Genomic DNA, 419,432 nt, shown 5'->3' on the forward strand with positions numbered 1-419,432 from the left:
GCGGGGCGCGGAGCGGCCCCGGGGAGCTGAGCGCGTCCCGGTTGCGCTGCCGTCCGCGGGTGCCGCCGGCCCCCTTCCATCCCTGCAGCGCAGGCAGGAACCAAACCCGATGGAAATAACGGCAAAAGAGCCGGCTGCGCGAAGGGAGACACCCAGAAATTGTCGGATGGGGGAGCATCAGGACAAGGATTGTCCCTGCTCGCGGGCTTCCGCCGCTGCCGGCCGAGACCCAGGAGCGCCGAGCCTCCGCCAGAGCCGCCTGCCAGAGCGGGGAGCGGGAGCGGGAAGCACACGCTGCCTCGCTCCTGGCACCCGCGTTGCGGTGCAAAGGCTGCTACCACGGACAAATGCAAACCCGCTCCGGGACTGCACCGCAGTTGGTTTCCACGCTCCAAACCCGTTTTCTGCAAGATGCTCTTTAAAAACACAAACCGAGAACAGCGTTCACATAGTCACCCTAACACTGCTCAAAAAGTTTGTTCGCCTTTGACTTGAGAAAGTTAGGAGGCTCCACCCGGGCTGGAACCGCCGGGATCTTGCGTTTACTCGTCTCTTAAATTCACAGACCGCAACAGGCTGAATGGTACCTGGCAAGCTGGGGCTAACTCACACCTTCGTGCTGTTTGAGAGGTGAAATTTCAAAGCATAGAAGTGAAATGAGTCCTAAAACCCAGCACCAAAAAGCTGTTTAAAAACAAATCATTTATGTTTTTGATCAGTCCTTAGATTGTAGATTCCAACTTTCAAATAAACAGTAGACAAAAGGATTAAAGCTACGTTATCTCAGTTTTTTTAAGTTGGTAATTAGTGAAGAGATACTGGCATGTGGCAGAAGTGAGATACATCATTGTGTGGGTGAGAGGGAAAGTAAGAACGTTTCACTGGTATTCATTTAGGGTGATGAGACTAATTATTTTGTACTCTGCTGTCTATCAGTTATGGGTAGCATCACCAGCTCACGTCAATGAAATCACGATGCCAACCTGTTTAAAGTGCATTCACACGACACAAATACATTGAGTTCCTCTGAGGCCAGTGGAAGTTCATTGACAGCAACAGATTTGGCCTGACAGACAGATCTGATATTTCAGCCGTTACCCCGAGGGCTGTAGCATCCGTCTTCCTTCTCTGTGTTTTGATACCTGATTTTGCATCTTCTGTGTCTCAAATGTGCTCCAAAAGCTGCTGAAGTCAATGGAAAGCCAGTGGCAACAGAGTCTACTGCCTTATGTATTGTATTTTGACTTGAATTATGCAACTATTATTTACTACTCGCTTATAGTTAGACTACTATCAAGCTAGCAAAGTGTGATTTTTGTGTGTATAAATAGCCCTTGCAAACCATAACACAGATATCAGAGCGTAATATAAACCCACAGCATGAATCATTCCTCTCTTAAGACATGCATGGAAAAGGAAGAGGTTACCAGGCCCCATCTCACATGCGATAGAGCACAGGGGCAGTATTTCTCCCCTTATGTTCAGTTTCCCCTGATTAAGGCCCATAGAAGAGTGCAAACACAACCTTGAACTGATAACAGCTCTGATCTGATATTGAGTGAAGAGAAGATAACCCTAGGAAAGAAAATGGTGATGGGAAATGAAGTTACCTGCTGCTCCACAGAGGTTTCTCTCAGCTGTTTTTCAATAGCTCTCCACAAATCCAGCCCTCTGTTTTAGTGTCAGATCTCACGTTTCCTCTCCCCAACATGCCTCTGTCAGGACAGGCAAGGCACGACTAAAGTACCAGCCAGTGAGACTGCAGTTTCTACCCCTGCAGGTGTTAAGGACAGGATGATAATAGAGCTGGTGACACCTACTAGTCCAGCTTAGGTACAAGAATGTCAAAAATACTCCTTTGGGGAGCATTTAAGACTCTGATCCTCTCTCAGGTTTGAAGGCACTGAGCACAAGGTGATGCTATGTACCTTGAACTTACCTCTGCCTGTTTCCAGGGGCAGCTGCTGCTGCTGCTGCTGCTGTGGGCATTGCTCTGTGCCCCAAGCAAGGCTGGACCTCATCGGCTCTCTGTGCCGGGAAATCCTGCTTCTGCCAAAGGGCTCAGGACTCTGGTCACTGTTCAGCTGTCCTGTGGGTATTTAAAACCCACAAGTAAGTGCTCACCCAACCCATCGGGAACTGCAGCATTTTTCCGTGTCTGTATGTCAGAAACATCCACAAAACCTCACTGAAAATGAGACAGTATGTAATTTAGTGGTACTGTAATATTTAATGTACCATCTGCATTAAATTTGGTTGAGGGAATTTTGCAGCCCAAGCATTAGTCAGAGCTGTGACGCAGTGAAATTTCTCCCATCTCTCCTCCCCTCCAGCAGAAAGCCTTTGCTTCCTCAAACACTGTCTAGTTCCCTGCTGCTGACCCGAGGGCCTGCATACCTGGGGTTTTCCCTGACACTCTACAGCTCTGCTCTTCTCTTCCCTTTAATTGCAGCTCCTTTTAAACACTGATCATACAGCCTCATTTATTTTCAATCACAGCTTCCTTTTTCTAAATGAGTCCTTCTCTCCCCATGAACTGACCATCAGGAGGTGTCTGTAAAGCAGGAAACCCCCAAGTTTTTCCTTGGAGCCTTTCTCAATCCTGATTTAAAATAAAACACAATTAAAACCAAGGCGCCATGTATTCCCATAACCTTCCCTGGGCTCCAGAGTAGCTGGACAAACAGGGTGTCTCCCCCAGTTTTATGTCAAAACATACTATTTCCAATGCAGATCTTGACAGCCTTCCAGAGAAAACAACACGGCAGGACTGAAACAGGGTTAGGAATGAGAACAGGGGAAAATGATACCTGGCCCAGATAAAACCATAAGTATTGTCAGTCAGCAGGAGAGCAGGGACTCAAACATTTTTGGCAGGGTATCCAAGGAGCAGGAGCGCAGGGCACGGGGGCAGACAGCATGGGTTGTCTCCCAACTCCTCACAGGACCGCAGACTTTTGTTGCAGTTTTCCTCCTTCAGACAGTGCTTTGAGATCCTCAGCTAAAAAGCTCTAAGTGCATCATATAAAATGTTTTTATTAGTCTATCAGGTGCATGATTACAAGATCTCGTTTTATAGCCACAAATAGCCAATAATTACCTTAGCATCCCATTAGCCCTAGTTTTCAACCAGACTATTTACTGGGGAATTTGTCCATACTCAGAAAGCAGTCCAATATCTCAACTTGTAGAGAGCAATTTGGCACATTGCATTCAAGTCCATAAACTTCCAGTCTAGAGGTGGCTTAATTAACAACCTGCCCTGTTAATTTTTCATGGGGAGTACCATGTCTGCTAATCTGCTAAGCAGCGACTGCAGAGCAAGCCCAGAGGCTGCCCCTTCAGCTCTGGGGGTATTGTAGCAAGCAAGTGCTTGCCCACCCCATTACTGCCCACACACTCCCACTCCTGTCCATTTCATTACTGCCCACTCACCCCGTTATTGCTCCTCTCCTTCTAACATGTTCTCTCTCGTTTTTCCAGCTGCCAGACTGTCTGTGGGGCACCAGGGAACTGCTTTCTCCCTTTGGCTCTCCTGCTCACAGATATTTTGTACAGGATGACCATTGCTGCTGTGGAGAGCCTACTCCAATGCTCAGACTGCCCAGCTGCAGTGTGGCCTGAAGCTCAGGCAGCCATGTGGGGCCCGGGCCAGTACTGCCCTGCTGCAGTGCCAGGAGCTGGCAGAAGGCTCTGGGGAGAGTAGGAGAGCAACACTGCTGCAGGGAAAATGAGGGGAGTGCTGAGACAGCCAGGAAAGAAGAAATGGAAAGAAGAAGGAAAAAAGCAGAGGTAAAAGGAGAGAAGAGTGGAAAAGGGAGGTGGCAAAAGAAACGAAGACACAGAACAAGGGGATGGGGAAAAATGAATAAACAGCAGAAAACAAGGAGGAGTACAGAGGAAGCAAACTAATGGAGTTAAAATCCATCTTCGGATTAGCGGAGAGAGGGAGAGTGATTCCTCTTGGCTCTGGAGGTGCTGAGCCATGGGAGGGGTGCAGACTTGCTGCTGGGGGCCTGCTCTGAGCAGCAGCCTGGGGGGGGGGGCAAGCAGGGGTGCCGACAGGGGGGAGGAAAGCCCCTGCATCTACAGAGTTAATAAAAAAAGCTTTCAGACTTCAGCAGGCTGACTAAATTAGGCGGAATATAAAGGTGCTGTATTATTTCTCAATACAGCAGTGGTATGAAAGGAGGCAATGGGTTTCTTTTGAAGCAGCTGCTGTGTAATCCAGGGCTTTCAGGTGTACTTCAACCAAACCCTCTCCTGGTTTCAGCAGGTTAACTTCATTAAAGGCTCCATCTACTGCTTTAATGTTCACTAAAATCCCACTGGGTGGGTACATTAGGCAGAAATAACCCCCATAAGATGATTGCATGCTGTTGTTTGGCACAGTGAATGGACCTGGAAGGGGAAATGGAGGAGGGGAGGGGGCACACAGTGACCAAGGCTGGAAGGACAGATCCTGAATTGCTGTAGTGTGCCAATGGGCCTGGCCTTTTCTCTAAAGGCATCAGAAGCTGATGCAGCAAAACCCCAAGCCTGCAGGGAGCCATCCCTTCTGATCCAATCTCCACAAAAATTGTGCTTGGTTCCCTCTGGTATGGTCCTTTGCCATGCAGTCACTGGTGCTGGCCCACAGCTTGCGAGGAAGCTATTGATCCTCCACAGCTTCTCCTCACCTGCAAAGAGGAGACCATGGAGCTGTAAAGGCCATCTGTTCCTCCAACAGACCCTGGCAATTCCGTGGGCTTTGCTACTGAGGGCTTTGAATGGAGCTTGAGTTTCTTACCCCACTGTAACTCTGAAGTGCAGTTAAGTCTCTTGAAAAATCAAATAACCTCTTGCTAGTATGAGGTGACCCAAGCTCTGTGTGTTCAACTGCTAAAAGCACCCAAAATGGCCCATTTTCCTACCCACAGGGCGGCACACGGTCAGCTTCACGCTGGAGAAGCTCCACTTGGACCACACTCCAGATAGGATCAAGAGCAAATTTTCCACAGACTGAATTAGAGGGACACATTTGTGGACCTCTACTCAGTTACAACCACAAACCAAGAGCCTCATTTAAAGATTGCTGAAGCTGGTGGGAGTTTATCTATCAACTTCACTGAAGACTGGATGTGACTGGATGTGACCCAAGTGGTTGAGCCCTGCAAAGCCAGCATGACATCTTTAACTGTAAGTGCTGCTGTTGGCTGCCGGCGGGCTGGCTCCCATGGTGTGAGTGTCATATTCTGTAGCAAGCACTTACAGGGCTGTGTGCTCAGTGTTAGAAAGGGCCATGCCAGAGTCTTATTTAAACACCTCCTTAAAAATCCACAAATTCTTAAACCAACAAGTCAGTTAGACCCCCCCTCGCCTGAAACTTGGCAAATAAATTCTTAGGACAGAAGCTGTTTCTTTTTTCTTATAAACAAAATGCCATTACCATGCTTTGGCTTTTGGCTTGATAGATCCTGGCAAGAAAATGCATGTGTATATTTTAAACAGAATTCTCCTTTGCTTATCATGGTTTAGCTTTTGACCTCACCCTTCTTCCCCCTCCCTCCCCATGCCCAGGCACATTCCTGCATTGACTTCCGTGGTGGTGGTAAGTTGCACAGCCCTCCCAGCAACTGAGGTTAGACACTCCCTCCAACAGATAGCACATTCTTCTGGAGCACTGTCATGGGGGAAAGCCTTGAGCTATGAAAGGTTTTCTTTCCCTTTTAATCTATTATTTTCTTTGATGTTCATTTTAAAATAAATTATTGTGCCTTATTTGTATTATGGTACCTGGCTGTGCAAGGACTGGGACCTCTCTGCTGTCCAAACAGAGAGTCAGAGACAGTTCTTGCCTCAAACAGTTTACAATCTGAAGAGACAAAGCAGACAAAAACCAAGAGCCAGATACAACATGGATGACAAGCCTGTGGATTACTTTTGCATTTAGTTAAGTTGTAAACTGTTGAGGGAGAGATTGTCATTTGACTATGCCTGTGAAATATCAGAGGTAGGAACTTCTGATGCTGCTGGATACCCAGTTGTTTGGAGATGGGTTTTTAACACAGAACACTTAGGTGAGGATGTCCCAGAAAGTCTGTGATTCCTAAGGGCGCCACTGCTTTTCACTTGATGTCACCTAGCATAAGTCAGTGACCTCAAAAAGCAATCTCATAACAGAAAAAGCCATGTGTAATCTGCTAATAAAAGACAGATGAGAACAGATCTAGAGGATCCCAGCTGATAGCTGGAAGCCAGGCTGAGCTGCTTTCATTATAGCCAAGCACTCCTGTGTTTTGAGAACATTTCAAAGCATGTTTGGCACAGAATTTATGTACATGCTTACCTTCCTAAAAATTTCTTAGTGGTGCTATGATGTTATTGGAGACAGCTCTGCTGGATGTATCAGGCTGAAGATCATCTTCATAATCCTCCCTTTGACATCTGTGCACATTTCAGGTCAGACCTCGCATTCACACTGCTTCCTAGACAAGAATTCTCTAATCTCATAGGAGCTCTACCCTGCTTCCTTTCCTTTTCTGTGAACATTTTGAGTCACGGTCCTTTCCCTCTGGGGATGGGGCTGCTTCCTAATCATTGCAGAGTAGATCTTTTTCCCAAGGGGTGTCACCCCTCTCTCCTCAGGATCCTGCACAGAGACTCCACTGATTTTCTAGTGTAACTTCTTGTGGAAATCAATGGTGCTGAGGCTGCTTCACAGTCAATAGGGTGGCACTGAAGTCCATGCCTCAAATAACTGCACTAGATGGTCCACCAGGGAACTGGGATCTGAAGAACAACAGTCAGGAAGCAGAGTATTATCTGGGCAGCTCCTACAGCAGGGCAGTGTTTTCACTCTGTGCTCAGCTGCCTTCACAGGACCTTAGGAGCATGTGGCCCTCTGCAGATTCAGTGTGCTTTTCAGAAGTTCAAACTTAGGGCTTACCAGCAAGAATTTGCTTAAGTAAAAAATGCACTAGAATAACTATTATCAGGCACTCTGAACTGAGGGGTGGGTTTGTGGCCATGCAGCTTCAGATTTGGAGAATCAGTAGGTTCTTTTGGTCTTTCTGAGCCAGACAAGTGACCCAAGACCCACCCTGGTGTAACCCTGTGGGGTACCCGACCTTTTCTATGGCAGTACCAGACCTTTACTATACTTTGTTTCATTTCCATGTTAGCAAAGTGGGACTGCTAATATCTTTTCTCTCCCATCCCTTGTCTGACTTCTCTGCTCGATGTTGCACTCCTGAATAGTCTCTCCCCATGCACAGCACAGAGGGTCCAGTGGCTACTGTAATACAAACAATCCCCAGTTGCAGGTTTTTCTTTTTCCTCCTCAGTGTGCTACATTTATCAGCATCAACCATGAGCTCAGCACTGTCAGGCTTTCCCTTGCTCTCAGCACCTCAGAGCATTTGGGTTCACGAATCTTGCTATTAATAATACATTGTGCAAAGTTGGTACAGAGCTCAAAGTTTTCCATGTGTGTGCTGCAGTTTGATTGTAACTGTGGGTATCATTACCATCAAAGAGACTGAGGAATGGCAGCTTTTAGTTAAACAAATGGAAAGCTGTATTTAGTCTCTTTTGCCACATTGTGATAGGAAAGAATAAAGGCTTTTAAATATATTTTACAGCTGCCATTTCTTAGGTTTTTCTGCCTTACAATAGTCTTCGTGATTCTGACTGGGAAGTTGTTGCAAAAGCTTTTTGTTTTTAATCCTCCTATTGAAATAATACATATTAATTGTCTCATTCCTGAGTTTTTTGTTGTGGTTGGAATTTCGGATTGGGGGGGGAGGAGGAGGAGGGACGAGCTGTAAAGCATCAACAGCTGAGAGAGGATGCCCTGGGTGTGCAATGAGGGAGGAGGCTTAGATAACACACTGCTAGCAGAGTGTGAAGAAGAAGAGATGTCTCCCTAGAAAGTGAGAAGACAATTGGCAGAGGAGCCCAGGGCTCTTTGTGCGGAGCAGGGCAGAGGCAGAGCTGGAAAGGGGGAGCTGAAAGAGCTCAGCAGGGAAGCCAGGTGGGAGCAGGGACAATGCTAGAAAGGAGCAGCATGAAAGCATAGTCTTTGATGAGAAATAAGACCTGGACTTGTCATACTGTGGCCACCAGAAATGAATGTCAATGAAGCAATTAGTTCTGTGAACACTGGGACAAATGAATGCTGCTTTCCTAGAGGTGCTTAGCATGTGCTTGGATCCACGGATGTTTAATAAAAGTTGAACTCAAGTTTTTGCTGATGTGATGGCACTAACGTGGTCCCTCTGTCCTATCTCCCCTGCTCTTTTTACAAATCTTGCAGGAGACTTGTATTTCTGATGAAATTGCCCAATCATTCAAAAGTTGCTGTGGCAGCAGCAGAGAAACACATGGTCATATACCATATATAAGCCTCTTCCTTACACACTTAAGCTAAAAGTATATATGTACCTCCTAGTGCTTGCAACACAGTGCTATCCAAAAGGGCTACATGTAGTTTAGGAAAGCCATAGTGGTTGCAGTTACCCCATTTTACATGACACAACACAGAAATACTAGACCCATTCCAGGCAGAGCAGAGGTCCCCATGCTCCTCACCACCACTCACCTTGTTCCTCTGTGCTCTAAGAAACATTTTGACCTCTCACCCGCTGAAAACATGAAAGCAGTGGCTTTCTCTTCCAAGTGCTATAAGACATTTGGACCAAAGATGCCCAAAGAAGTCCATGTGAGCTCCCTTCTTCTCTCAGCTCAGTCCCACAGCACAGCCACAGGTCCCATGCGCACCAGGTCCTGGGGGGCTGTCACCCAGCAGAGACTGGTTACAGTGCTGATGCCAAACAGAAGGTGAGCAGCAAAGAAGCCCCATCTGTTAAACACATGAAAGGTGAATTGACATGAGCTCAAGCCAAGTACTGAAATGTAGCTGTGAATCTGAAAGCTTTGTTCCAAAGAAACAAAGTCCCACTTTAAAATAAGTCCAAAAAATCCCATCCTGCTTCCATTGAAGTCAATGGCAAAATTCCCACTGGTTTAACCAGGAACAGAATCGGGCCATTTCTAGACAGATTTACAGCCAACACATGCTGTAACACTTGCATACTGCATGTGCTTACTTCTATTTCCAGCCATGTTAAAAAATTATAGCAAATGCCTATGGATTTGTGCGTATGAGTTATTGTGCTGCTAATGAGAGGAAGAATTACCAGAACATGGTTTAGATGGTCATCCTTTGCCAGCACAGATGAAATTGCTGGGTCATTCACCAGCCTCGTATTGCTGTTCATCCCATTAGCGTTTCCATTAGAATTATTGCAAAATGTAACTCAGTTTCTTTTTTTGGTTTTTTTTGGCAGATGTGGGGAGGGACTGTGTTTGTAATTAGTGCTCCTAAGGAACTGTAACCTAAGCTGAAGGCACACTCTTGTGCCACACTGCAGCCACTAATGGGGCACTCCTCCGACAGGAACGCTTCTGCTTAACTGGAGCAGTAGGAGAAGTTCTAGGTATAGAAACAAACAGAAACAACTTCTTACAGCTGAAGGCCTCTACACTTAATGCACACACGCTCATGCATTAGAAAACTTTGCCTAATTCTTTCCCACATGCTCCTTGCTTTGGGCAGCTGAGCCCGTCCCTCTTAAATGTTAAGTTTGCAGTCTAAACCTCACATAGATCTTGTTTTTCAAAAATGCTGCCTGCAATGAGTGGGTTTCTCAGAAGCTGCTGTTTGCCAGTCCCTTTGATAACTAGGCCTCATGTTCTTTGCAGCTATCATTACAAAAAAAAAAGAAGAAAATCATTGCATGGTTGAAGCCTCCCTCCCCTCACTTCTCCCACTCAGAAAAAAACACCATCCATTGTTTTCCTATAATTGATCAAGCATAAACATTCAGCTCTACAGTTTTACGACTAATCACTCTACTTCTAAGACACGTGTTCACAGCTATGCAAGGCACCAGCTGCTGTCATTCCAATGGATATTAATTTATATTGTCTCCCACTCCCGTCCTCCCTGTGAGGATGCACAAAGGGAGTGGGGTGGTGGCAGGCGCTTTAGATGAAGACATCTGCTTGAAAGGCAGACAGTAGCTGTGCTGCTGAGATTGCACCTGGACTTTCACTGGAAAATCAGACACACTAGTTGCTTCCTGGCACTCCAGGCTTCAGTAATCACACAGGGTTTTGACTACAGTTTTTTACTTATTTACCTCTCTCCAAGGGAAATGAAATGTCTGGACAGAGGGAGTGAAGCAGCTTTCAGGAGCAAAACAAAGCTGATTGAAATAAAATATCACAAATGTGTGGTGCAGCAGCAGGGGGGTGAGGAGAGGGAAAGCTGAAGTCTAATTTTGTCCCCTGCAAAGGTTCTTTCATGATGGTTGGCTATGCTGAGCTCCTCTCTGGAGAAGCTAGCAACTGCCTGGGCTTCTGTGCAGGATGAACCCGCTGTCTGTAGCCTTGGGAGGAGGACGTGGAGAAGAGGAAAGAGGACTTGTTGGTTGTCCTTCTGTGACATGTCACAGAGACAGACAGAGCTCAACATTGGTGGCTTGAGCTGGTGACCCTGCTGCAGCATACAAAGTTCGTCTCTCTCTCACCCCACAGTCATCTCCCAATAATCAAACTTAAAAGCATCACACACAAATTCATGAACTCTTGCTATCTGCAGTGTGATGGCTACAGCCCTGCACACGGTGGGCACATAGGAGGCTCACAAAGCACCGTGGAGTCTGCCACAGACCTCCTCTGGGATTGCTGTGAGCTGCTTGTCCTTCAGCTGGCACCCCGGGGTAAAGCCCTGAGCACAGGGACATACCTAGACAGCCTGTTCTGCTAAAGCATTCAGATGCTATCTCCCAGATAAAACAAAGCTGAGGGCTTGACTATAAGGGATATGAAAGATTTCTTTCTCCTAAGAACAGGGCTGTTTACCAATCCCTTCGTGTTTGCCAATCAAATACCAATGTAACTGGGGTCACATTACACTATGGCTGTCAGCTGTAAGTGCATACTGTGTTTTTCATGTCCCATCCTGGTCTGCTGTGTTGTGTTGCTGTTTCACCCACAGAGGCAGCACCTGAAGACTTTTCCTTATTATTTGCCTTGCGATTTTGCTTTGCAGCCCTGATCGAGGCTTGGATCTGGTGCTATCACATCCCATGCAAATGACTAGTGAAAAGTTTACTAAGCAAAGAAGTTGGTTAAGCAGCTGTTCTGTGGCATTTAATTACACTAGTAAAGAGCTGCAGGGCTGTAGTGTGCAGTTTAGATGTGAGGTGCTGTTTGCCCACACTTCCTGCAGTAATTTTTCAAAATAAAGAACTCGGCTCAAACTGGAGACATATTTCACTCCTTTTAAGACATGGACAGACATGAAAGTTTGGCATTCTTTTTTTTACGGTGTCTGAGCTAGCAGGGTTTCTGAGACAAATCTAAAAATCCTTTCTTGTTATTACATTACATGCCTGAATTCCCACTTCTGTATACCACATGAAGTCACTTACCCTTTGCAAGTTGGCATAAAATACTTATTCTGGTGCAAAATTCATATCTAGGCATGCTTTGTTTTTGACCAAGGTAAATGAGAATGTGTGTGTGACATCTTTCTTCCCTGTTTTTTTTTCATTAGCTTCAGCTGAACCTATTGATTCTTTTGGTAATCACCTCAGAGCCTGTAGTTATGGGAGGTGACACAAGCATCTCTTTTTGCTCTGCAAAATTTGCTGCATTCCCTGAGCTCATGGTTTCACTCCTCTACTCTCCCTGCAGGTCTCCAGAGATCTCTGCTTCTCCAGGTCGTGGGCCACCAGCCATGTGAAATATTAGTGTCCCTCTACATATACACCTTTAAATAAGTCCAGGTATTTGGGATAAAAATGTTATTTTTAGCATCCCTGTTCCTTTGCTGCAGCCACTGCGAGGAAGAAGCTAAGGAGCACTGACCGTTGTGCCATTAGACAGTTTTGATTGACTAGTCCCACTAAAATATATGACTCCTCAAAACTTATGCTGGGAAGTAATACATTTTAACAGACGCTCACCACCCCCTTCTTTTCTATAAACAGAGAAGACATCTCGAAGGGGCAGGCTGCAGATGGTATTGTTTGTCTCTTAGTGACACTCGTATCCCAGGTTGAAGTTTCATGGGTAATTGTACCCAGGCCAGTGGTAAGTCAATATCTCTGATGTAGCATCCATTTAAGGGGCTGCTTTCTAGCTGCACTCTTAGGCAGAGACTTAAGGTCTCGTGGCAGATCGGGGAAGAGTCATATCTTGCAGTCTCATGTTCCCCAAAACTCTTCCACTGGATTTCCCAGTTCATTACCCACACTTTCTGTCAAGGTTGTCCAGATTCCTAAGAGCTCTGAGTCAGATGATATTGGAATGATTTACCGAGGATGTGAGATGACGAAGAGACTGGCAAACTTTTTCTTGTGGCTTTGGCCACTCATACAGCTTGGAAAGAGCTTGGGGAATGAAAAAGGCTATGCTATGAAGCATATACAGCACAAACTTCCACTGCTCCAGCCTATTCCATCCACATCTACACAGAAATCCTCACAGAGCATGCATACACTGAGGGAAGAAGCAGTGGTTTTTTTTTATTTTATATTAGATAAACTCTTAGATGTAATCTGGGATCTTAGAGTTTGCCCATACATTGCTCTGTTTACTGCACCCATTTACTGCAATACAACTCTGTGTAGAAACCTGTATTTGAAACAACAGTTGCCTTTTTTTTGCTTACCTGCATTTTGGATTTTGCCAGAGATTTCTGTGTGCAGCCAGTGCTCCCCTCCATGCAGGAGATAGCAGGGTCTCTCTCTTGAAAGGGTTAATTGTGTTGTGTTTGTAAAGATCTTGGAGAGCTCCAGTCTGCAAGTGCCAAATCATCTCTTTCTTGGTCTCGCTTCCAAGCGCTATGATTCTGTGGGCCAAATGCAAGTTACTTTTACACATACTGTAGCTCAGTCCAAGGGAGAGTAAAAGTGCAGCTGAGATCTCCAAGCCCTCTTCTATACACGCATGGTGCCTTCATGCTCTGGGGCTCTTCTGCAGGAGGGACTCACATGGGTCAAGCTATTGGGGCACCAAGGCTATGGGGACACCTGTTTTAGGAAGGCACAGAACATCTGTAAAACAGCTACGCTAAACACTTTATCCAGCCTCCAGGGCCTTGTATCACAGAGGTGAAAGGGGAGAACTTCATCCTCCAGGGGACAGGAAAATCCCAAGTGCCCCTGGCTATGGCCAGACTTCACAAGTGCCCAGGAATAGTGGAATTGAAAAATGATCCTCTCTGCCCTTCCATCACTCTCCTGTCTTCCCACTGCTGCCAACACCTCAGCATCTCTCCACTTGCGCCATGGCAAGAGGGGTCATAAAGGACACAAGGAGCCTCTTTCAGTAGCTTATCACAGGAGATGCAGATGAATAAGTGGCAGAAATAGAGGGATGTGCTGTGATGCCCAGCACTGCAGGGCTCAGAGTGGACATGGACCTGCTGGAGCCAGGAGAGGCTGGGAGGCAGGACCTACCTGGGGAGGTTCCCACATTGCTCTCTTGACAGGGGTGAAAGGCTGCAGAAAAGAAGAGTGGAGGGCTGGGAAGGGGCCAGGCGTGATGCTGCAGCAGGAACCTCCTCCTAGTCAGTGTTCAGCCATGTTAGCAGCTTGCATGCTTGACCCTGGCTGATCAAAGCCTCAATAGGACACTGCCTTCATCTTCCTGCCCTGTCATTGCCAGCGGGGGCATGAGTTATTTGTCTTTTGTGTGTGAGGCCCTCCTCCTGGGGACCTCATCTTGCCTCTAATCAAATAATCAGATGTGTTTATTGTTGTGGAAATCATGCCCTCCCCTGAAATGCCTGGCCAGCAACAGCTTCCTGGCTTTGTCTGATGCCTGGATCCCACCTCTCTCCTGGTGTGGCCTTGGGGGGCTGCGTGGGGGCAGCCAGCTGCTCACATCCAGCTCAGGGAGCTGGTCCTCTGTTGTGCCTCTGAGGGAGGGGACCCCAACAGGCAGAAGTAAAAGTGCACCCACACGAGGGTTCCTCTCTTCATGACCAACCTCTGCCAGGGAAGAAAATCAGCCACATCCCAACAGGAGGCTTGTATTTGGAGAAGATACTATGGCACTGGGACACATGAGTGAGGGAGAGGATAGTCACAACGATGGAGCGTCCCCTGTCTCTGCAGAACTGGCTGAGGAGCCTGAAAGCTCTCCTTGTCTAGCCACAGTGGCTGTGGGGCATGACATGCCAGCTGTGCACCACAGCCATTCCTGCAGTGCCTGCTTGCCTTTCTGCAGCCCTGGCTTGGGGGACACTCTGCTGCAGGGCCCTGCTGCTAAACTGTCTCATCTCACAGGCTCTCCTGCTCAGCCAACAACGTTCTTAATTTGTTTGCTGACTCCTTTGCCCCCTAATACACGTTTCCTAATCCATATTTTTAAACTCTGATCCCATATCCTCAGGAAAAGAAATGTCCTGACTGCACAGCACCAGTCTGAACTTTTTGGATGGTTTTTTTTGGTTGAGTTCTTTTCCTGTGTTTACAGTCTCACAGTGCAACATTTATTAATCTGAGGATAAGGACAACTTAAAACATCTTGGCTTGTGAAGGCAGACAGCAGGGGTAAAAGTAAACTGAGCCCATGCTCTGTGTAATAATCTGCCAGTTCTGGCAAAAAGTGCCAGGGCAGCCCCGTGGGGCCTGGGACCCCCACAGGCTGGGACCCCCTGGCAATCGTGCTGCCCTCCCCTGCACACAGACCCTCTTGGACGTGGCGGGGGTCTGCATGTTTGTCCACCTGAAGCTGAATCACTGTATTTGGAGCCTGCCTGCCTTGCACAGGCACCCGCTCAATGTGCCTGTCTGTGCTTGGCGTTTGTTGGGCCTATTTCATGTTTTCACCCCAATCAGCATTCTGGCTTGTGAGCTGAGGCTCTGGCTATAGGAGGTGTGGGAGAAGGATAAGATGGAGGAGAAAGGAGCAGAATGAACTAATTGGAAATGTGGGGTTCTTTTAATAAATAAGGGATTTCTTAAAATAAAAAGGCTTAGCAAATTAAAGCAGACAGGCAGGTTACTTGGCAGCTAGAGAATAAACCTGAACATCCTGGGCACACAAAGCATCAAAGCATTCCCCGAAGCAGAGAGCCCTGAGAGCTGCCCTCTGGGTTTGGTACCCTGACCCAGTCCAGTGAGGCTGTTAGTAAAGCCTGTTTTCATTCCTGTTCCTGAGAGCACATGGACATGCATGTGTGCCCAGGGCAGCGTTGTCCCCTGGCTCTCTCAGGATGGGGCTGCTGATGGGTGTGTTGTTGGCTCTCTACACCTAAAGCACAAATCCAGCTGGACACAACCTCATTGAAATCCACGAGAGAACAAGTGCCTCTTGTTCAGCATTCACATCCAAGAGGAGACATGTAACCAAACAGCCAAAACAAAAGCTGCACTCCTTGAAACACTGCCCCAAAGGCTGCCCGTGCAGGCCAAGGGCTCCTGTTGTTCTCCCAGAGTCTGCAGGGCCAGGGAGGACCTGAAGCTCAGCTGGCAGACAGGCTCCTCTCTCGTCTCTGAGGCTCGGGGAGCACCAGCCAAATACCACTGCTGCTGGCCAAACCCATGACTGATACAAACCGTGTTGCAGGGTGACGTGAATCATTTGCTGGCATCTCTGACCCAGCCTTTCCAGCAGGACAAAGAAGTCCAGAAAACCCACCATGACAGAGTGGAGGCTGTGACAGTGATCACCCCAACTCTGCTTTAGGACCTGCTGGCTGCCTCCTCACTGCCCCCTGTCCCGCTCTCACGGGAATCCTGGGGAGCAGCCGTCTGAGCCGAGGAAGCCCAAGCAGAACCTCAGCATGCCCTGCACAGCTGGGCCCATGACTGTGCTGCCTCCCTGGCACCCCGTATTCCCAGACCATCGAGGTAATTGAGGGGTGTGTTACCTATAGACTGCAAAGGGGAGAGGGTTCTCAGGGATCCCTGGTGCCTCCATGTGTAAGTAATCCCAAGGAGAAAAAACACAACCTATGCAAAACCTCAAGTTTTCCCCTCCTTTCCTAATGCTAAACACAGAGGAAAGTCCACAGGCGAGAGTCTCAGGAATTCAAACTTGGTGAATGCTGTCTCTGCTCTCAGGAAACTTGGCCAGAAGTAAACGTGCAGAGGAATGTAACTGCTGCAGAAGACAGTGCTTGACTTTTCAAATCCAAGCCCCTAAATACACTGCACTCTGGCTGTGATTTAGTGTTCTTTTCTTTTCCTTTTCTGTTTTGCAGCAATGGCAGTCTAACCACACTCCAACCCATCCTCAGCCCCCAGCCTTGTTCCCCTCACTGCTCCATCCACTTTTGTGGCTTTGATGGCTTTGTTGTGCCATCAAAGCAATTTAGGGGACTGAGTTGGGAAATGATCCATGTCCAAAACAGCCCAGCAAAGAAAAAACAAGTTAGTCTTTTTTTCTTTTTTTCAATAGCAGCTCATTTACCTTTGTCCTTTCACAGCAATGAAAATCCCTACAACTGGGGAAGGAGAAAGGACATGGGGATGTGATGGGATCAAGTGCTAGGAGGGAGGGATGGGGCAGAAGGGGTAGCCTGGCAGCACAACTGCATTAAATCTTTGTTGGACTGAGGCCTTATTGTCCTCTTGTTATATATAAAGAAGAATGACTGGCCTGGAGGGCTTATTTACAACAGAGGGGAGAGAGGAACAAAGAAGGAGGGAAGTAAGGAGGGACATTCTCCATGGTCAGGAGGATGTGTGCATGTGCCTCCGTGAACAGACCAGGAATACCGTTCTTGAACCTAACATTCCACTAACTGAATTAGTTGTGACTTATTTGGCAGAATTTGAATACAGAGATGGAAACTGAGCGTGGCTTAGAGTGCCTTTGATTTCCTCTTCTTGCCAAAATAACCAGTAGGCTGTCAGGCAGCAATCTTAGCTTCATGCAGTCTTAGAGCAGCCTCATGTCTGCTCTAACTTATGCTCTGGTTTCAGTCTCCCAAGAGCTGCCACCGCCCTTCCCATCCTGGCCAGGCCAGTGAGTGTGCTGCTGTTACACCACGGCCCCAGTGCCTGCCCAGGAGCGCTCACCACTGCAGCAGCCTTGCAAATCCTTTCCACAGCTGGGGCAGGGACCTCCCTGCAAACTCAGCCCACCTCTGCAAATTGTCACTTACAGGAATGCAGGCACTGGAGTGACATGCAGCATGTGGAAATGCTGCTCTGTCTGGAAATTTCCTCCTCGCTTTGCTGTGCGTGGCTCAGTGGGTCTGTACATTCATCCACTCATGAACCAGCTGGTCGCTGTTTATATCGCTTTCCTCACGTGCATGTATCGCTGTACCTGCTGACTCCTTCAGAGAGAGGGAATGGCTAGAAATAAGTTAGAAAAGTCACCTTTTAGATCAAAAGCCGCTATATATACATGCACGTATGCATGTGCGTATCTATACCTAGGAGGAAGGAAAAGCTGGTTTATTTATTTTTACTTACTTATGAACTAGTTTCTTCACGTTTGCTCTATTTTTTATTCTCTTTTCATTCCTAGAAAAATTATGGCAGATGAAACCTCTTAAAATTGTAGCTTGCTAGTTTGAAAATCTAGGCTGCAATTTTTTTTTCCTTTGTACTCTGGATTGAAGGATGTGATGTATGAAAACTCCAGTTTAACAGAGCCTAGAGATTAAATCAGATTGTGTAGGTAAGGTTTTGGTAGAGAAGCAGGTACTTCTTCCTAACCAGTATCACGAATTCAGAGAAGAATGGGGTAGGTTTTAATATAAGTTTATTTTTCTTGCAATGAATTTTAATTACAGTTTTCATGACTGCTTCTGTGATTCATAAGAGAAAATTAAAAACCTACACCTTGAAACTTATACGACAAAGCTGCTAACATCTTGCAGCTCCTGGCATTATCTTGGAGAACCCTTCAGTCGTGTTTCTATGCCACATTGTTTTCCACACAAAATGTATTTTAAATATAAAACACTGAATGTTCATTCCTTCTTTATATCATTTTTATTCATTATGCGCTGGAGGCAAAGGGCATGTTTTTATATGGAATCCTCATTGAATGTCTTATTTTGCAATTTTACTCTACTGTACATATTTCCCAATAAATTATTTTCTTTCATATGCAGATATTCTCCTGGAAAAGTGAAGCAGGGCTGTTTCCTCTGGACAGAAGTTTTTCTTTGCCATGAGCACAGCCAAGTCGTCTGGCTTGGGTTAGTTTGTCAGGCATATTTTGGGAACAGTTTGAGAATTAATTCTGTTTTAAAGACTATAATCACCTTTTTGGCCCTTGAAAGTGGTTCAGGATTTTTGTGCAAGACCAGCAATAAACCAGTTCTTGCACATGTCAAAGGCTTGTTCTAGACAAGCAGAAAGATGGTGGAGATAAAATCTGTATCTTTTTGCAATCTGTAGCCACAAAGCAACTGATTGAAAAGTGGCTGCAGCTTGTCCCTGAATGTAAGGAAGGCACAGTCCTGGCCTGCACTGTGCAGACGCTGGCCCTGGGGGCCGCGTGTCTTGACTCTGTATCGCTTTCAGGTGCCAGTAAAATTACTGGTGTTGGTTACCTATGCTCACAGACGGTGCAAGGCTTCTCAGCGGTGAAGGTAAAAGTCGTGTCTGGAGGTCAGCGTGGCTTTGGGGACATCAGAGATCAGGGGGAACTGTGGATGAAAGAGGCAGTTAGGAAATGAGACTTGTAGTGTCGGTAGTGTTGGTGGTACCCAGGGAGGTGAAGGGAGGCGTGTGCAGAGCAGGCTGTGAGATCGGGGTGCCAAGATGTGATCTAGGGGAGGGGGCAGTGATGTGTGACGGGTGTCTCTCTCCCCATACTGGTTGATGGGTTTCCTCACAATTCCTACTTGCCCGTCTGCTTCCTCCCTTGGGCATGGGTAGCTTTGTGCTGCAAACTGGTTTTGACTCTGGACACAGTGGAGGGGTGCCACAAGTCTCAGTTGCAAAATGGAAATTGGGGAGCAGCAGTCAGTGTATGATAAAGTGCCACCTTCCTTGCTGGTCTGTGAATTTCACACATCCGGACAATCCCCTCTTCTCCCCACCACTTATTTCCTGTTCAGGTCTGATGCCCCCCCCAGCCTCCCTTCCCCTTTCCAACCTATTTTAATTTCTCATCCCTTTTCCTTTGCTCCAGTTGCCTCTCCTTGTCACTTCCCACTCTCCTCCCCCTCACCTCTCCTTCCCCATTCCCAGAGCAATCCTGTCTCTCTAGTTACCTGTGTCAGACATTCTCTTCCAACCCACTGGGAAAACCATCAGGCAAGATGGCCTCCCTGGAGCAGATCCTGTGCTTGGGAATTAGGATCCCTTCTCAGTCTTACTTGTTTCCACACTTTCCCAGGCATGCCTCAGTGCCTCCTCACCGTCTCTGCAGGGATGAGCACATCAAGCGTAGGGAGTCTGAGCAACCTCCTCAGGAGGCCTCCAGAGCCTTTAAGCCAGAGGCCTTGGGGACTTATAAAAAGCCCTGAATGCCTCCTGGGAGGGTGCAGGAGCAGCTCAGCTCTACTCCAGTCTTGGTAATGGTATTTTGCTTCCTGAAAGCCTCCCAAGCAGCACAGCTGCCATGTTCCTCTCGCCTGAGAGGCTGCTGTGCTGTACTCCGGGTATTGCTCAACTGCTGCCACGTTGCAGCAGGTCACTGCATTTCTGCTGGGGTAACCCAGCTCTGAGACCCTCCATGTGGAAAGGCACTACCTCCCACTCTGCTCACAGCAGAACACAGGTCTCAGGAGGGTGCAGTCTTGTTCATTAAAATTAATTAACAATCAAATGGCTCCACATACTTCTTTACGCAGACAGAGCAGTGACTGCAAAATGGATTTTCACTTGAGCCCAGGTCCCAGGGAAGTGAGTGCTGTCATGGGGAAACCACAGGAGATCACTGCCAAGGCAGAAGGACCACCATCTGAAACTGTGGTCACTGAGTTTCCAGCTTCTAATACACTCCTACTTTATCTTTTGCTACTCTTTGTACAGCTCCAGCAGAAGAAAATGCAGGTATCATTTTTATTTGTCCAGTTTGCAGCTGTGTCCAGTTTTTAGCTTGCACCTGTGAGTGCAAGTTATGACCTGATAAGTTCTAAAATTGGCATCTATGTGGATTATAATTTAATACATGCTAAAATTGACTGACTGTTGCCCCTGAACAGTTTTGGCCATAAATACCAAGACCTGCATTTAAAATGTTTTCGAGTGTAGTACACATGTATTTTTATTGACCCATTACTGCAATTTCATTTATACCTTGTGCTGTAAACCTGGAAATTTCTGTCTTTGTTTGGTTCTTCCACTCTTTCCTTTTTCTTTGTAGTAAACTAAAATTTCCCTCTCACAAAGGGTTCAGTCTTCCTTCTCCTTGTACTAATGACTTTTCACTTAAGTATCTGCTATTTTGAAAATTACTCCATGTAATGAAACATTCTTGTCTGAATCTCAGTATAACCCGTAGCTCTGATCCTACAAAGATTTACGCTTGTGCATAATCTGTGAAAAGTAGTCAACAGCTTCAATGAAATTACTTATCCACCTCAAGTTACATACCTGTGCAAAACTTTCAAGGAGTCCTAAATCTCTGGCAAGGCAGCACTGCAGCCATCCCAGCTGGCTGGACCTGGTACCTGCTACGTGGCTGCACAACATGTCAGCTCACACCAACACGAACAGAAGAGCTCGATGTTGAGAGGAAGCTGTTTGGGGAGCTTTAGCAATGAACATGCAGCTGCCTAAGATGAAATTCTCCAAGATATCAAGGGACTTCTCTCTCACTTCTCTTTTCATTCCTGGCTATGGAATCAGGATTCAGGCTCTACCACTGAAGACAGTGAAGATTTGAGAGGGAATCAAGCTAAGCCCAGTGATGCATTTTTTTTTCTACAAAGCAGTACATGGCTGTTGTGTTTTTGTTTGTTTGGTTGGTTGGTTTTTGGTTTTGGTTTGTTTGGGTTTTTGTTTGTTTTGTTTGTTTTTGTTTGGTTGGTTTTTTGTTGTTTTTGTTTTTTAAAGTCATCTTACCAATTCTGATGCAGCGTGGATTACACTTGATCTTCTAATATCAAATCACATCCAGGGCTGTGCATGACTTTGTAGACACAAAAAAGAGAAAGACTCTACAAACAAATACATAATCATATATAGTCTTAAAGCCTTTATTTTAATGCAAAATAAAACAGGTAAAATTTATATAGCCATATGTAACAAAAGATCAAAATCTTTGACGTGGTACTAGAAAAAACCTCTCGAATTATGTGTCAAATTTCTCCCCCAAAACAATCACAAATGATTTTTAAATCAGTTTCACTTAAACACACAGGTATTGTCAGGATCACAAGCACCTCTCTCTCCCTCACAATAACAGAGCAGTTAGAAAGCCTTCTCCTCTATGCAGACATAGTGAATAGTGCTTCTGATTTTGCACATAAGGCTTAAGGATCCTGCAGAACAACTGTGATGAGGGCACAGGTGTGGGGCCCTTTGGAAGTGCAAAGCAGCCCCTGCTCAGAGCAGAACGTCAGGTAGAGCAGTCGGTAGGATTCACTCACAGCACTAACTCTCTGATAAACAAATCTGTGATGGCTGGGAGGAGGAGGTAGCACAAGTCATCTGTAAAAAAATTAGGCAGCATGTGAAGCTATTTCTAGATCAGGAAGCTGGAGTGAATTGGAATTCAGGGCTGTATGCACTTTTTCAAGGCAGGAGCCTTTTTTTTTTTTTTAATACTTAGTTCTCCCCCTTTTTTCCCCCAAAAAGGGCAACTGATACTTCTTTATGCATTCAAGGGGTGCCTAGAGACTTCTGCATCATAATATATCACAGTGGTAATGTTGACTTGCAGGCCAAGATTATGGCTCACTAGTGGGTGGTCACTCAGAAAATCCACAGGCTCTTTTTCTATCTCTTAATCTTTCAACTGCTGGGCCTGGCTGGCCTCATGCCAGAGCCAGAAATGCAGGCTGCACGCCACCAGCTCAGGAAATCAAAGCTTCCAGCTTCGCATGAGCGCGGGCCTCTCTCCCTCTTGTCTTGACTCCTGTTCACACGCACACTTACAGCACGCTGCTCCTGTGGCAAACCCAGCTCTCCCTTCACACCCACTACGTCAGTAATTTTACTGCTGGACTGGCACATTTTGGATGAGGGAGTGTGAGGCAATTACGTGTCAAGAGCATTTCAGACTCATAATTTTCCCAAACATATGGACATATGGGGAAAAGAACAACTTGTTACTTAACGGCTCTTTTGGATTTTGCAAGTGTGTATTTTCAACCGTCAGTTGTAGCACCTCGTGAATTCTGCACGGTACATATTTTTCCACAATATGGTGCTAAAATCATACATTTTACACTGCAGAAAATCTGACTATATATACTGTAGTTACACATTATACTTTTGAAAATACCGTACCTCTACCAGATATTAAACCAGAAAACGGCAATTTTCTTCCAGAACAATGGCACCAGAGATTGATGAGATGCTCTGTAATACTTTTTGGTCTTGTTCCCCCAGCTAGGTCACACTGTTCTTCCTCCTTAGCTCCCTACCTGTAGGATGCATCCATATATTATAGTTATAGCACTTCTTTTTTTTTTTTTTTTTTTTTATTGGAAGAAGCTCTCCACTGACTTCTGCTTACTGAGCAGAAGCATCATTTAATAACCTGTTGGGTAAGATTAACAGCTCAGAAGGTGTTCATTTGATCTGTCTGCCTCAACTGAGTGGAGCCGATGCAGTCACAGAGAGCTCTTAAGGAAAGATTCGGGTTACAGGGAGACAATTGCACAGGTCCTTCAAAGGCTATAAATAACCCAGGAGCTGTTTTCATCCAGATTTTATTTGGCCCTGGCTCATGAAATACTGTAAATAAGTTCTGTTCACTGTGCTGTGATGCCATTTGAAGGGTTAGTTCAGAGTGATTTACAAAGGCAGTAGCTTATATTCAGAGCTGTTCTTAATTGTGGCCTGGCTTGATAAAGCCACTGTCGCAAACATATTAGTTTCTTTACAGCTGGATCAAATGTATCAGGGGTTATATTTCAAGGAGGGAAAGGAAAGTATTTTAATTTGTTTTTGCTTCACTTTCAACAGGCCTTTATAACACCAGCAGCTATCCTGCGGCTGCCAAGTCCTGGCTGAGTATCCTACAGCATTTAAAACTCTCTGAGAGAAGTACAAGGCTGTGTAAAGCACGTACGTGACAGGCAGAGTTTCCTTGGGGAATCCGCCTTATTTATGGAGGGTACTGAGAGACATTCAGCTTTTCATCCAACACTCCCTCCAGAGGTTTTTCCCTCCTACATTACTAGGGAAGAGGGCAGAAAGAAATGGAACAAGAACCAAACGCACTTGCTTCATAATCGGTTGTATTCCTCTCCCTCTCCCACTCCCACCAAAACTTCCTCCTGACTGGGTTTAAAACTGTGCCTGCCCCTACCCCAGGGAGTCCAGCCCTCTCTCTGAATCACGCTCCCCCCCACTCGAAAGCTGTCTCCTCTCCGCTGCTTCCCAGCCCGGCTGGTGGGTAGGGGTTGGTGTCAATGCACACGCTAGAGCCTGCTGGCCAGGCAGCTGCAAGTACTCCCCATGCCTCAGGGTTATGCCAGTCTCTCACCAGCATCAGCAGTGGAGAAGAAACGTGGGCTGGGATTAAATGGTGCTTTTCATCAGGGTCACTACCTGCTGGTGGGAGACACTCCTAGCAGGACAAACCTTCCTGGTGATATTTAATACCCGGGAAATTACCTATGTGATTTAATCTGTTGCATACCAAAGGTGTCAAAAAGACATCAAAGAAATCCTTATGCTTAATCCTTGGCCAGGTCACAGTCTTTTCCTGATGAGGAGAGGAGGCCCAATGGTTTAGTAACACTCCCAAAAGGCAGAAGTCGAGGAATTAAGGACACTTGGAAATAATATATTTCTAGGTCACATGACTGCATGGTTTCCCTGTGACAAAATCCTTGAGAGAGATCTCTTAAGCATTCACAGCCCTCTTGGGCCAGGTTGCACACGTCCCTGTGGCTGGGACATGCATTTCTGACCTCTTCCCAGGTTGGCTGGCTGCAGAGCAAGCTCAAGCTGTGTGGGGCAAAGAGTCAGGCATGTACCCTGATGCCCTGTCCCCCTACCTGGCTCTGCTGTCCTGCTGGTGCCCTCTCCCCACCCTCACCTTCTCTCTTCCTATGCACTGCTGCAAATAACTTGCTACAAACAGCTATTCTCTCCTCTTCCTGCTGGGCCCCAGGGTCTTGAAGGAGTTGCTTTTCTTGTATTTTCCTTCACCCCTTGCTGTGAAAAGCCCCTTCCCCCACTGACCTGATGGCTGCTGGCTGCAGGAACTTGTAGTTTGGCACTTGGCACGGCAGGGCCAGGTGTTGCCAGAGGCTGAGCTTCACTTTTGGACTGAGGGTGGCCCCACACCAACAGGTGCCTTCCTGTGGCAGCAGCAGCCAGGGCACAGCACGCTGCTGGCAGGCACTTTGCTGGAACACTGGCCGGAGAGGGCCGGGAAGGGGCTGCCCTGATGGAGCCAAGGCAGCACTTTAAGATGCTTAAGATATAGTAACTTAAGATGAATTATGGAGTTCCTGCCCACAGTCACCTCCTCAGCCACTTCTTACAGGCCAGCTCCACTGAAACCCCAACAACAACACACAGGAGCTGAGGATCTGATCTCCAGGGTTTACATTTAAAGACTGCACACTATATAACTAAGTAACATTCACAAGCACACACACACACAGAGACACAGTTCTCAGGTGGCTGACTGGCTGCCTGTCCTCTGTGAGCCTGCCCAAGCATAGAGAATAAAGCTTTTCGTCTTACTCCAAATGCAGCAGGTGCAATAAGAGGAGACTCTTGATACACAAACTGCAAAAAATAAAGGCTACAAGATAAATGCTGCCACCACCAAAAAGAAAGAGGAAGACAGAGACCAGATGATAAATCTGGAACTGCAGCTTCCTTAAAGCACAGAGCTGCTGGAATGTGGCCACTACCTCTGTGGTAGTCCCTTGTCAACTCATGATCACACACTGGATTACACAAGATCCCCAGCTCCACATGAAGTCCATACTGCATGCTGTGTTCTCACTTTAAAGGCTCTACAACAGCGCTCTGAAGTAAACTCCGGTGACTCTGCTGCCCTTGCACAGACAGCTATGTACTGTATAGGTGTAACTGGATTCGGTAAATAGCCCTGAGGTGTATTTAGTGTTGTGTTTCATTTCCAGCAGCCACTTTCTATTTCTAAAGGGAATTAAAAAACACACAACTGTCTGGTACCTCACATACTCAAAACACTTCGTACCTCACGTGGCTTTTAGTTCGCCTGTTAGAAAGCACCTACGCTGAGCCCAGCTCAGTAAGAACGACTCCAGGTCTCGTGTGCCATTCTTACAGGCAGCTATGCTTGGGAACAACTCTACAAGGATGATGTCCGACGGGACTCCTCCTGGGCTGTGCTGGTGAGTCCAGTGCATGGCTATACAGCTGCAGTCATGGGGTTCTTCTGCCTGGGATCCTGTTGCCTGTACTGGTACTGGTCTGGACTGGTCCCACGGTGTCGGACAATTTCATGATAAGCTGGTGCTCGGTGGGACTGAGGAGGGGAAGGTGGCACGTCCTGACGGAGGGGTCCTTTATGCTGGTTTGTGATGGGCTGGGCTGGGTAATACTGGGGGTACCTCAATTCTGCCACTCTTGTGTCTGGCACGCGGATGTGGTTCCCCTTAGATGGGTGGATAACAGGCTGTCCTCCTTGGTAGTAGGGAAGATCTCTCTCTTTGTATGTTACTCGTGGTCCTGTTAAATATTCTAGTGGCTCTGCAGGTCCACGCCTGAGGAGGAAAAAACATAATAAAGCACATAAAAAGGCAGTCTACTAGGCCAGTGATACATTATTGTACTTACAATCTATGTTTACTTTGGGAAAGGAAATGCCACCTCAAGCATGACAGGTCCTGATGAATCAAAAGAACTTCTGAAGGATAACAAGCCTCCCACCTGCACGCTACAAAAGTCAGTAACATGCAGGACACTGGAGGAAGGGTCCAGCGCACATCACAGCCCTTTTACAATGGGGGAGCACTGAAGCCCTTCAGCTCCCAAAGTCAGTCTCCTGTGATCCATTTGCCATAATGGAAACAAAGCCCCTTTAAACAATGCATGTTTGACTGAATCTTATCTAGCCTGAGGATAAACAGATGAATTGGGTCTGCAAGTCTGCAAATCCCATAAGCTTTACATGCACAAATATTCGCGCTTTCCAAGCCATTTCCCACTATTCTCTCCTAACATGTCAGACTGTAAAACTTTCCAAGCATCATAGTTGGAAAAACTGGAAGTCCTGGAAGAAACACTATGGATGTCAGGCTAAAATACCTGTGTTTAATGGGCAAGCTGCCAATGGGGTTTCAAAAAACCTGTGATATAGAAGGCCTGCTATTACAACAGCCCTGTAACTTGTCTGCATCGGTATGGATCTGATAGCCTCTATTTCACGTGAAAAGCAACACGTGAACATGTCATCCCTGAGGATGTGCCATGGAGCCCTCTCTGTATCTTAATTTCATAATTTGCACTAATGAAGCATTGATATTTTTTCCTAGTACAACTTACCTTGTGATACCTTTAAAATGGCAAAAATAATTGTTCTCACAGACATGCTACCAGAGCATCCCCAAAAGTTCATCTCAATTAGGAATTTTTGCCTGTCTGACTGCAAATGTCTTTGCACTTTGGGCAAAGCCTCCCATTGAGAGCTGAAGGAAGACAACAGGGTTTTGACCCAAAACAGGGGCTGAAAGTATAAATCAATTACACCTGCTCTGTGCCTTTGGTACTGAACTCATCAACTGTTTAATATTCTTTGCATAGATGATGAAAAAAGTCATTCTGGTACAGCAGATCAGGTGTTTAAATTTGTCAATGACTCTCTTGTTCACACAGAGATTTTACAAGCATGCTCCTCCTTTCTAATCTGGGCTTCCAGACTCTGCTGGAACTTGTTTAGCATGTAGTAAAACAAAACATGTGGTTTTCTGCTGCACTCATTTAAGCCCATGGGGTAAATCATGGACACAGGCAATGAACAAACATTATCTGCCTTGAAATGAACCTACAATTCTCCTCCTGGAATAGCTTAATGCAAATGTTTCCTGTTTAAAATCGAAAGAGCAAAAGGAAGCATTCCAGGCCTTGGACTTTTAGGACTCTATGCTCCCCAGAGACTTTCTGCTTTAAAAACAGAACATTATAAAAGACAGGCACTCCCAGCTTCCCCCCTCCACACCTCCTGGTGAGACAGTCCAGACAAAGTGCTGAAGGGCCTGAAGCCACCCTCTGAGATACTGAACCACTCTTAACTGCATGTATTGAGACAACTGCTGTCGCTGCTCACACACCTACGCCTTGCAACAAAGTCTAATTTCCACAGAAGGCCAAAGAGCTGCTCCACGTATTTCTACGTGAAGTCTTTTTCACTAGTCTGTCCCATCACACTCAGCTTTAATTCCTCTGTGCATAAAAATGTACTTCCAATCATAAAAGGCTCTGCAACGGTAGGAACTGCTTTGTGTCAAGCAGCACACCAACAGAAACAAATGTCAAACTTACATCTATCACCTTTTAATATAAGGATAATGCTCAAAATCCTGTACATTAGGTTTTATAAGATGTTCTCATCAGCAGCTATAATCAAGCAAATTCTTGTGAATCACATTACCTGAAAAGCCAGGTAGCTTTTGCACAGAGCTCTAACTGCAAAGTTGAATTACTCTAAAAAAACAATTTCAAGATTAATTGGTACCAAAATGATGGTTGAGAACAGGACTGACCTACCAGCATCACGTACTGAGCCTTCCGTACACAGCTCAGGCCTCAACTGACACAAGAAGCTGCAGGAAAAAAGAGGGATGTGTTCTGCCATCCAGCCAGAAGAGCAATTCCCAGGAAAGCTCAGCTGCTGCAGTTCTAGGAATCAGCGCAACACTGCTGCCACAGAAGTTGTTACTGTGCAGAGAGTAGTGCATTCAGGCTGCTTTGACCTAGGTCTGTGCAATGAAGATAAGCCTGAGCAATCAAAGTGTGCCAGACATGAAAAATGGACCCAAGCTGCTTGAGCTTGTGCCATCAGGTCTCTATCACTGTTACCTATCCTACCAAACTAAATCCACCATTGGTTCACTTACAGCTAACACCATCTGTGGTCGTGTAGACATATTGCAGATGAATATGTGGGAAGGGCAAAATCTTTCTTTAAAAAATAAACAAACATCCAAGTTGTTCACTCTCAGGACCAGTTACCCTTCTCTGAGGGTGAAACATCCATAGATGGTATAATTCTCGAGTGTCTTCCCCAGAGACAAGGCTTAGCAGCTGGAAGGAGAGGTTATACACAGAGATCAGACTTGAATCCACCTCAAGAAAAACCTGAGAAAGACCGAAGGCACGTGAGTTTTTTTAGCAGTCTTAAGGGTAATAGAAGCAGTGATCTAACCAATGATTACCAGAACTCTCGCACGAGTAAAACTTTGGGAAGCACTAGTAACTGTCCAAAAGGCTGACCCTGGGCAGCATGACTGAGGGAAATTTCTCAAAAGATATCTGCACCACGCTCTCCAGCTCACTTCCCCAAGTGATCCCAGTGGGTGTTACGTGTGCAGATACACAAGCTACAATGACAACACTTTTCTTCCCTTTTACACCCAGCATAGCACGTTGGTGATGAATTATTTCCTGAGGATTCATTCTTCCCCATCTACCAGCCATGCCTGATCAAGTCCATTCTTAGGGAGCTACTCACAGTGCAACCAACCAGCCTGGGGAGTCTCCATGAACCTCTATGTGACAAGTCTTAAAATACAGGAAAAAACAGCCCTTCCCTCCTCAAGTGTGTCAAATTAACCATAAGAAAGTCAATCTTTTCAAGGTAGAAGAAACAGCTGCAGATACCAAGCTCTGGCTATAGAAATGCTATCACCATTAGCAGTTAAGTCTGGGACACTGGGGGCAGTTTCCAGCAGGAAGAGCAGGGCTCCTCTGAACCAACACCCTTTTCACTTGATAGCCCATGGTGTAAAAGTATATGCTGTTGTTTATCCTTAAAGAAATTGCCATAGCAACTCAAACCAAACACTTTCTACTTGGCAGCCCCTTGTAGATGCTGTGCTTGTTTCTGCAACAAGGAAACAAGTCCCGCCTTTTCATTCCTCAGACACTACCACCTCTGAGGAGGCCCTAATGAAATCCTTCTCCCCTCTCTCACTGTTTTTGTTGGCTCCTGATGAGTTCAGAGTTCACAGGGGCATATCACACCTCCCAAGTGACCCACAGTGTGGGGGTCAAACCAATAACCTCAAGTGGAAAATCAGTGACCCAGGGGAGTGATCAAAAATCCACAAATTGGGTCAAGCAGGTCCAACCACTCAAAAGGACCAGGCCAGGAGCGTGCCCTCTGAGAGGACATGCTGGGTAGGAGCTGCTCTGACCGTTAGCTGTTTTCCAGATTTTTGGCCAGTTGTTTGACCTGGGGATACGGTGCAACTAATGGCACAACATCCTGGGAAGTAACTGATCCCAGAGCTCAAAAACTGGTTTTGCTGATAGCTCAGCTCTGCTGGCTCCTATTAGAAAGTGCATTATGGATGCAGGTCTAGCTAAAGGCACAAGCTGCTGCTGAAAGAAGCAATGACAGGAAGGGAGGAAGAAGCACCAGGTTCCAGAAAGGAGTGAAACTGGTAGGGCAGTGTGAAAATGTACTCCTCAAAAATGTCACAGACAAGGTGCCCCCTAAAACGTTTGTTTTATTGTGAGGAAGCAAAATCTCACCTTCCCCTGTAGGGAAATTACAGTTCATACACACAGGTGGTTGCAAATATGTTTCACTGTATCATTTCATATGCTGGTTAGCAGCTCTACTGGTTAATCGTCTAAAATTATTCACCAGGTAACAACTGCAATCCATTTGGAGCATTAAGAGCCAAAGTAGCCTTGTCCAAATAAAGCAGGCAACTTGTGACTGATGTTAAATTAACGTGTTGTTATTTTCTCTATGACAAGTAAAGCCTAAAGTAGTTTGTTTTTCTATCTCTGCTTTATTTATCTTCCAAGCACAGAATATAAAATCTAGTATTTTTTGGTTTTGCTGCAGAATTTTTAAGAGCTTCTGGGTTTATTTAAAACTGAACCACAGGATTTGGAGTACTTAAGAAGCCTTCTTTAACCCAAAATATTATTCAGTCATTGAAGTTAAACAGGGTCAAAAAACCTAACTAAACAATTTTTGCTTTCTGCAGTTCCTTTTTTTTTTTTTAACCCCCTGTTTCAGTAATTCTTCAATTGTAGAAAATCTTACACAGTAGACTGGCCTAAATACCCCATGCTTCAAAAAACAATCAGAAAAAAGTAATTAAATTTCAGGTTTACTGCATTTCATGGATAACCCCCATTTGCAGGTCACCTTTAACATCAGCCGAGAGACACATGCTTGGGCTATCTAAAACGAAAGGAAAGCAAAATGATGGTCTAGCTGTTCGTGCTGTGCCCCATCACATTGGGGGGTTGGATTTCATCATGACAAAGAGTTTTTCTTCCCTCTGTTCTATAGGGAGAGTCACAGAGGTCACCCTCTTGGTACCTCGTAAAAAGCAAGGAAGGGAACGCTCTCTTCTTACATCACTGTCTCCTCCTTGCTGCTGAGGGAATATTTTGCAAGGGATATAATCTCACATGAAAAACTGTCTTCTTACTTTGTCAGGGAGTACTTCTTGAAATAAACTTCAAAGACAGCCACAGACAAAGTGGCAAATGGAAAGCCCACATTTGGCTGCAGTCTCTTTCATGTCTAAGCAAGACATACAGAGACTCTGGGTGATGGCATCAGGCAGCTCTGGCTGTGATTAAAGAACAGGAGAAAGCAACAAGGTCCTATCTGGGTCCAAATTCTCACTGAAGAACTCTATTGTATGCACTGTGATTGCATGCTGTTTGTTCTCAACCAGGAGGATCTACTTTTAAAGAAGAAAGGAGAAGCTGATGTAAGAATTAAATTATGCAAGCAAACAATCTTACAGTATCAAATACATTACACTGTGTCTTTATAAAGCTCTTCTCAACATACACTCAAAACAACTGGCTGAAAAGACCATGTAGTTCCTCTCTCTCTAGATACAGTATTAAAGATCGCATAGTGCTGTTTGTAGTCAGTGGCACTAAGAACTTCTGTCGCTTAGTATTTAATGTGCATATAATGTAAAATAAATAAATAAAGGAAATTTTAAATCACTGCAGGTTTCAAAAAATAAAAAAATCACTGCATGACTGAGCTTCATTGAAGTTTGTATCTCAATAAGTGAGATACTCCTGTCACAAATATTCTTTGTCATTTCAGACCAATACTTCCCACAGCCAATGAAGGGTTTGCATTTAAAATCCACTGGGAATGAAATTTGGTGTTTTAGCACTGGGAAGAACCTGCAGCACAAGGAAGTGCTCAGTGGCTGCTGTCTGTGAGCGAGGCTTGTACCTCTCAGAAGGCAGCAGATGTCTAGCAATGTCATACTAACCTCAAACACACATCCACAGATTATTTATGGGCTGAGCTGGTGGAGGTGTTTCCTTCTCCTGTCCTTTTATCAACAATACAAGGCTAAAAAATCAGATAACGTAAATGAATACAATCCCTGGCTCTCATGTAGCACATGCCATGCAGAGAGAGCTGTTTTTAGTTTGAGGACTGTGTTTGGAATTCCTTCAGTGTCAGGTTTCCAGTTACCAGACCCTCATCCCTGGGCCAGGCACGACTGTGGTTGGACTGGATTAGCAGAACACTCTGCAATGTGTATTACATAGCTTTGACTTCTATAGGCTTTGTAGACCCATAAAAATAATGATCACTTCATGACCTGCATTTCTGGGGGGGAAGGAGGGAGGGAGTGGTGGGTGTAAGAGTGGAAAAATCTCTCTTCCCTTTTGAAAGAATTCCTATTTGGTTTGGATTTGGAGAAGGAGGGATCCATATAAGTTTGTTTCAGATTCAAGCAAGAGTACATTTCAGATGCAATGCAGGCAGGCCTGATTCTCTTCCCTTGCATGCAGTTTTGCAAAATTTAACAGTGGTGCTAACTGGCCTGAACATAAGAGTTTATATGTACAGTTTCTCTCTCTCTCCAGTAATACAGCTTGAAATATTTCGAAACAAACAGCTAAAGCACCACAATCCCAGCAGGTAAGTGCATAGATATGTTTACTCTAGTTGAAGTCTGGCCTTAAAGCAGCTGGAGAACTAAGTCCTTTATTGTTTGCAGAGGGCCACATTTGAGAGTTGTTGGGCCCCAGCTGCTCCCTGAGCAGTTTTTAGCAATTGGAGACATTTAGATGTTACACTTGCTTTTACACCTAGGACCAAGCATAAAGTTTAGTCAGATACTAGCTTTCCTTGCAGATAAACAGACTGAAGAAACAACTGCAAACGAGGAAAACAGTGTCTGCAGGTTTAAAACTTTACTGTAAGATTATGCAAGACTTCTTTTCACAGCATGAACATCTTATTTTGCTTGTAAGCAAATAGATTGTTCTCAATCCTTAATGGAGCAAACTCTGTCACAGATTGGCTAACATCAGAATTTAGAGTGCCATTTAATTAAACTCCCTCCCATCAGCAACAAAACTATAAAACAGTATTGCTCCTTTGCTTCAGCATTAGTTTATTTTCCAGAGCAGATCTCAGACCAGCTTCTGATAATCCCATCCTGCAGGCAAAGCTCCCCTTTCTTTCCTTCCCTAAATCCAACCTACAAATACAGGAACTGTGATAATCAGGATTAAAATCCTCGAATCAACAGCAACAAAACCCAAAATGTGCTAGCTGGTTCTCTATAAATGCCCAATAAGCATTCAAAACAACTAGTGCAATAATCCTTCCTACTCAATTCCTCACTTGTTTTGTTCATATGCTTTCAGGCATGGTACATCTCTTCTACCAGGAGGCATAAAATAAAGTAGCACCTATTGAACAAGACATCCTTATTCTGTGATCTCTTCAAGCTTAAAGGGATCTTAAGTAGATTGGTACTTTAAGTAGCGAGTCATTACAACGTGTCATTTCATATGTTACTCATTATTCAACACAACATAATACCATGTGAGTCATTAACCTCTTGGCATTGGTAACCTACTCTCAATGCTAAGCAGTCATGCTTGTTGCTCAGAAACCCCCATGCTCTGTTGGGGAGAGACCGGGCAGAGATTTTAAGGTCCCTTTGGTCTTTTGTTTTGCAGATCAGTGGGGGCCAAAAGCTCTTCCTATAGACTAAAAGAGCTCTTGGCCTTTGGTCTTGAGTTATGTTTCTGAGATGATGCCAGCCAAGTTACGTTGGAGGGGAGAAAACTTTTTAAAGGACATATACCTCTTAAGCCAGCAAAAGAAGCAAATGTTTAGGTTTCTCAGTTGAATTTTGCATTTCAATGCAAACTCAAACTAATACAAAAATTTACTGAATGCATGGGGGACTGCTACCATTGGGGTGAGATGCTGAAGTGAAAACTGTGCTATGGTAATATTTGTACTGTGTTACTGTGTAGCAGCTCCAAAAAAGATGAGGACCCTGCTGCTCTGCATGCCATGAGAAAAAAAGCCAGCTACTTCCTTCAAGAGCAGGCAGTGAGAAGGGAGTGAGATGCAGAGGCAAGACCCCAACACGGGCCTCAGTGCAGCAGCAGCACAACAGCCAGAAATACTATCTTGATCTCTGCCTCATCCTAACCCCAACTGCAGGTCTCTGCTTTTTTGAAGGCTATCAGAGTAAAAATTAAAGGTCCTGTGGTGGTACAGGAGCTTTTAATTTGATTTAAGAGAAATTCTGTTGCCATAGTCAAAATCCCTCTTCAGAAGGAATCAATCCCACTCCAGAACAGCTTCTCCTGAGCAGGGAAGCCTCCACCCTTCACCTATCCATTCACAGCACTACTGCTATCCACACTGGTTTTGTGAAGTGCTTTCAGAGATACTTAGACCCAAATTCTACCCTGATCTCATTTTTCATGTGAAATAAATTTAAAGCATGGTGACCATTCAGCTGTGCTGTTCAAATGATTTTCAACAAATAGCAGAAATCATTAAAAGAATCTTTCTAAGTCATAACAACCTGGGCCCAGGTCTTTATTCAGCCGCTGGGACCTTAACATGCTGCGTGATCTTTAGTGGGCTAGTAAAAACCTGTAAGGAGTGGTTATTAATATTATTACCTAGCTTTTAGGCTTTTTTTTTCTTAGAGCATCTCTCATTTAAATTAAAGCATTCCTTGCAGCATTTTTCTCCCATTGGCATGATAAAGCATGGCTGTCAACTCTGCTTCCAATGGCACAAACTGAGTAGTAAACCCATGCTTCAATAAAAAAAGGAAAATTATTTTTGAAACTGATTGTAGCTGATTATTTTTTCCTTCATTTTGTTTCTTTCTGGTCCAGACATTCTATTAAACTCACTGAGATGTGTCATTCCCTTTTTCCCCTGTGCAACAAAGGCAAAGCTCAAGATCCAGAGGAGAAGAATGGCTACTTTTTGGGGGCTACAGGGACCCTAAAACCAAGCAGCTCTTATTTCTTTCTTCAGACAGTATTTCAGTCCCCATTGTTCCCCTACTGCTCATGTACTGATTTGCTCCTATACAGCACAAACAATCTGCAAGTACATCCTCCATCTCTATATTCTCTTTTGTTAGCACTGTTCATTTCTACACAGGCATTAGATTATACATTTCCTGGCTTGTCGCACTCCATTAACACTCAGGTAACCAACCATTTTCCAGCCAGCCATTAAACACCACCTTTCATAATTGAGATTTAAAGGCTCAGGGCATGATAAACGGCTGAAGTTATAACTTTACAGCTGCCTCTATAGAAGTGTGTAAATCTCCAGATTTGGATAGGCAAATCAGTTAATTAGACTTGCATTAAGTCACAAACTTTGCGGGTGCTCTGACAGCAGATGTCCTGAAGTTGAGCTTTAAATAACAAGGGTCAAACCCTCAATCCCACCGGGCTAGGAGAGACGGAAACGTCCCACCCGGTGCCCAGAGAGCAGTAGCTCTGACTGCAGCTGCTGTGACTTGCAGACGGCCGCAAGCGCCTCGCGACTGCCGCCCATTCCAGCTGTGTTTATGCTGGCTTCTTCCTTCAGAGCTTCTACAGTTACACGAACAGCAGTGCAGCTGCAGTGAGCAGAGAGACTCCTGACTGGATATGCTCTACCTGCTGCCTGTAGTGGAGACAATCCTTGTTTTACTACCATGCATTTTCTGCCTGCTCAAAGCTCTCAAAGCGGGACCTACAAGTTGTGGGACAGAGCACAGCTTCCCCCCTGTGGCTGAGGAAACTTTATGTGGATGACTCCGACTCCTGCTAGCCAGTAAATGTTCAAAGCTGCTGAGATTTGGAGCTGCAAACCACCACCCTCTTCAGGGACATGGGGAGTAAGAGGTTAACCTTCAGTCGTGAGGCCCAAGGGCCTGTGCTCCACCCCTGCACGAGTTATCTGCCCCTTGCTGCATTTAAAAATACTGTATGTAATTAACTGTTATCAGGTTGTTAAGCAGTGTGCTGAAGTGTGAACTTATCATTCAATTGTTTCCTTTATTTACAAAGTCCCTGCCATTCTCTGAGGCGGCAGCCTGGGACCGGCTGTTGACTTGCTCAGATGAGGAGAGTTTAGCATACCAGATCCTGGGAGCAGAAGCAGATTCTGGAGAAGTGAGACACAGACGTGAATCAGCAAACACCCCCTCAACATACCCTGCAGAATAGCAGTGCTTGAATGAGACACACCACCACTACCAAATACATCACTGTAAGGTTCCTTTGAGACTTGAACCACAGAGGAAACGCACAGTACAGCTCCAAACCTCTTTATGGGCACAGGTAGAGTTTTTACTCATAGACATGGTACTAGCTTTAATGCCTACAAATATACACAAGTCATATATTCCATTCACAGATTAAGACAATGTAACTGATGACTTTCATACACTTCTGGGCTCAGTTCTTCCCTTTTTCATTTGCAGGAGTTTGTTTCTTTAAGCAAATCTGAAAGTCAGAGGTCATGTTAGACCACGGCTGGAGATGGGTGGACATGAGAACAGGACAAGATGCCACATCCACCACTGTCTTCTCTGCTTCCCTCAGCAAGGCCTAGGTTTAGATTCCTGGAGCCCATGGCACACACCACGTTTTTTACCACTATCTCCTCCTGGCCTGGCTACTGTTCTCTTCTTTGCTTTCTTCCACAGCAGCACCAGCCCTGGCAATGCCAGCAAGCAGTCCAAGATGAATAAGACATCATCAGATCTATGTGATTGTCTTCCATGCATTCCTGGTCTGGGGCAGCACCATGCACCCAGAAGGACTTACTAGCACGGTCTTTGGAAACTGGTGCAATCGTCAATATTCCAGATCCACATGCATCCCCTCTAACACTTGTAACAAACAAGATATGTAGCTTCTAGACAAATTTCTTCTGTGCCATCTGCACACTGTGCTGCATGACAGATGACAAGATAAAATTTGCAACAGCAAAGTCCTTAGAGCACAACAACCATTTAGAGAGAGCAAGTGCAGCCTGTTGCAACAGTTCAATCAGCTTAGTCATGTACCTAGAACAGAAGACATCAGGATCCTGAAGCTGAAAGCGGAACACACAGCAGAAGATGGAAAAAACACGCTTTAAAGACAAAACACTGCGTCCTTGGCAAAGCAATGCCAACAGCTGGGACTTAGTGATACCTTGCAGAGGTGACAGCACAGCAGTTGGAACACAGGGGCAAGCCAGCACTGAGATAAAGAGAGGCTTTGGACAGCACCACCTGGTATGGTTTTAGTTTCTTTTGAATGTTTACATACAGCATGTATCAAAGACTACCATGTGCAGTAGAGTCTTATGTGCAAGACACGATACTGTCAGCATCTTCAGCTGACATTACAATCAGCAGCACCATAATCAGAGAGGCATCCCTACTCCACCCAGGAAGGCTACTATGGTGAGAAAAAGAGAAGCAATAGTGCTTCCTGATATGAACCTGGCAAGAACCTGGCTAAGATTCCAGACAGCATGTCTCAATTTGGCTGGGGGAAAACTTTTTAAATAAAACCACCCTCTTAACTTGAAACAATCTTTTACATAATGAATCAATCAATTATCTTTGCTCTAGTATGTTCAAATCAAGGGAATCATAATTGAAAATAACAACCAATTTATATAGCTCATTTAAAGCCACAGTAAGCTCGGCTGCTGATTCACTAATGAACAATAAAGGTCACTACTATAATATCACTCTAAGTATTTTCAGATTGTGTGATGTGATAGACTTGAAGTGGTATGTTCATAAAAAAACATCAAGATACTTTGCAGGGGGAAGTAAAGATAGAAAGAGATCTGTGCTCTGCATAGATACCACACTGAGAAGAGGGAATAACTTTGATGCAATGAGGAACTTCGTGCCCCAGACTCATCCGGCCTCAGCCAAAGCCTCTGGATGTCAATGGAAGCATTTCAATGATCATTGGATTAGGCTCTTGTATAGGAGAATGGTATCTGAAAGGGGAGGAAAGGGCAGGGAGAGAATGAGACATCTGTATCCTGGAATGAAGTCAGGAAGTTAAGGCCTGACAGCCTTAGACCTCAAATAAATAGCTTGGGTGCTAGATGTGGGTTGCTGAAATGCCTCACTCCACATGGAAACATTCCTTTTCAATTGTGTCTTTCAGGTAGCCAGAAAAGAAGACTGATGAAAATGCTGTTAATTTATTTTTTACTTTTTGAGTGCCCATGATCTACAAAAAGGGAAAATATATGCAATTACTAAGAAATGAGACATTTTACGAGGTGAACAGCACATCTCTGCTACATGGATTTTACATTTACTTATTTTACATATTTACAGCATGGCAACTGGGGCAATGTAGTGGAGTGTGCCCTAATCTGCAGCATCACATCCATGACTATTACCAGAACCAGATGTTTCAGAGGAAGTTGCAATTAGTGGACAATTAATAGTTTGCACAGGTCTTACAGCACAAAACAATCTCTCCTTTCCTCCTCAGATGCTAACTCAAACCAAAGCAACTATTAGTCTAAGTCCAGGTTTGCAGAAAGGTGCAGGTTTCAGAAACACAAAACACTTGATGGCACTTGTGTACTTGCAAATGTTGATACAAAACCCCCAAATAAGGTAATATTTAACCTTGACAGACGTACTAGTTGAAACCCAGAGGCATAAAGCACAATATAGTAGAGAGAGCCTGTGGAGAGTTGAGAATGATGTCTTTTCCAAATCTCATTGTTAAATCTTTAATGCTGACTTGGGTTCCTCTTAAAAAAAGATATGTGCAACTCAACTTCCAGTAAAATAGGATTTTCTTTAAAAGAACTTTACAACATTTCAAAGGCCCCTCTTTTTAATGATCCAAAAGTAAAAGGAAGAAACTTCACATTGTATTAAGCAGCTACAATATAAACCATTACTCAAGAACATCACTACAGTTTTTAAGTTAGAAAAGCACAAAGCAGCAATACCATTCTGAGGATGCAAAATTGTCTCTGTATACTCAAGTCCCTTGAAAAACTTATAAAACTCATGGTATAACCTAGTACAACTGAAAATGTCTAAGGAGGAAAAGACAAGGGTTAAAGGTTCTGTATTGATTTTTTTCCCTTACATTGCGATTAAAGTGATCTCAGCTGGGACCCAGAATTACAGATGTAATTATAATTTCAATTTATATTTTTAGACTGTGTACAAAGAAGTGTAATAATGGACAGCTGAAAATTTTCCATTGTCCATTAAAACTAAAATGTTTCTGATGAAATCTCTGTAAAACCAAGTACTATGACAGTAATCTCTCAATAATAGAGCTTGCTTCAGATGTTTGGTGACAAGAGAGAAGGGAGAGTTGTTACGCCTTCATACAAAGAAATCAAACCAAAATGACACTAAGGTTGTTATTCCCCTCAATAAGACTAAAGAGATTCCAGGTTAAGACTACTAACGAGTCTTTTCAAAGAAAAAGTCAGATTATTCATTAAATAACTTTTCTTGACACTATTTACAAGGTATTTAACAAAAAGCACAGCATTAAGCAGGCATTATTTAAACCACATAAAGTGCAGAGAGTGAAAAAAATGAAGTTTGTCCAAGTACTACTGCCTGTCTGCCATCCGTCCTCCATGCTTTACAACGCCCGTTTAAGCCCAGGTTTCCTGGAGGCCTCTGATAGCTGAGCAAATGACTAATATCGAAAAGCTAAATTCAAGGTAAAGCAGGTGCTTAAGTGCTCTGATGGATCTGGGCCTAAAAAATCAAGTGTAAACCCCAACTCAATTTCAACTGACTAATTGAATTTGCCTTTTTTTTTTTTTTTTAAATTCCCTTTCATTGCAAACTGATCTGCTCTGTGCTTTCTGCCATCCAGTGTGGTGCAGTCAGTACCGCAGCACAGCCTGCACCACCGAGCTGCTCCCACTGGCCATTCCAGAGGGGGCTGCAGCATGGCATGTGGTAAAGGCATCCGTACAGAAAATGCTCAAAACCGGCACTGGTATGTTCAGGCAGCCTAAATTCAGCCTAATTCCCTCGTCAGTGAGAAACCCAGATGCCTTCAGAAACTCCTACAAAGCTAATTAGAAGACTGCCAGAAGTCTATGCGCAGAGAAGTCGCATGGGTTTTCTGAGCACGGCTGCTGGGATCCTCAAAGCTTTTAACCGAGTCTGGAAATCTTTAATTGCTGAATGTATAGTTGTAAAATGTGTTTGCTGTTTGAGGATCTTTAGAGGAAGGATTGTTAGCATCCTTTTTTCTACTTGTTTTGTCCCGGCTATTGTGTTGGGTGGTTGAGTTCTGTTCAAGAGCGTATCACTATTACCTCCTTCAAAAAGCAAAGCAAAGGGACTGTGACCATACCATGCTGCTAAAAACACACTCTTTCCATACTGAAGACATCTCAGTTCTCAGTAAACAAACATCCCTTTTCCTTAAAGCACAGTATCTCAAACTGAACCAAAATTCATAGCAAAAATGCTAAATGAGGGACCATAACTTGGTGATATGTGGGTATATACAACAATTCACTAGCACCTAGATCCAAGCAAAAAGCCATTCACATGGATTTTCAACTGTGAAATCCTGCTGATATTGGTTTTGCTTGCCAGATTTTGCCATGATCTACAACAGACTGCTCTCAAAGTGTCTCCCTTCACCTGTAAAACGATTTTTCTTTAAATGAAGTGCCAGCTACTCAATATCCAAGGACCCGTGCTGGCTTGGGGTTTTGCTTGATAACTTGGGCTGGGTTTTGTTCACACATTTCCTGCCCTCTGGATGGAACTCTGGCTGCCAATTTCCAAAGCACTGTTTCAGACTATCTAGTGCACAGATCCAATCTCCTTGCTGAATTACATCTGAGGTGGAACAAAAATGGCAGATAATTCGCTTTCTATTAAAGTTAACACTCTCCTCCACTTGCTTCCCACGTATATTATACAGTGGACATGTTTGCATGTTCTGCTTTATTTTTTCAGCTGTTACAAGCACATAAGCTATCAATTACTCTCTGTGCAGAGAGAAGATGGTGATTTGAGGAACAGCTTCCAGTTTACATAACTCCTCACCTCATCACTGCTCAAACTTTTAAATGAATGCTTTTGGGCAAGAGGCCTGAAGCAGAGAGATTCTTTAGGTGCTCTCTCCCCTGCCATTTCCCCCCTCATTGTATGGTTAATCAGAGCAGCATAACTCTTTAAAACTAATATTTATTCAAACAGCTGTAGGATCCCATCTGCTCATGCAGAACAGAGCACAGAATCAGTGGAGGCCACAGCAACACCAGGCAGAAGCCAGCAGAAGATATGAGTTCTGTCAATACCTCTATAGCCAGCCTAAGTTACATTTGGCAGACAAAATTTTTGAGTACAGCAAAGACACTACCATCACCATAAAGACGTGGTTAAGTTTTTGACATATGCATTGTGGTATTTAATATATTTCCAAAATAAAGCTTGCTGAAAGTCTGACTAATGGTCTATGTGCTATTTAACACCAACCACACGCCTACAAAGTTTTTCTAGTGCGTTTCTGGCATATCCACGACATCTTTACCTCTGGTAATGATGCTCAATAGCTTATGTAGATTTTCTCAAATAAGCATCAACAAAAGAAGAGTGTCACTGTGCATCTTATGCTTTGTTTATGCCATATTTGAGAGAACTGTTCTAGTAGAAAATTTTGCACAGGTGCTAAATGACAAAGTGCTAATTTACATAACTATTAAATGCTAGAACAATGCAATCTTTTCCAAGCCTGGAGATGAGGGTAAAGATTCTCAAGAAAGCAGGAATTAATCTTTTCTAACAGGGTACTATAGGAGTTTTAGCTCTATGCTTGCTCTTAACAAAGTTACTGGTCCACAACCACTAGAAATCTGAACATTTGCAATTCTTCAACAATTGAATTATGTTAATTTTTAAGGAGTACTTTTACTTCACTTATATTTGTGATAAGATTGGATGGGCTGAAGAACAACTTATCAAGCAGGAAAAGATGCATTCCTCTTACTAGGGTCTCCAAAATCTGAAAACTGCTAACATTGGTGGGCCAAAAAACCAAATAACCTAATCACAGCTTATCAAATTACTACCAGGCTGACCCAGACAGTAAAGAAATCAAAGAATATGCTCTTACGGTGGCTGCATTTCATTCTAAACAAACTGCTGATTGCAATCATTAGGAACACATCCATGGATTGCAGTGGTTCTGGATCAGATTCGTTCTAGCTTCCACAACATTTTTAGTTGTTACTTAAGCTGGATCAACACATCCAAAGCATGACTTTCTAAATAAACGTAGTTGAAGAGCAACATAAAAGCCTCTGGTGAATATATGAGCAAAGGAATTTGGACAAAACCTTCTAGAATTCAGACTATTCTCCTGATATATTTAAGACTTCTGTGCAGAGAAATTAAATATGTCACCTTCTTATGAAATGGAAGCAGTTTGGCTGCCAGTTGTATGAGTTGTGTTGAAACAGCTGCTCTAGCAACTGTTTTTCCTATTAAATTCTTTAGTGATTCTCTTATTCCCAAATTAGATACCTCTTTCCTTTAATCACCAGTTTATGTAAAAGCTCTTTCCTCACAAGGCAGGGTTTCACCAAGGATAACAAACAACGGCAGGTCTGCTTAACACACTGCCCTTGTGTTTCTCTACTGCTCACATCTCCCCCGCCCTGTTCCTCGTTTCTCGGTGGGTGGCACACTGAGTACTCACGACTCTGTCCCCTGCATGTTTGTAAAAGGACACAGGAGTATATTTGAGGTCTTAAGATTTCACAGCCTGTCATTACCTTGCAGCATGCAATTAAGACTGTCCACATACAATTCACTTCCCTACTTCATCATCATAATCTCCTTTCCTCCTTCTAAACGTGTACATAAGAATACCTATAAGAGACTCATTTTAAATGGCTTGCTATTAGAAGCCTGAAATTTGCCATCGTGACAGTACAACGTCCTTGTCCTTTTTAACATACTTCCTGTAGGGTGGTGGGGGTTTTTTGGTGTTTTTTTCTTTTTTTTTCCTAAGCACTCTTTGCAAAGATTGAATGGAGACAAAGGAATTGGCTGAGAACTAACATGAAGAACTAACTGCAATCTGCCTTTGAGCAAAAGGTGCCATTGCAAAGCTGCTGTTTGCTCGCAGGAACAGAGCTGAGCAGTGACAGAATATACAGGAGGTTCATACACAACCAGCCAGTCCCCCGGGCAGTTGGAGTCCGTTAGCCCTGTGAGGCCATCCATCTATGAGAAGGTCACTCTAAACAAACCTACGTCCTGAGGACCTCACTGCCATTGTCCAAGCTTGCTTGGCCCCGGCAGATGAACCTTAGGATTAAAGGGTGGGCTCAGTTCAGCGCAGGCTGTGTCTCACCTAAAAAATCCATTGCGCAGGCTGGAAAGGTAAAAGACCTTTCCCAAAAATCTTCGTTCGCGAAGACTGGCCATTATTATACACAACACTGAGAGCTGCAGGAAGCTCACATAAATTCCTGATCCAACATCCTCAAAATAATACATATTTACACCTGATACTGTTGGCTTCCTTCATTTCTCCTTTATTAGCTGTTTTTAAAGCACGTTTGCTGACAGCCATCTTTCAGCTGCACCTCCAGACATATTTATCAAGGGAAAGCCAAAGCCAAGAACGGGAGTGAAGTTGCCTTACTTTACAATGCACTTTCTCACCTTTGCAGCCTAGAGCCTGTACTTTTTTATCAGTTCTGAATTATAACCCAATATAAGCAGGAATATTTTTATTCCAAATATCCATACCTACATAGCAGCCAGCTGAGCTTCCCAGTCTGGTGGTCTCCTGAGCAATTTCAATATCCATCTCAACAATGCAACGGATGCATTTGCATTTTGGAGCACACATCTTATTCCCCAGGTTTCACTCAGCACATCACTCTGTTGATGCATTCTATGGGATATATCCTTTTGGTTTTTAATTTAATCTTCTTTTTAATTTGCATTCACTTATCTTTTTTCCACAGATCCTTCATCTCAACCTAACCATTTTGTACTGACACTTCTTTCTTTCATTAATATTTTGTTCCCTAACAGTTGTTTTGTTCTTTTACTCACTGGAGGCATAGTTAATACAGCTTTCTCTTCTGAGGCAATGTCTCCATGACTTCATTAAATTTTATAATATTAAGCCCTTTTGTTCAAAGGCAACATTTTCCTCCATCTCCTGTATTTTTAAGCTGAATTTGGTGCCCTTAGTTTGAGTGGGAGGTCCTTATGCCTGATTATACACTAAAATTCATACCAGATCTATGTTTTCTGTAAATGTGACACTTGAAACTATTTTTATTTACTCCGGATAGTATGTCCTTGCAAAAGGCTGGCTGTTTAGTTTCAAAATATTAATTGACTTTTAAACTATTCCATATTGCACTAACTGGCTTTTTGCTATGAGGAGTTGACTGACTTATTAGGAAAATTGACAAACCCCATCCCTGTCTGCCTCCTTCTACACTTCCAAAGTATTCTTCTGGGACATCTGGCTTTTAGTGGTTTTTTTCAAGCTATGTCCCAGTTGTTACAGACATTTTCTTTGGTCAATTTTCTTTAGTTATTCCCATGGAAATTACAGAAGTGGCCTGACGGCTGCAATCCATGATTGATATCACGAACCTTGACCTTTCTGACTTTCTAAAGTATACTTTTTCAGTATTTAGACATACTTTGGCTTGGATAGAGCCATCATGTTCATTTCAAGTAATATTTCTATTTTATTAGAAAGCTGAAGGCATGTTTTACGACCAAATCTCCTTCCTTTTGTATTCACCACAGAGATTTCTGAATTTGTGATCCTGTTTAAAAATTTCTTTCCTCCTTTCAGTCAAATCTTAGAGACACAAGACCATTTTTTAGGTCTATAGTACATGGACCCTTTTCCTACCTGCTCTGCTTTTAATGCCCGAAACTCTCCCTGTAGAAGGCACAACACAAGGTATTTATGAACTCTGCACATTTTTGGAAAAATGTGTTTTGACACCATATATGAAAAAAAAGCCTTCAGACTTCACATATGACACTGAGGTGATACTAGTACCATGGCACACAGCAGCAGAGGAACTCAAACTGAGATGGAACAGAACAAGTTGCAACAGAGCACTTCCAGCTTTCTGCTGCATGTACATATCACAAATCTGGTGTCCTGCTATGGATTTGGACTCTGTCCTTCTTGAAATACAATGACTTTCCTGACATTCTTAGATGCTGGGCAGTTTTCACAGCAATCAGTTTTACTATCTTCCAGAGTTAAGAAAAGTTAGTTAAGCAAATTTTAAACTGTTTGAAAATGGATTTAAGTCAATCTTTTCATGAGCACATCAGCTTGGTTCTCAAGCTTGGGCTCTAGCATGTAAGAATGATCTTTTTTTCTTTGCCTCTATTTCATCTTGGCTGGTTTATTGCAACATATCTTAGAGGTCCTTGAGTAGGACCAGTGTTTCCATTAAAATTGATTCTAAATTCACCTGCCAGCACTTAAAATCCAAATAAAACCATACACGTATTTCATTTATAATGAGATCACCACACTGGAAGATATAGACAGACAAGATTTTGCTGCATTTTCAATAAAAGCACAGCTGTCAAGATAAAAATCATATTTAAAAAAATATCCCTGAGTTACTGATACTACTTCAGTTGATTAAAACAGAAGAGAAAGTTAATAATCGAGTATACTGGAGAATGTACCGTTTGAATATTATTTATATTTCATATGATTAGGGTGATAAAATTAGGTGGGCCATTCATTTTTTCACCCAACTCAGTTTTAATCCTATTTAAGACTCCAAATTATCAAGTCTTCTTAGTTTTGCAGTTATTTCAGGGGGATATTAAAAAAATATGATTTATGTAAAAAATTTAAAAAGACCACTTACAATTGGTTCTTAAATATTCCTCTGGATGCTCTTATTTTAATCAGTAGGAGAAATGAGGGAGATACAGACTTTGTTCAGCTTCCTGGAATGACAAAATATTTTCCCATGTCCTGCCCTTCACTGGTTTCCACCCCTTTGGAGGAAAATCCTGGGCACTACTAAAAATATTGTGTATTATATTATACATCGAAAGTTAACGGGCTTGCTTTGTAGCTGTGTAACATATGTCCAATAACATGGTTTCACTGACAGAATAAAACTTGGGTGATTCCCAATAGGGTTGATAAATTATTTCACCACCATTAAAGTTTTCGCACCCCTCTTTCCTCCTTTATGAAAATATATAGCAGACGCTCTTTTTAACCAGATGAACAACTCTTCAATTTTAACAGTATTAAAAGGTAGCAATGGCATTCACTGCAGTCTGCATCAGCATTGTCACCTTCTACCTGCCATAAAGCACAATTTTATGCTAAAAAAAAAAAAAAGGCAAATTCAGTAGAGCCACGTAATGAAATCAACTGAAGAGAGGAACAGTGAAAAACAGAGAGGCAGGCTGTTACTAAGAAGTGTCCAAGCACCAAGAAGGTCTCTGGCAGATAACTTGGCAGGACAGCAGCTGTACTTTGGGACAGAGCAACACTGTCACTGAGAACCCCTGTGCCACTGCATGGCATTTGTCAGGGCAGACGGGTCAACATCAGAACCAACCAGGACATCACATCCTCCAGCTGATGGCTACAACCCTGACTGCAATGCTGGGTCAATGCTGTGCAACAAACTTTTGGACACCAAGGAGGAATGTAGATGAAGTATACAAAATAAGAATGGGGTCAGATTTTTTGCAACATGGGATGGAATAAGTTAAATCAAAGTGATTCAAAGAAAAAAAAATTAATTGTGATTTAAACCAACAGGCAAGAATTTTGATTTAAATAATTGATTTTAAACCTTGCTTTTTCATCTGTGGTCCTTGGCTCGTCAATTCCCAGAGGCTGGGAATGCTCTGACAAGTTGATTTACAGCTAATTATAGTCTGCACTAAAATTGTGATTTCTTTTTTGTTAACCAGGAGAATATACCATATACATATTTAAGTAATGTCAGTATATTAATTTCAGATTCTGCTAGACAATGATGAATGATGAGCCTTATTTAACAGACAATTAACTTTTTCTCGTGATTTGTGTCAAGTCACTTTCTGATGATGTTTTTGGGATTCAATTAAATTACAGAAATCCTGCATTTTGAAATACAGTTAGTTAGTAAAACAAAGGCAAGAAGACTCCAGTACAAGAACAAGCTAATGAAACCTGCTAAGTAATCCAGTCCTTATATTTGAGGAACCTTATCTCTTCATGACATGGCTATTACCAAAACTTTGCTTTTGATCCAAAGAGCTGGAAATGTTTTTGACTTAACTCTAGAGGCTACCTCATAAATTGACTGCAAGGGTACTCCGGCCCCTTGAGTCAATGCTGTTTTTTCATGCTCTATAGTGTGCTCAGTCTATTTAATTTATTGAAAGGGAGGTTAAAAATACTCAAGGGGAGGCATTTTGCAGGCTTGGCTCCTAAAATCTAGCAGAAAAAGTATTTACCATAGTATCTAGAAACTGAAATTGGGTAATGTCAGACTTCAAGGAAAAAAAAAGGCATAATCTCTTTAAACAGTAAAATAATTAACCTCTGAAGAATGTAATTAATTCTCCACAATGTGACATTCTAATTCCAGGTTCGATTCTTTTGTAAATACATTTATAAAAGTAATGCAATGGATCAAAATTGAAATTTAGTTTGATGCAGAAATGCAGAAGGTCTTGGAGGGCTCAGGCAAGGTGATCAAAACTGTCCTTTCTGTATCATACCTAGAAGTGGAGAGTGTGCTGCTTTTAGCTACTGCCTTAAGAAGTGCAAGTTACATGGTCAATCTGAATAGAAGCTTCCAGCATGGCAAGACTACCCGATGCCACTGTATGGCAAGGTTGGTTCCTTAATACACTTCCAAGTTTCCCAGTTTCAAGATTGTGAGCCAATTACCAGTTTGCTCAGCAGTCTCCTCCCAGCCACAGCAATACAGCTGAACCCATCTACACAGCCTGAACTCATTTTTCCATGCTAGCAGTTCTTTTCTAATGCTCTTACAGCCTTTCTGTTCCCACCCCTTTTCTTGACAAAAATGCATTCTTCAGTTATATGAGGATTCCAGAGAAAGCCTGAAGTGCTAGTTTTCCGTTGGAATCAGCATTTCTTACTGGGAAGATGGCTGAGCTTTCTAATCCACTCTCATCACGTCACCAGCGTGCCGTCTCAGTGTCTGTCAGTCTGCTTTTGGTCACGGCCAGCTTTTCCATCAACGCAGAAAAGAATATGTCCTTGAACACGAGATTTCTCCAAACAAGGCTGCCATTAGCAAGACTGTGATTTACATTAAGACAGACTTCCATAAAAGCAAGCTCAAAAATAAAACTATGAACAAATAGAGCAGCTTCAGCTTCATATCTGTTCCACAGCTCCATCAGGAAAATATGCTAGATTACACCAAGAAAACAGGCATTAAAAATAGTTTAAAAGATATAACTGTTTTTCTGGCTCCCACAGCTTTGCCCTGCTCTTCTTCCCAAAAGAAGAGGCTAAAAGGTATAAGAATCAAGCCATTCTCCTCCTAAGCAGGAGGATTTACCATTGCTTAATACTACTACTGAGCACTACTTAGCTGTAGCCTCAGGGCAACATGTAAGCATTGAGTGCAAAGAACTGTATCTCTCTTGCAAAGCCTTCCATTCTGCCTTTCCCACTTCGCTGCTGCGTTTGGGCAGACAGAACAGCACAATGCAGTGAGAGATGAAGACCTGCCGCTCTCCTGCCACAGCCACTTATCATCTAATTCAGCTGTTTGCCTCTGTAGACATTTCCAGAGCAAGTCTACAGGATGGCATTATTTTACCTAGAAACTTAACTACGCACCTCAGCTTGCCACTCCTTAGGCCAGTCACATATAAAGCCTTTCTCCAAAGGCTGCTGCCTTCTGTTTTGAGCCGTTAATTAAAAATGTAACCTTACACAGGGACAGATCCTCCACTCAAAGGCAAAAAGGTCGTCACTGAGTTCAGGAACATCAAGACACTGAATTTGCTGTGGCAACTACTGAAAAGGCAAACACATTTGACAGCTGAATTCCTCAAATACAGTTAATACAGACTTATATCACCTGAATTGGGCCCATAATATATAGACTTAAATTAGCAGCTTCAGAGAAAATCAGAAAAATACACCAAGAAAAAAAATAAAAAAGGCGAAGACACAATGATGTTTCAAAGCTTAGCTTAGCTTTCTACAACCCAGCAGCAGATATGTTCAGATGCTGCTGGCATTCTGACTTCTTCATGCCTTTGCAAAGGAACAGGACAGTGCCTTAGGGGCACCAAATATTCATAAAGATATTAGGCAGATGAATATTCTTCCTTCTTGCCCCGTGGGGAGGAAAACCAAAGCTCTCTTACTCAATTTGTCTGTGCCCACACACACTGGCATAAGTCCTGCTGGCTTTCAGGTGAGCAGAACAGTTTCGCTGTGTAGGTCCCAGCTACTCTTGACATAGCACAGATCCCCTCCTCCCTCCTCATCCTGTGCAACTGGATGCAGTCCAAGTGCTTTCCTTGTGTGTTCCACACCAGAGCAGCAGGCAAAGGTCATATCCTCCTGGATTCAACACAATATTGCAATAAGAATTTGTTTCCCAGCATCTACAACCCTCATCTGAAACCTTTTTGAGTATCTCTTATTAAACTGGGCTTAAATGGCTAAGTATGCAGACAATTATATACCAAATGAGGCTTGGTGGTTTCACCACAGTGACAACAGGAAAAAACAAGGAGTGGAATAAACCCAAAGGCAGGAAACCATGAACTAATACTAAAATGCTGGGGAGAAGAAAGCTACTCTTTTGAGGAAATACTACCTCTGTATTTCTTTCTACATTCCCATTTCTTTCTCTTAATTTTTTTTTTTAATAATGCTACCCATTACAGTAGTTTTCATGGATCCTTCACTGAGAAGAGGATGGCAAATGGGTAGCTTTTACCTGGATTCCTCTACACTCCCGGGCAGTCAGCCATGAGAACAAAAGAAATCACTCATTTCCATTAGTGGCTGGCAATGAGACTGCATCCCCTTCTTCTGGATTTAGACTTCACTGTAGCAATCTACTCATTCGTGACTGCCAAAGCTTAATTACTGCAGTAACATGAAACTGCAAAACTTACAAAACCTAAATATAAAAAGCAGCAGCTGATTGCTGGACTGCAGGCACACCCAAGGGTGTGATGTCCCAAAGCTCTGTTCCTGCCAGGATGGAAACCCTCTGGAGACATGGCAATGGTGTGGCCTGTGTGCAGCAGTGCGAGTGTTCGGGTCAGGAAGCACACACAGCCCTGCTGAAGTGCAGGTCCTCTCACTCTCCAGCATAATCTCCTTAGGCACTGAGAGAAAAGACACTCTTCAGGCTGATCTTCAAAAGCTTAGTGAATATTTGGATGACTTCCTAAACGGGGAGTCCCAGCCAGCTAAATACTCAAACCTGTCACAAGAGCTGGAGAGTTGAGTTTCTAGCAAGTTAAATGGAAGTTTGGGGAAGAACACTATGAAATTCATGATCTGATTCAGACAAATCTACTTTAAAAAAAACCAACAAAACCAACCAAACAAAACCCACAAAAACATAGGTTGTAGAGACAAGCAGTACACACACCTAGGGAACACGTTGAGGATGCAGCAGTTTGGAAAGGAACAGTATAGAAGGAATACTGAGAACATTTGCTACATAAAGCGAGGGCGTGTCTACCTCTGCACTGCTGTGCTCACTTCTGGTCATCCTCACTTGAAGGAATACTGGTGAAATAAAAACAATTTTGGGTGATGGAAGTTACTTCACTGGAAAATTTCCATTTTATAATGCTTGAAAAAAATATGGTTGATTTTCTTAAAGGGAAAACGAATAAAAGAAGACATGACACACAAATACAAAAATTGCTGTAGAGAGTTACACTGGGCACCAATTACTCATTTAGTCTTGTAATCCACGAGGAAGTACTCAACAAAATTGAAGTTTAAAATAAATAAAAAAGAGTATGCATATTTAAACTACACCTAACTAACATGCAAAAATCACTGCTAAAAACATGACAGGAAACATGAGTGCTGGAAAACACAAAAAAGATGTCTATTTACCCAGAAAAGTAAGAATATCCATAGTTAGACAGAAAATACATACAAGACACACTGCTGTTAGAAAAGCCAGTTACTGCACAGGACGAATCTCCAGAAAAATGGCTGACACAAATATAATTTGAAGGCAGTAACTAAACTGCAGACACACCTCTCATGACACCTTTGAATGGAAATAGCTCAGTGGAAAAAGAAAAACCAGCAAAAAGAAACAATTCTCTGATTTCCTAAATACCAACAGTACTTCACAACAAAGAATCTCTTCTTACTTGTAAATAGCTATTTTTGCTGTGCTTTTACAAATTATTCTGCTTGTAGGTCCAGGAAGTGGACTGGACAACCCCTCTGAGGACTTGCCCATCCCTCTAATTCTAAAGGTGGGTTATTATTCTATTTTTGTTTTCCTCTCATGCTTCCCGCTATCTCTTCTAGCATCCTCTCACTCCCCTTTCTGGCTTGCTTTATCTTACACTCCGCTATTAGAACTCCCATAGAAACGGGACTGAAATCTCTGAAATGCTTCCTTTTTGTTATGCCCCACTGGTTTCAGACTAGAATTGCTCTTCATTGAGTTGATAAGGATTAAAAATTAAAAAAAGCCCTCAGAGAATTTACTTGCATTTCCACAGTGTTCAGTGAAAGCACAGAGATGCTCTACTGGAATAGGACTGCTCATCAGACAGCCCTTGCAGCAGCAGTGGGACTTCAGGAGCTGTGGCTGCTGTAGTGGAGGCTTTCTAAAGCAGCACTCTGTCAATGCCAGTTAGAATTATATCACTACAAACTCAGTCATTTATGCCCTGCTACGACCTGTTATAACTCTTGCAGAGCCAGCTCCCTCAATGTCATGTTCTCTACCTGTGGATCATGACTCTTGCTGACATGTTCAATGAGAGACCTTTCTTTAAAAATTCAAAAGTTCAAATTAATAGTACAGTTATAAAGATGATACTAAATCAGCAGCAAAAGGTGACAAGACAAAACTACAAAATAATCTCTCATGTTAGAGCCAGACATCAGGTGTGGGCTGCTTTCCCTACCCATCAGAAGGAAGGTGAATCAGAGACTGTGTATGAGGCTTGGTGTTGTACCTGGGTAAAGATGCATACTGCCTTTCCATCCCCTCAAAGTGAAGATTGTACGAGCTCCCATCTGGACCTTTTCCAGGCACCTGTGGAGAGGAGAGTAATTAGAGATGAAGATCAATTATGCAGCCCAGCTACTAACAATGCATCTCAAAACGATAAGCAGAGAACACATGATGCTGCAACATGCCAAAATCAACAAAAGAAAGGCAGGGGCTCAAAGAAGCTCCAAATCCCATACATAATCTTATCACTGCTAACAAGAAAGGCTTCTATATCAAAGAAGTGTTTAGAACAGGTACAATCTTCAGAGCCTTTCCCTCGTCTGCCCGCTAGCTGGGATACTCTCTCTTTTTTCCTGGCTGGCCCTCCTCCTAGAATTCAGTAACATGAGGACATAATCTAATTAAGCACACCCTTTCTGATTACAGTGGCATAACTACCCGAATTAAAGCTAACATCTTAGTCCCAAGTTTGCTTTTTTCCCCCTCCACTTGCATGTTTTGCTTAACTATAGAATATGATATAAACGAGCTTTCTTTCATTCTTAACGAGAATCCAGAAACTTTCCCTAATGCCACTGCAAAGGTAAGTATCCAGCTGGGAGTTAAGTGCACCTATGATCATCTGGTGCCATTTCAGAAGTGAAGCATTAGTGCACTCAGTCAAATGCCAGCTCGCTACTTGGTTTGTTTTCAAGATGGCAACTGGCGTTGGCTGGGGAGCACAATTCTATCAGGAAGGCTCCATCGGGTACAAAATGGTGAACTTTGATGCTTTTAGCACACAGGAGCTCTCCCAATTTCGCTCACTCAATGCCTGCTGATGGCCCAAAGTGTTAAGAGCCTTGTTAAAATGGAGCTATTAGTCTTTTCCTCCATAAATGGAGTAGGCTCTGACTGCCCTCAGTGTTTCCTACATTAGTATGTATTCCTATTCCGGTGCTGCTAGAATCAGCAGTTTTATAAAGCAATATACTAAGAGGCCATTTAAAATCTCCTTTCCCTTTTACAGATTAATAGCAGAAAGGAAGATTTAATGCCTTTTCAAACATTTTTAACAATTCATTAAAAAGAAAGTAATAAATCACACCAAGCTTTCGGCAAATGCCTGATTAAAAAAAAAAAAGAGAAAACAAAAATTAACATGTTTTTTGCATTCTACAGGTTAGAGTACATTTTTGTCAGCCCTGTAATTTATGCACAATACACCATTTTCCCTGAAGCGATGTATAAGCCTCTACAATGAGAAAGGTTGTGCGTTCAGGTGTCGGAAGTCCTATCTATCTTTACAAAGCATTTCTGTGTACATTACATAAGCCAAGTCCAATGCAAAGAGAGGCAGTATCCTTTGGAGCTACTAGGCATCATCTTAGGAATTATCACAGACAAATACTGTTATGCACCTTGCCACTCCTCAAACATCCAAGATATTCGTAAGTGAAAAAAAATTATTTAGTACAGGCCTTTTGCTAGCTCTCCTTTCTCTGACTCAAAACAGAAAGGAGACCTCACAGAACTGTTGGTCACAAGAATAACCACCTCTGATTTGAAATGACCCATGCTTTAGCAGTGCCTGACTTTGGATGAACAAAAAATAACAATAATTGCCCTACATTTCAAAAAGAGGGCAATAGGCTAAAGGGATAATGCATTCATTTTTTGCCACCAGAAAAAGTGACATGTATAGAGACTTCATAAAGACAGAGTCACTTAGGTGAAGAGTCACAGCCACTTTGGCTGTTCTTACACTGCTAATTTCATTAGGTTCATAAGTTCCATTAATTTCTCAGGTATGCTGGTCAGGGAAGAGCCTCCAGATTTCTGCTGTTTTACAAGGAAGACTGAGGGGAGAAAACCCAAATGTATGATCTGGTTCACTCAGCATAAAAGCCATGTGGTATATGGTCTAACTGCGGCTATAGATAGGTTATTAATTATGCGCAACGGCAAGATATTTATGAGCTGAAGGATGTGCCTTGTAGCTGTGCATTCACAACCCCATGTGAGTTTTTTGCACTCTCACACCTAGCGGGAGTAACAGCAGCCAGTCAACATGAAAAAACACAAATGGATTCGGAACCGTGCCAGCATTGAGCAGCAATCCCCAACTTATACCGGTCACCAAAAGTATAAAATATTTACATCACAAGGCCTTTTTGCAGCAGGAAAACTCCCCTTTTTTGATGGTTTTCTGCAGACAAATAGAAGGCAATACCCCCTGCCAGGTCTGTTTGTATATATGATTTGAGAGACAGTTACCATAGAAACACCCTGGTGGTGGATACACAATTTTGCTAATTTGGATCCATTGAGCGGCTGAGTCTCCACACCCTATATAAAACCCCCAATGCACTGGAAAAGCATGCTCTGGCTCTGCACAGCTAATTAAAGGTTCAGCCATTTCTTCTTCTTTCCCTTCTCCATCTGTGCATGCAACAGTAAAAACCTATCATCTCTCAGCCCGGAGTGCCAAAATGGTGCCTGGAATAAAATACTACCCTTATGAATGGAGAAATTATGAAAATAGAAACACCTCCTTCGTAGAAGTTATTTATGTTTCAGAGAGAGTCAAAGCAAAGGGTTCCTTTGCTGCCTTCTACAACAAAATAAGCTAAAAATTGGCACAAAAGGTATTAATAAACAAGATCAGAGTACTCCAGCTTCTCCTCCTTTCCTGAACCAGGACATATGTTGGCCCTCCAGCCAGGTGTGGAGGTTTTAACTGCGTAGTTAATCATCACAACATATTTAGGCAAGCAAACAGTAACCTTATTAAAAAAGGATTAAAACCTGGAAGTCCAAATGAATGGTGACCATGACGTGGCCAGCAAGGCGTGCGAGCTGACAGAAGGTGCAGTACTTTAGCTGAGTCCCTATCAGAGGCAACTGGAAGAGGTTTTGAGCTCAACATCTCAATCAGTAGAGAGAACCCAACAGCAGATGAAACACACATTTCACAAAGATATGGTAATGCACAACAGAAAAAATGATCCAAAACATGCTCCTGTATTTTTAGGGTTTAAATAAACAACATCAACTTAAATAAGTGCCATCATTATGAACAGTTCATCTCTTAAGAGCGGCCTCAACTAACAAGTGAAACATGAATATGCAAAAATAATGGGACAGCGATAAACACAGAAACAGCCATCATCCTACCAGTGCAATTAAAAAAGCAGCATGCTCAAATTGAGGAAAGGAAAACAACAAACAACTCACAAAACTTAACTGTTGCAAAGTATTGGTATGGCCAAGCCCTCTGTGGAATGTAAAATTAATAAACTGGATACACATACGAATCAAAACAACTAACATCCACTTAGCAGAAGACAGTAAAGCCTTTGACAGGTTGAAGAGAAGTAAAGCCTCGAAGAGTCTGCCATTCCCTGAATGGGAGAGTAGGCAGAAACCTCTGTACCAGCAGGTTATTCTCCTAATTGCCCCTTTGGGAATCCCAGTGAATTCTCTGAAGCACACAGTAGTGGCCACACTTGGAGACAAGGTACCAGATAAACTGGCAAGATACCACATCCATATGTCAGTGCCTTCATGGTCAGGATTTTCTGTGTGCCAGAAAGCTGTTCTTTCTAGATGGATAGTAACATTTTTGTTGTTCAAGTCGCTTTTTAAAAAAAACCCAATAATTTCCACTAGCAAACAAGATTTCTGTGATAGAAAGGTGCCACTTCAGAAAAAAAAACCTATGACACCTCAGCATCCTTAATTAAACCCCTGTCAGTTCTCAGCAGTAGAACTAGGCCAGGGGAAGTGCAGACTAAAGGGCAGGGTGGGCACTATGGACCCCTCTCCTCTCGCCAAGTCCAAAGCCTTCAGCAGGTGACCAACCTGAAAGGCCAAAAGGCAGAGAAGAATGAGTGCAGGCTGGGGCTCTCTCCACTTCCCTAGACAAATGGAATCCATATTTTTATTAAAACAGAAAACTGTAGGAAGATTATTAGTTTCATATTTCACATGCAGATCCAAAACAGACAGAAAGGGAAGGCAACTGTAAAAAAAAAAAGATAACACAAAAGCAGTGCAGGTGTCAATGCAAGCTATGTCCCTGGCAAAAAGAGTAACTGCAGAGCACTTTAAGGAGTTTTTTAACATGTGGAAGTGATAAGCTAGCAGAGAGTATCTCTAACCTGCTAATTCTTTCTAGGGGAAGGTCTCATGAAAAAAGAAGTGATATGAACCCACACCGTTAGATCAAGCCAGAAAAAATTCTCTTAGAGCAATATATCTGCAAATATTCAAATATCTGCAAATAAATTATAAGGCATAAGCAGAGTATACCTGCAAGCAGGTGTCTTGAGTAAGTCTGGGATTTGCCTACAGGAGAATTCTGAGGTTGCAGAATAACAATTCTTTAAGGGAAGGGAAAGGATTTATTTAATCCTGAAGCTTGTGACTATCTTGAAAACTGTACAGAAAAGTGTACGAGGCTGTGTTTTCTTCCCAGGAGATACTCCATTTCATTCCCCCTTACCTGTCTTACACTGCCTTCCTTCTAGAGCATTTGTTAAAGGCTACATTACTAGCTGCTAGCAGGAAAGCTTCCCTTGCCCCTTTCTTAGGGATCAAGGCGTTAGAGGTTGGACAGCTGTTGTGGTATGAAAAATAACAACTATAGCTATGTTTTTTGAAGTTTAAGCTTCATGAAACCAGAATTGACTTTTTCTTGTGCATCCAGACACAGCTCAAGGTGAGGGTTCCCACACTGCAAACAGAAATCAGCAACAACTGCTTGCCCCTACCAGCGGAATTCAGCAGGACAGTGTGTTTTCGCCTGGGGCCCTACCTTTTCTCACATCCCACCTGACTCCCTGCTCCAGGTCTGTCCTGAGTGAAGTTGGCACACTGAAAACACAAGACCATGGGTACTGCTCATAAGGAAAAGAGCAACGCAGAGCCATTTTCAGAGTGGCTCTCTCAGAAAGTTGCAGTTACTGTTCTCTCTCATTCAGGTATCTAGAGCTGCATATAGTAAACTTCATCATCTTTGCCGAGATGAATTTGTTAAAAAAATTGTTTTAAAGCTTCTTAACTAGTTATAGAAAAAACACAGCTCATAGGCAGAAGTTTCCCACTGTTAAAAACCAGAATAATACACAGTGAGCATTGCATTCAGGCTTATTAATTTTTCACATATATGCTAAATATCTCTGCCTTTTTACTTTTGTTTTTTAATCCTTTGTTTTCCCCACTTCTGAACAATAAGGCTCCTGCAAACATTTCAATTACCATTAAGATCAGAAAGAAAATTAGAACCGTGTGCTGCCCACTAAATAAGTAGCAATAGTATAACTTTATCAGGGTTGATATGATTTTAACTACACATTTGTGAATGCACGGCAAAACACTGCTAACTCCATTGGAGTCATACCTGACATTTAAAATTATGGGAGATCAGGAAAAGCTTATGAAGATAGGAGTCATGGGACTCCTAACTTTTTCACTTATTCACTGTGTATGCTCAGAAAAGTCACTTGAGCTTGTGCATTGTGGTTTTCTACCCATAAAAATTGGCATGATACTAACATTGTATTTTATGTCTGACATGCACTGTAAGACAGGAGCCACCCCAGGAAGGTTGCAGAGTGAGGCTTGTGCTCTGCCATCACCCAAGTGCTTTGAAAATGCCACCCAGTTCTGCTTTTTGCCTGAAAGTCTGTGTATAAACACGACACACAGAACTGCTGCGTTGCTTAGTACATTTTTCAATAGTCTTGTGATCATCTGTTAAAGGACTTGATTCAGATGCTGGTTTGACCTCTGTTCTCAAAGCTCTTCTTTTGTCTGTGAGCGTTTCTAATCACATGGGTTGAGATTCAGCATGCCAAAAAGAGCCGTGGTATAACGGAATTTGCCCTTTAACCTTCAGGTCTCCCCTCTGCTGAGACACAGTTGGTTTTTGTTTTCAATTAAGTGAAAACTGAAGAAAAATGGAGAGGTAAAAGTGGATTTGTTCCCCACCCTGGTCTCAATGTTTCATACACAGGTGAAGCATCAACATTCACCCATTTATTTTTTGCATTTCAACAGTCTGCCTGGTTCTGGAAATTTAAGAACACAATTTGACTTGCTAACACTTTCTTTATCTGTTAAAACAGGTGGGGTGATGCAAGGCAGTGAGCTGGATGTTCCATGTGAAATGGAGGAAGTTGATCGATGGGGTCTTCTTAATTCCTTACTGCTGTGATATCCTCATTATCCCATCCTCAAAGACCTCAAGCATTTCCACAGACGGCATGTTTTCCTCCATCCAGCTTTTTTACATTTTACATCAAAAGGTAAAAATTAAAAATTCTACCAGTGTCCATGATTCAAAAGAATTTTCCTGATGTTTTCCTTACATACACAAAGAGGGATATATTTTGCTTTGCTGGTTTTGCAATGAAAGTTGAAACAGTGATTTTGCGTTATTATAACACTCATCATTTCTCCCTCTAATTTGGATGGTTTTTAATAAAGCTCCATTGATTCCACTGAAAGAAATCCCTCCTGGCAAAAGCAGAACACACACGCTGATTGCTAAATATGCAGCAATTATCATATTCAGCAGCGCACTTTAATATCTTATTTATAGATGTATCTATCTATAATTTGCTTTAATTAAGTTGCATTGATTTTAATGGCAGGAGCAGTCCTCAAAGAAGAATCTAATGCTATATGAGCCCATCAGTACTGCTTTACCATTGTTTGGATATAAGACAGCACCTTTAATATTTCTTTTTGATATTCTCAGTGGTGTTTTTCTTTGCTAAGTGGCTGCAATGGCAAACCAAGATGATATTCCACAGGAACTCTCAAAACCACCTCCACCACTGAAGAAAGAGAGCATTTTAAACTTCCCTGTTATAAACTTGTTCATAGGACATTTTCCAAGAATAAGGAAGGAAGCGGTATCTTCCCAGCAGGTCCGGTGACAACTTGTGTTTCTGTTCCTGCTCCATTTTACAGATATCTCGGGAGTGTAATTGTTAGAGATTCTCAAATCATGGTCCAGTGTCTTCAAGTTTGTTTTGGGTAGTGTGGCAACTAAGTAAAACTTTTTTATTTTCATGGCAACAGAAAATACAGGGTAAATAATTTGGGAAGGTGAATCAGTAGATAGCTATAGTTGCCTGTTCACAGCTCAATCACAAGTCACAAGTCTTGCAGACTCCTAAAGTTCTGTTTTCTGGGCTCAGTCCCAGGGAATGGTGAGCTTTCTTTTTGTTAAGCACACACTCACTTTAAGCATTTTATACTAATCTGGTTTAGAGATTATTCCAAAGAACACTTGATGCTATTAGAACTGTGACTGAGTTTGTCAAAAAACATCTTGAAGAACAAAAGGAAGGTATTGCTCACTAGGACAGTCTCACAGCCTTGGTTTCTGCTGGGTGCCACCACATACCTTGGCCCTGATTCAGGAAAGCATGCTAAACACTGATGAGGGGGGTTTGTTTTAATTTCAATAGCATTTGATTCCTCTTGGAGGCATTCCCAAAGCTAACATACACCTGCATCTCTTGGTGGCTCTATCTCTTTTTTGGGTCAAAATACACAGGAAAAACACTTGTATCTTTGTATCCTGAACATGTCTTCACACACCTAAATGCAGCATTCTAGTGGTGATGATTTTGGCATCTCCATCTCTGAAGTAACTCAATAAGAAATTACTGGTTCATATCATTTGAGACTCTGTCTCAGAGACTACCGAGGTAGCTTTATAACATTACTTACGCAGATCTTAATGTCTCATTCACTGTTAGTATTTTTTTAAAAGCGAAAAATAAGTGCTGGCTTTTTAAATCACTGCCTTTTGGAATATATCAGCACTAATTTTATAAGAATTGTTCATGTTAAAATGCAAGGGCATGATCTCAAAGGAAAAGCGCCAAAGTAGCTATGCAAGTACATTTTCAGTTTCTGGTCATCATTTTTCATCCACTGATTATTGCTTAAGTGTTGATTAATAGTTATGTTCATGCTGCTAGAATGCATTTCCTTTGCATGAGAAAAACATCCTTGTCCAAAGGAAAAAAGAGATAGTAATCAAACCATCCTTCCTCTTCTCCAGAAGAAACACAGACACACACTCCAGAGTGCTTTGCTGGTGAGTAGGTTTGAAAATTTTCACTTAGAAAATCAGCTGTATGCAATCAGAACACTACTTGGTTGGTCAGATTGCAAGGCAATTAAATGCTCCCCTTCTGACTGTCTCTCTATACACCTATATACACTCATGTGCACACACAAATGTACATACTTAGAGTCACTGTGCCTTCTCCCTGTGCAGTGAACACCAGGAACACTGAAAACAGCAGTGTTCCATGCTGGAATTAAGCAGGGCTGATTATCTCAGGATTTACTTTTCCTCCTCAGTAATGCCCTACCTCTTGTTCAAGGAGGTGAAACTAATGGTTTAGATTTAGAGGGAGCGGAAAATTCTCTATAAAGGCAATAGACTGAGGGAAATACACACACAGATGGGAAGTTTAAAAGGGAAACAGGCTGTTCCCATAACAGTTTAAAAACATGGCAATTGCCTTAGCGTAGTACAAAACAAGCTCTCAGCATTTGCTGTATCTTGCAACATTAAGGAGAGAGAAAACAGCAAAGATGGAGGTGAAGCCAAAACTGCAAATTGTTTTTGCACAGCACCACAAAAATAATACTCTGGTTTCTGAACCCTCGCTTCACGATCCCCCGATCCCTGGTGCTGGAGGACTATGGTTTTCTGTGACCATGCAAAATGAGATCATTTCCTGGCCTGTGTCCGTCTCTGTGGGTGGCTTCTTTCTGCATTAGTTGTATAATATGTTTTGGTTAATTCTATCTCTTAATTGTCTTTAATGAGCACCAGATTTGCGACACCCTCACTTGCAAACCTATTCTCCAAGTAGAGGCAAACAGAAGCACTTGAGTTGAGAGAAAATCTTAAAAGCAGCAAAACAAAAAACCCACAGCACCCATCAGCATTGATTCTTTCCAACTACAAGGAGGCATTTCAATTGCTCTTCCCCTGAACCAGGCCAATGTAATTATTCTCTTCCCAGCCACTAAAGAGAATAACTTAACATGTCACGGAAATACAATTGTGATGCAATATACAGCATACATACGTGTGACTACATTTCTAAAGCAGGTCTCCTGTAGTTGTTCTACAATACTGTGCATAATTCCTCTCCCCCCCATGAAACCATTCCTCTGTCTTAGCCTGTTTGAAAGTAAGCTGCTTCTTGTTCCTTCCAGTCTTGCATTCTTTGCTTCTCTTCTCACTGTAATTAGTTTACAAGACTATTTATCCAGATGATTACTGCTTTTAAATGACAGTCGTCTTTTCTTTTGCTCCAGTTCATTGTTGTGTATCATTTTGTCTTGCTATCTGAATACCCAGTTCTCTAAAGCATTTTCTCATTATGTTATCTCCTGATATAAGGCATTTTGAAATACTTCATGAGAGACACTGTATGAAGTAAATTGAATTGAATTTTCTCTCAAAGTCACCGGCTTTCAGCATCTTTCTCTAGCTAAGTCAGCAGAGTTCTTGGCACCAATGCCAGAGTGTAATGGCCATGCTTTGCAGCCCAGCTATGAGCTTGTGTTCTTTTTAGGGAAAATGAAATGGCAGTGTCAGTACCTGGAAAGCAAACAGGGGACAGATCAATATTTCCATTTATGATGAGGATGGCAAAACGAAAATGTCTGGTGTATTTTTGAGGGGTTTAACGCACACATTGAGATAATGCTATTTTGCTGTGTCTATCTACATCTGGTCTTGGTACTGAATGTGCATGCAGGGGGTAATGTGCACGTGTACATCAGGGAAGAAAAGAGGGAGGGAAGGGGGGAAATAGCAGGGCATGGAACTAAATTGCAGAGCAAGTAGTGGAAATAGACAGTGAAAAGCTTCCTGCAGGCAGGCGGCTTCACAGGGGAGAGCGAGCCTTTCATTGTCTATAAAATCATGCCTTGCTGGAGGTCCTGAAGAGTAGAAGGGGTAGCACCTAGAGGCAGTAAATCTCTCACTGTTGTATTATTGCATTCCATGCATTTAGCTACTGTACAAACCAGCACGCTGCTTCAAGAAAAGAAAAGAGGAAGAAGGGGGAATATGCCCAAAGGGAAGAGGAGGAAGATGGCAATAAAATTGGAAAACAACCCCCTGCCACAGCTCTCCCCAAGAATACTTCACATCAAAGAAAAACTGCAAAGTAAATCGTCATGGAGTTAAAAGGTAACCTTAACTCCTTCCATTGTGATTTGACACCACTATGGAACAGTACTCCTAAAATTTGAATGGTTAGTCTGTAGCACAGGCTATTAAATCCACCTTAATCCTGTTAAACATAGATGCCAATAAAGAGAGGCGCTCTTTCAATGGCATTGTGACAAAAGCTCTCCACACTGCAAATTCAATATGGTTAACCAAAAAAAAAAAAAATCCCAAACCTGGATTAATACTGAGCAAACAACAACATCAGCATAAGCAGGCTTAGAGAGAGGAATTGCTTTCCATATGCTGTGGCATCAGGTTCCTCCGGATTTTCAGATATCAGTCTGTAAATGTTACAGACATTGTTTCTCCTGCTTGCAACTGCTGTTGGGTGGTGACCTTCTTTGCTTGCTGATACCAATTTAGCAGTTGGTACAGTTTTTCTGTGATTTGGTACTGTCTGTTGTTTGCTGGTACCAGATGGATACCAGATGGGTAACTGTGGGCAATGGTTCCTCTGTGTTCCAGTCCCAAAAATCACTGCCTATAGGGTCAGTCTTGTCAGTTGACTCCTCAATGGCACTTCAAAGCAGCATTCTGAAAAACCTCAACATCTGTTCCTTACTCCTAATGACCTTAAAAAAATGTTGCAGACATACTTTCCTTTAGCCAGGAGTTACTGTGCATCTGCAGTAAAAATACAACCTTACAGATGCTTGCAGCCATCAAACTCACTCCTCGCTAATGGCAGTTCCAAAGCCACCACCTCAACTCTGAAAGTCAGCACTGAATGTGAAGTATAATCAATATATTCTTTTCTGTGGTAGCTCCACAATGTAGGAGTTCAGAGATATTCCAAGGCATTTTTCAAAACAGTACTTTCAGCAGTGAAGTGGAAGAACAAGAAAACAAAAAAAAGTGCCTTTGAAAGGCAGCAGGGATACCTGAGGGCTAAGTGTAAAACATGGAGGGAAAGCAAGGAAAGAGAAAGTGATGGAAGAGATCTGTTAAGTATTAATTTGTGTTTGGTGTTTCAAAATGTTGACCTAGTTGTCAAACTATAGACAGGAGCTAAAAGGTCAGTTAATGGTGTTGAATACTGCCTATTGCAGTTCCCTCCTATGTTATTCCATATGACCGCTTCTGTTTCTAAGAAAGGAAAAAAGTTTATTTGGGACAGTACAGGAGCATTTTGGTAAATTCTCTGTATGTGCTGCAGCAGAATGCTGTCTACAGAAAAACACAGCTGACATCAAAGCATGTTCCCCACCCCCTGTCTTGCTTCATGGAGAAGTTATGATAAACAGGTTATGTGTTCCCTAAGGTTACCATGGAAACTCATTCTTTTCAGGCCATCATTTGCAAAGGTAAAATTTGCATTAAAATGTGATGGAATTTGATTTTGTGCATGTGTATGTGAAACTCAAGTGGGGTCATGCTACCACGCAGTATAGCTATTATTTCAAATCCGGGAGCTTACGCTTAAGAGAGAGATCTATTAATCCATGTAAACACCTCAGTGACCAAATTACAGTTTAAGTGCTACCTTGACAGGTATCTTCCTAGTAAATTAAGGGAAATACATTGAAAATTAGCTTAAAATGCAGATGTAAATGTTCATACTGATCCACTGGTGGGTACCACTAGGTAGCATTTTGCTAAATTCCCCTATAATCACTCCACAGGAAAGATTGAATTTAGATTGTCAGAATGACTTTGTTTAGATGATGGCAGACCAGGGATGGAAGGCACAGGCATGTATTTCAAATTATAAATTTTTATCATATCTTGAAGGAGTTATCATCAACTTATGACCTGTAGAACATAATTTGATATAAAGCATTCTTACTGCAATACAAGAAACTCTTGAATCTCCTCAGAATACAAATCCAAGTGACTCACATTGGTTTGAGCCACATCGTAACTTCAAAGTCAAAATTTCACTCCTACTCTGGCTTTTCTTGGAATATCTGGTGGTGTAAATCATACACCTAGCCCAGGTTCCTTGAGAGCCACTGCCCTTACTCGGTGCCATGTGCAGCACTGATATTCCTAACACAGAAATGCATTATTTGCTGTAGTAATTTTGACAATCATTATTCCAGCCTAGCAAGAAAACAGATCAATAGATTAAACCCAGAAAAATCTTAAAATTGGTGACCAGACTGGATTTTAGAAGAGATACCAGTATTTGTCCTCTTGCTCAGTTGTACACATTCACAATTTACATGCTGAATTTGATATACTACTTTAAGAAATCTATGCTACTCTGGGACACTGGATTATTCACATATCATCTGTCTTAAACAGCAGGACCCCCTTGGAGGCAGCAGGGCCAGAACTCATATTTCTGCTTGCAAGGCGGACATTCCAATATCACCTGGATTACAGAAGACTCAATATCTCCTATGACAGAGGACTTATGACATACAATTCAGCTGGAATGACTCTACTTAATATTGGACGACATGACACTTAACACAGCAGTCAGGCTATTTGATGAGGAAAAAGCAGCAAAACCACAGACAGCAGTATGTGTTCTCTTGCTTCCTTAGTGTTTAGTGTCAAAAACACTTGTTTAGTCTCAAAAAGCTTGATTAGTGTCTCAAAAACACACAAAAAATCAAATAAAAATCAATCCTTCAGATTAGTTTGCATGGTGCCATTCTGCATTGGGAAATTCCTGCTTACAAATTCAATTTACTAAACAAAGCAAGAACATTAAAGAGGTTTTCAAAAAACCAAACTCAAACAAAGATTAAATTGATTACTAACTTTTGCAGAACTTCTCAGAACTCAGCACATTCGATAGAAGGAATGTGTTCCAGTCGGATTCTGTATTGAGCAAGAAAGAAGACGCTAGTGTTCCTTTTTCCAAGTGTTTTTTAAGAGCCAGACTAAGGGCTGAAAGTTGAACAGAGCTGGCCTTGAGCAGAACAGTCAAACTTATGTACAGCACAGCCTTACAGGGTAAATGGAGTTCTCTTTTTCCATATTTTTTACTTTATTTTAATGCAGTCTAGATATTAGATTAGCATCTGCACTACAGACCTTAGACTGGGAACTAATAAAGTTATCCACCCAATCTCTCCATGTCTGAGTCACTGACTTTCTTTTTCATTTTAAATAATTATAACAATGTCGCCTGTTTGTTGAGAAAAATAGAGCCTTTATATATTCATAGATAATTGCTTATACCCAGCACCCAGCGATACATTCTAATTACTATTCACACCTTGGCTGTGAAGAAATCTTGAACTTTTTAGTGTTTTTTAACTGCAAGACAACAATGTAGCCAGAGCATTGACACCCTGACTATTGAAACTGTGCCTAGGATGGAATTTAACAAGCAGTTCTGCTAATGCCTTTTGCAGTGAGGAATTTTAGCAAAACTCAAGAAGACCCAAAGCCTCCACCTCAGATCTTGTGCTGCAATAATGAGAATTGCTGCACAGATATAAAACAGATGAACTCAATCCAGAAATCAAAAGTAATCAAAAGTCCATTATTTCAGTTGGCTTCTGTCACATACTTAACTATAACAAATACAAGATCTGTGCTCTGTAACAGCCTCAATGACATAGTTGTATTATTTGACCCAGCTTCTTTCAAGCTCGACCCTGTTCTGCACACACTGGGCAATCGTTGCTGTTTGCCTCACTGAGGTCATTCTGCTTTCCCTGATGTTAAATGGACAAGTTTTGCAGTCCTTTGTCCAAACCACTCTCTATTTTAGCGGGATGTTATCCCTAGCAGGCAGAGCTGGACAGTGACCAGCATCTTTAGGAAAGGGGGTGCCAGTAGCCAGACAACTCTTTAGATCATTGGTATTTTTTAGGGAAGAGATTTCTTTTTAATCAGCAACACACTGAACATGAACATGACCCAGGGAGATTAAACTGTAAGAACTGAAAAGAGAAGTCAACTGAGTCGGCATCTATTTGATAAATACACCAGATACCTGGAAGTAAAGGCCAAAGCTTGTGCCTAAGAAAGGGTAAGGTTTGAGGCCTGATTTCAGGCCTGATCCAATAAATACCTAAACACATGCTTAGTTTCAGACATGAATTTCAATGGCATTACAGACTTGTCTTGCGATTAAAAAAAATGAGTGTTGTAGTAACTGGGGCCCCTTTCCAGAAGTTGAAGCAGGCCTCTTAGTAATGGCCTGAGGAAGAGGAGGTCAATTTTAAAAGGAAACCTACTTTCCCCCCTCCCTTGTAGTTGGACCTGTGAGCAGCTGTATTTGATTCTGTGGTATGTGGGGCACTGAGTTGCTAGGGGTTGAGATCAAGCTGTCATGGAGAAGTACATATCACTGAGCCTAAGTAAGGGAAGGCTCAAAGAGCAAATAATGGCTTTAGCAACCCCAAGAGGGAGGCCTCGGTGTTAAAAACTGAGTCCTCTTCCAGCTTCCCCATGTGATGCTCAAGTGAGATTTGACAGGGTGCACACATGCTCAGGGCAAGTGGCCACACAGTCCCCTATCTACAGAGTGATCAACAAGTAGGCAGAAACCTGTTAAAGCCTATACTGGCAGAAGCTTGCCAAAACTGAAGCAAATTACAAAAAGCCAGCTACTGTGCTACTCAGAACTGCAGTCAAACCAGATTGCAGCCTAGCTCCAAAAAGGCTGTTTCTGTGCCCATTCAGCTGTGCCCCATAGCATGAAGGCTGCAGAGCTGAGGGCTGACTATGTGCACAAAATGCAGTAACTGTTCAGCATACTAAACAGCATGGGGTACCTGTTCATGAATTCCCCTCATCAAAATGATTACCAGTTGGAGATTTGTGTCTTCCCTCCCTTAACATATTGGCAAATTAGGCAAAATATATACAGTGGAAAACCTCTAGGGCCCTTCATATCATATCAAGATGATCCGTGGCAGCTGTCATGATCTCCGTGATGCCCCACTCAAGTTCTCTGTTTGGGCAACATCAGAAGAACCTATCCTAACTGCAAGAGACGTGATTGCAGGCACATGTGTTAATTTGGAACCTCTCAGTGTTGCGAGCCTGCAAGGATGGCCACAGCCTGACAGCACTGCGTGTTTTTCTCTGATTTCCTTCAACTACTTCTACGAAATAAGAGAAATGCCTAATGTTTTTCCTCCTCAGAATCACCCCCCTGACTTGGAAAACAACAAAAAGCAGCTGTGTGATGGGGCACCTTGTGGAATAGATGGCATGATATATTTCTGGAATTCACATAATATTCTAGGGTATAAACAGTACCAGTGGGCTTTGCTAAGATGACATATGGCACCGGAACTGTTTCCCCTGGTAAATAAGAGCATGTACATAGTGTATGCATGAAGATATGAACATTTCAGGCTCCCTTCTGGTTCAGATAATCGGTGCCAAATCCAACCTTTGTGTAAGTAGGAATGACTCCAAACAAGTTATAGGAGTCATTCTTTATTACTAGTATTAATGGAAGTGAATTTGGCTCTCCTTGCATGTGCCATTTGGAATAGTTTATTTTTCACATGAGGTTTGGCAGGGATTTTTCCCAAATAATTTCCCCCCAAAACTACCCCCAAAAGCTGGCCTGCACATTTCAAAATCACTCTGCTTGGTTTGGACAGCTCTGTAGAATACACCCCAATCTGAAATCTTCATTATGCAGAGATAAGTAGTGACCATAAAAAGTTCTTGATTGGTAAGTTAATCATACATCCTAATACTGTGTTTTGCGTACTCAATTAATATTTTAACAACAACTAATTCTGATCCATGTTTTTCAAAGCAGCTATACTTTAAGTAAGTTTTTGTCCTTTTATTCACTTTTTTCTTTTTAATTTAATGTTTTCTACTAATAGTCTATGGACTCAAAGTCTGGAATTTGCATCAGTTTCTGCTATATGGTTTCACATAGTACATAAAATTGTCAGCTTCTCCCATTGCGCTAGAAGACAGGAATGTTACTATTCTAGAAGTTGGAATTCTGGTTTCTAACCATGGTCCAACACAAACGTTTGTGTGTTTTGGGAACCTAATCTATTTGAAATGCAACATCCTGAACCTGGAATTAATTGATCATGAAAAGTACAAACAGCTCCTTATTCATCCTGAAGCAAGCGCAGAACCCTTTGACACATTATGGAAAAATAATGCAGTTATTAATGCTCCTTTCTTTGTTCTGGTTGATTTTTAGGCTTGGAACCCTGCCAGGCACACAATAAAGTACTTGGCCTTTAACTCAGACAGGCATGATTCTTCTTTCATACTCTCAACATGGAACTGACAAAACTCAGTACATTACGGATTTGTTTCAATGGAAATGTTCACAGCTAGTACCCAAAGACAGGTTTTCTTGTATCTTTAGGTTATTTACAAGCTTTCAAATCTGATCTGCAAATAAGGAAATGGCTTTTAGACCCGGTTAACACAAGGCTTGGTACACTGAAGCAGATGAAGTCACTAACAGGTGAAGAACCATTTGCAATGTGGCTGGTATTACATGCAATCCTTGAATGTACTTTAAAAAGATAAAGTTTCAAGGATTTGCTGCCACCCTGAAGGAAAGAATTGATGTTTTAAGTAACTGGATTTGTACAAAGTCTGTAAGACAATCCAAGTAAATCCTCAAATAGATGATTAATTCCTCATTATTTAAATGCCCTTAAATACAAGTGCAGATGCTAAGTGCACAGCTTTGTCTTGACAGCTCCTTAGCTATTTCTTATGATCTGCTATTAGACTGTGACTCTAAAGCCCTGAAAAAGAGCGCCTGTGAAAAAGCCTTCCAACTCCTAGAGAGACTAAGTTCTTGAAGCTTATTGCTTACATAGTTCTCTCAGGGTCTGACTGATACTGCAGCTATGATAATAGTACATAAACATCCTCTGCCTCATTCAGTAGACACAGATTAGGTTTGTATTGGATAGATTCATGAGTACTTTGAATATCTGATGTCCCACTGAGACATGAGCATGTGTGCACATGCCTAAACTCTTTTTTGAGCTGATACATCATAATATACTCTATCTGTCAGAAAATTTTAGGCTAATCTCACATTACACTGACAACAATAGACATTCATTTTCCTAGACAATATTTATACTTATCATCAGCCTGTCCTTTGGTTAACTAGCTGAGGTCTACTTTAAGCCTTGTGATCCACTCTACAGAATTTGGTTTATCATTTATCCTGGCTGTAAATGTAAAAAGAGAGGGTGGGAGAAGGGGGGCAAGGGGCAAGTCCAAAGAATGCAAAACTCAACAACAAATGAAAGCACAATGGAACTGGAAAAGAATTTCAAAGGATCTGGTTTTATAGCATAGACGGTACTATATACATGCGTCTGTTTATGGAGACACACTAAACTGAATTATTCAGTTCCTTACAAAAAGAAAAAGAACAGACTGTGGGGAAGAGAGAGCAAAATGAAGGTGCAAGAGAGCAAAAATTCATCCAGCAACAGATGAGAAGAACAGAGAAGAATTGGAAAATGGATGCAGGGGGGAGGAATGGATGAGAGAATAGCAGGCCTATTTAAAATGAATTTTTGACCTTATTTTTAAAACATTTATGGATCCCAATTGCCTGTCATGAGATCATTTCCCCCTACAATGCTAGCTTTTCAGCCGGCTCTGCACTTTAACTTGATTTATCCCACTTAAAAAAAGTAGATTGTTAGAAATACCCCTTCTATTAGAAATTTTGTCCCATTACAGTGTCAGCTAAAGGCCACTTGTCAATGTCAGCTTTATCAGATAGAAATTTGCCTCATGAGTTTTTAGATACTATTTTGGAGAACAAGACCCAGGGTCCATTTTTGAGGCTGCTGATTTGCGATGGGATAGTGTCTTCTCAAATTATCCTCTGCTTTTCCCAACTTATCTGCATGTTTCATGAGATGGTGGGAAGTGATTACAGCAGCTGCTGTACATTAGAAAGACATCTTGTAGGAAAGTTGGCTTAAGTAAAACAGTTGACTGAGAAAAGCAAGGATAGAACTAATCGAGCCTTAAAAATATATAGAGAGACCCAGTATCTCTTTTCCAGCTGCAGCTTCCCTGGTGCCATAACCTCCTGTGGGAAGGAAGAAAACTTATACCAGAAGGTTTTCCTCCTCCTCAGCTGTCTGTTGACTCTTTAGAGAAAGACCTGACATCCTGAAGATTAGAGTAAGTTTTTATTTATTCAAAATCATGCAATTAGTCATCTTCACTGATGAGTAAAGGTGGAAAAAAAATCAGCTGTTGTTCAGTCTGTGTTACCACAGTACTGCTGAGGGTCAGCAGCCTGAGGTGGGAATGATGGCTTTGCTGAAAAAATATCTGGAGGACTCTTGTGGTAAGATGTTTTGAGACATTTGTTTTCTTTTTAATATTTTGATTCTATTTTTGTTCCTTCTTTTCTGTCTGAATAGATTGATGTAATATAGGTATTTTAAGGGTAAAACTATATATAAGAGTAACAAATTTCAGCCACGAGTCAAAAGAGAGCAAGCTGTGGCTGCAATATTTTCCAGACTAAAAGACAGTGCCTATGAAAGCAAGGCTGGATGGATCAATGGGTGATATTGTTGCAGAGAAGAGACCAGAAGTCTTGGAAATTTATAAACCACTTCAACAAGAAGAACTGTTGCAGCAACAAACTTCAGAGCATTAAAGCCCTCAAGGTAAACTCTGATTTTTGAGCCAACTGCCATTCCTCACAATAAAAACATTTAAAAATATTCTGCACTGGAAGGACAAAACCCAACAATCCTGGTGCCACTATTATTAATAATTTCAAGATTGAGACACTTAAAGCGCCCTTTTAGGTGCTCTGATTAAGGACAACGTGCCTCACAGGAAAAGCAAAGCTTTGGAAATCAGTAATCTCTGGGCATTATACCTAATAGGAAAGGCTTAGAAAGGATTACCTAGAAGAAACCTTTGTGAATCTTGTGAAACTACACTGGACCATAAATCTCAACCTCCTCTGAGGATCAATAAAGCTTTATCAGTTTCAGATAAGAAGTAGAAATCCTCAGGTTGCTGAAGAGGTACCATTGACCTAGTCTGAGGGCTGTCAGGACACTTATCACAACATAGCATTTCAACAGAAAGACACATTTGATGCATATTCTTATTTTAGTTTACAAAAGCAATTCAGAAAAAGAATAGCAGCTACATTGGCTCCCAAATTTGGTTCACAAAATTTAAGGCAGTAGATTACAGTTAACTGCTCCAAGGAAAGAATTATTTTGCTGAAGATGACACTTTTGGTAATTGAATCAGAGGAATATATACAACAACAGTTTTGGAGTTAATGAACAAATATATATGATAATTTATGTAAAAACACCCCTTTCAACTCTATATCTCTCTGTGATTGCAATAAAGTCTAGTCTTGCTTAGGATTTTTTGGACTACAACCTCTATCATTGCAGATTTCACTTCAGCATTCACACTGATAGTTTGGAGACATTAAACCCAACAACGTTAGTTCAAACTTCACATGTATATAGATTCTTGAGATTTTAACATAATTCTGTGTCTTTTCAAAACTAAAATTTCAAATTTAGCATAAACTGCATTTTATCAAAGTTACATTTTTGAATGCTGGTTGATTATAATTACTTCTAAAGAGACAGAGTCCAACTCTGAAACCTGCTCAGGCAGAGCTCTTGCATACCCATAGACTATAGCTGTTGCATTTATTTAACACATTCAAAAATCTGGCACTGTTGATTTAATCTCTGATTCTACCACGGGTTATAGGTTACTCTTCAGTAGAGGGGTAGATAATATGTCTCTGTGTAGTGTGAGTTCTAGATGTAAAACAGGGAATACAGCATGCCTATAACAGTTCTGTAGCATTGGTAGAATATTTTAAGATCTTTTGATAGGAGAGGAGCAAATTATTACATTTAAAAGTTAACAGAGGCTGTATCATGGCCAGATTGCTACTGTCCAGTGTGCAGAAGGAAGGGCAGGAGTAGACATGCCTCTATTTCCTCCCTCTCACTTTGCAACTAAGCACAGGGAGAGTCTGCTCTTCTAACACTCTTGTTAACCCAGAGAATCACTGGATGAACTGCAAGAGTATTATAAATCCTGCTGAAAAGCCCTGATGCTACCACTTGTGACACAGTTTGGCAGTGACTCTGTAACTTGGGCCTAAAGAAAGGAAACCTGGCCCTAAATCAAACACAAGCGAACAGACAAGTTAATTTTAGCCAAGTTCTTGTTATTAATATTTTTTTTGATGGCTGGCATTAAGGATTTCTCCATTTCTATGGACTTCCCAAATTCATGTTAAGCTGACATAGGATTTCTGGAAAACAAAAACAAATCAGCACCTTTTGCTAACCCTGAATGTTGCAAAAGCACTTTGCATCACATTGTGGACCTACCCAACGCTGGTCGTAGTCAGACAGCTGTGTTCTTCCTTCGTCGTCCTCATAGAAAGGTAAACCTTCTCGCCTGGCCTGGTAGTACTCCTTCCGTAACCTCTGGATACGATCAGCATTCCCACTACCTGTACAGCCACTGAGAAAAAAAAAAACAAACAGCAAATTAAATAAAACTTCTATGAACACACATATCTAATACCAGGTAAACACACAGAATTGCTAGACCTGAGACAAATGGATTATATTTGATTCACCTGACTCGCATAGTGTCCACTGTATCACCCTTATTTTTGCTTTCTTATATTAATAAAGCTGCTAATTGTGAACTTGATCCTTGTTTTTAAAAAAGTCTGTCCCTGTCCAAAGAACTTAACAATTCTAGTACAAGACAAGGGACAACAGATGGATGCAGACAGATGGGGGAGCAAAAGAAAACTTTTAACATTCCTATGAGCAGCTATAAATGGCTATCATATTTTAATAATAATGATGATGATGATAAGCTGACAAAAAAAAAATTTCCTTTTGCTCCCACACTAAATGTGGAATTTCCCTAAAATTACATTCGTTCAAGGTAAAGAATAAACTATTATTCACAAAGAAGCACAGAAAGAAGTTTTATGTTATAAAAAAACAAACTCCCTCCTAATTATACAAAGAACTCAAACATCAGCCATGAAAATACAGAGGAGGCAAGAGAGATGGGAAAGCATACTATTAAATCTTGACACCACCTTTTTAAAGTGGTAATTAAACAGTAATCCACTTAGTAATCCACAAAGGCTCACTTGTATGCTGAACTGCATACACTGCAAACTGCCGTGGTAAAGCTGGTGGAGTTCCTTAGTTTACCAAGTTAAACACATGCCTTTCTGTGGGTTTTGACCCTGGTGAGCCTTCGAAAACCTTACAGCGGGATTTGTACAACTGTGGAATTTCAAGCTATAACCTGGAAATATTAAATGAAATCATGAAAATGGCTAAGAATTCAAAAAATGTCGATCGTATTTAAAATTAATAAATTAAGTTTCCTGCAGCTATTTCCAGCCCTGCTCTAGTCAGCACTAGGGGGGAAAACTGACTGTATGGCTCAGTAGCATTTACTGGCATTCCTGGATAATTATCATACAATAATTTGTGGCTGCTCCTAAACTCAAACCATTGTTATTGCAGCACACCATCATATATTCTCTTAATCTACAACCCTAACTCTGTCTCACCAACAGTGGATTACAGAGATAGAGATTTATTCACATAAGCACAGACTCAGTGGAGCATCTTGATACACTGCACTCTCCTATGAGTATGCCAGAATTTAGAGAAGCCTTTTCTAGGATTTGCATAGCAAACTGAATTTGGACAGCCCATACAAAATACTGGACATAAACCTATCAGTTCAATAGTAATTAGTTTCTAGTTTCTATCAGCAATCTAGACCAGTTGGAAATTAATTGCCAATGAAGGGAAATTCTATGTAGGTTACAAAGGGAACTGAATATGCAGTCAGGATTGGAAATGTTTGCTTGCAGCATCAGTATGTTTCCATGAAAAATCAAATTACTTCCCTTTCCTAGATCCTAAGTTATCCATCCACTGTACTCTATGAAGTCCCTGAGGTTTCAAGCTTCTCTGGCCGACTTACCCAAGTCTTCCAGAGCATATGAAATTTTTCTCATGGTCTGCCAAGACAGTGCAGAAAGCTTGCACATACTCTGTGGACTACTGAGGAAAAAAAAAGTATATTCCCTTTTCCCTTTTATTCCTTCCACAGATAAATGCCTCTGCTCCTTGCATGAATTCTTGTCAAATAGTGGAGAACCATTTCCAGTTTGCAGAACACTGAGGTGTAGCTAACGGGGACTATCACTTAGAACAGTGAAGCTTGGTCCACAGCTCATGAGCAGTACAATAATGGTGAAATCCCCTGACTTTACTTGTGACTACAGATAAAGCATTTAATTAGGGCTGCTAACGTACAGATAAGGCCCAAAGTATTGTCCCAGTTGCTTTGCCAACATCATTGCCCAAAGCAGCACTAGCTAACAGGGAAACGCTGAAATACAGGCAACAGGTTTAGTTTGATTCCAGTCAATCTGACTCCCTGCAGCTCTCTGCAAACTGTATTAGCACCTGCCACCAGTGCCCTAATGGCAACATACCCACTTTCTACCTCCAGGTATTTTGTCTGAAGAGGTAATCTGAAAATACCACATAGGTTGGTTTTTTTCCCCCTTTTAAAATGAAATCTGAGATAGATATATTGTAAGAGACAGCAACAGCAGCCTGTACTTCACCGACTGCAGATCTGCTGTAGGTGAACTTTTTTTTGCTCAAACCCATTGAGCCAGCAAGTAGAAGTGGTGCTTTCAAGTTGATTATATATATTACAAGACAGGGCCTGACATATTGTGCTTTGGCAAACCTTTGCCACGTTGTATTAAAGTACAAACCCTAACCATGAGAATGAGTAGGAACGTTTGAATGAAAGATAGCAGCACATGGAAAGTTATCCATCTGGATTAGTGTGAAAACACAAGCATAATCTCTGTGGAAACTAGCAGCTCCGTGAAGTCTGATTTCCTGTGCTTCTCTCCTGTGGGTTCTCTGGTGTCTGATAACGGTTCACACTGCAGCGCTTCACCCCAGCAAGAGCATTTGTCTGGGCCTCTCTAGCAGGCTGTTTATTTTCATAAAACTTAGCTTTCCAGTATCTCTTGAACATCAAGCCACCAATCAAGTCTAGTCCAAGACAGCCAGCATGTTCAGAATTTGTTAAAAAGGTGGGGTGAACAAGTTGGAAGAGGGTCGGTCAGTACATCCGCTTTGCTTTTTCAGGATACAGTTAAAGCTCCACAGGTTGTTTTTTTTTTTCTTTTCTCCACCACAGTTTATGTAAAAGACATTGGCATTTGAAAGAGCTGCATTCTAGCTTACCATGAAAATTTTACCCACTCCTGGGTAAAGTGAGATAAATATGATGCCCTGTGCAATGCTCATGAAACAGTTCTGAATTTCAAGTTGGCTCCTGACAATTATGTGAATATATGAACCACATTCAAACTCACCAGATGAATTCAATCAGCACTGTGCAAATATCGCATACATAATCTATTAGTTTACCCCAAAGAAACTGAAGCATTGAATTCAAACAGAATGAAGTCATCAGTAATAAAAAAAAGAAACTGATAAGGCAATATTAAAAAAACCCAACACAATATTCCAAGATTTGCAGGGAAGATCATACATTGACTGTAAACTATTCTCCCATCTGCCTATAAATACATAATTAAAAAATATTGGTTTGATCAGATAGCAGTTCTCAGACAGGGAAACAGCAGATGAATACCAGTTCAAATGTTTCAGATGCATGACTATTTACACTAAAAAGGAACCTGAACTTACAGAGGAAATATAAAAACAATACTCCAATCAAAGTCAGTTTATATTAAGGACACTTGCTGAAGCTTTTCAGCAAGCCTAGTAAACACAGCAGACAGGTTTCTTTTACAGTAGCTTTACATTTAATCCAGTGCTCTCTCCTTGAGGAGATATAAATATTACAGTTCTCATCATATCTACAATTTTGTGCACACTCACTTCCCTGACATGGCTCCACAGCTGCGCTATAGGTTCTTTAGAGAACCTTGCAACCACACATACATGATCCCCTCCACCATCACCTGTTTTCAGGATCTAACATTTAATCTACCCACAGACTTCTGTGTGTCATGACAAGACTGTAAGAGAACCATCCGCTCTGCATTCTGCGATTGATTTCAGAATGATTTCCTAAAGTTGTGATACATGTAAGGAGACTGATTCAGAAATGGCTGATACTAGGAAGTTTTAAAATAATATCTAGGTGAACAAATAAATCTCCAAGAAACTTCAAAAAGAGTTTAGCAAAGACTCCGGTGCTGATTTCAAACAACAGTAACAAAACCTGTCCAAAATCCCAAGCCATAAACAATATTAAGAGAAGTTCAGCAGTTCTTCAAATATGCTGCACACACTGTACGGTTTTGTTTGTTTTTTTGTTTTTTTGGTTTTTTTAAATCTAACACGAACATTGAAAAGAGGAAAAAGCACATTCCTGTCAGCCATTCTGTAGTTTTGTTAGATATAGACCTTAAAACCAAAACTTTCTTCTCACCTGGGAGAAAGATAAAAAAGTCTCAGTGATCGTTCTAACCCACGCTGCTGGGGCTGTACTACCAATTGAACAAACACCAGAAATCAGCATCCTCTGCCCTGTGCCTGCACCTGTCAGAAGCACTATGCAGGTTACACCTTGCCCACTGCAAATGCAAAGGGACCTGCTATGAAACAGTCACTCAAGTGATACAGCTGGAACAGGCAACCCAAGACAAAAAGGAAACCATAATGTGGCACAGATTTAGCTTCAAGCTATCTCTAACATTATGTAAAATATGACTATGAAAATTCGTCCCATCATCTCTGAAGAGACAGATGAAGAAGCACCATAGCAATAACATTTTATATCTAATATGACAGACAGGTTATTTTTTCAAAGAATCAAAACACCGTAATCAGTGTTTAATATGTATGGTTCAGGTTTTGCACAATAAAATCTCCTCTCTGTTCTTCCTCTGAGTTGCTAATCAGGATTTCCATCATTCAGGTTAAAAATGACAATTTTAACTTAGTGACTTCTTGCTGCAGCTTTCTTGATAACACAAAATTAAAAACAAGTGTTGCACATACAGAGTAAGATGAACCTCTTACTGTATATAAACATATATTTAAGGAGACAATAGACATTTTGTTTCCAGTGGTTTACCTAAACACATTAATATTGCTTTTTTGCCAGCCACTTCTTTCACTCAGCCAACTGTCAGCCCCTAAGCAAACAACTGATGCTCCCAAGTTAAAACAAAACAAGCAAAAAAAAAAGGAAGAAAAAGAAAGAAAAATTCTTCTTTTAGAGAATTTTCAGTAACAAACAAATCCAAGACAAAACGTGATTCACAGACTCTAGAAAATGGACAATCTTCCATTCACAATCTGGTATAAAACAAAACTAATTTTACATACTGAAAGGAACACAGTGGTCTACAAAGATGTACAGTATAAGGGAGTCCAACAGAGAATGTAAGAATATCTTTCACTTAGGATAAAACTTTCATTTTGAAGTTATAACAAATAAATATTTGAGTTAGTTACTCTTTCAGTTCCAGCCCTTGTCTTTCTACCCTGAAGTATTACATTGCTCAGGAAGATATTTCTGCAACCTCAATAGTAAGAGAGACTGAAAAGAATGGTGGCAAGTGATAAAAAGAAAATCAATTATAAGAACATAATTCTACAATATTTCAGCTTTCATCTTTGTCACCACCAAGAGAAAGAGACTTTAGAGAGAAATGAACATTTGTTGTTTTCATATGCACTTGAGTAAAGGAGTGGCATTGTAAGGAAAGACTTGTCAGAAATACCTTGCTGACACCACTGATATTGCCTTGCAGGTTCCAGATTCACTCTTTGATACTCAGTCAAAGCCAGCCTGAGTTTTAGCTACACTTGATTTGGACACCTGTGCAAAGTGACTGTAAGACGACTTTGAGCCCTGTTCCATTTAGACAGGACTATCTGAGAAGGTCTGTATAGATGGGCTGATGTGAGAAGCACTGGATGGATATGTTTCTCTCTATGTACATAAATACATATAAAGAATCATAAATAAACTGCAGAAAAATAAGTGACACTGAAGAAGCTATTTACCTTATTTGAGTTTATTTGAACCTGTATATTAAAGTCCCTGAATCTCAATCTGCTTTACAATACTTTAAAAAATCATAAATGTGCTTCAGTTGTACGTAAGCTGTCACCTTTCAATTCTTTAGGCTAACATAAAAGCAGTACAACCACTTCTGTCCAAAAGGTCAAAGCCTCCTAGGGCAGCACATGACTACCATTTGTCTGGATGTAAATTGAGTCCCATTGACCCTGTAGCATCACTACTGACCTCTTGACATTAGGAGCTTAGTGGAAAGACAGAAGATGATATTCTCAGGTTCCTACAGACTCATTAGGAAGAAAGAAAGAAAGAGAACCTTGCATGATATGAATTAGCAGTGTCATTAACCTTTTCTTTCCCCAAATAGCCCATAATATGTTTATAGTAGCCTCAAAAGAGCCATTTGAAGATTGAGACCAACAGATTTGTATCACTTTCAGTTTTTCCAAACTGTTTATAAAATATCTCAGTGGCTTGACACAAAGCATCCTTTTATGTTTCCCTCCCCTCACATGACACACACCACCTTTTCCTGTTTGTCATGGCAGATGGCCTAGACATTCAAATGAGCATCATCTTTTCAAACCAGGCCACTTCTCATTTCCATTACTCTCCTTTGTAACTTATAGTTGACTACAGCTGGCCAGAAATAACAGGAGGTATACTGCAATTTGTTGTTTTATGGAAACAAAACTGGCACGCTGAGGCTTGACTTCACTGTAAGCAGACGTGGTATGTGCTACTCTCAACAGAAACAGGTTATTTGCAAGCAAGTAGAAAGGAAAGAAAAAAAGGCAGACATTTTCTTGTTTGTAGCCAAACTGTCATCTTTCTTTTAAAGAAAAGACTTTTATTTTTCCTTTTTTCTTCTGAATGTATTGTGCCTCATCAAAGAAGGCAATCATCAGATTTTAACTAAAAATAAAAAAAAAGATGTCTTTACAGTTCAGGCTAGTTAATGGCAATGTCTGTTTCTGGCATGGGACCAGTTTACTGCTGTCTTGTTGATCTGAGATGTGCACTTGTCTCTGAAGGGCTAGGAAAGCAGGGAGATTAGGGACTCAGCTGCTGACAACAACCAAACTCTCTATAAACAATACACAATGAAAATAATGAAAAACAGATTTTCCTGGTATTTTCAGTAGCCTCTAGACAATGCAACAGTTTCTGGTTTCTTCACTAAAGATGATATCAATTATGCCTTTTATCCATCATGCAGAAGTCACGTGTGAGGCATAATTGAAGGCCTTCTCTCCAAGGTAATTTCATCTGGATTTACACAGCAAAGTACTTAAATTGCCTTTTTTGGCACTTTGTATTACAACACAGCTTGGGAGGGGTTATTTTACTTTACTGATGTAAAGCAGCTGGCATATTTACAATAGATAGGTCACATCAACACAGAGCAGATTTTCAACCCTCCAAACCCCATTTACAGCAGCTTTAACAATTCAACAAAGCAAATGCTGAATGCTAAACTCTTGTGTAGAAATGTAACCCTATTTCTTAATGGCTATCACACCTGCCTGCAACTGGCAGCTAGGTTTTTTCACTTGTAGGCTATTGCTTTTTGCAATAAGTTTATTCAACTTATCGCTAAAGCCGAAATAATAAGTACTTTACAGACTTCCAATGAATTAGCCATTCAACAGTCCCTCAGGAATTCTCTTTACCACACACAAAGCAAAAGCAGGAGGGAGAGAAGGTGACAATTCAGCACAGTCTTAATTTCTGCATTCCCTTCTGAGAGAAGAATTGAGGGTCTAAGAATTTGCTCACAGTAGCTGCTTCTGCCCATGTTCTAAAACAGATTTTGTTGAAGACTACAAAGCCCAGAGTAACTATCCATTTTCTCCCAGAAATTACCTTTCCAAGTTTCACACTACAGACTATATCATCCTGCTCTTTGTTCACACATGCCAATCTATGCCGTCGTCAAAGTGGAGGCAACTAATCCTCTCTGTGGGTTGCTTTTTTAATACCTGGCCTAGGTAGAAAACTCAACCTCAAGTAAAAAAAGAAAAAAAAGTCTCTGTGTCTGTAATTCTGCGACAGATATAGCTTACATTTAAAAAAAAAATTCACACCATATGCAAAGCATCAGGGAAAAGCACAGATCTCAGAGCCAAAACACATCCAACTATGAAGTTGGCTTTTTTTGGGTGTTTTTAATGAATGGTCACTACAAGGATAACATTAATTCAGCAATGGGACTTTTACGGGAAAAAAATACAAATGTAATTTATCTTTTTTAACTGTCAGTTGCATTTCCAAAGCTTTAAAGGCTGTAGCTTCCAGCGGCCTTTTGTCTTTCTGCCACGGCAGGAATATCTTGGACAGCTGTAAGAGCTTTGTAAGCTATCTTTCTCAAAATCCATTAGCTAATTCAAGGAACCTAATTAGAGCTGCCATTTTGATGGAGCATATTGAATGCTCTGTATAAACTAGTAACACCATCAATGTTTATTAAAAATTGCAAGAACCAAAGCTCTCAGTTCCATATAAATATTAATGGACTGATACACAACAGTTATTGAAATATAGATGGCATTATGACCACAGAAATACACACAGGTATACTTACAACCCTGTGTGATGCATTTATGCACAAAGGCTGAAGTACAGAAGCAAAACCTAGGGACAATTTTACACAAACTGTTGAAAATTGACCACCTTCCATTTACACTATTCTTATGTGCATTAAGGGAAGCAAAGCCCACTAAAGATGATTTGTTTCTTGTGTTTTTCCTGAGCAGTGTGCTGACAATTTGGAGTGCATTTTGAGCTTACCTCAAGAATGCACTCCAGCTGGAACCATTTTATAGCTCCTCTTAAACCAGCCACTCCAATCACTGTACTTTGTAGACATTTACACATATTCCAGTACTATACTGTTTAAGGGTATCCAAAGATTCAAAGGGAATTTGCACTGTAGAGTTAAACCTCAAATTTTGCTGTAGACAGCAACAAAATCGGTGAAAGGAGCCAGACATCTGGAGCAAAGCTTTCCTACTTTCTGCTGTGTAAAAGCCCAACTATAATGAAAAAACAACTCGCAGACAACGACACAACACATGAAATACTGACCACTCTAAGAACATATCAGAGACCTAATTAGGTTAGGCTGTACAAGCATATGCCTTTGGCTGCAGAAATAAAAAAGTTTTCTGGCTACTTCACAGCTTTGTTTTTAACTTGATACTTCAAAAATGGAACTGCAGAAAACCTCATATGTTACCATTTCAATCTGATGTACACTTCCATACGCATCTAACAGTGCCTGGATTCTATTTATATGTACAAATAAATATACGTGCATAGAAAAATCATCAGATTTGCTACAGAAAGATAGCAGATGTTCTTATTAAGCCACTGGCACACGCAAGGTGAAGCGTGTAAGCCTTATATGGAAAGCATTTAATGTTCCAACTACAACCTAACGAAAAGCACAGACAAGAAATGAAATTATTTCTAACACACTGTACTAGCTCAGAGTGCAAGGCACAGCAAAATGGAAGCACTGTTGAGTGAGCTCAAATGACTTATAACGCACGGGGCTTCTCACAGAGGGGTATAATCCATACACACTCTTCAGAACATCCTATCTCCAATATAATGATCCAAAGTTCACTTATTCAGAATATATACTAAAATGACACATGAAACATTTAACAGATGTGCAAGTGAAATGGGCTTAATTGTATTTTCTACTCTATAATAGTGCAAGGGGCTAAAAATTTTATGACAATCTTACTGTGGGGACAACCCTGAAGGTAAACTCATTTTAGTTCTCTGATAGGGCAGTATTTTCAAACTACAATTGAGATTTGAGCAGTTTCACAGGAATAGACTCAAAAATCAAAACATCAGTTATTACTAGCTTCTCTCAGGAATTATATATGGCAAATTTAGCTTGTGGTTACTGCTCAACAAAAACCCTGCCAGATGCTGAGGTGGTAGATGGATTTTTGCAAAGTTCTGCTGCCTTCAAGGCCACCCTGTCTTCCCTTCCAGCTGCCTCCCTCCTTGGGCACCTCTGCCTGGTGCAGCTGGGCTCCTCAAAGCACAGTTGTTTTGTTTGCACTTGTGAAGACTGGGGAGCGTGCATTCCTTCAGCTAGCTTTCATCACAAGCTCCCCATTGACAGAATTAAACACTTTATAACCAAACTGCATTTTGGGGAAGTATTTCTGAACTCAGGGGCCTAAAGTTAGCATATAACTTTATTACTTTGTATTATGCGGGCAGCAGAAGCTTCTGGTCTTCCAAACATGCACTGTTTTTCTAGCTCCTTCTTCTTATAGATGCAGTTCCACTGCATCTCTGATGGGAAATTACTCCCACTTTTCCAGCTGGAGAAGACAGGGCTGAATTTCAGGTGCTTAAGATTGAGGGTAAGCACTAGTCTCTATTAGTAACAAAAAAAAAGTTAAATTAAAATAGAAAAAATGAAGTAGTGGAATCTTCAAACTACATAGAACCATTTCTTGGCATACCTTGCCTGGGAAAAGAAGAGCGAGTCTATTGCTGGGCATTTGGCTGGGAAGTACAGAAATGCTAAAGCAACTGTTCTGGTTCAGGCCCATCTCTGTCTCTACACAATGATTCTCATATGGTTTCAACTGCCATGTTTAGAGACACACCTTACAAGTCCTTTCACATCTGTTTTTGTCTTGCTGCCTCAATTCCCGGTTCTCATCCTGATGTTAGTTTTTCCCTTCATACCTTTCAGCCAAGGAGGCCGATTTCCTCCACCCATTATTGGCTTTCCGTACAAGCAAGTCTCTGTCCCACAGGCAGCTCTCCTTTTATCAGCAGTCCTTAAGTCCCATCTCCCAGAAGCATTTCCCAAAGCAGCCTGCCAGTGAGGATGGGGCTTCAGGTGGCATGGGACACCCAACAGCCTTTCTCCCACTCTGCACTGGTTCAAATGAGCGTGCCCACGTCTGGCACATTAACAGACCTCAAACTTGCAGTACTAGTAAACTTCTCTCTACTCTGAAGCACTCACATAACGTCCACAACTATGGCCTGTCCTAGCACCCCCCTTTATTCTCTAGCTGCTCCAGCCTCTCCTCTGTTTGTATTTTTGTCTTTTCCCTCCATGGCATTTTTTAGTGTTTTGCATTTGAATCAGCTCACCTTTTTCCTCCGTGGAAGGGAGGGTGTAAGGATGTGGGAACACTGATCATGACACCTCATCCTTCATTCCTGCAACAGAAGTCTCTTTGGTCCCTGTAGCCTGGAGAACCTATTGCTGGAAAAACACGTATAGGCTCTGGCAGTTAAGGACAAGCACTTTTGGTGAAGTTAGCAGCCAAGTTTCTATCATGTGTGTGGGAAGTACTCTAAATCTTATAACTTAGTCAAATTGTCACCATTCGAGGGGTGGCAAAAGGCACAGTCTGGTGTAAGAACTAGGCTGCATTCCCTTCCAAAATATAAAGACCCCATTCCAGTGTATGGAAAGACTACAGATTCTTGTTGAAAGAATATATGCTGCTTCTTTTTACTTTTTGCACAGACAAAACAACCCCTGGTTTTCTCCTTCCAGGCTCCCTCAAAACAGCTGTCATCATGCTTCATAAAAATTCAGCTTCAGCATTCCTCCTACATAGGTTGAAGGTTGTCTATTAACAGGTAGAAATACAGTTTTCCAATGGAAGTTAAGCCAGCAACTCCCCTCACACAACAGGCATAGCCTGGGTTTCTGTGGCTGTCCCCCTCCCTGCCCTATGGGACTTCATGCTCCATGGCCCAGTGGCTGGCTGCATGTTCCTGAAGGCAGCATAAAGCTGGCTTGCTCCTGGCACCTGCGGGATGAGCACTCCTTAACAACCACCACAACACCTTTGAGGGTACAGCCTGGTAAGCAGATACTACTCCTGCATGTGCTCCAGACTAAGCTGTAGTCAGCTTAATTAGAAACTTAATTGATGAGTGCTACTTCCTTCACTTGTCCATTAAGATAAGTACAGCACATGGACATTTCAACCCATCAAAGAAGAGAAAATGCATTAATTTTGGTTTTCTTAGAGCTGTTAATAAATCTGACACTGTCTGGCAGTTTTCTTCATTTCCTACCATTTGACAGATACTGTGATCACAAGCTACAGAAGATGTTTTTCCTCTGAAATTATCACTCTGGTAATACAAGCCAGAAGGAAACTTTATCAAGATACCAAGAAGCTGGGTATCAGTTTTATTTTTAACTTTATGTGGCTGGTTTGTGAATATCTCAATGTGATAAAAAAATAAATTCCATCCGGTACTATTAAAAATCACATACACATGGAGACACATTACAAATGACTGTATTACAGCAAATAATCACACCATGTATTTATCAGTAAAAGCCAGTATTCCTCTCATATAATCAGCCTGGCTCTACTTAGACCCCTTTACTGTAAGAGCTCTTGCAACTGTTTTCTTCCTCTTTCTCTCTCTCAAATTGACATTTGTATGGAATCAAGAAAAATCTTCCTTAATAATTTTTCATTACTAATGGCTTTTTTTGGTATGTGTATTTGAGAAGAGGGAAGGCAAAGGGCAGGAAAAAGGAGCTTTAAGTGCTCTGCAAATTATCCTCCTGAATCTGGGCCTCATAAATCCTATCAAATGTTATATTTCATCAATAGGCTGAAAAAGCTTTTTTCTCTGTAATGATGAAGCCTGGGTTTAAAATTTATAGTTTCATTTTAGAAATGGACTATAAAAAGAGTCTGCCTTGGCTGTCCATCAACTGTAGCTGACATTAGCAAGTTAGGTGTGGACTTTCAAAGTGTTATATGTATTTTTTATTTATTATACATGTACATACATACATATAGAGATATATGAGGACATGTATATCACTTTGGGTTTCTGCGTGCATAAATTCACAGCTGGCTTTTAAAAAATTTTGTCTAAAAAACCCATTTTCTTTCAATGCAAGAGGATCTGAGATATTCAGCAGATTAGATTGCGAAGTGATGAAAGTGTCCAGACCAGAGTTGGCTCAAAGATCTGCAGCAACACAAGCAAATTGCATTTTGCTGCCCAAATGATCGAGATAAAGTAGTTTAATTTGTTCTCATTCGTGGGGTGGCAAAATGCAATTCAGCAATGGCAGAGCAAGGTTCAGAGGGAGGCAGGGAAGATTTCAATAGGCTGTGGGGAGAAAAAGGGAGGAGACCAGGCAAGGACCAGAAGGTTTTAGGTGGGAGAAGACAATTAGCAAAGGACTGATAGACTGGGGAAGAGGGAGTGCAGAGCTTCTGCACCTCTCATGCATGGAAAGGAAGGAAAGGAAACAGCCTCCCCTGTCTTCGTGCAACTCTCTACCTCTACTCCCTTTGCACAAACCCTGGAAACAATTCTGACTTCCCAAAGCTCCTACTTGCTCTCCTGCACTGCCCGTAGTAGAAGAGTGCTGAGATTATGGTTCCTATTCCTGTTGCTGCCACCACTGATGGGAGCCATGTGGGTGCCATGGCTGTCCTCTAAGAGCCCAAAAGCTTCTCTGGCAGCCACAACAGCAGCTTCCTCAGATGGAGGAGGAGGTAGTCTGCACATGCTGCCAAAATACCCACTCCTCTCCCCCCTCACCACCAGAGCCAGAGGTCTGCAGCCAGTGACTACTACTCAGTTCCCCCTACGCTTAAAAGCAGCCTTAAAGATAACATTTCTAATAGAAGCATTACTGTTCCCCAAAATCCTCATACTTGTAAAAGGAAACTACATTTAAAGTAAAAACCAGGTAAATAAAGTGACATAGCTGCAGTCAGAGAAAGTGAAGTTCCATTCTGAAGGTAGGGGAGCCCATCTCTCTCCATCTGCTACTAAAAAATGTAATTTTGTAACTCAAAGAATTAATGATGGATTACGTGAAAACAGCAAATCAGAGCATTTGTTGAAGTATTATATGAACTAAACAGAAGAGCAGTTAATCTAAATCACATGTGGGATGGTTATTATTGCGTGTTGCCATCGTTGCTGCTGAGTCTGGCCGTAATATTGGTTTTGGTGGCAACACACAGAAAAACCTGAACGTCCTGTTCCTCATTATAAAACGAGAAGAAATCTCACCCTGGGGAACATGGTCAAAGCTGACAAGCGAGTGCTACAGAAAAGACTGGGCAGAGGGAGTGGTTAATGGCAAAGGTATTCTGAGTCAAGACCAAGAAAACAAATACCTTCTTCTGTTGCCTCTATTTGGTAACATGAACAAGATGAATAAATAAAAGAACCCACCACTGATGCTTAGGGCACGTGTATACTGTGGCTTCAGATCACTCCTGAAATTCCCTGTTGGGGAAGATGTTTGCCAAGGTCCCTGTTGCTAGCCCTGCTGGGAACAGTGGATGGAGGCACTGTAGCAAGGGCAGCACAGAACCCCAGCTGCAGCTCCTCAAATGCACCCACCGCAGGGCCTTTGCTCATTTTGGAGGGGAGCTGGCTATGCTCGCCATGGTCAGCGATGGCACAGGCAAGGGATAATCACTCCTTTGGTATTATCCAGCAGGGAAGCAGGTATGGGAAGCATCACCCATCCTTATTTTGCAAATCAAGATGTGTTCTGCTTTTAGTCCTAAGATTCCACTGTAAGTATACAAAATACATTGTGCTTACACCAATTGATGAAAATGAGGGGAGCTGAAACTGCCTTATTTCCAAAAAAAGGTATTTGTATTAGTGAAGGGTAACTTTATCAAACCTTGGCGTATCTCTGGACTTCCATGTTTTTTACTGAAAGGCGGCATATAGGGGTGTCACATGAGCAGAAGTTACTTAAAAAAAGAGAATCTTGAACTCTTTCAGATTCATACAAGTTAACTCCATTAAACAATGACATTCAGGACACTAAACCAATACTGACATGGTAGCATTTTAAAACACAAATGCACTCATCCAACAGCACATCAAGAATATTTCTAGCAGCATATTTTTTCCATAGTTTTCCTGTATGTTTCTCCTTGAAGGTTTCTAAGTAACCAAGCAATTCAACTTTTTCTGTAACTCTTGGACTTTTTCAAACCTGAATTAACTCTTCTACACACAAACACCTTTCTGCCAGTCTGCAAAGAGAAGCTCCTGTCACTGTTCAACCCTTAATTTTTTCCTTTTAAAATCTTTTAATCTGCTTTTCCCCTCCCCCCAAGAATGCTTTGTTTAGTGTTGTTATTCCTTCTTTCCTTGTCTCCTTACTTCCTCACTTCTTCCATGAGACTCCCACTTTTCTTTCTTCTTTTTTGTTTTTCCCTTGAGCTCTTACGAAACCCTGACCTGTTTACAGATAACAACTCACAGAGCTCAAGGGCTAATGTTTTACCCTCTGCTCACCATTCTGTATCTGGCTGCAGTCATCAGTAACTAGAATTCATCATCATCAATGGATTTTCAGTGACATGTACTGTATTTGCTCAGATAATGGCCCCACATATTGCCTTTGAAATGAGGGTGTGACCACTACTTAGGCATATTCTCAAGAGTCAGTAATTGGCATTGCTGCAGGACACGTTTTCTTCATGTTTTGAAGGCAGACCTGCAGAAAAGCAAGCTCTGAAGCTTTGGGTTTTTATGGATGGTATTGTGCTCTCAGAAGGACACACCAATATTAACCTAAACACATCACCTTTAGATTGAAGCAGGTCACTTGCCAGCTGGTTTGGACCACAGGAGAAGAACTGGCATATGCTGCCTCTGAAAGGTCAGACAAATACATGAAGGTACAGATCTTTTCAAATTCTGTAGTGAGGCCAGACTAAACAATGTAGGCTGGGATGGACTCATTCCAACTTCTGACAGGTATCTTTCTTGCCTCCTCATAATTTTGGGATGGCCTTCGAATCTTTAAGACCACCTCAGGAACACCTGCAGACAAGACAAAACACCACTGCAACATCTCCACCAGAGATACAACTCTACTTGCAATAGGCTCTGCAGAGATGTGTAATGAAAAGACAGTCCTGTTCCCACACACAGCAGAGCAACGGAAACAGTAAAAGCAAGTGGGGGAGCACAAGATAATATGGAAACAATGCTGGTCTGCAGGATGCCTGACAATGACACTTGGAAAGGAGGCAAATGTAACATGCCTACACAGGCTGCAAAGACAATTTCAGAGTTTGTGAGCCTCAATGCTGTTTAAAGTCACTACAGACAGAATACATTTTTTATTTAGAAGAACTAACCACGTGATAGAGCTACTGGACAAACAGGACCAAGCTTTTTTTCGTGTCAGGTAACTGTAAGAAGTGCAAAATACCTGTGAGACTGCAGCCTACAAAATTACTACTGTAGCATATTACAGTGTAAGATAAACATCCCTTCACTTCTCTAGTTCTCAGCTTTATAAGCTTGCCAACCAAGCACAAACATGGATCACAGCCTCCATTCCTGGAGCAGCAGATAGATGGGTATGCTGTATCCAGTCCAGCTCTGTACACTTGTCCCATCTAGAGAGGAAAGCAAACCAGCCCACAAAGACTTGGGAGAAGGAAAGATCGCTTCCATCTGCTATATTTTTTCTGCAAATGTCAAAGTTTAAAACCTCATGGATGTGCTCTATCACTAACTTAAGCACACTGACCATAAGATTTTTCTTTCACTCATTTTTCTGCATTAAAGTATATCCTCTATTAATGCTCAAAATTACCCTTCCCTCCCCCCCATCTAATTCACTACTCCCAATGGGATAGCCATTAAAATTGATTCATGAATACACTACATTTACAGGCAAAAGTGGGAACAGAGAAACCCCCTAACCATCATGTCACTCTCCAGGAAGGAGTTTGACGCACATTGAATAAAGAACTCTCAAATCTTCTGGCATACAGTTTAGGAATCAGGACGTGATTTCCAGTCTTTATCTCTTGCTTCATTACAGATGATAGTCCTTAAAATAGGCAATTCGCTTTGACCAGTAATGTTTAAGGTTTTAGCTTTTAGTTTTGTTTTTCTCTAGATTCCACACTGCATCAGGCAGCTTCCCTCCCTCTTCCCAGTCCTGCACCCCAGTCCCAGCTGCAGCAGTGAAGACACTTCAAGAATTCAGGCAGCTGGAGAAAATGTAAGACCCCAGCTCTTGGGCCTCATCTGTGTTTCACTTCTTTCACTCCTGAACATACATCTGGATTTGACAAAGTCATGCTTATCAGATAGATCAGCAGATAGTCTCCTATCTGTGCTGTGGTGCAGAATTAGGTCAGAAGAGCATTCTGCCAGCTTGTGTTTTGCTGTTTAATCCTACATAAGTAGTTGTGGAGACAGCAATAAAAGACAACTTATCACACTAACCAAATTCTTCACCCCCTAATCCTGGTCAATTTTCCGACCTTGTGAGGAAAATGAAATAAAAATCACACATCGCTACTATTTAACTGCACATTCCAATAGCATAAAATTATGAGAATACAAGCGAGGCCAGAAGTCAAGTTTATTTTATGAAAATATATCATGTTTGAAGGCAAATTGAATGCTATAAAAATGAAGTCTGAAGAATAGTAGTTCTCAACTTTTAAGCTGTCTTCTTCTGTGGTGCCATAGCTGAGTCTTCCAGCTGGCCTCACCAGCTGGCCACTTTGGCCACCATCAGAATAGCAGTCTGAAAACACGTGCCCTACAGCCCTGCCTCAGCATCTTGGCTGGGATATACTCTGAGGCAGCAGTTCTGTACTCACAGTTCAGAGATATTCCCACTGCACTTGCTTAAGAATTCTTGAAATTTGTGAGGAGATAAAGCTAAACGTTTGGTCCAATACAGGTCAAGGAAAATAACAGAATGTTGGTTACCAGCTTTTAAATGTTAATCATCATTATTCCCATTAAAACCTCATTACACTAAAAACAACCCCTCCTCACACCAGCATACAGTATGAAGATCTGCTCAAAAATAGTATATATAAAAGAAAGGAATTTTCTCTTAAGCAGTGGGTAAGTTTGGCTGCAGAGGATTCCAGCAGCTACAAACAATTTTTGTTTCATGGAAGCTGTACAACCATTCCTCCTCTTACATACAACTGTGCAAATCGGTGTGTTAGTGATGCTTTTGCAAAGAGGGTTTGACAACAATAGAGAGTCCCCAGCCTGCTAAATAAGAAGTGACAACTCCATTTGAAAGCTGTCTCTGGATGTGTTTTATGTGCAGAAATTATCTGTGACAGTTCAGATCAAAATAGAGTTTTCATTTCATGTGGGAGGTAAATGGACGATAGAATAGGTTACTTTAAATGCTGCAGTCTAGTCCAATTAATGTTTCAGACTTTTCCATATTCTGTGCTCTAAACTTCGGGGTAAAAAAAAATGTAAAACTCATTTTGTCAATAGCATGATGCGAAGAACAGACCAAACGGTAATAAAAGTGGTTAACAAAAACAGTCATGGAGAAGTATGACAGAAAAGATCAAGTTACAGTAACCTGGCTGTGAAACTAATACGTATAAAACAGAAAAGAAAATACCACTTCATTCTTTCAGGGAGAACCAGGCAGGCGAATCAATTCCGATTTCCCATCTCAATCAACAAAGATTTTGCCAATTACTTTGGTGGAAACAGGACTTGCGTATCAGTCATCTTTCCAAGCAGCAGACACAAATCCACATGCTATCATTTGCTTTTCACACAGTGCAACATAAATTTACAATTTCTAGCTTATGTAACTATACAAATTGTACTTTAAAAAAAAGTCAGATCTTAGTTGTTCATGTTTGTTACCTGTAAATGAATCTGTTGTTTCCTGACCCATTTTAAAGAAACGTGTTTTCTTAAAGGTCTGGAACCACTGCTGCGTTACTCAAGCACAACAGTGGCTCCGATGGGAGCTGTGCTGATACAGTGCCTGTAGCTTTCTAACAATCTTTTTCAAAGTCGGTGTGGAAACCAGTAGTTCATGCATGGCTTTTTAAATGTAAGTAAAAAGTACTGATAGTAGAAAAGGTATGGACCCATGAGTGACTGATCTCATCCCAAACAAGGGCCCATGAACCTTATATAATCTATTTTGTTTATGCAACACTTTAAGCAATGCATATTTTGATCTTTTCTGAGAAACAGCATTTTTCTCGGAACGATTTTCAATTTCCACCCACTTGGAAGAGCAGGTGTCTTTGTGTATCATTGCTCAATCCTGGGAATAAAGAAAACATTTAAAAAACATGTTAACATTTTTTTGCTAAAGTCAATGGACATTAATTTAAGGTTCCGTGGGCATTACAGAAGAACAGACTACTATAAATGCACTGAGCTAGTAGAAACACTGAGACAAATAGTTCAGAAGATATGAGACCTCAATATCTCTACTGGCCAAAGTCTGAACACTGGTAATCTTTTTCCTTGAAGGCAAGTTTTAACACAAAAGAGAAATTAACATCTATCTATGCATTAGGGTCTTGAAAAGAAAAACAACGGAACAATGAAGCTGCTCAGACATCTGGTATATTTGCCACAGCTAATAGTAATGAGATAGCAGGCAGAGTGCAGAATAAATGCAAAAAGGTATGAAAGAATTCTGTTATTCCAGAAGCCATACATACATGTAAAAAATACCAGTACTCAGACTAGTGAGTCTAAATTTTGGGAGGAATTCTCAAGCACTTATCATGTTTAGATTGATGATCTGTTTGTAGCAGCATTCAAAGAAAGAGAATGAGAGTTCTGCCTATTCAGTTTTGGAGCCTGAACATGTCACTAAGTGCAAGAGACTTTTCAAGCTCTGTAGTAAGGAGGTCAAAGCATCACCACTGATGCAGACAGTGGTATTTACAGAGAAAAGGAGGAAAAGATCAATCCCTTCCCCCCCAGTCCCCTTTACTCTCCCCCTCTCTGAAGCAGCTGCTGCTTAAACATTGCCATTGTATACAGAGGCACAAAATAATTGCCTCCTGGTTTGTTTGTTTTTGTTCCCCCCCCCCCCTCAAAACAGGGACAGAAGATGTTAAAGAAAAAAACACCTTATTCAGGTGAAGGACTACAGACTGCTTGTCATTTGCAATCAATAACAATTAGGAACAGGTTTATTGCTCTGAAGCTGTTTCCCAATCCTCCTCCATAACCTCACACTCTCTTGCCATGTTATGGAAGTATCTGCTGACATGTAAAGCAGGGACTGCAGCCACAGAAGGCCTCCTCTGTCATTATCCGAGAGCAGAGCAGAAGCAGTCCAGGTCCCCTGGTTTGCAGCACACTTACAGCACACAAGTGCTCAATTAAAGCAATCCTTTCAGACAATTATTGAGCATTATGGTGACTCAGGCATAGAAAATAGCTGCCCTCTCCTCACCTTGCCACAAGACCGACCGCATTTTGAACATGCTTCCGTTCCTCTGAAGGTGCACTGCTGCTGCTTATTCTTCGATTACCAGGCCACGAACAATACTTGCATTAGAAACATGTTCCATGCTTAAACTTACACGCCAGTCTCAAAGTAATTGTTTTACATGCATTTATGTAAATACCATAATGATCATTTACGGTTTATTCCCATTTACAAGGTAATAACCATATCCAGGACCAAGAAGGGATCTAAGCCTAAGGGCAGAAGTGTTTATAACAGATAAACTCCACAGCAGAAGGACATGTTCTAGCTAATACTGCTTTGAGAAGAAATGCCCCTAAGATACTATTATGCTGAACAATTTTATTTAAGATTAAAATTAAGTGATTGAAGGAATTAAACCATAAATATAGGTCAAAGACTGAACGATAAGATGTTGTTTGAAATTTTAAAACATCTTGTTTCTCCTTACTGCTTCCAAGTCACTGGAGGGAAGGGGCTAACAACCCCCCAGAGTGCATGTTCAACAGAGGGCTGTGACACTGCAAAACTGTCACACTGACCTACTGGTATACACAAGTAGGAAACTGGAGAAAAACAATAAGGGGAAAAAAAAATTAAGAGAACATTTATTTCTCCACAAGAATTTTATATTTATTTCAATTTTAGCACTTTCTAGAGGTATCTCACACTCACTCCTCTTGCGTATTTTTTATCACAAGCTGTTTCTTTGGTTTTCTCCACTTCAGTTTGGCGGTAAGAAAAAACGAAGCTATATGTTTTGCAGGCAACTGAAGAGAATAAAATCTTTCATGCAATCACCCTCTACTGCTTTCTAAAAATGGTCTCCAGACATGAAGGACAAGTTAGTGATAAAAAGAGATAACCAGCGTAGCTATCTGAAGCAACATCATTTTCTCATGTCCCTCTGTCCTAATGAAAGACCTCACTCTCTCTAAGATGCAGACCACAATGTAGTTTAAGACAAGTTGTTTTTCATTTTCTATAAGAGTCTAACACCACTCTCCACAAAACAGTCACAATCTCTTGGACCATCCCAAGATCAATACTGATACCTTGATCAATGTCAACAAATGCTCTGCTGCTGCATGACCTGCCAGAGAAACTGCTCCTTAGCCACAGTACATGTGGACTCCAGATGTACTCCAGACGCCAGGTCTCCTCACGGGAATGTTATGGACAGTCACAGAGGCTCAGAGTATATACCAACTTAACTACATCAGAAGACTTGAGCTGATGAAACAATAAACTATTTCTTGGCTTACTGTGACCCCTTGGATTACTGGCTGTGCCAGTGGACTTGTGATCATGGATTGAAAAATAGCACGCTTTAGAGTTTGTCATCGACTGTACACTCTGCACAGCTGTCAGACAACAATCACAATTATTCTCTTTTTATTCAGCATCCTGTTGCCTATTAAGCCATTTCCATCAGATCTCATCATTCCTCCCAATATTTTTGCTAGCACAATATTGAGTGATTTTCAGCTTTTCAAACAGAATCAGTTTTTACAGTTTTCTGCTACCCAAAAGATCCAATTCATGCTTTTGCCTATACTTTCTGTCAACAATGTTGCCTACTAAGTGCTTGGGTAACTTTTTGCCCCTGTCTTCTTGACACAGGCAGGGAACAAGGTCGTGGATAATTTTTAGGAGCAGTTGTTTTATCCTGCTATTAGGTGCTTGAAACTTCCATGAGAAGGTTCCCACTGACTCATTCTGAAGTCAGATCTGTGGCCCCCTTAGACCTTTAATATCTTATTATGCTGGAATTAGGAGTAAAATTTTAAAGATCTGCCAGTGTAAACTCCAGGTAAACTGGGACTGCAGAAAAATCAGTGTATAGTAAGAATTCCCTACATCTTATGGATGTGTAGAGATGATGACAGTTTCCATTGCAAGTTTTCCACTACACAGTTAAGCTGTGTGAGTACCACACAGAGCCAATTACTTTGCCTGGACATGAGCAGTCATACTGGAAAACTCTACCAGAGCCACTGCCTTGTTCCTGCTGGCAGCATAACCTGGCAATGCGGCTAGGTCTGAGGTGTGCCCCATGGTTCCCTGTGCTGCAGTCTTCTCAACTGCTTTAAGCAGTTTTCCTGGTGATCTAAGCAAATCAACTGAGTATTTTGAGAATATATGATAAGTTGTGGGATGCTGCCTGAAGACTCCTAGGACTCTGTTATGCTCCTCTCTGCTTTAATGAGGAAGAGGGCTGAGGATTGCTTTACCTGTAACTCGGAGGAACCTGTCAGCACAGGTCCCACTGACCTTAGATAACCTCAAACTGAAGTGAAGATGCTGAAAAAAATTCTCATTCATGGCTCCAGTCAGTCTATGTCCATTTTCCCTGTCACATCTAAGAGTTATTTCTCCATCCTTACTAGACAAGTATCACTACTCTTAACTGAACCTAATTAGCATTTTGAAGCAGTCCAGTGATAAACCTTTCTTCTTCCTCTTCCAAACTTAAATCCTTTGTCCACAGTTTCAGACTTCAGGGAAATGATTCTTTGTGTCCCACTAAACATTGACTATTTTTTAAGAATAGTTTGATAAGTAATTTATTCAGTGAAATGAAAAGTCAAAACAGAACTTGCTGTGAGCTCATGTCCATCGCCTGGAGTCCGAACATACAGATGCTAATATACATGAACTGGACTGTGCTCCTCATGTCCAAATCTTCCACCTCCAAAAAACAGAGATTCATAATATTCACAGACTTAAAAGTCTAGCACAACAAAACCCCATGCCCTCATATTCTTGTCGGTTTTACTAAACCAAGATTATCTCTACAATGAAAGAATCCCTTTCTACCATTTAACTAGCAGCAGCTAGAAAAAACCTTAGGCGAGGATTTTTTTGAAAAGTCATTTGGAAAGAGTGTGAGTTCCCTGAGGTCAGCAACCTAGATTTGTCTTACAGTGGGCTGCACAGCAAAGTCTGCACAAGGCCAAGTCACCAGGGTTTTCTCTGAATGACTTATGTATCCAGAAGCTAGGAGATCATATGGCAAAATGACTATGGCAAGAAGCTGGGGGAGAAAACAGGAGATGGTTAATAAAAAGATTGGGAACTGGGATGAGCGAAAGGGAAAACAAAAGAAAAACAAACAGTTTCTTGGCAAAGGACTTGCTGGAAGGACAAGCCTCACAACTGTGAGCAGCATAATGACCTTCTGCTTGTTTCTCTTCAGTCAGGGAAATGGGATTAGGTTCACATTCATCATTTAACCAGAACTGCAGTACAAAATAAACCTGACTGAAACATATTACTTTTTTTTTTTCTTAGCTAGAGCAACTCGGCAAGGCTAATGATGGGGCCGAAGAGACTCATTCTGACAGAAGACAACCTGGAGCAATGAAAAGTTGGGTATTTCGAAAATCCTAAAGTGTATGAAGTAGAACAGACTACTGGAGAGTAGTGGGAAAACAGAACCACATCAGACTTAATCATATCCTTTACACTTTAATTAAAATAAGATTTAGCAATTTTATTTAAGATTACCAAATTCTCAGAGGAAATGCATGCCTCTTTCTGTACTGCTACCAGACAACTGTTAACTAGGAAGAAGAAAATACAGTACACAATGCTACATCCATCCATCCATACTGTGTATCCACTAAAGTAGACCTCTTTGTTCAAGGAAAACATGTAGTTATATTGCTTGCCTACTAAATGGAAATACCAAATGCTATTAGGGTTTGCACTTTCAGTACGGAAGTGAGTGGCCTATAAACAAGATTTTAACAGCTTCTCTTTTGAACAACTCAGTTTAATTAATCTTCAGCCATTAACCATTCATTTAAAATGCCACTTACGAAATTTTAATTTTGCACATTATCAGCTGGTTCACAAATAGCTATCTATGAGCAGAAGTGTAATGATTTTCCTCTCTCTTTCTTGGAGCTTACCAGCCTTATAGTCAATTCTGGCTTCTTAATTAACCACACACACGTATTAGCATTTAAAATTAAATGGTGTTTTGTTAAAAAAAAACATTCTGCAGAGAAAAGTTAATACACATTCTGTTGCTGGTTAAAAAAGCAAGTATGAGGTTTTGGTCAAACAACATCCTGCATAAGACAGAATTTAGCATTTCTTGCTCAAACTAGGAAACACTCTGTGGCAGGAACACATGCAAGGCCATATGATTTCATTCCAGCTGCATGGACGATCTCATTTTGTCTTTATTTGTACATTGAGGAGGCTGACAACACCATCTGCATTTCCCTCTATATTCTCTGGTATGGTCTCATCTTCCAGTAACAGACCTGGCTTTCTCTCCAGGGACCTATCTTTTGCATTTGCATCCAAACGGCTGAAAGAATAGGACATTACCAATAAATATGCAGAATTAACGTAAAATAATTCCATACAGTAATATATCACATAAGAAAAGACAGGGCTGGAGGCGAAAAAACCCAAGACAAACCTGAATGCTTAACACAGCTGCCAAAACTCAGGCGCACCAGCATCTGCAGCAGGACAGTCACAAGGGAGTTGTGGGAGTGCAGTATATAAAATTTTACACATCTGTCAATAAGTGAGGTGATCCAAATGCAAACCCTAGCAGGCAGGATGCACGCAGGCAGATTTGTGACTATTCCTGACAGAATTTATTTCTGCTGAAGAATGCATGGCCTCGAACAAGCATGCACACATTACATGGCAGCAGCAGCAGCAGTTTGACAACTTCCTTCTGCTTAGACATGCTCCAAAGTGCTCGGGGTCACCTGAGTTCCATGAAATTTGGGGTTTCCATGAGAAGTGAAATGATAGAGCTCAGGTCCCAAAGTTGGAAGATCTGGATGAAGGGTTCTTGGGAAGTAGCACAGTGATCTCTAACTGTAAAGTAGTTTTGCTTGAATGCTATCTGGAAATTTTTTTTTCCCCAATATAGGTGGGTAATAAACCCAAGGGTTGTTTAAACATGTCCCAGGTGGTCCAGTTACTCAACGTTACCTCTAGTTAGCAGGAAGTATGCAGCACCCATTTATCCTTTTTGAAGAAGAAAATTGCTGGTAGAATTAGGATCAAAAAACACAGTACAAGTGTAGCTCCAAATGGCACAACCTATACTCCTGTGGAACTAGTAGCCAAAGGGGTTTTTGGACTGCCCTGCTTCCATGAGCAGAACAGCTCTACTGAGAGCACCCAGAACCACTGAACCTCTCCTGTACTTGCCAATGCCAGACTGAATTTAGCTGTTGTCAGAAATCTATCAGCCAGGATGGGCAGTAAGTTGCCAAACATTAAGTTTCTGGTTTTAACATTATGGGGAACAGTGACCAGAATGCAGCCAGAGGTTCAGAAGGCCCTGTGGTATGTTTCAGAAAGAATAAATTCCAGAGGAACCAAAGGAGAGTTTCAGGGATGTAGAGTAGTATAGGACACAGAAACAGCATAGATGATTTTAGGACACCAAGTGGAAGAGGCTATATGGTAAGAGAGAGTACACACTTTGCTTGTACTTGTCACACTTTGTAAATCAAAACAGGCCAATGCATGGCCATAATTCTCTTTCCATAGTAATGCAAGGCACAGTGGCAAAGGGCACGTAGACATTACACAGCCTTATTCAACTTCCGCCTTGCCTCCATGACATCCATCTTAAAGAATAATCATTCCTGAGTAAAGGACCATACATTCCTACAGCAGTGCATTGCCTTTATGCTAGTCAGTGACAAAAGGTGTTGTAAATGGCTGCACAATGAGCAATGCCCACGGTACTCTGAACTGAGAACAAGAAAACTTCAGTTTCTGGCTTATGAGATATATAGAGCCAAGTAACATATCTGGGCAACCCTAGCTTGCCCTTTTTGAACAAATCCTTTCCTGTGCAGCTCTGAATTCCTATGGGCTTGGATTGAGCAGGATGGGAATAGCCTACACCTGCCTAAAAGATAAGCATTTAGTCTTTCAGTAAAAAAGACTCCCTTTGCTAAATTTCAAAACTCCAGACCCTTTTTACTCTCCTCTCAGGCTTACAGATAGCTTACATTTGCCATTTGATTCCTCAGACACGCACAGCAATTTTACCCTTTTGAGGGAGAGGCAGACTGCTCAGTCATGCCCCTCTCACTCATGACTCTGGCCAGCTCTGAGGATGGGATGTGATGGATATAGTTAGGGTTGCACAGAGATAGGGGTTTCGTTTTCCCATTTTCAACTTTGTATGCTGCTAGATTGAGCATTCTGAAAGAGTGCAAGTTGCCATAAGGAAGCCTTCACCCAGGAAAGAAGACCCATTTTTCAATTAATTAATTAACATTGGGACCCAACACAGCATCTTCAAAAACAACAAAAAAGCTGGATCAGACTGGGGCTGTGGACTTTACTCCTACGTAATAAAACAGTGCCGGTTTTTTATTAGTAATTTTTTTAAAACTGCAGCAAGATACAGCTCTGAATCTATTCTTGCTAAACAAAGGAAAAATGTATTCTTTTTTTTTAGACCAGCACTTAGAAATTCCCCAAGATAAAACACATAAATAAATGAAGAATCATACTTGGCAATGAGTTTGGCATCAGACTTTCAGTGTTTCATAGTTCTGGGCTGAGAAAATAAGTTGAGCAAAGTCTCTAGAACCTTTCCAGAGATGTACTCGGAGTGTTTGGATATACTTGACAGCACCATCTTCACAGGAGGAAAAAAGAGGAAATTGTTTATTCAAAATGTGAGAAAAGGTTGCACTGTGTGACATGCCTGACATTTAAGTGATAATAGTGTTGTGCATCTGCTCTTTTGGCTTTGGTCTGACACTTAGGCTCTGCCATGGTGCAACTTAGCACTGTCATGGCACAGCCTTGATGACTAAACTCAGAGATGTGACTTGCCACCCGCTTCAGGAACATATGGGCCACAGATCACACAGCCTCTGCCACAGGCTGGGAAACGTACAGCGTCTCAGGCAAAGACCCTGCGAGTTCCCCAGCTGCACAAGGTGGCTGTGCAGGCTGCACCATCCTTAGGGATGCCATTTGCATTACAGAAAATTGTGGCTAATTAGAAATAAACAGAAAAATGCTTGATTTACAAAGAAATGTGTGATTTTGCCAGCTAATTTTTTTTCCACTCCAACTTAACATTCACAGAATACACTGATCATGCTAATGCTTTCCTTATATTCATTAATAAGGACAATTTACATTTATATAGCACCTCTCTTAGTTAAGAATTCCAAAGCTTTCAGCAAAATATACACAAAAAATTACTTCTATTTCACTGAATATAGTCATCGTTGGAATGAAAATCAACAATTGTGAAGCAGTGCAGAAGAACGATACACAACAGTCGCAAATAAGACACAAAGGAAACCCCCCAAAAACCCAAAGCAAAAAGCCCCTGAGATGCCAGATGCAAGTGGAAGTAAAGGGGATGTTAGTACATAAACAGCAACGTGAAGCAGGTCTCTCTCTGTGTGCCCTGAGGAGCAGTGCTGGAGGCAGCAAACATACTTCATAATGATTACAGCAACAGACTTCATACATGTGCAGCCTGTTGCTTTTCTGCATAGGAAGGGACATTCTCAGTTTAAACTGTGAATTTACTGTGAAGAATGAACCAGGAACACTTGATGGATTCTGGTGATGAGAAAAGGGGAAGTAAGTGCATGCAAACCGTGAACAGTTCTTGTCTGACCACTGAGCTTCATACTTTACGAATAGCCTCCGACTTCTAAAAGGCATTAATTATGCTAATACATTAGTCTGCAAAAATAATAAAAAATAAAAATTAACTTCTTGTTTCAAATGATGAGTTTTAATTCTCTATCATAATGGCACATAACTGGAATTCTCAGACCAAAATGAAGTAATTGATTCTGTGTTCAAATCCCCCTTCTACCCCAACCCCATTTACTTTAGTCACTGATCAAGTCTCCACGCACTATATTACAACTTGAGAGTCATGGGTGGAAGAAAAAGCCATCCATCTAAAGTAAAATTAATAGCAAAACTTTGAGAGAAGGCATGCATGCGTTAGCAAGACCAAAGCATAAGCGTTTACATGACAAATATGTTGATAAATGTTCAGCCCTATAAACACAAAATAACTATGGTTTGGCTTATAAGCATCCATTATAGCCCTTTCCCATCATTTTGAGGCAGACAAGGTAGTTTTCATAACTGACCCTTGAAAGCAGGTTGTTTTTTTTTAATTAACATGTTATCCAGGGATTTTTCTTTCCACATCTCGTTCTCCTTTCAATAATCTCTCTCTAGCACAGAAAGATTTCCTTGCCTGAAGTTGCCACTTTATTCAACAACTGTTGGCTGAGACCTCACGACCCACTGCATAAATTCACATAGAATTATTCATGTTTGGCACATTTCTGCTGGTGAATAACAACACCATTTTGTCTCAGACAAAGAAAATAAAGATTTAAAAAAAGAACAAAGGCAGCCTAATAAGAATTCCACATTTCCTATTTTTTTTCCTGATCTGGTTAAACAGCCTCTACAAGCCTGAGAAATTCAACAAAGCAAAGTTGTTGGGGACTGTTGGTCTTTCAGTACAGAATCAACACAGATGGAACAGCCTCTCAGCGTGATTCTGATCATGGGCTCAGCTATGAGGTAACTTTTCTTGCCTGTAAGATGTTTTCATTTTAGTTTTTCACTGAGTTATCATGTTATCATGCAATTACAGCTAAATTCACACCGAAATCCAGGATCCCAACACCAAATCCAAACTTGTTTGGGACCTCAATAGCAAGTCAAGAGTTCATTCAGTGTAATCAAAACCACAATACAATCGATCAAGTAAAAGAGGCCAGAATGAAGGACTGAGCATTTCTTTTTGTTGCATGCAAAGACAATCTATAGGCTACACTTCAAAACTGATGATATTTTTAAAATGTAAAGCTACAAAGTTCTGTTAAACTGAAATTATGAAACAACTTTTATAACAATGTCTTACTCCAGCAGAGTTACAACTGTATGTATTTATATTTGAAAGATACACAAACCTGAATTTAGACTCCCACCCGCCGGGAATTCTCAGATCTTGGTTTATTGAGTTAGTACAAACTCAGTTTCTGATCCCTTTACTACAACTTCTGTGTGACTGCAGTGACAATTGCCTCAAGACTTTTCTAGGAAGAGAAACCTGCTAGCTGGCAAAATCTAAGATCACTACCTCTTACTTCATGCAGTAGGGGAAGAGTTAATAACATGGAAGAAAGAAAAAAGCACTGTCATTATGTTTGGAAAGAACTCTACCATACTGGATTTAGGTGAAAAAGAGAGGTACTTGGCCCATTCCCTACTACAAACTTAGATTTATGTCAGAAGTGTTTTATTACTATTTATAACAATGACTCAGTAGACGTTTTTAAAGTACTGTGACGCCGCAAACTGGAAACACTCCTATATCTGTGCTGACATATTTCTCCAAAATTAACGAGTGTGGTATTACATAGCACAGATTGAGGCTATAGGGAGACACTACAGACTGTAATATGAACTCAAAGCATGCACAGTTCCTTAAGTCCCCCATGTCTGTCCTCTGTCAGCTCTTCTTTTCACATACACTTGTATATCTTGCCCACACACTCATATGTTGGTTTGAAAAAGCCAACATTGATATATTAATGCCATAATAGTAATGAAGTCTCATGTTCTTTTAGCCCCAAATTCCAGAAGCAACCAATTTTAAAATCATCATAATGGTGGGTACATCATCAACTCAAGGGAATTTCTGTTTTCCTTTTAACCCAGGAAAAAGCTTGACCATCTTTCTTTAATGCTGGAAGCTTGACAGTAAGGATTAAAAATTGTTCTTTCCTTCCCACTTAGTTATTGGAAAGGCCATGAAAGGCAATCAATCTTGTGAAGCCACACTTCACAGCCTGCATAAAAATGCCATGATTTCCAGTCCTCTCCCCAAACTAATTGAAAGTGTGTAATATCACACAGCTGGGGAAAACTAAGCCATAAACATATGCAATATATAATACTATCATACAACACCTGTTACTAATAGACACTTGATGATCAGCAGGATCGACAGGGATCTTGAAAATTGAGATTATTTTTGCTGCAGGGTAAGAACTTTTCCCAATTGAAAGAGGAAAAACACTCTCTCAGCAGTGCAGGAATTGGACTGGAGTCAGTTCACTCATTCTGTTTGTGAAATATGGACTTTTCTTTAATGATTTCTGTTTGACTGCTGCCTTGCTCAGATGCTCTGGGGTTACTGCTGCAGCAAATCATGGTTTTGGTTAAGAAAAAATCCATGGCTTTCTAGTCAGTAAATACAGGGGTTTGGGGCATCTGAACAGTCCCATGTCTGACTCCCCTGCCCTCTGCCAAGGCCCAGGCTCCCTCCCCCACTAAGCTATCATTTTATGTAATGCCAGGTGGCAATATTACCTGTCACCAGAAATCTGTGGGTAGTGCTGCTTGTTTATTTTTGCATACAGTCCTTCCAAATGTTCCCTCTCCATTGGTGCTGAAGGAGAATCACGTGGATATACAAAGGTTTCTGCTACTCCTGGTGATGATGGCCTGTAGATGCTTGCTGATGGATAAGCCTCTCGGAAGTGGTTTACTCTGGCATAATTTGGATCCACCTCATCGTCATCAATGTCAGGTCCTCCAGGACCAGTAGAATAATCACTCAGGCCTCTCAGTTGCTTTTGCCGTAACTCCTGATGTTTTGCACCAATCCTAACAATGAAAAGTAAAGAACAAATATATAGTTGGATCTGCTTCAACAGCAACCATTACACAAATTTGAAACACCAACCCTGAACCCAACTGTTTAGAGCTTTCAGTACACTGTGAGACTGATGCCAGATAGAATGGTGCACACAGCAATTTTGTTCTTTATCTCTGGCAATCACCTTTGTAATCGAGGTTGGTCATCATTCTGATGGAAAAAAATAATGCTGAATGTAGCGTGGCTTTTCACAAGTGTGCGTGCATGAACACAGACAGGTTTAATTCTACACCTACCTTTCACTTTGCAGTTGAATATACCTAACCCAATCCTGAAACTTTTTATCTAAATTAGCCAGTAAAATTGTTAGTGCCCCTTGGTTACTTGACCCACCTAGATTCTCTTAAATACATTAACTTGTGAAAAGTGGATTAAATGTGAACACAAATGGAGAGATGGCACAGTTGTCTCAAATCAAAAGACCACAATTAATTTGCTAAAGATTTTAATTTTTTTTTAAATTTTATTTTGGCTACATAAATGTGGAAATCATGCCTTATTATATAGGGGATAGGGATAAAGTAAAACAGCAAAGAAATTAATAGAAACTTGACAGAAATGAATTGGTATATATAAGTGAATTAAAGACTGTTACTGGCAGTATTCCACTGTGATAAAGCCTTAAGTGGTATTACAAAATGCTGCTGCTAATCAGGGCCATTGTGCAATCTCTTTGGAATAGTAAAACATATTCAGGTAAATTTCAACTCAAAATGATATTCAATGATCCAACATTCATGCTGGAGAAAAAAAAATGTACAGCAAGGCTCTGTGAGCTCTTCTGTTAACTACTCAGCTACTCTTCAACACAGTGTAATTAAGTGCACTGAGATGGATCTGGCAGAATGCTGACCACAATATGCAATAAACAGTACTTACAGAGAATAACAGAGCAGGGAAGAAGACACAAAGAACAGAAGAAACACACAGAGATGCAATGCCTGACAGAAGTCAACATTTGCTGTTGACTGTATCTAGAAGTACAACAGCAGCATAGAAAGAACAGTATAATTTGCACCATAGGAGTGTAAGTGAAAAGGATTTAGCAGACTTGGTTACCCCACTAAAACTGAATGGCCTCAGGACTCTGCATACTGAAAAATGAAGATGTTCTGGAGAAAGTCTTTAAAAGGCATGGAGAGAAAGGTTCCCTAAAGAAACAGATGAGCACACTGGGAGCCTCTGTCTGCCAGGAGCTATTAAGTGCAGAATGTGATTCATACTGCTTATTTTGTTTCATTAGAATCGTATCATCAAAATAAATGCTAATACTTTTCAAATAATTTGTAGATAAAAAGGTTCACAAATAATTCTAATGAGAACAACATGCTGTTCTACACATATACTTGAGTACATCAATGTGTATTACACATGCTTTCCAGTTACACTTCTCCACTAATTGTTCTAGGACAATATCTCGAGGTGATGCTAGTTTTTAACACTGAAAATGTAATCATACTTTACAGTGGGATGAGCCTGCATATATAATACAATCCTTGACAGTCAGGGGGGTGCTCACTATCCAGTCTGCCTTCTTTCATTAAAGCAGATGACCCTTCTCCTGTCTAGTACTCAAATACTGTGTGCCCCACCTCGAGTACTGCGTGCAGCTTTGGGCGCCTCAGGGTAAAAAGGACATCAAACTATTAGAGTGTGTCCAGAGGAGAGAAACCAAGATGATGAAAGGCCTTGAGGACAAGAGCTAGGAGAGGCAGCTGAGGTCACTTGGTTTGTTTAGCTTGGAGAAGAGAAGGCTGAGGAGTGACCTCACCACAGTCTACAACTTCCTCGTGGGTGGTGGCAACAGAGGAGACATGCTGATCTCTTCTCTCAGGAGACCAGTGATAGGACATGAGGAAATGGCATGAAGCTGCATCAGGGGTGGTTAAGATTGGACATCAGGAAAAGATTCTCACTGAGAGAGTGGTTGGTCACTGGAACAGCCTCCCCAGGGGAGCGGTCACAGCACCAAGCCTGTCAGAATTCAAGAAGTGTCTGGATGATGTTCTTCAGTCATGTCATATGGTTTTGTTTTAGGTTTTGTTTTGTTTCCTGTGAGGAGCAGGAAGTTGGACTCAATGATCCTTATTGGTCCCTTCCAACCTGAGATATTCCATGACTCTAGCAAATATTGTACTATAAGAACCATGTGAGAGAATAATATCTTCCTAACACATCATTCCAGGCCAGTTAGTTAATTTTGTTTCATTAAGACAACATTAAAAATACTCACAAAGCCTTAGTGTAATTTACTACAGTGGTCTTAGAGATGAAAGGATAATAAGAAGAAATATGCTACAATCTGTCTATATACTTAACACTGAGGCTTCCTAAGAACTTCCTCTTTATTCTTTCTGGAGCTTCTCTTCCCTGCACAATCACCTCCTCCTCCTGTAATCTTCACTCCACTTCTCTTTTGCTTTAGGTTTTCATGCCACACACACTCCCTATTTTGCACTGTAATGGTGGCTCAGGTTGGGAAGGCACTATCCTCAAGTGAAACTTCATCCAGGCTGGGGCAGTGTCTTGAAGACGTCACAGACTTCAAAACAATTGACAGTGGTTTTGCACAATTCTGACCCTGTCTACAAGGGAGATTCCATTGGAGGATCTTACGGAGGGTATAGCCTAGTATCAATATGTGATAAATTCAGCTAGTAAGGCATATATTGTAGGCGAACACAAGATCCATTAATATATTATCTCATTTTACTGCCAATTGCACTGGCTTAACTGGCTGATGGCTTCTTAGGACAGCAAGAGTTTAATGGCATTTGCAGAAAAATGGGACATCCAACTTACTGTTTGTAAAACTAAAGGTGACATTGGTATAGGCCTTGGTAAGGTCATGCTTTTATTCAAAAAGCAATAGACAATGGCATGGGGAGAAAGTCAACGTTGAGGAGCTATATACAGAAACAGAAACTAAAAAGTAATGCTCAGCTTGCATTTCCACCTAAACTTCAAACCATTGCTAGCAAATAAGCAATAGTTAGAGAGCAGCTGAAAGTGTGCGAAGTGTGAATAAAGGTAAAAGATTATGTAGCAGAAAGTGGTGGAGGGAGCAGGCCTCCCTGTGTCCATGAGTGAAACACCACATTCATTATCCATATAAAGGAACCCGGGGCAAAGTTACTGCTTGGCCCATTCACATGAAAACCAACTTTTTCAGGTAGTTCACTGTCCAAGAGCACTTGTACTACAAGAACAGGGTTGAATTTCCATTGCAAAAAAAGCCTTAGACATCAGTGAAGCACATAGTGATGTCTACATTGATGATTTCCATCTTTTATACATACAGGTACTTCAAGAGAAAACCTCTTGCAGAAGGATTAATATTTTATATGTCATACATGGGATTATGTCAGAAATGTAAAAACAAAGGCACCATCATTGTTTAGAACAAATGACAGAAGAACTGTTGGCTCCTGCACCCAGAGCCCAGAACAACCCAAACTGTCAGTTTGGTAGTAGCTCTTGCCCCTGATTATCTTGCTGCTCTTCTACCAAAATGTGTGAAGCACTTGGACATTGTTGCTGTCTTCCAGATTAACTCTGAAAAAGCATCAAATATTCTTAAAACCCTAGGAAATTGTGGAGTTCTTCACCCTCAATTAGTGACCAGAAAAGCCTAAACACAGAATTCAGTGCAGGAATATATCGTATGAGGTACAAGTTTTATGGCACACATGGGTGCATATACACGCTACACAGGCAGAAAAATGGGAGGATACTGCATTTCAAGGAATGCTTTCATCACATGTCAGTGCAGAAGGCATGGCACACAGTCCTGAGACAAGTCACAGCAGTTTCTCAGAACATTATAAACCCTAATGTTCTTTGGACCTGTGCATCACTGGTCCCCTAGATATTAAGACCCCTTTGAAAGCAAGAGTAGTGCAGCACAGCAGCATCACACAAATCTTGCTTTCATGTCTGACAGTAAGAGTAATTTGTCCTGCTATCAATACTGGTATATTCTGCTCAATAAAAGCTGGAATTAGGTCACCACAATTTTCTTTTGTTCCTGTGAATAGGCCTAGCTTCTTCAACTTCTCCTTCTGAATGCAATATTCAATTGCTGCCAGTATTATAAGTCAAATCTTCTCAAGAACAATTATACAGACCAGTCAATATCAGGTTATGTGAAATTCTTCATGGTCAATGTTTTATCTTTTCAATACATCTATTACAATTGCATTAATATTTCTTGTTTTTCTTTTAATCTTCCCCACAAATGTATACAATTTGCTTGATGACCTCTTTTTCATTTCAAACCAAATGTTCAAACATAGGGAAACAAACTATCAGATGGCTGTTTTTTCTTTCTTTCTATTTACCTGTCCTTCCATGTCTTGTATGTTTTTCACCTTTGAAATTTCTTCACATTTTGTGAAGTTTTAGATTTCCTCACTGTATTTCAGCATCATGCTTTCACATAGTTTTAAATCAATCTTTTCCATAGCACACCCCAGTAGGTGTCCAGGAATTCCTTACTGAGAAAAAAAGGAAAAAAAATGAAAGTGCTGTTCCTTCCATCACTCCTATAATGTTATGCCAACTCTACTAAGCAGGGTACTTCTGCTATATCCCACTCTAGTCATTCACCATTTCTGCACCTCCCTCTGCAGCTATCCTTACCTGAAGCAGCAGAATCTTTACTCCCCATCACAAAAAAAATTTTAAAAAATCTTCCAAATTAACACAGCTATAATTGCAAACAGTTCATTGAACAGTTATCATAAAAGAGCCCCAGACAAGCAGCACAGGATAGGTCTGGTTAAACAACTGGTGCAAATTTGTGACTAAAGATAAAATGTCGCTCAGCACCACGATGCTGGCAGTGAAACCAGAGATGAGGAGGGGTACAGTTCACCATCTGAACAATTTAGCGTGGCACTAAAGTTCTACAAACTTCCTGATGAGGGAAAGGGAAAAGAAAAAACAAACAGAATAAAGGGAAGTTAGATATATTTCCTTTTGAGTATCCCATATCAATCCTGCTTGCTCTCTTCCGCCACCTGAACACTGTGCTCTCCAGTTAATTCACTGCACAACTGCACCAACTTCCCTCAGCTGTATTTCTGTAAAAACAGAGCCTTGGCACAGAAGCAGTGAGAGGACAGGCAACAGAAGTGTTGCATCAAAAAAAGTCTTTTTTTTTTCCTTGTGATCCACCTTATTCTCAATAGCATCCAAATATATCCTATCTTAACCTTTCTCTACAACAAATAATTCCAGAAAAAAATATAGTTTGATAAAATATATAACCTCAGTAGAACTATAGGCAACATTTTCAAAACATATTGCATTTCTAGAAGTCAAATGAAGACAGGATCTATGTACCTACTGTACTTCTGGAAGTGGGACATGGTATTTTGAAAACACTTCTCTACACCTAACGTACTGTTCAGTAGCACACCCCCAGAGCTATAAATCAAGGAACGCTCTCATTTATCCTTCAAACAATCTTCTCATCTGACATACCTACACAAATAATACATGGTGACTTCTCATGTACCAACACATGAAAAGATGCATAAACCTAGAGTGCAGCAGCCATGGAAGGGTTAACAGCCCAAACTGCTCCTTCCAGCTGCAGCTCAGACACACACGATTGAGTTACTGTGGCTTTACAAGTTATTGTGTTTCTGCCGAGCTACTGTCAATGACCACATATGTATTCACCGCCTGTGACAAACACAATGTAAAACGCTTTAGTCTGACATCAGTGACAGAGACACTGACAGGGAAAAGCTGGATTAGAAGACTGCAGCATACGCAGAGTGAAGCAGCTGTAGGAAGGGATGTGGATTACCTCAAGAAAACTCAAAAAGAGCTGAGCAGAAGTGACTTTTGGAGAAGATCCAGAAATGCTTTTGCGAATGGAATGAGAGGGCTAGGAAAAGCTGTAAGAGATACTTCTCATCCCTTAGCCCAGCAGTTGGAATCTGGGTGGGTGGGTGGGTTACTAGTGGGTAACAAGAAAATGCTGAAGCTTCTAACACTCTTCAAAAATTAAAACGCAGTACTTAATGTTACCAGCTCAAAGAAGACCAGAGTCATTAAAAGCTGTGGAACCCAAAGATGGCCTTCAATGGGAAACAAACAGCAAGACACTGGCAGCAGTCCAACCTGCAGTTCTGGAGGCCTAACCAGCCCTAGCTCAAAAGGAGCTTTGCACAGTGAGTCACAGGCTAACAAGCTGTCACCTTGGATCAGGACAAAACTTGAAGATGTATGTCCTCCTGGCTATGCCACCCCCAAGCAGGGAACAGGGTGCCTGCTGCCCCACAGGAGACCAGAGAAGCAACTCAGTGGCACCAACAGCTATGAGATCTGACCACAGTGCAAAACCTCCATGTGGCAAGCGTGGCTTAGGAGAGACTGTGGGCTCTCTTACTCAGAGAGCTGCAAGGCTGCACTTCACATGAGAACAGTTTAGTATAGGGATAGCCAACCAAAATAGGCCCACAACAAGAAGCAAGATCTTTCCTGAGGTGTTTGAATTCTTCCCTTGTACTCCCCAGGAACTCTAGATTATCGTGTTTCTTCTGACTTGCCAGGGAAAGAGTAAAAGTGATGCAACTTCTTTTTTTTTTTTTTTTAATTTACCATGCACTGACTTAGTATTGAGCAGAGTATTGTGCTTAGTATTGAGCAGAGCACAAAGAATGACATGCTTTGAGCCCCACGGTGTCTATCTAAGTAGTCAAACACAGGGCGGAAAATGCAGTTGCTAACCAAAACATTGTATTTCACAAAGGGACCTTGTTTATACTTCAGATGAATACAGCAACATTTCTTGTATGATGGATTAAAAGTAATAGACTTCATGCAAGCACTAACAGGTACATGAATGAGCAAGATGCTGGCTAAGTCAGTGAAAGATATTCCTGGAGGAGAAGTATGAATAACAAGCAAAGACAAAATATGTAACAGAAACAGGGCCATAGGTCTTTTAGGATAATTTCTGTTCTGTTTGCAAGAAGAGTAGCAGAATAAAAGCAGGTAAGCGAGAGTGCCTACAGTCAGTTTGAGGTATACCTACACTTGAGAGAGGACCTGATCCTTTAAGTCTTTTGAGATGACTGAGATGCTAAATGCTCTTCCACTGAATTGGTTGTTCCTTGAGGACTGCAGAATAAAAGCTGCTTCATTGCTTTTTCCCCCACTCATGTGACTCTCCCTGAGATCTACATACCGCAATGATTACTCAATTTACATCTGATTTACTATCTGCTTTTGTGTCTCATTTACCTAATTCACACACATATGGAGTAACTGGTTGTCTAGAGGATAGCAGCTTATTTCTGTAGGAGGTCACAGATTTCCATTGGGTTTAATGTTTTAATTCCTTTTTAGCTGCTAGCAAAATATATTTTGGTAACTAAAATCTTTTTTTCATTCATTTACATAATAGTGGACTGAATACATCTTGCCTTCAGATATTCATAAGCCATGATCACTGATGGGAATGGGCAAATTTCAGTTGAATATCTTAGGAGATAATTTCAGTACAGTGCTTTTAATTTTTTTTTATTTTATAATCGTTTTTTAGACAGACATGCTCACTTTTCTTTTTTTAAGCATCATCACCTAACAAAACTTTAGAGGCAGGGAAGTCTCATAGCTAAAAAAAAAAAAAATAAAAAAATCCACCTCTTGCCAGTAAATGGAGACAACTGATACGGACTTATCAAGTATCAAACAATATCTAATTCAGTATTATCTTTCAGGGTATTCTACTGGAGGCATAGTCGTCAGAAACATCTTCCCCATAAACTATGCAAGTGTTTCTTCATTCCAGCTCATTCTATTGTGCTGGATTTGAACATCTCCCCCATAATTAATATCTGTAATTGTAAACAAGAACAGAAATAAAAAACGTCTCAGAAATAAAAAAAGGCAAGCCACAAAATCAAGTGAGAGACTTTAACTCAGGGTAACAAGACAGATCTGGTAACAGCATTAACTGTCCCAACAATAAAAAAATCACCAGGGCATTAAATATTGCCTGCTCTGGATAACTACCCCATACCTGTAAAATACTGAACTGACCAGAGAACCTGCCTTGGGAGGGCTTTAAGTAAAGAAAGGGAGGACAGAAAAGCTTAAGAAGGAGATAGAGCTACACTGACCTTAAAATGTAAGATTATGACAAACTGAAGATGAAACACAGCCCTTTCATACCACAAAGTGTGGAGTGTGAGCTTTGGATATTCTTCCATTTATTTCAGAGGTGACAAGGAGTGATTACCAACTTACACAGGATCCTGCCCTCTAAAGAAAATCCTGGCTCTAATGAGGTCAGTGTGTTTTCCCCCACCCTGTGAACTTCAACAAGAACAGGATTTTACCTTTGCTGTTAAATCAGAAAAAGTTTTTCTGGTCTCTCTTTTGTCCACATTAGTTGTACAATGGGTGAAATGCAGCAGAGTACAGAAAGCCAACTATCAGAAAAGACAAGTATATTATAGCCTGTATTTTACTGCATTACGTAATTTTCTTTACTCACAACTACCCTAGAGTTATTATTTTGAAGAGACAATATCAGTAAAATTTAGGTTGTAAGGAACCCTCTGAAGGTCATCCTGGCTCAACCTCCTGTTGAAAGCAAGGCTGAGTGCACAGATCAGGTTGCTCAGTCTCCTGTCAACAGGATGTTCATTGTTTTGTGACAATGTGGATTAGAGAGTGGAAACATTCCAGGTTTGTCAAAATTACTCTGACATCTTTCACGTGAGATGTTCTGATGCCTTTAAGAGCTCCTCCTGCAAAATGGCCTTGAGTCTGCAGTAACTTTGCAGCCCATAGGTAAATTGCAGACCCAATTCTCAGTGCTGACTAAAGGCTGCTGCCATTTGTACTTTTCCATTAAAAAGATAAATAAGGTGCTGTGCATATCATATCTAAGTCCTTTTTGTGGACATTAGCTCATTCTGGAACAAATGGTCATGAAAAGAGAATCAAATTAACAGAATACTCTTGGAAAGTAAGACTTAACTTTGCTTATATTTTAGTAATTGGGAATTTAATGTCAGGAATGCACACAATAACAACTGCAGTCAAAGCCATGTATTCACCTCTACAACCTCTCCAACTGAGACGTCAAACAAACTATTTCAGAGAAGTTCATCAGATAAACAGTGAACAAGTATAAAGTAACCATAGTATACCTGCAGAAAAACTATGGGGAGACAGAGACATCCATCTATGAACTTATTCACTGCCAGTGACTAGCTCAGCTCCAGCAATTGCTGTAGTAGGTATCAGTCAAAACCACTTGAGGATTGTTAACACTGTCTTGAGTAAAATACCAGAGACACTGTAATGACCATGGGAAGGCACAACATTGATTTGACAGCTCATGAAAACTCAACATTCACAACCATATGCAGTAGCATAGCTCAGGACAGACCCAGGAAGACTGGCAGCTACTGAGTCCCCAGGGCTGTGTCCTTTAATAAGTGGGTATTCTTGGAACATTTCCTACATAGATACTCATAGCTCCACTTGCTAGTGAGACCTCATGAGTTTGTACAACCATCCCTGCAACTGCATAAACATTATGCCCTCATTTGAATGAAATCGTAGTAGTAGAAGGAGCAAGCCTAGCTTCATATGATATGATATGATTCCAGGCACATTTCTTTATTCTACACTTACAACATTGAACCTGGAACCTATTGAACAGGATCTTTCTGTACAAGAACAGGAATAGTCTCCATCTGTTAGTCTGGGATTCACAGGTTGTTTCTAATTAACAGTCCTTGATTAGAAAGCAAAATTCAGCTTTGACTGAGCAGTCAGTGCTTTAAGACTTTCAGGTATTTTGGTTTAAGATCACTATGGAGATTTACACATGCAAACAGATTTCCTGCCTGTCTATCCCCACGAGTCTCATTCTCATTTTTATCCTGTAGTAACTAAGGGAGTCTGAGAACAGGAATTCTGTGCTGTGGCACTACTTCAAAGTGCATGCCAAAGATTTATGATAGACTGTCATAAATCTCAAATGGAAGAGCAAGGAATGAAATGCAGCTTCCAAGTAATTCTTATGCCCTTATTGATTTCGGACTGGGCAAGAGCTGACCTACATTCAGTACTGCATCAAAGAAATCCCTACGCCAGAATAGTCTGTCTCCTAGAAAGCACTCTATTGCTCTGGTTGGCCAGTACCCTGGCCACTTCAATAGCCTGGCCAGTACAAGTTTCTAACAGCAGCATTTCTGGTTCACAGAAACAAAAAAAAACATCAAGTAATAAAACTCTGTTATATAGAGAAAAGAACCACACATTGGCCCATTTAAGCAAGCAAGAGCCAGGCCATTGCTCCTGAGCTTCTCTGACTTTTTAGGTGGGCAGGGGGCACAGCTTGTGAAAACAGGCTCCAGAGCAAACCAGTGCCTTAATGAAGGGCAAAACAAGGACACTAAATGGCTTGCATGAGAATTTGTGTGCTTACATTTTGAGGGCACAGCTATGACACCTAGAAAGTGCTCTTTCCATCAAGCTGCAACACCTGGAATAGTACCGTGATAGTTAAAGAAAAAGGCCAATTCCATGTGCCATTCTGCTATCAGTTCCTAATATTCTTAACCTGGGACAATCTGGGATCAAATATAGACCTAATATCGTCTTAAAAATGCCCTCCAACAGTAGAAAAGCCACACAAAGCAGTTTAAAAATTGCTATTTGGGTCTAAATGCTACAGTGAAACCTGTGAAAGGTAGGTGAGACCCATCTACCTCAGTTACTTATAACCAAACATCAATCTCCCAGTGTTCCGTGGTAGGCTTTTATTACATGTTCTGGTATGCAGAACAGCAGCAGATCTAAAATGAGAATCATTCAGAATCAATGGGTTGGGATTAATCTGTCCTCCTGTCCAGTGCAAGCACTGCCACAGTAATAAACAGAAATCTGATAACTTCATACTGTCAGCACAAAATGAAACTATGACCTTGACCTGTGCAACAGCATCCAGTAATTTTTTCATAACTTCAACATACCATACTACACGGCTATGATCTAATAAGAATCTAAAAGTAATTAACTGGAATTTTTGAAAACTGAAGCCTAATCAAATATGTATTCTTATCAGGGTTGCAAGCCAGCAATAAATTGGGACATTTAAAAAACTGGGATCCAATCCAATCCGTGATCTGATCAGGGTTCAATGGTTATAATAAATTGGGAGTATTAAAACTGGGATCACATCCAACACTTTATTTTGTCTAAACCACAGGACCTACCCGTGCTGCAAAGTCAGGAATACTCAATGAACAGATATACCATGTTGGATTAACCCTTAATAAATAATGATGCACAAGCTCAGGAGTCCCAAAAACATGTGGTTTAGCACAGAGCTTAATGGTGAGAATAGCAATTACCAGCATTTATCAGAGATCAATATGAACTATAAACAGCCATAATAATGCTTTCAGACTTGGCAAGTGGAATACACAGGAACAAAAGCTACATGGTGTTGGCAACAATGTGTGCATGTGTGAGTGTGCTCCAAGATGTACTATGCATTTTAAAAAAATCATACTTTGATTTTTGCAACAGTCTGAATTTCAACTTTTGATTCAAATCAATTTGGCTTTTCTATCATACTGCCATGCATGCAGCTATTGTTTTCATTTTGATTTCCAGTAACATACAAATTGTTTGTAATTAAATATAACGAAACAAATGCTGACAGAAAGGGAATGAAGTTTCACTCCCAAGTAGTCTCTCCTATATAAGTGGACTCCAAATGTTTTTATTTCTGTAAGATGCATTCCCTTCGTGCAGGGATCTTGCAGCTGCAAAATTAAACCTCTGTTTGCCAAATATCAAAAACATATGTATTGATTTTTTAACTATGGGAACAGGCAACAAGCATCAGAGCTGATAAGACAAGAGAGGAATCCTCTTCAATTGCTGGAAGGTTTCTGAAAAGTAAAGGAAATTCAGTCTTCAATATAAAAACTGAAATCATTTAATTTTTCCCAAATTTGAGATACCCTGTAACTTTGGTATTCAGTTCAGACATTCAGAAAGCAAGGGCCAGAAGTTCCTTCTGTTTCTCTAAAACTGTACTCAAACCTTAATACTATTAAAAAAATTCCTCAATTAATTCCAATGAGGACTACAAAACCAAGACTGTTTTAACCAAACAACATACTACTCTCACAAAAAAAGTGCAGAGGATTATTTTTTACATAGGCTGCCTCCTTATTAACCAACTCTCATGCTACTTTTAAAAATCATACCATTTTCAACAAGGTACTTAATTTTGTAAATTTTATTCTAATGTCAAGTGAGTGTTCAATTCTACTGGAAGAGAGATTTAGGGTCTTAGTAGGAATATTCCAGTTAAAATAATACTAAACAAACAGGAAAACATAGTTTTCTTTCAATTGATAGACACTTTATTTGCATCTGATAGGCAAACAAATTATTATGTGTAAAACTCAAGCGTCTAATATATTTATCCAGTTTGTTTTACAATGATTTTCAAGTATTAGAAAATCAAACTACAACCCCAAACAAGTGGGAAAAAGATGGAAGAAGGGATGAAGAGAAATCTTTTTGAGGGAAGAGACAAGACCTCTTTTAGTATTGAATAATGTAGTAAACATCTTGTTGTTAAAATGATAAATTCTGAGTAATTTACACAGAACACACTAAAAATACAGATTTGAGTCAGCTTGATCAAAATAACCTTCAGACATAGTATTTGCTTTTTCCTTTTATGGGCAGATTCTCGACCTTTGGAGCACATGCTTTATTACAGCCAAACTCTTTGAAGCATGAACAAAATGATGAGTTTATTTAAAATAAGGCCTCAGTCCAATGACGCATGTGACTTGTGTCAGGAAGGACAAAACACTGCCTCAGAGAACTGTGTAACCAGTTAAGTCAATACTCCTGAACCATTACGAACTTCTGTCTTTTTCCAGTCAAGTTTCAGTGACATTGCATTGCTGTGGCACAACGAAAACTAAGGGAGGTAGAGAGAGAAGAAGAAAATAATTTAAAGGAGGTGCCAAACTCATATTCAACTGGACACAGATAAGGCTATTGCTAAAGAAGGAATGCCTACCATCCTAAGTTCCTCTTCACCACTTGAAGCTTGCAGAAGTAGCAGTCATATAATAAAGTACTGGCTTTGAAAAGAAAGGAGGCTTGGGGCTGAGGTCTGGAATGAATTCTTAGCCTGACAGGGACTTTTCAGGAACCTGGACAAGCAGCTGCACTGCCTGCATGTCAGATTCCCACCCACAGGGCACTTTTTTTTCCTGCCAGATTTTCTCTTTTCCACCTCAACTGTAAGTGCTCAGGGTCAGGCCCAAGCTTCCCTAACAGCAACGAACACAATGAGACCTTGATCTTGGTGGGGATTGCTAGGGAATACAAGCAGTAGAAAAAATAATGATGTCAGCATTTCAGTGCAGGATGTGGAGCTGCTTCAGAGAACTGCGTCTACAAGACAGCACAGAGTGTTGTACTGAAAACTGAGACTAGGACAATGTGGAATGGAAATAGAAATTACTAGGCTAGCAAAATACTAAATTTATTTTCACTTTTTGAGGTTAAAATCTGAAACTTGGCAGCCCATAAAAGGAGTTCCCAGGCAAGTTTATGCTGAGGACCAAAGTTGCAAGCAAGTCCAATCCTTTTGGGAATCATCTGCACGACAGAGTGAGCACTCTGTCTGCATACGCCTACTAGCTCTAACACATTCTGGATGTGCCAGACTTGTTGCACATGCACTGTTCAATTTCTTCTCTGTGCAAGCAGGAAATCCAACCTGCTCCAAGCATGATGGACTTACACTCATACAGTACACCTACGTAAGAGCTGATGTTTCCTGTCAGAGCCAGAATCCCTCAGTTTGTACGGCACGGCCAGCCCATAATTGTGCGGTGAACACATTTGACATTTCTGCACGTCTAAAGCTTGTCAAGATTTCTGGAAGAAGGCTGCAGCCTTTACAGAAAGCCTATCTCTAAATTTTGTGAAGTATTATTGTGCCTATCCAACACCAATCAAAAAACTCTGCAAAACTATGAGAGATGGCCTACTCCTGTAAACTGAATATGCACTTCCTACTGAAAAATATTTCTCAGCTGAGAGCTTGGAACAGTTTTCTGCTTTTTGGAGAGCTGCCAAGCATATACTGCATGCAAAACGAACATCCAAAACCATGTGAGTTCCACAGCTGCTAAGATGCTGAAAAGTACTTGATCATTAATCCTGTCACACCCAGCCCAAAAATCAACTACTCCAAACTCTTCCACTAGTGTCCAAAATGGACAACACGGCCTGTGGAAAAAAAAAAGGTCAGATGAAAAAGCATAGTATCATTTAGTATGACAGATCCTGAAATATTTAGGCAGTCAGCATTTAAGAAAACTGTTTGGGCAAAAAGCCTGACTTTAAGACCGTAATAATTGGATTGAGGATCTGAACAAGAACTTATACAGCTAATCTTGGAAAAGTAAAATTAGGTGTGTGTTAATTCTAGAAAGGTTAAATGTTAGAAAAGCAATTTCTATTTTGTTCAAGTTGTTAAATACAGGATTTGATCACAGGTATCAGGGGACAAAACTTTCTACATTTCTGTATTCTACTATTACACCTCCAGTAGTTTTAATATACGCTCATTTCACTCTCAACAAGAACAGATTTGAAAATATGACTGTGCTCTACTAAGCTTCAGTGAAGCTTAGTTTCATAAATATGAGACCAAGTATGCAGGATTGCAGCTAGTGAAGTCATAGAAACAGATGATCTATGGTGTGGATGTGCTACAGGATTTTCTTTGCCAATATGTGCATTAAAATCTTGGACTTGAATTATAGAATTTCTAAATTATAGAATTACTAAATCTTGGGACAGAGCTATAAAACTTGTCTTACTGAGCATCATCACTAGATGAACAGTCAACAACTAAGCAAAAGGACCGAATTACCTTCAAGTCAGGTAATGTTTCCTTAGTGATTTTAATCAATTTTACAAACAGTTCTTACCCATGTATGAGAAGTAGCTCTTCTTTATATAATTTTCCAATAATAATAATAATAATAATAATAATAATAATAGTAGTAGTAGTAGTAGTAGTAGCAGTAGTAATTTCCTCTGATAATAAAATCTCTTCTGTTTTATGATCAACTCAAGAAGGGTTCAATCGTCAGCCTGTAAGTAGTCTTATGTGAGCAAACATACAGAGACATGCTCTTACTTCCTCACAAAGTTGAAGCAAATCACTTGTTTTCACGGCATGTGTTGCATTCCTTTGAGGATAACATAGAGAAAATTTCTTCACTCTTCTTCTGTTTTTCTTTTATTTTTTTCTTTTTAAAATATTTTTATTTTTTAAATATTTTTTATTTTTTTAAATTTTATCTTATTTTTGTGGCTTTTGGTTTTTTTTTCTTTTTTATTTTTAAATTTGAATCCTCCAAACATATAAGATGTATTACCTGATATTATCTGATATAAAAGGGTGATATTTCTATTCTTGTGCCTTGCAGAAGAAGAATCAAATAAGTGAGTTAAAAATATCATCTTGTTCATCCACTTCTCAACACACCTGCTGTTCTCCATTTCAGTCACAAACTCTTCCAGGTCAAAACTTAAATCATTACTAGAGAAACCAGAATGATGAAGACATTGAGCTGCCAGTTTCTAATGCAGCCGTACCAAGTTACTGTCAATCAGTGACTGTAATTAAAAAAAAAGCATGCAATGCTAAAGAAATATTAAGAACAATTATCTTGTGTCCAATTGGAACGTTAGACCCCTAGACAGAAGGGTTCAATTCCTTGCAGCCTGCCAACATTTTAGTAAATGACACTGGCCCTTTAACAGATGGGATACATGCTTCTTAGCTTGCCAGGATCCTAATAAAAGACACTGGCTTCTTTAAAATGAAGGACACATACCTCTCAAATTGCCAGTATCCAAATTGGGAGTCAGCAGTTTAAAATAAAGGCACTCATCAATCTGGCAAAATCAAGGACACGGCACAGAAATTTTAAAACAAATGGTACAAAGTTTCTCCTGACACTACTTAACTTAGATGAACTAAATACTTGAAACACTGGCTAAGCATATCCAGTAACAGCACTATAGCAACTAGACACCTTACTAGCTTTTAAAGTAGAAAAATAGTAAAAATTAACAGCAGACTTCAAGATTTTGGATTTACTTCTTTCCCCCATCAAACCCATTAGCTCCCACTTAACACTAACTCAGACCACGCTGACCACGCACTGCAGGACTCAAAGGAAAGCAGGGTGTCTTTTCCATGGGCACTGACCAGTACCACAAAGGTTGACCCGTGTAGAAACACTCTGTCTGCCCAAAAGGAACCATGTCTGCTTCTATTCTCTCTCCCAGGAACAGGATGCTGCAGTGAAGGAAAGAGACCTCTCAAAGTTTTCCCCTTGCCCTGACAGTGCATATTACTACAACTTGGAAAGTTTTACAGCAACTGTAGACACCTCTGGAGAGCCAGCAAGTATGGACTCTAACTTTTCCAAGAGCAGCCATCAGATGGAAACAAAGACCTTTTTCAGCATATCATGAAGTACTTTTGGATGAGTTGGGGAAAGGGAGAGAGGGGGTTTCTGAATCTTGTTGTCACTAACAAACTGTTCCCAGTTTCTGAAAGGGGAAAACTAGAAAACTAAATTCTCTTTGACTGGAAAGATAAAGAAGTTGCTAAGACTGGGTCTAAAAAAGCATATTTTATGAACAAGACAGACTCCCAGGGCCTTACTTCAGAAATACAGCAACTCACAGCTGGCACACACTCAGCTTCTTGCCTTGCCCATCTCGCCCACACCACTGCCAGCAGACTCCTGCCTCTTCAGACTCAACCATTTGAATCTGCTTTCTTTCAGGTGTCCCTTGCCATACTCAGCACTTGCTGCATAGATATTTCTGCAACATGTGACTTACCAGCAAATGCTGTACAGAAAAGAACAAACCTAAGTACAAAAACTACCATTTGATGGCACAGCCAGCTGAAGCCAAAGAGGTCTGAAGCACTGGAAAACATGGCAGAGGCTGTCAGGAGAGAAGGGAGGAGGTTCTTGCTGCGGAGAGGTAGAGCAGAAAATTGCTAAGTCAGATGGCCTTGGGAATGGGTTGAGGGGGAACAGGTGTTGAAGGAACTTCAACAGCTTAACAGTTGAACTTCACCGGTTTAACAGAAGTTGGGATCTGAATGCTACAGTGAAGTGCACAGAAACTGCAGGAGAACAAGCTCGTGCTGCACCAAGCCTAATGCTCTGGGTTGCCTGGACCTGACTGCCAGCAAGAACCGTCTGGAACATCTCCAGCCAGGCTGGCTGGCTGTTACTTCAGGCAATCACTTCCTCTGAAGTTTTTCACTCAATGAACAAAGATGCTGCTGCCATTTACTCACCTTTCACGTTCCTCTTTCATTTTCTCCAGCTCCTCCTCTTTAAGCATGCCTTGCTTTGGATTCCCCTTCTGATCTGCTTTCCCACTTCTATCTTCTTTTTTCTTTCCAAATCTGTTAAAGATATCAAGGAAGGAGTCATGAGGAAATAACTACTAGAAGAAAAACCAGTACTTATCTAAACCATAGAAATTTTACGACAATAAAAACACTGGGGTTTTATCTTAGTCACTCATAAATTTCCCACATTGCAAAATAAGTTATCAATATTACCTGGGCCATATGCAAGAGAAAGGACTGATTACCAATTGATTTGGACCCTGTACTTTTGAAAGTAATTGCTTGAAACAAAGTTGAAAAGTCCCACCGAACCTGAAATGCAAGGCATTACAGGGATGGAATATTAATATGGCACATACTAAAGGTTCTTGAAGGTTCTTTTTGCCACAGGACAGCTCTCTGAAAGTAATCTGCAGTGGCTGTGGTATCAGCACCCAGACTGGACCACATGTTCTGCTCTTAACAGTAACTACTGCCTCTCATTCATGATTGACCCTAATTTCTGGATTTGTTCTTTGCTTAAATTCAGAAAGAATAAAATCTATGTTCCAAGAGTACAAAACGAGACAGTTCCTAAGAGCTCTTTTTTAAACTTCTAGGGTTTTCTTTCTGCCTAGTAATATACTATCATGTAATATTTATGCTGTGAAAGTCCTCCAGAGGCCCCAGTGGGCTCAGGGCTTCCACTGTTGTTTTATACACTGTACAAATATGCATAACAAGTCTGCTTTACACAGCCTATAAGGGGTGGCTGAACTGGGGAGCTGCATTTAATTTCTGATGAAGCTAGATAGAATACTGGGGTCAAATATGCTCATTAAGTATAGACCAAAAGGTATATAAAGCTTCCCTCCTCTCCCCCAATTTGAAATTCTCCGTTCCACAAGTAAGTAAATGATCAGTCTGTGTCTTCCCCTGCAAATTAATGTATCCTTGCATGCATGACAATAATGTAAAGAAAAGTAATTATTTTTAAATTAAAAATACTACACTGCAAACTAATTACTCTGACTCAAAACTGCAAACTCCTCTGTGAAACTCTGCAGCATTGCCTTGGTGATTTTTTTTTTATTTTTCATGTCAGCCCAAACTGCCTCAAGTGGAATAGCTGAACTACTGTGCATATACTTAAGCTGTAAATCATTGACTTTAGGTTTCTCTGCTGATGAAAGCAGAACTTTTGCAAATACCAAGTCAGGTTCATAAGCTAATGATCCAAATTTTTTGTGAATTTAATTAATAATTCTGAGCTTGTGGTCAAACAAAGTTATCGGGAACTCTGCAGCAGGTCTCCCAGACAATACGAACTTGGAAAGGGAATGATGGCTGTGAGAGACAGACATGTAGCATGTGGTGCCAATAAAAAGGGCAAATACTACAGGTAGTAACATGAAATGCTTTATCGTAGTTCTGTCATGGACTGTGCTGGGGAGCAGAAAGAGTCCTATCAGTGCATTGTTTTCTCTTTTTTCCTATGTGTAGCAATGGAGATAGATGGTGTCTTGTACTCTTTGAGGGATTCTTGGCTCAAAACTTACATACATCTCATCTACAAACAATCTTCAGTTCTTTTTTTATGGTCCCTACTCCTTTCGGTGCTTCCAGAAATACAGCACATGCTTTCCACACTTTTGCTTTTCCTGAGTGCAGAGCAGCACACCAATTTCACTGCTACTTTCTGAGTTCTAGCGGTTCCAAGAGACTGTGGAGTCACAAACCCCATCAGAAGGTGGTGGCGGCAGTGAAGGCAGCAGACAGGTGACACAAGAGAGAGAGGTTGTACATATAGAGTGAGAAGGGCTCATAGATATGAAGTGACCCAGGTAAAAATAAAAGCTAGATGAAACTGCATATATGGCTCTCTACAGAGATGCCAGCCAAACAATAAGTCGCCTGGGGATGAGCATGAGCAGCCTGCTCCTGGAACACCCCTGCTTTCTGACTCTCGCCCAGGCGGGGAAGGTCTCATGGCAGTTTTCTCAAGAGGCTGCATTAGCACTTGCATCTTGGTCATAGTCCAACTCTGGTACTTTGTTTATATTCAGGCTGCCTGGTTCTCTCCCAGAGTTTCAATTATGGGCTTGTGGAGTCTCATATTCGACTGTAGCATGTATTGATTTTGAAAACATTATTCTTAGGCATTTTGTATTGCTGCAGGGAGTTGAAGTTGGATATGTTGCATACTCGAGAGAAATGTAAAAAAATCCCAAAAAATCTTTAACATACATCCCTTACAAGTCTAGATATTATTTCTTGCTTACTAGGGAAATACATTTTAAATAAAATGAAGTGACAGTTTTGATTGCAATAATTGCCAGCATGACGGCTTTCTGCAAAAACAGTGCTCTTTGCTGGTAGAGCTGCTTTTGCCATAAAATTGGCATGTTCCAGTGTAATTATAATCTGGGAATAGTGAGTTGGTCTTGATGAAAACAACTTTTGTTGTTGTGCTGCATCAAAAGCAGCGTGGGCAGCAGGAGGTGATTTTGCCCCTCTGCACTTGTGGGACCCCATCTTGAGTACTGCATCCAGCTCTGGGGTCCTCCAACATATGAAGGACATGGACCTGTTGGAGTGAGTCCAGAGTCGGGATGCAAAGATGATCAGAGGGCTGGAGCATCATTCCTACCAGAATGAATCCAGACAGACTGAGAGAGCTGGGGTTGTTCAGCCTGGAGAAGAGAAGGCTCCAGGGGAGACCTTACAGCACCTTCCAGTACCTAAAGGGGGCCTACAAGAGAGCTAGGGAGGGACTTTTCACAAGGGTAAGGACTGACAGGATAAGGAGAAATGCCTTTAAAGTGAAAGAGGGTAGGTTTAGATTAGATATTAGGAAGAAATTCCTCACTGTGAGGGTGGTAAGACACTGGTGGAAGTGTTCAAAACCAGAGCGGATGGGGGCCCTGAGCAACCTGGTCAAGTGGAAGGTGTCCCTGCGCACGTCAGGGGGGTTGGAACTGGGTGATCTTTAAGGTCCCTTCCAACCCAAACCATTCTATCATTCTATGACTGTTTTTTTTGCTAATTTTGGTTTCAGATAGGATTTGAGCAGGCTTACAAGATTTGACCTGTTATACTAAATAGGCAGCACATTGCTCACAGCTAGGGAAATATTCAGATGTGGGGGTTTTTTGGCCTCTTTTTGCACACTGCTATACCATAAAAATCCATTCTATTATTATTATTGTTTTTCATTCCATTCTCTTATTGTTATGTTTTTCAGTTCAACAAAATCTTGCACAAACATTAGAAAATAAAAGCAGCAAAAAGTTTAACACTGTTAAGAAAAGTGATATAATGCAGACAACCTTAAACAACAAAGAACCCAGTATCATCTCTGCCTGAATTTATACACCCTGCCCTCAAATTTATGGTCTGCTCTCTGATGCATTCTAATTACCATGGACTTCCAGTGATAAAATTAACTTCCACCCATTGTAATTTTGCATGGGTTTGTGCACTACAGGCTTACTGGTTCTCTACTGCCTATAGGAACAACAACAACAACAACAACAACAAAAGTAGTAAGGGTACTTGCTGCCCAACTAGGTTTGATCATGTTGTCACTCATATCGGAGTGAGGCCTTACACTGATTTCAACAGGGATAGGATAAAATCTGTTGTTGAAATTATACTATGGAATAAATCAAATCCATATTAAAATTATATGAAAACTGAATAGCTTTAGGATTTGAAATTTCCAATTCTCCAGGCAACAAATAATTGAACTGTGGTAAAATCTGCCTTCCGTATTAATACTATTGTCAGCAGAATAAAAACATTAATGAAAAAATGTATGATACACGAATTTTTAAAATGTCTGTTTTGCTATACTGTGCAGTCAAATTCCCTTGAACTTAGTAACTGATGGATTTATTACTCTGAAAACCTTATATAGCAAATGGGGAAATATAACTAGAAGACCTAAAAACAAATGGATCAGCTGTATCCTCTCATTCTATATGCATGTATAATCAGTTTATGTCAAATGAAGCCACTGGTAATCGTAATGACAGTAAGGAAATAAATCCATGTCTTCCCAGGTTGAGTGACTGCCCCAGCTCTCTGATTATCTACTGTAAATGCCTGGGAAGTACTGTTAAAGATGTTACAGCCCTATTAACCTTAGTATAATTTTCAGTTGGAAAAGTTAATATTCCACCTACTCAGAGCATAGTCCTCCTGTAAATAAAAGCATAAAGGGATTTTCTTTATGTGATCAGACCTTTGAGCACTTCATCCTTATGGGAAAAGCCCATATGTGACTGTTGAAAACATGCTGTGCAAAAGTGAGGCATTATCCTTTTTCTATTAATTTCAAAAGGTGCCCTGCAAACAACTAAAATTTTTCCCCTTAGAAACATTAAGGGAATAAAGTATCTGAATACCAAAGATATGTTGTCTTCCTGTAGTATTTATAGCCATTCTACTGGCTATAGCATTAAAGCATTTTCATGTTTCTTTCCAAGGATTCTAAGGGATAAAAATGAAAACAAACCTACTATAGACCTGTTCTGTTATACTTGGGATAAATGTCTTGCACGCAAGACTTAAAACTGTGGTCATGGCAACACTTCGTTTCCGTGTGGAGCCGGGGCCTTCCAGATCTCAAATGTGTTGATATTTGCTTCAAGGATTAAAAAGCAGGCAGGTCTATAAAGTACCAGACTTCTAAGCTGGAGAAACATCTGGAGGGTAGAACCCCTAAGCAGCTTGCTGACTAAATTCAGTCATTTGGATTTCTTAGCTAATTCAGTTACCCCAGATCAGGAGGTGTCATTGCAGCTAACAGGGTACATAATGAAAGTACAAACATCTGTGGGAAAATAATTCAAGAGAGCCTATGACACAGTCAAGCAAGATACAAAGCCTAACACTGTCATAAAATCTTTACATCTCCAGAAATTATCTGTAAAAAAACAGAGTTATCTGTAAAGTACATATAAGAAAAGCTCTGACTCTTAGTCATTTCACAGCAAAACGGGAGAAAATGCTGAGATTATTAAAGCATGTCCCTTATGAAAGACTAGAAATAACCCTTAAAATTAAATTTAAATGTGAGTAAGAATGAATGAGTGAGAAAGAAAGATAAAGATACTAATACGGTATGATTTTCAGGTCCACACAGGGACTATAAAAAGCTTATTAACTGCCACTACTACCGTGTGTTTTAAGTTATTTTATCACTCAGCTTTTATGGCAGAAGAAATACTCTAGAAGCAGTGCTGTGCTTTGATTAATCACTTTCATACGTACACTTTTAAAGAGTATTAAACATTGCCGTAAAGATCCTTAGTGAGTCAGACTTGTTGGTGATTACAGGCCAGGCTCATTTTACATTTATGTTAATAGCAGCATTAATGAAATACATCTTTCACATTTTAGTGTCTCTCTAAATACCTAAAAGGTTTGTTACTAAATGTTTACTTATTGGACAGAAGTATGCCACTGAGTATTACGCCAGTGGGACCAAGAGCTTTGCAATGGCTGAAAAAGCTACAGAAAGAAAAGAACATGTTTTAGTAAAACAAGTTTGACAACTTGAGAACAGAGCACACACAGCAAGGGCTGGGCAATACTCTTCAAATCTTCACCAATATCCCAGAAGATGAAAGTACCTCTGTGACACAAATTAAACTTATGGTAAAAGGACAGCCAGGAAGGGTAAGCATCTCTTTTCCTTGCCCCTCTGCCAGGTCCATGCTTCCAGAGAGTGGATCCCATTCCCTCTGCAGAGGATTTAGCTCCAGAAACATCGAGATGTCACCCCCCGCCTAGTGTGCAAGACCTATTGCAGCAAGTCCTCCCCATGACAAAGCCTTGCCCAGGAGCAGGTTTTGACCCAATCTCCCTGCTTTGGCAGGGTGAGAGCAAAGCCCCGATAACATGATGAACACCGGAGAGGGTCATTTCAGCCCCTTCTGCTCCCTGCTCCTGGGTAGGTAGTGCGTCCAGCTCTGGGCAAAGGGAGAGGAAGGGCTAAAATGGGAACACCACCACCACAGGGCTGGGAAGTGCTGTGTACAACACCAATACTGTTGGGTAAGCTGGAAAGAGATTTGGAAAAGTAAAGGAAAAAAAATCCTCTTTTAACTAGATTTGATAAGGTTTGCTTGCAGGAAAGAGTTTCCCAGCTAGGTTGGTGCTCCCTGTTGTCCCATTGCTGGAGCTCATTCCCAGGGCAGCACTAAGGGGAGAGCAGCAAAAGCAACAGCTTCTCACAGAGAACAACAGGGAAGCTTAGGCAACCAAAACCAGCTCACCTGCAAAGGGAAAAATGACAAATCTCTGATTACATCAGTGGAGGTATACAACCGATTGTTCAAGTGTGCTGTTCTACAATTATTATTTGTATTTCACAAATGTAGCTAAACTTCATGAATGTGAGTATCCTCATATTTAGCCACCTTCAAATTATTTTGGGAGATAATCACCACTATCAGAGTTAAAACTGATTATGATCAGCAGGAAAAGAAGTTATGCAGAAATTGCAAATATAAAGAAATCCACCTTATTATGCTCCTCTTATGTCAAAATAAAGCAAAAAAGTGCCATTTTTTAATTTCTTTATATTTATTTTTTTATTTACTGTATCAGACTGCTGGAGCTAGAATAAAATGACTGAACTTCCAGAACCAGTCTAATGGGAGTAAAACTTATCTTTCTAAAACTCTGATTAAACAAAACCTCCCCCCACCCGTTTATTTCTTTGATGCCCAAATTAGCATCTTTTCTGCGGCATGCTGAATTAATTAGTACAGTGACAAAGAATTAGTCCAGATAAGATCAAAGCTGAAACCATATTTATCTGGAATTTGAAATTAAGAGCAGAGAGTATTAACCCTCAGCACTTCAAGGAGCTTTCCACATGGCATACTTAGTAAGCCTTCCATGAGTTCATTCAAAATAAATCAACAGTGCAATTTTTTTCCCCACTGAAGTTTTGCTAAAAGGAAAAGAAATTTGCCATGAAGTCTGCTACAATGCGGAACTGCCTTTAATGCAGACCCTGTACATGCTACTCATTATGTAACTCGTAGGCATCAGTAGAACAAAGCAAACAAAGCCGAGAAAAGACAGTTAATCACATTTGTATTAATGCTTGGATCATCACATTGTTCACAGTTTTAAGGGCTAATGAAAGAATTCCCAGCACCGAATCTGAGAAGCTGAGTGATATAACACCTCACAGGTAAATAATCCATAATCTTCAGTGGAGAGGGTCATACATAGAAACGAAATGTCAAACAGAAGCCCTCAATTACATAGAGAAGTTTACTCTGAGAGTACCATGTGGACAGCAATAAAGGAAAATCTTCATTGCTGGTATCATTGCCTCGGATATTATCTGTGTTTCAGTATCAGATAAAAGACTGGAGGTTGTTTGCCATGTGAAATACAAGAGGTCGATCTTCTGCCTAGAAATTTTTGCAGAACAGAGGCAGTCTAAATAATTGCCCCAAAATCTTCTTATCCATCTTCTGAAAGCTTTTGAGCTCCATAACCTTATTTTTTAAATGTAAAACTTGCTCTTAATTTAGATAGAAGTATATATATACTACACATATACTATAACTCATTCTGGTAATTAGGTACTAGGAGATTCTTACCAGTGGGGCAGTCCCATTCATCTGTACCATATATCAAATCTTACTTCTGCAGTATATAAAATGACTGAAGACAACCCCCAAGGCATGTGATGGTACCCTAGGACTTGGGGCAACTGAGTAAGAAGTGGTTGTTGCAAAACAACAAAGTCCATCTACTGAACCAATGGAATGGAATAACTCTCATCAACTAATATGTAAATATAGACAATAGAAGGCAGATATCAAGAGTCATCCTTTATACTTCAAGGAACTTATTTTTAGACAACATGCTGAGGAAGCCTGAGTGTTGAAGCATTTATGAATTATTATCTATTATTATCTGACCAGGAAAATCATGATGTTGAATGGCAGCTGTGCATCTATTTCCATGAAATGATGTTTTAATCATCCAGTGACCATGTTGCTAGTCTTTTTGGCCACCAGGACAAGAATTCTGCATCCCACATCACATACACGACAAAAGAAAAATCTGCAGTAAATGAGGACAGCTGTGATTTACAGTTTGATCAGAAGGGGGAAAAAAAAATCAATTTATGGTCTGTCCAATGCAACAAGCCCTGCCTGTTTGTCCACCAGACTGTGGAATTACCCTCCAACCAAGTAAGAAATTATTCCCATATATTCTTATTTGTCCCTACTTTCATACAGCATCAGTCATTTTCCCCTCTTGGTTCCACCTTACAGGCAAGTAATTTTTTTCTGAAGTGAATACTAATTCTGTTTCAGACAGTGCAGAGAAACATTGCTATACCTATTCTGTATGGAGTTTGCAAATGCCAACCTGCCAAGCCCAGAGGAACATGACAATCACATCCATGTCTTGGGCATGGCAACTCCACACTCAAAGCAAAGGAAAAGGACCAGATTATTGAGCCCTTGACTGCTTTCTTAATTTCCATTTTGTAGTAACCCATTTTCTCATCTCTCCACAAAAAGAGAATAAAAGAAAGAGAGAAGTAGGCAGTTAGGCCAGCTACTAATTTTTCTGGAAATTTGTTATTCTCTGTCAAGCAGGAAAAAAAGTTCTCAGTTTCTGACTGAGAACCACTTGAAGGTGGTCTTTTCAGGGAAAAGACCAACTGAAAGGAGCTAAAAGGTAGCTCTTTGAGTTCCAAACATGACAAGAACAGGCTGCTGAGTTTCTTCTTTTCTGTTTCATGTTTTCTCCTATGCTGTGTGTCTCTTTCCCCTATTACTAGCCACATGAACCCAGAATTCACCAAAGTATCAACTACATATATATGTGTAGTATACGTACGTATCATGCATTTTTATCAGGGGAAGGACTTTTCATTTTTCTTATAACTCTCATGGTATTTGGTGCTTTTCTTAGTATTTCAGCTACTGATGAGTCTCCACTCGCACTACAAAACTTCTTGCTCAGCCCTCTTGGCTATGGAAAAACAATATAAAACTGTGACATTATCAGAACTGCGGATACAAAACTCATGAGGCAAATTAAATATACGACATTTGCAAAACAAAACTGAAAACCTGCTACATTTGCACTCAGAGCCATGATATTTCGAGGTGTCAGACTTGCTAATCATCTCACCACTGCAGTGCTCACCTTCTCAACCAAATCACGTGCCTTCCTCCCCTTACATGCCACAGTGGGGATTTGTTGGGGCTTATCTGACTTTCATGAAGTGAAACTGCACATTGCAGGTTCCAACGAGATCTCCAAGGAAAAACATGACCCTTGAAAAAATAGCAGGAATAGAGAGGACTCCTCTGCCCATGTTTTAATTGAGACAACACCCCAGACTTCATGAAGGCTCCATTCTCTATGGAATGTAGTGACAATAATGAGCAGTTAATGTTGAATATATTTCATCATATCCATTCTAAAATGAAGAAACTGAGCCATGAAGAGTAAAAATTACTTGCCCAGTTTAAAAGATCCTATTCTCTCTGTCTACTGATCACTTCAGAGCTATGATTACATTATCACTGCATACCTACCTGCCTCATTTTCCAACCAGTTTGCTATGATGCTTTTTCCCCTTGACTATGTCCCCCATATCACCTCAAAGTTCTCATTAATTTCCTTTTTCTCCCCTAACACACTCTCCTCCTCCTTGCTCCACACTCCTTTCTTATGCCCTACTGCTGCACTGCTACAAAAATACCTCTTCCTGGAGATTTCTGCTGGAGACTGCACAAAAGGAATGTCTTGGGCACGAGCACTCTTGCCTCTGAGGAGCAATGTGCAGCGAAGACATGCAGAGATCTCTACAGTAGCTGAGCTACCAAAATGGTCTCGACTCTTTCTCAGTGGGATGCATTAGCCTGTGTTTGAGCTCAAGCTCAGAGAATTTTAAAAACTCTGAAATAAGAGACAGTTCATACTGAAGAGATGTTTTCGAAGGGAAACTTATAAGAGGGAGAGGGTTGGCTCTTAAATAGGAAAGGGAGATTGTAAAGGCAAAGAAAAGACCTATGATGACTTGCTTTTAGGTTTCACAATAGGCTTCTAAAGTTTAAGCATCACAAATTCCACCTCTCTGCCTCTACTATAGCTGGCATTTTTACAAAGCAGTAACATTCAAAACAGTGCCAAAGTAAGAGAGGATTTACATATATACTGTATTTTGAAAGATGTGTTTTGGCATAACAAATAATAGATGTTTGTGCATTTTTAAACTGTCAAAATCAGTTCTTCTGATAAATAATACCTTCCCTCCCTGGCCTTGGCTATAGTACATTACTAATTAGACATAGTAGTTTGTGGTTAACATCCTTCCCTACAGATTTATTATTAGCTTCTATATTCTTTTCAGTAGAATTGTGCTAATGGTAAGGTCTGCTGGAGGCCAACTGCATGAAGCCACTGGGAGGAGAAATCTGTTTGCCTGTCAACAGTGGCTATCAATTAGAACTGTAAATGTGATTCCTTTAAGTGTCTTGGATGGTAGCAGAGAATTCCAGTGATGGATTAGGGGGATGAATCACTTTCATATTGAAATAAAGGAAGCTTTCAAACAAACAACTATCTGCATAAAACAAATTCACCACTATTTTTGAGCAAGTCTAGCAGAACCTGTTTGACCTGCCAAAATTCCCCTCTGCTATTTTCCCAGAAATCGCAGCTTTTCAGCACTTTATGTGGCATACTGACAAAATTGATACTAGATTATTCTGTGGTTTTCTAAGGAAAACTTTGCTTAGGATAGCTACAGCAATAGAAGAAAAAACAATGATGTTGCTGAAAGACATTATCCATAAAAAAGAACCAGTGAGACGATGCAATTCCACTGTTCACTGATTCGGGATGCAGCCTTGGCCACAGATAGCAATTTCCCCTTTGATACAAGCACCCCGCTCTCATTAGCATCACTAAGAGTTGTATGGACACACTGATGGGAATATGTTCCCCTGTGTTTCACAGGAAATTAACACCCCTCACTTGGGGACTGAAGGAGGCACTGTCTGTCACTCTCAGGCATCCTCTCTGCCAGTTAATTAAGCAAAAACCTCTGCCGCAACTCTCAAGAGGAGGCTCTTCCCTGTTCTCCTCGGTACAGCTAACCTGACACAAAGCAAAATGTCAGGAGCAGGAGCTAGGAATGGTGATGTTCAGGGAAGACGAACTTCAGCCTGCATTTGCCAAGCTATTCTGCCATTAGATTTTTGTGGATTTTGAAAATAGTTATTAGAAGTCAAATTGATTAGTTATAGCTGAGTTTAAGCTTTAAGAAAGATTTAAGAAAGTATCTTCATCTCTCAGACATTGTGGCTTTTGGTTACTGGTTATTTTCAGCAGGAATAATTCTAGATGGCACATATAAAAACCAGTCAGCAAGACTGCTAACCCTCCAGGACTGCTATTTTCATGCCAAAAGAGTGACTAACCAATACGGGAAAAAGCAAAGGGCTCAACAACATTCACAAAACACGGCTCTGGCAGCTGAAGGACAATGGTTCAGGATGGGGAAGGTTTCATCTAGTCATTAAACAACAGCCTCATCAGGCTGAGAAACTAAACTGAAGGTATTAAAAATTTTCCTCAGTGCCACTTTATAAATAAAAAATAAATCTCAGAACTAAGTCACTGAATGTTTCAGTCAATTACATGAACTACACAGCTCTGTCATATCTGTTTGCAAAAGTATTGCTCATGAACTATGAGCCAGCAAACGTCTTTGTCAGGTTTCAGTGAAAACCTGGCAATTACTCCTGTTTCCTGAATCTTAAAAGAAGTAATTCTGGTGCAATCAGATAAAGAAATACATTTTACTGGACAAAGTCAGAGAAAATCATTAGAATAGTGTTTAAAACCACAAAGTACTTTTACTTTGCTGGCTATTACAACCACGTAGCTGGAAGTTGCACAAACACCATAAACAGCCCAGATTCCCAAAACTTTTTCCTTATTGCATATTTCTTGCTTTTCACACATGGACTCCCTACCACAGATGTTCATACACAATTTTAAAAATAATTATTTGCTATTGTTGTTTGTATTACCAGCCAGTGAATTTTTGTGTAACAATGCACAGAAAAATCTATGCTTTCCTGTTCAGATACAGCAAAGCTTTGTTCACCACACAGAGGTTTTGACTTCTTTTCTCATTACCCCCACAGCTCCGTGTCCTAAGGTTATATTCACTTATTCAACTATTTGCAATACCAAACTACTGGTGCTAATTTTACCTAGTGACCAAAATGAGCACAGATACCTTAAAAATTCTGAATGTTATCAGTCTTAGCTTAAAGAAATTAGTCCAAAAAAGAGCTTCATTATGAAGGTGATAAAACAAATGTTAAATTCAAAGCCCACATCAGCATAGAAAGTTGAAGAATCCAGATGAAGTCTATCACTCATTTCATTAAAAGTTTTGTCACAAGAGCTGCCAGTATCACTGCATGAATAAAAACTAAACGGTGTTGATAAAAAACTACTCCAGGGTGTATAGTCAGTCAATGAACTTAATTCTCTTTTGTCTCCAAACTGTGCTTGATACAATCACAATTTTTCTTGAATGTATGAGAGATTAGCCGTCGTCCATCAAATAATTTGTAGAGAAAAACTCTGGCTTACAAGTTACCCATGAATTACTGAAAACAATCAGTATTCATTACAATGAACGTTCTGCTTATTCATCATTAACTGCAACTGATCACATGTACTGTTTCTGTTTCTTAACTTGATAAATCATTGTTTCAAAACTACCTTCACAAGCAGAGGGGAGGAGAAGCCACCCCGCACTTCGTGGAAAACATGTTTTGGCAATGGTCCCAAAAATTTACTGCATAAAAACCCCCACAACCATATGAACACAAATTTCACCACACGAGTGCTCACAGTTGATGAATTACATTTAGCTGAAAGTATTTAATCTGTAAAACAAACTAGAGACCTGACTGTGAAACAATTTAAGCATCTTCATTTCTATTTCTCTGGCTGTATCCTTGGTCTCCTATCATAGGAAAGACAGAAAAAGAGTGCCTAATTTATCAACTATATATACCACTCATAATTTGATCTTTCTATATCACTATTTATTTTGATTTATTAGATACAACATTTAAAACAGATTTTTTTGTCATGATAATCGAGTTGTCTTTGTAGTCTCACACTATTGTTGTGTATCTAGACAACTGTACCAAAGATGTACAGTTTTAGATGAAGTTGCATTATTAATTTATAGTGCCATGAAGTTATTTCGTCATGGTCTTATAACTAAAAAGCCCAGTTGCCTAGCCTCAATTTTGTTTTTCTTCTCATGTGGGCAAAATGAAATCCTTTTACCCCTTTCCCTCCAGTACATTTTCCTGTCATCTTCTGTCTCACTTGTACATAGCTGTTCACTTGTACCACTGTCTCTTTTTCCGCAGCTGCTCAACAGACAAGTATCACAAATATATAAATACAGTCCAGTGATCCTTGAAAAAAATAATCACAGGATACAGGAATATGAAGCAGAAATCATGGTCAAATCCAAGGTCCTGAATTTCAATAACTGGAAAGCTGTACATCTGAAAAAAACCTTCCCCCAAGTCCACTCACAATAGCTGGAATTAACAACTACATCTTTTGTACTATTAGACACACTTCCTCTAGCAATTAGCTGGCATATTCTCTAAATAAGCAGAGTTGTAAAAGCCAGCTAAAGCCCCAATACTTCTATTGGAAATCTTTAACCAAAATCCCTAGTATTTAAGAGATTGGTTGAAATTTGCTTCCAAATAGGGTACTTTCTTATTATGCAGAGGATAGTGAGAATTTAATCTTACATAATGTGTCTAGTACTGTTTGAAACAAATGAAAAAGGAAAAGTAATGACATGAAGATACCTAAAGGTTCTCATCTTGCTCAAGAAATATCCAGAAGGTGGAATGGAGAGTCTGAAAAATAAAATGCCTGGACAAGGGAAGAAACTAAACAATAGGTTTAACTGCACTGAGGTGCAAAATATTTGTTGATTTGAGTATAAAGGAACTCAGATGTGGTATTTAGGTTTAACCAAAAAAGACAAGGAAAACATACACATTGCGTGAACAAACAAATATCTGTGTGACTTCTGTTGCAGAGAAAGAATGTTGGCAAAAGAAAACACTGGTATTGAGACAGATGCCCAATATCACTAATGTCTCTGCACTAAATATCTTGACCTGCAAGCTGATTTTACATCTGTTAACTACATTTTTTAAAAACATATTTAGTTGACACCACATTCCAGTTTGTCTTACTAGCACGCCTACTCAAAAACAAATATGCACAGAGGCATGAACAACACCCTGCCTGGGAAATCCCTTCTCTGCCTTCCAGTAGTTACTCCCTGAATTTGAGCATGGCGTAGGAGACAAACTCAAGATAAGCTTTCCATGTCCTCATGGTTCCAGTCACAGCACATGCTAAGAAATGTTCATTTTCCTGAGGCAGGGCCAAAGGAGAAAGGCCTATTTTATTCTAGTCCATCTTTATAATTCCCCCAGTAGATGCAGTGTTTACTGTTTTGTAGAACAGCTGCTCAGAACAAATGCAAACACCAAGTTTGTCCTGTGGTATTTAAGTTCTCACGCCAGAGAAACTCCATGTCTCCTATCAAAAAAAGAAGGTATTTCTTAGATGCATTATTTTCCCAAATATCAAACACAGAGAGTAAACTGGTTGAAAATATGAAAAAACTGCAACTTCATCCAGACATAGAAAAGTTCTTCTAAAAGGAAGTCCATTAAGATAAACCAAGAAAGGTCTCGCTTATCATCACTAAACAGTAACTTGAGCTCAGGATTAAACTTAGCCAGATCACTTATGCCATTGATAACCTATTTTTTTGGAACCAATCTGTATCATATTCCTTGATGTTCCAGAAATAAAGCAAACTCTTAGACCCCTTCCCTCCTGAATCATAACCCTATCCAAGAAACAAATGCATTCCTCCTTTTCTGAACCTTATACCTAATCCCAAATCAGGACCCCAAAATAACTCTGCAATCTGTATTCACAAGATGAAGAATCATCAGTCCCACTTAAATTCCTTTTATTACTGCTCTCCACCATTAGCCTCTGGGCCCTTCAACAGCCAGCAAGAAGCTCCATTCTTTGAGCTCTCCTTTCAGATCCAAACTACAATCTATTACCAAAATTGGCTCACCTTTGCTACCTCTAAGCCATGTCACTGCAACATATCTTTGTCCTCACACAGCACCTACAGAAGTCAGCTGGCATAAAATTGAGTTCATTCCTCATTCCTACTCTTGCCTGTGCCCTTCAGGTTATTGGCAATTATTTCAGGCTGGGAGCATGGCTGTCCACTAGAATGCTTTCCACTTGACACTTGCTCATCATGCTAAGACCAGATGGGATCCTCCACTTGGAGACTGACTGGTACAATTTCTTACTTGAGAGCCAACATCTGTGAAACATAGTGAACTTGGAGAACTGTCAGGTCCAGACTTCAGACTGCAGTCTGAAGTTGACGTTGAAGTGATGCTCAGAGAAGAATATTGTCTTTAAAATTTTTATTTATATTTTTTTATGTGATAAAGGACAGAGGGGAGAGAAAAGGGAGGTGATGTAGATTGATACTAAAGTCAGAAAGTATACAATAATGGCTATGAAGAGGTTCAAAGCCTTCCAAAGTTTTACAAGATGAGCTATATAACAAGGTAAGTGCTTTAAAACAGCACTAATTTGAAAAGCACAAGCTATCCTCTTATTTCCTGGAAAGTCATCAAACATTAAGACAGAAAAGAAGGATGAACTCAGTGGGATAGCTCATTGTTAAATAAGAACTAATCTGGCTTCTTTCATGAATTTGCCATCATGTAAACTGTGTGATCTCTCCACTCCATCAACAAAGCAAAAGTTTAATCCATATGAATAAGTTAATGTATCAATTTCTATGACTCTCTAAAGCTCATTAAAGCCTGCAAAACTAAAAATCCTGACGTTTTCAACAGGCATTTGCCACTGATGTGAAACATGCTCCTCTCCCCATCCCTTCCTAATTTTGCTTATATAGCATGATTTCCAAAAGCACAAAGTCTGGCCTCCCCAAAGCTAAAGAACCTATCAGTTCTATCCTGCTGTCCCCATGTGCTTTTTAACCAAAGCAAAAATCATTTTTTTCCTGAGGTGTCTTAGAAAAGTGATTATTTCGGCAAGAGTAGCACTTCTGAACTGAAATGGATAGAACCCTATAGCAACAGATTCCTTTGTACTTGGAAGGAAAACCCATCAGCAAAACAGCAAAAAAACCAAGAATGGACGGTGGAAACTTCTTTAGCAGCCTGGATCCTTACAACTCTGACTTTCTTCCGTTTCTGCCTGTCATCCTCATCCAGAACAAATTAAAAGCAAAAAAAGAAAACACTTGCTGTGCACCAGGACATTCAGCAAGTCTCCTGATCACCTGGAGAATGTGACAGGCCATAGACTTAGGGGAGAGACAAAGCCTAGCACTCCAGCTGGAATATGGCAGCAAAGGGGCTGCCAAGGAAGCAGTAGGCTGCAAAGAGAATCCTTCTCACAGAAATTGTTCTTCTGGGCAAAGGCTGGAGGTTTTGAGATAAAGCCAAGGTTGAGGTAACAAGCTGTACTAGCTACTAGGAGATTAACCAATTTTCAGCTATGCTGCCTGCATCCTGATACACTGTTATCCACATCCCCCCCGGCCCTGCTGTCAAAAAAAGTCCGTATTGGAACAAGTGGAACTAAAATCAGAATACACAAGGCTGTTTAGATCTGACATCAACTGTGAAGTAGAACTTGTTCTCTGCAATGAGCAAATTGTGCACACCAAAGCTGAAGAAAAGTGAATATAATATATACAGTGAGAACTTTTTTGGTCCCACCTACTTTTACTTCAAGAAATCCTTAGAACTTTTCATCTGATCTCTTAAACTGCCCCCCACACATGCAAGACCATATCTTGTTCAACACCACAATGAAAAAGGATGTTGCAAGGCTGCTGTCCAATTTTCTTTTTCAACATCCCTCTCCTAGCAGAATGTGTTCATAGTGGAAATGTCTCACTCCGCTTTTATTCAATGCCAAAAATGCACCTATACAACTATACAACTACAGAAGTCCATAATGCTCTGTTTGATAATGATGCAGAGCAGGCAGACTTGACTATATTCCATAAATCTAGCCTAGCAAATATTTTCTCCTGTTACTGAGTCATTGATGGTGTAGAATTCTCAAGTGCTGCAGAGAATCAGCTGCAGTTGGATAGAGGGGATCAGCAGTAGCCACTGCTTGGGATCTCTCTTCCAGTGCTGTGCTAGGAACATATTACTCCCAGCTGTCTCAGATATGATTGTGCTTTGTCACCGACACAATTGCAAAAAAAGCCCCATCTAGATCTTTCCCATCCCTGTAATCCCAGTATCTCCCCCTTTACATCTTGACTCAGCAGCCAGTAACACTTGTGCGTTTCTCTCATTATTATTGAAGCTTGCATTAAGTACTTGACCTTCCCCTCAAAGGATTCAAATAATCACCTGCCTGACACATCTCTCAAGCCACTCAGCACAGCTCCGGCCAATACATGGCTCAGCACTCCAAAAATCAGGGCTGGCACAGCAGCACTTGCATCAGCAGGCACAGGAGAACAGGGCTGCCAGCCAAGCACACCGTGGGCTACAGCCAGTGACCAGCACCGTCGGCCACTCAACAGCAGAGCACACACAGCACCTTGAACCAAGCAGTCACATGCAGCCAAGCTGCAAATGTGTCCTTTCTCAACTCCCTTCTGAAGCAAAAGCAAACCAACTAGCCCAAAGCAGGCTCTGGGGAGAATACAACTAGAAAGTTACCACTTACAAGTGTCAGAAATAAACAAAACATCTATTTTTCAAAACACCACTATTATCTCTCAGGTAGTTAGTCCTGCCTAGTATCAGGTACACAGAGAAGGATGGTAAAGACTGATTTAGCAATTTAAAGAGCTGCTTCTGCCTGTCTAATTAAGAGACAATTAGTGATCACTGAAGTTATAATCTCCCCTGACCCTCACAGATGCAGAACACTGTAAGTCAGGAGGAATGGGAAGTGAGCTGTGGTGCTCTTCATGTTTGGGAGCTGCTTGCTGGCTGGAGACGCTGCAGGAAGCATCTCCATGACCAGGGCACAGGGCAATGAGCCACCTGGAAACAGAGTACTCCGTGCAGGTAGGCATGTAAATGTTTGCCTACTTAGCTGTATTTAAATATGCACATAATCACACTCATATGTAAATACTCCACATTTTGCAGTATACACTTATTTAAATATATACACACTTGAATCATAGAAACCTAGGTAGGTGTCTAACTTCCCCCATTCTCCCATCAATGTGGGCCCAGCCCAATTCCTTACAAAACAAACTGGAATTTGTAAATTGTCTTCACTGAACATTAGATTAGGTCTCAGAAGTCCCCAAGGCTCCCTCCTGCACACACACTATCAAAATTCTCTAACAGCTTAATATTTCCAGAGGCCACATATTACAATGATCAGTTCAGACAAGGGAATATCAGGACACAGAAGCCTTGTGAGAAGAGAGGTCTGGGAGCTTCAGGCTGGTGAGAGAGGAGAGATTTCCGCCTGTGCTCCTTTCAGCACGTACTTTTTCATCAGATAAATATAAATAAGTACTACAGCAGTTGTTTAGTGAGCAGCTTAGGGACATATTGTTCCCAGTGTCCTAATTTTCCTGACACAATTGGTAAATTTAGACATCTAATTAACAGTCTGTGCCATTTATCAGGTTACTTGTTGTTGGGGTTTTTTAAGGCCATCAATTAAGCTTTCCATACCTTTGACATATTCTTCATTTCCAGACTGAATCCTAGGCCTCTCAGAATGATTATGAATGCTTCCAACACATCCCCATTCTGTTTATTTGGGCTTTACACAGTCCCAGGGAGATGAGCCAGGGTCATCTCTAAAGCTAGTCTCAAAGTAATACTGTAACACCTGCATTTGTGGGATGGAGCAACCCAAGCACGAGAAAGAATGGAAGAATTTACACTTCATCTCTACAAATTCAGGTGGGGTACAAGGTCATCCAGTAAGAGCTATATTATAAAACATCTGCATATTCGTTGACATTTTCAAAATTATATTTGCAACTCTCACATTTTAGGCCTTGCTGTTATAGGCTTATGAATGCACATTTTTACCTTTCCTTATTTACCCTCTTTTGTGTCAGTAGCTCTTGCCTATAACATGTAAGATTTTCCATAGGAAAATATTTAACCCAGGTGGTGACATTATTTAATAAGTCCCTTTCATCACAGAAGGAGAAAATGAAAGTAAGAGAATTCAAATAAAAAGATCTTTTACAAGTTCACTGCCACATGCACATACAAAATTAGCTTGCAATGCTATGACAGATACACAAGTTTTGTTTGCAAAATGTCTTTGACCAGACTAATGCTGCAGATCTGCCTGAATCCGCTTTACAAGCAGTGTATTTATTATCACTTAAGAGTAACAATCATATAGCATATGAAGTATACCCCCTCACTCACTCTCCCCACACAGGTAATGTAAAATGGGTCTCCAATTTTATGCTTAGCTAAAAAAATACACCTAAATGTGCATATGCATCAATTTTCTGTAATGATATTCCAGTCTGAGACAGGTAGATACAGTGTGAAAAAGAAAAGTCCCAAGAAAAAATGAAGTTCTCTTCACCCCTGATACCCTGCTCCTGGACCATCTTGATAACTGTCAGAAAACTACCAGAAGCAGGCACAGGAAAAAAAACCTTTGCAAAAGTAGCTATTCATACCTGCTCACAATGTGTTTCTTTATTATGTCAGTAGTAACAACCTAACTAAAACCACAGAGGTAATCTCCTTCAGCATCATTTGTTGACAACATGAACCCTGTTTACAGAAATGCAGGACACTGAAAATCAAAAATGCCTGCAATGAATGTTTAGGAGGCAAAGACCCTCCATAACATTATGTAGTGCCAAAGAAAGCTTTGATACATATGCTTTAAATGTTCAATTTTTAGGGTGGAGTTGCTGTTTGCTTTGGCAGCTTCTATGAAGAAATTAGAGTGTGCAGCCCTCCCACAGAACTGGAAGGAAAAATTCTGACGAAGTTTTTGTAGGAGATTAAACACTTTGTAGTGAAAAATCCTGTCTGACATCAATCTAACATCAAGTAAGAAAGGCCTCCACTATGCCTCTTAGCAGATCACCTGACCTCCTCTGACAAAAGTCTGACCTTACAGCCTGCAGCTCCAGGGCAGACCAGCATTTCTGCTCTCTTGGGTCCCAGAGCCTTGGAAGGAGCCATCCAGAGCTGCCCCTGAGCAGTCTGCTAGGGAGCTGCCCAAGGGAGATGGGAGGAAACCCAACCACCCTCCTCTCTTCCTCCACTCCACTGCTAGCAGCATTGCTGCTGCCCTGTGGCAGCTGCAACCTGCTGGGAGAAGCCAGGGCTTCCAGGATCCTTAACTCTGCAACACCTGACCACTTTGAGTACTCCAGGCCCTCTGGAAAACAATCTTGGTGTCAAGGTTGGGTACTCAGGGAAAATGAATTGAGTTTTCAAAAATATCACTAATACTCTTCAGTTCCTTCCTCACCCCTTCTTGAAATATCTTCAGCTGTGTTCAAATTCCTGTATTCTCCCCGGAAATGAGGGCACTTGAACATAATTTAGTAATAATAAACTGGGCAACATATGAGTTTCAAGGCTTTCTGCTCCAGTTCTTTTAGTAGTTCTTTTGTGCTATGGACAGATTTCTATAAGAAAAGCAGTTACCCAAGTTTGCTGGAATTGTGTCGCACACATGCTGGGAATACAGTCTGGCTGATATAAAGAAATTTGTACCATTTCCTATCAAGATATTCACATTGGAGATAATCAGAGAACTCCAGAAATTCAGGTCACAAGGAAGTTTTTTTTCTGAAAGGGATAAAACATTATGATTCAAAATAGAAAAAGCATCTTACAAATTTAAGCAAAAGGTTGCCACCAGTGGCTGGTGAAAATCTACACAGTGTCTCTGAAGAGAATAATTATCACTTGTTGCCAAGGTGAAAGGTAGCACCTTTGACTGAAGAGTAACAACTAACTTGGGTTAGCAGAAACCTTAATTGAAACCATTGTATTTTACTCACTCTCTGTGGTTGATCATGCCTAGGGAGACTTCCTTCATTATATAAAGCGTGTAGGAGATAAATGGAACAAAAATCTCTAGGATAGTTAGGTCAGATGACATACACCACAGTGACACATTTTCCTCTATGAAGCCAGAAATTTCCAGTCCTCAGACGTGACAGATGTGTCAAGTTTACTTTTCAGGGAGAAAAAAGGTGCTGTTACAGTTCTGGCTAACCTTTGTAAAAACCCTTAATTCACAGAACAAGTGTGGAATCTTGTCTGGAAAAAGCTGATCTCCTGCTTCATGCCTTGAAGCTACTACATGCCTTAAGTACCCTGACAAGATTTTGAATCAGACAATAAGGATGAAAGAGAGGAAGAGAATCTGTTGGGGCACAGAGAGGGAAGGGGGGTGGGATGGGAACAGCAGATGGTAACATTTGTTACATTTCACTTTCACAGTCCAAATAAGTCTAAAACCCAAAGCAGCTATGTTGCTCCAATGTAATTAAGCGCTTCACTAATATAAAAAACCTTTCTTTATGAGACACAGCAGAGTACAGAAGAAGGTTGCCTCTGAATGGCCACTCCAAAAAACCACCCTAATCAAAGACACTTGCCAGCCTCATCAAATACAGATGTAGAAAGTTTGGGGCTGCAGAACATCTCTGTTAGCAACAAAAATTGGCAGTAAGTCATGGGTATATTCAAGTACCTTAAAACAGATTTTAACTCTTTATCATACCAAATCATAAATAGATTTGGAGGTTCTTCAAAGTCCAAACACACAGAATAATGTTGAACACATGCCTGACTTCAGTGTACTTTTAACTCAAATTCAAACATTCAATCAACTCGTCCAGACCAAAACTCTCTAGTTCATGAGAAACGACTACGAAGTACTGAACTTGGTGGAGGGAAAAAAGCAGAAGTCAAAGAGGATCCAGCTACATTCAATGCACAAAAATGTCCAGCTTCCGCCACTGTTAAGACCTTGAGAACACCAGTTTTGTAGAGTTACATGCATGTTCCAAAAAACTTATGAGGTGCTGCACTTAACTCCATACTAAGAGAAAACACTCCTTTCTTTGGAAAAGAAAACAATAAACTCCACTTTCTAAAACACATCATGGGTAAGACTTCATTCTATATTATGGGTGAAGAATTAAGTACAGCTACCCAGAGCGCAAAATATAACTCAAAAGTAATGGACTCTGTGATAAATTAAGACGTTCCTTTCATAGATTATAGTGCATTCCTGTCACATTAAGGCATTTTGAGCTAAAAAGCCAACCTAGAGATTGATTGGACTATTTTTTCAATAACTGAAGGGATTATATGCCAACATTTATATTCCAAACAGTTTCCTTAAACCTCATTGAGGATATTTTTCTGAATGTTAAAATGAAATAAAATCAGATTTATGATTAAGCACCGCATTACCAAGCAAGCAAGTTAAACTTTGGAGCAGTGCTACAAAGGAAGAGGAACAGTATGTGTAACTGACTCGTGTATTGGGAAAAAAGTAGAAGTTATACCACTATAAATGGTAATATTCAAAACTCCTTTGAATCCCTCTACCTCCCAGCAGTGCTTTATTAATATATAATCCATCTTATATACCTATGCAGATGTTAAAATAACTGGTGTTTATAAATTTATATACTGATAGTTTTTACTAAAATTATTACAACACTCCCTCCAAGACAGATTAGCTAAAACTTAGATGCGAAAAAACTCCACTAAATAAATTTCACTAGATATTTGTCTGCTCTTCAGCCCACTTCCTAATATCCACTAAGAAATTCAGCTGCCTGACCTATGCTGCCCAAGCTCCCTAAACGAATACTTGGGAGAGGCAAATAAACAGCATAAAACAGTAAAGCTAAAGAGATTACCAATTTTTCTCTTATTTCCTGCTGATCATTGCCAGACTATGTTTCTGCCCCAAAGTGCAGGCTTCATTATTAAAGATGGACAGAATACAAGCATATTCAGCAGAGGCCGGCTGTTCAGGAAATAGCTATAATTTGGTAAATAGCATAATAAACACTTGAGCATCCTTGATGCAATGGGTAATGAGCCAGTGCAGTTCTAAGTATGTACATAACAATGTTAAGATTATACTGTATTTCACATTATATATCTACACACACTTACACATGTGTAGAGATGTCTGTATAATATTTGTTTCCCTCCTGACATAAATTTATTACTTTTCCCTCTGTACTCAACCAGTCATTTGTAAAATAAAGCAACATTTTACTTTCATTCTTTCTCTTTCATTTCACTTCTAGTATACCTACATAAAACCATCAGAAGCTTTTGTTCATCATGGCAACCAAATGCATTACACTCTGAAGCACCAGAGATCCTGGAACTAAATGTAATCTCACAGCAAGTCATCAGCATGTCTAGAGCCCATGCAGTGGAAGGCGATTTAAATCCCCAGTCTGTTCTCCTTGCCACCATGGAGAATAATGACAAACCATAACATATCCCATTCATCTAACAGCTGAAAGGGTAATGAATTACAGAGATAATTCAGCCACTCATTATTAAAAGATTACAACATTAAAAATGAAGTGTTTTTTTTTAAAGGCAAATGATCATATTTTCATATAACGCGAATGAAACTATACCATATTATTGATACTCAGTTATAATGTAAGGGGGAGCTTGTAACAAAGCCCTCATATTAAATTAGATTTAAAGTCAGCACTTCTCTAGCCTGAAACTCAATCCCAGTTCATAGTGTTTTACTGCAAATACTGAAAATACCAGTATTTTTCAACAGGACCCTCTAAAATTTCTTGTCATTTTTCTCTGAAAGCATTAACCATTTTTAATGAAACTGCATGTGCATATAGCCAGTTTTGCTTAATACTATATGTGGTCAGGATTTAAACAAACAAGCAAAAAAACCCCAAAATCTCAAACAAAGGAAAAAAAAGAAAAAATGGAAAAACACCAGAAAAAGCATCCCAAAACCACCACCACCACAAAAACCACCCAAAAACCCCAATAACAACAAAAAAACCACTCCAACTCCCCCCCACCCCCGAACACCCTTGCCCCAAATGAGTCTATATTACACAGTGCAAACTATGAAAAATGTAACTGGAACAAAGTCTCTATGCAACATGCTGGGCTTTTAAGCCTAGGCAGTCCACGGTTCCAAGTGAAATATCAGTGGCTTCATTTCAGAACAAACCTGTTAAGTTTTAGTACCAAAAAAAGTTATTTATCAAACAAGCATCAAGCCAGCCCTTCCATCCAAAGGATCTGGTTACCCATAGACTTTCCAGGTTAATTCAGTGACAGATGAAATAAGTACATAACTGAAACTGTTCCACATGTACTACGGGTAAATGCATGTTTCCACAGGAGACTATTCAATCATTAAATGCAGGACACAGCATCATCTAATATAAAGAGACTTTTTAATACAGAACATCTGCAACCTTTCTATCAGCTCCATCTAAATGTCTACACAGGGTCAATTAAAAAATACCTCCAAAGTTTGATTCATAACTTTTTCATTTTCCCAAATACATTTCTGCTGTTTGCAGGATACGAATTGGGAGGTGGCGAGAAGTGGGAGGAGAGGAGAAGGTCTACAAGAAAAATTAGGTTGTCAGAAAACGTCAATAGTCACAGCAAATCTTCTGTAAATGATTTTTGAAAGTCTGTTTCATTTTATGTATAGCTGAACAGTAACAAGCATAATGCCAACTTTTATTCTGGAAATGAGCTGCGAAAGGCATCTGTGTATGGACACAAATTGTAACCAGTTAAGACACAAGACAATCCTGCATTGGGACTTCTATGGGGCAGCCTTTGAAGAATATTCTTGGCTGGCACAAGCAGGGAAAACCTGGAAAGCTACTGCTACAAGGTTCAAAGTAAGGGAATGAAAAGTGAACATTTTATCCATAACTGTATTTCCTTTGTTCATTCATTCACATTACATGGTAGACTTCTTTTCAGTGACTGGGAAGGGCTACTGAAGGATGGATGCACTTCTCCTGCTGTCCCTTATCTAACAGGACAGGGCACTGTCATCACTGTGAACACAGGATGGGGCAAGGGGGATCCAAAGAGGGGAGTACTATTGAGGAAGCCCTTAAATTAGTACTCCTCTCTTTAAAGAAGACACACAGCGTCAGCTTCACTTTTAACAAAATAAGAGGCATAAAGGAGGGCAAAGATATACCTTGATTTTCATGTTTAGTATTCCCTCTCCACTCCTGGAGGGTTGCCATGATTCTTCACTACTCATTTTATCTTATAACCTTTCAGCTGAATGTGCTGAGTGGCCTTCCTATGAGTATGTCTATTAGCCCATGATATTTGGTTTTACTTTGAGCAGGGTTCTTACTTTCCTCAGAACACTTTGAATGCCACAGTAAATCCTACCAGATTCTCATGGGCTGCAAGCAGGGACTTGACTGGCCATCAGCATCTGTTTTTCACAGCCATGAGTAATGCCTTATCAGAAGTTTATTATTACTACTATATACATTTTTTGGATCATAAGTTGATTTCACTTAAAAGTTCTTTTTAGCTCTGCTTATGTTCTAGAAATGTCACAGGCCAGATTTTTAGAATTAATAGCAGCGATGACTATACAAAAGAGGTTACGTTTTTCACTCCCATCATACACACTTTTTTTATGTTAAACCTTGGGTTCAGTAATCAGTATGGTCCTTTTCCTGAAGTACTATAAAATACCATTTCTCTTTCCAAAGAAGGTACACTCCACTAAGCAATTAGAGTGTAGAGGTTACCAGGTTTTCATATGGTAAGCAATTTTTCTTTGTTTTTCAGTAATGTCACAAATAGATTTTTAAAATTGTCAAGTTTTCTTGTATTTTCACAATAAGCTGTAAAGGGATTTTAAACAAAGTAACTCTTCAGATTAATATCCATCTCAGCCCTTATTAAAAGGGTCTGAAAATGAGAAGGGAGCATAAAAATGCACATTTTAACTGACCCAACCTTTTTATTTTTCAGAATTATCCCAATAGGAACATTTTAGTTTTGAAACTGTTGTCTGAACCTAGGCAAGATATTGTATGAAAATCTAAAAATTCCCAGGGACAAAAAGACTGTTTCCTCTCCTACCCAACACTGAGTGCTACACAGCACAAATAGGGCTTCACAGATCTGCTTCCTCCAGGAAGCCATATATTAAGTAAATAAAATTAGTTTTCCCAATTTTTATTCCTTTTAACCATAAACACCAGCAAAGGTAATAAACAAAAACCTTCATTTTATTCTTTTTTTATGAATTACAAAGGCTAAATTCCATCTGTAATTATTCTTGTGAAACACAAGTCAAAAGAATGGGATTGTAAAGATTCAGCTAAAAGATGAATTTGGTCTCAGACATCTTTGTATACTGATGAGAATAATTGAGTAGCAGAAATACCTCTAAGTTTAGACTGCAGTTTTCAGGATTATCAGTTAAAATGTATTTCTGAAATAAAAAAAAATCTGATATTGAGTTACTGGAAGAAATACAGAACCTTGTTATGCTAGTTTTAGGCTCACTATTCAGGGAAGAAGTGGATCTTACGAGCTCTCATAGTCTCAGGTTAGGATTTCCCCAGCAAGTCTGAAAAAATATTCATCACTCCGAAGTCCACACAGAACTGGGACTAGAGTTAATTCTCCTACACCCTTCCAACTCAAAGGAAAAAAATAATTAATCACAACTTCATGCTGGCTCACTTCAATCTCACACCTGTGTGTGCCCAGGAATGCTTTGTGAGTCTCATCCAGTACAAGACTTCCATGAAATACAGCAAACTTTGACTGGAAAATTTTGCCACAAAGCCACAATATGTTTGTATTTCTGTGGTTTAAGACCAATCCCTATCTCTTTGAAACATCTGCTGGTTTTTATTTCAGGGAGAGCAACAGGCTCAAGGATGTTCTCCACTATTTTGAAATAAGTGTTCCTTATTTAGATTTCTCAAATCCTTCCTTCTGATCACTCTGCTCTACCTCAGTTGGTATTTCTACTACATTTTCTGCAATCAGGTCTGGTCTCTTGTGGAGTTGATCCCTATCCCTTCCACTTTTACCATGAAACAATAAACATTTTTACCCTCAATCTCATCACTGTCCATGCAAATTCAGTCTGACCACCTGGAGTTTTTTCTTTTGTCATTTAAATGCACAAACTGTACCTGTGCTAAAGTAACAGGTTATAAAACAGAGTTGCTACAGTACTTTATCAGCTTTCTTTGTTCTGTGTTTGAGAACTGCTACTGTATATTGACTTTATTAAAGAGAACAACACAATTATTACAAGTCCAAGTTCCAAAATGGACAGATACTGAACTGAAACTGCTGTATTAAAGGTCTGTAACGATCTTTCTTTGCTCAGCCAAATGGATTGTCATCTGTGTTGATTCAATGCAACTCCTCTGTGCCACTCAATACAATTGATCACAAGATGCTTTTATAAAGCATTTGGTTATCCTTGAAATTTGGTACCCAGGGGTCCTGGAAAATGCCCACAGCTTGAGCTGTCCTTCAGTGAATACCTTTCTCTGCAGGTGATAGTAAAATTGTTCTTCTTCTTATCTTGCTCCTAGAATTCCCCATACGCATTCTGAGAAATTCTGTTTAAGCCCCACTGTCTCATTCTTGATAGCAACATCCACTTGGTAATTTTAATTAAATCTCATGGCTTCAATTATCTGTATACAGACACTGTACCAATTTAAGTTGCTTTTCAGCATGTTTTTTTTTCCTCATCCCCAATGTTTTATTCTGGTCTCACTCTTCTGTTCGGTCAGCCTTTAAAACTAGGTCCTTGAGAAGGCTACCAACCACAATTTTACTTTTTTTTTATTTGCTTTTTAAAGCTAATTTTAAGTCAATATTTACAAACAGACTGAAAACCTCATACTTCACTGCTTAATTTACAATCTTCTTCTTTTGCTTATAAATTAGTGCGACATTTTATGCAACCAATTTAATTTCATATTTTTTCTCCTTCTCTGATCACTGCTGTACGTGAAATTTCCTCTGATTTATATTAGATTTAGTTTTGTTGAAACTTAAGGGTGGAGCTGGGCTAAACGTGGCTGGACAACATAAAATGTTAGCCCCCATAAACAAGGATTTCCCTTTACAGAAAATCATGTTCCCAGTTTCAGTCTGACTTACATTTTCTAAATACAACATATAAGACCCCTCACAACGAAACCTGCTCGAGCAATGACAGCCCCAATCCACCAAGCTGTCATCTATCTGGAACAGTCACACTAGAACTTTCTACTGAGCTTTAAGGATGGTGCAAAGTCATTATAATATTACTGCAATAAATAGGGTATCAAAGCCAAAAGACACCAATGCCATCACAAGCAAAGAGCCTCATGAGAGTGGCTTAACCTTTGACCAGCAAATTTGAACAGTTATAAGCAATTTGTGTCCCAAGGTACACAGTGAATGGCTGATGTACACAAAATAAACAAAGACTGAGAAAGACAATAAACTGACAGCCTAGATCAACAAAAGGTTTTGGTGTCCCACGAAGCCATTAATACAATACTCTGTTAAACATGCTCCTTTTCCAGGTGTGGGCTGTTTCAACATCTTTGAGTGCCTGTGTGTCCTTGAGAAGATGAGGGAGATATAGAAACGTGACAAGACTATTCTACCGTAAAGAAGCTCCTTTTAGCTGACTTAGCCCTTAAGCACCTCCTTGTTCCCCTCCCCCAGAGTATTTAGAGTATGCAAACTCATAACTCCACCACCTCCTCCCCAAACCTTTTGCTTTTTTCATTATAGACAGAAATAGCCTGTCAATGAAAGAGACCCAGCCTTTACCTGACATTCTGGAAATTAATTATACAATACTTTCGAAGATTTTTGTGCTAAAACATCAGTCTCATAAAAAACACAAGAATACAGGTAACAGGTTAAAATAGCAAGGGTAGAAAATTTTGAGTTTCTACATGTGAAGCATGAATTATACTCACTCACACAATCCCTACAGATAATCAACAGGCTTCTCAAAAGAGGTACTTATGGATTTTAACTTTAGTGCCACTGTAGCCTTTTACTATGGTGTGGATGCATTGTTTTAAAAAAGACCTAGAACACAGAAGACAGAAGCATATATAATACTGTAGTTAATTGCTTTGCTCTGCTGGATTGAGGCCTTAACACTGAGGTAAGTCTTAACTATCTAGTTATTCTGAACCTCAATCCTCCTTTTTTTTTTTCCTGCTCTAGAGGATTACTGGTTACTTCTCTTTTCATTCTGTTTTTAATCTTCCCCAGTGAAAGATCATTTTGTCTCCACTTTCAACTCCATACAAGCGCACGGACAGGAGTTTATGGTATAATGCATGTTTTCTGCAGCAGGTCTAAGGCCAGTGAGCGATTCTTCTTCCCACTATGACAGGAACATCATCTTTCAATTTCTTTAAACTCTAGCCTAAAACCAAAAAAGATTAAACTCATTCTCTCCAATCTGAATATCTCCACAAGGTAGAGGAAGCTGGTATTCAAACCAGAATAAATGTTAAGGGTGAACTAAATAAATATACTCTTACTGGAATAATTTTGTTAGCATACTTTAGACTGCCTAAAACTTGGTGTGCTTCTAATTAGATCACTAGAACACATATTTTGTATGAGTATGGCTTCTTTCCTCCCCTCCAAGCATGAAGACAAATATAAGTCTTTGTAAAACACTGAAATATCTCTAAGACACAGATTTTAATAGTATTTTCCATGCAGGAGATGCAAGTAAACCAAATCTGCTTCATTACAGCACTAAGGACTAAAGCCAGTTATCCACTCAGAATTAGCAAGCTTACTTGCCAAATCAGTTTGCACTACTCACTGGGTGGAACAGACTTCACAGGCAGGTCAACAAATTGTGCAGTTTCCAGAGGATCAACACCATAGGATTTACAGGTCTCATCGTGGTCTTACAGAAGGAACATTGTCAGCATTCACACTACACATATGTAAATACAACTTCCGCTTTACGGTTACTGAAATCAGCAAACATCTCACATGTAGGAACAAAGCAATTAACACCACTGCTACAGGCAGAGAGAATTCAAAGCAAATCTATACCTAGAAATTTCTCTACATATCTTCCCAAGCCATTTCAGCCCAGAGTTCCTGGAGCTTTGCCTGATCCTCCCCACAGCACCCTCCACTGCTGTAGATGACTGACGGTTTGGGAAGCAACAAATGACAACCGAGCTAAAATAGCCTAAATAGGAATTCATTACAAAAGAGATGGGGCGGAGGTCTTCAGAGATGAAGAGGTACATTAATCTATTGCAGCACTTACAATCATAATAATCTGCCTTTTTAAAGGAAAGAAATATTTGCTAATTTCTTTTTGAGTAACCAAGATTAAGTCACTCTGGTGAATCTGTATGCATACATAGTCAATAAAAATCTGCAGCTGTATTGTGGAAATTTTTTCTCAAAAGCAGTGCAGTTTGATTTTGTGAAATCTTCATTTTGACAAAGTTTTATATAAAAACTTGTATTTTACAGTGCAAACTGCATTAAATCAAACAGACAAAAAAAATCAATCATTTAAAACCATGTTTTGTTAAGATGACTAAATGAATGAAAGTGAGCTTCCTGGAGACTCCTTCCTTTGCTGTCTGTTAGGGAGACTGAACAATCCAAGAGCATATGAATGGAAACAAACACTTCCAAATGCAGAAGAGGATATGGAAAGCACATTTGTGTGTGAGTGTGTGTGGAGGCAAAAAGGAAACCTAACTTCTTTGAATTGTGTATTTCCTCAATCTAATTTTAATTAAAACCAGAGCATTAGGATGTCTGTTATACTAAGCTACTGTAGTACAGATTTCCACATTACAGGATAAAAAAACTAAACAAAAAGATGACAGAGGTAGAATGAACAGTGTCTGACTCATTGCTCACTGGGGTTCTCTGGCTACAAAGAAAATAACAAATAACAATGGTGGCCTTCTGTCACCACAAAATAGCTTTACAATTCTATTTACACATTACTACCAACCAACGTGATGATGATCTGGGGTTAGTGTGAGGCCAGTTATTCACTACTTTCAAATAAGGGACAATGAATGGCACAGGCATACAGCTCATTACTTCAAACCTAATACTGAAGTTAAATGCTAAAGAACTATAGCAGATACCTAGTAGCCTGTGTATCTTGTACTACATATACACACAAAGACAGACGATTTTTCACCTTGTGAGTCAACCTTCAAGAACTGATTTTTTTTTTTAAATTCCTTAACCACATATCTCAGAGTTCATATAATATATACACAGAGAGGGTGACAGTTTTTTTCGTGTCAGCATTTGGCTAACATTTTCTATATTTGCCCAGCTTACTTTTTATTTCTTCTTTACTGTTTCTTCTCAACAACAAAATAGAGAAGTGGGAATTTGCAAGAACAGAAAGGGAAAAGGGAGAAGACATCTTCGTTTTCACCACTATGAATTATTCCAAGGCCTCTAAAGAGGAGGATCAAATTCTTTCAAATGCCTCAGGGGCCAAGCCAAGACCCTAGAGATGTCATTTCCACCAAATAAAGGAAAGAGGAAACAAGCAGAGGAAGATTCTTTCAATGTAAATATTTCTGTGAGGGGAATAGTCAATAGCATAATTGGTAAATGCCAAGCAGCACCATGACCACTGAAAAATCAGAGCAGTTGCTCCTTATGACAAGGTGGAGAGTAGAAGCAACACACACAGGGGGCAGAGCCCAAACTAAGGAACTCTTCTAGGCTTATTAATGAAGGCTCTGCATAAGCTGGGTGACAATTAGGACAATGGACAGCCCAGGGGGCAGAGCCAGGTAGAGGGAGGAGGAGAAAGTAAGAGCAGAAACCTGGTAACAAACAAGCGGTTGTTGATACTGAAGGGCTGGAGGTGATGGGAACAGGAGTTAACTGCTAAATTAACAGCTGAATGAGATGGAACTGCTGGGTAAGGATCAATCCTGCACCTTTGCATTCACATCCAAACAAATGAGGAGAGGTGGAGGTGAACAGGACACAGCCAAATGCGGTGCAGAGCAGCAAGCTGAAAAGACCTTTTCTTACTACTGGTGGACAGAGATGGAAAGCAGGAGCTGGAGCAGAAAGGATATGAAACGATACTTCATCACTCATTTAGCCTTGGGAATGCTCATTACACATGGTGAAAGTTTTGCAGCAGAGGCAACTCTCAGGGAAGTTGAAGGGCCATATAAAACACTTTCTGCCCAAACTCGCTGCAACACATTGCAGTAGAAAGTGTGCTGCTGAGACAGGCTGTGTGGTAAGTGTTTGTGGTTGCTCAAACCACTGTGTTACCACACTGGTCAGCCAACACAAACCAGGAAGGAAACAAAGCTGGTGCTGTGCTGACAAGGGTAGGTATGAGCAGTCAGAACTGGACTGGCAGCGTGATCCACAAGAGAGACTGATTTCTTTCCATCCATGTTGCTAAAATACTGGATCATTCAGTACAGTCTGGAAGCAACGGGAGTCCAAGCAGAAGAGGAAGAAACTTCTCTGTGGTCAGGTCTTCAGTGTGTTGTGTAATAAGCAAGCAAATTCTTGACACTGCCCCACTGGGTTTAAGGTTCACAAAAAGATGACATCCCATATAGGCACTTTTGTGAAAGGGGGAAGATGATAGAGTAAGGACATAAAGAAGAATAATCTGCAGAGAAAAAATTAGTTTGCCCATGCTAAATTTGAAATGACAAATCTCTTTTTTTTCTAACAAGACAACATAAAATCATGGTAAAAGATAGAAGGTCAGCTATAATTCTGAGGCATTACATTCCAAAATGCATTTCTGAAGGTAAGAGTGTCTGCAGCAAGGAGGTAGTAGAGAGAGGGGGAGGAAACCCCAGCTTGGCATCACATGAACTAGCAGTAGTGACAATGGGTACAGGTGAGCAACCCAGTCCTGTGTGTCAAACAGTTCTCAACAGCAGAAGGTTGAGCCTGCAAACCGGGATAGGCTTGCTTTGTATTGTTTTCCAAGGAGAGAACTGACCAAAGCTTGCTAAAGATGGATGGGAAGCAATAATGGGACAAGGTTACAAAGATAAAGAGGGATGCTAAGTGGAAATAAGACACTGGGAAACAGGAGATTAGCAAATGGGAAAAATCGGAATCCTTGGGGAAAAAGGAAAGACAGTAACTCATCCTCAGAGAGAGATGAAAGAATCTTAGCAATAGAGGAAAATTATTTTGAGCAAAATCACATGAAAGCTTGCTACTTTTTCTTTTTCATTTTCTTAAGAATAAAACTCTTTGCCTGCTATATTGTTACAGGAGTAGCCAATTAGTTTTAAAATGTATTTAATTGTTAACAGGTTTAGCTGAGCAGTGGTAACACGAAGCAGGGAAATGTTGTTATTTTTATTTTTTACAAGCACAGAGAATAATTTTTGAGTAAGAACTGTGGTTCAGAGCAGCTGAGTTAACCAGCGATACGCAAGAAATCAGAAGCAGAGCAGGCATTTGAAAAAAAGCCTCTCTCAGACTACCTTCTAAACCTTTTCCTATCTAACCCCAAACCTAAAACCCTTCCTATCTCCTAAACCATCTCTTCATTTTCTTTCAAAAATCCTATGTGGAAAAAAAGAGGGAAGAAAGAGACAGAGTGGTTCAGGGGGTCAGTTTTTTCTGAAGCTAGCATACTTCATATGCTCTGAAATTGTGACTACCCCAAAAGGAGCTTTGTTCCTTTTATATGTCAGCAAAACAAAAGGTCAGCCTATTGAAATATTGGTCAGGTCTGACTTTCTTCTATTAATAACAAGTTGAGACACATTTTTTAAAGTAATAGTTAAATAAATGGCCACATGTCTGCAATCATTTCAACTTAAAATGTCAACTGGATTTGAGATGCCATGTGCATTTAATCAATGACTCTGCATTATAATATAAATATTACTTTGGTTTGACTGCTTTGTGTGGCATAAATCATAATTCAGTGAGATGAGTACATTTAATTTTCTCTACAGATGGCTGTTAATGGCAATACCTATTAAACTGGCACCTGCTAGCACTCTGTAGTTAAGGAATCTGTCAGGAGTCCCCTCCTGTATCATTTCTCTGTTAATTGTTGTCTATGCCCGTAGCCCCCCCACTTACCAAGTTCATGTCACAAGAACTACTGAATCAGAAAATCAGCAAAAACCAGTTGGATTTTTTGGTCTCAAGGTAGAACTTATACTCCACACTGTATTCCTGAGCAAAATATGTATTTATTGGTCAAAATTCAGCTCCGGAAGCCCTAATTCAAGTTCTTGTGCGCATGACTTTAAACTCTCAAGGACCCCTGACCATAACGCATCTGTACTACCTACAGAAATACCCAGTGTACAACAATTTATATGGAAAATCTGGAATTCAAGTTTTATCCTCAAATAAAAGATGGATTTTAGAGCCAGTAACAGCCAACTATAGTGAATGACGGATAAACACAGTGCTGCAGTGCTCAGTATTCATCAAGAAAACACTTTGCTTTCTAGGACTCTTCTTGCACAAGGGATTTCTTGGGAGACAGGAGACAGACACTTAGAAGAAACATACTGCCTCCAGAAAATACCTGGAGTTTACTTTTAGTGGGTGTGGTATGCACAGAGGTCAATATTAAATAGGCAAGTATCCATTTAAGTACAATTTAATGCACAAAGCTAATCCTTATAGACCAAGTACACTGCTTGGTGTTTGGCTTTTTTTTTTTGGCTTAGTAATGGCTTGAATAATGATATTTCAACTTGAAGTGAACATGCAACTATTTCACAAAAAGCATGCTCCTTGCAAACAGTTTGCAATTTCGAGTCCTTTTAAATAGTCAGAGGGAACTTTCTGCTCTGATCTGTTAAGTAAATATAAATCTTGTTATCCAAGTTCAGTAATGAGAGTGAGGGGTCTATTCTTCTTCACTACACTTGCATACATCTAACGTTAATGAGATTTATGCATGCATATTAAGGGGAGAACAGATGCTTAATTAAACAAATCAGCCTTTAGTAGGCAGTCCACATGATCATTTTTAGTACAAAACCCCCTTATTTTCTCTGTTTTAGTCTGACTATGAATGCATCCAAGGAAGAATTAATATGGTGGAGGAAAAGAAAAAGTCATACATGTAAAATTAAATGTTTGTTTGTTTTCTTCAGTTTAAAATACTTGACAAACTTGAAGTACACTAAATTGATTAGGTATCTCCTCTCTCATGCTCTTGCACTCTTTCAAGCAAAGAGTAGTTTTATTTACTAATATACCTATAAGAAAAGTGGGAATTTTATTAGGTAAAAAGAAATCAAGGCCTCTAAATAGCTCATCTGCTTCATTAACTGATACTGTCTATCAAATACACATGATCCATCTCAGATAATTTTCCAATTGAGGACAAAAAAACCCTAAAATAACTTTAGCCTAATTAAAACATAATTTAATCTAGTTGCATTTTTTAAAATCTATTCATGTCTATACTGATTTCCAGCACCATACGCACATAAATACATTAAAATTTTATATACACTGCCTCTCTCCAACAAGTCACATCTTTATTATTTGCTCCTTCTTCATTATATTGCTACCTTTTCTTCTGCAACACTCAACTTCTAAGGGCAACACAGGGAAGAAAAAAAACCTCTCCATAAGTTATCATAGTGCCATACTTAGTGGAAGTCAATATCTGTATATTATGCTATCTACTCTGCAATACCATTATAGGCTCAACAGTGCTGGTTGTAAAAAGTATCATTCTGAACACAAGGCCTATAATAGTAGTAATGAAAAAAGGGTCATTTCTGTCTTCCAACTAGAATGAAAAATTAAAATCACTAAGGCACTTAGCTCAAAGGAAAATTGGCAAATTAAAGGGACAAAAAATAAAATATTCATGGCTCATATTGTGAAATGGAAGGTAAATAATTTAAGATGAACTATTATGTGGGAAATTGCACTCTTTCTGAAGAGGAAACAGCAAATCTAACTAATATACACGTATATATTCCTGCTTCCTAGGCTTGCAGTTACATATATATGTGCACAAATAAGCAAGTCACGGTTCATATGCAGTATTGGTGGGGGACAGACATTTTCTCACCTTACTAATTTAAAAAACATTTGCTAGTGAAATAGTCAAGTTGACAAGTGCTGCTTTATATGAAGAAGGTTGGTTGTTTTTTTCTTCCTGAATCCAGCCTAGAAATGAAGACTGAATGAGAGGGTGCTCTCCCACTGCACTCCATTTCAGCATAACTCTTTACTCTGATCACCACGTACATACTTGCTCTTAGATTTTTATACCACAAAAAAAAATTATGACTTCAGCCTCCTGGTCTCTGCCTGGGGGAGCTACCTATTAAAATGCCATTGGTGTGGCTGTAGTCCATTAGCTATCTTACCTTCATACCCATAAAGCTGAAAGGGTTGCCCAGAATTTTTACTATCGCTATCTGGAAAAGGTAATGGGAGAGCCATAGACTTATGTTTATTATACTCCAGCACTGTAACAACTGCTATGGGATTAGGATACAGAACAGCATGGCACAGCAAAGGTCATATTTCCCTGGTGATTTAAAGTTTCAGTCTTCTGCCAACTTAGAAACACAAAGCCTACCTTTGTTAGAAGAAAATATTTTGATAGTATTTCAAAGCATGGCAATTAAATAACTACAGATCACAAATTTAAAATCTGGAATTCATCACCTAGCAAACTGAGGAATAATTTTTTTATTTATTTTATTAACCTCTTGGTTAGATCAGCTTTGCATTCCTGGTCCTAAGTGATAATGTGCTTTCCATTAGTGTTCAGCATCAGGGATTTTTAACACCCTGCACCAACAGGTTAATTAACCCTTCCAAACAGCCTACAGAGCCCATCTCACAAAGCTTTTGACAGTTCTAAACCAATGACACTACACACTACACTTTTATTCAAAGGCACAAATATGCTGTTTCACTATAGTGTTTCTCCTGAAAATACTAAACACCTTCAAAAAAAAGCAGAGGGAAGCTCATTTAAGGTCCAGCAGTCTCTAAGACTCACGGTGCCTTGAAAGAATCAGTCAGCTCAATGTGAGAAAAGGGATGAACCAAAAATGAAATGTGGCATTGTGAAATCTTGTTGATCTTATGTGTCTGCACAGAACTCGGTATTATTTCTGTTCTGACAAAGATTCAGTATAGATGCTAGACATTAGCTTTTTCCTGAGACTCAAGTATACATTTAGTCACAGGTCCAATAACATAAGTATTTAATGTAATTGTTTTCTTGATATGCAATATCAATTTACTGAGTTGTCTGTTGTCTAGTGGTGGGTTATTAGTGAGCGATGATGCCACAGTGAGCCAGAAAACATCAAAAAGTAAAATATAATGCTCCTTGGCCAATGTTACATAAAACAGTTAACAGAGTCAACTTCTGTTGTTCTTTGGACACACATACATACATGCAGAACTAAGGCAGGCGATACGTGCATCAGAACCAACCAACCAAGGAAAACAAACACTGTGCAGTTGGCACCACAGTAAAATAGCACTTTGGATTATAGAGACTTAACTAACCAGTGTCATCTGCATTTCAAATCTCCAGTACATTAACCTACTTTGCCCCAAATGCCACAGTCATTAATACGCTGCAGCCAAAAGTTTCAGTTAATATGAGGTGAAAAAACAGGACTTTTTAAAAACAATGATTACAAAAATAAAAGCACGATTTCTTGATGGTCTCTGAATCACAGTCACCTAAATAAAGCTTCAATCAAGGAAAAGCTTAGCAGGGAAGCAATCATTCTTCTTTTTGTATGTGTAAAAAAAGACCAGAAACTACAAGTAAATAGCAGCTGAGCAACAGATGAGGCACTAAGTGAAATCTGTTAGCAACTGCTAACAGCTTTGCTATTTTCTGTTGTTAAATTAAAAAAAAAAAAAGGCAAAAACCCAATGCAGTAGCAATTCCAATATGTTCAAAAATCTCAGATGCAAAAGACTAAAGCTCCACGTTTCTTGTACTACAGATAAATACTTGGGTTTGGTTTTAACATCTTGAAATGCTTTGTTATTGATCATAAGGCAGAAGCCAGCAAATTTGCATGGCCATACCATCAAGGTAAAACTTTTTACAGCTGTATGTGTGACCCAGTAAGTATAGCACAAAAATCCCACCACAGAAAAGTGTGACTTTTTCAGCAGCTGTTTTAGCCTCAAATTCCACTTTCTTTTATTCTTTGACTTTTCCAGCAGCTGTTTCAGCCTCAAATTCTACTTTCTTTTGTCCTTTACACCTGACCCCATGTCATTCGCCAGAAAGTGCATGTGTCTTAATTAGCATTGCGCTTTCTGGCAAGATCTCAGAAATATTTCCATTGTCCTGCTGGTCCTGGAGCTTTCACTACAGATGATCAATTCCTGCTTATCTCAGGTCAATCTTGACATGGGTTCAGCAAGTCTGTTTTTCTGTTTGGATGCATCTACACAGCACAGCAGCACTATGCAGGCACAGCTGAAACAGCTCTGAACAAAGCTGCCCAAAAACTACAAACAGTATGAACATAGCAGAATGGGGGTTCCAGCTCCTGCGGGGATCAATTAGACACAGGGCTGCAGTCACTTGATTAGTTAAAAAAAATTCATGACATTGCCTGGTCCCAGGCAGATATATCCTCTTCCCACTCTTGCCAGTTGCCACTGTAACTTATTTTCCCTTGGCTCTTTCTCTTCTGTCAGTCTAGCAAGAGCTCTGTTCCTTGTTCATCCTTTTGGTGATCTCACAGCACAACCACCACTGTATCTACAAAAGGCACACTACAGATTTCCTTCTCCATTGAGCTTTCTGCTCCCTTACACTGTTTACTTTTCTAATACCTCCTATGGCAGGTTCCCTTTCCAATATAAATTCACTATGTCAAAAACTGAGTTCATCTCAGTTTCTAAACACTTCTCTCTACTTCCTTCTCTTAAGCTACAAAGAATTAGTAGCCACCTTGCCTGCTGCAGAAGCTCACAACTTTTGTCAGCCTAAATTCCTCTTTCCTTCCCCAGATGTTCTACCAATAAGGCATGCCAGTTTCATCCCCACAACGTCATAAAAAAATCTGGGTGTTTCTTTCCATCCATGTTGCTAAAATACTGTATCATTCAAACCTTCTTACTGCAGTCTCCTCCTCCCCAGACATCCTGACACCCCTTACCCTTCACATCAGTACAAAACTCCAGTTTGAAAAAACACCTTTTGAATCTAAAATTTAGTCGGTATTTCACCTGTTCTAAATTCCACCATTAGTTTCCTATTATTTCTTTTAAAAACATTCAGATTTATTGGCTTTGTTTTTCAAGTCATAAACAGCAGTTTCTCCCTGAAAAAACACCAGCCTGGATTTGATCATCTTGGGCAGGACATATGGTCCCCAATTCTTTAGTAAACTCACACTGTTTTCTCTTGTTCAATCTTTACTTTACAGGTCAGCACCCTTCTTTCACATCTATCATAGCTAGGATTCCCTTGGACTCTTGCCTTTTCAGGAAGGAATTTATTTTCAAGAACAGTTTTATAAATTCTAGAAAGAAACACCAACAAGAGCGCAGAACCTCTAAGAATCTCCCATCTGAACTGTTAGCTCTTACCTACTCCTCCTACTCTGTTTATTTTAACATGTTGCTTCCATCTTTGATGTTTTGTAGAGATTTTCAATGCTGTGGGAGAGAAATACCCATTCTTTGGTGCCAGACAAATAAATATTATGAACAATTACTGTATGCTGGGAAGATTACCCATCTAAACCAAAGACAAGCTTATGGAAAGAACAGATATATAAACCTTGTGTACTACCAAAATGGGAAATATATTCTGAAAAAGGGAATCACTAAGAATGGTAACCTATCATTCCCAGCTTTGCATATTGACCATAATCAGAGTTTTTGTCAACTACAATAGCTTGTTTTAGATTCTGATGTTATTCCAACGTTCTTTCTGGCTCAGGCATCATACCCCCGTAAGACTTAGCAATTCAAACTTTGATTCTGCCATATATCTGTTATATATGAAACAATACTTATCCTTTTGTCAGACCTCTGTGCCACTGCCCTCCTCTTTCCTATTCACACCAAAGAGTTAAAAAGAAGAATGAAAATAACATACACAAGAGTTTTTGAAGTCACCCTTCTAATTATTCAGTGTTTTGACTACTGTTCCATGGCAAGCCCTATTTCTTTAAACAGTGTGAACAGAAATGCATGTGCACTGGTGTGCATACAAGTCTCCTCTATATTCCTAAAGAGGCCCATTTGAAAGCAGACTGGTATACCCACGCACCTTCATCTCGTGAACGCTAACAACTGTTGCAATCATGCAAATTTGGCACATAAACATGCCTATATATTTTTTACACATCTCTACAGAGTTCAAAAGTTGATAGGACAACTTTTAGAGGATTCCTATTGCTGATACAAGGAAGAAAGTCAGCTAAAACCTTCTATGCTAATATAAGTAATTTCACTCCAGAGGGCATAGCAACAGAAAGCTGTAATGCAAGTTCATATACTAATGCCCTAATGAAGATCATTATCAGTGAATGATCTTGCAGATGAATGTCTTAGATTACTAGTTAAATGTAGCTTTGCCTAAACAATGACTGTGGCTTTTATACATATCTGGCTTGTCTACAGTACAGCTTGCCAAGAAACACCAGTAGCTGACATTAAGTGTTCAGGGCCACAAGTAACCACGTGGTCATGCAGTCTAACCTTCTCCAGATGACATTAAATTTCATCACATATGCTATATTAATTGCAAAGATCTATTTAAATGGAAACCATTAATTCCTCAATAGAGTCAACAGGTACCTGAGGCAGGGGTGATAACAACCAGAGTGCCTACAGCACCACAGGTTCCAGCAACAGCAAGGAAACAGCTTGAAGAACTCTGATGATTCCAGAGTATAAAAGCCACAGAACAAATAGCCAGAGAAGAAATCCAAACACTTGCATGCTGGGCAAGGAGGACAGTGAGCTTTTGTGCACCACAGGCAATAGCTGAAGCTATAAAGCAAAAATTTTATCATAGCCAGTGTTTTTCAGCAACTGCAAATGTTATAGACTGTTTACAGTAACAAAAGGAATCCTGCTCTCCCTGCAGCCCAGGAAGGAAGCAGATAAGCAAGGCAAAGGTCCGAGTGTGGGAGCGAGTCTTGTATTACTCAGAAATATTCCCCACAAATCCTTCCCCACCGAAACACACTTGTTTTAAGCCTGAAAACCCTGAATCTTTTCTGACATATGGGAATGCATTTCAAAGGCACAAAAAGACATTTTGTCTGCCAAATGTCTTCTGCCGCAGCTACAAGTTTGGTGTAAAAGTATAAACTGCTTTCTTTTTCAATAACATCAACATTATTTGAGTCCAAGTGAAATAATTTTTCCACTACTTTATGAAAGCATCAGTTGTTTCCTATCTTATGATGAGAATGGGTGGCTGTTTTGCTTTGTAAAATGCCATACCTCAACATGACACCAAAGCCTTTCTTCTTTTTCTTTTCTGGATCTTCATTTTCTTCCTTCCTTTTCTTCTCCTTGATTTTAGATTTGCCCTTTTTCTTCTCTTTCTCTCTATTTTTTTTGTCTTTTTTTGCTTTGCTTTCTGCATCTTCTATTTCAGGGTTCCCTGGAGGGCCAGATTCCACGTTCTGAGCTTCTTGACCACAGTGAGAGCTCTTATCAGAGAAACCATCTGCACAAAATGAAAAAGAAGCAGTGAGGATGGCTACGGGCCACTGAAATGCAAACACGTGAAATACAGCATGAGTGTCGACAAAGTGCTCAAATGACTCACAATACTTACTCATTTAATTGAATAATTTAAAAAGCAGACTAAACAGATCTAGTGGATTCAAGCAGATTTGTATTGCCAATTAAATAAAGAGTTATTTTAGTGAATTGTTTTCTAGTTACTATTCCTGACTCAAAAATCCTGACATGGTAAAGCACTATTCTATTTGAAATCTAGCTTATTAACCTTCATCAGCTCAAGAAAACCAATGTGCTAGGATGCAAACATTGAGAGCTTACTTCAACAAGAGATTCTGGTGGCTGACATAACCAAGCTATGTAGCAAAATTATTTCATTCACTCCCTGGAATCTTTCTATTTTAATGGCTGAACAAGAAATAGATAAACTGTTCTGTCTGGTTGGAGAATAGTTGTGCTGTTGCTATTTGGGGGGCTCAGGATCTAAGCATAGTTTTATGCTCCATGCTAAACGAGATGTATTTCCAGACTGGGGTTTATAAACCCATGGTGACAGAATGAGCAGCAGGGTGCTATCAATACACTCTGCCTTATCTACAACATGAAACAAATTTCCTGGTTGGAAAAGGGGGAATTGTAAAACAAGCAAGATAATTTTTAATGTAATCTGAAGAAAGCAGCTGCTTCTTGAAGTTGAAAAACATAATTATTTAAGGATTGAGTTCTAAATCCTCCAACCCACCCCTGCCCCAAAGGAGATCAGTGAAAGACTTTACACTAAACCCAGTCAAGGTTGGATGGGGTACCGCAAAGACAGCTCTATTCAGTGGAAGACGTGAGCAGCTTTTAAAATGTGATCAGCTTCAATTGGACTAAATCACTTGCTCATGGTGCTTTATTGAGCTGGGCCTCAGCGGTGCTAAGTGATGGTGGCTCCCTCAGTAAGTGCCATCAGCAACGTACCCTCTTCTCCATCTTCAGGTCCATCGTAAGACTTGTCGATGGCAGCTCGGAAACTCTCATTACATCCCCGACCCCGGACCACGTGAGGCCTGGGTCTGTGAAAAGGGAGTTCATTCTTCCTAACTTCAGCCACAGCAGTCTGAAGACTCTCAAGAGAACTGGACTTCTTTAATCCCAGAGTAGGACCAAAATCTTTGCCAGAACAGTCTGGAAAACAAATAGTTAAATTTTTATGCCAAAAACCACACAGAGAAATTAAACTAGTCAGATACATTTAATTGTGTTCTTTATTACTTGGGGCCTTTGAAATAGTATGCAATCAATGTAATTTGTTCTAAAAATAACATCAAGTTAAACCTAGTTCAGCAGATATCCCCATTCAGACTTGGAGGGAATGGCACATAATTTACAGACCTGACAAAGTGATGCGCAATAGCTGGTTCGCTCTGCACCCCTGTAAAGCCCGTGCCAGTGACAAGAATGGGGTTGCTTCCTCCCCCATTGTCAGCAATGTCCAACTGGACACTGCTAACAGTCTCGAGGACAGTGTTATCTTAAGACTCTCAAAAATAAACACTGCTACACAACAAGGGTTTTGCTTTTTAGAATGAGCAGGTTGCATGAATGGTTGATATTTTCAAACACATTTCTCCTGTGAGAAGATATTATTAGTTCTCTCAAAGTCTTATCCAACCTTTTTCTTCAAGCTGCAACTGGTGCTATGATGCCAACATGCACAGCAGGTTTTTCAAGAAACAAGCAAAGTAGAGCTTAACATAAAAGATGTTGCTGCCTCTTTCCTAGTTTGTAGTTTGTAAGAAAGCATTTAATAGAAAAACAGAGCAAATACCTTTCCAAGTCTCTCAAACCTTCCCTCTCTTTGAATGCTTGACTATCTGACCTTAGAAAGGCTTTATTTTGTGGCAGCATTTGTGTTAATTAATATTAATAAAATGATAGTAGAATAGGTAAAGAACAAAGTTCAATGAATACGTGCACTCCAATCAATGAAGAAACTCACAGCTTAATTTAAAAGCCTCTGTAGCGTCTACTTAGTTTTTATATGGCAGAACAGTAAATGTGTCATAGAAACATTGAGGAAGAGACTTTGCCTTGCAATATGCCTTCTGTCTTTGAGAACACAAGTGCTTTTGCTTTCAACTTTTAAGTGATACTAACACAAGCAAGAGGAGAACATAACAAAAGCCCTTCACCTACATGTCCATGTACTGTCACACCTGAAGGGATTCAAGGGTCACAGAAAAGAGAGATATGTTACTACTATATGCTGTGATTTTAGCAGTGCTACAGTGCAGGTAATTCTGAACTAGTAAAAGTGTGATCAGTGAATTCTCAAGAGGAAAAAAGCTAAGACTTGGCACCAAATAGAGACTTGTCAGTAGTGCCTACATAAAGCGATTTACACTTCCATTGCATGCAGACTGATATGTAGCTGAAAACAAGTGGGGGATTGGGTGCGTGTGTGGTGGTGTGTGGAGACAAAGAAGTTTAAGGGAAACTGGCTGCTCGGTCACAGTGCAACCTTCTTCTGTTCACTAATTGCCATTCTGGAGACTACCATTATTGTCAAATTAGCAAGTGCTAAAACAGAGTTAGCGAAATGACTTGCATACAGCATAAACGTGCTTAAAATCACTAAAAACGTGTGCTTCAGTAAGAGGCACTGTGGTTTCTATCTCAGGCTGGGAAGGAGCAAAACCAAGGGGACCATAATAGTGTAAAAGATGGCAAAGTGAAAGCCACCGATCAGCAGAGAAAAAGCTTTTGCATTTTTCAGTTGGCAGCCTGTTTTGGTGGGCTGTTGGGCAGGAGACAGGGCACAGCAGCCCCCTGGCAGGGCTGCAGGCCCAGGGCAGCCCAGCACCCAGCCAGGCTGGGCCAAAAACCAAGGGCTGCCCGGGAGGGGGGTGAAGGCTGCCGGGGGCTACGGCTCCCACCTCTGCGGGCAGCGGGCACCCAGCACACTTGGTGGGTATCGAGCCTCCAAGGAGGGGTATCCACTGGGGATGGTTTCAAGGCAACTACAGTGTCTCCAGGGAAGCACTGGCCATGTCCCCGCCTTCTCATGGCTCTGGGAGGTCTAGCAGCCAGTGCCGACTCCAGGCTGCTTCTACAGCCACCTGTCTGGCCAAAGGAGTTGTGTATAAAGCCCGCACAAAGGTATTTAGACACATATCCCACTGCACAGAATTACTGCCCTAAGCTCTATTACCTGAAAAAAAAAAAGTCTCAGGTTAAATGCTGGTTACAGCCTGTTTTATATAAAGTTGAGCCAATTACTCAAACTGGAAGACTACACTTAACATATGAAGGCCATTCTTATGGAAATCCAAGCCAACACCTAAAGTTTGGAGTGACACACTCATGTGTTACATGCAACAGACAGCAAGCTGTTTGCTCAGCCCCCCCCGCACACACTGAGACTCAGTCCTTAGGCACCTGGTCACAATACGAGGTGTCCTCATTTATTGAAAGACTTACTGAGAGCCCTTACTCGCAGATTAGTATTAAGCATTTACCTTACCCGTTCTTCTAAGAATGTAATAATTCAATCTTAAACTTCACAAGCAACAGTGAGAACTTAATATTTTTTGCAATTCAGCTTTTATTCCTTTTTTTTTTCCTTTCATCGTAGGGCTGTGGCAATCACATATTGGAGCACAGCTATAGATACAGGAGCTTAAGAGCTTCCCTAAGCAGGGAGACCTGTCCCCTCGCTTTCTCAGCCAGCATCTATTATTGGGTGCTTTGCAGAGAAATGCATAAGACTCCGTAATGGACAAGTATCACATCCCAATTAGGGAAATTTCCTTCTCCTGCCCATCTCAGTATCTTTTCCATTTCTGCAGACGTTTAGAACTGTCTTAAGCCTGAAAACATGAATTTTTCCTCATGGGTAAGAAAACCTCCAAACCAACAAATAAACAAACCCTCTCATCTTTTACAAGTTATTAACAAGCATTTCTGGGGACACATGGTGTGTGTTTGTATCTAGCCCTACTCGATTGTGAATACAGAAATATAGTTTGGCAACAAGAAATTCAATTGTTTACTGTGTAAAAATGCTTCTTTCTATGAATTTTAAATCCTTGAGCCCTCCTTTTACTGCTTCTTGTAGTACAATGATAAAAGCCAACTGAAGCATCCACTTCATTATTTTTATAAATGGTGAATTACTTTATGCATCTCTACTGAATTTATGAGAGAAAACAACAAATGATGTCACTACCTGCCTATGACTGAAACCAAATTGCTGGTTCTTAGTGGTATCTATAACTGATCATCCTTTAACCAAAAGATGGTATTACATGTACCTTTATTTTCTGCTTAATGGCAAGATGGCTAATGCAGATTTAATTTTTTTTCTTAATGTACCACTAAAAGTAAACCTGCTTTCTGTTCTTTTATTACCATCGTTATTAGTTTCAGGTATTTCCAAGATTATCTTTCTCTCACATTTGCACATTCCTTTCCTTATTTTATAGCCCAGCAGAAGGAAATATGCCAAAAGCAAGATGTCAGTCATGAAAATCAAACAGAAACAAATGACATAGCCTTGTGGGCAATGCAAGCCACCCCAAAGGCACGTGAGGGAGAGTGGAAATAAGAGAAGCCATGAATCGCTGCCACTCTATATGAAATACAACTGCTAAGACACCCTAAAGAGTAAACATTTTATATATTTATCATTAACTTTTTTTTTAGATAATGTTTCTTCTTGAAAACCAAAACTATAGGAATATGCCTAGAGGAGAATATTTACTGGAACACATCTGTGTGAGCTAGACTAATTTCCTATTTACATTTTGAAAGATATAGTGAGGTAAAAAACAGCTATAACGGAAAAAAGAAGGAAAAGCATCACTGAGACTGAGAAAATAGAATAAACACAAAGTTGTAACAGATTATAAATAATTTGGCTCTGTTTTTACTAGTCTCCTAAACACACACATTCCTGGTTCCTATTGCATTGCACATGATGGAGGTTCATGTGGTACTGGGGAAGAGAAAATGGTTATGAAAACAATGAGTATTCTGCTCTGTGCATACTGGGACGCTGGAGAGAGGACATGACTGCTTTTACCAGGCAAACAACTGTTTGATCGTGAAGCACTAATGATGACTTCTTTAGTGGTAAGGCTCAGAGTGAGACGTGCCAAGAGCTTCTAAGGAAGCAGGCACAGCTCAGTGCCTGTTCTGCTTTGGACACACATCCTGAATAACATTCATGGTGCCCCACTTGGCCTCACTGAACTCAGGTCTTCCTCAACCTAACTGATCTAACTGCTCACTCTACAGGATTGTAACATGATATGGGGACTTAAATTACCCCATGTTCCATTCTTTCTGAAACATTTTGTTTAATGTACTTTCATTTATTTCTGGTAGGACTCACAGTATGCACAACTACAAAGGATTTTTTCCTCTCACTTTTATTTTTATATTCAGATACTTCCTCTATCATCAATCAATTCAATGCAGAGAATGATGTGGGAAGGAGGAATCAAAGTCATTACATCATTTAGCTTGCGATTTTCAAATGAAAAGCTCTAATACAACATTTTTGTAGAAAAACCTTAGATTACGCTGTAGCCTTTTCTTCAACACTAGTTTATAGAGGTAGCACAGAAAAGATTATGAAGGGCTTGATAAAAAGCAAGAGAAAAATCACTATCTTGCACTCCCATATTAAAGACAACATATATTGTCTGGCTCATTTTATTATACCTCAATCCAAGCATTCCAAATTAGAAGCAGAAATACTGAACACAGAACAACCCCACACCTGACAGAAAAAAAAAATCTAATAAAGAGAAATCAAAGCATGGGAGAATTTAACAAGTTCTCTGATTAAAAGAGCCAGCTACAGTCTTCAGATTTACAGATAGTTCAATCTATTTTACTACATATAATGATTGCAATTTAGCCCACATTTGCACAAACTGCAATTTCAGCTATGAATAATGACAGTTCACAATTTGGGGCCCAGAAGGTACGCTGAGCTTTAGCCAGCTGAAGAGGAAATGCTTGGAATAAGGCAGCCATTAGACAAGAGCTGAAAATGCACTACTGTCACCTTAGAAACGTATGCCGGTGTCACTGTTTTCTATAGTCTTATCACTAACAAACAACACTGCAACAACACTGCAATGAAATGTGTTAATATTTCAAAAAGAGTATGTATGCACTAAACATGTCAAAAACGCTAACAAGTTTCACAGTGCAACAATATTAAAGCTAAGAATTAGGAGCAAAAGTAGAGGTTCAAGCAAAAGCCTCAGTGAAATGGCACGTGCATTTGCCAGGTTAGTGCTGAACATCGGGCAAAATGCAGTCAAGCCTTTCTTTGCACAAAACCCCTCTGATCTTCTCTGTTGAAAAAATTTATTTTCTTCATTTGGTTACACAAGTTTAACCACTCCACAGTATAGCTCCGCATCCAGTGAAAAGTTTTCCTAGGCATCTGAATCCCTACTTCTCCAGCAGATTAGTGTTCTCCCTCTAGTTGGTACAAACTGAAGCACTTGCCATACAAACAGGTCCCAATATAAATCAAGCTACCTTATCTTCTACAAAGCAGGGGCTTTCTCCTCAGGGATATTTATGCATATTAAGCTGATTTTAGATATAGCTGTTACAATCTGCTGGAGGAAAACTGCTATAGGAGAAGCAATGCAGACAGGAAAAATTCCAGTTTTTAGAAAATAGTGATTTCAGGTACCTTGTAAATTGATCAGTCTGGAACTGAGTAGTAGCAAAAAAATTCCAGTGCCCTGTGATTGCTTTATTTCTGCTTCCACACCCGCGCTCTGAAAAGGTCAAATCCAGCTTTAAAAGACTGTGTGACACTTTCTGAGATTAATTGATATAAATTACGCTTCTCAAACTAAACCAACATTTTTGTTCCCAGGCCAAAGTTTAACATGAAGTAAAGAGTCCCTGCACTAATATTTAAACAAAGTCACTTTCACTGGTACGAGACATTACCTTTAATTTGTGGGACAGACAGGGAAACTTCTTCAGTAGCAGAACAGAAGAAAGCAAGCCAAAACTTAGCCTAAATTCTTGGCTATGATCTACTTTGTTAAGTCTTAAGCCTACTTTGAAATAAGCTGCTAATTATTACTCGATCTCAGTCATTAAGCCTCAAATAATATTTTTTAAAAGTACTAATTTAAATCAGAAGTAACAAATTGGAACGATGCAAAAAGTTCATATTAAGCTTCGTGTTTTCTTCACTAATTCAAAGCTTTTTCGAGTTCTTTACACGTGAATGCAGAAAGAAACTCAATAATCATGTTATTTTCTTTTTCAAAGAGTGGTATGTCATTTCTATGCATCAAGTTTTGGCCTGGACACATTTTTATAAATACTCATATAATCTGCATGTTAAAGATTGCATTAAGCATTGTTTGGGGATTAATTTAGGCTATTGAAACAACAAGGAAGATGATCATTGTAAAAGAAAAGCCAAGCCAAGGCAACAAGGAAAATACATTTAAATATCAACAACTTACTTGCAATTAAAAAATGAATCTTCCTTATCTGTGAACATTAACACTAAGAAAAGAGAGATTTTGAACAAAATAACCAGGAAAAGGATACCTTTTTCTAATAATTACATTGCTTTTGTTGCTTTTGTACACCTGCCCACACTCTGATCAGTGAATCCTACATACTTGAGATATTTATGAGCTCTTTTTATTGCTAACCCCATCACCACCAAGCTGCCCAACAGCCGCTCTAATTTAAGATGCTCTAAATATTGTTGCCATGGGTGACACATGAACATGGAGTAAGGCAAAGCTCTGCTAATAAAAAGGCTTTCACAGCGTTTCAGTCCTTGCTCATAAGTAAAGTTAAAATTTATGGCTTTTAAAATACTGGATCTGAGAGAGGTCAGGTTAAATGGCTGCTAGTAATAAAAGGAATCAATATGCCACAGCATCTGAAGCAGCCAGCAAACTAAATAAACACTTCATCCAAATCCACTTGGCCCTGAATTAAAAGAACATAAAATACTGTATTTATTTTGTTTGCCCTCCACCAGTCTGTAGTTTGCATCACTACATCCGCTAGAATTCTACACAGAGCAAGCAACAAACATATGTTGCCCAAATAGCAATTAAACTGTGTGTCAAGGCTAGGAGCAATTAACTGGGCATTAACCTTATCAGGAAACCACTTCTGGATTAGCCAGCTACAAACAGGCAAACATCTCAGTCTGGGAAGATTCTGCAACGTGTATTTACAAAAGCTTCAGAGGACTCAGACTTTCTGTCTCAGGCACATACAGAGTAAATGAGCCATTTCCAGTAATAACCTTAATTCAAAAACCCTGAACAAAACCAGAATCACCTTGTCCAGTGATTAGTGTGTCCTATTAGCATAGGAATGCAAGACAATTTGTTCCTTACAGCACTTTAAAATAAAGCAGACCAAATAGTGAACTTGCATCTTTTGCTCCTAATCTACATTTGGTTCAGATTATAGATTGACTTTCAGAAGAAGTTATGAAAATCTATTTCCTTCTGTTTATCTATATGTATTTCAAAGGAAAGTGCATAGGTTAATTTTCGGTTTAAAAAATTAATGCACATTTTGCTTGAAGTTGCCATCAGACAACCTATTAAAAAGGTACATATACACCTGTAATTAATCTATTTCTGTATACACACAAACACAAAGGCCATTCACAAAGGCATGCATATTTTTGAAATTGCTTTGTTTGTGAGTTTAGTAATATTTGTCTTGAAACAGTTTTGAAAAGTTCATGCCAAAAATCCAACTCTTGAATAAGAATATGCAGAACTTTGTCAAACCTACTATTAACTAAGAGAAACAGTTATCCTGCACATCTCAAAATCCCTACAGAATTTGAAAGGATTATGAAGGTTTTCAGGAAAAGTCCCCAGCAAAGGTTCCTTTTTATTTCCTCATGAGATTTAAGACCATTTGAATGCTTATAAAGTTGATAAAAGTATTTTATTATAGATGCTTCATAGTTGAATCCATAGTTGTAGTGATAGTGGGTCTTTAACCAAGCTTTTGCATGCTTCAACTTTTTTCTTTTTTCCCCCCCTCTTAAACTATCCTCTGTAATGAAACTTCTTCTCTTGCTCTCATTCCAGAGATAAGGATTGTTTTCAGAAAAACAAAAACCCCCAAAGAACACACCTCCCTCTTGCCATATCTGAATAACTGAGGAACGGGAAAAATGCTTCCAGCTGGGTAATAATTTTTTCCCATGTTTACCAATATACTCAAAGACTGAAAGGAAACCTTTCAAGCTTTGCACTCAAGTAGGCTGTGAACTACATCCTTCACTGCAGCTTTGAGGGAAGGAAAGCTCAATTTCTACATCTACATTCCATGTTCTTATAATGTTAGTTGGATCTGGGTAAACTTAGCCATAAACTTGTGCCTAAAGTGCAGGAACAGAAATGCAGATGCAATCTCACAGGTATGTGATATTCCATGTGCACATTTTCAGCAACTACAATGATCCCATCTACCGACTCACCAGAAGCTAGAAAGGAATATTCACACAGGCTCCTCAGCCTATGTGTTTAAATAAGTTGCAAAGTTCAGTAAGAAACTCGAGAAGATGGAAGGTTTTGTAAGCAGAGAGAACATAAGTAAAAAAAAAAAGACTATAGTACTGAGACTATTTTGTAGGTCTTAAAACATGAAAAGTATTTTCAAGGCTTTCTTCCAGAAAACTGAATCCCTAGAAAAAATACGTCCATTTCATGGAACTAATGGTAAGGAAATTTCTTTCTAAACAGCTGCAGCAAAGGATTTTGCTAAACTGTTCTGTAGTGTGCAAAGATACAGACTCACACCCAATAACATCTGGCTGGCTTTTTAACAGACATGATTCACAACTGGATAACACTCCCAGCCTTCCTTAAAAATAAAGACAGAATACTACTTTAGCTATACTGGTTAACTTTGAGACCTAGTCTAAACATTTTACTGCTTTACACTTCACATATGTTTCGGCATGTATAGCACAACCCTTCCTTAAGAGGTTTGTAGCTCCCTTGCTAGGTATGTCATGATGTGTCATTTTAATGAAAAGGTTGTATTTTAAAAGAACACTGGCAAGAATGTAAGATAGCCAATAAAGATGGTTTCAAAAATCTGTGTTTTTTGAAAACTCGTTACAATCTCATATGTTTAACAAATGTGCACCCAGCCTTTAATATTCCCCATAGAAAAGGGAACCTCCCCAGATCCCTAAGTTTAGTTTTTCCTGCAGCAATTTTTAGTATCCTAAAGATGGTATGTTATTAATTACTGAGTTATGTGTTTAGGATCTTTTCAATATTCAGTTCTGTATTGCTACAATGTGTTTAAATAGCAAATTAGAAAAGTTAATAGAATTGCTACATGGAACAACTTAGAATATGTTGAAATGAATACAAACTTTTCTTACCCATTTTTCTTGCCTGTGTACAAATGACATTACTTTGTGCCCTTTCACTAGCCCAATAAACAGAGAGTAGATAAAAACATGCTCCCAAACCAGACTGCAGAAATGTGGGGTCAAAAGAGAAGAAAGGGTCATTCCATCTTCTTGGTGATGTCCAAGAAGACCAATTGACCAATGGTGACATTTCTGGAGAAATTAATCAAAATACTATCCTAAATTAAGATAAATTCCAAATGTCTCCAAGTTTAACAGGAAGGCAAGGAGCAGCCACAGTGATATTGCAACCAAGATATCACAATACAGGTTAAGCACAGTCAAATGATATTTTAATACAGACAAATCCAAATTAGAAAAATAAAGGTTTCCTCTAAGCTGAGACTTGATATTACTAGACCAGTCTAGTTATGAGTAGATCAGGATGCCCTTGGATAATCAGATTCTTAATCAACCGTGCCAGAAAACTGAAACAGTACCAAGGATCAGGTGCAAAACTCATCGTGGTTGGATCCTTGGATGAAATTTCAAAATCTGCTATTACAAAGGCAGGAACAGGTTCTTACATCAACAGGCAGTTTTTTTCGAACAGGCAGGTTTTTTTAAACAGACAGCAACCCAGTCAAAATACATCAGTACAATGAAATATCGTAAATTAATACTGAACTGTGATCTTGGCATAGAAGTTCTAAGTAATTGATATGAACTGCAACTTTCAAGAGCCTTACTTTAAGATTAAAGCCTAATGTGCTCAAAGTAACAGGGACTCCAGAAGTGGAACACGTTGGTTCATTTTCAATCTGGTTCAAACCTAGTAGCCAAATCCTCAGCTGGAGTAAATCAACACTTTTCCAATGCCTGCCAGCTTATAGCACCTGTATCTGTCTTTTGATCATTGCACTCTGCAAGCTCCATACTCCATCATTACACATACCTGCCTGCAGAGAGTCCAGCAACAAGAGCTCATTTTATGTAAGTTACAGCATGAGTGTCAGATGTCTGTAAGTTCAGCCTGCGGGGGATTCAAAGCAGTGATTTGTATATTTTAGCAATCCAGAAAGACATCTTCAGCTACACCCCGGTCTTGCTAAAGGACTAAGAAGAAACGAATGGGTTCATGTGCCTTTCAGCAGGAACCTGTTTACTCTTTGAAAGTTCTGTTTTTACTTAGTTTGAGGAATCAAACGTCTGGAAAGAAGTAATAGCTTTAGAAGTATAAAGAGCATAAAGACACATCATCATAGATTATCAGTAGTTTTGAAATATTACTTTGTGCTTTAAACACATCATCATGTGAACTTTCTGAGGCAAGAGCATCTCTGCCAACTGCAGTTCACAAAAGTAGTTTGTTGTAGTGTTTTCCCCAGATTATGTTTATCTTGTGTGTGCATCTGGTGAGTGCAGTCCAGATAAAAAAAAATAAATATTTTTGGAAGATAACTTATCCATGTTACAGTAATTTTTCACTGTGTTCTTTTTCCTAGCTCTACAGCATTAAAAAAAATTAACAAGCATTTACATAATTTTTAAAAAACGCTTTCCAAATAGTGTGTTTTGAATTGTTCTGTTTCTTATTTTAAGTAATGGTTTCCTCCTTTGCTTATGTTTTGCTGGGTCTTTGGTCAAGACTGATGGAATCCATCCAAAATATGCTGGACAATGCTAGCTTCTGAAATACTAATCTGCAGATCCTTAATCACAGCTTTGCTTTTGCTTTACACTGACATTATCTTTAGCAGGGCCTGACCTCTAGGCAGAACACCTTCATGGAGACAAAGTAATGACATAAATGCACAAAGTATGAGTAACTGTTGATCATCACCCAGCCAGGAAATAAATCTGCACACAAAGAAATGCTGTCAGATACACAGCTCAAATAAATAGAAAGAACAGGTATTTCTGTTACCCTTTTCTGTTATGCTAATTTGAGAGTTAGCAGGTTCAAAGTTTTCAAATTCTAATGTGATATTGCAAACGACATATTGCCATTTAATACCTTGAATCATTTGCAACAATACCTATCTTCCTTTCTAGTAATCTCATTTTGAACTTCATATTTTCCTTTTTTAAGAGTAAAAAGATAGCACATTGATCCTTCTTTGCCCTCAAAATCCAGATATTGAGTATAAATACAGTTTACTTACACATGAAGGCAAATATATTTGGCTATATATACAGTCATAGAACATAAAGGTATAAAACTTCATTCCTTAAAAACATGTAATTTCTCAGCTTCATTTCTAAAGGCCACGACAATATAAAAATTAGATACTACTGTTTGTGTTACTAGCCCACAAATATTTTTGCCTTTTTTAGTCTTTCTCTGACTGTGGACCAGTATTTTCTCCACATTAAGAGGGAAATTTGGTTAATTTGTGTAACGCATGAAATTCCATTTCATCAAGAAGATAATGCATAGCAAACCATACTGTGACTGAGTATAGACTTAAGGCAATCGATTACTGAAGTATTAATATAATTCTTAAAACTTCACGCATATTACCACATGGTTAATCAGAACTGATTGACAGCTTCTTCCCCCAACCTTTAATGAGCATGTCAACCCTCATCTTGGATAGTGAAACATACTATGGAATTGACTTCAGAGCAGAAAACTAAAATCAGATTTTGAAACACTGAAACTAATGTTATTAAAATAAAAAATGTAATGGTGGTTCTACCATATCCTTAATTGGCCCCCCTGCGAAAAAGCAGTCCCACAGGAAGGAGCTGAACTACTAGCTGGGTTCAGATCTTGCTGGAAGAGTAAAAAAAGAAATGGGTAATCAGTTATAATTTCTCTTCACAGTAATAATCCTGATAAACATTTATGTGAATAATATTTTGTTGTTGTGGATACTAAGAGTTCACATGTGTTCAATGGGAAGCAAGAAAACTCAAGAGAAGCTAAATCTATTGAAGATTATCAGATGAATAGAAACTATTCTTGCGTTCAGTCTTTAAGTCCCTGAATATTTGAACGCAATGAGAGCTCTTGGAGAAAAGTAAGACAAACTTGACATATATTTGTATTTCTCATAAGGCATTAGCACTTGACGATATCAGAAAAAGGACGCAGGCCACATAGACTTTTTGTCTGACCCAGTATGACCATGGTAATTTCCTGGAATGTGTTACACATGAAATATGTGCAGAATAACAAACAAGAAAGCCCCCAAAATAAAGATGACTCTGCTTCCTGTTCCTATGAATTCTTCATTACCTGTGTAATGAAAGCAGACAGAACCTCTCTAACCATGGGTCAAAATGCCACTGCACTGGGTGTTATACCAATTCCAAACAGAATTAATGTTCAGTACCTCTGATAATTTTTGATAGCAAAAATACCTGTATTCCTGCAATACTGGCTCTCTTTTGAGTAGCAAGACTATAGATCTCTGCGCAGAATTTCCTTATGTTCTCTTAAACTGTTTTTGGTATTTGTTTATTTCAAGTCAGTTCTGAAAGAGTGGTCCCTTCTTGCATAGATCCTCTTCACAGAATGGATTAATTTTTTCCAACATAGATTATGAAAAAACCCAACAACCCTTAAAGCTGTTTCAGTGCAGAAGCCCTCTGATTACGGGTTGGTGTTTTGTGGCAGCTTTAATGCAGTCTTATTGCTGACTTTGTCATTCTTCAATGTCTGGGCTCTTAACTCTAGAGAAGACTTAGATGATATTCCCGTATGCTAAAGCACATTACAAACATACTGCCTTCTAGTTCATTCAGTTTGATCTAAACTCAGCTACCCTGAGTAAGAACTAATATTGATATTGCCTTATACCATATGACTGTTAAATTTTAATCACTATGTTTTCTTAGTCTAATTAAGCAATTAAACTGCTTAACTGAAAACTACAGGCAATTGATTTATATGAAGGTACTAAGAAATTCTATTTGAAGTTTAAGAACAATTCCTTAGCAAAGGTTACAAACACATGAAAGCTCAAATTGCAAAAGTATATTTCAGTATTAGTCATTCTAGTATTGTTGGAATTCTCATTGTTAATTAATGCTATTTACTTGAGCAGCTATTCCTGGCTTCCATTTTCTAAATATCACTAATAAAATGGGCACGCTTTTCTGCTAATGCAAATTACAGGGCAAGTGAAGACTCTTCATGCACTGAAAATGTAACTCATCATTAAACTCGGAGAAGAATTATTGCTTCTGCTTCTTTAGCTATAAAAGCTTCCTTAAAAATATCTAAGTTCCCTTCTTCCAATTTGGATCATAAAGTACTTCCTGTAACAAAACTGAAGATGGAAAGAAGCAGAGCTTTTAATGCTAAGTCATACAGGTCTGAAAGGAGTTACTGTTGCAGACACATGTTGTCACTGAGGTCTGGGGAACACTGGAAGGAGCAGGACTACCTGGTAGGTCAGTAATTGCTCAAAACCAACAAGGGCAGAGTTTTGGTTTACATTTGATCACTTTACTGTATCTTTTACTCTAGGTGAGAAGATTCTTGTATCTCCAGTTGACAAGAAGTACAAATCACCAGCTGACATGAAGTACTAAAAATAGAGTGTCAGAACCATCAAGACTCCCATAGAAAGCCTAACCAACCTACCAAAACCACCCCAAAACTGCCATGAAAAGAAAGATATGTTGATCTGCATAAATGGTGCTAGGAAGCTGGGGCTTTCTTGTAAAACAGAACTTAAGTGAACATGTTATTTTGGCTTGAAGCAATCAAGTATAGATCCACCTTTGTTAACACTAAGAATGTTCATTACCTACATGTACTTCCTCCGTTGCTTTGGCATCTTGCAGGGTGAAGGACCAGTATAAAATGACACATAGCACTGTGATGACTGGTGAGTGCTCAGGTCAGAATTTTACAGGATTACTTGTAAGCTCTTCCATGACGGGAAGAAGGGTATAAAAGGCGAAACTATGCAAGCAGAGAGTCTATGGGATTTTTGTAAAATATTAAGTACTTGCTCTCAGAATAGGAATGTTTTAAGGTTTCGGCTTCAATCTTTGTGCCCCACAACTCATAACGTTCCCCCCTCCCCTTTAATTATAATAGCCAAGATAATTAATCCTTTTACAGTGTCGCTCTACATTGTTCCAAATCCAAAGGTTTGATCCAGCACTAGCTATTTAAACTTGAAGTGATTCTTTACAGCCTATGTGGTTTATAGACTATAGCAGGATCTTTCAACATAGTGTTTGTTATATTAATAAACATTTTTATTTGTTTACACATACTGTAATACTGTACCTACTACATACTAAATAAAATGCATAATTTATTTGCATTTTTCCATCTGATTTTCTGAAAAGGCTCATAAAATTTTAATGAAAGTGGTTAAAGCAACAGACTATGTATTAAGATCATATACAAAAATGATCTTAAAGGAGTACTACTAAAACTGCAAAGTAAAGCACTTAGGCTTGAAAAATGCCATAGCAGAGGTGTCCACCGTTAACTTATTTCTCTCTATGTGCACATTCTAATAGACTTACATTTTATGTCCCAAATACATCATGACAATTTTATTTACAAAACTCCAGTTTCTTTCTTTCAGCAAATATCTGATCTTTTCTTCCACATGTAGAGCAATTCCCCCCACTTCATACTGAGCACACACTTTGATAGCTGCTCTGATATCAGCAGTAAAAAGCTTTCATGCCTCTTTCTCAAAACCTTAGTAGCAAGGTTTTTTTAATAAACACTAGTGACGTCATTTTAAGATAAATGTGTACAGTCTGTGTCTCTGTGACAAGGAACTGAAACAGGAGAATGAAGATCAATTCAGGTTCCCATTTTAAAATTCTCAAAGCTTGATTCCTCCACCTTCCGCTTCCTTTTCTGAATATGTAATGTCTAGCATGTCCTGGGCTCACAGCACTATTGCTACTGACTTTGGTTGCAGCCTGAATACATTCAGCACTTGTGCAAACCAATACACATCCAGGCCAGGCACCGAGGTGGAGAAAACACACTGAGTGTGGTTTAAAGACACCTTCTGGGCCTCCACACTTCTGAGGTACGGGAAGAGCTAGAAAATCATTTGAGCAGCATGTAAAGGCTAGAAAACAGAAACGACGTTTCTTTTTCCCCAAAGATCATATATACCACTAACATCACATCCCCCAGCCAGAATAAACCAAACAGCAACACACCTTTCCACTTCAACAAGAAATGAGGTGAGGGCTGGTCCCAACACCACAGCCTTCGTTACCCTGAAGCAGATCCTTCTTGTTCTCTGTCAGTAAAGTCCCTGGGAAGTGTTAGCGTTTGATTACATAATCTCACACCACCAGCACCCACAGAAAGGGTGTAACTTGCCCTTGTGGACATCCTTACAGGCAGTGCTGCCTACCTCAGACACCTTAAACCTTCACATTTATATTCTTCTAATAGAGTTTGTATATAAGGTTTCCTACATGTGGGGGTTTGGTGGTGGTTTTTTTGATTGTGGTTGGTGTTTTTTTGGTTGTTTTGTTTTCATTTTGGTCTTGTATTAGTTTTTGGTTGGTTGGTTTTGTCTGTATTTAAAAAGGCAGAGTTTTTTATTGCATAGCTGGTTGCCACATTTTTTTTCCCCACACGGTTTCCAGATCCACTGTCCTAGATCAGCACAAGCTAGTCTCCCCTCTCAGTTATGTCACTCTTTCCCACACTGCATCTTCTCACATAGCGACATGGCCAATCTCTCTTTTTCCCATTCCCAGCATCATTTACTAGCTCCCCCCATCTTCCCTAGTAGTTTGCTATCTTCCCAGCCTCTAGCCATATATTCTTCCTTTTTCCTCTCCTAAACAAAAACAAATATCAGAGTTATTTCAGGAGATAGTAAAAGAACAATCTCTGTCAAAAAAAAGCAAATAAAACCCACACTTCAATTGACACTTGAATGGAAAGTTTTACTTCAAACGGCTCCGGTTTCATAGAATCTGTAACAGGATGTGTCACACATGACACTTAACAGGTGATAACATAGTGACTACTGCACACTACACCCATACGCTATATACAAAAAGAAAAGAAAAACCAAATCACGAGTAAAGGAGAGCAAAGATTTTTTTCTGAGACTTAATGATTTATCCATATTTCCTACAGAACAGCAGAAAAAGAATGACTGCAAGAAATCATTTTTCTTCTATATGTTTTCTTTTTCTTTAACGTTTGCTCTTTTACTATAAACTCAGACTGAAAATTATTCTTTGCAGCTATTTTGTGATGTACATTTCAGTCATAAGCAGTGAGTTATTCAATGCAATGGCTGACAAAATTTAGTCTTGCATGTAATGTTATTTTTATTTTTTTTCCCCCCTTTAAAATTAAACCACTGTGCTATTTTTTAGAAAGGAATTAAACTCCAGAAGCTTCGATCGAACAATTTTGTCATTTTGCTTTTGGAATTAGGTATTTGAGCAGATTATAAAGTAATAAAAAAAAGGCATCTGATTAACTACACTATATTGGATTTCTCTTTTATAACATCTCTGTTTGTCAACAGCAGCATTACAACTGGCAACTGAAAGAAACAACCCCTTTTTTGAACACGGGAATTTATGCCAACTAGAGACAGCAACAAAAATTGTAATTACATGAAAGATCCAAACAAATCAGCGCCTGATCCTCTGTTCTGGTCCTTCTGCACACAGCAAGTTAACTGAGGTTTTTATTTGCAATCTTTGTAAGCGCAATCACCCTTCAGTAATGGATGCGAACTTCTAGTGCTGTTTGTCCCTCTGCCCTTTGCCAGGTCCTGACCCCAGCACTGGAAGGGACATGATCCCTATTTAAGCTTTCAGTGCAGAAGAGTCAGGGTCTTGCTGTTATTATGGCACTAAGGAAACTAGCATTTTGAAATTAGGCTAATTGTAGAATTAGCGTCTGCCTCTCTCCACTGAATTCCCTGCTTTGCCCCAAGCCCACTAGTCACACTAGACAGAATGGTTCCTTCCTACGCTATTCAGTCTGTGAACTTAGCAGCAACAGAACAGGAGGAGGACATGATCTAGAAAAATAACCTACTAATACTGAAACATGCTGTGCAGCAACAGTCCATGGGACTTGACTATGCCCTGCACGCTCTCCTGCTTCTTGGAAGTCTGGAGGTGAACCCTTCAGGTCACAAATTTGCTCTCCTCGCAGACAGATATCCATCCCACAAAAGTTTCTTCTAAGTATGAGAACCAGCTTGAAGACTTAAAGGGGGAAATATTAAAGGAAGAATTTTTACAACAGAAGGTGAATAATCAAAAAGCGCAGAATCAGATATAGATTAGCCTCAGTATAGATGTCACATTACTTGGGGGAAAGGGGGTTGGAGGTAGGAACTGACATTTAAATTTCTTTTAAAAACCCCAAACAAACACAAGTTTGATCTCATGTCAATAGGGATCTGCTGTGCATTCACAGGGTTAAGGTACCAATCATTATGGCTATTACCTGCAGGCCAAACCAAAACTGTTGGAAACTACATTACCCCATGCAAGACTAAATTAAACCTAATGAAATGAAAAAGCTAACTAAATGAAAAATTTCATCTATCAAGACATCAGGCAGAAAAAAGGGTAAACACTAGAGAAGGTATATTTTGGAAGGGCAGCATGGTGCCATGGCCTGATGTAGAAGGAAATTACTTGCTGATAGTCGATGTAACTCAAGGAAGTGCTTTCTACTCTTCTACGAAATGCTTTCCATTTGGGTCGCCACTGCTATGTACAAAAAAACTCTCCTGCTCTGCTCTTAGGCCAGAAAAAAGCATTTTAGTAGGACACTTAATTAGGGATGATGTTCTGGTTACTTTCAGAGTGCCGTGTAGGTAAGCACTAAGTAGCATTGATGTATTGAAGGACCCACTAAAAATAACGCTGTTTCATGAGATATACAAATAGCAATATAATTCTTTTCTTCAAAGTTAATTTCTGAACCATATTGCACTGCACAGCTTTTATTACACAAAGATGTGTATTAATAAATTGCACCAGCAACCCATTTTATACAATGAAGCCTTATTTCAAATGCTGTAGGAGGCAAACACGGTACAAGATACTATTCCAGAAGTGAGCTGGACTAGAAATATCAATTACCTTCAAAATCCTTTTTATTGACATGGCAACATGATGGGACTTCAAAATAAAAAATGAAGGAGAAGAATTATTCAAAGTGGAGAATTATAAATGCCTCTTGGTTTGTATTCAAGCCTCAGAAGGTAATGCAACTAGCAAATACACAGTATTACAAAATTAAAAACAAAAAAACCCAACCAAATCAACCACAAAACCAAAACCCCAAACAAAAACACAACCATTAAATCTTCTGTGGGGCTATGTAATTTTTAACTTTCATTCAACTAGTTCAAAAAAAATAAAAGTGCACCCTTCTTCTCTTCAGCCAGTAGCTCATTTAGTTCAGTGCTCTTCTTTCTACATCTCATACTTCATGCTCCAAAATGTAAGTTAGAGGGCCAGATGTATTATCTGGGAAGTTTTCCAAATTCATTAACTCCTTGGCACCAGTGACTTCAGGATACCTGCTGCCAGCACTGAATATTATGCCCAGCAAAAAAACAGCTCTTGGAGGGAAAGGATTAATAAAATGAGGCATTCGGCAGTGGCTGTTGGTCTCTTTGGTCACAACAAGCAACTAAAAGAATCATAGTAGCTGCCAACACTGATCACAGCCAACTTTCACCACCTAGTACTCTGAAGGTCTTTCCTGACTATCTGCAGATCATTCACCACAAATGTTGAAAAAAGCACGGGTACTGCTTAAAGGAACACGAAACCAATAGTAAGAGAAAAGACTGGCAGGAAGGTTGCGACTCCTGTTCTAACTGCAGAGGGGGGAAATGTTACACAGGGGTGTTAGAATCACATCATCACTTTCTCCTCAATTACAGAAGATGCAGACTGAGGGAATTTGTTTTGCTTTCTGAAATGCATGCAGTGCCCTAAAAATGCAGGAGAGCTGATGGATCCACTTGCTGTTTTCAGCTTTCTTCTTAGGGCCAAGGCAGGAGTTCCACGAAGGAAACAGCTTACTATCAGTCATGTAGGTACTTTCATGAGCCATTTGTTAAGGCACCATCACCAGAAAAGCTCTCTAAAGATCAACATATAGCAAGAGGTCCCAATGATTTTAAACATTAAACTTGTTTTGCTGGCTGCTGTGCCTTTGAATCTCCAGTTTCACTAAAAGCACTATGATTTCTTTACATTCTTTAAATTTCAAATATACTGTTTCTTAACCTTTGCTTAGGCCTAATGCCAGTTTTCTTGGTTTTTTTTACCATCTCCTATCACTTCAAATTTAGTAACAATTCTTACTGCGTGTGATATTCCAGGATCCAGAGATACCAAGATGTCAGGTCCTAATAACCACTTCCGCAATACTGTAGCATCTATTATCCTGTGTGAAATTCTGCATTAACACAGTTACACTTCTTCTTTCAGACAAAGCTTTATTTCTGCCTGATATAGCACTCCTCATGTAGACACATCCATATTTACATATTTACAAGCTCTCCTATGCTCCTGTCAGAAACAACTTGGAATACAAGGCAGTAGGAAGCTCCAACTCGAACCAGAAACTTTCAGCAAAGACAAGAAATGTGGCAGGCTCAGCACAGTCACAGGGGAAAGTATTGCCAGGTCTCGGGAAGAGAATACATGTCCCAAACAGCCTACTGCTGGTAACTCCTGCCAGCACCGCACCATTTACTAGAGAGAGTATTTCAGCTGCACGAGATACAGACTCTGTAGGCACACGGCTCCTTCGGCCCACTGTGGGCTGACACAGACAAAGGAATTACCACACACAGATGACCACTTATTTCAACTACTAGCAGGCCTTACCTTAAGTGGATGCACTCATCACAACCATTAAAAGTCTGTGCTTCATTTTATACTACTTAAACATTTTGGGGGTTTTAATACTCTCTTGACTTGCTTCGCTGAGTTCTGCACAGCAATACTGACCTAGGGGAAAAATAGCAACTATGGAGTGTGAACACCAAAACCCACCCCCCAGCCTCAGTTAACACAACAATTTGCCCAGAATCACTTCAGGAAATTAAAGAGAAAAAGGGAAAAAAAAGGAAGTAGAAGAAATAGGAATGTATGAGTACATTGGCTGGAAAAAATTTCTGTGTGTTGGTTTTTCTTTTTCCCTGATCACTTTTCCCACTTCTGTATCATAAAGGAGCTGTAATACTGGGTAACTGCTGAGCATGAAATTTCCCAAGTCACATTTAACAAAGTTCCTGTCCCTTTCTCTGCTCCTAGAGCAAAGAATACTCCCCAAGGAGAAAGGCTGTTGGTTTGCAATCCCTGGATGTCAACAATTCATACTGGGTAATGCATAATTCCCATATTATTGAGATGTGATTGAGTAGAAGTAAATCTTTCACCTCTGTTGTATATTTTTGAAGACTGCAGTTTGGATATCTGCCAGACCAGGCCTCCTCCTCTGGGAAAAGGCTGTCCTTACTGCCATGCAGACTTTCCTCCTTCAAGTTTACATGCATTTAAAAATAAGGCATTCCTGCCACGCAGAATCACTCTTCAACATCTTTCTCTAATAAACTAATGTTGCAGCTTCAGCAGGCAGTTCCCTAGCTGTGTATTCACAGCGGTGCTTTGTATAGTTCCAGCCTACAGGAACTTCTACGTTTTATTTCATGCTGGTCAAATTGAAATATCTTACTTTGGTCTACTTTTAGGGCACAACCTTCCTTCACAGAGAAGTCCGAGTTGTTAAAGACTGTCTTGGTAGATGCACAAGCACTTTTGTTCTTAAAGAGGCAACATGAAAAGAACTTTGTTGTTGAAGTTAAGTGTTGTTCTACTATGCCTTTGTAGTACAGATAATTAACTTTTTCTGAGACAGAGTGGAATAAATACTTCTGCTCAACTCTTACAACATCACTTGTTCTGTGGTTCAGCAGCTTTCTGCGATCAGTTGGATTGAAAGAAACCCTACCCAGTCCCTGCGGTTCTTAAGGAAAATTGTCCTTCCTGTCTGAGCTGCCTGTTCACTCCATCTGGCACTTATGAAAGCTTCTCCCAGCTTGTCCGACTCAGCTGCTCTTAAGAACTGCTCAATCTTCTCTCATTCCTTAGGAGAAGACCAGACTCAGAGTGTAGCAGCCCGAACAAGACTAAGAGACAGTCCTGGCACTTTAACGGCAAATAACATCGCAGTCAAAAATACACAAACCCAACTATCACTGACCATTAAACAAACCTAACAGAAGCTTGCTTTCAGTTTAGACTTCAGGACAATAAAAAGAGACTCACACTTGCTCCCCAACTTCTTTTCTTTCAGCACAAAGACATCTCTGAAGATCCGCAAATCTTCTTTCATCCACACTTTTTCCCTTAGATGTGTCTGCCCACCCCCTCCACCCCAGCCAACTTCCTTCAGCTTAGGCTGATCCCAGGATCAAAAAATGTCAGTTACAAAACCATTCTTCTCTTTTCCTGAACTTCCTTTTTCTTGCTCCCTTGACTAAACCAGAAGAATACTATTCCTTTTTGTAGAATTATTTTTCTGCTAGGTTAGCTTCCCACAACAGCTCATCATGGAATTATAAGAATAATAAAGCTGGCATAGAGAGAAAGGGGGCAGAAACATGTGGCTAGGCATTTATGAATACAAGGATATCATGGGATCCTCTTCAGGTGACAGGAAAACATTAAGTCAACTATGCTATTTTAAAAAACCTCAGTCAAAGACCCCTTGAATTTGCATCTGCAATATGTTGGTCTAAATTCAGCTCTGCTCCAGATCTTAAATCTCACACAAGAACAGTGAGGGAAAACAGGTTTCTCCTGCAAGTTTGTTATTGTTCTCAGCAGATCAGATCTATTCACTTTAATAACTATAGTTCAAAGGAAGATCAACGGGCACTGCTTTGCCATATCGTCATACAATGCACACTAAGAGTCACAGAACACAAAGCATTCATAAAATCAAAGTGAATAAGTGATTTAAGAAAAGATTCTTGCAATTAAAGGATGAGACAGTAGGGATGCTCCTGTTCAGTTTGCACAGGTTTACTGCCACTTTTATTCTAGGACCACTTGGTCCTGCCACAGAGGAAGTGATTTTATTCATGGCAAGTAAAACAGCCTTAAAAAAATAAAAAAAAAAATCAAAAACTAAAATCAATGCAAATTTGGCATTTGAATTTAACAAGAATATAGTTTGACATGGCAGATAAGGGGATTTGATAGGCAGCTGCCTCAAAGTCATAGTTCTCATGTCCATCCACTTGTTGCATTTCTCTTCTACTGGCATGCAAGATTGTCTCTCTCAAATGTGGTTTGAGGAGATAAACTCAGTACTATTCACTTTTGTCTGTCTTGGTTTAGTTTTTGGCTGGTTTAGCTCTCTCAACCATCTCACCAGCTAAGCTGTGGGACTGGAATAAAGAAGTAATGGAAACCAGGCAGCTGCAGATAGGAGGTATGGTAACCAAGACTGCCTTTTTCAGCAGCAGCAAGCTTTTAGATCAACATCATAACATCAAACAGCACTCTCAAGTGAGGGATTTTTATCTACAGATGAGTTTCTCAGGACCTAAAAAAACAGGGGTCACAACAAATCATCATCACACAGCTAATAAAGTCTTAAAAAAAAAAAAGGAAAAACAGCTGTCAAAGGAATAGTTACAGCTGGTGAGTTACTGGGGGCATAAAATAGTTCTTCTCAAGAGTAAAAATGAGTGCTTGTTTCCCCATATAGAGAAGAACCATTTAACTACATTATCTGAGAGCTGTTTATCAGCCACATAGACCTGGCAGGCAAGGAATACTGTAAAGAGCCACAGCCTGACATTCAGAAGAGATTTTGACCAACAAACTGCTTTTCACTAAAATTCAACAATACAGAAAGTTCTGTTAATTTAGAAAAATAGTTTGAACCACAGGAACTGCTAAGAGTCCAGCCTTCCTTTTCCTGAGTCAGTGAAAAAACAAACTTCTCATGCAGAAATACATACAATTTTTGTGCAACTAGCAATGTTAATCAAGCCTCCCCACTCCCTCCCAGCTCTAAACAATGAAGATGGTTAGAACAATATATAACATGGAAACTACATGTTAAAAAATTAAAAATAAAATCCACTACAAAAAGGGTAGCAAAGCCGTTTTGGCATAGAGTATTAAGTACATTAGTGCATTCTTGACTGGGCAAATTGTGTTTGAAGAAAAGAAAAAAACAACAGTAGACAGAGATCAACCTGCAGGAAAAAAGGAACCATATTTTTTGTTTCTCAGTTTCATGAGCTGATACAGATTCTCAGATGACAACAACTTATTTGAAATTATAAGTTCAAAGGAACACTTTACTTGTAGAATCATAATCAAAGTTGATGATGATAATAACACCACCACCACTACCAAAAGAAAATAATCATCCAGGGAGAGAAGCCCAAGATGATTGTAACAGTAAAAGAGTGAAAAATCTTGCAAAAATATTCCTCACAATAAAACATCAAACATTACCTACAGCTTAACAATCCAAGCTGACAGAGGCATGGGTTGTGGGTGATTTAGCATACTGAAGCATCATAGAAAGATACTTGCATTTGATTTTATGCCAGTCAAACTAAAATAGCACCAAGCATCAACTGGCTGAACTAAGGGAAAAACCACAATGCGCACCTTCCAGTGACACCACAGTTTACTTATGTCCAATACCCGAGCCAAGACACAAAAGTTAGGCTACACTGGTATTGTTAAGGTATCCTGCAGACTGTGAAGTAGACAAGTCCTCTTCACACTTGAAAGAACAACTGATGCAGCCCAGTATTATGTTCTTACTCTCAAAGAGAAATAAAATGAACTAAAGTCAACCTCTCTCCTCTCTCCTCTCACAAATGCAAAGATAAGTGTCAGATTCTATAGGCTTTATGTTTTCAGTTAGTGGCAAGGTCCTTGTTTGGACAGGCACTTCACTTGCATACACCAGGCAGCTCAGTCATTTACACGAGTCTTTTCTACCGTGGAGCTAGTTATTCTATAAATCCTTTTGAACTCAGTACTAAACCCAATGGTCCCCTTTGAAAAGCTCAGCTTTAATGACATCTACAGCAGCAAGAAGGTTTGTTTAACAAAATTACAAGATCTGGTATGAGGAGAACAGCACTTCCTTGTGCACCTCTTCGACATAACTGTGTTACCTGCAAATCAGAATCAAAACAGAAGTCAAACTTGCTACAGTGGCACCAGTCTCAAGCCTAGCAGCATGCACTAAACTTTCTGTAGTCTTTCCTAACCCCACTATTAACCCCCACTGGAATCCTTGATTAAAAGGAAGCCTTTTGTGCTACATAAGCATTGGATTTTGCTGGTGTTCCAACAGCTCAATCTTTGCATGATTCCTCCAGCTAAAAAAAATAAATTAAATACGTTCTCCAGTTTTCTCTGCCCTTCCAAGTCCAAATTGAAGTTGCAACAGTAAGCTTAGCCTAGTTATTATTCACACTTTTACCAGAATAAACTTTAACACACTGAATTCTGCCTGCACCAGACTCTATTTTGTCCCTGAGAAAAACTAAACTGGAGTCCTTAAAATCACAGGTTATGTTTATATTTGCAAATTTAGCAGTGTCTGGGCACACCTACGTTTATTAGAATGTAATCATCTACACTACAGAAGTCATAACAGCCCTTCTGCTCACACAAACACTTCCTAGAAATGCTTCAGGAGTTAGGATACGCCAGGCATGGCTTCTTGAGGCCATCTGAAGCCATCTTACAATAGAGGCTCAGAGCACAGATGGGGATCACCCTGTGTCACTCAACTTTAAAGCCAAATGGGACATTCAGCTTACACTTTTGTAGATGCAACCTGAGCATCTCATAGACTTATTTTATCTACCAATGCAACCACGGCTTTTGCAACAGGATGAAGAGCCTATTCTGAAGGTTAGGAAGCTTAATTGTTTGCACTTTCCATATCCTACTCCAGTGGGTCATATAAAATTTACCAATAAACCTAACTTTTCAGCCACTCCTGTGTCCTAAACCATAATTTTAATCCTCATCCTTAGCCCTAACAAAACCTCAGTAAAATGTATTTAATGCAGAATACATCCTGGCATTGAAGGATGCAGAGAATAATAATAATAATGGCCAGTCTTCGCGAATTAAGATTTGGGGAAAGGTCTTTTACCTTTCCAGCCTGCGCAATGGATTTTTTAGGTGAGACACAGCCTGCGCTGAACTGAGCCCACCCTTTAATCCTAAGGTTCATCTGCTGGGGCCAAGCAAGCTTGGACAATGGCAGTGAGGTCCTCAGACGTAGGTTTGTTTAGAGTGACCTTCTCATAGATGGATGGCCTCACAGGGCTAACGGGCTCCATCTGCCCAGGGGGACTGGGATTTGAACCTGGGTCGCAGCGGTGAGAGTCCCGCATGCTAACCACTAGGCCACCAGGGGTCCCCAGGATGCAGAGAAACACTAAGACCTTTAACCTGCCTTATTCCAAACTATCTCCACTTCTAATCTGAATGGTCATTTAATCCCAACCCAGTTACCTACACATGAAGCAGCACAGACTGGAGGTCTACCAGACAGGACTCAGGTCTCATCAAACCTGACCTTGCAGGATTGAGCTGTACACCCACCTCTTCAAGCTTTCTTTCCCAGAACACTAGTCCTACCTACAGGCTGAATGGCAACCTGGTACCTGCACAGTCATCAAAATTAACAGTAAGGGGCAGAACCTGACCAGAGGCATCCTTTAAACTATCCCAATGGGCGTTTTCCTACTTAAGTCCTAACCCTATCTCTTGACATATGTTGTGGTTTAACCATATAGTATTAACTCAAATCTAGCTTGGTAGCACAGCTACTCTGTATCACTCAGCCTTGCTGGTACTAATCCATAGCCCAGTCATATGTTCCTCACATAGCAGCCAACAAGAAAATAAGATCTTACTCATCTTGTCTCAAAACATAACCCCAGCCAAAAGCATGGTCTAGTGACATTAAAATAAAAATAGGAAAGCTTTTTTGACCATTTTGCTAATTAATATGTCAGAGCTCATAAAGAAAGACTCATCAGCTTTTCTCCAGCACTGCATCATGTGAAAGAGCTGTGTCAGCAGAGACTTCAGCAGACAGTCAATACATACGAAAAAGTGTTCCAAGCATTAAATCAGAACACAAAAAAGAATTTCAGAAAAAAAATTAAAATAGCTGCAAAGAATTCAGTACTCAATTTCAATATTTGATATAAATCAGGTTGTATTTGATATGCAAGTCTTGCCCTTCCTTATGAAGAGTATCCTCCTAGCTGTCCTAAAATTGCTTTTCTAAAAAGCTAAGTGTTCATGAAAAACTAAGCTAAAATTTGCTCATTTTTCATCTTTGTGAATTGTCAGGGATCTTCTCTGCTTTACAACTGAGACACCACTTGTCTGCTTCTCATTCTCATCATTGGAATTGTCATACCATTGCTAAGCACACAGGAAGGTTACAGAGGACTAAATTCCTCCTTAGAGGATTTAGAGCAGATGCCTTACACACACACACTCTGAACTCTGTTTTTCTGCAGAAAGGGACGAGTAGGCTCCATCAATACAGCATTCCAGTGCTTTTGATGATGGCATTGCGGAAAACATTCGCAACAGTAAGAACACCTGTAATCACTGCAGGAATCTTCCATCCAGCAGGATGACGGACAGGTCAGGTATAAGAACCAGAATTCACAGATGCATTTCTGTGAGGGTGATATACAGGAACAAAGCTGCAGCCATCTTCCCATAGAACATGCTTACATGCTCAGGATGTGTCCAGACATACTTCTAAAAATCAAATCTACTTTCTAAGGGAAAAAATAAGGTACTACTGTTTGCGGGTGCAATATACAAAGAGACAGATGTAGAGCTACAGATCCTTCTAATGTCTGAGATTTATGCAGAATTGTGATATTGCTTTTTAAAATGAATGCACACCTCTAACTCCTGCTGCTGTTCAGTAACATGTAATATGTGAGGGATACAGTAGCTGTACAAAAAGCTGAGACTAAATGCTTGAAGAGCCACTGCCCCAGAAGGAAAAGAAGGGATATTTCCCTAGAGAGAGTTACTCAACTGCATGCTACAAAGAACAAGTCATGTTGAAGGAGAGAAGGGATAATTGCATTGATTGTTAGTAGGTGATAATTAATTCTGTAGAGAAACACGTTTAATTTCCTGAAGTCTAGAATAGGATGGAAACTCTTCATTTTGTAATGAGAAAATAACCGTGTTTTGCTCCCAGCACAAGGAGCCGCAATGTCTCCCTTAGCACATTTCTAAGGTGCCTATAGGAAGGCAGCACAACGCACAGTGTTAAAACAAGAGTTCTGTGATGTGACTGAATGCCAGGAAAATGCACATATGACATATAACTCCAAAAAGCATAGAGTAAAAAGGGACCAGAGCAAAAGAACACCACATTCCCGAACAAACGTATAAAATAAATATCTGAATGGAAAAATGTGAAAGCCAAAACTGCAGCTTGATTTCTCTTTATGAAGGGTTAGGAAATTGAACACAGAAAGGAGAGAAACATTTTTCAGTGGTATTTGAACAGTATTTAAAGTGGATAGGACCAAGTAAAATAATTTACACTCCAACCTTCTCAGAGAAGTTAGCTAGCTCCTTTTATTCTGAGAGGGAAAAAAAAGAAAAACTTGTGGGATCTTTGTAGCTGTTCCTTTGGTGATCTGTTGAGCACTGATTTTAGTCTATGAAAAAAGATCTTAGGTACATGTGAGAGGTCTATGAAGACTAAGTAAAGCAAACAAGCCAAAGTTCAATAAACACGGGTCCACATTTTCATATAAAATTTCTGGGTGTCTTCAAATAGAAAACTTCAAAGTCATAGTTTTCGAGAATCTGCAGAAGTGTGCAGAAGAAAGATCAAACACTACTAAAAATGATATTATAAAGCTTAATGTATCTTTAACAATTGATTGCCAAAGAGTTACAATCTTACTAGGTTCCCCTCCAATACTCTTTCATAGCAGTGAATTCCATTGATCTTTGGTAAACTGCATGATGCTGCAATGTTTGCAGCAATTTTTCTGAGCCAGGAAAAACCCAAGGGCAACACCCTTAGCTTCTTCAAGTTGACAAGATCATTTCTTTGAAGCTCTCACATTCCCAAAACAGAAAGCTAAAAGAATTTTTTTCTTCCCAGGGGTGATAACGTTACAAGACACATGAACTATTCCCTGATTCAGAAAGAGAATCCAAGAAGTTCACAGACTTAGGAAAGATGCCAAAAAAATTTAAAAAGAATTTGTCTACTAAGTTCAGGAAAAGGTCTTCAGATAAGGAAAATCCACACCAGAGAACTAAAGGACACCCAGTTGCACAGAGAAGGAATACCATATCAATCGAAAATCTCATAGTCGACCTTCCTTTACATGAATTCTGCTTTTTAGATCTATCAAAGGAGTGGAAAAAGCCAACATACAATCATGCTACAAAAGGGCAGTCTGAAACTTCAGGGTTATCTAACATCAGAAGAGAATGCTGAATAACTAAGGTTTTCAAGGAAGTTCAAGGTTTCTCATGTCATCTTATGAAAAATCATAATCTTACGTCACGTTGCCTTGAAAGTTTTTTAATACAACAACTGAAAGTTGTGCAAGAGCACGGTGTGGTCGGCAGAACTTATATAGTAAGTAGGTACAGTAATGACAGCAGTATGGACTAATTTTTTTTATTACTATGGCCTGAAAGTTTAAGAAGAAACAAATTATTTCTATTGCACAAACACAATGAAAGGAAAAGCTCCAACACTCTTTTTTTTTTACTCTATAGAATTTTTTAGTGTTGTCTTCAATATTCCTGCTAATGGAAGTATAACTCAGCACAAGAGGAAAAAGCAAAGAAATACTTGTATTTTTCAAAATGTGTACTGTTTAAGTCTCTACACTCCACAAGACATGTTGCACTTGCCCTTATTCGAAAGGGTATATTCTCCAGTTTACAACACCCACACTGAAAAATAAAGTTACAACTCTTCCTGCAAATGACTTGGCTACATACACTGCCGGGCTAAGAGCAACCCATAATTCATCATTGTTCAACTTGGAGTCAGTGTATACAAAGTAATGCCTTAATTTGCAACTCTCTTAGTCACCACAGTTTTTCTGTAAGCTGATTTCATTTACTGCCCATACTACTTTCAAGTTGCTGACTTTTTCTCCAGAATAGGAGGACAGCTTACCCGATTTGTGTCCGGCCAACAAACCAACTTTGCTTTCATCTGCCACTGGAGAAATAAAAGAAAAGACACAAAGATCAGAAACTTATTTAAATTCACAAGCCTTTGAAACACTGTCAAATTATTTCAGACACAGCATCCTTAATCTTTAAATTACAATAATCTGGAAGAAAGTGTCTTTCTTTACCTAATCCACCTGGGGTGCTTCAAAGTCCAAATATCTGAATCAAAACCCTCTGAAACCAATAAAAGGACTACCAGCAGTCCTTGTAGGTTACAGACCAGGACCTCAGCACTTACACACTCAAAACTGAGTTGTCAGAAGAGCAATTGCATTTGTAAATAACTCATCTTGCCAGACAAATCACAGGGCATAGAAGAGTTGTAACATTTTCAGATCAAAGACCTCAATTGTAAAAAGAAACCAGATGTGGAAGCCTTCCCATCTGCAAGACATCTCACTGACTCGCAGGACCCTCTGCAGACAATAAGGTCTCCCAAAACCTGATCTTTTCAAAGGCTTATGCATTTTCTATGTTTTATTTTTATCTGCAAATAGTAACTTTGTAGTATTTCACAACATTTAATAAAGATGTTTACAGTTGCAACAGTTTGCAGACAGAGTAGTGGAAGAGCAAATTCTGAATGTAACAGAAGTAGTAACATTTGCTCAGTAACCTTACTTCAGTTTATTATCATATATCTCAAAAAACTAATTAAAATACTCTCCTGGAGGGCTGAGGGGAAGAACCAATCACCATTTCTTAAAATGAATTCTATGCAAAGAAAGGGTGTTAATGTAATGTTAGGGATGATAAAACAAGCACAGGAAATGAATGTTAGGGTTGAAAGCTTATCCTTCAACTCTGCCTGCCCAAGCACTCCCTTATAACTCATCACCTTAAAATGTAATCTCTTTATATGATAAAATAAACTGTAAAGTCATACCAAAAATACCACAAATGCAAACTTAAGCTTTGCATAGTGGTCACTATAAAAGTTTACACAGAGGGTTATCTGCAATGAAACAAGAACCTGCTATTTTCTGCCTAGGAAAGAGCAGTGTAGTAGTTAATGACATTTAGGAGCTACAGTAAACATTTTCTTATATTGTTTCCCCACTTCACTTTTAGGGAAGCTCTTACCCTCAAAAATCAGCATCAGATTCAGGACTGGGATTCATAACTGAAATAATGAATCCACAACCGACCACTGTAACTCTTTTCCACTTTTGTAATCCAATTGTCACCTGATTATCAGTAAATTGACATAGTGTAGTTTTTTTGTAGGACATAGATGCTAACAAAATGAGACTAATACTGTTTGCAGCATTATGTAAAGATGCTGCTAAACAAAATAGCAGCGGGGCTCGTCAAAATTAGAAGTGCAACCAAAACTCAAGGCAGTTCTGCACTCCTTGGCCTTTAACCTTTCATCTAGCCCATGGAAATGATAACTATGTAGCTCCTTGCTATGGCAGCTTGATCCTATAATGCAAAATGACTGGACAAAGGTTTGCTATAAGGATAGTTCAAACTCCTTTCCCTCTTCCCTCCCCCCAAATTTACCTCTAAGAAAAACAACTGTGGAAAACTTTAGTCCCAAAGGTTAGTGTTTTGACAAGTTATGATTGTGTGAAAACAAGGGATTATAATGGAAACTGATTTGCAACCTTAATTATAGCAGCCACTAATGGCAACCAGTATAATATATGATAATTACTTGGAGCAGGTTATGTTACAGTACATAGGAACTTAAAAAAAAAATACCAAGGTTCACAGCGTTTTTTTAAAACTATGCTGAGGCTTGGCTTGCCTGAAACTAAGTTTTACATTATTAAAAGGGATAAATCCATTTAACTTAATCATACTTTACACACCAGCTTCACACACAAAAATTAGATTTTAATACTGGAGGGAAAAAAGGAAGAACAAAATGATTAGAAAATGAAAAATAACCTTACCAAAATACAAGGTTAGTATTATGAGTTTAAGCACACACATGCACAAAAACTGGAAAATGCAAATATTAAAGTTTTATATCAAAGTTTGAACAAAATATGTGTGCTCCTCCACAGGGTAGTTTTCATTTCATGGGATATTATGCTGAGGCAGTGCCTTCTAGGTTTGCCATCTTTCACTAAACTGAACAGGAGTGGCACAGACAAGTCAATTCCTTCCCTTGGTTCCTTTGAGAACAAGGAGAAGACAATAGAAAAACAGAAAAAGGCTACCAGGAGGTAAATACCATGCATGTCAAAGTTGAAAACTTTGTAACTAAAGTTTTCATTTAGGAAGTACATAGGACATCCTGTTCCAGAATATAGCATTTGAAAACACTTCTCTGCACGCTGTTAGAAGTTTCTGCAATCATTCAGTTATGACAAATGTAGTCTTTCTCTAGATATCTTTCTTGGCCTTTGAACAAAGCAAGAATTAAGTGGAAATTTCTAAGATTCTACTAACGTTGGTCTTTGTAGAAAATCACCTGGAAGATTTTACACAAGGAAAAAATACCATCTCCTCTTAAAACTCTAGGAAAAAAAATTCTAATTATTTTTATATTGCAACATCAAAAAGTAATTACATTGCAAATAACTATGAAAAATTTCAGCTCGAGAGGATCACACTTGGGAATGTGCAAACTGTAACTATTTTTATGAAGACACTAGAATTACTATATATTCTTGAGCTAGAATTATTAAATGCATAACATTAAAAAAAGGAAACCACCTAATTTGGGGACTGTAAAGAAAAAACTCAAACAAAAATCTTGGAAGGACTCATGCAAGGGAGTAAATACATTCACAAATAAGACGACACTTCTCCTTAACTTGTGAATAAAACAAATACTTCACATTTTGAAATGTCCCTAGAACTCCAGGGGATATTAGTCCATGAAGTTATTAATGTTTGCCCATAGAAAACACACTAGTTCTTTTAAAGTAACATCTATAATTTAGGAACCACATTTTCACCACAGGAGCCAGTTACATATTCATTGTCAGAAGTCAAAGTAATTGCTGAAATAATAGATGACGGAAGTTCTACAGCTATTTAATAAAAGCATGGATGTTTGGGGGACTATCAAGACCACAGATTATGAAAGACGGAATATTACTAAACAAAACAAATCTGTCCAACTGACAGCAAACAACTGATACGGTTTTTTTTAAACTATGCCAACAACCACTACAGATGATAAAAACCCCAACTCTCTATGCCAAGAATAATCAGATTTTATTAGTATTTCCTATGGTCATATTCTGGAGTGCTATTTTGCTTGAAGAAAATAAAGAGTATTGTTTAGCAGCAGTAAAAGCACCCAACATGCATCCATGTTCTTCCATGTAATCTTTTGATTGCCATTTCTGTGCCCTGCTCAAGATAACCAAGGTAGCCATTTTATTGGAATTGTGTGACTTTCAATGGTTTCATAACAACACGCCATCAGTACTTTTCAAAGTTTGCGTCAACATACAGCCCAGGCATATTTACAGGTCAACAATCTAGTCCCCAGCTATGGTTCAGAGAAGCACAAATCAATGCTGCTGCCAGCTGTGATAACCGATTTCCCTTCTTTTGCCCAGTTCAACTGAACCATTATAGTATTTTTCCCCAAAACAAGAAGTTACTACTATTCACAAGATATAGGGTACTACTATTCAACTTAGTGATTTTTTTCTGAAGGATCAGTTTTGCACATTGACTAAGAGCTACTAAAAAAATCTTCTAAATATGTGAAAGTCGCTTGCGTTCCTGCTGGACAAACTGACACGTACCTTTGAAGACCAGCTGCAGTTCTGCACTCAGAAAAGAAGCAAACAAGGATTAAAATACAATTAATGAGAAATAATAATACGAGACACCAAAACACCAAAGAATTTCCTAGAAAACCAATTTCCTGATACCTTTATTAGTTAATAGGAAACCAAATATAAGGTTTCTTAGTGTACAATAATCAATTCACAAGGGCTGTATTCTCAAACTATATACACAAATGATGCTTCTGTACTTTTTAGAATCCATCAGTTTCTATGGTATAAACACAGGAAAATAAAGCAAAGTCTCAAATTGGTCACTGTTTTTTCTGATGAAGTGTATCCTTACCCAGCCCTTTCATCATAATGAAGGCAGTGCATCATCAATTAGTTTTAGTCAGTGATAGTGCCAATGACATAATTCTCCTGCCATATTTATTTTCTTGGTGAAGCGTTTCCCCATCTAGGAGTGGCATAAATCACTTGGAGAAATTGTGTCAATTGTAGGCTCACAACCATCACTTAGAAAATGCTGCTTCCTGCTCCAGGTTTGCCCTGAAGTACCACATACAAAGACCACAGGCTTTTATACTAAAATCCAGAATAGCAATAAAATGTGTGTATCACGAAGGGTAAACTTGCACTGTCTTAAAATACTTTTTTTCCCTAATTCCCCCTCCCCACCTCTCCAGTGAAACTTCACATAAAGGCATGTGTTCTGAGGTCACCTAGATATCCACCATCTACTTATTCGTGAAGGATTAGGAGTCCTTGATAGATTTCTGTTTACTTCAGCGTTGAAAAGCACCATGACTAGCAAAAAGCTTGCTCAAGGGGCAAGGATAAATTATACTTAGTGGTAAGAAAGGTAAACCTTTTCCGAAATGGCATCTAACACAACATTTGGGATGCCCTGTTCAGCACATTTAAAGGCAAGAATAAATCACATCCAAACCAAGATTCTGGATTCTTTTTCTCTCCTGTACAAGGTTTTCTCTAATTAGATTTTTCAGAACAATTTTGTTAGAACTGATTTAATACTTCAATTCAATTGTGTTCAGAGAAAATCCCCAAGGGAAACATCTTGTGTGTCAGGACATGAGAATAAAAATGCTTAAGCTTGCATTCATTATTACTACTTCTTGTTGTTGAAGAACCAGCAGCACAGTTGATGCTGTCCACTGGACACATTTAGCTTTAAATAGAAGTTTTTCTCCTGGCAGAAAATAACATTGTTTTACAATTTCCCAGGTAGCATGATATAAATTTCTTCACTTTCTTGTAGTGGCACAACTACTCATTCTTGAAGGTTACACTGCTAATTGAGGCCATCACGGCTTCTTTTACACTTTTGTTGTCTTCTCTAATCCTCTCACCTCTGTTCCAGAGAAACTGCACAAGGCTAAAACTCCCCCGCTACACATCTTTCGCATGTCATTAACACTTCTTCCAAACTCCTAGGGTTAAACTACAAGTTCCTAATGTAATCTGTCATTCACTGGTTGAAAACATTGATAGGGAACAGATTTAAGACAAAGTTTAGAGAACAGATTTGTAAGAGTGTTCTTAAAAGTTACTTTATTATCATCATCTTTCTTTCTTATAGTAGCTATACATTAACGTAATTGCTATTTTATCCCACTAACACTTTAATAATCTAAGTGCATTCACAGATCAACCTAAATTTACACTAAAACAGCGCAAGAAAATACCACCTCAACCACGTGTTACCATTTTCTCATCTATGTCACCATCACAGCTCATACAATGCTCTCAGCCTGCTCCATAATAAGTTTCCTTGAGACTTAGACAATTTCTACAAAGCCAGTCCAGAAAGTTGATATTCTCTTCTGCCCGCTTCTGTCTTTATGCCACAGCTCATTGTCCCCTCAACTGCATCAATGTAGATTTGGTGTAAAACTGAGTGTAAAACTAACAAAATTAGCTGTGTTAAAAGTCTCTCTTTTCGTACAGAATAAACCTAATTTCAGTCTCATTTCAATTCAGTTCACAGGGTCCCTATCACTTAAGAAATGATTTTGTTTCATTCCCTACTTATAGATCTTACAAACAGAAATTTGAAAGTCGTCTGAACTAAGAAAACTACATCGTATTCATTTCTAAAAATTGATTCTGCAGAGCGGTCTCAGAAAATACACATCTAATCTGACAGTACTAGAAAGTTACTTATGACATAAGCTAGAATAATGTTAAAATTGCTCTTGGCTCTGGATCCTAAAGACAATCACAGCCATAAGCAATCCTAAACACATGACATTTTTGGTTTTGGAAAGTATTTCTTTTCAAGAGATGATTTGTTAAAATAGTCTTATAAGCCAGTAACATTGAAAAGACTGTTAGAATTCTGATCCATCTTCTCCATTTCCTCATTAATGTTCTAATGAACCTAACTAGCTCCTAAATGCAGTTCTGAAATTGGTTTCAAGTCAAAGCAACCAAATAAATGTATTCCATACATACAACATGGCTAACAAAATGACAATTTTAAAATACCAAACCACCTTTTGGCTCCACTAATACTATAACTCTCACTAGGGACCTCCCAAAATGTATTCTTTTAATTTTATCTGAATCAAAACATTGCTTACAAGAGTAATCTCCATTAGCTCTGTCTGGTCCTCATTTGGCTATGTTTTCAGATATTTATTTCAGGATACAAAATTACACTCAGAATAACAATAATCTGGTTCAGAGAAAACCATGAAGCAGCTAATAGCATCTTGATTGCATTTTCCGCATCCTTCTGGATGTGAAATACTGGTTTCCCTTTGTTTTGAGGTGTTTTAAAAGAATGAACTGTAATTGAATGCAGCCCTTCACTAACAAAGAAATTAACATTTAGTTAAATACTGGCTTCCTTGCAGAATATCCCATACCTTATATCTTGCATATTTACTTGCTAATTATTCCTAAATACATAAGTTGGCCTATATTTTAATAAATACGCCCCAAGGTTAAGGGACTCCAAGTATGTCTAATGATGTTTTAGCAAACAATATTTCACTCACATTTAAAATCAAGTGAAGGACATATACATTTCTTCAGGCTATAGAGCTTAATCAGCTAAGATTTATGGGTTTTTGCTTTAGATGGGGAAAGGAAGAGGGAATTAAGTAGCACCTTGGGATAGTGGTCATGGGTTATTATACCAACATCCTCAAATATCTACACAGTACTTTGCCTGAATTGATACGCAACAAAATTGCTATATATTCATATGATTTAATTTCATGTTGCTTCAGGTTAAAACAAGCCACACTTTCATGTGTTTGCAGACAATTCCCCTGGCTGTAGTTTTTACAGTACATTTATGCATAGCTTAAATCACTCCTGTGCATAAAGATTTATGGAAAATAGGGGTGTTGGAAATAGATAATAAGACACCTCCTTTCCTTTCGTTTTCTTAGAGCGCACAGATTTACACCTTTCGATACAACATGAAAAAAATTTTCACATTAACATTGCAAAAATTACATTTTTAAGATAGTTAAAGAACAAACACTACTGAAAATAGATTCTGGTTAAATATTATATAGAAGTTCTTCTCTAGACAACTGTGGTAATATAAGAAAAAATGTGGGCATATAGGAGGTTGTTAAAAGAAAATGAAAATCATCCTTCCAATGACTTGTATAGAAGCCATTGATTTCTTCATTTTCAATCTGCCCTTAAGTTTCAAAAAAAGTGTTCCACTTCAGTGGAAAGGGACAACACAACATTTATTTCTATGATTTTCTATTTTGTTTTGCATAGTTTTAACACTATGCTATAAGCACAAGTCCAAACGTGGCATGCAGTCCAACTCTGGTCAGTACAAGCATTCACTCCAAGTCAGCCTTTGTTTGGCCCTGCCCAAATTCTAGAAGTCACAGTCATAAGAAAGGTCTGTGCTTTGTTAACATATGGATGGCTGCGTTTGAAGAACAAAAAAATTTATGCAACTGAGTAGATGTGTCAAGTGCAAGGATTAGTAGAAGGGAGGCTGTGCAATTTTTTTATCACCACCAGGTTCAAAATAAAAGTAGACAAGGCAAAGAAAAATATGCCATAAGACACAGGATATGAACTCCATCAGTGATCCAGAAAGTGCTGTCATTATCTCAACACAGCAGCAGGGAAGAACATTAGGACTTATAGCTGATATGAAACTAATCTGTACTCTATTGCTGTGAATGAAGCTGTAAATTTTGAGAAGCATTTGAACACCATGGAAGTGATGGATGCTAAAACAGGGAACCAGTCACCCTGCCTCCATATACTTTGCACAAGGACATCTGTACACATGAGGCAAGTTCTGCTCATATGTCCAAAACAAAAACATTATCATTACCACTAGACTTGCCTTTTGTATTTTTTATTTTCTACAACAGTAACTCAATAACTCACACGTGACACTGACTTTTTATTTTTTTTAAATTTTTTTAAAATAGGTCTAAGCAAAAACTAAATTGTCTGCAAATAAAGTGAGTTCTTGAAATACATCAAGGATTGTGCTATTCATTAATTTAACAGTTAAGACTTGTGTCAGTTCATACAACTCATGGCACACACACGGCAGCACAGAGCCCTGCCTAAACAAGCAGGTGGCAGTGGCTCACGCCCTCTGCTCCTGTCCAGCTGCCCAATCACCAGTGCAGAAATGCACCAAGTGTCAATAAACTAAACTACGTCTGCCCTACTGGCAAGTAACCTATAGCTTTTGCTGCACGTGCCAAGTTCCTTTCATTGCAGGATTTGCTCTGGAGAGTGACAATGACAAATTGATGCAATGTGTTAGCAATACTGAACAATTTTTGGTCCCCCATTCTTATTACCTGATATTATTCACTGAGGGTATTAATTTATAATATTATTATTTTGTAAATAGGTATGACTGGAAAACAGATTAAGCACTCAAAGGTTTCTGAGCCTAAAATATATAAAACTGAAAAGATAAACATCAATGTTAAATGGGTTTCCATTGTGTACCCATGTAATTATAGACTAGTCTTTACTTAACAGATTTGCCTCTTGTGTATACATCAACCCTCATCAAAGCCAGAAAGACCCTTATTATACAGATTCACTACTTCCCTAATTTAATGAATTTATTATTTTCACGTAAGGTTCATAATCTATCATAATATCTGGATTCTCTTGCATTTAAAATTTTCTGTTACTTACCTTTGATGATCCTTTGGATGGCAATGTCATTATGTAATTCATATTTTTATAACCTTATAATTAGCCAATGGATGCATTATACACATTTCAAGGTGAAGTAAAATGTTTCGTAAGTGAATAGCAGTACAGATTTCACATTTATGCCCTGTATTACATCAATTCTGTTGTCTACTGAGTCTGTGATGTTATTCTGGGTCTCTAGATCCAATCTGTGAGTGATTTCCTAGATCTATGGAGACACTTGATTCAGAGACAACTTGGTTTGAAAAGAAATAAACTGCATCTAAGTCACATTTTCTAAGGTCTCAGACCTCTCCTTCTGGACTCCAATTCTGTGTTATTTCAGTTCATCATGTTAGATTTTCTTTTTTTGAAGGGCCTGACAGAACTTGAGAACAAAAGAAAAGCAGTAAGTGGACAGCATTCCATGACTCCTGGAAAAAGAGGTCTAGCACTTTTCAGAGGGGACACCTCCTCTTTGTTACCAAATTTGCTGGAAGATGAAGACAGCAGCACTTTTTTTTTTTCAGCAAACAATGCACTGAAATCAATAACGGATACATGGCTGCAGGTTGGAATGAGAAGTTATTATGGGTCATGACAGCAGTTAAGTAAGGAAACAAAAGACAAGTTCCCTTTCCCAAAAATCCATTTTTGGAATGTGAATTACATGAATGTTTTATTTGGAAGCACACTTTCATACACTAAACTATTGGGATTTCATTTGTATTAGAAGCACTTTATATCGAAGTTACTTCCCTTGAGACTTTCATGTTTCTTTTTCCATTTCCCATTCCAGCCAGTAGCTTCTGCTTCAAATCTTTCAAAAGCTGGAAAGTCAAACATGGTACTTCACTGCTTGCTAGAGAATGGCTGTAAAAGGTCCTAGCTTTCATCTTCCTCAGTTTTATTGCTTTTAAGCTATGTGCAAGGAATTTTACTTCATCTACTGTGATTTATAAAACAATATGGTGCAGTTCTTTCAGAGTCTCTCCAGTTCTCTACATGACTGTCTCAAGTAACAAATCTATCTTCACATTTGTGCCTCCAATCAGACTGATTATCACCCCTTTCATTTTTTACTTTCATAACAGAAGGTGCATTTTCAACAGCCACCTTCTAACAGGCAACAATTTTTGAAAGATCTAAAAGACATATTTGTATCAATTTTTTATTTTATTTTTGCACCCAATTTTATTTTATTTGTTAGTCACCATGATTTAGTGACTCATACACATTCTCAAGGCATTGCTTCTGGGTGTCAAGAGCAGACTGCTTTATAGAATTTGAAGTATAGGTCACCTGGCAGTTCTGAATATGCTCTCAAGTGCACTCTCTTTGCCTAATTTTACACTGGTGCTCGTGAGCATTCTTTCTAGTGACTTCTATGGGAGCTGGAAGTAAACTTTTCTAGAAGACGACTCAGTAAGGCTGAACATTAATTATTCTAGTAGACTACATACAGTCTCTGTTTAGACTCAAGTCTGTAAATGCAATCATGTTTTGAGAACCATTTCCATTCTTAAAAATACCTAATCCATTACTCTTAGTTAAAACAGTGGAACAGAACTGCAAAAGGGCTGGGCTGGTCATGCAGTAGCATTAAAATTCTACCTTAAAAACTCTGTTAAATTAATTCATATCCATTCTTATCCCACATTAATAACTGTCTGGTCCTCACATGCTATTAGAGGAGTAAACACATTTAATGTTATATTAAAATATTCCATTAAGATGACAATAAAAATCGAGAATAAAAAACATAAGACTGATCCAGAGCATTTCACAGAAAAACGAATCAACAAAGTAACAAAAAGCTACCTTGAAACTATATATGAAATTAATAATTTTCTATTAATGGTGTACAAAATCTGGTCCAACAAAGTGCATAAATCTATAATTAAAGATATCCTAATGGTAGGTCTCAAGGTTTCCCCCTCAAATCTTGAATTTGGAAAAAAAACCAGATAAAGTGTGGCAAAGGAGAATTAAAAGGAAAAAGAAAACCCTACTTGGTTTACTTTGAAACTTAAGAAGTTTGTGAATTTTTTCTTGAACCTTCATTAAAATATAGTTTGGTTTCCAGCTGCAATAACTCTTCAATCTTCCACCTGCAAATGCTTTCCTGGTATTGAAAGAACCTTTTACTTTCTGCTTCACCCACCCTGCAAGCTTTTCTGCACAGCTCTGATGGGTAAAGAACCACAACCTTATACTCTTCAAGCATTTATAAAGATCTACGGCAAGGCTTTGATTGCCTGTGTTTGTCACTGTCGATGAAGAAATAAACAACTTATCTGAGGAACCCTTTGTCCAGTTTTGCAATAATTTCTATTCTATAAAAGAAATTACTTTTGGTATTGCTGGTTTTGCTATATATTTTAGACACACAAAAGTTGCACAGCAATTCTTTCTGCTCATTTTTCTATCATTCTGTCTTTTCCTCAGCTAAGATTTCAATACAGTGAGCCTCCACCAAAAAAACCCAAACTTTCTTCAGCTTCAAGAAAAAAGGTACTTGCAAATAGATGCTACAGGAGGCTGACCATTGTCCCCATCACTGTAGCTCCTCTGCAGAACTTACTCCCTGATGTTAGTGTTAAAGAAACAAAAGCAAGAAAGAGAGATGGGCTAAGGCTAAAAAGCTGACCTGTGTGTCACCCCCCCCTTCTTACCCAGATCCATGCTTTTTGAGGCTTTCAGATTAATTGATTCAGACTGCTTGGCTGGTGTCAAAGATCTGAAGTTGATGTGCTGATCTGTTAAATGCGCTGCTGAATTTATGATAGGGCTGTAGGAATTAAAAAAAAAATATGCAAAATATTAAGGCACCCGTTCAAACCACAAGTGAATTAATTAAAGAATGCACAAATATACATGTGTTTCTTTCTCTAGTTGCTTACAGTATGCATTTTTAAAATCAGATATTGATCCTCAACTTCCTTTTCTGAGACTTAACAACTTCAGTCACTTGTTTTTCATCATGGATGGAAATATAAATGTAAATGATTAGTAATGATTTTTTTTTCCATTTTGCTACTTCTATCTAACCACTGCATTTCCAAATAACATGCTACAGAATGTTGGAAAAATACTGACAATGTACCTGGATCAATTCTACTTCATCTGTTAATATAAAATTATTTTATAGTTTTGCACCACTTATGTAGAGGCTGGAGGTCTTATGGAGGGTGTCAAGACCTTTTGAAGAATTCCCAAGTATCAGGGGTTTGGTTAGTTTGGGTTTTATTTTGTTTTGGTCTTTGTTTAGTTCTTCTACTTCAAGGTAAATTTCTAAACATTTCAAAATTCTGCCTGAGTGAAACTCCAAGTAACTTTCAGGTGTGAGGAATTGAAACACTTCAGTGTAATCCATTTGAAATCTTCCATGTCTCTTTTTGATTAGAAACAGAAATTACCATGTTTTAAAATACTCTTAAGCAAAAAAGCAGTTTGAAAATTAAAAAACATTTATTTCCAAATTGTTCAATCAAAAGGTTCATTTTACAGCATCAAAATACTTTCCCAAGTGTTTTGTTGAAATGCAGTTTCAGTGAAATCAGCATGACTTGATACTGCAATTCAATTTCAAGAGAACTTAAGTTCTAAATGGAAAAACAATACAACACTGAAAAAGTCAGAGTGGCAGAAAGGGCCCATAAATTCATCATCCTTTTAATACATTTAAGAGAATATTTTTCTCCTAGCTTGTTGAAAAAATTAGAAACAGATTCTAGCAAACAACTGCAGTTGAGAATTTACTACTGAATTACATTAACTTGTGTAGACTTTTGTTTGTTTACGATGTAATATATACCTGTCTGGGACATCAGAAATCATGAAATTATTCTAGTGAAATTACTCTATGTTAGGAAAAAAAAATAGGAGAGTCTTGTATGAAGAATTCAAGGTACCCATGATAAAATATATCTACTCGTTCATACTACATGCAAACATTTAAGGGTAGTTTTTAATCATATCCGTGCACACAAGGACAGACACATGGCTAAATTTTGAGTTGAAATCCGTATTTTCCTAATATCATTGCAAAAGATGCATGACTATCATAACTGAATACACAGAAGATGAATAAACAGTATTCAACACTGCATTTCAGTATCACAAGTAGGATAGGTTGAAATTATGCTTTGATTTGAATCCTGTGCTATTAGAGACAGGAACAGAATCAGCCATCGTGAACTTCAATGTATTTACACTTTTTTCTGACCTTCCAAACTTCTGTATTTACTAAGGAAATTAAAGCTTTTAGCTGCTATCAAGCACATCAGCCTTTACAAAAGCATCTGAAAAATCTACTTAATGCATTTACAACTGGTAAAGTGTTCATTAATTTTTCCCTTACACATTTCATTGCTCAGACTTACTGAAGATTCATTTTGTAATCTCAAGAATGTCTTTGGCTGACATAAGAAGATTCACTTTCCTACAAACTGTGTTTGGCTAGGGCTTTTAAAGCTTTAAGAGACTTCAAACTGCATTTACACATAGCATCCACCGATACATTTTAAATTAACTTTTTTTTTTTTAATAGGGATTATGCTTTGGGATTCTTTTTGTTTTACTGGGTATCATATATCATGGAGAGCAGGCATACTGCAGCCTATGAACAACTGAAACGAACAACACAATAGATGCTGAAATAACATTCCTAGCTTATATTAAAGGATCTTGCAAGTGATCCAAAAGAGCGGTACAGATTTAAAAAAAAAAAGTTATTTTACAACCAATTAGAACTATTATCACAACTACTAATCAGCAATTAGTGCTGTAACTATTAAGAAGAACTGAAGTCCAACCTATGATCATAATTCTCATTCAGCAGATCCTCACTGGGATGTGGCGGGAGAGGTGGAGGGGTTTCGTTTTCACCATTGCCACGATCAGACACTGAAAACTCTGAAATAAAATTTAAAAAGGGGTTAAATAAGCCACAGAAACAAATATATTACATGAGTTCACTGACTGATGACTGGACTGGAAGGCCTCAAGCAATGCTGAAGTGAATCACAAATTATTCAAATCCCTTAACTAACTAAACTAGAATTAAAATCACACCAAGCAGAAAATGCACCCCTTGGGATTTCCTGAAGAGCTGATTCCCAGATTTGCATATGCATAATTAAAGGTAAATATAGGGAAACTTTGTACTTATAGTGAAGTTGAGTGCAAGGCACAAATTGCTTTACTCCATTTGAGTGGATTTTCACTTCTACATAGCTGCATCCTAACTGATTGTAGGTTCATGCTTTCATTCCCTTTGATGGGGAGCATTTATCTCCTTTCATGTACAGAAGAGAACACATTCTCAGCAAGAAGAAAAATTTCTGTTATTCTATGGCAAGAGAAGAAAGAGGCATTTTTTAATTACGGTCTTCGCTTTCCTACCATTTTGGTAACTCCTCCTTTACCTTTACAAAAAGCATTCAGCTTACTTTGTACAAAGACAAACATGAACTACTCAAACCATTCAGAGGTTTGCTAAGCAACACCACTTACATACCTGCAATATTTTATAAGACTGCCATGCCCACTGTAGGCTAGTTCATTATTGTTGTGTAAATTTACTTCTCGTCTAAAGGTCTGATCTTAGAAAAAGTCCCTACATCTTTCAATGTAGAATCTGTCTTCAGCCCTCCAAATCTTAATAGGAAACATGGACACTTTCCTGGCTTTCAATGGCAGGTAAGCAATCTAACAATACTAATGTACCACACTTTCACGTGAGCTGTTCTGTTGCACGGAATGTTGGTAGCCTTTTTGCACAATTGTGTGTGAAAGCACCAATCTGACTTGAGAGAAAAAGGGTCTAAAAGGAGGGATCATGGCAGAAAGCAATAGATCATATTTATTTGATAAGAGCACTGAGATAGTTTCCCTAAAAGAAAAAAAAAAAAAAACAAACAAAAAACCCCAATCCAAACAAACCTACAGTCTTAGCTCAAGGATCCTATAAAACTTCTATTGGCTGGATAGCCTCCTCAAGATTAGAATGATAAGAAATAGCTCCAACCTTGTAACTCAGGAAAAGTGTGTATGTCATCAGAAGAAAGTGAGGATGAGCAGATGAGAAAAGTTTTAATGGGACCTTAAAAATTATCAGTTGCCAGTCTGACGTAAAAACCAGATATGCTATCTAACATATGCACTGTGATCACATTCTTTCAGGTTTGAATTTAAGAACAGGAAACAGATGAGGAGTAAATGGCAAGTTCTCACAGTAGAAAGAATTTAGAACAAAGGGGATCTCATACTGTTCAATGTAATTGATTTGCAAGATGAATCAGAAGATGAAAATATTTCCTCATATGAAAAAAACGTTCAGAACTATGAAAAAGAAACAGACTACGAAATTCTGCAAAAAGATTGAATGACAGGTGAAATTCCCTGTCAGAGACTGCAAAGTGATACACATTGGAGAAGGGGAAAATCCTGAGACATAATGAAGGTTGTTACCGTAGCAATTATCACTCTGGAACTGTACACTAGATGAGCCATGGATCGTTCTTTGAAGATATGCTTAGTGAAGTCAAAGGGAGACAGTCTTTTACAAGTCCAAAAAAGTCCAAACACTCCAACTAGAACTCAAGAGCTAATGGTGTGCCTAGTTTTGAAATAGGATCTGAGGTTTCCTTCTTTTATCTGAAAACCATGTAATACAACTAAGAAACATATTGAAAAGGTAGCAAGGGTAGTTGGACACATGTTGAAACATTCCTACAAGGACCACGGATTAGGATTCTTCAGTTTGGAGTAAAAAGTAATAAAAGGGGATACAAGAAGAGTCTATGAAATTGAAAAGGCTATGCATAAGGTGAAAAGCAAGCTCTTACTATCTCATACACAGTAACAAGACGACAATCAGTGTAACTATCAAGCAGCACACCCAGGACAAACACGAAGTAGTATTTTTTATAGAACTCATTGCTATAAGAATGCTTTGGGAACAAATTTTTTAAAATATATTACAAAATGTACCAAAAGTTGGAGAGACAGAGTCTCTTATTTAGTAAGTCCCTAGACCACTGACTACTCAAACTAGGAAAGAGATATCTGACGGACAAAAAAGAATTTAAAAACCTAAAAAATCACACACTCTTATGCTGTGCTCAGCCTCTTTGAGCAGACACCTATAGCCACAGCAAGAGGCTGAGTAAATCAGGTTGTTATTTTAACTTAGATTCACGGTACTTGAGATATCATTTCACTAAAGCTGTTTGGTGATGGGTTACCACTGGTATTTTTCTTGCAGTAAACAAATGGTACACACAGAAAAATGTCAAGATTTCCTCAGTGAATTGGAAATGATCACAAGGGACTACAGCTCCCAGGAAAATGGGAGCAGAAGCCAGAGAGTGAGAGAATTTAACCTAAGGGGCAGTCACCGGCTCCATGTTGAAGACCTCAGGAAATGACCTTAACAGATCCAGAAAAATCAGAGGAACTTCTAAGCCACTGAACAAGATGTACTCAATTTTCAGATACTACACAGAGTAAGAGAGTAAAAAAGATAAACTTGAAGAGAGTAAAAAATGGATTCTATCTACAAGACACATGCAGTGTTTACAAACAAAATCTAAATAATTAAATAAAATAATTAAGAATGTAATTTCTTAATTTTCCATTTTGACATTACCACATATGTATGAAAACAGAGATGCTTGTACAACCATGAGGACTCAGTCTATGGTATTGGAAAAAGTTTGATTATTCTACTACTTAACCAGAGAGATGACAGCATTTCCCCTATAAGTGTTTATAATGTAGGGTTATAAGAAATATATTAGAACCTCTAATGAAACACATTCCAGTAATCTTTCAACACCAGAAATGTAAAGCTGCTGGCACTGAAGTATCAACTCTCAAAGAGGTTGTTCTAAAAAACAGTGTGCAACAGCTTGGCAGCAAAAGAAGTGAGGACCTGAAGGCAGCAAGTATTATTCATGCAAAAATAGAACAAACACTGGTATTTCCATATTGAATCAGTATCCCCTCCCCCTTTATTTAAATATCCACAGGCAAGACAAAATTTAATGTTTTGGCTATAAACACTTTTCCCCAGATATTAGTTTTTCTTGCTCATGTATAATAAAAAAGACTCTTAAAACAGACAGCAATATTAGCAGGCCAAGCTTCAGTGTATTTTTGCTGAGCTTTTGTAAGTATTTTACTGGTAGGAGGAGTGAATGGTACTGGAAATAACTTATTAGAAAACATTAATTAGGAAAGTGACATTTTATTAAACATAATACAGCTCCTGTCATTAAATTCTTACATTAGATTCTGTATTATGTTAAAAATCTCTTCTGTCTTTTATTATTCTTTGTAAAAATGTACCAACCGTACTTCTACATTCAAGATCTGGATAGTACACCGTGAGCATGTATAAAGGACTGTTTCTGCCTGTCACAAGAAGCTCACTAGGTCTTTGACTCATGTCTGTAAACAGACATACAACCAGAAGTTCATAACTGAGTTAAAAAGAGGGTTGTGCACAGGTGTAGTGTTTTGCCTTTATAGATGCCTTGAAAGACTGAGGACAAAACTTTATAAGAAACAATGCAAAAAAAATTTTTGAACCAGTGATAGGAGGAAATAACTGACAGGATCACATGGAAAGCAGAATACGCATTATCTCAATAATAATTAATACTGTGAGTTCAAAATAAGAGAAATATGTGAGACCAATGTAAACCCAAAGTGTCTTTCACCAACATAATTTATCAGATCCGCACTGCAGCCGCCTGCTGCTGCAAGTGCCTCTGCAGTTCTCCATTAAGATCACTTCAAGTTTACTCATCAAATGCCAAATATTCAACTGAAATAGTAGTACAATGATACTTCTAGTAAGTGCTAGAAACATCTTTGGTATTTGCTGTCCACTGGGAAGACCTAGTCATGCCAAAGACCTAGCCTGTACCAGCAGCACTCCAAAGCATTCTTTCCACATCTGACACATTCTCTTCCGAGGCCATCACATTTCTTTTGCTATAACGCCTTCTCTCCATAATTCCTGAATTAAAAAGATGCCTATTGAAAATGATTTTATGATTGGGCTGCAAACTCGTCATCTTGATTTTTGGATTGCAATTGTAGAACCCTTATCTGAAAGTACAGCTCTTCCACACACTTTGTTTTGAATTTAAGTGACAAGTTATCTGTTGCCATTCACCTGTATCAATGACTCCAGAGCATTTGCTTATATGTTTTTTAAGGAAGTATTTAAAGGTATTTGCTCCTTTCTGATCCTTTGGCAACAACTAACTCTACAAGGCAGGCTAGATCCAAGGTAGAAGCTCCTTTTCTCCTGTAACTACAGAATCACTGTGAAATCCATAACAAGCGAAATGTAAGGTAGATCTAAACAAAAGGATCTGATTTTGAATATTTATAATGCTTCAGCCTGTATCTAATTCTTTGCCTGGAATCACACTGTCAAAATATTGAAGTCAACACAAATAATTTACCCTTAAATTCTGTGGGAGTTTTTCTTGAATTTTTCAGATAAGGGCTCTTTAGTTTTGACTAAAAACACCCCACACAGTCATCACAGCAGCCTATGAAATTACTTTTTGCAGGCCACCCTGATTCCACAGTTGTCTAGGGAAGTGGGAAAAATCATGCATAATTCAACTACATCAAAGAAAATATTTTTTTCCTACTGGAAGGTATTTAAGTATGTGCTTGGCTTGAAGGATGAGAGCACACTTAAAAGGATAGGGGTCAAGATCATCTCAACTACTTAAACTTTTCAAATAGTTAGTACCTTGCTGAGTCAGGAGCAAATTGGACAGACAGTACAGTATGCAATCAGAAATGAGATAAGATGGGAAAAGAAGTGGCCTTAAAAGCTCTTACTTACATATGCTCGTACATGTATATTTTCTGTGCACAATGTACATGATTACTTAATTTTTTTTAATGAGTTCATTAATATCATTCCAATTTGTAAATTAAGGGAATGTTTCTAACCTCTGAACAAATTTTACCTTAAATCTAAAATAGCAAGTGTACTTTATGAATATCATGTTTTAGTATAAATTAATTTAGCTTATAATAACCTGGGACATAATCTAAAAATTAACTGCAAAAATCATTGCACTCATTAAAGACATATAGAAAATAAACATTTTGACAACATATATTTTGCACTCATCATTTGTTTTTTATCCAGCCTTACGTGTTGGGGCAGCGAGCTAGAAACTGTTACTTAAACTGGAATTTGTGCCAGGAATCTAATTCACAACTTCTGAGTCAGCTCTCCCACCCTCTCTGGATCTTCAAGCCTCAAAGTAACATAGTGTGCACTTACTCTAATTAACTGCTTTTCTAGTGGCTGTGGATTTGAGAAAAAAACCCCACAAAGCACTCTCCTTCAGCACAGAGAAGGATATCTAGAGACTACCTTTTATTCCCTCCTGAGGACTGCACGTTACGAATTGCTGAAGAATGGCATCGTTGCGTCGGGAAGCAGCTGCAAAGTTATGGCTCCCATCAAAGGCTGATTTTTGAAAGACTCCCTGGTCTGAGCGTTCCTAAGGGAAAAACACAACCACACATTGTGACAAAATTTTCCATGCTCAACAATGCAGAAGAGCACCCACCACTGCAGACAAAGCACAGATACAGTGTGATGTCATGTGTTCACTGTACACTCCTTCCTCTCAAATGAGAAACTTGAGAGATTGCTTCAAAATTGCTGTTTGTGTTTGCTGACCATGAAATAAGACAACATCTAAGCAATAACAGTCATTAAGAACGATGCACGAAAATGAAGACTTTTTTTTTTATGACCCACAACTGGCTTCATTCAAATTCTCCATCTGGGAGGGCAGCTTGTGACATTGTCAACACAAGAACACGGGCAATGCCAATGGTATTTTTCTGCCAGCCAGCTGGTTCCCTTCTCTCTGAGACTGAGTGCATATGTTCTGATGATCACACACTAGAACAGTTTTGCAAGTAAGGAGTTACACCAAACTCCCAAACGCAGGTCTTCTGGCTAGCAGCTAAACAAACTCCTGTCACACCTCTAGTCAGCTTTTCTTTTGAGACATTTCCTACCCCCCATACATGCCATATCGCCTAATTTATTCTCCTGAGCAGTTGCTCAAAGGAAAAAAGTTGGGAAAAAAAATAAAAATAAAAATCACAGTTTCTAAAACTGGGACAGACCCAGAAAGACATTTCTGTACTCGTTATTCAGGGAAAACTGAAAACCCACACAGGGGAATATTATGGCTAGTTTTCAAAACAACCTTTATATTTTCTGTGATTTTATATTTGTTTTTTTGAAGGAGGTTTTAACCGGCTTCTATTTTTAAACTGCATGTTCATCATGCCAGCAAATGTTATACTAAATATATAATTTGTTAAATTTCATAGTCACATCTACAGAAGAAATACTTGTATTTAACCCATGTAATTTATTTTTAAAACGATGCAAGAGGTGTAATGTATTGGCAAGTGATTGCCAGCAAACCAACACATAAGGAAGGACAGCATGTCACATCACCTTGCAACCTTGTCTTTCAAGTTTAATAATAAGAAAAAGGTAACTTGATAAAAATGAAATAATAATAAAATAATAATAGAATAATAACAACTAAAATAAGCATAATAAAATGGCAAAAAACGCACCTCAGAGCACAAATCTATACTGGGATGCTCACGGTGACAATATGGCTACAAATGTAGGCTCAGTGGAAGGTAGCACATGCAACATTCTCTCAGGGCAGCATAAGCCACTTGAAAAGGCTATTTTGAACCTCTGTACAGAAACACACACGCACCACACAGCCACTGACAACTAGGTTTCTTCTTGTAACTGGAAATCCTTTAGTTTACATTCTTTACATTGTAAAGTCCACATTTACCACTTTTCCATGGATATTGCTAGCTAAATTAAGTCTTGTAACCTCCAAACCATCCATTGGAGACTTGCATGGAGTGGGATAAGGAGTCTTAAATTAACATCAACAACAACTCTGCTTTTCCAGCTCTTTGGTAAATGACACAATCAATATCCCAACAACTGATCAGTAAGCAGCCTAATTCGAGTATTCAGCTTATAAAACATAGCTGTCATGGAAGACCTCCATTAGTGTCTTGACCAATAAAAACAATAATGCATTTCTAAACATATTCTCCCTCTACCAAGCTGAGATGCTGTACTCTGGTAGCTGTTTTGAGAAAAGGAAAGAACGGGCAACAATGCATTTCTGCTGCGTTCTCCAGACTCAAATGGAATTACAATTGAACCTAAAGACTACCCTATAAAAATTAATTCCTGTTTAAAATGAATTTGATTCAATCAAGACCTCATTATGCATTCTTCATAGGGCATGAGTCAAGACTATTTACTCCCTTCATATATCTGGATAATATTCAAAACTATACACTTAGCCACAGAAAGCAGCCTCATACTTTTATTAGGTCAACCTGATTGATTGGAAGGTTTTTTAAAAGAAAATTGACTTTTGTGAAATAAAGAAAACTTGCAGGAGTGAGTTTTCTCTGAAGGTGAGCTATCTTTCTTGTATCACAAAAGTGCACAATTAATATAACATATACTTTATAATTCTTCCTTACAGCATGATGCTGTCACATATAAAAGGAAAGCAAAAAAGGTGTTTTCCTCTAATTTATGCCAGATTTTCATCCTCTTCCTCCCTGATATTTTATTTGAATACACCCACAAACATGATTGTTTGTAACATTTTAAAATATTCCAGTCATGCTTACTAAATAAGAAGCTAGAATTAATACTTTGGAATTCTACAATGAGATTTATTACAACCTTTTATACCTTTTAAGAACTGTACAGATGTTTAAAACCTATTAAAATATTTACTCAAGGGTTAGAATTAAAACTGGGATGAGTAGAAAAGGCAGCCAGTATAACATACATATTGTCTATGTAAAGATGAGGAGAGACTGCGCATATGTGCATGCATGCATAAAAGAGGGAACAAGGGAGATCACAAAACCAACTCTTTTCAAAATAAGAGGCAACTGGCAAACATCAATTTATACAAAGTCTAGAAAACATAACGGTTAAAAATGTCTTTCTTCTCTTATTTTGTTACCTTACTTGAGCAAATTTTCTGTTAATCAACTCAGAAACCCATCCTGAGGGGATCTTCATCTGACCAGGAAAAGTAAAATATTAATTCCTTGAAGGTCAAAAAAAAAAAGAAAAAAGAAAAAAGAAAAAAAAAGGGAAGACAGGACCAGAAAAACACACTCAAAAAAAATAATTAAAGTACTAATGAAACTAAAAAAGAGTGAAGTAAAATCCAAGTCACACTAAGATACTAAGGTCTCTGATTATAATAACAAATGAAATCAGAATAATTTAAACTGTCTGTATCTCAGCTATTGCTTTGAGGAGGTAGCAAATAGTCAAAACTACATCAACATATTAATCTTAAACTAACCCTTTTTGGAATCACATTTGCTTTTGTTCTAACACTTGTCAAATTAAAATAAGAGGCAACTTTTAGCCTGGTCTCAAAGGAACAGCAAGACCAGAAGATATCAACCAGAACATTGTGTGAATCCTCTCTCCATAAAGTCAAGAATTCCTTCAGCCAGGAGAAGCTCTCTGTGAGCAAGACTTTAGCCATCATCTCTTGTATGCAAAACCACTGGGACTGGAAAGACATTTATCTAATAAATGCATTTACTGCTTCACCTCTGTCTGCACCTCTAGTCTCCGGAGAACTACCAGCTGGATCCTCCCACGAATGTTCCCCTCCATGGACATGGAGCGCCTCAGTGTTTCCATAGCCTCATGATTTGACTTGCCCAGCAGCGACTCCCCATTAACTGCAACAAGTTGATCATTTACTCGCAAACGACCATCCTACAAGCAAAAAATAAAAACAAAATTTTTTTTTAAAAGCCCAAGAAGTAATTGTTAGGCAGAGGTTCTACATACAGGAAAGCAAGATGAAGACAATCGGATGTTGTTTCCTATAATTCAAGAACCAGGAGACTGCATAGTGCTGGAAATAACTTTGTGTCCAGTAATTGACCATTTTTTCCTCTATTTACTACATTTTGTAAAGAGTTCATAGTGCAAACGCAGACACAGAAGTGCATGCACAGACTGCTGTTTCTCACATGCACAGTTTTATTTGTATCAGTTAAAAAACAAAACAACCAAACCCTCAAAAACAAAATAATACAAACAACAAAAAGAACCCACCTCCCCCAAAAAAAGGAAAAGAAGATTTTGGTTAGTTAAAAGGGCCGACACCACAGCTGTTAGTATCCCCATTTCAACCACAAAGGAGTACTGCAATTTATTTTCCCTGCGTTATCTCCTATAAGGTCTGGTAAGAAACAGCTCCAAAAATTTTGTCTTAGAGTCTTACTAGTATCCACCCTGTCACAATTACCATGCCATCATATGGACTAGGCTTCTCAATTCAGAATGGTCATTAAGACTTAAGCATCCTTATTAATTAATGCTGTCCCTATATTACAACATCCAAAACTGCTGCCAATAACAAAATTAGGGTTGAGCCATATCAAGTAACCTATGCTTTGAAAAAGTCATTTAGTTTCATTTGCCAAGGTTAACTGACATTTGTGGATGTAATAAAATTGTGGACACTGCTGTTTTTTGATTTAGGAATCCAATTGCTGTTGTCTTTATGATCTGTGATTTATTTCTTTTCATAAAAGCATGTGCCATGGACTTCTCTCTTTAACAAGAAAACAAGGTCCATATAATTGAAACACAAGAGTTTCTTTTAAAGCTTGTCAAATTCACAACTATCAGTTTGGCATCAGACCTCAAACAAGAAGGAGAAAGTAAAAAACTGAAGAGATCCAATATAAGGCAGTGAAGGAAGAATAGCAGGGAAATCTCTTGCACAGAAATACACTGCTTGGTTAAAATGAATCTGGTTAACTCATAGGCTCATCACAAACTCTTCATAAGGCACTCATCCGAACTGTTTACATATTTCATGCATCTGAGTAATCCAAAATATATATACTATATGATTTTTATTTTTTCTATAACTAAGATGTTCAATTAATTATTCTGCCAAGTCTAAGTTATTTTTGCTCGAGTTGCAGTAGCTGCGACACACCCAGCTTTACTAAGTGTTATTTTTGTTGGAACTGGGTATCATTAGTACCATGGCAGAGTAGAGATAACCACTGAGCTGAAGAAGAAACAGCATATACCAGAATCCAAAATAAACTGGGATGGACAAGAAGATGGAAAGACAGAATTGCGAGGTAAGTCACTCCGTGAAGGAAAATAAAGAGAAATAAAACTTTTCTCAGGAGAATGTGGGAATGGAGGATAGAAAACAGCAATGCCATTTGGAAGAGATACTGAAATCTCTCCCACCCCTCTGCTGAATATTTTATGCCAACTTAAATGTACATATAGCCAAAGTAAGTTAACCCCACCATTTCTCTACATACAAATGATGTCATCACACATGCTAAAGTTTAGGGAGAGAAGAGTTAACACTGTTGAACAGTGAATTTTATTATTTGCACATGTTGTAATTCCTTTGTGTTCTATCAATATCTGCTGAAATGAATGGAACTATTCACAGCAACAGGAGTTTGAGGAAAAAATGGTGGGGTTTTTTTGTGAGTTTCTGTGAGACTTCAGAAATTTTACGAGACCTTGTGTCCTCCTCCTACTGTCCCACAGGTTCTTGGATTTCTTTTTTTCCTTTCTGTGGATAAACCACTATATAAATATCTGTTAAAGTTTCTTCTAGTGTCAAATGCATCTTGTCATGACCACATCTGCTGAATACACAACTGTCCTGAACACAGTGCATATTCTTAAATGAATCACTGAGCCTCAGAAAGCTCTCAATTGGCCCAGTTTCTAATATTCCTTGTGATACTTTTGTATGAGACCTTATACTTATTTACATTTTAATAATGTTAATTCTTAAAGAGCTTCTTGTGATGCATCCGCCCTTTTTCTCACTCTCTTACATGCAACATTTAAATGAAAAATTCAACATTTCAACTGTGATCAGAGAAGAAAGGTGTGCATCCTTTATAAATGTTGATCAACCACACTTGCTAAGTCACCTGTACAAGACAGGCTGGAAAACAGCAGAACACTGTTTTCACACAAGCTCAGGGGTGAGTTATTTCACAGGAAAACCTCTTGCCATTTTAAAGACCAGGGAAAAAAATCCCAATGTTTAAAGAGTTTCCAAACACAGATTTTCACATCCCTTGTGTTATGGCCTGGTTTGGAAGCCTGAACTGCAAGAAAATCTGCTTGGCTCAAAACAAGCTAAATGTTGTTTTAACACGTTTCTTCTTTCATCTCTGAGAGGTGCATTTCTTTGTGGCTTTTCAGCAGAAAAACAACATTTGGCATTTCAGCAGAACAGTTTTCAAATGCCACCTCTGAAACTGTGAGTGAGCTATTCTAATAAGGGGTGATGTTGCTCCTCCCTTGCTTATTCAAAAAATGCTGGTTTTTTTAATGAAGACTCACAGCAAGGGCTAGAACATACCTCCACATGGCTACCACATCCTTCACGCAGTCATTCACAAGACTTAGGCTTTTTACAGTAGAGCAGGAAGATATAATGCCATGTTCTTCAAGGACTTATGTTTTTAATCAAAGCACAACTAGTTATTTCCTTTATCACATCAATGACATTTCTCTCAGGAATTCCCTGATGGCATTTATGGGAATTATCCAATTTCCCTATCCGCTGCACACAACAAGCAATGTTTACTGCAGCAGCAGTAGGACCAAGAGGTCCTACTCAGAAGGACCAAGGAGGTCCAAGCTACAGCATATCTGATTTGAACAATGCACATGTAGAAAGTATTCCATCATTTCTTATAATGGCTCCACTGCTGTAGACTGCAAGTACCTGATCCTCAGGAATGCATCACAAGTGAAAAGCCAGGATGTGTTCAGATGAACAAGGCTGAAAACCTTTAGGTTACAGAAAAAGATGCTGCATTTAAACTCAGTCAAATGTTAGTCTTCTTCACATGAAAGGCTCTGCATAATTACAAATATCAAGTATTCTAGTAACCTCTTATCTTAGGGATGATAAAAAATAGACACTTCAAAAATTATAAAAGGATGTTAGGAAGGGACATAATGGTTCAATCAGCAAAAGCAACTGTTTTTATTCCTGGAGGATACAGCGTTAGAATACCAACTAGGAACATTAAGGCATTTTTATTTCTTTTGGTGTTGTAGCAAGAGCAGTAAATAGAACTGAGTCTTACTGTAGCATGTATAATGCTTCATGCATTGACATTTTCTACAATCTTTATGTAGGACAAAAAAAAAAAAATCATCAACTATAGAATTAAAGAAGTAAATTTTCCATTATGTTTTTTTACAAATCCCTTACCACACTTTGCAATGCCAGTAACACATCAGAGCTGGATTAATGTGTTAATGTGTCAAAAAACTAAAAAACCTTGGTCTCTCTTCAGACCTTTGGTTCAAATCAATAACAAGTAACAGCAACCAAACAAGATGGTCTGCATCTCATTCATTACTCTTCACTCTAAAAAACACACTGGTAAATGAAATTTAATGTATCAAAACCTTTATACAGCGTTAGAAGGATTAAGCATTTTCTTCATCAGTGAAACAAATGTGCTGAAACTTGATGTATTACTTGTCTTCTTTTGAAGACAAGCAGTGACTTTATAGACAAGGGGATAAAGTTCCCACTTATATTAGCATGATACACCCAAACTGAACAAATTTTAAATTCTAAATGCAGAAGTGAGAAATAGTGAGAGAATTCTCATGTCAGTGAGCCTTATGATTTCCTCCTGTGACAGTTTCCCAAGAAAATATTGTACACTGAAAAGCAAATGCACATGTCTTAATCCATAATAATCCATTTCAGAGAGTAACAATGAATAGCATGGGAAAATGCTCTGGACAACTACCAGCTGGAAAGAAAGGTTTTTCATTTCAAAACTTGCTCCAAGGAGAGATTTAAAATAAGGACAATGGGACATCTTTAAATATTTATGCACAAATATGTGCACACTTTTAAATTTGATAGAAGAAATTTTATTAATTGTTAATACCCACTGATTAGGCTGTGTTCTACATAAAGGTCATCAAACAGAAGAAAGGCAGCTGTTCTCCATTGCATACGCAACAGTGAGTCTTAAAACATTGCCAAAATGACTGCATTCTGTGAGCACTTGTATAAAACTCAGAGCAAAGTTTCTCTGAAAAGTTCTGGTTGAAGCTACAGCCTCAGCTACTGTCTCATTTGCTCTGGAGCCTACATTGAGATCTATGACCACAACACAGTTCTAAGTGGTGAAAGGGTAGAATAGAGAACAGGTCACAGGACCACAGGCTATCACAAGACAAAATAACCTTCTAGCCAAGATGGCTAACTGTGCTGGTTTACTTAGGTGTGAGCACAGAAGTTCTGCTTTATTAGTCTGCAGATGTCACAAGCCAAAATCAACTACTCTGGAGTGGGTCGCTATGGGGGAACAGAGAGTGGTAAACATACACAGCTAGAAAGGATTGTCTTATGTGTCTGTGATGTGACAAGTCAGGCAGTCAGCCCAGAGCACGGATCCACAAGCTTTGCTGTTCAAAACAGTGAGTTTATCTGTGGCAATATACACTGTCACTGCAACTGGTGTGGACAATTACTCAGGGACACAGAGCTGGGAAAACAAAGAGGGCAGCCTCATTTCCACAGTTAAATGAGTCAGACTCTGCAGCAGACATGCACATAAATTGAGTTTATCCAGCCCTAATTTGGCCAACTGTGCCTTAACTCATTTCTAATATACACCAAGTAGATGAAGATCCAAGCTTTGAAGTAACCATGGGACTAGGACAGGTAAATAACAGAAGCAGGGAACTATTAAGCATTCAGATCAAAGCTAAACCCTTGATTATTGCTATTTACTAGCTGCCGTAAATAGATGATCATGAAAGTTTTAATGCTGTGAATTGTCTTACTCAGCAGGTTGATGTCAGCAGAGCAATTTACAAACACTGAATTAAAAGGTATTTTTACAGAAAAGAAAACTGCAAGGAATTGCTGAGATAACACAAAAGACAAAAATTACATTATGGATCTACAAGAGTTAAACATACTAGCCCTGAAAGATTAAGTTTTTTGTTTCTAATTTTAAAAAAAATTACATTTTTCAAGTGGTATTTGGGGGAAAAAATGCTGTCAACAGATTTTTTGAAGATTAAAAAATTATTCAAATACTTTTTTATCATAAAATATACAACAGTCCTTGTACAGCCCTTAGAGGGAACAGAACATCTCACAACACTGTCATTTACCAATTTAGTATTACCAATTCAATCCACCTCAGGAACAATTGGTAACTTCTGCACAATTGATGTTGAGTTCAGCCAAGACACGTTTTTAGTATAGTGGTAAAAAAATACTTTTAATAAAAAGAAAATTATAAGACAGTTTTTTATTTACAGAGACATTGTAGATATCAACTTCTCTGTCACTAAGCCAATCGGCACGCAGGCTTTTCCCTTTCTGTAGGCTGTGGGGAAGCTGGAAGGCAGCCTCTACTCATAACTACACATCATTATCCTTCTTCCCTTTCGCCCTTTTCTGCAGCATCAGAATGTCCCCCAAGGTTTCCACCAATTCACTTTCATTGTGGTAAACCCTACCACACACAACACCAGAACCATGGGACAAAATATTAAATTTGCAGCTCATCTAAAGGAATGAGTGATGAAGGTATTCCTTCCTAGAATGCTTATCAACTGAGATTCAGCATTCAACATAGAAATGACAGAATTCTAACAGTCATCTTCTGATGTGCTTCTTCCATACCTTAAAAGCAGCACCTCCATGAATAACAGATTTGATGAAAATCCCAAGATCAGCTCCAGTCTCACGAGATTTGTTGCCTTTCAAACTCACACCAAGTCCAGCAGAGCCAGAATCATTCAGAGGAATCTCAAAGGTCAGCTGCTCTGTGGTTTCTGGAGAAAAAATACTGCAGTTTGGCTCTCCTTTCTGTTGGAGAAAACAAGGATGAAAGCATAGGTGAAAATATGGCATGAGTTGCATCCATGGGTTCGTAAGACAAGAACTAGTCTTCTTTTCCAGAAAGCTTGAAGAAGCAGCTTTATTTATAACCAACAGTGCATTTAGCTGGCATTTTGTCACAAGATCTGCCTTAAAATGTTATTTTTAATGATACCTGGGAATGTGCCTAAATAGAAGGTAAAATAGCTTAGTTCCACATGATATAAAACTGATGTTGCAGCAGAATATAGAAAAGACATTTAAACACAGCTGCATTAAAAATGTAAGCCATAAAACTCTCAACATCTTTACATGCAGCTCACAAACTGTAATGATAGTTGTACTGTTAAATCCCATTCCCCTCTGAAAATTGAGTTTCATCCTTAAAAAATTATCCTTCCCTTAAACCTGTCTGCAGAGAAAAGCTGGTGTAACAAAAGTGAGGGTGAGAATTGAAAACACGGTAACTTATTCTACACTAACTCCCTTTGTACATACTTTTACTCCATAGAGGTTTGATTGTGCCTTTTTTTTTTCTTTCTGGTATAGGCTGATCCCAAGATTTTCCCTGGATTAGATTGCTATTTACAAGACTGCCAGGTCAAGCATCCATAGCTACAGAAGATCAGAAAGAACTTTCTTTTACTGTACACAGTATCTGCAGTTTTGTAGGGCTGTTCTTGTTGGGGGGGGATGGGGGATGTGTGGTTGCTTGGTTTGTCTTTTTTAAAGCAGGTTAGAATAATGACGTTAAAAAAAAAATCAAATTCTTGCCTGAAATACTTATTCTGGCACATCTCAAAAATAAAATTGGAATAAGGAGACCTATTATGGAATACAGTGTTCATGGAAGGTGTTAGTGGAAAAGACCTTATGCATCACATCCCATTTTATTACACTCTTCCTTATCCATGTAACTCTAAGACAACTAATTAGCTTTTGTTTCTTGTCAATTGGACATTTTCTATTCTTTGAAACAGTAATGGGAAAAAACCTAGGAAAAAGAAACACACAGACAATTACAAGTTGAAAGATGAGTGGGTGGTGCCTTCAAGGGTGTCAAAATCTTATGTTAAATTATCAAGTAGAGGGCACATGTAAGGAGGAGTAGTGTAGTATCTGGGCCAATCATCCTTTTACCTAATGAGGGATCGTTTCTTGTACCTGAGCTGCAGTACCTACAGTATCAATGCAATTGTCAGCAAAGCTGCCAGCAGTACAGATGTTTTCTCAGCAGCCAGAGTAGTCCCATGTATTCAGGTATCATGCTGCCCGATCCACAAGAAGTATGATCCCAGAAATAAGTGCAGAAATTAATACCCTGAAGAAACAGTAACCACTAAGTACACTTTCATTTATTTCAGATGCCCTTTCACTGATCGGAAGTAACTACTGGCTAGAGAGGAATCCCATCAACCAGAGAACTACGACCATCAATCTCAATCCCAATATGTACCATGTTTAAATTTTTTCCTGGAATGTAACTACATGATATTAAAGTCAATACAATTTGCCTAACTGCCAAATATAAAAATGACATAGCACCAACACTGACAATTGTCTCGATACCACCATTCATCTCCAGTACCTGTGTTACTCATTTGTTCTTCTGTCTTTGTTCACAAGAAATATAGAATTCCCAGTTACAAATCTGTCAGTTTTATTTCATAGCTGTCAGGATATAGACATCCTGAATGTAATCCCCCAAAATCTATAAATTTGTAACAACTGTGAAAAATACAGAATGATAATTTGTAAACACTCTTGTTCTGACTTCAGAAGAACCAGGATAAGGAAAAAACCACTATTACTGGTCTCCTAACATAAGCATTTTGCATTTAACTTTCTCAAGGTTTCGGAGGAAAGATCTTCTACCCAATCTTTTGGTTTTTTTTCAAACTGCACATATTCTTGTCAGTCAATTCAGAACTCTTAGATCAGAACTCCACTCAAATTGTACATCCTGTCCAAATCTGGACTGTGGAAATTCTTCTCAGGGCCCCAGAAATGTGATGTCTCCTGCCTTCAGGACAGGAGGTATTACCTTCCTGGTCCCTTAAGCAAGCAGATCTTGTGTGCTTCTGCCGTTTTTTCACTTTAATCCATGACACTTGCATCAGACTTGTCTCTTCTCTATGCCAATACTGTGATTTTGTCTTTCCCAATACCACTAGAAAAACAGTGAGGGGGGTGTTATCACAGGACATAAAAGCTCCCAGTGCCCATGCCTATCTTAACCAGAGCAGTCACAAATTGCTTCATAATGCTACCTCAATACAAACTTGGATTTCATATAAGACTGAATTTGGTCACTTTCAGATAAATTTTTAATGGGAATAGCTAAAGGTAATCCCTGGTACAAAGGTTATTATTCTGCAAAAAAAAACTTTCAAGGAAGAGATGGCACAGTATTTTTGTCAGAAAAAAATTTTGTGTTTTTTTGTTAGCTTCTTTCTCAGGAGCATCTTACTTGTTTCACTCTAAGCTCCAAGATGCACATTACTTCTAGACTGAGGACCTCAAGCATTTGCTACCACAAGCTTGTAAAAAACCAAAGACAACAAGATCTATACATATCCCTCAGATCAATATATGAAAACAAACCAGGCAGATGAGCCTGCCTGAATTTGAGTCAAGCACTGGTGAAAAAAGACTGACTAGGTGGTTACTAGAAGTCTCCACTGTAAACTCACTAAGATAATGGTATTACACAGTTTTTCAGTATAACCTAGTCCAATTTTAGATTCTGATGCAAACAAATTGCTAGAAGCATAGTCATAAAAAAAAGGTTACAGAGTTGTTCAGTGTTCTATATTTCCCAACTTGTTTTAAACAACACCATGCCATGCACTAGCCCTTGTAAAGTAACTTACCACATCACTATCTGAATGCTTAGGTGTATTCAGCAGGACACCAGAAAAGTACAGTAAATTTTTGCCAGTATTTCATTTCCTATGTTTTCCTTAGTACCTAATTTGGAATCTGTAACATTTGTCTACCATTTTCCTTGCTACAATTTTCTGTGAAACAGAGAATTTCAGCATATAAAAACCATAGTAAATTTAATTTAAGCTGCTTTTACCTACTACTGGAGAACTCTCTAATCTTTTCTAAAGTCCTTCACAAGTTTCCTGTTCAATATAGTCAATCATTCTAAAAATGTCTCCTTCTGATTATTTATATTCAGGCTTATTCTAAGATGAGAAAAAGCTGATTTAAAAATAACGCTGAACTGTGTCTAACAGTACTATCAAAATATTTGTTACCCATGGTGGAAGCTGAATGACAATTCAATGATTTCACAGGGATGGGTAAGAGGAAAGGAGATACATATCTACAAGTCAGTGATAAATTCATCGTAAGGCAAGTAAACTCTGTCTTTACTCCCTTGAAATTCCCGTCTGCTACTCATTGCATGGTATTTGATAGCAAATGCCTGGTAGTCAGTCTACAACATCAAGACTATTTGGTGCAAATACAAGATTGAAAACTTATTTGTGTGAGGATGTGAGAAGCAGCAGAAAAGAGCAAAAACAAAGGAGAAAAAAAGGGATGAACAAAATCTAGAAGCTTGATTTCATCTTCTACTTGCTAAATGGTTTCAAATTATTATTCTGATGATAGAGCTCTTCCTAAGCAATGCCTTTTCACTGATGGCCAAAAAGAGCTCTAGTCATCCTTAAGTTAACAGCTCATCAATTAACTGCTTCATTTGGGCAACTAATGTAATGAATGATGGCCCCTGTTCCTAGAATATGCAGGTATGAATATTAAATACTGATAGTGACTCACAGAGCTGGATTCCCACTGCTTCTATTTCCCTGACTGTGCTAAAACATTATCCCAAGACATCAATACTTTACAACAGAGCAACCACCATCAGCTGAATTATGGTCTGGTAAAGGAAATCCTCTCCAATGCACTAAACCTTGAATTCTATTAGAAATACTTCTTACCTCAAAATCATTCTAGAATCTAAATTCACTCAAACACAGAATGAATGAAACGAACTGCAACACAAATATGTTTCTAGCCTGAGAAAAAACTTACAGTTTAATGTTATAAATTACTGGGTCCACAACCACATCATGTATTTTCCATAACAAATGTATCATACCCCAGCAATTCAGGAATTAAATGATAGTGTATCACTAAAGCTATTTCCTACTGCAGACATAGGGAAGTAATTGAATGGTAGTAGGATAAACAAGAAATCTTCACATAAATCAAAGTCCAAATAGTCAAGTTATGAGTCCTCAAGATGGGTAGAGCTTTGAGATGGCTTGGTCTGTACTTTTCACAGAATCACAATGGGTGAGGTTGGATGGGACCACAGTGAGTCACCTGATTCAACTCCCATGCTCAAGCAGGGTCATCCCAGAGCACATGGCACAGGATTGTGTCCAGACGGTTCTTGCGTATTTCCAGTGAGGGAGACTCTGCAACCTCGAGCTCCTTCAGCCTTTCCTTGTGAGAGAGATGCTCCAGTCCCTCAGTCATCTTAGTTGCCCTCTGCTGGACCCGCTCCAGAAACTCCATGTCCCTTTTGTACTGAGGAGCCAGAACTGGACAGCACCCCAAATGTGGCCTCACTAGGGCTGAGTAGAGGGGCAGGATCACCTCCCCTGACCTGTTGGCAATGCTCTTCCTAATGCATCCCAGGATACCGTTGTCCTTCTTGGCCACAAGGGCACACTGCTGGGTCATGGACAGCTTGTTGTACACCAGGACTCCTAGGTCCTTCTCTACAGAGCTGCTTTCCAGCAGCTCAGCCCCCAGCCCGTGCTGGTGCCTGGGGTTATTCCTCCCCAGGTGCAGGACGTTGCATTTGCCTCAGCTGAACTTCAGACAGTTCTTCTCTGCCCATCCCTCCACAGCCCTCTGGGATATCAATTCCACCTTTGTGTCACCACCAAACTTGCTGAGGAGGCATCTGCCCCTTTCATCCATGCCACTGATGAATAAGTTAAAAACTACTGGACCCAGTATTGAACCTTGGGGGACATCACTAGTGATAGGCCTACAACTAGATCCTGTGTCACTGATTACAACCCTCTGGGATCTCCTGTGTATTTCCTGCTTACTCTTGAGTAATGACAGGTGTCCTCTATTCATCCACACAGGGTCCTTGCCCTCTTTGCCCAGTTTCTTGCTCATTTCTTTCCTTTAAGATGGGTTCATTGAAGGCAGAAATACTCTTAAATATTAATAAACCTTACTCAACAGAGACACAAGTTAAAGTTAAAATCAAACCAAACCAAAAGAAACACCCCACAACCAAAAAAAAAACCCAACACAAAACCAAAAAAGCACCCAATACTTCAAGAATCAGTCTCCACTCCTCACTTTGTCCTTGCCACTGTTCACTTTGTCCTTTTTGGGCAGCTTTGCTAAATCTTAGCCTGTCATCTTTCAATGGCTTCCACAGCTGCAACAAGCTCTGAACAGTCTCTTCTAGATATGCACATCTCTGTTCCCAGTTGCCTCTGCAGCCTGGTAGTGTTTGTTCTCTAATATTTATAGGAGTCTGTGAGCCTCAGCTTCTGCTCAAAGCTCCCTGCTGTTTGAACCATCCAGCATTCTAGAGAGTTCCCAACCACTCTCAGTTGCTTGGGGAAGACAAAGATCTCTCTCTCCTGGACCAGAGGGCAGCGGGCTGATGTTGTCTAAGGGGCAATCCTTCCGCCTGATGTGCAGACAGCGCTTAAACACAGCGGAGCAAATAACCAAACAGATACCATCCCTCACAAGGGAAATCAGGACAGGAATGTTTTAATCTACGTATACACCTGCAAATGAATTCTGACATTTACTAAATCACCAGAAACCAGACAGAAAAGTTCAGAAGAGTTTACATGAAGGTGAGAGAATACAGAGTTTGCTAGATTTGAGAGCAGAAAGCCCTGATAACACAGTACTAAATAACATTCAGCAGTGCACACTGAAAACCTATATCCAAGGATACATTTCATTAATTTATCTTCTGCCCGTGATTTTAATTTTTAGAAGCATATCTATACCTGAGGTTTCTGACTTCTTAATTAAAAGACTATAATAAAGGATTCTTAAAAACTTGCTCTGTTCACCAATACAATCAGAACTGTAACCTTTGAAAGAAGTACTGTGCATTTTATTCTTCCCATTTCTACTTAGTCCACAGTTACATTTACACAATATTGTGTTAACCCTCTGTCTATCATGGGACACCACTTTCAGTTAGTCCTTTTATTTCATTTTAAAACGCCTGGTCTCATTGACCACAGCACTTTTAATCTGTGGATTTATGATAATCTAATGCTAATCTCTCACTGGAAAGGTTGCCTTATTTATCCTTATTGTTCTTTTGCCAAAAGAGAAGCTTACAAAAAAAAATTAGCTCTCATTTAAGGCAGGAAGGAAATAGCATTTGTTTAACACAACAAGAGACCTTTCAGTACCTGTCTTGTGCCCTTGACCAACACACTATTATGGCCTCTCAATATGCTGGCTGCCCCTTGCCTGGCTGCTCATTTCTGATAAGAGATGTCAACTCCCTGGGGTGCCATTCAGAGCCAAGCGCAAAAGGCAAAAGACCCAGGAGGGTTATTTTCAAAGGTTTATGAAGGAAATAAGACATTTGCATGCTTCTGCAATTACTTTCTGAGAAAAATATTTAAATTGTGGCACCATGTAACTATTATTAGCAGAAAAGGTTGAAAAGAAGATACCCCCTTACCCTGTGCTCAATGTTCTTTCCAAGTGCTTAGCCACAATTAAGAAATACTTTGCTGACAGTTCAGTCATTCACTCACTATAAAATCTATGCTGTATTTTGCAATAGCTATATTGTAGTGCTCTTGAAAATAATACTCAAAGGTAATACAGTGTTGTAATCTTGTCACAATCTAGTAAATAACTGAAGTCATTGCTGCATGTATTAATCTTTAGCATTTCTGACAGATGCTTTCATATCGGCTTCTTTAAAATCACCTGTACTCCATACTGCAATAAAAACTAAATGGTCACTAATGGCACACCCTGCTAAGACAAAAAAACCAATAGCAAATCCACAGAGATATATTATACTGTACTTGCATACTTTTAACATTAACACAGTATGCTACAAATTTGTGTCATATTAGATAGAATGGGTCTGGTTTGAATTATGTAAACTCCCTGGAGTTAAAGCTTCGAAAAGTGACAAAACCAGATTCAGCTCTTCATCCAGTGCATATACAGTGCATTTCAGTTTATTACTTGATTTCACTGGACATATCAGAAATGGAGATTCTCCAGTTTGCTTGACATGCATATTTGAGAACCCATAGCAAGTTTGCCCTCACAAAAGCTTTGCATTTGCAATTTGGTGTGCATTGCTCTTCAACTTTTAAAAACACAGTCTCATTTAACCTTTTAAGTTACATAACTGTAGGATACATAGGGAGAAAAACTAACTAGTTCAGTCCTCAGTCAAGGCAAGTGTCACTGTGAAAACACCCATTTTCAGCCCACATATGTGGTTAGCCATGTGCTTACGCACCCTACTGAGCTGGAGCCTTATGCAGTTAATATACCTTGGCCTTTAGAACCTTAAGATCTTATCACACATGAAGATGGAAGACTGCATGGTATTTTCAGGGTGAATTTAAGACTGCTGCTACTGTATAATTTCAGAATATATGCTGGGCAAACTGGTCAGAACACTGTGATGTACAATCCAACTCTCTACTCATTTTACTGGTTACTGTTTTAAAGGGATGGTAAACAAAGCAATAAGCAGTGTATAATTCTTTTATGTCTACTTCAAACACCACATGCACACGTTTTACATTAAGGCAGCCTAGGAAAACTTTTGTCATGGATTCTAAGGCAGAAAGACTTTTGGAAACGTTCATATGGAATATGGAATAAATCTGGTGACCCTTGTAAATGGCAAGGCATTACAGTTGCCACCAAGACTTAACAAATGCCCAAATACTTTGGTTTTATTACATGCAAATACTGTAGATCTGGATAAATGCATATAAAAATATATGAAGACTCAATTTCTGTTAAGAGCCAGATTTTATATGCCTCTGTTCTGATGTATACATATTTATGATTCCATAGACCAAAGCGGGCTGCCAAACAATTTTGGGCAACCTCAGATCTGAGACTGATGCTACCACGTAAAACGTTTTCATTTCCCAATGCTCTGAGGTAGGGTTCCTAAACTTAGGAGTTTTGGGCAGTAATCCTATAAGCAAATATATTATCTCACGGTACAAGTAATATTATCCTTTTCTCTCCTTACTTGTATCCATTCTAACTTTTTCTTTACCAGCAGGCAGAGCACCATCAGAAGTTCTTGCAGGCAATGAGTTTTATTACCAGTTCTTTCAGACCATCCATTTCAGGTTACTCATATTTGCTGGAAAATAGGAAGAGTTCGATCTAAAAGACATATCATTGCTGGATCATAACACTCTGATGGGCTTGACAGAGAAAGCAATAGCAGACCCGTTACAACAAGGTGTCTGCAGCCTCGAAAGGCTGACAACTGCTATCACATGGAAAATCATGTTTGCTGTGCTGCTAGCTATAGGGGCACTTCACTGCATATGAGAGATCAAAGACAGGCCACCTTTTAAAGACACATGAATTACTCAAACAATTTATTCCCCTTTGATAAATTAGGGAGTCCCACCAAAACCCGAGATAAAGTGACACTTTGTGCCACACAGGAAAGATTGTCACGTTCCTTCTTAAAAGCAAACTCTTACTGACTCTTGTAAAGACCACAGTAACTAATCAACAAACCTCAATGCACAGTTTCCAGTACTCTAAGCTGTAATGAACTAGTAACCATCTTCTGAAATATAATGAAACCTGAAAACCTTTGAGGAGCTGCACTACAGAATATTTTCTCTTTAAAAATATACATTTGTATATAGACACAACCCATACTCTTTTCTCAACTATTCGAGATGAAGAGAAACTACAGGTCCAAAAAATACACCTTCCTTCAAAAGCTCTCATAAAAAAACCTCAGGATTTAAAAAAAAATCTTCATAGTTTATAAAGTTTTTCACAATGAAAAGTGTCATGTGTATCCTTCACTTCATTATGCAGAACAATTCAAGAACTCCATCTTGTGTATGCTATTAAAGTCCAATGTATACTTCTTTTTTTCCTATCCAATTCATCTCCCTTTGAATAGAGATAACACAACAGAATTGGTACTTGCTGGAATCCTTTCTGACTGAAATTGTTTGTCCATTTCTGGGTAACTGAGCACTAGAATCACAGTTTTGACCTACAAAAACAGGTGCAAAAATGGTTAAGTCTAGGCTATAATTTCACTTATTATTTCCTGCACACAAAGAGGCAAGCAACAATTAAAAGGAAGTAATAGAAATTAAGCTTTGAATATTAGAAACAAAAAGGCCAACTGGTTTTCCTTCAGGCATGTAAGTTCAAGGTAGTGGGAGGAATTAACTAGGGGAAGACTAAAACATAAAAGTTAATCACATGGTAAGTAGAAAAAAATGCTTGATTGAACTTGCCACTCAGCCTGCTTCCTTCTATCCTGTATAGTACATGTGTAAACAAAGACTTAAAGACCAATGCTACATTCAATAAATTGTTGTTCATTTAGCTTTTGTTGTAAAAATGCTGGTTTGTTCCCTTTCACCCTACATTCTTCAGGGATCAGTGAATATGCCAAGAAACCATAGAAATAGAGATTACAGTTGAAACTGATAAGTCAAAGAAATCTTTAAAACAAAAAATAAAGTACATGCAAAACTTACACTGAATGTGCTCTAACTTACAGAAAAATGCATGTAAATACTTTTTGTGCTATACTCTTTCTGGCAATTGCAGACCGGTCACATTCCTCTGCTTATGTGCATCATATAAAATAAAAATTGCAAAGGGTCATGGCACAGAATGGGTTACACCAGAGCTGTTCTCATTCAAGTAGCTTTTCTTTTTTTACCAATGTAGGCATAAAGAAAGAGAAAGGGGAGTGAGAGATCTTTATATCATTATTAAAAGAAATGGTACCTTCAGATCACATATTTTCCCTAGAGAAAAAACATGATGCAACAAATATACATGATCAAAACACTGTATTTTCAAAACACAACAGAATGATAGCCACAGTTTGATGTGCATGCCATTTACTTCCAGGAAAACTGGAAAATCTAAACCTCTTCAGTTAAGCCAGTTTCTCTCTGTAATATTCACAATCCTTTAGAAAACGTTTTTACACAGTTTAAAACCCAAATGCACCTTAAAGAACGCACTCTGTAGACTGTGGTAAAGTGAATCAAAAACCTTCCCCCAAGTTTTGGAATTAGCTCCTTACTTAGCTGCTACACTGTCAACAGCTGGCACGAATTACTGGGAACATTTGGCTAACTGGATAATAAGGAGGATGGGCTGTGGTTGGTCCAAACGCTACTTCACTGATCTGCTTCAATATACATATAAAAAAAATCTCATTAGATCCTCCTTTTTTTTTTTTTAAAGGACTAATAACCCTACAAAGATTGGGTTTTCAATTTTATTCCCTTGTTATGTGCAAACAATGTAACTGTATAACTCTCAGATGTTGCACAGGCTAGTGTAACCAAAGCCCAAATTCCCTATAATTTAATAATGCCTGTTTGCAACACTGATTCATCCTCACGCATATCACATCTCCACTGCTGTGGCAAAGCTTTACTACTCAGAATATATTTTTCTACTTGCTAAAAATTCATAAGCATAGATCACTGTAACAAAACCCCCAAACCCTGCTCCCATCTATCTCACCAAAGAGAAAATATTCATGAGACCAAGCTTTCTCCAAGCTGCAGTTTTCAAATTATATTATTACAGACCCGTGCAACCAAATGCCACCCACTGTGACTTTGTTACATTATTTGCCTTGTGCCCATGCAGCTATCAAATTCTCTCCAGAAATCCATGTAGAAACCCAGTTCTAGTAGAGTAACAAGCTCAAAAGTGGGTTTGTGCATGGCCTCTAGGGGGTCCAACTTCCAAAGGCATCTTTGCCACAGGAAGCTGCAGGGAATGGGCACGTTTACTAGGTGGTCCTTCTCCTTTTCCTTTCCACAGGTAACATGGAATCTAAAGAAACCTTCTCAGATTACAGTCCCTGGAGAACTGCTCAAAGCAGGAACAAGTCCGATATAAAGCAACTACTCTATTATTGTCAGGCATTAACAAAATCCCCAAATATTCAGGTAAATTCTGCATGCATGTTACATAGTCAGAGCATTCAGTTACAGCTGTCCTTGAAAAACATGGGATTATCCACTGCCTTTCCTTCCAAAAACAAACATTTAAAGGGCTGGCATTTTTCTCCTCTTTGATCAAAACAGTACTGTAACTTTTGAGGTAGAAGGGGATTAGTCCAATGTAATATCATGACTAAAGCTAAAATCAAACAAAAAAGCTAAACCAATTTTAATTTTTTTTTTAAATCTTTGCTGAGACTGTTCTCAGACATCTCATGAATTCTAACAAGCATCATGTTAGCATCAACATCTGGTAGGTTAGTGGTATGGTAACTCACACTTTTGCTGTGAGCTACCAGATGTTGCTGAAGGGCTTTTTAATTTAGAAGCACTGGGTCCATAAACTTATCTAATGTATTTCAGTAATTCGCATTTGTATTATGTTGAACTTGATTGGGATAACAAGAAACACAGAGCAGCATTAGAATTCACATATCATCACTGCTACAGTGAGGGCCATCACTTGTGCAACATTTTTTCACAGAGAAAGCAATCTAAGCGAAGGTCAAGCCAGAAGGATAAATGTGGCTACTTTCTGGATTTCAATCATGCCAGTCATAAGTAAATCACCTTTTGAAAGGTACTTAATCCTTGCTGTAGAGACTGGAATTTAATAGCAGGCAATTGTGGCAGGTAAAAATTATAAATAGCTTTTAGATTCTTCCAGTCTTTTATACCCACACACTGCTACAGTGATTTCCAAGAGAATTTGTACTATGACAATACAGAATAATGCATAATTTTGGGGGAAGAGGAGAGGGAAAAGATGAATGCACACTTTTTTAAAAAGTACATTTTCAAAGTAATGTGCTTATAACTTTAAAAACCAGCAAGAAAAAAATGTTGATGGGTAGCCTTTTCAAAAAATAAGCTCTTATTTAGAAGAACTTGTGCAAGCAAAGAAATCCTAAATCAAATAGATAATTCCGTACTTTAAGACTCAGAAATTTCCCTCTGATCTACACAGACACTGACTGTACTAAACAGAGCAATACAATGACCGACTTTGGGGCTTTGGGAATCACCAACAACAAATGCCCACTTACAAGGCTGAAAACTTCCATTATACTCCTTCAAAAATTACACAATAAAAAAGGAAAATGAAAACAAAAATAGTTTTTCCAGGACACTTTACAACTGCTCTACTACAGGAAAAACTGGCCACCAGCAGCACAAGAGAAAAGACTGATATGAGAGAATCTGAACTCCCCTCCAACTTCCTATCCTACCATAGGCAACCCTGACCTCAACAAGGTCCAACTGGTAACAAGGAAACGAGAAAAACTGTCAGCAATATTTTCTGAGGAAACATAATGGAGGATTTCTGTAGAAGATCCTGACAACAGTCTAAAGCCAAAGGAAAAGCAAGAAGGCGGCATCTTAAGAAGGATGAAGGCGGTTTGTGCTCTTTAAAGGAGATAAAATGAGACAAAAGCAGGAAATGCTGTCCTTCCCTTATCCTGAGGACTTCTTAATGAAAGGTCAAGTATAGCCATCAATCAAGATAAGGAAGAGGCAACCAAGGGATGACCTTCTTTAAGGGGAAACAAGTATGTATCAGATAGCACTTTTACACTGATGCAGTCCTCCTCCGTCTATGTGAGAGAAAAGAGAACACAGTTTCATGCCAGTGTTAATACAAAAAAAAGTGAAAACTAAGCACTTGAGATGGAACGAAGACATGCAAGAGCCTACTGAGTCAAACACTAGCAGCCAAGGAAAAGGTTGCTTCCAAAATTCATGAGGAGTGCAATGGAATTCTATTCCTCACCACTCCTGTAGTTGGGCATTGGCTTAGGAGACATCTCCTAGGGGCAGCCACCCTCACTAGTTGGCTACTCATAAGCTACAGGACCCATTACATGCACTCCGAATTTCTGGTTTAAAGTTCGTTGCTTTTCTGAAAGAGAATAATCTAGTTATGCTTGACCTCACACTTACAAAATTAATTTACAGTATTCCCCTGTGAGTTATGTTTATAATGTCATTTTGGGGGATGAAAACTCGATGTGTGGAATTGCATCTAAAGTAGATAAAAATCAAATATCCCTCAAAATCAAATGTAGCTATAGACTCTCCTCAAAAAGAAAGCCTATATGGTTACCCTTTGCTGGCTTTCTCTGCCAACAACAGTTCATTTCTATTTCTTGGGCTAGTTTTAAAACATGGAACTGTTTCAATATCTCTCTTTGGGAAAGAATAACAAGGTTACCAGCTCTCGAGGTAGAAAGGCCTCCTCCTGACGAGCCACAATCAAAGAGACAGTTTCCCCTTGCTTTGTGCTCCTCAGCATAGCTACCAGCTCTTCCTGGGTCCTGCCAGTGATGTCCCGTCCATTCACCTACCAGACACAGAAGAACAGAGGATGTCATATCTGTGAGTATGAACTGCCTTTTATCATTTTCCCCTCACCTAACACAGGTGTCATTCAGTGACTGAGAGCAAAGAACAATTAGCAACAGCTCCCACAATGTCTCCCCCTCTGGCCCTGCACAGATCACTTAACCTTTTCCTCCTCATTTTCACCATCTGTTAAAGCAGCTCTGTAGTACTTACCCACCTTGCAGGGGGTTTGTGAGGCTTAATTAGTTTGTAAAGCACTTTGAAGATGAAAAGTGCAGAAACAAGACCTAAGTATTAAAACTGTTTACCTTAAGAGCTTTTTGAGGTTAGTAAGTAAAAATAACCCATTAGATAATGAGATTGTAACTCACAAGATACCTGAAAATTCTAAACAGACTGATTCGAGAAAAATTGCCTTAGAATGAGCACTTAACGACCTCCATATTAATTGGAGATTTTTGGACTTGGCTAAAGAGGCAAGGTTTCGTTCCTAAACTGATATGTTTATCTGCTTTAAGCACCAAGATGTTATCAGGTTTCCCTTGTTCAAACATCCCATGGACCCTTGTGAAAAGAACCATTTTTCCAAGTAGCGGTGTAAAATACTTGTTGACAAACAGCATAGAAGCCATGAGACTGACTGTTTTTAAACGAAGGGTAAGAATTGTAGTTCTATACATCAATAGTACGTATAAGGAAATAAAAGATTTATGACAAAATTAGCAATCAATATTCAGCGATGCAAATACAATGGATGTTTATCCTAACCTCCAGGATTCTGTCTCCTGACTGCAAACGACCATCTTTTACTGCTGCGCCTTTCGGTAAAATATTCTTTACAAAGATTGGACCAGGACCATGTACTGAAGAGTCTCTGGTAACCACAGTGAAACCAAGTCCTTCTGGACCTAGAATGTCAGAAAAAGAACTCCTAACATAAATTTCAACAAGTAAATGAAGATCATTAAAAGTAAGCAAACAATGTCAGCAACATATCACAGACACTCATTCAGCTTAGCTCTTAAAAAAAAGAAAGCAAACAAAAAGCTGTAAACATGAGCCAATTTTCTGCAGGGTCTAGAGAAGAAGTCTATCTACGTCAAAACACATACCTAAATCTTCCTGCAACAGCTACAGATGGAAATACTTTTGGTAAGCACACAATAATAAAAAACAAGCAAGAACTCTCTTTTTAAAGTGTTTGCCTTTTCTTTAGATTTAACATTAGCCTTCACATTAATGTCAATAGTCTTTCATAGAATCAGAGCAATCAGAGGTGTTTATGTATCTATATATTATAATATAATATAGCATAACACATTTTATGAAAACTTGGTAAATGGGGAAGATGTCACATGATCTCAGTGCAACTGCTGACAATGTGCTGTTAAGAAAGGACAAAGTGGTATTTCAAAGCTTTCATTAGTGAAGCTGTTTGCTGCTTGGAAGTAAGCAACCTCAAGTTTTAGCAGATAAATGCTATAAAAAATAATTAGGGAGTAAAGTCAGTATTAGTAGGTATTGCTTATAAGCCACCAAAATCACCAGGAATAGCAGGGTTCATAAAAATCTTTTTATATTGAGCAGTATTACTACCCATGTGGTAAGTTTTCAGAGAAACCTTCAGAGATACCATCACATCAGTGTCATTGCTCTAATTTCTAAAAATATAAATTAATGTTTCTAAATCAAAAGCATTAGATCTAAAATGGGGAAATTCTGAAGTAGGTTTTGTTAACACAAAGCTGAAGAGTTCAGAAGTAAAAATGAGTTAAGAAATAACAAAAATTAAGAAATGAGAGCTTGATTACATTCATTATGTGTTAAAAGAATAAAGTTATAGACAGTTTTTAAAAAGGCCACTTCTATATCAAATTTAACTCTCAGCCGAATCAGAGACAGAAATTAAACAGAAAGCATAAATGCTAACTTGGATCTGCTTAGGCACATTTTACTACATATGCATAAACCTGTTACTCCATGCAAAGACAGACAGTTGCAAGGAGCAGCAATTAAAGACATACACACAAAATCCTGCCTCCTGACAGCTGAATAAATATAACAGAAGAAAAAACAAAAAGATTTTCAGAAAATAAAACAGGGAAATTTAGGTAAATTTGTGGTCAACTTCTTGGAAAATATGAAACAGAGCAGAGTACACTTTATCTTTAAAGGAATGTTTAAACAGTACTTGGTCAATTAGCAGATATGAATAAAATAACAAAGATCAACATCAAACAGTTCAAATTTTTATTCTGTACTTTTAAAAAGGCTGAAGCATCTCTTAATATCACATGTTGTTAATGAAATAGCTTCCAGAGATGTCTTAAAAATCAGTAAATCTGGATAACATATATCCAAAATTTGACTGTTTAGATATCCAATATCTCCATAAACCCAAAAGATGACTGTTGAGAAGATTGCTGTTAACGTTCCTTTACCTTTTGGAAGTTTTGGAACTTTTAAATGGTAAATAACTTCCTTGTACTTTTAACGTCACTAGTTAAATTAAAAGTTAACATATCACTATAGGGAACATAATACAGAATTAATCATACAATCTCAAAAGACTTACCTTTTTTCAGGTCTATCTTTATTTTCTTTGCATTTTTTTTATTGCCAAAGCCCATAAGGGGAGACAGTGAGGGAGAAGATGGCTTTCTACCCAGACGTGGGAGGTTGGGGCTCTTAGCTTGTTGCAGCGTTGCCTGTGCACCTGCCTCCAAGCTGCTTGTTCCAGAAAGATTAATTGTTTTCAGAGCAGGTTTGGGATGAACAGGAGGTGGTATCTTTGCTTTTGGAACTCCTTCTTCATTATCCAGAAAAAGAGGAGCGATAGCAGACTTCTCATACTGTTCTCGATTATAAGGAGGAAGGACTTCTAAGACGACACTTTGAAATTTCATTGCCTGACGAAAGATATCCTGAGCCCTTCAAAAGAAAGGTATGAAAATTCACATAACTGATCAGAAAATTTGGACCAAGTCTGAAGTTGTTTACAGAGAACAAGACAAAAATTTACCTTACCTTCACATCTACATAGTCCCTTTTCTAAAAAGTACACATGAAATAAGATTTGTAAACTACAGCATTTACTTACATTTCAAGTAGGAACGGCATATCTGTCAGAATTACTGAGCTGCTATGAAAACATATCAGCCAGAATAAACTAATGAACACAATTCTTCATGCAGAGATCAGGAAGGGAAGTTTTCATGGCAAAAGCTCATCAAAAGACTGCTGAAGTTATAGCTTGCTATTTGTTTCAAGTGTTTGTCTGTTACATATTTTCTTGCTGGCATAGAGGCACACTGAGCACTTATGATCAATTGTTCTTGTGAATACATCTGCTCCAAGCAAGCTCAACTCTCCATGTTTTTCCTGAGTCCAGTCTAGTGCTCCTCAGATTCCTTCATAATCCCCAGTGCAACTGCTGGCTGATTCCACAGCAATAAAAAAGGATGAAGGTATGGGATAAATGGACATTTTCTGAAGAAATACTGTAACTGCAAATAGTGCAACAGAAAAGGATGATGGCTTGGGATGCACAGAAATCAGAAAAAAACCTTGTGACCAAAAAGGTGCAATTATTTCTGTGTTTCTACATAAATGGATAAATAAATAAGTAGATATTACTTCCATCTTTCAAGCAGTAACCTCTTGCTAAGTGGATATGGGGACCTCACTTAATCTATGTCTTTACAGATGCGCTCAATTGCAACACCAGAAATTGTGTTAAAGCATTAATACAACTACACCCCTGGATAATGATAGGACAAGGGGGAACAGTTTTAAACTAAAAGACAGAAATTTACATCAGATGTTAGAAGAAATTCTTTACTCAAAGGGTGGTGAGGCACTGGAACAGGTTGCCCAGAGCAGCTGTGGCTGCCCCATCCCTGGAAGTGTTCGAGGCCAGGTTGGATGGGGCCCTGATCTAGTGGGTGGCATCCCTGCCCTTGGCGGGAGGTTGTAACTAGGAGATCTTTAGGGTCCCTTCCAACCCAAATCTGTGCTTTATGTGAATTGATATCATGGTAACAATACTGTGTTCAGGTTCCTGTGCATTGCAAGGCAATTAAGACAAGTTGGCCAAAAGAACTGTTCATAAAGCCTTCCCTAGATTTTGAATAACCTGTAGATTTGGTCAATCAGGCTGTGTTACGAACCTTGGATTCTAAAGGAACAAATGAGACTTCTCTCTTTCTATGCTTTCCTTTCCTACCTCCTGTTGAAGTAGACAGATTTTCTTCCATCCTGCGAGTACAAACAGAAGTAGTAGCTGAAGCACATTTTGAGAATGTAAAGTCAAGAACTGCTTAGTTGAATTGGGTCAAGAGGGGAAGTAATGGCTACATTTTACTTATCTCCTACCTTTCTGTAGTGTGTTTGTCAGTCTAAATCAGTATTTCACTGAAGTCTTGGCTTTGAATTTATACTCAGTGATGTAACAGGAGTCAATGATGAAAGTACTTCTGCAATAAACATTTTTGTACAGTGATACAGAAAGGAAGCCACCACAAATGTTTAACATCTTGAAAATACACCTACTGCTTTCCCAGATCAACAGAGCCACACAGTGCCTCCACCTTGAAGCTTTGGGTGGCAGAAAGGAGGGGCTGTTTAAAGAGTGTTTTCTGTAGCATGAAGACATTGAAGTCAGGGGTCAGTCCCAATGGATACTGCTGTGGGAAAGAACCATCTGGGCCACACCGAGTGTATAAGCATCAAGAGTCAGAATAATCACATTCATAGACAAGAGACACTGCTAGAGACAAACCTCAAACTTGGAAAAGAAAGGTAGCAAGGTTGTAGGAAGGTATTCTCTCAGTATCACCCTCAAGGATTAGGTTTAAGAGCTGTAATACCACTGTCCCCCAGTGCATCTGCAGAGGTTATAGGTTATCTGTTCACCTATAGCCCATGAAAGTTTTCAAGGACAGACCTTATCCTGACGGTAGAAACCATGGCATGTGTCCAGCATAAGGATATAAAATCTTAACTGGGTTTCTTTCACATCCCATCTTCATCCTTGCAAGTAGCCACTTGGTCATATGTTACAAAGTAATTTAATAACTCAGTTTCAAAAGATTAATATTTAAAATACATGCAAGAGAAAATATAAGATCTCCTTCAAACAAAAAATAGTGGAAATAAGACATCCTATGGGAAAGCCTAAATGCAGTCTTCAGGGGCAAAATAACTGGCTGCACTTCAAAGAGAAAAAATAATGAATGGAGAAATTTACATTTCTTGAGACCCCAAATGCATACTTTAAAGAAATAAGGGAATCAGTTAAAAGAGGTGCTAGAAACTCTGCAACACAACAGAATGTAATTGAATAGATTAGCAGCAAATGAAAAAGCAGACCAACAGTCCCAGTATATAACTATTATAAACATGGGAATACAGAAAGTAGGCTGCTGCTGTTACAGCTGCAGAAGCAGCAATCATCAGGAGCAACACCAAAAAGTCTCTGCTGAAAACTAGAAGAGACAGCATGTAGCAGTCTCTGCTAAGTGTTAAAACAGCTTTTACAAGGGTTATGCAGAAACGTCAATTTGAAACTAGCCAACTGATTTTCCTCTCAAAGGAGAATCTGATTGCTATTTCTGGGTCAATAGTCATCGGGACAATACTTTCTCACATCTTTTACAATTATTGCATTTCTGTAACTTGGACTTCTGTCACATTATGTCATGCCAGATGAAAACTAAAAAGGCATATTCACTGAGATTAGTTTCAACCTCAAAAGCAGATTTTTTTAGCCATTCACAGTCAGGGAAGAGAGATGATGTAGAAGGCTAGTCTGGAAGACAATTCAGCAGAACAATGTAAGACTTGGAAATAGGCTAGAGCTCATCCAAAATATTCCCCTCAGCCCCCAAACAGATGCTGAGTCCTCACTACCCACAGTTTTTCTCCTCAGGTCCAATGCCACTGCAACCACACTACTTGATTTTGTAACATAAGGAGACTTAGACCAACTAAATTGGGCTCTGCTCTGAATTACTTTTAAGTCACTTTTCACTTTCCCAATGACAGAGAGATTGTCTAACAACTGGTCTTTCTAAGCAAGTTCTCATGGTAAATATTCCTTCCAAGTCCCAAAACTTTACACAAGCTGGGAGAAAGCAAAATGTCATGCATTTCTCACTTTGAAGAAAAGCCTGGCATAGAAGTGGAAAGTTTACTGCATTATTTCTAACTGTCCCAAAACGAAGTAATCTTACAGAAAAATATGCAGTCCTTCACTCCACAAACATCTCATGGGGTGAAAACCTCTGGAGATCTAGTTACATTGAGAAGAAAACACAAAGAAGACAACCAATTTGTAAAGAAAAGATTACATATGATTTTGAGAAGCAAGGTTTTGATTCAATCAAACTCATTTGAGAAATTTCATTACAAAACTACACAGATGAGGAAACAAATGTTTTAATAAGATATCAACACTTATGTTCTGATAAAGTTGATATCTTAGGAATTTCCAAGGATTGAAGAGAATGGTGTGTTGTACTATATCACAGTACAATGCCTTTACCACCAAACACGCAGAAAGCTGTAACTGAAAAGCTATCAGGAGGCAAAAAGCACAGTCTCAGAAACAAGAATACCTATGCTACAGAACTACACTGGTTTCATGAAAACCTATTTTGCAAATATTTATCCCTAACTGTGAAATTACGTATTTGATTTTAGTCTGGAAGTCTTGAACATTTGGATTACTGTTTAGAAAGTTAAGCTTTGACTCCCTTGACATCTCAATAGGTTTTTGTTATATTATAAACAATCACTCAGCTGTCTAAACATATGGATTAAAAGCAAAAACAAATTACTATTTAATTACTACAGCAAATATCTGTGATATTTGAGAGGCTATTCTTTTGTGTAACTATGTCACATTAATTGACAGATGATCAAAACAACCTGTTACTTAAAAAAACATTTGAAATAGATAATAAATGTCAACAGACTTCTAATAAAAGTCATAAGAAGTGAGACCTACCATTTAGCTCAACTAATCATAGTTTGACAGTAGTAGTATTTATAAAAAAAAATTAAATGCTCAAATAGCTGCAGCACAAAAAAAATCTTATTTCATTTGCAAAAGAATGTTAAAAACCATGCTGTGAAGTTCTGAAGGTCTTCTGAGGCAAAAATTACAAGGAAAATATGGTAAAAATAACAAAAGCACTAGAAAGTGAAGATAGGGATTACAAAACTTAATGCTAGTCAAATTAAGGAAGCCCAGTAAGTTCACTAAAACTACAAGAACATATGTCTCCTCAAACTTCACCTTATTTGGAGGTTTCAGGAAGAAAATTGCAATGTTTCTGCCAGGTATCAATTTTACAGGTATTTTCTCTCAAATAAGTATTAATCCCTTTAAGAATTTCTTAAACACAGCACTGTATAAAATCCTGGGTAGTTAGAAGTATCACTAAACCAGCACTTACTGTGCAAAGGTTTTATCTGTAAGGTCCATGTGGTTAATCTTCACAATGCATTCATTTTCATGGAATAGACCATCACGCCTAGATCTGCTGTCTTCTTCAATACCACGGATGAAGAGTCCCAGCATCCTAAAAGGCAAAAACTATCTTTATTGTGCTGATACGAATTTATAGCAAGTAAACATAGATGTTAATCTCTGTGCAGGAGATGACAGAGGAGATGGCTATGAAGTGCTTAACCTAGAGAAAGGATTTCCAGCTCACTTATTAACTAAAAAAGAGGAGATTCCAAGAAACACCAAGAAAAATTGCTGGACGCTAAGGCTTCAGAACTTCAGAAGCATTAACTTCTGTAGGTCATACTTGGAAAAAACAGAAGAAAACACCTATATCTCCACTCCAGTTAAAAATGCCAATGTTGCTTATGCAATATTTTTCTGCCACTAAGTAAGATTACATTGCTCCAAAGAAAAGAACAGATTAAAAGTAATTTTCTACCTTAACTATAATAAAATAAACAGGTGTTACAATAAGATAAAAAACAACTGATGTTTCTACTTCTGAAAAGTCTGTGAAACTTTTTAGTTGCCAAAGCCCCTTGCTTTGATACAAGACAGTGATACTACAGACTCATGTGACAGAACAGCAGCAGAATTTTAAAACCCAAGTTGTTTGTTAACAGGCTAAGTGCAAGTGAACACTGAGGTGCAGCACAGAATAATGCAGTAAGTGAACATGTGTGGGTGGTGCGAAATTCTAGTGTTGAATTCTGTGCTGGGAGCACCAGGCTAATCCTGACCTAGCTGGGGCATCTCTGTATTGCAAACTATAATTCAACATAGATATATCCAATGATACCAGTACGATGCCCCAAAAACCCTGACAATCGTGTGTTTGTGAAGAACTTTTATAATCAATCTTTGTCCACTAAATTCCATACCACATCAGCATCAAAGGCAGATGACCTTTAGAGACCATTTTCTGTTGGTTAGGCTCCATAAAATATTAATGTGCAATTTTCAAGGTGCCAGCACTCCAATCACAAAACAGAAGGCTTGTATTTTTGTCTCAGCTTCATGAGCCCTTCATATATAAGTCCATTCAACAGATTTGCAGAATGCCATTAACTATTTCAAATGACACTGTGCATCTGATTTTAGATTAACTGTATAATAAGATTTAAAAATTTATACTTGTGTCCTATAAATTACTAAGTGAAAACTTGGTTCCTACTGAATATTACTTCTTCAAAAGATCTAACAGAAAAAAAGTGTTTTACTAGCATAAAGATTCTCTTGCAACCTGTGTTATCCTTCACCTAAGGACTCCAAGAGACAGTGGTGAGGGGTCACAGTCCTTTTGATGACAATCAAGAATCTAAATCCTAAGAACTAATGAAATATAATTATGTTATGATGCAAACCAGTAAAAGTAGAGAAATAAAAGAAATTACAAATTAAGCTGGTTGCTCACTAATCCTATATGCTTAGACGCTGCATCCATATAATGCAATAGGACAGCCCACTTATCTGAAACTTGTTGTGTGTGCTGCACTGAGTGGTTTGAGTTCTGTATGCTGTGGCAGCCTAAATTCATTCCTCCATTACTTTTTTTACACAGCCTCAATTTTAGCATTATTTTAATGCACTATTAAATTTTAATTTCCTTTTTTCATTATATTTAAGCGCAAAAGAAAGGGGGGAATTATTTCCATTACTTTTGTAGTTCTGTAAACACTAGGATTTTGTAAATTAGTATGATTTTTTAATGACCTCTTAAAAAAACTTTGGTCTGTGGCAGCACCAGGCTAAAGCCAGCATTACCTTATTAGAAGATAACTTTACGATTGAAATACCAGACCAAGTTAGTCATGGCCAGCATGTCCCCATAAATTCTATCACTTCATTAACAGAAACAAAAGATGCTCTCCTGTACTTTCTCATGTTATGATGAGTTACAGTTTATACACGACTCTCGGGTTTGATTAAATAAGAGGGTCAAGCGATTTAAGTCACTCTAGTGCTTTAACAAAGGTATCAGTAGGGTTCTGCCAAGGGTCATTAAAATTTCTAGACAACTGTCTAAACAACAAGTAGTTAATCTCTCAAAGACTCTTCTGCTCCAAGGGATCCCCAAAAGCATTTGTAAATAGGGACATATTAACATGCATGTAATGCAGACCAAAGAATGCCACTTCTTCGTGGCTTTAAAGGTTGCACGCAACACAGTGATACTTGAGTACAGAACTGTATTTCAGTCACAATGATTACTGATTTTAACAGCTTGCAATTTCATCACTTTTTTTTTTAAGGAATGATCTTGAAATACAGTGTACACACTACAACTTTTATGGCATGCCTATATAAAATCTGCATTTCATAGTGTGGTAACAAACACAAGTGCCTCTTTCAAGACAAACAGGCAGCCTGCATAGCCAAGGACACAATTCGGACCTCCTATAGTTCCCATCGAAGACCAACTTTCTTCTTGAGACAGTGATGACATTTTTACAGGCAGCAGGTGGACATCTAATTTCCCTTTTGGTAAATAAAACATTCTTAATTGATTTGGGTCCACTTACAAACTCAGATCTTGCCAAGAAAACATTTATACATGCAGACCTTTACAAGGTAATTCAATCCTTCACATTCTCTGTCCTACATGGAAGTTGACAAGTAAAGAAACATTTAAGAATTAGACAAATTTTACTTTTGCAACAATTGTCTTTGTGTTACAGGCAGCCATTTTACTATAAAATAGAGTCATTTATGGTTCTTATTCACGGCTGTCAGGGTCAAATTAACTCTCTGGCTAAGCTTCTGTACGTAAAATTTCAGGCTAGATTTTTTTTTATTTTTTTTTTAAACACATCTGAGTTACATAGCTTGGAAAACAGTTACAATAAAAATGCTGACGCAGTCTTAACTACAGCACATCAATATGAGCACGCTGCTATAATAGGCTTTTGTGATCTCAATGGACTATGTTAAATCATTTATAATTAAAGTAATCACATTGTGACGAAGAAAAGTTCATGATATAGTGCACATTTTATAAATGCTATACAACCAAATCTGAAAGATGGCTTGAAAAATATGAGACATGAACAGGCAAGCAATTTTTTTGACTTTTCTTGTCTGATATATCACTAAGGAAGGACCTATGCAGAGACATCCGATTAGGAAAATCCAAACAAAACAAACAACAATAAACTGGAAGAAACAAAAAACCAGCAACACAACCAAACTCAACTAAACATCACACAAAACTACAGTCTAGTTTACCATTCAGAGAATAAAAACAGAGGCAATTAAAAGGATATATATAAACAAAGAGGGTGGTATTGACTGAAACAACTGGACGTGGTACTTAGTGCTATGGTCTAGTTGACAAGGTGGAGATCTGTCAAAGGCTAGAATCAATTACCTTGGAGATCTCCAACCTAAATGACTCTATGGTCGCCTAATACAGAACTTAGGCTAGTTAATATTTCAGTAACAGAAAACAGTGTCAAACACCAATTTTCTTTAAAGTATTTGTTTTCCTTATGGTAAAAAGGAGGTATTTGAAGACAAGCACAACTGAAATCCTTTCATTAATACACTTCTTGAGCAATGCAGAAAATATCTTACCTTCCACTCAAAGACGAAAAGAAGGGCACTACATGTATTCCCAAGGGTCCGCCTTCCCCAGAAATCTCCACTGTTTTTGTCATTTCACTAAAAAAGAGCATAGGAAAACACATCTCATATGCTTATTCACAGAATTCTCTGTGTTAAAAACAAATTCCTGATTGATCAGAGAGTGGAAAGGGTAGAAAAAATATTTGACTCAGAGCTCACTAATATATAAAAATATGATGAAAAGTAAAACAGCTATGCAATTCTTTATTTTTTTATATTAGCATTTTCGTATTTTAAAAGGGAAAGAAATCAGTTACTAGATATTTTCCTAAGTTAGCCCCCAAGTAAATTAATTAGAATATTAAAGAATAAGCTTTTAAGTGAGGAGAGACTTCATCATCAAAAAAAAAAAGAAGGGGGGGAGAGGTTATTCTACATATTCTTAATTTATGGTCCACATTAGCTGCTTCAGTCAATTTCCCCATGTGGCCATATTATAAACATGAAGATCACACATTAAGGACATCAAGCCTATAAGCAAATTAGTCAAATCATATTCAAATATCTTGATTTCTGCCCTCAGTTGTGTACAGCCTGACAAACAAAGAACAAAACAAACTGTAATCAAAACTGCAACTCAGCTCATTTTATCAAAAAGTTTCCTTCCTTAAACACCATTATCAAAACCCTCTATATTATCTCTGACAGATTTTTGCTGTTTCATTTCCTATTGAGTATTTTACACTGCCAGCCTTACAGTGACCTTATCTCTATTCTGGGTGATCCTAATTTGAAAAGGAAGGTACTTCAATTGGCTACAACATTTAAAAAAGAAATTAGTAGCATCTGTATTTCAGCAGATCACGTTCCTTCTCTCTATACTAGTTAGTGTATGTCTTCTGTAACACCCCTCCCCTCAAATTGTACTGAACACCATCAACAGCACTAGTGGTAGTGGACACCTAGTGAGTATTTCCACTCGCATCAGAACATTCCTACACCCCAAGCTACAAGCTCACCACGTGCATGCCAATCCTACAGTGCTGACAGAGCATGGCAAACTGAACCAAATGGCCACTTTATACACTGCCAGGAGTTAAAGGCTCAGTCTACCTGATGCAAGGGCAGGTTGACAGTGGGGAAAATACTTCTGACCTTCCTCCAAAAACTATACAACAGATCTAGAGGACACATGTTTGCAGAGTAAGATGACCAAGCTGACTCTTCCACACCACCCTGCCCTCCCCCTCAAATTATTTTTCCCTAGTACAACAACTTCCTCTGGGATCAGCTGACTGTTTTTGCTGACCCATGGTCTTATGATTTGATATGATGCAAGAATCAGCAAAAATGCACCGGTATAAGGCAAGACTCTGTGACCAGCCTTGAAGTGGCAACACAGTTACACCACATTAGATACAACATAAAAACATGTACCACAGCTAAACCTTCTCATAAGGAGCACAAATACTGCAAACGACAAGAGTGAGTTTTGGGGAGGTTTTTTCCTTGTAAACTATTCTTCCAAAAAGGCCGATGCTGTAATGACTTTATGTTCTGTAAAAATGAAACAGAAAGACCCTGAGCAACAAACCACCAGTGATCCCAGTGCAACAGGTTTACAGACTAATGTATTTATAACACAGGCACCATCAACAGGCATTTGCATATTTTTTTTCTTTCCTGTATTGCCCCTCCTCATTAATCAAATTGGGAAATCCTGACAAAATCTTCCTGTAGGTTTTTTTACATATACTTTTTTTCTAGGGCAACTAGTCAGAAAAACTAATCAGGGTGGTTACCAAAAACCTCAACAATGAATTCATAGGAAATTAACTCCTCTTTCAGTTCCATCTTCTACTTCCTTCAATTCTCTTAATACACAAAGAAAGATAATTAAAGGGCTACTTTTATTGTCTTTTGAACTTCTACAGCATCAAAATGTATAAGTAAAATAAGTAGCCAAACCCTACAGATCCAGAAAACAATCAGAAGTAGTGAATGTCCTTTCATTTGTACAGGGAAAATTTAAATAAGTTACAGTTGTCCCCAGATAACCCTGCGTGTTGCTTAAGTACTTCAGGGAAGAGTTGTCTTCCTGAGCAACTGTGAAACAGAGCAAGAAGTTTTTTGAGGGCTATCACGACAGACAGGTTCACTGTCATATTAAATCAGTGCATTTACAGTAGGCTCAAAGCCAAAGAAAACAAACAAGCGTATTTTTAAATCTAACATGAAATCTACACACTAAGAAAAATAGGCTTCTTTGTGTAAACCAATAGCCCACGTGTACATTGTGTATTATTTTTAAACACTGAGGTACATCCTAAAACTTATGAATGGTCTAAATATGCAGAATAAGACACGCTGTATGCATACATTAAAAAGGGTACTTTGGAATTACAATTTTAATCAAAAATCTATGAATCTAAAGACTTCTCTTTCTCAAATGTGATTCTTAATTACATCTGAGAAGAAAACTTCCCTTCAAACCAACTTTCAAGAATCTTTGAGGACGTTATTTTTATATTATACCTATGAAAGCATGACAGTTAAAAATTTAAAAACCGGGACATCTGGGGTTTGGTTTGTTTTTTATTTGTGTAGCAACTTCAAAGATTAGAAATTCAGACAAATTTGGTATCATTCACTCATTCTGTCCCTCTCTGGGCAGGTTTAATCTGCCCATGAGAACAGCTGAACTCATCAGTGTACTATTCCGCATTGGCTTACAGTTTATACTATACTGGGGAAAGTATTCAGGAATAGGGCACGCCTGAATGAAATCCTAAATAGGATGAGCTTTAATAATACTAATTACTAAGCTCCATAGGCACAAGGGACAAAAAGATGCTGGGACTCTTCAGTTTGACAGAGCCAAGTTAAAAAAATCAAAAAAAGGGAGTGGGAGAATGCAGAATTGCTTTCCACTGCAGGTTGACAACTGTGATATTGACAATAGAAAGGGTAACTTATAGATTTTCTGCAATATTCAACACTTTTAAGAAACAAACCAACCCCCAAAATAGGAAAAAAATTAAATTCCATAAGTTAGTAACCCACTAGTGACATACTCCTATTTTAAATCTCCCCTACAGATCTTAAATGCCTTTTGCAGTAAAAGAAAACACAAGTCCGGCCTATCCAGTGTAAAAGTCATGGAGTTCAGTTGCTAGATGGGGATGAGAGGTTGGAAGCATTGGTGAGCAATGCACAGAGGGTGCCTCAGTGTGTTACTGTTTGTGTCTCCTGTATGTTCTTCAAGAAGCAGACAGAGCTCCTACCTCAGAAAAGACTGTCCCTGCTGAGTTTGGAACTCAATCTCTGTGGAACACATACAGATGTACTCTTACAGCAGTCAAAATAAGTGCACTTTTAAAAAGTATTTATGTGGGTGAAATTTATCAGAACTGCAGGGTTCACCCCAACCAGATACACAGCACTCAGGCTTCTTCAAATGCATGCTGGCACCTCCCTTCCTCTCACTGCACTGAAGGTGCCTCAGAGGCCTCACTGAAGAATGAACACCTGCGTATGACCTGATCAAGGACCACATTCAACACTGTACTATTGATTTTTAACCTGAGGGAGCTGTCATCATTTACTATTTAAATTCTTCATTGCTTGATGTTATTGATTTCTGACAGATTCTTTACCGTCTATCACATTTGTCAGGAAGGCTTGCCATGCATATTATTAAAAATGTTGATGAGCACTGTTTAGCAAAGAGAGAGATAGAGAAGGCATACGTGTGTAGTGAGCATGCTCAGCACTGGTAATATGGAAAGCAAAATTTAAATGGAGTGCTGCACATTCAGCGGTGCATATTTAGTGGTGAATCAATGTGATCCTCAGGTTGGCAGTGTCCTCGCTGTCGAATACTATAGCTCCCTCTCCTGAAATCAGTATCAAAAATTAGCAGTTTGTCAGTTTTGCAGTGGGAAAAGATCTGTCAGCTGAAAGCTTCTCTGCAAACTACCCAGCAACACTCACAAACTGATCCGAGCCACTGAGAACTCAGAGATGCTTAAAAGAAAACTCTCTCTAGAAATAAATGTTTTGGAGTTTTGAAGCAGGGCCTGGTTCACTAAGGTACTTTGACCTTCCTCAGTTAAAAATGCTAAGAGAATCTTGGTAGCATTTCTCTTGGAGAACGCAGCAGACACAGCCTAAAGCAGATTAATTGTTTTGCAACACACTGAAGACAGTACCTTGGAAAAGCTGCTTTCTGGATGGGTTAGTGGGCAAAACTTGTCATCATGTGTATGTCACAACAATCTACTGCCTGACTAAACACAGATCAAGTATTTATCATTCCAATGGCATTTTCCTTTGCAATTTTACTCAACACTTTCTCATGTGTGTTTAAGAAAAGGTACAGATTAGTAAGATGCTATATCTGAAAAAAAATCTCTTAGTGCAGGATGTCAATGTTTCCCTTGCAAACAGAAAAGCACAGCTGATATTCTGAACGTGCTTTGTGGTGTTTTATTGACCACAGTCAAGTAAAAGACAAAATAAATGTTACTCAAATGTAGAAAGTTCACAGATGAAGTTATTAATCTGCATCTCCTTGCTTGTTCTTCACTGTGCCTCCAGCACCACCAGCCAATTCCAGCAGTGAATCCATCAACAAAGGGTGTTGACATTTGGCAGTGAGCACAGGCCTACAGGTGATGTCAAGTTCCCAAAGGGGACTTTAACAAGGAAGATTGCACAGATTTATCCAAATTAAGAGGGTGGTGACTCTGTCCATGTACTTTTTTCACAGACTAAGCTAGAACAGTTACTGATGGTAATAAGGTATTTGTACCCATTCTTCCAGAGTAGTCAGCAAAACCGAACCTGTCAGATAGCACACTTCCCACCCATCTCCTGCCCCCTTTCCACATTTTTCCTTCCATCTTTACAACTAAGTATCTAAAGGTCTGTTGAAAGCCCTGAAGAAGAAACTGAAATTCCAGATGTTAAATAACATGGACATACTCAAATAATGAAAATCCATCAATAAACAGGGATGGAGAGCACCCTACAGGGAGAGGAGAATCCAGTTGAAGGTGTAGTCAAGGATGAGCTTTCCAGGCACAGTGAAGGAAACTGCTCACTCTTTTACAAGAGACAGGCAAGATGCAGCTGCTCCATTCTACACTAAACTAAACAAACAAACTACCCACAAAGTTCAAATATTTACTATGAAATAAGGCCAGAATCTTCCAGTTTCAGTTTGAAGAGGAAACAAATCACTTTCGCCTAACTAAAATGTGTTAATCCAGATTTTTTGTCCCACTAAAATTAGTTAGTTCTCACACAATTCACTGTCTAAAGGCTTGGAGAGAAACCAGACAGCCTGCAGGCACCAGAGTTTTGTGTCTTTTTTGTCTGTAAATCAAGTTGTTCCAATTCTCTGTTGTTAGACTAATGAAAGACACAGTAGGTTAAAAAAGGAAAATACAGAGAAGGAAAAAAATTCTGCAGCTACACTTTAATTATGTATCTACAGTGCTTAAACCAAGGAACTGACCCTGACCTCTGCTAAAAAGAAGTGGGAAGACAGCAAAACAGAACATAATGAAAACACATAATGAATTATCTATGCATAAATTACCCTTTGAGTTCCAACTAATCCAGTGCTATTAAGCTAAACATCCACTTCCAAGCAGATTCATGTTTACTGTTTCTTAACACTATCATTTTACTAAAAAAAAAGCAAGGTTTTCAAACCCAGTGTTTCAATAAACAGTGTGCGAAGGAACTCTACGTTAAAGGTTGTGACAAATATCTACCTGACAATCTGTAGAGTATCAAGATCCTATTCTTTAAAAATCTTTCAAACCTAGTACAGAACATGAAAGGATGCAAGAAGAAATACAAAATTTTATACACTGATGGCATTAGCTTGGCTTCTTTTACCCTGAACATCATTTTTACCAGCAAATAAACAAAATAATTAAAAAAAAGCCACCTCCAGAATTTACAAAAAACGTTCCAATGACCCAATGTTCAACTCTCAAAAGTCAAAATTTTCAGACTCCTGAGGGATACAGTCCTGAAAAATTTCCCAGTACTTTTCCAGTGAAATGTTTTAAGATGATCCAGGCAAAACTTCCCACTAGCTTCTGAGTAGAGGAGCTAAAAATCCTCCCTATGGCCACTGGTTTACCCAACGTGCAACTCATTTCACCTACTTAAATCAGTGAACTGATTTTCTTCAAATGGAACAGTTTTCCTACTTGAGCGAGAAGTGTAAAACAATCAGAGTCTGGAGCCTTTAAATTCAACTGTCTGGGATTCACAATAATGAAATATTAATCATGGTATTCTTTTTTTATGCTTTCCTCTGAAATACCCATTTATGGGCTATGGTTAGAGAAGGAACTCTGACCTCAGATAGATTGGTGCTCAGATCATTTTTTTAGGTTGATGAGTTGCTATTTTGCTGAAGTGCTATAGACCTTCAAGATTACCAAACTCAGTGACAGGAAGGATTATATTCCAGTGAAAGCTGCAGGGACAATACTGGTTTTCTTTCTTCTATAGCACGGAACAGCTTCCATAGCATGGAGTAGCTCACACTTAGGCTGAAGTATCAGATTTATTAACATCACTGAACATGGTTTATTTCAATAGCACATTTAAATGAAGGCTTAAGGTATCACGACTTGGTGGTCCTTCATGGTCCTAACTACTTTGAAATACAACTAGAAAGATACTTATAATTCTGATTTATTCAGGTAACACTTTCAGAATAAACAACGTAAAAGGAGTCAAATTAGATATTAAGATACTAGTTTTACTACTTGTGGAAAAAATAGTTTTCTTATTTAATATTATTTTATTAATAAAACCTTCTTTACTTACATTCAATCAAATTAAATAACAGTAAGATAGACGGTCTCTAGTGACTTACTATTTTCTTTATAAACCTATTACTCCTAATGAAAACACTTTTGGAAAAATAGTTCAAAAAGCTTCACTTAGAAGAAAAAAGCCAAACAAGAATCAAATTCACTGCCTTAAAATTTAAATTCTCCAACTTTTATAATTCCAGTGAATTTCACAGAAATATGAACTAACTTTGCTTTACAAAATAATGTATTCAGAATTCCTCTAAAGTTCACTGTTTGAAGAAACTGAAATATGTTACAAATACTTCAGTATAATTTACAACTTTGAGGAAAAAAATCCACATAGTACCCATCTCAACTCTTGCAGGCAAAAAAAATTAGTGTTTTCTAAATTCTCCTTACAACACAGGAACTACAAGCAAGGCATATTTTGGTAGAATTATTTTACTGGGACTGTATTTAAAGAAAGATTGATCATTTCTCTTTATTTTGGTTTTGTTTTCATTTATTTGGTTGGGTTTAGCCATTGTTTTTCTGAATGCATCAATCTCAAGATTAATACAACTAATTTAAAAAAAAAAACCAACAATTATAACCAATGCAGAAAGATTCTTGGGAATATCCTGTTTTGGCCAGCTTTCCCTCTGCTCCCTGTCTGTTCCACACTGATGCTCAGGCACCAACCAAGTGGTCCCCTATCTATATTCTTTACCACTTTTCCTTCCACAGTCCTCCATCAAGACAGTTTGCAGAATTCAGTAGATATTGTAAGAGAACTACACAAATTTAGGCTTATTATTGACTGTTTTTTGACAATGTCAGAGGAGACTTGGCCATTCCAGAAAACTGAATAACTCTGAAAAGCAACACAGAGGTTTTTCTTGTTGTCAGCATTTCCAGTGGCCACCGAATTATGAAGATTAAAAAGCAAACAAGTATCACAACCTTCTTCTGAAGAATGCCAAATGCAAGCAATGAATTGTTTAACTCGATAAACAATGATATGCTCTTAGAAAATTCCTGAGAGGACTTAGAAGGTCTAATCCACTCTAGTAAAGGCATAAGGACAACAGTAAATATGAGCATAGTGTGCACAGAGCTTGATTAATCCCCATTACAAATTAACGGATCGAGAGACAAATGAGTGCATATATTTGGTGATGCATAATAATTACCTCAGGTGAAACAAGCTGTAGAAGTCTTTAGCAACATTGCTTAAAGAGAAAATAAGCATTAGCAACTAAACTAAGTTCTATACCTGCATGATGAACACTAATCAGCTGGCATGTATCTTAGAGGCCCGGCAGGTGCAGAGAAAGCTGGAAGAGCACTCCAGTTCTTTTTCCTAATGAGACCATTCTAAAAATATGTACCAGTATTAACAGGCAAGAGAAGAAATTACAAAATGGTATATGCACTAGGTGACAAGGAGGCCTCCAAAAGGGAGGAAAAATACCAGACAGTGAGTTGAAAAACACAACTGTACCAAGATCATAAAATCTCCCACAAAATAAATGAAATCATGACATAAAGAGTAAGAAAAACTAGAAAATATCTCTCTTGTATGGAAAAGACTGATTTTTGATATGTTCTAAAAGGAAAGGTAATCCTTCTATCAAAATCCTGGCATGGCCCAGAAGACCAGCAAGGTTTGAATCCCTGCTCTTGCAAACTTTCCCACAGGCTTTGGGTATATATTCATGCCTCTTTCCCAGCCCTCATGTAGGTAAAACGAGAATATTAACCCTTTTTTTTTCCTCAGGTGTTTGTGGGGACACACCCCTGACAAACCCCACCCAAAAAGGTGGTTTTAGCACAGCCTGAATCACCAGTCAAAAGTGAAATTTCAGCTTATGGTGAGACAGGAAAAGAGCAGCATGGAAACATTTTGCTTTACATTTACCAGGTCAAGTCCTCTAATGCCACCACTGAGGACCTGACTATCTGCTCTGTGACACTGTATTGAAGCCTGGCCTGTTAATTTGGTGTAACAAATGCAATCTGCAAAATCATTACTTTTCAATTTCATTTCAGACATTTAGAATTTTCCCTGTGATTTTAGGAACAATAAACTCTGTTGCTCATTATTAAAACTCTTCATACCACCTAATTTCCCCTCCTTTTGTTTCAGCTATGCAGCTCTCAAGTTTTACTGTATTTGCTTCCAATGCAGATTATAGACCTACCTAAATTTCACTTAAAATTTAGACTGGTTAAAATAAAAGTTATTTCCCTAACTGTCAATGGGATCACTACCACCTTCAGAAATAGCAGCACTGGCCATCTCTAGTCGGTTATAAATGAAGAGAGGAAAAGGATGCATTCCATCTGACTACTCTAGTGTGGCAATGCACTGGGAAATATTGCAAATATTGGCTATAGCTTTCACAGTGTATAAACACAGAGATAAAAATCTACTACAGGATATAGAAAGTAATAACCTTACCACTCAAAAACAGATGTGACACTTAAACTGAAGAAGATGATTTTAGGACTATATGGTTCAGCGAATGATTATTTATTGAGATATAGTATATGACTAAGAACAGCCTCTATCTTAAGACATGAAATACTTGCAGGACTGAGTAGAAATCAAAAAGGGAGTATACAATAGTAGTATTATTTCTCCCTTACCCTTACACTACACACAGCACAAAAAAACCTTCATATTCATCAACAAGGGTGAAAGTCTGTCATGCACAAATATGTGCTTCAGAAAATGAATTGAAGGATGGGAAAGGGAGGAGGAGGAGGAAGAGGTCATGACAATGGGAAACACAATGCAGATTCAGAAGTGCAGCTGGAATGAGAAGTCAGTCTTGTCTTGCATGTTGATAAATCACACTTGAGTCAGCATCAAACAGAGGATGTTCCTACCTGACAGGGAGTCGGGCTCTCTGAGCCAACAACAGTTCTGTGGGTCCAGTGAGGTTCATCTCCCCATCCTGAAAGGATGTCTGGGAAGCACCCTGTTGAGAGATTTCAAAGCACATTTTGAAACTACAATATTTGGAAGAGAAAGTCAGTCATAAAGTAACATCATCTCACTGACAGTGAGGACTGAAAGACCCATTCTGCAGGTAGTATCTGTGACACAGCATTTGAAGAAACAGGAGGGTATCTAAAGTCCTACTCCTCATACCAGAGTCCCACCATCCTTCCACTGGAGAAGCTCATGGTACTACCATCTTGTCTGCCTATCCAACCTGAAAGTCACTCTTTCCCACCCTGAGCCTCCTCCTTTCTCACAATAGACAACACGAATCTTGGATAAACCAAATGGCTTTTTTTTTTTTTTTGGTTGTGTTTTGCCCCTTAGTAGCATTTATCTGGTAAAGATGTATTTTCACAGTAAGTTCCCAGAAAAAGAAATTACGAAACCATTTGGTCAGACAAAAATACATTGCACACAGGGTCCAGGCATTAATGCTAAAGCTCTTGAAAACTATTATTTAACTTTCTTTTTGTGATCCTTACACTTTCAGTGTTTGCATTTTTTCAAACTGGGAGAGGAAAATAGTTACCAATGAGATAAGACCACTGTCAGCAGGTGATGTATTAGCTTTAACATACTGTACTTCATCCCAACCCTTATGGCAATAATGTAAACAGAGCAAATTCTGTAACAAAGACCTTCTTTGGAGAGGTCACTTCTGTCAAATCTGCAACAGGAATATAACTGGAAGACATAAATCTTCAGCTGTCAACACACTAAGATAATTCAATTCAGAGTTTGATCTTAACTAGATAAAGTCTAAAGTTAATAATTATTTTTTTCGTTGTTGCAGTGGTACAGTTTTCCAGTGTATACACTTGCCATATCAAGTTGTCTCAAGGCAAAAGGTAGCAATGCTATAAATTAATTTCAAAGAACAAGGCCAACTTGATAGGTAATTTAATTTTCAATAAAAGCTCTACACTGTATATTAAAAGTTCCAATTTCTCTCAAATGATGGCTCTACTCAAAAGATGGCTTTTAAGGTTTGGTGTTTCCAGTTCCTCAAAGATTTGTAGAACTTATTTTGAGCTTATAATTATCAAGAGACTTGGGGGCAAGTGTGGGTTGCTTTGCGTTTCAAAACAGAATCACGAGCAGCCTCGTAAGCAAACCCTTAAAAAATATAAATCAAGCTGGATTGCATTTTGGTTCACATGCTGCTTTTGAACCTATAATATTAGTAGAGATGCTCTTTGCCTGTTAATTAGAGCAGAAGCCAACAGACTTGGCTTCAACTGCAAGACCAATACAGCTCAAAGTGAACTACTGTCGCTAGTAGAAGAACCATTTTTAAAAACTGTGTATTAAGCAACTGCCACGTCTTCCGATCACTTTTCACAGTGGAACCACATGCCAAGGAATAATTCTTGCTATATGAAATATATTCCATACTAAGCTCATAAATCAAGAATTCAACCTCAAGCAGTGCATTACCAACAGAAATCTGACACACAGCCTTCATATGTTGACTTCATCTTGACAAAAGCTTTAAAAAAAAGTGTTTTGGTAGCAACAGATGCTGGAAGCAGACAAACCTCCTAACAATAATGTTCCCAACGAAGCCAACCTCCTTTAGCTAACCACAGAAAACACTGGTGCTACAAAGGCTCTACTTTTTGGAAAGCTTAAGATAGCCAAGCCATGAGCAGATTTAGGGTTGTGAATTAATTGGACTCTTTTCTTTCAGACACTGGCTGCAACACAGTGCAAGACAGAGAACATGCTACTCATTAACTCAGAATTTTTTGCTACCTGAAGCTTCCCTTGCAGTCTACACAAGCCTGCATAAGCTACGTTATTTCTCTGTTTCTGGGCTTTTGGTTACTATTGTTCTTATTGCAGTGAGATTACATCCACGCTTGTCCTCTACTTCCACTTCCTGAGAAGCAGATTTCACAGTAAGGAAAAATTCTGATGTTCAGAACACAATCTCATCTCTTGTTTTTGTTGACTGACACACAGATTTTTAACCACGAGGAATGATTTTTTTGATCAACAAGTATAATTTCATACTTTGATTTGCTTAGTGACACAGGACAACATTGCTAAGAGCACAGTTCCACTCCAAGGTAAGTAAGAGGTCCTTACAGAAAGATGGTAACTAAGAGCTTTCTTTTCTGCTAAAGGCCAGACCAGAAGAAAGTATCTTGAAGCTTGATAAGAGGATTATTATAGATATCAGGGATGTTAGACCTTTGGAAGAGGTCTTGAAGAACAGATTTATAAACACGACATAAAGGTTTCAAGGTATGTTTATTCCTGTGCCAGAAAATAATGGTCCAGCCTTGCAAGGCACCTTACAGTCACACACATTTTAATCTTTCCACAAGATAAAACGTGAGGAATCAGAGGATAAAGTTCGGAGTCCATATCTACAATTACAGCTTGCTTTTTTTGTTTCTTTTGTTTGTGTTTTTGGGTTGGTTTGTTTGCTTATTGCAGTGTGGGTGTTTTGTTTGTTTGTATTTTAAATTTAAGGGTAAAAGCTTCTAAAGAAAACTTGACCTCTCCTGAGCTGGACAGAAGTGTGTTGAGGGATTTCAGAAATGCCACAGGGGAAATTTCAGTATCAGAGCCCCCATCCTGAACACCACAGCCTGTTTTGATTTGAAGGCATACAGTGCTCACACATACCACAGATTATCACATGCTCAAGTCAGTAAACACAAAGCCAGATATATTTAAAGGCTTAACTGATCAAGGAAACATGAATCATAACACTGGCATTATAATCGAGCTCTCTGAGAATGACATTAGAGCTTCAGTCACATAACAATCACCACAAATAGACAAATTCCTTTCATACTCTGGCATTTCATCAGAAGCACAGTAAATTTTAACAGATCATCTCCTGATGAACCAGGTTGATAAGAAACCAAAAATGCACATGTGAAGATCCTATCAAAAGCCAATGATACACACAGAAATCTCTTGTTCATATTTTAAAGTCCGATTGACTGTTTTTCAATAGTAGCAGAATTAATGACACTGACCACCAAAGCTTGACTCAAATTCAGTTGACAATGTAATCACTTTACAGTGACAGAATTGTAGTTTGCACTTTGGACATAAGAATAAAATGCAAAATGGTGTGGTAAAAACAAAAGCCAAGAAAGCATATGCATCTAAGAGCAGTGGAAGGTTTTTAATTTATTTACATATGGATAATTTGAATTAAGCAATTCTTCTTAGTGCATGTTCTTCAATTTAGGACTGAAGCAGAGGAGAGAGATTCTATTAAATAATAGCCCTCTGCAAATACCTGCTACCCAAATGCTAGAAAGAGTCTCATATTCATTATGTGACAGCTCTGAAGTTAGGTAAACATGTACATGTGACAGTAGAAAGAGTGACACAGCACACAACAGTAACATTTTCTACTTTGTGAACATACAGTCTTCTCAATTCAGCAGTCAGCACAGACATGTATTATCCCCAGCAATAAACACTGGAATCAGTCATGGTCTTATTGAGCTCAGGGAGTATGACAAATTCTCTGGGGTTTGTCTTTAATTTTTGAAAATGCTCATTTCATAAAAACCACAAAGTATCTAAGGGGAAAAGCAATAGTGGCATTTTTGAACAGAGACATGAAAGTATCCATTTCTGGCTAGAAAAAGAGAGAGGGAAAGACAGAATTGATTAAAAATGGTCAAACCAACTGTTTGTATTACAAACAGAAAAGTGCAGCCCTGAGCAGCCAACATAGCAGAAGCTGCCCACCAGCCCCACTGTGCTGTTTTCTCACCATCACTGCAACCCAAACAAACTGGATTTTTGTATCTTCAAAAAAACCACACCACATCTGTTTTCTAACTAAACTCTGGCTACAGTGTAGTTTTGAGTTACATTTTAGCTAAAAGGAAATCTCTTGTTGAGGTTCTTCTGCAGCAAAATTCTGCACATTCCTGCAAGAGCAGACTATATCACCTAGCCCAGCGAGACAAGTTCAGAAATATTCACAGGCCACCAATGGCTATAGAAGGGCCCTACCTGCCTGGTAGGCTCAGAATACAATTCATTCTTAAGAAGTAAGAATTTGAGTAGTATATAATTGCCAATATGTCACTTTTAGAAAAGCTATGTAGGAAAAAACATCCTCTTCTCTGAAAAAAAAAAAAAAATTATATAATAACCAACATGAGACAAGTCTCAAAACTAGATAAATTTGGAGACTATGGAGTCTAAATAAAGAACAGGAGAAAAGCCTGAGTGCAGGACACACTTGGAGTGTAAAATGGTCATCAAACACTAACTATAAACTTAAAAGAAATAAATATGATCTATTAATAGAAGAAATACACATGATATGTACTCAAATTAGCAGTGAAACAGTCTGGTATACCCAAGGGAAATACTTGGTATACCCAAGTATCTTTATCTGAGACTTTCTTTTAATGACAAAGTTAGAGGTGAAAATGCATGTCTGATGCTCCAGTTTACAGTATTGTATTCCCCGAGGGCATCAACTTTTTAAAACAAAGAAAAGTATCCAAACTGAAGAGCAGAAGGTCATGGAGCAGGGTGTCAGGCTGCAGATCTTGCTCTCCCTACCTAGCCAACCTTCTTCCAAGAAGGTTCAGTGAGAGTTCAAACATAAACAGTGAGATGCAAGGAAACCTGGGGGTGAAAGGGATGCTTAGTTTACAAATGCAGGAAATGTCTCATCGACTGCTCTCACAACAGACAATTTTAATTACCATATTTAAAAATTGAACATTTTTAGCAACACTTTCAGGATCATGTGAGCACTTCTGACAGCCAGAATGAGTTTAAAAAGCCATAGCACTATCTTTAGCTTTAAAAATCAACACTTTCATAAATATTCCCAAACCAATTAGTGCGTGTTATAAAGGTGTTTACCTTTAGTTAGAACAACAAATGCAATACATGACATTGCATACAGAGGACGATCCCCAAGACCACACAACTCAAGAAACACACACATAAAGGCCCCTTTTTGTTCAGTAATAATATAACCAAGCACAAGTTAAAACATGAACCATATACCTTGCTGTAATGCCCAGCAGTTACACATATTGTTGGTTTCAAGTTCTGGCCAATTGTACCTGACTGTGCCTCAAAAAGGCTTCTTCATGGCTCACTTGGTCTTTTGGGACAAAACATAAGTTGTGTGTGTAGGTGTGTTCCTAAAATGGTTAAGAAATAACCACTGTCCTTCATTAGGATACTCCTGTCATCCTCAATTTGCAACAAGAAGAATGCAGCACATCACAAGTTTTAAGAATGTTTCAGACTTTAATAAAATTAGTCTCTTGATTCCTCCATTTGGCCTTAAATCCACAATGGGCCTAATTGAAGAAGTGGCACTAAAACCCTACATAAAGAAAACATTTATCTTATCTTTATTACTTACCATGTACAGAGTCAGGCTATCTCAAGGCCAGGGAACAATCTGGCAAATGAAATACATAACAAGCTTCCAGTTAGCAGAAACCTGCACTGTAACTGTAGCAGAAACACATTCGGGGTAGAAAAATTTTTGTAATTGAGGTATCCTGCTTTGGGCTCAGGCAGAATTAATTTTTTTCCTAGTTGCTGGTGCAGTGCTGTGTCTTGGATTTAGTATGAGAATAATGCTGATAAACCACTGATATTTTGGTCGTTGCTAAGTAGTGCTTACCCTAAGTCACGGACTTTTCAGTTTCTGCTCTGCCAGAGAGGAGGTGCACCAGAGGCTGTAAGGGAGTGTGGTCAGGACTGCTGACCTGAACTGGCCAAAGGGATTATTCCACACCATAAAACATCACAGCCAGTACAGAAACTGAGGGGAGTTGGCTGGGAGAGGCCGATCACTTCTTCCAGATTAATTTTTTTTTTTAACCTATAGCTTTTCTTTTTTCCTTCTAAATAAGCATAATGAAATATCAAACATCCTTTTAAAACCAACCAATAACAGAAAATTGAGTAAGCTGCTCAGTATGCTCTTAAATATTACAGAGTCTGTTGGAAAGAGAACACATTGACCAACAGACATACCAGCTGTCATACTTACACAGGTGTATTTATAACCACAATTAATTTATCTCAATTAAAAAGTTCCTATTATCACAGTATCAGTATCATCAATATGTTAAGGATGGAAACCAAAACAAATCAGGCTAATAAAATGCCGCTAAATTGAAGGAAAAGTATTGTTGTTTGTTACTATATATTTCTTATTTTTGCAGCAGTCTGCCTGATTTAAATCACTCTCCCTCCATAAAACATGTTAAGTATTTCTAAACAACTTATAATACTTCCATTTCACTTACTAATTAAACTACATCATCTTCTCAACTATTCAGAATGTAATTCATTTGAAATGGATAATTGATGCAATTGTGCAGTATCTACAAATGCAATTAATCACTTGCTAAAAATGATTTTTAGGCAGGCAATATGAAAATAAGAATCATAAAGCTTCTTTCAATGTCAATTAAAATGTATTCTACTGGACTGGTAAAAGATACTTTTCAACATAAGAGTAGCTGTACATCTTCAGATATTTTTAATAACATGCAAGTGGCTTCATGTTTAATTAGCACAGCACAAAGAAAAGCCATAATATAGTACAGCTTTTAGCAATTACATGACAGTTTCAGGAACCACAGCAGCATTATTTCCCCCCTCAACTATCGATGGATTTCTTGAATACTGTAGAGAGTTGTGATTTTGGCACTTAAAAGGATATTCTAAATCAAGGGCATAAATAGATACTCTCCTGGGAATCTGTCCGAAGCAAGGAATTATTCCCCCAAATTGTTTGTTACAATTCTCTACTGAGGGTTATCATTACAGCTGAACTGTACAGGTGGATAACATAGCCTCTGTTGTTCAGTGCAAAACCAGAGCTGGCTGAAACCCCCTTCCCCAGCAGATCCAACTATTCTGGGTGACTTTGCACTGAAGCAGATGAGGAGCAACTTCTGCATGTAAAACACATCTTGCCAGTGCCAACCTTCAAAATGTTCTCCCTAACCCTTCCTGGTCTACCTACTCCCAGTTTATTTCATCTTAATCATTCAAAAATCTAGATGAGGAGCATTCTCTGCATGGAAAAAAATATGCTCTGAGTCCTACAAAAAGAGTAAAATATTTACTATTAAGAGTAACAAGGATTACTTTTAGGCTATCACTGAGAAAAAAAAATCCACTAGTTGTAATAGTACTGGAGAGTTCACATCTTCCTTGGCAGTGGTTTTGCATGGGTAAAGGGAAGGAAAAGGTGCAGCTGGAGTGCCTAAGTATTTCAATTTCTGAAGGGCTGAGAGAAAAAGAAAAATGGAAAAATTGCTTCAGTTAAAAGTCTCCAGAAGTAGCTTTTCTGCACATAAAACTCTGGCCTTAAGCCCAACATTTTTAAGTATTTCTAGGCTGAAGTGTGAGCAATGTCTTTTCCAAAAACAGTAGAAAGCTGCTTTTAAAAGTATTGATAGTATATTGATAAATATTTGGATTTAGCACCTCTACTGGCCGAGAATCAATTCTTAAAAGAAAAGGAAATGTTCCAGTAAGGGTGAAAAAAAAAACCCCACACCAAACAACCCACACACCACCACAATCAAAAAACTACTGGAAATGTAAGTAATATGGTACATGTTCACAACTCTTAGGAGATGTCAACAGTGGAATAATTATTGAAAGGATGGAGTAACTGGCCAGCCACATGACCACTGGCACCTTTAAAACATAGGATATGTTTATTAGCCCTCTCCCCATTCATCATGCTGATTTTAATTGCCTACGAGCTCTCTGCCTGCACTGCCAGCCAACTAGACACTACAGAGCAATATTAGGACACTGTGCCTGAGTCAGTATTATCTGCATCTCAGAAAGATTATTAATTTGAACTAATGCATGCTTAGAGCATTTAAAATATTTTGGCTGACCTGAGGCATGCTACTCTGCTAGAATATTAATATTTGTGTTTTATTTACCTTATGTTTTTATTAGATTTTAATGACATTTTAAGGACTATTGCAAAATTTACTGTCCAGAAATACATGGGTAGCCTTTTATTTATAGAGAATATTTGGCAATGCTATCAAGAACACAGGGCAGTGAAGAAGTGGGTGTTTCCAAGTTAGAACTTGTGATTTTTTTCTGCATCACCCATTTGGAGACAAAAATATGTGTTCAACAGAAGTACATAAACTTTGGACATTTTAGTTACTATATAAATTATTTGTAAGCAATTATTCCCATGGCAACAAGCATAATTTAAAAAGTGCACTATCATTAGCTCTACAAATGCACACTAATCCCTTCTCTTGGTTGGAAACTGCTATTGAGCAATTAATATTGCAAAAACAGGAAATAAATTAATGTTCCTACAAGAAAATCTACCAAATTTTCTCAGACCAAGGGAACATCAGCATGACCCTCTCCAGCTGTTTTAAGCCTCCCAAGATTGACAGAACCTTTCACAAGAGATTTTCAAACTACAAAGTTGTATTTTGACTCATTCCTTATTTTTGCAGAGAGAAACTGCTTGCATTCCTTTGTTTAAAGTAAAGAAAGAAAAAAATCTCTGAGACTACTATGCATTACATCAGAATAATTTCTTCATGGAAGTAGTACTTAGAGGACATCTAAATCTTATCTAGACAGTCTTATGTATGATGGCACATTACCGTTTCCCCCACAAATAGCTGAACATACAAGTCATACTTTAGCCTTGTGCCTCTATTCCTTGCAATGAATCCTTTATTGAATTTACCTATCTTTTTCATCCACATTAAAATTATGCATATCTTCACCACCACCAATGACAGGGTGAGTGGACAACAGTGGTTTCCAAAATTTAAAAATCACACTCATTTTCCAAGTTAAAAAAGGAGTCTTCAATAAATATAGTAATCAGTATTTCGCTGCTAATTGTCTTTATGAATGGAACATATAATAAGATGCATTAAACATGCTAAATTGGACAACAGGAATCCATACATCCATTGATTCTGTCACAGCAAGGATAACCAAATTGTTACTATTCCTCAGCCCACTAAGTACTGCTCACAGCCTGGGAGAGCCAACAATTAAGCTTTGTCTTGCATCAGAAATCTCTACTCATTGCTTTGGAAATTAAACAGTAACATCAGTAAGATGCTATAATGGTATAAAAATGCTCTTTCACTTTAGAAGTCACTGTCATACCTATATTTATGTCAAGAAGGCAGACACTTCAGAAACAAATACCAGATGAAACTCCGAAAAAGACAGAGCCGATCACATTGCCCAGATCTTCTCAGATTTGCCTTTTTGCAACACATCACTAATCAGCAACAGCCTGAGATAGGCCCTGTACCAGTAATCAGTGGATCACACATCCAAAGACCACTACAGCCAGGACCACCTGGCCCACCTCTCCTCCCAGCAGACAGAGCTGTGCCCTGGAATGCAAGGCCTGGCTGGGGCACAGCTCTGCTCCTCCTGCTCTGGGTTTGCCACTTGCAGTATATTATGATAAGTTTTCCTCAGTGTGCAATGTATGTTAGTAATTGCTAGTTATGTTACCACTATTCCTCATGTGGGATTATCATAGTGAAGCAACAGCACTGATTAATCAATTAGCATGGATTCATTAGAGAAGAGATGAAAGATAGGTAATGTAATTGTGTTTACTGAACAATGGATGACAGTGTGCTTAACACCCAGAATTTCTAATAATACACAGTCACCTAGACTGATGTATACATAACATTATGAATATTTAGAACATCCTCACTGCAAAGCTAGACAGACAACAATCAGGCTGTGACTCTGTGTGCAAGTAATGCCAGGGCCTGAAGAATGCATAGAGGGGAGAACACAGACGACAGATGGCACACTCAGATGAATATTTCACCTTTGACTAAATCTTTGTAGAACAGCTACATTGCTTCCTATAATCCAGTATGCGCAGGCACGTCTGCACAATACAGTGGCCAACAGTATAAACCACCAAAAAACAGGTATCACAGAAACATTAGCTGAGACAGGTTAAGCAGAAGAACATGAAAAATCCTGACAGAGCCCCCTTTATGAAATGAACAGAAGCATACTAGGGTAACTGAGAAGCTTGTTCTCCAGATGTCCAAGGTGCACATCCCTTACTGTTTGTCCTTGTCAACAGCTGAACACTGAACTTACATCAGCAATTAAAGAGCATGAACACCAAACTCCCAGACCCATCTCTCAATATGATCTCTCAACATGATCAGTGCCATTTACGTACTAATGCAATAGTCAAAGACCCTTCTGTCTCATGGTGGTAGACAGACTGGTCAGTAATGTGTGCGGGTATCAAAAGATGAGACAAGAATTAAATTGAAAATACAGTGAAAACAAGATATTGAAATATAGCATCTGCCTGGAAGGAAAAAGACTAAAAAGGAATGTAAAGATTACAAGGGAAATACTTTGCTAAAAAGCTGAGGTAGAAAAAAATGCCCTCCATACTCCATGAAGTCAGAAATCTTCACATAAATCAAATACCAGGGTCCCAATCTATTGCATGACAAGGACCTGAATGCTCTCAGAGACCCACTCACCCAGTATTTTCCCAGGATGCTTCCACAATGTCCCAGGGAACCACAGTTCGTGATTAGTGTAGAGCTTCCTCAGCTTGTAATGCAGCCCCTGAATACAAGGTACCAAGAGTCACATTGCCTGTTCAGATCAAAGGCACTTGCATTCCTGCTGGGAGTTAAGTATTCCTCCTTAACTTTGTGGGCTGCAAATTTATTTGCTTTTCAAAAGAATCACACAGTGAGTATATGAAAAACTTACCTGTTTGTTTCAGTCTAACAATGTGACTAGTGACTAACAATTTGAGCATTGTCCTGTATACATCTTAATATTTAACCATTTTCTCCATACTTTCAGAGATGTTAGACTCTCAACGAAACCTCCCCAAAACTGTGGCAAGGGAGCTATCATGATGGCCTAGGGAAAATATAACACAAATTTTCTTGCCAGGCCTCTATTTGACAGGGAAGCCCTAGACTAGAGATACTCACAAATTTCTCTGTTGGCATGCTTTAAACCCGAATCTAAGAAAAAATTTGTCAGGCCATCAGTCTTGAAGATGTTTCTAAGGGACCATAAGAATATCTTAACCTACATAGCATTAAACAAGTAAATAACGGTTAAAATGTTGCCTGAATCTCTTCAAGGAATTGAGTTGCCTGCATCCAAGTGGGAGAAAACACACTGCCCTACATAAAGCCCTTGATCTTGATCCCAATTCTCAATGGAAATTAAGGCAACTGTGCAGCATTTTAATTCTGTCGAACTGTATACAAAACCATGTTTTAGGATCTGAAAGTACAGGCACAGTATTACCCTGAATTTATGAGTGGATTTTATTAATAAACCTGAGTTGGCTCCTGTGAGCCACGACATTACTATCACTGGCTTATCTTAAACCTAGCAGGCAATTGAAACCAGAGGCAGATCACCTGAGAGTATATTGTTATTTCCAATAAATCCTTATGAAGCATAATGGTATTTTCAACCTCTCCTAAGGTTTTTAAAAGTCATCAGAAAATAACCTTTCATGAAATGATCTGGTTCTATGTTAATTATTAACTACATCTTGAAATAACAGCACTGGTTAATAAATAACTTGACAGCACCAAAAATTGCAGTGGAAGAAAACTGGATTTATCACATGAAAGGAAGCCGGGTAAACAAAATAACTTAAGCAAAGATATATCAGCATATTTTCTGGGAATAAAATAGAACAGCAATAATAAAACCTTAGAGATGAATTAAGCGCAGGCCATTTTGACGAGCATAGTTTTACCTACTAACCAAATTATGAGCGGCCTCCCAGAACCATATCTTTTTTAATCATTTGAAGAAAATAAGCAAACAAAATCACATGGGTAACTTCATTTTACCATTATAAAGATATATTTATCAACAGAAACAGCTTTTTTAAGGTTACAGGTGGACCTGATTGCATTACAGTTGTTGATTAATAGCAGCATCTCTAACTGCAAGAACAAAAGTCAGAGAACACGTGGCTGTTGCTTAGGTGAGCACGGCAGGTGACACAGAGAAACGAGTAACTCTCCAGAAGACGGAAAGCAGCATGAGTTATCAGTTGTCCTATTTCTTGCACGTGTTCCTGGACAAACATGCCTGTTTCCATCCATGCCTGTTTCTTCGCTTTTGAGAAAAATACGGGAAAAGTGTATAATGAGAAATGTTGGTAATAAAAAGGTCTTCCAGCAGAAATTCCCAATTTTTGTTTATTCCTGTTTTAAAATAAACATTATCAGTTATATCAATGATTCCCTAGAAACAAAGTATCATAAAGACATGTTTACTATATCAGTGTTTACTACAAAGTGGAAGGAAATAGATAACCTGTCTCCTTGCATGCCTTTATGTAGCTCTATCGTTTCCTAACCTCTCCACACAAGGTGCTCAGGTTGGTTTCAGACACACAGAGAAACTACACTCTGAGACAAAATAGTTCCCTTGTTTCCAGTTCCTCAGAACTTAGAAACCAAAAGTATGGCACCAAACAGCAGAATAAATCAAGTATGGCTGAGAGGGCCAAGGTGAGTCATGACAAAGCCAGGAACATGATAGATGCATGAGGGATAACAAGGTTCAGCACAGCTGAGTTCTTCACGATGCCTCTCAGCTAAGATATGGGAAGCCCGATTGATGTAAACACTAGTATTTCCTGAACTTACATTTCCCTTGATTTTAAGAAACATGTTGACAGAAAATCTGAGCAGCCTGAAAAGTTAATGAAGTTTAATGCATGTGAATTATTTAAGCTTTAAAACTTCAGTACAATATGCTTAGATACAAAGCACAATGCAGTTTTATCTACAAGTTAAATAGTTCAAATACTACTACTTATGAAGAAATCCAGTGTTAATTATCCAGGTCAGATTATAATTAAAAGTACTCTACAACCAGAAATGCTGGGAGACTGGCAGTATGTTGGGGGTAATGGGGTGGGGTGTGTTTTTGTAGATTTTTTTTTTTTTGGTTGTGGTTGTTTGCCTCACTCCTTAAGAAAACAAGATTACCTATGCCAAGTTCATTGAAATTTACTATTTAGAAAAGCAAATTTGTAATTATTTTGTATGGTGAAGTTCCTTCCACTATCACAGAAAACCAAAGCTTTTTTCTGGAGATTTTATAATTGCATTATAATAATCCAAAGCTCTGCAAGACTTTGCTCGCATCTTTCATATACTGAGCACTACTAATTGCATATCACTGTAACGTGTTCTAGGCACTCACAAGTAAAGACTTTATCTTTTCTTCTAGAACGAAAAGGTGACAAGAAATAGCTTCAATGAGTTACTCTGTGATGGAAAGAGTTAGGTAGACTTTCTAAAGAAAAGCCTCTCATTCAGAGAATACCAAATTCAAAAGCAACTGAAGGAAGCATTCACTGCTTTCTTCTGAAAATAAGCTTAATAGTCCAGGACCTGATGCATCCTGCAGGCAAGAGCAATACATCTTAGACAAAAGTTGCTCCCAGCAGAAAAGAAGATCATAGAGGAAACGGCATTTTTTCAAGTATCTGTGCGTAATCTCATGCAGGGCTTTAAATTTCAACAAAAAAAAAAAAGCATAGTGATTTAAGCTTTATATTTTAATAGGAACTACTGGATACATGAAACAAAACACTGGAATAATGGCATAATACTGATCTGTGTTGCTAAACAGATGCACTGCTGCATTTTAAGCCACTCAGAGCTTCTGCAATACACATTCACTCCTGTGCAATGGTAATGGAGCGATCAAGCCTGGAGATCACAAATACCGGGGCCTGGGGAGCTGAACTACAGCTCAAAAACTAGTCTGAACAGTTTCCTCAAGCATGAACTGCCTACAGCACAGTGTCATGCCCACAAAAGAAGTCCAGGTTCTAAGAGGACAGCGATGAGGCTTTCTATTTGCTATATCCTCTCCCAGCAAATAACCCTTTCCTGTTTAAATGGTTATAAATTTCAATAAAGACAAGTTTAGTTAGCAAATCTTCACTGGAACTTAAAATGGGAACCCAACCAGAACAATTTCAGGGGTAATTACACTTGATCTGGACTAAAAATTTGTTTGTTTCCTTTGTGCAAAGTATCCCCATGGCTGTACCCAATTCCAACAGCTACAAGCATCATCAAGTCCAGAAAACACAAATGGAAGGAGAGAGGGAGCTGAATGGAAATTGAAAAAAAGTTTGAACAGTTTGGGTTTGTTTTTTTTTCCTCTCCTCAAGCCTGAACTGCCTTACATACTTGTAACAATCAAAAAGGAACTGTTTACCATACAAAAGCAAATATTATTTCTGCTGTTATGGCTATCTGGATATCTGATAGCCTCAGGCAATGCAAAGGGGCCCCAACAACAACAGCTCAACTTAAAAGTCAAAGGGCAAACACCTTTGAAGTGAGAGATGACACAGAAACAGCAACAGACCTTGAAGTTTGGTCTGATGAACACTTCAGAGTAAACTCATTCATCCTCACAATCCTCTTGAAGGCAAAACAGGCACATTTCGCACCAATGGTGCTAAATGCCAGAATACCTAAGAGCAAAACGCTCTTCCCACGACCCGCTCATCCAGGGAAACAGCAAAGGCTATCAACAGTTTGGTTCAGAGAGGTTCACAGTTCTGCAAATGGCACTGGGGAATGATTCTTGAAGTTGTTAATACCTGTGACCTAATTATCTTGTATTTTATTCTCTGGTAAACATGAGTGACAGAGAACCTCTCAAGGAAAATATTAGTTGTGTCTGATTAAGAAGATCCTTGGATTCTTTAGCATCCAGGTTGAACAGGCATAGAAGTTTTTTAGATATGAGTACATGAAGACTACTGCTCATGAGCCTGTTCAAACCAGTGGAAAGGACAAAACTGGATTTTCAGTTCTGCATTTGGTTTGATTTTTAGAGCCCTACAACACAATTCAGGACACAGATAAGGTACTGCCTTGAAAATAAATGCTGGGTTCGAGGAGCAAGTAGTATCAAACTGGAAACCCACAGCTGTGTCTCCCAGGTCTTTACTTTTATTCTGCACTGGTGATGATACTGCTTGGCACAGGAAAAAGAAAATGGCAACTACCTTTTTGCTGCATAGGTGAGACTGTGGTCTCAGGAAAGGACCTCACCCTGCCACTTTAGAGAAATCATGCTTTTTTGTGCAATTGCTGTTTCTCAACAGTAAGGAGAGGTGCATTAATGTGGATAAAAGGCTTCCAAATGGGTGTAAAAGCTGTTACACATTACACGTTTTCAAAGCTGGGTTAGGGACAAAGACTTGTCATTCGCCTTTAAATCAGAGATTAACAGTAATTGTGCACCCAAGGATTGTAACAGTGAGAGCATATTTGCCACTGGCATTTTTTATTTTATTGTTGTAGACAATGACTTCAATTTGTAGTCAACAGAACTCTCAATTCCTTGACTACTTTTAGAACATCATAAAAAGAAACTGTGAAGATCTAGAATAAGCTAGATTGGAAAATTTTTCATTTGGAAAATTTTTGGGACTCTACAAACCAAAAACAGTGAAGTTATAAACCATACTTCAGATTATAGAGTGGTTGGCATTTCTGACACTGGTAAAGACAATTACTTTTTGGGTGTTGTTTTTTAGCGAAAGGACAGGCAATTCTTGGTTTTTTTGTTTTTCAGAGATAAAAATGAAATATACCGAGAACTGCTGCTGTTTTTCCTCCTGGATTCACTTTAGATTTATTTATAGCAAGGCTTTCTACCTCTACCTGCAAATGTCACAATTGAGCTGGTGACTTTTATATAGTTTCTTGGTTTAATAACTATGGTAGATATAGCACATGTTCTGCGTCTGCCCCTCTCTGAAAATAAACAAAACCTAATCAGGTCTAAAAACTAGTTTATATCTCACTGTTCAAAGCAAATAGAAAGAGTTGGGCACAGATAACCTAATTTTCACCTGTTTCTGCTTACTGCATATACACTAACTCAATTTGGATTGATCTGCTAATGTTTGCAGACTTACTACAGTGACACAAGGGTACTACATTCATTCAGCTTATTTTTAAAAAAGACAAACCAAGATGAAATGTTGTTCATACTCCTTTTTAATTTTATCTTAGCTCTTTGTTTATCTCTTCACTTCAAAGCACTTCCAATATGAGGCACAGTTTCAGTGTGACAACTTTGTAAAATTAAAATAGAAAAAATGTGCCAGCATCAATCTGCTTTACATTGGAAAGCACAACAGCCTTGAGACAGAAATGACGACTTATGAGAACAAGCTATAATGAACCCAGAAGTGCTATCTGCAGTAGGAAAAATATGTTAGACTGGAGGCTGAACACTCTTGAAACAATTTGTCTTCTTCAACAGGAGCCTCCTGTTCCCCAGTTGCAGCATACAGTCAAATCTGACTGCAAAAGCAAGTGAAAATTATCAAAATGAATCCCCACAATTCTGCTGGCTAGCATTTCTTATTTGAATTACAGCTACTTAAAGCCCAAATTTAAAAAAAAAAATACAGCACAGAATAAAGCTGAGTCTGCAAGAGGCATCCTCCACCCGTGGCCTGAGAGTGGTTGGGCAGGAAGGCAGGAAGCCACCCTGGCAGCAGGAACCCCACAGGACCACCCCTCACAAGCCAGGGGCAGGTGAGCCGGCCAGGGCACAAGGCTGGAGGGTGAAAGCAGGGGCCGGACAGCAGCTGCACAGGGAGGCTCTCAGAAGGGCCCCCAGGGCTGGCCTGGGAACCGGGGAAACCGTCCAGTGCCCTGGACAACACTAAACCTGCCAGCTGGATCCCCAGTGCCCCAGTTCAAAAAAGCCCAAACCTCAGGGCAGGACAAGCACATTAGTCAATGTGGTCCTAGTTAAGAGGGAGGTTAGAGAGGGTTAAGAGTCTGATTCCAACAGTACCAGTCAAGATCCATGGCAGATGCCCAGGCAGACAGACCCTTCTCAAATTTCAGTATTGCTCAAAAATAAGTTTTACTCTCTGGTGAGCTGTATTCTCAAACTCCTTTGCACAGACATCCTTTCATTACCTGTGAACTGCAATATATTGATCTTGTTCCTGTTCTTTTCACAACAATGTACCTGAGGAACAAACTCAATTCTCTTAAAAAACATTCTTTACAAAGGGCACCACATGAATATATATGCTACATATACACAGATATATATATATATGCTACATATACACAGATAGCACTAGTGGGTAGCATTACTCTATATGGCTTTCCAGACAGGTTTTCCCACTAAAAAGAGCTTCTAGTAGGCTCTCCTAGTAGGCTGAGACCTTCTCCTGTCTTCTGCTTCAAAATTATTTCTTTTTCCTTCAAGAGCTGGTGAAAGATATGAACTTCCTTTCTAACTTGACTGTGTACCATTTTAACTTGATAAACATTCAGCAAAACCCTAGAATATTTTAATTAATTAAAAAGCAAAATAAACCTGTTTTAAATTGCATATATCAACCCAAAAAGTATTTTCTCACTTGATTTTTGCAGTCCAAACTAAACAGAGTTACTAACCAGCCCTAAATATGCACATTTGGTTGTTACAGAGTAAATACAAGCAGCAGTGGAACAGAAAGCTAGACCTGAAGTAATCTTACTTATTAAATAAATAATAAAGAAGTATTTTTGTGGTAGTCAACATCATAATCATATGAATATATAATAGTATGTAATGAATTCTAAATATTGAATAATTTTAACAAAAATTAAATCACCATAAACCTAGAATCTGCATGGTAGACCTAACCTTAACAGGTAACCAACATCAGACACTAGAAGTGTCTGATTAGTATAAAAGTAATTTTAACAGAACTAACATCAATAGTTTGATGCTTTAGACACTTGTATAGTATTATAAATACATGTAATTGGCAGTAGATTAATTTCCCAAAAGTGTTATAATCTTTTGGCCTACTGTCAACATTATTTAAAAAAAAAAAAAATATTTATGAATGTATGCATCCGGCTCAAATGAACTAACTTTACCTGGTAATATCAGTATTTGTATGACTGGTGACATTAACATAATAGTACCATTGACATGCCTCTCAAAACAGCCTTTTCAAAGTGACAACTACACACAAACTAGACATTGAAAGGTAAAGAGGCAGAAAATCACAGCTGGGCATTAAGCAATCATCTGGTTCAGTGTTTTGTAAACTCAAGGACTGCTTTCTTATTATTAATACGGTAATCCCTAATCTAATAGTATTTCTTCTGTTGACAATTCCTTACTATGTTTTGAGGTGCTTCAAAGAGAAGAAACGTATACCAGAGATTCTCTTTTGTGCATTAACTAGACTATCAATTTGACCATTGCATTCTGGTTATCAATTTGTGGATTTGTCTATGAACAGCAGTCCAATTTTCCTTCTCTTCTGCATGATGGGATGGAGCATTTTCTCATGCTTAACAACAGGGAATCAAAGGTAGACAGAATGGCCTGAAGTCTGAAGTGGAATTGACTTCTTTTACCCCAAGTTAATTATGCTATTTAGAAGTTTATAGGGCAATTATTAAATAGTAAAGATATTGTGTAAAATCTTTTCCAGCCCATTCTGATTCTCTGTACTCCTCTGAACCTCCTTGGTAGAGACTTGAAAAGGACTTATAGTGTTTTGCATTGTTTCCATAAGGAGCAAAACAATCTCATTTTAGGTGTTCTTACCACCACACAGCAGACCACTTCAGTCATCAACGTTTTCAGGATACCTGTTGTAAAATATTTTTCCCTCAGATATACAATGTTACTGAATTCACTTTCTCCAATAGAAATCGGAGAACATCCAAGGCGGCACATACTATGGATACAGGAAATGAGATACATTTATACATCAGCCACACTCATCCCGCAGCTGGTCTTTGTGCCAGAGAATTGTCACCAATATCGTTACTTTAAAAAACCCCACATCTCTGCAGAAGCACACAGCAACATCTGATATCTGGGTAGCTATGGTGGATGCTTCACAGATCTGACGAAAACGTTCACATTCTTTTAAGTCAAATAAATAGTTATGACTATACTCTTTGGCTGAAAAGAATACCACTACAGGAACTTCTGAGCAACAAACACATTTGTCAGTAAGAACTGCAATATTTCACAGCCTTAATTTATTTATTTTTGAAATGAAACATTCATATTTTGGCTATATCTTTGAAAACCAAATTAAAGGGGATATATTTCTTCCTGCTGATAATGAGATTTTTTTCTTCTTTGTGACTTAGAATCCATTTAATCTGTTTTTTTGTTGCCCGGCATCTCCTCCTTTTATCACACTTGCAATTTCTCATAGAAGTGTTTCATAAAATTCTCCTTGGAATATGTCTCTTCTGCATCAGAAACAGAATTCATTTGGGCTTTTAAGGAAAGTGTCAAAAGATGAGGCAACGAAGACTGGCCCTTGCTCAGTAATGCTGCTTGCAGAACTTACTTTACCCCAAAACAATGTATTTCTGTTTGATTCTCATTCTGTTGCTTGAAGGACAGAAAAATGTATGCAGATCATAAAAGAAAGGGAGGTGTGGGGGTGGAAGTGAACACCACATCTGAGGAACCTTCACCACATTCCTTAGACTGACATGAGGCCCGCTGAAAAGAAGGGGTTTCCTTTTGTTTCTGTAAAGCTGACAGATGTACTACGAAATTGATTGTACTTGGTAATTCCAAAAAGCAGGAAGGAAAAGAAGGAGCCCAATTTATCTCCACAGGTGTTAAATATATAATCATCTCTGATGCACCACTATTAGGTCAACAGAGCAAGCACACTACAAGAAACAGAGGTTCTTTTATTTAAAAAGTCCAAGTTCATGTCACTCTAAGGCAGCTGCTAAATAGGCAACAGCATGAATGCAACAGGGAGAACAATCCTGCTAACTCCATGATGCCGTTATATGCTCTCAGAGACACCACGAGCTGCTTCAGTGCAGCCACATTACAGTTCAAATGCTGTAAATATGGTACTTCAGCATCCGTTGGGACTGACACAAAGAAGGAAGCTTTTTACTTCAGTTTAGAGAGGAGGTTGAGAATCCACATTGAAACCTATATTAAATCAAGGTTTAAATCAAGATGAATTAAAGGCAAAACTTATTGTTACTAGTACTTTAATGCAGACAACTAATTTTAAAAAAAAGCACAGGCCACTACTCAACTTGATTGTCAAGAAAAAAAATACCAAAAAATCTTACAGGAGCAGCTGTTCCTATAAGGTCTCTCTTGGGGGATAATTTATTTTCTTTTCCCCCCCTTATGATACTGCTTGGAATGTGTAATACTTTGAACTGGCAAATACGGCTTTTTAGGATCCAAAATACATAATAGGAACAACTGTGCCATATCAAATCAGAGGTCCATCTCTGAATACCAGTGTGCCTCACAAACTGCTAATTATTGTCCCTCATAGTACAGAGAAACAGTGACAACAATTTGGTCTTGCATCAAGACAATTATTCTAAAGTCTAGTCACTTCCTTTTACCTGAAGATTTGCATATTTACTGAATTGTTTATTTCTTAGGTTTTATTTACTTAAAGTTACTTCAGAGAAGTTATACTGCTCACGTTACAACAAAAGGTCATATTAGACTTATAGGCCAGAAGAAACAATTGCAATTACTAACAAAAATCAAGGGTGGGATGTTTGTTCAAAATCCTGAAGCTCATTGAATCACCCTTACCATTTTAGTCTATATTCACAGTGGTCTTAGTTTATTATTCCCAACTCCAACATGTCAAACACCCACAACACCGAAAGCATGCAGTATACAGAAGCACTAAAATATTTCTCCCCTCATTCCAGGTGTCAGTGTCAGAAATTGTTTCACAGGGATGGAGTAAATCAGGACCTGTTGCCATAAGAAAACCACCAACTGAATGTGCAAGTTACAAAGAGCACTATGTTACTATTGCAACTCAAAAAACCTGTAAATCCAGATTAGCTGAGACACCAGCTACACAGGAGAAGAACAAATCACCAGTCTCCAACAGGTTGGGTAATTTAGGGTTGAATGGGCCTCGTCTAACAAAATAAAACAAAAAAAATTGCATCTCCTTAGAATATGAATAACTGTCGATCCTGTAAGAGAAGCAAAGCCACAGATCTCACTTTTGGAGAGAGACAAATATTAACCAGAACAAGAGCAGAGCCTCATACATCAGAGTGCACTGCAAGATGACATATTACAAAATCCAAAATGAGGGTTCTTCCTAATATCACAGCAACATCTCAGTCTAAATTAGTATCAAAGATCTCTGCCATTATTCCTAGTTGTCTACATCTATGAAAAATGTTACTTAGTAGTAAGTATTTCAGTAGGACACTGACTGAGCACCTATTCTATTTTAGCTAAATGCTTCTAGAGCTCAACAGTAAATGATATGCATGAGCCATGTTGACTGTCATCTTCCACTTTTAATTTGACTGTCAGACATAAAAGTAACTTGCTAATGTTCCATTCCAATTTCAGCACCATGAGCCTGTTGCATAAGCTGCCTGCTAAAAGCTGTTCCAGATGGAATGACAGTATTTTGTAGGACCCCAAAGATGTAGCTATAGAGATGAATGTGTCAACAGCATTGACAGCATGACCTTTTTTCCCTTTTTTCTTTGTCGACAGTTCTTATTTCCACCCTGTAGTTTTTCCCCATTCCTTATAAGACAGGCCATGTAGGAAAAAGAAAGTTTCAAGTCCCTCACCCATCTTCCTGCAATCACATATACCTGAGCACACAAGGCAGAAGACAAATGAGGAAGGTTTATAAACAGTAAGGTATTTTCAAAGTTACAGCCAAGGCCCAAAACTTATTTTAAAGAGGAAACAAAATCCAGTCTCCTACTAACAAGTTACAGAATGATGGAGAGCTTTGATGATTTTCATTAGAGATATTTTCTCTCATGAATAGTCAGTAAAATGCCGGTACTCCTCTCATTAGAAACAGGCTTTAGAAAACAACTTGTTAACAATGAATAACAACTTCTACTGATTGTACCATTTTTACTGATAATTTATATACTATATTAACATCAAAGAGCATTCATTATTAGCTCTTATTAAAATAAATCACAAAAAGTCTACTTATCCTTCTCAAATAAAAATATGTAAATTACACCCACTGCTCATCTTAAACAATACAGGTAAAACAATACACTTTTTCTGACATGTAGGCTGTGCAAGGAACACAAAGAGGACTTTTACACATACACACACATACCTCTTTGCACCCTCAAAAGAGGAAATTACCACAGGGCACTTCTGTCCTTTTTCAGATGAACAATTCAGTATTCTGAAGTATTACAAACATTTAATTTACATTTCTTAGTTTTTCCTCTACAATATAATTTCTTTTTGACACAGAGTGCCACAGCACACAGTACAAGAAAGAGAAAAAAAAAGCCGTGCAGGGTTGAAAGGCAACAGGAAGAATGGAGAAGGAATGGCTTTTGTTATTTCGACAGCCCTCAGCTCGGTGCAGAGTTGGATTTATAATAGGTTCTTTAAGAGCAGCAGTTTTCCATGGTGTAAGAGTGCCACACAGCTCTGGTTCCTGGAGTGCCTCACACCAACAACATCAAAACTAACTCACTGCAGATGTCCCTATGATCATCTAATCAGACATCAAAAGCAATACACTGACAAGCTCCTGCGCTGATTAGGAGTGTTCTATATATGTTGCACAGTGCAAACAGACACACAGTAGTTGCTTTAAAAATGGATTCACCCACATCAGAATTCCCTTTCAAAAAACTCAAACTGTTTGGAACTCCCCAGCTGAATGACAGAAAATCCTTCTAAATCTCCCCAGATCTTCTGTTCAGTTCCACACTGCAGTATTTCAAGAACAAGAGTTAAATTATTAATAGGGAAACTTTTACCAGAAAAAAAAAATGCCTTCCAGAATTTATAAACGTTGCTATTCTGAATGACAGCCCGAGACCACACCACATCAGGGAAGCAGTCTTGCTTTTACCCTACAACATACATGGTAATATCTAAGATGTATTTCCATATCTACTTTGATGTCTAATTATTATATATGAACAAGCATGGATTTAAAGCATTACAAGTGCACCATCCTTCCAGCACCACTAGTTCCTGAAAAATTACTGTGTTTCTCCCAATATCTCATTTCCTCCTCAGAGCCCACCTCCTGCAATACTTAAAGAGGGCTTATAAGAAAGATAGGGACAGACCTTTTAGTAGGGCCTGTTGTGACAGGACAATGGGTAATGGTTTTAAACTAAAAGAGCGTAGATTTAGACAAGACACAAGGAAGAAGTTTTTTACAGTCTAGGTGGTGAAACACTGGCTGCCTGGAGAGGTGGGAGATGCCCCATCCCTGGAAACATTCAAGATCAGGCTAGACAGGTTCAAACTGAAAGAGGGAAAATTTAGGTTAGATTGGAAGAAGAAATTCTTTACTGTGTGGGTGGTGAGACACTGGAACAGGTTGCCCAGAGAAGTTGTGGATGCTCCATCCCTGGAGATGTTCAAGGTTGAATGAGGCTCTGAGCAACCTAATCTAGTGGAAAATGTCCCTGCTTATTGCAGGAAGGCTGAAACTAGATGACCCTCAAAGGTCCCTTCCAAACCAAACTGTTCTATGATTCTATCTCATAGCTATGGGAGAATTTCAAATTGAAATTCTAACACATGCAGAAAGTAAAATACCTGACCTAGTCCAGTAAACATACCGGACAAAAGTTCTATCTTCTAGAATGAAGGCAATACAATCCTCGTGGCAGTGCAGTCTCTTCAGTCTGAGCAGAAGCCTGCCCAATCAACCCAAGCTATAAACTCTATAGAATTATTCCACCACTGTGTCAAAACATGCCCTACTTTTAAATAGCATGATCAGATTAACTAATATTTCTGCTTTTTTCTTAAAATAAAATACCCAAACATTTTGAAAGTACTACTCACAATCTTTAGCTCATAGCCAAACTCTGATTGCAGCATATCTTTATGTTTACATATGTATATAATATCGTACAGAAAAGGAACAAATCATGGAGCTGCATCCTTACACATGTGGACGTTATGCTAATTTGCAGACTCTTAATCAGGAAGGCTAATACACCACAAGCACAATTAACAGCCAGAAGAACCAGAGGAGGTTTTGACCCTTTTTAACAAGGGTTTGAAACATAAAAATGTTCTGATTATATATGAACCTTATTCAAAATTGCAAATTACATGTCCACAATGCATAAAATACAGTCAATTTCAAGTCACGTCTAGGCAAAAATTGAAATTGTATTGAGCCACTGGAGTAGCTCTTCAATTGATCTAGCATCTCATTGTATCTTTAAATATGGATAAATACAATTTAATCAGCCAGTCTCATTGATTAACTCCAAGATAACCTAAGTATTTATCCAGAAAACATGTAGGTATAAAAGAAAGTCATGCAGAACACAGCATATCCATAATAATCAGCAAGTTAACAAGAGGGGGTGAAACTTTAGTCCCACTATAATTAATGCAAAATTCCCATCCCGTCAAATAGGATCACAATCCTCCATCTAAAACTCATGATATATCAAGTCTTACAATAGTAGGTATGTCTGTCCCTGGGCAAAAAGAAAGACAAGCAGAAGTCACAGCTCCAGAAACAAAAGTTCAAGTGTTTTAGTTATACATTAGCAATTACTACCTGGATGAACTGGACTGAGCAGAAGCAGCAAAATGTATTCTATTCCCTAAAAAGTTCAAAAAACCCCAAACCAGCAGAACCCTAAAGTTCTGACTTTCTGCCTTGCTGCATCTGATCTTTACCACAGTGAACACTGAGCAGAGGGATCCAGCTAGGAACTTCTGAGCTGGTGAAGAGAACCTGAAACTGCAGCTCCTCTCAGCAAGCTGGGGACAAGTGTTGAGCAAGTGTTAAGTGCCCCAAGAATGCTGCTGCTTCTGAAAGACTTCAGCCACCTCAATCACATGGCAGAGGAGATCCCCAATGGAAGACTACATGCCCACTGCTAAACCCACTTTCTGAGGCCAGGTCACTCACAGCCAAAAAGCAGCTGGACCAGCCCTTGGCTATTGCCATAGCAAAGTTATGGCCACAAAATTTTTCAGAGAAGTGGAATCATGAAATCCTAGAATGGTTTGGGTTGGAAGGACCTTAAAGATCATCTAGTTTCAGCCCTCCTGCAACAAGCAGGGACATTTTCCACTAGATTAGGTTGCTCAGAGCCTCATCCAATCTGGCCTTGAACATCTTCAGGGATGGGGCATTCATAGCTTCTCTGGGTAACCTGTTCCAGTGTCTCACCACCTGCACAGTAAAGAATTTCTTCTTCCTATTTAACCTAAATTTTCCCTCTTTCAGTTTGAACCCATGACTCCTTGTGCTATCACTACAGTTCTTGATGAAGAGTCCCTCTCCAGCTCCCCCATAGGCCCCCTTCAGATACTGGAAGGCTGCTATGAGGCCTCCACACACCCTTCTCTTCTCCAGGCTGAACAGCCCCAGCTTTCTCAGTCTGCCTTCATGGGGAAGGCTTAGGGCCCCCCACCAACTTTGTGGCCATCCTCTGGACTCGCTCCAACAGGTCCCTGCCTTTCTTGTGCTGCAGGTGGGGTCTCATTAGAACAGGGTAGAGAGGCAGAATCACCTCCCTTGCTCTGCTGCCCACGGTGCTTTTCCAGCCCAGGATTCAGTTGGCTTTCTGGGCTGTGAGCACACATTGCCGGCTCACACCGAGTTTTTCATCAATCATTACCCCCCAAGTCCTTCTCTGCAGGGCTGCTCTCAATCACTTCTCTGTCCAACCTGTAGGTGTGCCTAAGTACATTAAACTAATTCTATACCCCTGAAGTCCTCTCTGAAGACTTAGGGCAGGAAGTTTCCATTTTGAAAGCCTGGCCAGGGCTCTGTGATTCTAACTAGGCAGAAGAGCTAAACAGCTGCCTTCATAAAATAAAAAATTCACTAACAAATACTTTTTCTTCAATAACAAATTCAGATGTTTGTTATCCCTATTTTTCCCTGATTACAGTCTCTAAATTTTTCAGTGGCAGCTATCACAATAAGGAAAGAGAGGTTTGGATGAAAAAAGAAACTCAAATTTTGTACCATCTGTTAAATGACTTCCAGTCTGAGAGAACAGATGCTGGACTTCACTATCAGTTTTTGATTGATCTAGAAGTATTTTGTTAATTGGGGCTAAAACTACAGCTAAGACAGAATAAGTGTCAGGGAAAATATGAAAGAATAGCTAAAATTCTTCTCAAACTACCCAGTAACTCAGAAAGGTTTTTTTATTTTAGCAATCATTATATGGCATTAAAAAAAATACCTTTCTTTAAATAAACAGGACAACATCTGAAAAATAGAATGCACACTCTGCTTAATGCCATAAATACTGTGAACAACTCAAATGGTTCACCAGGTTCAACCAGTTCACCTGAATGAGAGAGCAACGTTCTTTTCTTGTATTACTGCATGTTTGCTGTTTTATTTCATGCCTTACGTATCTTACATCTGAACTGCACTTTCCTAAAGGCAAATCAGTGCTGTCTTCAGAAAATCATGGCAGTCACCTCTCAAAAATCTGATCAACTACCGGTGTATCAGTACACACCGGAAGACAGCACACAGTCTAACTACAGGTATTTCTACAGAGAACTGAACTGCCAGTTCCACATGTGCCAAACACCAAAATACCAGAAGTGCCAAAACAGTTAAGCTAATTATGAAAGTCAGTTTCAATTACAAAATAATTGCTAAGATAATTGTGGCATAAATACAGAGACTTAATTTTCACTACATGCACTGAAAAATGTTTCTCTACCAACAGCTCAGGGTTTTCTAACTTGCATGTGACTGCAAGGAAGCAGTTTAATGTGAAAAAACCACTGTTCTGTGACAAAGGAAATGCAGTAGTAATTTTAAATTTCCAGCAGCAATGTACAGAACAAATGAATTTTCTCTAAATACTGCTTTAACACTTGCGTGAAAGAGCATAGCTATATTCAAAATGCAGGGTTCAGTTGTTCGTGCCATGTTTTTTCATTTGTCAGATATTGATTTTTCTGTATGTTTTAAAACAATCTGTACCTAATATAACCTATGTTATTTAAGCTTTCTGTGCTTCCCACAACATTAAGCCAAAGCATATTTCAGTATGATTGATGATCAGAGTTTTAGAAATGGTACTGTTGCAAAAATAAGAGCTGGTATAATGTACTTTGCTATAACTGATTTTCACTTAAAAAAAACAAACAAACAAACAACAAAAACCAAAAAACTTTCAACCTTCTGGGCCATTCCTCCCAGCCCTTACATGATATGTAAAAAAAAGAAAATTTCTTCTCCACCCCTGCTAGCTTTCCAGCTTTGACTGTCACCCCTATAGCTGACAGAGGGATGCTCTGTATTTTAGGCATAGAGAATTCCTTTAGGCCTAGAGGATTCTTGTGTACTGATGCAAGTCAGTGAAGCATGCTGAGGTTTTAACCTCCAAGTATTACTGCAATTCTCATGTAATGGCATAAAATGCACTTGTCACCGCTAAAATTATACTAAAAAAAACAACTCAATAAAACGCTATCTTTCTCTCCTTGATGGTCAAATATAAAGCATTCAAAACATGTCCTGGAATGAAACAGATTTCACTTATTTTTCCATTTTTTTTTCCATTTTCATGGTTATAAATACCATAGCATCACATACTGACATACTCACTTCATATATTTCTCAACTTTGTAAAGCATGTACGATCTGCACTGTTAACCAAGTATTCTTTGTACCTGCATTTATCAGACTAAGTCAGTATTTCATTAATATGTAAATGCTTGCAGCAAACATCATGAAAAGCACCTCTCAGCTCAAACAAGTCTGACAAATGATGCAGGACTTTGACAAAGTTCAGCCCCCTTTAACATCATAATGTACTTGGAGAGTCAGTAGGACTATTAAAATTGCACCACTTAGTGAATAACACAAGACATTGTAAAAGAAAGTGCATGCAAAGAATTTAGGTGCACATGCATTTGGCCATGCAAAGAGGAACAATGAACAGCCAACCAAAATCCTGTGTTGGCCTTCAGAATTACAGTGTTAGACTGAGATCCACATAACATCATTAATGTGCAAGTCAACTGACTTTGTATTTACTTCCTTTATTCACATGAACTTAACTGGAAATGTCTTACATATACCTTTAGCTGAAAGGTTCCCATCTCCAGCATGTATCCCTGAACCCCAGTTCTCTCCTCCTACTCACCAATGTGCCAATACAGCCATTTATGGCACCCTGCTATAAACTAGTTGTGATCTATGCTAAAATATCCCCCTTGCACCAAATGAAGAGACTGGGGGTTTCTGAGTGGTTTTTTGTTTTGAAACAAAACAATGACAGATTGCTTTGCACAGCTGAGGACAGGGAATGAACTACAACACTGTGTGGAGAAGCTAAAGGGGAAAAGGCATAAATTTCACAAGCAAATGAAAGCAGCACCATCATTTAAGCCAGCATTCATGTGGTCTTAAGTAGAGCAGTAGACTCACCAGAGCTTTCTAGGCAAACACCAAAAAAAAGCTCTATTCTGCTTGATACACTTGTGTCCCAGCTGTCATTCAGAGGTTCTAAAGAATTTCATCTTTTTGTAAGTAATGTAGGAACACCTTCCCACGCACAAACACAAAGCTTCAGGTCTTAAAACTGCAAAGTGAAACATGTGGCCCAAATGTGACCAAGACCGCATCAGTTTTAGAAGACTGAAGACAGCCTGCAAAAACATCTGACTAAGAGTTACTGCATCCTCACTAATTATGGCTTTGCAGTAATATTTAGTAGTAACTCTATTGAAATAAACAAATTTGTCCTCAGAAGGGAAGAGTCAGGTGTTAAAACAGGAAAGTGAGATAAAGAAAAGTCTGGATATCAAAGATGACATGAAAAAAAAGGGTGCAAGAACAAAGAAGCAACAGTGAACTGGACCATACGATCCTGAACAAATGAAAAATTCCTAAAAGTTCAGTTCACATTCCAGAGTCTTATGTCACCATTCAGCTTTAAGTAAATCTCTTTAGAGATTAGCAGAACCACTGCTAATTGATTGTACCACATGAAATAACCATTTTTTCCAGAAGAAATTATTTCCTTTACAGAAAACAAGTATAATGCATTTTGTTATCGATCCAAATACAGCTTATAAAACTATTATATACCAACAGGTAAGAAAAGTTTTTAGGCTTAAGAAAAAGGTGAGTTACATGACACCTACTGCCACGACATGCTTGAGACTGTGGTCACTGGGATGAGAAGCACTTGGGAAATCAGCAGGTGCGCCCAAAGCTGGATCACTGCTCCTTCGCACCAGAAGTGGTGTTCCTATGAGACAAAATAAAATGCAATGGTTCAAGGACACTAAATAAGCACAAGGGAAAGCTTCATCTGGTTTAAATAAGAGATGTGCGCAGCACTTAAATATAAGCTTATCTGTGGTAATATCCATCTGTTAAATGACTAGATTTGATAGGGCTGTGCCATTTAGTATTTACTAGGCTAGAGAAATGATAACGCCTTTAAGCGCTGTTATACAGACTTGCTAAGTTAGGTAAAAACTGCTGACAAACAGGAGAAAAAGGCACCTTCTCAGAAAAGCTAATGAGTAGTTGCACGTATCTGTGACCACATGTACCATCAGGTTCTGCCAGGGAAATCATATGGTTGGTCTAAGGAATAACTGTGAACACAGGAAGAACCAGCTACTATTGTTAGTTCCTACAACTGGTAGTGGTTACTCAACCATAACATGGACTCAAGACTTTCACTCCCCACTAAGGACAGCTCTCACTGTGTTATTCTGCATTAATCCACCAAACGGGGATCTCGCAATCTCATCTTCAACCGTTCCTTTGTTTCTCCTCGTGTATGGCCAAAGGTTGTACTGAGCAACTGCTTGTCTTCCCCATACCAATTACACAAGCCCACATTTAACCTGTATAGAAGGTCACTGTGACTGTGATGGTATGACCATATACACAGTCATAAATTTTTTTTCCATAAGGACACAAGATGCAATAGTCCATCATTACCACCACATCCCTGTGCTGCCCCAACCTGAGGCAGACAATCAGGCAGATCAAATGACAGATCAGGCACAAGAAGGACAACTCCCTACAATAATTTTATTTAGTATCTAACATGCCTTGGGCTGGCTGTGCAGAAATGGCCTAAATACATATATAAAGAGGAGGAAGAAATTTCATTTACAGCAGATCTGTCTCCCACTACTGACTGCCAGGACTGCCAGGGAACAGACACAGGCAGTTGCAGTTGTTTGAGAAAAGTTATAGATTAAACAGCTTCCACTTGCCGGCATCTTCAAGTAGACTCACCAAGTATTCATGTGCTTTCTGGGAATAACCTCGAAGACCAGTCAGCAGATTCTAGCAACACAGCCATCCAGTTAACAGAGTACACTACGGAACACCCTTTGCAAAACTTCTGGGTGGGCCGAGAGGGAAAACATCTTTAGGAATACGAGAAAGGAATTTTTCACATTATCCAAAATAAAACTAAACAAAAATCACTTTTTTTTCCCTCCAAGCCTTTCCAAAGTAATTAATTTATAGGCAAAACCACAAGAAAAATTATAGAACATTGGTCTAAGACAGTAATTCTTCAAATGTTTCAAGTGAGTGAAATTAAGATTATAGCTGTCAGTTATAATACTAATTATAGTGGCTGGGGCTGATGACAGCCATAATTACTAGATCTATAAAAGGAGTTTGAACATGCAACAGTTTCCTCATTAGATGCTAACAAAGCTGGAGTGATCTGTACCACATTCACTTTCAGCACATCTTTGTCATTACAGTTGGAATAAATACCAGCACCTGATGTTGAGGAACAACTAGCGAATCTAATGATCTTACACTTCCTCATAGTGAGCAACAGTTTTTATGTGCAGGTAATGCCTTCTGTGCTCACTTGTGCAGGAAATCAGTAAGAAAAGCAAAAGTAAGACTTAAATTTGTGTCCTGGTATTGAGGGAATGCTTAAAAATCAGAAGGTGACTATGGTTTTTTGTGCCAAGTGATTACCATCTTTGTACCAAGAGCTGTGCATGTTTTTACAAGGAGGTTCTGCAGAAAGGGTTTCATCACCAAACTTATTCATTTTGTGTGATTTTCCAAATGTGTCAGTATGTCAAAATGAACCAAATCTCTCCACTCAAATATTGCCGTTCTTCACATGAAGCTTAAGAGAAATTTGTTTCCTCTCTAGGCACATTTGATAAGAAGCTATATAAAAGCTAAACCCAAGAAGCACTGGATTTTTCAGTTACTCTGTTCTTTAAGATAAATGCTTATTGGTTAAAATAAGTTTTTCTGTATATGACCAAAGTATTTCTGGTGGCCTGTATCCAATTTTTAGTCTCTCCTCAATACAACAGATCCTGAGACATTTTTGTGTGATTCAATATAATTTAGTCTCCAATTCCTTTTGACATAAACATGAAAAGTACTGAGAAATGCTCTTGCTAAACTACCTGAAAACCCTTTGCATGGGTACTTTTATTTGTAAAACTTACACAACTCAATGACCATAGTGTTCCTTACACTCTTCAAAGCCACCATTCCAGCCCCTTTCCTCATTTCTGTCCTCCTTTTTCCACAATGAGAAATCCATGGAAACTCAAAGAGGGTACAAAAAATTCCCCACATTCAACTGAAGAGGCCAAAGATGCGAAGGGAGGGGGACAAGTCACCCCATCCAAAAAAAAATAAAAAAATCACTTATATCAAGCTCGCTCCTCCTACCAAAGCCAACACTCTGAAATTAGATTTTGCCTTTTTCCTGAGGTGTCTTCTACAACCAACTGCTCATTTCTTTCCTATTCCTCTGGCTGAGAGAAAGACGAAGGACCTATCACCGTGACCGCTGGGAGACAGGACTCCCATTTGTTCCAGGGCCTCCCCGCAGCCCCAGCAGGTGAAAGACTATGTCTCCTGTCTCACACCACTTCAGCACTTCTCTCTGCTCTCTCTGTTGACTGTTGCAAGATGCTGTTTTTACTACATTCTCCATCCTCAGTTCTGAGATCTCCTTTTACTTGCTTTTTGTCACTGTTTTCCAGAGAAACTGAAGCAAAATGACAATTTTCAACTTTCAATTTACAGCTGTCTAAACTATGAAACCAAAGTCTGCAGGAGCAGCAGGATTATAAAGAATACTGTTTTCCAGTTTGGGAAGATGGCCCTGCAGCTATATGCTCTCTTTTTGTTCTTGCAAGTTTTTGCTTATTGCCATGAGGCTATGAAATTTATGGTGCTCATCTGGAATGCTTCCCTACTTGCACAAAAACAACTGGACTTTTTGGCTATTGTCTATAATGCTTTCTCTTTTCTCCCAATATGCTGCAAATTTTAGGGTCCTACACATCATTTTCTTCTTGAAGAGAATACCAGAGTCTATTTTCTTCATTTTTTTAAAATGTATTTACAGACATCTAATAATTTCTTGTACAGAAATATCACACATCATAACATCTCTGTGAAATAAGTCAGCTGTAGTCTTTAGGTAAAATTATACAAAACAGTCCCTCTGGCCCTTATTGTTTTACATGCACACACCACAAAAACGCAAAACCAACCTTTTATTAGACAATAATAAATTGAACCAAGGTGTTCTCTCTAATAGTAGAAAACACATAGCAAATAGGAAGATCAGATTAAAGATTTGAGAAGAAGTGGTACTTTCCTCCTTGGCAGGGAGAGTCCCTTATCATCTTTCACGAGACAGCAATTCTCAGCAGTTCCCTGAGCTGACACACTCTCCTCCATCTCCCCTCATCTCCTTTGTGGCTCAGGCTGCTCCCTGCCATAAGAACAGCATTCCAGCTTGCACTTCTCCTACGGGCTCCTTTCTTTTTCCAGCCTTTCCCCACCTCCTCTATACTGCATACTCAGGTCTCTTGAAAGCAAGCATGCTCCCTGGCACTCCAGAGAGAAACCTTCCCAAATCCCACTGCCCAGGACTCAGCCCGACTTAGGAGCCAAACCACATCCATTATACATACATATCTTGAATTTTTTCATCACCATCTTCCTTAGATGTAAATAAAATGTAATGAAAAACCATCACCAATACTATTTATTACAGACATGCTATAGACAATTATTCACATTTTCTTAAGAGATTCTATCAGACATTTTCTTCTGTCAGGAAACAGAATGTTGCCTTTTTCCTTACTGCTTTCCTTTTGTCATGGTGCGTTTCCATGTTATTCTACTCACGCTTTGCATTTGTGCTGAACATTTATAACAACCAGTGTAAGCTCAAACACAAAATTCATCTTCCTCTGAATGATGAGACACACAGAAACTCCTTCCTGCATACCAAGTTGATCATAGAAACACATTTTTTTTACAAACCCTACTATTTTGTCCAGAGCAGCGCTTTGTATTTTAAACTTAGGAACTCAGTTTAAAGAAATAGTCATCCTCATCTTGCAGCATTGCATCACAAGTTTACAGACAAAGAAATTCAAACACATGTTCAAGACTAAAATTTTTCTCATGATGACAGCTTTTAACCTCAATCACTTCAGGGTGTGCTTCCCCTTCTTTCAAAATTTGCACCATGTACCTTTTGTTATGGTATCACAGCACCTTCTAAGCACACGTGGATGTGTCAGCCTTATTCACAATACATACTCTTTGACAAAGCTGGTGAGATAAAGTCCTGCAGTTTTTCTTCCTTAAAGTAAATTCTATCACTTAGTCTCAACTGTAGATCAATCTTTTCCTTTTGTTAGCATTACCCTCAAAAGTAAGTATCTACACAGATTAATGGTTAACAGTGTATTTTCCCTGAACTCTTATGTTTTGGAAATATTTTTTTTAGCTGCAAATATGGCTGAAACAAGCATATGGTAGAAACCACACTTAGATTTAAATTGGTTGCATTAGGAAAAAAAAACCAACAAAACAGAGGAGAGAAGTTCTGCAATTTGTACACAATTAAAAACCGAAAACTTTCATCAACACAACGGCAAAAGAAACATCTCCATACCAGATGTAACCCATTGTCTTAGTTTGTTTAGCTTGTTTTTTAACTTTCCCTTAAAAAGCTGTATACAGGCATTAACATACTTTGAACAGGAGTGTGCTCTGCCTTACTTAAGCCCTTTGGCAGTTCAAAAATCATCATCTGATGTTAGGAGGAGCCTGACTAACCAGAAGTGAAGGGTTTAAGAACACTGTGCAACCGCAGGTAAACAATGCAAGGTCTGGAGTTCAGGATCTGAACATGGTCAGGGGAACTTTGGTGCTCCAGTTGTCCCTGCTCAGGTCCCCCTAAGCTCTACAGGGTTTCTAGGCTCTGAGTTCTGGCACCAAATTTAAGGCCTAAATTTAGACAGCTGAGTACTGCTCAGGGTGACCAATATGACAAAAAAAGATTATTCCTATCCCTCCTTAATTTTGCTCATTTGCTCTAAAGTCACTTAGCTCATGAAAGCACAGTTTACCCCCAGCCTGAAATCCCTTTATTCTTTGAGATTTAGGTTGTAGGTTGCGGTTACTGGGACAAATTCAGAAAAATGCTGAAGACAATGAGAGTTTATCACCCAAGAGCATTTTTGGTAGGCTGAGCTATCTATAATGCAGTCAAGATATGTACTGAAAATCGATTTTAGCATTGCTTTGGATGCAAACACTCTCATCAGATGATTTTAGGTCAGCTGACACACCAAGGAACACAGGAAGCACAAGCAAATGTGTATTGTTGTGCTACTGCATCGGTGACAGTAGCATAACACATGATGAGGTTGGTTTGTTTGTTTTTCCAGGTAACAGGGAAGAATTATTTGGGAGGAGAACAAAAGATACACTTGGACAGAATACCATAAGTGGGTAGAAGAGATTTACAGTAAATCACCTACACAGTTAGTCATAATTTTAAATTCTGCTCCTGAATATAAAAATGCTGACTATGATGGGAAAGGAGCTGTTCATCAAGTGTGTATCAACCTGTCAGCTGCTGAAGGCCATACCAGTGACAATCAGCCTGCTGCCTGCTTCCAAATTACATCTGCCTGGACAGACAAACAAATTATTTTCTTAGCTGCAGATGCCTCCAAATATTTCTTCATAGCTCCTTCTCAGCAAATCATAACAACATTTCAAGTCAGAGTTGAAACAAAACACCATAAATACTATATGCATACACACACAAATGTGGAACTGCACTTCAACATAAACAGTTCTTGGCTGGAAGAGCTCTGAACAGATACCAAATGAACATCCAGCATGTAAATCGAGAATTAAAAATTACTTTTAAACTGGTTCTGTTATGAAACAGGTCGGGCACTGGAAACAAAATTACAAGCAAGATATTAATTTATATTTAAATACATAGAAGATCATTAATACATGCCTATTTTTCTTCTTTTTATCAGAGAATTTTCACGTTAACAGGCATACAGACTTCCACTCAGTGCTTTTTGAGAGCACTAAGCAATCAGTGTGGGTAAATTTGGTCGCCTTCAGATTTATTGCTTAACACCACCTGAGGCAACCTGTAATGGTTCTGCCATGTACTTCACATGTAGCTGACATGAGCTTATATGTTCTACCTTGTCATAGGACTGTACAGCTTCTTTTATTTCTTAAATATGTAATGCTCTGATGATGTGACTTCTATGTTTAAAGCTAACTCAAATTGCTTGTAATAGCACCTATCAATACAATTTCAAATCTAAAGCTATCTGTTCTTCCCAAAGTGCACACTGCACTTTTTAAATTCCCATGGATACAAGATTAAATTAATGAACTAGGATGATGTAACGGTTAAGACAATTGACTTAAATCTACAAACAGATGAAAATCCATTTCCAACAAGGACTGTCTTTTACATATCAAGCCAGTGCAGAACGAAATACTTTCCTATCACTCTAAATGAGGTGTAATTTTTCTTACAAACTAAAATTAAAGCAATGGCCTACAAGTAAAACTCAGCAATGGCTTTAAACAGGTATTGTTTTGGGGTAGTGTTCCTCAGCGCCAGGTATTTCAAAATAATTACTTTGTCTGGTTTCATGTGCTGTAACATATTAAGTCAGATTTCAGTTATGAAGTCAAGAACTGTTCTCACAGTTTTTATGACCAGAATGAAATTTCTTTGGTCTGGTTGTTGTCAGAAACAGGGCCTGATGAAAAAATTATGGAATGTTTACAGTTTTTGCAGTTTCAAAGACAGACGTGCAAGAATCACCTACATACATTATTTCAGTAATAAAGTTTATCTAGATGCCATTTTCAGGATCAAAATCTACATCCCCATGACAAGAAGTTAACCGCTTTTCCTCTTAAGGCACTAAGACATGTATTCATCTACAGAATATGTACAAATAATGCCAATACCTTCCTCCCATCCTCATCAGACAGACGAGGAGCATGTAGACTTACTGGAGTCCTGGAAGCACCATGACTCTGCTTCAAAGGCTACAGGTATGACATGGAAGAGACTGAGCAGAGGGGAAGGAGCTGTAGCAGAATCCTCCAGGCATATGGATCAAACAGCTCACAACAGGGAGTTGTGATTTTTTTCCTCCCAAATCAAGCTCAAGCAAAGTGTGCAACTCCTTCCCTTGCTGGGCAGACTGATCAGGAGTTACGTGAAAATACACTGGTTATCACAAAAAACAATCAGCACTTTCCCCTATGGGCCAGGATTTCTCTTACTCTTGTACAAGAGAAGCGTCTTTATGAATCACACAACTATTTTGCATCTGCATCCTCCAATTCACAGCTTTGGACACAAGATTAAAAATTACAGCCACTTCAAACAGTTTAGGGTTTTTTATTTGGAGGGAAAAAATAGTCTTACATTAGAATCTCCCTCCGTGCGCATGCACACACACACACGGTTTTTGGTTTGCTTATTTTGTTGGTTTGTTTGTTTTGGGGGTTGGGTTTTTGGCTTTTTCGGTTTGGGGTTTTGCTTTGGTTAGTTATTTTTTAAAATTTAATATCTTTTAAATGACATTCAGATGTCAAAAGAAACTAAACTCTGGATACACTTAAAAACACCAGTTGTCTTAGTCATCCACCTTACTGGACACACCAAAAAGTGTTCATCTCATTAAACAGACTGGGTTTTTTTAAGCATATATTACCTGTAGTTACTGAATTTAAATAAATCATTTTAGGGTAATATATCCTATAAGATTTTAAAACTAATAGATCTCAGACTCTCGCACCTCATTTTTATTCACAGATTGAAAGGTGAAAATAAGTATTTCTTCTATTTCAATTCCCAGTCCATTTCTCAACTTCAAATGAAATACTTAATGAACTGTACTAGTTGAATAAACTGACACAAAGAAAATATTCTGTGCACCTGCAAAAGAGGCCATGCTGCCAAAAGCTGGTTTAGCACTTCAGCTAACATCAGTTAGAGGTGCTTATGCAGTCGCTTTTCCACGGTTCAATGATTTAATTTTCTTTAAAACTTTGGCAGCTAAACTGTACAGCTTGAATATCACTTTGGCAGCATTTTATTGCTAGTAGTAGAGTAGCAAAATAAATTTTTTTGAAAATTTTAATGGTATTTTAAAGAACAATCACAAATTACAGCATTAGTATATTTTTGTAATATTTAAATATGACCTGTGCTTTATATATATGATTTAAATTAAGAACCCTTTCTGTTTTTCCTTTCCTTAATAAGAGATGTCTTACTGTTATCTTCTGTTCCAGTCACGGTAAACTAGTTTTAGTCTCAAATTTCAAACTTCCTCCTGATGATTTTAAAGGACATTTAGATAAAATAGTGAAACCTCCTGATCTTGAAACTTTCTGTAAGGTTTCAAGGATTAAGAACATAAGAACAGCTATAGTGGATCCACCTCACCCAGTATCCTGCATCCAAGAGTCCTAGCAAAGACTCACGGAGAAAGAATAACAGTGTTGTATCCCACCAGCTTGCAGAAAATAACATTTGAAATATTTCCAAATCTGTGTGTTATCTGGACATATTTCCAGACATTGGTGAGCACCTCCTATGAGTTTGTCTAATCCTATTATAATTCATTGATTTTTGGCATGTAACATCAAATTACACAGTTTAGTTGAATGATTAATGAAAAAATCAGTTTAGGGTTGTTTTGCTTTGTAATCTGTCGAACAATAGTTTGGTTTGATACTCTGGTTTTTACATGGTGAGGAAATTCAACAATCATTCCCTATTGATCTGTCTTAATACTTGAAATGGTAAGATGACTATTTCTACAGAAAAGTTAAAAAAGGACTCAATCAGAGAGGATTACCTGTCCCTTTTTGTGGGAGGTTGAAGAAGAAATTACCAAAATACTCCGCAGGATTTATCTTTCTAGTGAAGATACTGCATCCTTCTTTTACTTAATGTCTACAGTAAACAGACCTCACTCTAATGAAGTAATGATTTAAGAAGAAAGAAAAACATAAATCAACAGCCAGTGGGTCTATGGGAAAATTGTGCAACATATTGGTAGGGAGGTGCATCTTTTTGTTCAGGTGTAGTAAGTAAATACCACAACTCTACATTTTAATTGGCTGATATTCTAGATATCTGTTGTGAGAAACAATCATAATCTGAAGTGGCACTTAAAAGAAGAGGGACAAAAAATGAACTGTTAACTAAGGCTCTTGAAAGGGTAAATTCAATAGAAAGCAATGAGAAAGAACTACATGGCAATGGGGAAACTGATTGAATGATTTAACAATTATTTATAACTTCCTTAATAAAGACTTTCATTAAGATGGTTCATCTGTATACGGGAACATGTTCATATGGAAGACAACAGTAAACAATCATTAGTGAATAAACCACGCAGAAAAAAAGCATTATAGCTGTATTAGTTTGGTTTCTTAGGGAAAAAAAAAGGTGATCTACTACCTCAAGACTTTTAGCTGAAGTCTTATTTCTTTTAACATGAACAATTTCAAACTATCAATCAGCCAGGCTTCACAGGCTCATTTGCCACCTGAAATACACATTTTGCCATATTGCCTCGGAGCTAATACACCACAGAGTACTGCAGGGAATTATAAGCAGACACACTCTCCTCTGCCTTACCCAGCACTAGAGTGTACTGACAGAGGCGGCACTGCAGCTTTCCCGTGTGATATTACACTCCAGCCTTTCAAAGCCTTCAGCTGCAAATATTTAGCTTACCAAGTGGGTTGGTCTGTTCCTTTTTAAGAGATCTACCTCTGAAACTAGTTATGCATCATAACGATATACAAATACTCACAAAAAGAGCAACATCACAAAATTAGTAAATAGACAGAAATCTGAGAAAAATCACTGCCATCGAATAAAGGGTGTCAAAAAGCACCGTTGCCTTTTGTAATAGAATTTATTCCATCATTTTAAGTCCTGTTCATTACCTTCCCCAAAACCTTCCCTGAGGCAATAAAAGGCTGGAAATTAACATCTCAGCTAGAGAGCTACTGCAGAAAAGTCTGTAACTTGTGATGGAAAAATATTTTTCTCCCTACTTAACATATTTTCATGGGGATACCCCTCTTACTCCAAAGAAAGGCATATTAAATAAGTGCAAAGGGAATAGAGACAGGGAATAATTGATGAGAAATACTCTTTGGGGAAATCAGAGACAGAAGGGCTATTAAAGAGAAAAGGGATTCTTTGGTAACCAACTATGCACATAAATTTATTAGCTATACTAGTATTAAGTTCCTGGGTACAGTGAAAGGAAGGAAAGACTGGCTTGTTTTGTAAACAGGCATCCCAAAGACAGAAAAACACGTGGAAATTTTATATATATCTTTACAGAAAGCCTTACTGTATTCTTTAGCTGCAATACAAAGATAAAGCAAAGCTCATTTCCATGAATCAAGGACAACTAAGTAAGACCAAGCTTAAGTCATGAGGTCAAAATATACCAAGCTTTTGCTCTGACTGAAATGAAAAGTTATCTTCAAACCTTTAGCTTGCATGAGAACAGAAACCATTTGTTTTAGAAATGCAAGTAGACTTGAATTGATCATCACAATTCTTTTAAAGCAGATTACACTGAGCGCTGCAGAGGAGAAAAATCTATCAAGTACAGTGTCATCCTCACAACACCTATGGCAAACAGCATAGGGCAACGTTTGATATCATCACTGTGAGAGCAACCTTCCAGGACACTGAAAGAGAATACAGTTATATTTCTCCTTGAGGAAATAAGCAATAGTCCCTCAAATCACAGAAGGCAGCATGTGCTTCTGTAATGCCTTTCTTTTGAAACTTACCAATTTCAAAATGCTAGTTTTTCTGGAATCGTACAGGAGAGAATTGTTATATGCATGTAGTACACTCCCATGTACTGACAAACATCAGAATGTTCAGCCAATAAACTGACATTGTAAGATCAAGATGAAAAGAATAGCTTTCATGTAAAAAAAAAGTGTCTGTCCTACTTACTCTGACACAGCATGTATGCTGTGTACAAGACATTAGTAACATTTTGTTTATCAAATTAATAGTTTCACATCATATGTTTTCATAAATCTTAAACACAATCACGTGGTTTCCTTTGTATTTAAAAACATAGTCTGTATATCCAGAGTATCTCAACACCAACTTGAAAAAGGACTAATCAAATACATGCTGTTTAAAATGCCCCCAAGCCTACTTACAATGCTACCACTTCAAAGAGGATGAGAAAGAGAAGAAATTCTTTCTGAGCTCTGAAGTTACACAGAAATGGACAACATCCACACCCTGGAGGCAACAATTTAAGCCCTGTCAGACCTATCAAGGGAGAAACTGCCAAAAACTCCTGGAAGAAACCTTCCCTTCAAGTCCCTTGGACTTCAAACTAAGACACTGCCAATTGAAGCACCTCTGTTGACTGACTTAGCCACCCAAACACAAAGGGCCATTCAAAGTAAGTGGTTTAAACAATCCCATGAAGCACAGTTTAAGCCAGAGCAAGCCCAAACCCACAGGAATACATTAAGCTAATTGAGTATATTCTCTACTGTAAGAGTGGATAGTAATCTTTTCCAAATGTTAAAAAGACATGGCCAGAACATAAACAACTGCATCAAAATGGAAAACCAAAACTTTCTAGGCTTAGTACTCTTGTTATCCTATACTAGACCTTCTGAGGCTTGAAGCATTCCCAGCAATCTGTTTTTAGGAAACAAATGCCCATGGTAAAGACACTACATAAGATGTCCAGAACCAAAAGAACTGACTGCTCAAAAGCACAAGTGCCTCAATGTAGTTTGAACTCCAACTACCATTGCCATGCAAGCTTATTTTAGGAGAGAGACTATAATTAGCTATTCCAACCATTATTTACACCTAAGTCTTCCACTTGCCTAGAACATTGATCAGGTGGGAGAAGGTGTACATATAAAAGAAGAAAATCTTCTCAGAGATTTGCCATAAAACCAAGGCATTCAAAATTTGAAATACTAGAATAAGACCTTTCAATGGGAAAAACAGGACACTTGCCCTACTTAGTAGTGAAAGTTTTCAAGGAAAGGAGCTAATCTCCTGTAGTTTACAAGAGAATTTTTTAACCTGCCATCAGAACTATTATAAGCAGTTATTTCTTTATCTAACCTCAACTATAAATAAGCACTAGTAAAATAAAAATTTTATTGTAATAGTCAACAAAGCAACCTAATTATATCTGCTTCCAGATTGTACTCAGAAAACTTCAGGATTCTTTAAACCAATTCCCAAAGAAATAGAAAAAGAATAAATAAAACAAAAAAAAAATCACAGAGATACCCACATATACCTCACTTTTCCCCCTACCTTAGTATTCAGAAGCAACAAGTATCACTGAATACTGCCTTTTTCCAGGCAAAATCCTGACTACTTAACACCAAGGAGACGAGCAAGAGAAAAGCAACAACTAAGTTTGTGTGCACTCAACCATCATCTACAAAATGAAGCAAATGAAACACTGAGCCAGTCACGAAGGCATTCCCAGCTCAGAGTGACTTGTCTATAAGATGGATACTCCATAAATAAATTAGTGCTCTCCTTCCTGCCCATATGGACGGAAAAGGAAAAAACAAATTGACATAATGAAAATAACTCCCCCTTTCCTGTTCCAGGACCTGCCATGTGGGGAAAACCACTTGCAAACAACAGTAAAGTATTAGGTGCAAAAGGAAAACAGAAGGACCATTGGCATGCTTACGGGTGCACAGAAAATTACAAGATGGTTTATGAGGGCCATAAACTCTTTCACGGGGGTGTAGGTTACCTTACATTCACGTGGGCTGAAGTCATACTACAAAGTATTCAGCATACTGTGATTTCACTGCTCAGGGCAAGGTTTTGTCTTTGCACAGTTTTATAACAAAGAAACATGGCAAAATGAAGAACCCCAACAGTATTTGGGGTTAGAGATGTTGAAGTTTACCTCCATTAAATTTTTTTAAATGTAAGTCCTCTTTTTCAGCATTTAGTTGCCTGTATCATTCTTTAGAAACTGTTGTCATGGCCACATCATTAGTGTACTCTGGGAAATTCTGCTCACAAAAAACACTAATACAAGACAAGCTCTGCTGCCAACTTAACAACTGTGTCTCAATGTTCTCATCCACGGAAATATCAAAATCAGTAGATCAGTTTCTTTACTGTTTCAAACAGCTGCCTGGACATGTTAAACAGTTGTGTAATTCTCTGAATTTTGTAATATATATTAACAGGTGCTTTATTACCCTTTGTATTGTAGCATGAAATGCTTTCTTTACCTAATCACATATTCTTTCAAATTGGGATTTTTACTTACAACAGAACTGTACTTATTTCATTGTCAACTGAAACGTGCACACCAAGATTTTCAGTATTAAAAGACACTGTCAGCAACAGCACCTGATAATCCAGCTATGTGGGGGGAGCAGGGAGACACTCAAATATGTTTGCACCTCACCTTATGTTAGGGACATAGTGGAGACAGTGTTCATAACCAGCTGAAATCTTCCTGAATTTTTCTTAAATTACATATAAGAACACACAATTTCACCTGTTCGAGAACAGAGTTAGCTTTAAAAGCAGAGAAGTGTTCGTTTCAGGGAAAACAAAACAAATGGCTGATTAATTTCCTGAACTGTTTTAAGGAGATATATACTATGTATTAAGACAGTAATTTGATAATAAGTAAAATGACCGTCAACAGTGTTTAGTTTCATGTGCTTATTAAGCATCAAGCACTATGTATTCTCCAAGCAGAGCACTAACTGAACACTGTTTCTACATAAAACTTTGGATCTGGTTTCATTAACTACAAAACATCCAACAGAATTTAACAGGGGAAATTGTTCCACAATCTGACAATTCGTATAACAATGGATTGCCTGCATTTGCTCCCTAAAGGCATTCTGGAAAAATATTCTGAAAGGTAAGCACATGACAGTTCTTGAAGCACAGTTCTACCATGGAAAGCAACACTTACTTGCTGCATATATATTCAATCACATCCTTGCTCCCAAAATAACAACAGCTTTATAAATGAATATTATTTATTTCTGCTAGCAAGTGGGAGTCAATTCAATAACTAGACAGGAAGCCAGACTACTGTGGTTCATGCATCAATGATATTGATGCAACCAAATTGTCCTTCTATTTCTTCATTTACTTTTCAATTTGCCTCTAATGGAAATAGGGACATAATTTAAGGTCCAGGGACTTGTACACAAAAGATAAAGGCAAAAATTAAGTTCAAAGAACTGTAAACCATGATGTAAAATCCAGAAGAGAAAACAATTACATTTCCCAGTACAAACTGAGTTATGGGACTAACAGGTAGTAAATCTTACATTTACCTTGTAAAATAAACCAATCTGAAACAAAACTGATGAGACAAACACATTATATTTATGTCCTCCTTTTTTTAGGAAGCAAGCACCCAATTTAACTTCAAATATATTTTAGTATTGCACTGAAAACAAAATAGACCCCTAATTGCTCTTCTCATGCTTTAGTTTGTTGCCTTTATGCTCTATAGTAGAAGGATTTTATAAATGCTATGAAATTAACTATGTGGCAGCTTACTGGTGAGCTCAAGAGCTTCAGCACTTAACTGCTTTACATAAAATTGTGTGAGGCTGAAGTACTCTTCTCTCCAACCCTCCACCTATGTTCAACAATATGCTAGACAAACCACCTTTTTTTTTTAAACAGTGCTCAGAGGTATTTGGAGAACCATCTCTACTTTCTGAAGCATGCTAAAATGTGATAAACACAGCACTACTTAAAAATATGCAATAAATGAAGTGGCAAACCTCTCAACCCTCAAACCTAGAGCTACAAACTTTTCAATACCTCATGCTTACCAAAAACACAGCCAAATACACACAAGTTCAAGTTATGTCAATAATGTCGTCTCAAGATTTTTAGTTATGAGAAATTCTTGTGTGTTGTTAAATATAGAAAAAGATCTTTCTATTCTAGAACATAGAAAAAAACAGATGTGATACATTAACACAGAAATTTTACTCTAAAAATTCCCATGCAGCTTGACTTTCAGGATTTTCTAGATCAGGCAGAAGTCTGTGCTCATTTTTATGTTAGAAATTAAGCTACACAGCGTCATCCAGTGAGCTTTAGCAGAAATTTTGCTTTAGCTCATTTATTTTGTTAATTAGCCTTTTCCTTTAAAAATACAATTTAAAAATAGACCAGTGAACATTCTATTTCTGAAGTTGTAACCAGACTACTCCACGAGAGCAGCACTACTAGAGATAGTACTTCTATCCTAACCCCACCCGCTTACCCTCAGAGATTTTATTGCACACTGTTTGGAGGCCGCCAGCAGCACTGAGGAATACGAGGTGAACTCGGAGATGGGCTCTGGTGGAATGCAGAGAAGGCTCTCCTGAGCATTATTCATCTGCTTAATGCTGCTTTACAGACAGACTGTAAGAGCATTCACCTTCAATCTGGTTTTGAAAGCTTCTATATCTAGTGCTTAGGTGACAGCTTAGCCTACTTTCAATCCAAGAAAGTATTTCAAACTGCTTTGTGTTCAACATACAAGACTCCAGCTCTTTATAATTGGAAACCAGTGTTTGAACTCCTGGCCTTCCAGGCACACTTAAACAACACAGGGGACCAGAGCTGCAACAGTTCATGTAGCACTCTCTGATGTAAGAGGGAATTAAGAAGAAGCCTTTCTTAATGACAGTCTGCTCACTTGAAAGTGAGAAAGGCAAACAGAGCCAGCTGTACAACTTCTTCAAAGGCAAAAAGCTGAACTATTTGCAACCAGCATCTCCTCCTTTCCACCTCCCACCCCAAAACAGGGTACTAGCTCAGGTAATCAGTAAAAGTATTTGCACAGAGCAGTTTTCCACTCATTGAACCCAGGTTCATCAATAAAAATGCTGGGGTTTTTTTCAATGACTTTGTTATTTGAAAATCCATTGCACAGGTTTCATCTTGTGCACTCTTACAGTATTACAATGAAGGATTGTCAGCAACCTACCCAGTCAAAGAAGGGAGAAAAAAAAAAAAAGAGATCCCACCTGTATGGATGGGTAGACCATACAGCAGGATACAAGGCTCAGGTGCAAAACTGCCATGCTCAGCTGTAGTCCACATGGTTCAAAAGCCCAACCTTCATCCTTACAGAATCACAGAATATGCTGAATTGGAAGGGACCCACAAGGATGATCAAGTCCAACTCCTGGCCCTGCACAGGACCATCCCCAAGAGTCACACCATGTGCCTGAATACATTGTCCAAAAGCTTTTTGAACTGTCAGGTTTGGTGCTGTGACTACTTCTCCGGGGAGCCTGTTCCAGTGCCCAATCACCCTCTGGGGGAAGAACATTTTCCTAATATCTGACCTAAACCTCCCCTGATGCAATTGCAGACCATTGCCTCGGATCCTGTCACTGGTCACCCCAGAGAAGAGATCAGTGCCTGTCCCTCCTCTTCCCCTCATGAGGAAGTTGTAACTGCAATGAGGTTTTCCCTCGGTCTCCTCTTCTCCGAGTCAACAGACCAAGTAAACTCAGACACTCCTCATATGGCTTCCCCTCAAGGCCCTTCACTGAATTGTATTCACTGAATTCCAAGGCAGACAATGGGATGCTAAAAAAGCCCATAACTTTTAAATATATAAAATCAGACCACAAACATCCACAGAAAAAAGGAAAAAAAGGAAAAAAAAATAACCATTAAAGATATACATACCCAGTTTTAGGGCAGAAGGAGTCACTTCAATCTCACCAATGGGCTGAAAGGCCGCCAGCTGAGTTGCCACCTCTGTCTCAAAAGAGTCTGGGCTATTTCTGTCCGTCAAATTGCCATTGGTGCCATCAGTCTTACGGTGAGTTTCTTGTTCATCATAAACAGCAATCAGCTAAAAAAAACAAAAGATAATACAGTTTGTATATTTAAAGTATTCCCTGTCTTCACTCTTTTTTAAAAAAAAAAACTTATCCTTCCTTTAGAGTATAAAAATAATGATCTTATTTCAAAACAGCTAACAACAAACATACAGATTCCAAAAAGCATGTACTTTTATGTTTAGACTTCAATATGATTTCAATATGTTTTAAGTATATGCTTCAGCACTGCCCTGTGCTGACATGCATTTCTCAGAGTTAGCATGCTACATCAGTGAGCATTTTACATTATTCCAAAACACTTATAGGTGAACATGCTTAAAAATGTAGAACAGCATTTAATTCTTGGGGGTAGAGGGTGTTATTATTCTAAAAAATTTTAGTGCTACTGACTGACAGGCTGCACACAGGTAGCACAACCACAGAGGCTGTACTAAGAGAGCAGATGCACCTTTTATTTATAAGAACATAATAATTACATTCCAAGGACAAGATAAATCCAGCACAATGATAGAGTGTGAAGTCTCTCTAGTTGTCCAACCTGTGCCTCTGTAAGGATGAGTTTCAGCTATGTACACATACACCTGCACTTCTCTACCCACCATGCATCTATGACCTCCTCTCATTCTCTCCTGCAAGCTTACACCAGGTACACTGTTTCTGAAAACTGTCCCTCAGCCACTGACTCTTCCACCACTTCAGAAACACAGGAAGGTCAAGAGCAAGCAATGACAGACTGCAAAGTCTGATGTCCAAGCTTACACTAATGTGGACATGAAAATGACAAAAATCACCAGAATCATTACTTTTTGCCTCAGCTAACCTGGCCTTTCATAAGGATCTTCCTTTGGGTTCCTACTGATACAAAGTGATCAGACGTGTGTATGCAGCTTCATCAAGAAGGGACTCACATACATATGGCTGGGTGTATATTGTGTTACAGTTCCAGGAAAACAGTTAAGTGTGCAACAGCTCTGGGAAAACAAAACAAAAAATTATTGATTCCCTATGAATCTAAACGAAGTAGAAGACACGCTGTTCTCAACCAACAGGACACTTGGCACCCCAGAGCCCTCTCCAAAACCAGAGGAGCTAAGAGCAACATTTTTGCTACCCCACCACCTGATATGACATAGTTCTTGTGCCTAATTATCACTGTACATGATATTTTCATCTTAAGGTGCTCATTTATTTTATTTTTTTCTGAACTCCTTCAGATTAATATTTTTCCCCGTTGATCACGAAAAATGTCACAACACAAAAAACTGGTTAGGCAGTATCAATATATACACGGAAACAAGTTTAAAGGATTGATTTACTACTTTTTATCTCTATGTTATTTTAAGGTATGCATACACACGCTTTCTATAAAAATACTAGTACATCAAATCTCCTCTGACACTTCCAAGATGTGTCAACAATTATACCCTATGAAAAACACAGACAAACGTTTAAATAAACTCATTTGCCCAAGGGAAGAAATGAATGTATGAGAGGGAAAAGAAAAGAAAAATCTTGAAGTGCTTCTAAGGAAGAAACTGACATTTTCAGGTCTTCCACTCATTTATAATTTGGTTGCTAGAAATGTGTCAGCTCATATTTACCAATGCACACTTCAGAGATACACAAAACCCCTTAAATAATTAGGTAGAAAACTTGCTCTCCTTTTCCATATGGAGCCTGTTTCCTTTCCATGGCCATACAACTAGCTTATACAACATACAATTTGATTTGTCCAAAGCATATAGGAAAGATTGATTCCAGTAACAAGGACAACTCTTTGTGTCTTATTCCTGCATAACAGGGTAACTACCCAAGTGTTCACACTGCATTCATCATCACCAGGCCATCATTATGCCCCACAACTACATACAGCCAAAAAGCCCAACTTAGATCCAGATACCAACAGATCACAGCGATTTTCTTCAGTACCAAGAAAAAAATAAAAGAAAAACCCACCCTATGATGTTTTTCATTTGTTTCTGAAATGATTATTCATGTTATTATGGAAGTCCATCCTGATTCACTAAGTTACACAACCACTGTCCACCAAAGGGTTTGCTTTCTCTGCCTCACTTTTGCTGGGGAAATTTAATTTCTAAGAAAGAGGCTGTTACTAATAAAGAGGAAACTGGAGATTGTGTAGGACCCTGGCACTGAAAGCACTTTAGGTAGTAGCAGGATACAAAGTTCACTTGAGCATTCGCAATGTAAAACAGAATAAATGGAGCTCAGCTGTGATTTGATGGGAACAAACAACTGAATTCCTCAACTAAACTGAGTTTCCCCTTGGTTTCACACCCTAGCATATTAAATCCTGCATTACATTGGAATACTCTATGCTTACTGCCTCAGGATGTTGCAAAGATGGAAAGTAGGAATTAGTTTAAAAAAAAAAATCAGACAAAATGATGGAAAACATCAGCAAAAACTCTTAAATGGATACATGAAAGCACTACCTCAGCCTCAGAAGCCCCCAAACATGCAGCAGTAAAATTCAGAAAGACAAACCAGGAGAAACTGATGCTATAAGCACCCTATATCTATGTGCTTTCTGGGAGTATTTTTCATGGGTCACAGGCAGAGACCAGAGCAGCAGTCTGGCTGAGTGCTGCCTCTCTCACAGGCTCACCTACCATGCAACACTATTGCATATTGCACTTTCCAAGCACTGTACCTTTCCTTAGTCCCCCTTAGTTCGAATGAATCCTTAGCAAAAATGATAATATAAAGTTATTTTAACAGGCAAGTCAGGTCACGGGTTCCTGACAGCTGTAAGATATGGCAGCTTACCCACCAGCCAGCCCCAAGAGGCCAACTGCATCATGGCCACACCACAGCCATTTCCCTGGATCCCCGGCATGGCTGCTCCTCACCTTGGTGCATCCCACCACTTCCCCTGGGGCTGGTGGTCACATGCCCACTGCTCCTTTCAAAGGGCCCCTAAGGGAGGGCAGGGACATGGGCGGGCGCTGCCCCTGAGGGCTGAGGGAGTCCTGGGTTTGAAGGCCCTGCCCTGAACAGGACTGAGGGCATTAGTGGGCACCTGCTCAACCCGCAGAAGGCCCAGGTTAAAATAAAGTTTCAATTGCAACAATAATGTCCTTTTTTCAGCAAGGTCCCTGGAGCACCTGCCCTAGTATTGGGTGACACCAGCCAAGAGCTAACAGACTACAAGTCAAACACCTCCTTGACACCTGGTCACAAACAGCTGGGTTCAGGCAAGCTGAGGGGCAGAAATCACAGTGCCCAAAAGTGGATAAAATGACCAGATCTTCTCCTGCCTAATTATATGGAAGGATTGTAAGTGGTTTAAGCTGCAGAGCTGCTACAATCATCAAAGTACCTGTCACATTCACTGATCAAGAAGGTTCAGCAGATGAAGACCCACCAGCTCCTCTCCCCCTGCAGCAGAGGCACGAGAAGATGCCACCTCTGCCATTACTTCCCTTCCAACCGTACCCACACCAACATTCCATTTCCACACTCCAAGCTGGAGCAGGGAGGGCACAGGTGCAAGCCAACATCTGGCCAACATCTGCAATACAGCCTGGCAAATGCTGGGAAGAAGAGTCCACCTGAGCTAGACCACACAGGCCTAACACCTGCCTGACAGAGGGAAAGTCTCTTACTGCTGTCATTCTGTGAGAAGCCCACAGTTCCCTAGTCTACATCCAGGCACTATTTTGACAGATTAGAAAACCCAAAGAAAATGTATCTCTTCACAGTATGGAACACACCAGTAATTAAGTAACATGATCTAGAGTTTTTTGCAGTGTGGAAGGGAGATGCTACAGTACTGCATGTGGAGGTAGCAAAGATGCAATGCCTTTCTTCTCCAATGAAATAAGCAGCCATTTGTTTTCTTAAATGTTCATTTGGGAGATAACTCCTCAGGACTGCAGTTGTAGGAGCATCTTATGAGTAGCAAATCTAACATAAATACACTGCTAATCAATCAAAGTATTATAAATATCTGCTTCAGCCTTTCAAAGGGAATGAATACAATTAAGGTTATATAAATCAACTACTCAAAAATAATTGTCATAATTGACTTCTCATTTCCAGTATGGAAAATTCTTTAATTGGAACAGACTGCCAAACTCCTCTGATTGAAAAGAATTTCAGGACACATTAAGAAACTCCCCACAAACATATAATGAAAACAGCAACACTAGTTTATTCTTTACCAGTTCAATATTTACAAATACTGAGAGTTCAGTAGGTCAGATGATTTTTATTTTTTTTTAAAGACACCAAAGTACTACTGTACATATTTGTAAACTGTGTAAATTATGCAGTTTTGTACACTTGCTGTAGTCCGGCATCTCATTTTTTAGAGGTTATTTAAAGAACATAAATATTTACTGTGAAAGACATGTATGTACTTCTGTATGGGTGAAATGGTTCTACCTCAGTATTATTGCAATCTCTATTAACATTCCACCAATTACCTAGAAAATCAAAATCAATAAATTATCAAAATTTAGCACTTGTCTGTCATTTTTGATTACCAAACTCCTCCCTACCAATACTAACACAATCACAACACAAGGCACCAATAATGAACACTTCTATTTTATTAGCATTTTTGTTGTATGTAAGTGGCATCTTATTACAAGGCATTGTAGTACAGTCAAATTTAAACTTTGTACAGTGTCCTATGCCACAGCTCTTTCAATAGTTTAATGATTGCAGAGCTTGCAGAAAAGTAAAACAAGATTTTGTAAAAATTATGTGTCTATATTCCCAAACACATAGAGCAATAGACACGCATTCAATTAAGATCAACACTCATAAACAAAAAGGTGGGTAAATACTAATAGCAGACAATGATGTTACTGACTGAAAGGGACTGAGCATGAGGCAGCAATGTATTTTATCCTGGGAAACTACTGTACTTACTATACTAAAATAAAAAAAAAATAAATTCAATCTTTCATTTCAAAAATCTCCATGAGAAAAAGTGTTCCCTGACCCCTGCTCCCACGTGGAATGTTACATTTCCCAGCGGGTTCTCGGCCCTTCCAAAACTCACTGCATGCACTTTGCACGCCCAAGGTGGAGCAGCCTTGCTGTCACTCTGCCTGCAGCAGCTGCAGAACGTGTTGGAGCGCAGGGCTTGCAGGCGAACACACCACAGCCTCCCCAGGTGCTCAGACAGGCACCGTATACACAAGAAGCAGCAAAAAGAAGTCTATCCAAATTCAAAATGAAGCAGTTTTGTTTTAGTGCTTGCTAATTAAGCTCAATTAGACATAAACAACTTCATGGAGTTTCAGAATTCCAAAGAAAAACATCCTCACCTTTGAACATTACAGATCTTGCTTTAAGGCACTTGTTTGTTAAGCCAAAACCAGCTGATTTTACATTGCCCTATACATAATTTTAAAAAAAAGGTTTCATAATTATTTCTCTTCAAACTACACTTCTGACAACTAGATTACTGTTAATAAGGTTAAAAACCGTATATTTTACTAGCTTTTCTGTACTGAATGAGAAAATAGACACCACTGTTTCTTTTCTGACCCCAAACACCAGGCATATACACAAAGTACTAAAGAAGAAATGGCAAAATAAAAGCTTGTTTGCAATTAAGTTAATCAGCTTTCAATTACTGTTAGGATAAAATCACTAAGAAGTTCTCAGTCACAGGCTAGCATCAGTGAGTGATTGAAAAGATGCAATTTTCCACAGCTAAAATTATACAGTAAGAAACAAAAAGGAATTAAATGCTCAACTTGTATTAAATTTTTCATTAGGTTGGATGGAAATTTTCCCTCAATTTTTTTTCACATTCACTTTATCTACATTCTTCTCTCACTTATGGACAACTTAAAATAGTAAAATTGTGGGTTTCTTCCAGACATATTTGTTTCCTGTTCAGATAATTCCTGTCCATGACTTCAAATGCTCACTTAGGAAACAAGACTGTTTATTTTAACCATATCTTTACTTCTGATGGCCAGTGCTTCTGGCTCCTGTGCCAGTGATTATTAGTTGCTTATGAAATAATGTAGCTAGAAAATTCTCCCTTTTTGGGGTCCATTAGTAAAGACCTTCCACAGAAAGCACCTGCATTTTAACTAAGAGCTGTCAGGAGGAGTGAGAGAAAAGCTTAGTGACTATTTCATTGAACTTCCTGACATAAGGAGAATGGCTCAAGCTACAGCAAAAATTGATGTTCCCCACAGTATCACATTACCTTGTTCTCTGGTCACTCAATCTGGGGTCTATAGGACTAATCTTATATTTATCCCTACACACACATAACAAAGAGGCAGAAGGACACACACTGTTTCTATATGTGACACACTGATACCAGAGTACAGCAATGTTCAGAATAACATTTTAAAAAAATTTATAAGGTCAAAACTGCACTTCTCCTCAGGTGCTTGCACATGCAAACAACCAGACACAGATGGAAAAGGGCTGCAGTTGACAGCAGCCTACATATGACTAATGCAAAAAGGGAAAAGAGATCAAGGGACGCTTTTCTCTTTTTTTTCCCCTCCTTTCTTTCAGCAACTTTCCCTTTTCAGTTATATGTTTGGCAGGGACAGTTCTTTACTCCAGTCATCTAAGACACTCAAGCACAAGCACCAACACAAGGAAAGGGCATGGTTATCTCTTAGTCAGCACTTTGCACCAGGCCATCTTAAGTTCAAAATCTGACATCTGCTTTGAGGCTGCTGTGGCCCAGCTTTCCTCTTTCCCCAACCACCAGTGCTACAACTCACTAGACCCATGGTGGGGCAGTTCAGGGAACTAAACCAGGAAGAAAAGCAACTCTCCACCTCCAGTTGCTTCAGCTCTGTGAACCACACAAAGCAAATTTCTGTCAACACATCATTGAGTTAACATTTTCCTTAGACTACCACTGTCTCTAATCTTGCAGTAGTGATGGATCTCTGTCTCCTTTAACGAAGCTGGACCAATGTTTGTGCCTCCACTCCCATGACAGCACACTGTGCACATAGGTGTCACCAAGCGTGAACACAACAGCAGGAACATTTCTGCAGTTCTTTCAAGGAGTTCACTTTCCTAACAGAAACTCTTCTACAGATACAAGTGATACTTTGAACTTATGCCCACAAGGGGATAAGTAGACTTTACATCAAGGCAAGATGACCGAGAGTAAAACGTACCATATGTTGAAACAAAAAAAACTTCACAAAGCCACTGTGAAAGCTGCTTCAGAACTCCACAAACTAATTAATGTAAAATCAGATTTTATATATTACTTATGAAAAAATCCTGTTCAAATGGTTAAAAGATGAAAGACTGGTAACAGTGCAAAATAGACAGAACTGAGGTAATTAGGGTACCTCAAAAATGGATGAAAGTGTTATTTAATTTTTCAATTTAAAACTTTCCTGGAGCTCTACAACCTTTCTTCAGCATTCTTTCAAGCTATTCTTCTGGTATATACTGATAAGTATTTGAAATGGTATTCTTACATAATAGTATGCCTTAGAATTCCTTTAACTTAAAATAAAGGCTGTCAAGGAAAAATACCAATATACACACCATATGGCAATCCTTCCTTCACACCTACATATGAAAACAAATTACAGATACATTACATGAAAGCTATGGTGATTAGCTCATCTTGTTTACCTACATGCCAAAACGACATACACCAAAGTATCTTCCCAAAGACCACCTGACACTTCTTCTATCCTTATTATTCAGATTTTTTTTTTGGTGCTGTCCAAAAGCAGCCAAGAGAATCCTACTGCACCCAGTACAAACACTGGTAGCCTCTGCTCTCAAAAGATTCCAAGGATACAAGGAAAACATTAAATAGGAAGAGATGCAGCATGCCTAGAAGAGAGACCAGACCCTGCTCAAGCCCCAGCTCTTCCAGAGGGAAGGGAAAGGAGTTTTTGAAAGGTCATGAAAAAAAAAAAAAAACAAACCAAAACAGCTACCTGATTGATGAGCCCTTCTATAATTCTTCTTCCTGTCCAACCTATTCCTTCGTGGGCACACGTGACTGTACTTCAAACAATGCAGCTGATTGGGTACTTAACATTGATATTTGTGGCAAAGTTTGATGAGCCCTTCAAGCATGACTGAGATGTAATTTTTTAAGCCACTTAGTAACTACTTGAGAGCTGTTACGGAGATCCATAGTACAATACAGACATTCCTTGAGGGTTGACTCCGGGTAGCTTCCCTGGCAGATATAAATGTTAGTGCTAAAATGTCAAGGATTTATAATTATGATGGCGGATGCATAAAACACATAAAACAAGCCTTATTAGGGTTGATTGAAGTAAATATACCAAAGGACATTTCTCCTTTCTTCTGTAAAAAATTCATGTTCAATGCTATTTGTAGCCTGTCACACTCATTATGTTTTCATGTGAAATAGCTTCTGAGTTTTGCTAGATAACAAATGCCCTTTGCTTTTTTTCTTCCTCTATCCAAGTGAAAAAAACAAATAGAAGGAGGACTGCAAGACTGATTATTTCCTTTCTGCTTAACTTGAAACTGAGTACTTTCACCTATATGGACTTCTTAGAAGATGAGCTAATTCTGGAGAGTCCATTTAAAATGGCACTATAAAAATGTGGATAATTAATATGAAAGACTTCATTACTTACTAGAACTGTGCTTGTCAAATGCTCTCATTGTAATCAGTCACTGAAAAGGAAAAATTTATTGTGCCATGAAATAAGACAGTCTATACTTAGAAATGAAAGTGACATCTTAGTTACTATATTGTGGGTAAGCAGCAATAAGTGTTCACTCTCATAACATGAATTATAGCAATTTCATAATATGAATTATCTTACCTTAGAATACTACTTCAATGCTAAATTAACAGCTTAGTTACACAACATCACAAAATCCACCTGACAGAACAAGCATCCTTGTTGAACAGAGAACCCACATCACCACTGGATACTCCAAGCCACACATGGTGAAGTGAGGCAGATGGGTGGAAAGCCAAATGAAGAGAACTCAAACTGCTCCCAATTCCTACTGCAGCATAGGCATTCCCACTCCTACTTTTAGCAGGCACCTTGCCTGCCATTCGGCACACTTGTCCAGCATCGATCTCTTCTCCCCACCTTCTCACACCTTTCTAGATGCTTTTGAAGTCCTGGGAAAGCTGATGGATTGTAAAAATCCAGACTGTTGGGCGGTCCTGATTTAAGGCACAAATAAATGTTCAAGTGAACTGCTGCTGAGCATTTCATCACAAGAAGAAACTGAGCAGCTCTTGGACTCAAAGCTTCTTCATTGCTGGGATATTTTTAACGGGTTTTCTAAGGATCCCAAAGCAGGAACAAACAAGCATCAATCCAGCCACGTGTGAGATGGCAGCAGGCACATGGTTTCACACTTCTAGCACCCACAGCACCCTAAGTCTTCCTTTCCAGTAGCTTTCTCTCCCACTCCCCTCATACCCTCATACCCTGTGTATACTTTTCAGCACATCCACATGCATGCTTGCAAACTCTTCCAAATCCCCACGAATTGTCCGATCATGAAGATGCCATTTAAGGTGGCTGAAACATTTCACAGCTTTGTATAAAACAGGCAGAAGCTGATTATGAAGCTTTTGAGCCTCCTTAGCTATAAATGCTTGAAGAAAACACTGTCCTTCAGTACACTGCCAGATGTACTTGCAGTACCAACAATTTTTACTTGTTCTTATTTTTCCCTTCTAGTGTCTCAGCTGCACATAATGAATACAAAATTTAAGGAAGCAGAGTCCTCCAAGGTAGCTTGCTAACCCTCGGATTACAGAGACGAGTGAAAAGCGTCAGAAATTTAAACCAAAATAAACTGTGGTGAAGAGACATTATATCATTTCAAGTAAGACCAGAGGGTATAACTGAAGTTCTTATGAATTTGCATGGCACTTCATACTCTAGGCAATCATTTATGATGTTAAAAGCCAATTTGTATTAAGCACTTCAACCTTCATATATTTTCCAGATTCCAGTCTAACAAGTAGGGCCTACAGAACAACTTAGGTTGGAAGAGTCCTCTGGAAGTCACTGGTCCACTCTTTCACTCAAAGTAAGGCCATGCTGGCACTTGGCTCAAACTGTAAAGTTGGTTCAGGTTGCTCAGAGGCTGACCCAGTTATGTGTATCTCTAAGGATGTGGATTTCACCAGTATCTGGGCATCTGTTCCAGTTCCTTGTAGTGCAAAGAAAGGTTTCTCATATCTTAATAGGATCTTCCTTATGACCTCTAATGCCCATTTACTCTTGTTTTCTCACTGTGGACTTTCAAGAAGGTAGGGTGTAGCATCCTCTATACTCTCTCATTAAGTAGTTGTAAACAGCAACAAGATCCCCTTTATGCTATGAAGGTCACCCTCCTTTTCTCCCCAAGTCATGTGTTCAATCCCTGACCTGGTTGGTGGCCCTGTGCTGAGCTTGCTCCAAATATGTCAATGTCTTTCTTGCATCAAAGGAGACACAGCAGTCCAGCTGTGGCCTCACAAGTGCCAAACAGACAAGATTGCTTTCCTTGGCTACTGTCTTGAGTGTGCATTTAGCCTTCCTAGGTGTTAAGCTGAGACAAACCCAGATCAACTGCTACCAAGTTTTATTTTCCCTCTCTCTCACTGGTCTGACAGCATGCACCATGCGCAAAAATAAGTTTTTGCTTTGGCCCCCATTACTCAGTGACAGGATATGAACTAGCTGTTTAATTGGGTTTAAACAGCTTTGATCTTTTTAGAGGACATTACAGGATGGGGCAATGAAACTTTAGAAGTACAAAAAAAAAGCAGCACAAAAATACTTGAATTGTAAAACCCATCAGAAAGTGTAAAACCATCTGTACAGCATAGCACACACAACAACTTCCATTAGCACAGACAGGCTTGATAAATCTTGGGATGTTGCCACACGTCATGCAGTTCTCACACTGTGTTTCTGTCTGTGCAGAAAAACATTTCAGTATTTACAACTGCCAAGAGTCCAATTCCTACTGATGCCTCGCTTAGTGAGACTGCATTATTTGCCCTGTCTCTGACAGTTTATATGTCAGGCTCTAGAAAGGCAAAAGTAAGCTTACAAAACTGGTTGTCACCTTGATGAAGAAAGGTCTGTCCCTAATGATAAACTAATGCTATCAGTCTCTCCTAGTTTATTATTAATTCTGTCAATAACAGCATTCCTAGGCAGTTTCTAGTGCATTATAATAAAGCATGCACAGCCCTTTGAAAAAATAGAAAATGACTACCTTTTGCCTTTCACACAGTGACCTCATTTTCAGAAGTCATGACCCTATACGCTTCAGCAGTAGAAGTCAGCTGACCTTGGCCTCGAGCAACCATGTTCCTACAGACAGCTCCTAAACATCATTGTCCTTTTATGCATAAAATTTGAGACAGAGGAACATGAGGGGAGAGGAGAGAAGTTTAACAGAAATGCAACAGAAATGTCACCAAAATCCTCAGAATCTATTTAGTAATTGGCTAGTTTACACAGCTTGATTTATCACACTCATTAATAGAAGACTACAAAGTCAATCATTGTCACTCACAGAAGAACTCTGTTTTCTTCTTTTTAAAGGCAAACCAGTCTAAGAACTCTACAACAACTATAAAGTTATGCTGCCCCAGAAGATCAGTAACACACAAAATTGTGAAATATTCTGAAACTTTAGAAGCAGCGTAGTGGTTCTGCAGTTAATTCCAGAAATATACATTCCAAAATGTTCTACCAGAACAAAAGGACTAGAAAAAATTTATTTTGGCTTGACATCATAATGCACCATTACTGTGAAAACAATAAAACTAGAAGTAACATTTCTAGAGATAGTCACAGCTCTGGCAATAACAAAAAACCCTTCAGTGACAATTACTCATTTCAGCAATCAGTTCACAACAGACATCCTACCGCTGTCTTGCTCATTATACTCCTTAAAAGAATGATCTACATATTATAAATTTCAGTCATTTTTTTTACCCTAACATTAGCTGCCCACAGCATAATTTCATAGATAAGTTTCTTAATTTCTTAGTAAACAAATTAAATGTTGACATCATGTTCAAGATACACAGTAAAACTAAACATACTTTTGAGGTTTTCTGAGAGTTAAAATTCATAGTTCAACTGAGAAAAATGGCATTTGCAAAGCTGGCAGTAACAATGTATGTATACACGTATGTTATGCATACCTTGGACATGAATGTGCTTACAAGCAGACAAGATCTCACATAAATACCCTTCTAATACCCATGCATTGACACTTGTTATTAAAATATTAACATATCCTATTAAAACACAATGCACAAGAAAAAAAGAACCATAATTTGAAAAAGCACAATACCAGTAATGTTCTTGTCCTTCCACAACAGTATAGGATCCAAAAAGTAAAACCAAAGTACATTTTCTGTGAGTGATTTTATAATTGCTTATTAGATGGATTTTGACACAAACCTCATTTCCAAGTTTGAATTTCAATACCCTATTAAGTATAGTGTTGGACATTTCCTTGATGCAAAGTTTCGTGTAACAGTTAGCTGTAAAAATGGGGACTGCAAGTCTGGCCTCTGAGCAGTGATTAAAATTACCTTAACATTTCTTAAGGAGACTATCTTCTGTAAGAAAAGCCTTGAAAGAAAAGGTAACTTTTCCGTTCCATTGAATACAGTGCAAAACACTGAGCATTGTTTCTTACCTTCGCTAATGAAACTAAAATTTTTTATTAAATAATACAAAACACTGAAGAATATATTTAACCAACATGTTGAATTCAATTAACAGACTCCTATTACTCCAAACTACTGTTTTAATGTGATCTGAAGCTTTCTTTTTTGTGAAAAAATAATCTTCATTCTTAAAGCATAATTTAATTTTGATTACAGCAGTTTGAATATTCTGCAAAACAGTGATATGTCTTAGGAATAAACTACTCCAGACCATTTAGATCATTACTCAGAAATTTCAAATGTGATTTTTCAGAGAGAAGCTTGTTCATCCATTTTCCACTCCTCATTACAAATTATAAGGGATCTTTTCATAAAGCAAAGCATTTTTATATAAAAACCCCTCAAAGTAAATTATATACCAGGCTCCACTTTCAAAAGTAAGCTAAACTACTCAATAAACAACACAATGGGAGAGGAGTAAAATACTTTCCGCTAACAGAAAATTCTCCTGAAATTTTTCCATTGTCATGCATGTTCAAAATATTGAATATCACAGTCATCAAAACTGAAGGCACACACTAGCTCAGTATTTTAGCCTCCTCCAGACAAATGGTCATGGCTATTCCCTGACCTACCCATGTTGAGGTCTCGCCAGACCCTGTAAAGGAGAATTCATGTTTTCCCAGCTTTACTACTAGGACTTGAATGGATTCACAGTAGAATCGCATTTGCCTTCCTCACTGCCACATCACCTTGTTACCTGACATCATTCCAAGGGTCTGAAATACATGAATATTCGAGTTGGTAGAAAAAGCCAACAATATTGATTCAGTTCTTCATCTACTTTTATGGAAGATTTTTTTTTTACATTTTTCTTCCAGCGTGAGATAAAAACCCCAATACTCTATTGTGAGAGTGACATTCTTGCTCCTCTGAATCAGTTCCTGCATGTGTACAGCTTTCTGTTCTTCTGTGGCTATGCCGGAGCACTCAATCCCTTCAGGTAAACATCATTTTCATAATGGTGCGCTGCTCTTTGAGACTTTCTAGGCTCTAGAGAACCCAAGGGGAAAAAAATCCACAAAGAAAGATTCCAGACAAGTTAAAAAATATATTCACTCTGCCTCGAATCCTTATCCTCCAGTCAAATTATTTTCTTTCCAAGTAAGAGTGTTTTTCCACAGTTAGCTGAAACCAAGTCTCAGGGGTTCCTATCCAATATAAGTTAAATAGTTTTTTATTAGTAACTCAGCAGACACGCTGAAGAATTCAACACTGGTCTTCAGGGAGGTCCCCAAAAACAACTTTACTCCTGATTTAAAGATCTGAGTACCCAAACTACTTTTAAAAAACCCCAAAACAAAACAAAAAACCAACCAAACAAAAAAAAACCCCACACACCCACAAGCCTACAAAAAAAGAAAAACCAAACCAAAACAACACAAGACACACACACTGTAGCAAAGAATGGGAGCCACAGCTGGCAAAACCCAGGATGTTTACTATCCACTCTGACACAAACTGGAGAGAGATGTTTAAGAGGCAAAAAAAATGCCACTCCTTCCTCCTTTCTCTCAGTCTTTAATCTCAAACTTTTATCTGGGCACCACACAGTCTGAGGCTGCAGACTCGTGCCCAAAGGCCAGGCTCAGTTTGGTTGCTCTTACTGGGACCTCCGTGGTCTAACAGCAACATCATGCCAGAAAGGCATTTCCATCTGCCTCCCTCAGAAGATCCACACCCAGAAGTGCACTCTCCACATCTGCCCTGCACAGAGATTCAGGGATTTCAGAAAAGTTGAAGAATAGAAAACAACCATAGTTAATCTACTCTTCAGAGACATTAAACAACGGAGGAAAATCTGCCAAGTAGCTATTGCAAGGGATATATACTCTAAACAGAAGTTCTAACCACACTTGTGGTAAAAATTTATTTTTGCTCTTTGCTTTTTCCTATATATGCTCTTTAGGTTACCTGGGAATAATATACAGTTTTTAATCAAATTGAAGTCTGCAGAGCTGTGCTTCCCAGTCTGCTGCATCCTACTCTCTTATCAGTAGTGTACTAATAACTACTTAGTCCTTGGCCACTTGACCTTCAGGGCTTCAGTACAGGGAAGAGAGGTAGTCTACTGCCTCATCTGTAAGGTAATGCAAATTAGACTAAAAAAGGTGTCAGGATTCCATAGACAATTCCTATCCTCCGGAGAAAGTGCTCACAAGTAGTATGTTCCTGTGCAACATTTTAAGGAAACTCAGACACCTGAAGAGGGGAAAGCCTAGAGCTCACCACATAGAGCTGGAGTGTCCTGAACAGATGAAGTGATGAGCTACCAACAGCAATAGATGGCAATTCTTTGCCAAGAGTATATTCTCATTTCAGTTTATCTAGGCAATTCAATTCAATAAAAAGTACATTCAAAATGAAAAACCATCTGAGCACTGAAAAACAGGGAAGCTCACTAGTCTTTCTTTCTTTCTTACAGTCTCTGAAAAACAACTGAACTCAAGAGCTGAGCACCATTAGCTCCAAGACCAGGAGGAACTGGTCCTGGAACTCCTCCTGAAACTCCTCCTGGTCTCATCTTCTTTATCAGCTCCATATTCCATTGTGCATCATCTGCAAATTGCTTCTGTTCAATATATCAGTGTTAAATGCAAAACTCTTCCCAATACACATCCAGAATGTTTCCCATTTTTTCCCAACTAAAATTCATTTTAGTTCTCCACAGCTTTAATTGAACTTATATTACTAAAACTAGCTTGACACAAGCTATGAAGAAGAAATTAATAGTCTACTAAATAAGAACTGTCACTCAGCATTTCCTAAGCTAAATGTAAAAATTAAGACTGAATAAATGTATGCTAAGTATCATTGCATAAATATGCATATAATGCATTTTCCTCTTTTAAAAAAGCGTTAAATTTAATGTAAAGACATTTAATTGCATATCAACATTTTAGTGACGATCAATCACTGAAAATCAATGATTCTTTTAAATAAATTATGAAATATATTTAAGTCAAATCCAATTACATTTTTGTTTACTTTTCAATCACTTAGACTTCAGGCAGTTCACTCTATGGTTAGGGAACAGGATCTCAGGACATAACCCCACTAACTATTAAGGCATTTTTCCCTTCTGCAATCAACACAGTTGTTATGCTGACAGTGAAATCAACTGGTGACTCAAATTTCTCATCCAAAAATGCATCACTGAGGGTTTACCCACACTCAATCTTTTTACAGATTTTTTTAATGCCATTAAAATATTCCAATCCTATTAGAATGCAAATATAAAGGGGTAGAGAGCGCAGCATAATACCATTAACATTCAAAGATTTCTTGGTCCCCATTATCAGATATTAATTCTCACATTAACTGATGCTTTGTTAAAATAAAAAAAAAAAAGAACGAATCCATTAGCAGCTGCATTAAAAGCGAACAAAAGAGGCAACAACTGCTGATGTGATTATGCACCTAACCCTTTCTGAAAGTTCCCGTATCCAAGAGCACCAAACACGGCGCTGCTTCAACTTGCATTTCGTACCAGGGATGTAAGTACATGTCACTGATAAACAACTTTGACAGGGTTTCCCCCCATGCTGGTATTTTTAGCAAGCTTTGAAAAACAATCACTCATTTTTAACAAGTCTCTAGATGGTTTCCTTTAAGGTCTTTTAAAGCCATAATGTGGTACTTCTAGGGGGAAGAAGAAAAAAATGCACCTTTTTCACACAAGGAGCATGGTTCTCTTTGGATATCCATGAGTACAAGATTCTCAAACCAGTACTATGTAAACAGAAGTCATGTAAATTCACAGCACATCTCTGTTGTAGTCATATTCCCACTCACACCTGCAGGAGTCTACCATTAGTTTTCCTCATCTTGGACATGTGTTGACCAGCTTAATTAGTCCATAAATCTCCCCAGAACAAGGTCACCCAAAACATCAGCAGAAATGCCCTAAGATGTACTGCACATCCAACCAGATCAGAGTCTCACCAATATTCAGTAAGTTACTCAACTAGTATTTCCTCAGGCATTACTACAAAACACAAGTTAAACCATCTGAGTCACTAATGGCAGGTGATTTATCTATATATTGTGGGTACTTTCTTCCACATCATATGAGCATGAAGCCTACCAACTAGTTATAGCCCCTCTGAAAAGTCTGGCACTTCCACTATTCCCTCACAGATGTTCACATTACCAATTAATCATCACCACAGGGAGTCTTGGCACAGAGGCTAAGGGTTGAATATACTCACTTCAATCTTGCTTTGGAACCCTTTCAATATTTTCCAAAACAAAAACAAAATATAAGTAAAAGAAATCAAAGAATTCACATCCACACTCAAATATATTATGCAATGTATAATAAATTATACAATTAATTGCCCTATAGCTGTGAGGTAAAATGATTTTAGGATACCACAAACCCCCAGTTCTAGCTCCACTATCATTATATAGATTCAGATGCCTTTAACAAGGTAAACTAATCATCCATGAAATTTAAAGCATATACAAATACTGTTGAAGCATTCTGAAAAAGAAACATGAAGTAAATACTTGCAGCTCTGCTAGTAAATAGGAATCACTTTGCATTGTATGAGTTTATTTAAAAAAAAAAAGAAAATGCATTGAATTAATGTAGTACAAACAGTGTAAGACAATATGAAGAATTTCCCCATGTTCTCAGTGGATGACGTATTGAAGTTATTAAACATTTTCCATTTCCATGAATAAAAAAAAATGCAGAACAGCTACATTCCAATTCCTTAATTTTAAGTAAATCACCTAAATCCTTCACATCCAGAAAACTGCATTGGTTTTATTACGCTTATTTGCTGCTAACAGCAAACTCTGTCTATGCACTAATAATGAAAGGTCACAAAAATAATCAAGTACAAGAAGAGTACTGTGTGTACACTCGGAACTGAAGGTCCCTCTCCATGTGTTATCCAACAGGCCTCACCAGCCCTGCAGGTCAATAACGAGAGCACTCCCACTGCAAAAAGCAGTAAGAAATTTTAACCTGCCCGTTTTAAAAGGAAAGAATTTCTACATTGCAGTCCATATTGTTTCAAGCACACATAAGCAGACACCACATAAATAGAAAGGTATTTGAAATTAGAATTCTTTATTCAGGGTTTCAGGTGAAACTTCAGTTCTAAAGAACCCTGAGCTCTCACAGAATACACAAAACTGCCTGTTGTAAGAAATAACATCATTAGAAACCCCCAACATGTAATGACTTGCACTCTAATTACTTGCCAAAATGCTTTATTGGAAGCATATATAGTCTGTCCGCAGAGACATGCAAATATTGTTAAGCAGAATCCATGTGCTCTCCATAAAGCGTGTTCTCCAACTTTGGATCTCTTTCTTTGTGTGGGAACAGAATTCCCATACCAAGAGATGGGAAATTTAGAACTGCTGATTCACTCTGCAGAAGCTCTTACTCCTAACATCAGTATGTACTCTAAAATAAAGACACTCAGCTGCCAGGCTCATATGTAGACAGTGCTGTTAGAAAAAAAACCCTTAATTGTCTATGTGGCTGACAAGCATACACTAGTCTGAATGTTTTCCTAAACTATACATTTCTCAAAATTCATCCATTTTATGACAGATCAACACTACAGCCTTTCCCAAATCTCATATTTAAGCACACTCTTTCAAAGGGAGAATAAATTTCAACAGCCTATAAAGCAGTTGGGTCTTTCACAAGCCATCATCACTATTTCTATACAGTAGCAGAGGAGTAGATAGCAGTATTTCAGAGTAGACAAAAACATGCAGAAACCAAAGAAAATGCATAATTCAATAGGCAAATACTAACTAAACCAAATTCTTGATATGCACTATAGGGACCTATAGTTTCATGGTCTTCTACAAACATGCACTTTTCTTTGCTGGAAGAGAAGGATTTCAAAACAACAAAAAAGCATTGACAGGTAAGTGAAAAAAACATACTATGAAATACAATTTCAATACAGTTAAGGCATAAGTGTTGCAAACATACCTTTGAAGGAGTTAGGAGATGAACACTTACAGCATGCTCTAGCTTTCAATAACAGACTACCACATCTCACAGAAATTTTAAATATTCAGGACTCAGATAATAGCAGCTTTGAAAACTGCAGAGATGTGTGAATGAAAAAACAGGAAGTTAAAACATTTCAAACTGAAAGACTTGAACACTTCCATTAAAAGTCGGCATATATGAAATATGGCCCACAACTTAAACAAAATAAACAAAAAAATAACCTGTACTTAAAAAATGGGGGGTGGAGAGAAGAATAGAAGCAGTTTCTCATAGTTTGATCACAAGAAATTAAATTATAAGTGACACGATTCTAATGAACCAGAACTTATTACAATCTTTTTTAATGAAAAGGTATGCAAACCCAACAAATAAAATGGATCAGGGCTTGGTAAAGATCACTTAGTTTAGCCTCAATGTTATCTACTGCACATCTGCCACACCACATTATCTTACTACTCAAGCATCATTTTTGCATTTTAATGTAGTAGTTCCATCAGATTAATGCCCAAGACATTTCAGCTGTGTTTCAAGTAAATAAGTGGACATACAGGAATATTATGCATGGCCTGTATCATTGACACTAAGCAAAGAAAATGTGATTGGCACCAAATTGCATCTGACAGGGGAATCAGAAAGCTGTCAAACACAATGACACGGATTCAGTATTTAGAAGGTAAAAGGGGAATAAAGAAGCTGGCCAGTCTGGCATGGAGACAGCAATAAAACACAACAGCTATGATAAATTAATTCATTTACTTATGAAAAATTAGAGGCTTCCACATGCAGCTCTCATTTATAATCTTGTCAATCCGGCAGAGTAAATAAAAAGCCTATACAATGCACAGTGGAATGGGGGAAGAAAAAAACAAAAGAGGGGAAAAAGAAAAAACCAGATTTTTGCATTTAATATAACTGAAGAATGTCTTACATTAAATCACACTGGATCAAGCCTTTGATAGGAGTGACTAATGCAAGGATATATTATAGCAGGGGTTACTGTGTGTACTAGAGACACACGGTGTTAAAACAACAGGAAGGTTTGAGATCAAACACTAGTAGCCACATAAAACAAAATGAGCATTTTACATTTTTTACATGCAAGAGTGGTATTACTAATAGTCTATCAAAGGGATGCCAGAAAGAGCTAAGGAGGCAGAAGTGGAAGTAAATTCAAAGGACTGGTCCTTGGGACAAGAATGGTTTTCAGAAGGAGGTCATGTCCTCCTAACAGCTGGTGTGGCCGTTAACAGCAATCTGCCTTGGAAATCCTTTCTAGGTAAAATAAACTCTACAACATCCTGCAGCTCTGCCTCTGCAGAGCTTTCCAAGATGTTCTCCCTGGATCGCCAGGTAGATCCAGAAGCTAATACCTTAACAGCAATATGGACACAGAAAATTTTTCCGCTGAGATCATTGTTACCACAAGGAGATTAGAGAAATATTGGCCTTTCAGAGGAATATTTCACTGTCTGGAAATTGCCACTAGGGTGAGTTCAGACCAGAAAATAACAAATTTCCTGCTAATGAAAGAAAAAACTACCCCTATCTTAAGAGAACAGCACAGATCACCACCACAAAAATGTAAGGCCAACTGTCAGCACCAGTGCAGAGAATGGATTTTCACCTTCCAGCGTTTCACACTTTGACTGATCACTGCAGATCTATTAAAATCCTATCTGTCCTAAGCTGTTTACAGTACAGTCCATTCATATATAGCCCTGAATACTGGCAAGATTGTTCCGAAACCCAGTGAAAAGAGCTGCCCCTACCACTTGCCAGATGTTTACAGCAGCCTAAAAGGACTCCAGGAGATCAGGTAGCCAGTGTGCCCCAGAAATAAGTTTTGATGCCTGCTCCAAAAAGGAAGCATCAAAAGACAAGCTGGTCACTAGCAGCATTCTCCCACCATTTACTACACATCCATGTTATAGGGAGTGACAGAGCAGGGCAGACGAGGCCTCTTGCTGACAAGCACATGAGAAGCCTGTGGCAGCACGTCCTGTGGCAGAGCTGGAACCTCAGCCCATTATCATTTAAGACTAGGACTAATGGCTTAGCCCAAAACCACCCTTCTCCCTATCAAGTGTAGTTCAATCTACAATGACTTTTTTTTATTTTTATCAGCACATGTGTGGAGTGGTGGAAAAAAGAGTGAGGAAGGAAAGTCTCACCTCTAAATCAGACACAACTGCAGAGCCAGGTCTGTGCCACCAGAGCAGTTCTGTCAGCCTTGTGACTAGCATTGGTGTTACTGCTTAAATCCTAACCTCCAGAGTTAACAACAATTAGTACTTGTACAGGGCTGTTTTGAAATCTGTGAGATACTTGAGAACAGATACCTTCTAGTTCACTTAGGCAAATCAATTGCAATTAACCTATTTTCAGAAAACTATTAACCCTCAAGGTTTTGACTTTTGTACCTTTGCCACATATGCCACGTACCTCTAATCATTAAGGTGGTTTGTTTGAGGTTTTTTTAATATGCGTTATTTTAACTAAAATATTTTCATTTTGGTCCACAAAGTACTTTGTAACCACTTCAATATATATACAATTCAGTGCACATATACATTCTGTTTGACACCTTCTGTTGCAAAACCACAGATTAAAAGTGTTGCGAGGCCAGCTGGGGCTTACTTGTGAATTTCTGCAAGATTCTGATTTTCTTCCCCCATCTAAACTTAAGTATGCAACCCTTATGCTTGAGGAGTCAATCCTCCAAATTCAGGCTTCATCCTGGCTATATAAAAAGATAAGGAAAACAAAGGTAGACATTGCTTAAACACCTAAGAGGAAGACAGTTAAGCAGTACTAGGGGCATAACTGATCTCCCACCTGTCCATATTTGGAGGCTCAGTGAAAAATTGCATGTTATTGAAATAACAATTTATTTTCCCAGCGTCCTGCATCTTCACAACAAAACTAAACCAATCCTGTAGCGCTCCTGTAACGGAATATTTACTACATTATCACCTGAAAATAATGTGGTTTCCACTTTTTTTTTGTATATAAAAGTGCATAGTAAGGTTTTAGAATTAGCCGGTACTTCAAGTTCTCTGCCAATTTGTGGACTGTTTTGCTTTTCCATCACTGAATTTTCCTCAACCTTTTGATGGAAGACGATCTTCCTGTACTTTATGAGACCAACACTCAGGCCAGAAGAGGGCACAAAGTGTCCCTGGGGAAGCCACAAGTCAGGCTACCCAGGAACATTTATGAACTGACCACTCAAACTTTCATCGGTCAAACTCACAACCATAACCTCCAATGAATTTTTAATTCTTTCATATCTGATTTTTACAAAGCTCTGAGAGAGGCAATTTAAAAGGCTGCACTGTATGCATCACTGGCAACACAACCAGATGAAACAAACATAATTATTAAATGACCTCTACATCTAAAATTTTAACATCCAATTTCAAAATTTCAGCCAATTTCACGCCTTAGGTAATGAAAAATGTGCACATGTACAAGTTTACATGACCTATGTGAACTCAGAGCATAACCAGAGTAGGAAGAAGGAAAAAAAAAAAGCCTGATGGCACTCTGTGACATCAAAGTTACAGAAAATACTCAGTGGCTGGCTAAATCTCCATACCAGATAATGCCTGATAATGATAAGCTACTTCACACCACTTAACTGCCCCTTTAAAGTATGTTAAAAGTACACTTTTCAGCATAAATATCTTTTTATTTTGACACTACCTGCTGCACTATGGAGGTGTTGCATTACAGCTCAGAACTATGCCATAAAAGCCTGGCTTATGATTAAATTTGTTGTACTGTACCCCGGAGCAGAGTTTTTGTGGTTTTGTTGCTTTTAGGGTGCACAGCTAAAGAAAACAAAATATCTTACAAAAATAACTTTTTCCACAACATCCATAGCTCCAAACACAAGAAAATATAGACCAGATAAATGCCCAGTCCCATTGTCACTGAGAATTTCACAACAGGTCATGATACAAAGCATCACCAGTTGTACTATCTTGAGCATTTGCTGCTCAATCAAAACAAATTTTTGAAAACATTTTCCTATTTTCTCTTCATCTGTACTATTGCAAGAGAGAAACCTTACCCCATAGGGCTGAGACAAGGAGCAGACTGTAAACAACACAGCAATGCTGGAACAAGCATTTAGGAACAGGAGAGAACAGACTTGAATTAACCATTCTTTACTTCCTTCTCCTTCTCTTCCTTTAACCTATTTCACCCTCTTCATACTTGCCTGGCATGTTTCACTTGTTAAGAAACTTATGAGCTCTTTATCCTTTTTTTCTCAAATTCCAAGAGAGGCACTGATATTACAGTCAGCTGCAAACAAGTACTGAATTGCAGTCTAGGTAATTTATTTTCATTCCTAATCCATAATTTCAAGTAACCTCAGCAAACATTTAAATATTTTTAAATATGTAAATCTGACAACTGTATAAAACCAAAAATTTCTATACAACTCCAACCAGGCACAGGCTAGGGCCCAGATCCTACAGTATTTGGCCTATTTAATTAAATCTGGGGACTTTGTCCTGACCCATAGGGGCATTTTGAGAACTGTCTACATCAAAAACTGCTGGTAATTGCAGCTTTGCAGAGTGCAGCCAAAACCATTCCAGCAAAAAACTCTGTGTAATTCACAGTAAGAGTGTAGCACAGCCTAGTCCACTGCCATACAAAGTATCTCACACCTGCCAGCACCAATGACAGCAGTAAAAGCACACTGGCAGGTGACTTTCTGAAGGGGAGACGAGATCCTTTCTGCTTGCCCAGGAAGGGAAGCAGAGCTGCACGTTGGTGCTGCTCACCGATGCTGTGAGAGGGCACGGAGAGCACCCCGGGGGCACAAATGCTCATCCATGTGCACCTGAGTTGCAACAGCAATCTGAAGCCAAATGAGGGCAGAAATGACTAATGGCATCACTGGGGCCCCAAAGAGTTTTAACATTTAATCCCTGGCCCAACTGAAACATAAATTTATCTATATTTAACTTAAGAACCACTACTTACCCATCCCTACCCATCACTGACAGCACCCACTATCTTCCCTCAAGTTTCTTCAGCACTTCAAGAGAGAATGATATCAAGCAGATGCCACTGATCAGGAATTGGAAAAAGAAAGCAGGGGGACTACATGTGTATCTGAAACCATAATCCAGCATAATCCCTGATCCCAAAACAAATGATCCCAGCTTCAGGCAAGTCTGGAGGCTAATCAAAAGCCTGGCAGTCTAGAAGTTTAAGATGTAAGATGGGCTCAGTGAGGTATGAATACTGCACCATACCATCTTTTTCTGCAGAGCCCACACTTAACACACTTAAGGTACAGAACAATGATCTCGGTATCTGACAACAGCTGAATTCTGCAGCAGCAAACAGATCATTACTCATTTAAGAAAAGCATCCCAGGAGGAAAACTACAAAGCGTTAGCTTCTGCCTCACGGGGGCATGTAAGGCAGGTCTGCACTGTAAAGGATGACAGGGTATGGCAGAGCAAATGCCCTTATCCTCCTCTGACCCAGCCAGCTCAAGGTCAAGGTCGCAAGGGACCAGGAATGGCTGGGACCAATGCCCTGCCCTGGACAAACAAGGACTCTGAGCCTCCATGCAAGGTGTGACAGGTCCCTACTGCTTTACCTTCACCAAGTTTATTTCCCATACTAGTGAGCTGAAAGGAAGCCCACATATAACTGTGTTCTTTCAAACTGAGAGGCATGATGATGTAAGAAAATCAGTAAATAAATAAAAAGGTTAGATCAGTGGGCCTGCCCCAAATGGGGCAAATGCCCCTGCTCCTCACTCCCATGCCAGCAGCAAGTACTGCACGTGGCACATTCAGGAAGAAAAATGACACACAAACACTCAGCAAGGTGTTTATTTTACACACAATGCTTCCGTGACTACTAAACATCCCATTTTTTCCCATTTCCCCCAATTAATTTATTCCCAGTATCTAGTTTAATGGTATCAAGGGTGGCTGGCATAGATTAATCACTTTGCCTCCATAGCAAATGCCTTAAAATTCTTATGCATTCCAGCAAAGAATTTAGAATTAATTTTCCTGGAGAAAGGCAACCTAACAGTTCTTTTTAACAATGCACTAATACAGAATTAATGACAAGGAAATTGTTTATCTTCTCTGGTTTGCAAACATTTCTTTACATCAAATACAATATTAGCTAAAAAATGACTGTGATAAAGTCTTTTTCACTGAAAGCAAATGTATACAAATTGACAGATAAAATGGCAGCCAAACCAAATATTTAGTATTAAGGTGAAATATTAGCCAACAAAAAAAAAAAGGAAATTCTAAGTTAAGACTCTATCTTCACTTTTCATCTTATCATTTAGTTACATCTAAACTTTAAACAGAAAGCAATGTTGCACCACTCTCCTTTACAGTAACCATGCAAAATTAGTAAGGCAAAACAGAACTATGAGCAGAGCACAGCAATACCTTTTGATTCCTCTGCTTTTGTCAGCTTGCATCCAAAAAGGAGCATTACTTTGCTGTTAATTTACTACACTTGTGCTTTGCAGTCTCCCTATACCATTGGACAGCACTTTCCCTGAGTTTCCTCAAGAGTGAAGAAAAAAAAATCCCATTTCTTGAGAAGCAATTAGGAAAACTGAAAATAAGTGTTCTACAGAAGGGTAAAGAAGCAGTATCAGACAGAAAAACCCAAACATTAATGATTTTTAAGTAGATTTGAATACTCCAAAAACATAACTATGCATTTTTCATAAAATAAGTTAAGTAATCTCTTTGTCCTATAGAAAGCAAAATTCTTAAACATTTTTTTACCTGCTTGGTAAGCAAGGTGCACCCAGTATTTCAAGTATAGAGTATTTTAATAGTTCTTTGCACAGAACAAAAATCTACTCTGAAACTAACATTAATTATACCAACTGAAGAAAAATTTCTGACACACACAAAATATATGCATTAGATCAGACAACAAAAGTATATCTTTAAATGAAAAAAACTGTTCAGCAAACAAAAAGATATTATTTTAGCTTTAAGTAATTAAACCACCAGATGAAAATTTGTGATAGGGGATGATACAAAAAAAATCCCCCAAAAATTTACATTATCTGGGTGGGAAAACTGTGAGTTAATGGAGAAATTGAATTTTTGCTATTTAATAGGAGACACAAACATTCTGCTTTGACATCTGTTCATAGGTTCTACTGCAGCAGAAAACCAGAAAACCACCAGAATTTTAGCTGTCAAAACAAATCCTCAAATTAAAGAAAGGAGGAGGAAGTAAGTGCTGAACAATTACACACTTTCAGCATCACAAGTCTAGCATTTAGTCAGAAAAAAAAGTATGCAAGAAGCATGGATGCAGTTTTAACACTCAGCCAACTGCTAGAAGGATTACTAAGTTGGAAAAGCACTCAGACACCACACACCCAGTTTTACAACAACTTATTGAGATCTATGAAAAAACCTGGACTCAGATTCAAGCGTTACTTATCACTGCCACGGCATCTAAACACATGCTCAGCTTCAAGCACATGAACAAAATCCCCTTGGTCAGGAGACAACTCACAACACTGAGCACTTGCTTACATGGCTTTGTGGGCAGGGTCAGTATAACTCTCCTCTTCTGATTTATAACACCAGACCAACACAGTGATGTTGAAGAGCGATTACAGCACAGCCAAGAGACGCGTCCACTGCAAGAAGGTAAAGAACTCCTTTAAAAAATGTTCAGGGTATTGCTAAATTCAAAATACAGCTTTATGTATCACTAAAAGCAACTATTTATTCTTCACAGAATTTATCATTTCGATTTCTAATGGTCCTTCTCAGTTTCAGGTTTACTTTTTGTATTGTAACCCTTTTATTTAAAGTGTCAGGTAAACTGCAATGTTATGACATTGATTCTTTCATTTTAAAATAAATTTAAAAAAAAAACAACCCCAAACACCTCACACAAAACCCAAACAACTTAATGTAATTACTTTCCTGAACAATCCATAACTGGGTTTTAACAAGTTTCTTTTAAGGGGAGAAAACAGGAAAAAGACACAGGTGAAAATGCCCCAGCACCATAAATGAATTGGGATATAAGGTGCTTAACTACCATACAATGTCCTAGTAAATACTAAACCAGGATGCAGATTACAAATGCATTTCACTCTCTTCCAAGCTTTTGACATCACAGGACCCAACACTATCACACTGCCTTTGAAGATGGCCACTAGAGACCAATTTGAAAGGAACCCCACTGACTACAGCTTTAAACAGATTTTCAAATTACAACATGTGGTGTTCATGTCATCTGAGCTGACCTGACTTCCAAAGAAGACAAGGGCACCACTGCAGTAGCTACTAGTACCACTTAAGAGTTTAAAGATTAGAGAATGCACATGCAAACAAGCAACAATTTTGGAATCAGAGCCTGCATTCCAGCTGACAACAAAAACAGAAAGCACAAGCGGAATCAAATCCTGTTCAAATCTTCCTTTTGATGTGTTATAAACAATAGTTTAAAAGAGAAACTGTCACAAACGTAACTGAAGTGAATAAGACATCCTGGAAAGGCCTCTTTTCAAAGTTTCTAGTAAAGCAGCATGTAAGAACTGCAGCAGGTATCTGGGGAATACAGTGCCATGTCACACCATTATCAGGAACTCCATAAGGGCACACAACTAATCAGACCACCTTGAAATGTACTTTTCCTTCTGCAAAGACGGAAGAAAGGAAATGGTCATCGAAGGAACAGACTCTTCTACCAGTCCCTATCCTTTAGAAATAAAGTGTTTTCTGTTCATATGAGCGACAAACTTCTTTGCATGCGTACACATTGTTTCATACTTTTGCTATGGAACTGAAAATTCAATACTACCAATGTTATTAATCCCCAGCAATACCTACAATCAGCAGTTACTACTGCATGTGTAAACAGGTGCAAGGTAGTGCATATTTTTCCATATTTTATGAAATATATTCCCTGATATTAAGGTAGATAAATCAACTGCTCTTCTCCTTCACAAATTGAATTTGATACCAGACGGCTGGCACAAATTAGGTTGTGATCCGATCCAAAATGTTTCCTATTAAAAATGGAAAATTCCCAACAGTACTTCATTTTTTTTGTATAACTGAACCATACCAAGCAGACAGGGAAAAATGCTTTTCTGTTTAACTAATCAAATTAAACAAGCAAATCCAGTCTGAAAATAATACCCTGAAAAGTGTAACAGCCGTTCCTTTTTGCTCCACCACACAACACGTTTTTGCCTATAAAAAGGGGAAAATCCATAATTAAGAAGCTCCGCTTCTTGACCTTGAACACAGAAAGACCAGTCATTAAAAAGAAGGCTTATTTAATTTGAAATCATGTTACATTCGCAAAGGTCTGAAGTATTGGACTTATGCATCACTTTTTTCCGATATTCCACATAACCATCAGTTTAGAAAGCCTCATCCGAGTTCTAGGGCTAGTTCTGCTGCATGTGACCTGCTGCTTCTTTCCCCTACCCCTCCTCTCCACCATAGGACTTTAAGAGCAAAGTTTTCATCTCCATCACTTGTTTGGGTTATTCATTTGCTGGTGACACCAGGAGTAATGCAGAATGGACACTGTGCAGCAGATAACAAGCTATTTCCAGAAATCATCCTTTGCAGCTCCTGTGAAGGTTCTGCTCTGAGAGGGGTGGAACAGGCCCTCCAGCACACCAGGGCAGGTCACTGGCACCACCACTGTTTTGCAGGTGGGAGCAGGAAAGCAGGAAAGGCCAGAAGTTTGATAGTTGCAACACGTTCAGGACTTGAACCGAGAAAGCAAGTAGTTGGCATGCTGGGTTTCGCTTTAAAGATGCAACTTTGTCTTTCTTTATAATTTTCAAATTAAGTGCCTGCTCCAAAAGGCTGCCAAATAGGCAGGATAGTGCTGAGCACTCCCCAGGAAGCCCCAGCAGTGAGGCAGCAGTTCACTCTGCCCAGCAGCACAGCTCCTATAAACCCCCTGGCAGGTACAGCTGAGCACTGACACTCAACCTCTTACAAGGTTTGAGCCTTGGAACTCTCCTCAAGACACACCTTAAGCAATCAAAGGGCCTGCACTGAAACAGATACTGCAGAACAATCATTTCTGAAGTGAGGGAGATGTGGTGTAAGTGCTTTCTTCCTTAAGTAACTTTGACACAGCATCCTGCTCGCTCCTTTGTGGTAATTTCCTTCCAGTCGTTCACTTGAATATCATACAAACCCACATATTTTAATGGACTTATTTACATCTCTTCTCAAGTTAAGTTACAGAAAAGGAATAATTCTCCATCAAGTCAAAGTACCCAGAGATAAAGATTTTGATATTAGACATAAATACCCTTTTTATCAAAAACAGAATAGCAAAAAGTGTTTGTTTTCATGTCTAATAATACAGCAATCTTTAACACAGTGGTAATTGACTCAACATAAGGCAGCCCATGAAACTAAGATTCATATCTGCCTTGGGGAAAAAACGTGTATTTCAAAAAACAATTAAAACAATTTATGCCAACCCATCTGATCACCATCTCCAACACTGCAAAGTCAAACTAGCCATACCTTGCTGTGAAATATGGCAGAAAAAATAACTTAGCTCAAAAATCTGCTGTGTTTGCTGTTTTCGTTATAGAGACCTTTCACACAGCCTATGCAACATCTATGTTTACAGACCCTGGGTGCTCATATTATTAAACATCAATACAATCTGTGTTTATATCATCTCCACACTAATCAGATCGATCACTTCTGATATATTGCCCTGTCACACCACTGTAATACTAATCAAACAAATGGAGCTGCAGGGAGATGAAGCTGATATATAGGTATTTAATGCTGCTTTTTCCTTTTTTTTTTATGCTCATGGGCACCACTGCCACAGGAAATAACAGAACTGCCAGCAAATCACAAGCACTACAGAAGTAGCATTGCATAGTTTTGTTAGGGGCCATGCAAGAAGAATATAATCCAGCATAGTACAAGAAAAACAACCTTGAATGAGAAATGAGACTACTGGTCTTGCTTCAGTTCTAAGAGGCAATTAGAGCACACCATTTGAGAACACCCCAAGAGTGCCTTAGGGTAACAGCAGGACACTGACTAACAGCCATTTGCCTGGTCAATCCTTACAGAACTTTCTCAAAAGACATACAGAGATAACCTTGCAATTAAAAACGTCTTTGTAAACATTACAGCTTTGCAAATTTTTATTACAGCAAGACTCTTTCACAGTTAATCATTGTCTACTGTAGTATTCCTCTACAAAGAAATTTAACTTTCAGAAGTCATTATCTTTTGAATTCTCTTTCATCTCTAGAGGCTATTTCTAGAGCTCTATTAATCTCATTTACAGCTTGTAAACTAAGATATAAACTATATCCATCATTGAGGCATACTTTATATGTTATAGAGCCATTAAAAGCATTCCAGTTCATTTTTAGGTCTATTATTTAATCAAGCCGTATTCCATCTTAACATATAGTATGAAAACCTAGACTACGAAAAATTCTTCTCATTGTCCCAAAATGAACTGATAAAGACAGCAGGATATGTAAATGCATAATTGTTTTTGAATGCTCTCTGATCTGCTTTATTTTTTTTCTTCTGTATGTGGAAATATCCATTAACTTTTTTTTTTTTAAATAAATGTTTCTTTTCAAAGGTGTTTGTGAGGTTTTTTTCTTTCAAATAAAAAGAGTTCTTTGTAATAAAATCAACATCCATCAGAGCTACTATGCATGCAGATTAGTCTCTTCATGCAGAGACGCTTGTTCACCAAGACACCAGGACAGGCTGCTTTGTAGTGCTGGCTCACATTTCAGTGCTCCCTGAGCTGGGGACCAGCACATCCACCACCTGACGAGAACTGATGGCAAACTTCATTGCCTAAGCAGGTAATTTAGGAAAGGGCTATGATGGCCACACAGCAAAGAGCAGAAGGGGTTGCTGGACAGCACCGTTTATCTGGCCAGCAGTTCGTTCAAGTTCCTGAGAAAGCAGGGAACAAACCCTATGCTGAATGACTTGTGTTCTGTATATATTACAAAAGCGGCTTCTTTAAGTAAAAATGTAGCAAGAGGAGAAAGGAAACATTCTGGAATATAGCTTTAAAACGCTAGCATACCATCGATAGACAAGAGTAATAAATATCTAACATGTTTATTGTATTGAATCCTTGATACCATTCAAGAAAATAAAATATGACTATTTTTATAAGCATACATCCAGTGCTGTTACAAATGTATTATTTCTAATTTCAAAGCATTTGACTTATTTCATCTGAATAATCCTGTAAAAAAAAGGTCTGAGCAAAAATAAAACTTAAATAAATTGGTTTGGTTTAACTTCTGCATAAGTTAAATACAACATGACAAAATCCAGAACATTATTCAGAAGCTATAAAAGCTAACCTTGACTTTTTAGAAACACATCAACAGAAACTTTTAATTTAGAAAAAAAACAGACTGTGTTCTTTTTTTACATAAATGCTTCCAAGTTGCTGGAGCAGTAAACAAACTATAGCCAGACACTACTCATCTGGATCAGAGGAGCAGAAAACACTCCGGAATACTCCTAGACCTCAAAAGAGCAGTAACATAGAGAAACTATTTATATGAAGACAGCATGTATGTCTGAATTCATAAGACCTTTTACTGAAGAGCTGATGAAAGCCAGTTGCATCCCATTAAATGCATGTTTTTAAAATGAGAAGGGTCACCGGTCTGCTGTGAACTCCAGGGCCAAACGCGGGCAAATGTACTGCAAAAAAGCCAACAGAGGACGAAGGAACAATAAAAATGCTGAGCTGCTGAGGTAGCCACATGCTTCACACAAAGAATCAGAAATAAATAATACAAATGCAGGAATATTTTGCTCCTCTAGACTGTATTCTAGCAGTGTGCTTCTGCCTCTTCTCTCCTCTTTATTTTTAACACTGATCACTCAAGCATAATGAGACATTTGCTGCTCAAAAGCTGATCTACTCCTGCTGCTTATTCCTCACCTAATATCTCAGCCTGCCACGGCACCATAATTAGGGCCATGGAGATGATTAGGTTCAGTCATTAGGACTAGAACTGGGCACAGCCTGAATCTTCCATTAGGCTGGGGATAGACATAGGGAGGGTTTTCTCACATGAGTCTTCTCAGTTTTGCTTTGCCACATACAAAGCCTTCCACTGTCCACCACACTTTATTTTGGATCTTGCCTTGGTTACACTCCAAAACACGGATTAACGCAAATTTGGTTTAAGATGATTAAACAGGGCCTGAAGTTTCAGGTTCACAGGGAAATCAAGCGGGTTTTTTTTAGTTCCATTGTGCAAGTTGAACGCCACTCTAATTACGCTGTCAAACTGAGGATTGTGAACTCTTAATAAACAGAAAGACCTGTTTTCATGCAAATTTTGCTAGTAATAAAAAGGTAGGAAGAAAAATATGTCAGCAGAATTGTTCCGGTAAGCAAAATGTTTTTCAAATGCTTTCATGGGTTGTCAGGTGCACTAAGTAGAAACAGTTACCAGGGTAAAGTCTTGCAGAAGCAGCGGAAAGTTTTCAGTCAAACGTTCTACTTGAGACCAATACAGCGGAAAGCAAAAGGTAACAGCTAGAAACACAGCCACAGCGGTCTGTGTGTCAGATTTATACAGAAGCAACATTTGTGCATGAATGGCTTTATCCTCATTAAACAATATAAACTGGGGCTGGCAGTGAAAGCACTTACCAAAACAACCCAGTGCGCACGCGTGCCCTCAGCCCTACAGATCACCTGCACTAACACTGTCAAGGACAGCAGGACACAGCAAAGGCCAAAAACATTTCCAAAGCCAGTTCTCAACATACTCACACAGCATTACTAATAGAGACTGGAACTACAGGAAAGTAAGTGCACTCTTAGAAGACAAGGGCAAGACTGCAACGGAAAAGCCTCCAGTTCCTTCCAAATAATTCTCCTGCAACCATAGCAGAAGTTGAGGATGGCACAGCATCCAAAGAATAAGCAAAATAAAACTGAAATAATTTGTTAATAATTTTTTACCCTCTAATGTAATCTGGGGGGTCTAGAACAGGCAGTATTGCAGAAGTTAATGCAATAATAATCTAACGACAACTTCATTTTTACCCAGAATTAATAACAACTTACCCTAATTTAACAAAGAACTTTTCAAAATATTAAGCTACAGATCACCAAGTGAGACCCAGCGAGACTGCAAGTCTTGGGGCTCCCGGCTGCTCTATAAAACAGCAGTAAGGAAAGCATCTACCTACTGCACAGGGGTGCTGTGACAATTAATTAATGTTTGCAAAGTGCACTGAAGCTGAAAATTACTAGATACCATGCTAAATATTAATTACCACAACTACAACACAGAACTGGAATTGTCATAGCGCTCTCAGCGTAAACTTCGCTCATTGAACAAGCTGGAAAAAGTTCTCAGCACCAAGCTGAGGTGAGCACCTTCTATACAGGCACAGGAACACATCTGCTGAACACGTTGTGCGCGGCACCTTCCCAGCGGCACCGTCAGGGCCCTCCGGAGCACACTCGTACCTACACGTGCACGGCACACCGCGTTCACTGCTGGCCTCAGGCCTGAACAGAGCTGATACACACAAACCATCTGGCTACAGTTTCTCATCTGTGCCTTGCTTCAAGCCACTGTATCGTCATGAAGAGTTTGCAAGCAGTTTTCAAGTGTGCCAGTGGTTACAGACCCCAACACTTACTGAAGCTGCCAGAGCCCACCAACTGTTCATGATCCCCTCCATAGAGATGTTTTGGGAAAAAAGAAAGCGTTTTATAGACACCGTAGTTCTAAACCCAGTAGAAACTGTCTCATGCCGTAGTTTTACAGCTTCATCATATTTCTCCTTTGGGACATATAGCTCTTTAAAAGGGACTAAAACAAATACAACAAGTTAAAAGTGAAGGAAATGGCATTTTTAGAGCAGATAATAAATTGCAGAAAATCAGCAAGTGATGCAATCCACATGGAAATAAAGATTCTATCAAAGTATTTTGCACTGTCACCTGTTTGGAGTATTTTAACAAAACGATTTCAAAGGGAAGACAAGGAATGCTCCCGTTCTGGGCTGGTAGTTGCCACATGCGCTGCACAGGGAATGCAGATGATGACACTTGACAAATCTGAAAATTCTAATCAATATCACATCCATCTCATTATGTCTTCCTCACCGAAGGAAATGCTACAATCTGTTTGGTCTCAGCCAACCACAGGCATATGTCTAATCAATAACTTGCAGTGATATGAGGTCAACTCATGCAGCAAAGATACTTTCAGTATGGTTTGAAAAACCACTTAACCATTCTTAAGTAAGCGAACAACCGATTTTACTTCTAGCTCAGTCGCTGTGTTGTTTTTTTTTTAAAAAGGAAGAAGATAATAAAACATTAATTGAATGTGTCAGCAGAAGGATGTCACAAGAAGCATATCAATACCAAAAGCCATTGCAGCACATGTGCTTTAAAGTAATTGCAGGATGCTGGCTCTGCTCCTAAGTAATTATTACATCAGTTATCTTATTCCCTATAGAGTTATACAAACTTATTTATTTATTTTAAAAGATAACTTGCCCATGGGAAAATAATTGGTGTGCAGCTACACATCAACTGTAAGTTTCAGAAAAATAACAATGAGTCTTACTTCGCTGCTTGTAAAACATGCATTTTGCTGTCTTCCAAAAATATTGCATGTAACACTTAGGCAACTGGTCAGAGGCAACATGGGCACAGAAGACTCAACTACACTGATGTCCTAAAGGTACATTAAACATTTAAAAATCTCCTCTCCCTCCCTCACAGGAAAAACAGCACCCATCATTTTTACACTGTTTTGAATACCCAGTAATAAAGTAGAACGGGAGCATTCAGAAAAGATAAAAGTTTCAGCTGGAAGTTATACAGAAGAGAAAAGGAAGCTAGCACTTTGGTAAAGGGAGGTAATAGCCCACACCCTTCCTTTCTACAGAGAGAAGAATTTCTTTCCAGCTGGGATTTTCTACTCCACATAAGTGAAACGCATCCAAACAGTTACACAATCACCACATCTTTTCCTATTAAGGCAAAGAAAACACTGTGCAGCTTAACTGTTGTAAGCAGACAGACTTGTCACGCCCTCTGCAAACCAAAATCCCTGCTCACATCAGTATGTGTCCAATTAAACATGCACTGTGCCTGGCCCTTGTATGCAGCTGGCAGAGATTCTTCTCCAATTCATCTGGTACTGGCAACCAAGAAGCCCGTGACAACCACGCTCCAGAGCTCAGGATCCAGAGCCACACGATGCACAGCAGCCTCTAGGCGGGTTTCTCATCTGCCATCTCTTAAAAATTAGTAGGGAAAACTCTTGAACACAGACACAGATCATCAGAAGTGCATTATAAGCCTATCAGAATTTCATCAACGAGAACCTAGTTCTATACCTGGATACCTACCAGATGGTCCTTCCAGCCTTTTGACAAGCTAGTGATCCTTCCTTCTGGAGTGCCAGACATGTACTACATGGAGAAACCTGCTTCCTTACCTAAAGCAACTCGGTTGATCCATTCCCACAGATCTCTATTCACTCACCTCTTGAGTGCACTTATAAAAGATGCATTTAACCAAGCTATGAAACCACAACAGAGATTTTTTTCATGTATGCATTTCAATAATATGCAGTGTTACTAAAAATGGGAGCTAATACTGCTAACATTCAAATACTAAAAACTAGAACCCAAAACTCATAAGGGACGTTTGATATTTTAAAACCTGTATGTAATTGAATAGTCTTTATTTTCCCTTGTAGGATGTTTCACCAAAGATAGGAAGTTTTTTTAGATTCCCACCCAGTTCCTCCCTCTCACTGAAAACTGTCATAAGAGACAGAATGGAGTCTCTTACTCAAGGAGTTGCCAGTTCTCAAACACATTAGTGCATATCTCACCATAATTGATCTTATCTTCAAACTGCAGCTGTGGGACACATTTTAGGAGATAAGAATTTCAGCTTTGACTTGAAGGAAGTTTGTTACTTTTTGCAATCTGAAGAAACGCTTCCCATCATGAGGGTACATCCCATCAGCCAACAAAATTACCAAGCAAACGAAGACCTTGCTTTCTTCTTTTCATAATATCATTTAAAGGCACATCAATCTCATGGCCAAGGGACGGATTAATTGCTGAAAACAGAAAACTTTTTTAAGAGCAGGTGAGAGAAGACTTTAAAAGGATCGAAGTTAAGACAGAGCAACAGCAGGACACAGATATATGTGCACACACACACACGCATTTGAAAAACATTAGCAGATTTCTTCATCTCTAAAAGAAATAAACAGCACAAATAATCATGGTAACAATGAAGCCTGACAGTAGGAGTATACAAAATAAAAGCTAACTATTAATAAAGTATCATTAACTCCTCCTCTGAGCATCTTCCCAGCTCTAGACAGCACATTATCACTACATTAATCTAGAAGTACTCATGCAGCAGTAAATCACTTTGCCTATTAACTTTTTTTATTTGCTCTCTATTATTTCTCTTCCACAATGGGAACAAATAGTTGATGAACAAATACCAATTTCCTTCTCTTCTAGCCTTAGTATTTAAAGAAAAACAAGCTTAAATATGTTAGTGAAATGACACAATGAATTTCCTTCATCAATAGAATTAAAAGATCCAGTGTCCACTTAACACACCAGCCCACCCCCTAAGTCACTACCAACATCTCAATCTTTTTGGCTTTTTCGGACAATGCAGTGACCAGCTGTGCTCCTCTAAGGATCTTGGAAAGTTATCTGACATTATATCACAAATTTTGTTCCAGTATGAAGACAATGTGCAAAAAAAAAAAAAAAAGCTTCAGGATACACAGAGAGAGTATGCACAAAAGTATGAAATGCCAGGCCTAATGTTCCTCTTTTCTCAGCCAAGTGCCATTTAGGATATTGCTAAAGAAAGGAATATAGCTTTACAACATCTTGCATCTCACTGTATTTCATGGCCAAACCACACATCTGCCCAGATCCTGCTGTTGGAAAGCAGAGCAGCAGCTGGGGCTCCCTTATTGCACAGAGGCTCCAGAGGAGGGTTTGTGCTACTGCTCCACTTTGCTCACAACCACGCTGCTTGCCAAAGTCCAACTTTACATCGCTAAACTCTCTAAAGTGGACTTCGAATCATACAATCAGTCAACAATTGGGAAGTCATCAAAATAAACCCACAAGAACTCCTTAGTGCAGAAAGGAAAAGGGAAAATGTTATGGCGTGGATGACAAACAGAGTCTCAGGGGCATAATAAACCAGCATCTATATTTCAGGTACCTCAGTTTAAATGATAGGAAGATAAGGAAAAGCAAATTTAAAAAAAATTTGGAAGACTTTTCCCTGGACAAGATTTAAGATCTCTTTCTAACATTCAGTATGGTTGATAAATGTTGAAGCAGTTTACAGATTCATTGGGTTTGTTTTAATCTAACTTGTCTTCAAACTACAAAGAGAAGCCTGTTCATCATGACTGTAAGGCCTATCAAAAGAGCCCAAGGCTAAAACCCAAACACATTGAAGCCCATTACAATCTATTAAACAATCATCCTGTCAAAACTTCTTTACTATGGAGCTGTAACTCTGCATATTGTGATGACAAACTCTGGAACTCAAATTATCTGCACTGGTGTGTACATATTCTCTCTTCTAAACAATATGCAAAAAATCCAATTTGAATTTGCTAATTTTTGTTATTTTTAACTTGAGAGAACATAATTTCATAGTGTTATCAGACACCACTTCCTCTCCTTCTTTACAATCAACTAAATTACGATTTTTGGTGCAATGAAAATTACAGGAGAAGGTTTACAGCATGCACTCTTTCACACAGATGTGAATAGGGCAGGAACAACAGATGAGAGTCAGAACCCACCAATTACTGCCTTCTACTCAAATTAGAGTACACATTTATTCTAAAGGAAAAAGGACTATAAATGTTTTTCTTTGCTTAAAACACTCATTCCTTTGTATGTTCTTTGATAATAACTCCCTTGTAATATCTTTCCTATGACAGAAAAGCATCACGGAACCACCTTCAGCAAGGAGGAATAAGAGGTCGTAGATGAGTCTTAATGACTATACCAAGCTTTTGAAAAAAATCAGAGGTTGAAGTCAGCTACCTGCAAACACACCTGGCAAATCCTCAGAGCTCAAAAGACAGTAGAGCCTGAAGAATGCACTGGTCTTCACAAGTCCCACTGCTCCTCCCTCCCCTAATAAAAATATAATAACATATTTAGGTGCTTAAATAGAGGCTCTGGCAGTTAAATTCAGCTAGCCATGTTTAAAGGGCCTGTCCAATCTTACTAGGGAAGATGCCCTTTACTGAATACTTAAAAGTTAAAGACAGATGCACATGTACAAAGTTATATACCTCATAATACTAAAGGAGAGGGGAAAAAAAAAAAGAGGATTGGCTATTCCAGAGCTTTGGCCACCAGTATTACAAGACCATGAGGGAATCCCCATCATCTACTTTATACATCATATTTCAAATGCTAAGGTTAAGATCTCTGCCTAAAGTGACAAACTCTTTCAGCTTTCAGAGTACCTAATTTACCAGGCTTCTAACACAGGCAGTTAGAAAAATACTCACTCTCCCGTGGATGCAAACACTTGTTACAATGAGACACCACCATAAGTGTATTTTGAAGCAGTTACAAACTCTAAATAACAGCAGATGGTGTCCATCCATTTCAGAGGTCTCAGCTGCTGTCTACAATTCAAGACACACTGCCCTGGTTTTTACCCACATCCTTGGTCAACCAGCAGAGATACAGACCAACTAAAAATCTCATCTGTGACTTTTGAGTCACAGAATTGATACACCTGAGCACAGTCCAACACACACCTCTGAAGCACACAGACAGGCACATCAATCTCCAACAACCTAGAACAGTCCTCAGACTCCAACACTTTTAACCCAGACAATTCAAATTTTATTTGTGGTTTGAATCGAGCTATCCACTACGAAAGATCTTTCAAACACACTCATAGATACTACCATGTTGAAATTTACAGCTGAGCTTCGGGAATGGCTTTTATTCTCTCAACAGAAAACGTGGGACCAGCTGAAACTTCTTGTACGTATAAAGAATTGCAGCAGAGCTCTGATCTAAATCAAGCAAAAGAAACATACACCACAGTTGCACAATGTTGTAACATTTGCATACAGTAATCAACCCATATACAGCAATTATTTATCATCTATAATACTCTAATGCTTGAATATAGTGCTACAGAAGTTTTTCAAATTTCTACAGAAGTTGAATCATTTTAAAGGTCATTCATTACTGTAAATACTTATAAAAAAATTTAACAGGCTAATTATAAAGTGGGATATGAAATCTGTGCAGATGAAAACAACTGTAGTTCCATTGAAGAATGAAAACATGTAATGAATATTGTGTACACTATGACACAAACAATCACTACTTACATTATATTACAAACACCTTAATCCAAAACTAGGGAGAAAGAATTGTTTGACTAGGATTAGGATATAAAAAAGGATCCCAAAGTGCTGGCTTTTGTTCAGTGTCCTGTTACACAGTGTCCTATGCAACTCCAAGCCTCATTTCCTCAAAAGCATTTCATGCTGTAAAACACGAGCAATATGTTGCCACAGTGCAGAACTGTCAGGAAAAAATCACTAGATTCTGTACTCATGTGAACACTATGTAAAAATTAAGAAATATAGGAATAAGAACAGGTAATCCAGAAAAGAATTCCTATCTTCCTAAGCAAAAACTGTCAGTTTCATATTCCAGATGAGCATTTGCACAAGGATGTCAGGGCTGATGGTCTATTGCCAGCAGACCTACTGAAGGCTGGGGACTGAGCTACCTCATTCAAGATGGTCACTTCAGGGGTGATGAGCATCACCTGGGAAAGATATAATTTTGCACTATGATTCCCTGGGGTGCTGTCTGTTTTCTACAGATAGAAATTCAGCCTCTGGGCCTGTGAAGATAGCATCTTTTGCAATATTCAAACCTCATAAATTTGGAATGCAGAAAGTATATTTCTATTCCTTTCTATTCCTGTGTAGTCCACATGCCTTTCCCCCTCCAGAGTAAAAATGACAGCCAGATAGAAGGAAAAATTAAAACAAGGAAAAATAAAAATATTTTTGAGAGTTTAAGTAGTCCGTAAAATATCTAATTGATTCCAGTGGTGTTTGAAAACAAATTATGGTGCTCACCATCATGACTATCTGCATATGTTAAACAGCTGAGGACCCGAGCAATCCAGTTAGAGTATCCAACACAGCAATTTATTGCAATTAACTACTTCAAAGGTGACCTTTATCAAACCATCTTACCAATAGACAGGATTCTTACTTCAACAATAAACAAAAGATTCAGCACTTCATGTTATTTTCCTACCTTTCATGCACTGGCAGCACAAAGCAACAGCACTGTTATTGCAAGAGGAGAAAATACTGGGGAAAACACAAGTTAAAATACCCAGAACTACTAAAAATTGGCTACTAACTATCACATCCCTATACTCATGCAGGACACAATCCTGTAAGCTAACCTGACCCTTCTGTGATTGCAGGATCTTCAAGAGATTTACCAGGTCCATTGTGTTTATAACCCATTCCAGTATCACTGACACATTATGCAGAGTGTCCTCATGATACCTCAGCTGACAACTTTAATACCACCTCAAAGCAGAGCACATTTCAAATGAAAATGTGTACCTTTCAAATAGGGGGCCTGTTGGCTACAGCACACTTACCTACCAGGGCTTGGTTAAACAGTGCCTCTTCCCTTACCCAGCATTTATGGGTTATAACACGTGCTTACTCATCATACTCTTCAACAGACAGAGGCAGCCCAAAAGGAAACACAGAAACACAAGAACTTGGGAGAGTCTCTAGCACTGTGCCTATTGACAGAAGATCTTATAGCTCCATCTAGCTCTGTACGGCGGAAATCACTGGGACACCTAAGAAAACACAACCAAAAACCCCAGGAATCTCAGACATGACACATACACACTGATGTGGGATAACGTTAGTTGTACATACAGTAGTTTTTAATGGGTACAGTTGAGACCATTCTTAAAGGTAAATTATTTAACCACTTGTGCATGTACGTCTATTCTGCATCATAACCACTCTCAGCTCACTAGTTCATTTAGAGAAATGAGTGTGCTGTGAACAGATGGGACAAAAGTGAAGTGTCACCTTTTTGACCTAAAACACCTCTCAGTGCCACTGCTTCATATGCATTATAACTAGAGGTTGTCACCAGAAAAAAGTGATCAGGTCTTCTCCAGAAAACCCAGTGACATGGAAACACAGAGGTGCATCAACCACCAGTGGCCAACCACGGGCGCTGCCCTGGTTGAGGACAGAGCTTGTGAGACACCTCTCAAAGTAGCTGCAGCAGCAGAAAGAGATTCCCACAGGTCCTACCCACAGGGTCACTTGCAGGGGGGGATATCCAGTTTCAATGGATAGCTGAAACAAGAGGGTATATACCCATTTATACCAGGACAAAACATTAGTGGGGCAAACACCAAGTCATTATTCCCCTCCCTCTGTGAAAAAAGGTTAACTTTTATAGCTAAACAAATTCACAGCCTCTGTGAATTTGTTTAGCTATATCTAAAGCATAGCTTTATATATAGCTATATACAGATAGATATATGTGTATCTAAAGACTATCATTTTGATTCTTTGGAGTGAAAACATCCAATACTTGAACATGTAAATAAAAATATGTATAAAATACACTGTTTTTCCTCCATTTATGTTGTTGCTTATTTAATTAACAGCATAAATTCGACTGTTTAAGTTTTCACATTAAAGGTTCTTCAACAAGTCATCACAGTGTGTACTTTTATCAAATGTTCCTGCCACAGGGAAAACCGTATCCGTTATAAATCCAGAACTCAAATTCAAGTTCAGGGTAAAATACTGAATAAGATTAGCTCAGATATAAAAAGGGATAGAACTCTGCTAATTTTCAGTGAGACCCATTGCAGTTAACTGGGTTTTGCCAACTACACATCAAAAAAATACAACAGCTTCAGTGATAAAACACAAACTTAATTTTCTTTGTTTACTGATATGTAGAATTTCAGTTATTTTCAAAAAGAGGAGGCTCTGCATTTTTGAGCAAATCTTCATGAGGTCTCCCATTTCATAATTGGTATTAAATTTTAACAAAACAAGAAGAAATGTAACTATCAGAAAGAAGAAACCAATGTCTTTCATGACAATTCTTGTGATTCTTTTGTACTGCCAAAAAGAGTTTCTGTAGCATCGTGTAACTACAATTTCTTTAGGATTCTCCATCAGTAGCATATTCCAATATTCCTCCTGTTCCTCCTTGTGCAACAGATTGTTGAATGATCACAAAGTAGCCTCAGACAATACCACGCTGTCAATTGTATTTAGGAAGTTCAGTCCCTTTAAAGAAAAAGGAAAATATCCAGCAGTATTTTGAATTTCACATCAACTACCTCAGATCTGCAGTGTATTTACTCATAAGCAGAATAACACCCTTATATTTTACAATACCATGTATCTCTATCCCCATCTGTGGAAAAGTTTTCATCACAGATTAAACATCTGACCACTATGCTAGAATGACACAATGTTAAGAGGATACACTGAAAATTAACAATCTTCAGGTGAGAAAAAAAGGTCTTTTTAGCCCTATTAGACACCCTTTTCTAAAATACTTATGATTTGGATTGTTCTCATGCTGTAACTAAAAGAAAAACAGTTCCGCTAAGCCCAATAATAGAAACACAAACCTTCACAAATTCGGAGAATGAGTTGACAGCACTGAATTCAATTCCACTGTAAAGCTCACATCAAATGGTTGGATGAGAATTCTTTAACGTCCAAGGACACAGTACCTTTATCAACATAGACTGAGCTAAATAACAGCAACTTGGCCGCCACAAGGTCCCTGCCTGTCCAGGATTGCTCTAAGTGCTGCAGGAAGTGACACTGGAATACTCTGGTGTCCCAGAGAGATCGCATAAGCACCTACATGTGATCAGTTCATCCTCATCTCATCTGTCAGGAATTCTTAACACAATTTATTCTGTGCCACCACTCCAAGCAAAACTGAGAAAAACTAAAGACCTATTGAAAACATAATCTGCATTATATCCAAAACTGCAACCTGGCTTCTAGACTATGGTACTGCTACAGTGCTGTTCTCAGTCATGGGACAAGGAAACATGGAAACCTGACCTCCCATTACTATTTGCATTCTTTGGAATGAAAACAGAAGAGGAAGCTGCTATTAAAAAAATTCTGATCTCTGACCAGGTACGCAGAGCCAATGACAGAAGACCTCTCCCACAAAATCTTTAAAGCCCAGTTCACCCAGTTCCACATATTCAGCTGTAAAAATGTTCATTAAATACTCTGATAAAATTTAATTTTCCACAGTCATCAATATTGCAAACACAAATGTAACTTTCCTTTTAATCTTCTAGATTTAGCTCCTGAAGGAACTGAAGCTACCTCAAGATGACCATATGCTCTCACCTTGCAGTGTGAAACAAGTCCTTCCATACTTCACCATCTCCTTTTTCCAGGAACTCTAGAAAGACACCTATAGACCAGTCTTTCAGCCTTCTTCACTTGCAGGATTCCACCTGTCTTAGCTAAGCTACTGCCTGTCACCATACAGAGCTAAAGGTACTAGAAAAAAATGCCTAAGTGCTTTAAGTACTATATGTTTCTGCTTAGCATTAGAAGTGTTAAACATCATACATTGATTAAAATGTCAATATTTATTCCATGTCACATCTGTTATCTTGAGACACTTGGGGTTTTTTGGGTTTGGGTTTTTTTTAATCTGTTAACAGAGAAAAACAAACACACATCACTTGTGGTAATATCAAATATCAGCGTGGACCTGCTGTACAGCAAAACCTCATAGGACCCAGCAGAAGACACACAAGATAAATAAGGAAAGACATACAAACAATCACATTGTTTTCGTAATCCCCAAGGAAAGTTCTCTGAAGGACAGAGTCACTACTAAAAGCAATCCTTTATTTGCCAAAGCCTTGTCACACTCTGTCTGGGTTTACACTGCGAGAACCAGCACAAAAGCTGCAGTGAGCGAGTCACAGAAGAATTTTCCCATGCAGAAGAGATCCACCTTTGGCTAACTCCACACCACTCAAAAAGCACCACAATAGTTGATCTCCCTCTTCCCCAACATCAATAAAATCCATCCATTTCTTCCATGTATCCAGCAACTTCTCATCCAATAGCCCATGGCATCTTACAGCATGGTTCCCTTTTCCCAGTGCTGTCTGCCAGTCTTTTTATTTCACAGTTCTCCTCACCCTGAGACCACCCTGCCCCCCTCCTTCAACTCTATGCACCCTAAAAACCCTGCAGAGGCAGGAATACTGTTCAAACACTGCCAAGATCAAAGAGATTTGTTATTCCTGAATTTAAAAACAAAACAAAACAACAAAAAACCTCACACCAAATAAACCACCACAATGAAGAGAAAGCATGTTCACTGAAAACCTTTAAAAATGCTAAAGATCTCAAAAGAATTTATACAGCTTTACTTGGTTGAGGTTTTTTTTTTACTTTACTTAAGGGCAAGTATTTGACTAAAACTACTGTTGAGGTTTAATGTACATTTTACCAAAACAAGTAAATTTTACTTAAGAATTAACTAGGCACTGACAGCACCATAAATCCTGATTCAGGCTGGGCTCTGCTAGTCTTCATATTAATCTGCTTAAAATTCCTGATTTAAGAACAAACAACGGTCGCATTACAGGCTTATAACAAGGTTAAGCTTGAGAAGTTCTATTAATACCTTCCCTAAGGCTACCAGGAAATTCCTTAAAGCAAGTGATTTTTTTGCTTTGCTGTGGATTATGCTCTAGGGTAGTTTGTTGGAGCTCCCATAAAATGATGAGTTTATCTTATGTCTGCATCAGCAGCCCGTCTCTTTTCAGGGCTCATCGGCTGAGATGCTCATCAGGAGTCACAGAATAAGTTAACAGGAAAACCTGGAATTCTGCCATATTCACTCTCTATATCCCACACACAAATTAAGTTTTAACTGACTGTCAAGCATCTGATTTATTTCTGAGAAATAACAGTTTTATCTGTATAAATTCCAAATTCTCAAGAACTAAAGCCCTTAGAAAAAAGTGGTGATCTGCTGTAATGGATCCATGATAACTGTGTCTACACACAGTTAATGCACTAGCACATTTCCTGAGTCAGAAAGGGTAGGAGCAAAATCAGGTTCACCTTCCTTAACACTTACCTTCTGCATTTATTTCTTTAATGCTTCCTCTCTATCATAACTGTAACGTTTGGAATTTTAATCAAAAAAGTTGCTATAGATATGTAACTCTAAATGAACCTGAAAACTGATGTACCAGTTTGCTGCTAAATAAAATTAGACATGCTTTTCTTTTCAATTGCTCAGGGACACTGCCTGAATCTTGCAGAATTACTGCAAAACAACTCCAAAATAATTTATTTCAGTAGAGTTATTAGCAAAGTTCAGAGCAACCAAGAGAATAATCTCAAAAGCCTGTAAATAAAACAGTTGAGCACAGCTTAACAGAACCTGTCAGTTTGGCTGGACTGGGCAGACACCTCAGTGAGCATGAGCAACTCCATAGCTATTTTAAGAGGTCTCATTTCATGAACCCGCGACTAGTACTTGTTTTGCCTTGTTCTGCTGTCCAGAGAGGATGACTGTAACTATTTCAAACAAAGGAATAGTTGTTGAAGTTCTGTGAAAGAGAGAATGAATTTGGTGTCCACAAATAAAGCAACATTTACTTGTACTAAGTGATGAGTCTGAAGCTCAGTTGAGTGGCTCCCCGGATCCAGGCATGGGAGCCAGCTTTCAGTCACCTACACAGTGCAATAAGTAACCTCGGGAGGGGGGATGCTGGTGGTTTCTGTTGGGGCAAGAGCAGTGGGGGTGGTGTTTGTTTTTTAAACTGAACAGTGCATTTGTGACTTTTCCTGCCTAATTGGGTTGGTCCATCTTATATTAAAGAGCCTGGGTTTGTGAGATGGCTCATTTGATAAAAAACCTGTAGACTCTTGGTCATTAAATCTATACAATCTATATCAGTCTTTTTGTTTGTTTTTTTTTTCTCCCCTGGAATAAAATTTTTAGGCACATGCTAAAAACGTGGCCATGTTTCTTTGTTCTGAAAAGCAATGGTGATATTAGAACTGTGTGCCTAATAGAATGAACTCACTGCTAGAGACCACTGGCGTTGATTACTTAGTTGTGTAGACTTGCTAAGAAGTGTTCAATTTATCCACTGAAACCCATTTCAAAAGCATTTCTGCACTAGGGCTATTCATATATACAATACAGGTTACAAACCTGCTTTAGATACACTAAAGTTATACTAAGTCTATCCAGGAGATCTAGCATTTTGCAGTTGCGTTACTATTTGGAAGTCTATCTTTCCCACTTAGAAATCAGTAACTGCAATAAAAGGGAAAATTTTCCATGCTGAAACAGTAGTCTAAATACTCAAATTAAGTTTTGCTCTTTCTTCTTACTTAGTAGATGCAGTGTTAACCAATGCATGTTTGAAATTGAATTACAATTTTCCAAAACAATTCGCTTATTTGTAGATAATGTCTGAAAGATTTATAATCCGATCAAAAAATAAAGAATCATCAGAAGCTGTATATATCTGCTATTTAGTCATGTTAACAGTGTATCAAAAATATCAACATCCCCCAAACACAGATCAAACTACTAAATAAATCTTGCTAATGTATATGCTTTTCTGTTACAAAGAACATACTGTTAATATTTTTCCTACAATTCTTTTATATTTATTCAAAGTTAGGGTTTTCTTCCTAGAATAGCAACAGGAAGAACACGTCTTTATCTTTTCAGTGGTGGTTACTTTGTCAATATTTCTATTTTTAGTGATTTTGGAAATTCTATTCAATTTAAGACACATCCAAGTAGCTGTCATTCATTTCCCATTCAACACTGCTTTTTTTAGGTAAAAAACTTCCATAGTTAAGCTGTTGATTAAATGGTCTGAACCAAACTGACAAATTCTTGATATGTCTGTTCTACTGGGAAGCAGTTCCTAGAACACACAAGAAAGCATTTCCAACATCCTTTTAAGCTAAATGTACATTCTACAGTTAATAACAATTTCTTTCAATAAGATTAATGCCATCATAAGCAGATGTCAGAAAAATTTCAGATATTCCTGCTTTGAGTCTTCGAAAGCTTCCACACCAGAACACTGATTTTAAGGCATGTGCAAGGAAGCTCAACAGATGGGCCACTCTCCTGAAACCAGCTTTCCACAGAGACTGACAAAGAGCAGATGTGGTGAGGAGAATACAGGCTTGAAATCATAACATCTCCCTTGGCCCCAGCTTTCACATTACTTTCCAACCTTTTACACCTGGACTTGTGGTATCAGTCTCTGACCAGCCATCAACAGCAACATGACGCATCTCAAATACCTTGCTGGGGCATAATTTTCAATATTGAAGAGCAGCATTGTGCTTAACAACTCAGCACTAACATTCCTTGGCAAATTTAACAAATTCAAGCCTTGTTAAGTGACTGCTGAAGCCATCTCAGGATGAAAAGCATAGCTGGAAAAGGAACCTGCAAACACTGTAGTAACAGCATGATTTTAAATACAATTATATTTTAGCACGTGAAACCCTTCACCTCCATGCTTTCTTAACTTTTTTTTTAAGTAATACTTGTGAGATTTATTTGTTTCATTTAGATTAATTCAGAATGTTCATACTGCAATTAAGTTATATGCACAACTTATTTAAGTTAGCACGTAAAAGTGGAACAATTAAGAATTAGGATCCTCTAGAGGACAGTCTATCTGCAAAACTACTACTTGTCCCTGCTACATTAAGGCAGAAGCCAAAGGCAAATTGACTTCGCCTTCTGGGAAATGTAATGATCCCCAGAAATTCTGTGCTTAGAGTTAAGTCAATTGTCATTCATTAATTCCTTATTCCTGAAAAGAGGTTCTGCTCTAGCCTCACCTTTCTCTCTTCTGCTCATACCATCCTTTGATGACAAGTTAATTCTCAAGACTTCATTTTTAAAAACAATACGTGTGGGTTAGAGTGCTAAAAAGATTTGCCAGGTTCAAACAATTTCTTATTTAAAGTGACTTTTTATAGCACTTTAGTTGCTCTCGCACAAACTGTGTGTAGTACTGCAGTACCTTCGGCTGTAAAGCTCTTTTGCTTTTACTTCTTAAGAACTGCAGTCATAAAAATTAGTGACCCAGTTTTAGTGAAGCTTTGCACAATTACTATGTAAACTGTAGTTACAGTGATGCCAACTAAAAGGAGCACCAATGTCAAAAGGAGAGTCCCTGCTATAAGTTTCAAACAGCCGGTTTGACAGGACGCACAGCAGCCCAATGCTTCCACTCAGCTGCAATGTTGAGTGCTGTGGTTTCCTTCACTGTTGTCAGCTTATTATTTTCATAACCATTCCATTTTATCACTGGTTAGAAAAATTAAGAAATCTAGTTCAGGTTCACTGTCTACTAAGCTGTGTTTCTGTCAGGCTGCCAAAGAGTATGTCAAATGTAATGGGAGGCAGAAAGCACACTGGGAACACACACAGGAGCAACTGAACTGAAATTTTCAATTCATTTCACTCATAAATCTTTATATTAAAAGTCAACCCAATCAAAAACTGTTTCAAAACTAAGCTTAGTGCCACATTTTAATACTGCAGGTTCTATTCCAACTTTTCAAGGCAACATCATAAAAAATTAACCAAATAATTTCATAATTCATCTCTTTCAGTGGCTTTATGGTACAAGTAACAGGGATCACTTGGCAGCTAAGCCTCTATGGAAATGTACTCTGTCTTCATGACCCAAGATCACGAAAGTGATCTTCGTCTTACTGATAGATTGTCCTTCTGACTTCGTGAGCGGAGGTTAGTGTTGGAAAATGAGATGTAGGAAGATATTTGAAAGGTGTTGCACATCTCTTGTCTCACTAGCACCACAGCACTACATTTTCTTGAATCAAATTAAATAAGACTACTTTTTAAAGTTCCTTCTTATAATTTAGTTAGCACTGAAATGTGCCTCCAATTTTGCCCAGAGTAGATCTGAATTATACACAGGACATTTTACAAGCTGCAGGGTGATTATATCAGGCTAAAAACATAATTACAGGTCGATTAGAAAAACTGTAATGATGCTCAAAAACTTGCCTCCACAGCAATTCAGCAGCTCAGGCTTGCAGCGTGAGCTGAATGAACTGCTCTGGAGCCAAGGAATCAGGACTTGCTAGACACAGTCCCAGGGGACCCTGCCTCGCCAGCTGTCCCTGAGCCAGCCTCCCTCTGGATTCACACACAAGTTATAGTATGGAACACCCCAATACCCACACACACAACGCCCTCTGAGCCACGAACCAGGAAAGCAAAACCCTCCATGAGAATATTGCTTCTCCTTAACCAACTACAGAGTTCATACCGAACCAAAAATATTAGAATAAATACTTCTTGAGACTCAGATATGCAAGAGTTCTTATTCAAGAATTATTACTATAGGCATTATTCTTATTAGAAAGTTTTAAGAACCTTTATTAAATCTTTAATTACTTTTATAAATTTTTTAAAATCTGTAATTTACAATATCCGACATTGTTCCTTTTAGATCTACCCAAATTATTAATTTTAAGTATTTGCTTGTCTCAGCCAAAAAAGGAATTCCACTGTACTAACCTAAAACTGATGCTGATGAAGGCTTCAATCAGTAAAACGTATCTTCAAGCTTCACTACTGGTGGAGATACTCAATATTCTATCAAGCATTAGAATTCAGTTCTGTCTATTTAGAAGAATATCACTTTGTTTTGTTTTTAAAGCAAAAAAAGACAAAACAACTAGATCTACTTTTAATTCCACAGCATATAAATCAGATATACACAAGCTTTCAGGCCTCTTCTTTCTCTTCTAACTTTGCCAATATATTTAAAAATTAGGTAGACACCCAGAGGCTCTGACTCCTGTTTTATAACTCCTAAGTTTAAAAGACCATGAGAAAAAATAAATTGTCTATTATTTACATTTCTGAATTATGATCATCATAGCATAGAATCTCTCCTGCAGCCCTCACAAATTACCATAAATTTTTTGAAGTAATCATTTCTAAGGTTTTTTTTGGTCTTCACAGTGAGTTTTTCACATATTACATTTCCTATTAAATGACTATGACCTCTGGAAATGCAGCATCTTAAACTGTATTACTTCACTTTAACTCTATATACCTCACTATGTTTTATGCATTATTCCTAACAACATCAGAATATAAGGAAGTTAATTTCTAAATTTACTGTATTTTATTATTAATGTTGCTACACTAAAATCAAAGTAATTTAGGTGGAAATACAGTTCTCTCTACAGCTTTCTAACCCTATGAAGGGACTGCAGCTGATTAAAGTAAATCTAAGGCTGGTTCTTTTACTTTAGGCAGCCTGGCAGCCTCTGAAAGGCAGGAGAGGACTGGCTGTCTAAAGCCAGATGTTATCAGGCAGGTAACTCCAAGCAAGCTCCAAGCTCACCTATGGAAGCCCCACTTCATATTCATGCAATATCTTCAGAAATATATTTGTATGAAAGCATTAAAAGCCCATTAGGCTCCTAAAACAAAACAAACCAACCCCAAAACCCTCAAAAAAACCATTAATGAAAAGTAATATCACCTCTATTGCTCCTCGTAAGTACTCACGCAAACATGGGAAAATTCATGAGTCCAGATACATTACCAGAACCAACCATAATCCTACCTACTACCACTGACTGGCACATACAAACTGCATGTGCACGCTGAGGCTACTGCTACTATTAGTGGCATCCTGCAGCTACAACAGTAATGTAAAGCCTACTTAAGTTTTCCAAAGTAAAAATTAAAATGTCATTAGATCTTAAAATCATGCATACTGAAAACACCTAACTCCAAGTACAAGTCCTCCAAGCAGAAGAGCTAAAACAAGATAATGAATTCAGGAGCTACAGGAATTTCAGGTTCAAGTGTTCTCTCATTGAAACAAATATGGCTTATCTCATGCTTATCTGTGCTAACGTCTGCTGGATAAAGATGGAAGTTTAAAATTTGAGGAAGTTTTAGGAATGAGTTTTGAAGCCACTAAGAAACATGCAAGGTTTACTTAATCTTACCCAAACAGCACTTCAGAGTTTGGCTATGGATTACTTATCGTAGTTGTCTGTTCTGTAGCATAAGCATTGAGTTAACCCAAAAAACCCACATAATTGCTTCAGAAAGATATCTAAGGTACATTCACAAAGCCAGGTAAGTTTCATAGAAAAGACTTTTTGACCTTGGTTTTGAAAGGGCAGCTGATGTATTTGTATTTTTTCTCCTTACCAAGCCTGACACATATGTAACAAGTCTTCACCCAATTAGTTGGAAACTGACTTATCTTTATAATATATGGGTGAAAAACAGAAGAAACCATTGCGGGTAAGGAATGTGAAAGACTCAGAGGAGGAAATTCACCAAAATGTCCACTATAGTTTTATTTACTCCCTTATGTAACAGTAAAGGACTTACTCACCAGCACTCCAATCCAATTGCCTCCTGTGCAGCGCTGCTCACCTTAGTGAGTGATAAAAATTGACTTCCAGAGTCTTAAACTCATGCTCTTCACTGAAGCATTTAATTCAATGCAAGTGTTAACTTAGATCTAGAGAGAGTGGGGCAGCAGGGGAAGGAAAAGTATCACTGGTAAAGCACCGTGTAACTTATCAGTAGAAAAAGAAATAGAAACAGCTTGTAACGCAAGCAAGTTCACCACTGTTCTGAAAACCTATTTCCTCGGTATTCTCTCTGCATGTCAAACACACACAGGGAAGGTATCCACAACTGGATTCTAATGGAATATATATTATATATAATATACCTGTATATATACCTAACAAAAGGTATATATATTGTTTTCCCTTGTTCAGTTTTTCCACCTTTGTCCTCGGGGCAGTATCATTTAATATGACAAAATATAGCATAAAGCACATACTCAAACCCCAGGATATTTTAATGCTACAGAGTGAAATGCCAGACATTCTAATTCAACCTTGGAAGAAAATCTGTAATGGGATTTTTTAAAAAATTACTGCAATAGTACATTTGTCAGTGGCGTGAAAATCTACCAATTCTGGATACACACTGTCCTCTGACAAAAAAAGGCTCAGACTGTGAAGTCAGGACATTACCCTGCTGCTATGAGTAGGTCTTCCAATTTGAGAACACTCTTAATAATATTGATTCAAGAAGGTTTTGTTACAGATATGAGATACATGTGAAAATCATGATCAGGATCCTGAATTGGAAAACACACAGACTGATGAGATTACCTGAGTATTCCTTGTTAATATTACTTTAATGGTTTTCATATTTTGATAGAGAAAAAGTGATAATTAAACATTAATAATAAGGAAAAAAAAATCAGCAATGAGGACAATTAGATGTACTTGTAAGTTACTACTTTGACAGGAGCTGCTGATGTAAAATATATCACACCCTTGCTAACTGAGACATCCCATGGGACATCAACCTACCAGAATCTTAAGCACTGCACTCCTAGGAAACCAGAGTGTGCAGCAACTGGAAACAAGTCACAAAAAAAGCCTCAAACACTGAAACAGTCTGACACCACCTCCTTCTTCTCTTTTCTTTCCCTCTCCCCAGATTTTGTTAGATAGTGTCCTTTTGATACCTGCATTTGTAAACTCCTCAAGATCTATGGAGCCAGGAGTTGACAAGCACCTGTGAATTTTCCATATGCTCTGATCCAGGAGAGCACAAGTTAGTCCTGCTCTGGAAGCAAGAGATGACTGGCTTTATAGGAAACACTGCACATGCTGAGGGGTATTAGGAGGAAACTTAGCAAAGCCCTCAACAGCTGGACACAAACAGCCTCTAGATTCTTACATGGTGTCAGATATACACATCTATAAACTGATACTCACTGACATTAACATGAGAAGGCAAACGCTGCAATTGTTGGGAACTACGAAGGCAATTACAAACACATAAATATAACTAATAATAAGGGAGGAATCAATATACTGAATATTCTCTCTATAATGGTACAACCAAAAAAATCCCAAAACGGGATCCAAAGGCATCAGACGGAAAACAAAACAAAACTTATCTATCATCAGGGACATTCCACAAACCATATAAAAACCCCCCAGTGTCTGGTATTTCCTGTATTTGAACTTCTACAACCCTCCCCATGCCAAACTTTGAGAGTGATGGAAATTCAATTGATATTGTGATCACAGAACCATAGAAGCCACCGGGCAAGAACAGCAGGTATCTGGAAACTGGCACCTCCAGTACAGAAGTTTTTATTGCAGAACCCAAAGCCTGTTCACACTGAACAAGGAGAGCACAGTGACTGCTAACACACAAAAGAACATAGTTTAAAGATGGACACCTTTTTCTTTCAAACTGATTTCATAAACTAAATCCCCACAGAAGAGCAGGGTTCTTTCATCTATTAAAGCAGAGACCTCCATCTTAATAGACACTTGTGTTTCAATAACCAATCTTAGAGAGAAGCCAAAGAATAGCGCACTGAGAGTACAGATTTGGACAGACTCCTTCAAAAGGCTGTAAGTATGTATTAAACCTAATCCTTAGGGGGGAAAATAAATCCAACATTACCTATAGTGATCTGTCATGTTAGATTTTTCTCTTAAGATGTGAGAACATTACGGTGAAATTAACTAAACAAAAATATTTGTGAATATTCAAACATTTCAAGTGATGCTAAAGGAGCACCTTAGACACACTACAGAAAAAGAATATATTCAAAGACAGTATGAAGCTACAAATAAGCTTTAAAAACTAATATGTACCATTTGTCAAACTGACAGCCTAAAGTAGCTCACTTGTGACAACTGATGCATACTGCATAAAAAGCCAGAATATTAAAAAACAGCAAAGAGTCAAACAATAAATTACAATGTATCTGTGCATCATGCTTTTCCCTTTTATCAAAGCATACTATCTGTTATGCTTACTCCCCACCCCTTACAACATCATTTTAGAGATAACATCTGTACAAGTTTAGGACTAACCAAATGATTAACTACCAGCGGGAAGAGGAGTTAAAAAAAAAAAAAAAAGAAAAAAAAAGAAAAAAAGAAATATTTCATTTCCTAACCCAACAGTATTTTCCTACTCTGTGAAACGATGGTTTGCCTTTGAGAAATTGGGCAAAGCATTATATACGCCAGCTATGATACTGAACATACTGGGTGTCGATAACAATTTATTAGTAAAATGACACTTTTGAGCTGAGGTTACATATTTAATTTATAGTCTATAAACATTAATTGTAAAAAACTAGTTAGAAGCAAGTACTTTGCATCAATGGAATTAAAAGGAGCTTAGGGAGAAAGAGTATGGATTTTCAATCCAGAAGGCAAGAACTTAACTGAATTCTTCTAAGTTGAATGCCTGAAGACAACTGAGAGAAAGGAAGGCCACAAAGTCTAGCAGAAATTCCACATCATATTTCTAAGAAGAGACAATCACAACATGTTTCCAAGTATTCCTTAATTCCTATGCTATGCTTTTCTTGTGAATTGAAGATACATGTGAAATGGGCTCCAAGGAAAAATGTGCCACTTAATAAGGCTGATTCCAGTTAGGAGACTCAGCTATTAGAATGAACCTGCTGATTATAGGCTTATTTGGTCAACATGACATAAATCTCCTAACCTTTTAGAAGAATTAGTAATATTCTCAGCAATGATGTCAGAATTAACTAAAAGGAAGAGGCGAGTTCCTTTCGGAGAATGGTGACTTCAGAGCTAGAAAACTTCTTTGCCTGAGGTTTCATATGTTCTTACATGCCACACTATTGAACTTTGCTTTCATTGGGGAAAGCCATGTTCCCTGTGTACAGAGTTCCCAAAAGCCCATAAAACTCAGTGTTATAAGTGAAAGATCACTGCATTTCTGAACTCTATTGCTAAAAGGGTAGAGGTGACCTCTAACTCAGGTATTCTGGGAGGTGCAGGGGAAAACACACTGGTCTTATTGGTTTGTTTCAAATATGTCTTTTACTTGACTACTACATTCCTTCTTTCCTCTTCAGTCTCCAGCGCTACTCTGCATTCTCCAGGAAGTCTCAGTACTGAGACCTGCCAGGTCTGTTTGAATCAAAAAGAAAAATGTCTGTTGTCTAAACTGGGAAGTTCTTATCAAAACTCTTCCAAGTTCTTGACAATGAAGTATTTAGTAATTATTTAAATTACTCCTTACTGACTTATCAGCATTTTTATGCCAATACTTACACAACACATGTTACACTATAATTAAATTTCTATTCAATAGTCTTAATGTTTTTCAACATTAGGATGGATTGTGTTTTAAACATTAAACTGTATGAACTGTGATAAGGGCCCACCCAGTCATCTTCTCCCCCTTCCTTCACATTGTAGACTTCAAGCAGAAAATTTTTCCACATGCAGAACATTAACACCATGCAACTGCTTCTATTTAAATACCAAGTAAGCAGGACCCTGAATTCCTTTTGTCTCAGGCAAAAGCGTCACTGGACAGAAAAAATGTATTATTAATGAATTAGTCTTTCCCACAACTGCTGATTAGTGCTTACTTGATTGGGAAAGTGTGAAAATGTTCAAACCCAATATGCCCTTCTTCCACAACTAAAAGTCTACTTCACTTCCTGCACAGCAGTGAATACTTACTAGGTTTCCCACACTCTATGTGCTTATTCCAACTACAGAAACAAGCCTGAAAAAATATTCCAAGACTCCATTAACATCAGATTGCTTGCTTTAGTTCTAGATACAATAACTTCTCAATAACAGTAAGCATGGATCATTGCTTCATTCACATTTATTAAAGCCCTACAGAATTACTTGTTTAAACTCCTGTTTGTTTCCAAGAAATAAACAACCATTTAAGATAGTTACCAGTAAAACTAATGAACCAAATATATGGAAAATGAAAGCTATAAGAACTGAAAATTGCACCCAAACAAATCAAATATAATACCCATCCCTTAAATTTCGTTAACCATCTACACATTGTCAAGACCGCTTGTGTGAGGAGGGTTTTCTTGCCATTACCCTACAAGCTCTCCTCCTTCAAATGAACAATACCAGCTTTCTCACCACTGGAGCGTGTCCAGAGCAGGGCAATGAAGCTGGTGAAGGGTCTGGAGCACAAGCCATATGAGGAGCCACTGACAGAGGCAGAGGTGTTCAGTCTGGAGAAGAGGAGGCTCAGGGGAGACCTCATCACCCTCTACAACTACCTGAAAGAAGGCTGTAGACATCTGGGGGGGGGGGGGGGGGTCGGTCTCTTCCCCCAAGTAACAAGCAATAGCACAAGAGGAAATGGCACCAAGCTACGCCAGGGGAAGCTTAGATTGGATATCAGGATTGGATAACCTCAAAAGGGTTATAAAGCATCGGAAGAGGCTGTTCAGGGAAGTGGTGGAGTCACCCTCTCTGGAGGTATTTAAAAAATGTGTACATGTGGCATTTAGGGACAGAGTTTAGTGGTGGATTTGGCAGTGCTGGGTTAACAGCTGGACTCGATGATCTTAAGAATCTTCTCAAACCTAAACAGTTCTATGATACTATGATCATCTCCAACCTCATTCCAAACAACGCTTTCCTACGTGACACATCTGGACTTAATAAAACACAATTTGAGGAGAGAGTCTGAGTAGTGAAGTACTTTATTAGAAGGAAAAACTACATTAAGAAGCCAATATAAGTACTTCTGCATCTCATCAGCATAATGAAATTCTTAGAGCTATACAAACACATCAGTGAACCACCTCTCTCCCCCAAAAAAGTGCTGACTACCTAAGTTAGAAACTGTAGAAGTTCAAAGAAAAATAGTCCTTGGGAAAAACAGTAGATTCAACATAAATTTAAAAATAAGGAGTGAAGAATAACTAGCTTGTGAGAAATAGGCCATTTTCACACGATAGAAAACCCACTTAACAGTGTTTTTCATTTTTTTCCAACAGATAATTATGCCATCTACATACACTTTCTAACCTAGTTCTACAACTCTTTATTAATTAAACTTTTCTCCAACATAACACAGTTTTCCATAAACTGTAATTCACTCAAAGGTACTTCTGACATTGTTTTTGACAGCTATTTAAACAGTTGAGCTTTTCTTAATAGACCGTGAGCTTTATTTTGTCAAAAGTCCAAGAATGAACTGGACTATGCTAAGTAACAAACATGAAAGGAAAAAATAATGCCTGTAGTCCTGGAAAAAAAAAATCTGGGCAGTTCCATAGCAAAAACTGAATATATCAAATCTATTCCAAGACAGCAGTGAAATTAAAAGAACAGTAAATAGACACAATGTAGGCATGGTATCAACTTGAGGCAGTGATACAGTATTTTCAAGCAAGATTCAAGTAAAGGGCACCAAAGCTATTAAACGCGAAGTCTTTTCTTCTTATTTTAATGAAGGGGAAAGAAAAGCACTTACATTTCACAGATGAAACCATGTCTTCAGCAGCCTAACGCACTGCAGAAGACTGCATTTGGTTGCAATTCATGGGATAAAGTCTATTCACACCTACAGTTAATCTGATATCATCTGTCATGTCCAGCTTTTCCACTCCACGTCAACCCTTCAGCTGATGAGGGAATCCAGTTATCACACAGCCATGCTAGCTCAGTCTGTCACAACATGAAGTGCTACTATTCAAAACTGCCTTCTCAGAAGGAAAGCCCAGAAGAAATCCTTGGGTGTGTGGAAGCAATCTTGTGCTTCAGTCTTAGTCCTCAAAGATGCAGTGTTGGAACACACAAGTCTTTCAAAACCTCTGCAGCACAGCATTTAAGCTTTCTGCATTAACCACCACCCCAGAATGGTTTTCATCCATAGAGAAAATAGACTATCAAAATGAAATATGCTATGTAGCAATCCCCAAACCAATAATTTTTATGAAGGGAAGTTCTCATTAAAACAGCAATCAGAAGTAGCTAACCCATTCCTGAATCTAACTATGCATTAACCACAACAGTCAGTGACATGACCTTTCTTCTTCACACAACATGGTTACTTCTCACTCTGCCTGACTCAGAAGCAGCAGAGGTGCTACACTGAAGTTGTAATATCCAACCTTCACTTGATATTTATCTCCAGGGAAGAAAATAATTGGATGTCACACCTACTAACTCAATTTCATTCTGCTAATTATTCTTTAGTGATATTTTTTTCTTTTCTCCCCTCATCACTGCATTCTGAATAGGATTAATGAAGTCACTAGTAAAATTATTTTGAAGACTATTGATCACAAACACACAGTCAGTGACTACTACCTCAATATCTCTTCAGAAAAAAACCAGCATATAAAAAACAGATCAGGTTTGATAGATTTACATTGTAGTCTTCAAAGAAGAAGATCCAACATATCTCAATATCTACATTTTTACTTTAAAGATGCTTAAAACATAGTTACGACATTTTCACACCACTGGGAAAAAAAAACCAAACAACAAAAAAACCCCTGTGATATAAACACCAATGAGACTACTTCAATTCAAGAAAACTAGTCCTAGTCTCTGCACCACTCAGTTCCCCACTGCAGCACAGGCTTCTGCATAAGGCAGGTTTTTGCTCAGTGTGGTTCCCCAAGAAACCCACAGAGGGTGAGTGCCAAAATCTTTCATGCCCTATTTCTGTCACTGAGAAAGTATATTTACAGGAAAATACATTTATGACTAATGTTCTATGCCAAATACTGGATTCAAGTTTTTAGAAGTAAGAATGTGACTATTTTGTCAGTTAACCTGGTGATCCAAAGGCTGAACTGAGAGCAGAGAATATGCCTTGAACAGAAAACAAATTGTTCTTGTTTGGTTTCGAGTTTTTTCTGGGTTTTTTAAAAGAAAGTTTTACAGAGAGTTATAGCATCAATAAATCTTTGCACAATTCTAATGACAATCCAATGCCTAAATGCTATAGAATATTTAACATACACACACAAGTGCTAATTAACTGCTGCAACCTTCAACCCCAGAAGGACTGAAAGGCATAAAAATTAGCAAAATAAGCAATACTGTATAAAGACTTGGTGTTTTGAGGATGTGGATTTTCATAAGGAGGACAGATCCAACAGTTAAAAGGTACATAAAAAAATCAGTTGCACAATTTAACAAGTTAGTGCATACAAAATGAAACATCCAGGGACATTATTGTTGATTTGCAATTACTACATGCCATTATCCTTCCCAAGGGTTTGACAGGTCAGCAGGATAAAAGGCTCCCAGGTGGACTCTCCTGGCTGCTCCGTTTCATTTTGGGCAGCCTCTAAATGCACTGTGCAGTGGGTGAGCTGTGCAGGACACAGGAGAGGACAGCTGGCACAAGCCTCCCCACATCCCTCTTGCCCTGTCCACTACAGGACAGTCAGAGACTGAGCCTTCCCAAGAAAAGCAGGGATAATGTACACAAACAAGCCTTGGAAGTAACAAAAACTCTTCTCTGGCACCAATAGGATTCCAGAGCATTTGGTGTTACCCAAGAAGCCATTACAGGCTGCTGAACTGAAAACAAACCTAAGAACTGGGCACAGCAGAGTGGGGCTTAGGGAATGCTCTACCAGCCCTCTCTACATTCTGCCACACTCTATGTTCATATTCATTCCTTTTAAGCACCTTCACTATTCCAGTTTCTGTTAGAATAAAAACACAGCTTCTGAGATCCACAGCTCTGACAGACAGATTCCCCTTAAAATGCTGGCAGCAATGAAAAATAGTATTACCTCCAAACTTTGCCCAACTTAACATCCCATCTCACATTTATACGTGTTCCTGTTATTAAAACATCACTATAAGATTAATATATCCATAAGAATTAAGTTTGTCTCCCTCGACATCAGTTCAAGGAGGTAACCATTTATACAAAGTATTTATGTCAAAGTACCCTGGAGACACACGAGCTGAAGGGACTGCTTTGTCAGCAGCCAGTCCTGTCTCAGTCAGCCTGTGGCATCCTGCCAGAAAAACACCTGCAGACTGAACAACCTGCAATATAATATGAGATGCACAGAGAGAAGAGCAGAAAAACAAAACAATGACAGCATTAATTACTCAAATAGCTCAATGACTCACAAGTGGGACAACATTTATGCCAAGTTAGCACAGGCGCTTCTTCCCACTGGCAAATTTCAACATTTTGATCCTGCCATCAAAACAAGTTTAATTTCTCCCCACTGCCTTGCTCCTTGTATTCCAATTACTAACAAACACAGAGGATGGTCTCGTTCAAATCCATCAATCTTGTCCATAGCACCATGGTTTGTGATTTATTTCCTTAAAACAACACCACTGCTGAAACAGCTTTTCTTTCTCTCAACTAGGGCAAAATCCATCCTTACATGTTTGAGCAGCATCTTTATTTCTCATGAGTATGTTGTGATACACTCTCCCCTGCAATTTCTCAGCTCTAGCAACACTGAAACCATCATGATTACCATACTGCATTTGCCCTGTTCATACAGTCCAGTAAGTGACCTCCCCATGTGGGCCTGTGCTATATGTATCATGAAACAGTAAGAGGATCTCTGAATACTCCTCCCCTTCAAAGGAGGTTTCCTTCTACACTTCAAAAAAATTATAAAGCAATTTAAGTAATGAAGGACTGAGTTGTTTGGGGTTTTCTTTCCAAAAAAAGAAGGCCCCTTTTATTTCCAAAATATAAGCTAGTAACAGCTCAATTTCATTACCTGTAAAGCACACAATTCCCACTTTCAAACCTCCTCTACTTACAGGCCCTAATGTTCTACAGCAATGATCACGTTTGACATTTCCACTTGTTCCCTTCTATTTCAGAGACACACCTACCACTGTTTTGCAAACCGAGACAGAATTTCTTTCAGTATCTCATTTACCAGCACAAATCAAGTCTAGTATTAAAAAAAATACATTAGAAACATACTGAAAATAAAAACAGAAACACTGAAGACATTTTATTTGCTATTTCAGTAAATTTTACTCTTAAATTGTGAATCTGGTAGAAAGGGCAAGGACACAAAATGTTTTGTACACAATAACTTCAGAAAATATGCAAGTTATGTTGGGGCTTTTTTTAGTGTTGTCTAGTAACTTGTACAAGTATTCTAAAATTCTTAACCTTGTGAAAACTAATAGTGCTTTTATCACATCACTACTAAAAGTTTAAGGAGAATTTTACAATCTTCATCATTTTAGACACCAAAATTATTAGCCACTGACTGTGGCCGATATTCTTTAAAAATACGAACTCCATAATTTAAGCTAATAACTACAGTTGCTGAGGTTTCTATAGTTACTTGTGAAAGGGTCACAGCTCTCTGAACTACATGTGGTCTCCAGTAATAAGCTCCACCATGGTACGCCGACAACCTTTAATGATTAATTAGGCTAAGACCAAGTTCCTGGTAAAGCACAGAATCCCAATATACTTGTTACCTGGTGAAGCAGCAAACAAAACAACATCAGATTTCCGGAGTTACCTGGTGAAGCAGCAAACAAAACAACATCAGATTTCCGGATAAAACTGTGACTTTAGGCTGTATCTTTGCATTCTGGTAGGAGAAAAACCCCACGTCCGTGAGGTCCCCAGAGAGCCCACGGCAGCAGCCAGCAGGGCAGAGCTCCCACCAAGGCATCACCAGGTGGGGTGATGACACTTCAGAGAATTATTTTCCCACCTTTCCTCTCCAATTCTTCCACAGTGAGTATGATCTTGCATTAGCCTCCCTGGAATTTCCTGAAGAAATGACAAACAAAAGCAGTATCTGCAGTGTGCAGAGCACTTAGGAACAAACTACTTGACTGCATAGAAATCAAATTTTATCAGCAGATCAAAGTATGGGACAATACCTGTCAAAAGACCTAACACATTAAAACAAAATACAATGCGCTTGTACATCTCTGAATTGCTGCTCTCATGTTGGCATTTTGATTTTCTATTTTTTCCTTACGTTTTTCTTTATTTTGCTTTTCACTGAATCACACAGAATAATGCAGAGCAGTAATTACCATTAATCACTCCCAATTATTACATGTTGGTATTTGCTTGGAAAGGAAACGGAGGAGTCTTGAAGAAAACATTCAAGTAGGCAGAAGTTTAAAAATAAAAAAAATCCAATCAGGCTATAAATCTAATAAAATAACATTTTAAAAGCTGTGCAGCACAAGAAATAACACTCCTTTGAATGTTTGTGACCAATTCCTTTATTTTCATCATGCCTCATTTGAGTAGGAGACCACTTTCATCTCCAAAGCTCCCACTTGCAAATGCATTTGTGACATTACAGAACTTAATTTTGTGTTAACAAATGCCACTATGGGAAAATAAAAACGTCGTTTCTCCATGAGCTAAGAACTTCCACCCCATTTAAAGGGCTTTACCTGTACACATGCCAGACTTCTGCCAGCATGTGGATCAAGCTGACGACTGATATATTATTATTACATTACCAACATATATTATAGATATAGATATATAGATATACACAAAGAAAAATATATTTACTTGGATATCTGTACACCAAGATACGTAATGTAGTATATATCTACATATAATTATGTATTATATTTGATAATACTGTCTAATATATCTGTGATATAGAGATATATCCTATCTAACATATTCTATATTATGCAACTGTATATATCTGTATTTTACATATACAGAGATATATATTAGCTATAATATATATTTGCATATTACATCTGTGTGTTTGTATTTATTATGTGTATTACATCTAATACAATATTACATTTGATTCCTGTAAGAGGAATTGCAGTTTGCTTTTGATCCAGGAATGTGTTTTGATCTAGAAATTAAATTATAGAGCTGGAAACAACAAAAATAAATGCAAGAACTCAAATATGCCTAATACCCAACATTCAGAATTTGCAGGTTTAAAAAGGAACACCGACTGCAGTGAAGTCACATTTACCTGTTGCTGGATATTACAATCTTTTTGGCTTCTCTCATCTCCAGCAATGCCATCAAGTCAAGGCCAAAGGAACTCTTGAGTTCCTTGTTAGGGGGCAGGAAAAGTGGGGAGCAGGTTGGTTGGGGTTTGTTGGGTAATTTTACTTCTTGGAGGTTTTCTGGTCTTTGTTTGGTTTGGCATTTTTACAACATTAGCTCTGTTTATTTTTTGTGTATTTTTAAGCTGAAAGATTACATAGCTAGTTAAAAAGCTGAAAACACAACAAAACAACTTCTAACCTGTCAATACCACACCAATTTTGAAGTCAACAATAGTTAATTAATTAATTTCTTAAATCCTCTGGGATAAAGAGATAAGTCTGCTTTGCCTATGAATTGCTCTAAATATTAATTTTTTGCTTGCCTACTGGGACTAAATCAAACACAGTTAAAATGGTTACTGTGGTTACAGTGATGGATCAAGAAAAAAATAGAAAAAGTTATTTAACACTCAAAATACAAATAAAAAGCCTGCAGAAAACAGCACAACACTACTGGCATTTATGTGACAAAGAAAAATACAGATCCACAACTCATGCAATTTCTGAAAAACAAGCCCCTGACCCCACATCCCTGAGAGGCTGATTTTTTCCTCCAAAATTTATGAAATACAAAACATTTACACATTTTTTTCAGAACATAGCCATAAATGTATTATTACATTTTCTTTACAATCATTATAAAGAAAAAGGAAATTGTTTATCCAACTGGTGAGGGAGGAGAAGAACAATGGCAAAATGGTTACATATTCCACCTAAAAGGTGAAGGAGGATGTGAGGGGGAACAAGGAACACAGGACAGATACACTTTTTATATTAACCTGCTAAAGGCAAAATAGTATTAGCACAGTTTTCAAATGAAATTATGATGTCACACAAACTGTCCATCTGAACAGTTCTGCACAATAAATGGCATTGCTCACACAAACAGCACTAGAGGATAACAGCAAGTATTAATAAAACCAAACCCCAACATCCTCAAAATAGCATCCTTTTAAACCAAGCAGCAATATTAAATGGTTCTGTAACACTGTAATTAACCAGCATCTCAAACTGAGGGGTGGTAAGAGAACAACTATCACAGGGCTGGTTTCCTGGCAGCAGCAATGGCTAAACCTTTTCTCCAGCTTCGGAAAGAGCACATGCGGCACCACCTACCACAAGGGACAAAGACACTCCAAACCTCCTGAAGTGGTAGCAAACCCAGCAAAAACAAAACAAGGGATGAGGGAAAAACTGAGCTCATTTTGAATTAAAGAAAGAAATCAATAAAATATGGTAACTGTTTTAATAGGCATTGCAGCAAAGCCATGTAACCAAGGCTGGGTTTTTGCAGGCACACAGACACAACTCTGCTGCTCCCTGTGCTTATCTACAAATCCTACCAATTTTAATTATTTACTTGACAATAAATCTGGTTTACATTATTTCATTTTTTTTATCTATTGCATAGATAATTTTTTATTTCAAAATAAAGTTCCTCAATAAAAACGTTACAATTCACATCTTTATCACAGTGCAAAAAATTATACAGGGCCAAAAATTGTACAGTGTTTTTTTTAATACCAGAATTTTCGTGTTTCCTGTGATGTGCTTTTGCTTTAATTAGCATGGTTCAAGAAGGGGAAAATCATCATCCACTGCTTCTCACAGAAGACTGTTAATGAAACAATCATATTCATTATATTTTAAGAAAAAGTTGGAGGGCTAAGCATCCAACAGCCATACAATAAGCATTAAATAAACCCAAATACAGACAACCTTGTACATATACAATGAATTTTCATTAAAAGTTAAGATTATCTTGAACTTTTTATTGCAGAGATATTAAAGTAGCAGTCCCTTGTCCTGCTCACCTGTAGGAACTAAGAGTTCCAGCTAACACGTATCTGTAGTTTGGCCAGCTTCCCAGACCGACCCTGCAGTTTCCATGTACACATGGAACAAGGCAGTCTGGGGAAGCATAAATATTTCAGTAAACGCCAGGCTTTCTTAATTATATGCATCATCAGTCAGTCATCCAAGGCTGTCTGCACACCACCTATCCTCCAATTTGAACAGAGGTTCACCCAGCTCCTACGAAAATTCTGCATGTAGTAATCCAAGTATGTCATTGAGTGTCTGCTTGTGTTTTATCATCATAACATAGCATCATGAGGCTTAAAAAATTCTCAGTCTGCTTTCAGAACTTTACCTGCCTCATTAGTCTTTACTTTTTTGGCTCTACAGACTAGCAATGACAAAAAAATATATAAATTATTAAATGCAAGTTATAGAGGCTGTAGAATTAGACATCAAGCCCACATTTTTTATTGCCTGATTATATTGAGAACACACTACTCTCTGACAGCTCTAGATAGCTTTGTTTCTAATATTAACGTGCTTGTTTTGAAAATGAGCCTGCCTTCTCTTTTACTATTGTCTGAAGATGTACATAAAGCAAATACTGGAAATTGAAATAGAATCTAATAAGTTATTTCTAGTTTGCTACTTTGGAGAAAGGAATCGATCCAGAAGTCTTTCATAAAGAAATACGGAAACAATTCTAAATTTCAATAATTCCAATAATTTAATCTCTGTCCTGCTGCACTGTTGTATCTAAATCATTGTCTCTTCCATCTAAGTAGCATTTCAAATAATTCTGAGAAAAGACTGGTATCTTCAAGCAATTTGCCAAATTCTGGGTCACTCTGTGACAGAAAATTTTATACAGAGGAAAGGAAAACATGTAAATCACTTGAGGCACTTTGTCATTTTGCTCCCACGTTCATTATTTATTGTCTACGCAAATGACACTTAGGGCTAACACTAAAATTAAATTGTTCACACTGCAGTAATATCCAGTATTCTCACATAAGAAGTACTACCCACAATACTCACCAGCCTGTTGGAATGCCATTAACCAGCATATCTCCAAGAAGGGCAGAGAGATGTATTCATTTTAGACCAGACATTTTACAGATGTTGAACTGTTTCTTTCATTATTAGTTTTTCTGCTGCCTCAGGACAACTATCAAGAGTTCTTTCCACCTTTTACTATTTCTTCTAGAAGTAAATATAACCTTTCAGTGCTTCTATTTTCAACAGAAATGGGAGTCTATGAAAAATTGGAAAATGTAAAGAACATCACTGCTGTCATTTTGAAGCAGCCCAGCAGCAGAAGGGTTAGAGATGAGACTTGGTGCAAAGGGGCTTTTCGGTCCATCACCAGCGTAAGAGATTCACTGCATTACAATAGGTAAAACATATCTCCCCTTTTCCTATTCTTCCTCTGCTAACACTGTACTTCAAAGTCCTACATATGAAGGAAAATTTCCTATGGAATAACTAGCTGTTTCATTCAATAGGAAATATTTCCACTTGGTACAACACAGTTTTCACTTCAAATTTTCTCTGCAATTAGAGAACAACATGATTTCAGTGCAAATGAAGCCACAGTTCTGGGTTATAAAAAAGTAAAAGTCCTTTCTATCATATTAATATTTTTTAATATAAATACAATATGGAACATTTCCAGGCTTTTCAACAGATTTTTCAAAGGCGGAGAAATCCTACATGGAACACAAAAGCAAACAACTGCTTTGTGTCACAGAACTATTTAATGGAAAAAGGAGGTACTGTAACAAAACTATTTTTAAGCATTAGTTACAGAAGTGCTGACTTATTAGTCCATTTGGTCTAAAACAGGTTCCTATCAGGCTTTCCCTTATGATAAATTTAATTACTTGTAAGCAATCCAAGCAATTCAGAGCATGCACACAGAGGTATACTAAACAAAGAAGAGCCCAGTTCACATTTCAGCAGTTTTAGACAGATAGGACCAACAACCATGAAAAAACCTTCTCAGGGACAGCAAAACTACACAGAACTTTTACCCTAAGATGCTGACACAAGACAAGTAAGAGAGTTAGCATGGGAATAATAAAATAGAAGAGCTTCCAAAACTCATTTCATCTTGTTACTTATAATATGATACTAGGACTAAATCTTCAGATTTTATAAGCACCTACATCCAAGTTCATTTAAACAGCAACTTCTAGTTTCATGAAATTTGACATCTGTTTTTTTGCAAAAGAGGCAGATGAGGAATTTGCAGGATCTTTTGCCATTATGGTAAGGCTCCACAGGAATAAACTGCTGACTTGCAGGTGAGTCCGATGCTCTTGTCATCCATCATTCTGCAAAAGTGTTTTAAGCCAATTCATCTATAAACAGAATCAGTGAAGACTGTATAAACCAAAAAATTCTTTTTTTTTAAGCCAGTGTTCTTCAGACACATATCTATCTGCAGGCTGTGATAAGCTACATAGGACCTTTGTGAGTGGACTCAAGGAGAAAAGAGCCAACTGCTCCACAGAGTCCCTGTTAGGAGACACAGGGACACGAAACAATAACAGCAGACAAGCCCAAGACAGCAATGCTGTTCACAAGCCAGCCAAATGGTAACACACTGCCCTCCATCAGAAATGGAATTTCCCAAAGGTACAATTGAGACCAATGCCCAATAGAAAGACCAGAGCTATGAACTACTGTGACACTGGTAATTTGTAAAGCTCGTGAAAATTAATTTGAAAGATGAAATTAATTATGGGCAACCCAAATATCAGTTAGCTTGTGTACAGAAGACATCAAAGACCTTCATTAGCTCACTCATTTTCCGTGAAAGTTTTTAAGAAATCTCTCAGGCAAATAACCCCAGTTCAGCACAATACAAATCCGTTTGAGTAACAAACTCCAATTAAGGGTTGTAAGTTCCCCCTAACAACACTCAGTTAGGGCTGTGTTACAAGTGTTGAGCAGACAGAGTCACAGACTGGATCATGCCAACAGCACGTGATAACACACAGCAGTGGCAAAAAGAGAGATCAACTAATATTAGGCAGTCTAAGAAAAGGAAGAAGAAAAAGCTTATTTCTGATTCAAAGGAGTCTGACATGCCCCTCTCTTCAGTAGCAACACTTTCTTCCTCTGATCTGCAGATGAAAGGAAAGTGCATATATGGAAGGAAGGGAAATCCAGAAGAAAGGAGAAAAAACCGAATCCCCAAAAGCAATTGCCTTTATGCATCTTTACGCATGTACTTGAACTAGACGATCCTGAAAGGAACTACTCCATTCTCCTGGCTTGGCAACATACAATGGCAGTGTTCATACTGTCTGTCCTACAAGAAAGGGAAAATACTACTAGATCAGACACAGAAGAAAAGCTCAACCTGCTCATGACAGCACAATGATGCTCCACAACGTAAACTTCAGTTAAAAAAAAAAAAAAAAAAATCAATCTTGTTGCTGGGTTTGGTTACGTTTGTTGGTGTTCTTTTAAACTGAAAAAGCTCAGTTAAGATGGGATACTACTGGGATGTATCCTAGCAGGACAAAGGCTTCCTACACTGCCAATAACAAATCAATTGAGAAAACCTTGTTTAAAAAGTAGTGCCCTTTTAAACCACTGATGCCTTAAAACAATGGAAACAGTGTGCTTCACTCTCCACTGCACAGCTAATGGGAGGAAAACCTGTTGTCTCCCTGACAATTTTCAAGTCTGCAATAAACTGCTTCAGAATTCTCTGAAAAGCATAGAAAGTACATCCTGCAGTCGAATGACTCCAGCTTGGACAGTACACCATCACTTGCAGATGGCAGTACCAATTCTGAGAGATACTCCTTTGTCTACAAATTAATGGAAAAACAGGTATTAGTATTTGCTTCCAGCTAATTGCCCAGCTCATTTCATGCGACACAGGAAGTATCCAATCTACAGGAAGTCACCATATGATTTTTAAGTTTCCATCAAATTCTCACCAGTCAAAAAAAGTCAAAGAAATACCAAAAAATACTTCATTTTGCTAACACTTACTACACAGAAGTTGAGGTATAACCCCACAAGGCAGCTCTCTACTTTTCATAGTTAGCAGGTAAACAGAATGTTTTCAAGCTCTCACAATTCTGCTCCCAGGTGATGTCTGCCCATTGAAATTTGCTACTGTCAATGACTGAGTACTTTTTATAGATGTTCTATTAATTCTGTGCAATAAAAAACATTTTTGCACATTCTGTTCTTGTAGGCAGTGATGTTTACACCACCACACACCTTGTGAAAGGGAACTACAACAAATAGGAAGGCAAGGGGACACAGGAAAAAGCGAAGAGAGACCATAGGGAGAAATGCAGAACACTGTGTCACAGTGCTCTGAAAACAGCACAGGAAAATCTCATCTGTCCTTAGAAGACAGAGCAAAAAGGAGAGGTGATATTTTTGGGAAGAGTACTTTAGTTAATACTTCAACATAACTTTAGTGCTTCTGTCTGATCCACTGGTTCCTTTCCTCAGCCAAGAAGCAAGGGAGAGGTGAGAATATTTTGAAGTCCCACATGTTATTTGACACATCAAAACCCAAAGTAAAATTTGAAATCATTCCTAGCTGATCACTTACTCTTATTTTAGACATGACCACCACATGACTTACTGAGAACTCGCAAAACAGAAGGGTAAAATCAGTGAATTTAAATATCATCCTAAAGGTGAAGACTCAAACATTGAGGGCTAGGGGGCAAGACTTATCAGGAAGTACAGCATTTTAAGAAAACCATAATTCTTAAAACACATGGCATAAAGCAGACGTCTTCCCTAAAAAGATAGAAATACCAGTACAAATCAATCATATATGGGCTCCAACACCTTCTCCCTCCCTCCAACAAGCTTTGTCTTTTCATTGCACAGCAAGATACATACTCTCCCATACTTCTGTTGTCTGAAATACTCCTGATTTTTGTTATATGTGCTTAACACCACAGCCTGCTGTCAGCAGAAATCAGAACAGAGCAAGTTGTGCCTTCTGCAAGCCTGCTGCTTCTGAAAATAAGTTGTGACATGCCTCACGTGATTTTTTTTTTTCCCTTCTCTTAAACTGGCTTATGTGCAAAATTAGACTGATGTTTAAATAGTGTCAGGCTGTCAGAGGGAGAAAACGACAGTGCTACTGTGACACAAAACATGACAAGAAGAAAGATTAATCACTTACTCGGAAGTGAAAAGTTGAATACAAAACGCATAACCATGTGTCTCAAATTTGTTATAGCAGGTGAAAGACTAAATGCTGATCCCAAGATATGCTTCATAAATTCCAGTTAACTGAAAAAATGAGTTTATTATAACAACAAACACACTTTGAAAACAAAGATGGAGGAGTTGAACGTAAAAGTTCCCCAGCACAAAAACATTTGCTTTGGGGTTAAATTGTTTATACATACACCTGAAACAAGTTAGCTTCCTATTCAGTACTGGAAAAGAATTTCCAAACAGGAAACAATTCTGCTGAGAAGAAGGGACAAGGGCAAGAACTCAGCTGTAAATAAAGCCAAAAAGAGAGTCATGGCTACAATCAAAGTATTTCAACTGTTTATTCCACTATTTTACATCAACTGTACTACAGCAGGATGTAACACCTAAATATCACCTCTATTTCCATCACATTTTTATTTTCCCTGAAAAGCATCCTTTTGTTAGGCACTTTTCAGAATGATTTCTCAACTTTTGTGCAAGTGCATCATGCATTAGTTTACTTATTAGACATGTCTGAAGCCTGAAAAGGTTCGTCAGCACTGCTGTTAGTGAATAGGTTAGCAAACTGCTGGGGAAACAAAAAAGGAAATAGGAAAAATGTAAACTAATTAACATTAAATGTATTCATAATGATGCAGTAAGTGACAACCACAATTTCATGAATAAGGATTTTTAATTCTTCAAGTGATAGAATATTTTGTTCCTAACTGTAGCTCGCCTGAATTTCTCCACTGGAGTGAAATACAAAGCATGGAAACAGCAGGTGATGTACTCAAAAACAATGCAGCAGAAACCAAACATATTTCCCCTTTTAACAGAAGGTTCTTGCCTCCCTGGCCCAAACACATCTAACAACTTCTTTATGTGCTCTGTAGTTAAACTACTCTCTGTAAAATAGTTCCCTATCAACCCTTTTTCCCTTTCACACATTTCAACCCAATTAAAGACAAGAACGATTAGTGTGAAAGAGACAGTTAATTTTAGAAAATTTATGCATAGACCCAAATGTGTTTAATTACTTCACTATTTCCCACAAGTAGGAAAATCACTTTTAAGGAGGCTGCAAAACAACATTTTAAAATATAAAAGCTGTGTACTGGGCTGCTCCTGTCACTGACATCAAGTGCATAATCAATGAAAATTTAGCTTCTTAAACACTTATTTTTCATCAGATTTTTAAAGAAAACCACAAAACATACTCAAATTGTTCACGTATGTGCTTGTCTTGAGGACACAAACTGTAAGGAGCTTTACAATTAAACTCTCCATTTCCTTCTGTCCTTTTCCCTTCTCCTAAGAAAGAATAACACAACAAACCCCCTGCCTGGCCTAGTTCCGTTTGTTCCCCCTCTATATTTGGTAACCAGGCAGCTGTTCCAGAGCCCACAAGGACCCTGTGAGAGGAATACAACAGAGTGGCTGAAGGATGCACAGAAACCTTCAGACTTCTACAAAACAGACCAAGACTGTGCATTTATAAAAGTTTTCAAAGAGTATTTTTTTTAGTTACTTAGTTTTGCTCCAACCAATGCTCAAAGTACCTAATACAACATAGCTCATCCACAAAGCCAAGGGCAGTAAGAGTTAAAATCTGACAACTTTAGAACCCTCCAACAGCACAGACTTGGGAGTTTCCACTGTTTTTTTTCCAGGGAAGGAATAAAAAAAAAAAGAGAAAAAGACGAAGATGACGACAGCCAAGCTCAAAGGGAAAACCCAACACTTTTAAATAAGGTTTGTTGAGCCAGAGATTTGAGAACTTTGACTTGAAGGCTCTGCATCCATGCTTTATATATCATATGGAGCCAAACCTGTGAACGTCAAAATCCATGCTGTTTGTATCTGGAGAACTCCACATGAGTCTTACCAGTTTAATTATCCATTTTTCCACAATAAAAATATATACGCCATATATTCTTGCAGGTATAAGCCTACACAATCCTTTAAAGTTGCCTCAACATTGTAGAAAAGAGAAAGAGCACTTAACAGCTGTCAAATAATCAGGCTTAAATTACTGGGACTCGGGAGCTAGAGAATTTGGAGGCCCACTCTTCTGCCTCACATCATTAAGAGAATAGAAACTCGTATTTTGTTCAAATCTGCCCTCATCCATTCTTACTTCACCATCAAAAATACTTCAGGAGCCTTTACTAGGACAAGGTCACCCAGTTACAACATAGCCTTCAAAAACTGTGAAAGACATGCTGTGCACCACTTCTTTCAAATTTAAAATTTGCTCCATAACATAAGGATCAACAATGTTCATTCAATGACAGTATATTTAAAATCTATGGTGAAAGCAGCATGTGCTGAAGTACAATGCACAGCTCAAGCTGTTATCCAGAACCAAATAATCCACAGCCATTATCTAAATGCATCACAACAAGGTCCAGCTGATTCAGCATTCAAATGTTATCATATCCAGGCAATAAAATTGTTCAATTCACCTATATTTTTTTCTCCAAATCTTTCTGCATTTTTAAAGACAAATGATCTATTTGCATGTCATTTAAAAAGCTCCCTTAGCTCAGCTTATTCAGTTCCACTTTTAGCTGGAGCAGAGGCTTTCAATTGAAATATATAGCACAAACTCCAAATAATATGTAACTACACTGCAAGCCACTGCAGAGTGATTATCTTTCTCCAAACACTGAAGTTTATCCAGTTAAATGAAGAGATACTGCCTTGTTACAAAATCAAAAAAAAAAACCCAAAACAACACTATCTAAAATATACAAAGCACGTGATCACACTGTTGAACTGTTAAGTTTATTTATGTTTTGCACTGCTGAAAGCCAATGCATGCAGTAACAAACAACTGAACTACACAGAAATTGTTTATCAAGCCTTTTGCAATTAACAACTAGGAGGAACACATCAATATCTAATTAATAGAAAAGGCAATTCCAGTACAAGTTCAAAGACATGTCTTTTAGACCCACTATAAAAAACTTTGTTACAAATTACTCAGTACTAGCAAGCTAACAAAACACTAGCTATTAGAAGTAATAAAAAGCACTAGATGACTCCAAACTGACAGTTTTTCTTCCTTCTCCTGAAAATGTTTAATTGCTTAAAATGTCAGAGCATTCAAGTTGATGATTAATATTCTACTGCTTAACTGGGTTTTCAAGTCTTCTTTCACAAAAATTTTCTTTCTGAATACACTACATGTACAGAACTATTTCATTATATGATGCACCATGCTTCTGCCAGAAATACCATATTATCACTCACCATTAGCTAATGAGTGAAAGGGGCAAGAAGTACGATGTCACTGGCACTCAAATGCCACACACCAGGTTGTGAAGGCATGGGAAGAGAACATGGAGAAAAAAAGGGAATGGTGGCCCAAGCCATCCGTAAGACACACAAAGCAACAGCACAAGCCTTGCCAGACTCCAAACACAGACTTTTTACAAGGGACCTTGATCACATAATCAGCAGCAGAGCTGATGTAGTTTAAAGGCTTACAATGAGGGACCAATGTACTCCACTGGAATCTGACTTCGGATTTACAAGAGGACAAAACTTTGCCACACTATTCAGTGCTGCTAAGCACTCAGTACATGCCATTACCAGCAGCAGGTCCCACTGCACGCTGCCCAGGGACACCATCATATACACACCCCTCAATAACACTGTGCTGCCCTCACCCAGGCTGGGCATCTGCAGGTCTGGGGAGCAGGCAGGTAAAGGAGAGTATCCCTCTGCAGAGAAGGTGGCAATACAAAGAGAGAAAACATCCCAGGGGCAGGTTGGGGTGGGGGGACACTCATTCTAACCCAAACATAGTTCCATGTTAGCAGAACATGAAGCTGGACCCACCCTTTACAGCAATGCACACATGCACAATGGAAGACCCACAGCCCTGCAGCTCTATTTGAAGCTGATCTTTTCCACCCACAGTAAATTTTACTATTACAAACACTTCTGAAAAAAAAAATATATATTTAAGAAGTTCCTTATGTGCTCCAGTACTTTGCCAAAATAAAGCAATCTCCTCTAAAACCTGGCAATCTCAGCTTGGATAAGCAGTTGTTTGCCACTCTGACAGAGCCTCTCAGACTTTGTGTTAGACTTTATTAAAGAAATTGTCTTGTCTGCAATATGTTCATCCAACCAACTGTCCTGTATCTATTTTTCCTGGCAAGACAGCAGCTGGAAACAAGGGAATTAACATGAAAAACTGAACAGGAATAAGGAATATGCTTTGTACATTTGGGAGTTCTCTGGAAAACATGATTCAAAGGGATTTAGCAATGGTAACAGACCAGTCAAAGAGACTACAGCTTCTCCATGTTAGTAATTCATATCATAAGGGCCATCTAGTCTTTGAGCCTTTAGCAGCACAGAAGAGCAAGCAAGTAGGTATCTGATGCAAATAATATAATTTATACGATTAGTAAGATAAATACGAGTATAACACAGTTCTGAATGTCACAGTAAAATATGTAGGGCTAAGCCTGTATGTAAATGCACACACACAGATGAAGAGATAAATGGAAAATGGTTGCAGGTCAGAGCAAAGGGAAACTTTCCCAGGAGTGATCAGAGTTTAGCCCATTCAGCTTCTCCAAAAGTTCAGAGCTGACGACATTAACGAAGTGTTCTCTCAGAAAAAACATTTAGGCAATGCTTGCTTATCAAAAAGCTGACACTGGGCATCTGCAAACAGGAAAGTAAAGTAACCCATTTAAAGAAGTGTCAGTAACCAGTCCTTTGCCCAGATTAACACATCCTTTTCCAAACCATAAAACAGGAGACTTGCCTAGTACTCATATACTTAACAGAATACTGAAGGTGGGGAGGAGGCAGAAATTGGGAAGCAAATTCTCTGGGTTATAAGAGGATGATGCAGAGATGGAAAACTCTGAAATCACTCAAAATCAGCAAACCATTGTTCCCTAGGCCAGCTAAACAAGTGCTGTTGCTATTTCCATAAGGCAGCAGTGGTTTGGGGGTTTTGCTTGAGGTTTTTTGCTGTTGGTTTGGGGGGTTTTTTTCGCTCTCTTTTTGGAGAAAGGGCTTTGGTGGGAAGACAGGACATGGGGGAATCCAACTGTATGTTATCAGTCCATAGGCTGGTTGCTAGGTATAGACAAACAAAACCCAAAAGTTTGTCTGGTTTTTGGTGGGGTTTTTTTTGGTCGGTTGGTTTTGGTGAGAGCTCTTTGTTTGTTTGGGGTGGTTTTTGGTAGCTGTTTGTTCGTTTGTTTAAGAGGGTCAGAAAATGGCTTACTCTTTTTCCCTCACCTTACTTTTTAACCTATTACCTCAAACATTTTTTGGTAAATTTTCAAAATTGATTGGCAATGAAAGCATCCTGTTTCATTATACTGTAACTTTCCTAGATCTGATATCATTGGCACGTATGTCAATCACTTTTCAAATCCCGAGTCATCCCTCATGAGAAAAACCTTGGATGGCTCTGCTGAACACAAGAAAAACAAAGAGACAAAGAAAAGATCTGCTGTCATCCCTAAACAGTAGGGATACTCCATTCACTACCTTCTCCATACAAGGCCAAGTTCTGCATCTTGTTCCCAATTTCCCCCAGAAAATACATTAAATTGTTCGGTCAGAGGGGAAGCGTAACATCCAGTCCTGACAGTTAGGGGCAACAAGTAACACCATGTGAAGACCACAGAGGGCTAAAAGATGCTTTTGTTTGTGACATGAGCAGTCTGGGAGTTTTCTTTACAAGTGTTTGCACTTTCAGAACAACACACTAGGAATAAACAGTTCATCGCCTTCAGCAGATGGTTTGGTTTTCTCTGTATCAGATAGGGTCAATAATGTGTCTTCCATTAACTGAATGAAAGTATTTTCCACCTCCAACCATACTGCAGAATATATTCACCAGGCAACTAAAATAGTGTTCATAATGTGTTTGCAGTACAATTCTGGGTTTGGGGTTTTTTTTCCATTCCTAAGGAACATACTGGGGAAAAAGCCAAGTACTAGAAGTCCCAATAACACTCATTGTTTACAATAAAATCAAATGTTAACATGACAAAAATACTTCAAATGCTGTTTGTTATTCTTCCTCAATTCTACCTCACATGATTTGAAGATATTTAAACTATGTTTACATTCTCAGCTATCCTCCAAGAGTGGCTAATGTTATTAATTAGAAAGACAACAGCAAAAGGAATAGTATTTACTCATTTGCTTTGCACAACTAGGACAACTTCAATATTACCCCTTTTACTAATTTTCACTTTTAAAGGAATGAATAAGCCAGAAAAAACACTTCTCACTTGAATTTCCAAAGGAGTTACACCACATATGTCTTTATCTGTATTTAATACAGGGATACATATGTACATCTAGGACTAAAGTATGTGCCATGCTTTGGCTACCAGCAAGCTGGACATAGTCATCGTCACCTTTCCTCTTTTGCTTTGGGGTACCAGCCAGGTAGGTCTGCTACAATATTTGTGCACATTAACTTTCAAGTTCAGTTCTACTACCAGAATATAGTTAATTAGAGCAGAAAAGCAGGCAGCTCATAAACACCTGATGGCTAATGTTTAAAATGACCCAGGTCATTCTGAAATTTTTGACATAACTCTTCCAGCGCCTGCTGACAGGTATGTACCAGTTTGGGTTTTTGAAAGTCATTGATCAATTAAGTATCACAGCACATGGACTGTCCTTTCAGTCAGCCCACAATCTCTATTTCCAGCTCTGTTGTACTAATTTTCAGACCTCCAAACTGTAGAATTATTCATATTCTCATTAGTTTTAATGAAGAAAAGCTGAGGTTCCAAATGCTGCAATTATCAGGTTTTTCTCTTCTATATGTGATCAATCATCAAGTTTTCTAAACTTTGAAGCAGCACAGCTAATCAGCATAGCTACAAAACCTTTTCTGCTGGAGCACAAGCCTTCTTCACGCAATTTTATTTTTTTCAATCCGAGGAGGTGAAAGCCAACTCTTCTGCAATATTTTTGACTTCATGAAACAGAGCTTCTTGGTTGCCAAACTACATTTAGATGAAGCAGTATATAGATTTAAAAAAAAAAAAAAAAAAAAAAGAAAAAAAGCCCACACACATATCCTAAAACCTAATCCTAAAACCTCCTTTAAGAGCCAAATCTGCAGGGTAGGATGAGAGGTGCTGTCTAGCAGGCACCTTCTCCAGGGGAAGCAGAGAGGACTTACAAACAAGCTGAGTACAAGAGTAACAGCCCAGAACAGGAAGGTGCATGAAGTGGTATAGGACAGTCCTTATTACACTTCAAATTACAACTTCTAACTTACTGCATAAATTTATTCACATATTCCCTTCCTTCAAGAAACAAATGGAATTTCCTTGAACAGAGGAAAATGGTAGAAATTAGACTGTGAAATGCCAACAAAATCTCTGAAAATTGTGAGCTACTACAGCAAAGTTCAACAAAGCAGCACAGTCAAAGGAGCAAAAGATGGTCCTACTCTCCCAAGGACATTTATTGTCCTATTCTGGTGCATTATTGCTTAGCAACACAATTTGAAACTGAAGTTCTTCCTGTAGCGGTTGCAAGCAAAGAAGAGGAGCCTCAACTCCTTATGTATCACCAGAGTAGTATGATCACTTCATGAACACCATCAGCAACAGAACTGCTGCCTCTCACCCTCCTGGCAGCACAGAGCCCACAAAAGGAGTTACTTTGTAAAACTGCTCCAGGCAAAATCAACAAAGTTTCATGTTTGTGTCAAACTAGTTTAAATGCAGAACAGCTCCTGCACAGTTCAGAGGGCAAGAGCAGCAGGATTGGGTGCAGACACCACCATCTCTTCTGAAAGCAAATGCACACTTGGGCTGGCTCAAGGCTGCCAGCAAACCACAGCCAAAACAAAACTAAGCCTAGGAAACGTTCAACTGTCTTTGAGTGGTCCCTCTGGAAGCAGAGCCCTCAGACACTGAAGAAAAAGCCCCTTTTCCAGAGACAAAGGCAACCTAACAGGCTATCTAAGCACAGCTGTACACAACCACTGCCAAGGTCAGGACAGCATTCTAAAACAGCTACAGGGAAATGGGAATGTGAACCCCTCATACAAGACAGTAAAGAGACCATACATAGCTACAAGTCCTTTGTTGTATCCCAAGCTAGATTTGAGGGGGCTTGAAGGAGCAGCAAAGGTTTCTGAGGAAGGGATTCTGAGCACAAAAATTCTGTACCTTTGTAAGCTTTTATCTTCACTAAAATTAAAAAAAAAAAAAAAACAAACAACCTTATAGAGGGGAAAAAAAGAAATAACCTTTGTTGAAGTGCACTTCACATTTGATTTTATTAGATTAATTGCTACTATCCCCAAAAGAATTTACTTTTCCAGGTTGTGTTTATACATGAGACTCAACAGAATTCTAGCTATGAAGATGTTACTTGAATTGCCACTAAGTGAATGCTGCTGCTATACAGAATAACAGAATCTGACATCTAAAAAGAGAAATTAAAATTCTTCACTCCTTTATTCAGCAGGTACTATAACTAGTTTGCAGAGAGGAGGCACAGAAATAAGAACTACAGTTCTATACAAGGATTACAAATAAAGCCAGTGGGTAGTTTTAGCTTCATATAAGATCTGATAACTTGAAAACTAAATACACCACACGTGGTGATCAAAGCTCCTCACATAATACGTTTCATACCTACCTTCAGCAGTTTAGCTCCAATGTCACAAAGGTAAAGTGTCTTAAGACACCTAGTTCCTGTTGCTGCATTGTTTGTCCATCTCACTAACATTATTTTATACTGACCTATAGGAACGTCTTGTTCAAACATGTTTTTTCCTTGAGGCTTTGACTGCTATGTGGTAGATATTAGACATAAAGGAAAGTTTGGGAAAAACCTTCCTTAAAGGCTGAACATAAAACGATGTAAGAAACATGTCATCTAAGAAAAACTTTTCAGAAGTGTTAATATAAAATGCATTAGCACCATATGAAAGACTCCTCAGACTTTAAACATGTAAAACATAAAGATCAGGAAAATCTCAGTACTCCGAAATTCAGTTCTTTGATTTCTTATCAGTCGGTAATCTTTGTGTAGTCCCAGGAAGGCAAGCAATCATAACTTGAAAGTGCCACTAATATAACCTGGGTCAAGCTATACCTAGCAGTTTAAGCTTAAGACCTCAATCAACAGCAAATGAGGACATTTCTTCAGCAAAAGAAGAGCAAGTCTTCATCTTCTCTAATGGAAGTTCTTCCAAGAAAATGATTAGCAACTTGATTGCATTAACTTGATTGCATGATCTGAGGTAGTGTACTTTATTATCCTCTTGAAAATTACACCTTAAGTTAAAAATGCATTGGAAAAGGTGTACTTTAAAAAAAAAACCACCATAAAATAATTACTATAATTACTATAGCCTGCTAAATAAACATGTCAGAGTAGAACTTGTGTTCATTTAAAAGTTAGCTCTTATTTGAAAATTGCCTTATTAGTAACAAAAGAACCCCTATAGACTGAAAACCAGCTACTGTGATCAGAAATCACACACCACATCACGAAATACAACTTGACAAAAAGAGAAGTATAAGGCCACGTACTAATAGAATGCTGTCCTAGGAAGCCACATAAGGCACATCTGCACTTGGCTAGCTTTTAATGCATTTTTGTCTTTATTTCTGACTATTGCTTGTCTTCAACTCAATTTCAACAAAAAGCAACAGAAAAAGCAACAGAAAAAGCATCCACAATTGAAGCCTTCAACAAAGGTGAAGTGAAAATATGTCAACTTCATTAATTTAAAAAAAAAATTTTTTTAGAATTACCCTTTGCCCCATATTTGACATTTCATGCCATTTCTCTACCATAAGATAAACGCATTTCAAACATATGGAAAGTAAAGGCTATATTTTACTCACCAGAATTCAATTACAGTTATGAAGAGTTTCTTTATCCAACTTTTTATCCTACAGTTTCTTTTGGCACAGGAAGCCCAGGCAAAATTACCAAAGAGCCTTGAATTGATCAACCTAGAGGTAGCCTAGACACCCTCATTTTTCTTCCTCCAGCTCTAGCATTCCCTCCCAAAGAAGAAACAGTACAAGACAACCTCTCAGAAGTCTGCATTTCTGCAGCTACTCTCTGGCCACAGAGCCTGACCTAAGGTAACAGCAGAAAGCAGTGACACAAACTCATAGTCCATGGCACAGCCTGGTCCTCCTCCACAAACCCAGACTTGTGATACCCAGTGTCCTCCTCTGGGAAGTCAGTGCATCACCTACTGTACCAGCTGATTTGAACGCAGGTTGCTTCCTTCTCCAGCCCCTGTCCTCAGCAAAGGCAATGGTAAGTACACTCTAAATCTTTTTTAACATCTCCTTTGCTCTTCCATCTGTCTTTGAAGAAACAGAAGAGAACTAAAAGTCCTCAAACTTGAGTCTTCAAATTACTATAACTCAATTTTGCTATTAACACCATCATCACAGAAGAAGACAATGAACAGGAAAGTACTAATACTTAAAAATCACAGAATCATTTCATTTGGAAAAGACCCTTAAGATAATCAAGTCCAACCATTACTCAGCACTGCCAAGTCCACTAAACCATGTCACAAGTGCCACATATACACATCTTTTAAATACCTCCAGGGATGGTGACTCCACCACTTTCCTGGGTAGCCTGTTCCAGTGCTTGACAACTCTTTTGGTGAAGAAATTTTTCCTAATATCCAATCTAAACCTTCTCTGGTGCACTTGGCTATTTCTACCTGCCCTATCACTTGTTACCTGGGAGAAGAAACAGACCCACCTCACTAAAACCTCCTTTCACATTGGTGTAGAGAGAGAAAAGGTCTCCCCTGAGCCTTCCTTTCTTCAGGTTAAAGACCCTCAGCCACTCCTCCATAAAACCTGTAAGCAGGTTATGAACAATCAGTTCTGGTTCTTTGCAGAAGATACTTCTGAACTCTCAAAAAGATGAAGGCCTGTTCTCTTATTCATACACCTTCTAAAAGGTATTTACTGTGCAACCGGTACATCAAAGGTCCGTATGTCTCCACCCCTACAGCCTTTTGGGCACATCAGCCTCTCCACTCCCCAAAGGAGGCACTAACTCACGCTTACTTGGCACTTCCAATAGAAGTCTTCAGCTATAAAGCTGCCTCCGGAGCTAAAGTATGGAGCCAGTGCCCTTCCCAGCCTTTTAAAGTCAAACCAAGGCAGCCTTTCTGTTAGACTACACACTGCATATATCAAGAAGTTGGCACATAGAACTGGGTTATATGTGTGCATTTTTAAAGGCAACTTATATGATATTTTCCTCAAACATGTCAAATGTGCCTTAAATAAATAAGGGTTGATTTCTAAAACCTGCACACAAGAACTGAGTAGGCTTCGTTTTTGTTCAGGAGGTATTTGCTTTCACAACACCCATAGCATTAGGCCATCTCACCTAGAACACCATCCCCATTGCAACCAGAGAGTTCCAAAACACAAATTCCAAATTGTGTTTGCAATTGCTGAAATGTAAATGAGATTTCTACCTTCAACCTTCCAAAGCCTCAACTTTCTGGAGGGAAGAGTCACAGGAATCAGAAGAACCAAATGTGACCCAAGAGTTGTGTACCACTGAAAACATGAGCTTACTACACTGAAGCAGTTTTCCAAAACTGTACCAGGACCAGCTTCAATTCCTTGGGCCAGGACACAGTCACTTCTGAAAAGGAATGAAATACCAACACAAAACTTCTCCTCCTTCACCATCATCTTAAAAATGTATACCACAATAAGTGCTCAAGCCCTTGTACTGAAATAATCTTTAGAGCCCAAACTGTAGAACAGAACAACAAATCCCTTTCTCAATCCATATATGAATAAGTGAAATAAAAGTATTATAAATAGTTGAAGTTGCAAGAGACCTTTAAAAGTTACTAGTCCAACTCTCCTGACATGGGCAGGGACATCTTCAGCTGCATCAAAAACCCCTTCAACCTGGCCTTGAATGTTTCCAGGGATGGGACATTTCCCTCCTCTCAGGACAATATGTTCCAGTGTTTCATTACCTTCATTGTAAAAAATTTCTTCCTTCCATCTAGTCTAAACTGACATTCAGTTTAAAACCATTGTCTCTTGTCCTATTGCAACAGGCCCCGCTAAAAAGTTTGTCCCCATCTTTCTTTAGGCTCCCTTTAAGTACTGAAAGGCTGCAATGAGTCTCCCCAGAACCTTCTCTTCTCCAAGCTGAACAGCCCCAACTTTATCAGCCCCCAAAACATATTGTAATTAAACCACTGTGTGGAAGTATTTAAGAGCTCAGCTTACTTTATAGCAAAACAAGCCACCAAATTGTCTTACCACAATAAGGTTAAGTATTTTCACAATGTATCACTCCCTTGGTAAGCATTAACATGTGTGCTTATATGCACTTAAGCACCAACATGTGTATATAGAATTCCAAGGCTTTATTACATCGATGAAAATCATTAAGAAGGAATAAGTCTTCCACCAGGTTATGCTTACACAAAGAGATATTAAGCTCCTTTTCATCAGGACATTTGAATGTTCATTCAGATCTCCATTTGTGGCCAAATGCACTTCCAATGACCTCCTTCCCCCATCCCTCTCATTGTGAAAGGAACAGAAACGAAGACAGCTTCAGTTGTCAGACCACCAATTAGCTCCAGTGCTTAGTGCCCAGATGACAAAACACATTTTCAGGTTGAGAGAAAGTGTTACAGCTGCACAGCTGAATACTTCCCAAAAACTAAGTGACCCAGGTCCGAAACATTCTGCCTGCTGTATGTTTTTAATACTCTTTGAAAAAGCAAAATACAAATCAGATAGAGGGATCAACAGAGAATCAAATTAGAAAAGCACAAGTTTCAGATTCCCGTCTCTTATATAAAGAGGATTTTAACTCCGAAAATCCCCCTTTTAGCATTTAAATAGGCAATCTTATTCCAAAACTAGCAGGAATTTTGTTAGTGTCACAGACCCACTGTCACAGTTATTTTTTTTTTATCTGAGAAAACTAATGCAATACTTACCACAAATGGAAAAACTCTGGTGGTTACAGATGTTCAGATAAAGAAGTCACAGTTCAGAATGTTCAAACACAAATTACACTGGAAAAGCTAAAACTTTGGAGTCCATTTGGTAAGAACCTTCATTCCCACACTATGTTAAATTAGGTAGAGCTGAAATAAGTAACCCTTGCAATACGTTCCAAGAAAATTTTTCTATTTTAAGAAAAATTACATTATATAGCACTAAATATGTAAAAGCTTATACATTTTTCTAGGATAAACAGGAGGTTGATTAATGCATACAGGAACTGTGTTATGGCTCTAAATCTATAAAACTAAATTTTCTTTAATAACCTAAGTAACATCTGACCAGGTGCCTGTTCTTAAAGCTATGAACTTATCTTGAAGCATATTGCTAGACCTGAAGTTTATTACAAGAATGCTTCCAGTAAAACCAGGAGCACATGATAGTGTAATTGCACACCCCAGAATGTAATACCACACTTAAAAAACGGTTATTTTAATGATTACGCTAACGAGTTCTGAACTTCCAACCCATGTGCATACAGTTTCATAATTACACAGCTTGAAATCCTCATCAGCAAATCCAAATGCTCCTGAAATCCAAATCATTTTATAATCTTGAATAATGCATGGCACCTCTGCAGCAAGAAATTAAAACAAATTTCATAAAAATGCAAAGCTTCATAATCTGTATTCTAAAAGAAACTGCATTACTGAAATAAAGCATTGCTTAGTAAGTACTAATGATAGTGATTTTTTGCCCCCTCCCCCTGGTACTCACAGTTCAGATCCCACTTCAAAAATAAACAGACTAACTCCTACCAAAATATCCTTTTTTATATATATATGGTGGTTCACAGCACACCCTACTACACAAGAGTGAAATCAGACATCTGTTTCCTAAACAAGCACTGGCTCAAAATGGCATAAAACTTTTTCTTCCTGAAAAGTGTGAAAACATTTTTTTTTTAAATAGGTTGCAGCTTAACTGGTTTGCATACTATTTTGTCAATAGCAAAAATAAAACTCCAACTTAGTTCATCCAAGGGCCAGCAAAGCAAGGCCTACAGTTTTTCTGTAAGAATGTCCCCATCCCCAGTGCCTTTGTTTGTTTGCTTTTAAGCTGTCGGTAAACCCTAGATAAACTCAATGGAAGCTTTTAGCAAGCGTTGGTGCTGTCCTTTTGAAGAAGTTAAACAGCCTGTAACTCAAGATGACAGGAAAAGCCATCATCACAGTCAATGCAAAATCACAGAATCATAGAATGGTTTGGGCTGGAAGAAACCTTAAAGACCATCTAGTTCCAACCCCCCTGCCAAGCAGGGATACCTTTCACTAGACTAGGTTGCTCAAAGGCCCATCCAACATGACCTTAAACACTGCCAGGGATGGTGCATCCACAACTTCTCTGGGTAAGCTGTTCCAGTGCCTCACCACCCTCACAGTAAAGAATTTCTTCCTGATATGTAATCTAAATGTCTCCTCTTTTAGTTTAGACCTGTTCCCCCTTGTCCTATCATTATCTGTCCACATAAAAAGTCGCTCTCCCTTGTTTTTACAGGCTCCCTTTAAGTACTGGAGGCTGCTAAGAAGTCTCTTTGGAACCTTCTCTTCTCCAGGCTGAACAAGCGCAACCTTCTCACCCTGTGTTCATAGAACAGTTGCTCCATCCCTCTAACCACCTTTGTGGCCCTCCCCTGAATCCTCTCCAACAGGTCCACATCTTTCTTGTGCTGAGGAATCCTGACCTGAAAGCAGTATTCCAAGTGGGGTCTCATGAAAGCAGAGTAGAGAGGGAGAAACAGTTCACTCAACCTGCTGGCAACGCTTCATTTGACGCAGCCCAAAAGGACAGATACCCTGTTTTGTTCTTGGACTTTCCTGTGTCTCACATCTCCATATTTTAAGGTGTAAAAAGAGCAAAGGCAGCATTTAAAATACACCCTTTCTAATACTTCCCTTCCTTGTGGACACATGATGTAGAGCTCATTATCAGATATCTGAAGAGCTTCTAGTGGGACTCCCTTGGTAGAACAGAAGTTGCATGGAGGTTTTATTCACAATTCTGTCTAATCTTTATAACTGCAACACTCAGAACTAGCTATGAATATTTAAGTAAACAAATACCGTCAGCAACAACAATTTCATATCCTAATAACTCTGATTATTGGAAATTACAACTGAAACCTATTACAAGGTATATATACAAGGAAGAAACAGAGTACTCTAAATGTAACAAAGATGATAAGACTGTATTATACTTTTGGAGGTTGTAAACATGTTATTCAGAATAGAAGAAGTTAAATCCATTATAATTTTGACCAATTTAGGGTTTGAAAGAAGAATGCATTATTTGTTATCCTTTTGCTAATAAAATTTTAAGATCACTGCTTGTCTGTAGGATCTCGTTCCTGAAACCACAAAATATAAATACAAACCCAGAAGCAGTAAGGAAGAGTCACAGAGACAAATAGCTGCACGTATTCTGGCAGAGATACTAACCACAACCTACAAATTATATGAGGGGTAGGGAAAAAAAACAAAAAAAACAAGCAAACAAAAAAACAAACAGGTTAAAACCAAATCAAAGAACATCAACCCTTACATACTTGTTTTGCCAAATTTTTGCAACTTCATTTTCCTCATCTTGAGCATATCAGGCTTTTTGATCTACTAATCCCTTGTTTGACCTCATTAGCAGTAAGGAACTAAACATCAAAATTGGCTGCCTCTGGACACCAGTTTTTCAAACAAGGCATTCAAACTTCTGAAGTGTAACCAAGACTCTGCCAGAAGCACTAAGTCTCAAAAGCCTGAAGCCTGTATTTGCTGCCACCAGTCTGACAGTCAGTAAAAGCACACACATTAAAACAATAACTAGGCCACAGTATTAGTCAACTAAATGTAACACTGAGTGTTAAAACTCTAGTCCAGAGCAATATGAACCACCTTAGAAAGAAGAAAAGCTGTAATTTTTTCTTCTTTGATGCATGCCTTTTTGAGGCAGATTTTATGAATGACACAGAGCATCCAAGTTCTAACACACCACTTTGAACTATCCTGTGTCTGTTGCACACTTTACATGTTACCTCCACATTACATGAAACATTATAAACCACTTTCTGTGCTACCAGACACCTCTCACATTCTTATAAAAAAGAGATTTTTTTTTTAAACTTCTCCAGGGGAAAGTTGACTCAGATGCAACAACATGTAGAGGACTCTACATAAGAAACCCACTGCAGCATATGCTTCAGGAGGTAAAAATTCTCAGCTGTAATGAAGTCTTACATTTCTTGCTATGGTATTCCCAAACAAGTATAATATACTATTGCATAACAAACTGAAGAATAAAAAAAGCTCTATTCTGCACTCCAGTTATCAGGAAGTTACAAAACCCTAGAGAGCTCAATTACACAGAAGTCTAGAGTTTGAACAACATTTCTCTAACTTAAGTATGCATTACTTGCATGGATCATGTATTTGGGAATCAAACCATACAGCAAAAAGATCTGTAAAGCGTGACGTTTTCCAGCTCTGTTGACACTTCAACCGGCATAGAGGCCTCTACCACTGACTTGCAGGGGAAGCTTTTAAAGCACCAAACTGTAACTCCGCATGAAGAGAAATTCCCTCAGAATACTACAGCCCTTCATTTATTTTTCAAACTACCAAGATATTTCTGCCCACTAGCCTCCTTTTCATTCTGACTTAATTTTGCCATTTTTCAACTTGATGCAGAAATTTTCATTATCACCTCCTACTCTTCAGTCACAGTTACTGTACTTACCTAAAGGTTACTTCAGCTCTGATTTCCTTCTCCATTTCATGAGGAATTTGATGGTTGAATACAACAGAAGCTGTTCAAAGGTGGAATTAGCTCAATGTTACATAATTTAAATACACATTGCACATTAGAGTGTGCAATCACTTTCACAGTCAAAATGACAACTCTGAAGGTCTACAGAGTCAAACTCAGGTCAGAAAATAACTGCTCTCTAAGTGCTAATCCCAGCCAGCCATTACTCCCAGTGACTAACCTGCCTGGAGACAACAGAAAAGTCCAGAATCCACTGACAGAAAACACGCCTGTCATGTACCTGGAAAGACATTTCCTTTGTATAATTACATCAGTCTTGAAGTTCACACCTGCTTCATTTTTATTGCTTTGCTGAAACAACTTCTCCAAACCAGCCTCACACTCAAAATACTGTCAGTGAAACTAAAGCTACCTGTAAAGTCCTCTGTCTGAAGTAAGGCTTCAAAGAGTTACTTAGGATCCTCTACAAAAACTTCAGTCAGATCTTGAGCTTATCACCAGGAGCATGCACGGGCCCAATAACCATTTTGAACAGGCAGCAGCTGATTTCTCTAGCATTTGGAGACCATCCAGGAGACACGTGTTCTCGATATTGTATTTCTGCTCATAGTGAACTGAGATGAAAGAACTCAGTGATTGTGCTGTTTAATATTTCATTAAATGCTTAGCTAAAATAGGTATCTGAACTACACTTAATTCATACCATTTACTTGATATCATCATTACAAACACTTAAATGACAGTTACAGTCACTACAAATCTCGAAATAGTCACTGTTTCAGCATTTCAGTGATGTTGCTTCGTGTCCTTCGAAAGCTTCTGCTGCTGTTAAAAAACACAAGTTACCTATATTTAACAAAGGAGATTCCCAATCAAACACTGATTTCTAAGATCATGTTGGCATCCAGCTATTTCAGTGTCAGCACGTGCCCATCACAATCACTTAGTCTTTTTTTTTTTTCCTTCCACTCCACAAACCCCCTCCCACCATTAGCAATGAAACCGCAAACAGTCTCTGGAGAGGTTAAACCTACACCACCTTCTAGGATGACAAGCCTACATCTTTTGCCAGCAGCACTGATCAGGAAATGTATCTTTACACAAATGTTCAGCAGCTTTGAAGGCCGAATTGTAACTGCTGCAATACTGCCCTTGCAAGCACAGTCTTAAAAAACAACACCCAAAAAACCCCACAAAAAAAAAAAAAACAAACAAAAAAACCCCAAACAGCAAGCCACAAAAGCAAAAAAAAAACCAACCAAAACAAAAATAAACAAACAAAACAGAAAAAAATCCCAAAATAAAAACAAAACAACCTGAACAAACAAAAACCACCCAGCACCCTGACAGCAGAGCATCACCTACTTCAGAAGGGCTCTGCTGATAAAGGCATACCCATAAACATATTTTGCTTGTATTTAATCCTGTCAAAATATGAACATATATATACATAAGAAGTTTGATAGAAAGCATGTTTTCCCTGTAGACTTCTATGTGTGTTCAGAAAGCAGAACTATTCTGATCTAGGAAACTTTTCCTATAAGCTAAGCAAGTTTTAACTTAACACAGGCCTTCATGACATCCTTTTAGTCTCCCCAGGTGTTTGTGAGTATTTAAAACAAAAATCAGAGGGAATCTAGATGGTACATTAAGTTTATACCTTTAAGACATGTGCCAAGCACAGTAATATGAAGGGAAACACTTTGTACTCCGTCTTTTGCACAGCTAAGATATTTTCTCAGGACATTTTCTTCCTCAAGAAAAGTAATTTCAAGTGGAAGATCTGTTAAGAGCAGCTTATGAAGAGAACTCCATTTATAGCTTCAACACATTAGAATAAGACAATTTAAACAGCATGTTTTTATTCAACTGACAAAATATGGGGGTTTTAATTAATCCATCATTCAGATTATTGGGACATGAACCAATTGCTAGATAACCCAGTGAAAACAAACTATTTCAAAGCTATTCTACAAAACTATGTCAACTACCTCTGACACCCAATTCAGGCCACAGGTTATTGTTGAAGCAGCAGGAGCAAGAGGGACTCTCAGCAAATAAAATTTCCAAAGCATTTTCACATGACATGTTACCAAGAAAATATAATAACTAATTTAGACCTGTTTTATATGCAAATAAAGCAAGCCACCCTCTCCAGCACGCTTAACTGCGCAGTTGACAACCATTAATATCATCCACTGCACTGCCTATTTGCTGAACTTTGATTAATTTTGAGTTCAAGAGGAAGTCATGAAGTTAGCATAAGCAGACCTCAAAACCACTGCCACTCCCAATAATGGGCATTACACATCCCAGTGCCATCATTTCAATGTTGGAAACCAACCATTTATTCCATCTTTTTGTTCCCTCTCAGTTGTTCACTAACCCACCACAGCACTTGCTGCTTACTTCATGAGTAGTTGTGCCTCCTGAACAGTCTATTGTTAAGGACTGTCAAAAGCTTTTGACATTCCAAACAAATTATATCTGATATTGCTCTCACTGTTTTGTTGTCACAGTGAAATAAATCAATAGATTACAAGGACATTTTCCTCTGAAGAAACTGTGTTAATTTACTGCTATCAAAGTACAATCTAGAGCAGATTATATCCCTTTAAAAAAGCATTGGCTTCCCTCTACCACTGAAGAAGATCCAGATGGTCAGCAATGCCAAACACACCTTTGGTTAAAGGCACTGAGGTTAAGTGCAATGCTTATTTTTATAGAGAGTGACTGATTTAATGGGAAACTACATTACTGGCTTGGATGCACAGGGAAGGATGACAAGGACAAGAGAGCAACAAAGCTGTGGCCTATTCATTTATCACACATACAGATAATCATAACCAAAGACAAGCAGTGCACAGATAAATGTACCAAAAATTCCTTCATCTATTCAGGGACTTTAAACAAGATTGCAGGTCAGTTTGACCTGAATATCTCCTCCCCTCTTTTGAAAAGCTTAAAGATGCCCTAGTCGAGATTCTCAGTGTGAAATAACACTGGTGAAGGCTCAAAGGCCAACAGGACACAATAAAACTATCAAAACTACTTGTAAGCCTTTTATGGGCCTGGTTCTTTGTTATCAGATCATACCAAACCTTGTCAGTAAGTGGTATGGACAGCTCCTTACACACGCTGTGGGCACAATTCCACTCTCAAATGAAAGCATTCTTCGATCTCTCAAACCAGTAGATCCCTTACATCGTTCTCCTCTACTTTAATCAAAAAATCAGATTTGTCACTGCAGCTGCTGCTGTTCAGCAAGTCTTTCTTATCCCTGTTTCACCAAGCCATTCTGAAGAAGATGACAGTGGTGCATCACATGTAACTGAGACATCACAGGAAGAGAAGCTGAGGAGTTTACTATATTCCTAAAACACCTCAGACCACTTCAGAGAGTAAGATCCCAGTTTTCCAGTGAGTTTTCCTCAAGGCAGCTTCAGAAGCAGTCTCACCTAGCACTGTTATAACTGAAGAAGCTTAAACCTACAGCTGTGTGTGAACTAGAAGCTTCATCAGCAACACAAACTCAACCAGTGACACGCACCAACAAGGTATAGTAAAGGCCCTGGTCACAGGATTGCATAGCAAATACTCTGAAAACTAATGCTCATCAGTACTTCAAATAGAGAAAATCCTGGGTGGTTGTGCTAATTTTCATGAACTGGTGAGATCAGTAATGCATTTCCCTTTGATGCGATAACTCATTTTATGAAATCTTATGCTTATGGTCTTATCCCTGATACACAGCGGTGTCAAATTCAGAACCCAGTCTTTTAGTCTCCAAACACTTCTGGGAAAAAAACTCCTGTGGTGTTTTAAGTATACTTTCAGTAAATATGGACGAGTAAGAAACACAAGTATGATAAAAAGAATATATATCTAACAGAGATCCATTGTTTTTAAGAATTCCCACACAAACCACTACAAAATGACAGTGAAGTACACCTTAGACAATTTTCTGAGGTATTGAGAAACAGCAGCCCGTTAATCATAAGCAAAATGTTGCACTTTGTATTCATTGAAGAATCAACAGCATACAAAACTAGCAATTCTGTTTGAAATATAGAGAATTATTTTTTAAGTCATAAAGCATCTGGCACTTCAAATAGACAAAGCTATTTGTCTAAAAGCACAGGCATATCCTATATTTGGATCTTAAGTTTCAAGCCACTAGATATTTTTTCCTCTGATTTTATGAAGAAAATAAATAGAATCAGCAAAGTTTTATAAATTATACCCCTCCTCCTCTATGCTGAAATAAGTTCCCAATTGGATTCTCAAAACTAAATTTTTCTGTTAATTACAAAAAAATTAAAAGGGGCTTCTCTGCAGCTACTACTTCTCTACCCAGAAAGGAAATCTACTTAATTTGAATTGAAAGTTAGAGACACTGCTTTTAAAATTCATAACTGGCCTGCTTAGACTTTCAGTAGCAAATCATGGGAACTCCTCCTGAAATTTAATACAGCTGAAGCAGCTGTTCTTGTCATCAGAGGATTTGTCTGTTTATTTTGTCACACTCAACCATGACATTTGAATGATTCTCAAAAACTTGATTCTATGCAAAGGAAGAGATTATAAAAGATGTTTTAAGTGGCATAAAAAATGTCTTGCAAAACTCACATTCATTCACCATTCTATTTTAATATAGGCATAAAAAGAAACACAGAACTGCTTGAAAAGGTTAAGTTCTAAATGAACTGCTACGCTTCTCTTATTATCTTCACTGCTTTGGTCATGCTTCCCACTCCCTCCTTCTACTCCAGAAGCAGAGAAATACAGCACCTATGGACAGATGTGTTTAAAAATATTTAACACCCATTTCACCTGTCAGATGTCCAAGAAATGAGAAAGTAGCATTAGTTGTTTGAAAAGACACATCAAAAAGCAAAAGTAATATTTTCATCCAAGCTCTACCTTATCTTTGTCTTCCACAACATCTGCCAGCACATCATCTGGGTCCAGGATTCCTCCATCTGTATACTCCAGGTGGTGAATATTTACCCAGGAAGTTGGATCCTGTAAGATAAAAACAAGACTTCTTAACTTAACCTTGTATGATTTCAGTGCTATCGGACAAAGTAGCTTTGTATCCCACTTGCTCTCCACCTATTTCCCTCTGCAGTCATGAGGCAGAAGCTTGGAGCCACTACCTGAAACTGAGAGTGAACGAAAACTACAAGACATTACCTAGAGAACACTGTTCAAAAGACCTTCAAAACATATGTTTTCATTTCCTTATCATTTCTTGCTTAATTTAAATAGGTAATTTATAAGAAGTTAATAAAAAATAACTTTTGTTTTACACTATTTTATAGTTGGAATATTTTGGTTATTATCAGCACAAACACATAAAAAAATTATATTTTTTTATATATATATATATATATATATGGATGGACTTGCACCATTCCTGACAGGTTGGGAGTGGGGGCAGTGTACACACATAATTTTGGATATATAAAACACACCCATCATTTCTTTCTCTGAGGTAGATCAGGCTATGTTCTATTGGAACATCTTGTACAGCATGATGAAGAAAGAAAACATGCTTAGTTAAGATTTTAAAGCATATTTGAGTCCTCCATCAAATATTATGGAGAGTGGCCAGAATATGCTAAAATTAAGGGTTGGATGGAGTGAGCTTTCCTCAGAGTAGCTTGCACAGCACTATGTTTTGGATCTGTGACCAGAACAATGTTGGTAACGGGTGTTTTGGCTATTGCTGAGCAGAGCTTGCACAGCATCAAAGCCGTGCCTGTTTCTCACCACACCAGCAAGGAGGGCGGGGCGTGCACAGGAAGCTGGGAGGGGACACAGCCAGAACAGCTGGCCCAAATTGTCCAAAGGAATGGTCCATATCAAATGACACTGTGCTCAGAAAGAAAAGCTGGAGGAAAGAAAAAAGAGGCAGAGAGATACGTGCAGCTTTTGGTTTATCCATTAATGTTCCTCCTGAACCTTTTAACTAAGGTAACCAAAAAGGTTTTCATATAGTTAGCAACACTGGAACAGCATACTTGAAACTCTCCTCTTAATCAGACAAACATCTGTGGCTAATACATTTGGCTGAAGATACATTAAAACCTGTTATATGTATTATGCTTTTTAAGTGTCCTGTAAATAGAATAAAGCTGAAGTTAAAAAATAAACAGCTGATTAGAATATTTTGGTTTCAGTGTTCACTTCTATTTGTGATTGAGCAGCTGCCTCAACCCAGATGTGTCACTGAAACAGAAACAAAGAAAAAATGACTGTAAATACTCTATTTTCTCAACAGAATGCTGCAAACTGGCAGGACACAAGCTCAAGACACACAACCACCCTAAACTATGTTAAACTTAACAAATTCTTAACCTTACCTTACTTTGGACCACAACAAATACAGTAATTTAATGATTTTTGTTAGCAGTTATATCAAGAGCAAGTCTCCAAATCAGTCTCAAAGAACAGAAGGATGCCATTCCTCACTGACCTTTTGAAGCAAGTGTGGCCAATAAAGGATTTTTTAAGTGACAGGAATGACAATTCACACTGAAATACAAGAACTAAGCCAGAACAAGATTCAGTTTCCCTCGAAGAAAAATACTTGTTAGATGGTTTAGGTACTGCTCCCACACATAGTCTGAACAGTACACACAGTATGAACACACTATGATCTTTTGATCTCAAGGACTCCCCAATTACAGTAACTACCACAGACTACAGCAAGACTGAACACTTGTTGTTTCAGAAATACAAATATGAAACTGGCTTCTATAAACTTACATGAACTTCAACCCTGAAAGTTGAAAAATACATGCTGGGGACAGGGAGCTTTTTAGATTTGCTTGATGAGGCAAACAGTAATTACCACTAGATAGCCTAGGTGGAAGAAATTCCCTCTGGACAGTCACAGAAGTAACAAGTAACATCTGACCAGCAAAATCACTCACCCATTCCAAAGAAATTTCAAAGTCAGAGAACTTTTTCTGTTTTTTGGATGAACTCCAAACACTGCCATGCATTGGATACAAAGTGTCTATTCAAAAAAAACCCCTAAAATCTATGTATCAATTTCTTCTGCCTTTCTTTACTCCCACCAAGAATCTAGACAGCTTCACTAAATAAAACACTGATGTTTTAGATAATTCACGATATAAAACAAGCCATTATCCACCAGCAGATGTAAGAGTTGAGTATCCAAAGTCCCAAATAGCATTTCATCCACATGCACATGCACATACAGACTCGTGTTTTACACGTTATTTAGAGCTCAAAAGGAGTAGAACAGGTCCAAAACATAACTGTGGTAGAATCATTATCAGAGAAAATGAAACTTGCTAAGGAAAAGAATGGTCTTACTTTAAGTTTCTTATGCTTTACTAAGATACAACAATCAAAAAGAGTGTCAAGAACACTTCAGGTTGCCATGTGTCTTAAAACTCCTAGGCAGGAAACTGCATGTCCAAAGTAACAAAGTAACTTTGTGCTTCATAAAGTATATCCCTGCAGTTCTTGCCAAAGAGACAGCTTCTCTGCTTGCACAGTATTTTCCGAATGGTCTGAAAGTCAGAACCCAGTAAGAGCAGTAACAGAGGTGACAGGCTGTTGCAGAGCTACACATGTGAAGGGTCAGTCCCAGATCACATTTGTTTGCTTCAATGAAATAACACTTCTTACCTGTTGAAAGCAGAAAATGCTGGATTTCTCAGTTTACAGATCAATACAGGATAAGATGACACTCCATTTTTAGTCAGGGAAGAGATTAAGGACATACTTACTGAGAAGGCATTTGCTGAAAAACAATGAAATATAAAGAAAAAAAAGAACTATATTCTAAAATGCTAGGACAAGTTTCTGGAGTTTTAACTGACTGTTGGGTTTTTAGCTTTTTCTAGCTTGAGATTGAAGTCTTATTCTAATGAATGACAGTGTCTAGAGTGATTCCTCACAGTATCTTCTTAACCATCATCACTAAAAGTTCATATACTTAAAAAAAAATAACTACTTTTGATAAACAAAAGAATGGGCCTCTTGTAAAAATCAAACACTAAGGGCAGCCTGGAAGCTCTGGGCAGCACTCAGGTATGGTAACCATCCACCTTGGCTCCTAAATGCTCTCCTGTAGAAGAGTCATCTTGAAGAAAACACATCTGTGGTTCCAAAAAATCCTAATATCACAAGTGGGGAGAAGTTCTCTTAGAGCACAGTACATAACCCTCAGCTGAGGTATACAACAAACATCTAAATATGTAAAGAAAAGGTATGAATAAGTTACCTGGTGTAATGCATACCAGCACTTGCCAAATGAATATTGAACAGTCACTCTAACATGTGTTTTACCTTAGGGCTGCAAGTCATGTTTGTGTTCAATATCAAGCCACTTAAAAGCTGTTTATCATCATTTCCTTTATGTGTGGGAGAACACTTTAGGAATTACTATGCAAATATTTACCGAATGTTAAATTAAAGCCGGGTCACATGAATGCACAAGTGTGATGTAGGCAGAGCAGTGACATAAATTTTAAAAAGTGGGCTTGACATTCATGTTGTCACAGAATCCCAACTTAGCTGTTGCCACCTAATGCAACACCTTCACTGTTCAAATAGTCTAAAACAGGTTCAAGAATTCTTCTATGCATTTATTTTCAGGCAACACAAACATTCAAGTGAAAGACCAATCAGTCTATAATTAAAGACTCCCACTTATTGTTAGTTTTTAATATACATCTATGGATTCACATTTTTAATGTATCAAAAACTTGGAGCATTCTTGATTCTTTTTGTTCCATACTCAGATAGAAAAGTATCAGTCTACTTTTCTGAAAACTAAGCAACATACTTAATAAATGTTGCAGTCTATATCGCATATTTCAGATTGTTAATGAGCAAGAGAATCCTAACAAGTTTAAACACATTTCAGCTGGACCATCAGTCAAATAAACACCACCACTTAATGATTTCACAATTAATTATTGTTTGAGGCTGTTATTTGTTCTGCTGTGCAGAATGCATAAAATTAATTGCAAACCCTATACTGGAATTTTTAATTTAAATACAGTAATGATAGGATGCACTAAAAAATTCAGCAGTAGGAATGACTTGGACTGCCCCCACAATTACTTCTCAGGCTGATATTTTTGAAGCACCTCCACACTAATGCTTCACTACAACAAATAGATTTCAATGAAAAATAGCATAAGAAAAGGATGTATTAAAAAATGGAAATCACATATGTTTGCTCCACACCCACAGCAACAGAGTAAAAGCCAGGTCAAACTTGGGGGGAAGGACTGGCCTCTGGCCACACTGTTTCTTGTCATTTAGATAGTATAAAAGTAAGATTAAACCCCCCCACAATCATAAGTTATTTTCCAATAAAGGGGATATTCAAGGTTAAGGTCAGTAAGAGAGAGCTATTCTACCACTCAATCATTTTTAGATTATACATTGCAATGAGATCTATTATCTCAATGTATTAAGAAGTATTTAATGATTTCTATAAGCGTTGTAAGGCTACGTGATGTATCATTAGCCACAGCCAAACAGCACTCAGTTACTCTCAAACCACAACTTGGGGAGCAGAGCACAAAAAGCGAATTGGGAGAGGAACAGATGGATAAGACTGGTCACAGCCTCAAATTTCATATCTAAATCCTCCTCAAAATTTATCACTGAATTAGAATAGCCTTGAGCACTTTTGGTTTGTGTACCAAAACCACCTCCAAACAAGCCTGAAGTAGCACTTCTATTCAAAGCACATTTCAATTGCCACCAACAGGGCATCACTCCTAGTAGGAGCAGGGCTCTGTTTTTATGGCAATATGAATACTGAGCTTCCAAAATCAAGAGCTGATCAGGAACCAAATGTTTGCATGCTACATACTATCAGTGCTAGCTGTTACATAATCCTCAGTCACAGCACAGGGATTTCTCAAGAGTGATCTGGAGCTGAACAGTCAGATCTCAGCAACAACACAACATACATGCACCTGAATGTCCTAAGAGATACTTTCTTTTTTTTTTTTTTAGGGTATCACACCCTGTCTGTTCCAGACATTCACTGAATTTAGCAGTTCCTAAAACAGACCTGATCAGAATAAGCCTCCCTATCTGAAGTATATGAGTATACATCACATAGATACACAGGCAGACAGACATACATACTTGTGTACAAATTAGGTCTTTTTTTCACAAACTTTGAAAAATAGAGAAAACCCAACATTTAGATTCCACTGCTCAGGAAGTTCCCAGAGTTTAGTTTGCATTACAGTACAACAGAGTAAGCTAGGTCTCACATTTCTAGGTCTCACTGTTGAAAACGAATTCTTACCTGGAATTAATTACATTGTCTTTATAGCTCTATAGTTCAACTCCATAACATTAACTGACACATTTCTAACCATTTCCCATCAGAAATTCAAAAGCAGCAGAAACCTTCAAGATACCACAAGGAAGAGAAACACCACAGCACAGTGAGACAGTACAAAAAATTCCTTGTGTGTTCCATAGCATTATCGTTCTCCTTCACCAAAAGTCTGAATCTACTTGCATTAGAAGTGAAAATGCTTCAAGATGCTAGAGAAAAGATAAAACTTCTTTATATCCTTCTACCAGCTGGAGTGACACACATTCTCTCAAGTTATTAATATTCAAGAAAGATCTGTACTGAGTGAGCTCAAAGACAGAAATTAAAGCTGAGGTAAGGGCAAAGGACAAGGCAGCCTGCTCAAAGAGAAACTGCTTTTAAGCTTCCAGCAATAAAACTACAGAAAACCATGCAGTAGAAATAGTCCAAGAAAGGTGACCGTAAAGGATCCTTCCTACTCTGTCTTCCGGTTGAAATGAAGGACTATAAAAATAAAGCCACACAAGAAAGGGTCTTAATAGATGAATTCTAACTTAACTAGGGGGTGATAGAGAACAGAAAGAAGATCATTCCAAGCAATCAAACTTCTGAGTTCGCAGAAGACAAAGTTCTTTGCTTTTCACAGTAAATTTAGCGGGGCTGACTAACAAGCTTTCAACCCTTATGCCAAAACATGATTACAGGAAGTAAAGCCAGTCTAAATAATATATCCATGATGCTGCGCTTCTGGCTAAAGCACATATTTTGATCTTCAGATAGGTTAAGAAGTTTTTTTCACACAGTAAGATAATACAGAAAAAACTTTACTCATCCTAAAAGGAATAAATTAAACATTCAAGTATGAGCTGAATCAAAGATTGTTTTCTTCAAAACAATTTCCCATACTGTTTAGAAAACCTCCTTTTAGACTATAGCAGAGGAAGCTATTCCATGTAAACAAACTATTTTTAAAAAAAAATTAAATCTCATTCTATGTATTATCACACACTAAATTTTTGTTCAGATTCATTCACTTTATCTTTTAACACCAGTTGAGAAAAACATATCCTTACCCCAAGATTTTTTTTTTTTTAAAATCATGACTGGATACAGCCAAATGATGCAACTACAAAGTAGGAAAGGAGTTTGGAAAAAAAATTACATAAGGTCACTTTAAATACTTGATTTTCAAAAGTTTCTGGTTTTGAAGGTGCTAAAACTCTGGTGTCAAAAGGGGAACTAATCAGATCAGGTCAGTATAGAAACAAATTTATCTTTGTCACAAAGGTTGGCTTTATCTCAGTACACTTGCAGTTTTTGTGAAGTCTGGTCACACTGTTTGCCTCGCTGGCTCTTTAGGAGGCAAGTGGAAAGAGCACAACAAAGACAATCAAACAATTCATGCCTAAGGCCTGTGGACTACCACAGATATGTGACAAAAAATCTGTTACCCACCCAGGAAAGGGCAGGAAAATCTTCCCTTGTCCTTTCAAGGCACAGTTGACAACCAAAATGCTTAACTGCTTTTTAGTGTTGTGTGGGGGGAAGCCCCACAATTAAAGTTTGAGGTAGTGCAAAAGTTAGGCCGTGTTCCATGGAAGCAGTGGAGCTGGTTAGATGGTTTCCATGGACACGGCCTTGGGTTGCAGGGAGTACAAGGTTAAGACGGTTTGATAATGTGCAGGTGCTGGATTCCTGGGTGTTGTTGTGGGAATATGTTTGTGTTGTGTGTGAAGTTGGCAAACTCAATAAAGGCTGCCTGCTGCGCTGAGCAGGCAGACATCTCTTTGTCTCACCATCCTCGTGTGTCTTGTGTGTCCTTCTTTTCCCCTCGGACCAAGACCTCACGACAGGTACCCCACGACAGTGTTGGGAATAAGACTAAAACTAACACACCACAAGTACAGTTCAGCACCAGCTTCCTATTTGACACCCTAAATGGTCCAAAAAAAATCACTAGTCAATTCCTAGTCACCAGAAGGGCCTAGACTATTTCTTGATCTTTAGCCATCTTCAAACTGTTATGCCCTGAGAAATTAATGAGACTAGGTATTACTATAACTACCAGTCAAAACACAACAGCAAGGGACTGATAATCACTTCTTTCTGTCATCTTCACCCATTCCCTTCACATCACTATACATCAAACTTCATTTTGGATGTATGAAACTTACCCTTCTCCCATTCTTACACTTGTGCAGTTAAGAATTTGTGTTTTCCTTGACTAGACATAACTGGTAAACCTTTGGTTTTATAGCAGTCACCTCCTTACAGCAAGACAGGCTTAGGCATCAGAGACCTCTCAAGGTGAAGACGTGCTGCAAGCAACCCGGCACACAGGTTATACACACAGTTTCATCTGATAAACATGTCCCAGATCACATTTTAAGATAAAGATCCTGCTGTGAGATCCTGGAAGACAAAGCACAGAACATAAGCACAGTGAAAGTTCTTCAGATAGGTTATAAAGCAAAGGGAGCACGGTGCATAAGTCAATCGACATCTGCAAAGTGTAGGTCACAGCAGAAAGGAAGGACAGTGAACCTCTTCTGTCCCTCAGAGACAGTGTTTGCAAAGAGGGACTAGAATATTTCTTGTTCTTTAGACATCTTTAAACGATTATGTTTTGAGAAATTAATAGGACTATGTACTAATAATACAAAGTCTTCATTTTTCACAAGGCCAGGAAGGTATTTATTCATCTCACTAGTGAACTCCTCCACTGTCATTACAAAGCAGAAAGAAGAGAGAGTTGGTTTATACTGGCAGTTGAATATGCAGGGGGAAAAATACCCATCTTCCAGATTAGGTCTGAGGAGGAAAACAGAAAAGGCTGCTGATATCTTCCTAGCATGGAATTCTCAACAGTCAGAGCACAGATACATAAATCCAAAATGACCCAGATTATTTTAACTAACACACTAGCTTTGATTTGATTTGCAGCACTGGAACCCTTCAAAAATAAGAGAATTCTGATTTTATATTGAATCTGAATGAAAACCACTCTCTCAACATGGTCCACTGTCTGCATATTATCTGAATACAATAAGATGTAGAGAATACATCAGCAGAGGATCATATAAGCCCACCTTTACATTACTCTCCAACACTTAAGAAGACCATTTCAAGTGAAGAAGTAGTATGCCTGCTTTGGTTTTCCCAGGAAAGCTGGAGAGATGCAATTAGACAGAGGTCTACACACTGCACTTGTAATAACTATCAAAAAACTTCCTTTGTAAAGCCTCAGTTGAAACTGGAGCACACTGTATGCCAGGCACCGAATACAAGATAGTTATACAAATGTAAGAATACAAGTGTAAACTGATCTTCAGTTATAAACTAAAATTATCCTTTTAGTTCATCAAGTCCATTAGACTAGACTGCTTCAACAATGCAGATACACAAAAGACTCGCCCCTGTGTAAATAAATGCAACAGTTCCAGAACAAAACACCTCTAAGTAAACCTACAACATTTTAGGTTTTAACTTCCATACCCCAAATTCTGTGTCACATATTAGCTAAAATATTCAGAATAGTATTGTTATGCTAATAAGCAAACTGCTACACAGCCCCAGGCACCTAGCAAATAATTAATTAGCATTGAGTCTGGCTTTTTGTTTGATTATCTGAAGGTAATACTGGGAGGGCTAAACCACAGCCATGATTTCTTAAAATCCAACATAAAGTTAGTAGACAGAACTATAAAGTTACTCCTTCAAATTGCCACATCTTTTTCTCACAGAAATGGGGGGGTAGGGGGAACTTAAGAGAGTAAGAGAGGCACACATATATGACACTAAATTCAAACCACTCAGTACAGCTACAGATAAAAAAAAAGAGGCTGACTGTAAATTCACACAGCTCTGTGACAAATTTGGCACTGAAGTTTACCAGATCTTGAAAAACAAATGATAAATGGCTCAGCACCTACAACAAGAGCAGCCAGCACTTCAGTCCTGCATCTAGAAACCATCTAAGATTATTTTATTTACAACTGTTTGGGCCTTCCTTTGATAAAATGATTAATGCATTTGCAGCTGACACCGGACTGCTTATCAGGAGCAGCTGGGAGCTTCAAAGATGTGATTGAGTAACACCAGACTCGGAACAAAACAGAATACAAATGCCTGTTATACAATGCAGATCAGGTATGCTGAAATCCCGTAAAACTTTAACATAAACTGACCTTTAGACAAAGCTCAAGTGAGGAAAAAAAAGTAGTAAATTATAGGAATATATCCTTAACTCCACATAGAAAGTCATAAGATATTTTCTGGAATTTCACAGAAAACAGCAGGACTTTTCTGCTGCAGTACCATCTTATTTCCTGCATGAATCAACCACCGACTGAGGCTGGGGAGGAATTTTGCCAGAAGACTGCCAGACTTGCACTGTCAGTAAGATAAGCCAAAACCCAGGCCACCACTCACTTCTCAACATGTCCAAAGATGGCGCGTTTCAGCAATGTCACCAATTCCCACCAGTCTCAACTCTAATCAGTTCTCTCCGTGCTCTGACACATTTAGCAGGTACAGTTCATTGCTCTCTTTAGAGAAGTGTAAAGTGTGGATCTGGGGTCTCTTTCCTCACTCAGAGAAAATACATGACCTTTCAGAGTACATTCAGTGACTGTGCTCCAAAAACCAAGCCATTAGGGACAATCGTAGGCCCAGGGCTACAAAGATGGTGAGACAGCCAGGGTAGTTTTAAACACCCAAAGCATTAGTCCTTTTGAGACAGAAGTAAGTTCATTACAAGAAAAAGCAAAAAGGAAAAAAAAAAAAAAGAGAAAAGGTGGTGGGGGAAAGTTATAGACTTGAAATGGGATGTGCAAGGAGGGAAATAAAGGACTTTTCAACCATACAGGTGTTGGAACAAGGTCTGTAGGTCTGTACTAGATGATGCTGTTACATGACATTTTGCTCTCACATGAAATACTAAATGAACCAGTTTCCCTTCTCCCTTTACTTCTCAGTAGCAAAAATGACTGGGTCAAGAATATTCTGAAGGCACAACTAACAGTCAAACACTGTCTGTAATTCCAGTCAGCTTCACTGGTTCTGGCTATCATTTCAAAGAAAATGAGAAGGAAGTTTAAAAAATAATAAAAATATTTACCAGGTTATTATGACACTGGAGGAATTATTGTATAATCTCTCTTACATTTTATGCTATATTAATAAAATTTCTATTATCACAGTACAATCTTGATAAATTTTAGTATTTGACTTCCAAGATACATCACATACACCCGATGAACAGTCGAAACAACCTCTACTTCTAATCATAGTGCAGAGCCAAGTGACAGAACTGGATGAAACCCAAATAAGGCTCCTGAGAACAACTTCTACCTTCACCTGACTGAAATACAGAAGATGCCAGAATTAACACATCATCAAAACTTTATGCCGTATGCCTCATGAACTGGATTTTGGCCAGATAGAAAACAGAAAAGAGAATGAGATTATTTACGCTTTTCACTGAAATTTATTATCACTAGTGTGCAGAAGGGTTTCTGCCTGCCTGCCCCCATCCCAAAGTGCAAAAAGGACTGCTTTCTCCTGCTACTCCAAGTGTCTTCTGGAAAACAGAATCACAAGAGAGTTGGGAAGGAAGAGCTTCAGAGATTTAAAAGGAAAAAATAAGGCAGCAAAGCAAAATCAAAGTCACTGCAAAACATCTAACAGATAGGGAGGTCTAAGTAAGTCAAGTGAGACATTCAGTCCAAATGTGAAAAATTATACCTGAGGCACATGTTCCAGTACCGTTTTGCAGCAACTTTCTCCAATCCAGAGCTTGCGAGAGGGCCACACGGAAACTCTCCCTACACAATTTTAATCCAGTCAGTACAACCCCACAATAAAGGTAAAATGAAAACAACAGCTGGTAAGCAAACTTGATTAAATGCTGCATTTGCATATATTTTGCATCAGTCCTGAGATGCCATTATAATTTTGGTTTTCATTTGCAGCCTCGTGCCATCCATCACTGATACAGATGAGTGCAATTTTTCAGTCAGCTACCTCATCCATTCTCTTTGGGCTCCAGAACTGTATTCCACATGCAATAGCTCCACATACTATGCCATGCTCGAGCACCAACAGAAATGAGAAGTAAAATTAAACAAAGACTTATTGAAAACGCCTACAGCAAACAGACCTAACACAGCCATTATTCGCAAGAATGCTCAAGGCTAACCAGGTTACAGGAATGTTTTATCACAACCCACCGTCCTCAATAGGGCTGCCAGAGGAACAGTTCCCTTCTCATTAACAGAGATGATTGTATCTGTTTCCCAACTCACACACACAAAAACAGGTAAAAAGCCGGTCACTGACAAGTTCAGCCACAAGATGCTGAAGGCTTTTCAGCAAAGTAATTGGATCTACTTCCGCTACATTTTATCACTACAAGTGGTGCCTGAAAAGGAAACCAGCACATGCAATGAAGCAGTTGATTCTCTTCTTTAAATGGCTGCTAAGTAAGGACACAGTCATTGTCAGTTAATAGAACAAAATGATAACATCAGAATTTGCTGGTCTAATGGTCACAAAGCAAGTGATTTCGCCTCCTGCAGAACTTGCAACAGCTCTGGCTGCATTATTAAAGGCATCTCTTACATTATGAGCTTAGGCTCCAAAACCAAAAACAAACAAACACAAAAAACCAAACCAAACAAACAGAACAAACCAACTAAACAAAAACCAAAATAAACAATACAAACAAAACAAAAACAAACAAAACAAACCAACCTAACAAAAAAACCAAACAAACACAGGGAAAAAGCCTGAAAATTCCTCAAGTGAGCTTTAGCAAGATTACAACAGTATTAAACAGTTTGATCATTGAACTGTAGCTTGTATCTTTCTATGGGAAGTCACATACTTATCTAAAACATCATAAAAATATATGACTCAAACTCAGTTTAAAAATTAAATCTAGCTTTATTCCCAAAAAGAAACTCCATCTCAGAAAGCCTCCTGTATAAAACTTTTTCTCCCCAAATTGCAGAAAAACATTTTTTCACTAACGAAAGCCAGGAGTACGAAACTTATCACGCACAAGATGTTTCACAACTGAAGCAACACCACTTTGCAGGATGTTAATAGTCTGCTACAACCCATTTCAAAACTACCACTGCCTGCAACACGGCACATGGAGCTACGACCTGCACTGTCTGGTCTCCTTATGAACACCAACAGTCTGGATTTTGCTACACCATCAAGTTGGGTGGGTTTTTTTCTACCCTAAAATCCCAATTGATAAGCCAAACAGTTAATCTCTAAACACACAATGTATAAAAGGGATCATTTCAAACCAGAAAAATGGAAGACACTTATAATCACCACAGCATTCACATTTGAATGACAGCTAAACATAAAGACACATCAAGCATTCAGCCATCTGCAAAGAAGCTGGTTGTTTGTATTTTATCATATTGTTTATTCTCAAACTCTCAAGGCAAGAGTCAGAGGTTGACCAAGACTTCCATTTAGTGAGATGCTCATTTCATATCTACAGCCATTAATGAACTGCACTATGAACAATAAGCCAGACTCCTCCACTCTTGCATTCAAAAAGACAGTTGTGTCACACCAAGACAAACAATGTGTGCATACTGCCAGATGTATTTTACATTTGGAACATCTGAATTTACAAAAAAAAAAAAGAAAAATCTACCTAGTGTTGTCCTAACATCTGTGAATATGGCTCATTTAATGAAATTATAGCAATATGTATTTTGTTCTTGCAGATAAGAAAGAATATGATACATTCATGACTTGAAAATTCATGATATATAAACACAACCAAAGTATGTATCCAGTCTCTATTCAAAGATAAATGGTAGTAAAAGTTGCTGCAGCAAAACAAACAAGAAAACACACTTCAAGAACAGCTACCAGAGACCCAGGATGACAAGAGGAGGACACAGTCCACCTTTAGCACTAAACTTTTAATAATACATGAAAGGTCTAATAAGAAAAAGCACCCCAAATGAACAAAAGCAAATCATCTACTCCTTTCAAATTCCGACTTGTGGCAATTACTCTCTCACAACACACAAAATCCAATTTAAACAGAAAATGGCCTAAGCCAACATTTTTCTCCACTCAAGGATTAAGGGGCCAACACTGGCACACTCTGATCCATCTTACTTCAAGTGCAAGGATGTGAAAAGGATAAGCCTTAGAGCAATTATGTTTTGTTGACAGTTCTGAAAAAATAAATGGATTGAACACAGCAGTAATCATAAGGAGGAAAACCCCCAGAAATTATATCTTTAAAATGCACAGGCCACGAGTGTGCTTTTTAAGCATTTCTGAGTTACGTTGAGTATTCAGAGCAAAAATTAATTCTTAATTTTGCTCTTCACAAAGTCAGGAGAGTGGTTTCTATGAGGGTTTTCCAGGTACAGTTAGCACCTCCCACCAGTCAGCAGCTGACTGAGAGCTATCCAAATAACTGCTCCTGAAACATTAGTCCACAAAACTTTGCTAGATTTTTGCGGGCTAGTCTTGCCTCACATAGATGAGTCATCATTTACCATTGACAGGACAAATCCTAATGTTAAGATTTTTTTTCCCCACACACATATCTACTTTTCTCCCCTCAAAAAAAATTAATCTTCCTTTTTCATTACAATCTAAACAACACCTGCATCATGACTACTACTATGCAAACATTGGCCTTTCTCGATGTATAACATTAAAATGTCAATAAAGCTTCTCCTTTTTGTCACCCAACACAACTGTTTCAGGTTTCCAGCTCTTTAGGGAGTTTCCTTCTTGTAGCTTGTAATGCCAGGAACTCCTGAAACATTTGTTCAGGATACATTCATTACAGCCAGCAGGGGAAAATTAATTGTGAATTGGCAGCAGCTCCGTTTTTCAAATGAGCCTAATTCTGTAGGAGCTGAGCATGTTAACTCCCTTCAGTGCTTGAAATATTTCAGCAAGTCTTTCTACCACACATACAGCATGGAAAGATTCAACTCAAGGGAGTGATCTCCTCTCCAATCTTCTATTCTTTGAGCAGACAAAACAGGTTGAGAGATGCCAGAAACTGAAGATGACAGTCAAATTTTCAACATCAACTAAAAAAAAAAAAAACACATGCCATATTTGTTAAATAAGGCAACTGTGATAAACAGACTTTTGAAAAATATGCAAATAAAGTTAATTTTATATTAGTATACTGTTCTAACCTATTTTATAGAATAGGGAGGGGCAGGGGGGGCAACCCAGAGAAAGACAGACAATTTCTATAGAAATCTCAGTATAGTGAGTAACCTAAAGAAAATACAATTGAAGTCAATGAGTCAAAGCAAAGTATGCTACATTTTTTGCACACTAGAACAGACTAGATATTTCCACAAATTAACTCATACTCAGTATGAAATAAACCAGCTTGTAAAAATAATCTAATAGATTGCTGACTTACTGCAACCAATCATTTTATTTATTCAAAAAAATCATTATACCTTACAAAAATCACTGTTATAGCCAACAACTTTTTAAATCAGTATGAGTGGAAGAAATGTGGTTTGGAGGCAAACTGCATTTCAGAGTTCACAATGTATAAATATTTGACGGATGTGACACTATATTTGCCTCATTTTTTTCCTGCAAGCTTAACAAATATTAACTTTTTTTCCTAAAAGGAAGCCCTCTGGAGTCCTTACTCAGCAAAAAAAAAAAAAAATCCTGTATGACTTCTGGTTTCCATACAGGCTTTTATGTAGATCAACCCACAGTTCAAATAAAAAAAATACGACAATTAAAATAAAACTTCTTTAAAGAAATAACTTAAGCAGTAAATGGAAGACTTCAAGACTATGTATTTTAAAAGCAGAAGCTTGTTTCAGTTTAAAAAACTGAGATGCAGTGAGATACAGTACAATCATCCAATTTACTGATGATGAAGTACAACACAGAGTAGAGGACCAGAGGAAGTTAGTCACTTGGTTTTGTCCTGGGCAGACTGAGGGACAGTTTTCATTGCACAACTACCTCTGAAAGAGAAAAGGTACAACTGATCCATTCTAAGCTTAAACTGCTGCAAAACAGCAACATCACCTTGACAAGTAGCCTTCTTTATTGCTTACCCTGCTTCTGCACTGCTGTATTTCTGTCTCACGTTTGTGGTGTTTAGCATCTAGGATTGATCAAAAAAACATTCTGAGATGAAACCACTCCATCAAAATCCCTACTGAAATAGTCATGAAAGCCATACAGAAAAAAGTTGCAACTGGCAGAGAGAAAATTTTAATAGTTGCTCAACCAGGGGTCCATATGAAAGACGTTCTGCAACTTACCTCTAGGCAGGAATAGCAGGGTTAGATGGCACATGCAATTCTGACAAGCTATGGGAGGAAGAACTTAGTTAAGCCGAGTTCCAGGTTACATACTATCTTCTTCATTCATGAAACTCATCACTTACAAAAGGTCTGTATCCAAATCAGCCTGCACCCAACTAACAGCAAAGTCTTAAGAGTCTTAAATCTGCAGTCTAGTTTCACCACTGGCTTGTGCTCAGAAATAAAAGAATTGGCAAGCAGAGAATGTTAATGGAAAGCTTTCTAACACTGAAAATACTATCCACCAAATGAGTACCACAGAGAATTAAAAAAAAAAAAAATAATTACCATCATCATTTTGGACAAAGGTCAGAGCAGGCAAGTTCACCAAGAACTGCATTCAACAAAAATGCCTGACCTAGAGAAATTGAAGTGAATGGTACCTACATTCAGCAGTGGTTAGACTCCTTGAAACACAGAAAAATGGAGGAATTATAGCACAAATGCCCATAAAATTCTGGTCTTAATCACCATTAATGACATCCAGCACTGCACAATTAACAAAAAAAAAAAGAAAGAAAGAAAGGCTAGGAAAGACTACATGCCCTCAAAACTTCTAGTTTGAGAGTTTGAGGAGAAACATAAATACGATGGACATCACCAAAATCTGTGAAGACACGAGGCAGTCTGCCTGTCCCACAGGCACACTGGCCAAGAGGAAGCTGCAGAGCAGGTACAAGCACCTTTTCAACCAGTCACCTTCTGCAGCAGCTGTAGATCACCCCTATACTTACTGGGAGGACAGAACCCTGCAATGGCAGCTTTCAAGGCAATGTGAAAACATTGCTTTACCAGTACCTCTCGCAGGTATGAAATGCCCAAATTTAAAGAAATAACCCTCAACTGGAAGATGGTCTGCAGGTGGGTGCTCAAGAGTTTGGATACAGAACAAATCCACCATACACATGGGACTAACCCATCAGGATTCAAAGGTCCAAAAAGACATGCTGGATTCTAACTTCTTTTGAACTGGAACTAGTCTTAGTTGACCTGTACATTAACACCCAAATTAAAAGACACAGGAGATGATTATATATAGTATTTTTGTCTCCTCTCAGAAAATCTGTAACTTAGATATTCAGGTTTGCCAGTAAAGAGCAACTTAACCGTTGATGGACTGATGAGAATAATATGTTATACAACAATATGAAGGCCTTCTAAGGTTTTAGGAAAGAGAAACTGATTAGTCAAAGTAAAAAAATAAAGCCACACAATTTTCCAGGAATGAAGGTCTCAGTTTCTTTGGATTGTATCTAATGCTCCTTTAAGCATTCCATTTTCTTATACTGATTGAGAAATTACTTCATTTTTGTAAAGGAAAATGATAGGGAGGGTGCATGTTATGATTCACCGGTAGCTAGTATTCTACCAGTAACCTGAAAGATATTCTATCAGATAATGTACTGCAAAACCTTTTGGCTCCATGGAGCCTCATCTTTGGAGTCAAATCCCTAACCAGGAAAAATGAAAAAAGAGAGTCCAGTGCCAGCTGTTTGACTTGACCCATCAGACTGCATTCTGTGATTCCAAACACCAGCCTTTGTTAGAGCACAATCATTCAGCTTCCCTTCATACCAACGGTATCCTTATCATAGGCTATAAGAAGCACGTTCATTCAAACATGCTGTAGTTTTCTTTTTCCTACATATAACAAACAATAAAGAAAAACATTGAGGTAAGAAGTTTCCCTGTGGCAACAAATGCTGCCAGTGCATTCTTATGAAACCAATGAGCAACTCGTCTAAACCTCCCAGTTCGGGAGCATTCCCAAGAGCAAATCTAGCACTGGAGTAGTGCTGTGGCACCTGCCACAACAAAGCAAAGTCATCAGTTCTGAATGGATGTACTTACTGGTGACATAAAAATTACAGGTTTACACTGGAAAGTAAGAGATTTTGATTACATTAAAACATTATAACAGTTCGCTTTAATGGAGGTGTCTATAGTACAATCATTAGGCATAAAAAGAAAAAAAACCCCAAACATTTACAGAATCAAGTCTTACATATTTTCTCTTTAAAGTGAGGATAACAGTCCAAAAAAGTTCTATCCAGTGCAATCAGTAATTTCTAGTAACACAAAGTTTCCTTTACAAATAAGTTACTGAAGTAATCTTAGGGACATAATGAAGTACTGATGATAAGGCTTACAGATCTACCAACAACATATAACCCGAGGGGAACAAAAAATTGTTATATTAATTACCATGCTACATAAATATTGTAGTCTTTTTTCCCCCAAAGTTCTTGTAACATGGCAATTTTCTAAATTTCTTATATAAAGCAGCTTTCTGAGTTTACCATTGTATTTGGGACACTATATGGCCAGTGGAATTCACAAGACCATTTCTATCAATAAGTCACTCACATGAGCCTGTCACTTCTGTTTAGTCAGTTCTCTGACATAAAATGGGTATATCCTTATGCATAAGCAAGATTCAAGAATGAAATATAAAAATACAAAGCAGAATCTGTTTTCAATTATACTAATTGCTCAAGACCTTTAGCATTATCATATTCATTAAGGATGAAACACGAGCATCTTAATAGGGGGCTAGAGGGAGTTTACAATAATGAAGCAATAGGTCTTCACGCCTAGGAAAGCTGCAGTTCTGACATTCGAATCATTAGGGAAGCCTAAAGAATGTTCTGCTCAACGGGGGAGGAAATCTGCTGCCTCAGTAGCAGGATGCGAGACGGCACAGAATGTTGTGCTTCAACTGGCCTATCACACTGAACGAGTGAGGGGGAAAGTACAGCCACTTAACATGAAACATTATGCCAAATAACTTTATCTGTTAAAAACAAAAACATTCTGTTTTTCAGAAAATATCAATAGAACACAACCCTCCATGTTCAGTTACTTTAAGAAAAAAAACCCCAAAACATTGTGCAGCAAGCAAAACACCCTCCTGGTTCCATCCTGTGCCAGAAATACCATTTGAGGTTTAAATTCCTTCTTCACAAATTCCTACATGTCTACTTGGAGTTCATCTTCAACTGGGCAAAAGCAACAGGAAGCAGTCACTACTGAGAACTCTGTACTGCTCTTTAATGGTTTCCTCCTATGACTGCTTTATTTAGTTACTACACAAAGCTTTGCTGTCTCTCAAGTAATAACAACAGAATAATACTCAGAACTTGATGAATATGATCTGTAAGACAAAAATGGAAACTCAGTATTATCGTATGCACTGAAGTCTTTCCAGGATGAGATTCTCATTTTGCCTATTGAATTTCCGCCAATTTTATCTAGCTCTACCCTTCAACTGAGCTCCCTGGGAACACATTAACATCAGGTAACAATATTCAGTCAAAAGTCCAAGTTACTGGCAATAATCAACGTCTTATAAGGGACAAAGGGATCAAAAATATTTTTTTCAGGTTACATAAGTACCTAATGTCCTAGAAGATATTTGCTATGACAAATCTGAGTAAGTCCAATGGCAGTTTTTCTGTTTGGATTATAAATACCTGGGACAAAAGGAAAATGAGACTGGAAATCTACCAAAAATCTCATTACATCAAACTAGTGGCAACAATACAACACAGGAGCAGATATTTTATGCAAAAGCAATTAAAAGGCAGACACTTTTTAACCCTCAACTTTTCTGGATCACTGTAAAAGTGATCCTGGAAATCCTTTCAGAGACCCAAAGCTGTGCCAGTTGAAAGCTATTTCCAATCTCAATGAAATGCCACCACTAGTGTTTTTAAGTCAATAAACAGTTTCTTAAATCATTTGTCTCCTTCCCTTTTCTTTACTCCTCCTGCTTACATGGCCTGTCTTCCCATACATGAGTCAGTCACTCAAATTCCTATGATAGTAATGGGAAAGCAGCGTATCAAGTTATATTCTCATTTTTGAGTACAATATCACAGTGGACAAATCCAAAGGCTGAAAGCAGAAGTGATAATCAAGCTGTTCACTGACATACAGTTTCCAAGACTCACTAACATACTGCAGCTGATTAAGCAATGCTATGAAAAATATGGGAATTAATAGTTTAAATATTTTCTAGGAAAAAAAAAGTACTTGAAGACAGAGCTTAGAATTGTTTTGGTAAAACAAAGATTATGGATTCATCCCATCCCTATTAGAGCAAAAAATAAAATAAACTAAGACAAACTGGGATAGGGAAAAAAAAAACAAACCTAGAGTCCAAGTCCAAGACAAAAGTGCAAAAGTGCTACACAGATACAACTCTATTATTCTACCTTTATAAAGGACTAAATACTTGCAATTTGCCCAAAACAGAAAAAAATGTTCATAAAAAAAAGGATTTCTTTCAAAACTTTTCAGGTATATCTTCTGAAGAAATCTTCTGTTTCTGTAAACTTCTTTCATAAGCATAGAGTTTGGAGTCAAAATAAATTATCATTCTCCCTTTCCCCAATATATTTAGAGAAACTACAAGAACATTTAGTACTCCTGATTGCTGGCTGATTTACAGCAGCAATACCTAATTCCAGAAAACTAATTGTCATGTGGCTGGCAAGAAGGAACAGAAAGAAAGAAACTGAGAAAGTATTTTATTAGTCGGATTAAAAAATTATATAGGCAGTAAATCTCAAACATCAGCTCTTTAAATACATCCAGCTTGGAAAAGATCAGTAATGCAACCCAAACAACCCACTTTTTTTCCACTCTATTTAAAAATGCACCATTCTTGAATTAACTCACTATATTGTTGCTTCCTACTCAGTCTGACTGCCAATCAAAAACACCATTACCACTCCAGAATTAACTGCTGGCTTCTGTACATTCTCATGAATGGAAACACAACACAGAAACTGTAATGTCCATAACAACTCAAGTCCCTGTGAGACAGTTCAACAATTATTTGATTGTCTCTACTGGTATTTCCAAAGGGAGGCCCACGGAGGCTGCTGAGAGTGAGCCGCTCAAAAATTTCACTGTGCTTAAAGTGAGAAATCCTAAATAACAAATTGCCGTGCTTATTGATTTTGCTACATGGCTTCCATGTTTCACCCATTCAACTGGTGCCTACGAACATGACTTCAGACAGCAAAGTAGTCACTTCAATTAAGCCATCTAAGTAAGTGCTGGGTATGCAAACAGGAGTAAAGTAATACACAGGTGATAAACACCACTCCCCCATCTCTGGCTCCTCCAGAAAGATAAAAAGCATATGGAACAGCAAAATATGTTATACATTTTCCTCAGAAAAGTTTCTCTGCAGCTTAAAGAAAAGTCATTATGGAATTCACTTGCCAGTCTCAACCATTCTTTTCCCTGGGTACACATCACTTTCTGTACCGGCAGCATTCAAGGCCTCTGAGTGAGCAAGCAAGGATCCTCAGCTGAACCAAGGGCTGCACTACAAAGCTGGTAATTCAGATATTGCCTCCAACGTGGGGGGAGTGGCATTTCAAAGGGCAGAAAGAGCACAACGGTCACTTACCTGGAGTGCATCTAGCCCCAAATGCTTTTTAAGGAATTGCTTTCAACAGGACCATGCAGATCCAGGCAACATCACAAGACAACATGGAAACCTTCAGTGCTGACCCAGAACCTCTCCTTCTCCCTTCTCACTCATGTACTTGGGAAAAACAAACAAACAAAAGGTCCCTGACAATTCACTGCAAAACTATCAACAAGGTACCTTGTCCTGCATCCAAGGTTATGCCTTATAAAGCTACACAGAAGCAATCACACTATCAGGCACAGCAACTCAACTATTTTGCAGTATATCTGCTCTCACTCAAGCAAAGAATCCTAAATACAACAGATGACATGCAACTGCTCCCCAAGGCACCAAAAATATCAAGTTAGGGACTGGGCTGACAATAAGGAATCATTAATCCTACTGTATCTACCCGTCAGTGAGAAGCCTTAATGCACATTGCTAAACAGCAACAAAAGCAGATCCTGAGTCACAAAAAAATTCCAAACTTCATTTTACTGAAACTCAAGTTACTTTCTGAGGTGACAGTCACTTCCCTTAAAAATTCATCACAATTCTCACAAAGAAGCTGATCAACAAAAAAAGTCTTAAATATCTAAGACTATTCACATCACGATGATAGTGTAGTTGATACTATAATATAAAGTTCATAATTCCAGAATTATTGGTATCCTCCAGTGAATCAGACAAAATCTGCCCATTCAGAACTGCAACAGTACCTCTAATATCCACTAAATTCAGTAGCATCAAAAAATAATCACTGCCTGAGTTTTCAATTGAAATGGGCCCAGTGTTTTGTTCTGGTTAATGAAGCAACTTTGTTAACTGAGGCAGCTGAGCCTTCATGACCAAACTTTGCCAACACAGCCCAGTCAAGAAAGCAAATCAAACTTGCTAAGGAAACACAGCAGGCTACAATAACCAATTGCCCACAGAGTTCTCAGCTATCTACCAAAAGTCTCACAGAAATGAGAGACTTAATCAACTTTCCTCTCCTTACAAGTATAAAGAAGTGCTGAGTAGTTTAAACCAATTCAAAAATTTTCTATTTTTATACATGTAAATTCAAATATTTTACAATTATAGATGAATTAATAATCTAATCTTGTATCTTCCCTTTTGCCAGACAAGTGACTGCAGTGTAATAGCAAAACTAGACTTCCCAAAATTCAGAGCCTCTCACACACATTTTTGTGGTATTTGACTGTACCATAACTAATAAAAAGTTCCTAAAGCTTGTATCCTAGCTACCTTTTTCATTTTCCATTCTGCAACTATGAAAGATATTCCTTGTATCAATTCTCCTCCCCTCTCCAAATACTTTAAGCACTTTAGCAATACCATTTTCCACTTCATTATTTAAAAGATTTTAACACTTGAAAAAAAACTCACAACAAGAACATTTAACATGCCAACAGAACGAGCAGCATTCCATCGCAGAAAGCATTCTAAATATTTTGAAAAGAAAAACAAATATGCAGTTATCTTTAGCACAAACCTGTTTACATGCACACCTCACAGCAGATTTTAGCTGCTGATTACCTTGAGATAATGCCATTCTCCATAAGATCTTATTTTTTTTTAAGAAAGTTAATTATAGAAGGAGCCAAGAGAAGGAAATGGCAAAACACCCAATTCATCATGTTAGATCAGACAAAAAATACTCCAGAAGATAATAAAATTAATTGTTTGAGACATTTGTATGATCTATTTTACCAACCCCAAATTTTCCCCCAGGAAAGCAATTTAACACTGAATGATGCTTGTCAAGATAAGAAGAAATTTGTCTATTTATCTTTTTGGCCAGTTCCACTGCAAATCATGTAGGCTGGAAGCTAGCTAATCAAAGCACTGCAAGAGAACTGTTTACATTTCCAGTGAACTGGGGGAGAGAGAAGGTGCAGAAACCAAATAACTTTTTTCCTAGTGATTTGTATGAAAACCTACTCTGCTTTTCAGGCCCTCAGGTTGGTCCCCCCACCCTGCCTCTTTATACACCCTTGTAGAAGCTCTAGCTCTGAAGCACCACTACTTAAGGTGATCAGCAATTTTTGAACAAACTGGCCTGTACGTGCTTTGTCCACCTACAACGCAGAATAGGGAACTCAAAACTTCTATAAGGAAATAAGCCAGAAAAAAAAAGTTTCATTTGCAAAGGAAGAAATACAACAAGGTCAAAAACATGAACTCTGGCCTCTGGCTCTCCAAAGGCTGATGATTTTGACCTCACACTGAAGGGCACATAGGAGGTGACTGCTTGATATAAAAAAAAATTCTTTAGATGCTACTTAAATAGCCAATTGGTTACAATATCATGAGAAACCAACTGAACTGTAGTACATCTTCAGTGTCCAGCATTTATCTGAACCTTTCTCACATTATTGGAATGTCTACCCTATAATTGTTTATTGAGCCTTTCAGAACAGTCAGGGCTTCACCTAGAAAGGCAGGCACTATTCTACTCCTTTCTAAAGAAATAAAAAAAGTAACTAAAGAGAGAGGAAAAGGCATTTGAAATACTTATACAATGGCTTTGGAGGCCACCTTCAAGCCATCATCATGAGACTAATTCCAACTTCATCAGAAGCACAAATCAAAGCTGATATCAAATTTTAAACTTCTAAATTCAACTCAGCTGAAAGTAATTCTGGTTCTGATAAAACCCCTCTCTTGAAAGGGTATTTTAGTACTCTGAACTATACTTCAGTGCAAAAGATCTCACTGACTGTTTGCTCTAACAGCACCAAGAATTCTATAAATGTCATGTAGTTATTACACACAGGCAATATCGTCAGGAAAAAGGCTTTTCATACAATTTATTTGTCAAGCTCAATGTATCTTAAGGCAGCTTAAAGCATGCCGCTCAGAAGGACTAACATGGTGACCAAACAATCTCTACTAGACCAGTCTCAGCTGTTCATGATGTATTTAACATATCGGTGGCAAGTTTTTCTCAAAATAAACCTGCAAGAACAAGACTTCACTTCCAGTTAAGCATTCAGGATATCAAAGAATTGACTGGGCCCATAAGAAACCAGCACAGGGCACAAAACAGATCCCATAAGACTTTGGCTGTACTTTTTACTCAGACGTCTTAGGAAGATGGACAATCCTGCAGGCCCTCAATTCAGGACTTGTAATTGGAATTTCTTTCACAAAGCAGTATTTGCAACACTAGGCCTTTCATCAGTATTGAACAGTACCCCATTAGCCTTCAGCACCTGCCTCTTGGAGGAAAAAAGGAAAAAGTATTTTTATGCTCAATTAGGTACAATCAAAGAAAAACTTAGAGCTCCTTTCATGTAAGGGAAGTCACCTACCCATGCAGACAGCACCTCACTGGGCAGCTACTGCCAGAAAACACAAGCTTTAATGAAAATAACTTAATGCTACGCTTGAGTCTGTATCAAGTTTGTTAGTCAACACGCACAGCAATAACAGCCATGGATGTGTAGCTGAGCGGGACACGCTCCCAGCCCGCCGGCACCAGCTGGGCACACACAGTACCTGGCAGGGGCATCCCCGCTCGGGGCCGCGCCCGCGGGCCCCCGGCCCGGCAGCCCGACCGCCCCCCCGGTCCCGCGGCCCCGCCGCCCCCCGCG

At 38.8% G+C, this 419,432-nt stretch overlaps 1 protein-coding gene across 1 annotated transcript; it reads right to left on the reverse strand.

Annotated features, from left to right (window-relative positions):
- Positions 1-23,577: 23,577 nt before the first annotated feature.
- On the reverse strand, positions 23,578-395,574 carry PARD3B (par-3 family cell polarity regulator beta). The gene is made up of 23 exons (XM_027677893.1): positions 395,473-395,574; positions 394,632-394,733; positions 302,897-303,065; positions 285,954-286,060; positions 256,604-256,695; positions 246,891-246,977; positions 243,262-243,387; positions 238,377-238,732; positions 236,570-236,709; positions 235,671-235,799; positions 221,994-222,179; positions 215,852-216,022; positions 212,561-212,690; positions 206,955-207,054; positions 204,813-204,928; positions 193,197-193,241; positions 163,534-163,740; positions 162,325-162,553; positions 120,584-120,694; positions 102,804-103,100; positions 72,397-72,532; positions 51,842-51,921; positions 23,578-25,864 (listed from the first exon to the last, which is right to left on the reverse strand). The coding sequence occupies exons 1-23, from the start codon at positions 395,572-395,574 to the stop codon at positions 25,510-25,512; spliced, it is 3,573 nt and encodes a 1,190-aa protein (XP_027533694.1). The 3' UTR covers positions 23,578-25,509.
- Positions 395,575-419,432: the final 23,858 nt, after the last annotated feature.

This window comes from Neopelma chrysocephalum, unplaced genomic scaffold, assembly GCF_003984885.1.
Source record: "Neopelma chrysocephalum unplaced genomic scaffold, ASM398488v2 Primary Assembly neopelma1_44, whole genome shotgun sequence".
NCBI classification, from domain to species: Eukaryota; Metazoa; Chordata; class Aves; order Passeriformes; family Pipridae; genus Neopelma; species Neopelma chrysocephalum.

Bases quoted from the DNA above. Each gene is read 5' to 3' on its own strand.
- PARD3B (XM_027677893.1), bottom strand. From the start codon at position 395,574: ATGGACCATTCCTTTGGACAATTTGGGCCAGCTGTTCTGGCTGTGTCC. The intron at 394,734-395,472 runs GCACGGCTTTGA...TTTATCTTACAG, and splicing joins GCTGGTGTGGTGAGAAACAG to GATCCAACTTCCTGGGTAAA. The intron at 120,695-162,324 runs GTATGGCATTTT...TATCTTTAACAG, and splicing joins GGCTTTGGTGTCATGTTGAG to ATTTGGAAAGAAAAAAGAAG.